This window comes from Clinocottus analis, unplaced genomic scaffold, assembly GCF_023055335.1.
Source record: "Clinocottus analis isolate CAN_PGR_092001 unplaced genomic scaffold, fCliAna1.0.p SCAF_8, whole genome shotgun sequence".
In the NCBI taxonomy this organism is placed as follows: Eukaryota; Metazoa; Chordata; class Actinopteri; order Perciformes; family Cottidae; genus Clinocottus; species Clinocottus analis.
The window spans coordinates 15674136-16231635 of record NW_027176240.1 but is presented as its reverse complement, the minus strand read 5'-3'; the positions used below and the strand labels follow the sequence as shown (position 1 = coordinate 16231635).

Genomic DNA, 557500 nt, shown 5'->3' with positions numbered 1-557500 from the left:
TGATAATACCTTAGCTACCAAATAATGTAACATTATGCATTTGAACCTCCAATCTGGGTATTTAAGAGTTTTCTGTGTCGGGTTTCTTTATCTACGGAAGCGCATTGCATTCACTGGATAAAAAAAAAAAAAAAAGATCCCTTTTCTCCTAATTACGACATCCTGATCTCGTGATTGCGAGATCTTTTCTCGTAATCACGAGATCCTGATCTCCTAATTACGAGATCCTGATCTCGTAATTACGAGATCGTTTCTCGTAATTACGAGAAAAGATAAAGCAAAAGGAAACATCTGCAAATCCTCTCTCAATGGCAATGACGGCGCTATCGCAGTTATCTGCTATGAATACCTTCTCGGTTTGAGACACTACAAAATACTGATATTTCTGAAAAATGAGGATGGTATTACATTTAGCATGTCAACACTGCGCAGGCATCTCAAGGCGTTAGGACTGTTCAGGCGGAAAGCCTGAACAATCTGACGTGCTGGATGTCGCTCTGTTTCTGCAGGAGTAGTTGAACCAACACGGTTTGCTTCATGGATACAAATTCATGCATTTAAAATGCATCCAATCTAGTTTGGTAGTGACTCAAAGAACTGTGCGGCACCTGTTAAAAATCCTAGATCCTCAAGGAGTACAGTTGAGGACGGGACGGTCTAAGAAGACGTCTGTCTTGTTGCATTCGGTCAATGTTTTCCTCCGCAGCGCCTCGCTTTCAAAGAAAATCCCATAAACCATTGTCATGCAACGTTTGCTCGGCTATTTCCTCGGTTTCCTGGAAAAACATATGTTTTGCTGCTTCATCAACAATCGTCAGTCTCCTTGTTAGCTACGCTACCTGTACGCTAGCATAACAACAATAACAACCACTTCATCACGCATGTCAGCCATGCCAGCTTTTCTACGGTTACGACGTCTCATGGCAAAACGTAGCAAAGCCACAGTCGTAAATAAACGTCAAGTTCTCGTAATTACGAGAAAAGATCTCATAATTATGAGATCCTGATCTCGTCATTAGGAGATCAGGATCTCCTAATTACGAGAAAAGGGGTCTATTTTTTTTTTTATCCAGTGATTGCAACGCGCTTCCGTATTTATTAACTCTTGTCACCTGATATTTACTTATTTCATCCAAACGTCTTCTGTTCGTTCTTGTCAACTAAAAAAAAAAAAGATCAGGTGAAAACTGTTTTAGCAAGTTCCTGTAAGATGCAGCTCTCTTTCTGCCCACGTCTCCTATAAAACTCCCTATTCCTATGATGATAAAACACAGCATTTATGACTCGGCGGCCCATGCACTGATGTAATACCGCCTGTACGGTGTTCATTTGTATCCGAATCAACTCATAGATCCCGAAGGACGCACAATCCCTCGAAGATCCTCCAGGTCTGAAACATTGATCTGCATGGTGATAATAAACACCAGCTGGGAGTATTACAGCATGTAGACAGTATCCTTTTAAACTCTGCATGCCCCTTGTCGAGCCCAGAATGCCCACGGTTGAAGGACATCGGTCCCTCCAGTATGGCCAGCTGGCTGATAAGGGCTGGCACTGCTTGAGCTGCCGCACTATGGGCATTTCGGGTGATGAAGATAGTCATTGTTCTGCCATCTGCTGAGTCACCGCCTGACCTCACTGCTGAACGAAGGAATTTGACTCCGTGTGTGTGTGCTCATTACGTGCGAACATGTGCACAGTCATGTATTATTTGCGAGTATCTGTTCTGCAATGCATGCATGCACAGTCCACGGCCCGGCCCACTTCTTCATGGAGCTCACCATAAACACTTTGCACCCATTCAGTGCACACACCTACTCAGTCTTACTTACCATCTGCTGCCACATGTTGTATTGTTGTGTGTGTGTGTGTGTGTGTGTGTGTGTGTGTTTGGTGTTGCTGTGTGTGGTTGTGTTGTGTTTGCTGCAAAGTTGAAGGGCTGAGTTAAGCTCTAGAGGAGAAGAGCATTAAAAAGACATTAATTAGGTGTTGCGATGTATTCCCAGTCGTTGAAAAATCAAGAGTTATAGCACCGCACTAAGCCCTTATGGAGATGGAGCCTGTAGGCTTGATAAAATCATTATAAGTTTGATAGATAATGGAAGTTGAAGGGTGATGCAGTGCCAGTAGATAAAGGTGGGAGGGTAAGGTTGTCAGATGACTTTCTGTGTGTGTGTGCGTGTGTGTGTGTGTGTGTGTGTGTGTGTGTGTGTGGGGATGCTTGTTCATGTGTACTTTTGCATATGTCTCAGTCTATCCAGGCTCATGGTGCTCTGCTGCAGTCAGATTAGTGCGAGGGCGTGCTTGTTTGCAGACTTGCGTGTGACTCCTCCCTCGCCTTCTCGCTCCTCGCCCCGGTCGTCCTCGGAGAGTGCGGCTCACTCCTGCGGGACTCGTCTCATTAACTCAGTAATTAAGATAAACGAGGTTTTAATTGCAGCTGTGATTTATGCTAATGATTGTGGAACTGGAGATGAGGATTTCCTCTCCCTCCTCCAATCAGGGAGCGTATCTGGAATTTGATCTGTGCAAGAGATAGCATCACAGCGGCGCTCTGCTTCCAGTGTTGCAGTTATTGTTTGTTATGATGATGGAGATTTAAAGGGGGGAGAGTGGAGGGGGGGGGGGTTCACGGACGGTTCTGATGGTCCTGATCCACAGGGTGTGATGAGTCCCTTCATGGACCTCTGACCTACTGGTCTCATTATACATCAAAAGGCTGTGAAGCTTTCTGGAGGATTTTATTTTCTGACCCAACATTCTCCTACAATAATAAATCGTTTCACCATTGAAATAAGGATTTAGTTGGAGGGCCAAATTGGTTGTTGTTGCCCTAAACAGAGGTTGTATTGATTCAACGACCTGATACTCATCATTGTAGATGCTGCTATAATTGCTCCTATATTTCCTTTTTTTTTTGGTTCTACGGGAAACTGAGACATCCAAATGTGCATCTAATACTTAATGATGTAGACCTCTGAGCTGTGATTTACAGTAATTTTAGCAAAGCCTAAAGACCAGTTCAAAAGCTACATTACCATGTGATGAGTGCTTGTAAACCTATTAAAACAAACAAGGTAAAGAAAATCTTTTTTTTTTTTTTTTTTTCACTTCTAATCCACCTGTGATCATGTCAGCATATCGTAGATTGCTGTGAGAGCCTGCTGGACTGAAAATTCCTCTTGGTCGTGAGGGATTTTTTTGGGATAATGGATTTGTAGTTTCTGCCAGCCTTTTTATTTTAGAAATCTCTGCAGAGTCGCTGACAAATCATTATTGATCAAACAAAAGTTATAGAGGTGCTCGGGTAATTATCACCAATACCTCGCTCCCTCCTGGTACTACTAATGCTCGGCCAAATATTTGATACGTTGTAAAATCCAAATGCACTTTCCCTTCATCTGAAACTACCACCTAATGACTCAATATTTTGTGGAATAAAAAATGTGATCTTCCTTTTATTTCATTTTCTGAGTCAGTCAAATTTGGCCATGGGCAATATTATACCAAGCATTTTAAAGCCGCTCTAAATGAGCAATGACGACCTGTTTAAAGGTTCTGTTCTCAGCTCACACTGGTAACTGGCTTATTAGGAAAAGCAGGGAGGAGCAGGACAACGCCACAGTGGTGCAGGTATCTTCTTCAGGTCCAGTCGTATTGAATGTTAGACCTCTTCCTGTGATAGTTCTACTTCTTAAACCAGCAGGGTCTCCATATTGATCCCAGTTTGTTGGAGAACATTGTCAAATACAAAATAAAAAATACACTTACTAGCTCACCTGTGAGTTAAAAAAACAAAAAACTAGTATATGAGACTTATATGACTTCTCTTGTTGTAACTGGCACAAAGATTAGAGCATGTTGTTGTTCACAGGCAAATATTGTGACAAAAAAATATTTTAACTTCAACAATGAGCTTTTATTCACTTGAAGAGAGTGTAACACCTCAGCTTTTGGCCAACAGCTGCAGCGACAAACAATTAAAAAATTTCCGTCATTATCCACTCAAACTCACCCCCGAGGACGACCGAGGCAGGAGCACAGACGGCCTCGACTAGTCCAACGACCTGAGGGACTGGCACTCATTTTAGCACAATGGCCACACAATACAGGCTCATGAGGGGATGTCAGAGCTCATACCTACATGGATAGATCCCTCCCTCATGAGGGCGTGTGTGTGTGTGTGTACACACGCTCTCACACATGCACACACACATGCACACATGCACAGATGAGACAAAGGAAAAATTAGATCAAATCAGAGTATTCTTCAGAAATATCAAAATACCCCATTTGGCCAATGGACGTCAACTTTCTGTCTCTTAAAAGAGATTTACTATATATGGGTCTGATTACGGAGAGTTAAAGGCCAACAAGTGTTGTCCAAGAGTATCGCTGTCCGTTAGGATAAGAGTTAAACCTCTGTGTAAACTTTGTGGATCCTCTCCACTGTGTTGTAATGATGGTGTAAGAACAACTGAATAAAAGTCAGCCTAGCGGCTCACAGAATGAAAGGACATCCCCCAAGCCTTTCATATCAGCCTCTTGTTTATCTTTGTGTGCTTGTTTCTATCGCTTTTGTCACACGCAAGCACAACTAATCCCATTTTAAGCCCTTTTCCATCTCAACCCTTTTCTTCCCTTTTAGATGATTCTTCTTCTCTCATTGCATCGTCTCTGTGTTAGCAAACTGCAGCAAATAAAATGGCCCAAAGCCAGCCGAGCTCCTGGTTCTCACATTCTCTTGCCTGACCGCATTGGATTTTAATTTGCAGCAACCCAAGCAGAATAATCTCTCCAAATTGATAAAAGATGATAACTCCATTTTTCTATTTACTAAAGTATCCTGCAGTATTTAGAAGTTTGTCACAGGCTGCCGAGTGAGACCACATAATGCGCTGACAAAGACGCGACGTAGCCACAGGCATCCACTGACTTCCACGGCCTTTTGTCTGGGGCAGCATGTGAACACCCTGCCCGCCTCTGCCGTAGGACTGAGACAGACGACCTGTCCTGTGCTGTGGACCTGTTTGTCTGAGACAAAGCTTTGTGTACTGGCCTCCTTCCAGCGTACAGGTCAGATGGATACGGCCACGCTGTTTCCCGCCTGGACAAACTGATAAGTAGTAAAGGCGAGTATTTCCCCTCGTCTGCCTTTTCACTCATATCTCTATCCTCCACTGCTGCTACGCCCAGATGCTCCGATTCCATAATACCTAACTTGTATCTGCAGGCATGCTGTAATATGGACAAGGCTAATACCTGTTATTCTATGGGGAGCTCTTATTGTGACTGCCGCATCGCTGGGATTTCTCTGGGTTTTCAATTAGACGCTCCGAGGCTCTCCGGAGCGTGTTGCTATGTAATCTCTGAGAGAAGGCAGATAGTCTTCGGGACAGTGATCACAACACAATTCAAAGTCTAGTCGACTCTAGTAGAGCCTAGCAGTTCACAATCAAGTCCAGACCTCACTGAGCTATGATATAGGCTTCATACAGTACAGCAGGTTTCCTCATTTGGATTACATTTTATGAATGAAAAAAAAAAAAGAAGATCAAAAGGTTTCTTCAGCCAGCCCATGTGCCACAGATAAATGCAGTTCATACTAGGAATTCAGATTAAATACCTCAGAATTACACAAAACAAGACATTAAAGTTGGAGTCGGCCATTCTGGAGAAAGATTGTTGATATTTGAACTCAACACCCAGACAAATACACACCTTCCCTGAATGTCCAAAAGACTTTTTTTTAGGTGGAATGATGTTTAAAGCTTCTTTGAAAACCTCAGTAGAAGCTTAGCATGAAAACAATCCATAGCATTTCTCATTTAAGGAGCCAGGCCTGTGCATGAACATCTCCTTTCTTTCTGCCCATCACACAAACAGCTAGCAGACCGTGAGGAGATATTTGCAGAATTTGATTAGAAGTGTATTGGATTAGAAGAATCAAAAAACAATAAAAGATTTATTATATTAAAAGTTGAGTCACTATCCTTCACTCTTCCCTTGATCTTCATTGGTTTTTGCCTTCTCAAAACAATATTATATCCTTAACATATTCTAGTTTTATCTATCGGGTGTTAGAGGTGCTCCTTCATTTTCAATTACGGGATAAAGGGGATACTTCTGGCTCTGAGTGATGTTATCCTAAGCTCTTAGCTTCTTAACAAGCAAATTTCCAGATGACAAACCCAATTTCATTTGCCTCTGCCTTTCCACCAGCTGTTGTTTTATACAAAGGATGCAGAAACAGATTTTTCTATCGTCCAACAAAAGACAAAAATGGATGTACTCATAGAAACATAGACAAAAATTACACAAATGCACACAAAGTGAAGAGATACGACTACAGCGCCAGCTCAATGTACTGTTTAAAAGAGAAAATGTGACACCCTGATCAAACAGATCAAAGCCAGCGATCAATAGCTCTGAGTTTGATTATTTTCTATGAGACCTGAAGATTGCGGATCGATGCTTCTGTCTGTGACCAGGTTGAGAATCGGTTCGGCTTTTACAGCGGCATTTGGAAACCAAGGTCAAAAGAAGGTCAAGAAGCGCAGAGGAATCTGAAGTACCGCTTGATCTAAGTAAGTGTGATAGTAAGTAGACTATTACTCAGAGAGAAGAGGCGAGCTATAAAGCTGCGTTGCAGAGACCTGGTTGCAGAGACCCACGATCAGTCGAGGGGGGGGCTGTATCCCCGGCTTGGTCTGGCGTTCTGTTAATCCTGGCAGGCTGTATTGGCTGCTGGGAAGCAAGTGTGGGGTCATGGCCTGGCCACTGAACCGGCAACTCTTTGTGGTTCAGTGAGTGGAGTGTCTTTGAGGTTGAGAATGAATCTTATACTGCTCACCCTGTCTCACACCAAACACGCTCAGTTTGTGTGCCGTGGGCCCTCCACAAATGTAAATGGCGTGTTATCAATTACAGCACTTTTGATACACTCTGTGCCCATCCTTTGTGGTTTCGCTGTCTGAGGTTGTTTTGCCCCTGCGCCAGCAACTCGCCAGAGGCGCTATGTTTTCCGTCTTGTCCTCTCTTGTGGAAATGCCACAACCACACAAAACACATTTTTGAATTCTTGAATTCATATGCTAAATATGACAATTTCACGCAACATTTCTACGGACACGTGAATGTAAACTGCAACTTCGCCAGCTGACAGAGGCATACAACCACAAGGCAGTAACTTTACTTCACTCAAGTCCCAGTAGTATCAAAGAGAGAGTTCTCTCTCTCTCTCTCTCTCTCTCTCTCTCTCTCTCTCTCTCTCTCTCTCTCTCTCTTTCTCTCTCTCTCTCTCAATCCAACTGGTCGAGGCAGATGGCCAGCCACCCAGAGCCTGTTTCTGCCAAAGGTCTCTATCCGTTAAAGGGGAGTTTTTAATTTTACTGTTGCACCTGTTCTTAATCACGAGAGAACGTTGGGTCTCTCTAATATCTAAAGTACTGTATGGTCTGATCCTGCTCTATATGAAAGTGCGTTCAGATAATATCTGTTGATGATTTGACGCGGTAGAAATACATTGAAATTGAAATCTCCTGCCAGTCCAGTGTCAAAGCTGTAGTTGAACTTTGGCTTCAATACCTGTCGCGCTGTGTCCCATCACAGCTGCAGTCGTGGGTTTTCTCAGCACGGTGACGCACCGTTCCTTGGGCTGACTCGTTGCTGAAAAAGCAGACATTATTTTGTCACAAGGCGGAGGTGGCCACGAAAGAAACACATCTGTTCCAAATTCAAGAGACAGTAGGGAGGGGTCTGATGATCGGGCCCTTCTCTGGATGCAGCAGGAGGAGCTGTAGCCGTAACTGAGACCCACACCTCCTCAATGACAGCAGTGCATCTAACCAGCTGTGTCACTACACAGTGTGACACCACGGGCAAAAAAAAGAAACGTTCCTTTCATCTGCGATGTATTGTCTAAGAAATATTTGTCCTTGAAACCTTTTTTTTTCCCCAAGAAAAACTTTTGATGGAACTACTTCATTGAGTATTCATGAAATGCAGCTCGTCTGCCAATGGCAAGACACCCACAGGGCCATTATCACTCCGCATCACACACACGCAAGCACTTTCAAAAATGCACCGGTAGCTGTCATACGCTGAGCCGTGTGTGGCAATGCACAGACGAGCATGTGCACAAGCCAGCCAGTGTGTTTGAGACGCCATTCATTGGGATTTGGAGGTTAGCGTAGTTCGAAGACAATAACTAAAACCTCATCATCAACATGATTTGCCTTACGGCGTAATCCTTAAAAGTGACACTAATTTGTGTACATTTAGCAAAGTACACAAAATCTTAGCCTCAAGACTCTGAGCACTGGCTGCATGCCATGTCACATTACTGGAATGTTCCAGCGCCCCCATGGTGTTGTCACAAACTAGAGAAAACAGTTGTCACTGGCTTAGTCATGGCGATTACACTTGGAGAACTCCTGCTTCGGTTGTCCTCAAAAGCTCATTGCTCGGAGAAAGTCATTGTCATCCACTTGTCGCGCTCACCGATTGAACTCATCAGATCAAATGCCTAATTTCCGTTTTCTTGGGCAATCCCCACTTAACTACACATGCATGTTTCCCACTTGTGCGACGCAATACAACTCTCCCTTTTTCTGGCCGATCCATTTCCGCCTCTGTCTCTGCATTCACTCTTTTGCTCTTTGCGAGTGGAGGAGAGAATTTCAATGAGCAACCTTTTCTCAATAAATGAGCCTCCATTTCATTGTTCATGGCACACGAATGTAAATGTGTTTGTCAATAGATAATATGAAATCCCCACCTTTGCTTTGCTTTATGCTTTTGGTAATAGTGAGATCATTCAATGAGACAAATTATTTGGATTACTTTTGTCCCATAATTGTAGTAGCAGCTATTGGAGCTATTGCTCACTTACTAAATTTGCACCAGAAGGAAATATTGCTTGTTTGTCTGAATAGGAGTGTGCGTCGTACATGCTTGTGGGCATTTATTTAGCCGTGTGTGCGTGAGTGAATTTGAGTGTGTACTCCACACTAGACAAAATCATGGCATGGTTTCTCATTTTCCAGTCCAGTACTGTCGGTAATGTGAAAGCACGGCTTATCCCCCGAAGTCTCACATCATAGAATCAAACTCTGCCAGTTAGCGCCACATGCACTCTGACACACACACACTTTTTATACTCTATCTACATAAGAATTCACGATAGAAATTCCTTAACACACTTATGCAAGGCGTAAACACCTCCACTTATTATGAATATCAAATGCAAATAGAAAGTGTTTCTACTGGATTGGAGTGTGGTCATATGTGCGCAGCAATTTCCAACCCTGGGGGTCTAATCACAGTGTCCTGTAGGATCACTGGAGAGCACTTTCTGTCAGCAATTAGAATATGATTATATTTTCCTCTCAGTGGGACCTGTGAGTCACTGTGTAATTTCAGTCTGTGTCTGGTTAAGCTCGACACAGCGCAGCTGAGGTGGAAGGTCGTTCTGTCGAACCTGAAGCAGCGAGTTGGAGCCTCTTTACCGGATGCGTACAGAGAGCAGGACCAACAGGTCTGCTGTCTGTTACTCTGCACGTGTACATCACTCGTATGCCTTTGCAGTTGCGCGTGCATCGTTTGTGTACAAACGTCACTCGTTGCCCGGCCAGGTGAGTGCCCAGTCGTCTGAGTAAGAAGCGGCTGTTGGAGTAAATTGGCATGCAAGTCAGGCCACTGAAGCTGACAAACCAATTTAGAGGCATGATGCCCACACTGAGTGGGTCAGAGTCCCTGGTGCACGCTAACCCCTACCACTCCAACCAATCGTTATCAACATGCACTTTCTGCCGGCGCTTCCTACCCAGCCAAAAAAAGAAATGTGGCAATGAATGTTGTCACCTTATATTCACTGGTGCATGACGTAAAATGACACTTTCTTTTCCAAGTTCAGTCTTACAATGACACACTGATACTAATAAGCAGCCTGGCCCACAAAAGGCAAGCGTCAGTAGTTTTAGCAAATGGTCGAGCAAAAACAACATGTGTTCATGTTCAAGTGGCAAAGCCCTCTAATAGGGTCACGTTATTTTTAGAGCCACAAAACATCAGACTTTAAATGACTAATATGTGGGTTTTTCTACTTCTATTGACAGAAAGTAAATACAACAGTAGTTAGTGTACCAGAAAACCAGAATGGTTGTGTTTTCGTTAGCTTAGAATGACCTCCTCATACTGTAGGGAGCGGGTCCTCTTACCAGAGTCCTCCATGTTGAACTGCCATGTTTCTACAGTAGCCCAGAATGGACAAACCAAATACTGACTCCAGAGCAGGCGGTGACCTCCGGTCCTGCCGAGTGAAGCAGGTATCCTAAAAATGCGTTCCTTGTAATGGCCATCAGGGGGCCACTCTTCACATTGCAAGTCAGATTGTAGTCTATGAGAAAATGACTCTATGTCTCACTTGATTTATTCCCTCAGTAAACATTGCAAACATGAGTTTATGGTCTCTGTCGCTAGTTTCAATTCTTTAATACAGCATGATGTTCATTTAGTAAATTATGGTACCATTTAGAGTCAAATAGAACATAAAGCGAAAGGTGCCTTAGGGCGTGCTTACGGTGATTGACAGATTGCTGCTGCTACCGGAGCCGTAAACACCTCCGCATTCACTCCGCATTCCAGATGTGGAATATATAACTTTCCTTCCTTGGTTGCAAAAAAAGTCAAAATGGCAATATAATGGCCATATTTTAAGATTGCCACGGCCATGGCTTCGTAGCGGGAGTTCACCGACCAATGGGTAGCGTCACGAAGTCACTAAAACGGGTCATTTGTGTTTTCACGTTATTTGAAGACCACCGTAGTTATCTGCCAGGCTTGGGAAGGGAAGCGTGAGCGGAGGAGTATTCAGTTACTTACAATCTTCAGCCTCACTGCGAGACGCCACTAAATTCAACACACTGGTTCTTCAACATAAGAGACAGCTTTGCTTTTCCGTTACACTATCCCTATCAACGTTGCTTTCTTTTAATCCTGATTGAGATTGTTCTCTTTAGCCAGTAAAGTAGTCATGTTAACCCAAACCTCTACGAACCAAGTTTATTTGGTGCAAAAAACTAACCAAATCTTAACCATCGGTATATAACTAGAAAAGCAATGCCGCTCTGACCAGTCGCTCTGTATACTCGCAAAGTTTAAAGTACGAATTTACTGTATATTCAGCAGTTGTCAGCGTGTGTGTATGTTAAGTTATTTCAATTTGAGGATTGCAGGAATCACACCACGTTCTTATATCACTTTTCTCCAGCTCTATAATTGAATAGATTATGCAAGGTGGGTATAATCAGCAGTAGTTTTTGTCCCTTCTACCTCCCTCCCTTTCATCACCTTTTGGCCTCAATCCAGGCTAATTACCCCGAGGCTGTGCTCTCTCTGCTGGCCTGCCTCCTATCTCTACGCCAAACACTGTGCCCTCTCTATTCCAGGCGAGGTAGGGCAATAATAGAGCAGCGCATGGGGTGTGGGGAACACAGGCATGGGTTAATCTGTTGACCCCAGCCGTTGTACACTGTGGACTTACCATCTGACTCTGCGGAGTCTGGACCTCAGCTATTACTTCAAACTATCTGAAAGAAAGTCATTCTTAATCCCTCAAAGTGCAGCTCGGGGTTCATACTGTGCTCCACTTACAAACGAGTACTGTGAAAATGCCATGTGCGTTCACAGAACAGGAGGCATGTTTGATTTGTTTTTTACACTTTCAATATTCTCTCATGTACTGGGAAGTGAATAGAAAAAACACTTTTCGCATACAATAGTATTTGTTATATTTCAATAAGTCCATGTTGTTTCAGATTTGTAGCCAGAATTTAAAATACCATATTTACCATAATCACAGTGAAATAATCAATGAACAAATAATGTAAAGAATGAAGGGCTCACATTATGTATATTAACATTATACTTTTTTTTTTTGTGAAAAGGTGCAGTTGTTGTAGCCTGTTTTTTTTAAAGAGAAAAGTAAAGTAATGTTTCGGGTGATTGGTTAATGCTATTAAAGACAAGCAAGTGAATGAGTTGAAAAGAGCGGTTATCAGGGAGACACTAGCTTTGCATGGGAAGTTTCACACTCTCAATTTGGATCACTGCAATCGAGGAAGTTGTGCTTCATTTTTTGACGAACATATGCTCAGTTGTGTAATATGCCAAAGTAAATAACCTATAACGAATATCTTTGCAATCTGCTCATTTAAAAACATCTGTAATTGACAAGTGTGAACTAAAACACACACAAATTTACACTTCAAACGTTCATGAAGCCAGATAAACGAGATAAAATGATGATACACAACTATTTGTTGTGTATAGAGATGTTTGTAAGTTTACTGTACAAAAAGCTACAAAAGATGATTTAAAGAACATGTATTTTATTTTAGGAGTAACATAATAAATGTAAGAATGGACAACTATTGGTTTTCAAAAGGATTGTTTATAAAACAATTTTTGAGGGTCACAAGTGTGAATGAAATTCATATATATATATATATATATATATATATATATATATATATATATATATATATATATATATATATATATATATATATATAGTTCTTTATATTTATAATAAATTAGGATAGGGGAATATATAAGCATTGTGCTTCTACCTATACTTTTTCAGTATTTCTGTTTTTGAATATTAAATTGTGGCTTTATTTATTGTATTGTAATGATTGACTGAATAAGTACATGCACATATTTTTGTACTTTTTCTGAGATAGCGATGAGTTCTCTGAGCATGTTTGCTCTTTTTTCATCGAGAGATTATCCTGTTAAACATAAAGTATGTGGAAGCACAGAGGAGCTGCTGTGCCGTCAGCTGGGAGGAGCGTCTGTATTGACAAGGCATACATGAATTAGCTCCAGGTGGACTAGACTCGTACGGCTCGGCCTGCTCCATTGTTTGCTCCACTGTGCAGATCGCTCTGATAACATTCACATGTATAAACTGCCACTATCTCAAGATTGCACGGGGACGTCTTCAGACTTCATACGACACATGTGGCAAATGCAGAGAATCCCAATGAAACTGTGAAGGCATTAAGTGTTTTTTAAAGGAGACATGATTCCTCTGACTTGACCAAGGGAGATCTCAAGAGCAGGTAGATCGGTGAGAGGGAGATACTGTGCAGTTCAGGAGGTGGGGGGGGGGGGGGGGGCATTAAGAGTGGAGAGGTGAGGGTGATTGTTGTCTCCCTCTGCTGGGTGCAATTAGCAGGCCTGCAGACACAACTACAAGATGTCTGAGAGAGAGAGAGAGAGAGAGAGAGAGAGAGAGAGAGAGAGAGAGAGAGAGAGAGAGAGAGAGAGAGAGAGAGAGAGAGAGAGAGAGAGAGAGAGAGAGAGAGGGGGGAGTAAGACTGAATGTGTACTGAGTGTGTGAGAGAGGATACTGAGTTAATAAAGGACTGTCATTTTAAAAAAATAAGATGGGGAATCAGCAAATGTGAGAAGAAGACTCAAGTGGGTCTAATATTTTAACCTGCGTAATTGAAATGAACGGCGAACACCAGGCACACGCATTAATGAGAACAGTGCTGCGTTCATCATTTGAAACGCGCCCCTTCGAAGGAGTGCATAGACTAGCAAAGTTAGAGCAATTAATCAGCCCACCTGCAGTGACGTAAATGAGCGTTGAGCCAACATTAGTAGTCAATCACTTCAAAGCCACAAAATCAAAAAGATAGTGTTGAGTCTCGTGTTTCCAAAATTTGGACTGGGATTGTATTCTCAGCAGAGGCTTCGCTGGTTTAAAGTAATTCATTGAGCACACTACGTTTTCAATATTGACAGAGAAAATGAACCAAATCCAGCTCATGTGTGAATTGACACTGACCCTGTGTGTCCAGTGAAGAAAAGAAATGGAAGCAGTGGAGTGAGGCCACATAGTGACATATGAAATAAAGGAATTGCAGGAGATGCAGCGCGTGGACAGGTTGGAGGTGGTGGGTCAGCCAAAGGCCGGTGGAGAGACAAAGGACAGCACAGCAAAAGCTGTATCCATATTGCATGAATGTCCACCACCTTCCCGTCCGGAGGCTCCTCGCAGCGTCCCAGGTGTTATGTTGAATTATCTACAACGCCAGTTTCGTGTGTCCGTCTGACTTTTTCTTATCTCTGTCTCTCTTCCTTATTCTCCCCCTCCATCCGTCCACTTCTAGGGAACACCAACAGCGTTTTTGCCCTGGACTACATCAGCGGGTCTCTGACAGTGAACGGCCAGCTGGACAGGGAAAACCCACTCTACTCAGCAGGTTTCTCTCTCACTGTCAAGGTGAGCCACTGAATGAGAGGCGGCCGGGGGGACTGTCGCAGGCGAGAGAAGGGATCGAAAGTCTGTTTCGCCTGTGGATCAAGAGAGGGCTTTGATACAGTATGATAGTGTGTTAAATCAATGCAGTGTCTGGGTTTGATATAGCCTCAAAAGACCTGCTCATTGCAGTGCTTCACCTTGTACCGCAACACACATCGGCAGTACAATACGTGATCGACTAAACACAACATTCCCGCAGTGTCAAATGTGTTTAAAGACGGTGTGTGTCAACAAGCCTTTTGCACAGATGTGGCGCGGACAAAATGCAAGTGTCTTCATTGGGCTCGTCAGTGAAGACAGTGTGTTTTGTGATTCTGTGATAATGTCCCACTTGGAGGCTTGTGTTCAGTGAACAGCCAGCAGCCAGGGAGAATGAGGGGAGCAGAGGAGGACAAGATAAAGGAACAGGATTTAGAGTCCCCCTCAACGCTTAAGGCTCTTTTGTTTTCCCCCTCTGTTTCGTTTTGCTTCCATTTGACGCAAGGTGCAGTGCAATCCCGCTGTCTCTCCACTGAGCCGAGAGTATATCTCACTTAGCTTTTTAGCATGTCAGTCCTGCCCTCTCACACCCCACCTTGTCCACAGCCCCACGCACACTTTCTTTCTTTTTTTTTTTGTCGTCATCACATTTTTCTTTTACAGTATTATTGTCCACCAAGTATTTCCCACAGGGTGTGAGAGGGTTCGTGAAATGGATTCCCAGGTGCAACTGAATGTGAAAGGATTTGCGATCAAAGACGTGAAACTGCAGTGTCACGTTGGAGATGTTGATGGCATGTCAAGTGAAATGTTTTTCACCTGTACTGCACAATGAATGGCCCTTAAGAGCATCTAATGGTTTTACGAGCACTCGTGTGTTTTCTCATGTAGCTGCTATTATCGCTCAGAAAAAGCAGGTCATATGACATTTGTGTATGATTAATTTGACGTTGTGATACAACTGGGTTATAATACAAAAAAAGATGCCGGCTTACATATTCCACCCTCAGTATATCTTTTTAATTGAAATCCATAATCACAAAGAAGAAAAGTAGAAAAAGCAAAAGTGCTGAAAATGAAAAAAAAAAAAAAACAGCCTAAAAATGTATTTATAAAATATAGATTTTTTTTTCCCTCTACATTTTCTCTCCCTCTCTCTGCTTTCTTAGGTGGCGCTACTATTGATTACGGTGTGCCATAGTAATACAACTAATTTCTCAACTTCAGACAGCTTAGATAGTGCTGAGCGTGTGGAGGTGGAGGTCAAATGATTCACGAGCTTTGGGACAAGAGAGGCTAAACTACCTTGATTACCCAAAGACCAGCATAGTGTTGCTGCCACTTCTCCTATTGCTTGTGACACTCTTCCATCAATAAAAGACCACAGCTGCACAGTCCTATCGGTCTCTCCTATTTTTTAAACCCATTTCAGAGGCCGCACATCTTCAATACACAGGCAGCCAGAAACCCAAAGAGTGTAATTGTGTCTTCTTAACGGGACTCCTTTCTCCTAAATCTCATTGCGTGTGCGTGTGTATGTGTATGTATGTGGCTGTGTGGATGTACATGCGCTGGCCCTCTCGTGCCCTCACTTTGAGCCTATTTCTATGATTGCTTTGAGTCCTTCTGTCCACCTTTTGATCCAATAAATGAACAGCTGTAAATACCTGGCTGTGATTGCGTGCTGACCACCTCCATCCAAAATTACATTTTCAGTACAATCAAATCTCTCTCTCCCCCTTTCTGTTACTCTCTACAAGGCCACAGAGTTGAAAGAGGATCGCAGTCCATCAGACGCAACGGTGAAGACCACCTTTACCATCCTGCTAATTGACAAGAATGACAATGCCCCGACGTTCAACAGCTCTGAGTATCGGGTCCTCATCACTGAACTGGCCCAAGTGGGCTTTGCCCTTCCCCTCTTCATCCAGGCTGAAGACAAGGACGAGGTGGGTTGATAATGTCCTGATGGCTGGCACAGTCACAGCATTCTTGGCATTGGGCTGATGCTCTCATCCAGATAAGGTTGCACTGACAGCATGCCGCCTCTGTATCTCTCGATTGTTCGTAGAAATGTCCCGAGAATCCTTATCTGGTCCGATGCGGACAAACCAGTATGGGATAAAATAGCCCAGATCAAAATCTGAACCCCTTCCTTAATATACTCCACCTCAGCCTTCTGGTGTCCCAGCTTTGGTCTCCTTTACGAACATCAACCTCTACATTTGACTTTAAAAGAAATCTGCCGCAACGGTGCAAGTAACTCTAATGAAGATGCAGAGGTTGGTAAAACACACCGATTTGCTGCGTTCCAACACTAATTAATCTGTTATCTTCGATCGTCAGTTTCACCGTTGAAAATGATGAATGTAGCCGGCAGCAGTTAATGGAATTAACGTTAATGCCATGAGTAACTTGACGACAGGCCAAAAGGAAACTTGTCTGTTGTCTGCTTCAAGTTCGCTCTGCAGCTGTAGTCTGGCAAAGATCATACGTGAATCAAGAGCCTCCACTCTAAAACACCGCTAACGAGGAAATGTTTTTTTTTTAGTCCAACAAAGTGATGCATCTTCTCTCCAGCTGATTGATTCCTATCTGAGTCTTTTACTGTATATTGTATATTCATACACCAACACATAATTAAATGTTTTTAACTTGACTCACAAATATTAAGGGGTGTTATTTCAATGTCAACTTTTAAGTACCAGATAAGACTCAATATCGGTAGATACCCATTCTTAATTTAATCAGATGAGATCTTCCGACATAGTCAGCTGGTAGAGCAAAAAAAACGTGTGTGTGAGAGAGAGTATGAGTGTGTGTGTGCGTGTGCGTGTCGACTGTCAGCAGCCATGTACAACAGCGTGCTTTAGTTTGTCCACTATGTTCCATTAGTTGTATCTATCAACGTACTGTGGTGACACACAGTCTCTCACACACACACACACACACACCACTTTTTTCACTTTAGGCTTGCTCTGCCACTCTGTCTCTGTAGCTCTCACTTTCTCTCCCCCTCTCTCACATGTGCACCCGCTCGCTCACACCGGCGCATTGGACTCGACTACAATTTAATTTGCTCTGGAAGAGATGGGATAGAGCATCAAATTATACCTAACGAGGAAAATCAATCACCTAGGGTGCAGATAAGCCGAAAGCTAGTCAACTCTGATTGATTCAGGCACAGCAGCCGCCAGGGTGGAATTTGACAGATAACTACAAGTCAAGTTGATAGAGAAAGAGGTGGAGAGAAAAGAGAGACAGACATAAGGGGAGGAGAGGAAAGGAGGAACTCCAAGGAAAATAGTTGAACAGAAAGTAGTTTGCAATGGAGCAAAACCAGACGTCTGAATAATTGGCGGAGCAGGAAGCAACGGGGAGAACCGCAGAGAAAGGAAGCACATTAAGGAGAGATAGCAGGAGTTTTGGGCGGCGAGGCAGAGGGGGAGTACAGCGAGTGCGTCGCTGCACTCAGGCGGGGTGACGACCCAGACACCTGGCAGGCGATAGGAGGTTCCTCTGGAGGCTACCACCCGACGTTTTAACGCCGTGGAAAGCAGCACACAGTCTGGGGAGGGACCCAGCTACTTCACATTGCAGCATCTCCAAGCTAAGACGGCTCGCCGCAAATTGGGGAATAGCTATGGTAATTTGGGGGATGATTTTAACCAGATTCACCAGAGATGCTGCATTAGAAAAGCACTTCCTCAGAACCAGTCCATTAGCAGCCACTGCTTATTCATCATAATCTAACAAAGCAAAATACATCAGGAAGAGCTCATGTAAGCGGGGCTTCTCACAAAAAATGTGAAATGCCGTTGTGCTCTCAAGTCGTGTGCTGTAGACATAAATAACCCGTGCTCTACGAGTCTTGCATTGTCACACATACATCCATTCCAAGGAGCACAATCTTCGAGACATTTTTTTTTTTTTTTGTCTTGCAGTTTTGTATTGCTGTTTTGATCCTTTAAACCTGCATGTCAGTGCCGATACACACACTCGTTCACACCCCGCTACACCTGTGCTTTAATCTCACTTTTTCCAAGTGCGAGGGATTACAAGCAGACATTTCATTTCTTAGACTATGACACAAGTGGTAGTTACCGCTCTCTCCGTCTGTCGCTTCCCTCATATCCTCTTCTGCTCGGTGAGCATCTATAAAACTTTTGCTGCTGGAACTTGTCACTAAACTTTGTGGCAGTCGCGCCTGACAGGGTGCTTTTATTGGGGGCTTCTAAAGGCAGGAGCAAATGGACGGGCAATTACGTTTATGGGCAGTTTGAGGTGACATCCCTGCATATTGGATGGTCTTTTAAATAGGAGTCATCAGCCACAATGGTTCGCCCAGAGATGAAAACAAAAACAAGGGGGCTATTTCAACCGCCAGCATAATGCCAATCGACCACCTCCACTCGTCTTCCTCTGTCTGCCACAGTGGTAACATGATTGGTCGCCCTGCAGCTTTATATATCAAGACAGTGGGGATCTAGAAATGTGTTCTAAGCTCATAACAGCCACAGGCTTCTCAGGGCTGTGATGTCATTTGAAAACCTGACTTTGTTTATATTTACCCACAATGCCTCAGCACTTTGAAGATTTATCTGCGGAAAAGAAAAGTAAGGGACACATGAAGTTTGGATGTCTATCTTGGAGGTTAATCGTGAATTGTACTTAACCACTAATCCAGCAAGATTTCTAAATCAGACTGCATCTAAGATCCGAGATCACATGATCTCCTCTCACGCTCTCGTAAAGCACACACCATGATGATTAAAGCACGCAGTTTCAACCTTCTTCACCGGCTGGGTAATCATCCCAGTCGGACAAACTGTGCACAGCTCTGTGGGCAGCCAATGGGGATTTACTCCATGTTGCACTCAAATGGCCGTTAACATAATGTGAAACAGTACAGTGCAGGCTTTATGTCGTGGAGATGAAGGCGAATTTAAATGAGGAGACAAGATGAACGCGTGGTCACGGATTGATTCTTCCGTCTGTTGTGCAGTCTAATCTGTATCTTAATGTTTTTTTGTGGCTTTTCCAGCAAAGCGCAGCTCTCCTGGTCAAATGGGAACTGGACCTTAAAATAATCCGAGGGGTCAGCGTCCCCACTGCCGTGAACAGCTCGTTTACCCGCAAATTTCACGCCGCAACAGGAACAAGCTCTTCATAATTGTTTCAACCTCACAAATAAGCACCCGAGTTTGCCTCTCACTCACTGACGATGACGGAGCGGCCGTGCGAGGTGCTGGCCGGCCCACCGGAAGCTACTTAAGCTTCAGTGTCTTGCTCAAGGACACAGAGCTGCAGCCGCTACAGAGTCTTTATTATAACAAATGACAAATACACTGTTTAGGGTCACCTCCTTAGTCATTCAGTTGGAACAGCTATCTGGCCTTTTGGAGAGTGTTTGCCACTTTCCATCAGTTGTGTCTATCAATGTTCTGTGATGACCCACAGCCACACAACCAAGTCCAACCACTTTTTCATTGGACGCTTGCGTCCTCACGCCCATCTCTCTTCGACTTAGTTTTTCCAATCTCTTCTATTTTATGATCAGTTGATGCCATCAGACTAGAGTCTAGTGACTAGACTGCAGTCAGAGCGCAATAATCTGACCATTGACCTCTTACTATGGGTTGCTACTATCACAGTCACTGTAAATGATTATGGGCAAGAATATTCAATCGTTTAAATGTTAAAAAAAAAAAAAAGTGTTATATATTAGTAGGAATCAGAGTGTTGGTAAATCTTGAGTTCCTTTCTGTACACATGTACAGTAACTGTACCTTTTTTTATGACTCGTATCCTGTCCAATGTTTTCATTACACTGAATAGAGAGAGATATCATGTCTTGGATGTCATCATCTACATCCTTCACTAGTTAGTTAGACAGAATATGTTTGTCATCACCTGCCTTCGCTCTCTCAAAAACCCATTTTAATGCCTCTGTGCCAGCGACAGCCGTGGCTGGAGGCATTGTGTGTGCTGGTTGTCTGTTCATCTGATCCATTCTCACACACACTTGGTCTCAACTCATCACATTTTGATGTCAAAAACCAACGGTCAAGTTCATAAATCATATGCTAATCTTGGCAATTTCACAGAAATGGCTGATAGGATCAAATACTTAAAAATAATGAAGACATTTTGAACCTTGAACTGAAGCTGTAGATCTCGTTCTCTCCGTCTCTCTTTACTCTCCTTTCTCTTATTATTTATTTTATGGCAGGGGGTGAACAGCATGTTCCAGGTGTTTCTGAGAGGAAACAATTCTGAGTACTTCACCATCTCCCCCACGGCAGTACAGGGGCGTGCCGACATCAGAGTGCGGGTGGCCATGCCACTGGACTTTGAAAACATTCGCAGCTACAGTTTCTCGGTGAGTTTTCAGCTTTGAACTACATGATGAGACACACAGTGGGGGGGGGGGGGGGGGATAAGGCACAGCTTTCTTGCTGATATTTCTAAAGAACGGATCCATTTAGTAAAAGATACAAAGTGGAAGAAGGGAAGGCATCTTTTGATGGCCAGGCATCCAGGAGTAGGAGGCAGTGCAGCTCTGTTGTCCTTCTCTGAGACTGCCCTTGAATGAACTCTAGACAGATTTCAAGGCAACAAGAACGAATGCAGCTTCATTATGTTTTTTTTTTTTGCCATTTGCTTTTATTTGTTTGGACACCCAGTTGGACCGGGGCCACTTTCTCAACACTGCAGTCTTGTTTGAGCAGTGAAATTGGTACTTAGTCACCTCAATTTACCCCTGAGTGCTTTACAGAACCAGAGGGTGCTGCGCTATGTGTATAATTGAAATCAGTTCTTTACAACAGTTATTTTTTTGTCAAAATAGCAAATTATGATTATATTTTTTTTTTTACCGATGCCACATCAAAACCTGAAATGTTATATATTTATGGATAAATAGATGGATAGATGGATAGATAGATGGATAGATAAATCAATGTTCAACCATTCCAGCTGAATTTAATTATTCAAGGCATTATTTAAATTGTAAGTGTATGTAAATACTCTTTGTTTTCAATCCGCAGCTGTATGCCAATGAGTCCATGTCCGACCATGTGGGTTTCGCTCGTGTCTTTATCGAGCTAATCAATGAGAATGACAACCGGCCCATATTCAGCAGACCGCTGTACAACATCAGCCTTCCTGAAAACACCCCGCCTGGTACCTCACTGCTTCGTATCCTGGTAAGTTTTTGAAGAAACTGCTGTATGGTACGTACTGCGCACAGCGGAGGATGTGATAATTACTTAATGGCTTCTTGTGATTAATGACTCAAGATAAATTTAACTGGAATCCAAATATATTACAATAAACCTTAACTTACTGGTAACTTTTATGAGAAAGAAATAGTGGCTTGTTTGTTTTCGCCATGTCCCTCAGTGCCCTCCTGGGACATATGAGTTGTGATTTATGGTGACTCAAGCTCGGCTGCCTCTGACAAAAGCACAAACAATCTCAGTTAAGTAACTCACTCACCGACTGCACTGGGCCACTGTTAATACTGAGACCTTGTGTATTTACAATACTGAATGGCCATGTTGGAAACTAAGGCATCTTTTATATGTTAAAGACAACTTCATTATGCTGAAGCAGAAGTAAATATTTACCGCCAACACAGTAGTGAGTTTCGCTTCGGGAATACAGCTTAAATTAATTACGGCAGTCCAAAAGTCCTCAATTCAAGCCAAACCACTTCTGAGGTCATGTCCAGTAGTGTGATTGTTGCTGTGTCGGTAAATCTAGAGAATAATTAACAGGATTCAATTATTACCTTCAGATGCTTATAGTTCAAACACGTCATATATGACCATTAAATGTGTTTGCTAGTTGTAGAGTATAACATATACAGACACATCAGTTTAAACTGGATCACTATTGGTCTTCGAATGTCTTACTGTTTGTTTTGGATAAATAAAATGTTAAATATATCTAATAGTATTAGATAAGTCAATAATGTCACAAGAGACATAATCTAAGAAGAACAGGGTTTAAGCATTATTTTAAAATATTCTGTTGAATTATTTACTCCCTCAAGGTCAGCTGTTATACCCTTTGTTTTTGTTTTTTACAGTTGAAGTTGCTCCCGTAGCTGTGCCTACGTGACTGTTAGTTTGTCCTGATGGGAAGGTGGCTCCTCGTATCGGTGTATGAATGGGTGTGAATGGGTGAATGATGTCATGTAGTGTTAAAGAGTGGTCAGGGGGCGAGAAAAGCATACAGGTCTACCCTGTGGCCACTCATCTCCTCACCGTCTCATCTCCTCACCGTCGCCTCAGTTACTGTCCTGCACAGCAGACGATACTTGAACCAGATCGGGAAAAAAATCTCCAATCACCTCCCTGTAATTCTGAATTATTATTCATTACCAGTTACTCATACGACCGAATGTCCTCAACCTATTAGATACAAGTGCAAAAAGCACATTTTGAAAATCAATAGTGTTTATAGACTGGTTGCTCATGAAATGGAGATTGCAGGCAGTCTAATACCCGATAAGTCTGGCTGATGTTGGCTTCGTGCAAACCGCCGTGCAGACTGCCGTGCAAACCGCCGTGCAGACTGCCGTGCAGACTGCCGTGCAGACCGCCATGCAGACTGCCGTGCAGACCGCCATGCAGACCGCCATGCAGACCGCCATGCAGACCGCCATGCAGACCGCAGTAGAATCCTGATTGCTGGCTGTGTGGAGGTGAATGGGCTGTAAATGGAATGAGATGTGACGTCTCTCAGTGAGGCCGCGCTGGCACGGATGGCAGCACTTGTATACATACACTGTTAGATGAGAGTTTTGATATTCTGACCCGCTCTCACACACACACACACACACACACACACACACACACACACAGACTCAAGACCTCTGAGATGCCACTTGAGACAAAACACAACACAAAGATTAAACAGATGTGTCCCAAACTAAGCTACCTTTTCTCTGAGGCTGAGAACTACACACAGACACACAGACACACACACACACACACACACACACACACACACACACACACACACATATAGGCTATTCACAACAATATCAAGGTCAACACGTGGCTAAAATCAAAGTCATTGGTCATTGTAGGCCTTTCTCCATTTGTTATCCTATAAGATTACCATTTATGTGTGTGTGTGTGTGTGTGTGTGTGTTCAGTAATGTGTTTGAACAGACTTGTTTACTTATGTGGGTTTGTCATAATTTAGTTCATTAGTAATTTAGGCAGCATGTTACACCGGTTGTGATCCATTGAATACAATCTGATCAAACAAGCAACTAATGTTTGTGTGAATAATACGGGTATTTATCTTGGAATGGACATTGCATCCACATAATGTACAACATAAGTTAGAAAGTGAAGCACATGAAAAGGTTATATTCATCAATGTGCTGGTTCTCTGCTTCCTGTTGTTCAGTGGGAATGAAAAACATTTTTTTATTGTAAATAAATTCATTGTAACTTATATATTCTGTGAGTCAGCAGCAGGTGAAGGTATTATGTAGCATGTCCCTCAGTCCACAGCCAAACCATGTCGCCCACCAACTGCAGGGAAGCATCTTGAGTTAAAGTATTGACAAAGTGAATTCATGAGGCCCTTAACAACTGGTTGTTATTGCACAACGTGTATTTACATGTGCACTTAACTCCAGCTTATTAGATTCTGAACTTTATTTTACAGCTCTCCGTACCTGCGCTTTTAAGTGTCATTTGATTTGCGGGGACTTTTTCATCTTCGTGATTCTCTGTGCACCTGTCTCACTCGAGCTCTTCCAGCAGTTCAAACTATCTGCATGTTTAAGTGCAGCGTACGACTCAAGGCATTACAATATAACCAGATTGTGAGGCTGAGACTAGCCTCTCGGTGCTCTCTGTCAGATGGCTGTGAGGTGCAACAGATGGTGGCCAAATTATGTTTTAGCACCAAAAGGGAGGACAGCTCTTTCATTCTTACTCTCTCAAGGTGGCTTGGCCAGCCCTCCACAATATACAGCAACACACAACACACACACACACACAAATGGATTCAATAAAAGAATAGTGAGACATTTTGGGGAATGTGCTTATTTGCTGAGGAGATTGCAATGACTCGCATCGCTTATGCCTGTGCATTAAGCTGGAGCCAGGAGCCGATTAGCTCATTTGAACTTAAACTACCTGCACCTCGAAAGCTAATTCATATCTTAACCTTCTGGTTCGGACAAGAAGTCAGGGAGCAGAAGACGCATAACTCTCTGTCAAACACCTGGCAGTTTTTACATTTTGTTGGGAGAGCTTTAGAGTTGCTCATACAGTTGTGAAGAGCAACATGTCGCTTCTTTCCCGCTGCTTCCAATCTTTATGCTAAGCTAAGATAGTCACTGACTCTAGCTTTGTATTGAGCATTCAGAGTGGGACATATCAATCCACTCATTGAGCTCCACCTCAATGCTAAATGGACTGCATTTATACAGTACTTTGTATTCATGTTTTGTCAACTCCAGCTGCATTCCAACACAAGCCAGCATTCACCAATTCACACTTTACAGGGTGCCATGTGCTCATCAGCAGCGATAAACAGTATCTTGCCCAAGGACACTAACGTAGACTGCAGGGGCACAAAGATCGAATCGCTGGCCGTTCCGATTTGCGGATAACCGCTCTGTCCCCTGAGCCGCGGCCATCCCAAAAAAAAGGCAATGAAGTGATTTCCCAATCTGTTATGAATGTGTTTATGCCAACATCATTCTAACACAGACTATATATTTTATGAGTACGAAGCAGTGTTAGAATAGCTACTTTCAGTGCTGATCACATTACTGATGACTATGATGACGCGACGTCAGCATGGCCTATTTGTTAGTGCTTTGCTGCATTCAGGAACTTGTTTTTCAACCTGATTTGCGAACATCTTCAGTGATGGCAGTGCAAACAAATGAGTAAATAAGGCAAGCAGAGCGGGTCATCGGATACAGTTGGATTCAGAGATTATAGTTTCTCTCAGGGTGACGGAAGGATTTTGAAGAGCCTTGCTGTTTCCTGAGCATGGAAATGTTTTGCAGTTTATCAATAATGGGTTTAAGGTGGATGATACGTAAAGCGGGTGGGGTCTGGATGGTGTTTATATAATGCGTTATGCTAATTCCATTTATGCATGTTGGTCCCCTGTTGTTCTTTTTAAAAAAGTGCCAAACAGGCGGCCTGATGTAATTGAAATGCTTTGTTTGGGTTAATATTCATAGCTCATCTGATCAGAGCTTATGTACAATGTTGGTCGATGCATTACTCAGTGCCCGCTCCTGCATCCCTGTGGACACTTACACTTAACATAGCAGTATACACACAGGCAGTGGCTGTTTAATATTTATGGTCTGAAGCATTACTTATCATTATAAATATTTATTGTGATTTACTCTTTTGTCTCTGTCCTTTTCTCTCTCACTCTGTCTTTCGGTCTGTTCCTTACCCTGGAGACTTCAGACACTAGCAGCTGCTCGTACCAGTAGAATCACTGATTTTTCTCCTTGGGTTTCAGAGAACTTGCCTTCTTTCATTTCTTATTTATTGGATGCCCTCCTTTATCGTTTTCTTCCCCTTTCTCTATTCTACCATTAGATTGCTAATGGTTGTCAGGTGTTGCATTGCATCGCTCTGCGGTTCCCTGTCGGCGTCGACTCTCTCTGGCTCTTTCTACCCACCAGGCTCCACCTTAGAGCACATGTGTATATGCAGAGATGATATATGCAGGTGTAATATGCATATGGAGGTACAGTTGACCGGTGCCTTCCCCTCTTCTTGTAGTTTGTCTTGCTTCTATAAAATATCCCAGATGCAGCATTCTTCTTGGATTAAAGTCTTCTTTGTCTTCTCCTCAGACTTTGTGTTCCATATGTGCAGATGTTTTAGAGAGAAGGCATGATGATAAATGCTTCAGGCAGAAGGTTATAAATTACAGTGTTTTGCCACTGTTTTGACAGGCCTTTATGGGGTAATAGTCACAACAGTAATATAATTCATTACTGTAATGAAAGGCGTGAGGCCCGGCTGCATGTGCGAGCTCCAGCAGCGTCTCTGTTGATAATAGGGTGCGCATCGTGGGTGAGCTGACATTGTGAGACGGGGTATGAATGGGTGTGCAAGGCTGGGGATGAACAAACGGGATCTCAGAGGTCGGTTTACTTTAGGCCCTCCAGAGTCGTAAGGTTGCAAATTTGGATGAAAAGGGAGCTTGGGGAGTGTGGTGGAGCTACAGATTGTTCTCCACTGGGTCATTTGTTTGGTCATCTGTTCGTGCATCGAAATCTGAGACAAAGCGGAAGTGAAAGAGGGCAGGTGTGCTTTGATGCTTTGAAATGAAAATGGGTTGTGTTTAAGGCGTCGCCTTTGTTTCTGAGTTAAAAACTTGATGTGTGTCATTTCTTGACCGAAGCCCGGCTGATCGCAGCTTAGTGTTCATGTTCATCAGCGTCCTCATCCACGCATGCCTTCTTTTTTCCCTCTCAAAGAGTATCTATGTACACTCTCAGTTTTCTCTGTTCAGTCTTCATTGTCTCAATATCCTCCCTGTTCCTGTGCTAATCTCATTGCTTCATCATTGAGGACAGAGGCAGGGAAAGAGAGGAGGAGGACCATGGCCTGTCTGCAATGTGCAGCTGCCAGCCACAGAGAGCGCTGCATTAAGCCTTTCCACTGGCAGCTCAACCTCTATCTCCAGCTTCTGCCCACAGTGCACTCCTCTCTTTCTTTCCGTCTTATTCCAGAGGTAACAGCTGTTTTTTTCTTTCTTTCTCGCAGTGATTCACATGTGGTTGCAATCATTATATAGTGTCTCTGTGTATGCATGCAAACGGTATCATTTTAATTGCAAGCTGTCACAGTATGCTGCGAAGACATCCACTTTATTGGACTCTTCTTTTACAAAAGTATACATTGTTAAAGGAGTGTTAAAAGCTGTACCTCTCGCTCGTTCTGCCTCCGTTGTCTGGGTGGTCGGGAGATAATAGAAACCGGCTGCTCGATCCTGTCGGCAGGCAGCAGTCGCTGTGAGCAGCCACACCTGCTCGTAATAGTTTAGAGAAATAAAGCAGTCGTAAACGTACGCTCCCCGTCGCCATTACACTAAAGTGTCTGCAGTAAAAACACACACAGTGGCCATAAACCCCCTGCAGGTGCACGGGGTCACAGCTTAGGGGGCTGCGGAGGGCTGTGGTTGGTCCTGGTTTGACCCAAGCAGGGTGAGGGATGTGGCATCTTGTCTCTGCTTGGGAGGTTTGGCTTTTGCGTCATTTCAAACACCTTTAACAACCTTTGTATTAATGTGAGCAAAATTGGAAATGAAACGGAATACATGAATTCATTAATTGAGTTGTGCAGGATCAGTAATTGGACCTCAGTGTGATGTTTCTGGCTGTTTCCAGGCTGCTGCTGTGTAATATTGTTTAGAGATACCAACCAGCTCTGTGTATGAAGGAAGTTTAATTTGATATACATGGACTTGCCGAAATGTCTTGGTCAATCATTCACATTCACTTTTAGTCATACGTTTTGATGTTTTAAGAGCTGACATAATATAGTTGACTTGGACTCTTGTCACACATTTTGGGGAAGAAAAGATTTTTTTTTAAATCAGTAAGACTTTATTTGATGGTTTAGTGCACTACACTTTAAAACCATTTGGTTGGAAAAGTAACATTTTGCCCATTGATTGTTTCAGGAAGATCATATTTGAGCTCAGTTATGTCTTTCAATGTGCTGTCACATATGAAAATGACAAGAATTTTAACTTTTTGTGCCACCGACTCTGGCTGCCTTTTAAAATGAGTACAGACATTTCTGTTATTTGTATTTTGTTTTGAATAGTTGGATAGTTAAAATAAGTAGGTACATGCTGTTGGTTCAGTAAGGAGAAAAACGTAAACTTCTCAGAATGAAAATCACTTCAGTGAATTAATTCTTCTTGCACAGGAAAAGTTCAATGAAATTAGCTTTTCGTCAGCACCAATGTGCACCACCATGTTCTAAGGCTGAGTCCTCGCCACAGCTCAGTGGCGTCCCCTCTCTCTCTCTCTCTCTCTCTCTCTCTCTCTCTCTCTCTCTCTCTCTCTCTCTCTCTCTCTCTCTCTCTCTCTCTCTCGCATTTAACAGTCTATCTTCGGATGAAGACAAGTGAAGGCAACAAAGTCCAAATATGAATCAATAAAAAAATGTATCGTGCGACACATTTATAAGGAATACAAGTCAGTGAGAGTTTTTTTTGGTGATTTTGAGGTCTAGATATCAAAACCTATATTAGTTTTGGTGCACTGTGTTACACATGAGACATGCATTTGATTCTCATGTGGCCTGCAAATGCAGTGGGAACGACAAGCGTGCAAAGCCACCTGCATGCAGCGCACAGAAGTATTCGAGTGGGGATTGTCACGAGATCAAGATGCTGCTTTCTGCGTCTCACACACACATACAGTACAATAAGTGTTAACATGAAGAGGCGCTGTTCTGTGTGTACCACCTGGATAGCATCTGATCTGCGTCTCTCTTCATGGATACAGAAAATATGAGCGTCGAAAGAACTCCCATGAGTGGAGCGGAGGAAAAAATAACTTGACAACCATGTCCTCATCATTGTCTCTTCCACAATGAGTGTTAGAAACGTTGCATGTTTACCGTGTGTGTGTGTGTGTGTGTGTGTGTGTGTGTGTGTGTTAGTGTGTTATTAGTTCTCTGGGATTGTGTTTAGGTGTGCAACACTGAGACAGAGGAGGTTGTCTGTGTTTGGACTTGGGGGTCATCTCTATTTTGACAGCAAGCTTTGACAGCTAGTAATTGGTTTCCTTTTCCATGCCTCTCAAAGCTTCTGCAGAAAAAGCAATTTTAGGAGCCAATCAATTCAAATTCCAGCTCACTCACGATTGAAAGCCGGTACAGCTTTTACCTCCTCCGCTGTCCATGAGATAGCTCAGCTGATAATCTGCTCCTGTGTCCCCTCAAACCTAACCTCAGTTTACACACACACACACACACACACACACACACATGGACACGGACACACACACACACAGAGTCGTCGTCTTCCTGTCGCCCGTGAGGGAAAGCTCTCATTTCTGCCTTTTCTTGAAAGCCATTGTGTGTGTTAATGAGAGGTTATACTGTAAATGGTCGAGGTGCATATTTACCCCACAGACCGAATGAACCTGGAAACACCGCGCATCTCTTTCCATGTGTATCCATTTCACATACACACACGCATACACACTAGACTTTGCATACAAAAACACTCCAATCATCACACACATCCTGTCACACTTGCATTAACTGCCATTCAGACGCACAAATGAGCGCACCGGTACACAGGTACACCCGAATACATACCGACACACACACACACACACACACACACACACAGCGTTTGCCTGCAGGCTTTGCCTCTGAAGGGAAGAAACACATCATTTAACCAAACTGGTCAACTGAGAACTAATTTCTCTTTTGTAGTTACTGCCTGAGGACCCTGGGGTTTGCAGAGTTTATATTGGCAATCAGCAGCGCACTGACTCTTTGTGCAGAAACTCTTTGAAACAACTTAGTTTGGATTTTGATCAGTAAACTGACTCTGATACCTCAGGGCCCTGCTCCTTAGCACAGGGAGATTTTTATCACTACAGTCTGGACCAGTATTCATCTACAACATAAACTGCAGTAGTATCATCTCTGGGCATCCAGACAGTAAGAGAACAGCTAATCAAATGACGTCAATGGCAATGTGCTTTTAGTTTCTGTTACTTTTTTTTCCCATTTGATTAGAGGGTCTCTAAAAAGAGATGTTGTATGAAGCCATCAACATTGCTTATATGGCATAAAAACTATGTATCCCAGTGAAGCATCCTGGTACTTTAAATGCTTGTCATAATTGTCAGTGAGGTGATTAGGCACATCGATTAGGCAAATCGCCCAGCTTTATTTCTATGCCCTATTTTTTCTCATTAAATCATACAATCGCACTCTCCCTGCGCACCCCATTTTTCCATCCCCTCCAACTTCCCAACCCCAAAAGATTTAAGCCACGATGCCTATGGGGAGCAAATGCATAACACCCTGGTGTAAACGATTCGGGCCTATGGTGTTAACTTACTGCAAATCCCTGCACAAACCAATCTCTACCATCCATCTGCTGCAGGCCTTTTGTGTCGAAAGTTGAAAGTCTTTGGCAAGCAGTTGGCAAAGTGACCAGTCCGTACTGTCATGGTGATGGTTTGGTGGGAGATAGTGAGCCCCTCTACTCCATTATCATTCTCTCTTTTTATTACTCTCTCTCTCTCTCTCTGTGTCTCTCTCTTCCTCACTGTCTGTCGTGAAGGCGAGAGGGGCTCGGCCGCGGAAGCAGAGGCAGTATTAGCTCCCAGGCTGAGCCTGGCTCCTGTCACTGCCTCGATAGCTGTCACGCTAACACCCCCACCGCTATCATTGGAGCACTTATGGGCCTGTCACTCACCTGGGAGAGAGGGTGCAAAGGAGGGAGGGAGGCATCGAGGGGGGAAAGAGTGTGCTCAGGGAGATATGTAGAGGAGAGGGGGAGGCGGTGGAGATGGAGGCGGAGCTTAGGATGCAGGGAGAATAGTGGGAGAAAGACAGAAAGAAGACGATAAAAAGGGGAGGTAAAGGTAGGACGGGAGAGGGATGGATAGGAATGCAAAAAGGGAGAGAGGCAGTTGAGTGGCATTAAATGATGAGGTCATGGAGACATGACGGATGAAAACTCAAAAGGTTAATATAAGAACCTGACTGGAGTTCCAAACACCTCACATGTATTTAACGTCCCATTTGCCACTCGTTCAGCAAAGATGTGCTTCGGTGCGCTTGACAACAAAGCGAGGGCCATTTGGACATTAAAAAGAGCCATCGATTCGCCATCAAGGACGATGTAGTGGAAGCTCTCTGTGAAATTACAGGCTTGAGCTAAACAGCATGGTGTAATTTTTAGAAGGTGAAAAAACACATTGATAGCTGCAGCCGTTGTTCCATCTGTGAGAGGCATCATAGATGGGCCCTCACAGATGCACACATACATAACCATAAATGCATTCAATTTAAGATACATAGATATTTCCTAACCCATTCAAATGTGCACACATGCATCCACACTCAGCCAAAAAAAAAAAAAAGAGCAATACACAACACACATGTTGGCCCATTTACTGTTGTGTACACTCTCATATCATACTCTCATCATTCAATGCATATAAACACACACACTGACACAATAACAAATATTTTCGTGTGTAAGTCACAGCCACAAAATCGCATATCCTCTACAAACACGCTCATGCGGACACACACACACACACGTACAGTCGTACATAATAAGGTTGGTATCGGGGCATCACTGAATCACAGTGACCAACATCGTGGTTGACGGAGCAGGCTGCAGACACGCTCGAGTTTGGCCCTTCAACTGACTGCAGAGCCACTGAAGTGGAACTCTATTACAAGAGCCTCTCCAGCCACGATCCATCAACGCCGACACACACACACACACGCCCTGCGAATACGCGTCAGTGCACGTGTGCACAAGCGCATGTGTTTACAAAGACAGATTGGTGTTTCTTAAAGTACAAGAGTCACGGAAGTGGTGCTCTTTATGTTGTATTTGTCACCATTTTAATTTGATCTGCGAAACATATGACAGCAATTGTTGCTGCTCGTCTAAGATCGGGGTGGGTGATGTGAAGGTGATGTGATGAGAAAAATGTGTCAGTTCTTTCAACAGATTAAATCCAATCAACACCAAAGTGAATCACGGTTTCCATGATTTATCATAAAATCATCAAAAAAACAGTTAAAGACAGCTGTTAGTGAGACGTTTCCTAAACTTGAGAAAAACGATGATTAAAAAAAAACAACCCCAAAAAAGACCAGTTAACCTCACAAACACACAAGCACAAATGTATGCTGAGGAATGATCTAACAGTTCATTTAAGATGGAATGGGGGAAAAAAAAAATACTTTGCTATAATAAACATGTCAGAGTCAGGATTTTCCTTCCCTGCTGTTTTCCCATTATCATTTGAAGGCAGCCATACATAATCAAGCGTTTACATAACACTTGATTAGGTGTTAAATATGTGTGTGTATATATATATATATTTTGCCGCATGAAATTACATTTGCAAATTATTCCTGAAAGAGCACCTACAATTTGACAGGTACGTTTGAAACAAAACCCAAAGTAGATAAGAACAAAAAACAAGGACGAGAACCAACGCAGATGGACCACGGAGGCCGTGTGTACCGAAAAACCTTTCCAAGAAGTGAACTGGAACTGAAACTTTTCTGTTTTTCTTTTAGGCGACAGACCGAGACGCAGGCATATTCGGGATTGTGCGTTACTACTTCAGTGATGAGCCAGACCAGTAAGACACAGCTACACACAATAGTCCACACAAACACATTTGCATTCATTTTTAATTTATTTGGCCACTTGTGAGCAATTGTACTGCACAGTTTTTGCTTCACAGCTCCGCTGCAGACAGCTGAGCTCCAATGATGTCCAGCACTTCTCTTTACGCCTGCTCTCTTTAGGCCACAAACCTACAGGAAAACACACATTCCCGTAGTGTGTTCATTCATTATTTTAAAGAAACAATTAGTGTGGCTTCCTTCTATTTGTATGTATCTGTTCTATTTGTTTGTGACCGTATTACTGCAAACTTGACAAACATCTGCAATGAAACCATTTTCTTGGAATAATCATATAATTATTCCCTGCTATGATGCATTATTATTACAACATAAAAATCTGTTTTCTTATCATAAGAATAAATGAACAAGTGCAACTTTTTTCTTCCATTAATTAACAAGAATGATTCTGAACAGTCAGATTTTTTTGTCCTATTTTTCTTTTTAAAACTTCTTAGAGCTTTTGGGAGTGACCCGCCTCTAACTTTCCCCGTTTGTCTTTTGCAGGTTTTCATTGGATGACGAGACAGGCTGGGTCATTCTGCGGGACAGTCTGGATTATGAGCTGATGCGGCGCTTCACGCTGACCGTGCTGGCGAGGGACGGCGGCGGGGAGGAGACAACGGGGAGGATCCGCGTCAACGTGTTAGACGTCAACGACAACGCGCCGCTCTTCCAGAAGGAGGCGTACGTGGGCTCGCTGAGAGAGAACGAACAGGCCGTCCAGGCGGTGGCACGAGTCCGGGTGAGACGTGTTTCAAAGACTCACGTGTAGAGTTTCAAACCAGAAAGCCTAAAATCTTGTTACGCAACTCGTGTAAAACCGGCCTGTTTATAGCGACTAAAAAATATTGTTTGGCTACAATGAATGAACTGCATTTCCACACCAATAAAAGGTAATGTATTACTGATTCAAAATGTAATTATTCCTGTCACACTTTAGTAAATTGTAAAGTTAGCATGGAGAAGTCACAATAGATTGGCGTGCAGTTCATTTATAATTGCTGCACATGCACATATATGTTGGTGTATATAACTCACACAAGGATGCCTGCAATAAAACAATGATAATAATACTGCCGTTCCTCAATGTGCATACTCGTTTGTACGTCATAAGTCGCAGTCCAAGAATTTTAAAGTCTGCATCGAGGCAAATTCGGTCCAAATGCCCAGATGTGACTTGCTCCGCCCATTTTTCTGGGGATGTGCTTGAAAGAAGAACAAGAAGTGACTTGTTCGTACATGGAGAATCCAAATATCCTAGAATGCATTTCGCACCAGCAACAGGGATCAATGGCGGAGGAGAAAACACACAACTAAAAGTTTTTTTTTAATACTACTGTTGTTAAGTCACGGAATGAAATTTTAGGAGGTTTTTAGGCGAGAAGTTAGTTGTTTAGGCATCAAATATGTGGTCGGTTTCTCAAGATTCAGCCTACTTAAATATATGCTCTGACGATTTCAGAGACGTGAGGTCCTGCTTGTGGGACCGATAAAATTTGAATAATTTTGGTTTCAAATGAAAAAAAAAGCATCATTATTTGGTTTGATTGTAAAAATACTTTACAGTGAAGAATCGGAGTAAACTCATTAGCAACAGCTGAAGTGGTGACATGATCAATTAAGCTGTTGTTCAAATTGCATAAAAAACGCGTTTTCCCGTCCAACACAAGTCCGTACTTGACGTACTTGGCATTGAGAAACGGCTACGTACATATTCTCCTTTACAGTACATTCATATAAAAAAATACACCTGCAACAAAGGATTTAATTCCACAAATACCACCAGTAATCTCACAAGCTGTTTGTTTTTGCTGCCCTCCTCCTCTTCCTTCCTTCCTTGTTACTGTAATCGTACAGTTATGTGTTTGTGTGCACTGTATCCAAGAAGAACAGGTCAGTGTGGTGTGTTGGCCATCAGTCACTGCCACACAAACCGCAGAGGTACACAGGCACAATGGTAACTAATGGCTCAGCGTTTCCCTTGATTGTGCCCTGGAGAGAAAGACTGTTAAGTCCCTCGAGGCGGCGGCTACAGCAGTGGCTTACCCCGCAACAGTGCACTTTGGCGGCTTGCCTTTGCATTGTGGGAGTTGAGCTGGTGACGGGGCTCAACGCTTGGCTCACTGTGTTTGATTAGTCTGAGCTAACCTTAAATGCTGATATTAATACGCCACCGGAGAGGAACAGGGAAGCCAGCCGCGCAATTCTGTGTGTCAGCGATCTACCCTGGAACCCATGCTGTACACATGCAAACAAATACACACATGCAAACACACACATGAACTAGGAATACTGGGAGACTGAAATAGATATAGAAGAGGCTGTGTGGAGAGACAAAGCAAAGAGAGGCTGTTTGCTTCATTCTCTTTCCAAACAAAGCCTCCTACTACAGTGCTTATGCTTATAGCTAAACCTTTTTTTCTTGACACTTCTTATTTTGTTATGTCTTTGCCGCTCATATATTTTATTTGCTGCCCCCAACTCGTCTTACCGTTGAGTGGTAAACGACCGCCAAATATGAAACTGTTTGTTGAAATTTGAGAATAGGACGACAGTTTGGAAGAGAAAAGCCACAGTTTAGGACATTGTGGGGGAAGAAAGGTATTGCTTAGTCAACACTTTGGCATTAAATCAAAGAGCTGAGATATGTGTGTTACGAAGAGATACAAGTGAGTGCTTTTGACAACCTGTCCAGCCTTTAATGATGCCAGGAAGGCCCAGTAGACTCTTCTCACAGCCGGAGGACTCTTGTTTAAGTTCCTGCCAACTGGAGAATAATGAGGGGGTGTCATCATTGATGTTGATGTTGTTGTGGATTAGCCCTCCAAAGTATAGTTTCATATGTCCTCTGTCTGCTTAGCTTGTCTTGGCTCGGTTGGTGTTCATCCAGTATTGACGCCTGCGCTACTAATAGCCAGAATCAGCTTTAATCTGTCCAACTACATGCCGTCACTGACTGACAGCTTCCTGGCTGCACACATATGCGCAGGCTGACACGCACCCATGCTGTGCAAACATACACTTAAAATATAAGCACTGCACTTCAACATCTGTCCGGTTACGCTGTCTGTCTTTGCATTTCACTCAAAAAGTTCTCGTCTCTGCCCACCCAAAGGCAACAGATGAGGATTCTCCTCCCAACAACTTCCTGACATACACCATCACTTCAGCCTCCGCCTTCCCCGCCTACTTCAGCATCCTCATGGTGGAGGGATACGCAGGTATGCTCACAAATAGTCATGTTAAAGTTATAGACTAGTTTATACATCTTCTATGATGCTTCTGCAGGTAAAAATACACGTGTAGCACAAAACCCCATCTGCCTCCTTCTCTCTGCTTCTCTCCGTCCTTCAGTGATCAGTGTGACCAGGCCTCTGGACTATGAGCAAGTTCCCAATGGGATGGTCTACTTGACAGTGATGGCTAAAGATGGGGGGAACCCCGCCCTCAACAACACCGTCCCTGTCACGGTGGAGGTGATTGTAAGTACGACCCTGCCGAACATACATTGCTCTCACACCGTGGTGCTTTTCAACATCCAACAGCACGAACGCATCACCTGACACCTCGACGTGCAGGTAGCAGTGTCTCGTCCAACAGCAAAAAAACGTTTTCTCCAGACTGGTACATTGTATGTTAGACACACCTCCTCCTTGCTGTGGTCAAAAATACGACTCACCTTCACGACAAATGACAACATCTGGAGCATGAGTTGGAAGATTTTTATTTTTGTGTAAGTATTTAAATGCCTTACTCACAGTTTAAAGTCTAATGCAACTCAGATGAAAATGTGTATGTCCCGTATTGTCTCGTCATCCTATGTAAACTGTGCACACAGCAGCCTGTTAAACGTCTTGCTTTAACTGTGAACCACGAGGATGTTCATGCTGATTGCACAGCATCACCAATAGGAGGACAAGTTTTCCCTGTAGGGTCGAACCATTCCAGGGTTGTCCTTGCTGATAGTGATGTAAATGTAGTAGCAGCTGTTATTTGACAATTAATGTCACTGACATGGATCAGGGGATTGATTTAATGCTCTCAGAACACATAACAGTTTCAGAGTTAGACCTCAGCCGCCAGTCAAGGGCCTTTCCAGCTCTTTCACAGTGGTCACTGAGGTCAGGCGAGTGTGACCGAATCCAAAAGCTTGCAGAGCATGTGTCCATTTCTCACTTATCGTCATTGTTTAACATGTTAAGCCAATGGAACAGCCTTTTATTGTGATAGACATGCGCCATCAAACTTTTAGAATGACTTTATGGCATATTTTGTGATGGATTGAACCGTCTCCATTCATCACAAATGGTCACACGATCACCAAATCAGTCAAATTAGCAGGTTGAGAGGGTGTCTCGGGGGAGAATTCACAAAGGAATCGAATGGCTTTTGTGGCCGCTTTGTGCGACCTGCACAAAGACAAAAAAATAATGTGATTCTGGAAGCACCCACAAAAGGTAAAATGCAACCCTGACTGCCCTGTAAAGCAAAAAGCATCTTGGGCGCTGCTTTTTGCACGTAGTTAAATCAGGTAATATGCATACATTTGGAACAAAATTGCCCCTTTTCTGTGCAAAGTGTCTCATTGCAAAAACAGTCCTCTTCACAAAGAGCAGTACTAACAGCCCAACGCAGTTATAGTCAAATTATGAACATCTTCAGAGAGTTGCTGGTATCTGAACTGCATTTATAAAAAGATGTCATGCCCAGACTTTCCTGTGATCATGGTAGCATTGAATGATATACTATTTCTTTTCTCGGCTGCTTTAGATCATGCCATCTGCTCATACGGTCTGAAGGTGTACACTTGCAAAAAAACAACAGCACTGACAGACAGGGATGTTAAATTTCAAGTATGTTTACTCTGTCACTTTTAAATTCCTGTTGAGAGAAATTCCTCCAAACCTCGTCTGTCAGAACCTGTAGCCCGTGATCTCCACACCTTATTCTTATTTTTTCTCCACCGTTGTTCTGCCTGTGGCTTTCTTTGCGCAAAGGCAAAGTGTACTCTTTGCCAGATGGATAATTGCAATCGTACTCAAAAAAAGGGCAACTTGCACTCCGCTGCAAAACTGTGCGGGCGTGTTGTTGCTGTAAAATCATTTGCACAGTGAGATGTCTCTGCGAATTGGCCCTTGCGAATTGATCAGTGGATCCATTCCTTTGTGAATTTTCCCATCAGGTTTTAATGAACACGTGCAATCTACAATTTGATCTCATTCTATCTATTCAACTTGGTTTACAATATAGTCTTCTTCGTGCACACTGGTATCCCTGGTGGTTTTTTGTTTATCTATTTTGTATCTAGTGTTATTGTGGATACAGTAAGAAGGACTACTGTTCACTTTGAAGTTTTTTTTGTTTAATCATTGCCCTTCTGTAAAAATCCTTTGCAGCTTCCCTCCCTTTATGACAATGTGTTTGTTTTTCGCTTCCAGAGAAGGAACTTTTATAGTTAAAAACATGTTTGTTTGCTGTTTTCCTCTTCGGCGAGAATCTTTCTAATTCACTTTTTTTTTAAATATTTTCCAGCCTGGTATTTTCTTCACAAAGTATTTAATGACTCCCCCCCCCCGTGCCTCAGCACACACGACCTGTAAAAGATTCCTCCCCACGTTGAAACTTTTTCAGAAATCTTTTCATTTTAAGTTCCCCTCAAATGTACGTGCCCGAGACTTGGGAGAGGACCTTATGAAGCGATGTGTCCTGAATGATGACTAAGCTGTCTTGTATTTATGTGCCAGTGAAAACATGCCTGTTCAGAATGGGCTGCATGCAGACTTTACCCTGAGACAAGGAGGCAACAAGCCCCGCCTCCTGCTCGACAAAAAGAGCCCTAAACAGCTATATGTTTATTGGGATGTTTGTTTCTTACTTTGTTACATTGCAGACAACAATTCAAATATAATACGTCATCATTAATTAAACCATTAAGAGTATTAGAATTGAAAGCTGCACCCTGAACAGACTTTCAGTAAATGTACTGCATTTTGCGGATAATGCCTCTTTCACTCCAGACGTAAAGTTCACATTTGAATGCAGTCTTCTCACTGTGTGGTATTACTTTCTTACTCGAATAGTTAATAATTCTACTTTACAAAAGAGTACGGTACTTGTTCTACCACCGCATATACCAACATTCCCATCAGAGAAAGAGTGAAACATAAAGCAAAAAATGTTGTTTGCCTCGACCCACTTACTCTCAGGAACGTTGGTGAGGAGAGGTTATTTCCAAATAGGCGCATTAGTCGCTTTGACATAACCACTGTGGTTATAAAGTGGAGCACTAATGAGCATGTAATGAGTCGAGGACGAAGTTCGTGGAGCCAAAGCGTGCCGGTTGTGTTAGTTGCTGGTTTCCGAGTCCATACACCCACCAAGTGGACGGACGGATTGACAGATCCATGCATTAGAGTTAGATGTTGATACAGAGCGTGACAGGTGTCATCCGGCTTATGCTGGATAGCATTCAACTTCACTTACATATTGGATTCTGCTGTCTGAATTATTTTGAGTACCTTTTGATCCATGTCTGACTGCAGCTTTGTTTGCAGGTTTATCACAGTCTGTGCAGCAATCTGAGCTTCCAGTTCGGTTATTTTGTCAGTCTTATCACTGGAAGTCTTATTTCAAGGCATGGAGGAAGTCACAGCCACATACTACGCACCGTAGATTACAGATGTTTTAACATATTAAAGACAGGAAGAAATAACGTAAAAAAGATTGTGTCAGTATGTCATGCACGAGCGGGCTCCTCTTCCATGGCTTCATTTGAATGCCTTTCTGTGTTTTCTGCACTATCTCAGGCATTGCAAACACCCTGTGATCCATGTCTGTTACAGGTTAGGTTTCCTGTAGCCTTCCTAAGTCAGAGCAGACGGTGTTGCTTTTGTCAGATGGCTTAGTTAAAGGCTGTGAGAAGATCACGTCTGCTTGTGCAATACGACCCGGATGTTTTTGTTTGTATACACAGCTTTTCAATTCAAACATATGACGTGTCAGAGTCATAGCATGTTATAGAAGATGTTTCTGTCTTCTATCACTCTTTATCGCGATAATGTGTCATTGTGCCACCTCTGTCAGGCTTATTCAGGGCTCTAATGGTAAGGAACAGTGGTTTTCAACTGGTGGGTGGGTCACGGACCTGTTTTTAATGGGTCGCGGGCCTTTGCTTGGAAAAAAGAAATTTAAAAAAATGTAAAAAATCCTGTGGTTTTATTTTGAAGGGACTTTTATGTAGCGCTGTGTCGTTTTTTTTCGCCGGCTCGTCCCTCCAGCGTGTTCCAGGTCGGGTCAAACCAGGGGGATACCGGAGAAATCACCGGTGGGCCGACGGGGTTGGGTCCGACCCACCTCCATCACCAGCCGGCCCTCCCTCTGACATGACTTGAAACGTACATTTAAGTTTAATTTTTGGGGCAACGTTCTCACGTAGCCTCTGACAAGCGTCAAGAGTAAAAGGCTCAGACGTACAGACGGAGGTATCCGGCCACTTTTTCAAAATAAACCGACCTTGATTTTTTCTTTCTTTTTTTTTTTTTTCATTCTTTTTGTTTCCGATACTTTTCGATACCGAGTAGACATTGCGTCACTCGCTCACAGACGAAGACGTTTTTGAGCGTGATTCAACAGCATGGCACCAAAATGTAAATCCTTCAAAGGAGTATACTGATATTGTGTTTTATTCCCATGTGATTACTATGCAGAGTTAGTGTAGGTTCTGTTACTTATCTTATTGTTTTGTTATGCACCTTCAACACCCCTACACACACCCAATCACACACCCAGCATGCAACACTACTGTCTCCGTACTATCTCAGGTTCAAACTGCACCATCTTCTCATTAAATACATTGGAGAAGTTGAGAATGTTCCTGGATTTGGGTTGCGGCTTGTCATTAAGGGTGATGGTGGGTCCCGGAGCCAGACCAGATGAGAACCAATGATTTAGAAGAAGTGTTGCGCATAATACAATGTGGAGAGAAAAAATTAGGATCTATAATGTATGGTATTTCTCTGTTCTCCCTCTGCATGTTCGACAAGGTCCTGATAGAATTCACCTCAAGCGTTTGTATTGTAAATGTGCTGTACAACCTGCACTGCTGACTACTCTGTACAACAGACAATGCTGGGCGTTAACGTTTTAAACTTTTAGTCATTTTTTCAGTTTTTTTAAATAATAAACATAAATGTTGATCTTTGCTAGGATACTATGAATACAGCAGTAAAAATATAATGAGCATCCAGAAGTCATAAACAGTATCTCTACTGGCTCTTAAGCTCATTTCCCCCAATAGACATCCATTATCCAAGCAACTTTTTGTCATAAAAGGAAGAAATGACAGAGTAGAATGGATGAATCCATCTGGAATATTCTTGAATATTCTCTGCAAAAACAGTATGCATATCTATACACATCCAACATGAGGGAGAAATATTGTGTTGGAAAGCAAAAAATCAACAGGGAGAGATGTGCACAATCCCTTCTCTATCTCTCTGTCCTCAACAGTGTCGTGACTCACACCACAGGGGTTTATCAGTAGCAAGCAGCATCACGCGCACACAATACTTTACACCAGTGCAACACAGAGCCCGTGATAGATAATGGTGCCAGTGACTGTTGTTAAAGTGTTAACATTTCCCAGCAGCTCTCACACAGTGGGGAGTCTCTCTGCGAATAACCACACAACTGGATGTGTTGTGTGAAACAGAGTCTAATTCAATGAGTGGGAGGTTGTGAGAGATGTAAATGCTCTAAAAAAAAAAAGTCTGCTTGACAGCCGAAGCTGGTCCGTGTTGTAGTCATTCATTCCTGTTTAATTACAGGTATTATTGGAATGCCATTGTTAATATTGTTTAGGACAACTTTCTCACCTGTGATTGCAAATGCGTCCTCTTTTTAATATTTCCCTTTGCTTTTGCATTATCAGTCTACTTCTTGTCCAAACCCAGTTTCTCCTCAGTCCCGAAGTTCCCAAGCAAATAATGCATTTAACTACAATGTACTGGCTGGCTGGGATGGTTGGTTGAGCTTATTGCGTTTACTTTATATATCAATCATAACATACTACCTAATTAGATGACGGAAACAAGAGCCAGCCTAACTAAGACAACGCTGTTTTGTCCAAGGGAATTTTAACGTAATGCTAAGAGATACCACTACCAGGAGTTTACCTCTAAAAACATTTTCTGCCCATTTTCTGCCCCTGAATGTCTTAATTCTTAATTACGTTCTTCTCTTGGAAACACATTTGCATTTTCTCATTGTCTGGCACGTTGATTTGAGCTGCTGTCGATGTTGAACCCCCTCCCAGGATGAGAACGACAACCCACCGGAGTTCAGCAAGCAGTCCTACATCGTCAAAATCCCAGAGAACATTATTGCCGGTGAGTCGCTTCATACGCAGGGTTACGGTTTAGCTGCTCGAATGCATTTTCTGGTGCAAAACCAACACAGCACTCAAACACTCCAAACAGCTCAAACCCCGTGAACAGCCACCTCTTACTTGAATTGCCCGACCATTAGCCTATCCAACAACACTGCTTTCTTGGGGGTATGTTTGTTTTTTATGTTTTATTTCAAATGCTTCCTCTGGCAGCCTCCGCCACTATTTTATTTGTTATGATTTTGCATAATGTTTTTACATGCTCAGTCAGAACGCAGGATATTGACTATTCACGGCAGAATCACTGGCCGCTCTTTTCATTCCCATGCAAGCGTTCAGAAAACTCTTTTATCCCAGACAATAGATTAGTTTCCAGTCGCTGGAGGGAAATGAGATGTCCGACCGCCCCTTTCTCTCTCTGAGCTCAAGCAGTTGCTGGCCTCTGTCTGTGCCTCGGACCCGCTTTAAAGGGGCACATAGCTGAACACCAGCTGAGCGGCTTGCGCCGGGGCTGAGGTTTCGGGGAATATGGCTAAAGTGCTTGGCCCTGAGCTGGAGACCTAAGGCGTGGGCTGCAAGACTGAGCTCAGGGCTAGCCCTGCGGCTCTGGCTAGCCTCTCATCCCCCTGTCTGCCTTGGTATTGATCTGTGCCAAGCATAGGCTGTGCCAAACAAGCTGATAATCCACTAATCCATAAACCCACTCAATGCCATGCCATCAGTTGAGCTGAGGATGGGGGCGGTGAAGAAATTAGCTCTCTGAATGCCATTTCGGTCTGTCTCTCTCTGAAGCTTGTCCCTCTCTCTTTCTCTCTCTCTCTCTCTCTCTCTCTTTCTTTACTAGTCTTCACATATTTTCCCTGTGACTCAAGTTCACTTCCTTTCTCCCAGTCCATGAGTTGTAACTTTCTTTCTGTCTTACTCCCTTCATCCCCCCCCCTCTCCTCCACAGGGGCAACTGTGCTGCTTGTGAATGCTACTGATTTGGACGCCTCTCGGGAATATGGCCAAGCCTCACTCATCTACTCCCTGGAGGGCTCCTCTCAGTTCCGTCTCAACTCACGCTCAGGTGTGTGAGTGAGTGTGTGAGTGTGTGTGCGTGTGTGTGTGTGTGTGTGTGTGGGCCCATGAAAAACTGTGAGTTTTTTTTTTCTGCAAGTATGCTTCATTTCAAATTATAATTTCTTGAGATTACATGATTGACTTGATTTTCTTGAGGCACTTGGCCTGAACCTGATATAGGGGCACCTGGCTCCGTGGTTAGCATTGCAGTCATTCAATCAGAGGGTCGTCGGTGGTTCTTAATCCCAGCTCGGCTAATCCATGTAGATGTGTTAACCCTGAGTTGCTTTCCATTGCTTTGTCTACAGTGTATAGAGAAAAAATGTAAGTCGCTTTGGATGAAAGTGTCAACTAAATGTAATGTAAAGATCTGTGTTTGCAATATGTGTCTCTTTCTTTCTTAAGCTCTTCATTTGGCTTCCATGCCCGTCGTGGCTGGGTTTGGAAGGTGTATTTCTGCATTTTTGTTTTATTCTGACTTTATTTGTTTGCCTTGTACAATGTCTGAGTTGTCCAAAATAATTTGGATCTGATTCCATGTGTGTGTTTCAGGAGAGATTACCACCACGGCCCTGCTGGATCGAGAGTTGAAATCAGAGTACATCCTGATAGTCCGAGCTGTGGATGGAGGGGTGGGACCTCAGCAAAAGACTGGCATTGCCACGGTAACCACTCATGAGCCATAGTCTTTCCACAGCGCACATAACAAACCACTTTCCTCTCCACTCATTAATCAATATTCCTTTGGGATGAAATTATATTCCATTGTACGTATATATTGCACTTTGATGTACTGCGATATGTGTCTCTTATGTGACACACAATAATAGCTCCTTTCCTGTTTTCCTTGATTCCCCCTCACTCCCACTTTGTTTAGGTGAACATCACCATCCTGGACATCAACGACAATGCCCCTGTGTGGAGGGACGAGCCGTACAACACCAATGTAGTGGAGATGAGTCCGATGAACACTGATGTTATCTCTGTGAGTACAGCTGAACGACCTGGGACGCGTAGATGGCTGAGCAGCTGATGATCAACTTACCGCCACTAATAAACACACAGGAATGATGATTCTGGTTGTAAGGAAGACAACAGTCTTCACTGGGCGACATACTGCAGATGAAAAATGGTCCATCTTGAAGGATGGCTCTGCATGTGTCCTCCTCCGTTGATGGGCAAAATACCATTATTGCGTAGGTCATCGCTAAGTAAACCCTCTAATATTACCCCAAAGTCTCTCATCGTCCTCGGGTCTTTGGCAATGTGTTGTTGTTAATTAAGCCCTGATTGTCCATTAATTAAAGAGTCGTCAGTGAGTGTAATTAAGGGAGTCCGATTGCTAATTAAAATGTAGCCTGCAGTCATACGCATGGCAAATTATTCAGCTGCGAGGCAGAAAAGCAAGCGAGAACCTGTCTTGCAGACCAAGAGAGTGGATTGGAGAAATGGTCATGAAAGTGAAGTGAAAGCTACTGTGCTGCTAACACACGGTTACCTTTTCCATGTGTCCCTGCGCTCGTGGAACTGTACCTCACTTGAGTTTCATTCATGGTGCATCCAGCGATGCGATGCCTCCTCTACGTGACTCCGTGCTCACTGCCGCCCGTCTGAACCTTTTTTCAATAAGTCAGACCACCCGGGCTCGCGGTCCTGTGGTTGGGCCCAAATGTACCCCTGGCCCAACCAGTGTTTCCATGGTGACAAGAGGCCACCTGCTAAGTCCTCCTGGAGGTGTCCAGTGAGCCGATGAATTTGGTCGCTGTGCCCAATGCAAGGATCATCCCACTTAAATCTCCGAGCACCCCGCCATCACTGCTGCTGCTTTTTACATCCAGCGCCTACACACGCAGCGAGCCTCTTCTAATAACTCATTTCAATGCAGTACTTCTTTTTTTTTTCTGCCACTCTGCAGTCCGACCAGGGCTACAGTTCAATAGACAAGGCTAATATATTTGCTCACTATTTTTTAATGTGCTCTGCTCAGGCCAGAATTGATTAGTTGAACTGGCCCGGCCAGACACTTCCCCACATCTTATATCCCCTACCTGTGACTGTGCAGTTGCTAATCAATGAACCTCTGAAATGCCTGCCTACCATGTCACCTTAATTATTAAATACCTGCAAAACCTTTGTTCCTCTAACGACCAATTAACTAGTTTCCAGAGTTTTTAGTCAGTGCACTGAATAATTGATCAGCTCTTTAAGAATCAGCCAGTGTTTTGGTCGGGCTCCTTGCTTCACACATTCATCACCCATCGCCACTTTGTGTCAGAAAAGAGACGTGACCATTTTTCTTTTAGCTGACTGATGTGTTAGAGCAGTTGGGAGGGGTTGTCTGTGAAGATGCTCTGGGGGTGGTACGGGCGTGTTCTTATTACCATTACCATTACTATTACTGCAATCCCTTTTCCCCCTCTCTGATTGATTTGCTCATTCCTTTCCTCTTTTCTTCTCAAATCTTAACGTTCTCCTCTTGAACACACTCTCATTCCCACAGTGTAGATGATCTTAGTACACATAGGACATGGGAAACATACCTTTTTGGGCGGGGGGGGGGTTAAAAGTTCCCCTGTCTCTCCCCTGTGCAGGTGTTGGCATTTGACCCCGACAATGGTAGAAATGGCACAGTGATGTACAGTATCAGTCCGGAAAACCCCTTCTACACCATCAGCAGCAGCACGGGGAAGATCCGCACTAGTGGGGTAACTCTGGACAGGGAAAGCTCCAACCCCAGGGACACAGAACTCATGAGGACCATCATCATCTCAGCTGTTGACAGTGAGTAGTGTGTGTGTGTGCAGTGAGGTGTCAGTTTGCGCTTGTATTTGCCTTTCGCTGTGTAAATTTGCTTGATTCATGAAACACCTCAACCATCTGTAAGTGAGCCTAAATGGCTCTATATCATGCTCAGCAGAGAGCTTTCAACTCTGACCGATTAGCCTCTTTCTCCAAACCTCATTCCTCAAGTTTTATGTTGACCATGAAACTTTTTACTGTGGCTAATAAACCCCTTTGACCGTGAGCTGTGTGTGTATGTGTGTCTTTACATGTTCTCTGGCGCCCTCTTTAGATGGCACACCTCCACTGCATGCATCAGCGAGCACCACGGTCTTCGTCAACCTGCTGGATCTCAATGACAACGACCCAACCTTCCTCAACCTGCCCTTTGTGGCTGAAGTTCCAGAAGGACTGCCCATTGGATCCTCAGTTTTCAGGGTAAAATATAAGACTATATTCATGTATTATGACATTTATTCAAATGGTTAAAGTTTCTATCAGCTCTCTTTTTTACCATCCACTCTGATTTACCCTTTCAGTAATCTCTCTTTCTGCTCCAGGTCCAGGTGGAGGACCCAGACGAGGACAAGAACGGACTGATTACAATGGCGTTACAGATGGGGATGCCTCGGCTCGACTTCTACCTGAACACCTCCACTGGCGTCCTCACCTCCACGGCAGTCCTGGATCGTGAGCAGATGGGACAGTACCATTTGAGAATTATTGCATACGACGCGGGAAAGTTCCCTCGCACCTCCACTTCAACCCTCACAGTCACAGGTAAGAGTCTGCTAATGTGGCTGCTGATGATGATGAGAAACTAGGTTTGAATTCCCTCTGCTTTCTCTGAAATTACCCTACATATGAAACTGCCAAGCCACGGTATGATTGGATTCTGCATGGCGGGAAGACTTACCTCGTTTATGCAGATAAGCACTGAGAAGGATGCTGCCACTTGCTGGTGGGATGTGAAAATACAGCTGGGCAAAATAGTTTGGTTGCTGTAAACATGGTGAAAAGGGACTCAGAAGCATCAACATGTCATGGACTGTTTTGTAGAGATCTGCTTCACGTCTCTTAACTTCGCAGGGGGAGTCACGACCGAAACTTTGTTTTCAGACTCTGAATCCTCTGCTTTACCAATAGTCTGTTTAACTCACTGCACCACCTTGCTGCCCTGTTTGTCCTCATGTACATCTATCTGTGTGTCCTCATGTCTCTCCGTCTGTGTGTTTGTATGCGTGTGTCAGTTCTGGATGTAAATGATGAGACGCCCACCTTCAACCCTCGCGTGTACAATGTTTCCCTGAAGGAGAGTGTCCCTAGAGACCACATTGTAGGGCGCCTCAGCTGCTCTGACAACGACGCTGGTCTCAACGCCGAACTTAGCTACTTCATCACAGGTCAGAGGTCACAGTGGGAGTTGTTTTTGTGTGTCTGTGGGCTCCAGTGTTGTATATTTTCTGTGGACTATGTGCATGCACAATATCTTTTGTCCAACCATCCGTCTCCGTGTGAGTTTGTGTGTGAGGCAAGTTCCTATCGCATGCTTCTTTTAGTAACATAGCTGTACTGTATGGGTACGCAATGTTGTACTAGTGTTTTGAAAACATATTTGGAAATGTGTTTGTGTTTTGTATTTTTAGGTGGTAACCAGGACGGTAAATTCAGCGTGGGCTTCAGAGACGGAGTTGTTCGGACTGTGGTCAGCCTCGACAGAGAGACCCAGGCAGCATACACGTTGGTCGTAGAAGCTATCGGTGTGTCATTTTTATGATGATAGGAAACCTTTATTATCTCTGTATTACCTCATTTTTACACAGTCCGTGTTTGTATTTGTTATAATAGGACTGGTTTTCTTGCTTGTTTTGTTCGTGATCTTCAAAGCAGCTCCTTTCTTCTTGTGCACAGCAATGATGCAAAATGTGTGATGCCTGCACATCTGCAGTAATTTCAGACTATTGCTCAACTGCCTTTGTTCCCGTTTGAAAAGAAAGAACAAAAACTCTGAGGTTTTCCTGTTTTGGAAAGCATTGAGTCAGTGTGGCTTATCTGCTAAGGGGGGCAGAGACACAAGAGAAAGGAGAAGAGGCAGACATAATGTAAACCTGTGCCCGAGAACAGAATTACACATATTGTTCTAATTCATAAGCAGCTGAAAATTACCCAAGTTTTGATGAGCCAATGTCCCAGTTTTACGTCTTTATAACAAGCTATTTTTGGTTTTGGTCGTTTAAAATAACATATTTTTTAAAGTAAGTTTAAAGTAAGAATATATTTACGGCTTTAGCCGGTGAGATGCACAGCCATGAAATGAAGACCAATGTATTTTTAGTTGTCCTGGCGTCACCCCTTAAAATTAGCATGAACCTAAAGGATCGCAACTGACGTGTTTGTGGATGTGTCTGCTTCTGCACGTAGACAACGGTCCAGCAGGCAGCCGGAGGACGGGCACAGCGACTGTATTTGTTGAGGTGCAGGATGTCAACGACAACAGGCCCATCTTCCTCCAGAACAGCTACGAGACCAGCGTACTGGAGAACGTGCCCCGAAGAACCAGCATCCTCCAGGTAGAAAACCCTAAAGTCTGCCAAACACATCTAGTAACAAGCCAAACTCTCATCTGTCTAAACTCCAACGTTACTTTATTTCTTAACGCAACAGTCACAAAACACAGAGAATCAATCACAGGGAGCTCTCTTTTTGAGGCGAGTTGCATTTGTCTTGACTGTATTGGTAACCTATTGTGTTTTTTATAAAAACAAATTGTCTTAATGCACTTTAATTACTCGATGGATGTTTGTTTATTCTGCGTCAGTTATTAAAATAGCAATGTGACGCAGAGGAATGATAATTGTACCCACACTTTGAAGGATTAATGAATATTCTTTTGGCCTCGAAAACCAAAGTCATTGTTTGAACTACTGTCTCTACTAGATTTTTGATAGATAGATATTTTCGTTTCTTCAATTCTTTTGAATTATATCTCTGCAAGTGTTGTGCTTGGAAAAAAATGTAATGTAATCAAGTCTAGGGGAATATATTTCCCTGCAGGAAGTGAATTTGATGATTCCTCAAAGATAATTGTAATTGAATTGAGTCGATGCTGGATGAAGTAATGTTTTACCTCTATATAGTATCTATAAAGCTATATATATTTATATATATAGCGCTATGTTGTGCATGTTCTATACTATACATGTTGAAAAAAGAACATGCAATGTTACTTGCTGCACAGGGCTGATCAGTCACATGTGGAAACCCTGCTTCAAGGACTTTTGGATCGCCAGATTTTTCAGCAAGTTGTTTTTTTGCAAACTTCACCCACCTCGCACATAAAGTTTGTTACAACGAACGGCAAACAGTTATCAATAACGTCTGTAGCACCAGCCGAAGATATACAAGTGTATCACTTGTTTTGGGAAGCAGTCAGTCTGCCCTCAGCCTGTCCTCCAGTCAGATTTCAGTGACATAGTCGAAGAGACACGGCATAGTGAGGTGGGGCTCCACGCTGGTTTCCGGCCGCGGCGTCTGTCGGGCCGGAGGCTGCGACGCGTGTGCACTCTCGCGCTCGTACGGCCTACGATGGGGCGGGCGTCTAAAGGAGATGTCGTATGCACGCCGATACGAGCCCAGCCTCTTCCACACCTTGAGCTGGGGCTCGCTGGACCGGCTTCCCCCGCGGGTCAGGCTCTCGCCCCGGCCGCAGCTCGCCTCAGAGTCACCGTCCTGCTCCGAAGGCCGACACACTGCCAGGAAGGCGGCTAACCCCGCCAGCAGCAGCGATAAGCCCAGCACCACCACGATGGTGAATTCTGGGTCGAGGATTTCTGAGGAACGTGTGGGAGGAAGTGGGCTGGTGGGAGAGACGCTGGTGGCCGTCAGGCTGGACAGAGTGACATTTTCTGTGTTCGGGGTGGAGGTGAAGTTGGAAACTGGTTCAGTGGCGTTCATGTTGTCTTCGGCCCTTGGATGGAGAAAAGAACATTAGATTGGAGGTCCACGTCAGGATGTTGCGTGTGTGCATATGTTACTCTATTTGTCTGTGTGTGTGTGTGTGTGTGTGTGAACACGTGTGCGTGCGTGCGCACGTGTGGCTCTTTGCCTCGCTAACCGAGCCAAACCAAGCTGAGTTTGTTTTCCCCTTTATTTGGACCATACTCTCAAGTGCTTATGATAAACGAACACACACTTAACGCACACATACACAAATATACACAGAAACGCCTGCATGCACATGCAGATGTGTTTGGCATTTGCGTCAATTATGTAGCTATTAAATCAAGGACTACAAAACAGTCAATGCTTGACAGGCTTTCTTCAATGTGCAACAAATTGGGTTTATTAAAATGCCCCTTGTAAAATGCAAGGCAGCCACCTCTTCTCCCCGAGTCTCCAATTATACCCCCAGCCCCATTCTGTGCGCCCCCATCTTCAGCATAGTAACATTTGTAAATGTCATCGTCCTTAATTCAGCGGAGACAAAGCATGGCTTATCGGTTTAAGGGAAACACATTGGGACGTGAAATTATTTTTAAGACCAAATGCCAGGAAAGCTGTGAAAAGGCCAGTGGAGCAGGATGGCTCGTTAGAGAGTCAGTTCATTAGTCAGCACATACGCTTCACGCACACACACACACACACACACACACACACACACACACACACAGCTATTCAAACACAAACTTTCTTTCTCAGACACACAGTAGACTGTAGACTGTGCTGCACATATTGGTGATTAGGCGCGCTGCTCCTAAGCTTGGCAGCTTAGCTGTAAGGTACTCTCCTCTCCACATTGTTGCTCCTTCAGATCTGACTGCTCAGCTGGTTTTGAAACAGTGATTTCTTAACTTCTTTAACACCACCATTTGTCTAAGCTATTCCCATTTGTCTGTGAAGTTCATTTATTAATAGCATACGTGCTAAATGCATATCAGATTTGTTTTGGATTGCTCTCTGATTGATCATATTTTCCTCTGTTCTCTGTAAGTGGGATAAAAATATGAATAAGGGAATGCAGTAACAAATCATAGGTGTGCAGCCTCTGTTTGCTAATATTTAAATCTATGTCCCAGATGATTTTAATAGCACTAAACCAAATGTAAGACAGTCTCCACATACAGACAATGTGCAGTTACTCAAGCACATGTCAAGCTGCTCACATGTACGAGTCTAGATATGAGGAGTTTTCTTCCAAAAGACTCCTCAGCAGACGTAAAATATAGATTGTTAAAGACATTCACGAAATTCGAGGCAATCTTTGAATTTAAGATTTGAAAATACTTAGTTATGTTTACTAACTTAGAAGCTAAGCAATTAGCATTTCTTCTTCAGACTGACTCTTTCGTAATTTCTGACTAAAACCTATCAAAAATGTATACTTACACCCACACTTTAGAGACTCTTTAAAACAGCACTTTGCTTAGTTCCAGTAACTGAGGTCAGACCTGTTTCTTGGCTTCACGCACTTGTTTTCCCCCTTAAACTGCTGCTTTCCCAGAGACAGAGGGGGAAACGCTGGGGAGGAACAGGGCAACCAGGGGGAAAGAGGGGAAAATGTGGGTGACAGGATTACGACAGAAATATCGCACTGCTGTTTTAATCCCGGGGAGCCAAAGACAATCGTGTGTTTTCTGAGCCATGCGGAAGCTGGGTTAACAATCTCTCTGTGATTACTCTCCACATGCTTCCACTTACAACATCTGGCTCTGCAATGTCGTGTTCAACTTTTTACACCCCTTTTTACGGCCCAAGTGGTGCAGTCCGCTGTGTAATACCCTATTCATCACTTCCCAATCTGACCCCCCAGCATCTCTTTTTCTCTCGTCTCCCCCTCCTCTCTCCTTCTCTTTCTCCTCTTCTCTCCACATCTCTTTATGAAGCTAATGAGACTGAAGTTGGGCCCCTCTTCACAGCGAGCGCGAGAGAGAGAGAGAGAGAGAGAGCACAGGAGAACACACATGGCAGGGAGAGACTGTGAGAGTGTGTGTGTGTGTGTCTGTATTGCTGCGTACCTGAGTGCAAGTGTTTTGAGTGTGCTTTGAGTGTGTGTCTCTGTACGCGATTGAATATGCACTTTGTGGGCACCTCCGTAGGGTTTTGATGCATCCGCAGAGGAGCGGGGTGTGACATGAAGCGAGCCTCATCCAGCGCCAGCGGCTCTGCGCCTCTCTGGACTCAGAAGTCAGTCTCATGACACGGCCCATTCGGCAGCAGCGCAGCAAGCTTCACTATTCATCTGCGCGCGCTGCGGAGCCGCGCTGTCTGCGCCGGGTTTGGGTTTCTGGGCTGCTTCTGGCTCTCTGCCCGGCGACAGAGACAGAGAGAAGTTCTGCCATCCTCGCCTTACTGCCAAGCCATGTTGGGGTTGTTGTGGCAACAAGGCACTGGGCACCGGTGGATGTGTGGTGAATGAGGAAAAAAACATTTTTTTTTCTCCATCTGTTTGTAGAAACCATTGATTAAATAGAAATGTGCATGAACTGTACTTTCTGCCATGTGACTTCATGGGAATGAACACACGATGAACCAACTTCTCTGTTCTCTCATGATGGTTTGCATACTTTTGCAATCCTAACGCTGTACCTCGTAAGTAGGCACAGCAATCTACACGTGGTAGATGTGGTTGTGTTTGGTGTCCCTGTAAAGTTGTTTGCGTTCGTTTGTGCAGGTTAAAGCTACCGATGCCGACCAGGGGGAGAACGGCCGAGTTCTGTACAGGATCCTCACTGGTAAGTGCTGCAGTCCTGTGATTTGCCTCCCAGGAGACCTTTGCACGCGGTCTACTTGCTCTCGAACAAATGCAAAGAAGGAACAGGCTCCCGCGACGCACTGTATTAAATCAATATATTTATATTGGCGCCGTCGTTAATCCAGTTGTTCAAATTGGATCAAAAGCAAATTTCCACGAGAAAGTTTGCAAAATTTGAGTGATTCAAGCTTCCTGCCTGTGGGCAGGTATGACAATTACTCTTGTTTCCACTGCAATTTCTCTTGTCTAGATGCAGTCAGAGGGAAAATACCAGTAATGATTGGAAGTTAATTTGCATTGGAACCAACTTCAATTTTCCCACCCAATTGGCAGAGACTAGATTGAAATGTTTTGCTAAAATGGGTGTTTTCGTAGAAGTCCCTTGCTCCATCTCACTTTCCCTTACTCTTTCTCTGTCTCTGACGTGTGTGTGTGTGTGTGTGTGTGTGACTGCAGGGAACAGCAACAATCTGTTCAGCATAGACAATCAGACCGGGCTGGTGACAAGAGGCCCCAGGGCTCTGGACAGAGAAACCAGCAGCTCCCATGTGCTGGAGGTGGTGGCCTACAACAGTGACGAGGGCAGCATGAGGAGCTCTGTGAGGGTGAGGAAGAGGAGGGTAGCTTTTGGGGGATGATACTGTAGCCTGTGTAAGTTACATCCCCATGCTTCGTGTAAAATGTTGCAGCATAATTTATCCAACAGTTTGGTCCCGTCCATAACAGAGTGGGATGATTTATAAACGGAAAAGGAAAATGTGGCTGGCGTTTCTACCCTCTTGTGATAGATTTTGTCTCCAAATGTGGACGTCAGAGGATCTAGACTCTTCAGTGGGACTCAGATATATATTATTTATGTCGACTGAACAGATAAAACGGCCGAGCCCTTTTCCCAAAGAGTACAAGTGTTTCTGTAGTTGATGTGCTTAAATGTCTCCCCCTGCAGGTGATCATATATGTGGACGATGCCAATGACGAGCTGCCAGTGTTTACCCAACAACAATACAACCGTCTGGGCCTGAGGGAGACCGCTGGCATTGGCACCTCCGTGATTGTGGTGCGTGCCACGGACCCTGACACTGGTGAGTCCAGTCCCAGATCCGTCAGGAGAGGGGAGCGGAGAGGCCCCACTGCGGCGTCAGTTCAAGCATTGTGTTGTATCTTCACGCCATGAGGCAGAAAGATACATTTTGCTGATCGTGGCTTTAAACTTCCTACTTGCATGGGGCCGTTGTTTACCCTGTCACCAGCAGGAGCCACAGCAAAGAGAACCATCAAGCCTCTAAACCACAACATTTGTATCGTGTTATTACATCACACGTGCACGCACAAGAAAAACATTCACTGTATCTGCCATTTGAATCGCTACTTCTGCTCCACAGTGCAGACTTCCTCTATCCACTTCCCGTGGTGTTAAGTGTTTCTGAGACACCTTCTGATGCATTTGTTGCTGTGACATACATTTTCCAAAACATTAGATCGGGCCTGAAACAGAAATAACAATCACACAGGCAAAAGAGTTTCTATAACACCAAATGGAGGAAGCTGTTTGCACGTTGCAACTACGTCGTCAGTTTAACAATGTGACAAGGTTTGACAGTTTATTGCTTTGTTTTTAAAGTTATTATTTTTTAGCCGTTGTCCTCATCAACCAGCTCCCTTCTTCCCCCCCAGGTGATGGCGGAGCTGTTGCTTACGCCCTCGTGTCCGGCTCGGACCGCAAGTTTGAGGTGGACGTGAGCACTGGCCTGGTCACCACTGTGGACTACCTGGACTACGAGACCAAAACCACCTATTTGATGAACGTCTCGGCCACTGACCAGGCGCCCCCGTTCCACCAGGGCTTCTGCACGGTCTATGTCACGCTGCTCAATGAGCTGGACGAGGCGGTGGCCTTCTTCTCCGCCGGCTATGAGGCTTCGCTTCGCGAGAACATCGCCACAGGGACAGAAGTCGTCCAGGTGCGGGCCCAGTCAGCCGACAACTTGAATCAGTTGACTTATCGCTTCGACCCCGATACGTCGCCCGCGGCTCTGGCCCTCTTCAAGATAGACAGCATCACGGTGAGTGGAGGGCCGAGGGAGGAAAGGTCAACGACCATATGAGCACACCCTATGCCCACCTTCTGTCAAATAAGATGCATCCATCAGCCGCCGTGTGATTCAATAGCACCTCCTTCCCTGTGATTTAAGCTTGCGGCTGCATGACTGTAAGCTGATCAAAGAGCTCGTTCGCTTTGAAGCCATTTGATTCCTTTGAAAGATGAGAAGATGGGATTCCATTTTGATGATAGTTGTTAGTCTCTGTACCTGCTCACTCTCTGTCACATTAGTAGATGTCTTCCTTGTATGCAATCTTTATGGAGGCGGAGATGTATGCTGATGTGTGTGATGCTTCAGGGCCGCATCACTGTGACAGGCCAGCTGGACCGAGAGAAGGGGGATATGTACACCTTGACCGTTGTAGCTGATGATGGAGGCCCTAAAAAAGACTCCACCGTGGTAGGCCTCCTTCTGCATTGTGTTTTTTCATCTTTCTGCCTGTCGTGGACAACATTCTATTTATGACTGCATGTGTTGTGTCTTGTCTGTTGTAGAAAACTTAATGGCATTCCTCTTTTATTCATTGCATCTCTCATTGGAAGTGCAGAAGGTAAGACTTTCTGCTTTTGTAAGGTGTTTTAACGCATAAAAGGCAACATGACATTTATTAATCTGCAGTATCTCTGATTTGGGGGATTTGGGGTTATTTGATTCATTTCAAAGGTAAGTATTTTGTTGAATTGCAAGTTATTGAGCTTATATATTGATCTTGACAGGTTTCAATCACCATTCTGGATGAGAATGACAACAGTCCAGTGTTTGACATCACATCAGATACTTCAGTTGATGTCCTGGAGAACACACCCATGGGGAAAAAAGTGGCTGTGGTGCTGGGAAGGGACAAAGATGCTGGATTAAACGGACTGGTGAGAATAAAAGATCGAGACGTTTAGAATGTACAAATCTCTTGTCATGTCATCAATAGAACATTATAACAATAATTTGACAGATTATTGCAGCAATTGCAAGCTTTTATAGCAGGTTACCTTGTGTTTGACATGTAATATTAAGCACATTGTGTTTCATTTTTTGCATCATTAGGCTATATAAAAAATATTCGTACTAGTATTGGTGCTATTAGTATTTGTATTGTTGTTTTTACACATAAACATAGTTTGAATGCGGTTTGTTGTTGTTCTCACTCGACACACACACACACACATTCACCCACACACAATTCCAAGAACTATCTTCAGGAAGATAGACTTTTGTGCGGTATTGGGTCTGCTACTCAACAAGGTTTCAGCTCCTCATTCTTTCTGTAGCGTGTGCTATATACACAGCCAATTACAATTATGAAACTATTCATACATTATGGGTAGCTTTATGTTTAGAGCGTCTCACTGAGCCTGAGCTGTTATTATAATGTTACTCTTTCATTCTTTTTTCACTGCCCCTTTTTCTCGCCTTTTTTTTCGTTTCCTTCTGACTCATCATGCTTTCTCAGGTTAATTTCACTCTGGTGGCAGGCAACATGGAGGATGTCTTCAAGATCAAGACAGTAAATCACACCTACGGGGAGGTTTTTGTGAACGCTGCTCTGAACAGAGAGTCAGTAGACCGCTACCTACTGAAGGTCAGGCAGCAACCTATGTGCATGTATGATCTTTTAACACACGTAGAGATATATATAGATAGACATGTACACATGTTACATGTACACCACAACCCTGACTGTTTTTTTTTTAACCTCAGACTAACCTCAGTCCTGTGCCACACTTGTTTCATCGACAAACACAGAACCGACTTTCTTTGATACAATATAATTATGTAAAATATAATCGTGTGAGTGTTGGATGGCACAAATGACGTGTGTTTTTCTGATGCCATTAAACTATTATTCATGTCCGTGTTTTCACTTCAAAGGAAAGCTCACAGCATCTTGCCTCCCAACACAAGATTTTGCACAAAAGCACCAGGACTGAATGTGGAAGCACGGAGGATGACGCCTGATCTCTTTGTGCCCTGTGTGTTTGTTTATGTCCAAATGCATGGTCAGGCTTGCATACTCGCGTACAATGCATGTGTATGTTGTTACAGGTGCGTGCCGTTGACAATGGCTCACCTCCCAGACACACAGACCACTCCCTCACCATCAACATCCTGGACGTCAATGACAACGCACCTGTTATTGAAAGCCAGAGGGGCTACAACGTCAGCATAAGTGAGGTAGGGACACACTCACACGTCACATGGAGCATGATGTTCACTTTATTCACACCTGATTTGCATGTTTCTCTCATTTTGTATGCATCACTTTTGCATAATTTATTACATACTGTTATAATTGGTGATGTCTCGTTCGTATTAAAGCATTTACCCGTTCAGTGAGAGTTGCGCCTTTATTTTCGAAGCAATAGTCAACAAGAAGGCTTCGTTTGTGACGTAACTTTTAGAATGTCGGAGGAGGTACGTCTGTCCTCCGTGTGATAGCGACCGACGAAGACATCGGTCCCAACGCCATGCTGTTCTACTACATAACTGCTGGAAACCAGGACCTGACCTTCCGCATGGACCGCGTGACAGGAGAGATGGTGACACGGCCGGCCCCTCCCGACCGAGAGCGCCAGCAGGAGTATCGACTCACTGTCACCGTGGAAGATGACGGCACGCCACCTTTGTCGGTAAGAAACCAGGATCAGCAGCAGAAACAAGTTTTGACACTGCAAAGATCTCAACATATCAGATAAACTACTTCCGACCCGATACATTCTTATGTCAATGCTTCACATTATGATAATATAAACCAATGTATGTATCTTTAAACACTCTTCTTCATGCAGTGTGACGGAGTAGCCGTGACGTTGTCAGAGTCTGATCATATGCCCCGCGACCCTAATGAGGATGAGCTGTTAAGATAATGGATGGATGGATGGATGGATCTTCTTACCGAGCCATCTTTTGGTACTACAAACTGTCATACCTAAAAGATGAGCCTTTTCCGTCTGCTTACTGCCTCTTTGTCTCCCGGCCTGAAGCCAGGATACAGTACACATTAGATATTAAACATTGTAAGACCTCATATCTTCTCATAGCGCGCACAGCAAATGTAAAGACATAGTTAGTTGATCATCTGTTAAGCTCTGTAAGTACAGGAAACACCTTCGTTGGTAAACAGGAAAGCCACAAGTAATATTTCCAAAAAGAGGAAGAAGAGTGCTGTTGCTTTTCCTGTTGACTGTGTTGAAATGTGTTCATGTACGTAGCTAGAAAGAGTTATGGACTGTATGTGTCACACCTGAATGACTTGTCATCTGGCAGTGAGTTGTACTGTATTTCATTTATTTTGAACTGAGCTTGTCTAGGTCACAGTGAGATAGAGGTGGCAACAAGCCTAAAATACTGCAGTTCCTGTAAAGAAAAAAGATATACATAGCTAATGTCAGGCTGTGGAAAAAAGAGCACTAAAGAGAGGAGATGGGCTGCAACAGGCATCCCTCTGTCTCTTCTAATAAAACAAGATACTGAGATTGTTTTATCATTTCTCCCCTCAATGCCAGTCTCCCTCTGGTGTCCACCATCTTAGAGGCAAACAAGTGGAACAACCTTGTTCCGACTGTAATGGCTCCCTCGGCAGCAAGTGCCTCACGTCCTTGTGTGGTGACAGTTTTGGAGACCTGCCAGCTGAAAGGAACAATGATTTCAAATACGAGACACACGGCTTTAAGGTTTAAGAGCTCCACTTTAATATACAGGCTGCAACCAATTTGAATGCAATAAACAGAACAAATATGCTTTTGCAGCTTTGCTCCATGTATTTGTCTCATAGAAGCTTTTTACAGGATGAAACACAAAATGACATGCCGCTGCAGAATTGCATGCGAGTATGCAAACACACATTTAAACCAGACCGCAAAGTTATTCTTGACACTGTAACACGTACACACACTCACACGCACACACACGCAGAGGCACACTTGAGAACAGAAATACTCAAACGTAAGACTTGAGTTTGACTACTCAATCAATTTCAATAAACATACTTTATACCCTGTCCTATATACCTGCTACACATCATTTAGAGATGATTTCCGTTGAGCACCTGCTGTACACATTTAACCTCGATACGAAAAAACACCAGTGGTTTCTTAGTCACACGCAGCCGAATTAATAATTATTGATGATAATTATTAATACGATTTCCATCACTTCTCATTTGGTTTCTGCCGACCTTTGATACGATTTGGTTCACATTCCCATGCCATTCCTCCACACATGAATGGTATTTACTTTTTAACATGACATTACACGCACAAAAACAGTAGGAATGAACATTAATATACACATCCTATCAATTTACACCAGACACATGATGCCAGAAGAAAAAAAAAGATTGTTGAGGTGGCAGTGATTAAAAGTTAAGATTCTTTTATCAAGAAACTGTAAGGATACATTCAAGAGTAAATTATAAACATATTTCGAATTAACTTTGAATTCTAAATACTTCCACATACTCGTGTGTATATATATATATATATATATATATATATATATATATATATATATATATATAGAAAGTCACTGTGAAGTGCTGCGTTTCTGAGAGTACAGAAAGGAAGGAGAGTATTTAGAGACAGTCGTGAGGTAGCAAAGAGGGAAGAGAAAAGAAGCCGAGACCAAGTGGATAAGATGCAGAGGACCAGTGTAATCCCATGAAAACAAATTACTCTCAACATGAGACTTCTCTGACGAGCCTTTTTTGGTATTACGCAATCAGAGCACAGTCCTGACAGAGAGCCGTCGGTCGCTTTCACACCTGTGAATCTGTTCTTTTGGTTCCTGTCCACTTTGTGTTCCCACTGACGTAATACAAGTGACGCGAGACGTATTCACGTAATGTCACAAGGACTAGAAGCTGCTTTGATAATTCTCCATTATCAGCGCTACACGGATGAAGAAGGGAAAATAAAAAAAACAAGTTTTCTCCAGTTACTGACGACAACTGATAAATCATATTTATCAGCAATGTTTTCATGGTGTGACATCATAATATGGGCAATTGTTTCCGTGACAGTTCCAACCATCAGCGAATGTATCGTTGGATCAGAAAAGAAAATTTAACAGTTGTGTTTGTTGATGATTGTCGTACATTTTCTGTCACATGCTCGACCCCGTGGATGGTCCGAACCAGCGTAAGAGTGCAGCTCTTTAGTTTGAACTACAGAGTGCACATTGGCCCAAATGAACCTAACTAACTAGCAACATAGTTTATTTGACAATGAAAGCAGCCCTTGAGTCCACAGAAACTGTTTAATCACTCTTAACATGCCACCACATTCAATGGTAGAACCCCCACCCTCAATTGGATCCGTCTCAAGCAACGGGCGAGCCGTTGTCACCCTGCAGATGGACCATCACACACCAACCTTGATTCTGCCGCAACACACAAGTGCACACAAGCAACGGTTCGCTTTTGGCCTCCAGCTGTTGTTGCAGGTGAAAATGTTTTTGAATTAAAAAAAAAAGGCAGTCCGTTCCCTCCTGCGGTCCAGACACTCCCGGCAGACGTTATTGTGAGAGTGATAAGGGCAACATCGCTCTGGAGCCAGAAAGAAGAGGAAAAGGAGTTGCAGGTCAGCAGTTCGAGCAATGAACGAGGTACCAACCCCCTTTAAGCCTGCAGGAAGTCTGGAGACTCAAGGATGTCGTCTGGAATAGAGAATAGTGCAAGGTTAGGGAGAGCATAGAAAATCTCCATGAATTAAGCTGCACAACTGCACATTGTATGTCTGTGTGCAGACACTGAAATTTAAACATCAAAGAGTTAAAAAAAAATGCACTTCCTGCCCAAAAAAAATCAGACGGAAGATGCAACAGCATTTCTTTTTCCAGACCTCCCACTCTATAGATTAGAACAAGCACACAGAGAGACTGATGTATTTCTCAGAATAAGATGTGTTTCGCTGGAAACCCATTGAAAAGCAGAACAAAAAGGCCTCAAACCCGAGTTGCAACATATTGACGATAACAGGGAACTGCTGCTGGTTAAATTCCTCTCAGCTAAAGGTCAGCGGTCCGAAAAAGATGAACAAGGAAGCTGAAGTGTGCTCTTCATCCATGTAACAGAAAACCTCAGGCAAGAAACCAGGCTGCGGATTCGTCATAACTTGCGTAGACAACTGAAGGAAATGAGCTCTGACATGAAAATCCACTGTAACAAGTGTACAGAGTATCGTGGGGTGGGTGGGGGGAGGAGGGGGGGTTCTTGCGTTGGATGTGGTTTTTATCAATAGGGACAAGGTTGTAATCTAAGATGCATCTTCCATCTGTCAATCGTTATGAACAGAGGTTCTCCCACTAGTGACCCATTACCAAAATGATATTTGGGCACAACTGCAGCATCTCATAAGACTCACTGAGTGTGTGTTTAAGCTTGTGAGGTTTTCCATGCAGTACATTGTCAATGAGCTCGCACCCCGTCAGTGTTTCTCGGACTTGTTTCCACAGGTCATAGGAATAACATATGTGATGGTTTGGTTTCAGTAGACGGAGACTATTCCCCTGTACCGTCATAGGCCGTCGTTCCAGGAAACGGGGCAATTCACCTCAGTATGCTTGGAATGTCTGCACAGGTGCCCCAGGAATCGGTAGAAAAGCACTCAGGATTGAACCCTTTCACCGTAACTAATGTTTCGATATTATTTCAAGTCGAGTCGGGAGAGAATGGCTGAAGGGGCCATTAGTGTTAAATGAGAGTGCTGATGTAGAGAATGACTTGCGAGGGAGGCGAGAGTAGAATAGTAGTAGGGAGGGTGACAGCATAAGGAGTTGGTTTGGGGGAGAATCTAAACTACCCACACACAAAGTGTTTTAGTCACATCAGACTCCACCCACGCAGAGTGTGAGCAGGCAATTTTGCACAAGAATTTTCCGTTTTAGCAGAAATACGCAGAGCCATGTTTTTTCTTTGATTTCATCAGAGTATTTTACCATAATAGTTGTACATTTTGAAATCGGGATTTCCAGAGCTACGTCCTTGTGCAATCCAGTTTGGTGCCACTACTCGAGAACTTTAGTACCTCGTTTCGGGTATCGACCCCGAATGTCAAGGGAGTCGGGTGTATGCATTTAGAATGTAGTTAATAACAATAATAATAATAACAATAATAAGGCATGACCTCCCAATGAGCACATTCGCTCCTCTGAAAGACACCCACTTCGTCATGTTGATGAACTCTCCTGAGATAACTCATGTTACTCACTCATAACACAATTTCTCTTGTCTTGGCCTGAATATTGTGTTCCCTGTAGTTTGAGTTTCTGTTCTATCAGTGTGTGTGTGTGCGTGTGCGTGTGCGTGTGTGTGTCCCACCTTCTATTGGAAAGAATACGTCCCCGTGTGCAGGAGGAGTGAAGGGGGTTCCTGGCTCAGACAACAGGTGGCGTCCTGTCTCCGATGATTGCCTGGTCATTATCTGAGAAACCGTGCGGGTCTTGATCTGCGGCGATCCCCCGAGGAACACAGGGTTCTCATGGCCGTGAGCCTCACTGAAAATATGCACACACACACAATGAAAAGGGAAGCGTACGGATGAGGAAGACATTGCCGATATGACCCAAGGAACAGTTTCAACATTCACCTGTTGTGCAAGACGTTTTAAATGTCTATGCGTGTCACTTTTTGTATTCTGGCAGCAATCAGGGTTTCAATACCTAAATGCAGTTAAGTTACTACACCAAAGTGGTTTGCAGTAAGTTGTGTACATACACATAAACTAAAGAAGTGTCCCTGCTGTGAGCGATACATCTGTTTCCTTGTGTGCCTTTAAAGTATTTAGATTTCCCCAAAAAATCTATTCCAGTGGCACACAACATAAAGTGCAGTGTGAAGGCAATATTCTGGACTGAAGTCCTTTTTGTTGACCATTATGCCCCCAAATCAATGTAGTAATGGTCTATTGATGTTTTGAAGCTATTTGTAGGTCTCTAGTAAACAAAGGTTCATGGGAATTATCCACTGAATTGTAAAACGCTTTGGTCTAGTTAGGATTTGTGGCTGAAACCATCCATTGTGTATCAAATGTTGTGGCCACTTCATGGTGGAATATCCATGTAAATAGTGTTATTATTCTAAAGAGCAGCTGTGTTTTGAAGCTGGCCTATGAAAGCAGCTGCCTGGCGGACTGTGGGAAAACGTACCTGTCCATCCTCACCAGCTCTTGTGCACCTGGGAGAGAGGAAGCGGGAAATGGGCCATTGTGAATGAATTGAAACAGAGCGGAACACTACAGATCGAGTGTGAATGTGCTTCCTACTGTGTGAAATACAGTTAATCCTCCTCAAAGACAGGAAATATGTGTCAGACAAAACACTATGGGGGACCCAGTGTGAGACACGTATGCAGCATTGACGTGGAAATGGACGTGTGTGTTTGCTTGTTTGTGCGTATCGGTAGTACGTACGTCTGCTCGACTGGGCGCTATGCCTCTGTTTGTACACAAGCACCAGAATAAGAGGCAGCGAAAGCAGGGCCAAGATGCAGGCAGCTATGGCCAAGGCCACTGGCACAGAGCCTGGGGAAGCGACAGAGAAACTGTGAGGTAAATAAACAAAGTAACTGGCGAGTCATTTATTGGCTTTGAAGGCCTGAATAAGGGAAGGTACCTCCAGCTGGTGCTGAATCCCAGACAGTGCAGTCTCGAGACCCATTCCTCCCTGCAAAGAGAACGAAGACACGGTTTCTCACATGCAGTATAACACAGGATAACATGGCTCCGGTTTTCTGCCTGTTAATTGCAACAGTTACCGTTCACTTCAGTGTACGACATTCATGCCCAATGTTGACGACCGCATTACATACGATCCAGGCTCCAGGAAGAGAGCCTGATACACAGCCTAACACACATTCACGCCTGCATGGTTTAATGTCCTTACTGGGTGTAACCTGGAGAATGACGTGGCTGTGGGGCTTCTGCACGACGGTGCCGTGTTTGTGTTCCACCTGCAGGTCGAGGAGCATGCAGCAGTAGCGGCCCTGGTCAGAGTGGGTCACGTTCTGCAGAACCACCCAGAAGTTGTGCTCTGTCGATCCAAACTGCAACCCCGCCGGCAAGCTGTGGTTGCCATGTAAATGGCCAACGATAGTATGGCGTGGACCCGTCCGTCCCATGCAGCGCTGATCACTGTGGGGCGTGAAAAGCCAGCTACGCTTCAGGACATCGGTGGGGTGCAAGGTGGCCCCTATCTGGCTACACACTAGTTTGACAGTTGCGCCCTCAGGACAGGTGTAGTACAGGTGGGGGGCCGAAACACCCAGAGTGGCGTGAGCGTGGGACAGGTCGCCTTTATCTAGAGAGAGCAGACAAGGATAGTAGAAAGTAAGTAACACATATAACTTCTATCAACTTCTGTTTCCTGGGTTAGACCTTCAGACAGGCCTTCCTCCCTGGTTGTGGACCGCCACAAACAAGCTGCTACCAGCCAAAGGCTGTAGGTTAGAGATGATAAAGGATTGCCTGCCATCCCGAGTAGGAGGTGGGATTTGTATGCAGTTGAAATTACAGGAAGTGTTTGAGAAGCGCAACCCCAGGGAACACAAATCCCTAAAGATGACAAAGAAAAGCCAGAAGAAAGGTTAGTGTTTTGTCAAAAAAGAAAGGTCACGTGTTTACTTTGATGACAGTGGCAGTTAGTCTTTCTGAGGGTACCAAATCCAATAGATTCATATTCAGAAACTGCATGATACATTACATATAACCAGAACAAACCCGGTAAAGCATAAAGGCCAACATTGATTGATTTCAATAGAAATATTCATACGTTAATGCTACAACGTGGACGTCCTATTTCTTAATGACTTTGGATATGCTTTGTGAAGATTTCATGTACAGTCAAACAGGATGTTGCTTGGTAAATAACATTTCTGGTAGCCTCAGTCGAATGGGGTGGGACCACCAGTCGAAGCATAAACAACCAGAGTGTAAAAACAAATCATAGCCACCACCAGGCGAGTCAGAAGATTTCCCATGGCCTATATGCGTCTTTGGTTTTTGTGCGTTTTGGTTGAGCAGTTTGTTCCCTGTTCTGTACATATTCCTGCTGCGGTTAAAGATAGCACATCGTGTGCTGGCTTAAGTCAAATTTTACTAACCTCTCGTGGGAGTTTAATTGCCGGTTCCTCTCAGACAGCAACAGAGAGAGATACAATACAACGTATACAGGATCTCATGTGACGTGTTTTTAAACTCGGGAAAGTGTCGAAATTTGACTGTTGCTTCGCGATGATCAATCACTTCAATCTGACTATCGCGGCGTGGTATCATTACCTAGTTATTGCAGTGAAATGGCCGTTCCAAGAAATGAAAAAAGACAGCGGTAGGATATATCTTTACATATTGCATCCGGTTCTGACGAGTACATCGGTAGAGACGGACTCTTTCATGTGTGGACTGAATAGTTATCTCATTGCCATGACACAACAACACAAACATATCCTCAGGCTGAGCCACTCTCTAATTCCTACAAACAAGCAATGCAAAAACTACACAGCGGCATCGACATGCATCATGAATTGCTTTCCATCTATTCAGCATGTAAAACAACTCTTGCTTCGTCTGCTTAAATAGATCACTACCCTCCGTTGTCTGTAACAGACTGTGGTTCAGCATCAAAGAACGCTCGGCGTTGTGAAGAAGACAGGAAGGCCGCGGGTTCGTGAGTGTAGAATGTGGTGGGGGGTGGACTGCAGTGTGAGAGATGTGCATGCAAGAGTGTATCGTTTTGCAGGAAAATCTGTGTGTGTGTGTGTGTTTTTTTGGAGGGTGACTGACGGGTGCCAGGGTGAGAGGAGTGGACTTCCTTCCTGAGTCGTCCGGCCACGCGAACACGGCTCCCACTCCCACTCCTCCTCCTCCTCTGTGGCTTCTCACTACTTAAAGCTGAATGTGAAGGTCCACCGCTGCTGCTGCTGCTGCTGTACGGCTCTTCAAGGGCCCATCATTTCAAACAGGTTGCACCACTACCTGTACCCCAATTACTAATGGTGTCACTGCGCTGTGTGTTCCATCTGGCCGTCGAAGTCAAAACACATGCTGTTACATCACAGCTTGAACGGTTTAAACCTCGTGGAGAGCAGTGTGATTCACTGAATATTGAACAATTAACCTAATGTTTTTATTTTCTTGGGAAGCCAGCAGACGGAACATGCAAGAGCCGTTTTATATCAGCCAGAACATAAATGAGGAAGCACATACATTGTGTTAGTGTAATCAACATGACAGTAGTTGGTTTATATGTTGCCGGATGGGAAATACAGTAGCTGCCATAATGATTAGCTGGGAGGTTTTTTTTATACTCAGCATGTGTGCATCCTGTGTATGCCACAAAGTGGAGAGTACAACCACGTTCCTGTGTGTGAGCAACTGAACTTGGTAGCAATAGGCGAACCTGCAAGGGTGATTAAAGTGAAACTGCCCCTCCACCCCACACGGCTGTTCCGGCCGGTGAGATGGGACAATAGGAGGGGAAGCCCTTCTCCTCTCCCGTTTCACACCCGCCCCGCCTTCCTCCATGAACTCTTCACTGGTTTCTCTCGCCTTATTTACGCTAGTCGAGATGGATTTCCGACATACATATTCTATCAACCGGGCGGGGTTCCCACAGTGAGCCGTAATTGATGTGGCCAGGTAAAAACTGACAGCAAGCTCTGCCCCGTGTCTGGAACAGACGGGACTTCTTTCACTTTACACCAGACATCTGTGTTTTGGCTCCATTATGGATCTAAGTTTCCTTCTCTGATCTCGGGATCCTGATAGCCCCTCAGGGCCCAGAAACAGGCCCTCCTTTGTTTTAAGGCTGAATGCCACCTGTTAAGGACATGTTGCGTCTGACAGCTTTCTTACATTCACACATACAGTTGAGCCTGTGTGAATTAATTAAACATGCCTTCATATCTCCTTGACTTACTCCGAGTTTAACCATTTGAACTACATATATATCGAACTGTTCTGTTTTAAAGAGGAGTAAATACTACACGGACTCTTGAAAATACTCTACTGGAAAATCTGGTATTCTTTCACTTGCGAGTTCTCAACCTGTGTTTATACAAGTGCTGCTACAAACACACACACACACACACACACACACACACACACACACACACACACACACACACACACACACACACACACACATGCTTAAGACTCGCCCTTCTTTCACACCTACTGTAATGGTAATGTTATCCAGCCCATTATAGGGTGTTAATGAAACCAGCAGGAGGATCCCAGATTAGTCCCTACACACACACACACACTCACTCACACACACACACACACACACACACACACACACACACACACACACACACACTAATAAAAGTGTGAGAGTTTCAGTTGAAGCTTCTGGCATGGGGACCAGGTGCATTAAGCATCTTTTCAGCAAGAGGAAGTGTTAAAATATTGCACTTCAGACTCCTCCTAGTCCTAAAAGGATGTGGTTCAGGTTCAGTGAGAAAGGTCATGCTCGGGGATCCATGACATTTGATTACACTCATTCACTGTGTCTTTTACCTTGTGAGCCAATTGCTGATAAAGTTGTTTGTGTAGGTTTTGTTTAAATAAAGAGCACACTGAGTCCCAGTCTCAACCTTCCTCTTCCTCTAAATGTACTTCATACATTGAGACACTAAATGGTGGTGAAACAACCGCTTCATAGACACGATTACAACATCATTTCTTCACTTAGCTGCAGCAACAATGCAGATAGCATTTACATTTTAATGAATGACTTAATCTAAACAAAGTGACTTAATTATTATTAACTAGGTTTACTGTGTCCTCCCTCTTTTGGGCTAATTTCCTGCTTTTCGTACTTCGATGATATTGTCAAAACTGTTTCTATTGTAGTTTAGATCTCGACACATAAATTGCTGTTAATCATTGGAGTGACTAGAAGCAGAGTTACCGCTCTATCAGTGAAGGCCAATGCTGTGTCCTTGGGTTATTTAGAGAATCAGTGCGGGAGACGCATCCTTAACAGATGAAATGAAGGCAACTGCTGTTAAGGGACTCTTTACTTCTCATACCAAAGAAGTATATCAAACCAAGATCTCAGTTACAAATGTTTGTCAGACAATTAAAAAGGTGATGCCACAGAAAGTCAGAGAAGAACCAGGGAGCTCCCCTTCCTCTATTATCTTATTACTCACGCAGTGTGTGCCCACACAACTGCTGCTGCACATCAACACACTTGCTGATGGCTGGTCCCTGGTCGGGCCTGTTCTTGTCGATGACATTGACCCAGGAAGACTTTCTTTTTTTTTGTATCACACCCTAGTAATGGTGTATTCAATTAGGACAGAGGATCAATGAGCAACACAAGGACCCGTCACAGCAGGAGGAGAAAGTAGCAGAGATGGAGAAAGACGGAGCAGCCACATCCTGTGGAGTTTATTGACCATTTTTGACTGTGCCATTGTCCTCCACGGGGAGCTAAATGCTTATCTAGACTGGGAGGAAAGGACTGAGGCACTGATTATTGCTCTTGTTTATCCCCAGTCGAGTTTTGTGGAGGAGAAACACATTATTGGCAGTGGTTTTCAACATAGACTTGGAGGAAGGAAACTTCCAAACAAAAATTACACAACAAGGCTGGGTGGGAGGGCATTGTGCAGTCCTGAAGCTGGACCGGCCTATCAGAGGTTTTACTGGAGCCAAAGGTCTGCATACATATTTCAAACGGTTTTTAATAAAAACAAACCAATCGTAATTATGTTTTTGGCCCGGGATGGGTCAGCCTAAAAGTTCAGTCAACATCTCAAAGTTTCCTTTGACGGACTTATCGCGTGAGCTTATCTAAACAGACCAAATCCTGACGCCCAGCGCCGATAACCTCTGCGAGGTTTCCGGGGCGTTTGATGTGAAGCACCCTGCGCCCCGGAGGCAACAGCTGCTTCTCCCGTCTCCTCTTGCACCAGTTGCCTGAACTTCAAGCAATGCCAAATAGATCCTGCATTTGATTATCCCCCCCGACCCGATCACATGAACATGGATCGAGCTTCAGACTTGTTTTGTTTTTTTCTTTACAGTTTTGGGTAGAACTATTGAATGTAGAAATCACCAAAATGTCCCCGCGCTGTATGAAAGTTCCCCATGTGTAACTTTTATTGTTTGCATTTCTGGCCATTTTAAGACACAGGCTAAAAACGTCCCATGTACCGTCCAATTTGCGGCTATAAAGTGGATTTACACCCGACTCTGCATCCCATGGGTGGGGCTTTAAAAAGCAGCTTCACGCCAGATGTTTCGTCTCCAAACAACAACAGCAGCAGCAGCAGCACATGAAGACGGAAAAGCTTCACGCCAACAATGTGAACGTCACTTTTCTTCTTCTATTAAGCAGCAAAGACACAAAAGAGGGGAAAAAGTAACAGATACAGAAAAACCACGCGCCTGTCCGACGCATCGCGTTGCTACTGAAAGCCAATTGGTGGCTTTACGTTTCTATTCGTCGTCTACTTGTGTCCGTCCAAACTTGCGACACAATACTTTAGCTGTGTTTTCCTTTGTTTCACTCGTGTGTTTCGATTGACTTTTTGTTGCGTGCGTGCGTGAAAAAAAAAAACAAAACCAGTATCGTTCCCCATCATTGAATCCATTCAATCGCTTGAAGGGAGTTGCTAAACAAGTTGACACACGCCGCGCGTGAGGAGCCTCAGGGGCAGGTCGTGTCCTCGTGCTTACCTCCAGCTGCCGACAGCAACACGGAGCAAAACCACAACAGGGACTTCTTTCTCCAGACTGATGTCCGACACGGTAGTCCTCGCTCCATGACTGGCTGCAAGTTCAGCAAAGAAAAGAAACAAGGAAAGTGGAGCAGAGCAGAGTTTGACTCAAGTTCTCATCAACTGATCAACTCCCCGCCCTCTCTATCTCTCTCTCTCTCTCTCTCTCTCTCTCTCTCTCTCTCTCTCTCTCCCTCTCTCTCTCTCTCTGAAACTATGCAGACTCCTCAACAACAAAACGCAGAGGTGCTTGACAGTACCTTGGCTTCAGCCCGCTGTCTCAACTTTCTGTATCGAGCGAGCAACGTGACACGACACACTCCTCCCCCTGCTGTCAGTCTCCCTCTCTCTCTCTCTCTCTCTCTCTCTCTCTCTCTCTCTCTCTCTCTCTCTCTCTCTCTCTCTCTCTCTCTCTGCCCACCCCCGCAAATATAGCAGATAATCATTATTTTCAATCACGTACAGACAAAATCCTCATACGATCTACAACTATTTAGCTTGGATAGTGTGTGTGTGTGTGTGTGAATATATATATATATATATATATATATATATATATATATATATATATATATATATATAGAGAGAGAGAGAGAGAGAGAGAGAGAGAGAGAGAGAGAGAGAGAGAGAGAGAGAGAGAGAGCATTTTGTATATTAAGTAAAGTTGCTGTGATAGTTTAGTTATTATTATTATTATTTGTCATCTTTCACTCACTAACACCTACACACACACACACACACACACACACACGCACACACACACACACAGCTTCCAGCTCATGGAGGAATCCTCACATTGGGCACTGGGAGGGAGGTCAGACTGGTGGAGCAGGAACTGAGTCATCACTCGACCTTCATCCCGAACACTGATACTTTCACTCGTGTATCAGACTCTGCCAATGGTTTGATGAGGGGGCTTCTTCTAGGATGCACTGCTGTCTTCACTTCCACTTTACCAAAAGGGAGCAAGTTAAACATCAGGGAAGCAGAACGTCTGACTTCCCTGCAGCATCTTCTCTCTGCGTCACTTACTTCATTGTTGATTTTTGGTTTTCACAAGGTACTTTCTTTGTCTGTCTGTAACACAATACATTGTCTTATCCCATTCTCCCATGTTAAGTGAAGCCTGTTATCACACAAGCACATCATAATTGAAGGCAGCAGAACCCGTATGCATAGTGAGCAGTGTATACAAGTGCAGGAGTGGCTGGACCACCTGCAGAAAAGCAGGAGTTTAGAGAAATTACAGATGTTTTACACACTATTATTGTTTAGTTATAATTGCCTAATAATAATTACCAGACTGTCTTGCTGATGTAGTTTTGTAGGTTTTGCCTTTGTCGCTCTAAAATGATGATAAATCCCCATAACATATTTCAACATAATGATGAGCCCCAGTTGCTCCAATATATTGTTTATCACGGCACAAACCTTACCAGAGAAGCGGTTGGCATGTAAGATGTACCAAAAACTGTGAAGTAACATGAGACTCCGCCAGCCGTGCTCTGTGTCAACAGGGAGGAGACAAAACAAGGTGCACCCCACGGCCCAGACCTCTCCAAGGTTCCCATCTTATCTCAACCTCGAGACACCCAGAAGGATTCTGGAGGCCTCTCAAAAAAATACCAAAGCCATGACATTTCTCCACGTCGAATACACATTTTCCACGACGAAGAGAAACGCACATTGTCAGCGGAGTTTACCCCAGTAAGTCATAAATACCGCTGGCGCCGCTCTAACAGTTTCCCTCTCCTTGCCGCGCAGACCTCAACCACCATCCACGTTCACATCGTGGATGAGAACGACAACGCCCCAGAGTTTCCTGAGGAGGAGTATGTCACAGTGTTGAGCGAGGGACCAGACACAGTGGGTGCCACCATCGCCACGGTAACAGCCATCGACCCAGATGAGGGTCTGAACGGCACCCTGCGATACGCCATCGCTCAAGGAAACCTGATCCAGACCTTCCACATCAATAGCTTCTCAGTAAGACGATGGAGCACGTTTCACTGTAGCGTCACCTCTGCAGAATACATGCACCCACTAACCTGCTGCGTGGGATGGGTGCGTGTGTTTTAGGGGAGAATCACCGCCGTGAAGGAACTGGACTACGAGATCAGCAACGGACACTACGCGCTGGTGGTCACCGCTACGGACCAGAGTCCAGAGCCTGCTCTCCGCTTGACATCCAGCACAACAGTAACTATGCAAATGAGATGAAATCTTTGATTCCGACGTTTCAGCGCTGAAACAATTCATCGACAAATGAAGTAGTCGATCAACAGAAAGTCAGTTCTCAATTTTGATAGTTTACCAATTATTCAGGGATGTATGAAGCGAAAAAGCCAAACATTTGCTGGTTCCATCTTCTCCGATGTGAGGAGTTGCTGTTTTTATATCTTTGATATCATTGTGAATCATTTTGACCTTTGGACTATTGGCCAGGCAACACAAGCTGTTCAAAGACATCAACTTGGTCTTTGGAAATGTTTAATAGCCATTCGTTGTTGTTTTTTTGTCCTGTAATCTGTACATAATACATACTTAATACATAATAGATTTTACAAAACATAAAATAGATTAAGATGAAATTCAGAAACTTGAATCAAAATACTTTTTATATTAGTTTTAACACTTCACTTGCAGATTAAAACAATATAAAGAAGATCGAGACACAAAAGTTTAAATGTAATGTCCAACTTACAGTCACTGTGGTTATGAAACTGATGCCTCTATGTGAACATTAGAGGGTTTCTAAAGGGACTCCTGTGCTGACGAAACACCAGCAGCTTCTTGTAGGAGCATCAAGTGTGGAAATTCTTCTTTTCCCATCAACATTGTATGTCCAGTATGTGGTGACATCGTGGTAGAGGTAGCGGCGTGAAAGCTGCGCGTGAAACCTTTTGCTGTTCATCCTGTCTTATAAGGGATGTTACAATGCCTCTCCCTCCTCCCTTTAAGGTGCTGGTAAATGTCCTCGATGTGAACGATGTGACACCCACTTTTCCCAAAGCCTTTGAGGGACCCTTCGAGGTGACTGAGGGCCAGCCAGGACCTCGGGTCTGGACTCTCCGAGCCAGTGATGAAGACTCTGGGCTCAATGGCAAAGTAGAGTACAGCATCACCGGCGGAGATCCCCAGAGTTAGTACCGGACTATTCCTTCCAGAGCTTGATCTGCAGTTATCCTCACTCTGGGTCTCTTAGCCTTTTGTCCCCGTCTCTCTGGCAGATGAGTTCATGGTGTCTCCAGTGGAGGGCGAGCTGCGGGTGAGGAAGGACGTGGAGCTGGACAGAGAAACAACACCCTTCTATAACATCACTGTCACAGCCCGAGACCTGGGCAGCCCGTCTCGCAACAGCTCGGTGGGTCTCTTGATACACACACACACACACACACGCACACGCATCTGCTGGCAGCCGCATACTCTTACCGTATCGCTTAGTAAATGTTTGGGGCAGCTGTAAAACGCTTCATGAACGTTGTGTTCTCCAGGTGGTGGTGGGGATCAACGTCCGAGACATCAACGACAACGACCCGGTCCTCCTGAACCTGCCTTTCAACACCAGCGTGAGCGAAGGCGCCAGCATTCACACCTCCGTGGCCAGGGTCAGAGCGCGCGATGCGGACAGCGGACGCAACGCGCTGCTAACGTACAACGTCACCGCCGGCAACCAGGACGGAGCCTTCTACATCAACGACACGGTGAGATAGGAATATGTGCGGTCCGAAGGGAAACGGGGCCCAGCAGTGAGGCTGGATGCGGTCGGACGTAAAGCAGAGTCGACTCTCAAGACCAGAGCGGGCAGCGAAACACAGAAGTTTCAGTCCGCCGTTAACTTTGTGTCCTGTGACTAACTGCTCCCAGAGCTGATCGGATGGATGTTTCACCGGCCGTCTGCACTCAAGGCTTTGAAAGCTTTGATACAGACATACAAATCAGCAAATGTTTATATAGTGTATAAGTATATTACAGAATACACATACACCTCCTTTAGAGGAGGACGAAAGGAAGAAAAGATATATACTGTGGTAGCACGACGCTGTTCGATGCAATATGTAAGAAAGAATATCTGAACACTCTCACGGCTCACCTCTTCCTCCCTGTGTCCATCAGACAGGTGTGGTGCAGGTGAACAGACCGCTGGACAGAGAGCGAGTGGCTGAGTACACACTCACCATCACCGTCAAAGACAACCCCGAGAACCCCCGCATCGCCCGCAGGGTAATACCACCCGCCTGTGCACACGTAATGCAAGCCACTGCCACAGATGTAAAAACTTGTATCTTAGAAAGTCAGCTTCAGAGGAATTTAAAAAAAAAGAGTTTAGATGCACAGTGGCAGCTGCAAACGGCAATGCAATTTAACCATTTGGATTCGAAGACCTTAATCCAATGAAAGCTTTTACCGTACTGTGAATAAAAGGCACGCGGTCCATGTGACATTGCTTTCATCAAGCAATCCACAGCACTCATTGCACTACTGTAGTAATAGTGATGTAATAGCAGTAGTAGCTCCTTATAGGACATGTTTCTTTATGCAGGCTAATCACCTGTCCTGCCTTTAAGAACTATTGTAGTTTTTGGTTAGGCTTAAGGAGTCACACGACCTGTATCTGGCTTATAATAAGAATATCTTGCACACTAATGACTTAAGAACATGAGAGCCACCAAAGCTGCAGTTGCAATATTTTACGATAAAAACAACAACAATGTGGCCTGCTTTCAATGTTGCCTGTTTGGTAGAAGTGAGGAACTATTCTAACCCAGAGCTGCAAAAAAAAGAAAAAAAACTGCAACCACTCACAGCCTGTTGGTGGTTGCACAGCACAACAACTGCAACACCTTTCTATTCTGACTACACTACAACATTGGAGTGCTTTTTAGCAATTTGCCTCTTTGCGGGCTGATTAACTTGTGTTTCTCTCCTCCTCCCTCTTGTTCTCCACAGAATCACTCTGCTCTTGTAATTGTTTCTTTCTCCCTTGTTTGCCCCACACCACCAGGATTCAGACCTCTTAGTGATCACCATTCTGGATGAGAACGACAACAGGCCGATATTCACCAGGACCAGCTACAGGGCAGAGATCACGGAGAACTCTGAAGCAGGTAGCACTTATGCTGATGCGCTGTTTTCCCTTGAGGGGGAAATCTGTATTGACGGGACATCGTGCAAAAACACTGTCTGTAACACTGTCTCCTCCACTTCCTGACTTTGTTTACATACGGCTTTTTTTTCAGTGACGATTGTTTTTAACGCTTTGTAAGCCAGAGGTGAGCTAGAAGGGCCAACAACTTAAGTCATACTATAGTCAACTACAGTCACAATGGATTTGTTCAACATTTTAACATCTCTTGGCTATGACAGGCTCGCTGATGTAGTGTAAATATTTTAACATGACTGATCATTTTACTTCTCCACCTGTCCTTTAGGTAGTACTGTAACAGTGTTAAATGGGCCTGTTCTGGCTGAGGATAAAGACATTGGACCCAATGCTGTGATGAAGTACCGCCTGCTGGGAGCCAGGGTGGACCTCTTCACTGTGGATGCCAATTCTGGTAAAAATTATTATGATAATAAATAATAATTCATCATAACTTTATTTATTCGCACCTTTAAAAACAAAGTTTACAAAGTGCTTTGACAAAGCAGCAAAAGCCAGCCAATGATAATAACAACATAAATACCAATAGAGCAATACAACGAAGGCATGAGTTAAACCCTGACAAAACAGTACAATAGATGAAACTACAAAATAAGCAAATAAATAAAAATAATTTAATAAAATCAACAATAAAAAATAAAGCAGCACATAAACGCTAGTCTATGAAAACCTTTTTTAAGAAGTAGGACAAAGAACTGTAAAAACAGCCGTACATAAAGTCTCTGCATCTCCCTCTAGGTGTGATACGTGTGCGTCAGGGGGCCAAGTTGGACCGCGAGGCATTTCAGGAGCCTCGGGTCGAGCTGTTCCTGCTTGGGGAGGACATAGGAGGGTTAAACAGCAGTGTCCCTCTCACAGTTACCATCCTGGACCAGAATGACAACCCTCCTGTCTTCAGCCCTTCCAGCTTCAGCGTTCGACTCCCTGAGAACAGCCCCTCTGGTGTGTAGACTGGTTCGTGCCGAAGGGATCTGTGTGTATGATTGGGCGTGGAGGACTTGCATGACATCCACCAGCTTGAAGTTATCACTGACAGAATATTGAAATGAATTCACAAATCAAGTTTCCTCCCTGCGATTGTATACACTGACTTTCACTCCCCTGTGCGAAGGTTAAGGGTTTACATGTTGGAAAAGTCACAAGAATACAAGTGTGTGTGTGTGTGTGTGTGTGTGTGTGTGTGTGTGTGTGTGTGTGCGTCTCTCTTTCAGGTGTGGTGGTGACTCAGCTGTCCGCCACCGACGCCGACTCTGGCTCGAACGGCTGGCTGATGTATCGGCTGGTAAGCGGCGCTCAGGACCGCTTCGTGGTCGACCCGCTCTCCGGCGCGGTCCTGGTGGGCAACACCACCCTCGATAGAGAAGATCGCGGTTCCTACCGCCTGGTCGTCATGGCGACCGATCGTGGCACACCCCCCATGTCGGGCACAGCCGCCCTGACAGTCATTCTGGACGACGTCAATGACTCCCGGCCCCGTTTTATAGAGCCGGTCACCATGATAAATGTCAATGAGTCCACCCCACCGGGTGTGGTGGTGGCCACGCTGACCGCCGAGGACCCTGATCTGCATCCCCGGCTGGAGTATTACATCATCTCAGTGGAGGCAAAGGATGATGGGAACAAGCCAGTGGATGGGCTGCAGGAGTCCTTTGGCATTGATCTCCACACTGGTGAGACATGGATCTCAACCAAATTCAGTTTCTTGATCTGCACAGCTTATTTTTGAGGCAAATATACTGAAAACATTTGGGAAAATACTTCGATGTGTTCTGGTGATTCTTCAGGTGCAGTGTTTGTACGCAACCCGCTGAACAGGGAGCTGGTCGCCACATTTGAGATCATTGTGTCTGTCCATGACAATGCCAGTGAAGTTATTGACAAGTCGGGAAGTGTTCCCAATGGTAAGCCCAAGTTCTAACATGAAGCCCATCTTCAGTTGTATACATTCAGTAAGTTATCTTCCTTCTGCGTCTCCCTCATCATTATGACATCTCCTCGACAGCGAGACTAACCATAAACGTGTTGGACGTAAATGACAATGCCCCTCGGTTCCGGCCCTTTGGAGTGTCCAACTTCACAGAGAAGATTTTAGAAGGAGCTCAGCCGGGCACAACACTGCTATCAGTATCAGCTGTGGACCCCGATAAAGGTCCCAACGGCCAGGTCATCTACCAGCTGCTCCACCTGCCGCGAGGGGGGTATGTTAGATTGGAGGACCCTTCCACTGGTAAGACCAGCTGCACACCCCAGCAATTAGCAAAGGTTGAAATTCACCAACAATGTAATTTTAAACTCAATTTTAGACATTTTCAAAGTTTTCTTATTTCATTTTCGGCTTGTTGTCATGTAGATTTAGAATATTAGTATTGGCCAGATGCATCCTAACTGTAACCCTCATGTGTGACAAATGTCTCAGGTAAGATTGTGGCCAACCAGACGGTGGATTTCGAGCAGGTGCAGTGGCTGAATTTCACAATTCGGGCGCAGGACCATGGCAGTCCTCCCAGAATAGCTGAGCTTCCAGTTTATCTGCGGATAGTTGACGTGAATGACAACAACCCAGTCTTCCTGCAACCCTCATACCAGGTACTAAACCGAATGAGAAACACATTGTAACCACCAAAGCAGAATGGAAGAAAGCTGTTAAAAAAAAAGGATATCTCAATTTAGTATTTTCAAGTGGCAACTTCTTTATCTTCACATATGTTGTTTTAAAAGAAACGTTCACTTACAGCTCACATTTTGGCCTGTCATTGCAGGAAAATCACAGGTGTAACTCATAACATGAATGATGACCACATGAATGCCAGCCTGATTAATTACCTACACCTGTGTTGGAACAGTCCAAATGAAATTAACTTCAGTTCACAAAAACTTGATATAGTGTATTTGTACTTATTTTAATTTTGACCCCGCCCATTGTTTCTTTGGCATTGATATACATTGCATTGATATTGGTATACAAACAGCACCGCTCCAAACCAGATGTCAGTGATATGCGTCTTCACCCGTGTGTTGTAGGAGCCTGTGTTCGAGAACGTGGACCTGGGCACCACCATAGTTCGTGTCAAGGCTACAGATGCCGACTCTGGCCTCTTCGCCGTCCTTGAGTACAGCCTGGTGGACGGGGAGGGCAAGTTTGGCATCAAACCATCCACTGTGAGTTAACCTGTAGGCTAGCAGCTAGCACATCCGCTCACCCAGCCGTCCGAGCTCGGAGCTGGATGTCCCCAACGTCATCCTGCTCGGAAGTAAAAGTTTTAAACAAAGCGTGCTAAAAGGATGAAGACAGTCTTCATGTTTGACCTCCATTTCTGTCACAAGTAGATGTCTTGAGTCGACCACCACTCCCAGTCAGCCTGTACTTCCCTCCTAATCTTTCCCTCTCCCCTGTGTCAGGGAGAGATCTACATCCTTTCTCCTCTGGACAGGGAGACAAAGGATCACTACACTTTAACCGCTGTGGCCCGAGACAACCCTGGCGGCAGCTCCAACAACAGACGGGAGAACTCTATCCAGGTAGAGATCCCTGGCTGTAGTGACACGAGAAGTTAGCACGTACAAACACCCCATACCCTGGAGTAACAGCAGGAATATGCCACATAACACATGGCCCAGTCTGTATTTCAGTTATCTGTAAGTTGTGTTGCTGCAGTAGAATCAAGTGCATTTTGCTGATTCGTTTATTCAAGCAAATACTTACTCAGGAAGTGATTAGGGCTCAAAAATACTGTTGTTGTTTTTTTTTTAAAGGGATTTTTTTAAAGAGTTTTCAAAATTTGATGATTTTTCTTTAAACAAACATCTCTTGGATTAAAATGGGAATTTTAGGAATCCTTTAATTTGGTTATTTAGTTGTATTTTGGGAAATATTGAGTTGTCAGTGCACTCTAGACATACGTTACCAGTGTTTCAAAATGTATATATATATATATATATATATTTACGTGCCGATGTACGTCGTCACCCAGGATTCAACCTTGTGTCGGGAATATTCTTAACATCTGCGTGACGGTGCTTGTCAGGTTCTGGTGACCGTCCTTGATGTCAACGATTATCGGCCACGCTTTACGGAGCGAGCGTTCAAAACCAGCGTATTTGAGAACGAGCCCAGTGGAACGTCCGTGATCACGGTGAAGGCTAACGACCTGGATGAAGGAGAAAATGGAGCGGTACTCTACAGCCTGCTGGGACTCCATTCAGGTATGGATATACTAATAAAAGCCTCAGGTCACCTCCCTAAATATTCTGAATGAAAGTATAATTGTTCATATCTATGCTTGGTCTTTTTAGATGCCTTCTCCCTGGATCCAAACACAGGGCTGGTGCGTTCTCGCCGCCTGCTCCAGTCCTCTGAGCATTTCAACCTGACTGTGGTGGCTACAGACCAGGGCCGTCCCCCCCTGTGGAGCACCGCAGACCTGATCATCACAGTAATAGATGTCAATGACAACAGGCCGCTGTTCGTCAGGCCCGCAAATGGAACCATCATTCATATCTCTGAGGTATCTGTAGTCATGTGTCCCCATGCATGTCCTGTTGTCTTCTTCTTTTCGAAATCTGACTTCTTGGTCAGATCATTTTCTCCTGATACCTAAACTGTCAATACGGCGCACTGATCGGATACTGTTGCTCTCATGAAAGAAGATTCACGATCTGCACAACTTCTCTGTGTGTAACTCATTGCAATACATTCGACCCCAAGGAGCGCTGCAGTGCTAAGGAAATAAGTCAGTAGCTCACTGATTAGTTGGAAGTTGATGTTTTTAATGTAGATTAGTCACATCTGGCCGATACTCACTCAGTTTCATCAAGTCAGTATGCTGTAATAAAGAAATGTACCAAACAAATCAAAGCTCTTGTGTTCAACTTAAACTGCTGTTTATTTCAGAAGCAAACGGACAGACAAAGTTAGTGATTAGCATGTGAACATGGTGGAGCCTTCAGGTGCTGAGAGGCCATACGATGTCCTCAGGAGTTACCTCAAGATCCGCGGTGCTCAAACACAAGCACCGCGGATGTGTAAAGCAGCAACTGTTTCCGAACAAGTACACAAAATAAACACAAATAGGGGATCAGGTTTCAGTGTTGTGTTTATAGCTTGTTTCCACTGCTCCCAGGTGGCCAGAAAATAACTTATTCCAGGTTTCATGTTACTAACTACACCTAGAGAGATTCAGTTATGACATATCAAAATGTCCGTCGGGCAAGAGGTCCAGGTTTTGACTTAAATTCTGAAGACCATTTGTTAACCTTTCTGTAATAGTCACACACGCATGTACTGACAGTGTTTGCCCTCCCTGTAGGAGCAGCCCCCAGGCCTGCCCGTGTACGAGGTGCATGCGACGGACTCCGATGAGGGGGTGAATGGAGAGGTCCGCTATGGCTTCCTGCAGACTGGAGCGGGCAACAGAGACTGGGAGAACTTCCACATCGACGCCATGTCCGGAGTCATCACAACCACTGTGAAACTGGACCGAGAAAAACAGGCCCTCCACAGCGTGAGTGAGCTGTGTGTTTGCGCAGGTACTTTTGTGTTTCTTGGTTGTGTTTGTTTCTAACTGAGCGCAAACGGCTCTCTCAGCTTATCATTGTGGCCCGCGACATGGGCCAGCCCGTGCCTTACGAGACCACACAGCCTCTGCAGGTGGCGCTGTTGGACGTTGACGACAATGAACCCGTCTTCCTCAAACCACCGGTGAGTGTGACGCTCCCCCAATATGTCCTAATGTACATGTGCCTCTGCACGAGAGCTGCAATTTAACTGATGGTCAACATTATACCCTTTGGTGTGTGTTTGTGTGTGTGTGTCTGTGTGTGTGCGTGTGTGTCTGTGGTTGTGTTTGTGCACCTCAGCGTGGCAGCTTGCCTTACCAGAGGCTGGCAGTGTTAGAGCACTCCCGACCCGGTACTGTGGTGGGGAACATAACCAGAGCAGTGGACGCAGACGAGGGCTCCAACGCCATCGTCTACTACTTTATTGCAGGTGATGAGCTGTCCTACAGACACAGCAGCATGCTGGGTTTAGCTTGAAAACTGTAATGCAAAGATTTTCCCCATGAGAGGAATTATTTATGTTGACCTGCCTACTTGATGCAGATCAAGCTACAGCAGCAGATATGGATTTTCTCAGATGAAAGTCATCTTACTCCAAAAGCCGAGAAATAATTAGGACCTTTTTATGGACCCATCTGTTTTTCTTTTCTATTTCAAGCTGATTCCTTTCGGGCTTTAGGTGCCTGAACACAAATGCTTTCCATCTCTTCCTGCAGGAGGAAACAGTGATGGAAACTTTGGCTTGAGTCTCGATGGAGAGCTGAAGTTGCTTAAGGATCTGGACCGTGAGGAGATCCCGGCCTACTCGATCATCATCAAGGCTTCCAGCAACAGGAGCTGGACTCCCTCCAGGGGTCAGAGGGCAGCACGGGCCAAAGCCTTGGACCCTGCCAGTGACCCCAGCCTGCTGGAAGTCCGCATTGAGCTGGAAGACATCAATGACCAGAAACCCCGCTTCACCAAGGCGGAGTACACTGCAGGTAGTCTGCATTCTGGTGCACGTATGTGAACGTGTCTGCCTGTCTGTCGAGCCACCATCACCGTCCCGCTCTGCTTTCAGGAGTTGCAGCAAATGCCAAAGTGGGCTCGGAGCTGATCAAGGTCCTGGCTATAGATAACGACATCGGCAACAACAGCTTGGTTCAATACCATATTGTTACAATCCGCTATTTCCAGTCACAGAGCAATGGCAGTGAGGACGTTGGCAGCATCTTCATCATCGGTGAGCTTCCTCATGAACTGTATTCAGGCGGTGTTAAACATTGACACACACTCTTTACCTTGCCTCTTTAGTTCAACATGTCGTCAAGATCTAACTTCTAATTACATGCGTTGAGTTTAACGTTGGATAGGTTATTACCGTTTACAACAAGGTCTGTATTTTGGGGAGATGAAATATACACCTGGCACCAAATCTCATGAAAGGCCCAAAACTAACGATACTGTCTCAATACTTTCCGACTTGTTTTTGGAGGTTTAAGTTATCCCAGGGAATACTTGTTAGTAGGATAAAGTAATTGTTGTTTTGTGAGTGAAAAATATGGAGTATGACCGGACTTATCTTAGTTCAGGATCAATATTATAGACTGTGTTTGAATCAAAATTGAATGCATCTTAATGGATGCAAATAAATCATTCAAATTACTTCAACAAAAATTGACTTTTTGACGAGGGCAGTCAATAGGACCTGAGTCTCACACTTCCTGTAGTTGTGCATTTGCTTCCTGCAGCCAGTTCCTCTCATCTTCACGACATACTGTTCAACATATCCCAGACGGGGATGGATCCATGTACCAGGGCCGGTTTCTTATTTTACAACATTACACATTACCTTCACAGGTTTGACGGACGGCATCATCCGAACATACGACCTCTTCACCGCCTACAATCCGGGCTACTTCCAGCTCGAGATTTTGGCGTGCGATTTCGTTGGTCACAGTACAACCACCAACGTGAACATCTACATCCTACGGGATGACCAGAGGGTCAAGATCGTCTTCAATGAGATCCCTGATCTGGTCCGCGACAACCAAGAAGATTTCGTCAACCTGCTGTCCAACATTACTGGAGCCATTGTCAACTTAGATGATATACAGGTGGGGCTGTTTTTTTTTAGTAATGTTCTAATGTTACGTGACTTGAATATGTTTTGTGTTTGTGTGTGTGAATATTCAAAACCTTTGTCTCACTCTCCTTTTTATGCAGTTCCATGTGGACAAGAAGGGTAGGGTCAGTTATGATCAGACAGACATGCTCATCCACGTCGTCAACAACCACAGCAACACCATCCTTGATGTTGCGAGGTATAACCTTCTCAGTGAAATGAATCTTTCACTCCACTGCTGCGTGGTAGCTCTTACACACACTGCATGAGGAGCAGCAGGAGTTTACCGGCTGTCTCCTGGTGTTTTGTACTTTGCAGGGTAATTCAGATGATAGATGAGAACAAGGAGCAGCTGAGGAACCTGTTCAGGAAATACACCGTCGTGGACGTTCAGCCTGCAGTCAGTGACAAACTGCCTGACGACATCACCACCTTACAGGTCTGCGAGGCCGCGACCTCCAGAAGCCCCACAGCCTGTTGCAGATGTTTTGTCTCTTGCTGCCTTTAACTTTATTTTTCCACCCCTCGCAGCTGGTCATCATCATCCTGGCTGTGCTGCTGTGCTTGGCAGGAATTCTGTTTGTCACAATGAACTGGCATTATCACAGAGTGTAAGAGCCCTCTCAGCAATTTTGTATTGTCTTGGATGTATTTCGAGTCATTTGTGATCTGCTCAGTCATGGACCCTGCTTCAGCCTGAGCGACATCAACATGTTTACCGTCTCATGACACATGCTTCTTCCTGTGTTGCAGACACCAGAGGAAGCTGAAAGCCATCGTTGCAGGATCAACAGGTGAGAAGCAGTTTCGTTGATGGGACGGTCCCGCCAGCTGTTAACTTCAGGATGTGGTTTTTACGGCTGGTAACGGCTGTAAATGTACTGCATCACATCAGGATATTTTCCGCACCAAGACGGACTATTTGAGGACCTCAATGCATGAAAATAATTTCATGCATAAGTTACAGCAGTGTTGATTTATCAGAGAACATTTTAACACATTAAGTATTAACAAAACAAAAAATGATGCAAAAAAATGATGTTCACTTTCAACACTATTTTCTTTAAATGATCTGTCCTCTACCACCCAGGGAACCAGGGTCTAATGGATATCCTGGACATGCCCAACACTAACAAGTACTCTTTTGAGGGGTGAGACAAAAGATTATTGAATTGCTTCACAGGAATTAACAAAGATTATCACGTTGTGTTGAGTGATTTATAAAGATCAAGGACACACTTTTCTTTTGCCAGACTAACTGTTTCCACTATTTATGTTGATGTGATCTTCTCATCTACGTCTCAGCAAGAAAACAAACCAAGCATATTTCCCAAAGTGTCATTCCTTTAAGATGAGTGGTGTTCGTCGGTCGTCACACTTCCTTTTGCATCTTGTAGATTATGCGTGCCATGCTGTTTGCCTCTGCAGGGCTAATCCGGTGTGGCTGGACCCATTCTGTCGCAACCTGGAGCTGGCTGCTCAGGCTGACCACGAGGACGACCTGCCTGAGAACCTGAGCGAGATAACTGACCTGTGGAACAGCCCTGCACGCACTCATGTCAGTACCAGCATCTGTCTGAGATCATTTAGGAGCTAAAGAGATTGTATTTTGATGCTGATGAGGTGGAGAGTAAGGCCCTCATTCTCAACATCACACAAGTGTGTGTCTTTTACCAAGGCATTGTCGTCTGAGGTAACCCCATTTCACAGCTGACCGTTTTTAAACAAGCGTGTGTGTGTGTGTGTGTGTGTGTGTGTGTGTGTGTGTGTGTGTGTGTGTGTGTGTCATCCACACAGGGCACATTTGGTCGAGAGCCTCAAGCGAAGCCTGAGGATGATCGTTACTTGAGGGCAGCTATTCAGGAGTACGACAACATTGCTAAATTGGGCCAGATTATGAGGGAAGGGCCTATTAAGGTAAGATACCTGTACGTCAGATTATCCAGTTAGTCACATGAAGACGTCCACATCTCAAAAAGCCTCTTTAGCGCTGGTCCCTCCCAAAAATCACTGAGGGAACAAGATCAGAGGACAGGACGTAGGACGTGCTCCAGAAAGTCCTGAGAAGAAAACCAAGAGAGAGAGAGAGAGAGAGAGAGAGTGAGAGACGCTGAGGAATCAAACATGGTCCTGCTGTGGATTCTCATTCATGATTTTTGAGACAGTGAGGGTGTGTAAGGAGGATGGTGTTATAGATTGTGTTTGATCCCAACTCCCGTCCTGTCAGGGTTCCCTGCTCAATGTGGTCCTGGACGACTACCTGAGGCTGAAAAAGCTCTTTGCAGCACGACTCGTCACAGTGTCCACCAGTCAGGGAGATCACTCGTCAGTCACTGAGGTGGGCGAGGAAAAACTGACGTTCTAACACCGCTGGAGAGTGATCTTGCATTCCTGTGATTTCCCATTTGGACCTTGAGCACCTACTCACTTTCTGCTGCTGTCTTTGCTCCCTTGCCTCCAGACTTTGGGTCAAATAAAGTACTTCAATAGTACAGCTTACCACAGAAAAATTGACAGAAAGTTGAGAGATACGGAGCATTAAGACTGCAATAACTACACTTACCGACACGTCTGAATGGCTCTGATGTGGAAACCCCACCCATGCAGTCTTCTCAGACAATTCACTGCAAAGAATTGTTTATTTAACCCAAGTCTGGAATTAAATCATTGTTTTCTCCGCTGTTCTATTGTTTCACTACTTTTCCAAGTCGTTATGCAACTGAGCTACTGATTTTACCCCTGAAACTTTTCCTTTCAATGGTCTACATCGAACCGGCTCTTCCTCAAACATTTCTCTGACAAAGCTGCCCTCTTGTTGTCAACCTGATGCATTTGCAGTCAGAAGGTTTAAGCTCTCCCTTTCCTCTATTGTCCTTCTATGACAGCTGATCCAGAGTGATCTGGACGATGATGAGGATGAGCAGCTGGGCATGGGCGGCGGTCGCGGCACGCTGCGCTTCAAGCACAAGCTTCCTGTGGAGTTGAAGGGTCCCGAGGGTGTGCACGTGGTCCACGGCAGCACAGGTACCCTCCTGACCTCTGACCTCAACAGCCTGCCAGAGGACGACCAGCGGGCCCTGGCGCGTTCTTTGGAGGGCCTGAACGCTGACGGGGGGCTCTATTCTGAGCGCAACGCCCGCACTGAGTCGGCCAAGTCCACCCCGATGCACCGTCACAAGGACGGGGACACCCTGTCGGGGAGTCCCCTGGAGATCACAGAGTTATGACTAGCCGAGGCCTCTCTGGTCTGAGCGCACCCATGACTTGCATGTGTGTATGTGTGTGTGTGTGTCTGTGTGTGTATGTATGTCCTTGTGCCTCCATGCCGATGCCCTGACGTGGTTGGGGAGGATTGGAGGAAGTGCGTGTAGTCTAGGGGTACCTTATCAGCCAACCTCAGTCCATCAGTGAGACAGCCTGCAAGTGGACTTATGGGTTGGTTTGAGTGTGGTCTTATGTTGAAGGTGTCCCTCCTTAGCTGCTTCAAGCATAAGTTGCTTCAAATGCCCTTAGGAAGTGGAACATCTAAAGCAGGGCACCTTTGTTCAGCGAGACAGAACCAACTGGGGTCATCGACTTTCATCTGAAGCGCTAAGTGCAGAAGAGAGACTAAGCCTCCCTGTGGGAGAACAGTGATCATCAAAAGGTGCCTCGTTCTCAGTAACCCTTTTGGCAGTCATACCTGGACTGCATGCACTCACAAACACAAATACACACACTCCAAAAAAAAAATGAAGCTTGAAACACTCAGACCAGTGGATGGCCATCGATTGGACATTGAGAGAATGACCCAGTTCCTGTTTTCATGCTCTGATATTCTTTTTCTTTTTGCAAGACAATGCCGTCAGTGTGTGAGGAGTAGTGAGGATGGGACAGTACAACTTTTCTCTTTCAGATATTAGGTACATTTTATTGTTGGGAAATATAGATGGACATTTAATGCAGAGAAGAGCGCTTCAAATATTTCCCCCCAGTGATGCTCACAGAGTGAAGTTTCGCCTGACACCAACCTCAAGAGGGGCCTTTGACTATTCTGCAATAGTTTAAGTACTGTAGTAGTTTGAAAAAAGTATTTTTTGGGGGATCCATGGGAAAAAAGACAAAACACTCCAGTCTGCTGGTCGGCAGTGAATACGTCGACCCTTGTCCAGCTCTCCATCTTCATGTACAAGGACACGCTACAAGACTGGAGCCACAAAGTCAACAAAAAATAATTTGAATTATTTATGATGAATTTAATATAAAAAGCAGTCAAAAGAAAACCGTGGCAGGAAGTTAAAGATTAAAAAAAAAAAAGAAAAAAGTATGAAATATCACATTTTTGTAAACATAAAGATGGCATTGTGCCCACAGACTTTACACTGCCACCTGAGAGACTAAAAGAGTTATGCTCAAAATGAGCGATGTTTGCTTTATTTTTTTATTTTATAGAAAAGGTGATGGAATTAAAATATTTTTAAAAGAAAAATGCTGGCTTACGAAATTAGGTAGGGAGTAATTGTGGATGTTGGGGTATGTGTATATTGTGCTATGGTGACATGACGTTATTTTTTCCTTTGACAACCGACGTTTCTGATGAGTGGTGTTTGTTTTTTTTAATATTCCCATTTTGTAAGTTTTCATTTCTTTGTCATTGTCACCATTCTTGAGATCTGTGGGATGTGTTGGGTGATCCGTAATAAAAGAAATATGCAACAGCCTTTGACCTCGGCCAGTGGGATGATTGTTGCACAAGGCACCTGATGCAGCAGAATTATTAAATTCATAAAGACTGAGAATCTGTGAAACCTCAATGACTCATCTCAATGTTGACTTCTGTTATATTCACAGAAACAGTTTGAACAAAAGCTTGACCTTCAATCCAAGATAAACAAACCTAAATGTAGACATTGCACCATTGCATCTTTTAATGTAGGACTTCCCTAAATTACAAACCTTATTCAGTTTTTAAAACTCAGCACCTGAGGCAACGTGATTGGTAAATACTGCTACCTGGTGGTTACAGGTAACCACTTGGCAGTAAAGAGACAAATCCAGAGTTTAGCACACCGCTCTCAGTTTATTGATGCCAGGTTACATAGAAAAGTTTGTATCAATAGCAGTTGTCAAAAGACTGAGGGGGCAGAAAACTGGGTCACTGATGCCGTCTCTACTGCTGCTGGTCAGACTGCTCGAGCTGCTGCTGCTGCACTTGTAGTTGTTGTTGTTGTCGACGCCACCACTGCAGTGGTGCTGCTGTTGGCCAGCCCCTTTTTCATTGTCTTGTTCAACTGTAGAAAGACAGAGGGATTTAATGAACACAAGATACAAATGGAAGTCCTATGTTTTAAACAAATCTGTTCAGGAAAAGGCTAACTACGGAATCAGTCGCGAGTAGCTTTAAAGTATGTTGGCGAGATGGTTCTTTACATCGGTTTTGGTGACAATACTTTAAATTTGAACAACAAAAGAAATACAAAAAAGGTTTCTTCTCCTGCATTTACTTCATCCGCTGTTTCTGTACTTTTTCCATTCCTTCCCAAAGGCACGATGGACTCACCTCCTCAAACTTATGGATCTGTCTGATGAAAAAGTCTCCGTACCGACGAGCAACTTTAGTGTCGGCGATGTGGATCATGTCCTGTTGAAATGTTGAAGGAAACAGCTCATTAAATATACAGAGCTACTCAAAATAAGTCCCAACGGAACAATGTCACCGCAAAAAACATTCTTTTCCCACTTATTTTATGTACAGCGTGTGCAGTATTTCAGGGGGTTTGTGAACTAACAGGTTCCATCTTCCAACAGTGCTTCTCATCACGGTTTATCTGCCCATGTGAAATACTTTTTAAACTGTTCACGATATCGAACGAAGGCGTCACTTTAATTCAACAGACTTTAACACACCTTGTCAATGTAAAAGTCGACCTCAGAAGCCGACTGGAACTCTCCGTCCAGAGCCGAAACGCCGCTGGTCCACACCAGGTTCTTCATCTTGTGTTTGAAGACGAGCAGCTGAATACGGAACTCCTGCTCAGTCATATCCAGGAATCCTGCGAGCTTGGCGACTGGCATGGTGGTGTACAGCTTCAGGAAGCTGCAAGGATACAATGTGACTTAGATTACACGTATAATAAACACGCTGCAACATACATGATAATCTTGGGCTCACGGTTCCTTCAAGCTTACATGTGACCACACACTCAAAGTTCCTATACTCTACCTGCGAATGGTGGAGAGCTGGGCCTGCTGCTGCACCTCTTCTGCAAAGACCTTCAGCTGCTGCTGGAAAGGCTCTTTGTGGTAGTTGGGGTGGACGTTGTCGTAGTTTGGCACCACAGGCGACAGGAACTTGGGACAGGCGAAGCTGAACAGCTCCTCAAACACCTGTGGGTCTCTGAGATAGGGAACACTTGTGTCAACTAAGACATTGTTGTTACCAAGATACCAATACTACATTTCCCAGGCCAGTGCTCAGACCCACAAGCAAAGAGATACATGCGTTTCCCTGTACATTACAGTGCCGTTATGCAACAGTGAGACAAACACTGAACCCTAAAATATAATTGTTCCAACACAACGTGATGAGTTTTTTTCTTACCCTTTCTGCATTCGCAGCATCTTGTCTCCGTACTTCTCCCTCAGCTGGGTGTGGATGCTCTCGTCTATGCGCATCGGGTACATAGTGAGAGCGATGGCCAGCAGACCGTGCATTTGCTCATTTTGTTTGTTGACCTAAACAAATAAAATGTATATACAAGTATTATAAAACCTATAATACCATTTGATCTTAGCGTGAATGAAAACACCAGATGGTTATTGTTTGTGCATTGAGCATGCACTACTCTCACTGACCATCTCATATTTATATGTCGACCTCTGGAACATGTTTCTTGTCCTCTGGATGTAGAGCAGGATGTTGGCAAAGACTCTAATAGCATCCTGGTAGCGCCTCATCATCAGGTAGGCAAAACCCACATAGTAATATGTAGTGATCTGGCACTCGGGCACACGGGAATACATGCTCTGAAAAGACAAAAACAAAATAGATTCATGGCTGTGGACTAAAGGGAGGAAATAACAAAGACGTAGCCGAAAAAAGAAAAAAAAAGTTAATTAGGTCAAGAAGGAAAAAATACAATATAAATAAAGAGTTTGGCACATTGTATCGCATCATTAGTAGTAGCGAAGCGTGCCACTCTCTACATTTGGTGGTTTACCTTCTTGTTGAGCTCAATGTTCTCCAGGACTTTGATGGCTTGGTAATAATCACCGAGCAGGGAGTGAAGCCTCAGGAGCCCCACCAAGCTAAAGTAACCCAACATCTTGTACAGGGAGTGACGCCCGTATTCTCCGGCCACACTTTCTGGGTCTCCTGCAACACACCAACAAATAACATGTTAAATGCCTCTTCGACACAAACTGAAGTCTCCATGCGGATGTTACTTTCTCACCAGAATACTACTCGAACTAACGTTTTACGAGACTATAAATCTCAAGAGAACCTAAACTGTGCCATATTTAAGTCACTTGAACAAGGTCCAGGTTCCCATTTTACTCCCTCTAAAACATTATTCTATACCTCCACTGGTGTAGATCTCGAGCTGGCGGTTGATGTTGCTCTTGTCCACCAGGGAGTGGAGAACGTTGAGGACACTGTGGACGTTCCAGATCTTTGGGTTGTTCCTCAGGAATTCAATCTCCTCCTCTGACTTTTTGGCCGTCTTACAGCGGTACTGACTGAATGACTGGAACTGGAGAGGAAAGAAAATGTATATATCAGCGTTAACAAAATTGAAACCTACTTGCTTTTAGTAAGATAAAAGATTTTAAAAAATAGGCCACATAAAGCACAATATAATACACATAGAAAAGTATGGGAACGCTACGTTTAATATGCCACTCATCTAGTATTCCTTGTAGATTAATACAGCTCTGATATGAGCTCTGAAAATATAGCAACTACTCTCTGGTGTATATTTCATCACACACAAACTCATGCTTGTCTTTTTGTTACGGAATGAACAAGGACACATTTTAAAAAAATGTACACTACTTTTCAAAAGTTTGGGGTCACTGTTTTTTTCAATGAAGAGAACATTAAATTAATCAGAAATACACTTTACATTGTTAATGTGGTAAATGACTATTCTAGGTGGGATTGTCTGGTTTTAATGAAATATCTACGAATGTGTATAGAGGCTCATTTCCAGCAGCTATCACTCCAGTGTTCTGATGGTACATTGTGTTTGCTAATCGCCTTAGAAGACTAATGGATGAGTAGAAAACACTTGTGCAGTGATGTTACACAGCTAAAAACAGTTGTGCTGGTGAGAGAAGCTATAAAACTGGACTTCCTCTGAGCTAGTTGAGTATCTGGAGCATCACATGTGTGGGTCCATTATACTCTCAAAATGGTCAGAAAAAGAGAACTATCATGTGAAACACTTCAGTCTGTTCTTGTTCTTAGAAATGAAGGCTACTCCACGCAAGAACTTGCGAAGAAACGGAAAATTTGTCGAGTGACCCCAAACCTTTGAACAGAAGTGTATTTATATAATGCACATACCTGGTAGATGAACTCATCGATGATGTCCCAGAGCCACTGGTTTGGCAGCTCCAAGGGGGCAGGGCCATCAGCATCTGTTTAGAAATCGCAAATATTCTCATATGACTTGACATTTACTAGATATTTTTACACCGATTACTACAGGCGAGTTGTAAATTGTAACGACTATTCTGGTAACTTACTGAGAATGTAATTGAAGAGATTGCAGTAATTGTAGTACGACTCAAACCTCTGATCCAAAGTTGGTCCACCCTGATGACAAAAAATAAATAAATCTATATTTACAACAAAATACTCAAGACATTGCCACACATTTTGCAGAGCAATCAAGATGGATAAGTGTTTATATTGGGAGGTGACTCACGCTGACTTTCGCGTAAATGTGTCTGTAGTACAGTTCCTTATAGAGGATGAGAAACACAGCATCTATAGGAGAGAACCGGAAAATAATGACGTGAAATATTCCGACAGCTGATGAACACCACAAGGTAAAGAAACTACATAAAATAACACAGCATTGTCTGTTCATACACCTGTAAACACACCAACCGCGTAAGAATCTTGCCGTTTGAGCTGCTTGTACAATAACATGTACACATAGGCGATTGTGGAAAACGATTGGCATCTGTATTTATTTTATTACAGTTTAAGAACCAATCCAGAAGTCAAATAAATAATTAAATGATGGTGTCCGGGCAAAAGGCAAAAAACGGACAGAACACTGACGATAAACTCACCGTTGCCAACGAGTGCTGCAATGGCCTCAGCCTCTGGCCAGGGAGAGTTCTTGAAGAACCGATCGGTCAACTTGTTCCAGCTGAGTAGGAAGACAATATCAAAAGGCAAGATGATCAATATCTCTCTCACAAACACACACAGTGGTTTTCACACACGATGGTTTACTCTCTGAGAGTCCACTTTACCTATTTTCATAGACGTCTTGGATTTCGTAGATCTTCTGCTCAATGCTCTCACTGGAAACTCGATTGGACTGCAGTTCGTAAACCTTCTGGTCGATCAAGTCGGAGGTGGTTTTGTGGAAATACTGTAGGAAGTTCTTGATCACCTCGGGGATGACGGTGTAGGTCTGCTGCTGGTCATACTGCCTCTCATAGGCCAGGTCTGCTTTAGGGTCACCTGCAAGGAGATCCGAGGGTAAGGAGTAAGACTCTCGAAAGGTGATCTTATTCACATGTGTATAATTAGTGGTATGTATACTAACCGGTGTGCAGATCGCAGTCGTTTGGGTATGCGTACGGGTCGTACTGTGCCGGAACAGAGGACTGAAAGAAGAGTGATCGACGCACAGTTAATATATCAACCTGACAGACATCAATTACCTAAATTGTCATATTCTACCTCACACAAACTACATCCCCTCGCAGGGACGGTGACGAGGTTGCATTATCTGTGGAAACAAGGCTGCAACACGCGTCATCATGCTGGCTCACCGAATGCTCCCGTTACTGTTATGCCGGTGGACATACGCTAGTTAGCTAACCGGCTAACGCTAGCAAGCGTGCCGTTGTGATTAACACGAGAGCGTCAACGTGCCTAGTAGAAAAACGAACGTACACTTACTTCCTCCTCTTCTTGGTATGACATGATGCTACTTAGTATCCCAAACTCACACGCCGGGGGGGAAACGATGGTACGAACTTAGATAGCTAACGCAGCTAAACCACGCAACTGCCGACGTTGAGAAGACCGGAAACGGAAAGAATAAGCTGTGATACGCGTAAAAAGAATGGAGCATTGTGGGAAATAGAGTGCCTTTACGAAAACCCTCGGAGCAACTGTTGTCAAACAAACAAGCGCCACAGACGTGTTGTTTAGGATATTTATGAAGCAACATCATTGTTTGGTGTTACTATACATTTTATTATTAGCAAATCCTACACATATATTTTAATCTTTTGATATATGAAGTGAAAATGAGAACGTGGTGAGCGCGTGTAACTACAGGTGATCCCCGTCAGGTGGCGTTATAGTCGCAAGGAGCCGCTCTCCATAATCAAGACGCTCAGATGGCCACGAACTTGATAGAAGGGAAGTTGAGGAGAGCATCAAGAATAAACGGACAGTTGGATCGTGTCTTTTAAAATCCAGCTTTAGTTATTGTTATTTTAGATTTAATATTAACTCAGAAGAGTTTGGCATTCATTACTTTCCAATCAAATCAAATTGTTGTACCAATCAAATAGCAATATTGCAACATCGTTGTTATTTAGAATTTAACTGCCAGATTGAATCGTTTTTGTATTCTGCTGCATTAAAACTTTGTGTAACTTTACGTTGGCAATGGTATTGTAAACTAAGAGATAATGTTGTTGTCCAAATTGTATATTGAAGTGCGTGTGTGTGTGTGTGTGAGAGAGAGAGAGAGAGAGAGAGAGAGAGAGAGAGAGAGAAAGAGAGAGAGAGAGAGAGAGAGAGAGAGAGAGAGAGAGAGAGAGAGAGAGAGAGAGAGAGAGAGAGAGAGAGAGAGAGAGAGAGAGAGAGAATGGGGAGCGTGGGGAGTCCTCCAGTATGAGAGTTTGAGCGCAGTGTTTCTTGTTCTTGCTGACCCTCCCAGCAGACAGTAGCCCGTCTGGTCCCCTCCTTTCTTTGCCAATTGAATTTAATCTCAGGGTCCTCTGCGGAAACCGGATTTCTTGTTGTGGCTTTAAAGGAGAAGGAAAAAGGAAAAGAAAAAGGGTGAAAACCTTTTGAAAAAGAATACCTGGCGTGTTTGCCTCAGCTACCAGCAGCAGACGGAGCCTCTAAACGTATACCTACCGGCTAGGGAACTGCCTGCATCCGATAAGGGATCTAGTCGACAAAATCAAGTGTGGAGGGAGGGAGTGTGGAGAAAGAAGTCATATTGAAGAGAGGGGGAAAAGGGAGAGGAAACACCGAGGGAGGGGAAAAGGTCAGGGACGCGGGGGGCTTCATCGCACTGCCAGAAATAAGGAGAGTGTCTACACCAACGGTTTGGCAGACGGAACCAAGCAGCAGAAGTGAAATAAACCAACAACCCGTCTCCCCAACACTGATTTTTTTTTCACCCGCTATAGGACTACTTCGGCTTTTGACTTCTTCCCAGTCGTGTTTTGGTAAAATCCCAGCAACGCAGACTGATTTTTGGATCGTGCGTAATTTGGAGAGTTTATTGCACTCTGCGTCAGGATGCGCGTCTGTCCGCTGCTGGTCTTCCTCTGTCTGCTGTGCGCTGGACGCGCTCAAAAGTTCTCTGCTCTCACGGTAGGAAGAGCCATTTACAACTCCAAGAATACGTCTCATTCATACACGTAAAAAAAAAGGGAAGGATGAAGTGCGTAATATTTGAGTCAAATGCACACACTAGCAAATATTTTACGTCTGTCACATATAAAGCAGATATGTTTAAAGTCAGTATCCTTTTTGTCTTCCTTGTGATATTCACCTTTAATAATCAGAAACACTTGTATTGAAAACAATACATAAACATAGTGATGCATTTTACATCACTTTTAGCAGCGTTATGACCTAACTAAATCACAGAGAGCTCTATACTCTCTCCAAATGAAAAGGTGTTTATTGTTTGATTAAGTTTTATATGCAGTATAAATTCCGGCCGAATTTAAGATACATTTTTAAAGCGTCATAGATCCTCTGGCAGTTTGCATTTTGGAATAAGAGGTCTCTGTGTTCTCTATAAGTTGTCTAAACTAAACATGCCCCTGTGTTTCAGTGGCTCTTAAATGGCAGAGTTGCCGCCTTGCCTGCGAAGGAGTTCACTGGTCTGTTAGCAGCACCACTGTGGTTTGCTTTTATTGCCTTTACATGTCTGTTAGCGTATTGTCTGCCTCTCTGTCCTGTTCACTCCTTGTGTTGTGCATAGAGGCTACTTGGTCTGCTGCTCCAAAGCACATGGCTTTGTTGACAACAGCAGCAGAGCAGTGCATCCTGTCCATTGACCTTAAACTGCATCTTTAAAGACGGATGAGCGGGGATTTCATGTCCACGATCAAGTGCAGGTATACCGCGCAAAAGGAGGGACAATACAGAGTGGAATGTGCACTGTCATAGCCTTTACCCCTTGATTTAGAGATTGACGTGGCAGCTGCTCCCCCTGCGCCGTTATTTATGGTTCGGGTGAAGGATGCCTTAATATCCAAATGGAAACAAATGGCCATGAGTTGTTAACCAACAGGTGAAGGTTCGGAGATCTTTTCTCCCTGACGGCACTATGGAGTCGTGGAATGTGGGAGGAAGATGTTGCACTAAGCAGATGCTCCCCCTTATTTTCAGCATGATGCACACACATTTAAATGCACAGAGTATGTTGTTTTTTTTTAAGGGTTCTTTATTGAGATGTCAAGGGTAGTAAATTTACCCAGCAGTTGATGTAAAGGTTACACAGATGCAACTGTGTGTTTGTGTTTGCATATGACACAGCATCCACTGTGCTCTGGATATGCGAGAAAATGTCAGTATTTCATTACAGGTTTCAGTGGAAACTGTGTCTGTGTCTCATGAGACCTTCTTTATTGGAATAGCACATGGATCACTTGTCATTTAGCCGGACCTTGTGGGTGACTCATGGCTTACTGTGTTAATGACAGAGGTTATTTTTGGTTTCAAGAAAATGTCTCCATGTGATATTTTGTGCATATTGAGGTCAGACAGGCAGTCAAATTTGGGATATTTGCCCAGGTTATTCATGAGGCAGACGTTTTCCATGGTTTATGGAAGTATTAAATCATGTGTGAAAAGATGAGGGAGCAAAGAAAGTTAACCCAATTTTAGTATAACATATGGGCTCCTTTGCCCCCTATGCTTTCATAAAATTGTACATCTGCTCGGAGAGATTTCTTTTGTCTCGTGACTATCAGTGGCCTTTCACACCACCTCTCTTTGTTTTTAACATATTTCACAGCAATTAAATGCCTTTTCCTTTGATTGAGTTAGTAGTCTGCTTAAAGGCTGTCACTTTCTTCCCTTTCCACCATGCTGGAAACTAATGATCCCCTTTGCATCCTAGCATCCACGCAGGAAACTCCAGCCATTTAACACGTTTGCCACGGCTCTCAGCTGGGGCCCCCATTGACCCCGCGGGGCCGTGGTGTGAGGGGCCTCTTGGGGCACTGGAAATGGGGGCCTCCCAGCCCAGAAGGCCCTTATCAACCTACAATGTGCTCACTGCTGGAGGCTTGCCTCCTGCGTACTCCATTCAATCCCACAATGCTGCAGAGCCAGGGGGAGGTAATTGGATTTGATTTGTATGCTGGTTGGTCTGGAAAAAAACAAAAAGTTTCCCTTACACTGCGCCAGTCTCGCCCTCTCTCGCCTGTCTCTTGTTCTTTTGCCAACATCTTGTATTATTTGAGCAGATGCGGAAAGCATCTTCCAAGAGAGATCATACAAAGAAAAAAAAAATAATCATGAAAGGAAGGAGCAAAATAAAGAGAAAGTAAAAACAGATAGGTTGAGCCATGCTGCTTGGAAGTAGACAAGAAAAGGACTTGAGTGAAACATAAAATTTGAGTCACAATATGTGTGTTTTTATCTGTCTTTTATGAGTCTTCTTTTTATGACAAATCGGGGTGGAAGCTTGTGCTGCATGGTGGAGACCATCCATCACTCTCCACCACATGGCTGTGCATGATGATGGTGGCGGATTGAAAGGCCTGGAATGAGACATCAGGGGAATGTCAAGGCTCTGCCTCGGCCTCGCCCATCCATCACCACAGCCATACGCGCAGAGATCCGCAGCCGACAGCTAACTACCATTAAGAGTACACAGGAGGAAGAGGATCTCAACACACCATCAGTCTAACGCTTCCTCCTCTCAATGGCTTTCACATCTTATTAGTTCTCCTCCTTCAGCATGGCCAACTGTGACTTTGAAATAAACACTTGGTTGTCTGATCGTCAATCTGGGTGGCTGATTTCACGGGTGGCTGATTTTGCGGCGAACTGTGTTTTTTTTCCACACTGTGTTCTTTGAGCTCCATCGAAAACTTGCAGCATCTCTGTATGGTAGACATCGAGCGGGACGCTGGGCTGCTGAATGACTCAGTTTGGGTTGTCAGTCTGCTGGCTTACAAGGGCCAATGCTTATAACGCTGGTGTAGTGTGAGCACTGTGCTGGCCAGCACGAGCTGTGGCGAAGGCTGGCGGTCCACCACCGAGCATGGCTGGACGCACTCAGACACTATCGGAGCAGTTACTGGCTTTGAGGGGTTGCAAAAGCCCTCCTCAGAACAGCCTGTCACGCCTGCTGGACTTTGTGTGAAGGGTGAGCTGTGAGCGACAGAGTGGAGGGTGAGAGGAGGTCATCGCTGCAGAGGGATGTCCTAACTGGTGAGGGAGGACAAAGGGAGAGTACTGACAGGAGACGGTCAGTTAGATGCAATGATGCAAACAATCCAAGAAACTTGGGGGCAGTAACGAGGAGAGCAGGGAGATGTTAGACCCCCGAGCTCCTAAATGGACAATAAATAAGTAGCCTTAGAGCGAGAACTAGAGTATCCCACTCAAGTCGTGCTTTGTAAATCTGAGATGTTAGCAATTTATAAGAAAGTATCACAGTAATTCTTCTCAAGATATCATCAAGCAACAGGTGCCCTCTTCACGTCAGTTTCTTCAGAAATTAAATTACAAGCGAAAGAAGCAATCTTAAAATGGAGAACTCCTTTCACTCGCGTCAAAGTGTTTAACTGTCCCAAACTCTTTGGCTTGCGATCCCTCAGACTTATCTTGGGACCTTTTGTGGAGTTCTAAACACCCAACGGGACCCAAGACAAATATTTAGTTCACTGCTGTAGACGACACTGTAAGTATTACTTGGCCCAGAATAAATACAATACTTCATTAGTTCTCTTTAACCAGTGGAAAACTGCTCTCACTATTCATATTATGATATTCCCCAAGGAGGAAAAGGGATTACTCTCCATATTTCTGTCTAGAAAGATGAACAATGAGTGTTGAGACTTGGACACAAGCTGTTCTTGTAAGCAAACAGTTCTGCAGTGTCATGATCTGCTTTTAGTATCTTCTCATGACAACACATACTTTTTAAAACGCTGGGAAGAAAGACTTTGTACGTTTACTTTTTTTTCCTTCTTTTAAATTGAATTCAATCCGAAAGACTCATCTTCTCTCCCTCGCGGCTCTTCTTCCGATGTGTTTCAACGGGCCTCTCCTTTCTGATCCCCCCCCCCCGGGAAGATTTATGAGTGGGGTTGACAGAGTGGGCTGTAGACCCTCCCTCGCCTCCCACCCCATCGGCCCAGGGCGACGCTGCCTTCCCTGCCAACCCTCTTCCAGGTGCATGGAGCCCCGCAGCTCTTCTCGTCTGAATGCAGAGGGCTGCCACTGAACCTCATCTCTCATTTGTAAGATGTCAGACACAACAAATTTATTTTATTGGGGATCGTCCTGCCCCTCTCTGTGGATGTGGTTTGCTCTTTATCTTGCCATGCCCTTTCTTTTGATAACTGGTAACAGATTTTTATGGCTTACCTTTAATTGAGGGCTTAGATTCTGCTTTGTGCCACGGATTGATTAGTGTATGTGTGTGTCTTAGAAAGAGGGAAAGTCGGTCTGCTGTCAATAGTTGACAGGCAGGGCATTCAGACAGATTTTGGAGTTTGTGCATCCAGTGAAAACTGAACAATAACATCACAAAGCAAACAAGTAAAACTGAAAGAAAAATGACAGCGATTCATATGTGCAAATACTTTCATTATAAGACAAGACAAAAAAGATTTTGTGAAGGTATTTATCTTTGGATATGACTGACTGAAAACAGCACCTGCATAGGCATGGATGGAGTGTTAGTTTTTTTCCACTCCACCCAGGTCATTATTCCACCGGCCGGAATGAATCACGCAAAACGTTATGAAAACCCAACACTCGCACTGTAGCAACACAAAGCTCCCTGACATCTAGTTTATCCAGCCACTCTATCATTCACTTGTTTTTTCATTCATTGAAGCAGTCACAGCTTGATTCCACCCCCCTCACCACCGCTGCCTTCCCATTGTGTGGCCCGACGAGAGGGTTTCATACACACGGTGACCGACACAATGGTGGCATTGACACAGGTGATCCGATGCGTTCAGCCAGGAGTCTCTGTCCTTGTTTCTCTTTTCATGGCTGAGTAAAACATCCTCAGGAGCAATTCCAGGTGAATAGCCGTGCAGCTGTTGGCACGGGAGACACGTCAGTCAAGTCTTCTCCGGCACTGGAGACAAAGACAAAGCATGGCTGCACCCTGACAGGCTTGTCGTGACACTGACTCATCCTTGTGTTTATCAACGCTTTCCAGTCTGTTCATGAAAGCAATTTGCTTATGAACCTCCTTATGAACATTTTGCAACAGAATTAGACACCGGCAATGGCTACCTGACATTGTTGGTGTCATAGCTTGTTTTTGTGGATACATTTACTCCAACACAGACCCCAAACCCCTTTTCTTCACAGGTTCCTCCAGAATTCCACCTGCTGGAGTGGAAAATACAATATTTTGGGGCTCATTTAGCCCCCTCCCCCCCTCGCCCCGCCCTCCAAAAAGTCTAATTTGGCAAATGTTTTTCTGTTTGTCTCCTGCTGTTGTAGTTCCTGCGGGTGGATCAGGATAAGGAGTGCAACATGGAATGCAGCGGAACTCCTCGCAAGCCCCTCTGCGCCTCCGACGGCAGGACCTTCACATCTCGCTGCGAGTTCCTCCGAGCCAAGTGCCGCGACCCCCAGCTGGAGGTCATTCGGGGGCCATGCAAAGGTCAGGTCATGAGTCACGCTTCAGCGCCGCCTGGCGCTCTTTAATGCGCAGTGGGGGTCACAGTAGAAACTTGTGGGTTAAATTCATTTCAGCATAATTGATTCTTTGAGTGCTGGAAGGGCGAGTGGGGTTGACATAGTGAGAGTGGGTGGAGGCGAGTGGCTGGTACCATCATTTCACACCATTTTAAAAGAAAATGTACGTCGTTAATCTGTCAAAATACTAAATTGATTGTTTTCAGTTGAAGTATTTTTGTTTATTTACTCATGCAACAGATATCCATTTAACGGCATCATGGGACGGGCCAACAACGAAATGGGTTTGGCTCTTTGAAATCAAATCATTATGCAGAGGCGAGGCCTTTTGAATGAAATTCTTGACAAGAATTAATGGTCTCATTTTCACCATACTAGATGTAAAGCTGTATGTATGTGACCGAGATGAAAAGCAAAAGGGGAAGGAGAGCCAATGGGGTCAGGCGGCTCACAGACTCCCTCATTGTTAGTCGTCATTGGAAGTGAAACGCCCTTACACCCCAACGCTGCAGAAACCCTCTTACCCCACCCAACGCACTAACACTATACTGCTAGTTCATGGCTCCACAGACTGGGGACAATGCCCCATTCTTACACATTACAATATTCGATCACGAATGCTGGGAGTGTGAGAGGAAAAGGGTTTGCTTAAAACAGAAGTCTCATATGATGGAAAAGCATTCCACGATCTTATGCCCGCTCTGGTTCTCTATGGCAACGTCTCTAAGCGGACATCTGGATGTGGCGGACAGCGCCGTGACACAGAATAGAGGATTCCAGCTAGGAAGCTGAAAGGGACAAGAGTCCATGAAAGTCGTATTGTATACGTCAATAACATCGGGTCTGTGAGAGTTGGGACCCCCCCACCCCTCTCCTTCTGCTTCTGGACGGCCGGTTAGAAAGAGACACAGCGGCAGCAGCCGAGTCAGCAGCCGAAATACACCAGAGGACCGCTCTGGCCTAAAAGCACAGAGATGGGATTGTGTTTAAGGATGGTGAGACTGGCACCACTTTTTGTTTTCTATCTCTGTGCTCAGATGATTTTGCTCAGTGTCCTGTCATTTTTTCCAGTAAGCTTTTTGGTCGGAGCCCCCTGGAGAAGGACGATGGTTTTGGGTTTTTCCACTGGAGCTAATTTTAGAGCTCCTCACTTGCTGCTTTCCTCCATCCGGAACATCCAGCGTCTTGCCCCGTCTCCTCACCAGTGATACACACACACACACACACACACACACACACACACACACACACACACACACACACACACGCACACACACACACTCTAGACTGAGAGAAACAGTTGCACATATCCCTGCATAATGGACAATCTCAATGTCAGCCACGGCAGCGACATGCAGCCTCCTGAACAATCCGGTGAACGTTTCTTATGAATCATTACTTTAATGTGATTTCAACATGCCAGGCAGTCAGGCACTGCACGGCAGCTAGCGCGCCACACCAAGTTACCATCGAACCCATCGCTGCCCAACATTTCCTGAGAGTTTGCACAGCTGGTGCCGTCGGCCAGGTGAGATGGAGCAGCTGTGGAATGACAGGATGAGCCGTGGCTCCGACAAAGAGATGTGAAAAAAAAACGTGCTGTGCACGTAGGTGAGAAGCCGCTGACCCACATTTACATCAGCTTGAGCTGATCTGAGAAGACGGTCGAGGTTTTCAAGGAGAGTGAGACAGACTCTGAGACATTAAGGAAGGGTCAGGTTTTCCCTGTGCATCAGCCCTTTTCTTGGGTGACTGGAATGTTCTACAGGAGCAGCACGAGCTGCCTCACTCGGTAATGGCTTTACCACCAGGCACTGTGCAGGCTTGCTCCTAATAAGACCGGGGGTGTTGGTTCTATTCCCAGCCACACAAGTATCCGTCGCTTCCGAAATGTTTTGAATTGTTTTCCCTCTGGGGTCTCCACTTTCTCTGCATTTTTCGTTCATTCTTCATCATCTGTGAGATCCAACATCTTTTTTTTTTTCACGCACGGTGGTTTCATAGTTGTGCAGCAAAAGAAAATAGTTGAGCTGTGGGTTTAATCATGGGGTCTCTGTGATGTGTCGTGATTCTGGTGATTTGTGGCGCTCCTCAGATACGTCCAGATGTGTAGCAGAGAAGAAGTACACGGAGCAGCAGGCGAAGAAGCTCTTCCCACAAGTCTTTGTGCCTGTATGCAACCCTGATGGCACATATAGCGAGGTAACAAAAAAACACAACATAAATGATACTTCTTTTGAATATGAGGACTCCGGAGGCCCCAGTAGAAAGCCGTAACTCTGACGCTTGCAAGGATTGCTCTTTTCCGCCGTATGAATTGAATGCATGGGTTTTTAACACGGTTCCTTCTCACAGAAGCCATACCTGGTTTTTATTTAGCTTGTGCTGCCTTTGTGTTTACACGCTGCTTTGATTACAGGTTCAGTGCCACAGCTACACTGGATACTGTTGGTGTGTCACCCCAAATGGTCGACCCATCAGCGGCTCAGCAGTGGCCAATAAAAAACCCCGATGCCAAGGTGGGTGAAAGCCCATCAACGTGTCTTATAAAAGGGTAGCTAAGGATGACGTTTACAGTTATGCATACTGTATTCGCAGCTCAGTGTTCTTGAACCGGCACGTCGTTTTGTAATAAGCCTGATATACGATATACAAAAATGAAAATAGACTGGGGGATTTGTACAAGAATGCGGTTTCTGAAATTTTGTGAAGCAACGGCGATAAATCAAATTTAACATAGCAAAGCATGACATTCTCTGTTTGTAGGGGGTGCAATATTCAGTCCTGTGGGAAAGTAATCAGGGACCGGACTGACGGCCACGGGGCTCGAGTCCCCAGGACGGAGCGTTGCTCAAGGCTTTGGGCTGCGTGTGTAAATAAGCCTTGTAGAAAATCCCTACTGCAGAGTTGGGCAACAAAGTTAAACTGCAAGGAATGTTAGTGTTCTCGGCGGAAAGCGTCTGCCAAACAATCAAATAACCAATGCCACATGTCCTCCCTGTGTGTCTTTGTGGGGTTGCCTCGGAAGTCGCTGCCGCCCCAGCAGTGAGAAAGATCCAGAAGGAGCGGCAGCAGTTGTCTTGTAACTGCCAGCTATTTACTTCATCATTGCTGTGTATCAAAGTCCATACGTGTCATAAAATACATCTCCACGATGATTGGAGACAATTTGAATAAAGGAACACCATTTTTTAATAAAAAGGTGGAAAAGAGTTGCACTTCACGCCTTATTCACGTCTGGCGGCGAATCAGGTCAAAATTATGCAAAGATTTATACAATTTTTTTATTATTAAGGATGACATGAAAATGGTGTGCGGTAGTGAATTTTCAACTAATTTGAACACAATGCTTTTCAGGTTCAAAACAAGAGAGAGCTACGACAAGAGAGCCAGGTAAAGCAGGTGAGACTTTAATTCAAGAAAAAATGAATCTCAGAGGCACATTGACTCCTTTATGCTTGCATGCATGCATGCGTTCATGTTCACCCATGTGTGTACCTATCTAAGCTTGTATGTGCATGTGCGTGTGTATTAATTTGTGTCCGTCTGTTTGCCTGTTTCTGTGTTGGAGATGTGCAGAGTGGGTCTCCTGTTAAGGCTTGCCTTTCTAATATTTTGTCAATATGAGAGAGTGCGAGCAGCCTGAAGGCTGATATAACAGCCGTCTGCTACTGAGTAACGAGTCCAAGGAGAGAGGCTGCGGGGAGCTTTAGTGCACACCACCAGCAACTCCATCGCCTATAACCGCCTGCTGTCCATAACCAGGCAGCCAAACGGCCAGGGAGCAGCCAGAATGAGGGGATGCTGACTCATCATTCTCCTTCTCTCACTTGATCTCGCTTGGTCTTGCTTCTTTTTCAGCGTCGGTGTCATAAGATACAAGGAAATGTTTCGACTTTATTTTCCACCTCACTTTCACTCTGTCTCATTAACATCTGCCTTCCTCCAGATATAGAACCACTAAGTTCCCCTCCGGCTCCGCTCCAGACGCTGTGTGTCTTATACATTTGTTTAACTGTTGTGATTTGAAGGCTCACACAGAAAAAGCGTAATTTGGGTTGATTCTTTGTGTGATTTTGTGTGTGTGTGTGTGAGTGAGAGAGAGAGAGAGAAAATGCATTTGCGTCCACTATAACTTGTGTTTGTCACACGAGTTATTCCTGTCAGTGTGACATTTACGTCTGCGCCTCTCTCTCTGTAAACAGTCTTGGGTATAGTGTCTGTATGAGCCGGGCCAACTCATTACTCAAAGATCAAGTGGGAATGCAACATTTGAGAGAGCGGAGAGGGAGGTCAAGGGGAGGTTGTGGTTCAATCTGAACTGGTTGGATAAACAGGGTGTTGAAAAGTAGAATAAACTGTAGATTTGTGGTGTGCCAGCACTGAAAATAGAAGCGATTGCATCAAAATTGTGATTCAGCAGAAGCCCATCCCCACCTAAGCAGTTCACAGCAGCCATTTCTGCACTTTTATTTATCTGAATCTTGGTAATGTTAAACACCGAACGCCTTACCCTAAACCTATTTCTGGTGCTTGAGCAATTTATTCACATGCTGGAATCATATGCAGCTGACGACTGACAAACAGCAGTAAAACTAATGCCGTATGACCACAAATAGCGCGGGGGTTTCCTGGCAGATGCTAAAAGAGGTGTTACAGTCATGTAAATGGCCGCAAAGTAAAGATCGGTCATTAGTGGTTTAGTGTAAATCCCAATCATAAATACACTTTTTGAAATGGCATTTCCATCCGTTAAGTGAGCAGAGTAATAACATGTCTGCCTTGAGTCAGTCGCACTGACTGTATGTATTTTTATCCACCGAGCATGCTTGAGAAGATAAATCACTGGCATAACAAACGCGCGATAAATGTAAAATCCGGATTTTGCAATGTAGAATTTATTGTTAGAGAAAAGAAGTTTCAGCTAAATCGGTTTGTGGAGCCACCTATTAGAGATGCTCTGACTCATGCAATACCCAAGCTTTACTTTGAGCAGAATGAGTGACCTATACACTGAGGTTAACCACACCTACAGCCGTGGTTTTCCCCAAAACGACCCCCCTGCCCCTGGCCGCAAATCAAACAAAACACAGTCCAAACAAACCCTGAGCTTGATTCTCCCACTGTAAAATGGTTTGTCTCCAACTTGGCTGCTGCATTCTTCACCTCTTGTGTCTCATCCACCTTCACGCAGCTCTCATGACTCAAATGCAGGCAATGGAAGGATGGAGAAGAACATTGGTCCTCATCTTCTTCTCCTTGTTCATTTTAACTGACCTCAGTCTGTCCTGCATTGCATCATGATCCCCCTTGTTGCATGAAGTGAAGCCATGGGAATAAATGACCACTATACTTCTGTTTTTCCCTCCTGCCCCCCCCCCCCTCCTCTCTCTCCCCCCCTCCCCCCCCATCCTTTTTTTTTTAACCGGGCAACGTGCAAATCAAACATAGTGAAGTTGTTCTCTAATCTAGTTTACCCTCGTAATTGTAGTCTCCTTGCAAATATTCTCCATTCTAAATGCAGATGAGACTGGCCTAGTCGTGGATCCACAGACTGCTGGCGATGAAGAAGGTGAGCTCTTACGCGTTACGACTGTGAGTAAATAGTGTGCGTTACTGGAGACCACACCAGACAGTGGCAGTATCAGGCTTCAAGAAGGTATTTAGGAAAGTGCGATAGTGAAACAAATCCAATGTACAATATTTTACATATAAAAGAAAACTAACAGAGCAATTTCACCATCAGTTGTGTTTTTGCTCTTAAGCCTCTATAAGCTGGTCAGACCAGATCAAGTAATCGCACAACAAAGTGCCTGAGTGTTGATCTGAGCAAGGTGGTGTGTCATAGCTGAAGAATTTCTATTTTAATTTGTAAAATAAGATGAATGTGTCTATTTTTACTCTAGTACTATAAGCACCATTTTGAGGTATTGGACTTTACTTTAGGTATTGTTTTTATTCCAATTTACTTCTCAAATACATTTTGGAGGTAAATATTGTACTGTTTACGCCACTAAATAATCTGACAGCTCCAATTAGTGGCTGCTTTACATCCATGAATACATAATATAGAATATAAAGAAGTTAATGTCAGCTCCGTTCGGAGCCGCTTCAACGTTAACATGCTTCTAAAAATGAAATGGTACATAATAGTATAAACATCTGAAAGGGGTGAATCCATCATGAATACTTCTGATACTTTAGTTATTTGCATTGGTGCATGATATTATGAATGGAGTGTTTTTTTCTGTTATGATATTGTTTAATCTCCAAATGGCAGAGAAAACGACTTCTTCATTTCTAGATTAATAAAGATAATCCATCTCTGAATAAGAAGCAGACAGCCACATTTTTCTAAGTTGTATCGGAGCACTTTTATTGGCCTTTTACATTGTGAAGGAAGTGGTGTTTAATGATAGAACGTTTATGGGATCATTTGATAAGACAGTGGGAGACTCATAGTTATAGCTTTCCATTTTGCTGCTATATTTCTGGTCACAGCTGTCATATACAATTTAGTTTTCCACCTCCACTCCGGGGGTTTGAGATACGATAACCTTGATGTGCGTTTTATGACCTGTGAGTTTTGGAACCACCAGGTTTGGCACAGATGATATACGGGTGTGTGTTTTTGATTGAAGCTAATAAAGCTGTCTTGGTGATTTCTTTCAGACATCATTTCCCAGTACCCCACTCTGTGGACGGAGCAGGTTCGCAGCCGACAGAACAATAGAACCAGAGCACCATGTGAGTTTCAAACCACTTCATCTCTAATGACGGCGATTGGGTGTTTGCAAACCTCAACTGAAAGCACGCTCTGTGTTTTTCCTACTTGTGTGAGCAATCATGGTTTGAGGCTGTTCCTGTCTTTTAAGGACAGATGGTGGGTTGTGAAACCAATACGTCTTGGTGTTGGAGTGCGTCAGGCTTTGAGGATCTGCTTCTCTGTGGGTTCTTCGCGTTGCAGCGTATCTGTAATTATCAGCACATGGCACAAACACAGAATATCCTTTTCTTCTGGCTGGTCCAGAAGAATAGCTCCCCTTACACGCATGCACGTTTTAATTTATTGTCAAGATCAGTTGTCTCTTTGGGGAATAATGTTGCTTTCTGCATCAAACAATACTATCCTGAGGCCAGCCTCGGGACGAGAACCCAGTGTGCATATGTGCATTTGAGTGGGAATCCCATTATCATAATTTACAGCCAATAAAAAAAGCCTGAGAAATGCAACATTGATGGTTTTGATTACCATGTGCTCTTTGGGGTATTCGGGTGAAGAAAGAAAAAAAAAAAAACACAACAAAGAGAGCCCATACGGAGGAACTGGAGCGAAGAGAGTCGGTTGAGAAAGCGGGGAGCCATTTCATTCGGTCTCTTTTGTGTGGGTAAAGATCTCTAATGAAAATAAACAAAGAAAAGGGATATCCATAATCCCGCAGTAGCTTCCGAGCCTTAAGGCGAGTAGCGGAGAGAGGGAGAGAATGGTGCTGAAAGCCCTCATGGCCAGAAGAGCTCTACTTTCATCCCTTGGTTTAATGTTCAAATCTCCGTTGGAGAGTTGCATGACAGAGAAGGAGGCTGCTGCACAGGAACAAGTCTGATTAGATCCTGCTGAGCCTCTTAAAACCCCTCCCACCCATCCAAGCCGCTCGCTTCCCTGTGCGTACGGATAAAAGAAAGGATCAGAAAGCATTGCATTTTTTCCCCCCGCGGAAATTTCAAGCATATAAACATATAGATCCCGGCTCCTTTACAGTCGTGTTCAGTGTGTGCGGGCGTGTGAAGGCAAAGGCCCGAATGACCACTGCTCTGCTTTCGTCTTGTCTGTTTCTCTGTCTGTCACACACATCCACAGAGGGCAGTTGAGTGTCCAAATATTTACTTAACTTGGGGCATAGGGAGCTGTACTTAGTCATTAGCCTGTTAATGTGCGTAAACAGTGCCACGGGGGTCTGATATAACAGTCTACACACGCTGTCTTCGAGCACTCATCCTCCACCCCTTTGTCTTCTCCTCTTCTGCAGGGATGTCTTAGTGTGGAATGAGAGAGCAGTTCATGCGTTTGGCTTTTAAATAAAAATGAATTCAAACATACTGCATGTTGTGTAAATCCAAAAACGTGTGCCAGATCTGATAAAGAGCGTTATTCTTAACTTTAAACAAACCCTCTTCTTTCACGTCAAGTGTGTGTTTGTTCGGGGGGGGTGTATTTGCCAAGTCACACAACCTGGACCACCTGGTGAAAGCTGTCTTTGTAGGCGGCATGTGTTTACGTGACCAATCCACGCCTCCACTAATTCCTGTATAACCTCTGACCCCTCTTTCCAGCCTCATCATGTGACCAGGAGCAGCAGTCGGCCCAGGAGGAGGCGAGGCAGCACAAGAACGATGCCGTATTTGTACCAGACTGTGCCCAAGGAGGACTGTACAAGCCAGTCCAATGCCACCCTTCCACCGGTTACTGCTGGTGTGTGCTGGTGGACACGGGACGGCCCATACCTGGAACCTCCACCAGGTGGGAGAGACCTCACCTATGGTACTTTCACCTTAATTCTTGGAATTTATTGTTCGGTTCTTTGTGACAATCGCACCAGACAGTTGTGACACAAAGCAGGTAAGTGACACCCTCACACAGCAGAGTGGCCAATCGATAGAGCGGCTGTCCAACGGGATCATCTTGCTTTATGCCCTGTGTTGGCTAAAATGTTTTCCAACAACTGAGCATTATCGTCTCTGCAGGTCTAATTACTTGCAAACGTGAAAGAAGACTCAAAAATATAGAAACTAAAAGTAACTTCTCGATTTGAGATGCAAGTAAGCGGACAGATCTCCATTGAGGGTGACACAGAGTGACTCGGTAGTCTGCTGAGCGACAGGTCAGGGGTCAGTCAGACTGGCAGAGTGGGCCACTGGTACACTCTTATTGAGCAGCCAGGCTGGGGATCAGATTAACAAGGCTTCAGGCACAGTGCCAGACAGCACATTAGTACACATATGGAAGCGTGGATTTCCCCCCTTCCCTCTCCTTGTCCCAGATCAGCTTTTGGCCCAGTCGCACAGCAGCAATCGAGGCTCTGCCGGTTCGCCAAGGGAGGCCGTGAAAGCTTCCTTGTGTCCCACGCTCCCTGTCTGCCTCTCTCCCTCTATCCCCCCCCCCCCCCGTCATGTCCTCATACCAGCCCCAAATCCTTCTCCTCTTTTTGGATGTGATTCACAGCTTCTGGTTTGGCACAAATCAATTATTTGAATCCCTAAGATTTAACTGTACGCAGGTAATTAGAAAACTAGGGATCCTTCTCTGATTTTACAACTGGGATAGTGTTACTGGTTCAACAATCTCTTTTATCCATTTCACCTTGAAGGAATTGGCTTTTCCTCATGGTGCGTATTCTTTGTCACAGGTATGAACAGCCAAAATGTGATGGCAATGCCAGGGCCCACCCAACTAAACCTAAGGACCATTACAGAAGCAGACACCTCCAAGGTAGGTCTCTAACGGCTGAGCACAGTCTCTGTTTTTCCTCTCTGTTCAGACCACATGGTGAAGTTCCTCAGCAGTCAGCCTGCAACTGTTGCCGCGCTTGCAAGGTTGAGATAACAGTGCGAGTGTGTGTGTGTCCGTGTGTGTGTGTGTGTGTGTGTGTTTGTTGACACCATTAGCACTGTTGGTCAAGGAAATGCTTGATAAAGAGTTGAGGATTGCCAGAAAGCGCCCCTCGATGGTCAATAAGCAAGGAGACAGAGACAGATCGAGCTGAGGATTAATCTTCAGCTGACATGTGCGATGGAGGATAGTGGGATGATAGCACGAAGGAGAAACAGCAGGCGGGAGAGGTGGAGATAGTGGATAATAGGATGCCAGAGATAGTGATAGACAGACTGACAACAGCATAGATAACTAAATTGTGAGTGGAAGAGGAGTTTGGGGGTTGTGGTCGTGGGCTTAAGCACAGGTGAGCTCGTGTTTACTGTAACTATTTTTATATCTATTATTCCACCTACAGACTTTGTCGGGATACAGAATCAAAGGCACTTTTACAATTGAACTCACATGTCACCCTAAAACATGAGTGATTCAACCAGGTTCATCTTATTGCAGTTATCTTAAGCACTTTACCATGAAAAAAAGAGTTTAAACTGTTTTCCAAACTGTTTAAACCTTCCCCTCGTCTTCTTTCCATAGACAGTTGCAATGCAGTAGATGGAGGACATTCATATTGTTTTTCATCACATTTCGAGAGAGTTTTTGCATGACTTGAGAGTAATTGCATGACTTGTTCCTCTCCTAAAACCGCCGATAGGCGAAGTAGAGTTACAGCTTTCAGGTGCTGTGCACAACCAAATCACAGTTTACAGCTGAATGGTGCTTGGCAAAGTTTCTGTTTTTTGGTGGTTTGGTAAACATGTTAATAATCCTCCAGCAAATGAACAGAGCTGCCCCTGTTCCCATCTCATCCGCAACTGTTTACGTAACAGTGCGCCGGGCCAGAGCTGTGCTCTCTGCTTGCAGGTGCTGCATTTCGCGGCAGAGCAGCGCTCCGTCTCCTCTACGCCACCGAGGACTCTTGCGCGGTGTGTCATGAGCAGTGGGATGGACAGTGACGGATGAAAGCTCCTGAGACCAACAAATGTTACTCATCTTTGCCAGTGGCACTGGCGGTGCATTATTGCTAAGCTATTGAGCAGGCAAAATAACAGTGTGTAACTGCGGAAAGTGTGAAGTGGCGATGGGGTGGAAAACGGCCACAACCATAAGAAAGACCTCAACCCCAACGAAACCTCCTAAACACATGGTGGCAGGACAGAAAACAATATATGTATTCAGGCATGCGATCGTCAAACACACACACACTCACAGAAGTACACAGACTTCATTATACATGTGTAAAAGAAAAACCTGCGCCGTATCAGCCAGGTCGCCCATTATAAAACACACACAGTCAAAAAAAACACAGCATCTTGTTTTCTTTATGAGAAATTGCGTCAACGGCTGTAAACTGTGTTATTGTATGAACCAGGGATAATTATAAATGTTGCCTTCACATCGCTGCAGCCCATTTGACGTTGAAGCACTGGTGTTGAGAGGTTTATGGGGCGAGATGCGAGAAAGGAGAACTTTGCCCTGAAAGGGGCAGGAGAGGAAAGCGAAGTATTTGGCAAGCTTTCTCCCCAGAGCGGTATCATGGGATAGCGTCGGGGCAGCCATTGGGAGCTGCGGCTGTGAGTGCTGACAGGGCTCTGCCCCATGTGGCTCCATAGAAAAACACAGGGTCTTATTGACAGTAGCACACGGGCACACACATGCAAACATGCACTTACTGGCCAACGTTTCACTGCCAGCAGATATATGGAGGCGTATGAATGGTGGTGCAGATCTTAGCTTTTCAGGAGACATTTTCTTCACGATTTGAGAATTTCTCGACCTGATTCCATCCCGCTTCTGTCAAACTGGGCATTACATGATTTTAATCATTCAGGCATACAACAGCAGTCATTTACTGGTGCAGCCACGAACTGAATGGAAAATGGCCAGACTCAATTTCCTCTCAATGACAGCAGGAACATTTGTGTCCTCCCCCTCAGCTAAATGTTGTCCAGACAGACAGAAGCTGATCTGTCCCACCCCTCCCTCCCCCCTCCTGGAAAACCTCTGCCTTACCTGATGGCTTCCCATTTAAATGAACAACAGACATGCTCAGATTCCTGCAGCATTACAGAGAGGACGTGTGCTCTCCATTAAAAACACTAAGCCTCAAACAAGTCCAACTGCATCCCACAAATCTCCTTTCAGCCAGAAGCCAGATAAAAACACTTTGCCTTCAGAGGGTGCAATTGTATGGCTGTCTAGACTAAATAACCACAAGAGGCTCCAGTTTGGCCATTAACAGGTGGGTCAGATATTTTACTGGGCTAGGGCCAGAGAGGGCCTACTAAAACTTGAGTGCTGTTTAGCATGTAAAGGAGGCTGTGGAAGCGTTTGGACATGTGAGCGTTTCAACCCTTGGCCCGGTGCAGGCTGCTAAAGCCCTGCGCCGCTTGGGGAAGGTGGAGTGGAGGCTGGGTGCTGGGTGTTTACGCCGATGCTGGTCGCCACCTGTTAGAGAGGAGCAAAGCATGCTATTATCTCCAACACGGGAGAATCTGGCCCCGCAGGCCTGGGTCATAAAAAGTGTAGCACACTGTGTAGAATTTCTTCTTCTCCACAGGCAGAATAGCAAGAGGGAAGCCGGACTGTGAGAAAGCAGAGAGGAGTCGGGAGAGGAATCCAGGAATCTCTCAGGCCTGCGTAGCCTTCAGCTCTTCCAGGGCAACCTTGTCCTCCTCGCTCTTAAAACTATATGGCCAAACAGACAATTACTATCATTAGGGTCATTCCACTCCAGTTGTCCCTCCGTTTTAATTTTTTTCCTGTCATTCTTCATTTAATAATGCTTCTCTGTTGGTTTTAGTTGGGTAGTTAATGATAGATTTTGCGTTTTTTTTTATGGGTTTATTGTCTAATTAAATCAGCCTCTTCGCTTGTTGACATTTCAAATTGTAGTCTCATCACATACTAAAGATCAAGTGTTGAGTTGGGCCTCTGGATGCATACCTTTGAATCAGAGATCCATGCAAAATTCTCAGTAAGAGTGTCTGTCAGGACTGTATTAGGTCCTCTTAAATTCTCAGGTGCTGTATGGAGCCTCTTGTCCATACATACGATGTTCAGTAACGTCTTCTGTGCTGCAGCTGTCAAAACCATTCAGGGGCCTCCAGCATGGATGGCAGGTACCCTCTTCCTCCTCCAACTGAGGGGAGGTCTGACGCTCTGTGAGCAAAAGACAACTGTGAGAGTCATGTTTGGGTTTATTTTCTTGTTCTGCTGTCTTTATAAACTGCTAATGTTAAAACTACGCAGCCTGCAGCATGTCATCCCTCCACAAACATTTATTAGGCCACCTATAACGACAGCATTCCACATTGTTGTAATGCTGTTGACTGAGGGATAATAGCGAATATATAGATATATATATATATATATACTTATTTCCATATGAACCATAATACATGCTCACACACATTCATTTTGAGGTATTTGTGGTTTATTTTCCAGGCTGTCCTGGGGCAAAGAAGACCGAGTTCCTGACAAGTGTTCTTGACGCGCTGTCGACAGACATGGTGCACGCCGTCACAGATCCAGCATCCGCCGGAAGGTGTGACATTCGGAAGTCAATTTGCTCTTCTTAGAATTATTCATGAATCAATTTACCAAAAGATGACACAGCAGTGACAATATATATATATATATATATGTTAACAGTTAAATGAAGTGATGGTAGGGCAATTAATAGCTCATGAACTGATATCTGTCGTTTAGAATGGCCGAGCCCGACCCCAGCCACACCCTGGAGGAGAGGGTGGTCCACTGGTATTTCAGTCAGCTGGACAAAAACTCCAGTGGGGACATTGGAAAGAAGGAGATCAAGCCTTTCAAACGCTTCCTGCGCAAGAAGTCCAAGCCAAAGAAGTGTGTGAAGAAGTTTGTGGAGTACTGCGACATCAGCAACGACAAGGCGCTGTCTCTGCAGGAGCTGATGGGTTGCCTCGGGGTGATCAAAGAAGAGGGTGAGCTGAACAACACAACGCAATTGTAATCAGATCTTTGTAATTTTTTGTAATTGCCTGTGTGCTGTCCAAGCAAACTGACAAGGCAGAGGCAGTATCTGGATTTGGCCACATGCTGGATCAGAGCACACGGGACTGTATTCGCCTGATAGACGTTTGAAGGGTCTTATGTATTTCCTTTCAAAACCAAAAATACAATAGCAAAGTGTGATGGATTGAACAGTCGCCAGTCATTTTGCGCCATTGCAGCGCTAGACTTGCACAATACGATGTGTGTCGCCATCAAATGCTGGTTTAGAACTCTTTGTGGGATTTTCATTTTCATATAAGTCAGCCAGAAAAGTCGCGGGATCATTTTGAACCAACTGATGGAGCAAACCATAATTAGTGTCTCTAACTCAAGCTAATGACATCTGCTAACAGTTGTCACTTATGTTGTCAAAATTGGTTGCAAAATTGATACAGGAAGTCTGCTTTTGTTTACATATGTTTGAAATCAAGGACCAATTGTTTCAAAAATTGCTAAGAGGCGCTTCAGTGGACCTGCTGTATTTCATATGTTATGGTTGTTGAGGTTTCTATCACTTTTTGTACCACAGGGGCCAAACCAGGAGAGGGTTTATCTTCCAGTAAACTAGTAAGTAAACCACTCCTCCCATACTAGTGGATGAAATGATGGCACATCTACAGTTTGATTGTAATAGTATGTCTCTGTTTGTGGTGACTGAGTGCACTGAGAATATAAAGTAGTTAATAGAAACGTGTCAGCCTATTTGTGAAGTATCAACGTGTGTCAAACTGATTTCACTTTAATTTGCTCTCCCCAGAATCCCTCAAGGAAGCAAGGCTAAACCAGCATCTGAGATTTCCCCTCCCGCTTGGAGAATCTGCCCTCAACAATCGGCAATAATGGAAACCATAGTATTTGCACTTTGTACTTTAAAAAAAATGTAAATTCACTTTGTAGAAATAAGGTATTTAAACAGACTGCTGAATCTGTGAATGATGTAGTTAGCTTTTTATGTCCCGACAAACAAAAATTATTTAACACATACAATGTATGTGTTCTTTGTGTGTCTAAAAAGTATACTTTTCAAAGTTGTACAAGTTTTCATGTTCGATGATGCTTTTTGTGCCCCTTCCCCCACTGTACTTTTCTCCTCACGTTGATGATGGTAAAGCGGATATACGGATAGTTTGCTACAATAACTTAGACCATACCATCTCTCATGTACTGACATATAGCATTTCTTCTTGTGTATTGTACAGCAGTTTACAAGAATGTTTTAAACATGCGGCATAAAACGTCTTACGTGCTCACATGTATCCATGTTTATTAGAAATAAAGACCTCTTTTATACATTTGGTTTCTGTGGTTTTACCAGTCTTAATGTGTTAAAGGTTATTGGGTCAGCAAATTCCTTTGTTTCTCTCTAATCCAATTAGTTTTCATGCTCTTTATATAAATTGTGTAATGTCTTTGCCGTTTAGTGTTTTCTTGCTGCGTCTTCTATAAAACACCTTGTTGACACAGTCTTTATGAGCCAAGCATTAGTCATACATAGCAAAGGTCGTGTATCATCACATTTTCAGACAGCTTGCCAATTCCCTTGAAGCCACATTTGAGAATTGGAAAAACGAATGGTACTTATGTCTGTTCTCGTCACAGATTTTACACGTAGACTGAAGACAGATAAATGGACCAATCTTGGCTGTGCGTAGTATGAGTGCCCATTATAAGGGCGTTATATGAGCCAGTGCTTGTATGTGAACATGTGTATTTGCATAAGGTATACTTACACGTATGCAGTAAATGTACACTTTTACAGTCAGTGAGGTTTGAACAGATTCTTTCTTAAAGAACGACGTTCGGCTCAGTGCAGCCTGACACATTACACTACTGTACATTGTTCCTGCCTGATTATGTTAATGTTTCTAAGTGGTAAGCTGTGGCTTTTCACACAGAAAGTCCCCTATAGGCTGAGCGACTGACCTCAGACTGACCTGTTCACTCAGGCGTAGCCTCTAATTTATGATTAACACATCGGTCTCCTTTCTCATATATAATCCGACCCAATGGTCTGGTTTTAACACCCCAGGGGAACACAGACGAGAGATTATGCTCTATAATGGTGGATTAGAGATGGATAACCTATGGCCTTCTTAAGCCCTTTCTTTATCCACAGCAAAGGAAAGTTAAATCTGAAGCAAGTGCTATGCCGCGAGGATGTGTAGGTTTTTTTATCCCACCTCATAAGCGCCAACCAAGCCTTTTATTATTTGGTGTTCCTTATTTGCTTGCTCTAACAATGTCTTCAAATTATAAACTCACAAAATAGCTTGGTCTCTTTGCAATGTTCCTAATTTCCACCACTGTCCCTTCAACATGAATCCATGCTGAAGGGGATGTTAGCACCGTGCCCAGAACAACATTTGCTTTTCCCAAACGTCTATGCAATCTGTTCATGCGGCTGTGCTGGTTACAGGTGTAGCAGCGCAGACGCTACACCTTACTGCTGCTCTCCATGTTCAACAAACTCATCAACCTCCACCTAAACCTCGAGCCAACCCCCTCGACTGTTGCTGAATCTGCAACCTCCGTCCAACACAACGTTTCACCCTTGTCATGTGTGATTTCTCCTCCCCTGGGCTGTGATGCATGTAAACACCTTTTACGATTTGGCTGGTTGTCAAGGCATGTTTTTTTTTTCCGAATAGGTTCTGCTGATGGCTTGGGTGAGTGCCTGAACCGATGGAGTAGCTGAAGAAAAGCATCCAAACCTTTTGGCGCGGTAACCGGGACCGTCTCGCGATTGGCGAGGCCTTCCGCGACTACCGCGCTTCAGTCCTGCGTCCTCACTTGTCTCCCTCGCACATGCACATACACTCCCTGAGCACAGAGATACCATTGACCAGGATTTGTGGGCACAGTTTGTGTGCTTTAATGGGCAAGAGGAGGCACCCGATCTGACCACTGGCAGGATTTGCGGGCTGTGGACTCATGAAGAAATTACTGTCAAAAGCCATCAGGGCTTTAATAGCCTCTGGCCCAGCTGCTCCTTCACCCTGGCCCTCAGAGGGGCTCTGGTCTGTGGGTAAACAGAGTGAGGACGGCCTGCACCCTGGGACCCTCTCTCACTCTCTTACTGCTTCCCCTGGTGTGGCCCAAACACCCCAGCAGTCCTGCCAGCGCGGCAGGACACCGCCGGCCATTACACTCAAGAAAATTAATTGCTAGAGGAGGTGTGACTTTTTAATGGACGGCGTGCAAAAGAAAAACAAGTGGTGCTAAGTGTTTGCGTGGGAGTGGGTGCATTCACACAAGGAGCCTTTTCTCTGTCCCCCATCTAAATTGCCTTATTTATTGTGGGTAAGCAATAGTTTGATGTTTTAAGAAAACCCCATGTTTTCTTTTTTGTCTGCAGTTAGCACTGACGGGTCAGTACAATACAGTCATCTGACGATTAGCTTAGCATAAAACCTGCAAACAGCTAAAGGTGACAAAATTCAGCTACCAGCACCTCAAAATTCAACATTTTTTTGTTATTGGTACAAAACCAATGTGTTAAAATGCTGGTGCTGCTGTCACATGTGTTTATGTGCTACTTCTACTACGAGTACTCAGTGGTTTTGTCTTGAATAGCCAGAACTCTTGAAGATACGTGTAAGGCCATATAGTTGATATTGTCCTTTTTGTGCATCAAGCATAGCCACTACTGTTGTTGTGTACTGCACAGTTAACCCATAAGAGCCAAATGTTACATCTATGTCACGATGGGCTTTACGTCAATCAACTTGGCTTTTTTTGGCTTGGTAACAAAGATTTTCACAAACCATCAAAATCATAACTTTTCTGTTTTGATTTAACCAAAACATACTTTTCAAATTTGTTTTACAAGACAGCAATGTCCATTCTGAACACTGTATCGTTCACTCATATAAATACTGAAAAAAATATAGAATCAAACTACTTTGAAATGGAACTTAAATAGGCTCATTAAAACATGTTTGTAAAATATTTCATCATCTATTTGAGAAATAAATGTGATATTATTTTATGTTCATGTATGTTTAATATTGTCTTTTGAATTCAACAGAAAATTATTTTAATAAAAAATAATTGACTCGGCTAAACAAATTCAACAGCTTATTAACATATTTCCTATTGTGACAAATAGGTCACATTGTTTTTTTCTGAGACAATTATTAAGTTAAAGCCTGATGTGATATACCTGTCACAACAATGTTTTTATATATTGGTTTGAGAAATAAGGTGAGGACAGTTTGGATGTAATGTAGGACATGATATCAAAGCATTATAATTGTTAAATGTGTTGAAACTTACCTTTAGCAACCAAAACAAGCATTTTGGAAGTGATGTTGTGACATTGCTACACAAATTAACTCACATGACCTTGCAGTATGTGTCACTCAGGGACGTCAAGAGGTAAAATCAAGGATAACACTGTATGTCCAGGGTATTTAAAATGTCTGTGACAACTGTGTCACCGTGGGTTCTCAAGGGGTTTAAATCAGTCTCCTTGGCTTGTGATGAACTCAAACCAAACAGCCAACCAAGCAAGATAAAATGTTATGCTTGAGATAGAGTGTCTGCAGTGTCGAGGGAAAACCGAAGGGAATGCCATCTTCTGTGCTCGTAAGGCGAATTGTGCAGCTTTTTCTCATTTATGTGTTCCAGCTGAATGGGGTGGCTGCCAAGTTCAGAATCTGGCCCGGCATCAGAATTTCCCAGTGTGATAAAGAGACTCTTGTTCGAATCACAGTTAATAAACAGTCGGAGAGAGAGAAAAAAAAGCTGCGACACTGAGAGAGTGATATAGGCAATTAGAGGAGTGAAATTTCCACGAGACAAAAGACAGAGTTGTGTGTGTGTGTGTGTGTGCACGGCCTTCACACCTCCAAACACCCACAATTACAGACGAGAAAGCAACATTCTGAAAATGTGTACAGCATTCACCATTTACAAGTTAAATACAATATATATATATATATATATATATATATATATATATATATATATATATATATATATATATATATATACATACATACATACACACATATATATGTTGCTTTCTAGTCTGTGATTGTAATTGTGTAATTTGAGGGGATTAAAACATGGAGAGTGGGTGTGCATGTGGGGGGTACTCGTCCTTTAATCTTATTCTCACAGTGTCTGCCTTTGACATAGCAGTATCCCATTTGAGCCTGACCAGGGCTGAGAGGGAGAGTCGCGAGGAAGGGGTAACGACGGGAGAAAGAGGTAGAGAAGCAACGAGGGGTACTCAAGGTAGGGAAGAAGGTGGGGGGTTGTCAGGCCTAAACTCAAGGGATTAACGGGGTGACTTCTCCTGTGGAATGTTCCACTGACAGCCAAGACCCGCCCACCCACAGCTGCCTGCTCCAGACAGGTGCACAGCCGAGGCGAAGCGGGTGGTGGGTGGATGGGTAAGAGAGATGGGGTGGCTTAGCTGGTGAGGAGGAAAACAGACTTTCCAACATAGCCACAGACTGATGAGTATCTCAATAAACACTTCGACCAAAGGCAAACCGGTGTAAGAGCGATAGTGTGGAGAGATTATACCACCTGCAAATAGGAATCGATCCTTATAATTTTGGAAAGACTATTACTCTTTTTATTCGCTTCATAAACACGCCACGGATTTGCGTAGAAATGCTCACAAACACCCTGCGAGGCAGCTTTAAGAGTCAGCTGAATCTCGTAAGTGTGGAAACTCCACACTAAGCCTCCCTGAACAAACAAGCTGAATAAGTTAGAGTTCGACCGCACACGCAAACCTCTCTTGATCTTCACACCAGAACAATGCCTGTGTATTTCAGTCCAGTCATTTAGTCAGCGTGCTGTATACAAAGCAGACATGACAACATTTGGTAACACGAAGAACAGTAGGTGAATTCATTTGTCCTGCCATAATTTATGTTTGGGAATGTACAAGAGCTTGTCCATGCTTGCTGAGCAGTCTTAAGTGTTACTTTGTAGAAATGGAAGACAGAGGATAAATTTTCAAGTTGAATTAATTCCATATTAATGCACCCCGGCCTTTTTAACATCCTCAGGTTGTGTCAAGTTGCAACAAAGGACGATAAACACGGCTGCTGATCTACAACAATCCCATGTTCAGAAGCAAAGAAAATTCCCTCACATGTTTCCCTTTGAAGTCGGTGGGATTCCTGAAGGTGAGCATGATTGTGCTTCTAAGATGTTTGATTGATAGAGGGTCTGTGAAATCTGACTCTTTGTTTTGCTCTCTCTCTCTCTGGTGACCTGCCCCGCCATGTCTCCTCTGTTTTGAGAAGCAAGTAGTCTATCCAAACATCAGGTGAACACCAGAGGACAACACACCGCTCAGGTGGTGGGGCTCTGGTCTCCAGAGGTCAAAGGTGATAAGCCGGGGTCATTCTGGTATCCAGGTGGATGTTTTGGAGGGGCTTCTGGTTTCTACTACTCACTTTGATGAGTCTTTACCGTTTTGTCAAAAAGTGTGTCAAAGTCTTCTCTGAGGTAAAATCCACGAGATGTAATGGTACTTCATTTTGTACAGACTTTCATGCTACCCAGTTGATGAATCCTATCGCCTTTGGCGATCAACTAATTTTCCCTTTACCATCATAATGAGGTGGACATTTGTGCCTCGGTTGTATTTCATTTGTCTTAATGAGCATTTGTTGGCATGTCAACACACTACACTAAGATGTGTTAGCATTTAGCCTGACAGTGCCACTACCATGGCTGTAGACTTGTATGTGTTGTTCACACTACAAGCAACAAAAGCAACACAATGGCCAAGTTTTGCAAACTACATTGACAGAGTCACTGTTGAAGTGTTGCTCAAGCTCTTGATGTCAAATCGCGTCGTTGTTAAGTAGCTCTGGGAACCGACAAACGAAACTGACTGAACAGTACAGGAGGAAACAAAAACACATGATTCATTGGCGTCATTGGAGCGCTGAAAAAGGTTGAGACTCCATTTTGATTTGTACAATGACAAGTGTTGGGCGTCAGTGTTTGGCTCAATGTCACGGGTTTTCATTGAAAATAACTCATAGCCTGTGGCTGTGTCCCTCATAACATTGGCCTTGTTACATGGTACAAACTATTAATCGGCCTACTCTTATTGTGTATACTCTTTTAGCTTTCTTATTTATGATACATTTCTATTAGATATTTTTAATCTTAATTTCCAATATTACATTGTACTGCTCTTGCTGATTCAATACCCACCACAATGAATTGAATTGCGACATTTTATATTGCAGTATCCAATGGTTTTCTACCTAAACTTGTCAAGTCACAAACGACAGAAAATTATCTCCACACCTCGAATTCAGTGATTAAGTATCCAGTATTCTGAAACCGAGGCTACTTCAAATCTATGGTGCCTCACAGTCTTTGCAATTATAGAGGCTGGCTTTTCAGTTGGCCGCAGTAGTGAGGAAGATGGTGTTGACAAAGCAGGTGTGTCTCTGCCACCCCACTATCCAGGCTGTTTTGGGCAGATCATCCAGGCATGTGTGCAGACCACCAGGCAAGGCTTTGTACTTTCCCTTCAAGAGCCTGACTGCTGAGCTTCGGCTTTAAACAAGTCCGACACGTAACTCTCCTCCGGTCGCTTACTGCACATCACCAGAATAACATAGAGGTAGATTATTAGATCCCTAAATCACGCCACTCACCAATGAGCTCGATGTGACTAGAAAGCAACTGGACAGGACAACAGGAAACACATCTCATGAATTTTTCCTTCATCAATCCTGCATACTCTGTATCTGTAATTACAGCATGGTGTCCCCTATTGAAAGGACTACTGCCTTATAAATGCTTCACTTTTAGTAGGCTGAAGTCTAATTCTACTTACGCAAAACGTAAATCTAAATTCTAGCTTGTCACATGAATCCAGAATGCAATATTTATGACTAAGATAGCGAACATGTATCCTCCTCTGCCTCCTCCTCCTTCCTTTCTATCCCTGCATATGGTTCTCATGCTGCTCTAATCTTTCTCCCTCGTTTTTTTTTTTTTTTTCAGTGGTGAATAAGGTGGTTTAATGATTTATTAGATCTGCTGAATCCAGCAAAGCTACAAATCATGAAGGCCTTATGGTCACATTGTTCAAACGCGGGGAGCAGTCAGCCGCTGTAATCCTCGCTGAAATGCCCTGAAAGAGGCTCTTGTTGCTGCACCCCTCCTCCCCCCCACCCCCCTCTCTCTCCTCCGCACCGGCTGGAGAACGTTAGAAGCCAGGTTATGTGAATGTCCAGTGTCAAAGGGCTTTAGTTTTGAATGTCTGTATCAGAGCAAAGACCCGCCATTCTACTGAAGGTGCCTCAGATCTGTGTGCTGTAGCCCTGAGAGCGTGCCCGAGGTTAGATGAAGAAACAAAGGAAAGGAAAGGAAAGCTATAGTCTCAGAAAAAAAAGGCTTTTCTACTGTAGTTCTGTCTTTACAGGTCTCTCATTATGAACCGTCAAGACCACTCAGATCATCTGGGACAGGTCTGCTTAGCGTCTATAGAGTCAAAACTAAACATGGAGAGGCTGCAGTCAGTTTTTATCCACCATACGTTGCGAACAGACTCCCAGAAAACTTGAAGTTTGCCTCAACTTTCAACCTCAACTAACAGCCCTAAATTTTGTGGACCAGGCAGCAACCTCCGATTCTGCGCAGTGAAACCAATACAGAAGTGTAAAACTTACATTCCCTGTCCTGACCAACGACTCCACCGGTCGCAAAAAGGAGTCCGATTGTATAGAAGTCTATGAGAAAATTACTTTCCTTCTCAGTTAATTTATTATCTCAGTAAACATTGGAAATGTGAGTTCATGTCTCAATCTCAAGTTTCGAGTCTTCTTCAATGCAACATGATGTTCATTTAGTAAATGATGGTCGCATTTATACTCAAATAGACCATAAAGCACCCTTAGAGCGGGCTAACTGTGGTTAACAGATCGCTATCAGAGCCGTATCCATAATCGCTGAACTCAAGGATTTATAACAGCAGTCCACAAACCAATGGGGGATCCTGATGACTATGTTCACAGCAAATAAGCATATATCCCAACATGTTTCTTTAAAAAATATGATATATATATTGTGTTGAGATTGAAACATGAAGAATTAGGTTATTCATTTTGTCATTTTCTCTATTACTCCCCAAATCTGGTTCCCACCCACCCCCACCAGCAGTCAGACTCAAAGACCTGCAGAGGTGTGGCCAAGTGGTAAAAAAAAAAAACCCTTTAAAGATGGACAGGGGATGTCAACAACTGGCAACGCATGTTATGACAAATTGGACAAGGCGATTGTGGCGCTATCATGGCTTGATGATTGCACACAAAGCAATTCTTTGAGAGCTCTTTCTTTTCTTCACTTTGCCAAGGATCCAGTCACATCGTTTCAGAGGAGAAGGTCCTGGGGAGCCACTGACACCCCGACCCACAATCAGACATCCCCTCCACCCCCATCGCTCCCATGGCCCTCCACCACCACCCATATCAAAGGCTTAGCGTGATCTGAGGACAGATAAAAGGGGAAAATGGGGGAGAAGTGAGGAAAAGAAAAAATGTCAGAAGGCAATGAAGTTTAAGGAGACTGAGAATGAGTCCCAGCAATGATAGAACCAGACCATTACGAATCAAACAAAAAGCTGGTTTCGGCCCATAATTCAACACATTTGGAGTACACTAAAATAGAAACTATACTACGTACTGTCAAAGAATCATATTAACCTGATGTTGCACACTTTTTGTGATACATTTCTCTGCCGAAACTGATACTTAAGTTGTTCTTTTCAAGTCACTATATTCAAGAAGGAGAACCACACAAAAGAAAGTGGGGTTGGGGGGAAAGGGTTGATGAGGTTGATGGCGTGGTTGAAAGATGTGTTGTTGAAGGAGACAGCATCTGAGGTGTCAAAGCAAACAAGACTGAGCTGAGGGGCCACAGGTGTGCGGGTTGCTCGGCTGACTGCAGACAGCCCCGAGCGCCCAGCGTGCATACCACGCAGCCGCGTGCCCTGCAGGACTCTCGCTGACTGGCCTCCATCCATCCACCTGGATCGGCTGCACACAAGCGACAGGGGGAAGAAAAAAAAACAATAAACCTTTGTTGTGAAGTGCAACATTCTAAAAAGGAGACATTACAACACGGAGAAAAATGTGAGAGGCCTTTTTTCCTTAACATTTCGATGTTTCTGTCTCGTAGATATTATGGAGGGATTAAAGATTACCGGTTTGCATGGTATTAATTATTTGCTTTTCCAGACACCACAAAGTTATTTTGTCAGAGGGAACCTTTTTTTTCTATTTGTAGCAGCAAAGAAACTTTAAATCTTTCATCAGATTTTTTGGAATATGTTGTAAAGGTAATACAAATCACATTTTCCTCCGTAGAAGACATCACTGTGTTGCATTATTATTATTTCAGAACCACAATCAGAATCAGTTTTATTGGCCATGTGTGTGTAGACATACAAAATTTGACTCGGGTTACACGTTGCTCTCGTCGTACATATGTACATTTCATCCTTGACTCGGGTCTTCCCGTTGACTCCTACCTGAAGCTTTTAGTTTTCTAGTTTTGCGCTCCAGCCCTCAACAATAATTTCTCTCCCTTTCTCTCTCACTCCCTCTTTTTTTGCACAGCCACACTGCGTCCCTCCCGCCATCTCTCCCTCCGAGGATAAGCTGTGGTTGGGCCCTGACATCCCAAGTAATTTACTAAGTCAACAAAGAGTGAAGAGGGCCCGTGTGCTGCAGAGAAAGCCCCTCTATGCAACTGCAGCGGTCCCTGAGGAGACATGGCACACCACAGCACGAGGCTGCCGTGCTGGGAATCATTTAAAAAAGACGAAAATAATTCATATGTAATGGTCAATGCAAAGTAAATAGATAATACATATTTTTATGCATTTATATGTTTGAAATATTTACTAATCCACACAATTGTACAGTTTCCCAAGCACCAGGTGAAATACTGGATTGCCATTCCTTTTGGTTTTGGGGTGTTTTAATCACATCCATAGAAACATGTAGCGACAGGATGCTGCTATCGTGCCAGTACCTTAAAACCACAACCCCTTAAGTGTGTCTCACAGTGATTCAGGTCTGACTTTCTTTTCGTTTTCAAAAGAAAGAAACTAGGCACAATCTAATCAAGATTCGGTCAACACGCACTATATGAACATGAATGTGCACACACACATACACACACACACACACACACACACACACACACACACACACTTGTTCAGGTGAAGCAGTCCACTCTCACTGCAGGCTGCTCCTTGTAAAGGGGCCTTGGTAATCACTGTGTTTGCTTTCCCATTAGGCCGCTCTTCAGATGTGAGGGCTACCGGGGCCCGTTCTCCCAGAGGAGAACTTTTCACTCCTCTCCAAAATGCATTATGAAGAATTAGCCACATAAACACCTGCAAATGAAGAACCCGACTCAGTAGGACACCACAAGACAACCTCAAAATGCCCAATGGCATCTCCGGATTCACCGTGGAGTCGAATATCTCTCGATGACTCTCACCCTTCCCTCTTTCCGGTGCCCTTGAGCGAGGCACATCTGCTGTGCTGCTAACAGTATTGTTTGTACTGGGTAGCTCCCATCTGTAAATATATGAAATTACACAAAATGTGATGCAAGGATTTGCTGAAAAAGAGCATGCATGCGCAGCAATACACTAAGGAGTTGCTCGTCTGAATCAGAGCATAAAGAGACTTGTTCCGATACATTGGCAAAACTCCTAGGTGTTTACTTTTTGATTGTATCTTAAAATAATGTCACAAATGCTTCAGCCACGGCCGTGCGTCGCAAATCCTTGCAGATGTTCACAAGGTAGAAGGCGATAGGGAGGTGATGGAGCTTTCAACGATGAGCGCCCTGAGAATTTACTACCACGGACAGAAGAATGGACTGCTTCACTAGCAGAGAGCGAGCTTTATGCAGTGACGGACGATGAGTCAAGAAGAACCCCGTCCTGAACTCAGCGTGGAATGTTTCATTTACAGTCACCCTCATGGACACCCCGGCCTGCGCCTCGTCTGCCAAGACACAAGAGGGATGGGGATTTCAAACAATGTAGATAATTCAGAGCTCAAAACTTCCCCCACTGCACAAAAGGCCTACATGCGCTCAGATAGACAGAAAGGCACAATCCGCTCTCTCTCACTATGTCTTCCCTTCCCACACGCTCGGTACCTCTCTGTTATCTCACTGTCTCCGTCTCTAACTTCTGCCAGTGATTTGTCATCTTTAAACGATGCCAACTGAAGGATCCAAAGCAGAAGAAACACAGCATGACACAGTTTCTACGGAAATTATTAAAGCCAACATTTGCAGTGGAAGCAAACAGGATTTTCGGCCACAAACCCGTCCTTGTGTGTACTTTGTTTAGACCCTGCACCATACCGTTTTCTCCGGCTTTGAGACAATGTTTTGATTGTAGTTATTACAGTACATGAAATGAAATCATCACAGTTGTCAATAAAATCAGGTGTGACGCTCGCGGTTGGCGCCCGAAGATGGAGTTGCGATGTTGCCATGCTGGGATTGAACCCAGCAAAACGAAGGCTTATCTTGATAAAAACATCAAAATGTAGGTTATGCTGCAACTCAGATGAATATCTGGCAAACCCCAGCTTAAATCCCAACCGTGAAAGAGACATCGACCCAAGTATGTATTTCCATGCTCCAGTTCAAACTCCCCCCTTTAATCCATCCGGTTCGAGATGTACATTTCATGAGTCCTTCCAGACAGAACGTTGGGTCCGAGCCCACCATCTCAAGGTGCATACTTGTTTTGCTCTCAAGAAATTGTCAACGTTCAAGAAACGTGGGGCGCCATCAGGCTCTTACTCCCATGATGTAAGAGTGAAACCCTGTAGTGTTCAGTGTTGGTCAGTGCGGGTCATACGCGAACCACGCTCATCAATCACAAACGGCGGGGCTGCGCGGCAACGAGCTGGCGAAAGGAGCTGAAGGCTTGACACGACTTGGCCTTCGGTGCCTCCTCAAATTCCGAGCCATCGCTGACTGAAAGGATCACTTGCATAATCTAATATTTGGTGGCAAAAGAAAGCATTCATGCCTCATTTTGCCTCGAGTTTTCATTGGCTTTGTATATGCGATTTAGTTATGTGTGGCTCCTCACCCCGCTTCCAATCCTGGTATTTTTCTTTGCATATCATTAATAGTTTTAAAATGTGTCCATCCAAATTGAACTCTTTATTTAACCTACTGAGACCCTCCTTGTAAAGTCTGTTGATTCTCCAGGCAACACCAGCCCTTCCTCCCTTATGCAAAGCCCCTATTCCAGGCTCTCCATTGTAGTTGTGGACATCTTTTCCGTGCATATAAACTCCCTTAAAAAAACAAAATGCTCTAACGTTTGTCTCCTAGAGCCAAGTCAGCGACGTAACCGTTCAATGCCACCGGGCACAAAGTGTGTGGTGGGTCGAAGACTTGGAGCAGGATCAGTGATACACAATCCACAAGCCTTCTCTTAGCAAGGAGGCTAAATAATTTTTGACGAGCTGTAACAAGATCAGGACTTTCCTGGCACTCGCAATATCCAATGTTTATTTTTTTTTTAATGACATTACAGACGGATGGTGATCAATAGCCATTATTTTTTATTACACTGAATTTGACAACCTTTTTTTTTTTTACATCATCTTGCAGTTGAATGATAGATGAGCAGCCGTGACTCGACACTTTCCTCCTCGTCTCATCTCGGAGATGACACTATCGGTAACTCATCCTGCAGACCGGAGCCGTTATTCTTTCACCGTTTCCTCGTGCAGAGCCCTGACCCACAGCGGTGAGTTTACATAGCTCAGATACCCAAAGAGATACCCAGACCTCTAACTGTGCACATCCCCGTCACACACAGAGCTGATTGGAACAGTAAATGGCGGTTTTAACTGGCGGGGAGATAAGACCTGAACTGGATGTCCCAGGATCTCCACCATGTTGTCTGAATGCGGGAAAGATTCTATCATATATAACTTTTTATGGTGCAGTTTCATAACAATGAACACGTTACATATTTTATTTCTATATTGCTTTTGTCTTTTGGCTATTACTGATCACAAATCAGTAATACTAGTGGCTCCACTTACACACGGTGTTGCTTAAAGCTAAATGCTAATGTCATTATGTTAGCATGCTCATAATGCTGATGTTTGTAAGATATAAGTTTATTAGCAATTTTAGGAAGCTCAATTTATTAGCCTGCTAACATTTGTAAATAGCATTAGGCCAAAGTACAGCCAGGTGGTTCTGCCGAGCGAAGCCAATGTGTAAGTCTCTTAAAACTTGCATTCTCTCTACTGACCAACAGTGAATTTAGTAAATGATGGTCCCATTTATAGTAAAATAGACCATAAAGCAGAGTATACTTTAGGATGGACTGACTATGATTGACAGGTTGCTGCCACAACCGGAGCTGTATACGGCGTCCACTCCTCCACATTTAAAATATGGAAACTTCTGTTCATTGGTTGCAAAAAAAAACAACATAGCTACTACGTTCATATTCCATAAGGGCAACAGCGAAATTGTCAAACTCAAGGAGTGATGTCGCGATGACAACATCCACTTTTTATATACAGTCTGGAGTACAGCTGAGAGGGAGATAAATATCTTTGGTTTTGAGCAACAATTCTTTCAATTATTTATTCCCCCACAAAAGCTTGGCAAAGAAAATGTGTCAGACCCCGTCATAAAAGTGACAAACAAGCAGAGAAACACAAATTCCAACACACATCTTAACACATGGATTTTGACAGCGAAAGATAGACAACTTGAATAACTGTTATTGGTTGGAGGAAATCATCAAAACAATATTCAATTCTACTACAACACATGTGTTGCTCAAACAGCTGGTTGGCAGGAATTTTACAAGCCTTGAACTGTAAAATAATGTCAAAGCTTTCCCAAAAAAAAATGTCATCTCAGACATTTTGAGTAGTGCAATAAGCTTCTGGGAGTTCAGGTCAAGCAGCAGCCTTCCGGTTGTGAGACGTGAAGCCTGTGCAGGAGCGTCTTAAACTTGCACTCTCTCGACTGACCAACAGGGACGACTCCTCTGGTGGCAAAAATAATCTGGTTGTATGGAAGTCTATAAGAAAGTGACTCTATTATCCCTTGATTTATTACCTCGGTAGATTGTAAACATGAGTTTATGGTCTCAATCGCCAGATTCAAGTCTTTTTCAATCCAGCATGACGTTCATTTAGTACATTATGGTCCCATTTAGAGCCAAATAGACGATATAACCGGTATGTGGGGAGAGTCATCTTACGTACGTCAAAAAATAAAACGTGCAAACTTCCTAAAATGCCAAACAAATCCTTTAATGATCAAGACAATATCAATAAGCATGCTCAGGTCTATTTAGAGGAATGATAGTTTTAATTCTACTCTGCGTGTATTTGCAGGATATACATGGAGACATGATTTAGTCACACAATCTCTTAAATTAAGAGCAGTTCTAGCCTGTAAACATCTTTACGTGTGAAAAAAAAACACAGGTGAAGCTTCACAAATTAACAGTCACCTTGTGTCTGTTGCGGGTCGCTGTTAGCGACAGTTTACAGGGGTTTCCACGCAGCGCACAGAGGTGACAGAGTTTCTATGGTTGGCTCACCACACAGACCTGCTCTGTCCCGGCCTGCGGAGCGTCAGGCTCCCTGCGTCAGACCTGGCCTTGGAGAGAAGGGCTATATTATGGGGCCTTGGCCCCTGCTTCTCCCCTGTAGTTCATAACTTTTTCACCACAAGAAAATGTCAGGGATGGAGTTTTTTCTAATTTCACCCCAAGATTTCCCTTTCTAATCATGCGTCTCAACTCTTGGCTCAAGCAGCTGGGAAACTCACCACCCAGTCACGTCCAGAAACACGTCCGTGCTATCAGCCACTCCATCAAAATCTATTTGCAATCCAAACACAGCCATAAATTAATTCAGCGCTGAGGCACTGATTTAAATAGTCGTCTGGCTGTACCTTTCCAAATACCTGCGCTGATATGTGATACTGGGAGGATTTACATAAGTGCTTTGTGAGCCTTGTCAGGAAAAATATATGACCAATAAAGGCAACAGAGTCCACTTACCAACGCTGCACATCTCTCATGTTCATGCTGCACTGGAATGGCCTGGATTTCTTTCTTTTTTTTTAGTCTAACTTCTCTAAAACATAACGCAAGCTGAACCTTTAAAGCAGCAAGAACAAGCAGGGATTTCCCACCGCCACTCTGACAATTTGTAAATGGCTCCATGTGCTCCGGGGCTTGACCTTTGGCTCCTTCTATATAAGGTGTCATGTCCTGGTCAAAAAAACGATATCATTCAGCATAAAGTAAGACTTTAAAGGTCTGCAAGGACAGTTTAAGGAACTCATTCTTCAAAAATGTGAGGAGTGCTTCACTCAGAGGAATTTGCAAACATTTGCTGCACATTATCTTGTTACAAACACTCCTAATCCTCACTCTCTGCTTGATAGAGGGGAAAGATAATTGCTCCTCCTCAGGGAGAGACTCATTGCAATTGTTTCTCTTATTCTGCCGAGCCCATTCTGCCGGATTCCTTTTACCTTAAATGGTAGATGAACTTGACTTGATGTTTGTGAGTTGAAAATGCAATCAAATAAAAGTCTTGGGAAAGAAAACGCTCTCAAGTGACCCCGCCGGCTCATGTTTTTTAATGATACGCAAGTTGCAAAGGTTGTGGTGAAACACCTCTGAAACAAAAAGGTACATTTTTTAATGGACTTTTGTTCTATAGCGGCTCTGTGAAAGCCTCTCTGAGTCTTTGTTTGCGCCAAAATCAAACTTGAATCTGGGCCTTTTGATAGATGGAGCCTTTTGTTTCAAATGTTTATGTAAATACCCAACAACAGTCCTGTGTGGTCCTGTGTCTAATGAAACACACTCACGTAGCCATCAGATCCCTGGCCAGCACACAATGTTCAGCGTGGAGTGAGCTTTTACAGGAGGGGCGAGCCCACGGTGGGCATTTTGAGGAGCAAGTGGGTTTTCCTCCTCATCACATCTGTGAGGCATCCAGTCCCATCCCGTCGCTCCACAGCCCAGCTGTGTTGGTGCTGTCAGCCTCATTCTCCTCCGGTCCATCTCCTCTGGGCCACATGGGCTCCCATGGAGGGCTTCAGGAGGATTAACACACCAGAGGAGGGGGTGAAGGGTTCAGGAGAAAGTGTTCAGAGGTCAGCCTGGGGTTACACATTTGATCTCCTCTCAAGTACTAAAAAATGTGCCCTGATGTATTATTTTGATTGAACTGGCTTATACTGATATGAGCCGCGGTTCTTTAACCAATCCAGTTTAATTTACGCACACTGGGGATTATGCTCATCAGAAGGGCACGGCATCGTCTGAGTCTGGTGTTTTCCTCTCGAGTGCAACCGAGGATAGAGCTGCAGGTTGTTTTGGTCTGCGGGGGGTCACAAACCGCACAGCGCATTGGGTTGTCATCAGTGTACAGCAACAAAGTTAAGTGAAGCAAGATCTCACCTTCTATTCCTGAACAATGAAAGGGGAAGTTGTGTGCACATTTGAGGAATAATAATTCCCCGAATAATAATAACGCCACCCTGAGGGCAATTCTGTCACACTCCCCACAGGTGGGACAACTTCAGGTGATTCTGCAAATAAACAGGCCTCTTAAAAGTGCATACCTGCGCAGGGCCTCTATTACCTGTGGAAATATTGCTATGAACCAAAACCTCAAGACTAGAATATCTCATCTCATGAAGATTTGATGCAGGGATCAGATGCTGATGAGGCATGAGGGAAGTTTAGACAAGAGAGTTTGGTTCTCCCGAGGCGGTGTTGCAACTGCATTGCGATAGCTTCGTGGCCAGCCACGTCTGCTGGTGTTCCTGTGTACAAGAAGAAACTTGCTCTGTCAGAATAGCTGCCCACCGAGAGGAGGAGAGAGGATCTCATTGTTGCAGCCAAACAGGGCTTTTATGTCTCTGCCACCATCTTGATAAACATACGTAAACAGTGCACACAACTGGCATTGTGTCGTCGTCCATGACAGCAGAGCTTCCTTTTACTTCATGGTGTTCTCAGATGCTGGGTTGCACAACAAACCTCCCTACATGTGCATCAGTTTGTGCGTGAGCGGGGGTGGAAAAGGGACTGATTATTTCAAATTAATTTTTAACCTTTAAAAAACCTTTAAAAGGTTCGGTTCAACTCTGGAGGTTATGTTGATGCATTAACATATGATTTGGGTTTTATTCCGTCTTAAAGAACCAGTGTAGTATTTAGTGGTATCCAGAGGTGAGGATGCAGATTGAATCCAACCAAATACCTCTTCTACCAAGTGTGTCAGAAAACTACGGTGGCCTTCAGGTAACATTCAGGTAACGTGAAAACTTGACAGACCCTCTTTAGAGCCAGTGATTGGTGTGTCTGTTCTGGGCAGGGAGCAGAGACTAGCAAACCACCAGGATATGGTGTCATCCCAGTAGTAATAGTCTTCCTTTGCTCAAAGGTCCAGTGTGTACCTTGTCCAGTGGCATCAAGCAGTGAGGTTTCAGACTGAAACCAACTGAAACGTCTGCCATCTATCGAGTGTGTGCGATGGCAACACGAATGTCCCTTTCTCTAGTCAGTTTGGTTTGTCCAGTCTGGGCTACTGTAGAAACATGGATCCAAAATACTCATTCTAAAGTAAGGAGAACCCATTGATTCTTCGTTTCAGGTGATTATTCATTAAAGAAAATATACCTTTTTTTTTATTATATTCCATTTCTGCCAATAGATTTCCCTCAATCATATGCACGGAGACTTTTTTCATTTCGAACTCAGTTCAGTTTTTTCCTGAAAAGGCTGCAGAGTAGCAGAAAGGGTCAGTTAAGTACGATGTCCAAGTCTTGCACAGCTCAGACACAGGTCTCCTATGAAATGATATGGGCCATTAGAGACTCACCATGATAAGTCTCTCTTGTATGGAGTTTGACACTTTTACATCCATGCCTGAAATGTTGCCTTTACCAAGTAAATGATGTCTTTCAGACTAGTTTCGAGTTAATTCTGTTTTTCGTCCAGCCCCAAACAGACACATTTATTGAAGGCGCATAAGTTATCTCAAACTTCTATAAAATACTTGTGGGTAAAGCAGGTGTAAACATATAAATATGATAAAAATCTTCACATTACATTCACGCCAATTGTGCGTGGCACACTGTGCCCCTTGACCAATCCCCTTGAGGCTACACTCTGGGGGGAAAAACATTTTCCAGCGTGCTCCCCCAGCTTGTCACACAAGAGGTATAGACTATTTGCTGCCTTATATCCCCCCCATGGGATCTTGGCTGAAAGCAGCACACTGCATTCATAGGTAAAGCAATGCTAAATCATTTAATTTAGACTGATGTCTTTATGATTTACAGGAGTACGGCATGAAAGCCAGTCTCCCTCACTCACTGAATAAACAAAAATTTGTTCAACTCAAATAAAATTTGATGAGGAGATAATTTTGCGAGCATACAGCATAAAGGTCTCTCTCATGTGCACAGGGTGCTGAAAATCCAATGGGAGTCTGAGGAGGTAGTTCAGCACACGGTGGACAAGATGACAGAGAGAGATATGGATGATTTGGTCCAACGTTGAGGACAGGCCTCCACGTGTCCACATAACAGTCTACCGTCTAAAAATCCTCTCAAAAAACTTCAAAAAGTGAATTTACCTCAAAATCCTCAAGAGTGCATTATAAGAGTCTCACAATATACTTGAAGGAGACATTTTTATGGCCTCCTAAATGAACAAATGCACGTCCCACAGAGTTATTTAAACACAGGTTCCAATTGGATAAAGTAAAGCAACCGTAAAGAAAATTCCAAAAACATTAGACAGTTCATTCAACTTTTTCTGGCATGAGCAACTCTCAATCACAGCAAAAACCCACAGACACAAGCCTCTAATCTGGGATTTCATCTGAAGATAAATTCTGGAGCTGCTCCACTGACAATGAATTGGAAACTGACATGGTGGATTGTGCAGTGACTGCTGGAACCTTTGCTCTCCGGCAGGTTTGACGGTATCGGTATAGACGCTAGTCATGAAGGAGAACATATATCAGAACGCTTGTAAAAGCCCGGGACCTGTTGTCAGCTAAGTTAATATCCATCAGTGTCATAAGCGGCGACACATCGTTTTTCTTAGACGCAGCGCTGATTTTTGTGTTTAATGAATTTCTCACAACAAATGTGAATTCTGCTCTCAGTTTTCCGGCCTTTAAGACCCATGACTTGCCAACCGGCCTATCCCTGACATGGAGTCGGAGTGTTTTAGATTAGAAATCACCTGAGACATTAAACGCAGGTCGTCGGTCCACAGAGATGAATTCCCTAGAAGCCTTTCTTCTAAGCAGATATATTGATTGAAGAAGCTGCAGATAAAGAACAGATGCATTTCACTGCCAGCAAAACTCTCTCGGAAATAAAACCTAATTTCATAATCCACCCTTACTAACTCAGAAACTGGTGACACATGTGTTGACGTGAAAAAAAAATAGTGTGTGAGGTTCATTCATTCGCTCGTTCTAGCGTGTGATAATTGTGTTGGTGGTGTCAGTGCTGCAGTGATCGGTGGGGGCCGAGCAACAGAGGCTCTGTTGTCAGACGCGAGGGGCCACTTTGATCTCTGAAATTCCCTGCGTCTGCCCACGTTGATGACAGAATACCTGCGAGACGGATTTTCAATCAAGAGAACCTGCATGGGAATCCCCTGACACGCAACATGAATACAACACACACACACACAGAACTATGTGACAACACACAAATCCCCGGAAATGTAGCTCAAAATCAGCAACACCCATCACAGAAATCCCGTTTCGTAAAGCGAGCATCCGAGTGTCTTCTGTATGATATCAGATGGGACTCCTTTGAAGCCGTAAGCTCATGATGCCTACATGTGAAAAGGTTGTTGTTGTTTTTTACCATGGACACTAAACTGATAGCAGGTCAGCTCTTTCTCGCTCTCATTCACACACTAACACACACACACACACACACACACACACACACGCTCAGTCCCACATATGACAACACTCCATGTTTACCCCTCTGACTTCCATCCCACGCATCTTATTTGTTGCAGAACCTTCCATTGTTTCGTCTGTATCGACGAGAGCAGGTACAAACTCTTTATGAGTCTCTTTCCACTGCAGCTATTTCTAAGAAGTAGCGTGGACACAATAAAAGGGATCGCCGGCCCCGCGCTTTTGTTTTGTTATCGACATTTGGCTGCTTTATCATTTCTTAAGTGGATGGGGAAAGAAAAGGGAGGATGGAAAATCTGCTGATAAATGCAGAACACAAAGAAGTAGCCCACACAAAGAGAAACCTCCGGTGAGACAAAGCTGTTTGAATTTAAAGCCTTACAAAGAGTTACGGTAAAAAAAAAGTTTTTGTTTTTTTTCAGAAGCCAGGGTGGATGAGGTTAAGAGAGCAAATGAAGACTCGAGCACAAAGCCCTCACTTGATTGCTGAAAAAAAGAGGACACCTTTTGGAGCAGCACCACTGCTGATGTCACCCTGAAGGAAGTGCTTTGAAGGGGATGGGGGCCGAGGGACATCCAGGCATCACAATGCAGCGTTGTATGCCAGCAGCATCACAAGGACATGACGCTATCCCTGTGAGGAGTGGGCTTCACAATGCACTGTATACTCGCTTGGCTATAATGTGAGCATCTTGATGAGAGGGCCTGCCATCATAGTAATGGGGATGTGTTTTTTTGCAATCAGGGACTGGGTAAACAAGTGATTTAGCAGCTCCATATCGCCGAAACAAATCTGCGAATGCCATGACTAGCTGCGTGGTGAACGGATAAAGCAGCTTGCATCGCAGGGTTATTAAATCCCACCCCCCACACTCACCCCCCCCAAAAAATGTCCAGACTATCACCAACAATATGGAAAGTGATTTTACTTCTCGCACAACACTGAGAAGTAGTGTGACACTGCCCTCTAGTGTCTTTAGGTTAATTGTTTTAAATGCATAGTACAACTGTATGTAATGCCATTTAAACTGTGGGTAACCCACATATTGGTCAGCAGTTGATTTAGCTCCTATTTCAAATACTTAAATCACCTTATCTTTGATCAGGCCGCGTGTGTGTGTGTGAGAAATACTCACACAGGTGTACACCCCTGCTGGCAGCCTATACCTCATGCTGCCTTCACCTGTGACGAGGGCTCAGGCACTCCCTGGTTTAGTTGTTATCAGATCATTAGCGACGAGAACAAGCGCTTCCTTCAGCTCGGCTGCATGAGGTGCAGCTCATATTAAGAACAACAGAGGAAAAAAATAGTGTTTTGTTTGAAATAAGACGAGTTATGTGATTTCATAATGCATGTAATAGACCTCAAACAATAAAGTTTTCATTGACTCTTAAACAAATCCATGAATGTCGCCCTTTTGCATTCACTTTGAAGTTAAGCTCAAGCTGTGTTGACACTGACATTCATTACATTGAGCAAACTTGCATACAAGCTAAGGTACAGTCGGTGTTGCGAGGAGCAGGTCTGGGGGCGGAGCTGTCTGAGGAGGAGCAGGAAGTGGGAGGAGCTTATCTTTATGCCAGGTGACAAAGGTGAGATTGAGTACAGGTTTGAACCCTTTTGCGTTACCTGCAGCAGTTTTCTCCTGACACAATTGCTTGTCTGAGTGAAAATGTGAGTTTCTTGACTCTTAATACATTTATGTACACAGTTCACATGTTCATTTTAATGCTTGTGTGATTTATATTAAATTACAATGACACCATTAAAGATATGTCTTTAGTCTCAGTAATTTACCTCTTTAGATATTCCCCCTGAATGTAGTATAAACTGGATAATATTAGTTTTATGCTCTGCCAGAATCCTAACGATAAGTGCAGTGATTCTTAATGTATAGGCCTGGTGATCTACCAAAATAATATAATTCCCAATGAAAGTAAATTAACTCACAATGAGAATTTGTGTTGTACAATTTGTGTTGTACATTACCAGCTTGCATGTGGAAGAAAAGCCCAAATAGACTAATGGAGTTTGGAAACCAGCACCTTGTCCGTCATGTTTCTTAACTTGTGTCATTTTGCAAAAGTGCCCCACAGGTGGGTAAAGCAAGTTGAGAGTCACTGTATTACTGAATCCGGTGAAAAAAAGGTCACTTCATCCATCAGACTGTTAAGGAGTTCTGACACTATTAACCTGATAATAATGATACTGACATTATATGAATGTGGGGCTAATATATGTGCTCATACCACATTGAAATATTGTTGTATTTCATCCCAAAGGTCTTGAAACACATTTTACGTAATTGTTAAGTTTCTGTTTTTGGGTTCCACTAAGTTCAGGTTACACTAGCTGTTTCTTCCACTTTTGTAAAATCTTAAAACATCCCTGATAACTCAGCATAGGAGAGACGGATGCATGTCCATGTGCAGATAATTAAAGTGTAATATGTTTTATATCCACCGGGGGGCGTCATTTATCTATCACGAGTCTATATAGCCACCACCATCTACATTTTCTGTTTTCTCAAGTCTCCATTCCGAAGTGAAAATAGAAAACCTAAAATGAAATGTTTGGTTAAATCAAGCTAAATAGTTTTAAATCGGAGTTCCATTAAACAAAATAAAGATGAATATGCCATATCATTGGAAATGTTAATTCAAGCTTTGAGTTTTGCCTTCAGAGTCAGATTTAAGCCTTGTACAAAACGTCTGGAATATCTTATTTAAAATGGCTCGGATGCATGTTTTTCAGGGGAATAGATTGTTTCTGGATTTTCTGAGTGATACTGAGAGAACAGGTCATAGCCCTGAAATCACTTAAAGTACTACTGGAGAGAATAATTACACAATAATAGTGTAAATAGCATAATAATATGATCATCATGCCATGTGGTATTATGCAGATTAATTAGTACATGCCTGGGCAGCTCCAGTGAGGACTTGAATGGAGAGGATTAGTACCAGATGTTCATTGGGACTCAGTGGCCAGCAAATGGGGAGGAGCGCCGTTTGGTCTGTGGGAGGAGCCCAGTCGCTCCTCTGAGCTCAAGATTTATTCTAACAGGTAGTTTAAAAAGCAAACAGGTCAACAGCAGCAGCAGCAGCAGCAGCAGCAACAAGACCGTCACCAACGAAGCCTAGGCGAGGACATTTCTTCCACAGCGTCTTGTTTCAGGATATATGCCCGGACGCAGTTCTCCAGCATGCTGAGCAGGAAGGGGTCGTGTACGGGGATGATGAGCGCTGCGGCCGGAGTAGACCGCGGCAGGGTCGGGGAGAGGCTGCAGGCTGCGCTGGCCGGGCTGCAGGAGCTGCATCTGCTGAAGGACAGGCAGAGCGACATGGTGAGCTGGGCGCTGAGGATGGACCGCGAGGTGCCGGTCACTGCTGTCCACGCAGACCCGGAGAGTCACCACGTGATGGGGGCTGAGGAGCAGCGGCTGGAGGCGACCCTGACGACCCTGAAGCAACAGCTGGTAGGAAGCAATTTACAACAGAAGCCATAAAATCATTAAAATGCCTCTCGGGGGCCACACTGCGCAGGCAGTAGTTTGGTTTCAGTACTATTTGTTTTACCTTTTTTTTTTATAGTTCATATTCATAACGATGGGACGAAACCCTTAATTTACCTGTTGTATTTTATCGTCGTGGGAATACACTGGTTCGTTTGAATCTTGCAGTCAGCTGATGCTCATGTGCATTCAGTCTTCAATTATTAGCAGACACACTTTCATGCTCTCAGCTGGGGGTAGGAAGTAGGATAGGTGTCATAAATCAAGGTTCACTGCAGGACCAAGAGGAGTTGTGTACGAGCGCGCGCACAGTGCGTGTGCAGACTGCAGGAGGTGCATACCGCAATCATTAACCACTAATGCCAGGGAGTATAAGAAAGAAATGGTGGTGTGTTTTTGGTTAATTTGCTGTGAATGACAGTCATGAGATGCCCTCGAGTGTTACAGACAACTGGCTGTGTGGAGTTTTTTCCACGACGAGCCTTTTTCCATGCGAGCTGGTGATATAAGCCTTCACAGGAAGGACAGGGATTAAGGTGCTATGCTTGACTTTTAGTAGAATCCGGCGAATGCTTGAAAAGATGCACTGTAATACTAGAGCAGCACATGGTTTAAATTGAGTTTTACAGTCTCGCAAAATGCTGCAGACACACAACACCCCGTATTTACAAAGACACCACCATCTACATATAGACATAATTGTCCAGAAACACTTTCCAAGAATTCTCTTTTTTTTGCCGCAGTTTCAATAGAACTAAACTAATTTGTTTTTTACAAGAGAATGGGGCTTTAATTAAAGGGTGCATTTTGCAAGCAGTGACCCTGGCGTCCTCATCTTAAGAACCACTGTAACAGTAAAATGCCTAGGCCAAGCTGCAAAGCAAACAGTCCTTCAACCCAACCCCCAAGCTTTCCTCTTCTATTAGTTTATACAATGGCCAGGCCCTCGCTGTGGGGGAGAAATGAGTTACCCACCACTGCTTCTTTTATGCTCCCCCTTGTCCTGCTGGGGTTAATCATCAGCCACAGCTGAGTCGCCTTTGTTTTTCTGATGGCTGTACATTAGAGCATCTTTCATCTGAACAACAGGCCTCATTTTAATGAAATTGAAGCACTGCTAACCTTCATCGTGGCTTCTTTCCGCCTGTACATAAACTGTATGTACAGTAACGTTATGCATGTGTGCGTGAACTCTTTTTCCTGTGAAAAATTGTCCTCGCTAAAAAAAAAATGGGATGCGGTGTCTGTTTTACAGTCTCGTCTTCGGAAACAGGATGTCGGCCTGAAGACTCACTTGCAGCAACTGGACCAACAGATCAGCGAGTTGAAGCTGGATGTGAACAAGGTCTCCACAGAGCAGCTAGAGAGTGACAGCAGGCCAAGTTCAGGTATGTAGGCAAACACTCGCACCCAAAAGCTCTCCGTTTGTTTAGCAAGTATTAAAATATCTGAAGCTAGGGTAAACACTCCAAGAAAAACACTCATGTGGGTAATTGTTCCTGCTCTCTCCAGGTTTCTATGAGCTCAGCGATGGCGGCTCGTGCTCGTTGTCCAACTCCTGCACCTCTGTGTACAGCGAGTGTCTGTCATCCTCCCAGACGAGCCTCCTCCTTTCTCCCATGAGCCCTGCTAATTCCCACATTAGCCCGTCATCACAAGTAGATGTGTGCCGCCGGCGCTCTGCCGATGAAAGCTCGACCCAGACCAACCCTCCGCGGGCCACCGGCCTCCATCTGGGCAGCAGCAGGATCCGAGCGAGCTCTGAAAAGGCTCGGCCAAGACCTGTGTCAACAGGTAACCAAATCTTTCACTCTCTAATTCGAGATATTCTCTCATGGTGTAATGGAAACCATGCGACTGCTGTTACTTGGCAACACAATGTGTATTTTTCGGTGATTTGAAAGGTTAATCTGTATTTTGTGTTGTCTTTGTGTTCATTAGGGGATCTTGATAAGATGATGGCTCAAGGACCAAGCTACTACAAACCTGTGGATGCGAAGAAACCCTCAATGTGCTCAAACCTGAGGACCTCCACTGTGGACCCCAAGTTTCACAGCAACCTGGTGTCCCGCAGTGGGATAGAAGTGTACCACTACCCGAGCCCCCTGCACGCTGTCGCTCTCCAGAGCCCAATCTTTTCCCATGGAGGAGACCCAGCCACACCTGGACTTCTAGAGGGGCAATGCCCCGTTGCAGTGGGCAGTTATGACACCCTCCAAAGGGCACAAATGGGTTTTGAGACCAAGACCCCGGGTTACATTGACAAGCTCCTCTTGCGCAGCTTGAGCAAAATCCATAGTGAAACAGGCACAGAGACTCTGCAGACACGCAGTGACTATCACAGGAGGCCCACTGAGGTTTTAACTGCGTTTCCCCAAGAGTCTCAGAAAGACTTGTCTATGCTGCAGCCTCTTCCAGCCCTGACCGCAGACATCACTCCACTCGATAGCAACCAGAAGAGACTCTGCTCAACATTATCTAGCCAAAGGCCAGCTGATAAGGCAAAGCACACTCAATCAGTGAGAGCCCCGGAGGTTTCCTACCGATACTCCTATCCTGCTACCATGAGGGATTACAGTGCAGATGAGGTCACCACTTTATCTTTGAGGAAGAATGATAAACCACAAGGAGAGCATGCCCGCGTAGCGAGAGGCCATCCAGAGTCCGTGCCCCAAGAGAGAAAGGGCTATAGGCAAAGATCGGGGATGGCCCACAGCTCCAGCACAGAGGAGAGTCAAAGCTTTGAGGTTCACACAACTTCTCCTGAGTTTGTCCATGCCAAATTTGTCCCTGCTGGATCTCAGAGGGTCAAGGTGGGACTTGCAGACCGTAAAACCAAAGCCGTGAAACTGAGAAGAAAAAGCAGTGAGAAGCCGCGAGCAATGAGGCAGCAACATGGCTACTCCTCGGGCGAAAGGAACAGAGAGACCTGTGGTGGAACCAAGGGCGATCAGAGAAGATCAGGAAAAGGAAAAACTACCCAGAAATTGACCACCTGTCACACAGAGGAGCGCAGACAGGGCTCAGGCTCCGACTCCAGTCACTGCAGCCCAGGGTTCGTGTACACCCACAAGGTTCAGTCTAAGCCACATCCCATCCCTACTGTCGTGAAGTCCAGCAAAAGTCGTAGACTGCAGTGTCTTGGGTACGAGCAGCCTGTCGAGCAGAGGAAGCGGAGGCAGGGGAAATTGCCGTCCGATGTGGAGATGTTCCAGGTCTCGTGTGTTCAGCGTCATGTTCAAGCACCAGGGAGCATGCATATAGTCCGCAGTATGAGTGCCAAGTCAGGCCAGTGGATGGGACCTCCTCGTTCCTTCCAGTCCTCCAACCCTTTCCTCCACAATCTTAATGCCAGATATCCTCCAGCAGCCTTCAACATATCCAGCCGCTACCCGCCCAGGTGTGAGTCAGAGTACTCTGCCGAATGTGCCTCACTGTTTCACTCCACCATTGCTGAAAGTAGTGAGGGGGAGATGAGTGATAACACCACCAACCGCTTTGGAGATAGCGAGTCCAGCCAGAGCTCTCAGTCCTTCTCGGACTCTGACAGCAGCCTGTCCCCGGACGAGGAGGACCAGGTGGACGGCCAGGAGGAGAAAGGTCTGGTGTGGGCGGAGGCTGCTCTCGGGCCGACCGCAGCTGGACAGCCCCTCCAGCAGCTCCGGCAGCTCCCCCGCCCCGAGCCATCAGCCTGCCGCATCAAAGCTTCCCGAGCGCTGAAAAAGAAGATTCGTCGGTTCCAGCCGGCCTCCCTGAAGGTCATGACCCTAGTGTAGCAAAGTTTCCTCCAGGCAGAGTTAGAACTGTTGGGAAAACAGAGGGCTCTGGGAAATGCTTTCAAAATGGTTTGGAAACCTGGTCTTTGACCTCGATACACTGAATTATCTCTGAGAAGCAGCAATTTATCTGTTCACTGATTATTTTGTGAAAAGAATTTACAATTAATGAACATGAAACTGTACACAATACTGTACTGTATAAAAGCAAACATAACACAATTACAATTAATTTGTAAATATTGATGTTGTAATTAGGGTTTCTTATATCATGTGGCTGCATTTGACAATTTCATAGCCATTTCTGTCATATCATTGTATGTACCTAAGAAATAAAACCAATCTTTTTACATATGTTGTTGCAAATAATTGTTTATTTTCTGTTAATTTCTTAATGTTGTACATTGGTTAAAACATCCTTTTTTTTCTTCTTTGGAAAAACATATTTTATATATATATTACTATAGTATAAATTTTCCTTTTTTTAGGCAACTAATGGCATTGTTGTCCATACACCTCTTGAGATAGCCCTAGTGTTGGTATTATTAGTACACTACTTTTCTTCATCAGTGAGTGAACAATGTTTGCACATTTTAATCTGCCAACGTCTTTCTTCTTCTGGTGAGAATTTATCAGACATGTTTGGAAGAAAAAAAATCTCCACCTAATCCTTACAAACGTCCCACTGAGGCAGACCAATTCAGCACAGATAGCACTAATGGCTCCTTATCTGGTTTCCTGTCCAGCTGTTGGCTTAATAAGTTGCGTCTTCAACAATCACCCCCGCCCGTCGTGTTTAATTAGAGGGTGAAACTTATCCGTCTCAGTCATTTGAATGTAAGTAAACACACTTGCACTAAAACACACAGTTACACTCCCACATTTTCACAAACAAACACATCAAGATCACGGCAGCAGAAGTTCCGATTTTTTTTGAGGAGAGGTTTCAAAACAGTTGGTGTGTATGGCAAGGGGCGCAAAGGATTTAGAAGGAATGACCGTTGATAAGAGGCTCCTCATTTTTGAGCTGTCATGAGATTAAACAGTGGGCAGCTGCACAGAGTTGCCCAATAATCTCATTTCCAAAATCTGCGTTGGTATCTTTCCATTAAAATTCTTCCAAAGACGAGGTGAGCAAAAGGGCACTCATGAAGGTAAGCAGGGGAGTGACTGGCCTTCCACAGCACACTCTCCCCCGTGGTCATACATAATAAAGTTTGCTCCCATTAGAAAGCCACTCTGACCTTAAAGTTCCCAACTAAGAAGCTTAAAGGGCTGACCAACATTTTATCAAATGTTACTTTGAACTTTTGCTCCCCGTGGATTTAATCTCAACAAAGACCAATATGGATCCTTAATTTATTCCTTCTCTCCTTTCACTAGAACTGTTCGGTTTGCCATCGAAGAAGAAAAGGCATCACTCTTTCAATGTAAGCGCTCACCAAAAGGGCATGTGTTAATTCTGCAGCATTTGTGTCTCTATTCATCAAACACGAGACAGGTCTAAAGGGCACAACCGCCCCACATCAAAGAGAGCATTTTTAGTTTGGAGAGTTGCTACAATTGAATCAACTCATTAGGAGTTTGTACATCCAGCTGACCTCTGTCCTCGCCGAAAGAGCGACGGCGAACTGTCGGTGGGATTAGTGCGGCTGTTTTCAACCCGGCTCAGAAGGAACATGACATGCCCTGGACATGTCTTTGATGTTGAGCGTGGCAGAACTGTGTCGGCTTGACCTTGTGTGCTTGCTGACCTTTCCAGCTGTAGAGCTGGCGCATCTCTGCGGCCACATCTCCCCACAAAAGAGAGGTCAGGGGCCTGCTTGTACCCTCACTGTCTCTGGGCTTGTCTCTTTTTGTGTTTGACGCGTCTGCCATTTACTCCCTTTAAACTCGTTGTTCGAGTCTGTTGTAAGAAGGTGGGTCCACCTGTCCGCTACTAGGCCCCGGCTAATGTCAGTTTTTTTGCAAGAGAAATAGATTAGATGTTTGTTTTTTTTGCAGAAGCAGTGCCTTAACTTTGTTACACTTTTGTCCAAAGCGACCTCGATTTTTGCTCTATACACCGTAGTAACGGGGAGCAGTTAGGGGTTAAGTGTCTTGCTCAAGGACGCATCGACGAGCCTTGTGTGGGCTCAAACCATCTATCCTCTGATTGAAAGATAGGCACGCTAACCACTGGGCCACAGTCGCCCCAAAACTAAAAAATTTAATTTAATGACGACTAAAGTTAATTCAGCTGGGGAATGAAACCTCTGGGGGTCACATTGGAAGCAGCGAGCTTTGCAGCAGGTGTACAAATGCACACCTGCAAAAGATTTAGTTATGATACTTTAGAGGGTATAAAGTTGAGCGCAGGGAGGGCGTAACTGAACACACTCCCTATGGATGGCTTTCAAGCCATACTAAAGGACTACAGATGTCGCGAGGGATCTTATTACACAGAAGTGCTGACTTTGACATCATATACAGGAGAACACATGGGCAAACATTCACATCTAATCAAGATCATACATCTTCTGCTGACACCACACCTGCTGATAAAAGATCTTAACTGAGGTCTTTCAACCATAACAAAGACCGAGCCATGATGGCGTTTTCACGTGGTTCCATGAATACTGTTTGATTTGATCTATTTTGTCTACTTTTATGCACATTTTATACTATAGTCTTGAGCTAAAAAGTCAAATGTTGTGTATCTAGGCAATGAAGGTAATGAGAGTGTGTGGTTTAACCAGCAAACTAAAAATAACTGATTATTGACTTCACACCCAGCTCTCCTCACGCGTTCCCTCGAAAGCGGCCTGCAGCAATACATGCTTGTCACTGTCCAGTGAGATATAAATAGGTGGAGGTGTCATGCCAAACTAATCTGAGTACAGGGACAGGTAAACAGTGATGTAATGCATCAAATGCATGCCTCTGAGCCGCTTTGGACATTGATCTTATTATACTTCAGGTCAATGTGCTCCTCTTTTCCTCTTTTTCTTTGGTAAAACGCATCTTCTTTAATTGACAAACATTTCAATAGGGTCTCCAACTCTACTAGAGCAATATGGAAAAAGGAATTTTCAAAATGTATCTTGACAACAAATCCAGAAGTAGATTTAACGACTCTGTGACAATGTGACATCTGTAAAACAAGAAACACATTGCAAACAAACGAAAGAGAGTTGCAGAAAAGGGAGTTGAAATAACAATGGGTGTGCCGCAGACAGGCGTTAATTAAACTTTGGCTTGGTACACAGTTGGAGGAGGGGCTCTCCTTTTGCGTGTGCATGAGGTAATCCCAAAACCCAACACGTACCAGCCCTTCTCAGTCAGTCGCCATGCTCAAAACACATAATACCCTATCAAGCTGCCTGAGTTTCTCTCTTCATCGTGATCGGCCTTCAGCAGCATGTAATACTCTGATGTTATGCCTCTGCACCAGCGACAGCTGTGACATTATGTTTTCATGTTGTCTGTCTGTCCGGTCCACCGGCAAGAACATGATATCTTAGGAACACCTGGAGCGGATTTCTTCAAATAATGCACAAATGTCCATTTGGAGTCAATCATGAGATGATTCGATTTCGGAGGTCAATGGTCAAGGTCACTGGTATCTCACGTCCGTCCCATTCTCATGAACCTGATATCTTAGGAAGGCTTTTGAATTTTTTGTAATTTTGCACAAATGTCCATTTTGACGCAAAGATGACTGATTATAATCTGCGAGTCAAAGTAACTTTACAAAACATATTGTTGGTCATTACTCGCAAATTATCTTATTATGCCATTTTTACTCAAGTGTTTAATAGAATAAAAGGATGAGGTGATGACATTTTATTCAGACGTGGATTTAAATTGTAACATTGCATTTTAGTGTCTTGAGAGTTACTGTCTCTCCATTGTCTGTGTAACTTTAACCTGTTATTATAAATATTTTTCCACGGGTAATTTTTGAGGCTTTGTTGCTTCCTCGATGTGAAAACTGGAGACAGGAATCGGGCCCCGGATGTAAGATGAGAATTTACTACGTTGACAAGTGGGAGCTCAGAAACTCATTACCACCCCGATAAGAGGAGCTTTCCACACCTACCCACAATGCACCCCTCAAAACAAATGCAGAGGAGGTTCTCTGAAGCAATAAGAATAATCTTTAGTTTGACATGTTAAATATCTGCACCAGATCTACTCAAGAAGACAGATCAAGTTACAGACAGATTCAGAACTACTTGACAAAAACAATATAGCACCTTAGTCTAGAGTGAAATAACTAATTTACCCAGCTCCTCTGCAACCCTTTGCATGGGGGATGGGCTCTATAGTGGGTAAGGTGGCTTTTGTCCCTTTGCTTACTGTACATATGAATGGGGCTGAACGGGAATGTCCAAACTCATGAATGTCAATTGTCTGAAGCCTGAGTTAAAGAGCAGGCTTCTCTGGGTGTGCAGAAGAGGACAATAGAGATAGAGAACGGCAAGTTACGATAGAAAGGGAAGGAAATGAGCAGGAAGAGATGAGTGACCGGAGGACACGTGTGAAAGATTGAGAGCAATAGAGACAGAGCATGAAGATGCGCAAAATGAGAGAAAGAGACACGGGGAGACGCATGATGGTCCTCTCCTGCGAGGCTTAGCTGGTCCTTCCTCAACCACCACCTGCCCCTCTTTAAGCACATCCTGTCATTTAATGCCTAATCCCTTCATTCACTCCTCTGTGTTTACTAACCATTGTCTCAACCCTCTTCAAGCTGTGGTCAAGAGGTGGTTCAAAAGTTCGCAGTGTATGGGGAGCACGCACTCACAGCGACACAGGGCATTGTCAATTTGCTCGCTCCTGCCAAGCAATTGTCTGAGGCAGAGCGAAATCCCTGCACATGCAAGTGAAGGCGTCTTTGGGCTCCAGCTTTTGAGGCCACCATCAGTTAGTCCCTTTGACATTAACGATCTAATATTTGGGGACAGATAATTGGACTACAGTGCACTGTAATATACCCTGTGTTACCAATACAATGAAGTGTTATTCATTTTAAGCCCAATTGCATGTTTAATCACAACACACGGTATGTCATATTATATATGATGCAAACTGATTTTTTTAATCCTTTCCTATTCTGAACACCACATCATTTAATATGGCTATGCATGAGCTTAATGCTAACGTTAGCATACTAAAATGCTTACGATGACACTAAAATGATGACGTTTAGTAGGTATAATGTTTGCTATGTTCACCATATTGGGTCACTGTGTTACCAAGCCAACATTGGCTTATTAGCAGTACAACATAGCTAAGGGCTAATGTGAGTAATTTTGCAGTTATTTGGTTTGAAACCAAAGTATTATCCAAATTTGAATTTTTAGCTCCAGGGGATCACCAATGTTATTACAGTTATTGCAATCCAGCCTGAGGGGAAAATGAATGTTTGTACAATTCATTCAATAGTTGTTGATGTGGACACAAAGATCAATGTCAATGGATCACTTAAGTGATAGGATGTATCCTCTAGGGAGCGGGAATGTCAGTTCAAAACACCATCTCAATTTGTCTAATATGGTGAGATATTTGACCGTCCATCAGATAGACAGAAATTGCCTCTCTAAAGCATTGCATACATAGCTTAAAATTACTCTTGTGTTGTTTGTATGAGTGCTCACCAATAAGGCAGCAGAGTAGAAAACAGGGTGGCACACATGCTCTCACAACTTAAAACACTTGAGCCACAAGATTATACAAATGAGTGGGATCAGAAAAAAAATAACAGTAGTAATCCGGTAATCCTCAAAATGTGTGAATTTACTCTTATTTGGCTGAAACATGTTGGTGCTACTTTAGCCTCTAACTTGATAAAGAACAGTCTAACCGTCTCTTACAGCGAGCTTTCGTGCTTGGATAGGCAAAAATAATTACCCCGCAATCTCCCTGAAGCTCACTGGGATTCTACCCGAAGTGTGCAATTTTCAAAGGAGGGCATGAGCTCACGAGGAACAGTGGCAAGCACATTTGTGAGGAAGTTTCAGATGAATATACGGTGTTTCCTCTTTTTATCAGTCCCAGTGTCTCTGTAAGGACGTCCTGGCTGTTTTATGAGCAGGATGTCCTGTGTCAGCTCAGAGGACTGCCTCTCTTTTGTCAAGCCTCAGGCTCTAAACTACTAAACTGAACTGCCCCAGCCCCACATATCCTCTCAGAGCTGTAACTATCTGGCTTTATCTTGATTTTATTTTTCTACAGTGGGGCTTGTCAACTGGCTCACCAACAAAGCCACCAGTCCTCATTATGAAGAAAAACAAGCCTCGACTCTGAAGTGGTGTGAGCTCTGAAGAGGGACATCAAAAGAGCGTGGAGAGTGACAGCTGGTCCTCCTCTTGGTCGGGCCCCCTGATAAGATCAGAGTGACAGGAGTACACGGGACCCAACAGGTACCTCCCTCCTGCCACAGCACCCTACTTGCTGCTCCCATATGGCCACTAACAAATCCCCCACCAATCAGCATTTTGACTCCCCTTTGCCTCCTAAAAGCTCAGCATCAGAATCGATACCGTTGAACGCTTGTATTTATTTTCTTCACCCCATAAAGCTACATGAGCATTGTATATGTCTTTTCTAGCCAACTCTACATATCACCTCCAACATATTTGTCTGCCCTTCATGTATGACTGCACAAGATGTCATAAACCTCTTGGGGGTGTGTTCAAAATGACCGCTTCAAAGCTGGGGCTTCCCAAACCTAATGGACTCTAGTCTAACACCTATAAAAAGGGTTTTAGACTTTCGGAAAGAACTTCTTCCTCCTTGTCTATTTCTATTGCGTGTGCTCTCGTTAAAAGAGGGGCTCAGCTGGCATGTCTGAAAGGGTCAATTCTATTAATTGTATATGTTTGGCAAGCTCACAGTTTTATGGCCCCTTTCCCTGCTCTTTCCCTTCCATGGGTTTATTTTTAAACAGCGTCTTTAATTGCTTCATTGTGACGTAAGAAAAAAATCCACAATCATTGTGGAAAATATGAAGGAAAAAATCACATGCACAATTTCTTTTTTCCAAAGCATGGTAAGCCATCCAATTAAATTGTATTCAGCTGGGGGACATAGCTTGTTAGGGGGCAAACTGCAGCATTTCCTTGGGGTCAGTAGTTTGCTGTCTGTTTTTTTTGCCTTTGTCTCCCAGGTATAGTTAGTGGTTGGCATGCACTCCACCATCTGAGACAGGTCGCAGCTCGCAGGTGCTGTGGAAAGGATCCAACAGAGAGAAATTGTGGAAGATAATAGGGCTTGTTCCTCAACACACCCGGACTTGAAGTGAAGAACAGTATATCTCCTTTTTATCTGGTTTCGTTATCTTAGTCTCTGTTTCACAGCTGTTGTTTTTTTGTTGTTTTGACATGTCAGGGCAAAAAGAAAGCAAACAAACACGAAACTGCAGCGCAGGCAAATGTAATTTCAGCCGGCTCCACAAGCACATTGTGGGACACCCTGAGGTCTTATCTCTACACAGGGGTCAGAGGTCATGAGGTGAACAGGCAGATCATTTTCTGTATCCATAGGAAACACAGTGAGGACAGACAGGTTCAAACAGCTGTCACCGTGAGACTAACCAGGACCAGTTTAGTTCATCATAATTGCTATAAAAGCATGCATGGCTTAAAGGGCATGCTTCGACACATATAAATTAATATTGGCAAGCATGCGACTCATGTTCTTATCAGCGAGGGACATTTCACACCAACATTTCTAGAGATCTATGTCTATGAAACCTGATAATTTCAAGCTCAAGAGGGCAAACGTTTGAAATGATGCATGGGACTTTCATTTGTGTATGTTATACTGATGAATGGGTCTTTGAAACATGACACAAAAGCAACGGATGGGGGAGGGCAGGTCTTAACCCTTTGTACTGGGATATTAGGGAAAGTTGAAGGGGAAGGCTTCAGAAAAGAAATGGATCTGGTTCTGAGGTGTAAGCGGTATTAAGAAAGGATTTATGTGAGGGGATCTGGGTTAAACAATCTGTTGTGTTGTCTTTAATGTGTTGGTGTTGCAATGAAACTTAAAAAGATCAGATTTATCAGTCAAGAGCAATGCAACATACTATTCTCTTCTCTAAGGATGTTGATGTAGACAGGGTGACCAGTGTGTTTTCACAGTGGTTCCTAAAGGCAACATATGGCAAACCTTCCTTTATCTGCTGCTGGCTGTTAGCACCACAGCTTCCTGGCATAAATATGTTAAAAGGCTGGCAACTGAACTTCCCTTTATGGCTCTTAAGATAAACATTAACACCTGACAGTGAATGTGCTCCAAGATAAATCGAGATTCGTATTTTGCTCCAGTGCCAAAGATGAAGGAACTTCTAAAGAAATCAAGCTAGCCATGGGTTATATTTCATCATGTTAACAGTCAGCAGAAAAGTGGATAAATCTTTGAAATCTGGACCACAGCTCTGTGAAAGTCCCCCAGAGGCCTGGATGATGGCATGTGGATGATATGTTTATATGTGGTGTGTACCGAGGCAATAAATCACCACAGGCCTGTAGTGTAAGGAAGGATGACAGTCTATCTCGAGCCACATGTGTTTTTAGAGAGAAGGGGCTAGTTTGGGGGGTAAACTCTGTCACTTTGAGGGAGGATGACCTGGCAGGTTTGACCCCGGAGTTCCTTTGAACTGGACAACCCAGGGTGACACTCTAGGCCAGTTTGTTGAGGGATTTGCACATGAAGGACGGAGGATTTCGAGATCTCAGAACTGCAACTGAAAGCCCCCCTTTTTTTTCTCTTTGTCACATGTCTTACATTAAAATAGAAAGAGATGAGGTTCGCATAAATCACAAGACGATTATTTTTGCAAAATAGAGTGTGGTGTGTTTTTACTCGTATACAGATGAGGTCAAGTTTTAACATCAAAGCACTGTTGAAACTCTTACCACAGCTCTGTTAAGCATATGCTCAGTTGGCAATGATAGGCCTTGGCTATCTTGAATTGATCTTGAGGTGAATTGATTGAATCAACAGCTACATGGCAGGGTTATTAATAGAAGCTGTGCGTTATATGGTTTTGATAAAAGCAGCATTTCGAACATATTAAGTAAACTGCAACTAAAAGTCTTTCTATTTTCTCAGGTGCTAATCTAACAGTATATTGGTGGTTCTCTTTATGCTAAGGTAGTCTGTTGCCCTCAGTTCAAACCAACAATTACAAGTACTTTCCGTGGGAACTTTGCACAATATGGTCTCAGTGCGGATTATGCAGTCACGCTACCTCATGGCGCCACTTAACAAATGCCGTAATCATTAAATAAACAAGACAAAAGATGACAGACTGGGTGACACAGGCCTCAGAGGCTCCTGTTAGGCTGCTCTCCACTAGCCATCGGCGCTCATTAAGTACAGTTTGACACCATCACACCCATGGCTCCACAGCGGATCTATTCTATTGATCAGTGTTGGGTGTACTTTAGTTCGATCAATGCCCAAGCTCTTTCACTGCTCTTTACGATCTGCACCAAAAGCATAACCTCCCTCAGTGAGATCGATGATAGCGGAGACATCCGCTGCAGGATGGACATAAGGATGTGGATTTCCTCCCTGTCTGGTCATTGAAGCTATTAAAGCCAAAATAAAAAAGAGATGGAAAGCGAGACAAGGATGAGGTAGATACAGAAAGGGCCCCGCTTTGATGTCGGCTCTGTGTGGATCTGGCGTCCAGATGACCTGCACTTGCAGAGCAGATTAGTCTTGACAGTTGTTTCTGGAGAGTGAGGGGGTAATCTTAAACTGTCTGGAGATCCTCCCCGGCCATGCAACGTTAAGGCCAGAGCAGATGCGCTGTGTTGAAAAAAACGCAGAGCACTCCTCCAAGCCTTATCTCAAGACCCCAGTGTAAAGGTCCGTGGAGCAGATTAGGGTATTTACATTTAGTTGAGATTTTTATCCTGACATTCCTTCAGAATTAGGCATGCTGTGCGAGCCAAGTGTGGATTCCTGTCTCACATGGATTCTGTGTCCCTGCAGTGAAAGGCTTCTTATTTTGGTGGTGACAGACAGTGCATAAGCTGAAGCTGGACACCCTTGCACAGAAGGCCACTGCTTGGGCATATCTCAGTGTGTATCCACCTAACAAACACCCCGGCTCTCCAGGAGATCCACTGTGTGTTGTCATGGCAGTCCTCCAAACACAGTAGGGATGTATTTAGGGGCTTTGTATTTGCTGTGTTTACCAAGCGTCTTGGGCAATCCTGCGGTGAGGCACAGGATGCTGGTTTCACAATGGCATCAGTGAAGTCTTTGGTTCCTCCATGGAGGAACAGCATACACAGCCGAGAAGGGAAGCTAATCTTAGATGGCAATAGTGTGCAAGGACTGAGCTGTTATGTCACTTCTCCATCATACTGGCTAGAATGCTAATGCTCTCCATTGTTACCCTTCCTCCTCATCACACCAGTTGCCTGAACATTCTTACACAGAGGTTAGGACATCTCTCTATGCCATAAGTGGATTTGTACACCAGGAAATCTGGCTGTATTTATAGAAGGATCGGTGAGAGGACAGTAATCTGACCTATTTTAGCCTGACATCAGCTAATATAGCCAATAGCTATATCTGGGCTGGAAGTTTAAGTGGCTTTTCCAGGTGTGAGATCAACTTCCCAAACATTGTTCCTTTTTTTTTTTTTTTTTTTAACCAAGCACGCATATTTACCAGTAATGGGTGACTGTAAATGTTTTATGTACCATTGAATTTGCTGGAGTGGTGCCCAGGGAACAATTGTCATTAATCACATATTGTTAAAGTCAACTCTATTGAAGAAGGGTGTGCTGGTTTTTAGGGTAATAAAAGGTCAAGCCTGCTCATTTGTTGATGAAAAGACCTTTACTGGGAGTCATTTTGGTGAAACGCAAGTTAATATAGAAATTCTTAGCATAGTTAGTAATTTCTCTGGATTTTGAAAGGGATTTGAATTTTGAAGACTGGTCCACTGGTATATTTTCCACTTGCATGAATTTCATTAGTTTTATGCCTTTTAGTCAACATTTTAACCCCTGATAAAGACAAAACAAGCTCAAGCTGGGAAGACCAACCCAAAAAACATTTTAGAGCAATTGTAGCCAAGCTAGCAGAGTAGCTCAAGAGATGGAATTGCCTGTTGATTGTTTAGTCTCAACGACGATGAGATGAAGTGCAGACATTCATGTTCCTCAAAGAATGAACCCTAAGGCTTTGTTGTTTGCCTCAACAATAAACATTATACCTGCTAAACTTCTGCATGTTAGTATATTTTTGTGAGTATGATAGCATGCTGATGCTTTCAGCTCAAGTCACGACTGGGCCTGTGTCCAGTCTCACAGATTGTAAAGCTAGCGTGACTGTATTGACTCTTATTTGAAATGGTTGTATCACGTATCCAAAAATTCCGTCCAGTTGGCTTGTTGGACACAATTAAAGCCATCTCAATCACAGCTAAGATTAGTGAAAATGTAGCTGGATCTTGTCTTGTGTGGTATTTGGCAGCAGAAGCTTAAAGGTGCATTTGTTTCAATGAAACTCATAAAACCTCTGAACCGATAGAAAGTAATGTGTGGCCATCTCCACAATGCATTACTATTCCTAATGTAATGGTATACAGACTTGACACTAAATGTCAATACAAAATAGAGATAGAATCAAGTCTGAGTCAGATGAGAAAAATGAAGAGAAGATTGTGAACTGGACAGAAAAAAATTCAGTTCAAAGAAAGTCAGCTGACTTTTACTTCACTACACATTCCTAGTGCTCTGCCATTTCCTCATAGCAAATCTGACATTGCGGCCCCCTGCAGAGTTCATCCCTGGATGAGTCTGTTGTCTAATGAGGGCTTAGATTCAGACCCATTACTTCACCACTGTCCAGAGCCTGTCGTTCCCATCATGTTGTTCAGCCTTTCTGCTCTCGCCTTCTTTCTACTTTACTGTTCAAAGTGGACTGAAAAGCAAGCCCTTCAAATTGGAGTCACTTTACTCTCAGAAGTGCTTAGTCATCATACACTGAGTATTGTTGAGTCTTCATAGCATGACGTAAGAGGAGATTGAACTGTATTTGCCTGAGGCCACATCATAACGCCACTGAACTGGCTGAATTCTGATTTAACATGATATGCTGTCAGTGTAAGTATGCAGAAATTTAAGGACTTTGTTTCAATATATTAGCATCAAAATGAACTAATAAAGAAAATGGATATTTTCCATCATACTGTAGATTAATAATGCAGGTTTGACACATCATATGTAGAAAATAGACAGACACCAAAATTGGACTTCTTGGACTTCTTGATCTCAAAAGTGTAATTTCTGAAGCAGAATATTGAAAACCTGAGCTCAGAAAACAACAATGCCTTAAATCAGCCAAATATATCCTAAAGAAAGCTATTATTGAATTGTATTACTGAAATATATTGCCTATTTCTTATACTTTGCAAGCATGTTCAACACTAAACCAACCTGACCTGCACAATTTCACCCATTGTCCCCCTAAAGTAATTACAGGGTAAGTCATGCAATCAGCCAGTGCTGTTCTAATACTAAAATAACATGTCCCAAATATTAACATGCAATTACATCCATTATAACAAGGAAGAAGAAGAATATAAGCAAGTTGATGTAGGAAAATTAATCCATTCACTTCCATATAAAGGTTTTGAGAAAAGGTTACGGTCTGCAACACACTTCACACATCTCAGAGAGAGGGTGTTGTGCTCTGAGTAGGGAGTGGTGAAACGAGGTTCTCTTTACACACAAACAAAACATGTCTGAAATGGGTTTTGGCGTGAGGCTTCTACCTCATGGTGTGAGGTGCTTGTTTTCAGCTAACACCCTTTCACCAAATGTCCATTGGCAAATAAGCCCAGCATACCCCCTGAAGGAGAGCCTGAGGATGCTAAATGTTGGTAAATAAAGAATTATAGACCTTGAATTGGTTGTCACCTTAAATAATACTAATAGTTTAAAATCTTTCAAAGACACAGTTTCAGACAGACACGCAAACACACAAACACTGTCTGCATGACATTTGTTTATTTATGGTCTGCTCTTTACACAAAAACATGGCCTTTGAATGCTTGAAATGTTATCATCTGGCAATCATAATGTGAATGGAGACAAACAAGTAGAGGACAGAGTTAAACATGTCATATGCAGCACAAAAGATCCCCATCGCTGACAAGATAAAGGCACAATTTGACCAATGTGCCTCTCCACGAGCCTCTGGTAAGTGGACAGCATTCTTTATTTGGCTTTTGAACTTTCCCGGCTGCAGGCTTTGCTGCTACTCCAAGACTATACTGTTGCACTGTGGTCACCAACAATGACCTGGGTGTATGTTTGTGTAGCTTGTCTGCAGCTCCACGCTTCTCTGATTCTTGTTTTGCCATCTGAACATGCCCGAACGGCACACCCCACAATACAAATGCTCTCCCAGGGAAGGCAGTAGACATCTGCCACAGACCTGTGTGAGAAAACCAAGGCCTCCACAACGCTTCACTGCCAAAAAGACAATACAACAAACCATATACCAACGTCTGTTAATAGACACCAAACTGTTTTTGATTTGTCAGAGCGGAGGGTGAAGCTGAGGTCAAAGACACGATTGCAAACTAAAAAAAGTAATCAAAACTTGTTTTTTGTTCTCAAAAAACAACAAAGGGTGATTGCGGGAGAATAGATTGCATCTATATTTCCTGCACAATGCAATTAATACACATTTTCACTGGTTTAAGCATTGCCTCGGACTTTAATTCAGCTTCTTGGAAAGTCATGACCCAATTACCTCTACTCAACATGTCCACATAGGACAGCCAGTCACTGGGTTCAACCCCACAGGTGTCCAGAGTGCAAGTCCAGAAACATCAAAAGACATCCTTTATGATCTCTTTTATGGTCTACTTGCTTCGCCCGTTCTGTTTACCAGAGATGTCTTTCTCAATGCTAAATGAAGCATCTTCTAACAATCTATTGCAAGTCTTCCTATGTAGATAAAAAACGATGTACCGGCCATTGGCTCACACAAAAAGGGATTGTTGTATTGTTGTTGTTTTTTTTATCACATGCCATAACTCTTTTTTGTCAGACTACTTTGTGCAATTTAATATACATAAAACATTCAGCTACCTTGTTTTAGGATACATAACTACTGTGAAAAAAGACAACAATTGTGGAAAAGACAGGGAAAATACGGATTCTGTGTCTAATTACATGTTTCAGGGACAAGCAACCATTTCCCACGGAGAGCTATAAGGACAAATTTTTGTGTACACTGGCCCGCTTTTAACAACGTATTTGTTAAACTGTTTTCTACATGTTCTCAGTGTTTCCAGCATAATTATGCAATGTATCTTCATACTGTGGTTCATATAGTTCTGTGTAATTGTTTGTGCATTCTCCCTTCAAATGTGTATTATAGGTACGAAAATACAAACAAAAGTGGCATATAAAAAATATACTGCAAATATTTTGTATTAAATGTATACCATGTTGGCCATAATCACATAAGACAAAAAACCACAGATATTGTATGTTCATGTAGAACATACACAGTAGAATTTGCATATGTTTAACTGTGGGTTTCATTTGAACCCAAGACTGAACCAGATGCATTCACTGATCAGTTGCTCCTCTCCCTGGCTGCCATTGTACTAATCGGCGTTACTAAAGACTTTGCCTGGAATTAAAACCTGCAGACTCATAGCCTTCCTCGGCGTACGGCTGTTCATCCTCACTCCAGACCGTAATGAATAGCCAGTTTAACAGACCAACTGAGCTAACTACCAGAAAAACAATGCACATCCGATTGTTTATAGCATCTAATTTGTGTCCAAGACTGAGTCCGTGCCGTTCCCCATGCATCTGCACCTCCGGCCTATCTGCCCTGTCTGGGGGGACTACACTCCCCCTGCTTCGTCCACTCCTTGTGCAGTGTTCCTGGAAGACCGAAAAGGAGTAATCAATGAGTCATGTGTCCTGATTGCAACCAACTCCCTATGGGGCATCTTCAAAGGGCTCCAGAGGAGATGGAGAGAGGGAGCATTGCCCTCCATGGGGTAATTACAAGTTGGGGCTCCATGGTTTCTATTCCTTTTTCTGTGGAGAGTCAGGCTTAAAGACAGACCAGTTAACAATTGAGCCAGTCCTGTTAGCGCAGTGGGAGGTGCTTCCAACCACCAGTGGTGCATGCCATCCAAAATTATACAAATCCACCCTCATGCTCATGCAAAAAGCACACTGTCAGAGGAGAGATTACTGTAACAGATCAGGAGAACATTGACAAAGACACTGAAGAGAAAGATGTGAAGACATTGCAGGCTCGGCACAGCTGAATACATGCCTGTCTTTCCCAGGAAAACAAGCCAAATGTTTATGAGTTAAAAGGGCTATAAACCTAGACAAACACAATTAAGCACTGTCTGGATGCCTCAGGCCTCCTGTTTTTCTCCACTACCGCTTGTCCAATAATGTTCACAAGTTTTCTTTTGCTTTTGACAGCTGGAATTTGAAATCATATGGTTGTTATTTTGTCATCTTGTTACAGTAAAACACAATGGTACAGGTCTGAACAGAGCCAGCAGTACCAGTTTTCCAAAAACACTTCATAATGTTGTGTATGTTGATAGAATATTGTTTCCCCATATTTTTATGAGGACTGTCTGTTCATGCAGCATTGCAATTGAAAAGCCCAGAAAGTTGTAATTACTATTATTACAGTTTGATTAGCAGCTGCGTGACTGAATCCAGTGTTGTGCATCTGTTGCCAATTTAGATGTGATCTTTTATCATTATGACTTGTGAACAATGGTTAATTAGAGCTTAAAATGATGACAACATGGAAAGTTTACCAAGAGCGGCAGCATGGAGACAGTTTGGCTGATGGTGTCTTTGGGTTAAGACTCCATAAACACTGTCTGCACAGTAGCAAACAGAGAGGGGTGATCAGAGACAAAACAGTCATTAGCTTACTATGATGAGGGGGAATAATACGGCAAAAGTGTAGGTTTGTGTGTGATTGTTTCGATGTAACCTGTGTTATGGAGTCAATCAGGGGATTTCCATGCAGGTCCTGTAGGTCTCCCTATGAAAAGCCCCCTTACAGAAGTTTTATACTACCTACAAGCAAAAACTACAAGAGACAAAATCTACAAGAGACATGAAATGTGTACTGCTTGCATTGGTATGCTGCTGTGCTGCATGCATAAATGTTGGTTCATGTGTCAAATGCAATACACACAAGCTATTTTTTTTTATCCCGTCATGATATTTAGAAATGTCAGACTGTAATACCCTGTATTCAATTCAATTCAGTTTATTTTGTATATATAACAGATTGCATCACATGTTTCAACGCCAACACAGTAAAAAAGCAACATCTTTACACTCAAACTCATGAGGTCAGTCCACATTAGATTACCTGCTTTATTTTGGTGGTTGATCCCAATTCTATTTTTGAGCATATCAATTTACAGAGGCGTAACTACATTCTTTAAATATAGTGTGCCACAAAGAATAATTAATTATCCGCTACTGCCCTCTTGTGGACAAATCGGAATTAGTTTTCGCTATCTTGTGATTTAGTGTCAAATGTATATGGATCTTTTAAAAACAATATAAATTGGTCAGCAATATATATATATATATATATATATATATATATATATATATATATATATAAACTTATAATATATAAGCGTTATGCAATACAACGGGTAATAAAACAATTAATTAACTAGGATAAGTATGCGACTATTAACTATGTTTTTCCTGTGATTGCATGCAATTACGTAAATTATGCAAAACTGATGTGCGCGCTAGCAGAAGTAACACAATATATTATGTGTATAGTCTATTAAGTCTATGATATGTTATTTTTCTATGCCAAGTGAAAATTCAAAAGTAAAGAATGGGCCTAATTTTAAACACAATACAGTATAACATAAGATATAAGGTGAGTTCATAAAAGGCTACGTTATTAACTTAATAGGAGAAAAAAAATGAAAAAATAAAGAAATCTCAAATAGTGAAAAACCCAAATGTCATGTCGTTTTTACAGTTGTTTGGTGGTTTCTTTAGACAGTTTGCAAACTAAATTTCTGCAAAATGTATTGATTAGACTTCAAAGTTATCACAAAAAAAACACAGAAAGTAAAAACAGACAATATTTCTTATAAAAAATAGATGAACAATCAGGAAGAAACAATCAAGGCACAGACAGAAGCAACAAAGTGTGCATTGCAGTCACGTATGTATATAGTAGCAGCAGTTAGCGTCATTACTTGTTTCAACTATTTCCATGGTGTCAGCCCCTTTATATCAAACACTGGAGAGTCGCTTAGCATGTTGTTATACCAGACCTATTCATTACCACTCAGTGGGAACCAGCTCTCTCTCCCAGTCGAGTACAACGCTTGGCATTACGACGCGTCTGAAGGGCCATGAAGGCAGCATCACACCCTAATTTTTCCCCAACATCCGGGACTTTTGGATCCAACCACTGGGCAGTGGAAAGAGCTGGAAAGGCGGACTGATGACAGCTGTCAGTGTGGACAAAAACACTATCAATCTATGAAGAGAAGCCGAATGGCTCTCCCCTGAACCTCCTAGAGAAAGGGACAACACCTTGGCAGTTGTCGCGGGTAATTTGAAGGTGTCGCGAAGGTAAGGTTATGTATTTGGGGTGGGGAGTGTGACGGGAGGAGCAGTGCCAGTCTGCCTCTCAGGAGAGTCGAGCTGAGTCCCACTGGCTATCCAAGCTAGCTACCCAGCTAAACTGGGCAGCTAGCCTGGCTTTGACTCCCGGAGAATAGTCCTCGCTGCCGGGGGTCATTACTGGGAAAAGTACGTGTTTGGATGGTTCTCATTTTTGATAAAACGCTTGCTTCAGTATAAGCGGAGACATAATTAAGAAAGGTAATGCTAGCTAACTCTTTAAGGAGAATTTCGAGAGGACGAAATGCTAGTTAACGCTAGCACTGCTCGTTAGCTTACAGTTGAGCTGGCTAACGTTAGTATAGTTAGCTTGCTAAGGCTCAAAGGGCAGTCCAGTAACTTTTACCCTTCCCTCGTTGAGGAACTCACTACCCCCTTTTCCTAATAACCGTGTTTTAGGAAATATAATGTTGGCTTTTTCCTGTGGTTGGAAAACTGTCTGAGTAAACGTTAATGTTTCAGTAAGTTAGCTGAAGATGGCTGTTTAACGTAGGCTAACAGTAACTTATCATCGTGTTGTATATTGACCATGCCTTATCATTGATATGTTATCCAGGGTCAGTGATGGGGGTCAGACTGTTAGTTTGAGTTATGACCCACGGGATTCCGATCATCAAATGTCTTCAATGAGTGCTCATGTCTCGCTTGGGTCTTCTGACTCAGCTGGGTCCTAAACTAGGCGTTGTTCCCCCCTCCTTGTGTCTACCAGCCAGCTACAGAGCTCTTTTGTCTGTGTGATCTCACTAATATTGTCAAGATGTCCATTAAGTGCACCATCATGTCGATGATGAAGAATTGTAGAATACCAACTACTGTAATGCAAGACTTATCAGTAAACAAACAAAACGATTATTTTCAAATGCATGTACTAATTCCTTCTGGAAACATCATTGGCTGTTGTTTTATTTCAATGTTGTGTTCAAATGCTAAATTATGAGGGTGTATGGGATGTTGCATAAAATCCTACTCAATGAAAAGTAGTTGAAACTGAAGAATGCACATCACATTATTCCCACACTTGGCTTTGTTTACAGACCATTGGAATATTTAGTTTTGTCTCTTTTCCTTCCCTATAGCTGTTGACATACACGTCGGTGTATTTTCTGGCCGTGCACATCATTGGTGGAGCTACAGTTGCAGAGGCAACATGGGGACACAAGGCTCTGGTCGAAAGCGTGCCCCCCTGAAAGACAGATTCTCTGCAGAGGATGAGGCTTTGAGTAGCATTGCTCGGGAGGTAAGTTTGTATAATTACACCATGTTTTTCTTTTTTGGGTCAAAGTGGAATGCATCTAGTCTATATTTTCCATACAGTGCTCTATTCATGCATTGTTTAATCAATGCTAATATGGTTTAATCCAGCTCAAATTGTCTGGATTATCATTATCTAGATGATGGGCTTTTTAAGCATAGGTGGAAGATTGGTTTGTCAGTGTCATATGTTGTTAGTTTGTGCAGCAGCACCATCACGACACCATTCTATTTAAAATACAGAGAGCATGACTATATAGGTGAAACCATTATATGTATTAATGATTATTAGTAGCTGACACTGCACTGTGTCAAAAATAGAGCAACTATTAGCTGAAACCTAAATGTAATGTATTGCAAAGCTTGAAAAGTATTATTGGTCAATGTTCAATATAGTCCATTTTCTATAGTTCATGTTGTATCATTAACTAAACAAAATGGTTTGATCATCCTCTAAATGTTATTCATTTCTATTTTGTGATACGTTTCTCAACAAAAAAAATATAATTGATGAAATTGACTTGAAAATTATTGGCTTTGAAAAAAATAACTAAATCTGGTCAATTTGGGATTAGCAATTTGTGCCAGATTCTTTGTTTGCCAATACTTAACTGCATGTCCAGATAATTAGTAAATAATTCAACTATATTTGTATCCTGCAAACATTAGTAGATCATACTTACTTTTGTGTTCTTCATTAATCCAAACTATTCATTACAACATTTATATATTGAGACAACTAACAAGGCGCAGATGTATAAGCTCCATGGATTTAGCAGATAGAGTAAACCGTTCTAATAATCAATTGAACATTGAATATCGCTGCATTTTATTGTTGTCAGTACTGCTTAGAAAACAGCTCTGGATAGATTTCTTGAACATTGGAAGCAATTTCAGATTCAAATGCAAACTGTTCAATAATGTGTCACGTTTTATGCTTGGCTACTAAATTGTCCATTCAACACCCAGGTGTTTGATTTCAAATGTGGTGGTCAGAGTTGTGTCAGCAAATGGGACTCTGACGCATCTACTTAAATGTGGATATTCAGGTTCTGCTGGTTAATGCGTTTCAGCTCAAGTAAGTGGAGACAGCTGGTTTAGACCACAGAGAGGTTGACTTTACTTGTGGTGTTTTGATTTTGGGGGGAAAAACACAGGCAGAGGAGAGAAGCTGCCTAGCCTGTAGCGACATGCCCTGGGATTATTCCATTTCGTTCCACAGCAAGGCTGCCATTCCTTTGCCGTTTTTCAGAGTGAGGTAGCAACAACATGAAATGGAAAGATCAGTTTTCAGAGTTTTAATGTCTTTTCATGTCAGGTGTAGGGTGTGGAAAAAAAGCCAGTCAATTTTTTGTTTTAGTTTTTACAGGTAAAAAAATCTCTGTTACATTTTCTGTAACACTAGAGAAAATTTTAAGTACATTTTATTGCTGCAGTTTCTCATTCTTGAGCACTAAGCACAGGGCTCCATTTGCTCTCTTTATAGTCATGCAGGCCGGTCATAGAAACATGAGTCACCCGACCCTCCCAGCCAGGTTCTGAATTTTAATCTCTGTGTGGAGCAAAGAAGAGATTAGATCAACTGTGCAGGGAGCTCAAGGGGTCAGTGTCTAACTCGCCACCCTCCCAAACAAATCTTCAAAACACTGCAGCTTCTCTCTTGTGTTGTCTGTGCCTGATTAATAAGAGTTACAGCCTGGCACCAATCACTGCTGAGAATGACTGACTGAATTTGAGCCTACACCTTCCCCGGCTCAGTTATGAGGCTTCTTGCATTTCTGGGCAGTCAGTCCTTTTGAATACCAGCAGCTTGCTTAGAAATGTGACAGTGTCCAAGTGTTTGAATTAGAGGATCATCTCATTCCCGCTGTCCCTCAGATTAGGATCTAAGGGAGCTAATGGTGCTTGAATGAGACAATCATTGACTTTTCTCAGCGTACAAAGGGTGTGTGTGCTTTTGTGGAAGCTATAGTTCATAGTTCATATGATTTGATTTGTAATCAACAAGTTATTATTGCAATGGAAAGTTTTGCACTTTCTGTTTCTATAGACTGCTTAGGCTGCAGAGAACAAAACACAGTGTTTGGCAACTATTAAAGGACTGGCCGTTTGATCCAACTTTATACCCTTTTTATTCAAGCTTTTTAAAATTAGTTGAATTTTATTAGACATTTAAAATGTTGTGTTTTGGACCTATTCAAAGCAAACAATTGTTTTCAAGGGCCAGTCTGATGTCCTTTTTAATGTTGCAAAAGAGATCAACGGTTAGTCATTTACATTAGATACAGCAGCTTAGTGTACCTGGAGTTTTTTAGAGTTAATAAATCCATGTATCTAAAGAAAATCTAACAGCTTTTTCAGAGCGGTTTTAAACTTGGCTTTTACATACTGTATATCTTGGCTTTTTGAGAATTATGACGGAAATTGTTGAGTTCATTAAGCAGTGTATTTGATGTTAAAACTACCAAGGATTATTGCTCGATAGAATTCTGTATTATATTAGATTGTTAAAGCATTCTGTTTACATATTAGCACCTTTCTTTTAATATACCTATTGCATGCTTCTTTGCTTAAATTTGACTATTGAGATCAGAAACCATACCGCACTTAATTTCATTTTGTAGCAGTCAACCAACAATCCCAAACTCCAACATAATCATTTAAAATCAAATTTGCAGTGATATAAAAGCAGAGAATCCCCACGTTTCATCGGTGCTACCCTAACTGGGACATTAGCTCAGTATACACAAGTCATTGTTGGGAGCGCTCCAGATGAGCTCATAGGCAATCGCTAGACTCTTATTGCCCAAATTGCTGTAGGTGTGTTTGATGGTGAACTTCTGCTGATCCGGTTACCCTTCCAGCCTCATGATATTGCCGTCAGAGCGCTGGGGCCGGATGGCCAAGCTATAGATAGGACAGAGACAGAGAGCTCAGCTGTGCTGCTGTGCATAGCAGGTCACACTGTCAGACAGCTCAACAGGTGCAGAGCACAGGGCCAGCCGTGTCGCTTGCTTTCTCATTTGCGCTCTCCATACCCTCACAAAAGTATACTTCCTTTTCCACCAATGTGTGGCCATCGGTTGGATTCCAAAATCGCACAGAGTGGCCGTCGAAATTATCCCACATTGCATGAACACTTACAAAATGGCGTTTAACCGGAGGTGCTCTTGGGTTTTGGTTTAGTTTTAATGCAACAAAATTGTACATATGCACACAAATGTTATTAATTCGTTCACCTTTATTACCGATGATAGAATTCAAAATGTGTATTGGCTACTAAATGGGTATTGTACCTCACTCATCACACCAACTTAGCTCAAACTTTAATTCTGGGTCATGGTTTTCACTCATTGCCGATCTTGAGAAGTTAAATTCAGGTAGCTTATCACTAAAACTATGATTTGTCCAACTGGATACAGATCACTTCCCCCTACTATTGAAATCTACACAGTCTTCAACCACAAGTGTCCTTTTGCTTTAAAATGTTTTTAGCAAGAACTGGGTTTGACAATTTCCTTTTACACAACACTGTGAATTTGGGCGGTTGTTCATCATGAAAACGGTGTTTGTTTACTTCAGGCTAGTATTGAAACAGGAATAGCTGATGCCCACAGGCTTTCTGTTCTGGCTCTGCAGATAAGACATTGCTGGAATGCTGACAGTGTTTGTCTGCTGTGAGATACTGTACACACCACATGCTGTATTTATGGACTGTCTTTTAGTAACAGATATAGGGCTGTGCCCCATAAGCAAGTGTGTCATTCTTTGTTGGTGGCATGTTCAGTTTCAGAGCATGTTCAGAATGTAATTAGTATTATGGACGTGATGGAAAGATAGTCTACATTGTCAGCTCTGTGACTCTTCAGAGCTATAGAGGAGGGTTGCCTAAATTAGATCCTTCTGCTGAGCTCCTGTTCATATTCTGACGTAGTTGGAGCAAAATTATGTGATTACTCTTCTCACTTTCCCCCAGGAAGAGTTTGTCTAGCTCAGTTTAGCTTTGAGTCTGACTTGTTTGTGCTTCAGGTTCAGCTCGTTCTGAAATTGCCTGCATGTTTATCGACCGTGCAGAACCACACTGTTGTGACTCACTTTGTTTTTGCTTGATCCTCTACTTCTGTCAGTTTGTTTGTGCACTATTGGCATCTCCCTCATGAGGTTTGTGACTCAGCCCTCCTGAAACTGATGGTTAACACATGTTGGTGATGAGGCGTCCCAAGCACTCTCAGGACTGCAGAGCTGTGGTTCATGGACAAAACTGGTCAGCTAAGGGCACACCGTACAGTGTGAACTCTGTTGAGCATTTATGCTGGACGGTGTCCATATTATATCCTGACCAATAGTAGACTTAGTATATTTTTGTCAATATTTGAGAAAGTAAAAAACAGCCAATATTTTTATATGGTTTTTACATTAAGGATAAGCAAACATTAAGGAACCCCATACATGTGTTTATTAAAGACTAGCACTGAGTGTAACATTTTACTGTGGAGAGAATATAGTGCTCTCTGGTGGGTGAACTGTCACTTCGTAACTGCTTCTGAATTACCTTAAATAAATCGTCGGCATTTCTATACTGCAGTTTCTTGTTACTTATCGGCCAAAACACACAGAGATACCTGTACAATTGTGTACATCTTCCGCTGTCTCTTTTCTCTTACAGGAAACTCATTCCAATATGTTATTGTTTTTTGATTGAAGCTGTTCCCTTCATTGTGTTTTTGTTTTTTTTTCCAATTGCACTCATTGGGTGTGACTTCAGAGAAAGGCACCTTTTTGAGTTTGCAGTAATGGCTAACAAGTGTGTTCATGTTGTGTTTTACAGGCAGAGGCGAGGCTTGCAGCAAAGAGGGCGGCTCGGGCGGAGGCCAGGGATATTCGAATGAGGGAACTTGAGCGGCAGCAGAAAGAGGTATAAAACACAAAGTGGATCTGATTGGACATGATGCACTATCAACCCATCAATCGAGCTGTTGTAATGCACCATAACTGCTATTCTTAGCTCGGATCAACTGTAGACTGAAGATGGAAGTTGGCTTTATTTTCTCCTCTATTTATTTTGTTATTTGCTGTTTTAACATGGACAGTTAACTGACTTTGTTTTGGCAAGCTACACATCTGCCTTCATAGTGCAGAAGAGCTGCTTGGCCTTACTCCTCGAAAGACATTTTTAGATTAATCTAACTGTTCATAAACATTTACCCACAGAAAGAAAAAATGAAAGTGCTGCAGGAAACCAAAAGTTCTATTCCTGAAGTGAATGTCACCCAGTTTTTTTTTTCCGTTTCAGCAGTTTTAAGTGAAGTATGATTGTATGTTTTTGTTTTTTTTTCCTGGCACTTCTCCCCCTGCCCAGCGTTCTTACGTCTCATCCAGCAGTAGCAACAGAAAATGGGGTCAGATCCACCAGTGGATGGTAGGCGAGCAGTAGAGGGTTGCAGCTTCTCACCACTAACACAGCTTGTTGTGTGGGATTGAGCTCCAGTCGAGCCTGACCATTTAGCTACACTTGACTCCCAGACTACACTGTACATCACTGTAGAAGTATGCCTCAGCAGTGTATTTGCTTTTGGAGACACTGTAATCTGTGGCTATGTGTTTTCATAGAGCCAGCATTGGCCTTTGACTTTATTTAGGATGGGTGAGTCTGCAAGCAAGTAGGAGGTTTGGACATTAAGTTTTTCTCCTCCAACCTCCAGCTGCTTAAGAAAGGATGGATGGTGTTGGTTGTTGATAAACAACTTTTGCATGGAGTGGAACTCTGTGTGCTGTTGTTTTGATGCAAGAAAGAGAAGAGTTTTTCATTGGGTGCAATTATGTTGCTTTAAAAAAAAACAGACATGTGCAATATTCACTGCTATTGTATATCACTAATCTTGCTGCTGCCATGCTTGAAGATGAGAACATTTGCAAATGTTTATCACATCCATTTGGTTATAAACATGATCACTACAGTTGTTTTGCATGTTTTGGTCTTTGCTTAGCAACTGTTGAGCGTTGCAGTGACTTCGCTCACCTCTGTGATTGAGCCTCTCTACTTTCACTCTGTAATCGTTCCCAACTTTCCTTCCTTACTCCAGGCTGACTCAGAAAAAGCCAGAGGCTCTAGTAGTAGTATAAGCAGCCGTCATCGCCGGGTCTGTATCTCCCCCACACACTCTTCCTCTTTGTCTGCCTGTATTTTTTCCTTTCTTTATCTCCTTTAATCCTGCAGTTAATGTCTCATCACCCATGTTCCTCTCTGTCTGCTTTTCTGCTGTGACTCAATTTTTCCACATCCACAGGGGCTGGATGATGATGTCATGTCAGTCCGCAGCTACAGGGTGCGTAATACATAATAAATCCCTTGCAGTTTTTTATTAAGACTGTGCTCTCACAGGGTCACACAGATGTGTGAAGAGCCATTGTTCTTGTTCGGGAAGAATTTATTTAACTAATACATTTGGGTGCGATACTTTTATTTGGAAGTGTTAATTTGTGTCATGGCATAAAATGGTTGGCAAAGTGAAGCTTTCTCCTGATGTGTGCTTTTGTTTCTTTTTTATTTTGAAGTCAACTGCATCATCAGCATCACGTGACTTGGGGTCTAAGAGTCGATCCAATTCCCATAGAAAGGATGTGTTGGTGCGTTGTGAGTGCAGAATGTGTATGTGTGGACTTTGGCAACTAATTGAACACCTGGATTCTCAGCATGGAGTTCATGTCAGACTAACTTTATTGTGCAAAGCAGAATTTACTCCGATTCCAAGGGAAGCAACCAGATGTTTTCAGATTTCCACTTTCCTTGACGTTTCCACTTTCCTTTAGTCGGTCTCATCTACTTCTGCTACAGTTATACCCTTTACTTCTCAAAGAGTCACATATGACAGATTAGGTTATACCTGGAAAGAGACATGTCATAGAGACTTTATTTTCTACAATGAATTCCTCTCTGAATCATATTTGAATACTTTGCTGTGCGACTCTAACGGGCTGAAACAAACATTTTTAAAGTGCTGGAAATGTGTCCCTTGAAAAGACGTTCAGTGCTGTTACCACCAAGAATCATCAAACACAGACACTGAAAGCTGTTTCCAACAGGATTACATAGGTAGCATCTGCATTTACACCTGTTGATGAAACAAATTCACAGCTGACTGCATTTTCAACATAATATTGACAACATCACACATCTGTCTTTAAAAGGCAGAGCGCCACTTACAAATGTGTTTGGTTCCTTCACTGTGGCCTTGACTGGTCTTATGAAAATGCATGGTTTGCTTGATTTGCAGACGTGTTGGATTACTTGTCGCCTGTTGATCAACTAAGATATTGTTTGTGAGTGCTGCTCGTGCGCGCCTAACAGCATCTCAGATGTTTAATCATCATAATTGTGACTCCTGTCCTCTATAGTCTGACGGCCTCTCCTCTAGCTCTGCCCTCAAGACTTCTCGCTCCACTGTACGTATCTATGTGATGATCAGCTGTTTATCACTGCTTCAACGCTTTTCTTCTCGTCCTTTTGTCTCATTTTTTATTTTTTTTTGTTCTGGGTTGAACAGAGTTCTGTGTACAATGACCTGCATGGCCTTAGAAGGTCCTCATCCAGCGCCTCAAAGAAAGACCTGCTGGTCAGTGTACTCCTTCAGTGTTTGTGTCTCTTCTGCAGCCTTAAGCATGGAGGCGCTGTAGACTAATGATGGTGGCTTGCAGTGCTGATTTACTGCTGATCGTCTTTACTCCCGAAAAAATTGACTAGTCATTGCCTTGTGAAGCATCACGCAGATGTTGGTCGAGCCGTGTTGAATGTGTCTGAATAAGATGGTAGTCTGACCTGTGAGGATACAATTGGTTTTGTTGTTTGTTTTGAGGTCAGTTTTTGTTACTACCCCTCCAGACTGGACTATATCACGATCAAAGGAACTACAGCAGCCTAACGAAGACCAAACCAACGCCTCCTCCCACTTCCACCTATCACCCTCGGGTCGGTCCACCTGACAGTGCTGTTCAACTTTTAATACACAAGCTGATTGGGACACTCTGTGAAACCAGAGCCAGTTAAATCTTATATCTGCATGTTTGTGTCATAAAGCATAAAAGCAAATCAGGGTTTTGAAGTTGCCATAGTTTACAACTGTAAAACAATTTTTGTGATTTATTTATTTATTTTTAATTCATGTAGATCACTTTCTGATTGACAAAGGCGGTCCTCCACCAGTGTTAACCAGTGTTTCATCAGGGACAGTGTCACATGACCTTCCTGCTCCTCCACACTTTCCCCCTTAATAGTCACAGTCAGCAAAACATTCATCCTGTTTCCCCTTTTGCAGCTCATTAGTCCCTCTCTCCACCTCACATTGCAAGTACAGCTTTCCTCTGTCCTCTAAACTGACCTTTCCCGGGCTCCTCCCCGACAGGCCACCACTTCCTCGTCCTCTACTGTTGGCACAGGGCTGCCTCGCAGCTACAGCATGGTCAGTTTCTGTCCAACATCTCTCTGCATGCCTCATGTTACTTTCAGAAGTAAACATTCCCCCTCTCCTGGCCACATACATCTGATAGGATGCCCAGGGTGACTGGGTTTGCTTATATATAGCTCCTGGACACTGAGCACTTGGCGGCGGCCAGAGATTGGTGCTTCAGTGAGATAAGGGAGACGTTTGTGCGAAGCTAGGGCTTTTGTTTTAAAATACTGAAACAAATGGCCGGCTTCTAGTTTGAAATGCATAGTGTTTCGATTCATTGCGTAGCCCAGAGAAAGTCTGTCTACCTACTTTAGCTAGCGCGTCAAAGATTCAAGCTTCATGCACCCCTATTTGCGTTTTTCTGAGCCCTGCATTGTCTCCCACATGTGCCCTCAGGCCGCTATTTGCGACGACACCGGTCTTTGTGGCTCGGGGTACAGTTCAAGACCTGTAAGTCTTCTGAATGTTTATCAAGCAGCGTTAAATGTCACCACCACCACCACAGCAGATAACTGTTGTGCATGCAGCCTCACGCCTGTCTCTACGTTGACCCCTGTCGTTCTCCTCATCCTCCTCCGATCCACAGCCCTCTGTACAGAGCTGGTACTCCTCTGGAGCCAGCTCCACCCGCAGCAGCCCTGTGGTGAGCACCCTAAACCAGCGCCAGCCCGCATGATGTTGGATAACACTACACACAGATGTCCGCTATTAACAAGCTTCCCCTCGCACTCCCTCCCGACAACAGACCCCCCTCCTCCGAGGTCCAGTGCTGATCACCCATACCAGACTGGCACAGCTTGCTTTAGGGAACAGCATTATTGATTGACATTCAAGTGTGTGTATTAAGGGTTTCTGCTGCAGTGCTGTTGCAGGCTAAGATGTTGTAGCAATATTGTCTTCTCTAACTTCGCTCCAGTTGGGAGTTTGACTACATTTGCATAATTGCATGAGCTACTATCATGTTTCGTATGAGAGTCTTTGGTGTACAGATATCCAATAATCTGTTTCATATGGAGGCTGCTACTGGACGTCTATGGATGGCAGTTTAGTTTGAGTGTGTGTCGTAGAAAACCTCGGGAATGTATCCATCCAACACTACTTTCACTCCTCATCGTGTGTGTGTGTGTGTGTGTGTGTGTGTGTGTGTGTGTGTGTGTGTGCGTGTGCGTGTGCGTGTGTTCTCAGTCTTCCTCTGATGATGACACTGTCAGCAGCGTGTCCCAGGACCGCTTCAGCAGAGGCCGCAGGGACAGTGTGGTGAGCTGTAGGGACTGGGCTGTTCAAAGTCTAGGCTGATGTTGTTCTATTTTATGACAGTATAATCAAAGATTCGCAAAAGTTTTTTTGTATTCTATTGAACTGTATAAGAGCAATGCAATTTAAACACCTTAACCTTGAACAGTGTTCTCTTCTGACTGTATATTTTGTTTCATTCTGTTCCTTTCCTCACTGATGGTCTCTATCCTTTGGCCCTCTGTTATTCTTTATTCCTCTGTTCTCTTTCCCTGCGTGTTGCAAGCAGTCGTCTGACTTCTCTGACATTAGTGAGTCGGCTGCTGATTATTTCAGCCGCACCAACCGGAGAGGAAGCATTGTGTCTGACCTTGATGATTTGAGCATTCCTGATTTGGACGCTGTAAGTGGCTACGTTCACAACAGTTGGCTGGGAAGTGCAGTGATGCAATGATGCATGGTCAAAAGTAACATTTGGTTTTCAAAACTCATCCCACGGTGGTTTTTCAATTTGCTTTTTATTGACTATAATAAGTTCAACTGAAGTGGATGTGACTGCAGTGTGCAGCAGCATGAAAGGGAAATCTTCTTTAACAGAGTGGTGTGATTCACTCGGTGGTTCATTTGCTTGTTTGGTCGTCTACTCTTTATGATCTGTGAACATGCAGAACTTATCCGAAACTCCTATTAACTCCCGGACTAACTCTTCAATTTACAGATGAAGAAAAGACTCGAAGCATGACATCACAGGATGTGTGTTCTCAAAATAGTGATGGTCTGTTTTTACAATATTTCTTCTCTTTCTTTCAGCTGGATGAAAAATGTGACAAGCAGTATACAGATTTTAGTCGGGTGAGTGTATCATTATTTTGCTTTTTACTTATTCTTCACTGATCCCCAAGTAGACATTGCAGTAGTCAGTCAGTTTAATCTCACACTGAACAATAAGTTGATTTATTTGCCATAATAGGCGTCAACCATTTAACCACAACTCACCACCAAAAAGGCTTTTACACTCGCAGCCTTGTGACTTTACCTCCTCTTTAGCTGCCTTGGGCACATTTGAATTGCACAGAATCGCTGAAGGGCCCGTAACATCAGGGGACTGTGTTGAAGGGAGTTGTGCCGCACTGTTTTTCTAACTGGAGTTTTGTACTACTTTGTGTTCTCAGCCGTCTTCCCGATGTGCCACCCCCGGCCTCTCGGCAGCCACGTTAGCATCACTGGGAGGCACCTCGTCGCGGCGGGGCAGCGCAGACGCGGGTAGTGTCTATGACCCCGACACCAGTCTGAGTGAACTTAGGGTAAGGTGCACAAAAAACACATGATCACACTGCTATACTTGTGACTGCATAAACTGATGAAAACATGTTTGCGTATTAACTCAATTGTGCTTATTCTTGTACCAGATGTCCGTCATCACGTTATCATAGAGTTTATTGCTAATCCACATGTCTTCTGCATTAAAAACCTTTCACAGCATTTGTTGTACCCTCTGTCTGTTTTAACCGTTTTTCTTCATGGATGTGACATGTGTCCTGTAAAGCTGTTTCTTTTCAGCTTGGGTGCCTTGGTTGGGTGTATGCTAGATTGTTTTTGAGACGGCAGCACGGGTGCTTTGTTATCTCTCCTTAAAACTCGCCACCCTCTCTGATGCCCCAGTTCACCCAAACCATTCCTTTCATCTGCTCTACAGGATATCTATGAACTAAAGGACCAGATTCAGGATGTAGAAGGGCGGTACATGCAAGGGCTTAAAGAGCTGAAGGTAGAGGGGCTTGAGCTCACAGCATGCCTTCTCTTGTTCTCTGGGAGCAGTATAGCGTCAATAACACCACCCACCCTGCCTCCCCACTCTTACCTCTCTGTAGCGCCTAACTCCACAGTCGTGTCTTTGCATGCTCCCAGTGTGAATTGCGTACGGTCGTTCTTTTGCATGATCTTCCCTCACTTTCTGTTTTAATGCAACTTGCTGGTTGTGGCCTGGAATAAAGACAAATCCCACAGTGCAACTCGATTCCAAGTTTTTAAAAAGAAGAGTTAAACATGCTCCACCTGCTGACAGATAACAGTAATGCTTTCAATTCTGAGGCTCTCCTATCACTCACAGTGTATGATGGCCCACTGGCTGACTTCTGCAGTCACTTTCAGTTTCTTCTCGCTCTCTTACAAAGAAAATTGTTTAATTGATGAGAGTAGTTTACTAACAAACCTGACTCCCCTTATTGTTCTTGGTAGAGTGTGAAACTGCTGACGCACTTCAGTGAGATTACTTTCCACCATCTTGTTTCCTGGTTGTTCACTTGTAGTTCTCTCTTTCAGATTCCCCTTTCACACCATTGCATTGTTTCACTCCTGAAAGTGATTCAGTGTATTTTAACTATTACTTGAACAATGGCACCACTTGCACCAAACATATTAATCACGAATGACTTGTTTTAACATTCCTTAAAAGGTGGTACAGAATAATGCTGTTACTTAATCTTAGATATATAACAAAAGAAAGGACATGTGTACTGGGTAGTATGTTTGGCCATTATGTGTTGAAAGGAATTCCCTTTTATGCCAGAGAGCCCAACTGGTGCATGTACATCTGTGAGCTGTGCTTTACACCAATTTTCTCTGTTTATTAACATGCTACCACCCTTATCAGGAGTCACTTGCAGAGGTGGAGGAGAAGTATAAGAAAGCCATGGTATCGAATGCACAGCTGGACAACGACAAAGGCAACCTCATCTATCAAGTTGATACACTAAAGGACGTCATAGAGGAGATGGAGGAGCAAATGTCTGAGATGAAGAGAGAGCTGGAAGATAAGACAAAGGTGCAATTGGCCGTTGTTCAAGAGAAGTTTTGAAGCTCATTTTAGTATTAAACCACTTGTCAGAAATCAATTTTATGCAGGTAAAAAGAAAATTAACTATTTATATGGTGTTGTTGTGGCTGAAATATTCTGTTTATGCTTTCAGGAACTAGAAAGACAAAAACACACGTGTACAGTCTTGCAGCATAAACAAGAAGAACTGAAAGAGGGAATTCGCCAAAGAGATGAGCTTATAGAGGTGAGGCTGCCCTCGCATTAGAAGTTTCTGCCAGCGTGAGCTTAGCAGACTGCTATTCTGTCAACACATTGAAAGGTGTTAGTGCCTCTGTGCAGGCTGCAGGAGACTTTGTTCTGCAGGAACTTGATAGGGATTGATTGGCACTTGCCTGCCTCTAGGTCCTCTGTGTCCCTTCAGACGTTTAGCTCCATTTCATTGTCCTTTCTTGCTCTGGACACTATCATTCCTTTCTTTCTCTGCATAATCTCCTCAAATCGGTCCCTTCTTGCTGTGGTTCACCTGTGCCTATCTCTCATGTTTGTATCCGTATGTGTTTATGTGCATTTTCAATTCTTTTGTCTTTGTTCCATTCAATTTTTCCTATTCTGTTCTTCTCCCGTACTGTGTCATCTTGTTACTGCTCCCAAACGCCGCTCCAGGAGAGCCAGCGAATGCAGACTAAATTAGATGGCCTCACCAGAGAGGTGTTTGACCTGCAGGAAACGATAAACTGGAAGGACAAAAAGATTGGGGTAGGAGGTCCCACAGGGGTGCTCCGACAGAACATGGGAGGCAATAGATGGTTGTGCTTTAGACATAGTGTCCGTCCACCTCTTTTGCCTTTCATGCTGTCCCTGCATGTTGGAGCCCCTTCAAGCATTGGCACATACCTGGACACATTCACAGTTTGGAATTGTGCATGTCAAAATAACAGGGTTTTCGGTTTCGATCCCGTAACCTCCGCTGACAATGCAAGTGCACCGGCACTCTGTTAAGGTCTGCAGTGGGCAGCCTGCGAATAGGTGTGAAATATGAACTTAAAAATGAATAACTATTCTAGCATGACGTGCATGTTTCACCTGTGAATCGGTTAATTTGTTAGGTCATGAAGTCAGACTCCTAGTGATGAGAGCATCATACTTATTTCTAGTTTTCACAAAGTCAAAAAGATCTACCTCCTCACAGATTCTGTATCTTCAGTCCCTGCGATCTTAATCTCCTCATCTGTGTGTGTCATTTGTTTCAATGTCCTCCTTGTTGGCTTGTGCATGGGAGACGTCTTGCTGTAGCATGTGGTGTTGCATGTCTGTCCACAGTGGATCAAACTTCTCCTCTGCCTCTTCTCCACTCTCTTGTCTTTTCTCGTCTGTGTGGCCAGGCCCTAGAGAGACAGAAAGAGTACTTTGATTGCATTAGGAGTGAGAGAGACGAGCTCAGAGATGAGCTTGCTGACATCAAGGGGAAGGCCAAAGCTGGAGAGGTAGGTCTTCTTCACGTCCCAGCAGAAAATACAAGACTAGAGGAATGAGTTGCTGGCCAGAATTATTTTTTTTATACTTTTCTTTTTGGCCCGAACTATGCCAGTAAACGCTAGCAGACCAGCTATTGTGTTACACTTTTTGCTTAAAATCCTTTGTTATTTGTTGGTTTTTGCCTTTTACTTTCTTTGCAACTTATTCACTACCTGCTGGTTTTCCATAACTCATTTGGTACATGTACATGACCATGACTACAGTGCACCATATCAAATTACTGTTGGATTTCTTATTTATAATGCATGTAATGTCACTTCACATTGATTGCATTACATTCATACACTGGCAAATTCACATGGTAAAAATGTCAAGGAGATGATTTGCAAATTCTGAGAGATTTTCTCAAAATCCATACACAGCGTTACAATAGGTATAAAGGTATTTAGTTAATGCAAATGTAGGCCTCCAGTGTTACGCTTCATACTTCATATGTCTGTCATGGACCCTAATCTTTGGCTACAGGAGTCCTGTGTCATCATCCTCTCTGTTGCTGGTGTAAAGACACTCACTGCTGTGCAGATCAACACCGTCTGGTAGAGACGGTGTTGATTCAACTCATTTTAAGAAACATAGCTGATTACGTTTAACTCTTACTTACAATGAGCGATAGTTTTTATCTCGTTCATAACGATACGCTATCGGCATAAGAAGCACTGTATCACGGTACAAAGCGGTCTGGCTGTGGGTTAAGAAGGGAAGAGGGAGTTTACTGTGAGCAGGCGGGTTGAAGAAGTCACAATTCTGCAATGGCTGATGTGGACAGCACAAGTTCATCCTCACTGGGAGATGTTTGAGTATTTGACTTGGCTTGAGTAAAATATAACCTCACGTCTGGTTCAATCTCTCTGCTGTGCAATAACAACAATTAGATTTTCTTGCTTATCAGCAGATAAAATATCAGCCACAGATCCTGCACATCCCTACATTTGAACATGCACAGACAACCTGTTCAGCTTGTCGAACAGATCATTCATTGTCTACCATGGCCTTTTCAAGATTTCAGTGTACCCTCTACTCATAGCAGCCAACTGTTGGTTTGTGTGTTCACTTATACGTGGTGAGGGCTGTGGTGTGTGTATATTGAAAAAAAAAAGTGATATCAGTGCATACCCTATAGTTTTTTGACAACATAGTGAGTAAGGTGTGTTCTCTCACCACAGAAACATGGGCTGGTCATCATCCCAGACGGCACTCCGAATGGAGACGTCAACCATGAGCCTCTGACCTCAGGAATCACTGTGGTCTCCCAGGAGGCCGCCCAGGTGCTAGAGTCAGCAGGAGAGGGCCCGCTGGGTGAGTCGGGGATAAGGCTTCGGTTCACATGAATGTTTCTCATGAGGGCTAAAGACAGTTTTCCGATGGGGTGTTTATTTACAAGCACCAAAGCTTGTCATGAGGAAAATAACTCGTTTACATTTCAGTGCATTTTAGCAGGCCGACCTGTTTCACAAATTCAGCCTCCGCCATGTTCCAGTAAATTGCATCCGCCTAATGCATTTTCCATCTGTCTTGTAGATGTCAGGCTACGAAAGTTGGCAGAGGAGAAAGATGAACTGCTGGCTCAGATCAGGAAGCTAAAAAATCAGCTGGAGGAGGAGAGACAGAAACACACAAAGATGGACAGTGCATACACAGACGGGGAGAGGATGGAAAACGGTACAGACCTACACATTATTGAGATGCAGAGTAAGTGGGCTCTTAATTCTGTATCTGATCACAGATGGTTTGAATGCTTGTATTTTCAAACTTACTGGTTTCTGTTTTTCTTTGTAGGAGATGCCAACAGACAGATTAGTGAATACAAATTCAAGCTTTCGAAGGCAGAGCAGGAAATGGGTACAATGGAACAAAATGTAAGTTAAAAGGAAATGCCTTGTCAAGCTCGTAATAGTAAATTATAGAAATATAATACACAATTATAATAGGATTATCTATGTTTCAGAGCTCCAAAGTCACCAAATTGTACTCTTTTGTTTCCACTTTCCAGATTAACAGACTTGAAGGGCAAGTGAGCAGGTACAAGTCATCAGCAGACAACTCGGAGAAAATAGAAGACGAACTTAAAGCAGAAAAACGGAAACTTCAAAGAGAGGTAAAGACCGACTTAATAGCTCTTTATAATTTGAAACTCGATTGACAGATGTTTTTTTGTGCCCGTTCTCAGGTGGTTCTTTGTAACAAACCTGGCAAGTCAGGTTTACTAATCTTACCCTTGGTTCCAAATTAGTATGAACGTCTGCCACTGTGTCGGTACATCTCTGAGAAAACAACTATGTGACAGTGTTGGGGACACACAGACCCTCCAGCCCTCCTCTGCACTATTGATGACTTATTGACTATTGATGTGTTCCTATACAGGAGAATTGTTAATTATGGGTGAACTTGTCTGATTATTTCAAAGATGTGAAATGTAGCTCCACATCTTCCATTCGGGACGTGCAGTAAATAAAACAGCACACACCGCTGTTAGTCATCCTTGACCTTCCTCAACGAGGACAGACTAGAGTTACACTATCTTGACCGTCTTTCTAGCTCACACAGGCTCCGCCCCTTTACTGGACTCTATAAGTACAGAGGGTGGAGCCTGCTGATTGCACGCCCTGCCATCACACAACATTGAGCCAGCCACTTCGACCCTCCTGACTGGCTCGACGTTAGTTGCTGCAGCCCACCTACTTCCTTATAACCTGGGCTACCACAGCGTAATCTAGGCTACCACAGCGTAGAAGTAGGCGGTACCAGCTAGCAACTACGGCTGTGGGTTTCCATGGGTTTCAGACTCACCGGACATATCGCAGAAGAGCACAACATTGAAGTGGCAGAAGTGATCCCACCGATGAGCCTTAGGCCGCGCTCGGCAGACCGGGCAAGCTGGTGGCTGCTCAACACCGCTCTTCGCGTGGTCTCCGCTCAGGCCCCCGAAGCAGCATGAATATCCATTGTGGCCATAAAGGCTCACATGGCGAGCGCATACCAGGTTCTTGAAGCGGTAGTCAGCGGGCAACATCCGCCTTTCGTTGAAGAGGGTGGATAAAAAAAGATGTGCTGCCTTTTTAAATTTTGAAGGGTCGGCACAAATGTTGAGAGGTGTGTGTTGATTGTCCAGATTATGGGTATTACCCAAAGTGTCCTCAAGAGGGCAGGGACTGAGTTTGAACAAGGGCTCCTCCATCGAAATTAAGACCTCAAGCTCATTGGGTCTTTTCAGGCTAAATGAAGGTTGAATACAAATGAAAATAAAAACTTCTCCTCTCTGTTCCTCCACAGCTTCGCACAGCTTTAGATAAGACCGAGGAGATGGAGATGACCAACAACCATCTAGTAAAGCGCCTTGAGAAGATGAAGGCCAACAGGAACGCCCTTCTGTCACAGCAGTGAGGCAAGGCAGCGTCACCACAGAAGCCCTTAAACTCGCACCTCAGACCTCTGACTGCCATATTGCGTCTGGAGCACATTTCCATTTCTAGCTGTAACACTTTAAGAATTGTAGCTAACCAAAAACACTTTAAAGAAAAACTGTAGCACAGGCAACAAACTGAACTGTGTCTTCTTTTTTTTCTTTTTTTACCGGAAGCGGTGGTTTTGTCTGGTAGTGTTTTTGGAGGGATGACTCAGAAATGTAACTAATAAAACTATAAAGTTGCTGGGAGATGCATCTGAGGAATTTTCTCGAGTCGCTACTCAATTTTTCAGAGCTTTGTATCCATGAGATGTTATCTCTCTCTGGCTGGGTGCTTGGCTGTACTTTGTTTTGTTTTTTAATAAGTTGCATGAATGAGTATAATGCTTTTAAACTATTCAACCCTCACGGCTGCTCCGGCCTCGCACCTTCCCAGCTTCCCCCTCACACAGTGAAGTGCCTTTTCACACTAGGAGACCGGGGGTTCGCACCGCTCAATGAAACAATAATTGTTTTTAACAGGTACAGAAAGATGTATTAAAAAAAAAAAAAGGTGCATTCATGATTTGAAAAAGATGTAAAACTGTTTCTGCTGCGGTTTCATTGAATTTTTTCAAATATTTAAAAGATTTCTTGAAAATAAATGTGTAATTTACAGAACTATGTATACAATTTGAATCTTTTCTTTTTCATGATGCAGTTTTTCCTTTTACTACTTTTCTTTTCCCGAATCAGTGTCATTACTGTCAGTGTTGTTCATGTAGCCTCGGTTACTTATTTACATACTTTGCGTTTGTGAATGTCGTGACTTGTTTTGTTGCAGCTTTAAATTAGCCGAGGAAAAGACATGGCCTTTTGTCTCTTACACATTGGAATTGATTATTTATTTACTCTGGTTTTAGTTTCAGACCATGTGACTGGAATAATGAGACACACCGTTATTACTACAGCATACGTCATGGAAATAAATGAGCCAGTTTCCTTCATTCCAATTTCCATGCTTTCAGGTCTTTCAGACTTGTAATTGTCCAAAGGTTATTTGGAAACATTAATAGCCGAGTTAATTTCCTTTATACAGAGCTCTGATTCCTCTGAACTACCCACGTGTTTTAGACTGACGGGAACGAGTGAAAGCTAAGCAAGTGTGCTGGCACATTTTGGGTTTTGTAATGGGACTTGTGACCCAATTCTAATTTTCCTGGCAGCATGTTCCAATTCGTACTTTTAGAAAACCCATGTGTGTGTGTGTGTGTGTGTGTGTGTGTGTAGCCTTGATACATTTCAGTAGGTTTCCAGAACAGGGATTTGTCGTGGCACCATGGGATGATTTTCCCTCAAACACAAAACACCTGAAGCCTCGTCTCAGACAAAGTATTCATTTCAGAACAAAGAAAAACACCTCTTGAGTACTTTGTAGAGATCCGGTAAGTTGGCAATCTGCAGCACAGTGCCGTCCTCACGGAAGGTCTTCGGAGGACTCAAGAGGGTTCGGAAAGCTTTGGAAATGTTGCGCTGGACTTTCCAACGCCACGAGTTCACCTCGGCGTCCTGAAAGGAGAATCGCAGAACATCGCACTGGTCAGTTCAGCTCTTTGTCATCAATGTTTTTGGACAGTGAAAGGAAGTGAAAGTGCATCTCGCACGAGCGTCGTGTTAAATGCAGAGTCGCACCTGGCCAGAGAAGTACTGTGTGGTGCTGTATATATGCATGTGTGCATGTGATGCTGTGTGTTATGGCTGAAAGTAACCCAAGAGGCCCAGCGAGTTACAGCCTCTCTGCTGGAGACCACAACAATACCAGCATTGTTGGTACAGAGCTGCAGACACACACTCAAACAACTTGTATGTACTTGTACTTGTATGTTGTATCACTTCCCTCTGTTGGTTGCATGCCATTTAATTGATTATTCTCCTGCTTGATCATAGGCTATTGTGTGTCATCACATTCCTGCAATTGAAATCCAATATCTCACATAAAGTTTATATTATTTATGGCCATATCTAACAATAATGATAATGACCAAAGCTTAGGGTTTTTAACAGATGCTTGTGTATTCACTGGGTATGACGACTGGTCAGTTGATTTTAAACTACCTCAAAATTAGGTGGATCCCCTCATACAAATTTGTCTTTTTTCAATCCATACGGTCAAAGTCCCACACCTCCATTATTATAATGTCTTTCACTCTCATTTCTACCAGCCGGTTCAGTTGAGTGAACGTATGAACAGCCTCCTGCTTAGCATGTGTGATCTGTCAGCCCAAATTGTGTCTGTCAAACTGTGTCTTTTGACACACACATATATAGATATATATAGAGAGATTTAGATATATGTATAGATAGATAGATATATGTATAGATAGATAGATATATAGATATATATATATATAGATATATATAGATAGATATATATATATATATATATATATATATATATATATATATATATATATATGTATATATATATATATATATATATATGTGTATATATAGATATAGATATAGATATATATATATATATAGATATAGATATAGATATAGATATATAGATATATAGATATTCATTCAGTCCAAAATTTAGAAAAATACATGAAGCAAAAATACAGCTTGGCTTGATCATTATTTTATTTTATCTTGTAATATTGATTCTGGATTCTGATGAAGACAAAATATTACAAATACTTATATTCTGAATATAATATTTGATTTGATTTCCTGTTAAAGAAATGTATGTCATGAGGTCCAGATTACAGCAACTACAAAACATAGTTTGACACTGAAAATACAGCAGGAATCTTGTCTCTGGTGAAGATGAAGTAATCCATGAAAACATGAGGAAGACATGATAAACTAAATATTTTAGGTCCATTGCTTCTTTTTATCAAAATGCAATTACCCACAATGCACCCTCCCCTTTGATGGAAAGATATTTTCCAACAGTTTGTTTCAGATAATTCAAAATTTAGCAAACAATCATGACCCATTTGCCAACTCATCCAGGTGGAGGCGCTGTCGGACAAACAAACACAACTGGTTTGTGATTGTTTTCATGTAAACTGGAATATACAGAAGCAGTGATGAAGGTGCTGCAACATATTAATACATTGTTGTTGTCTTAGCTGCTTGTTGAACAGTAGAAAGAGTGTAAAAAGACTGGGTCCCACTGTGTTACTCAGGCTGCACTACAGTGACTATTCACAGGCGCGATCCATCAGCATTTAGCTCAAACCTTAATTGTTACTGGTAATGAGACAAGTATGTTTCTTTTTCTTAGCTCTATAGCAATATCTTATCTTAATCACACAAGTATTCAAGTCCTTGATCATATATAAATGAATAAAATATACATTTCCTCTTCATATTTAAGAGAATTGTAGTTTTTTCATTTTGAATGTGCTTGAGAAGATGATTTGTTTGACACTCCGTCTGGTAAATGAAACCATGACATACAAATAGTGAACCGTGTCATTTATCTGCCTCTGCTGAAGAATTTAAGGTTCTTTTATGTATCAATTTGATTCATGTTGAGTGAAGGAAGAACTAATAAAGGATTATCTTATCTTAAAGTCATCAACATCTGGAGAACAGAACGGTGACGCTGAACTTCAGCCACCAGCAAGAGCTCGTCCTCCTCCCACAATGCTTTGCACTCGAGATACTTTCATTAGTGTAATAATGCATAACTATATAATATTGTTCAATGTCTGTCTATAGTATTTGTGTTCACCTGATATTTAATACAATATATATGTATCAAATATTATATTTGATGGCTGCCAAATTAAGGCCAATCTGGCATTATAGCCACGGCATAAGTCATGGCAATATATATATATATATATATATATATATATATATATATATATATATATATATATATATATATATATATATATATATTTGTCTCTGGTAGTCATGTAGTCTTTTCTATGTTAACTTTTCATTGTCATGTCATCAAGTTGTATTGGGTGCAACCTCAAACAACACCTTTGTTCTTTGTTGAAGTCGCCTATAGGACATTTTCATTCACTTCAAACCCGAAGCATTAACAGAACCTCGTGAGGCACCATCAGCTTTTAGAACGTGGTGAGAAAATGAAAAAACGTAACCCTGTTTGATTTTGTGTGCTTGTTTATTGAAAGGCATATTCATGAAAAAGATTGTAAATAAACATTCCAACACCAGGACTCTCATTATCCTGATCCAGACTCGGGTAGGACACACAGGGAAGACATGAGTCACAGAACAGCATACACAGAGACCCAAGATTGTAGTATTTCACTGTAGAATTTCCACATACTCATTTTAGGGTCAGTTCAACACATTAAACTTCAATAACAATGCACATTTTTTCCAAATTATTTAAGAAGGCCGTATTTAGCATTTGGGTTTTAAATTCTGTTGTAGACCTCAAAAGGTAAACGCCAGGTACGACTGCACAAAACCCAAAAGCTGAATCATGACGAGTAAGACTTGCCACCGGCGTGATGCCGCTTATGAAGCTGCTGCTTGAGTCTTTGACTTGATCCAGTGCAGGAAGTGAGTGACCCGAGTGTAGACCCCCGGCTTGTTCTTCCTTCCACATTGGTCCCCCCAACTCACCAGACCATAAATAGCTTTGGCGTTGTCCTGGTCACAAGTCAGTGGTCCTCCAGAGTCACCCTGAAACAAGAGCACACAGCTCAACACGTAGCAGACGCACACCATTTAAGATGTGCAGGTTTTTTGGAATGATAGCGTGCACATGTCCTGTATGCTAACCTGACAGGAGTCCACCCCTCCCTGCAGGTGGCCAGCACAGAACATAGAATTATCCAACACACTGCCATAGATTTGTCGTTCAGAGCACTTTTCCTGGCTGATCAGCAAGACATTGGCCTCCAGCAGGTGGTTGGAACCAAATTGAGCTGCAGAGAGAAGGTGGAAAAATGTGGTTTTAACAAAAAAGTTGTATTACAGCCAGTTATCTCTCATTTTAGTAGTTTTTAGTAGTAGTAGCAGTAGTAATAGTAGTAGTAGGTTTTCAGGGTCCTTTACAAAAACATTCAGCATTGAAGTGCCTCTAAGACAAACCTAAAGTGAGCAATGACTTATTTTGTGGCTGAATATGCAAATGTAGCCTTACAGTCCTCAGTGGCACCCCATCCAGAAATGGTACACTCCATCCCATCAGGCAGCTGGGCATCGGGCAGACAGGCTGTCTTCACAAACCGGGTCTCATTGGCACAAACTCCATCAGTGCCTTTCAGCCTCAACAAGGCTATGGGAATACAGTTTGGATCAAAGTCATACCAAAATGAAATGATAAAGTACTTCCCCTCTTGTATGTTTACATCACAATCATATTACTTTTAGAAAATGTAATTTAAAAATGTACTTCATGAATACAGTACACCACATCTTGTTATCAATACAAATGACGCTATTTTACTCTCACGCCCCATCCTAAAAATACTCAAAGGGTTCTAATTTGTAATATTATTGCTTATTTCATAATAAAGGAGATCACCGATGTCGTTGTAAACAGCTGCAGGGGTCTCTCGGTAGTTCTCATGGAGAATAGCCTCCTCAACCTTTATGGTTTGCTGTGTTGCTTCCTCCAAATTCAGCGACAGACCTCCCACAACCACCTGCATGTCCTTCATTTGTTCACTGTGCAAACAGTACAGGTTTCCATAAACATGAACACAAAACGTGAACGCTATTCTATAATACATTTCCTTCGATAGCCAGCAGTGCTTACATGCAGTGTCCAGCCGTCAGCACCCAGCAGCTCTCAATGAGAACTCCTCCACACGTGTGTCTGAATGGGCTGTTGGAGTTCTTCGGTCTCACTTGAAGCGACACCTGCCAGGGTGCCGTACCGGGGGGGACCTTCAGACCCCCAAAAATCCTGGAAACACTCCTTTTCGGTTGAGGCTGCCCACATGTGGCGAACTGTTGCAGTGGAGCGGTGGTAGTGGGATCCCCTGCAGCCGGCGTGGTCGGAGGTTGTGAAGCCAGGGTGGGCGTCACAGTTATCGGGGGTTGGGTAGTTGACGGTTTGGAGGTCGCTGTGGGTTGAGGTGTGGTAGGTTGGGGGGCGGGAGCAGTGGGATTAGCGACTGTGGGGTCAATTTCAGTTGGCACCACATCTGAAAACACACGCGCAAGAAGATGAGAGAATATAACAATTGTTTTTGTTGGCTCCTCATCATAAAGTTGCCTGACGCTGTGCAGCTGACCTGTTGGTGTCAGACACTCTGTGACATCACAGTAGTCCCATGACAACCTGCGGCCTTGTCTGAAGAAACACCAGGGCATATCCTCTCCGTCCGGGTTTCTGTGTCATAGGAACGTGTAAGTGAGCATCCTCTTGGAGGTTCCCGTTGCTATTTGAACGACCTTATGTATTTTCTCCTGACCTGCAGAAGTTGTGAGGGCCGAGTCCATCTTTGTCCTCAAAGGAGTTGAAGGGATCAGCTCCGTTTTCCAGGATGAAGTGTGAGTTCCAGTAGAGGCATTCCTCGCCGCCATCCGTTTCACTCACATTGCCGCGGTATGACTCTCCATCATCATTATAGCAGTCATTCGGGCCTAAGAAATGTACCTCCCTCAGTCAGTATATGAGCTGTGATGGTGCATATGTTGGACTGGGAAAAGGAAAACAATAATGTGTCGTGTAGAATTTACCAACATGGCAGAAACGTCCTCTGTACCCCGTCGGGCACATGCAGTCAAAGTCATTGCCGTCCTTGACGCATTCGCCACCATTCTTGCATGGATTGGGCTCACACAGTGAGACTTTGGGGGAAAAAACGGTTAACAGTGAAAGCTTGCTTTTAGGGATCTGGAGAAACTTGTGGAAAAGAGGTTTTCAATGTGATTTTGGACCAATAAATACTCCTTACGGTGTGTGCAGTGTGGAGGCTGGAAGGGCTCCTTGCATTTGCACTCATAGAACGGGGCAGTGGAAGTCAGCACACATTCACCACGCCCACATCGACCTCTTTTACAATGTTTGGGACCTGAGATGATGACACGATAGTTTTCACAATTCTTATTGTGTCCAACAACAACAATAAGATGGTAAAAAAAAAAAAGATTCTTCAAACCTCTCTGGCATTTCTTTCCCTTAAAAGGTTTGGGACAATCGCATTTAAACTTCCTCTTGCCTTTCTGCTCACACACTCCATTGTTGAGGCAAGGGTTTGGGTTGCACTGGCCTAAGAAATGAGAGAAGTGAAGAAGATCTGTGAGCTTTAGATTAGAGCTTTTCAATGAAATGCAGCCGTTTATGTGAAAACCTTTGACTTTACACAGATATGTTGACATAGTTTTATAGAGTGTTAACTAACTCTCTCACCTTCTGGCTCTTGAAGTTCAAAAACCCAGTCTAAATTACCATTGTCATCATCATCATCATCATCACCAGCTCCCTCCAGAATCCCAAAGAACAAGTCTGAAATCATAATTTTCCTTAATGATATATCTCAATATTGTCTTCATTATTTGCTTCCTTTTGCTCTTTTTTTCTTCCCATTTACAACTTAATGTCAAATATTGATCGAGGTATGAAACATTATGAAAAGAATAAAAAGAAACATTTACCTTTCAAGATGTCCTCAACCCTTCCTCTCTTTTTGTAGTGTTTATGCTCAGGTCCATGACCCTCATGATCATGATGACGGTGTTTGTGCTTTTTATGTTTCAGCTGAATAATAATGTTATGACACCACATAAGAGTCATAATAATAAAATATAATGTACAGTTGCACATGTAGTATATTTGGGGTTTCAAACAGAAACAAGGACTACAAGCTCTACTGAATTTCTATATCAGAAAAATACCTTAAAAAAAACATTGCAACATTGTAAATAATGACCAATATATTTGCTTATTGCTGCCCAATAATAAAGAAAGTGAATACATACTTCAGCAGGTACGAGGAGCACCGCCAAGAAGAGGCACAAGAAGAGGAGCTTGAGGTTCATGATGGCGGTGGATCACAGGACATCCAGGAGAGTGCACAGCCCGGCCGACCACTCACACTTTTTAAAACATTTGTGTAAGTACACTAACCTTTGATTCAGAGGCTTTTCCTGTCCCGTCCCCACTGTTGACTAACCTGTATTGATTTTAACTGCGCTCTTGGATGTTTTTCTTAGCTCATCAGCTGTAATGTGAGGCGAAACTTTCAATGAACAAATAAACGCTGCAAAATCAAGATTACTGTCTCTGGCACGCTTGGAACCGGTTTCTTATTGAAAATTCATACGAATTATTTTTGATGTGGTCGGAAAAGCGCTGTGCTCAGATGTGATACGATGGCTCACAGAGCATATTTACAAAGGAAATTGTTTGTTTGAATATGGACTTTGGATCCAAATATACTTGGTGCATTTCATGATAAAGTACTGTGTGTTCTTTAGATCTCTTGATTTACTAAATCAGTCAGACACGAGGATGTTCAATCAAATATACTAGCACTACTTGTTTAACAGTACCAGTAACTGTTTAAACTAAGTAAAACTGAAACTGTCAATTTGTAAACTGAATATGCATCGAGCACTGTTTTCATGGTGCTTTTTGGTAGTTTAGCTTGTAGTAGTTTAGTAGTTCAGCTTGTAATATTTCTGTACATTTGTTTTGAAAGCTCAACACACGTTATGCAGGATCTGATAGAAGTGTTGAATGTTCTCCTTAATTAAACATAATTTCTTCTGAGATCTTCCCATGAGACGTTTTTATCATATTCTGCCTCCATTTCACCTCGAATGCATTTCCATCATTTCAAAGAGGAGCGATTGAGTATTATAGTATTATAATAAGGATACCATTTTCTTATAAGGCACCCTATATAAAGGGGTTATCAGTTGTAAGTAATGGGTTTATTGATCAGATTAGAACATAATTAAGTGATGTGTTAGAGATTTTAGTTATCCTCCTCCAGCACGACGTCTACTTTGTCTGTTTGGAAAACTCTTAATAATATTACAAGTAGTATTACAAATGAATGAGGAAGACACTTCTGGACCATTTGTGGGATATGTTTGTAGAGCATCTGGTAGAAAAACCCATTAATCAACAGTTTATTACTATTTTCAGTGTTAGTCTGAGTAGATTATTAGATAGTGGGAAACACAAGATTATTTGTAAAATGGGATTGATAACATTCATAACGTATTATTACCAAAGACGAGGGAGAACGATATTTCACAAGCGGACATATTTCACTAAAATAGAGCCGAAATATCTTAAACAGGATTGGCATAAAACTTTGCACAGATATTCATGGTCCCCATAAGAGTGTTCCTCCTGACTTTGGTGATCGATTAAACTTTTCTTGTAGAGTTTCCATGAAGATGACACTTTTGGCTTTCATAGAATGATGTGAACAAAAATGAATTGTCATGAAATTCAGTACAGATATCCACAGTGTCCAAAGGATGATATTTGATGTTATGACATTTTCTCTACTGCCTGAGTGCACTGACTTGCACATACATTCATGGTCCCCAGAGGATGAATCATACTTTTAATGTGGCACCACCATGTGTTTGTCATTGTGGGCTTAAGTGAAAGGTTTCAACATCTATTGGATGGTTTACCATGAACTTTGGAACAGACATTCATGTCCCCGTCAGAATGAATTTCAACAACTTTGCTGCTCGGCCGACTTCTCGTAGCACCGTCATCAGATCAGTATTCATTTGTCCTGTACCTTGGTGTATGACCGAATACTTGAATAACACAATTGTATCAGCTCTAGCTGTACTCAATAGCACTTGTTAGCCTTCTAAACTATGCGTACTATTGTACCTGCTAAACACCAGCATGTTAGCTAGACTGTGAACATGCTGATATTAGCGTTTAGCTGAAAACACCGCTGTGTGTTAAGTCTCACAGAGCTGCTAGCATAGATTCTTAGTAACAATTGGGGCATTATTAGAAATTGGTGCCATAGCAAGGAAATACTCTTCTAATCTTAATCAAAGATCACTGGAAGGAGATGGAGCGTTACAGATCACAACAGGCTCAGCATTGGTGCCATTGTGGTCATGACCAGGACACAGGGCCAGGTGGAGGCAGTCTGAGAAGGTTCCTGCACAGAAGGAGAACAGTGGCGTCATGTTGTCTGCCTCAAGAAACGTCACCAACCCTGCAGGGAAACTACACAACACACCAATCCGACAGAAGCGTTTTGTGAACGGCAGCTGATGGGGCACACCTCCGTGCCAGGCTGTATACTCCCCGTCAAAGAACTCCACACACCAGGACTCGTGCCCCCGGCCCAGCCAGCAGGCTTCAGTGATGCCCTTGCGGGGAATGTTTGGATAGGTGACGCCCAGCTCCCAGTACGTCTTCCCAGTCACGTCAATCTCCCAGTAATGGCGACCAAAGCTGAATCCTTGCAAGCTGATGACATTGAGGGTGGTGTCAAAGCGGCCAGGGAGGTCAGGAAGTTGCTGCCAGGTGTCTGTGTAGGTGGCGCTGTCACCTCGGGGGGAGATGATCAGTTTTGGGTGAGCCGTCTCTGGGTCCATACACACCTCGCTGGAGTCTGGAGACACATATTTAACAACCTTAATATAGGAAGTTACAAAAAAGAGGTCAAGTTGTGGTTATGAACGCGATAGAAATATTGGGTGAACTGACAGCTCTTGGTGAGTTTCTTGATTATCGGGGTCTGTGAGCTGATAAGCAGGAGCATGCTGTTGGTGAGGCTGAGGATGTGGTCAGCTTTGACTTCGTCCAGGCTCACACTGCTCGGGTCTGTCCTGTCGAGCAGCGTCACCACTCTGGAGGAGGAAGACCACAGTGAGAAACATCAGCTGCTGCTGCTCCGCCTTTATTATTATCAAAGTTGATTTGATTCTATACCTGTCCGCTGTCTCCATGTCTTGCTGCTCAGGGTACGAAAAGAAAGACTGAAGAAAAGCAGAGACGCTCGTTTAAAGGAACTTTAAAAGCATAATGTAACATGTTTTGTTCCATACATAAATATATCAAAATCCTATTTCAAATCATCAAAGTTTATTCACCGGTGTGTCAGGCTCTGTGTCGGTCTGGTCCAGTGCCACAGTGAGTCTGGCCAGGTCCTGCTCTATCTCCTGGATCAGAGAACAGTTCTTCTCCATCAGCCCATCCAATGCAGAGAAAGCAGCCCGCTCCTCCACCTCCAGGTGGGACAGGGTCCTCCTCAGGTCCTCGTCCAGAACCGCCTGGATCTCCTGATATTTCCGTATGATCCGCTCCCTCATCACTGCAGACTTTTTCTGAGTCCGGCATAAGCAGCTATAGTTTATCATACTGCCTGTTCATAGGTAACAAGCTTATTTCCAAACGTGACCTCACAATAAAGACAGAAAGATTGCATGAACTGGCAACATTTTGACAACTTACTGCGATTTCTGATTGTCGTGCCGCCAGTTTTTTCAGTCTGTATTTCACTGCTTCCCTTTGCCTCTTTAGACACTCTTGGTGCTTTTCTAATGTCTCCTGTAGAGAGAGTTGCATACATATTCAGAACAGCTCATATCAACTGCAGTCAGACAGATTCTTTGTGGTGAAGAGCAGCTGCAGAAGCAGTTCATTGTGAGACTTGATGTCGACAGCAACAAAGCAGAGAGTGACTGACAGGAGTATGTTTACCACCTTGTCTTTAATCTTTCTCTTCGACTGGTTTATGGAAAGACATTTGCTGTGTTGCTGCCACCTAAACAAGCTGATGGTTACGTCGATTGTCAGTGCCGCCTTCTCCAGGAGGGCAATTATGACCATTATGTCCACAATCACTCACATTTGTCCCACAAGAATTGCCCCTGTGACTGAATGAGGCCACACTGCAGCTTTCACAAGCGTTCACTGCACAAGTGGTAGCTTTTTGATGCGGGGGGGAGCATTTGAAGACCCATTCTGGTAGTTTTGTTATATGTGTTATACTATCAAAAGACATTTTCCAAAACACACCATGGTTTTTATTGTTAAAGCCCCCCCCCCCTCCCCTCCACCCAAAAATACATGTTGTACATGTTACCACTCGTATGTGCTTCACTGTGCAGAAGGAGGTAGGAGGCTGTTTTGACATCTGACATCTCATCTGGTGAAGGAGAAAGTTTCTCTGAGATTACCTTAAATCTCATGCTTTTCTTGGTATTATGTAGGATTTTATGACATCACAACGAGTTTGGAAGCCGGTCGTGGTCCAGTATTCAACTTACACAAGTGTGATGTCAAAACTTAAAACCTCCAGTGCACACACAGTGAGAATTATCTTTTCAGTGAAGGAGATATCCTCAGTTACTTCTGTATCATGAACAATGCTTGCATAGCCATATATTCTGTGTTTTAAGTGGAGCAGGTGCTTCTTTATTCATTTTTTTTTTGTGGAAAAAATATTATTCTAAGCAGAGTGTTTTATCTTCAAATGAGTCCAGAGGGGAACTTTAACTGTGTTTCTTCTGCCATCCAGAGAGACATCATTCAGTTAATTTCAGTATAGTGTGAAAACTAAAATGTATGAGACTTTGAAACTGCTCGAGGTAAGTTATTTATAAAATAGACTTTCTGAATATTGTATGTTCTATAATTGCGGGGTGATTAAGTCAATCACAAGTTTGACCTTGACGTGTTCAGGTGAGAGACTTGGATATGTATTCACAGCTAGCTGCTTTGCTGCACAGCGTTCATGAACTCACTGAGTCGCCACATTGTTGGAAACAGAAATGCAGAGACAGACATTAGGAAAACATGGATATCATTCACAGGATGAATATATTTTGGTAGTTTTCTGTATTAAATAGGTTGCTTCAGCTGTCAGGTCTTTAGGTATTTTTTCCCCCATTTGCATCAAGCTGAGAGTGTGTTTAAATAAACATTGATTGCAACTGCATTAACACAGAAAACTAACAAAACAGATTGCTACGTAATGTTCACAGCTACATTTTGTGTTTCCCAGGAAGGATTAAAATATTTGCAACATTTCCTTTTAAAGAACCAATCTTGACGATTTTAATTCAGATATATGTCTGTTAGGTCACTATCTATCACCGGATGAGGTAACACAATGTATTCTTTTCAAAGCACTTCTTTTAACATGTCATAGCTGAGTAAACACAGGGTAATGGATGTCACACAAAATGTCACAGTCTACTGAATGTGTCATTGCAGTGAGCCAACCTGCAATATCCCAGAGCCCTGGCCGACCTAAATGGAGCATTAGCATAGTTAGTGTCGTGAATGACACCTGTGTTTATCCGGCAATTACATGTAGAATGGCTGCTGTGAAAAAAAAAAGCCTTTAGTGACTGAACCAATGGATTACTAATGGAAGCCATTACCCTTTCAGTTTTATTACAAACTGGATGTCTGTGTCAACATTTCTGTGAATTGCGGACATTGTTTGTATCTTTGGGAAGATGGATCCATCATCATGGGTGAGATCTTTGGTGTTTTAACTTTAAACTAAATGGACATAAACCTTTTCAACACAAATAGCTGTTTGGAATTAAATAAAACCTTATAATGTATTCCAAAAGAAAAGCTGTGGTATACCTGGGAAAGAGTCACAAGATGTGTTGCAAATTGGCTTTCAGGGCACAATCTGTAATGAAGTTTCAATTTTTGCAATGCAAAATAGGCAAAATCATGACTTGGTAGCTTTTGTTCACTAGTCTGTGTATTTACAATCTGAGGAAGATTTAAAAAATAAACGGAGAAGCATTTAAAAACTGAACGGTATATAGTTGTATCAGAGTAAAAGGCCCAGCTCATGTGAGAAGATATTTCGTCACAGGACGGATTAGAGTTTGTGTAGAAAGTCAATAGACTTCCCCCGCATGAAAGTCAACCAGTCCTCAGACGACCCCCTCGCCCTGTATCACAGACGCTGTGTGTTTATTGGTGACATCCAGAGAAGAAAACAGAGAACAGAAAAGAGGCGGTGGGTCCCTTTGGTATAGCTGAGGATCATATGGTTCATGGTGATTTAAAGCTTTATTGGCTTAAATTTCAATACAACAAATGGCAGTGTGGGTTTTCATTTATAAAACAGTACTTTCAAATACAGTTGCTTCTTACATTAGGTGTTTTATCTATGTGTTGGCTACTGTATGTTGGATACGGCATTAAAATATATTTGTACTTCCAATACATGTAAAGGGAAAGTGTCTGGCCATGTTCATGAGAGCCTGAGAAGAGAGACATTTTCTTTTTGTGAGGGTCAGATGAATGTTTGGCGTGTACAGTAGCCAAGGAAAAGAGATGTATAGGTGCTCGGATGATTCGTTTCCATGTAGATCCGGTAAAACAGTTAGTGGGTCTGCTGACTGCTTTCCCAGCGGTTAAAAAAAAAAAAAAAAGATTTCAAAGACTCACTGAGCCAATTCTTGCAAACTTTGGACTAAGACTGTTTCAGCCCAAGCGAAGGAAAGCTGACATGTTCAAGCTACGAGCATGGACATTTTGTAATGACGCCATGAGGTTCTACTGTACTTACAAAGTTCCACAGGAATCAACAGCAACAAATAGTAGGAAGAAACAAGCAAGAAAGAAAGGAAAGCAGTTCCACTCAAAGCAAAGCAAGAAGTAAAACAAGCGCCGTCAAAAGAAACAAGACCCTATTCATCATTCATTCTCATTCTTTGTCATTTTTGAACATGGAAGAGATTCCCATTCCTTGTTTTCTGTGCATGTCTTTCTGGACAAATCATTCAGCTGACAGTCTCAGGAAGCATCAGAGCAACAAAAAAAAAAAATAGTCCATTGCATGGCTTCCTTGATTATGCCAGCATAAAAAAAAACAACAACAAAAAAAACAGAAGAAAAGGAAATGAACCAAAAAACCTACATCTAGATTACAGTTGTCGTGTGCTATCTGAATGAATGTACAGTATGTGCATGCTGCTCTGAGTGCTAGAAGAGCTTGGCCTTCTTTTTCATGTCGTTGCGTTTCCACAGGGGAAGCCTGTCAAACTCCTGGATCTCCATCCCAAAGATGTCAAAGAACATTTCAGGTGCTAAGTGGCGCTAGAATTGAGAACAAAGGTGGAGAAAACAAAGGAGGGAAAGGGGGGGGGGTTGTTCGTGGTTAGCACCAAAGCCACAAAAGGGGTCACTGCAAAAATGACAAGAAGCAATGGATACTGCACATTCCTCGCTACAGTTGTATTTGTGTAACATGTTATTTACACAAAAGTAGAGAAATCCAGTATCAATTGTGGGCAGTCAGGTGGAAATCTGATACCTCCAGTCTGGTTCTGTCCACATCCCTGGGCAGTTTAGCTCTCCCTCTACTGGTTATCATGAGCATTTCATAGGGATACACCTTCAGAGGGAGAGACTCGTCAGTCAAACAGGTCAAACCTACGAGCGAGGGCTGAGCTACACAAACCTGCAAATCGTTTTTTTATCCAACAAAGCTATAAAAAAAAAATAATATTTCTGTAGTTTTGACTGTGACAGAGGGAACACTGGGGGAGAGAACAGGTATGTGACGGGAGGCTGACTGGGAGTGAGAGCTGTTTTTTAGGTCACTGGGCAAATGCAGGGTGCCATAATGGTGTGCACACTTTTTTTTTCAGTGTAGACGACGTGCAACAGATTAGGTAAGGGCAAAAACATGAAAACAGAGTTATGTAACGGGTTGTAATTTGAGAGTAATTTAGTGCAAACTGAAAAAAAAGAACTATCAGCAGTAATGTAGGCCGAGTATATCCACGTTGGAATGATCCTCCCAGAAAACTGAGGTGCTTCTACTTTTCTAAATAACTTATCCCCTCTGTACAAGAAGAAACAGGCAAATAATAGTTGTTATTTTGGCTGAAATGCTCATTAATAAGCAACTAGAAGTTTGTCGAGGCTTCTGATCAACTCATACCCACACTGTAATGTACAATGCCTTATATACTACGCAGTATATAGTGAGATGAGTTGTTTGGATGACAATCTGGGCGTTGGATTCTCCACTGTATGCTGCATACAGTATCCAGCCACTTTGAGTTAAAGCTAGGTGCAGATGAGCATGGAGAAGCCAGCATGCTAAGCGTGACTCGGCAGCTCCAGAAGCAGCATGCTAAATCATCAGGCTCTTTCACCGCCAGTAAAATCTCTTTTACTTCCCTATTTCTTCCACCAATGTCCCTGTACCATGAAGCTGAATACAACATGCTAATGAATTAGTTTCATCCTCCCGGGCTGGTCCTTCTTTTGTTTCTCTTAGTTGAAATGTTGAGGTTAGAATATCTCTATATTAGTCGCACAATGTGTCCTCATTCACAAGTTAAAATTAACTAAAGTAAGTGAAATGAGTGTGTAGATGTTGCAACATATTTCAGTGTAATTACATTGTTGTTATCAGTACAAAAAGGAGAAGATACTTGCTTTTGGTTCCAACATATTAGGCATAGATACTCCCCTGTCCATCCTTGCAAGTGCTGCACGGCCATCCTTAATGTGCTAAAGAATAGAACATACACAAATGTAATATAGTGGAAGGGGACTGCAGGGTTAATGGCATGAATATGTCCACTAATGACTGTGGGCACAGTTTTCACTGCATGGAACAAGTAGCTTGGTTATTGTTCAGTATCTTAACTAGTAATCGAGATGGGCAGTTGTTGACATGTTTTCTTAACGTCTCTGCAGTATCGGGGTTTTTTTTCTCTGGTGAATTTTAAAATCGTGTGAATAAATGTGACATTTAGCTTGAGTCGTTACATTGGTTAACAACACACACAACAAGACATGAGGCGATGACATTGTACATTGCATTTACAGTACACTGGATCAGCTACTGGGCAGTGCACGTGTGGGCATTTTAAATCACCGCACTGAATGCCCTGTAGTTGACTTTAAATCAGTGATGCAAGCATGTGGCAGGAGTGGGCCGTGTGCATTCAGGGCAGGGTGCCTTTTGCAAACCCATGAGCAAGCAAGTACATGATGCAAGGTGAGGAAGCATGCCATGTGGAAAAGCAGATGAGAGACATACCTGAAACTCTGCAGGACAACATAGGACAGAAAATGAGACTCACAGTTAATGGTTTTGCTGACAAATCCCCTGCCAGGCTACTATCTACAACACTGTTGTCCCTGATGACACATTGTGTGAATCATTATGCAAATATTTCAAAATGCATGTCTATTTATGTACACGTGGCAATCCATTTCTGAATACTGATGCTGAATAGCTTTGGTGACATTGGCATAATATTTGCTTTGGTGGCTACATTCTGGCGGCAGCGCTCACCTCTGCCTCCTCCACACATGTCACCATAGCTGTTGTACTGGGTGAAGTCTGTTGACTGGGGCTGTCGGGACACAAGCAACAGTACATCACATTGACACACGGGGATTTCGTTGCCGATTCAGGCCCAGAATAGTATTGAATTATGCTTATATATTAGAAAAAATCAGTATTATGTATTTAACATTTACATAATTAGCGTTTCTGGCATTGGTGACGAGATATAATGCATTTAACATGCAGTGTCTGCTTCTTGGGGATTCAAATGTTTCTGATGGTCATTTATCTGCACTCAAATGTCTGTGTTACGTAGTATCGACATTATTGGGAATATGAGAGAGCTCTCACCCGATGCAGCCCATTCCTTCCGTAGCCAGGCAGAGAGTTAGTTTTGGTCGGAGAAATGGGCTCTGAAAACAAAAGCAATGTTCAAATTTAAATTTGGATTTCAAAATATGTGGAACATTAATGTGAACAGAGAGGTTTCAAAAGCCCCTTCATAATCCAGTCACGTTCCAGCCAACAAATGCAGCGATCTCTAAGTGTAACATAGCACAGTCCTTCTGTTAAGAGTACACTGCTGACAACTCAAGAGCGTGTTAGCCGATGAAGCCGCTCTGTACCTGCGTCACAGTTTGTCTGCTTGGGGTCGTAGCGCTGGGCAGAGAGGCTACGTGCGTGACGCTCCCTGATCTGCTCTTTCTCCATCTCCTCCTTCAGGATGAGCTTTCCCAAACCAGACTGAATCTACACACATTCAAAAAAATGCAATCACCCCATGACACGAACATTAAGGACACAACGCATGCGTTTTATGGCTTTCATTTCAGTCACATGGCAGTGAAAGAAACGGACGGTGAAATGAAGATTTAAAGTTATCTCACTGACCTTGCTGAGATGATCCTCGTGGAGCTGCTTTTTTTTCAAGGCCTCTTCCTCGTCCTCTTCTCGAGATCTTCTCCTCCCTTCTGAACCTACGGGTGCCATACACAAGACCCGAAAGTTAAAACACGTACTCGCGCACACATAACGACACACACACACACACATGTCTCTGGAGGAAACCATGCTTCACATGTACTTTTATGGAGAGTACAACCAGATGAAATGCTCCATCCACAGTTCAAATTTAGAGAAGGACAGAAAGATGTGGCGGCTTCATTTGGCTGTAGAGCAGGGAGGATCACGCACAGTCAATGAGCAGTAGGTGGACGGAAGAACACAAATGTGAGACAGAGTTGACGAGACAGACAAACAGGGGGGCTTATTGGAATATTTGGCTACGCTGACATGACGGATCGTCATCCGCTTCGTCATTCATGTCAATATTTTACTGGATGCTAAATACACAGAACAGCACAATGTAAGACAGACAGACAAAAGTCAGTTTGAAGTCAGTCTCAGTGATCTCTGTCCAAGTCATTTGCGGCACTATTGTGTAGAGCCAGTGCACCCACCATGTGCAATAAAAAGGGCAAAACTGCTGCTATACCTCAAGCAGAAAACAACAAGGGCAGCAACGGAAACCAAACAACGCTTCTGCTTTGTGCAAGCAAAACTGAAAGGCAAATACTGAAACGCCCGGATAAAAGCGTGAGCTCGGAGTAAAGCAGGGATGCAGTTAAAGCTTTTGGGGCAGCTGGAAGGGGGAAACAAGAAGAGTTAGGTTGTGGCGAGGTGTCTTTTGTACCGCTGGAAGGTCGCAGTGCAAGCATGCCCGTCAGGAGCCTACTGTACCTAATACAGAGAGAGAGCAGGGCCAACGGTCGCCCTCACTCCGCGAGCTGTCATCCAGAGAGGGAGCATGGGCAGCGGGGAAGGTGGCGGATCTGATGATGTCATCAGCAGACTTGCTTTGACGAGCTATGGCATCTGTATCTAGGTTGGCAACCATGGGAACTGATCTATCAGTGTCGGAGTCACGGTTTTAACCACAAGTAAACATTCTCAGTAGATCTGATGGTCAGATTCAAGATTTATTTAATCCTGGGTAGTCCAAGTTTAAAATGGACACTTTCCGCAAAATGTCTTTCCTGAAATTTGGATTGAGCCCTAAACGAAAGCTGCTGAAATAAGTGTTGAGGAACTGCCAGTGGAGAAGAGTCCATGTGGTTTAAAGGATGCTTCAAGGAGGATTTTAGTGACGTCTCAAGATTACACCTCTTGTGTCAAACACCATTTAGTTGTAGAAAAGTCTCAAAACCAGCTGGCTCGCATGTGCTTTCATTAACATATATTTTAGACTCAATTTAAAGCCAAACTGTGTAACTTCATACAAACTAGAAGATGGATTATTCAACTAACGAATACAAAATAATACAATGCACCTTGTTTTAATTCGATGAGCTCAAGGTTGTGGTTGCTACTGCCTTACTTGGTCGGGTATGACCTGTGGTGGCTAATGTTAGCTAACGTTTGCCAACTTCAGGTTGATATTACAGTGTAACTGACATGACCGAGTACGTTTGCTGACTTTATCTCTCCTGTTACACGTTCAGAAAACTACAGCGTTGCTCCTGTGTTTAAAACTAGATGAATACAGTTCCAGCAAAGAGCTCGGCTCGATAGCGTAACTACCTCGAGTATTGCCTTGAATTTGAACTCAGACAGACATTTCTTTTCCTTTCTCTTTTAACAGTGAAACAGGCTCTACTAGAGGGGGAGAGGTACCGTGTTGTTTGTAGATGGGTGGTTTTCTGTAGATGTTGCTCCCCTGATCTGAAAACATCCAAGTACAGACAGAAATAACATTTACAGGTTATACAGTGCCTCTACTATTTAAAAAATAATAATAAATCAATTGTAAAGCATTTACACATCGGGAGTACATGGAATTTCGCCGGTTTTCCTGGAATATGAAAGAAGAGGGGGGAAAAGCAATGGCTGAACCTACATTGAGTATTATGATAGAGAGAGAGAGAGAGAGAGAGAGAGAGAGAGAGAGAGAGAGAGAGAGAGAGAGAGAGAGAGAGAGAGAGAAAGAGAGAAAGAGAGAGAGAGAGAGAGAGAGAGAGAGAGAGAGAGAGAGAGAGAGAGAGAGAGAGCGTGAGCGAGAGAGAGAGAGAGAGAGAGAGAGAGAGAGTGAGCGTGAGCGTGAGCGTGAGCGTGAGCGTGAGAGAGAGAGAGAGAGAGAGAGAGAGAGAGAGCGTGAGCGAGAGAGAGAGCGTGAGCGAGAGAGAGAGAGAGAGTGTAAGTAGGGACGAGCAGTGACAGGGTGCGCTCCAGCTCCTACCTGGGAGGTGGAAATGTTTAGGGGTCTGAGATAGAGGCGGGGTGACCGGCCGGCTGTCGGGCCTGAGCGGGAGGGGGGAGCTCCGGCCACTCGGCGGGTCAGTGCCTCCAGTGAGAAGAACCAAGAACAGAAGATAAGCAGGGATACTAACGGGGAACCACAGTCTGAACGGTGAAACACACAGGACCCAACGGGGCCGGCCAAAGTTACTTTGAGCGAATGGGAGACATTCGGTTTGCTTCTGAGGAATGCAGTTAATGGAGCAGTATGCTATGTGCATGATGAAGACACAAACGCGGAGAAAACGAGCAGAGTTTCAAAAAATCGAGGATAGGAAATGTGCTATGAGTTAAGAACTACAATGTCTGTTAGTCTGTTAAATAATATGAATCCCTGGTTCAATAAGAGCTCACGGTTAAAAGGTTAATAACCCCCGGCATGCTTTGTATCTCAGACTTAGAGTTTACTGGAGTCTGGAGACTCATTCTGACAACGCAAAAAAGTCATCATCCAACTACCAGGGTACTGTCAGTTTGGATATTGGATTTGTCTTATATATTAAGTGCATGCAAAGCTACAAACACACAAAGAGCCTGTCAGCTACTTTTGCAGACGCTGTGAAAGGCAAAGGTGAAGAGGTGCATGCTAGTTAGTGAAGAATCAGTGCCTTGGCTGCATGTTTGACCATTCAGGATGGCAGATATAGTCTGATGAGAAATGGCGCTGGATCCAGAATGGGAGATGGCGGCACTGACTGGGAGGTGGCTTCGCAGGTGACGATGGAGATGAAGTATTGCCTCCGGGGGGGGGGGGGTCAGCAGAGAGGAGTGGAGTGGGGCCCTTACCTTGGCTATGGGGGAGGAAGTGGTGTCTGAAAGGGGAGGTGGGGCGGGAGTCACTATTTCTGGAGCCCACACTGTTACTGCACAGGGAGGAGCAGAGCTTCTGCATGCCAGTAAGAGCCTCTGTAGGGAGGGAGGGTGAGGGACAGGGGACAAAACCCCAGGGCCAGGCAGCAGAGGTGGTCAGTGTCAGGAGGAGATAGAAGGTGAGAAGGTGAGGGACAAAAGAAAAGGAGGATATACAAGAATCAAATGTCGTAAAAAAGGAAATAAAAGTCACCCAAAGTGAGAGGTAAGGAGTATTTAAGATGTACAGTCAGAAAGTGAGAGTGTTACACTTTAAAACAAACGTTTTAATGGAAACAATTGAACACTCTGGAGAAACTGTGTTGTTAAAGGCGCAAAATTGACTTTTCGGTTGTTATTCTGCAAAAAGGATGGATTGTCCATCAAAGCAAAACACGTATTAAACATAACAATCATAAGGCAATTTTGGCAAAGTTCATCATGCTCAGGAGGGAATGTTAAGGTGGAGGGTCAATGAACTCTTCCACATCTTCCTCTCCAATAAAGATATCACCAATCCACCTTATTCCAAATAATTAAAAAACACAGAATGTTATCACAAACTCGGTGATAAAGAGACACATGCTCACCTGGTCTGTGAAAATGCTGTGGCGACCTTGACAAGGTGGGAGTATAACCATGGCGATTATAAACTGGTGATCCTAGGGAGCCCTGACTGGTCGACCTTTGGAGGATGCGTTCCCTCCTGTCGTAAGAGCCCTGACACACACACACAGACACACACACACACACACAGGTTATCCCACAGATTGAAGGGAATAATGAGACATCATATGCTGCATTTACATCGCACGCAGAGAAAAGTGAATACAACAAAGTGATATGCTCACCTCACCAGATGGGGTTGGCGACATGTTTCTTGAGCACTAGAAGAATCAAACAAGTCACAATTACAAGTTAGTTGTTAGAAGCGTCTGGTGTGAACAAGACAAAGTATTTCGCTAATGTTAGAGCCCAGAAAGTCAGACATAAATGTTTGTTGATTTCGGATAATTTCTCATCATCAGAAAACGGTGACGTCTCTTACTTTGTCATCGGGCAAGGGGGAACGCTCCCTCCTGGCAGTGTGGAGCTGTCAGAGACAGAAGAAGTTCAGCACCGCATAGAGGCTTTAAACACTGCAGTATGTGTGTTTTCTTTCCTTGTAGTTTTTTTCTTGAGAAAAAAAGTCTTACAAAAGGAAAACTTACCCAACAGCAAAACAGAGGATCATTTGATCTTTATGCACAGTGCTCTCTGTGCATAAAGATGGCATGCACGCAGGAACAGATACATGCGGTCTGTGTATTTACCTCTCCCACACTCTCGCCTCTCTCCTCTCTCTCATCCAGGGAGGTGGTGTACAAAGGTTCATAGGTAATAAGATCAGGGCGCTCAATGTCATAAATGGCTTTGACTTTTGGAATGGCAGCTAGGTCTCGGTAATCAAGGATCTCATTGTCTACTTTTGCCTAGGGGAGACAAATAAAGACAAATATGCATACACACAAACGCACAGGGGTGAATGGGGTTTACTAAGGTAGATCATTCTACTGTCAAGAGAGGCCTTTATATTAAAAAAAAGGGAATTTGTGACATGTCTTACATAGATCGTGTGACCCGGTGAGCCAGGTATGCTTGAACCAGGTCTGGAACAAATACTCTCGGACGACGACCTCGTAGGCTGCAAGAGAAGAACAACACACAAGTGGCTGTTAGTCCCAACAACGTCTGTCAGGCAGTCTGTCTCCCGTGATCCACAGCCCACTGCCATCTGCACATCACCGTGGTAATTACTCCAAACACCGTTTGGCTTTTATACTGTATGAGCGATGAGAGGGGATTGACAAACCCTGTATTTACGTTCCATTAATAACATGAAGTACTTTGAAATACTAGCATGTTATTTCATGATTAGGTCATTCATCTGCCGATTTGCAAAGTGAATGAGTGCTTCACTCTGTGATTCTATCTTCTTAAGCACCTCATGCTGGTTCATGGGAAATGAAAAGTTTGGATGGCAGCAGCAGGTCTAAGTGTTGAATTAGCTTTTCACCCAAAGGGTAAAATGGGGAATTTGAAAGAAGACAAATTAGTCATTTGTGATTGTGTCCATTGTTTCTGCTCTTCCAAATGTGCACGCATCTTTGTCTCGTGCACCTTTGATATGAGCGCTGACTGAAGTGTTAAAAAGACCAGAGTGAATGGCTCCGTGTGACACACAGATGATGCACTGCAGGCTGTCTCCAACAGATGGCAGCATACAGTGCATCGTGTCCTATGTACATGGTGGAACACAGGATGATGCCATCTCATAGCCAATAGCGAATACAGTACCTGCCTTTCTGTTTTTTGGAGGAATAAGAGGGACGGAGGCAATAACTGTGGAGGAAGGGAGAGGGGGGTTCACAGGACATCACACAAGGGGCTGTGCCTCTTTAGCCTGACTCACAGTTCACACATACATCAAGGTGACCATGTGAATATGCAAATGACAAACACTTATACATGCATGCAAAGACTGGGAGGTGCACACATACACACACACACACACACTCATAATAGCGCCTCAATAGGCAAATTATGTCAACCATGGTAGGTTAGGGTTTAACAGTTCACAGAGGGAGCGGGAACAGCCCATGCAGAATCCAACGTTACATATTCATAATTTCTATCTATTCCAGGAAGAAAGGTGCATTGAGTCAAGACACAGTCATGGGCGATGGAGTCAGAGACGCCCAAATTCCTACCCGCTCCCTGTGTCTCTCTTCTGTTCTGGTGGTGTTCTTGCAGCCGGGATGCCACACTGTTGATCCTAAGGAGAGAAAATACATTTACATATGAAAATAGAATATATTTACATTATCGCATTTTGCAACTATGACTAAATTGTATCCAAAAGTGTGTTTAAAGGGTGACACATTGATATCCGTATACTGTACAGATGAGTGACAAATGTTTTTTTTTTTGACAAACTTGATTAAAGGCTGTGTAATACACACCTGGTACATAGTACATAAAAAAAAGACTAAATGCTTATGTGGCTTTTGCAGTCAGCAGATCTCAACTCAGCTTAACACAAGTGACATGTTCAACAGCATTCTGCAAATATGTCTTTTGAAAGAATTGTGTGAATCTCTTTTGTAGTTTCAGAGATTTAAAGAAGGAGTTTAGAATAATGTCTGTCCGCTCGTGGTGGCCGGACCACCACAGACTTCACCTCACTTCACTTTAATTGCTACGCAGCCAGAGTTGTGGGAATTTGTTTCCAGTACAGAATGGAAAGTAACTCTCAGCAGCACGGCGCATACGCAGACAAATCACATAGTCAATGATAATAAGAAAATATAAAGTGTTTCTTACCCTTGCGCCATACTCAAACTACAGAGAAGCATGCCATTCTGTCAACCAAAAAGGAGTAACACAGTTGTCATGTGACGTGTCCACTCACCTTGCAGGTACATCTCTTCTCCTTCTGTGAACATCTGGTTGCACCTGCTGCATCTCGCACAGCTCGGGTGGTAGTGCTTGTCTCCTGCCTGAAAACAACAGAGCACACAGCACAGACTTGTCGTCACAGGAAAATAAAACTAGTGGAGCGAGGAGCTGCGACTTCCAGGAAGTAGAGCCAGAGCTTGACCGGCTCCCAGCTGCATCTCCCTCCTCTAACATCCAAGCCTTGTTAAAAGCAAGGCATAGCTTCATCCGCTCCAGTAAAACGTCTTTCTCTTGCTCCGAGAATGACTGCTGATGAAATTGCACAGTGGGCAGCTGTTGGTGAATATGTCTACAGAGTTAATGTAAATACAGGTTGTTTTTTACAGTTCATGTGGGAATGGGAAATCATTTAATGTATTCCAGTCATTTTTTTTTCTTTTCAAAATGGTACAAATGTAGAGATTGTTCAGTTATTATAGAATATGACCACCCTGCAGACCTGTTTGACTCAGTACATCTACCTTCTCTCCCTGAGCGTCCCTCTTTGTGATAACCTGCATAACGCGATCCAATAAAATTATCTGACGGCTCGAGTGCCCGAATTTCCGTCTACATTGACGAGGCACTTTGCATGCAAAGCCGATGTGACTTTGACCGAGGGTGATAAAATACCCTAAATAAATTATGCCTGCTGTATAACAACCCTCAGTAACCTTTCAGCTGGCAAGTGGCCACTCGTCGAGGCCGAGAGATATAGAGCCATTGACTTAACATTTGCATTTCCACATTTTACAGAGCAGCTATAGCAAACCCTTCACATCTCTCACTCTCTCTCCTTCTCTCTCTCTGATAAAAGGTACTTATCCTCTATGTGTAGTATGCCATTAAATACTCTCTATATTTATCTCAGATTTTAATAGCTGCATTAATTATCCCTGCCTTAATAATAAGCCATTCACTTTTCCCACCCAGGGCAGCAGCAGTTATGCAAACCCAGCGATGGCTACATGGTATGTGACCCGGCTCTCGGGTCAGGGATTGGACTCAGAGAGACTGCTGTGGCTTTGGCCCAACTGATCTATTGGCAGCGGCTCAGGAGTGAGACGCCGAGGCCTTTTCCTATTGTCAGAAAGACCGGCCTTAGTGTTGGATTACTGTAAACCTGGCTGGCTGGCAGGCAAGCAGTGACATTTTCATACCATTAAATGACGCGTAACTCAGCGTCTAAACGGTTTGCTGTCTGCAGAACAGACAGGCCAGACCAGTGATCATGAAGAGCGTCGACAACGTTTTGCGCATGAACTCGACTCGGAAAGTTACGGACGTTTAAACTGGAGTTTTATAACAGCTGCATGGCATATTACTGACTATGATTGCTTCCTAAGGTCAGATCACTTTCAGTGTTTTATGTCATATTTATGTAATTTGTGGCAAAGCGAGCTTGTATGACCGGGTGCAAGGATGTGCATTCAGGCAGAGTTGGAAATCTTATCTATCTAATCTTTTAGTTGAATACCGTCATGTCCAGAGTCTCTTTGGCTCTGTGACGAAAAGATTACAGCAGAGATTATCAAACTACATTTCACAATTCCATTCCCAGGCTTCATCCTCTGTCTTAATGAAAAGCTGAATTTAGGCATTACAACCAACTCTCAGTAAATCCACATAACCACATTTTTATTTGAAATTATTGGTATACTTCCCAAATGCATCCGCTGCAATTGTAGTCCTTTAATTAAAAGTACTCAAATTCAAGTAAAAGTATTTGGTCACTCTTTTTTTAACGTACCTCAGGCAGGATTCTTATGAAATCCAGGTGCAATGATGTACAAAAGTTTACAAAAGTATATTATAAATTCCACATCTGGCTGCACAGACAGACATCTGCCTGTAATAGTGAGACACTGAAGAATGGGATGTATATGCATGTGTGTGTGTATCTTACCTCTAGCACCTTCCCTGTGATGAACTGATGACACGCCTCACACTGAACTCCAAAATGGATCTGGTAGTCCTTCTCACAGTAGGGGGCGCCGTCCCTGAGGGGAGACAGACAGGTCTCAGCAGCAGGGACTTGACAGTGAAATATCAAATCCTGTGTGAACCTCATGCGAATTGAAAACGTGGCCAAGCAGCCTGTAATTACAGTGGACATGAGATGCTTACTTGCTGATGTACTCGCCAGTCAGCACTTTGCTGCATGCCTTACACTTGAAGCAGCCCAGATGCCACTGTTTGTCCAACGCGAGAAGAGCCTGTCCGTTCTTAATGTCTCGACCACATCCTGCACAATCTGAAAACAAAGCCAAAGTGGCATTAAGTTAAGCGTTGTCGCAACAAAAACCACGAGAGAGTACAAACACAGTGCAAGACAATGACTCTAGACAGAAGGAATGCTTGAGTGGAGTTATTTAGCATTTAAAACACAGCCTTTTAATGGGCTCACGATATTGACTGGAGGAGAAATTATTGCATGCAAGGAAATGAGACCTTTTTTCAGTTGTGACCCAAGACACTAGATGGTGATAGAGTGTAACCAGCGGTGTTCTGACAGCTGCCTCTTTCTATCATCAGCATCTCTCCTACCAAACCTCTAAAAGCTCCATCCATATCCAAGTGGGATTCTGTGGCTTAAAAACTGCAAGAGGTTGGTTTCTAAAACAATCTTCCAGTCATCTCTTCTTTAATGAATAGAGGATGAAAGCAACACAGAGCCCACTGCAACCACAGGGGACGATAACTACGTAAGGCATAACGAGGCTGCGATGATGACGTGAGGAGAATCAGCATGCCTTATTTATAGGTGACCTTGTCTAAAAGCTCTTCAAACACCAACTAAAAGACCACTGGGGGGGGGGCGGGAGTGTGTGTGTGTGTGTGTGTGTGTGTGGGTGGGGGGGACAGGAACAGAGAGGAAAGAGAAAGAGAAAGAAGGAGGATGAGATGAGCTGAGCTGGAAAAGGAGGGGTTTGAGGGCAGCACATTCCCTGTTCCAGAGGAAAGGAAAGACATGGCCATGCATTATTTAGCAAGGCCTGTGTTGGTGTTATTCATAAACATGGCTGGTCCAACACGGGGCTGCGTTTACGGAGGAGAGGAGAGAATGAATGATACCCCTACACCCTACACCATTCAGGCTTCAGACAGAACTGGGTTGCAGGAAAAGTCCTGTCAAGTATTTTATTTACTGCTATGTGGAACTTGAACGGTTTTACACACTTCACCATGAACATTTTCTCTATTTTTCCCCCAAAATTTAGCCTGACATTTTTAGTAGGGAAACTTCTGGATAGTATTCAAGGTAAAGTTGTATTAGTTTGAACAATGTTTGGCTGCACAGCACAAGTTGCTTTTGAAGGGGATTAACATTCAAGATGCCATAAATGCGGCACTTTCTTTGTTCAATCAGATTCATGCTAATAATGTGAGCAAGCTTGATTTATGCAAACCTGAAAATTATTCTTCACAACACAAATATCACAGCTAAAATGACTGGCCACGAGCTACATTAAATGTCATGCATGAATTACACGTGAAAGCACCATACTTGACTAAAAATGTTATAAATCCTACAACTGATCCACTTTCACTATGAATCCCACTGCCAACTTCCCAATTCTGCATGGGAACCAAAAGGACATTGCATGAAAGCCCTCCGGTGCATTAAACCTGTGTGTATGTGTGCGCGTTTATTAGAAAACGGCGACTTACTACTGGAGCCCAGGATGTCCTTTGGTCCCGGAGACATGGGCTCGACGCAGTACTGACAAAGGCAGTCCTTCCCATTGAAGGTCACCCTGTCGCCGGCGGGGAACGGTCGTCTAGAAGAGGGGTGACATGAACAATCGGTAGACAAGACGTGAGCTGTGGCCCCCGAGGTGAGTGTAAGTGTAGTTTATTAGCTGTGGGTTTTGCTGGGGCTTAAGATGACAGGTCTTGATGATGTGGATGTGTGTCGACACTGTGTCCCCGAGGTGGACGTTTAGTCCAATGACTCAGACGGGACACACTGCATGGTACTGTAAATCGTCTACTGGAGTCACTGCCATCTGTCACTTTACGTGATCGCTGCTCTGGAAAGCTGCACTCAATTGCACCACATTGTGATCTAATTAACTCTTTCTCAGCCGATGTACAATGAGTCCGTGCGCCTTACTTGCAGATGGTGCAGACGAAGCAGGCAGGGTGGTAGGTCTTGCCAAGTGCGGTGACCACTTCCCCCTCCACAAAGTCCCCACAGCCATTGCAGCGGGTGCCGTGCATGCGTTGGTAGTCCAGCGTGCACAGATACTCTCCATTCTTCATGAAGAAGCCCCCCTGGGCGAGGTCACATCCGCACACTGTACGGGACACACACACACACACACACACATCGTCACACTGAGTCAGGTCATTTAGTGCTCTGGCCATGTCACCACCTTCTCCGCCCATCTTCTCCACGCATCAGCGGCTTTGTAAAGCCTTGCCAGTCCGCGTTGTCCGCGAAACCGTGAATTCAGCGAGTGGCTTGCCGAATCCATGGAATGGATGCTGAGAAATTCATTTTCGCAGCTGTGTGCGTTACAATGTGAAGCGTAACGTCAAATTCTTTCGTCGGCGTTCACAGTCGTAATAAAAATAAATCCTGGACCTTGTCCCTTTGAAGGAACTCTGCATTGAGGACACTGATTCAGCACTAACACAGCAAGGTCTTTTCATTGTCGGTGTGGAGGTAAAGTGTTCAATGCAACAACAATTCTTTAATTGTCTCGCCCAGGAAATGGCCTTGGTCTGTTTCTGAAGATAACTGGCTCTGTAGTACATTTTCCAACAAGCTTCCTTCAATTCCAATATAACCTTTTGTCATCGACACAAACATGAAAGACAGGATGAGACATAAATAGTAGTTGGGGAACAATTAAGAGTTTGGTGATTTTTTAATGTTGGTACTGTTGTCGGGTTTAACTTCTGACTAAATGAAAAATGTATTACATAATTTAGTAAATACAGAATTCAAACATTTGAGTGAGTGATTCTATGATGGCCTTTATCTCTGTGATTTGAAGCAGAGACTTTTAGTTGGTCCGTCATGGGACATGGCAGTTTTCAACTCGACCCGCTTTAAACACTTTTATGATATGCTTATCAAAAGTGAAGAATGAATCAAGCCTTTTTTCATTCTCTTGTTAATCAGTGTGCCATATCAACATCAAGGTTAACATTAGGTTTAATTATTACACCAAAATGTAAATCTCCAACAGATCTGTCATTTTCTTCCATCCATATGGGCAACATGCATATTTCTATTAATCAGCACATTGTCATTAAATATATGAGAGCACGATACAAGAAGACTGCCATCTGTATAAAAACATCCGTAAATAACCGAGCGGAACTAACTGCCAATGACTGTGAAAGAGGTCATTTGGCATGTAACGAGGGGCCACTTCAACATTTCCGAAAAACTGTCATTGATGGAGCTAACCGTGGTTGAGCGCGTCAGCATGCATGAACGTTTCATAATTGGCACTGAATGCATAGTGCAGCTGAGGCTGATGAGGATGTCATTAGTTTTGCAGATTTTGCTCTATTTGACAAATTCAAATTTGGAGCTAATGATGATAAAAAAAATAAAAAAAATAGTTACAGCACAACTAAAGTTATTGGAGATGAGACATGATGAATGTCTGAAACAAATTTCATGGCAATCCATTTTTCAGTTAGTTTTTTCAGTCCGGACAAATGTGATGCCACATTTAAAAATCAATGACATCCATGTTGCCCCGTACTTCTAAATATGTTTGAATTTCGATAACTTGCTTCTTTTTGTAGCTGATTTGGAGGTACATTTTACATTTTTTCTGGCTAATTGAAGAAATCATGGCTTTAAAAAAACACTTATTTTTGAATAATAATTTCCCCATTTATCAAGACTCACTGACTCACGTGTTTTGACACAAAGTTCACAATTCAGACTTAATGCATTTACATTATTTGCACAGCATAATGGTCACATGGTCCATAAAACTCATCAGTCCAGCACCAAAGAGAGAGCCTGGGAATTTAATACCCCTTTGGAAATGCCACAGCTAAGAGGGAAAATATTTTGATGTTTGAGATGACTGCACCTAATCATTCTTATGCAATAAGCCACGTTAAATCCGGGAGATGAATGGGAGCGAGTGGGGCAGAGAATCAGATTTAATTGCATTAAGGCTCACGGGTGATGAGATTAGCTCGTAAGCTATCTGAGTCAAGAGAAAACCCGCAGTGGAGATTTGGTGGCCTTTGACTGTGATGTCCAACCACCTCAGCTTTCCAACAGATGCATGCCATTACATTAAATTCATTTTTGGAAACTCAAAAGGGCCAACTTGTGAAATTGAAATGAAAGTGAATTCAGGGAAATTAAAAGGTTCCGCTTTGGTGCATTTCAGGGAATGAGATAAACACATGCAAAAAGCGTCTGTTTGGGATTTGTATGCCAAGGGAACAGTATGAATATCAATAAACTCAGTCAGCATATAAATGATTGTATTACTAGTCCTACAAGTTGGAGACTTAAAACAGCACATTTAGAGCAAGAACTAAGACAGTGTGTCTGTTGGCTCATAACGCAGCCCTCGTGTCTTCTTTGGCAAATACTGTCTCGTGTGCACAAACACTTTTAGAACCACTGACTCTCTGAAGGCATGTATCTCCACGTGTAAAGGACTGCATTAAGTGCTAATCTCAGTGTTTGCTTGTGTTATTCTGGGCCCTTGGTGAACTAAGAACTCTATAACAGTGCTCCAGTTACAGATTAACTACGAGGGCTTCGGCGAGGCAGGTTCAGTCTGCAAGAGAAAGAACGCTGGGTCGGCCGAGGGCTGCTACATCGTAATGAGGAGGATTTGCATCATCACATATCAGAGCAGTCTGAATGCTACAATACAAGTATGCAGGTCTGAGGAGAGAAGATGAGTCATGAGGATGGAAAAGGACACTGAGGATGTTTAGGGACAGCTCCTATTCAACTTCATGTGATTGGGATGCTTTTTAGGACAGTCGTGGAAAAAAATAATAACTTGTTCAGTTGTTCTTTTGTCATTTTACCTAAAGGGTCACCAGACTATTGTCTCCTATACCTGTGAACTGTCATCCTACATCATAGGGTGAGAAAATGAAGTCAGCATTCGGCTGCATCTACTGGGCGAAGGGAAGCAAATGTCCTACTATTGTTACAGTATGAAAGTAGCGGTGAATTAAAACACTTAACACCTTTGCTGCCAATGTTCACACAACCCCCACATTAATCTTTTTCTGATTGAGAAAGAAATAAGCAGTCTGTGGACTTGTTTTTAAATTGGAAACGCATATTGTATTTACCGAATACCGGCTTTTTGGGTCATATAATCTTAGGGTGGTCTCACATGGAGTAGCTGAGCCAAATCACAAGCACCAAATACCAGTGAAACCCATACATCTGTATTGAATTACATAAAATGACAGTACCTTTACAGGTGAAGCACTTAAGGTGAAAGTGCTTGTTCTGCACCCGCAGCACCTCTCCCTTACATGGCTCGCCACACTTGTAGCACTGAATCAGAGGCTTCTCTGTGGAGTGGTGGTGTGTGTCCTGCGCATGAGCCACTGCAAGAGAAGAGAAAGAGACATTAACATTACTATTAGGCTGTAAAGTTGATGAGTCATCGTGGTCAATCCATGCAGATTTTTCTAACTTTGCTTGCAGGTTTTTAAAAAAATTTTTTAAGTTATCTTCTTCTGACGACACGCTGTGAATCTGAGACTCCAGAAATAAAGACAAACTGCTGAGAGCCTGTCAGGGTAGAATAAAGGACAACATTGAGCAGGACAGCACAACTTTGGGTTCATGGCCCGGAGAGGCTCTCCAGAGAGCAACAACCTAAATATAGTCTGTCTTGATCAATGGAGGATGGAGAGGCAAAATGCTGAGGCGAGCGGGGCTTTGTAAATGGCACACTAAAAGGGTATTGATAAAATCAGTTTACTGTAAGTTCACCCTTAAAAGAAAACACCATGGACCATTTCCTATCCATACCTTGATTATTTTTCCAATGCATGCTATAATGCACGGCTTCCTATTGCCATGTTTAGAAGGTTAATGTCAGACACAGTCTTTTATTATCTCATGTCCCTTGCTTTTTGGGTTAGTTAAGTGTTCCATTCTTCTCTGTGGAAGTCAAGTGTCTGACGGTAAGCAGAGCAAAGCACTCAGCTCAGATAACGATAAAACCTGGCAGGCTAAATGTTTACCATGATATGACTATCTCACTCTGTGGAAGTTGCCCATGAGTGACAAACAAACAGTGGTTGTTCAATTCCTTCCTGTGAAGGCCTTTATCTGCTGTGTAGGCAAATGCAAGGGCAACAATAATAAGAATAAGGTAAGAATACGACGTAGAAAACACTCACAGCCACGCCAGCAGCTTTGTGAGGCTTTACATAGGCACAGCTATTGTCAGCATGCTAACTTGCTCACGACAATGTTAACACGCTACCTTAGACTTTATAGTGACAACATATACGCGGACAGACAACCACACACAGTCAGGTCTATTCAGCGAGGCCTATTGTTAAGGCGTCAAAAAAGCGAGCCCTTCTGCACCTCAGTGCTCTGTAGCTGCGCCCGCAGGGCAGAAGTCCTATTCTATTGAGATCACAATACGTGCAATGGCCTTGTTGTTACGCTCCGCGGGGTTGGGTGGGAGGACACCAATTATTCTGGCGGCGGTGTTGGTTATGTGTGTGAGTTGGGCCCAGTTAGAAATGGATTACATGCTAAAGAAGCAGCTGGGACAGTACAGTAGAATGAGATGGACATGGCTCAACAACAGGAGGAGTTGGGGTCCTTTCAGCTCACAGATGACTGATCTCTGAGCTTTTTTTAGGGAGGGGTTGTGAAGTGGTTGAGGCCAAGTCTATTTTCAAGGTTCACTCTGAGGTACTTGAAAAACGCTTCGGCTTGTACTAATGTTCAGGAGGAGGATGCTAACATAGGTGCCTGGGGAGTCCAGATGCTGGAGGAGGAAGTGCAGCAGGCAGGCTACAGCATACTGGATCCCCTCAGATTGAAGGGGATCCAGTTGTGGGGTGATGTTCATCAGCTGCTTTTCCAGGCACATCCTTGCTATGGATAGGAGGGCGATGGGGCAGAAGTGGTTGAACTCCGTGGCACGTGCTTTTTTTTGGGGTACAGGGATTATGGTTGCAGTTTTCCAGAGTGTAGGTTTTGTCGCGATCTGGTAGGATTTACAGAAGATTTTAGCAGATGTATTGTTTACTATATTAGCAATCTTAGTTTACTGGGCTGGCATGCTTATTTTCGAAAATTACCATTACACACAAAGTACAGCGAGTCTGATAGGAATATTATGAGTTTGGTTTTAACAAATAATCAAATTAAAATGTGGACCTATTGATTACATGAGGGAAGTATCTGCACCAAATTACATCTAATAGTTGTTGAGACACTTCTCCTCATAGCCCTACTGGAGAGGAAAAAAAGTATCGCCAAAGTCATTAGGATCGATAATCTGAAAAAACATGTCTTTACCAACTTCTGTGCCAATCCATCGAGAAGATGTTGAGATATTTCACTGAGATACATGAAAACTTTCACCTGCTGGTCAAAGGATCACCAAAGTCAGTGGGCTCCATCCTCTGGGGAACATACATGTGTGTACCAAATTTCATAGCAATCAATAGAATGATTGTTGAGATATTCCAGTCCAAACCAAAGTAGTGGCTCGACATTGCTATTCCTAAAAGGCACACGAGGCGCCAACAGGACTACAAACGGTATTGAAATAGCCCACGTTTTAATTGCAAATAATGGTTCAAATGACTGGTTGCACAGCATGCATAGATCTTAATCTGAGTAAAGATTTAGACATCACTTTCCTAATGTGAGGTATTGTGATAGCATCATAATTATATAAGACAGGGAAGCTATTATCATCTTGCTTTATCTCTACAAGCAGCATCCAATATTATCTTTAGATCCTTACACGTCAGCCTGTGGCCCTCCTCAGGAGAAAGTTTGGGCGTCTCTGACACAGACAGACAGTAATCCAGCACTACTGTACGGGATGTAAATACTGCTGCAGTGCCGCACTGCACACAGCTTATCAGCTGTTCTGAAACCAGCAGATTATTTCTCATCCAGGAACATTAACTAGCAAGGCAGCACCCCTCTCTCTCTCTTCTCCTCCTCTGATTTCTTCTATCTCTATCATTTTCAAATAAAGATACGCGCACACGCACGCACGCGCTTGCACGCACACACACACACACACACACACACACACACACACACACACACACTTAGAATACACATGAAAGGATCTTTGCTCTTTCTGCTTTGCAATGAATCATTAGTCTGCCAGGCTAAAATAAGACACCACCAAAAGCATAGAAATAGCATCAAGACCAATCGATGGTGGACCAAAGAGAGACATTACTTTGGATTATTGATAGCTTGGCCTACCCTGCATCTCACCTCGACAGTTGCAGTAAAAGACAGTAAAAAAAAAAGTGGCAAATTTTTACAGACACAATTCACAAAGCGTTTGTTTATTCTTAATCTGGGTCGAAGGGGAAGTGAGAGAAAACAGTAAAGGAAGAAGACCGGATAACGAGAGAGATGTTGGAAGGAATGCATGTACAAGAGGTTGGAGGATCTGTTCCCGAGTGTCTCTGATATGATCGCATTCAGCAGGACAATGAACCGGGCGACTGTGAGTCTCAGCAGCTCTGTGTGTGACATTGCACCTCCAAAGAAAAAAACATGCCATCTGGGTAACTGCAAAAATACTCAATCTACTGAGTTGTTTCATGCACACTTTTCACTCGTGAAATTACATTTTACTGACAACTTGATTCACAGATTGTAAAGCCCTCTGAGGCAAAATTGTGATTTTGGGCTATACAAAATTCATTGAATTGAATTAGTTCCATTATTATTTGTGAATAAGACAACTTTGGAAGTGCTGTTGCTTACATTTCTCCCCTTAGAGAGATTTGTTTTTCTGGCAACCTCGCCAACGAAAGTCCAATATCCCCTCTCCTTTCAGCTCTGCTTTGGTCTCCTCCAGCTCCTGAGGGGAATATCTGGCTCCATTATGTTCACTGCCGCTTGGCGCTGATCTGGCAGCGTAAAGAGGGGTTTGAGAGCCTTTTTGCATAAAACAGCAGCCTGCTGTCTGAAAACAGCGCAGATAAGAGTGGTGACAGTTTTAGGCCGTGAAACCAAAGAAATACGTTAAGAGACACCAAACAGGCTCAAAGATCTGAGGGGAAAAGTAGAGCGTGGTCGTGATTATTCTCTATGGGTTTGTCACTACCTTTCACGATATAAATATATTCGTATCCAGAGTTTATACAAAGAAAAATATTGATTAAAGAAGCTTTAAAGTACAAATGTGTCTCTTTGTGCCTGTTTGTATTGCCGACTTGTTTTTTTTTTTTCTTCCATTTCATAGTGTTGTGTTGTCAGCAGGGACAACCCAGCATGGAAAAGTCAACACTGCTAACGTCACAACAAGTTGACGAAAATCTAAAACAGATGTTTGAATCCCAATGCGCAGAGGAGCTAAAAAAAAAAAGAGCGCTTTGGATGGGAATCTATGAGCACTGTGTGTTATTCCATCTTAACCCCGCCTCTTCCACTAGACTAGAGAGTATTTGCTCCAGTAGTGGCTACACAAAGCGGAGGGAGACTGTGGCAAAGTCAAGCCGAGATGGGTTCCCTCCATGGTGTCTCATAAAAAAAGGAAGCCAACATGAAAGCTAACATCAAAAGGGATGTTAAATTTGCTTAGATTAAACCATTTATGGAACTTGTTTGGCCATAAATCCATTAGTGAGGTCTCTTTCAAAGGTTTACCAGGCCTCCACACTTATGGCTCTATGTTTACAAAAGTATGACAATTTCCCTCCAATAACATGGTTTTGAAATAAATCCATTCGTGAGTCATTCTTGTGACAGCAGCAAAATGGCGCTCGGTTTGTTAGAATGTATATATGATGTAATGCTATAAATAAGCAAGCACGCGGTACATAAAGCAACTTCAGCACAGAGCAACTTGCTGTGAAATATACAGTAGTAGTAGCATATTTCCGACCGCTGCTCACATTCCCCATTCTGGGCTGAATGTGTTTGGCTTTGCTGACTGAGTGATCTGTCCTGCCTCATCACCAGGAGATAAAGTGACTGATATGAGCCTGAACGCACACACACACACGCACGCACACACACACGCACGACACCCCCCTGGAGCTGAGGGAACAATAACCAGCAGAGCATCCCAAAGCCAGGCGTAGAGGAAAGGGGACTGCTCTCTCCACCCTGACATCCCACCCACCCTCTATGTAAGCAGAGCCGAGCTGCGCTGGCAATAATAAAGACTGCAGATGATTCTCTGTAAGGAAGTGAAGAAGGCCATCTTGAATCCCCCGAGGACAGATATCCCTGGAACACGTGCTGCGGCCTCGCTGGTAAATAACAAAAAGTGGGGTTATGGACGGAGAGTGCGTGGAATTCAACTCAACAAAAACCTTTGTTACTGTAAGAGTCACAGACAGAAGAGTGTGTGTGTGTTCATGTGTGTGTGCGCGTGTGTGTGTTTGAGTGTGTGTGTGTTTGAGTGCGTGTGTTACAAAGAGAGACAGAGGGACAGACGAAGCGAGCGGCTCCACTCTTGGCATCCATGACAATATCTTTGGCTCAAGATGGAAAAACAAAAACACATGCGCAGAAACACACTTTTCACTCCATGTCTTTCCAGCCCCCCACCAGTTTGGGTTTGAAATATTCCGAGGGGGTCTGACCCATAATGAATATCAAAGGGCACAAAATATGCCCACCATGAAATCCCAAAGGGCGATCAGATGGGGGAGGGCATTCGGAGCTCTTCATCACCCAGACATAACAAGGAGCTCTTAACCCTCCCCCCCATGAATATGTATGGCTGTATTCATGCCTCCCCGCCCCTCTGCCCTACCACCAGCGTCCCAGACAAAGCACTTCAAACACAGGCACAAATTAAAGGGTGCGGGGCGGGGGACCCTATCGTCCTCCACCAGGCCCCCTAACCTTGAATAACTAATCCTCGGGGACCCGTGTGTGGAATTAATGATCTGTTCTGAATGGTTGAACGGCACAGTGCGGAGCGTTTGTAGTTAGGCAGGTACACAATAATAACACCACGCTGATAAACAGAGAGAGGGACACCCGTGGCCACTTATCTGAGAGGAGACAATGGCGGCTTCATGAACTGCAGGAGCCATTGTGTTTTGCAGTGCAGCGGATGAATGCCGTGGCTCTTTGCCTCTGAGCGACGGCCCACTACGACCCAACACTCCTGTGCCTTATTTCCTGTGATGATCGGACCGATTGAAGCCAGACAGGGAGGATGTTTGCTGGCTGGCACGTCGTACGGCGGCAGTCTGTGTTTCTTTTATGCGACTTTCACATTGCTCTTGTTGTTACAGCCCGTATATTTTAGGTCGGTGACCGTCTCGCCCCGGCCAACCACTTATCTCGTCTGTATATTCTGGACATGTGGGCCAGCTGTGCAAACAGAGTGTGTCTACGAAAGGGTTTAGCTTGGAAGATGAGGCACCACTGCAGTTGTCTGCAGCACGCTGCGAAATCCCGAGGAGCGGTTACACAGGCACATGATATCAGACTTTCCTGTCAAAGGAAAATGTTCTGATTGTGGATGTTCTGGGAGTTGGTGACGTACACGAGACGACGCTCGGCTAACTTCACAGAGCGCGGTCAGCGGGGGCCTCTTGCACGCAGCGGAGCGGAGAGAAAGAGCCTAAATTAATCAAGTTGTCGTACAAATGTGCACAGATCTCAGAAGCACGTGTAGATTTAAGATCAGACCGTCTCAGGTACACACGGCCCTGATAAATAGCAAACTATTTCAAGGGTATTCTTGGCTTTGAAAATAGGACAACCACCTGCAAGCGGACCAAAAACATGCTAGCGCTGCAATCCTGTTATGGTGATTCATCATTCCGAGTATACGGTATAATCCGGTATTTGGTCAGCTGTGCTTTTACAGAGCCCACCTGTCCTCTGACAGGTGAGATCCCGGGAGGATACAAGAAGTTGCCCTCGCTTTCTGTTTCGAGGAAGAAAAAGCTAGAGGCCGCTGAATGTGGACGCAAACCCAGACGACCCGACCGCCACAAACCGATCCCAAGAGTTGGCAGGCAAGGCAGCGGGTTAACTCGACGGAAAAAACTTTCATAGGAGTTGCGGGAGATGAACATGTGGCAGCCAGAGGTTACGGGAGTTCTGCCAGCACCGGGGACGAGATGACGGCAAAGGCCTTTTCCTCCGTGGCCAGTCAAATCCACATCAAGGGAACAAGGCGCAGAGCCGGTCGCCGCCTCCAGCCACCAGCGCGCTGTCAGATACATAAACAAACCTACACACTCATATCAGTCAAGACACAATCTGTAAACATGTTTTTTTGGTCAAATATTTTCAGACAAATCCTAAAAATATCCCGTGCCCACACATAGAAAAATGTGTTTCACCAGAAGCTGCAAGATCAGCTCAAGCAGAATGACTTATTACTGTAATTAATTACTTTGATATTATGATCCAGTCCGACATTAATATGGGAAAATGCATAAAACAGTATGTTTTTCCTAATGTTTATGTATTCAGTATATGCCGGTTACATAAATACAAAATGTGTGGTTCAGTGTTTAAAGTCAAAAGGAAAGGAAGAAAACTGTTGCCATTACCGCTCTTTTGAATTCAAACCCAGACATTTTCATGATAGCAAACTGTGCCTACGTAGCTGCTCGCTGTGAGTCAAAACAACGGTCCACCTCACGACCACATGCTCCGGCAAATTGCCCGGGAATGTTAATATCTGTGGCGCGTGGCCCCTGACTCCACCCAATGCATCCCCCGCAGCTGGGGGACCTCAGCTGAAGGTGGAAACCTTTTTCTTTTTAACGGGGCGCTCCGAATGAGGCCACAGCTGACAACAATGGAGCGTACCTTTTTCGATGGTCACCATGGCAACGGCTGCAGACAGCGAGAGTGCAGGTCCGTGGATGTGCGCAGTGTGGATCCCTACACTGGTGCTCCGCTTTCCTCCCTCTACACGTTACCTTCGTGGATCCAGCCTGCTGTTAACCTTCACATCACCGCCGTGGACGCTGTGGCGTCCGGCTCCCACACGGATGCTTTGTTCCAGCGGAGATTTACATAAAGACTGACGCTGCCAAATTAAGCAGACTCCAACCCGAGCGTCAGCTGCGAGGGAGTACTGAGCAGGGCGTAGCACGTTCAAGTCTTTAAAGTAGAGAGAATGTCTTCATGTACCATTAGTCATGCTTTTGGCGAGCAACACGCGCCCACATGAAGACGAAACATGTCCATGTTACTGTGACTGAACCCACACATCTAAAAATACTCAAATTTTAGACGCATGAATTCATTCAAACTGAATCAAATTCAAACAGCCTGACACCACAGTGCAAGTCCAACTGGACATGCTGCACAGCTATGCACACACTGCAGGCAATCCACAGCACAACAAGCAAAACAAACCACAGAAGGACACTCATGACACACGCGCTGGAATACCTTTTTCTTTGACCATGACCATTGGAATTGAGGTAAATCTGCACCAGAAAAAGCCCAGAGAATCGATCACCAGTAACACATGAGCTGCTAGTTCCTTTTTTAGTCAAGACTGAGGAGCAAAAAAAAAAAATGAGCCAAGACACCAAAGAGAGAGAGAGAGAGAGAGAGAGAGAGAGAGAGAGAGAGAGAGGTGGAGGCGCTGCTAAGCTCTCCTCCCAAAAACCAGAAACGCCGCTATAGCGTGGGGTTTGCCTCCTGACTGCCTGTTTTCCTCTCATCCCTCTCCTCCTTGTTCTCCTCCTCCTCCTCTGCCGACTCCCCCTCCTCCCCCTTCCTCCTCTTCTCCCTCTCCCAGCCCCTCTGTTGTGTCAGCCGCCTCATTGCAGCAACCAGGTGGCTGCTGCTGCTGCTGCTGCTTCTGTGTGACCAGAAACAGTAACCCAAAATCCCTAAAAGAGACCCCCTTAAACACATACACTCCTGACATATATATATATATATATATATATATATATATATATATATATATATATATATATATATATATATAGTTACATAACCTTTCACCCTTTCACAGTATTGTCTCTAACACACATCTCAACAAAGATTTTCTAAACGGGCAGTTACTGTTTTCAGGACAGTACTTAGTCTGCTGCACTGACAGATTGCTTCAATCTAACACGACTTAGCGTATTTGACACGAAAAGAAAAACATTAATTTAAAAGATAGAATGAATTAAAAAATAATGCAACGGAGTGGAAGACTTGGTGAGGGTAACCGTGGGGCGGTTATAGCACAAAAAAATGAATAATTCATATGAATTAAAAGCTGTAATAAACACTTTATTTACAGTTCAAAACAGTTGCTCAACTGATAAGGCCATTGGCGGTGGAAGAGCAGACCTACCATAACCTATAGCATGATCGTTGCACTAATATCTTTAGTGGATCCTCTGAAATCCAATTACAAAGAGCACGAGAGAGCAGGTTCTTGGCTGAGCCTGGTGAAGACACCGCTCTTACATCAGCTGCACTGGAACGACTTCAGAAAGTTAGCTTATACATGGCGTACTCTTTGTACGTGTGATTGTTGCTTTGTTTATGATGGTGCGTAGACTATCACACTGTTTTTGTATGCTACGAAGTAAGAGACAATACATTCCCCACCAAAACGGCATATATGCTCAACCTCATCCATCTCAATCATCTCCACAAACACTTACGGACTGAAATATTTATGAAAACTATTTCACCCAAGCCAGTGTTCCACAATATAACATGTGAATAAAAGTTTCATATTGGTCTCCTGGGAAGCAAATAACATCCGCTGCCGCCCCGCAGCCACATAGGAGGGCACCAATCCAATGTCCTGCAGACCTTCAGATGTGACTACGTGTCACACCAGCAGCCAACGAGGGAGGACATGCTCCTTGTGTCTCCTGCTGGAGCCTCGCTGTACCTTCTCGTACGGCTGAGGGGGAGGAATCGTTTTTTTTGCATCAGCACCACCTCTGTAATCGCTGATGCAGGCCGCCCCATTCTGCATTCAAAAGGCATTCATCCACTGCAGTGTCAACTGTGCCACCTGCTGGATACCCAACACCGTGCATCAGTTTCCACCGGGGCGTTTTCTTCTCACCGGGAAGTGGAGACAGGCACGCCAGATATTTTTCCAGCACTCCGCCCTTTTTTTTTCAAATTATTATTATAAAAGGAGAGAAACATGAAATTCATTTGAGTGGCTTTTCAAAAAGCTTCTTTTTTTTTTTTTCCAAATGTTGGCTCGTCAAAAAAAAAGAAGAAAGAAAATTGGTTTACAATGTGGCAATTAACTGCTGAAAGCAATGCGTTCAGCAGTTGCATTCAGTCCAGTTACTTTGTCCTCTCACAGTACAGTAATGGGCCGGTTATCACGTTGCCTCTTTCAATGATCTCTGCTGGAAATCCATGCTGCATAAGACCTGACGAGCAATTCCTGAGGAGCAAAGCCTTTATCAATGGATGAAAGGTTTCTACTGTATTTGGCTCACCTATGGATGGTCCATGTCTCCCTGTCCATTCATAAAGCTGCACAGCCCTGATATCAGCGCACTTTAGCATTTCATAAACCACAATAAAGCCCATTTCATTTACAGTATTGCCTGTGAGTGATGGAGCCAGACTGAGGTCACATTTACAGTAAACAACAGTGGTGTGTGTGGATATACTGCAGTTATCCCCGGGATAAAAAAATAAGGAATTGTGAAACCACAAACACACACACACACACACACACACACACACACACACACACACACACACACGTAGACGAACACTCATGAACACTCATACTCTCAGCAAATCCACCAGACACGTCATGTGACAGTCAGAAAATGACCAGGATGAACCCCTCAACTCTTTTGAACCCTTTGAGCAGCAATCCTATGCAACCTTCTTCAAAGACTATTTTCACCCACGCCACATTAACACAGTTACTCTGAAGAGACCAAGATGTTCACTACAACATCAATTCCACATTCTTTCTTTCTTTCTTTACAGCACCGGGTTATTTTTTTATGTTTCTTTGAGAAATTGTCAAACATTTTGACCTCTCGAGGAGCCAAATGAGTGCCACTCATGAAAGCGCTTAACTGGTGAAATAGCGCAGTCTTGCTTATGGCGCTGAAGTGTTGTGTTCATTACACAACACTTCAGCGTTGTTGGGTTGGCACTTCAACACTAGGGAGATTTAAGAAGAGATTATTTTATATTAAGGACTATTGTTTCTTTGTGAATTTGAATTTGTTTTTGTTTTTCTACAGCTATCAGGTCTCACGAAAGTAATGAAAGACTTTTTCCTGTCAAAAAACATTTAAAGCAGAAAGGAAATGACCCAGTATTGGCCTCCAGATAATATAAGCAGCTATATTGACTGTCACGGTCACTTTGATTGATTATAGATGTCACCAGATGAATTAAATGGATAAGCCCTGACCTCTGTGACCTTTGTCACCAGGGTCAGTTCGCAGACACAAAGCTTCCTTGAACCGGAGCCATTAGCCAAAATCAAACTTCCACTCGGACGGAGTTGCTGCCGTCTGTGGGATTTGCAAACGAGTTCCAAGCAATGATGATTTTACTACTGTGTCTGGCACGCGGTCAGAGAATACATAAGGTCTGAAAATCTCCATTTGTCCTCATGCCCATGTTGTAATCCTGATGTAAGCCATGTAGCTTCCCCATGTACTGTTGCTTGGCAAAAAGCAGCAGTATGGGTTTGCATTACATTATGTAACTACGGAGAGGGCAGCGATTAATTTTCTGATTTACATTTTTTCAACATTTGCAGCAACACAGTTTTGGCGTCAGGGGGGTTGTTGTGGTTGCATAACTTGTGGACAGGGGCACGCACACAGACGCATTGGTCAGATGTGGAAAGCCTCAAGAGGTGTAATCACTCACTGTCATCCAATTACAAGTAATCTGTGAGTAATGACTAATCAATTTAACTTTCAGACACCTACTCGCAAACAGAATGCAAAGCAGTGGGGGGAACAAGACCAAACAACATCCCCTCGTGGTATTAACAAACTGTTGACCATGGGAAACCAGAAAAGAGAGAGACAGAGGGACAGAATAGAATAAAATGTGTCTACAAGTAGAACAAAACACTTCCTGTAAATCCATGCAAAAACTTTAGTTTTTTTGCAATCATCATTAAAGCTGACTGGTGTTGCAGGTCGGCCCCAGCTGGGATGGTGAATGTATTCTTGAAATAGATGCCTCTTTACTCCTGTCCTACCTGTAGCGACCTCGTTCAGCCTCTCACTCAGATAATATTCATTCGGGTCGAGGAAAGGCAGCTGCTGCATGTATTGTTTCGGGATGAGGTACAGGACCTCCGCCACGTGCCCGTCCTCGATGATGGACATGCGCTTGACCGAGCTCTTGCGCTTCACCCGGACGCGGTCGGCTCCGTGGCTGCGGCTGGAGCTGCACAGCTTGCCCAGGCTGTTGAGATTGGGCAGAGTGGGCATGGCACTCTGCTGTCTTTCGGCTGTCCCGCAGAGTAGGGTGACGCACTGGAGGTAGAAGTCGGCCAGGCTTGGGCTCAGACCCACTCTGAAGTCCAGTCGCCTTGTGACATTAAGAACATGGGGTGTTCACAGAGGCACAAAAGGGAAACCAAAGGAGCCAAAGATCGGTGGGCGACTTCACAGCGGCACATCATAAAATCGCGGCAATATCCAAGCGGAGCTTCTGATGGAAACTCCTCCTGTTACGATCCCTCCACCCGAGACCTCAGAGCTGCGGTGGATGTGAGAATTGGAACGCCGGCGTCCACCTTAAGGTGGGGACGCCGAAGAGCAGGCGGCATCTATGACGAAGCCCTCTGCTGCAGGTAGAGCAGAGTGAGGAACCGGGAAAGAAGCTTACACTATGTCTTCAGCCCAACCAGCCCAGGGCCTTAAGCAGCTTAGGGCTGACGTCGATCCTATGATTATCTTCGGGGTGGGGTTAGGGAGCTCCGCATCAGGTCGACCCTGCGTGTGATGGGAGTCTCTGTACCTGATGGGGCTCATGTGCATCCCGATCACTGCTCTGCTTGTTCACATCCGTCCTGGGTGGGGTTAGGGAGCTCCACATGAGGCCGGCCCATGTGTAAGGTCTGTGGTGGAAGCCCGTTGTGACTTATGTGCTTCCCAATTGCTCTGCTTGTTTGCACCCGTTCGATGACAAGCTGAGATTCTAGCAGACCTTTTAAAAAAAAAAAAAGCTACCCCCCCTACAGTTTAAACCAAAATAAGTCATTAGACAAGAAGATCCTCTTTGAGAGACCATTTTAGATGCTTTTATATTCTCTTACTTCTTTTTTTACGCTCACAGAGAGGGTTTTTGTGTTTATTTGCCTTGCATTAACCTATAAGACTAAAAGGATGCATGCATACGAGGGCAGCATCAGTGATGTCAGACATGCTTTCAGGGTGGATTGGCTTGGACGTCTGCCAGTATTTTACAAGGTCAACAACCAGCAAGGTCAGTCCACCCGTCAACAATGCACAAACCCAGTGTTAATCAGCAGCAGCATCCTTCACAATAAAAGATACTGTCAGTACCACTTCAGCGCTCAAGTGGAAATGCTAGCAGTGGCTCACTATTATCCTCTGAAATTATTGGATTTTGGAAGATGTTACTTAGTAAGAAAGCATGTTCCGAGTTTTTAATCTTTGAACCATCTAATTTTGGGATGAATTTGTTTCTGCAAAGACTTCCAGAGAGTTTTCTTGACAAGCCAAATCTGTATTACCAACATTTCAGAGCTACTGAGTGTCTGACAAGCACTCTTTCGTGAGTCAAAAGATGCAATCACTTTTCTTGGAAATGTGAGTTGAGCTCAGCGTGAGGTAAACCTGGATTGAGAGACGTGTTCTGGTGGGAGGCGAAACAGATAGATGAGGCAGAGGGAGAAACCCTTAGCCAAGAAAAACAAAATAACCCCACACCAGTGCCCTGCTTATGTTTTTTAAACAACTGGAAACAGTGCTGACAGGACACGCCTGTCTCTTCCATCCAGACGCAGATAAATAAATAAAAAACAGAAGAAACCTTCCAGGACATCCAATATTCATCAAACGGATAAGGCTAATCACACCGTCTACTTCCTTCCAGGAAATGAAATAAACCATAGCGGTACTTTAGCATGACAAAAAGCAGATAATGACAGAGCACACAATATCTTTTAGGTCTCGCGACGTCGCGCTTGGCCCGCACTTCAAATTTAATTATTTCCCTCTTGGTCTGAGAGGGCGCACAGAAAACGGGATGGCTGGAGCTTGGCGGGCCAAATTGATTTCTATTCACATCAACGCAGTATTTCACCAATTCAACTCTCACGCAGAAAGCCAGAGTTGAGATGAGAGTGTCAGTGAGCAAGGGACACACGCAGACACATGGACCTTTGGGTAGCTAAGGACGTGCTATTCTGCTGCAGTGCTGCCCTCCAACTCCCCCGTCCACCCCTCCCACGTGTGGTAGCTTTGACACAACTGCCCACACACTCGCAGATCAACACACACACACACACACTCAGAAAACACGCAGAGGAAATCAGCATCGCACGAAAAAGACATTCCTAACATTTTCATAGCCTCTGCTGTTTCTGCTTCACACAAGAAGAAGAACAAGAAGAAGAACGAGAAGAAGAGGAAGAATCAACACCCCCTCCTCCTCCTCCTTTTCCGCCTCCTTCTCTTCATCCGTTTCCCCCCCCTGTCTTACCATCCAGTCCGAAGCAGGAGGTGATTCTTTGGGCGTAGTTGCAGAGCCCATCGTAGCCTGGCTCCTGCCACGCTGTATCCCTCTCCCCCATCTCTACACACTCCCACACACACACTGCCTCGTCCGGCGGCGCTTTCACTCCTTCCCCTGCTCATCAATTATTCAGACTTTTGCCAGGACACATGCATGCGCGCGCACACCAACCCTCATCGTCGCACATACAGTAAACACACACACACACACACACACACACACACACACAGAGACAGAGAAAAGTGCTGATGCAGAGGGTCGTGCTGTTGGAGCATGAGCAGCCCTCTCCAGTGGTGGGATAAGGATGAGGCATTACGTTACTGCAGAATATGAGCCGTGCCTCCTTTTTACATCCACCATTGATCATCCGGATAACACTGCAGCGTAACAGGTACAGTGTGCCGGATGTGCTAACCTTGCTCAGGGGAAAGGGCGGGGCAGAAAATGAGGTCAGAGCAGGGCAGCAGTATGATGTACCGGGAGGGGGGTTCTCCTTGCTGCTCGTCACTTAAAGCTGTCCTGACGTCCAAATGCATTTGATTACGCCTTGCATTCATGCTACAATCTACAAGAAGAAGAAGTACTGTTTTGCATAGTTTTTCTGTATATTAATTGTGTTATTATATTCGTGTTGAAGATTTCATCTGAAAAAAAACTATATAATGTAAATCCAACACGCTCTTCGACATGTGTGAGAACTCTGCTGTCCAACGTGTTGTTTTAGGATTCTGCTGTGCCGCGGAGCAGAGATAAGAGGCTCCCGTGGACCAAGAAGAACAATACATTCATCCACGTATGAATGGGCAACGCAAACGGAAGAGAACCAACGATAGCGGAACAGCAAACTATAACAATAAATGACGATATTATGCTGAATGACGTAACTGTGGTAGGTTTTAAGGTGATTTCCTGAACCATGAGGGAGAAGATGGAGGAATCTGGTAAATGCCATTACCCATGCAACCTTGAACAAAGCCCTTAACTCTCAGTTGCTCCTCTCTAACTGCTCAATGGACACAAATGACTCGCTGCAGCAGCTTACGGGTTGAAAGGAAGGTAGAGGCACTGCTTGGAATAATGTACAGGATCTGCTCTGTCAACATCCCCAGGATAAAACTTCTATTATAGAAAAAACTAAAAGGTTTTACTTCAAAAAGAAATAATGTAAAGAGATTCTAGACAAGAGGGGGAAAAAACCAGCAGGAAATATGATGAGACGGAGAGGTCCAGATAGAGCGGTGTGGCCTCAAGGGTGTATTAGAAGGTAGGGTGACTAATGGAAGAGCATTACTAGCAAGGTAAAGGCTGATGGCCCTGTGCTGATAAGAGGGGCGGGGGGGAGCTGGTGACTGCAAGACTGAAAGCACAGTGATGGCTGATGCTTGGGCAACTGAAGGAGGGGCGGGTCATCATGCATGCTTACTATGATGGAAAAGGGGAGTCATTTGAGGTTGTTTTTTTTACTTCCCGCAGTCTGTAGGGAGGAAAATTTCGATCTGATGACATATTTTAGATCTTGTCTTATCTGATCTTAGATCTTATCTGAAATAATACAACAACACTGATACTTAAGACATTAATAAGGACTAGACCAGGGTTAATGTCCATTAATTGCATTAATCCACATTGAGCCTGTAACTAATTGGTACTTTTTTTTTAATAATCATTCATTGATACCCAATGGGATGTCTTCCAATTGTTTGTTTTGGCCAACCAACCAAAGATGTTAGGTTTACGTTCACATTTGATAAAGGAAAGCAGCAGAACGCTCACTGTTGGGAAGCTGGAAATTGAAAATATTTGGCATGTTTCTCAAAAAAAAAATCAAGTAAATGATACAATTTTCATTTGAAACATGGCAAAACCATTCAAAATACACTCTGACTGGCCAAAACATGTTGGAACTTGGTTCAGATTCTTTTCAAGGCATATAGAAAGAAAATATAGTTCCACAAAACATATTCTGAATCATTATCTACACATAAGTAATTAATGTCCTCTGGTTAACTATTGTGAATCACGATGTCCAGTGCATGTGAGATGGGAGTACTACAAACCAGTGCAATCGAAAAAGGCATTGACTCAGCCTGGCTCGTGAGAAATGTCTATTTGATGGGACATATTGTTACAGAGAATGCTGTTTGCATCAATGTGTCTGAGTTATCTGTGATAATAAATTAATAACCTCACATCCTTGTGCAGCCAACACATAGGTAATTGCCACAACTGTAGGGTGCAGGTACTTCTCATGAATAATGATTGGCTGCTTGCAGGGCCTTGAGCCTGCTAATCAGATCTATGTACCACAGGGGGGCCGTCAGCGGTGGGCTCTGAGCTCCATCGATCTCCAGCAGCAGTCATGATAGGCCACAAGAGGAGGGTTCATTAGCCGTCGTGCTACATGGGCGCTACCATACAGACTTTGAAGGTGAGTGACATACTTTACAGCTTGAGCTTCTTTATTTATATTTCACGCAATAACAGGCTCAGACCCATGGCACGTGATTTAATACAATGTTTTTTTTTTATCCAGCTCACAATCTGACCATCAGACCACCTGAACATGACATAGCAGGAACAGCCGAAGGCTCTCTATCTCTTCTGCCAGACAGCAAAGTCACCTGACTCAAATCCTCAAAAGGCAACCTGATGGGTCCACAAACACACTTTGCTTGTGCTGTTACGGGTATAAACTGAGAACAAGAAATAAAAATGTCTCCTCAACAAGTTGAGATTGTTGCACCAAATAATAGTTTTCATTTGTAATCCCTTGTTCCATGTACTTTTATGTCACCTCCCCAGCTAAACACTTGACAGGTACAATAACCCTCATGTTTCACCACTCCACTGTATCAAAACCAACCAATTATGAATATGCTACAAGTCCTCCATCAACAGTTTCACTGAGGCAGCACTTAGGGTGTGTGCATCCTCTAATGTGCATAAGCCCTGATTAAGGACAATGGCAAATGGCAAAAGAAAGAGCAATCAGATAAGGTTCATTGTCACAACTTTTTTTTTTAAGGTGTGACCTATTTATAGATTGCAATAAAGTGTGCATTTGAACACAATAAGTTGTGGGTTGTGTGGAAAGGGCTGCAGCAGTGGAAGCTGTAGTTTCAGCTGTACCCTCCCGGTGTAACCTACTTACAATAACAGTGTCATTATCGCAGCCCGATCCTCCCAAAGGCGACGCAAACGGACTCTCTTCTATTGCATCCATTCTTGAACCGGGACCCCCACCAAAAAAAAAAACGAGAGACTTTCTTCCTGTATATATATTGTTATGAAAGCTTCTGCGGCAAAAGATACTCACCTCTAGCAGACATGCCCGGTAGGTAGAGCTTCTCTTTCTTTGCCGAGATAATAACCCGGAGGAGATGCCCCGGTGCAGCTTTGGAGGAGGGGAAAAGACCGGTTGGCAGCCTGATAATATTATTACGTTTAAGTGTTTGGTTGTCATTTAATGGGATTAAACGCGGGGAAGCATACAGCCTGCGATTTGTATAGACTAGACCCGGCTGCGCGATGTAAGAAATCACTTTCCATCGACAGGGCGTGTCCTGTAACAGACAGCATCCTTTTTTTATTTTTCAACAAGTTTATATCCATATTGCAACATAATATCGCAGAATTCCGGAGTTATGAATTAAATAATGCTCGAAATGTCCTTGCCTGCAGCCGCTGTCTGGTCGCCTTAACGTTAAACCGGCTAGCCTACTTTTTTTTCGTCTGGGATGACTGTGCTGTTCTGGATGTGGTAGTTGGGTTGAATCACAAAGTTGACAGGAGCTCCGGAGCAATTAATGTTATTTTGCATTTGTTTTGCTCCATAAATCCGGTTACTTAAGGCTCATATTTGTCGATCCAGCCAATTCGTCACGTGGACTCCTTATCCTGATCCTAAAAGCAGTGACTCTTGGTATAACATCAGCTCTATGTGGGGAAAAAAACACTGCAATATCAGGAATAGAGCCCACATCCGTGCACTATGTGAGAGCATAATCGATTGATTTTACAGCTCACCGGATCGTTTCCATGTAAAATGTGTTGCTTGGTTATCGGAACCCCATACTTGCTTTTATATTTATCATGGGCGAATTGATTGTTGCTTCCAAGCTGAAAATACAGCTCGCCGTCCCTCATTGAATTGGTCGCCTTCTTCATTTGTATGCATTGATCGTGGTCAGTAATTACATGCTTACAATGCTTTGTGCACCTGCGCCCCCTGGTGGGGTAAAACAATGGCGTTTGGCGAAGGAAGTGCCACCGTGTCCAGAGTGGGCTCAACTACGTACTGGAGCCTGTAGACGTCTTGTTTACAGTGGTTGAGGACAGGCCTGTGAATACCTGTGGACGCCAACGTGTTACGGTTTTATTGCTCACCTTCATTCTTTCGTTACAAGGGTCAGTATATGAAACCACCAATCTGGATCGAGGCGGCAACAACAGGAAGAAGATAGAGGAATTCTCTCGTTCTTCTCGGGAGAAAATAGTCCAGTCGAAGAACAAAATGTTCTCGAAATTTACGTCCATTCTTCAGCATGCTGTGGAAGCGGTGAGTTTGTCTTAACCAACAGCACATATTTGTGAAATGGCGTTATTTATGTATCGTGTATTTAGTTTGAGAGGGGCCTCTGGACGTCACGCACAACGTCAGCATTAGGGCTAACGCTGCTAGCCAGCTAGCCAGCCAGCTGGTTAGCAGCAAGCTAATGTTAGCGTTTTGTGTTCGTCCTGTCAATGTACTTGTACTTGTCGATAATATATGTATAAATATATATATATATATAGCAGTTGGTGTGTTTCTTTATATGTTCGTTTGTATTACTAACACATTCTCCTATTGCCTCGTTTTATTGCATACCGCGTTTAAGGTAGTTTGGCTAATCTGAGCCAGTTATCCGCTAATGCTAACTGCTAACTATTCTCGTTGGAACTCAAAAAAAGCTTAACTGTTAAGTAACGTCATAGCTCGCCATGCTTTCTCGTTTCAAACAGTGGAGTCTTATCACGAGGAGGTGATGTCGAAACGACCCAGCAGCCTGGTTTCATGTTGCGCAAACGTTTTTCAGTCGCACAGCTCCTTTTATTTTTTTGGGGAAGCTTAGCTTTGTTACGTTTGCCAGCGTTAGCTATAAACCATCAACAACCTGCTTGAAAATAGGTTTTAAACTGCTTCAACTCACTGGTTTTTACCAATAGACGCTGGCCAGGTGACCCCAACTTGAACACTTTTGACTTCCGGCGTAATATTAACTTGACATCTGTTAATTCTGTCATATAACTTAGCTTATTAGTGTGTATGCTCACTCAAATGTAAAAGTCAATCTCCGTTATTAAACATTTAGAAAACTTAACAGCACATCAATCAAAGACAGTTTGAGGTGGCACATTAGAAACAATTATTGCAGCGATGACATAATTAATTGTAAACTAGAAGATACATTTCCAAAACCAATCAGTCCCCTCAGTCTCTGTTTGAAAGTGTCTGAAACAGACCTGTTGCTATGATGTTTCTCTTGACCACAAGTGTAAGTATAGTATGCTTATGTTTGCCCTTTTCTTTTTCAGCTTGCCCCGTCGCTGCCCTTGCAGGAGGACTTTGTCTATCACTGGAAGGCCATTACACATTATTACATTGAGACTTCTGGTAAGAAAAGTCTGATTGAATAAGTTAACACCTGTTATGGTTGATTGCTGTGCAGGTTGCTTTCAACGTTGTTGATGTCTTTTGTACCAATGGCACTAGAAAATGCAAGAAAATGGTAGCATTTAAAGATGTTTTGGCGTCATTAATTGATCACAACATTTTCTGTTGCTCAACTAATGAATCACCTGTGCATGGAGCACCGCTGTATAGAAAATGAACACAGGAACGTTAAGAAATCCAAGTTACAAGGCATAATTCTGAAATATGCTCGGAATGCCATGCTAATTGTTTTTGCAATAATCTGTCAGACTATGAGTGCTTCCTTCATGTTTGACTGTTGGATCTGATCAAGTAGAAATCTTACGCTTTGCACCTGTTTATGCACTTGATGGTTAAACCCAGTCACGTAAAGACAACTTCTATGTGAATTACTGCCGTCCTTTTGGGCAATCAAAGTCTCCTTTTCTTATTTGTCAACACAAAGGGCAGTTTCTTTGCAGCAGTTTTCCCAATTAAGCCAGTTTCACAAAATTTCCTCTGAACAGCTTAAGGGAATTATCTCTATTTTGAGTATTATGTAGCGTAGCCCTTTTCTAGGGGCATTTAATTACATTTTGCAGACTTTAATTGTATTTATTATTACCAGGTCACAGAAGGCAGTCCACATAATAACTAAATTAATGTTACTGTGAGAAACTTTTTAAATAGTTCTGAAATAGTCCCAATTCAATATCTATTACTCTATATGACCTGCATAATTTAACATGACCCTGAGCGAGAAGATTGGCTATTTCTAAGTAAATATTCTTAATGCTCGTCATCAATTGGCCTGCGTCTGATTCCTCGCAAAATCAGATGTAATCATGCAGGTCCACCAGAAACTGCTTCATGTCGGGCTTCAGCTAGCCTTTTGTAACAACCGTGGTTACATGAATAATGCAGAAGCTTTTACACTTTAAGCACTTCCATCGTGTGGTGGAGATGTGCATGTCTTTCCCCATATGTCCATATCAAATTGACAACAGATGATCTGACATGTTTTCTTGTTTTCCCCTGTTAGATGACAAAGCTCCAGTCACAGACACCAACATCCCATCCCACCTGGAACAGATGCTGGACATCCTGACCCAGGAGGAAAGCGAAAGGGAGTCTGGAGAGACAGGACCCTGCATGGAGTATCTCCTACACCACAAGATCCTGGAAACGCTCTACACCTTGGGCAAGGCAGATGTAAGGCAGTCATGCTTTGGTAACTACATGAACTATACCTCTAGGAAAACATGCATATCACTTGCATTCTTGCTCATTTAGCATAAAGAAAAATATGCATTTATAAAAATAGTAAAAACAACAACATTATGGACCAAGATACGTGTTATCATTGCTTCGCTGTTGTTTCTGAATAATGGACAGAACTGTGTGTATCTGTGTGTAGTTGCAGAGGGTTCTGTCCGTAGTACTGACACGAAGCACTGATCGAAAGAGAGATACTGCCGTTAAATGCGCTGCAAAAAGCAGCATCAAAGCGCCTCTCTCATCAAATTTTTAGGGAATCATTCATTTATATATATATATATATATATATATATATATATATATACATATATATATATATATATATATATATATATATATATATATATATATATATATATATTTCTATAGATAGATGCAGGCAGGCAGGCCTATGCTTTAATTTTGAAATGGCCATGTTGTTATTTATGAAGGAGAAATTATTCGGTTTCATTACTACATTTTTCACACGTCCAATAGTCGACTATTTGTGGGTCACCCCTAATGTAAACATAAATTTTGGTAGACCCTTCAAGAATCTGCACTGAGAGCCATTTCCACGCAGGGTGGGGACATTCCTATATTGGTATAGAATCAATTCTAACATTTTATGTTTCTCTGATTTTTCAATCAGTGTCCTCCAGGGATGAAGCAGCAGGTGCTCACCTTCTACACAAAGCTGCTCGCACACATTCGTCAACCTCTCCTGCCACACATCAATGTCCACAGACCTGTACAGGTGAGAAGTAATGCAGTCTGGATTTCAGTTATTTTAGATAGTCCTCCTCAAAATGGTCTGCTGACTGAGAAGTTATGTAACTTATTCATAACTTCTTCTTCCCTTGTGGCTGTGACATTCCTTCGTCAGAAACTAATCCGTCTCTGTGGAGAGGTGCTGACTGCTCCGACAGAAAATGAAGAGATTCAGTTCCTTTGTATAGTCTGTGCCAAACTGAAGCAGGATCCTTATCTTGTCAACTTCTTCCTTGAGGTAAGTTGTTATGACATCATGCATATTCATCTGTATATATTACTAGCAAAAGTTGAGCAAATATATCTTTTATTTATGATGTATGCAGAACAAGTCAAAGAGGCCCGAAACAAAGAGTCCTGAAACGACAGAGGTAGTGAAGGGGAATGGATTGGCTCCAGACACCGGTCAGTGTCTGGCAGAGGAAAAGGCTGGCTGCCCAGACGAGCCTCAGGCTGCAGCTGCTTCCTCCTCTAGTGCCACCAGTAACAATAATAACAACAACAATTACAATCTTGTTACCTCGCTGCTTAACCTCACAAAAAGCCCTGTAAGTTATTTTCCTGCGAAGGATTTTGGTTGATTTAACGTAAGTTACTGGGGTTAAAAGTCTGTACTCATGACCTGTCTCAATTCCTTTCCTTTGCAGGACGGCAGGATAGTGGTGAAGGCATGTGAAGGCCTGATGCTGCTGGTCAGTTTACCAGAGCCTGCAGCTGCCAAGTGTTTAACTGAAAACACTGAGCTCTGTGAGCTCCTGACTGCCAGGCTGGTCTCCTTCTATAAAGCCCTGCCACAGTCCATGGACCCCTTGGACATTGAGACGGTGGAGTCTGTCAATTGGGGGTAAATTTTACTCTAGTGTTTACTTTCTATAACCACATATTTCAAGACTTACAAATCCCACTTACACACATTTTTATGTGTCGTCATCTGAAGTTTGTATTTCTTGTGAACTAGCTGGTAGCCCTTAAAGATGCAATGTGTAGTGTTTATCCCTCGTGCTCAAAACCAATAGGGGGAAGCATTTCACCGCTACAACTGGGTCTATGTAATCTAAATTTATAGTCATCAGTTATAAAATAAAAGCCACCAACCAACTCACAGCAGGGCAAGAACATACAATTATGATTCCCACATAATTTCTGTGCAAGACCTCCTCTGCATAGCTGTTGGGACAGAAGATTTTTAAATTGCATTCTCTGTAAAATGTTACATGCAGTGGATACTTTGTTCAGATCTGTATCAAACCTTTATAATTTTTACATTAAATATTTTGTTCCCCTCTCTTTCAGTCTGGATGTTTATAACCTGAAGGAGGATGCTGCTGTCTTTACAGGGAAGAGAGCTCTCATCTCCTTCCTGTCCTGGCTAGACTTCTGTGACCAGCTCATTAAAGAGGCTCAGCAGGTCCTTAACCAACACTGACTCACTGCTTTAATGTGTCATTTTGTGGTCAGAATCGAGTGATTAAAAGAACATTACATTGTTTTGTTATCTGAAAGTCACAGAAGGTTGAAGGACATGTTTTGTCTTCACTGTCTTCCAGTCAGCAGCTGCAGTGATGGCAAAAGCAGTGAGAGAACATTTCTTTGTGTCAGTTATGGAACCTCAGCTTATGCAGACGTAAGTCTAGCTTTGAATCATCAATCAATCATCCTTTATTAAAAATGCCCGGTCTTGGGAATGTGTTATGTGTCGTGACTGCTTATTAACGCTTGGTGTGTTTGCGGGTGCACATAGGTCCGAGGTGGGTATCCTGACCTCCACAGCCCTGTTGAACAGGATCATCAGGCAGGTGACATCCAAGGCTCTGCTGCAGGAGATGATTTACTTTCTGCTCGGAGAGGAGAAAGAGGCTGAGACTCCAGCTACTGTGGCTCAGAATCCACTCAGACACAGACTTATCGAGCACTGCGACCACCTGTCAGACGAGGTACTCACGTCATTGTTCAGCATGTACCTGGTCCTGCTAATGAATGTACTTTTAACATAATATTTGTCTGGTTGATCTGACTTATTTGAGCCTTTTTATTTCACCCTTTTCTTGACCCCATTAATATGCTACAAAAATAAAACTTTACTTGTTTCACATTGTAAAGTACAAATGACTATCTGCCCTTCAAGGATTCTGAGTTCCAGACTCCAGTGAATCATGATTTACCAACGTGCATGAATTTTAATTAGTACATGACAGAGCAATTGCGCACATTTTCAACACACAAAACAGAGATGAATCATCTTTCTTTGATGTTTGAAACAGCCACTGCCTACTTTTTCTTTTGGTCAGTGAGCAAATACTTGGCATGTTGGTCTTGGTTTATAGAGGGAGTTTAGGCTCAGTCCTCATTCTGTCCCCCCAGATCAGCATCATGACAATGCGGCTATTTGAGCAACTGATCCAGAAGCCCAACCCGCACATCCTCCACAGCTTGCTGCTGCGTAGCCTGGAGGAGAGGAACTACCTGGAGAACAAACCACAGGAGGAGCGGGAGCCTCTGGAGAACGGGCAGCCCCATGATGCCGTGTAAGGACCTGCTTCTGACCATAGACGTCCTAAGCTGCCTTAGAATCCTACCTGGAAACGCATCTGCACAAACACACACACACCAGTGGAAATAAAGTGAATGCATCAACTAGCTGTGTTTTTCAGATGTGCCACCAATATTGAAAAGACTAAACAGTTTCTTATTGTGTGTTTCAATTGGTGGAAGTCTTTTTAAGCCATGGTTAGTGGGGCGTGAATGTTAGCCGCTGACACCTTATAATAATTGCTAAATATTAATTCTGGGAGATTTAGTAATATCAATATAAATGTTGCTTTAAGGGGCTTATTAGTATACTATAATTTAAGTCAGGCTGCATGATTATACTGGATGTACATGAAATGACACAGTCCTATTGTTGGAGGCTTGTGTAAGAAGAAGTCAATATAACTGAATGTCGGGGACATTTTTAAATCTACAGGCATACAGTTACCATACTTCCAGATACAGTAAATTCAATAAATGTCTTTGTAGACATTCATCCTCTCCCCCTTCTACACTCCAAATCACAAGGCCAAATAAATGCTGTCATCCCATAAAAGACCACACATTTCTCCTTTTTAACTCCACGCAAAACATCTGGAGAACTTCTCTTCCACTTTTGTAACGATGTAACTTTCCTCAGCGCAATGTGTTGAGGACTGCAAAAAAAAAAGAAGTGAAACGGAAAATTAACAATTTGATACGACCTCAGTGTCACTGAGGACAATCGGATGATGTTCTCGTGAATATAAATTCTCTTTCAACAGAGACCTTGAGGAGGATCCACTGTTTGGTGATGACCTCTCTCCAGACAGCAGGCTGTCTGGTTCTGATTGGCTCAGCTCCTCTCCACCACAGAGCCCGGACCACTCAAAGTCTGACGGGAAGACGGAGGTCCACAAGATTGTCAACAGGTACACAGTCTGCCCCTTATTCAACAAATAGCATGTCTTTGCTTTTCTTTAAGTTAAACTGTTCAATTCTGTTGCCCGCAGTTTCCTGTGTTTGGTGCCCGATGAGGCGAAGTCATCGTATCATGTTGAAGGCACAGGCTATGACACCTACCTCAGAGATGCACATAGACAGGTGAGGCTCATTCTACAGTAGATTTAAGGCCTGAGATGCACCTGACAAAGAGCAGAAGAGGGAAAAGTCTGATTGAAGGTTTCCTCATAGGTCTTTCACCAAACTAACTGCTGAGGCAAGTCCCTGGTGCTCCATAACGGGGTGTCAGAGATACTAAATGAAGATGAATTGTTCTCCTCAGTTTAGGGACTATTGTGGGGTCTGCCAGCGGTGGGACTGGAGGGGAAATCCAAAGCCTTTTGAGAAGTGTAACTTGGACAGCCCGTTCTTCGAGGGCCACTTCCTCAAGGTTCTCTTCGACAGGATGGGTCGCATCCTAGATCAGGTCAGTTTGAGCCACCTAACGTCTGCAATAATGCTCACATCATTCAGAAAACACAGCATGCTTTTGCTTTGAAATGAGGATGGAAAGATACGAAAAAATAAGGGAATATTATGCAAATTAACTGCTTATTAGGCAGAGGCTCTATTTTTTTAAATGCAAAAAATAAAGAAACAAGCTTTTGCCATAAACTCATTTGAAAAATGATGCTAGATGGGAATGGTGAAGCCGTCTAATGGGCACTAATTGGTCTCTTGTAGCATAAATACAAATAAATATTCTTTTGTCGCAGAAAATACATTCTAATAGGAAGGGCTGTATTCATTGTCATTAAAAGCTTGTGACTATTGTGTCACTGTTTATTTATTCATTGCTCTTCTTCTACACACATTTCATCTTTCGTTCACTCATCTCCAGTTAATATCCTGTGTAGTATTATATCTGATCCCTTCCTATCCTCCAGCCCTACGAAGTCAACCTGCAGGTCACCGCCGTGCTGTCCAAGCTGTCTTTGTTTCCTCACCCCCACTTGCACGAGTACCTGCTGGACCCTTATATCAACCTGGCCCCTGGCTGCAGATCTCTGTTCTCCGTCATCGTCAGGGTAAGACTCCCGTCTAGATTATAGTTGTTATATGATCCATCATTGATGGGAGACACCACAGAGCTTACAATCGTTATTTGAGACTTCTTGCTTGTCTCTGTTGATTAAAAGAAAGTGTGTGTGTGTGTGTGTGTGTGTGTGTGTGTGTGTGTGTGTGTGTGTGTGTGTGTGTGTATGTAAGTATATATGTTTTGTGTTGTATCATAAAATGTTTCATATTGTATTTCAAAGCGTCTGGAGCAACACGTAGTCATGTTTGAGACAGCTGTGGGTCTTTATCTCATACCAGTGGTATTAATAGTGCCTCTTTCTGTGTATCGCACTTACTAAGCAACTTGTGAGCTCAACAAGCTTTTAATTGAAAGAACTGCACCTTTGTACCTCCTTTTTGTTCTATGAATCAGTCCAACAATTGTTTAAAACGTTTGTTTTTTTTTAAAATCAATCCCTGTAGTAGTGCATAGTGTAAAGGGAAGTGTAGAGGCTGGAAGCCGCTCATTTCTTTGTTGATGTTTGTGTATGGTAATTACAGTGTCTCCAATGAGTGTAAAATGATTTACGAGTGTCTCACCTTTACTCAGAGGAGGTGGGCCCAGAGGGAAGCAGCGCTTTGATATGTTGGTTGGTGTTCTTGTGTATGTTAGGTGGTGGGGGATCTCATGCTGAGGATTCATTGCATCCCAGACTTCACACCCAAACTGCTGCTCGTGAGGAAGAGATTATTAGGGCTGGAGCCGGAGGGCATCAAGTACGTACTTCCGCGTGGTTTTTGCGCTCTTATCTTCTGAGTTGTTTTTTGGTGCGTGCCTCTTACCTTTCTGTCTCTTCTTTCTGTAGTGTCGACCACATGACTCTGCTAGAGGGGGTGATCGTGTTGGAGGAGTTCTGCAAAGAGCTGGCAGCCATTGCCTTCGTCAAATACCACGCAGCTGCCTCCTCCTCGCCGTAATCCTCCCGCTGTTCATCCATCTGCCTCGGCCAGGCAGACAGGTCAGGATTAAAACGGGCCTTAGGGGTGTGGCGGCGGCGGCGGCGACACTGGTGTCACAGGGTCGTCTGAAGATTACCACTAACTGCTCATCCCTGCAAGACTGTTAAAGCCCACTCGGACGGATTATCACTCTTCTCTCTGCCGGGCTCTCGGGCGTCACTATAAAAAGTCTTTGGTCTTGTTTTTGAGACGGTCAGAGCACAGACACACTGCCCGGCCAGCGGAGGCCTGAGACAACAGAGGTCGAGGTGCAGAGAGATGGTCACTGGACTTTTTGCAGCCTCTGTATTTTCTCTCACTCCGCCCCTCGACCTTCTCCTCCAGCCGAAAGACAACCCTGTAATTATTATATCGATGGGGAAAAGATGTTTGTGTATTTATTTTTGTCCCATTATCACACATTTGTAAACATCATTGCCTTAGTGTGGAACAGCACCTTTCAGTTACAGAAGATTGTTTCCTTTTGAAACATTTTTATGTGGACTCCTCACGTGTTGTCTGTTTGAAGACAAGAGGACTTGAGGCTATAGAGGAGAAAAAAAATCCCACTACCTTCAACCCCTATATGTACCTGTAGTTACATACATATCGACATGGAGTATTTTCGATACTTTATTCATATTTTAAATGCCAAGTCCTCTTTATTTATTTGTTTGCCTTCACGTTGCCTTTTTAACTGTCATATTGGGATCAAATTAATAATTTACTTCATTTGCCCTCAACTTTCCTGAGTCTGTCTCTCACTGCTCATGCTCTCAAAACTCACCTGTAATCATCATCACCCAAAGACGTCACCGTCCATCATATTTTGTCAAATGAAATGGTGTATTTTGCAAGTTATGTGAAATTGCAAACGGACCTCGTTACATTATTCATGTTCATGCTCTTTCGGGGTCGGCTTTTAGGAAATGTCAAGTTGGCATTTTTGGGAGGAGACATGTTTTTGATTTCACTTTAGTTTCAGTTCTCCAGACCCAGTGTTGCATTTCTCACACAACAGTGTTTATTTGATCCGAGTATCCAAGAGACTGCCAGTGTTGTTGTTTTTTCATCCTTTATGATTCTCAGTAATTAATTTATTCTGTTGATGGGATGCAGAGGATCATGATTTTTATTGAACAGTGTCTTACGTGCATCATTAACGTGGGACATACTGCAGCTTACAGCTTGGGGTGTATTTGGTGGTGTATGTCTGTAAGTTGTGGTTTTTATTTGAATTCACAAGATTAGAAGAAAGTCTATTGAAAAACATCCACATGTGATGATGTTCATCGTCTCGTCTCAAACACTTTCTCGGGGTCCAGACCCCCAGTTTGGAGAGCGCTGGCTAAAAATATCCTAAGAGTCCCGAATTCCTCCATAAGTTATTATGACTTCCTGTAAGGTGTTTTGTTTACTAGCAGTGTTACCTTTTCATCCTGGTCTTGAGTTCACAAGGTGCCGTGTTTTGAGGGAGCAGGTCGGTTTTATTAACTCAATGTCTCGGGAGCTTTGAATTAGTCTCAAGATGCTTATTAATGTATGTTTGGTTGTTGTTGTGTTTTCAGCTTGGACATTTCCATGATTTATTATTGCGGTGGAAAATGAACAGCCACTCAGTGAAGCCATTTGTCTTCGGCCTTGTTGTTTCGTCCCACTCTGGTCTTAACCCCATCACTCAAGCACCTAAGCTACATTATGCAACTGCTTGCATGGAATCAGATTTGCACATTGTCTTTCTTTATCCTTGTTCATAATGTAAATATACACAACAAATCCTTTTTTTTCTTTATTTTTCTCCAAATGTTTTCATAAACCAAAAAAAAAAATGTCGTCCCGGGGGTAACATTTCTATTTTAATGGGAAACTTTTCTTAAATTATCAAATCATGCACATTTTTTAATTGACTATCTTTCCAACTGTTCTGTGCATTTGTATAATGTATGTGTATGATAGCAATAGAAATATACTACCTAGTGTAAATGCATGCTTCTACATTATTTTTCATTGTTGAAAGAAAGAAAAAAGGCAGTCCGACCATCTGTGATGATTTCTTAGCTGTCAGCACTTTGTTGTTTGAAGACACTGCCGGGGAGACGTGAGGCCTTCTTTCACAACGTGGATCTCTGAGGACTCCGAGGATCGATGGTGTCGGGGGTTTCTGCTTCACTACTGTTTGTCGTGATCTTATCTTTTGTGTTACATCCACTTTGTTTGGTTTATAAAAGATGTACAGGACTCTCCTTTATTGTCAAGAAGCTGATGCCAACTGATTGATTTTTCTTGACCGCTTAGACCAATCACTGTATCACGTTGCTTTCCTTTGTTTAATCGCTGCTTTCTTCTCTTGAAATGGGACAAGTCTCCTTATACCTGTACCTTATGGCCAGTTTGATTTTGTGGTTGTGCAATGCATAGATGAAACATTATTGACAAGGTGCATGCTCACACTTCCTGCCCCCCAGCCCCCGCTCAATGCCTCGCAAGAGCAGCATTGGCGTATTTATTCCTAATCGGCTGTCTTCACTTCACCTTTGCAGTTATGCAACGCATTAGGTTTCATTCAGGACAATATGGTTTCTTTAACATTCTCCGTCCCAAATAAAAAAAATTAAAAAATCATCAGAATATGGTCATTTGAACGGTTCATTGTTTCATCATGGTTTTTATTACAAAATGTCTGTACAACAAAACTAAAATACATATAACCATTTATCTCGATGAGGTGAAAACCACAAATTCTGTTCAATAATCCCCTTTTTAAAAATATTTTTGAAAAATCACCAGATAATATGGGAGAATTGAACGTCTTTAACCTGCACATTTCCGACAACCTTTTTGGTTGACGTGACATTGTGTACAGAAGTAGACCAGAGAACATGGAGCGAGCGTGAAAATGACCTTGCCTGTGAACAACTGAGCAGCAGTCGGCATGGGTAAGTTCTCATTCTCTTTGGCTTCAAGCCAGCATGCGCAGCCAATTCTGTAGAAATTAATCAAAAACATCTCACAGCAGAGAATTGTATGTAAAGTCATGTAAGGTGGTCTTGAAATAAGTCAATCCTACATGTCCCATGCCGAGCGGGGATTTCAAAATCAGTCATGGAGAAGAGGCACTATGGTGCAGAAAGAAGGCTCTCAGTCTAATAACTCATTCTTAATGATTGCTGAGGTACACACTGAGATTGCAGTCAGCCAGGGTCTTAACAGTTAAAGGAGTACGTCAACATTGTGAAAGCACCTGAAGTTACTTTTCCTAAATAAGATCCTTGTTTGTACAAAAATAGTCACACTCACTGTTGTAATACCCCAGCATCGACACTGCACTGAATAGGAGCGCTTCCCTACAAGGAAACAATGCTTTAATTGCAGTATTGAAGTGGATTTTCTATACAGTGTCTCGTTAAACAAGATATTTGTGTCCAATGCCCCGACTCAAGTCAGTGTTCGCATCATAACATTAAAGTTCTGCAGTCAGTGGAGGCAACGGATTGTTTGTTTTTTTTAAACAAAGTTCATATACATATATATCTGATGTCATAAAAACCTGTTTGGCACACTCAGGTTTGTTACCCATAGAAGGATTAAGTCAATTGTCGCATTTAGAAATAGGTGACACAAATTAATCACATTAAGGATGTTAAGGTTATGCGTCTAAAATGTCAGAATTGTGCTGCATTTCTGTGTGTGCACATGAAGACGTCGACAGCCCTCTGCCAAAACGTGAGAAATGAAATTTCCATCAGATTGTCATAGTTAACAGTTTGCACACTAAGTGCCAGATCGGGGCTTCATGAGGAAACCTCGCATGCAAAACTGCTGTCGTACTAAATGATCGTGCCGCCCTCCCGGAAACCTTCCCAGCAAAACAGTAAATCATAAATATTTTATGATTTACGTGTCATGACCCAGGTACGTGATCCTGTTGAGGGACAGTCCTACAAAATGTCAAACAAAACATGTAGAAAAACAAAACAAAAATCCAGCGTTCCGTCTCCATCTTGTAGTGAACACTCCCAACAGCATGACAGTATATCAACACATGATGTGACATTAATTTACATATACATGTAAAATCCTTTTCGTCAGGTAAATCTTTTCCATGTACATACAAAACCACTACGTAAAAAAACAACTACATGCCGTTGCACAAACTAAACCAGGCTAGAAATACAAGTTATTTAAAAAAAAACAAAAAAAAACTATGTACATTTCCAAAAGTCAATAAGCGTTTCTCCCCCCTCCCCCCATTTACAAACCCCAGATATGCGCACGCGCACACACACCGACACACGCTTGTGCACAAGTTGCTCACACTGGAACATTCAGACAAACAAATGTCTCTTTGGCTGGTGTGAAGCTGTGGCACCTCGCAGTGCGTGTGTACATTGTGTACATGTAATTACACATTTTCAACAAAACAAAAAAGCACACTCACACAAAAAAATAACGGCATAGAAAATAGGTTCTTATGATAGATGTTGTGATACATTTCCTATGCATTTGCGAATATATATATATATATATATTTATATACCAAAACATACTGTATAAGGGTCAGCCACACATATGCCCTTGATTGTGTGTGTGTGTGTGTAGATGTATTTTAAAGTCACATTCCCAAGTGTAATGTGAAACCGTAGGAAGGCATCAATAAATAGAGATGTATGCAAGTCTGTCCGTTCGTGTCCCCGGGTCTGCTGCAGGAAACGGCTCCGCCCGTCAGTCGCTCTTTGAGTTCTGTGCTACTTCCAAGTTGACCACCTGAAGCTCTGTCAGGTTACTGCTGCTGCCGCTCGACTGCGGACCAATCACCATCTGGAACGCAACAGGGCTACGTCAGGAGGCGGGACATCCTAACACGCAGCCAATCACGAGGCATCACAGCACCCAGCACAGATGGAAGTACTGCTACACTACATGCTGTTTATCAAAGAGTGGTTTTAATGTTGTAATTCTGATGGTTTTTTTCCTGTGTATAATTGACTTATGAAATTATATTTTATAGAGTGCAATTTAGACCATTAGGATGGATTAATTTGATTTTTTTTAGTAAATAAGATCATCTTAGATTCTATGAGATTTTTCCAAATACCTATATATGTCAAACCAAATTACAGAAAGGAATTCCCAATGATTTTATTCATAAGACTAAACTTTAAAAAGTCAATTTAAACTGCAAATTTAGCTCCCATGCACTGCTACTGTGGTGTTTTGTTAAGTCTATTTCATGTGTATTTTGCTGAAAGTCACAGGTAAAACAGACTGCCAGCTGATCATTCACATTCATCCCAAAATAAAACAAACGGGTATCAACCCTGTGGCCTCTGTGTGCCAGTGCTCTGTTAGGATGCATTAGTGCGGTCACGTGGCATGCTGGTTGCATAGGGAATATGAGAGTTTCACTTGTAAAATGCAGATCTTGCCGTACTGGGTGTAGCTGCACCGCTGAGACGGGGATCTGCACCGTGCCTGGAGGTGCTGTGAGGAACACCTGAGGGACAGCACCTATGTGAGGGGGGAAAACGTTTTTCTATTAGTAAACTAGCATTATGTTTATTTGAAGTGATGCACACATTGCATATTAATCCACTGAGTCTCACCTGAGTCTTGGCCCTGTGCGTGGGACACCTGCATGGCCGAGGTGCCCTGGGAGAAGGCGTTGAGAACAGCCAGCCCCCCGTCGGTCAGCGTCGGCGTGGAGGCGTACATCAACGTGTGCGGGCTGGGGTACATCATGTGACCCGCAACAGACGTCGGTAATGACGAGGTGACGATGGTTGCCGGGAGACTCACCGTCGCTGGAAAGAGAGAGCAGGGGAGTGAGGAGGAGGGTAGAGAAAGCAAACGCAGCACTCAGGACAACAGTTGTGTACACATGTTGGCCAGCAGATGGCGCTGGACATGCATCTCAAGTCGACTGCTCACTCCTACTTAAGCTGTGCTGCACAGTAACACCTTTCTGGGAGAAGACAACTTATTCCAAACAGGACCAGAATAATAACGAAGAACAATAGTGCCAGCTAGAAAAATACAGCACATTGTAAAACGATATAATAATAATATTTAATAATTTATAATAATAAAGTAATAATAAATAATATCATCCCACATGGGACATCATTTATTTTTGCCCGTTGAGATGCTGTACACTGTTCAGTAAAACTTCAAAAGTGCTAATGTATATTTCCACCGTCTGGAGCACTAATGTGCATCGTCCGTCCATCGTAAATGGAGCCAGAGATTGTCTTCCAGACAGGACAACGGTGTCTTTCTTCAGAGAGAAGATCGGACCTACCGGTGGAGTTTGTGGAGGTGTGGCAGATGTCGTGGCCGTCGCTGTTGGAGCTGGACTGAGTGTTGTGGTGGAGCTGGATTGCCTGGAGCTGCTGGGGAGCCCCTGGTCCTGAAGACACACACACACACAGAGGTCATTCAGCCAACTACAGTAAGCCATGAACCACCCCACAAAGGGAATAGCGGTGGTTGCTGCAGCAGTGTGGGGACTGCAGCAGTGGGGGTGCCGCATGGTCGCTCTGGCGGTAGAAGCCTTTGCAGTACTATCAGCAGAGGCAGAGGAAGTTGCCGTGCAAGTAGAATTAGTAATCCTATCATTAGGTGCATGCTTAGTAGTCATTGCCGAAGAGGTGGCATTAGCAGTACTAGTCGCAGCAGCGGCTTTATCGTGATGCGATTGTGATTCGTATTAGCAGGCCGTCGTGGCAGAGCGGGTCACCTGTGAGAGAGACAGCAGCAGGGAAGCGGAAGACAGCCTGCTGTCCATGCTGAGGCTGCGAGGCGGCAGCCAGGGCCTGACCATGCTGCCCCTGGAGGGCCAGGGAGTGCTGCTGCAGCTGGCTCAGAGGAATGGTTGGGGTGCCAGGGGGGAGAGTAGTGCCTGCTGGAGGGTCACACACACACAGAGGTGGATGAGACTATGCGAAAGGACAGCACAGCTTCCTAAAGTGCTATTAAATGAACGTGATACACAGGTTTAATACATACATGGCCGCTCAGCAAAGTCACTGTATTGAGTGGTTGGCTGGCACATTGACATTTAAAACCGTTCAACTGTTGCATGTTTTGTTTCATAGTCTCTTATCAACACGTCGTCTTGTCCCACATGGCAGGCATTTCAAAGCAGAACACGACTCTGGAGTTACGCCACCACATTTGGTCACATGCTCCCTAAACAGTTGCTGCAGAGGGCTGGGCAGGCCCTTTCAAGCTGTCAGCTGAGGAGCTTTTAGTGTGGGAGGGTGTGTTGTTCCACCTGGCACTGCTGCTATATGCCAGACAGGTGGTGAGGAGGAGAGAGGATGAGAGCAATGGAGGGAGAGAGAGGGTGGAAAATGGGGTGGCTGAGAGACAAGGTTGCAGGAGGAGGAGAAAGATGGAGAAAGAAAGGGAGGGGAAAAGGACAGACACAGTGTGTCCTTCAGCTGTCAGACACATGAAGCCCAATAATTGGCGCTTTGTGTTCTTTTGATTTTATTTGTGTGTTCAGCTGTGACAGCACGCAGACAACCGACACACTGCGGCAACTCGTCAGCGACATTATTGCCAGTGCTTAAACTATACAACACTGACGAGCACTTGGCCCTTTTTAGGCTATACAATTGCAACAGAGACTCCTGTTGACAACAATGTCATATAACTGGAGAAAACATTGCATCGGTCAGCATTTAGGTGTCGGCCAGCTTTTTCAAATTGATTGATTGACAGTCCCAATAAAAGCTCCAGAGCACTGATCTTTTCATATAGATGGGTTACGTTCAAATTGAATTATTGAGATATTCAAATATTTTTTACATCTTTGGGTGAAATTGTGACCTCTTGGCATCCCCACGCTCCACTCCCAGTTTTTTCCCCAGCACATCTACTATGAAAAGGAAGCGCGATGAATAATTACTGAGGGAAGCCAATTTAGGAACATCTAAAGATCTCAAATCGGCGCCTGCTGCCCCAGCGTCCTCATGCTGGTGCAGTCGAGATCCCTTGTGTTTAAGAGTGCGTCTGTAAAGTCCCCCTTAATGAAAGGGTCATGTCTAGTTCAGGACCGCTGGGTCACAAAGCTCCCGCCCCATAAAGTATGTACGCAATTATAATTTCAGCCACCGATCCTTCATTGAATATTCATGACTAATTATGGGCCATGTTCGTCATCCCTCATTGCCAGGTCTATTGTGTTCCTCTCACCTAATTATTCCTGTTCCCCAAGTGACAATCAAAGGCAGAGCCAGTCTTCAATAGACGTGGCTATCCTGGATACGGAGGGCTTTGTAAAAACCCAAGGCCGCCAAGTGTTGATGACTGCTATGAGGGGCCGCTATGTGCTTGAAGAGCGAGCAGCGCCCGACCACTTCAAGACAGCTGAGGTCACGGCACACCCCCATTCAAATTCTAATTAGTTAATAAGCTGGGCAACACAGTGACATTACCAAAACACGGAGGCCTGCAGTTGAGATTAACAAACCGTGATGAAAAATAATGAAGCATTTTGACAGAGCTACGGCTGTTGAGGTAAAAGAAAGCCCATACGTTTCATCTCCTACGTACCGGGCATGAAGGTGAAGCCACTGGGCAGCTGCATGACCCCCGCGGAGCCGCCGGTGGTCTTGAGGACGGTACCGTTGGCGCTGATGTTGCCGCTGGCCGAGATGGGTGCCAGGTAGTTGGTGATGGGAAACGAAGGGCCGCTGCTCACCTGCATGGTGGTGGAGGTGGTGGGTACCGTGCACTGGGCGCTGCTGGTACCGCCCGGTAGGCTGGCTACCGTGAACGTCGGCTTCAGTGTATCCTGTGGGCGAAAACGTACACTTTGATTAGAAAGACAGGGGGGGAAAGCAGGGGGCGATCGTTTGATCAAATTAAAATCAGTACTGGATTATGTCAAGGAGGAAGACAACGTGTAGGGGACGCTAGCAATGTAGTATTTAACTTCCATAAAGTTGAGGAACTCGCAATTATGGTGAAAAACAGTGAAAGAGATATCCAGAAGTTTCATCCCGAGTAAAGGTCATGCTTCAAGAACAGCGGTTCCTACAATTCCCATAATGCAACTTAATAGAGCTTTCCCTGACCGGTCAATGCAAACATCTTTTGATAGGATAAAAGCCTTTTGAATCCCTCATTGAATAAGGAAAACTGTTGTGCAGAAGTTTCATTACAGTGAAAAAATGAAGAGAGCATATAAACCAAATATAAACAATACAGGTTATTAATAAGCTGCGAACACAGACCAGACGTAGAGGATACCAGAAATGTCCACAAAAATCCTCACATCTTTAGTTTGTAACTTTGTATTCTGTAATAACCCTGATGACGTCACCAGATTATAGTATTTTCAACTTACCCCGGTGACTGCAAAATAAACAGCAGAAGAGTTTTACATGAGAACACCTAAAACAACACCATTAATAGGGCTTCTCCTCTTCAAGCACGAGGAAGAGCAGGCTTTAATCCTTGGATACTTGCTTGGGCGACAGAAACCACAGTGGGTTTTAATAGAGGAAGGGCAAATTACATAAACAAGGTAGAGAAACAGGCTGGGACCCCTCTAATTGCAGCCACATGGAGAACAATGTGCGGTGCTGGGAGCGTTTCTCTTTTCAAGTCAAAACGGGCCAAACGTTGCATTCAAGTCAAAGAAAATCTTGTTAGCCGTCATCACTGAATGTAGGAAATTCAGTATGTAGAGTTAAAATCTAACTACTGTTCAATACAACTCTATTATCTATTATCTACAGTGAACTGTGTAGAAATCAGACAGATGAGATGCTCACGTAAACCTAAAATCAGTCGGGTGAGATGTAGCGGCTAATGCTAACATCCATTCAACAGCAGAGTGGGATGTGTTGCTGAGTGGGCTGCATGATGAGAGCAGGGTAGGCGTGAGTCTGGGACTGTAAAGCACATCCAAACCCACCATGCCGGCTTCTACGCACTTATATACACTTGATACTAATGATCTGATGGCAGACTGGGAACGAGCTAACACATTAGAGTTTGCCTGTTCTTCTGGTTCCAATGTAAATAGAGGCAGAGTGCTACCGAAGGTTTCATTTAATAAAGGGGTTTGATCACGGCTACACATGCTGTGGGCACAGAGGACAACGTAACGGACTGTCATTTTAAAAAGGTTACTCCACATGTGGCCGACAAAATATATATTTTTTTTAAAATGCAGCTCTTTTCTTTGATTTTGTAGGACGCAACCAGTAACATCACAACTCACACCATCAACCCCTCTCTTGCAAATATATTCAGTTTCCCCAGTGACAAAACAAAACAATTTATTTTAAGCTAGACCATATTATTTGTGGAAAAAATGCAAGTTCAGCTCAGACCTCAGGGCCACAAAGCCTCGTCCTTTATGGAGCATCCAGTCCTGGAACTTGGACAGAGCTATTGTGTCATACACGCAAAAAGCATGTGACATGAAGGCAACGGCTGAGCCGAGCGAATAAGGATTATTATATGTAAACACAGCCATGTGCCACTACAGGCTTACAATGAGAAAGCAACAAGGATAGGTGTGCGTTGCATCTAGACGCTTCAAACTCTGAAACGGCACATTCATTAGGAATAACAGCGTGGTTGTGTAGAAGCAGGCTCAAGCAACCGCTTCGAGCAGAGCACTATTGGTTTTTATACGTGACTGATTACATGGGTGGGAGGAGGCATAATTCAGCACGGACTCCACTGATAAGACTTCTAAACATGTACGTAAGATGTCAGTGGAGCAAACTGCTGTGAGGATTAGCTCCCAGTCTTTAGCCACATCCCAGTCTGCTCTTAATATCTAAGATAGGACGGCTCACTGCAATGATAAAAACAGAAGTTGTTTTTTTGTTTTATTTGACCAGGTAAAAAACAAACTCTGGATGAACAAATAATCAATTGTATCAAGAGGTTTTTGGCCCTCACAACGTGTAGATGGTGAATTTGGGGTTTTAGTTTGACAAGCTGCTCAGAAATCAAGACAAAACCCTAAACTACATAGTTCGTACGCTCGCCTGCAGCTCAGATCCAGGCCCTGCCGAGGGGCTGACAGTCCAAGGTCCTTTACCTCTTTAGTTAAACAGCAGCTGGAAAGTGAAAGAGGGAGGGCCACGCGGAGGACTCACAGTTTTGCCCTTTCAACCAAGAGAGAAAACTCAATATATTCACCCAAGAACTATATGTAACAATATGTAATCCATTCACTGACCAACTGTTCATCGCAGAGCGAGCGCGACTGTCGGACTGTGACACCGACGTCACCACGTCTTCATTCTCGCGGAAGACTTTCCCCATTTTTGACTGGAGTGAGATTTGTGTCAATAATAATCACTAGACCTCAGGACAAACTCACTCTACTTAGAGTCGGGGGTAACAGATAGAAGAGGAAGGCGGATAAGCAAGCAGAACAACAATCAGGGAAGAGTCCAGAAAGGGATCAGCGTTTGGATCGTCACATAGCAAGTCACACTTTTCAGACACAGTCGTAGCAGAGGGCTTTGCCTGCCGCGCGCACGCACAAAGTCAGGTTTGGGGGACAGGATAGGGGCGAGAGTACAAACAGCTGAGGGTACAGACAGCTGGCGGGGAACCTGAGCACCTCTGAGGGGGAATTAACCCTTTCATTGCCAGCTGAGGCAGCAGGAGGCCACGTGAGCAAGAAGAAAGCAGCCGTCTGCCCCAGTGAGCTCAGTATGAGCTCAGAGTGGATACGGCGGGGATGCTTCACCTTGCACCATCGAGAAATAAGAAAATATGGCTTGATGTGTTCCAACTTTTTCCCATTACACCGTTCAATGAAGAAATAAATGGCTGCTTTTGTTCGGCATGGGACGATATGAACAACAATGATCCTGTACAGAATAGTTGTGATTCAAGACATGATGATCAAATTGTGCTTAACATGTGCACGCGCACTTTTTACTTGTCTTCTGACCACGATAACGAGCTGGACGATATTTACAATCATCCCAAAAATGTGAAATCACCAGTCAACTTATTGCCTGTGTTCTTTTCCATTTATTTTAAAATCAGTGATCAAACCTTCCATCGTCCCGTCCCTAGATCTTGTTTCCCTGTCATGTTTCTACTCTCCACATGAACAGAAAGTTGGGCTTGACTGACTGACGTGTGGTCAACTGAAGGTCTCGTCAAACTGCCACTATCTCTGCGGCCTACATCACAAGCTTCCCTTGACCCACTGCTTTGTTTGACCATTTCCACGTGTCTTGTGTTCAACTGGCCCGTCTATAAACAGCGCTGACTTTTAGTTCATCGTAAACATAGGCTCCAGCGGTGTAATGCATTCCTTAAGAGAAGAAGTGTAGCCAAAGCCTCAGCACTGTCACCACCTGTTTGATTCAGTCCTGCACAGCGATACATCACGTCATCTCCATCACTGACGATCAACCCCTTCAGCGTCACATGCAAATGGACTGACAGTCTGAATATTATGTATAATACAAGCCATTCATGAGCCATTGTTCTTCATTTGCTATTTTAAAATCATGAAAGTCATGTTTAATGCAAAAAGTGCCGAAAATTCCCTCAAGCTTCTTAATTGAGAATTTTCTTTGTCTTAAGTCATATGAAACTATTTCATTTGAACTCTTCGGTCAAACAACACAAGCAATTTGTGGACATTACATACATCTGGGTTGTGTGATGGATATTTGTCACATATATTTTCTGGATATTTTCTTTTCTTTTTCTTGTTATATTTATACTTGGTTGATACTCTGAATGATGCATTTTACAGGGGCTGTTTGTAAAAAGTGAATAGATTTTTCACAATGCAAAAGCTGGTTTAGATTTATTTAAGTTAAATCACATATTTACAGTTTCTTATTTATTTGTTCATATATAAATTAACCACACTACGACTGCTGCTGCTTTCCTCGACTTGGAAAAAACAAAAACATGGCCCGACCTTGGGAAACACGGCACTTTGTATAATGAGGTAGCAGAAAGTGACAAATGAGGCCACAATTTATCGTCGTGCGAATGGAGAGCCGAGTCTTCTGGGATAAGCAATGAATCCTGTGGACTCATTGCACAGCCACTGAGTGAACCCCCACATGCTAAATAATACATTTTACTAGAGAGGGACATTATTTTATTCCAGCAATAAAGCGATCTCAAATATCAAACATCCTACCCCTCCTCGTATTAAGAGTATCCGGAGACAGAGCGCATTAGATAGAGACACCAGCCATCTGATTCAAACAATCAATAATTCTGGGGTTCTTTGGTTTGGTAATGAAAAACACGAAAGTAAGGAGGCGTTTTCTTATACTGTCTAAAAGTCCTTACATTAGGCTGCTTTCCACATTAAGATACATGGTAAAACACTAAAAGCCTCCAATGCCTCGCTCACATTCACCGACATCACACGATAGACCCCATTTATAAGTCACAGGAAAGGAAATGAGGGTAATTTAAAAAAGACACAAATGATTCCCTCTTCGCGAGGGATTAATCGTCCTAAATGGAAGGTGACAACTGGCAGGCTCGTCCCGTGTTGGTTGGAGAGCCCATTGTGCAGTTTACTGGTGGCTGGCCCTCGTCTAATCTCCCATTTGCTGGCTCCCATCTCCCCGCCTGTCACCCTGCCAGCAACATGGAATTCGCAGCTCCATTTGGGACTGCTAAAAAAGGCAAGGCAGCCCAAGTGGAGGAGGTGCAGCCAATGGCGGCTGACCTGTCCAGTTGCTTGCTGTAAAATAAGGGGGTGGAAAGGAGGGGGGGGGAGTTTTGCTTTTCTCCCCTCCCCTCTGACACAGCCAACATGTTGCTCTCCCGACAGACACCGTCAAAATCCCTCCGACAACACAACCTCGCTCTACGTACGGAGCGAGCTCTACATATTTAGGAGCACCCTTGTGATAAGAGCACATATCTCACGAGTAAATTAACTTTCCATTATCTCAGTGATTCTCTCTCGTCACCTACTTCAAGCCACTGCTCCGTCCGTATGACAGAGAGGCAGATTAAAACTAAATGTGAAATGCTTTCTTTTCAAGTACAGTTCTCCATTTGGTTGAATTAATTGTCAAATCACTTTAAGTTCTCTCGGGGGACCAATTCAACACACATTTATATGCCTGTAATAATAATTTTTTTTTAAAAAGAGGCTGTCAGATGTGTCGCAAAGAGCTGCAATGCAAGGAAAACAAACATGTCAGTTGTTGGTCTGTACAGTGCACTACACTGCAGCGACAAAGACAATGTGATCTGTGCTAACGAGCAGCAGAGAAACAAATAAGCAATAGCACCGAAAAGTCAGAGCAGTAAGGAAGAGAAGAGATGGAGTAAGGAGGAAAGGGGAGATAGTGACGGAGGGAGGAGGAGGGGAAAACCAGAGGAGACTGTCAGATACTGAGAATTATGTCCTAAGCTAGATCCTCTAAGCAAACATGAGTTGTGGGATTTGCCATCGCCTTCCAAAAATAACCACAAAAGCATGAAAACATCTGTACATCAAGAAGGCGCCACAGAAGCAGAACCATCCAAAGATCTGCTGGAGTTGCACCATAATAATTACAAATGTACCCTCTTTGTGAAGTGTTGGCATTCGTTTCTGGTGTAACTCCCTCGTCCTCGCTCATTCACCTCCATGTCAGCCATTACATTTCCCAGAATGCATTTCCACAGCCCTCAGAACAGTCTCAAACTTGTTGTCTTCAGTGTTTGTTTTTAGGGGCGTAGCGTGTGCTGCGAGAGCAATAACAAATAGAAAAAACGGGTTCTTCAGTCAAGCAACTTCAACATAATATCGTAGTGTTTTAAACACTGCAATCAGCTCGAGTAAAGATGCTCCGAATGGAATAATGGACGTGTTGAATCGATGCCAAACAACGGTTCGAGAAAGAAACCTCCTTGCTGTTCGATGTGACATCTCTCACAGCGAGATTACATTTTGTCAGCTCAGTTTTCAGTACCCAATTTAGGCCTGGTGACATTGGCCCAAGAACCAATTTACGCCAGCTAGATATGCATCAGAACAATCAGCAGATGATAATGTGTTGGGCTGTCGTCTTTGACCGACGATATTTTAGTCGACTTAATCGAAAAAAAATACTGCATCTGTCTGCCTGTGCACTCATTGCTCGTCATCAGAGTCTTCCATACAAGCTGCTAGCTTTACAGCTGTGAGTACAAACAATGGTCCTGATTGTCATTTAGGTTTAAGATAATGTTTTTGGGGAGTGGCTTTGGAGGGAAGCCCACTGGCTACTGGAGAAGAAGAGACGAGGATGCAACCCAGGCTAAGTTTCAACGCTGGATCAGTCTTAAAATGCGCTCGTTAGTTTCTTGAGATTACCCACCCAAGCTTTAATTTGTGTTTTTCAGAAATGAACTGTATTGAGGCACTTAACTTTCTTGGAAATAAGTAATTCAGCATGAAAAAGCCGCATTAACAAAATTTAAGTTATCAATTTACTAAAAAAATCTTAGTCTATCAGACCAAAACAAGAGGTCGGCCCTAATAATGTAACATGCAGCCTTTTCAGTCTTAAACTTTAACAAACAATCAAACACAACTATCAACTATGAAATCAAAACGTTATAGAGGGATACGAAGCATGACTGACATTGCAAGATACATTACAGAACTTAAAATGTATTCAGAAAAATAAACACATTTTGGGGACAAGTTTAGGACATTTCCAGAGCAGCCTTCATGTTTTTCCAAGTTGAAATCGAAAAGGAAACCACGGATCCTTTATTGGACGGCCCATGTGAAATTACTTGTGTCTTGAGCTAATTTCTCCATGATGTTACAAGTTGAACAGATGGCTCTGTTGATCTTTTTATTTTAGCGAATTAACACCAAAAGCATAAATTGACAGTGGGCGACTGGATACATTTTCAGCAGCTAAAGCAATTCCTAGAATATAAGATTGCATATTTGTTCACGAGATGGTAGGTATAGCATCAGTATTGGCAGGTACGTTGGGTTTAGGTTTTTATAAGAAACATCAGGAGACAGTTTTTTAATTTTTTTTAAAAAATCATTTGGGCGGATGTAGCTCAGGAGGATGAGTGGTTGTCCCGTTACCACAAGGTAGCCGGTTCAATCACAGAACTTGGACAGCGCTATAGCAGTGGGCCGCCTCACAGGGCAGCCCACTGCTCCTTAATCAAGGATGGGTCAAATGCAGAGAAGAATGTCCACAAGGGGGATTAATAAAAATGTATGTTTCTGTTTCAATCAATAGGGCTTGGGCCGGTTATCGGAGAACAAAATACACAGCACTTATCTTCCAACCCTTTTTCTTTTGCTTCTCCAAAATGTGCTCCCCCCCCCCCCAAGCCATTGCAAAGTCCAAACTGTTTAGACTACCTTGCACTGTATGTATGACATGCCTCTCTCGCGATGAATAGTGTCCAGATGCACGCAGAGCTGCACGCAGTGACCACGCATCAGGCCTACTGCGCACAAACTAAATCTCTGAAAAAATAGTGAGGCCGCCGTATCCACCTGCCATGTCCACACCGTAACCGTGCTGCTCTGACATGGACAACACAATGACAACTCCGAGGGTGTCCCTCGGCGAGCAGGGATCACAGGGCCCACGCTGTTCTCACACACTCATAATTGCAGCGGGGGCAAAGGTCACAGCGTCACTGATAGCCACCTAAATAGATGTCACAAGAAACGGGACGTAAAATATCGCTCAAATGTTTCCAGTCCAGCCGCTCATATCTACATCCTTACCTCCCCTCCATATCACTAAATGAGTGGGGGGGAAGGAGGGGAGAGGGGCTGGTGGGTGGGTTGGGGGGGGGAAATCACAGGACTCCAAAGACAGCTGCAGCTTATAAGGAATGCGAGGGGCCTCAGCCAAGAGAGCAGGCAGGGAAACCATACCATATATGGCAACAGAGGCAGAATCTAATTTTTATCAATGAGCAGAGCGGGCATGAGAGTGGCTCAACATGCAAGGGTTGATCCCCCATCCTTGACGGTGTAAGGTACATGTTAGTTAGTGCCTTGTGAAAAAAGCACGGGGGCACAACAGGCCGGCAAGTGTCCGTCTTCAAAAAGGGGCGCACTTAAGCCGTGTAAACAGCCAACGGAGGGAGTCTCGGCTTCCAGCACCTGAGCGCGCGGAGGTGTGGACAGCGAAGCGTGTCCGCTTATGAATTTATCGCTTCGCTTCAAGATCTCAAAGCCCTGAGGTTTAAGAACCCTTGGAGTAGAAAATACGGGGACCCGACACTGCAGCTTGAAAGGAGGATGAAAGGAGGTCACACAGCCAACTCACTATGCTCGTGAGAATTTCAGACTAGAACAATTCTTTGTTTGAATACTCATCCTAAATTAAACTTATTCCCGTCACAACAATTTTGAAAAACGGCACAAAATGTCTGATGTTCAACTATTTTCAAAAATGTAAGTCCTGTTAACAATCTGCAGCGTTTCGTCCTTGAACGCGAGACAGCTCCGTCACAGAATAAAAGATAAACACCAAAGTCCTCCACGCAGCAGTGTTGCATGTTTCTCCTCCTAACACAACCCAGACCTGCTGTGATTTATCTTCGAGTGTTACGAGGCTTTCCTGGACGAGAGGTCAAAAAGGTAAAAGTGTAGACGGCTCCCTTTATTGAGTGGGATAATACTCTCCATCTTATCTGGCTCTCCTCTCAGTGTGGAGCCCTTTGAAAGAACTACGAAGACTTTTTGGGTTAATTAAAAAAAAGGACTTGGTGCTTCGGACCAAACTGCATGTCCAAAACAGAGGCCTCACAAATAACACGCAAAAGTTCATAACTGTTTACAACGGGACAAAGCCGGCGCCGCCGCTTGCAGGTTCCATCTACTTATTCTCCTCGCGTGCTGTCTCGCCTTTTCTAAAGAGATTTCCCAGAATATCCATCAGTGAATCTCTACAGTGCTTTATAACATTTTTATTTGCTATGCAATTCATGTCTCCACTAGAGTCACATAGACTTTAACTCAAGCGTGATCGTTTCTGGAAAGCAGGGAGAATAGTCTGCGGGGACAAGGATACAGATGAGTGCATTTAATGGGAATTCACAGCCGCCGTTGCCTCGCTACACTTTTTTAAATGTTGTCTCCTTTCCACTTTTTTGATTCTAACCTTTGTGTCGCCCATGCTCTCCGACTCAGACACCTGATAGGTGAGGTCTGTCTCCTCAAAGCCCGTGGCACTCATGCGCTGGTCGGTGGAGGGGTCAGAGCGTGGCGGCGAGTCCGGCGAGTTGAGGCATGTTTGGATCAGAGCTTTGCCCGTTTCGCTTGTAATCATGGGTTGGAGTTTGCGGGTGGCGAAAGTGTAGACGTGCCCCGTTTCACTGGCCACAAGCAGTAGAACCTGCGTTCCCGTCAGGGTGGAGAGTTCGTAGGCCTGGGAAAGAGACAAATAGGGAAATTAACGTATATGACAGAGAGGATGGGTCAAAGAGTCGGGCTACAATTCAAACAGAAAGATATAGGCTGCACCAAATTGGGGCTTGGTTTGCCTTAATTTACAGACAAAGCAATCTCTACTGGAAACAAACAGTAAGAGAATCCAAAAAGGTGAACCTCTGGGAAAATATAACTGAGACCACTCAAAGCTGAAAATCCCCCTGTAGTGAACTGTGACGTATAGCACAAATGAAGCTAAAATAGCATGAGATAAGGCTCCCGGAATAGAGAGTGTGATATAGCTGAGAGAGCGATTGCAGCTTGGGACGGGCTTCTTGCACGAGCAAGGGGGAGTTGCAAGCAACCAGGTCTTAACGGAGGACACAAGGAAACGATCTCAACACCCGGAGGTAGCTGATTGTGAAACGTTAGGCCATCACAGTCTGCTCCCTTGTCATTCATTATACAGCATTCACAGACACACACACACACACTCAAACTATTCAGTGTGAAGGCAAAATATAATAAGATTCAATGCCATCACACACACACGCACGCAGATGCTGCACTCTGATTGAACTCCTGAGAAAGCCGTTTTCTCTAAATGAGTCATAAGTTATGTGGAGGATGCTTCTGGTGCAGCAAAGGCACAACGCCATTACCATCACCTTGGTGAACACGGTACAGTCAGAACTGGCTGATAGATGTGTCATTGTTAGCCGGCACATGGGAGGAGGAGACAAATTGCATTCAAATTAAAAAAGCCTTTTATTGAGCAGTTACAAAACCACGCATTCATACCGGGCCACTCCATCCTGCTCAAACACTGCGTTCATTATGGGCCCTATCAGTCCAATGTGGGCACTTGCTGAAGCCATCTGTAGCACTATCGTGTGTGTGCGTGTGCGTGTGCGTGTGCGTGCGTCAACGCTCTTAGACCTTCATTATTACAGGTTTTTGATGCACGCGTGTGCAGGTTTGTGTGCATCGAGGTACAGTGTTAAATGGAACCTCGAGCAGCACAATTCACCTCTCCACCTTCTAATGCAGCATTACAGAAGTAGGTAATTAACTCCACGGCCCCAGTCATCCTCTTCTACTACCATCTCCCGTGATTGGCTCAGCAGCAGCGACAGAGGAGTTTCTAACAACGACGTCTGATGTTTGGCCAACATCCAAGGCAGGAAAGGACTCATTTGTCACCTTAAATGTGCAAGGTGGCGGCACAAACTAGACCCATGCAATGCTTTAATAAGTTCCCTCTCTGCTGATTTTCTCATAAATATTCATGGCTGCAAAGTGCCAATTACTCAACGCTGTAATTGGGTCCTCTGTCACACAGAACTTCCCAGTCAAGCCCACACATCAAATAAAAAGAAAAAAAAACGGCGCATGAGATAAAGTCATGGATGGCCACAAACATGTAACGCAGTTATGAAATTCTAAAAAAGCATTATTCTCTTGGTTGTTAGAAACACTAGACGCCTTGTGACAGTTTTTATACAACAACTTCTGCCGTACCGTTGAGCATTTAGGCGCCCTGGGCAGTGCTGAGACAATTATTCCATCTATTATTTGTAATATTATCCGATTCAAGGTTGCACGATAACTTGTATTATAGATGTATCTATGTTTCAGGTCTTTATTAAGTATATAGTACGATTTTAGTTTCTGGCGACCAAGGACGTGTTTTCAATTGCTTGTGAATAATAGAAATGTAATGGCTTCATTCCATTTAGGCCTTGGTATTGTGCACATTGGCTCACTTGCGCGGTGTATTGAGGCACTTGAATGGAATGGAGCGGCCATTTGTTATTAGTTACATCTGTGCCTTTTCCTGGTATGACAATTAGAAGGTCTGCCAAGAAAATAGCCAATACAGCAAGTTTAAAAAGGGCCACATGAAATCATGACCCTTACTGTACGAATCAATCAAAAAAACAACAACAACAACAACAAGTACTAAGTGAGTAATCCTGTGCCTTTGAATTGATCTAACCATTTGGATTGTGCAATTATTTACACGCACAAAACCTAAAGAATTAGAGAACAAACAAAATGCTTCACTCACCGCATCACTCAAAATTAAACTATCGGCTCGTCCTAGAAACCAGTTTGAAAACGGTCTACTATGAATCTTCCCACTCCACCCACCTCTCAATTTCTTCGATGGCTGACATTAGTGTAGGCAACGTTTACAAAAAAAAAAAAAAAAAAATCTATTCGCACAGTGTGTCAAACAGTTTTCATGTTGCCAACCTCAGTTTCCACGACAACAGACTGGGGTACATCAAAAAAAAAAAAGAAAAATAATGAGAAATAAAGCAGAATACGCACAACACGAGCTTCAAAGTAAAAAACCAAGACTCTTTCACCACAATGAAGACTTGTGTTTATTTAAGGTCATGATGACAAATGGCAGCAGCAGAACGACTGCTGTGCTTCAGCTAACCTCGTCTGCAAACGATCCAACTGTGGATTCCTTGATTCCAAATAGCAATACTTTTTATTGTTTACCTTGTTATTGCTTCTGGGTTTGTCGTTTTCTTTGAGTTCTTATGATTTATCATGGCACCGGTCGAGTGCTTGAGTTTTGGATTTCCCAGTTCAACACTGTTTTTGGTACCAAACTCGGTGGAGGCCAGTGCGAGCACCACATAGCGAAATCTGTCATCTTTAATGCCAACTGCTGCTCGCAAAGCCGAAACCAAGAGAAGTCTCCAACGGATGAGGCTGGACGCCTGTGTACAATGTACAGTGCCATAATGCATGCACAGAAAGTCCCCTGGCTCCTCTCTTCTGTTTGAGTGCTCTTTGACTGTCCTCTGATCTGGTTTCCCTGGGGTTTAGTCAGCTGTTGGCAACTACAGGCCCGCTGCTGCTCACCACCGCATGGCTGCCGCCTGCAAGCAAAGCCCGCTTCACCACGACAGAAGGAACAGCCTGTGTGCACTGATGGGAACTACTTCCAACAGTTCGAGGGCCATCTTTGTGTGTGTGTGTGTGTGTGTGTGTGTGTGTGTGTGTGTGTGTGTGTGTGTGTGTGTGTGTGTGTGTGTGTGTGAGATAGTTGAGGTGAGCATGATCATAAATAGAATTGTCATTTGCACGCGTCTATTTAAAGCCAATTGCCTGTCATGACTCCCTCACCTCCAGTGAGAAAGTTTGTGCCACAATTGTGTTTCATAAAGAAAGGAATTAGTATCAGATGAATTAGTTAAAGTTCTCTCAATGCAAGACACCTACTAGATTTGAATGACCTGAGCAGTGAGTCTTCTGCAGCTTATCAAAGTGTAACCTCCACTTCGTTGTTAATTTCACGAATGGAAGCATTTACAGCACCATTGAGAGAGATCTCTCTCTCTCTCTCTCTCTCTCACACACACACACACACTGACACACACACACACAGCAGTACGTCAATACCAAACAAGAGACACATGTTTCAGTCATTGAATGAGATCCAAAAGGAAATCCCCGGACACTCACCTTTTTCATAATACCAGTCTTCCTCTTGCTGAAAGTGGTGTAACGTCTCAACTTGTTGTCGATAAATTCCATCTTTATCTTCACGCGCCCACGTGTTTTCTTCCCCGGCTTTGCCCCCGCGACCCCTCCTGGCACCATGCCGTAACCTCCGGGAGGTATGCCCACCTCCTGCCCCGTCACCGCAGCCTCCATCTCCCCTCGCTCGCGCTTCACCCCTCTCCTGCTGTCCCCGAGTGAACCCACTGGGTCGTCGTCGTCTCCGGAGTCCGAGTCATTATCCGAGCCGCTGCACAGAGGCGCGCACTCCCTGTCCGTGTCGAACCTGGCCCCGTGAGGCAGCACCACTCCCGTGTTTAACCCCACCATGTTGCCCTGGACGGTGGTCTGCAGAGGGGGCCCGCCGGTTCCGTTGCCCGGCCTCACGCCCCTCGAGCCCCCTGGACCATTAGCCCCCAGCATCCCGACGCCGTCTCGCTCCCCCTGTCGCCCGTCGCTCTCGCTGACCCCCGGTAAAGCTTGCCCCGCTCTGACTAAAATGGGACGGATCCCGACGCCGACAATGCCCGAACCGTGTCCCGTGTTACCTCTGCCTGAAGCTGACCCGTTTCCAGATGGTGCCGAACCGACCCGGCTCGGTAACATTATATTTCGGCTGCTGAACCGAGTCCCTAAACACCAGCTATAAGAGCCGGAGCGCGTTGTCTCGTAAATGGCTGATAAAACGCATAGGCTAACGCGCCCGGGCCACGCAACGTAAACAAACCGGACCCGTTCAGAGATTCGCAGCCTCCAGGAAATCACCGTGACAAACTTTTGAAAGTGATGCTACCCCCCAAGACCCTTCAACCCGGCTCCTTTTGGTTCACCCTCCTCCTCTATTACCAAAACTCCGAGCACTTTCTCAAAAAGGAAAACGCGAAGAGCGCCCTCGATGTCGATCCGCCATGTTACGTAGTCCGCGCTGTGAGCTGAAAATAACGCCAGCGTCGGCCTGGCGGCGTCCAGGCTAATCTTTACTCCCCCGAAACGCAATATAGATGTATTCGTGGTTAAGGGATGCAAACAAACGTCTATATTTTGAACACCGTTTAAGACAGCGGAGTAATATAAAAACCAAGGAACTACTTCCCTCCTTATAAAGAGATACAATGTTTCCTTATTTGGTCCTGTCTCTCCTTATTTGGTGAGTCACAGCGTCGCCTATCGATTGGTTGAGGATTATCTGAGGAGCGCTGTGATTGGTCGATACGAACACTCATTGGAATAAATACCAAAATGGTTGCGCTACCGACAACGTCACCGTGGACAGGCAGAGGCACCTAAATAACAAAAAAAATCCAACTTTTTTATTCCCTACAGATTGTGCTGTCATGCCACAAAACATGTTTATGTTTGCTTTCGCGCCCAAAAACTTTATCGGCCGAAATACTCGAAATAAATGTCAGAGAAATATATATAGATATATATTATTTTTTTTACAATTTCTTCAACTCTGTTGTCTTTAATGTCTTTTTTTAAAAATATGTATCTTGTTTTTTTGTATATCATATGTACGTGAAACAGAGACAAATCCATGTATGTATAGTACAAACACATGGCCAATAAAGATGATTCTGATGTTTGTACAGTATATTATTAATTTTGGCGAATGTGTGCATTCTACTAAATGTAGGAGTAGTTGAAATTACTTTTAGAAAAATAAAAACTGCAAAAGCCAAGTCTGATTCGTGTGCCAGTGCTACTTAACCCTGTATAGTTTACATCAAAAGTATTTTTCACAGCAGACATTTGACTTCCACTTGTCACAGCAGGGAAAGCACAGGTGTACTTATTGACATTAAAGATGGCTATTAAAGTGTCCCGGTAAAACAGTGAGAATGGATGTACAATACCAGGACCATTAGCTTAAGCAGCCATATGTAATTCAGCCGTCCTTTTATTTATTTGCACAGGTGCATTTCATCAAAATGTGTTTTGTATAAAAACAATTAAAAAGCCCTTTACACGAAAACATCGGTCAAAAGCCCTTGGAGTACTTATCTGATGTTAACATGGAATGATGCAGGTTGTCAGGGTATATTCAAATGTTTTCTCAACCAAGATGTGTTGGTCATTAGAGGGGTTATTAGTGAAATGTATGTCAGGGCCATCATTACCTGAGAGCTCCTTGAGATGTAAATGCTCTTGAAAAAAAAGTTGCAACGACATCAAAACTATTGGAGTCTCACGAAGACTCAGTTTGTCAGAGAAACACGCAGACACACACACACACACACACACACACACACACACAAAGACAGACCCTTTTTCAGAGGGCAGTATTGGACTCCTCCATTTTTTGCAAATCCAAAAACAAAACAGGAGCCCTGCACGCACTAGGACCACGCGGAAACAGCAGCCGCTCAAACTCCAAATCCCTTTACACCCCCTCCCCCTCTAGTACTGTCCCCTTCATTCTGACTGTCATTCAAACTGCTTCAGCAGCTCAGCTGAAACGTCAAGTCAACAACTTTCTGACACATTTCATTTAATTTATTTAACACCTCGAAATGCACATTGACCCAAAATCCTTATGTCCAATCACGCCCAGGTATGTAGAGGCCTCGATGATAGTAAAAGAACAATATACAATAAAACAACAGCAAAATAAAAGAGCTCCCCATCCAGAGCCCATGCTTTGTCTCGAGAACTAAATTAAGGTGGCTAGAACGCTCAGCGAGCGTGGAGCTACATGTCTTATCTAAAACAGAGTTAAAAATATTGGTAAAATAGCTCAAAGGTAGTTCAGGATCAGGGCTTTTGAGATTGTCAGCGGTTGGGTAAAGGTCATGTAAAAAAAGGTTACACCGCCACATTTAACACCTGCCTTTCAAAATGCCCCCAACGATTTCTGGAAGCCGTGGCGGTCGATAGCTAGCTAGTCGAGCTGAAACCAAAATTAGCTCAGCTTGTTTCTCTGAAAGACTTCAAATCCAGATGTCCAGATATCCATAACCAGTGTTAAAATCCCAGCACAGCAAAGGCCAAGAGCGTTGCTCAAGTTGTTCACACAATTGTTATTAAGGCTGCTCATACAATGTCAGAGATGTTATAGATCATGTCAGAATATCAATCTGTTAACGACCAGTCAACTGTGCCTCTTCACTCAGCACATAAAGGAGAGTTTATTCTTTTGGAAATCATTTAGTCTGCCTCTGTCATGACATATTGTCTGTTCGCCAACAAACATTCTCAGAAGTTAAAGCTGAATGTCCATTTTATAGCTTCCAGCTGGTTATTTGGATTCAAACAGTCCTGATGTGCAAATGCGCCCAATTTAATGCCCAAGGTTATTCTGTCACAACAGCTAAATACTCATATTCTCTGTTGTAAACAGGATTATCTAATTACAGGAAGTGACACAATTGGCCACGCAGTTGGACTATTACTCCTAGAGTTGTAGCTGAATCCAGATCTAGTGTTACATCAATATTGCCTTTAGTGTTTCCTTAAAACACACTTTAATACCAGCTTCATTTTATTTTAAATGATGAATTAAAAATAAAATAAACAGAAATTATACATAGGGCCAAACTTACTGATACAAAGAATAACTTTTTATTTAATATTCAAAGGTTGGTGAAATATGTGCAGCATGGTTCTACCTGAAAGGAATGACTTCATTTATTTTGTTTCATTGTAGACGGTTGTAGGCGTAGACACCACATGGTCTGTGGGAGCTGGAAGAGTCTTTGTGTTTGTCCGAGTCTTTATTTATGAACATTATGCAATTATTCACTTTCCAGTGTCTTCTTTTCTGTTTTTCTTGTGTTTTTGGCAGATTGCAGTGCCAGCTTTTAGGATACATCCGCCCGCCGTATGTAGAACAGGATCTAGTTTACATTACTTTGTCAAACACTTTCCAGTGTGACTCATCGTATAGTAGTTTAGAATAGTTTAGAATGCCTTAAATGTTAATTTGCCATAACAAGTAATACAGTATATCATAGTAAGTACGCCATTAACATGTAATTCAAAAGTCATCAGAATCTGAACCATTTATTTGCCAGGTATGTTTGACATAGTGATGTATACATTAGACAAACAAATAACAAGTCGTTACAAAGTATAGATAGATAGAAATGTCATAACATGTCATAGAAGAGTCAAATTATGGCATAAAAAACATTAATGCGTATGTCATAAAATTGTCATTATATTAATTGCCATGAAAAGTAAGAACATAGTATGTCATAATGGCATTAAAAAGTCATAGCATTGTATGTCATATAACATGTCATAATTAATGTTATAGTATGCAATGTCAAAGTAAGTAAGAGTCCTGGTATAGCATGCCATAAGGAATAAGTCTTAAAGGCAGTCATACTCTTAGTATGCAATACAATTGTCATTGTACAAGTCATTGTATAGTAAAATGTCATAAAACACTTCTCGCACAGCGTGACATAAAAAGTCATTAAAAGTACTTTCTTTCACTTTTTTGAAAGACAATACGATGACATTTTTCGACACAGTGTACTATAACTTTTTGATGACTTTTCATGTCATTTTATAAGAAGACATTTTTCAACAGCATTTTTATCATAGTACATTATAACCTTTTTATTAATAGAAAAAATACTGTGATTTGTTTTTTACTATAATGGTGTGGATGTGCCCTTAAATACCTTCTTCATTGGGCAGCATCATCCTCTGGAAGAGGTACTTCCTACCACCAGAATGCCCAAACACACACACACACACACACACACACACACACACACACACACACACACACACACACACACACACACACACACACACACACACACACACACACACACTCTTCCTGGTTGACCCGGTTTCGGCGGTGAAATCAGAGTCTCGTTTTTTAATCGGTTGCGCAACCTGGTTGATTGGGAGACATTGGAGTCTGGTAAGTGGCTGTTTTGCTTTGTGGATAAATGAAGGCAGCTGGGAGCTTTAACAGGCTGCTGCTTTTTGTCTTTCTGTGTTTGTGTCACCAGCTGTTATGCTGGTGATGTTGTGTCCGTCTGGGTGGCCCTCTGCGGTGAGTAAAGGCTGCTCCGGCCCTGTTGGCTGAAGAATGGGCCCATTGATCTCTGGTGTCACTACATTACTTAGTCTGACTGTTATGACTTTTCGACATACAAAAACACAACGAGCAGGGACAAATTAAATAGATAATATAATCAATAATAGTAATGATATTTACTATGTATATACATATGTGTGTGTGTAACATATATACTTACTGCATACACCCATGGACATATAAACACGGTATAACTGATGAATATATAAAACTAATCTCTGTTCATGCTTTACAGGTGTCCATTTCCCATTTATTCTGTTTAGCAGATATTTACGAGAGGGAGTTTCTGATCGGGCCGTGAACTATTCAGAGTTGGCCGCATCCGCAGTGAGGGAACCTTCAGCCTCTGGGCTCGCTTCAGACTATAGACTCATACTATATATACTCTTTTAGATATACTATATTATGACTTGTTTACGACGCTTTTACACATAGTAAACTATGACTGACATTATTTTTATGCACTATTATATTTTATACTACTACATGTGACTTTTTTTTTACTTGTGGAGTGACTTTGACAACCTGTAGTATTATCTTCAATGACCTAGCATGCATTTATACTTTTATTACATTTTAGTGAGTCTTTTAAAGCACAATATACAATTATATTTTCATAACATATTTTCATGACATACTATTTTTGGACATTTTGTTTAACAATCTATATCATGACATTTATTATAACTTTTTATGGCATGCTAAATTATGAGCTTTTTATGCTATCCTTACAGCATACTGTAGTCTGAGATAATCATATTTTTATTGCATTTTCCATACGAAATCTTTTATATTTCTTTGCACACTATAAACCGACTTTGTTAGGGCATACAATTTCTTTTTTCATGACATTTTGTATGACATGAATGTTTCACGGCATACTCTACTCCCTGAAACAACAAACTACTTAGTAAGATAGTTTCTTGCCTGACTTGTTTTCCTCACTTGAGAGTTATCCCAGCATTCCTTGCTCCTCCTAGCTCTCCTCTCTTTCTGATGAGCCTCCCCGTGGTTCTCCAGCTATAATGGTGGAATATTCTGGAGGACGGAGACATGAAATACATATAGAGGCCGTTCATCTCAGGTGGTCTGTATAACGTTCTTAGTGAATTGAGAAATAAAAACACTCGTCTTCACATGAAACACGACTGACAAGTTCAAGTAAAACGCAACTTTCAGTTAGTCAGCATTAAAACTGTTAAGTGGAGATTTTTTCCTGAACAAAATGACAAAGAAATGCAGGATTAGGAAACCTGAGGACTCTTCCATAGCGTCCCACAGACAGTAAAGACCAGTCCAGCTGTGAAATACTGAAACATCTGCAGTAGACCGCTGAAATTAAATGACAGGACCAAATAGATTTACTCACTCTTAAGTCTATAAAAGTCATGTTAACATATTCAACTGTTAAAAATAACAGTCAGCAAGTTCTTAGGATCAGGTTTATAAAGTTCAACAGGTATACACCTCCCTCTAGTGGGGAGAAAGAGAAGTGCATGAACCTTTTGTAAGATGTTACTCTTGTCCTTTTTAAAAGCATCCCTTGATCAATTCTAAGATTGATTTTGTATTTAAATGCAACTTTTATTAACAGTCTGAAATTCCACTGAAGTGCTTCTACAATATTAATCACAAGACATGGGGTAAAAACACTGTGAACCTTTATTGACAGCATCATGTATACGTTTGTATATGTATCTGTGATTACTGTGAACATTTGCTGAAGCAGATTAAAATAAAAAAAAGGTCTAGGTGTGAGTGCCTAGCATTCATAAAAACAAAACATAATAAAAACAATGTATAAAAACAAGTTCATAAACAAAGGCCATTGCATTTGATTAGATAATGTAAAAAACATAAAATGGAAACAGTTAAGATAATCCTTCATTTACCAGGCACTTAAATCAGTACTGGTGACCAGCAGTCACTCTTTTGACCTCCTTTGTACTTAGTTAGCATATTCAGCTGTTTCCCAGACTGAATGCACATGGAGATGGACAGGGAGAATGAAGACAGAGCATCAGAAAAGTACCTTTATGTTATGAACATATAGTTATAAAAAAAAAAGAACCAAAAAAAAAAAAAGACAGGACCTTCATCATAAATAAACAGGCACCTGCATGTTCTACTACACAACATGATAGAGATAAAGAGGGATATTCTTTTTAAGTGAAGTTAGTGCATGGATTCTACATTATGTACACATTGCTTGGTGCCATGGTCCACTTTGCAGCATTGCACAAAATAATTGGACCTTGGAGGAAAACTGTGATTGGACTTGTGAAGAAATTATGTCGCAGGTTAAACCCAGTTATGGGCTGCAGGCCTGCAACATGATCATGTGGTCTGACGGGTTGTGACCAACGAGCACCTTAAAAAGTTAATACAAGAACAGAACACACTCATAAAAACGTACAAAGCCCACACTGGCATGATCCTCTATTAAATATATTCCTTGGCTATAAACTTGATCTTTTTTTATTATTCATGTTCCTGAAGTGTTACCATAACACAGATGACTCCCTCCCCTCCATAAGTTTCATCACATCCCCAAATGACAAGCGTAACAGACGAACCTTCATGCACCCCGATTCCATTTCTTCTTTGAACGTACACCGTCGCGTGGGATCGGTCCAGTGCAGCCGATTGGACTTTGCGTTCGATTAGAGCAGTTTAGACCGTCTCACTCAACACACTCCAAAGTGGTTGAAGCTTCAACGCTCCACTGAAGTTACATTAGGTCCCACATTTTCCCTTCAATATGCTTTCAGACATGATGGAGCAGGGAATCTACATTTCAGGGGGGGACACCAATAATTTCATTTGATCTGAGCAAGTGAGAGCACTGTAACATACGACAAACCAGTTGAAGGTCTAGGTGAGTGTGAGAGCGTGTGTGTGTGTGTGTGTGTGTGTGTGTGAGCGCGTGTGTGGAGGGATAGAGGCACTGTGGGTGTGAGGCCCTGTGGTCAAAGCGTCTCTGGGGACAGAGCGTTCGCAGACAGGCAGGCAGGGTCACAGTGGAACCGCAGACGGGGGACTCCTCGCAGGGCGGGTCCTCCATGCTGCGATTAAGGCAGACGTAAACTCCTGGCACTGCTCACAAGAAGCCGTTTGCACAAACGCGAGTGCGTTCTCTTTCCCACTGGTGTACCGGCGAAGTCTTATCCACACACACACAGTTTGAAATGCATATAAGAAAAGTGTTTACTCCTCAAACCGCTTCCCTGAAATGTTTGAGACTAATAATCCAGCACTCCGGTCTTTAAGTTGGAGGAAAGGGGGGTTGGTCAAAGGTCCCCCCTCCGTCTCAGACTTTGCTGTCAGAGGGCAGGTCTCCCAGGGTGTGGACGATCTCAGTGAAGGAGGGGCGCTCTTTGAGGCTTATCGCCCAGCAGCGGGACATGAGCTTGTAGATTTTGGAGGGACATCCGTCTGGAACTGGCAGCTTCAGCTTTCCCGTCTGCAGACCTGGAGGGGCGGAGGACCAGCAGAGATAAGGAGTTTAAAGCCAATCAGAAACACAGACATGTCTGGGTGTTAAACATCTCATGTCAATGACCAACAGGGGCCTCTTTACTCTTGTTAGACATCGGCATCTTGACGTATTGCGAGCCGATTCTGGACTCGAGACAAAAGCATCATACTGACCTTCCAGCACCTCGTCATCGGAGAGTTTGGCATACGGCATTTCCCCGTGACTGAACACTTCCCACATCAAAACTCCAAAGGCCCACACATCCGACTTGGTGGAGAAGTCGTCTTCAAACACGGACTCTGAAGGGAGCCAGCGCAGCGGGATCCATGCCTGCCTGTAGTGGTAGTACTCACTGCAGACATGTTCACAGGAGAAACCACTCAGATCAGCCAGATGAACAGAGATTTCTTTGTATTTAAAATCATGGCATTTATTGTAGTCTATTATTTAAGTGTGTGATTATTGTTAAATAAAGCTGATTTTCTAACAGACCTGTTGTAGACGTCCTTGCTGAGGCTGAGCGACGACACTTTAATGCGCCTCTGACTATTGATTAGACAGTTTCGGGCGGCGAGGTCTTTGTGAACAAAGCGGTGATTGGAAAGATGCTCCATCCCATGAGCCACCTGGGCACAGATGGAAATCTGTACCAACAAAAGACAAACACAAAAAAACGGTCAGGGTACTCCACTGACTTTGAGACTACATTTACAAGCAGAAGGAATTACAAGGTTTACATGATTGCATGTATAAGTATGAGATGAAACCATGACTTCCAATTTCCACAGATAGGCTTCTGTATAGATTAAACAAAGCAGATATGACGTGTTATTACGTGAGCATAAGAGGTGCTGGAACATGTTGGTGGATGTCTTTAACTTTGGACAGAGCCAGGTTAGCTGTTTCTCTGTCAAGGCCATCTAAGCCTTCTCTGAAGGCCTAAACAGAATCAAAGTTATAAAAAAAGTAATTAAAAGTTATAACTATTTTATAATGAAATTGTTTTTCACAAGTACACTACATGTATTATACTATTTTCAACTTTTAGCTTATTTTCTCATTGCACAGCTACCATCATCTGTTCCTCTGCTCCTTTAGGCCTTTTGGGACCTGTTCACCAGCATTTCTTATACAATCAATGTATAAATGTATTACATATCATTGCCTGAACGTGATTTCACTCAAGACGCATCAGCCTTCAGTCAAAGGAAGAACGACACATATTTGGAACGACAGCCCCTCTCCTCAGTGAGAACAGGAGCTAAATAACAATACGTGCTTTCACGTCAGGCTCAATTCATCAACGCTGCCCGTCTGTGAGGCGACAGAAGCGTGCGCGCACCTCCATAAATCGCCTTTGAAGTAAAAGCTGTGTCGCCGTAATGCATTCATCTTATTTATTTTTCATGTTTGATTGACCTCACACGGGCCGGACTGGGAGAGCCGTGAGACGCCCGGGTCTGAACTGCGCCGCTTGGAGAGATTTAAAGCGATAGAAGAATTGTTTTTTTCTTCCCTTTATTAAAATCTGGATAACTGCATGTGTGTTTCCACTGCACATGCTTAGCTATACACCAGCGTAGATTGATTTACTTATCAGGCCTTAACGAGAATGTGTATTTGAAGACTTACTTTGGTCTTGGTGCTGATAGGCTGAGATTTTACTTTGTCATCTTTGCTTTTGGAAATCCTCAGGAACTGCTTCAAGTCGCCCTGATAGGATAAAAGCAAATACAGTTGTATGTATAAGTTTTGTTTTATTTTTAATCCTTTTGTTTGTGTGTGTGTGTGCGCGGTTCTATTATTATTGTGTGCTTACGAGGTCGTAGTACTCCAGGATCATGTAGTGGGGCTCTGCCTCCCTACACAGGCCCAACAGGCGGACGACGTTGGGGTGGCTGAGCTTTGCGAACATTTCGGCTTCGCGGCGGAAGTCGAGCTGCAGCTGCTCATCTCTGGCCTGCAGGCTCTTCACCAACACCACCGTCTCCTCCTCGCTCTCCTCCAGACCCTTAGCTTTGCACAGCAGCACTTCACCAAACTCCCCTTTGCCTGTACAAACATTCACACACACACAGAGAGAGTGAATGTCAGCGCACATGCTCAACACGTTGCACATCCTGCTTTACGAGGTTATCTGTTAACTTCTAGCTTAAAGGTCAGGTGACTTTCTATGATTTCAGAGCACAATGATATTCATTTTGAGTTAATACGCACTAAAAAGAATAGTTTAAATCAATGTACCCAAAGTGGTGATGGTTTGCAGGTTTGCTCGAGGAAAGTGGAGCTTGTCGTTGTTGACGTGGCTGTGGCGTTTCTCGGTTGTTGCCATGGTACCCATATTGGTGAGTGCCACCTCTTCTTGGATCTCAGTGGTGGTGTGGCCATTTTGTTGAATAGCTCCTCCTGACGAACATAACACAGATCCTTCAGAGTCAGGGTCATAGGGCTGTTGCAAATCTCAACGGGCAGTGAAGGGCCTGGAAATGGGATGTGGCTCCAAACTGAGTGTGTCATTGTCTTGTGAAAACCAGCGTGTTGCCGCGCTCAGCCCAATCTAAAAGATAAGTGTCAGAGACGATGCTTCACAAAGATCAAGTTGGCATTGCATTTTAGATGCAGTTTAAAAAGAACAGAGTAATGTGGATGTTGGCTCTTTATGGCGTGCTATTTTGCAGGTCGTAGTTGCACGGTCAAATGTAAATCAAACTGACATAAAGTCACTACGGCTCACACATAAAGTCAGAGCTTACCGTTCTCTACAACATTTTATATTTTTGTGCGATTAGCTGTTCCATCATCCACATTATATTTTATTTTGTTATAGCTCGAAGCAGCTGCTGCATTTTTTTTGTGTACATCAACTCACTTTTTTTTGGTATGCATATTAATACAATACCCCAGCTAAACACAAGATGGCAGCAAATATCCCAAAATCTTTAAACAACACTTTGAGGAGGACCACCACGTTGAAGGAATATCAACTACTCACATAACTCCTTCTGGGATGATTTTACAACTGCCTGACCACAAATTACTAAAGGTTTGTCACCACCAAACAGTCATACCGTTCAGACACTCCATCTCCGGCTCCTCTCCGTCCTGGCCTTTCTGCAGTCTCTTAGCGTTGCGTCTCTTTTTGCAGTAGAACATGAGTCCAAGCACTACGATGATGTAAGCCACGGCTGCTCCCACCGACAGGCCGATGGTCTGGATCATCTTGTAGGGGGCCTTGTCCATGTCTTCATCGAAGGGCTGCACTGGCTTTTCTGTCGGGCACAGGTATTCAATATGGTTAACTAAAAATATGACATATTGTGTTACAAAGAAAATGGAAATGCAAGATGCAATCAGTTTAGGAAGCTGTCACACAAAAATTCTACGGGAGAAAATGTTAAACTTTATTATCAGTTGTATAGATTAAAAAGGTACCAACATTGAATTTGAACACATTTTGAAACATACAGTCCCTTCATTCAACAAGTTGCTGGTGAAGCTTTGTTGGGTGCTGACGCTGGCAAATATCTAAACGAGGGCTGGGCAAGTTAACGCGTTAATATAGCGCTAACATTTTAATCAATTAACGGCGTTAATTATTTAATCATGCGTTAACAGCCCAGATTGAACATTAATCGCGCATGTGCAAAGCCACCGCTGATACCCGTCAGCTGTCTTTCACATCTCCACCTCATTCAACCAGACGTCAGTGCACTTGTTCAAGACAACACAGACTGGACTTTTCTCACTGAGGAAGAAAAACTGAACTGGAAAACATGAAAAACATTTATTGCTTTTGTATAAAGTGAATCAGTTGCTGGTCTTTAACATCTTTAAGGTAAGCAACAGACTGAACATGGACAAAAGAAGGAGTGGTTTGTCCCTCACAGGGACCCTTACTACTGAAAAGTACCTGTTCAGAAAAAAAAGAAAAAAGATTTATAAACTATATATGTATGTTAACTTGCTGTTGCTCCAGAGTGCTGTTATATTGTTCTGATAACATTACTTTAAAATAAAAGCTGCAACACACTAGATTTTACTTTATTATTGAAATTGGTGCATAATGCGAATAGTCGCAGAAAAATCATGCGATTAATCAGTTACTTAAACTAAATTCAATTTAAATTCAATTGTCTCCTACTTTGAACTAAACTGCAATACCGCCCTGCAACTTGGGGAGATAACGGGTTGATGTGGGTAACTAATGCAAGTGTGCGGCTGTCATTTTCAGCTTTAGTCGGCACACGAGGAGCCAGAGAGTGTGAAGCGTTAATAGATCCAACATCTGCCCGATCTCATCACCTCCGAGACAGCTGTGGCGTCAGAGCTGTGGCTGTGTGTTATTAACCTGTCGAGGTGCATGATAGAAAGAGGGAGACTCTTTAATTAATGCCTTCATCCTTCGCTTGTGATCATGTGTGCAACCTTTGTTCCGGACAAAAGAAGCCCGTGTACGTATGTGCGTGTGTATTAAACTCACCCACGACATACAGCTTAGCCACACGGTCTTTGATGCTGCAGCTATTTCCGGCCACACATGTGTACCTGCCCGTGTCATCTGTAGTTACATCTGAAATCACCAAGGAGCCATTGGGCATCGTCTGGAACCTGGAGGGAGGGACAATAAAGTGTTGATGTCTTTTTATATACACAATGGGGTGCATGCAATAACTTTTTCATGTTCTCATCCAAAGTCTCTCCTGCTTTGTTTAAACAGTTAAAACCTTCTTTAACAGCACAAACGGGTCATAACATTGCTAGTTTTAGCCTCTTCACTTGCAGGTGTGCGTGAGATTTGGTAATTGATTTTGAGAATAATTAACAGTCCTCAAATTGTTGCCTTCTCCTCTCAGTTTGTGGGCAAGTTTTATTCACAAAAATGGGTTAAGAGTGTGAGGAGAAGAACTTCACACTGTTGGAAACCAGGAGGACAAAGCAGGCGAGCGGAGGGGAGATGTGACAGTCACCGAGATGGAAGAAAGAATATCAAAATGCACATGGAGATGTTACACTGTCACGTCACCTGGGGAGAGAAACCTGCATAAACACCCTGAGGCAACTTGCCTGACTGCTGAAAAGTTCCAATGTTAACATATGCCAATACATCTTAAAATATGGTGCACCAAATATACATTTTGTATTACATTTATTTGAGTTATTCATGTTTATGTAAGTAAATTTGCATTGTCAAGTCAAACCAGACAATTTGTGTTTTTTTTTTCTTGTTGTGGCGAGAGACAGGACATCTGTTCATGACTCATACAAAAAGTCTGGACCACACGTGTAACTGTTGATTACTAAAAAAAGTACAATCAAATTGGGAACTATGACAAGTTCGCTTAAATCTCTCTCATGTGCCACTTCAGAACGTTCTTGCATGAGCCCACTGAGTTCAGATATGTCATTATATATATATATATATATATATATATATATATATATATATATATATATATATATATATATATATATATATATATATATATATATATATATATATATATATATATATATATATATATATAAACACATTAAACAAAACTCTGAGAACATCGAAGAATCATACATTATTTCTTTAAAAAATAAGAATAAAACAATTAATCTGCCAGGTCTAGAGTTGTTAAAACTAGACCTTGAACAAAAATTTTTTGGGAATAAAATAGAAAAAGAAATTGAGATTATAGCACAGACAGAGATGCAACTGCGATCAATCCTGTTTTTAAACCTGTAATCACCAACTATCAATCTTAATTCATGACGGTTGGTGGAAGGTCAGAAAGCCGAAGGTCTCATTTACCTCCGGTTGGTACCGATGTCCATCGTCCGGTCTTTGACCATCCAGTGGATGTGAGGCTGGGGGTCCCCGGTGACCTGACAGTGCAGGATGGCTGTGTAACCTTGGTATACTGTTGTATTCTCTGGTACCACCTTAAAGCGAATGTACACTACATGTGTGCACACACACACACACACACACACACACTCATTAACACAACACTTAAACCACAACCCGGCTATAATATTTCCTTTACAGACTGTGGTGACTGTGGTTAACATCTCAGTTAAACTCTACAACCCAAATTCAATTCATTACTGGACAATAAAAAAAGGCCACAGACGGCACAATAAATGCAGCGGTGTTTGCCGCATGAAAAAGATCAATGACTTGTATGTACTGAGACCACAAAGAGTTTTCTATGTGTGGATTAATGACTAACATGGCAGCCTTTCCTCCATGGGTGAGCGGTTTACCTGCCACAATGAGGGTCACCAGGGCTCGGATCTCCCCCTGGGGGCGGTTGGAGGCGATGCAGGTGTAGTTGTCGGCATCGCTGCGGGTGACTTTGCTGAAGTGGAGCTGTCCGTTCCTCTGTGTAACCCGGGGCGGCAGCTCTCCACCGTCTGCAGGGGGCGACAGAGAGACAAGCGGGGTCAGGACAACCGAGTCTTTTGCAGCATGTGGTTGAATAGACTCAATCATGCAAACAAAGATAAATGAGCCAAGATGTTTAAACTTCCTCATCATCTGTTTATTGCTGAGGCTATGCTGGTGGAAACGACATTTGTCATCATTAAAAAAAAGGAATGAAGGGTATTGCTGCATTTTCAAAGAGATAATTTAGGTGTTTAAAGTCCTTATCTGACTTAAGCTATTGCGAGCAAAGGTCGACCCAGCGAGGCGCACACCTGCTTTGGTCCAGCGGATGGTTGGGCTCTCTCTGCCTTTAGCAGAGCACTGGATGGTGATCTCGTTATCCAGCTCCAGGCACTGAGAAGGCTGGGGGGTCGGGGTGAACTTCAGTTTCTCTGGAACACAAGTCATAACACCAGACGCACATTACACACATGGTAAACATGGTTGTCAAAGCCTCTTTTATGCAATTCGCACTGCAGATAAAATACCACTGAGCTGACACTGATCAAGTTCAAACCCATTCAAGAAAGTGGCTTAATGCACACGTGAACACGGAGATCTGTGGAGCATAACAACTGAAGTCTATCAGAAGCTGAGATCATATAAACAGAGAGATTGTCCAGACATAACAGCGACACGTCAGGCCATCTAACACAGTAACCTTATAGCAGCAGAGCTACGCTGATAGGAATTTAACAAGAAGATAATGTGTTCAAATGGAGGCTTGAAACACCTCTGTGGGTGTCCTGCAGCATGTGCATTCACAAGCAAGACCATATTTGTTTCATATTTTCTCTTAACAATGTATTATTACCCATTGTTGCCTGAAAGTGATTTCACTCATGACACATCAGCCTTCAGTTGAGGGAATAATCACACATATTTGCACTTCAACAAAATTATATATATATACGTACACACACACACACACACACACACACACACACACACACACACACACACACACACACAACTTACCAAGTACACTAACTCGAGCTTGCCCAGATAGTCGGCCGCCTTGTGTTCTGGTTTCACAGCCGTACATCTGTCCGTCGTACACCTCCACGTTGTTGATCCTGAGGGTGCCGTTAGAGAACAGCTTAAATCGAGAGTCCTAGAGATGAAAAAAGAAAGAAAAAGAAAGATATTATGTTGTAAATGTTCATCTGCTCGGCGTTGATAGAATGCACGTTAGAAAAAGACACAATCATGGTGTTTGTGTGCGCTATTGAATTTGTGACTGACCTCTGGTGTGATCATAATGTTGTTGCGGAGCCACATGACCTCAGGTTCAGGGTTGGCCTGAGCGTGACAGTGAAGGTAACCTGGTTTCCCCTCCTCTAGGTGGCTGTCCTGAGGCCTCGTCACCCACACTGGGGCAGCTGTGAAGGAAGGAACGCACACCTTATTATTAAGCACAAGTATGTCACAACTTCCCATACACAATATACATAATCGCTACATGGTAGTGCCTTGAAGGATTACACTGGAGGTCAATACAGGCTGATCTTGTCTTAATGAGCTTAGCCCATTGGTCATGACCTAGACATAGACACTATTAATTCCTGTTTATCTAGTAGAAGGTCCAGGGTTTCCCAGCATGCTCCTCACATTAAAGAATACAAATAAAATAATTTGAAGTCTCAGGCCCAAGTTAAAGTCTTTTTAAAAAAATAATAATTCTGCAACATAAAAAAACAGTTTCCCAGGAGTTGTAATCCTTGTTCTTGTCTGCGTATGACTCACTGGCCACAGTGAAGGTGACCTCCTGTGTCCTGCGTCCCGCCCTGTTCTGGGCCACGCAGGTGTAGATGCCCGAGTCTCCTTCCTCTGTGGGACTGAAGATCAGATCCAGGCCGTCCTGGTACACTCTGCCCTCCGTGGGCACCCGCTGACCTCCTCTCTCCCACCACACCTGGGGCTCAGGTCTGCCACGGGGGGCACGACAGGCTACCCGCTGCAGGGTGTCCGCTGTAAAAATCTTCGACATCTTGGGCACCATGTCATCTATCTCTGTGGGCCGAAAGCAGAGAGTGCAGGAATATTAATTGCGTGAAGAAGCAATTTGAATGCAGAATGAACTGATTTCCATTCTCACAAAGCCCCTGATAATCAAATATCTGTCTTGAAGGCCAACAAAGTGTTACTGATTTTTTATTTCATGAGCTGCCCCGAGCACGCTCAATTCTAACACACAGATATTCTGTCTCGTTAGTAAAAGTCCTCCGATTTGTAGCGACAGCCAGTGCAGTAATTAGGGAACAATGCACACAGCAGGCCAGCTGAGTATATAGGTTATGTGGGAATTAAATAAGGCCTGTGTGAGGTGGATCATATCAAAAGACCCAATACAGAAAGGGGAATGTGATCTGTCGTACAAAGACTCACAAGACCTCCCACTACTGTTTGGTTTAATACCGTGTGTGTGTCCCAAATGGAAGTCATTAATACTATATTGGCCGACAACACTCAGAAAGCTGGTCAGTGGCTGCGACCTTCTATTAGTCTAAGATCTAAATCAATTAATAAGAACAGAAGAAAAAACGCATTTCTCAGCGGATGAAAGGGAAGTTGAGCTGTGGTGGGGGGGAGGGGCTGTGAGAAATGAATTAGGTTGAGCTACGATAGAGTGACTGTTTAAACTTGTCCCTAAATACGGAATTCTACTGTGACACAATCCCCTATAATGCCTGCAGGGATTACCATCAGATTAAGTGAATTAGGGTATTTAACTGGAGCTGTGGTTCACTGGGTTAAAACTGCAGATACAGTCGTACCTCTTTAATGCAAAACCCTTGGGGAAAAGGGGGCTGATCGAGGGGAATTAAGTGTTTGGGACTCTGAAACGCATAGAAATTCCAGCCCTAAGCTTGTGCAAAATATTTGACTTGCATCCACTTGCATTTCCAAATGAGGACAGATTAGTAAAAGGAAAGGATACTACAGATTGTTCCCGCTTAACACTCATTTTCTTTAAGCAAATTCTCTTTGGAGCAATGGTTCCTGGGAAAGAGCAGGCGCTGTTGTGTGCAATATTAACAACTTTATGTGTCTGGACTTGTATGCTACATTGTTTTCCCTGCGTGTAGGAGAACCTGATACTTGTACACAACCCCAACATTATATTTGCTATAGTTCTGCTACTTTTTCATTTTAAAAAAAGGGGGTTTAACACACATACTCATTTGGAAGTAGTCATTTCCACTGATGTTGGTTGAAAATCACAGAAGCAGATCTAATGACATTTCACAAGCTCATAATTACACTGCTTGTTAACCCGTTTGAGTCATACTGGTGCACGGCCTAATGCTGCGTTCGCTGCTTGCTCAGCCAGGTGCTGTTACACTCTCTTGTTGAGCTAAACAAGGTTGGCACACGGCCAGACTGGAGGAGGAAATAACATGGAGGCAAAGCAGGGGAAAAATGCTCCGGCGTGTAGTGGATACAGCTGGACCGGATGTCAATAAGGGAATGTGATTATCACCGCAGAGATCTGGCTCTAAGTGAAAGAGCCAGAAGAAGGTGGGAGGGGAGAGCCCAATGAGACGCAGGGTGGAGAAATATGTAATCCAAATGCCCCTCTCACTCTCAGATTACAGAATCACAGGTGTTTATCTCTCACCAGTTCAACAACTGCAAGTGTGTGTGTGTGTGTGTGTGTGTGTGTGTGTGTACCAGCTATGAGGAGAGAGGCCTCCAGTGTAACAGGGGGCCCTCTGAGGCCACGGCCGACACACTTGTAGGTCCCTGTGTTCCTGGGCTTGACCTGGGTGATCAGCAGCGTGCCGTTGGATAACAGGATCACACTGCGGAGAAGAGACGAATCAAACATGTCATTCAACCTCTGCTCATTCATACACATTGCTTATACACAAGAGCGCATTAACAGCAGCGCATGTCACAGAAATGCTTTCTGCACAGGTGCAGCTCCCACGCTCACATCTTGCTCAGATGGCATCCGAAAATACCTCTTTGTGGTTTTTTTTCGGCCGACTCGGAGCACCAGATGGAGACGCTCTGCCACACAGGAAGTGCCACAATAACAAAAGACTACTTTGGCATAGGCCAACTCTTTGTCCCCGTTCTTGGCACGTTATCTGATGCCATCTCAATCGCCCCGAGTCACTAAACACGAATCGGCTGCTGCAAATAGGTTGAAGTAAATGCTAAGAACTTGTCCGCCAAAGACGGAACGCATTTTATTCCATAAAAATGCTTTTTAAAAAGAGCAGGACTGATGGCCGCCTCCCGGGCTCTGCTAGGCTAAAGGGAGTATCGGTGCCAATGATGGACGGGATGAGAAGTAATTAAAGGCTGACCTTAAGCCAGCTAAAGGACTGAAAGATAAGGAGCCGTACATCCCACACAGCACACAGAACCGAGCTTAGAAGACCGGACAACTCAACAGCTCATCACAGCTAGAAGACAAAGTCATTATAAAGCCCGTGGGAAGAGGGAAAAGGCAAAGTGAAATATGTGCCAGGGGATACAGTTTGGATGCTGTGTAATTCCAGAGAAGAGTTTTCCAAAAGCAGGATCCATCCAGGACATCCAGCACCCCTTTCCTTCTTCTCTTTTTCAATCGTGGGAGGCAAATGTGCTCTTGGAGCTTGTGTGTGCAAGTCTGTGTACCTTGCTCTGAGAATACTCTAAAATAACCACAAAACATACGTTTTATATAATAGCTATACACGCAGAAAGAATTGGAATGATTCCTTGTTTCTTTCCCTCATTCCTGGGTCTGCTAAAAAAGCCTTGAGCTTACTCTGGTATGTTTTTTTTCTTCGTTTCACACGCGTGAAAAACAATCTACATCAAATATTCACACATAATCTAGAGGGAGGGAGAGGGTTGTCAAAACAGTGCAGGTGCAAAACAGATGATATCTCAAGCAGAGAGCTGCATTCCTCTGGCCTTGTATCAGCTCAGATCAATAAACACAAACACAAAGGCAGCCTTGGAACGCCAACAACACAAAGAGGCCAGGATTTTAATGAAACAGTCTGCACCTGACCAACTGTTGATGCTGAAGTCCTTCTCTCTCTTCTCTCCACCCTCCCCGAACACAATCACATTACAATCAAAAACCAGGCTCTTGCTCCCCGTGTGGAACGGCTTGGCGACATCGTGACCATGTATAAGCAAGAAGTGCTACGAGCCCTGAGGGTATGTTTGACACTTGGTATAGAAATTGGTTATTATCTAGAGTACTTATAGGAGACATGCTGGAAGCTGACTGTCACTTGGGGGATGAAAAGTCCTTTGTGATAGGCTGGAGGGCAAGGCTGTGTTTAAGTGATGTATAGCAGATGGCAGAGGAACTTTACAGCGCTTTGCTCCAGAAATAATATCTCTCTTATTGTGCAATTCATCTTGAATGCAAGTTGCAACGGCCCACAGAGATCCCATCATAAGGGTCCACGCCTCATTGGGTTCAAAGGAATATCTGACTGTGACTGCAGCTTACATAACGGTAAGTGAGAAGCGGGGCCCGTGTGGAGGGAGTGGGTTGAAAGTCTGAGGGGAAAGAAACTTGTGTTGCAGAAAGGTGAGGATTTAGCTCCCGACATACCGAGACTTGTTTGCCAGCAGCTCGCTTTCGTGGTACCACTCCAACGTGGGGGCCGGCACGGCCGTGAACTGGCAGTGGAGCGAGGCTTCCTCGTTCCTCAACACCACCTGGTCCTCGGGAGTGACCACCGGCCGCGGGAAACTCTTATCTGTTTAGTGGAGGTAGACAAACATCTGCGTGATTACATCGGGCAGGCAACAGACCATCAAGGCGGATGTCGTGCGTCGCACTGATCTATTCAAATATTTATTAAAAGCTGCCAACAGCAGCGCGGGGCTGGTGAGCAAGAAGCCTTCAGGTGGCGGTGTGTGTCAACACCTCAGGGGCCCCAAGGAGACTTAATGAGGTCAGCGAACAGACCATGAAGGCTATCTGGACCATCATCTACTTCTTTTTATAACCACCTGGAGAATAGAAATATCTCTCTTTGCTCTGTGATAAGCTTAATTCATGCTATTGCAAGAAATTGGGGTTAGGGGGACTCAAGTGGGGTCGACTATTATGGAAACAAGACAAATCTGTATCTGAAGGGTCCATTTAATATATAATTTAAATTGGACAACTTTATTTAGGCTGGTCCTATTGTATTTCTTACAATGGATGTCAATGGGATTCTCAGTTTGTTGTTTCTATTCACATTGTTATGGAGTTATTCGACCCTCCCTGCTGACCTCTGACACTGGACACGGCTGTTCTGACCTGCCAAAATTAGAGATTTGCTACATAAAATCTTAGAGTAAAAAAATTAAAAATACCTCACAGACTTCAGCACATTGTTAAACTCCAAATACAAAGAAACAGGAACACGAAAAGAACCCTTAATCCCAGGTTTACCCGTGTGAGTCTTTCAAATCTGAACAGCTAATAAAGGTATGGTGCCAATAACAGTATTACGACATGGCCCCTGGTTGGTGTGAAGCAACAGAAAAGGCGTTTACACCTGGCCCACCCAGGAAGTTGCCGGGAAGACCTCGTCCCAAAGCGCTGTGACCGTGTATTGAAATCCTGTCAGCCTTACTTTCAGGTGAAGCCCTATAGAGGAGCGGAGGGCGGCAACGCGGTAACTGGAAACTCGACAATTATCCATTCTTCCTCGACACAGGTGCTAAGCTAGTATGCCTCTGTGTGTGTGTGTGTGTGTGTGTGTGTGTGTGTATGTGTTGCAGGTGACTAATTCGAGTGGAACGGGGCATCAGGTTTCACTCACAGATGTGCTTGCTATATGTAATCTACTTACTCAGTGGTGAACTGAGGGGATAATATGGGGGAGCGGGCACGTCATGAGAGCCTGCAGACAAACGAATAATAGCTCTTTACAACACAGCACAGCGAGCTGTGTGTGAACGCTACAGTTACTAAGTCGGACACAAAGAGCGCCGCTGCTGTTGCTGAGGGAGCTGATGTTATTGTTCACCTTGTAGATGTTTATGATGTTCTTTCTGTCTGCGTGGGCGGCGGAGGAGGAAGGTGCTAACACTCTCTGGTAATCACATTAGGAACTCCCATCACTTTCTCTTCCTGCTCTCTCAACACTAATGCACTATTTACCTCCTCACCACCACACTGCCTGGCAGGTGTGGCGATGTGGAATGACTTGTCATGTTCTTAAAATGACATTTCAAAGGTTTTAACACACACATACACACACAAGAAGGAAATTTTAAAAAAAAAATCTTTATCCCAATAGGTCACGCTGGGCTTCTAGAAATTATGACGCGCATTTTTGACACTCGTTGACATTTGTACAGGCAAAATGTGTCACGCTGGAGGAGCAATCAAAAAAATAATGTCTGAATTAATCAACGATGAAATTAACAATCACTCCAAGCACCTCTTAAAGTGACAGAAAAGTCTTCTAAAAAACAAACCATAATTTCTATGACGCAGCAATACACTGCTATTTAAAAAAAAAAAAGAAAAGCATACACACACACCTATAATGTTGAGCGTGAAGTTGCTGTTGCTGCAGACGTGCCCGGCTGCGTTCTTGGCACAGCAGTAGTACAGGCCGTTGTCGTCCGGACTCGCACTTGTAAAGGTGAGCGTCCTCTCCTTGTTGTTGATCTGGTGGCTCTTCTCAGTCAGCTTCACCCCGTCCTTGAACCACTGACACGTCGGCCTGAGGGAGAGGAAAATAGGCGAGGGGAGAGGAATTGACAGAAAGAAAGGTGGGCACGAGGCGTGTGATTGAGGAAGAAGAGTTTGAAAAGGTGAGTAGAGGGGAAAGAAGATGAATAGAGACAAAGAACAGAGGGGCATGAGAGAGGCCAACATGGACAGAAAAGGTGCGTTTTTCAGTACAATCCTCAATGTGATCTTTGACCCTTTGAGCTCTGAACTTGAGGTGACAGGAGGAGGAGACTCACCGTGGGTGTCCATCAATATGACAGCGCAACGTGACCGGCGCCGAGCTCTCGATCTCCCCTTCTGAGGCGGGTTCCTTTAAAGTCACACCACCACTTTCTAACCCTGTGGAGGAAGAAAAACAACAGAGGAATCTGTGAGCGAAGAGGAGGAGGAGGAGGAGGAGAAGGACAGGAGGGAAAATTGAGTTAAGTGGTCGTCCTGTCATCTGTCCTCGCTAGGACGCTAATGGGTGCAGTGGGGACAAGGGCAGAGTCGGGCGCATCGTTGCGACAGCCTGGTGACTTATAAGGGGAAGCGAAGCAGGGAGCTACCACAGCACTGGGTCAGCTTACATCGGCACAGCGCTGTCCTGCGCTCAGAAACAGCGAGCTGGGCCTTTACAGCGCTTTTTTATGGACATTTAATGGCCAGTTCATTGGCTTACTCTGTTAAAAAGGGCCACGCTGCTGACAGAGCAGCCCATACAAATCAGGCGAGAGGGAAATGAACTGGGTTAACAGTGAACCATGAAGTTTTGATTCTTTAAATGCAGGAGCAGTGTATACTTTCAAAATGTCAGGTGGGTCGACCGTATTATTATTATTATTATTATTACCATCATGGGGAGGGCATATGACACAACAAATGATCAGCAGCATCGCTCTCGCTAGTAACGTGAAACCTGATCGATCTTGAGTGACAGATGAACAAGAGAATAAATGAAGGGAACACATGCCAGGGAAAATGATCAACAGCTGTCTCTTGAACGCATCATGCCGCAGTGAGAAATGACAACAGTGGTTTTGCCATTAATGGTTTGACCCAGTACACTGGGAAATATATGAGCTACATACAGCATGTCAAGAAATGACCACAGCAGCACATCATTCCTACATTCTCCTTAGAGGATGACAACACAATCATTTTTTCAGTCTCCGAGGGAGACTAGTAGATTTATCTCATGATGAACTGAGGCATTTCATCCCTTCTTCAATAAAAAGAAAAGGCCCGTGGTGCCCTTTTTGAGTGGATGAGACACTTTCTTTTTTGTTGATAAAACCTCCTTTGCTGCAGAGTAGGGGTGTGATAAATAAATTAATTCTTTGGGAATCAGTTCTGATTCAGTACACAGGGTTGCCAACTTCAAGGTCTACTCCAGTCCGCGGTGCCCTTTTCAAGGCGGCGTGCTAAATTATGACAAGAAAGTCTTTGTTTTTGGAAATGTATCAACTGATTGCAATACTTCAAACACAGAAAGGCTACATTATATTTTGTTTATTCATGCTAAACCTGCACAAATAAACACAAAAACGTTTTGGTATGTCCCAGGTCATAGACAGCATTTTTATTTGGTATATACAATGAACTGTTACATAATTAAAATGGAGTAGGCTTCGGCTAACTGCCTTTTTTTTTATTATCCAGGTATTTTAGGTAAAATATTTAATAAATCGATTTCTTGGGAAGTCGTGAATCGATTTGGAATCCCCCGCTGCAGCATTACATGCACACTAAAGTGTACTGGAGGATTGGGAAAATATTTAAGTTATTCATGAGTCGTGGAGGCGCCTTATATTTGTCTGCGCTACAGTGTCGGTGTGCTGAACCTCCCCTTTCCCTGCAAAGTGTGTTGACTACACAAACACTTAATGTTCACACTGCATGGGAACCAGGGCTAATGGTTATTTACTTGATAAATAAGCCGTGGCTGTGTGACACGCAGTAACTGTACACCCGGCGTGGTCGATGACAGAGTGTCTTTGGGCTGCCCTGGTTTATGCATGAGTCCGTGGGGGATTTTTGGAGTGGATGTATGTCGTTAATTGCTCCATCATGCCGAGTTTCACTCCTATCTCTTGTGGTTAAATACTGTGGCTGCATCTCGGCCGTTGTTTCGGTCATCTATGAAATATGCATGGCATAAGCCTCCACCTGAGAAGGCGGCGGGGATGGAGGGGGAGGAGAATGACCGCCGAGAAGTCAAAGGGGGCGATCGAGGAAGACCTGTCACAATGAATTACAAAGGAAGCTGGTATTGCCCTGCACCCTGGGGGATCATGGGTAACCATCTGTACAGTAACGGGGGCCGCTCATTAGCTCCCTCTTAACACAAATAGTCCAACGACTGCGAGTGTGTGCACATCACATTGCATTGGATTAAATGTGTTATGGTGCTGTTGTCCCAAAGCGAGAATGCATGAGTGCAAATGTACCCGATTGACTTTTGAGAGTTCTTCAGATGATCCTGATTGGTTGTGTGTTTCTGTTCTAGTCAACAGATCCAGTAGCTTAACGGAGGAGGTGATGAAGGCCATCCCGGCTATGGGGACCTGGGGCCAAACACTCAGACAGACATATTATTAGCGCGCTGGAAGCATAGGGGGGCCGACACAAAACCAGACGGGAAAACCGTGAGTCACCAAGGAGGAGGGTTCGACAGAACAACAAGTATCATCTGCAGAACGACCAATATCAGCAAATTACATAAAGAATTTGTAACAACCTGTCTGGCTGAACAGGTGGATGCTGCCATTATCAAGTGGTGTCAAAACAAGACACGGCTGGATTTTAAAGTCACATGCTGTGCTTCTTTCATAAGTCTTTGTGCGTTTCCTGCCATCGATTGCCAATTGAAATAATAATTTAAAAAAATGGTGCCTCAACGTACATATTTCAACATTCAGTGTCTGGTATGTCTTTCTTTTGAAAACCCCTCATACACATTTTATAATTTATTTTACATTTGTAAGAAATTCCAGCTGCGCAAGTGAAACCTGAGCCAGTAGAGTTTGTTAAGCACCACGTGAGCACTGAGAGAAACCACGCTGAAGAAAGTAATCACAGTGCAGGAGACACTACTTGACCTCTTTGACCTGACAATCATTGGAACAATGAGCAGTGCACTGCAACACACACAGCCGTGTGACTGTCTAAAGTTTCTGTTCTCTAGCAGGTTAAATCCAATTAATGGTATTATTCATTTCCACTTTGGCCTCGATTTCCTCGCCGTGACACATTCTAACCCCTTTTACTCCGCTCAGAGCTCCATTCGCGGTTCAGGTTTCTCCAGCTGTCCCCCCGACAAACAGAAGGCGCTCTTTCATAACCTGTTAGTGGCAAATACTTCTCCGTAATCCCTCCCAGAATGCATGACTAAGTGTTGGAGCAGGCCTGGCAGCTAACGCCATAATTAGGGGCGTATAATTATTATGTTGGAGGCAGAACAGGAAGCCCCATCAACGCGGGGACGATAACAGATGAATTGTGAGGATATTGTCAAGGCAGATGCTTGGGCCATTCATTCCTCACTGTGCCAAAAGGCAACTGCGTGTTTGTCTTGTTCCACTCAATGACAAATTTGTTGCCATGGAGAAGGGTTTTGTGCGACAGAGAGGCAAGGTGTGTTGTGTTATTCAGGTGAGTGTTGGGGGATAGAGATTTAACTGACAGCGCCATATGGGTGTGGAAATAACCCAAACATGTGGCAGGGTGGCTTGATATTGTTAACGGTGTGCCCGAGTGCAGTCCTGGGGAAAGCGTGACGGGAGTCAGCTCGCCGCTTTAGAGACGAGGTGTCAGATTTTATCAGTTGTGGCTGACAGGGGTCAACAGGCCAGGCTGCAAACTATGGCAACTCGGAGAGATGCTGCTGAAAGAGGAGGGAGAATGTGTGGGGGAGAGGGACTAGCGCAACATGACACTGCAGGGAAGAAGCTGACGGACAGAGCCTGGGTCATTAAACATGAGGAGCTGCAAAAAAGAAGGAAAAAAATAGAAAAAGTTGCTGAAATGATGACAGGATGTGAAAGAGTGAAGCTGCACTTGCGATCAATAAGGATGCTCTAAAAATGGATCCGCCGAACAAATGTAGGTTAAGGACACACTTGATTAAACAGAGATTGTGCGTGTGTGTCCGCTTACGTAAGTGCAAGTGGCTCTGTGATTTGAGAGATTAAATGGGGGCGGGAGGACATATGTGCCCGCTTGCCTGTGTTTCCACGGTATGTTTACCTTCTTCCTAAAGTCTGTGATTTCCAAAAAAAACTGTCAGTCCGCATCTTGTTGCCAAGAGTCAAGCGAAGCGTCGCCTCCAGGACCAACAAACACGCTGACAATAGCGATGGCTGAGCCTGACGCCTCTGCTGGACGCGGTCTCGCTGTGGAGACCCAGTGACCGGGGCATGACATAAAAGGGTGAATGGGTACGGGAGTGGGAGGGGGGGCTAAAACCTCTATTAGTGAAAACAGAGGGGGGATAATTACTCTGAATAACTCAACTGGTAGGATTTGCCCACCCACCATTGAGAGCAAGATAAATTAACTTTCTCTCTCTGCAGAAGGCAAGAGGGGGAGAGGGGAGGGGAGCAATCTACTTCACTACAGTCCATGTACTGTACATATTGAACCACCCCCCCCCCCCCCCCCCCAACAACCCACATTTACCACTACGCACGCAAACTAGCACACGCATGACTGGGCGCACATGCAGGGTTAACGCCAGAGGGGGTCTTTGCTTGGAAGCTGTGCGCGGCTTTATTGCCCGTTAAATGCATGTTGGGGAAATATGAGAACATCCGTCACAACACGGTCTGGTCCACCCAAAGTGATCCGGAGATGGCCGGCCGACCTGCGTGTTCTGACAGAGAGAGAGACACAAATGTGTTGAGCCGCACACAGCACACAAAAGTGATTAAGGATGATTGATTGCCGCATGATACCTCGCCTCGTGTGTTTGATTTAGGAAAGTATGCGCCGTGCTGTAAATTATCTTGTTACTGCTCCTTCAGCGGTGGACAGGAGGTGTACTGGAGGTGGTTTCTTATCCAAAGTCATGCCAGCGGAGTCCACTCCCATCAATTAACTCTTATCCAACCGAAACAAAGCTATCGATCTGACACTTTCAAGCACAATGTATACATCCATTAATATGTGCCTCTCCGCCGTGCGTCCACTGCTTGTATCTGCTTCATGTACTGCAGGTCTGCGGTGGACTCTCTGCAGGCATAACTCAGTTTAAAAGGTCTCCTCAAAAGGCGACTTGATGCGATGACCTATAAACACCCTCGGAGGCAGATGGAGAACACGCATGTAAATATGCACGCACATTAACACCTGCAAAAAGAATGGCAAACTTATTGAGGAGCTTATAATTAAACTTATGAAACTTTGTTAATATCAAAATATTAATAGTCGCAATGCAGATTTTACATGCTTTATCTCTGTGTGTGTGTCTGTATGTATCTTGAACTCGCTCCAGATCGGGCCACAAGGATAGAGATCAAGTTGCACCTTTTTGTAGATTTTCCTCTAAATGTCACATCAAAATCTTTGAATAAAATCTATTACCACTTTTTTATGGACTACCACAAGGACCATACATATTTTCATGGTAAGATCTTTTCATGGAGAATAAATATATATATTTTATAAATGAATACGCTACCTGCCTTCCAATAAAAACATGCCTGTCTTTTCCAACTGCGTGGGAATATTTATAACCTGGCAGAGAATAAAGTGTATTCTGATTCACGGAGGCATCTCTTAAGAACTGGTGCTACGTGTCTGACTTGTTTTCTTCCCTTTTTAATCTGTGGGAGTGTGTCAGTTGAGCTTCATTGACACACTACAGCATGTGTAATTGCAACACATGAAAGCAGTTTCCTTCAGATCAGACAAGGTTGGGGGAGAACTGATGTGCTTTCTCTTTGGTCTATGTGGCTAAACCCCAAACGTTTCTGCGCGGGCCCACAAACAACCCACCAGTGGCGGCACACCACCAAGCAGGGGGTTAAACCTCAGCCTGTCCCTCTCAGTCTGCTACCAGGAGGTCTAGACCCATCTGTTCTTGTAATCAGCATTCGAACGAGAAACATCACCGCAAAGAGAAAACCTCCAGCAGAATGTAGCGAGAGGGGACAACATTTTCCAGATGGGACCATTTTTCACCCATTTTTTTGTCTCTCTCCCTCTCTCTCCCTCTCTCCCTCCTTCCCTCCCCATCCCTCTAAAACACAAAGACTTTTGAGTAACAACCGGTACCTGAGGGCTTTTCACAATACGCGAACAAGGCACAGCGCTGTGTAGAAATCCCATGGCTACTTCTGAAACTTAAAGGAGGTTCAGTGAGGTTTTGTTCAGGGCGCTGATCAACAACATATTTATACTTGTGTGCCTCCTCCTAATGGGACGAAACGCTGAAAAAAGTAAGTGAGGAGCGAAAACCCTGACACAAATAAAAAGCTATAGAGCGAGGAGGGCAGCGTTGATGTAAACCTAAATAATTACAGAGCTAGAAAAGTGGTAAATTACACTCCTCAGTCATTTTCCAGACAAAAGCCTTTTGATAGTATATGGGGAAAAGAGAGTGTTACCCAACGGAGAGGAGAAAAAAAAGAAAAAGAAACTAGCAACAAGAAACACATGCTCGGTCGCGTACGTATCCAGTTTCCTTTGGAGAGAGGGAGAGGAAGCCACAAAGAACAAGGCAACAAGGTGGAAACATTCCTCCAGCTCATACTACCTGTCATCTTATACTGTGACTTTTGTTTAGCTTTTTTTTTTAAATCCAGAAACTGGATGCGCGCCCTTGTTGCCATTATGAAACCCCGTCAGCTGGCAATATTCACCCACGAGGGTTTTTTTTCTTTCTTTAAAAAAACAAAATGAAACACTCACACTTGATATTGAAGGAGGCGTTGGTGGAGCGGAGGAACAATCCCGTGGCCTCGTTCTCCGCGGCGCACACAAAGTTGCCGGCGTCCAGCCGCCGATCCACGGCGGTGAACTTGAGGTTGCTGCCCTCCTGGAAGCGCCTCTCGCTGTCTTGCAGACGCTGTCCGTCGTGGAGCCAGCGGTAGGTGATGTCGGCCGGGTCGCTGACCTCGCAGCGCAGCATGGCGCTGCGGCCGTGCAAGGCATCCTGGGACTTGGGCTCCTTCGTGAACTGCATGTCAGCGGCCTGGATGGACAGAACTGGAAAAGGGGGAAAAAAAGAGGGAGAGTAAATGACAAAGGGTAAGAATGGGGGCCGCTATTCACATTTTACTGCTTTTTTTCCCGTTCATTAAGTAGATGCCATAGCAACCACTTAGCCCGGTGGAGGAATGCGATGTTTGGACAATACTGGCGAGCTGCGATTTCATTTATAGTCGTAAAATGATCAGACTCAACGCGGATAAAATACCTTTCCTCCCCCCGTTAGTGAGGCTGTGACGCGAGTGGGTGACACACACCAAAGATCTGATCAGTCTTGGGAAGTGGTGAATCGGGACAGGGGTTTTCTGCTCTATTTCCCCACATCTCTGAGCAGAAAAAGGACAAGAGTGTGGCTTAGACGCCGGCTGGATGAGGGCCGTGCCATCACAACAAGTTGGATATGCTACAGTTACGAGCTCATTCCTATTTCTACGTGCCAATCATGGAACGACAGGAACTTGAAAGAACATGTCTGTGACAACACTGCTGAAGTATGTGGAAAGAATTACGATCTAACCAATTAATCTTCTTGTCTTCATTCCAAATAGACTGGACAAGAAAGACAAATGTTTTCATTGCAAGGTCACGCACAAAAAAAAAAAAATCTTTTCATGGCGAGCCGCACTCACGATTGTCGCTCATTGGAGAACAAATCCTGGAAACAAGAGGAGTCTAACCAGCATCTTGCAATCTAAACTAAGCAGCTGCTCCACCCGGGCCTCCTTGTTCGAACCACCACCACAATGAACTACTCATCAATAACCCTTTCAATAGTGTGTCAAGGCGGGCGCTGCTGAGTTGTAACACAATGTTATCATAGCAGAGGCCAAAGTGTGTTATCTTAAGGGACGGTCCACCGCTAGAGTCAATTAAGCATACCTCCACCTGCGTAACGGTGTGTGTGTGTGCGTGTGTGTGTGTGAGAGAACTTGAGCCAAGTAAAAAACGGGATCTTTCAATAATGTTAAATCAAGGGAGCCCGTTGAAGATGAGCCAAGGTAATTCCTCCATCTTTGACCCTCCTCATCCCACTGCTAACGTCCTGCCGGTCAGCTCTTAATCAGACTCACCTTTGTCTCAGCTGCAGGTGGCTCGAGCTGATTGGCAGGCAGGAAAAGAGGTAGAAAGGCTAGTCAAACACAATGATGCAGCTCGAGAGGCTCTGGACAGGCAGGTTGGGACACGGACAAATCACCTCGCTTTAAATCCCCCCCGCTGTACATGTTTACAGACGGGGCGGTAACGAAACTACATAAATGGCGAGTGGAGAACCAAAAACTTAGCTACGGGTGTGAACCTCTGCGTGTAAAGTCTGCTCGAGTAAGATACCGAAATATCATCAACGTTCCCCAACGCTGATGGTATTTCGGTATCTTACTTAAGCGAGCCATTTGCATTGTGGATTCATATACTATGCCAAAAATAAAAAAAAAGGCATGTCTGACGCGTTCAAGTGTTTTTGCACTTAAAAACATAAAGTATGAACATAAAACATGAAGTATAAACAAAGAGATATCTGTTAACTAAACACCTCCCACGCAGATAAAACAAAAAAACATCCCTCCTTGTCAAAAGTCAGTGCTGAAGGCCTTCTTACTGAGCACACCAGCCGCTGCATAAAGAAATACCTCAAAGGAAGGACACGGCAGCGAGACGCACTGGTGACAATAACCACCATTAAACGTTCCCCCACAATGAGACAAATGCACAGACATCTCGACGGCCCGAACACAGATATGGCCTGTATGACAAGTCCGTGCGTTGGTAGGGATGCTGGAGTGAACCCTGAGAGCAAATGGTTTTATAGTCAGCTGTCTCTGCTGTCCAATACGACACCTTTGTCTTGCATGTGTCCTTGTGGACCTTTCTTATGGATGCACTTAATACTTGTGGGTCTAAATGTCTATGAGAGCACATTTTATATTAAAAATAAGATTTGTTCAAACTTTGTTAAACCAGCAAGGGATGTTGAGACAGTGACACTTTACTCCAGTGTTATTGTTTCTAGTCCATCATATTTTTGTTGTGTCTTATTTCCCCAGGTTGGCTGCTTTGGGGAATTGAATAGAGACACTGTATTAGAGGTCACAGCCCAGTGGCTTTCCCTTCAGACATTAATTCAATGTTGGTGAGAAATGCAAGAGATCCGGGAGCAGCAGCTGCTGTCAGACGACTTGGCTTTCTACCTTATCGTATCTGTCAAAATGCCTCACTACGAATGAAACTTCACCTCAATCTGAGCCCCTAAGACTGGAGAACCATACATCACACTTCATTGCACAGAGGTGTTTGATGTACAAATCACAGCTTCTTTTAGTCTTATCTTTCATACTCTGAACACCGGGCGGTGGTCTACACAACTGGTCCAAAGACAGAAAAACTAAAATGATGACTTAAGTTATAGTATAAAAATGCAGCAGATGGGTTGGAAAAAAACAGCAGAGTGATCCTCCAACATCCACCTCAAACAATCCATCAAGTAATGATCACAGACGGCTCACTGCCTCCGTGCCAAGCGTACGGCTGTGGGCTGAGGCGGCGCGCCAACTTCCATTACACTCAGTCTACAGCGAAGTTACTGGCTTTGGTGGAGAACCGGCAGAACTATGGCACACCGTTGGTGGTTTCATTTGAGATGAACGCCGACATTCGGTGTGAGTTGTGTGTTTAGAGAGAAAGTGACTTCCTGAAACGGTCCCGGCAAATACAGATAAGGTGTTTTCACATACCACAGGACGACAGGCGAGATAGAGGGTAGAGTGACGCACAGTCTATCAAATCTGACTAAGTCTGCCAAGTTTACTGTACTATTCAAACAGGGACGGCACCCTGACCTACATCTCGCACGCACACGCACGCCCTGCCTCTTCACACTATGTCTAAACATACACTCGCACAGACACACACACACAGACCGCCCGTGACGTAGGCAAGTTGAAACAAAAATACTTCTGAAGTTGCGTCTGTCTGTCCAAATCAATAGAGTTCACTGAGGTCGCGCTTTTCTTTGAGTCACGAGGGCCGAAGGAAACGGGAATGTTCTGCACAGACCGAGCGGCATTTCAAAAAGATAAGCGGGGCAGATGCTATCCAAACTCCCACCGAGGGCCCTTCAAAGTGAGAGCGGTTGAAAGGGAGAGTTGCAGATAAAAGGGGAGACAAACAACGAGAGGGGGAACACAGAACGGGAATGTTGTTATGACAAAACTCTTCAGACTGAGGTGACGAAAGGATGAATGTTAAACTGACGAGCTGAACGAACCATTGCACATAGAAAGACAGTGGAGCCGAGTTAACATACTGATTGAATGTGTAAATATTATCCCTGGCAGCGCCATGGAGCAACTTTTGTGGTTTCCCCGGTTGTTTGTACACATTGTTGGCACTCGTTTCACATTATAGTGTTGATAGAAGGTTAGTGGCTGTAACACACGAAGAAGAGTAGCAGCTTGCAGCAAAGGGAGCAAAGAAGACGAATGCAACTTTTCTAAGATACCTTCTTTAAGTTGTAAATTAGAGATTTAAGCATTTCCTATTTACATTATCGGTTCAAGGTTGCTTTTAGGAAAGCTGGGTATATAAAATGTCAGGAAATTGTGAAAATTGCTCAAAAATGCAGAACTGCAGATCCTCACATTTAAGATGATAAAACAAGTAAATTAACTGCATTTTTGACGACTGACTTCATTAATAATGATCTTGATAAACGATTAATTCATAGGAGTGTATGTTGACTAACTTTTGAATTGATTACGATGTTTAACAAAAACCCCAAGCTTGAGCGCAGAAAGGGAATATGGTGTTGTAATAAATCAAAGCTGTTGAAAACTGTGCAAGGTGCAAACACTCTTCTCCGGGGAGCTTCCATCTCTTCACAGATCAGAACAACAAAAACAACAACAAAAAGAGTCTTGGCTGCGATACCAATCAATAGGCACTTGCCGGGAAAAGCTTGCAACGGATACGCTAATGCAGCCGGATGAGCATCTATCGCTATGAAATATTAATAGTTCTTGGTTTTTCAAAAATAGTTTGCGTTTCCCTGGATTTCGATCAAGGTGTGTGGAGAAAAAAAAAAAGTTGGAAGGAAAGTAGGTTAAAGACAGCGAGGGGGAAACTGCTGAGAGGGGAACGATATCTGCACACCGGGGTTTTCTCTTCAACCGACCCCATTAAGCCTGGCGCGGCTGTCAGGTGGAGGCTGCCTTTAAGTCGGCCTGACAGACAGAAACAACCAACATTGGCTCATCAGCAGGCGCCGCCTCCCTTTTCTCTCTCAACTTTGTCTGCTGGCAGAAGAGGCCAAGAGGAATATTAATTCAAGAAGAAGAAACAAAATACTACGTCGTATCGGCATATCAGCATGTGTGTGTGTGTCGTTTAGATTAATGATTATCAGTTTCTTATCTTGATATTGATTCTGTTAATGTCCACAGACGACACAAGCTTTTTATTGTGCAGGTTGTTAGTTACAACCATCACAATGTGCCGTATTTCTAAATATGTTGAAGATAAGAAGCCTTAAATCCAGAAGAAAAAACAGCTACATCAAAAAGGGGACATTGTCTTATCAGTGAAGATCCTGTAAAATCGGGAGAGCGCGTCTCCGGCAGGCCGGCCAAAGTGACAACGGGCGTGGTGATACGCATGCCTGAGGCTGCGAGAGATTTAAAAGAGGGGGGAGGGTCGGGGGGGGGGACGTCCACACATGCACAGACGCAAACGGCAGCACCCACAAATACTTGGCACCAGGCAAACACTCACGTCTCCCTATGTTGGGAGCTCAAAAAAGCCCCCATGCGTGCCATTTTCACAGTTTCTCGGCGGGCCGTGTCGGAGCGAGACAGCTGGTCTGGAATGTTTCGGAGTGACGGGTCAGCAGAACGAGGCGTCGCAGGAACAGGGCGCTGCCGACAGCGCCAGACAGTGATTGGAGCGTAGCTGCTATTAGATGTTTATCTCAGCGACGCTTCGGCTGATATACAATTCCCAGAAATAAACTGCTGCGGACATCCATTAAAAAAGGTCACGAAGCACTCTTCAAGAGTTCATGAGAACGGTGCCGATGTCTGCCATTGTCGATGAAGACACTTCTGTCATCTATGACCGCTCCAGTGTCATTGCTCCCTTCTCTTCATGGCCACAAAATCTACATAACCCAATTAAGGATAAAAGCAGCACTCAAACTTGCTCAATCGGCACATCCTCAAACAAACAGTGCAACTTCAAAAGAGTACCAAAAAAAAGAGAGAGAGAGGGGCGGGGGGGGAAGCGGCACAGACATGATTAAAGCGTCTCAGATCGGATCAATTATTAACAACTCTTGAGAGTTCGCATAAGATCTGAGAGAAAGCTTAGCATGATTTGAAAGCAGAATGAAACATCTTATTCAGTTAATGGCAGTCACGGGGTCAGACAGGGGCCAACAGAATGAGCCCAGAGTGGAAAAACATGGCATTTTATAAAGAGAGGCGTGAGAGAGCAGTGATGTAAACTACTCTTCCTGAAAGCATCTATTTGTGCTACATTGCAGGATGTACACAAGTCGGTCGCCCTCAACTTTTTGAGGGAAAAGGCTAATTCAATGAGGCCGTCTTTAAAGTGCTCCGTGAGAGTCAGGAATGCCAGCAGTTTGTGAGGAAACGCAAGGATTGTGTGTTTTTTTTTCAACCTACTTTTAAACAATCCTAAGTGTGTTGGTACATAAAGGTATTTTGATTCAACAAACATGTTCTTAGCATCAAGAAAGAAAGAGCAACCGATTGTGAAAGTTTGCATCGAGCGCCAGGTCACATTCTTTGTCTTGTTCCCGATCTACAGAGGACATTTTGTTTATGGAAATGTCTTCATTTAAACCTCAAGCGTTAAAAAAAAAGCACAAGAGGTTGGTCAATACATAATTCCCAATAAGTACTATACCCAAACTTGTGACATGATAATCAAACGCTAAAGTTCTCGATATTGTTTGGGGTAACAGTTTGGACTTATAGTAGTTGTAAACAGTCCATGCAATTTGTGAGAGCCAGCGTCAACCACATGGCAGCCAAACACATTTCATGTTAGAGAACAATCCATCGTATTTTGATCAAGGGTTGGAGGTGCTAGCCTGGATGGGTGTCACGTTGGCATTTGTAGAGAGAAAGGCCGATAACCATCTGTCGCGGTGTGTCTTTAAAAGCTGAAATAAAAAAGCTTCATTCACGGTTGAGTTTGTAGATCAAGATATCAGGGAGATAAATTGTGGGAATGAAGGGCAAATGGGATCCACCGAAACCCACTGACAGAGCTTTCATTGCCTGTCAGCAAATACCCAGGTGTGTGTGTGTGTGCGTGTGTGTGTGTGTTTTTCCAGTTGCCTCGACGGCTGTCCCTGTGAAAACTAGTTGGCTGAGAAACATGATTAACTGTATTGATTTATTAAGACTGTGATGCATTGACTTATCGCAGTTTAAATTCCAGCTACAACACAAACGTTTCTGAGAACACGAAGCCAAAATGTTAATCACTTGTGGTACTAAAAGTGTAAAAAAAAATTAAAATAGAAAGAAATAAAAAGCTAAACTTAACAAACTTGGCCTAAACACCGCAGCGATAACAGAAAAGCAGACGCTAACATCAGATACCGAGTTAAGTTTTTCATGCTTCAGCAACCTCTCGTCAGTATTTTTTTACAACGCTGTATGTCAGAAATAGTTTGACATCTACGAGATTCACACCAAATCGCCAGTGCATGAAGCTGAAATGCCGCCCAAACAAAGCGGACGGACCGCCTTATTCAACTCGACAGCAGAGACGGTGAACAGGATGCAGTCAGACCGGGTACGACGTCTCTGTCAAAACATTGCAGCTGGAGCGACGGCTTGGTTCACCACAGACTAATCCTGTTATCGACAACCGAGAAAAGGAAAGTAGGAAAGTAAAAAAAGGTACAAAGGTGGAGGGAGTTTGTGTATTTTATGTTCAACCAGCACCAATGTGTCGCTACAGAGGCTCCATCAAGTTGAAATGGATCAAAGTGATACAAAAGAAAGAATTCCCCGCCGCCTCAGGTGGTATTTCCTTCTCTGCAAGGCATACATCAGTGGAGCACGTCTCTGTGTTCATTCCTTGGCTTCTGATTGAAAACCTGTGTTCAAAGCCGCGGAGGCCGGGCTGCGACTGCTACGCACGCACGCACGCACGCCGACTTAATGCGATGGCTGATCTTTCTGGTCCAGGTAATTGCACTGTGGAGGGGTTTCGCTCTGCAAAGCCATTTCGGGTGCAAAGAGTGGGCCGGGCTCATTATGCTAAACCTCAACAAGATCACTATCTGTTCATAAGCCTGCTCCTCTCCATCCTGCCGCCGACAGCGGGTAGCAAGCTATGCTCCCATTAGACAGCCCCCCCCCCCCATCCTGATTATCAGGCAACATTGGCATGGCAACAGGCGTGCAACCTCAGGTGGACCATTGCTCTGCTTAACGCTCAAGCAGCGGCAACAGCCATCCAGAACGCCGCCCCGAAATGTCTGGATGTTTGACAACACTCCAAATTAGCCCTTTCATCACAAACGTGACACAGACTGCATTGTCGCTGTGTGTTTTTTTCAAGCGTTACTGGTTGACATGACATTTTGACAGAAGTGTGTCACCTCTCCCGCGCCGTCACGAAAAGCCCTCCTAACGAGCAGCACACCTCTCCGCCTTTGAAATGAAGAGGGGCTCCATATGGTCTCCACGACAGGAAAAATAATAAAAACACTCATATAGCAGTGCGAGGAGGAGAGGGGCGGGGGGGAGGAACAGGCGTCAGCCATAAATCTCTTAATAAGCGCACCGGGATGCGGTCAACAGCATCAAAGTGTTGGCTTGCCTCCACCCAAACGCTCCTTTACGTGTGCTTTAATGGGCCACCCATCCTAGCGCATTACCGCCTTAGTCGTACTACGAGGACTAGTTTGGCCCCCGAGGAACTAGTGTAGGGTTTCTTCATTATTAACTGGCAGGAGAAAAGCCATATCTCATTGATTAAGCAGGGGAAAATACAAAGCAGAGATTAATTAGCATGAGGCAAATGAAGGAGAAGGAGCATGATTAAAAAAGATTCATTATTTGGATTTATTTTCTTAACGGCTTAATTTTGTAAATACGTCAATACACAAAAAAACGACTTGTTAACACTTATTATTGCGTTTTTGTTTTCTGTTTAACTTCCATGACACCGCTTTGTAGAAGCGGATGGCTTTGAGTCAAATGGTCGCCTCGCTTCTTTCATCTCCCGGCTGAGGTTATTTCACTTCAACAGCGAGCACAGCATCGCAATGTCACGCCGTTCCACGTTATCGTGGGATGTGTAAATGGCTGCTGGCGGAGCGTGATTTGCTTGCTTTGCACCAGATGGAGTTTGAGTACGAGTGAGAAGCCTTTTCGGAGAAGATATGAGCCACATCTCTCATCATCGCCCTCCCCCCCCTGCTGCTCTGTCCCTCGACACCAGGCTTCATAACTGTCATGCTGCATCTAAAATAGAGACATCTGAGCATGGCCAGCTCTCACCAATTTTCAACACCCACTCATAAAAGGCCGACTGTTGAAACAGAGGCAGCCTAATGCACTCTGTGTAACGCACATCCACGCTGAGCACATAACATGAGCCGACGAGGAGGGTGGGGGCGCCGAGAAGAGGCCGTACAAATTTTACCGGAACGCCCAAAACCGATGACGATGAAAAACCTTTGTGGCGTCCACAGACCCGATCCCGGCCATGAAAGACACCGTGGATATTATTACCCGTCGTGCAGAGCAATCTGGAGCCACAGACAGTCCCCCTGCAGCTGCGCTCACACGAGACGAATATGAGAGCAATTATTAGATTTAAGCGGATTAGGCTTCGCTCAGGTAAGGCGGTTTTGGTTGTTCCTTTCTCTTTGGTCCTGAAAAACTGGGCACTAATCCAGTAATGACACCACTTTGAGGGAAAACTCAACACAGTGCAGCAGTGGAGAACAAAGGGCGCCATTTCTCGCAAGTATGTTTAATTTCTCCCCCCTACAAACAACAAAGGCTCCACACACACACACACACACACACACACACACACACACACACACACACACACGCTTAACGCAAACTGTTTACAGAAGAAAGTGCTATAACTACCCTGCAAAAGGGAATGAGCAAAAATGAACAGAGGATTTAGTATCTAACTAAATAAAGAGGAACAGTAATGTCAAACATCTGGGGGTCACACTCTTGTGATTTTCTTTCCAGCACCATGAGCCAAAGATGGAAGATTAAGTTGCGGTGGAACAGTGGAGCTCAGCAGTTTGCAGTCAGGCTAAACACTGATAGATGTTTCAGACCAAAAAAAAAAAAAGGGGGGCCAAAGTGGGAGTTAGAGAAGTGGAGCTGCATGGGTAAATCTTCGTCTGAGATGCCGCCTCAACGGAGTAATATGACAGATATGAGATAAAGCAGAGGCAAGAAGTGGAAGGCTGCTTCCAAGTGTCTTTTGAAACATGATCTGCGATCATAACCGAGCTCGATGGATTAAACAGAAAGGGGGAAAAACAGCTCCACTGCAACAAAAAAACAACCAAAGCCAACATGCAGACTTGGGACGGAAACTTTTGAGAGTACAGCAATCGCAGGACAACATGTCTCTGGAGTGACAAGAGCTGCTTTTCGCATCAGTGGAAGTAATAAATGATGGTTTCCATCGCTGGCTCCGGCAGCAGATGGGCGCTGAGTCCTTGGCTGTCGATGCTGGTCTCGCTCTGCAGGCGGCTCTGGCTAATGCCTGCACCTCTGCCATGTACAGACACGAGTGCCAATCAGGAATGTGGTGGCACTCTACGATCCTCCTGCTGGAAAACTACCCGGCGTGGAGGGGAGTGAGCCAAGGTAAGAGGGGAGGAAGAAGAGTTTCCGAATAAAAAGGGATGGGGATAAAAAAAGAGAAGATGAGAGCCAGAATCAGCAGGGCTTTTGTTGGGCTACATAAAGAGACTTCTACAGTCGTAACTCATCTGAGGAGGACATGAGATAGTGTGGGAGATAAACCATTCCCTTTTGAACATTACAATTTCATTCTAGGTCAATCCAATGCCAAGCTTCTGCTGCAACACCCAACTGCCAATATATTTAATCCAGATCATTAAAAAATAAAAGAGGTTTGAAATTAGATTCCTCCATCAGGGCAGTATCAATTTGATGATCTAACGAGACGGATTATGAAGACGAGAAGATGGACTACTTAATGACGGGTGGATGGGAGAACATGCTCAGCCGAGAGAGTCTGATTCTTCCAGTCACTCAGTGGGGCTCCAGAGTCCAATAAGGACTCCATTAAACCTCCGGTTTTCTGCGTCTCGCTGTCTCTCTCCATCCCACTATAACAGTCCATCTACCATTGGCCTTTGTAAGAGTGCTTTTAAAGGCTTACTGTATCTCTCTCTGGTGAAAGCAATCTAAAATATAAAAACATGAGCAACTGTGAAATAATATTTATGGTCCTAGTACAGTCTGAAGACATAGGACCCACACACAACAAAAAGCCAAACCTTTGCAATACAAGTTCACAAAATCAAGGTATACATTTACCTTCCTCATTTCATTCAGAAAAATAGGTGCCCGTGTGAAAATGGGTGGTCTTCCCGGCCTCCTATCTACCTCTCCTTGCAAACACAAACACGGCAACCAGGTTGTTTCCAGGACCAGTCGGCTCTGTGGTGTAGGTTTCCTAGCAGGGCTTGGCTGGCTCTGCAGAGTGAGCTCAGTGTAGTCACCACGGTTTAATTAGCCGAAACCTTTCTGGACAGACGTCTTCTGTAACGGCAGTCCCCCGCTGCTGCTTTAAAAGAGAAGTCCCTGTGACCCGTGGACCACATGGGCGCGAGTGTGTGCTTTTAGAAACCTGCCAGAGCCGGAGTCCGAAGGTGAGAAAAGATGCCTTATGGAGATTTATGCTTCCATTTTAAATGAATAGTATCTACACAATATCCACGACAGCAATTTAGTAAAAGAGCAACACTAAGCAACTCAAAATATGCAGGAATATGCACCTCAGCCACCCTAATTTAAATCCCACTATCAAGTCCAACTCTTAACTAGAAAGAACCAGAAAGAGAAAAGAGTGCAGAGACGACGCACAAGGAACTAATTGCTTTGTGTCATCTAAATAAAATCCAACATCAAACGCCTCCCGTTATGCGAGCTAAAGGGCCGGTGTGACGTTCCAACACGGTTCCTGATGTTCTTCATGCATCTGCAACCCAAATGATTATAATTAGGTTGTATTATCTTTTAATTAAAGGAAGGCACTGTTGTGTCGGCAAGGCAGCAGGTGGTCCGTTTGCATAGCCACGAAGAGCAAGGGAAAGACATCCACCCCTCTCTGTACTTCACCGTATTTTGGTTTGTGCCATCCTGTTAAGATCTGCTTGCACACATTGAGTTTAAAGTTTGAGTCTCAGTCGCATGGAGATGGATCGCAGGTCACATTTGGCTTCGGGAAGGTGATGTTTAACAAAACAACATCTGTTGGAGTTCATTATTTTACAAGGTGATGCACAAACAAGGCCCAGCATGTCGTTTACAGAACTTTGGGTTTTGGAGTACAGAACGTTCTGCAAGTTGCTCGGCACGTCGACAGCAAAGTGTTTCTTCGACAAATCTCCCGAATGAAGTGTGTTTACAGTTAGATGCTCATTTGTGACTGAATCATGTAGATGTGGAAGTGTTAACAGGACAACAGAGACTACCAGACTACCAGTCATTATTTCTTCAGATCAAAAATGGGAACTATCACATTTAAGAGGAGAGTATGCATTGATGCGTTTCATCAGGGGATATTTCTCTTTGGAATACAAATGCACCAATTCTCTCTTTTTTATTTACATTTGCCACTGGTGTAGTATATCTTGAAGGACATTGACGCATAAGTGTCGCTTCACAGATCTCACTGGATTGGCTGTGCCCCGTCGGGGGTATATGACATTTGCAGCGCCTCCAATTTATTTGAATAACAGAAGAATGGGCAGGATATGGAGGACCCCTAGCAAGGCTCAGCATTTAGCTTTGAAAGCAATGTTTGTATTAGCATAGAGAGAGCTGCGTCTACTTTGAAGAGGGAATAAGTGTGAGGGGAAAAGGAAAGAGTCATTACAGGGAGGAAGGGGCTGAGAATCACAAAAATGACTCCTATGTTTACTGCAAGACATATTGAAGGAATATCTGATTTAGTTGCATAATCTATGATCCATCAGGTCGTAAATCATTACCTCTCTAGACTATCAGGTGCCGACTGTTTCATACTGATGAAGGATAACCAGTTGATGCAAGAACTGAGCAGAGGCCAGATGAATCTAATTTAAGGATAACCACGCAGACTAATCCCTCAAACAAACGGATCTCGCCTCATTTGCATCCAAAATAATAGTCCTTTGTTGTAAATCTTAAATATTACACGAGCTTTGTCAAATCACTGCATGATCAGCCATCGCTATTACACACGACATCACACGACCACTTACCGGCCACGTTACCTGGCAACACGCTGCCACTAGCGCCGTTTCCACCCACTCAGGTGGAGCCGAACACGGCCGGGGCGATTATGCCGTTCCTGTGAACAATCGCAACAGCTCAGCGCTCACCCTTCACACCTCCGTGCCGAGTGAGAGGCGCTTTGTGTTCACACTGCATGCACGCACGGCGGAGATTGGGCGGCGCCGGCTGCGTCTACTACAACCAGACGACCGGAGGCTCGCCGCCTCGTTCTGCGCCCTAGATTAAGGGTCCCCGGCCAGGAAATGAAATGTTTGGTCTCTGTGTGGAGTGTTTGTCCATGTGCGCACCTGTTGATAGGCATCTAGACACCAACAGGGCGAGAGCGAAGGATCTGAGATAGGACGGAGCGGCAGACTTCCGCAGGGATAAGCGAGACTGATAAACGCCAACACAAAAGGGGTTTAAGTCGGTGGGTACACGGAGACCAATGTACGACCTTTCTGCTCAAACAAGGAAAAGGCCCCAAGCTATCAGCTGGCTGTGACCTTCAACGACTTGAAGAACCCAACGTCTCACTGAAACAATAGGCATGTCTCTGTCCGTCTGCCGTACTGGCACAGGAACACCTCATAAGACCTTAGCGAGCTATGAAAAACCATCTTGATTATGATTTATCCTAATTCCTTGACAATCTTTCCATTATGCTGTTCCAGGAACCTAATCCTGACGGAGTGGGTGGATGGCTTTCTACTCATCAACCTCCAAGTCGAGAATACACTTCAGGACGGCAGCTGTTATTCATCTCTACATCTGTTCTACAAATGTCTGCGTTCGACGCGAACGGTGACGTTGAATGAACGAGAGCAATCGAGCAGGGGGCGGAGGGGGAGGGGCGCAAATGCAGATTGTGTTTGATGCATGTCAATGTTTGTTTGCCTCCGAGTAAGCATGAAATGGACAGCGTGCTCTCATGTGAGCGGTTCGTTTCGGCTCGGGGGCTCCGGTGTAACGAGGATGCCAGTGTTTGGAGTTACAGACTGCGGCTAGACCACCGGTGATCACGACCAGCCAACTTAAGCTCCCTCCTCCTCTGAGCTCCAAGCTCAGTGGAGATCCACGGCTTCTTTCCACAACAGCTATTGAAGAAAAAGTAGTCTGGAAGGAGTTGGTCTGTTATACACTTTGAATGACAAATCACTGGGGAAGCAGTCTGAGTCCAGAGTCACGCGTCCGCACGGCACAACGGACCAACCGGCAGAGATGTAACCGAAAAACATTGGTTCAGACTTTGATGCATATCGCATAAACGACGACTTAAAAGAAATAACACCCCAGCCAAAAGCCTTCAGACCAAACAAAACACCTAATATTCAACAGCAGGTTTCTCTCAAGTGAAATGATTCCAGCACCAGCTACAATTCCTCTAACACCGTTTTTTTTTGCCAGTGACATAAACATGTAATAGAAAATAGGGATGTAGACAGCTTTCAATTTTACTGAATAATCATAAAAGAAAAAGTGTCTTGCATTTTTAACAAAATACAAATCTGCATTTAAGAACACACTAATTTATAATACTTTAAAAGACAATGGCAAAATGTACTCATTAAAATTCCAATTACAACTAATGTTGTACTCTTGATACCTCAGTCAACAATCCGTGGTTAATGGACTTTGATGGTTATTGTTTTTTCTGACTGAAAGCAGTGACGCACCGTGTTTCTCACAATTAAATCATTAAGTTATCGTCGCAAATAAACCATTGCATTTTACAGAAGTCTAATACTTTTCACATCTTTCTCTCATAACGGAGAGAGGTCCTCCGCTCAACAGCACTTCCTGAATTGTAAGAAGAGTGAGTTCGCTCTGCGAAAACAGTCACATCAAGACATCGATCCGTCATGCCGCCAGGACACGGACGTCAACAAATTAAAAACTTTAAACTTCCCAAAATCACTTTCCCATCATTCATGGAATGGGAGGGTGATATGACTGACACACACACACACACACACACACACACACACACACACACACACACACACACACACACACACACACACACACACACACACACACACACACACACACACACACACACACAAACAAACACACACACACACACACACACACACACAAACCAGTGAGGCTTGACTGCCACAATGGCCTCCCTCCAAGTACACTGTCACTCACACTCGAGGGAGAGACACCTCACAGCAGGAGATGGCGCGACCCCCTGAGACTTAACGAAATGACACCTTTACACACATACACAATCACAGACGCACAATTACACGCTGTAAGGCCACTAATTGGGGAGCTTGGCTGTGTATGAATACTAACTGGATGTGGGGCAGCAGCTGTTGTTATAGGCGGTTTTCTCAAAGGTGAAGAAGGAAGGAAGCGAAGAGGAAGAGAGTACGTGTGTGTGTGTGTGTGTGTGTGTGTGTGTGTGCGCCTGTTATAATAAATAATCCAGTCTCACGCTGCGTTGTCCCCCATGTCTAGAGCCAATTACCTGTGTGTGTGTGTGTGTGTGTGTGTGTGTGTGTGTGTGTGTGTAGCTCCCCCCCCCCCCCCCCCCCCGTCTTTCTGTCAGAGGCTGTCTCGTCTTTAAGCACGATTGGACAATGCTGTTTCCTGTCTGAGCTCCCCCGTCTGCCTGGGAGACCATGCTGCTATCCCATAATCGTTGCCATCCTTACCCACCACACACACACACACACACACACCCACACACACACACACAGACACACACACAGACACACACACAGACACACACCAGTGCTTTACTGGTGCCCTTTCAGATATCTTCTGTTCCCAATGTGCCTTCATTCGCTTTACATTTCCTCCACTGAGAAAAAACAGTTTAAGGGTTTAGTGTTTCACCACGTAGCGGCCGTACCGGGCAGGTTGGAAAGATAGAAGTCCCGGCTTTAAGAAAACAACAACAAACAAGAGAACACTGGCTTGATTGACTTGAGAGTAGAACTTGACAGAATGGAATAAAATATAGAACTTTTCTTAAAAATAAATAAAAACAATCCTCAAATTGCTTAATTTGCACATTAAATGATGCTGAAATAATTTCCCCTTGCATTGACATATATAATATTATTGTTATTATCGTACCAGTTGACAGTGTTTTGTTATATCTACCCATCTGGTTCAGTAATCTGCATAACTTTGTGTAAATATTTGTACATTGATGTTTATAATTTTCCTGATGTTTTTTTTCCACATGACTGATATTAATTTAAGTTTGTTAAATTAAGTTACTCTGAGGAAATACCCTCAAATCACATGCAGCTAATCCAGTTTTAGTCAGAACGTCCCCGTTAACTGACTGGTAAACAGTCTATTAATAAACACGAGAAGAATCTCAAGTGGGATATGAATGAAGACTGAAATGCTTTTCAGTGGTAAACTAACTACTTCTCTTCAAGAGCGTCTGATCGCCGGTTTGCATCAGGTCAAGTGGCCAGATGATGCTGAAGCTACGAGTCTCACGCTGAAGCAGAGCTGATCATTTCTCACGCCCTCAAAGCAGAAACAAAAAAGGCGGGGAGGATTTATCTACGCTTACCTTTTTTTAGTGGAAATGGCCGCAGTCACGTGCAAGCAGACATGAGGAGAGAAGGAAAAGAAAAACAAGAACGTTAGCCACGGGCTCACCATCAACATGGACACCACGATGAAAACAGGAAGGGTTTCTTTCTGCCGTGGGCTTTTGTTGACCAGTCGGCCTTTGAGCCAACAAGAACATCTCTAGCTTGGAAAGGTTTTTTGTTTCTTTAATGTATTTCTCACAATGTATTATTGCAGCAATAGTGAATCGCCTCCCGGCACATGAACCTCCGTGCATCCAGAGAGGTTCATGTGAGATAAACCAACCCAGGTGTAAACATGAATCCATCTTCAATCTTCATTTTGTTTTCCCCAAAACTATACAGCACTGATGGATTTACAGTTCATCACCACTGGCTGTATAAACCTCACCGGCAACAGCAAGAGAGGTCTCATGGGCAAAAAAAACAAAACAGAAAGGGCTTCTGGGTAATGCTTTCATCCAGGGAAGAGCAGTTCAGGTCAACACATCTTCCTCGCTCGCTTTCTCTCTGCCTCAAAGGAACGATCTATGAAAAGGTACACCATACATTTTCTAAAAGCCCCCACGAGCAGTGCCCCATGGATCTATTTTCTTCCCTTCACTGGCTCCCTGTTCCCATTCATCTTTCCACCGTTTTGGGCTCATCTCGGTCCTGTCGGAGCGCCACAGGAGGGGAGAGAGAGAGAGAAAGAGGAGAGCCACAAAACGCTAAATAACAGATAGTACATCAAAAAAAGTGGGCGAGAGGTGGATCTCCATTTTGCTGCGACTGAAAAAGATCAGACCTTTGCCACCATGGGAGACCCCTCGCCCTCTCGCTCACCCTCTGAACCCACATGACACGCTCAGGACACATTGCTTTATTGCCTGTAAAATAGACACAGTGGCCTATTTATAAGAGGATTAAGTAAAGAAAGAAAGACAGCGGGGGGGTGCTCCGTCTCTGCCAGCACTACCAGCCTGAGGGGGAGGACGACACAGAACATGCATGTAGCCCGACATCTACAGCGAAGGTTTAAGGGCGATATACACTCTTGCAATTACAACTCAGGCTGGCCACGCAGTTGCATCGAGGGACTCGTTTTGGTGTATGGTTCCCGTGCTTTCACCATACGCCAGGACAGTAGGTGGCGCAGCGACCGTAGAGTCGACCTGCACACGGACGTTCACCGATATCGCCCTCCAGGAATTTACCACGATCTGCGTGTCCTTATACTCCGTCAAAGACGGGTTTTATAAATGTTCATATTTGCAGATCTCTTCAGCCAACAGTTCTTCAACGGGATCCATTGTTCGTGTTTCTGCTTTGGCTTTTAAAAACGGCGGTACTATGCTATGAAACCGGAAATGCGAGACTCAGAAAGGACGTGGTTAGCAGACCAATCACAGTCTTGCGGGCTGCGAACAGCTCGCGTAGCTTTGTCGGATAGTCAGAAATTTGGGGCGACGCAAGCACGCAAAATGGCCGATGAGACTACGCAAGGGGCCCTTGCGGGTCTTGCGTGCTTGCGTCTCTGCGTAAAACCAGAGTATAAAGCAGCCTTAACAGCTGTGTGGTTAGGAGGAATATACGTTTCGATGACTGAATGAAATGCACAATGTAACGCGGCTCTTATGCAGTGTGCCTGGGCGCTGCAACTTTATCGGGATGAGCCGCTTTCAGACGGCAAGGAGAGTAGATACACCGAGGTTACGTCCGTACACCGAATATGCAAAAGGGACTCACTCACTCACATACACGAGCAAGCATTTAAGACGACAAATTTATGGAAAAAAATCATATTAATTCAAAAGGACATCCCCACAAATCGATCCAGTCATTCGAGAAAGTGAATCCTTGAATGTTTCGGGTAAAATTCAACTAACCCAAACTAGCCTACACGCAATCATTGCGTCACAAAGCCTTTAGATCCACACACCGTGAAGACGCACATGATTTTTTTTTACCGTATGTCTTAAGCCTGAGCTGAATTGATGTAAAGTTGAGTGTTGCTTCATTAGTTCTTCATGGTCGTTGCATTACCAAAAAAGAAAATTACACTTGAAACTCCAGTAAACGAACCAGAGTTGACTCGCGTGAGCATAACCAACCAGTCCCACTGCCTCAAGTTTATCTCTGACTTCAAAAGTAGACTGTCCAATAAATCTCAGTCGGCTTTTAAAAAAAAAGGTGGAAAGTGAAACCTGGCTGTTAAGCACCGTCAGCGACCGTCTGGCCCCCACCCGTGTATCAGTAGCACAAAGAGCAGCGCTGCCTCTCTTCACATCAATGGTGACCGCTGCCTCCAGTCCGACTGATTTAATGATTTTCTTCGGGCTTCAGAGGCTGAGCGAGCTTCAGTAACAGAGCCCTCCCGTCGGCTTTTAAATTGTCTGTTGCTACCAAAAGAAAACCAGTTATAATTTACAGGCAAATGCCAAACAATAAAGGCTTGTGTTTCACAGTAAAAACAGGAGTATCTGCATGTCTAATTTCAGCCCCCTTCGTCCAGTAACAGTCTGCTCCATTTTTTTCTTCTGGCTTGAAGCCAGGAGCTGAGCTATAGGGCTTATGCAGCGTTGGACACGTTCTCAGGTGTCTGCCCTATTGATTTGAAGCCAGGAGGAACGGGGCCATGTAGTGAGTAAGCCCCCCCCCCGACCCACCTCATCCTTCAAACTCAACCAGGACCAGTGGGACAGAAGGGATGAGAGCAAAAACTCCAGGTTAGGGATCTTTCCTTCTTGACTTTACAACACGTTTGTTTTCATTCTGCATTTCAACTGGAAGTATTGATCCAGGGGGCCCTGTGCAGCTCGAGGTCTTGTCTAAGGAAGGACCCAGACGTGCCCTCGTGAAGGGCTGATGGGCTTACAAAGGGAGGAAATGTGAGCCGCATTACAAAGAGATGGGAGGAATCCATCTTTATTATTGGAGAAGCCTACAGGTCATCAATTGCCAAATAAACGCATCTTATGATTAGGTTCTGCAAGAACAAACGAGAGCTGATGAAACTTTAATGATGAATCTATATATTGTTTGTAATAGGTCTATATTTCTAGGGAGGCGCATCCTTCATGCATCTATCTGTCCAGGCAGCATCATCCAACAGGCGTTTCCACGGTAACCATGGCAGGACAGCGATCCTCCAGGGAGAAGGGGACTTACCAGTGGTCAAAGGTCAATTAAGGGTCATTTATTTTTGCAGGAAAGAGCGATGATCCTGCTATCTTCAGGCATCCATCCAAAGCTATGCTTTTTTTTTTAAAGGAGAGTTAATATTCACCAGCGACGGATCCCTTCGGCTGATGCATTTTATTTATTTTTGTTGCTAAAAAAAAAATTGCTTCAGTGGGTATTTGTCCCAGTTCCATCAGATATATGCATACAATTATTCTGGTTTTCTTTTTCACCCCCCTCAAAAAAGCAATCCTGAAATTATTCTGCTGTAAAAAAAATAAATAAATAAAAAACCCTCTTCAGCCAGACCAACAATAAAAAGGGCAGTTTTCTTCTGCTGTGAGCCCTCAGCGGCATCAATACTTCTTTACCCTTTTTTTGTGTCAACAGTGCCGCATGGACAATCTAACCTCAATCTAACATTTGGTGACCTGAATACGCCCGCCGCCCGCCGAGACAATGCCCTTAGGGCCATTTCATAAAAAGGGAAATATGAAGCAATATCGACGGCATGGCTTTTAAGTGTCCATCCGCTCAGCCCTGCCACGTCCAGGCGCTCCTCTCCGAGGGTTAAAAGGCTATGGTGTCAGTGAGGGCCAACAGTGAGACGGTTGGATGCCGCATGAATGTAAAAGGATGCTTTCGACAAAGCCGCGGCGCTAAATTGACCTAAAACCCGGGGCCAAAGCAGCCGACGAGCGGCTCAGCGGGCGACGCATCCCCGTGGCATTCTGAACGCCAGCGCTCTGCAACACATCGAGAGAAAAATCACAACATGCACAAATATTTCCGTGCGACCCACAATGCAATCCACCGGCATCGGGAGATACTATACAGCTAATTCAGGCAAATGACATTTACTGAAGAGGTTATTTAGATGCTATCGGTGGCTCGGGGTCTTTGTGCTAAGGGGATTAGCGCCACCGTGCCCAGCGCTGAAAGGCGTCTTTGTGGCTGCAGTCTTTAGCGGGATGGGAGAGCGGCTCGGATGCCTGCGTGGAGGGTGTCAGTTATCAGGGATCCTGCCATGCCTTGCTAATCTCTGGCCCCGCAGAGTTCCTGAACCCCAGCCAGCGTGTCCTGCGCCAGCCTCTAGAGTTCCCTCAAAACAGAGGGACAAAGATAGGTATTCACAGGGAGAGCCGCTGGACTGTCAAGCTCCTCTCTTCAAGTGTGCTGCATAAGTCCGTGAAGGGGGGGGGGGGATCTTAAGCACCACTCCTGCTTTAGCTGCCATGAGCTCTCAATACAAACAAGCTTCAAACATCCATCCATCCATCCATCTAGCTTGCCCAGAGCCACACAGACACAAACCACTGTGAAACAATGCAAATGTGATAAATGGTCTACTATGAAGATGTCTTTCAGTTATTTGCCTCCAGTGATTTGCCGCATGGCATTGTAAAGAAATGCTATGTATTTTTCTTCTTCTTTGCCATAGAAAACAGGCGGTTAACTGTTTGTGAAAAGAAAGGAGGGGACATCACGTTGGACATGGGACCACTGCAGAACTGCATTACAGTACAAGCTAACCTACTTTACATCAGAACTGGGAAGCTATCTACATGTGAATTAGATTAGATCTCTATGCAGGGCGCCAAGATTATATTACAAAACTATTCTCGATGCATCTCAATTTCTGATTCCTGTGGTCCGTCTCTTTTCACAATCAGACTGCTTTTCTCTTAACAAAACAAGATTGCAAGTATTGAAAACTTTTTTTCTCCCTTGTACATCGTAGCTTTTCATAAAGTTTTATTCATAAAGCAATATTTTTGAAATCCCGATTAAGGAGCTGCTGCAATGAACGGTTGTCTAATCGCTCACGCGATGCTTTGACCCTCCAACTTTACACACAGTACTTTGAGTTTCTTAAAGAATTGTACTTTAATTACATATTCGGGAAGAATACTCTCTACTTCAAACGCACACAGAAACAGCTTAATCAGTTTTTGGCCTACATCTATCAAAAAGTAATGTAAAATTCCTGCAGGGTACACTGGTTAATGGGAAAGTGGGTCACAGAAACACAGTACCATATGCTCCCCAAAGATCAGCACCATATCACCCCCTACCCCCCCCCCCCCACACACACACACACACACACGCACACACACACACACGGGCGTGGGTGGATTTGTGTTATCTCTGATGTTTTAATTAAATGTAGATGAGTGGGAGGAAGGGAGAGAAATGCAACACAGATGAAATTCTCTTTCCAGACATCCTGAAGTTTTAAGACTTTGGATGGTTGGGAGTGTGTGTGTGTGTGTGTGTGTGTGTGTGTGGTTGGTGCGGGAGAAGGAGAGAAGAGGGAGTTAAGGGGGAAAAAAAAGAGGAGAGCGGTGGATTATTGTGGCCAAATGAAGAGATGATTCATTGAAATGTTGAATTAATTTGCGGCTGTCAGTTTCTCTTTTACAGTGAAGTGTTAAGAGTGTGGGGTGTCTGTCTGCCCCTCCCCTCTCCGGATCCCCACCTCTTTCCCCACATGGCTTGGCCCAGTACAGCTTGGCTCTCCTCAGCCCTGCATGGCCTCCTTTCCACTCCACTGGGGAGCAGACATGCAGAGGACTATCGTAAATGCTTGGCTGCAGAACTTCACAGACCAGCATCTCATCGTCTCCTCTTCCTCCTCAGTTCTCCCATTGTTCCCGTAACCTGGTTTCAATGTCTGGCGCGATGTGTCACGAACTCAATCCTGGTTCGGCACAGATCATCTACCTCTTTCAAAGTGGATGTAAAGAAGCTGAGCAGATTGTGGTTCAAGGTTTGTTGCAGCAAGCCAAGTGCCTGCAGGCGTATATCCAATCGCCCCAAGAGTTCTCTGGCTTTAAAAAGAGCAATAACATGTCCGGCAGAAGATCAAGCAGCTCACGGCAACAACTGGGCAATAAAGGAAGTTCAGGCTCTGTGCTAACGACTTGGAGGAAGTGCTCGGAGGTAAAATACTGCCGGGCAAACACATAAGAGTGGAAGGCCGAGACGGACCTGGCTGTAATTTACCAGCAGACGCACAGGGCTCACAAAGCTTATTGGTCTTGACAGCATTGGAAAAAAAAAGACTCTTTCACGGAGCATGAGTTGGGGATGCGACATGGTCCGGCAATCGGGGACAAGCGCGTCTGTGGCGTCCCAACAACAACCCCCAACACGCACACCTCATTTTGGCGGAATGCAGCCCCTGAAGGCCCGGGTCTCTTCTCGGTGCTCACCGAGCAGCGAAGTACAATGTCTCTTTTCAAAGGAGACGCTCAGATGAAAGAAGCAAAGTTAATTGCCTCGGCCACAATGGAAACCTCCCTGTAAGGCCATCCCGTTTCCCCCTGGCAATTAGGGCTCACGTCCCCCTTGTGTGCTCCTCATCAAGCCGTGGGGTCGACACTCGTGTGACTGGGCCGTGGCTTAAGGACCCGAGTCCACCCGTCATCTGCTCGTTGTCTAAAGAGTGCAATGGCCGCGATAGAGTGGATCCTGGGTGATGTTACAACAGCGGTGTGACAGAAGGGGATGGGGAGGCATGCATATATATATATTATATATATATAGTTTAACAAAGATGGCTTGGCAGCACTTGCAGAGCGGATGGGGAAATATCACTACTACCTGTACTGCCCATGTCCGTGAAAGGCAGCTGCCCAGAGTCTAAGACCACATGAATCCAACTACCAGGGTATCCAGAGTAGACTTGCAACAAGTAAACAACCAATTAGAATGCATTAATTGTCTGAATGAAAAAAAAAGGGAGGTTAAACACAAGACTACAAAGAAAGTTTTAACGTCAGGCTCGAACGGAGAATTCTTACAACGACGCTGTGGAATGTGGATAGCAGCAAATTTATCTGAGATTTCTGACGCACTTCCAGATGACTCAGAGTGATTGTAAACCAAGGGCATCATGTGCGTTTGCCTCTCTGCGGACAGCAAAACCACAATGAACAATAATTACATGGTGGGCACGCTGGTTCACCGACTGCAGTGGTGAAGCAGAAGCCACGGAGTTTTTTTCTTTTGGGGGGGGGGGGGGGGTGATTAAAGTAGAATAATTAGCTCTAATTACTTCCTGCTTTACACACCATGTCCTGCAGGTCACGCACACACCGAGAATGAACAATGTTTTGCTTTTCCCAGGATTTAGGCTGAGGGGTGTGTGTGTGAGGAGGAGTGAGGGAGTAGAAGAAGCAGGGGGCTGAGTTCAGTTTCTCTTTAAGAGACTCTTCATAACCAAAGCATGGAAGTAGGAACTCTGCGCACGCAGACACAGAGAGTGTGTTCGTCAGATTAAACTAAGAGGGAGTTGAGTGTCAAAACCATCTATTAAGGCTCATTTGTATGTACATCACAGCCGCTCTTTGTATTGGAATAAGATGTGTTGGGGCGCGCTCCTCTGCGCCTCAATGAGAGAGTGACAACCCTGCAAAAATCAGCCCCCACCTTTTAAAAAAAAACCCTGAAAGAGCTCTCTGCACTGGTTCTGCAAAAACAAAAAAAAAGGTCTTTGCAACAGTATGGGCGACAGCGCGCTCTGAGGAGGACGGGCTTAACACAAGACTACAAAGAAAGCATGGCGTGGACGAAAAGCCACGGAGCAAAGGGGGATTGGCAAGCGCCGATGAAATGGTGCAATTAAAATTGCTGCACTCCAGCAACCAATGTTGTGTCTCAATGACGGATGTGGAATCGTGTGGATCAAATCAGCTGTCATTACTTAATCGGATCCCATGTAGCGAGAACTGAGTGTAATAAGACCTTGTGATGCTTTATTGAGGTATTTATGATGTTTTTTTTGCCGAAGACACAACTAATCGTGTTGCTATGTGAGTAATGTAAATTAGCAGAGACTTCCGTCATCATCATCATCATCATTGGTACCACCCTGTCTGGTACTACTTATTTTGTGCCACATTCATGTCGAGGCTCCCAGGGTGGGAATGCTCATCTTTCTGTTCTCTCTGAAGCATCACCAAATGTTGGATTTACTGAGTAACATTTTGCAGACAGACATGATTCCCAGAGGATGAATCTCAATGACTCTTTCCCTCTCGCAGCACCATGAAGTTGACATTTGTGGCTTTGAGTGAAATGCTCCGACAACTATTGCATGGATTGCAAGTGGAGTGAAGACATCTGTGTTCCACTCAGGATGAATTAACTAAAATAATAGTGCTCTTTTTACTTTTACATCTTGATCATAAATCTGCAAAACTGAAGACACTTCCATCAGCCTCAACTTTTCTTTGTATCGTTACTCGTTAGCAAATGATATCGCAGTAAATCAAAGATGGAGAACGTGGTGAACATTGTGTCAGATTGCAGTTTTGTCTGAGAATAATCTAAACATGTTCAATTTACAGTAATTAAAAAACAAACAGAAAACAATCCTCATATCTCAGTCAATTATCTAAATAGTTTTTTGTCTGTGCATTAACAATCAATTCATTGACTGTTTTTTTTTCAATAAATTATTAGTATTGGCCCCTTTCTTATGCCCAACATGGAGAAGAACGAGACTGTTTAGTGGAAGACAAAACATTTGCATACATGGAAACACATACACATACATGGCATAAGCTAGATGATGAATGTCTTTTATATTTTTATAAATTAAATAAATGCCATCATGCATGTTCAGCTCTGCAAGACCCCCGTCCGCTTACGGCCCACGGGCTCCATCCAATCACAGCCCAGGTGAGTCAAGGTCCACTGCAGAGCTCGAGGACACTTCCCGACTCCCTGTTGGTCTCGTTGGCTGATCAAAGCCTTCTACGACCGATAGCTCACACTGTGTGTTCTTCTGCCGTCATGGCTGATATTACCAAGCCCAGGAAACCACACTCCCACCGGCAGGAAGGCCTGACACACACCATCTGAATCTCCCACAGCTCTCCAACATCCCCCCTGCAGTATCGGCTCCAGATTAAGTGTTTCATCCTGTCTCTGTTTAGCTTAAATACAGGGGTGTAAACATTTAGAGGGCTCTTAACTATGATTAAAACACTCTTTTTTTTTTCCAGAACAAGCATTAAAAAGAGACTCATTGAATCCTGTGAGTCACATGCTCGCCTTTGTCAAGTCATCCTTTGGAGGTGCTCGGCAAACACGTAATCGTCATGCGTTTAGCGGATGCACGGTGAAACCAAACAAGAGCTCCATCCTACGCAGGCGTGTATGTGCATGCAGGGACCACTAAAGGCTGAGGAGTGCAGGCACTCTGACGAGCCGATAATGAGCCTCCACAATCTACTTGCCCATCGTCCACATCCATCAATGACGCGCGGGGCCGCACATTAGACGGACTGTGTCCATCCCTTGCTATTACACTCTACTCCTGCAGGCTTTCTTACAAGGAAACAAGATCTGGAGCACTCCACTTTCCTCCCCTGTGTGTATATGAAAGTTTTTTGTGTGTGTCAACTTGGCAGGATGTATTTTAGTAGAGTGCAGCTGTGGGCACAGCAGGAATTATACCGGTGCGCTAGAGGGACACATCCTGGCGACATCTGTGACCCTGCGTGGGCAAAATACCTACTTTAATTTACCACCTGGCATTAGCGACCTCACCGACACACAAACGCGTGGTTGAACCCAAACACACATCCCACCTGAGGACACCGGGAGCAAAGAGGAGGAAGAGATGAGCAAAAGCAGGATTCTCCAAAAGAAGGACCCCAGGACACAAAAGGTCGCTTCCCTGGCAGCACAATTCATTTAAACAAGAACACTGAGAGACCAACACAGAGGGATCTGGTCATGAATGTTAGTTTCACAACATCTCGCTTGCTAATACTAATGGACGACTTGGACTTCAAGCATTTGGTCTTTAAAGTGTGGGAGGAGCGGTTGCGGGGCTACGAGCACATTTCCGGGCTGAAATATGAGGCTGCCCTTCAACTTTAATTTCCAGTTTCTTATAACATATAGTAACTGATTTTTAAAAAAGAGGAAAGGGAAACATTTCTTGCTCTGAAATCTGTGTCATGTCTTTCTATTAGTCAAGCTTATTCCTACAAAGGAAACACAAAACGGCTGCACACAAAAGGAAAAAGGATGTTGGGAATTCAAGTGGAAAGCAGTTGATCAATCTGTGTAAGTGACCAATTAAATAAATATATATATATATTTCTTCTTCTCATCTATCTATCTATATATCTATATCTATATCTATATATATTTCTTCTTCTTCTCATCAACTCGTTGAGTGACGTAGGTTGCTGGAAGGTTGTGAACCTAAACCCACAGAAGAAACACCACAATAGATGGCTTTCTAAAAAAAAACATGACACTAAAGTGAGAGATCAACTAGCTGGTTGTACAATACAAGCTTTACGCTTAAAAAAAACTGATTTTATTGTCTTATGATACCATCAGATGTTCGAGCACTGGACACTGGCAGCCCTTCATGTTGAAATACACTGATTGCTATATCCTTGACCGCAGCTCTAATTAAACGGTAATCCCCTTTAACAGACAGCAGCAGCTACTCTAATCTTTGTGTCCCTCCGTGTCACCCCGAGGCGAGGCGAGGCGCACCCCCCCGTAACATAAAGCCTTCTCTCTTTCTGCCCGTTGAAAGTCGGAGCCCCTGAGAAGCTGGCGGTGGCCGCAGAGAGGCAGCTCACGTTTCAAGACAAAGCACGATCCTTTGTCAGAAAGGAGACACTTTCCAAAACCGGGCCTGCTGTTTATCACCAGGAACCTGTTTTTCTGCCCGCTCCCCCGTCTCACACCTCCGTTTAGAAAAGCTTCCCGGCCAAGTGAGAGACCAACGGAGACTGAACGATGAGGAAGACGCCACTTTAATGACCTCTGCTCCGTCTGCTTGGCCCCCCAAGAATGATGCACTTTGGTGGCCGTGATCCATTACACACTGAGAAGGCAGGTCAAGCAGACTCTGAGTTTCACACAAACGTGAAAAGGGGAGCTTGAGGAGCCATTAATGGCGTTGGTTTTTTGAGGGAAGGGGTGCGGGGGGGGGGCTTTAGCCTCGCAGCACAAAGAACAGAAAAGTTTAACATTGCAACAGTCCTGCTTTGGAGCATCTGAGGCCGTTTGGATAAACGTGACAATTTGTCAGGATTTAAGACCTCGTTAAATACACCAACCTGGCTGCTGGTTTAGATGGCGCTTCCTGTGTGACTTTGCGTGGCGGGGCTGATCAGATAATGAGCCTGTGAGTAGCAGATTCGCCTTGTTCAAAAAGGTGAGAGGTCAGGTTATACACAAGTCCCAGTGTTTCAGGACCTGAGGTTAAATCACACGTCTCGACCTTTGATCATAAAGCTCCAACTTTGTCCGACATGTTTGACACCATGGGTCGAGCTTATGACTACACGGACTGTGGCTTACGGCGGAGGGTCACAATAGCACTTTTCTAACGTTCAGTAACAAAGAGCCACTGATTCCAGCAGCTCGACTCCACCCTTGAAGGTCCGAGGGCACACCCAGCTGCCCCGCACCGCTATGGATCCAGGAAAATACATTTCTGACAAGTCTGCCACTTTAAGCTTAATTGAAGAAAAATTAGCAAAGCTCTGTAACTCAATAGTTTGCCGTCTGCAGGAGCAAATGTATTATTTTACTACAACCCACCTCTTCTCTGGAGCATGTACAGTGCAAACCTCTTGAAAAATTCACTCACCCTACAACTTACAAGCTAAAGCAAATATTATATGTAAAAACATCTACGGACTGGTGTAAAAAAAACTAAAAAAGATAGGTAGGTTTTAGGTTTATTTTGAGCGAGCGGTTATTTCATATGGATTAGCATAGTTCTGTTGGAACGGGGCCAAGAGAAACAGCACACACTTCAGCTCTGGCTCCTCAAATACCTTCAGTCAACCTATATTTCAGATTCATGCAGCCACCTGCGCGTCAGTGTGCGCTTACAGAGTTAAAAAGGGAAAATGCATCACAACAAAATGTACCGTCGATTAGAGGGCCGAGGAGTCAGCGCGATGACAATGCTAAACTACAAAAACACCAGGATAAGACCATGTGCCAAACTATCCAATGCAAATTATAAGTGCAGTATAATTTGTACAGCAACTCTATGTAGAAATACTCCCATTGAACTGTGAAGAAAAGAACAGAGGCCAGAAAAAAAACACACACAGAGGCTTCATTTACAAACTGGAAACAAATCAGTGAGAGCCTCGCATTAAATAGCGTGACGCTGCTTTGGGAACTGGTCTTCGTCATACAGTAAATACCATCATAAAACGCAGAAAAATGGGCCATTGTTTATGGCCTGTACTGAGTAGTCTGGCAACACCGCATTTAATGAGATCGAGAACCAAAAAAAAAAACCTAAATGTTTTTTGACCAAATAAGAAACATATGGTTTCTCATTCATTTTCTCTCCGGCTCACATTTAACAAGAACCACTTGTTCTCCGCTGCACAGCTTCTAGAGGATTCATCTCGCCGCACGGCTTAGTGCGACCTCAGGAACTAGCCACCTAAAAGCAGCCCTCATTCATAAAAACCAATCTCGAAAATAAAAAAAAGGGAGATCAGACACAGCACAAGATCCAGTACAGCGTTTTCCTTGCAGGAATATACACAGAGAAAAAAAATCTAAAAGTGGTGTTGAAGACTCACTACGCAGGCAGACGATCATCTGTAGCTCATAACAACTGAAAAAAAGGGCAACGTCACCATCCAATGTATTTGTCAAAAAACGATGAACAATACGCGCGAGTGTAAAGTTACAGTTGCTACCATAATTACAGAGTTAATCCCAGCATTTGAATGAATTTAATCTCAAATGCCGGCTCTTCATACACACGAGAAGCTGTGGAACACGCGAGCCTCGGGCTCGTACTAAGCTAAAGCTAAAGCAGTATGAGCAGGACGCTGCACGCAATTTCTATGTGAATGGAGAACGGGGTCAGTTTTAGGCAGGCTTGGTAAAAAAACTGCAGGAAATCACAGGAACATTTCTATTTTTTTAAAATTGAGTTGCTGTAGTAGTTCGTGGCGTATATTTTTTATGCAGACAAACTATAATTCATGACGTTGCGACCACAATGCACTTGGGTTCAGAGTAAATATGAAGCTTTCACACCCTCGCAGTTAAAGAAAGGTGCTTGGGAGTTTGAACTTACATGTATTTTGACTGTCAGTCAAAATGGCAGGAAGTAAATTACCCCCCATCTGCGGAAAAAAGGGTTTCTAAAGCAAAACGGATCTTCGGCACGCCCTTGACCTTTAACTGTACATTACACTTTTATTGCTGACAGGGTTGTGATTAAGAGCTCATACTTCCAACTGTAGGGGCTTAAAACCAATGTCTCTTCCTCGTCTCGGGTTAAAGCTTGTTAAAGTCCATCTGGTGACCTCAGCTCCTCTCTGAACCCCTAACCTCTCATGCTGACTTCCTCCAGCTGCCCAAATTAGCCACAACCCCAGCCTGAAGTCTTATTAGGACTTTTTTTTTCAGTAAACCACTGCTCTTCATGGACTTGCACACCAACAGCACACTGCAGATGTACCGCTGTGAAAAATGTGCAGCTCTTTATGTCCAACTTACACTACATGGAGATGTAACTTCGGCACCAACCCGTTTTAGTTTTTAGAGGCGTAAAAGAACCACATAAAATGTGTTTATTGCATCCAGGCTTTTTGACTTTGTCAGGAACCTCTATTTCAACAAAATATGTTTCAAAAATTATGAAACGCTCTGGTTGAAATTATGACCTTTGTGTTGTTAAGGTTGGTTTCGACCCAGTAATAAAAATAAGATTATAAAGCAATAATTTAAGCCAAAACTGAAATCATAAGTGCACTGTCAGCCAACACACTGACAGCCAGCTCCTCTGCCAATCATGTGAGCTTTAGGGGATTTTCATTTTCTCAACACAAAGAGCAGCCGCACCAGCAACCTTTTCAGCCATTTGACCTTTTTTTAAAAATTAAATCAAGGTTTACTAACAAAGAAAAGGCCCAGAGGCCCCCACCAAAAATATTAAAACCAGTATTTTCATGGATAAGGACACCTAACAGGGTAACGAAGAGAAGAGAAACAAATTGGATGATAGAAAATAGTTTTAAGTGTATTTTTACAGCTGATTTAAGACACGGGTCGCCACCGACCCGCTAACACAGGGGATGCTAGAAAGCTAACACAAAAGGAAGGTTAAGGTTTCTTGGTTCTTTGAAAAAAAGAAACTTCACCCAAGTTTAAACTCTACCACTTCCAAGTTAATGTTTGTGCGCTTTTTTATATCTGCTTCCTAACTTTTCAGTAATGCATAATGCACATGCCTACAGTTCACAGTAAGCCAGACGTGGTCTCACCAAAACGTAAAAACAAATCCCACGTGCACCAGTTACTTTTCCTTCCTTCCATAAACATTTACGTAATATAGTAACATTTCCAAAGTAAACCCACCATTTACCAGAAACAAGGCACAAAGTTATGACTTGGAGGAGTTGTGCAGAGTTTTGCAGAGTCTCAAACGGCAACCTCTAAGTAACTGAGTCTGTGGATGTGAGTGCGAGTGTTTACCGAAGGAAACGGGGTGCCGGGGCCAGCGACTCAGGAGGCCCGGGTCTTTAATGCACTCGAAATATTCTGTGAACGCCTCTCACCGTTTCCTTGCACTGGGGAACTCATGTTTAATGCCTTTTGAACAGCCACAGAGTTTTAAAAAGAGTTACAGTGCCAGACAAAAAAAAGAAAGGGAGAAAAAAGATCAAACAAAAGAGAGAGGGAGTGGTGGAGGAAAAGCTGCAGGACATCCAACTCTTTCTCTTGTAAGAGGAGAGACATTAGTGCGGGCGGCTGTGAATAATAGCGCTTGATAATTCATGACGAGCCTCTTTTCCGCCGAGTTGTCGTATTCAGCCCCGGCTGGCTGAAAAAAACGTCGGAAGAATTAGCTTTTGTGGTCAATTGAACATTTTCTATTTCCAATAAGTGGCCCTGATGTTATGATGACTGACGCTTTCATCCAGATACAGGGACCTTGCTCTTCGGGGGACTCAAATCAGAGCGCCACGGCTTTTCAAAAGAGATGACCAAATATAAAAAAAGGTGCGGCACGTAAGCTGCTGCATTGTTCGCCGTTCATGAGCCGTTCGTCGCAACATTTCTACGAGATCCACAACTAAAACGTGGGAAACGGCTCGCACGTGAAAGCAGAAATGAGGCTTCCTCTACATCTTGTGGCATCAGAGGGCGATCAGAGGCGCTTTTCTGCCATCAATGTGCGCCACGGTCGCTGGGAATGTTCAAAGAGTGCGCGGGAGGAATAGAAAAAGGAGAGCGAGAAAGCGAGAGAGACAGAGGAGCACCCAGGGCTCGAATTTCACCTGACCTCATTCTAAGATGAACCCGGGAGGTTGCAGGGAAGGCAGGGGTGTAGCTTTCACTGCAACCTTTTCTTTGCTTCCTACCAAATGACAGGACGGTAGGGCAGGCAGGCAAGCACACGCACACACACACGCACACGCACACACAGTAAGACGTCTGCCTGGAAACCATCCACAGAGAGAGAGAGATGAAAGAGCCACGGTGAAGTCACCCCGCTGCAAAAAAGCAGCGGGGTGAAATGCAAAGCCCAGTCTCTGGAGAAGAGAAGAGAGAAAGCTCGGCACATTTCCATGTAGGACTTCTCGTCTCTTACGGAGAGAAATCGCAGGCTTGCATTCTCATAAAATATTTATCTCAGGGTGACGCATCAGCAGCCATGCGTAAGACTGGTCAAATGAAGCCCTTGCTATAAAAACATAGTGACAGATATGTGCCCACAGGTGTGCAGGCCCCAATTGTATACCACACTAACACATGCGTCAGACTACATACTTCTCAAATTCCAGAGGCAATGAAAGCACCCACGCCCCCCCCACCATCTGCACCACAGGAAGTCAACAGCCAAAACAGCCGTCACCTTTTTCCTGCCAAGGCTGTTGTCCAGATCCTCGGGGAGACGGCAGCCTTTGCCCCCTCTAACCCTGACCACACAGAAACAAACACACAGAGCAGAGCCCCCCTCCCTCCGCCAGCCACATGGTTTTTTTTTTTACAAGTGAGGAAAGACAAGGCCGTGGCCCTCCGTCTGGGTCCCAACCCAGATGAGGACACAAAGCAGCGGTGAAAGCCGTGGCGGGGAAGAGCAAGGCCAGCTGCGGAGATCCCCATCCGCTTTGACGCAACGCCAGTGAGGAAAATAACCACAGCAGAATATCGACTTCCTCTGACATGGGAGGGGGAGCAGGGGACCATTGTCGATTGTCAGACACAACGCGGGCATTTCTATCCGTCGTCACCTCGGCAGATAAGGACAGGAAACACGGTCCTGTGCTCCCCGACCATCGGGGGCCGTGTTAGCCGGCTGCACCTGCACAGAGCAGCCCATTGTGGTGGTGCGTGTCATTTTTGGTATTATTTGGTCCGTTGGTCCTCTGCGGGGGATCGACTAGTGTGTGGGCTTTTTGGGGGGAAAATATATGTTGTTGTTGACTGAGGCTGCAAGTAACTGATTGATGGAGGGAATGTTTCATTTCACCGATGGAGGAGAGATGAACTCAATAGCTGCAAGGAAGAATTATTTTTTCTCTTTTCTTCAGACAAACGGAACCAACAATAAAGACAATAGTCAATAGTTGCAGCTCAATTTGGCTTAATAAGCCTGGTGTTAATTGAAAAAGGTAGACTTAATATAGATATCAACTATTTCTTCGGCTCTTTATTTCAGGCGAGGTGGGCCGTCTGCCCTGTAACGCCATACAGACACTGGTAGAAACAGTTATCTTGAATTGGTTGACTCATTAAAATAATCCAACAAGGCCCACTGCAGGCATAGACGTATACAAGCACAGCATTAAAGTGTTAGCATCTCAAAAAGGTTGCCTGCCAGTGATTTATTTAAAGAAAACCTGTTTCCACATTTAGTGTTTCCCTTTCCTTTAGAGAACTTTATACTGGGCCACTTTAATGTTTAAAACATTTCTTACAATACAATCAAGTCTGCCCCTCAAGACTTCTATTCTTGGCAGAGGGGGAAAAATCCTTAAAAAAACAAACAAAAGCTTTTAGACTGTGCAGCACTAATGCTCTCCATGGAAACCCAGAATAAGTATTTCAATGGCTTAAACAGAGTAGTGTTGATCAAGTACAGAAAAACGCACAGAAGAATCTGGTTTTAATAAACATCAACGCCATCAAAGAAGCCGCAGTAATGTGGAAGGAGCAAGACAAACAGGAAGCACCTTCCTGTTGCAGATGTTACTGGAACCGACCTGTGACCTCTTGTTGGACGGGTGCGAAACATCCAAAACACATCGACAGACTTTCTTCACCTCGCTCTACAATATTCAAATAGGCTTCTGGAGGTATTTCGGTCGGTAATGAGGCTAAAGCCTTTAGTTATCAAGCTCCTCTTCTGTGGAATAATCTTCCACTTTCAGTCTGGGGGGCAGACACCGTCACCTCATTTAAGAGTAGACCTAAGACTTTCCTTTGACAGCGCCTACAGACAGGGCTGGCTCAGGTTAGCCCAGCTCCAGCCCCTCGATATGCCGGGCTCCTCCTCTCTTCTTCTTCCTCTCATCTCTCTTCTCCTTTCCCTTCTTTTTCTCTCCTTCTGGATACATTATTGTCTTTTCGATGCACATTACTAACTCTACTCCTTTCCGGGAGCCTCTGTGCTTCCTCGCCTCAAGTTTCCTTGGACCGTGGCGGTCCCCCCCCCCCAGATCATGGCTGTGTCATGCCTACTACTCATTGTATGAATAAATGATGTCATATTAATGTAATGTGCTGTAACTCTATTACGTTGCTCATTCTGGTCACATGACATCTATTGTTTCTGTCCATCCGGGGAGAGGGATCCTCCTCTGTTGCTCTCCCTCAGGTTTCTTCCCCTTTTTCCACGTGAAAGGGTTTTTACTATCTTTATTTGGAGCAGTTATTCTTGATCCGATGTGAGGTCATGAGACAGGGATGTTATGTGTACAGATTGTAAAGCCCTCCGAGGCAAATCTTGTATTTGTGTTTTTGGGCTATACAAACTGAATTGAATAATGTGCACGGGGATACAGCGTTCTAAGACGCTCGATGCGCGTCAGCCCAAACTTGATATAAAATATTTGTTTGAATATAAAAACAAAACCCACGTCCCAAACAGATGCCGTCCAACAGAATTCATTTCAGCTCCGTTCCCAAATGCTGAGCAAAGAAGTGCAGTTTTATAAATAAATAAAAAACTGTCTGCCTCTGCTGTGCCATGGCCCTGTTAGAATTTAGTTTTTGGGAAACCCACTGAAGTATGGTTTGAACGAAGACTCAGAGGGAGGTTCAGATTGAGGACAGCAGAAAGGAGGAGGAGGAGGTGGGGTGATGGGGGTTTGAAGGGATTCAGCAGTTGGCACGGTTTGCAAAAACTGGAACAAACCAAAAAGGGTAGGAGCAGAGGAAGGTGAAATGTAGTGCAAGTACGGCAGAGGAGACGAGACGAAGCTGGGGATGAGGTTGTTTAACATAATTAAAACCACAACACAAAAAACAATGCTGGCTGTGTAATGAGCTTCCCTCTCTGCTCGGGGTAATTACTGTCTACTAATGCAGAACAATGCGCACCATAATGTGCTAATGCTGCCAAGGCGCACTGGCTGAAGGAGAGGAGATGTATAATCACCTAACAAGGCTGGGTAACAGACCTCGGGTCAGTCGAGGTTTCATGTAGCCAATAAATAAAAATGACTTCACCGTCAGGATGCTGATTACAGGGCATGTGAAAAGGGACAATTTTGAAAAAGTAAATAAAAAGACATTTTCACAGAGTTCACAAAAGGAGAGAGTACAGTGTATTCAGCTTGCACGGATGTACTTGATCCGAGCAGGAAGAATCAGAGATCCCCGTTTATTAAATCACGCAAAGTCAACAATTCATTCGAGCTTCAAAACACAAAGAAATCTCTGATTGAGACGTCCCACAAACATTTCTCTGGAGTAAGTTTTCTACATCCCCACATTTCCTTTCAGGGGCAATTTCAAAAGGAAACTTCTTTGAAGAAATAGTGTTGTAGTGGGACATTCTTCTTTGTAAGAAACGACTGAAAAGAAACAACTGTGCTCCATCCAAAGCCTGGAAGAACACCAGCAGCGGTACGCAACTTGGTTCACATCCAAAATGATTCAAAGGGGGGAACCGGAAAGCTCTGAAACATTCACAGGCTTTGAGCGCCAAGCGCCGACGAAGCCACGGGCTTAACTCAAACAGTATGCTGGATCCACCGCGCAGAGATAAATCTGAGCTCTGCAGGTCCAGTTGGGTATCAGGACCGGGAGGTGAACGCTGCGCAGGCCATGGAGACTGATCTCCCCCCCCCCCACCTCCCTCCGGTGCTCGCAAGAGGGGCCGAAGCCTGACAGAGCTCACTGGATGCCATCAGAAACTACTGAAGGTGAATATATTCTCGACAAACAACAACTGGGCCTTCTGCAGGGTCAGTTGTAGCTGCCGACCCCATTCATCAGAAGATCAAACAGAGTTAAACCCCCCATCCCATCCCATTAAATACCAGTGGCCTTTTCAGCCCGTCTAAACCTGCTGGTGTGGCGGGGAGGAGCTGAGGACTGATTGAGAGCTGCCTCATGTCACTCTGCCTGTGGCCCGTTGCTATGATGAGTTCATTCAGCCTCAGGACACAAAGCGTTAATGGGTGCTTGGATTATGCAATGGCATGCCAGACGCCTTTTCTCCTCAGCTGCCCCCCCCCCCCCCCCCCCCGCTTCACAACGGGCTGAAGCCAAATGAGGCATTCCAGCACGTTTCGATCAGATGCATTTGAATGCGGTGGCAGCGCTGCGCATGCTTCGGCACCGACGTGGGAACAAAACAGGGATTTTCTCCCCCTCACCAGGGCCTCACCTGCTCTGCGGGGGTGGGAGGGGTGAGTTGACGTAAGGATTTACAACTGTCGGGGTGGGTTATATCCGAGTGGCAAACCAACAATAACATCTGTATTCATCATTTTAAAAGTGAACATGAAATCACAGGTTACCGCTAATAGCAGATAAGTGATCCAGCAACTGACGATTAAGACTTAAGTGTTCAGGTCAAAGGCGGTCAGCGGATGTCAGCAACTGATATCTGATAAGAGGACAATAAACTGTCATTACTGAAGGGTTGCTGACTTGACCTCTCGTGGATTCGACTACAACCACCATCCACCTGCTGACACACAAGCAACTAAAATAGTAAAATAGGACATTTAAATAAAGCTAAATCTTACACATACTGCTTGTGTGATTGATTATCTGATGATTGCCTGTTCCTCATTAAATCAAGGAGACGTCTTAAGACATCCTGTTTTCTCTGACCAAGAAAAAGCATCAAATCATCTAATTAGAAAGTTGGAACTAGTAAATGTTTAGCAGTTTTCTTTAAAAAAAAATAAATTTTTTTAGTAAAATGGTTTGTTTAAAAAAAATAAAAAATAAAAAAAATTGTTGGCGATTAATTTTCTGCCGCTTAACGTCACAGCACACAGTTTGAATTATGAGCTCCTGTAAAGACATTTCAAACGGTGGGGATCATTTGCATTTTTGCGATACTGAGAAGTGATTTTTCAGGAGCTCTACGCCGTGCTAAATTACAAAGCTCTTCTAGCAAACTATCCAACTGAAGCATGGCAGGAAGTAATTGGAAACGCCACAGAATAAAAAAGGAAAAGGTAGAGAAAAAAATAAAATACGTTGCAAAGTGAAACACAACGTCGACTGCAGGAGTGTTGGTGGTGGGTGTGCAGCCAACTGCTCCTCCAGCCAAGGCAGGAGACAGAGCTGCACAGGCCGGCAGCGAGTCAACAAACAACAAAGATCCCTCCAGACGAGACCGGCAACTCGCTAGGGCCAACAGGCCTACTGCCACAGGGAAGAAGGGGGCCGAGGAGGGGAGGGTGGTCTCCAATCACAGCAGCCGGGTCCAGCAGCAGAGCCAGCACAAACCACAAACACATGAGCCAACGCGCACACCCGTGCACATCCCTCGGTCACGCGCACAAACACACAGCAGCTCCAGTACATGGGTCATTAGGGGAAGCAATCATCATTTAAAGCCAGGAGCTCGGGCCCTGCAGTTTCATGTTTATTTGGCTTTATTGATGACAAGGAGCCAACGAGGGGGCGGGGCAGACAAAGGGGCAGCGGCCATTATGGACTGCAGTTATTTTCCAGTCCGACCGCAGAAGCTTCAGGGAGACTCTGTCTTCCTGCGCAAATCAGCAGGTATGCTTCCTGCACATTTGATGTGGGGATGATGGTAACCCATGTTTCTTTCACTAATGTTTCCCTCGGGGCTGGCGAGAGTGCAGCTTCTGGCAACCATCGATCCAGGTCTTCTTTAGGCAGATGCCAATCAACACATTTTAGAAGAGAAAAAAAAAAGTGCTAGCTTCAATATCTTTGAAGATAGCAGACCAATGTCAAGCATCAATTCTGGGGTCACACGCTAGAGGAAAGTGATCCCAAGGAGATGGGGAGCATCAATTTTGAACCGACAAGGCCCCCTCCCCACAACTAAGATGCTAGGTCGCCATGAGTGCAAGAAGATCCTCCCCCTGGGAGAAGAGCCCTCTCCAATGGAGCGAGTGCAAGCTGCACAGACCAACTGGGCGCAAAAGAGGACTTAAGTTCAAAAGGGCTTCACCTGAACCTGAATAAACATCGTCTGATAAATGACCAGAAACCAGAGCCGCGAAGACCTTGAGAAATCCTCCCCCCAGAGTCTCACAACGTGGGCGACCACTCACAAACTATGTGGCGTGTGCAAACACACCCAGAACTAGATCTTGTTATTCAACCTCAGCGTTTTGCCGTTGTACTCGACTCCTGAGTGCAGTTGGCTTCGGCTAACCTTGCAGCCGCCTTGGCAGATGACAATAACGGCCGTGTGAAGCATCGTACAATACTAAAAGGCATGTCAGGTAGGTAAAAAAGGGATTTTCATTGCTTCTCCACAGGGCTGAATGCATCTGACCAGTGTTCTCACGTACAGGGGAAGACGAAATGTTGCCTGACAACAGAAACCAATACAATAAAACACCACAAACTACAACTGCGTGATATGGAGAGATGTTGGCTAGTTTTTACACTACAATTACAGAACCTTGTTGAAGAAAAACACAAGATGATGTCACGCTGTGACTTTGATTCCATAGCCGGTAAAATGTAAATCGCCGCTGGGCACCAACGCAAACAACAAAAAAAATTATACCAAAGCCACAAATAATTTCCGTTCTCTGTCAAGACAAAGCAGGATGAAATACAAAGCACATGCAGTGCTGTTGTAGGGCAATGCATAGATGTTGCAATGATGTGCACAGATGTTTGTGAAATATCCAACCTCAGCAGTACAATTAGTGAAACAACAAACAAGACATCACAATCAAATGGTGTGGTGGGAAAAATAAAAAACAACCAGACAATAGAATTTAAAACATTAATACGGTTAGCTGCGTTTAAAAAATATATTTTCTCAGAAATTGTCTCGGAACATGATAAAACCATAATGATGTATGAATGTGGTTATAGCGGTTTACTGCTTCAACAGCTGGGCACAAAAGATACCAATCTCATGTGATGCGCTTCACTGAAATCCCCTCAAATATAACTTAAAACAATCCTCGCAGTCCACCACAGGATTGTGAATAGACAATAAACAGACACAGTCCAACCCACACAATACAGTCCCATGTTTATTTAGGCACCGTCCTGCCATCCTTCCTTGGGAGTATTTCGGAGAACCGGGACCGGTGTGCGGAGCCAAAACAGCCTCTGGGCACGGCCGAGTAATAAGAGCCAAGCGGCTGGATGTTAAAGTAAAGCAGCAGGCAAATGTGAGCATGCCAAAAACATATAAAACAGGAAAAGACCCTCATGGTATCTGCTCAGAGCAGCTCTCCAGATGAAAGAGGACACGTGCTGAAGATTGGCTTCAGGGACCTTCTAATAGAAGCAGCGGAACCACAAGCATGGCAAAAACACTGGTCGCCATCCGTTTGTGGACCGGACAACAAATCCAATTTACACACAGAGTGGTTTGCTCCTCCTGTAGTGAAGTTACAGTGTCTGGTTTTACAGCGGGCCACGGAGGCACAAGCACAGTAAATATGGACTCGCTATCGAATTCCATCACAAAATCTCATCGCGCGCCTCTAAATCGTTGCGAGGCGAAACATTAGTTTTTGCACAGGCATCCAAATTATTCATGCGGCAGCGCAGCTGAAATCTTCATCAGATCTTCTCCGGCCGCACCACGAGGCAGCGAGAGATCAAAAAGGAGGGGTCTGAGGAGGAGAGTGTGTGAGGATGTTACTGAAACATCTACCCAGGCAGTCCAGTTTATTCCTTCACAGAAGTACTCCAGGATTGTGATTGCCACAATGAAGCAAGGCGGGGTGGGAAAGGAGAGGGGAATGAAAGACACCACCGCCAAACGAGGAGGAAGGGCGGTAGGAATAAGGAGGCGGAAAGGGGAAGAGAGATGCTGCATTAACAATATGGACACTCACTCCACAAGTAGCTTTCATCTGCTCAAGAGCTGCTTCAGGCGCACGGCGCTGGTCGGCCTACAGAGAGAAACCAGATCTAGATCTAGAAAACCCAAAGACTGTGGGGGGGTGGCGGCAAAACAGAACCATTACTGTTGAACTAAAAATAAAGATCTGGGTAAATATTTGACCACATGTGCTCTGATCCAGCAGATCAGACAAGCATCCAGAAATGTGGTGCGTTTGGTGTGGACTGCTTCATGTGGGAATAAAGCCACTGAAGTATAAATATAAATATATCCCTGGCGCTTGCAGTGTTTTAACACACTGAGAGAGCTTTAAAAATATATATATAAATTTAAAAAAAGGACATTTCTAAAAATGGGAGGGTGCCATGACAGTACCTGGCTTGGCTCTATTCATGAATCCTATAAACACAAACCCGCAGCAGCAGCCTCCATCTCCCCTGCTGCCTGCACACAGAGGACACATTCATCCCAAATTGGGCACCCTGAGAAGACTGGAGGGTGGGAGGGGGGCAACAGACAGACACTTCAACTTAAAGGAATTTTTTTCAGCCACTCTGGCTATCGCGGCTGTGTTGAAGGCACAGGCGAAAACACAATCTGTGCTTGTCTGCGTTTCAGTCTCCATGCAGGGATCAGATAAAACGGACTCCGTTTTGACATGATGAGCGGTGACTTAATGAGCCGGATGGCGTGATAAGAGCATTCCTCGCACAAACCAGGAAAGATCTTCACGTGGCTGTCTTCTCTCACCCTGCAGCCGAGGTTATGGACTTTTAAAAAGGCTTCCAACCGTGTGTGTGTGTGGGTCCGTAAATGTTAATTTATTCTTTTTTTGTGGAAAAAACCCAGGCAGACTCCCAGCACTGCTCTCCGCTCCTGCATATGAATGGCACCTATGAGCACGCCACAGTGGGGCAGTTTAAACATGCAAACAGAGTTATGAATATGATAATCACGAACAGTGTGTCCAATGTGTTGTATGAGAGGATGGAGGAATGATCCAGGGAATGCGTGACACCTTTCGTGATGGATGGAGGCCGACCATGCCCCTGCTCCAAATTATAAATGGAATTATCAGAGGAACATGTGAACATGTTTGCTTTAGCATTAGTGTTTTTCTCAGTATTGTTCTACTTCTAGTTAAAGCCTTTGGATTAAATAAGTAATTTTGAAACCGATTTTTATGTTTTACCTTCACATCCCCATAGGGCTCAATGGGGGAGGGGCGCACCCTTGCCTTCGTTGACCCTCCACACATGTTTACCATCTTTAAATCGGAACTCATTAGAAGTTTGTTTTTTCCTTTGTGTGTGTGTATTTCGGTCTCTGTGCTTTCTGGCTGCACTAACAGAATTACTACAGAGGACTAACTTGAACCAGCAAGGCTACAAGAAAAGCATGGAGGTCAATGTCGTGGTCCTCGGTGTTTGTCTTCCTTCCTTCTGCAGCCTCTGAGTGACTGGACATGAACAGTGAATGCGTCCTGCGCGTTTGAACGGTTGGGTAGCTTGGTACCAACCTTGGAGGCAGATGATACCGACGAGGCACGTCGTCTCCACCGGTGCTTTTCTCCTGGTCATCGCCGCGGGGGTCCTCCTGCCTCCCCCCCGCCGCGCCTCGCTCCCTCTCGGTAGATCCATGTCCTGGTGCTCGGCGGCTCCCCGGTTCTGTTCTCCGTCGGCTTCAGGAGAGCCGTGAGGTTTGGCAAAAGTGAAACGACCAACAACGGAGAAAAAAAAAAAGAAGAAGAAGAAGAAGAAAAAAAAAAAAGAAGCGATATCCGCGCGTCACCGTGTGCGTGCAGGTAAACAAACGCCCTCGTTACCTGCGCGGGTCTCCGGGGAAGCCAAAGGCGGCCCTGCTCACCTGGTTGTTTGTGGAAACTTAGCGGGGACGAGGCGGAGACATGTGCGGCAGGGACGCCTCGGTTTACAGGCCGGCCAGAGACAGACGACGGAGCGAGTTTCGGACCCGCCGAAAGTTTGAGGCGAAGTTTAAACTTCCAGGCAGGTTTACGGTGCGCAGGGCTGGTGCGGTAACAGGCCGCAGTGGTTCATTACAACCCGGTGTGTGTGTGTGTGTGTGTGTGTGTGTGTCCGCCGTCCGCTCGCGCCCACAGCCGCCAACCAGCCGGCCAGTTCAGTCTGCAACAAGAGGGAGTTTCACTCCGCGGTGTTTCCAAGTTGGCTTCCGCCCACTCGCCTGTGTGATTTTTTTACACTTAGCGTCAAGTGGGATGAAACCATGCGGGTGAGTTCCTGCGGGGACTTTCAGAATAAAAGTCACAACGTGCGACGTCTTCCACGTTTTGTCTGCATTTGTAGCAAAAGGACTTTGTAAACATATCGTTTGAACGTTGTTTGATTTTCTGTTCATATGTGTTGTCGCGTGAAATTAGCCTACTCGAAAAAAAAGCAATTGTTGCCGATGTAATATTTATTTATATTTTAGTTTAACATTACATGCTTCACCCCCACCCCCTTCAGCCAGTTTTCTATTCAATTATTCTGTACGCACCAAAAATACTTTATTTTGAAATGAAAACAAACATCCTGTCTCAAGGGCAGCTTCCGGTGCCCGTACCCGACCTGAGATAAACCATACAACACTGCGACCCCCTGGTTCAACCTGATCACTGTTCACTTCAACTGGAGGCAGAGCACTTTCAAGTCGTGCAAACAATTTAAATTCAAATTTGAAAGAGAAAAACAATTATATTATAACTCTTATATAATACATATAACTCACATATATATATATATATATATATATATATATATATATATATATATATATATATATAAACTAATGAACGCTCTCTCTCTCTCTCTCGCTCTCTCTCTCTCTCTCTCTCTCTCTAGCTCTCTCTCTCTCTCGCTCTCTCTCTCTCTCTCTCTCTCTATATATAACTTTTATTTCCTTATCCATGAATTTCTCTGTATCACATAAGTTGGCTTTATAATCCTGGAGGTATGCTATCATATTTCAACTAGCACATTCTGTACATTTTCTGGACAGCTAATAAGTGACACAAACATCCTGCAAAAGGTCCCGGCCCACTGGTAAGACATTGTGGGGCGGTGCCATGTTACCGGCTGACCCCTAGATGGCTGAGGGAAACATGCAGCCAGTCAACCAAGATTAAGGAACATGAGCTCAAACCCGGTATCACCCCTGATAGCACAGGCCTGCAGTGAATAGGACGAGGTGCAGCTGTGGAAATATAATTCAAGAAACTTGAAAGAGAAGTTTAAGTCTCTTAAGATAATGGGGTCGACCCTGAACCAGGAGGAGGAGCCCGACAGCTCTTGGTGGAACGAAACCATCTTGGGGTCAGTTCACTCAATGCACTCAGAATTGACAAAGGGTTGAGGCGCCATACTGAGAGATCACCGGATGCAGAGAAACCCCGGGCTGACTTCTACCGAGGAAGAGGGACAAGTCTAGAAGACATATCACATCTTGGCAAGGCACCCGGGTTCCCACACTAACTTAAGACACTGACGTTAAAGCTCTCGCCTGGTGGAAAGCACTGAGTAATAATGTGCAGGGTTAAGGACAGGACAGGGCGTACTCTTCGTCAAGGATTCTTTTGTTCTAAAGCCAATTGATTTATTTTAGAACAAAACTAAGTTCACAACCAGAAACGTATATCAGCCAGACACGATCTCATAAAAGAATGAAAACACAAATATCAATACAAAAATCATAGGTTTTTATTTCTGAATCAAGATCCGAAAGCGGTTCTGATCTGCTATCAAGTCATTATTCATGACGTCTGGGATTGATCGAACCCAAACAGATGCAGCGTCAATCAACGCTGCTCGTCTATTCCCGTTCATATCCTGATGAACTTTATTATTTGTGAATTTCCCGATTAGACTCTAACATATACATTTATTACAAACAATAAAATGAATAACATGCAAAACAATCAAAATCTGAACAATTACAAGACATTCCAGTTCTTTTAAACTTCACACAAAAAATTCAATCAAAGACAGAAGACACCCATCTGAGAATTGTGCAAAAATCATAATCACATTTCTAGACACATATCACACAATTGAATCACTGTAAACAACAATAGAAGATGGCAATGTCAAAGTTGGCAGCTCAATCCTGCACGAGGACAGAGCCAGCCTGCAGGAGTCCTGCATGGCACCGGAGAACATTCAGGACGATCAGGATTAATTCAGCAAACCAGTTCCGCCTCATCTGTTTCTCTCTCTTTTTTTAATTTATATACAATCTAAAAAGTTTAGCATTCCATAATTGTGTTTCTCACCACTCTGATCAAACATTATAAAAGACGAATCCTGCATTTTCTCAGCAGAGGAAGAGTTATGACTAACAAGCCACATGACTCAATGTCACCCTGTTTCCCAAAGCTTTAATCAACACCTCGCTTTGCAAATAAATCTCAAGAGGCAAAATCATTAAAAACGGAAATAAAATGATTTTTCTGTACAACTTTACATGATGTGATTTCAAACCCAACCAACTTATCCACTATATTTCTATTTTGTTTTTGAGAAAACAGATTTGACTAGTTTGCGCTAATAAACCTTAAGGAATGGCACAAGAAGACGCAGAACATTAAAAAAATAACGCAAATATGTCAAATCAAAACAACGCAAGGAAAAAAATACCAGCAGAGGCGACCATATGGCAGCAGATGCTGCCAAAGTGCAGATTCACAGTGATTCTGAAGAAGACGGAGAGGTGAGGGTCGTCGTCTTGGCCACATTCAGGAAGCATCGTGCTCCTAACGTTGGTGTTAGGAGCACGATGAGGGGAAAAATAAGGCAATCTGTCTCTGGAAGACCAAAAAGCAACACCCTGGATTAAAAACAAAAAAAACAACCACTCCAGTTATGTACATTTATGTTTTGGTTCTGAATGTTGGAGGAGATGGGTCTTTGGGTTGGACGCCGAGAGGCCGAGAGAGGAAGGTGTGTGTTGGGGAGGTGGTCTGGTAGTGCGGATGGAGGTCCTTACGGCTCAGGGGACGAGCCGAAAAGGAAGGCGCCTCTTCGGGTCCCTGAACGGATCCGCCTGCTGCTCAGTTTCCAGAGTAGAGGTCCACAGTGCTGGAGCTCAGGCCCCGTCTCTCCTTCAAGTTACCGCCCGGCCGAGTCTGAGAAACCGAAGAAGACGCGGCACCGACATGACCTTTCCGATTTATTACAATTTTAATTTAAAAGAGGAAAACAAAAGTGTTGCTTACCTGGAACGGGGCCTCGCTGGTCTTGTTCAGATAATTCAAGGAAGCGGCTCGCTTCATGCTGTTGGACGAATAGCGAGACAACAATGTTAAATGGTAAATGGACCACTACATGACATCATTCACCCATTCACACACTGATGGGAGGAGCCACTATTCAAAATGCCACATCAGTATTATCAACCATACATAGCAAGTTTTAGGGTTAAGTGTCTTGCTCAAGGACACATCAACATGGGCTAGCGGCGCCAGGGATCGAACTGCCGATACTCTGATTGAAAGACGATCCGGCTCACCACTGAGCCACAGTCGCACACAGTCACCCCATGTTCATACAGTCTGAGATCAGGGGATCGGTACACAACTACTACGACTCAGAGGGCGGCGGGGGTTAACTTTCAAACTATCACAAATCTTCTTTCCCACAGACAGCGTTTACTACTCAAACAGGAAGAATCCCGGCCTTTGAATGCGGCCATCTATCAAGGGAGGATTCCTTCTGCTCTTACTTGGTGCTGCGAGGTTCAGGCGGCCCGTTGCCCTGCAGTTTCTTCACCAGCAGCTCGCTGCTGCGACGCAGGACGTCCCCAAAGAGCCTTCCCAGAGAGCCGCTGCGCTGGAGGGCTCCACTGCCGTCCTGCGGACACACACAACCGTCAGCCCGTCTGTGCCGCACCAACGGCAAGAAGTCACAGATAAGTCTTCTTCTTAGCTGTTGTATAGGCCAGCTGTTCTCAAATCGGGGTACGTGTACCTCCTGGAGGACATGAAGGCATCCAGGAGGTACGTGAGATTAAAATAAAATCCATTTGAAATCTATTTCCATCATCCATTAAAAAAAAAAAAGTAAAACATGTTTATTTAATGAATATTCAAGAAAATATAAGTGTAAATTCATAAACTGAATTGTATATATATATATGCCATATTAAATCAAACAATGGTGGCACAGCACTGTTATTATTATTTTATTTTTTTTTACCTAAAAATGCTTTGGTCACGAGGTCCTTGGCTGAAAACAATATTTCACATGGGAGTGCTTCACTGACAAAAGGTTGGCGTAGGCCATGTTACGAATGGCTGGTTGCAGCCAAAACAGCATGAAAAAGCAAGCCGGCTTTTAAACATTGTTTTTAATGACAGCAGGCCCTCAGTTTGCACATCCATCAAGCAACATCACTCGTGGGATCGGTCTCATTGAGGTCAAATGGCTGTGCTGTGTGTTTGTGACTGATCTGCAGTGATCTGCGCTTCATTGATTATTGGAAGGTAATTGGCAACTATTCTCATGGTAGAATAATAGTGCATGTGTTTTGGAAGCAAAAACACCACAGGCGACTTTATTTCAGCATCTTAAATCAATGTCAGAAATTGTATTCAGAAATCAACAATTATCGAAAATGATACTCAAAGCTTCTTAATTTTGTCTCAGTGTACAGTATTTATGTATCCATCCATCCATTCATTTTAAGCTTAGTCACAGTTTTCATGACCAACTAACCAGTGAAGACAGTATGTGTACCGACTTCTGGTTCTGGTGAGACGCATCATAAAAACTGTGCCAACGGTGTTTGAGGTGTGATCGTCAGTATGCAATGCGGGCCAGTCGCCAGCAGGGCGCGCTGCTGGCAAATCTGATCACCTCCAAAAAAGATTGTACATGTTTCTGCCAAAGACTTAATATCAGTTCCCCATCGCCGGAGATGAAAGTTAAAGGAATCACAGATGTGCAGAGAAAAGACACAACTTCACAAATGGAAAAACTTTATTTGAGAATACCAACAAGTGTTGATGCAATAATCGTCACAATGCAGAATGGTAAATATAATGCAGTCCTACTTACTAAGATGGTGCTTACAACCTTACCATTTATGTTCTTCCACTTTGGGAAACTGAAGTCACACTATATATGTCAAGAATAGACAGTTCAATAAATAAGCATTCCACTAACACAACAGTATTGTCATAATTATGTGATGTACATAGTCAATTATTTTGTTCAGAGTTGCATTAGAAGTATAGGTGTAGTCATTGGAAGGAATGAAGAATCAAGGCAAGTAGCATACTGAAAAGCCGTATAGTGAATGCACTTGTCCAATCTATGAATACAGCCTACAATTACACTTTAAAAGGATGTTAAAATCATTTTACATTCAGTTAGTTAAACATCTGAAATAGCACGTTGATCTTGAGGAAACACTCGCACTTGAAATTCCGGCGTCTTAAAAACATGATTCACCAAAGTGACAATGTTGACTTGCTAAACAACTGTGTATGAAAAAAAGGCAACACACTCCATTAAGCTTTGTGTTCATAATACAGCGTCCGCAGCCAGACTACGCCACCAGAACATACACAAATACACACTAAAACTACTGTGGAATCCAGGCTTCCATTGAATGATAACACTAGCTTCTACTCCTGCACCAACAAATAAAGTGTACGTCCATTATCTTTTTATTTTATTGTTCTTTAGCTCTCTCTCTCTCTCAAGGCGACCATCGTCTCTGCTCGACGCTCCGATCGGTCTCTGCTGTCGCACCGGCTTCAAAGCATCAGACGATGCTACCGTGTACATATCGTACTAGCGTCGAGCGTGCGTGCGTGCGTGTGTGTTTGTGAACACACAATCAAACCAAGGACAATGACGCCAGTGAGAGCTGCTCGCACATAAATTACCATGGCAACAACTGCTGGATGCGATCGGACCAATTTGCCGTCAACTGATGTCGGCCCGTCTGGTCGTTCACAACGCTGCGGCTATTTGTTGACCATCTGCTGCCGTAATATTCAGCCACAAAATAATTTAAGAAATATATTTTTTTTTAAAAATGTAAACAAAATGATACAAAGTTGAAATGAAAAGGAAATATGTCTATAAAAACAAAAATGGCAACGCTGCCTTCGAGGCAGCAGAAGAAGTGACTCTCGTTTAGCATGTGAAACTATACAGTACCGTATTTCCAAACTGCTTCGGCAAGTGATCTCATTATTGTTAAGATAGTTCAAACCATAAAACATGCACACAACGTCAAAAGAAATACCTTTCTTAAAAAAAAAAGACTAATACGGCTAAATACAGGCACCAAGTTGAAAGCTAGCTTTGAGGTCAACTTTCATTTGTTGCAGAAACAGACTGTAAACAAGTTCACAGTGAGACTCAAAGCAGAGCAGCTGTGGAAATGAATCATTTAGCAACATAACGTTTTATCTGACTGAGGGTTGGTGAGAGGCCTGGAGCCGAGGTCGCCATCAAAGGCGACACTGATCCTCAAAATCTTTCATCTTTCGCCTTCTTCCAATAAATTACTTCCCCGCTCGTCTTATCAAGCCAAAGAAATCTACAGTGCACTTATGAAAATCTACAAATGGGTGTTTAGAGAGAGGGGAGAAATGTGCGAGTGGCTTCCTCGCAGGGGAAAAGATTTCACCCACAACTACTTACTTCTTTAAAACTATTATTCTTATTTTTTTTTTAAAATTTTAAGTGAGAGAGGGAGTCGAAGCAACGTTTCTGACATGGTAGACTACACAGAGTTAGTGAGAGGAAAGGATTGAGAGAGTGAAAGAAAGAGAGAAGAAAAGAGCACAGATGAGAAGACCAAACGTCCCAGCAGTTGTAAGGTGAAGAGGGGGGGACAGAGGTGACAGCCAGGGGGCGGGGGCTTTCTGAGCCTCTGCTGGAGGCGGCACCGGGAATGGTAGAGGAGCCGATGGCTCTGTTGGGACAGAGAAGGCCAGAGGGAACGACAACACGCATCCTTTTTGCTATTGTGTTGGGTAAGGAGAGAAGGATGGAGGAATAATCTTGATGGCTTAGGCCTGATGAAAGAGAAAAAGAGAGAAAACAGACAAAAACGGCACACATTGTAAGATTAAAAGCTCTGGGTTGGGCTTCCTACGCTACTCACCTACTCACTGGAACGTATAAGCTTCACCCCTTTTCTACACTTAACTGCAATAGTTTGAAGTTATAGTAAATACATACATATCTATCCTGCACAAAGTTCATCATCCTAACTGCAGCTCGAGGTCTGGTTATAGACATTTCTGTGATCCCCAGTTAGAGAGAAAGTACGCAAAGAAAAAAAAACAAGATCTATAAATCCAGCCGCACAGGAAGTAGTGTTCCTCTTTGAAACGTAGCAGCTGTTTCAGGAGCTGCACTACGGTCAGCGATGCAGTAGGTTGCCGGTTGCAGTCACCGTGACTCAGCAGTTTCTTTCTTTCTTTCTTTCTTTCCTCTCTGGGTACCGGGAAGTCTGGACTTGGCACACTGCGCTCAGCCCGTGACTGTGCACTGCAGACGTGGGACATCTGCAAGCATCAGCAGTGAAAGGAGCACACTGATGGAGCCATTACACCGATCACGTCTTTACGAACGGCATTTTGGGATTCAGAAACCCTGCATTCACCTCAGGAAGATCAAATTCCCTAAAGCTGTCTCTGATGAATGATGAAACAGTCTCTTAATACTGAGGCACTAGCCTCGGCTTGCACTGCGCTCCTTTACCTCGTGACTAATCAGCCCATTGTCTGGCCCTATCTGTTATGCTACTAATCCAACCCACCCACGCATATTGTGTTGAGTGAGAGTTCAAGGGGGAGAGTACAATCCACTGAGCAAGAAAAAGAGGAAATCTGATTGACAGGCTGATTGGTTGTCATGGCATGAGTAATCAACAAGGAATGGGGGTTAGTGAGAAGTCGGAAAGAAAAGAAAAAAAAAAGGATGAAATCTGGACAACATGCGAACAAACAGGCAGCCTGTTGAAGCGTCTAGCCGGGACGAGCGCAGAAGCAGCAGCAGACACACAGACTTTGTGGATCAGCATGCTTGAGGACGCACAGACAGACTACCACTTGACCTGAACACAACCACAGATTTGTGGCACTCAAGTTAGCCCCATGTAATGAATGAAACGGCAGGTATTTTGGATGCGAGTGTGTGTGACACCACTCCTGTAGCCTCAGAGGCATGTCGGCCCTTCTGAGAGCAGGGTGAAGACATGTTGGGGCAACGCTAACGCAGTAAGGGGAGCGATATTTCTGACGAGCACGCATTGCATCACACCATCACTCAGCAGACACCGACACACAAGCAGACAGGACTTTACAGGCCTAATTTATTTAACACAGGACGCTGTAATGACGCGTGTCTGCAGATTTAAATGGAAAATGAATGGATTGATGGACGTTGAGTCATCTTTTATTCAAAAGAGTAAATGTTCTTTTTTTTTTTTGTATAAATTAGCTTGCGGAAGGGAGGAAATGATCTCTAAAAACAAAAAATGGACAGTGCGTTGTATTTCTACTGCCGTGGTCGTGACGGGATAATGAAATGCTCGCGCGCACCCAGCAACCCTCCGCGTGCCCTCGCATGTCTCAAACTCACACGAGGTGCACACTGACGAATATACACGCCATTGCCTGTGCCGAGTGAAGCAGTTTAGAGTAGCCGTGTTATGCATGGCAACACGTCTGTGTGTGTGTGTAAAAGCTTTCCCATTCACACAAGAGCAGCCCCCCCGCCCCCGTTGCCTTTCTACCTCATGTTACTCAGAGCAGCAGACGTTTGGTTAACAGACATCAACCATGTGGAACACATGAACACACACACATGCACACAGTCCATTAGTGTGCATGTTAAGGGTGAGCCCAGCAGGCGAGCGTTGCTACATGCATGTTTTTGGATCTGGGTTGGCGCAGTTAAGGGCGTGGCTGCATTCAAGTGAGGGGAAAAGGCACAGGCTCAGACGAGGCATCTCTGCTGGCAGTCCCGCCCTCTGGTTTATGTAAGCCTCACCAGAGGGCTTCTTCGGAGCTGGGACACAGCTCTGGCAGCGTCTATTTTAAATGCACGCACTGCCACTTTGAATATCATGTTTTCAGCATCAGCCTCCTTTAATAACGAGGACAAGGGGTGACAATGGGAAACAATGTGCAGAAGCACCGATTGTTCAGTCCCAGCCAGCGCGGACATGAGCATCGGAGGTGTTGGGAACCATGTCAATCGTGTTCAATAGTAGAAACTAGAGACGTTCTTATAGGGATTTCAAGAGGCTGCATCGCTTGCGGTCGCACAAAAGAAAATAAATATTTCATATGTTGCCAGGGGAGCCACAGAATGAGCTTGTGCCTTTTCTTTTTTTTTTTTGTCCTCTTTCTTTTTGTTACCGCTCGACTTGTGCAGAAGCATTGCCAGCATGACATCCACTTGTTAAAACGAGACACTGGGACTTCATTGTCAAGCAATGGACAACAAAAAACAACAAACATGAACTTCTAGTCCAAAGCAAACTCAAGATGCTGTCAAAAACAACAGGTCAGCATGCCGAGACACTCAATCAGCGTTACATCGTGAAAAATTGGAATTCCAGGTCGACCTCATGAGAAGAACACGACACCGACAAGGCGTCAATGGACTGGCACAGATTAAACAGCGATTTAGTAAAAAAGCAGATTGAACTACTTGGCCTTAAATCTGATTCATCTAAAAGCTACTTATGTGCAATACTGACATCATAAAATAGGATCTGAAGGAACGACTCATTTGTACTCTTGTGCCGTTTGACCACAGCAAGGATGGGGCTTCCTGAGCGGCTCCAATCATTTAGGTACAGAAGACAGAGGAGTCCACTTTCTGGCAAATACAGAACCCCACTTATAAAAAAATCACTAATTTAAAAAGACCCCCACCCCCATTTGCAATCACAAATGAGTCACCGCTCTGTACCAGTCCACACTCTCACCCGTGTCATCGTGAACGCCACTGTGTTCTTCAAGTGAGGTCACCGGCCGCTTTGACTCGACTATAGTGGATTTGTACTCACCCCGTTCCACTCCACGGCCATACTCACTTCCTCGCCGGTCTCGGAGCCGCTCTCATACTTAACGCTGCTCAGGCTGTCCCGGCTCCTCCGCCGGTCGCCATCCGTGTCCTTCAAGATCTCAACCACACGCGTCTGGTGGATGGGGTCGATGCCCTGGTGAGAATAACGCAAAAGGTACGACACAAAAACAGACAGACGTCCCGTAGTTAGATTTTGCGAAGACGCAGACGCTGTCTCGTTGATAAGGGTGAGAGTGTGAAGTTACATGGAGGTATTAAAAAGGGATTTTATTTTTTCCGTCTCTTTTAATGCATTCACGGGCACTGTTATAGTGGCAACGCAGAGACAAGCGGACATGTCTAATGTCTGTGAGATGGGAGGGATGTTAGGGGGGAGAGGTGGAGGCTCTGTGGTGGTGGTGGTGGGGCTATCAGTTAGAGACAAAGCACTTACTGTGTTGCTCTGGATCCATAGCATTGTAGAGAAAGGGAAAGAAATATAATGAGATTTGGGGAGACATATTTGGGATTTTACAAAAAAAAAAAAAAAACAGGAGCTGATAAGTTATCTGCATGCAAAAACTTTCAAAGAAAAAACTTAAAAAAGAAAAGATAGAAATCCCAGCTGACCTGCTTGCGAGACCTCACGGCACACTCCTCCAGGGTCTCGGCCGCCTCCAGCTTGCCCTGCCGGCGGTACAGGGCCCCCAGGTTCCTCAGGGTGGTGTTCACTGTTGGGCTGCACACACAGACAGAAACTAATATCTTACCTGAAGGATTGAAGTAGTGACTTGTGTCTGTTGTTTATGACGAAGTTGTAAAAACAGGCTTATCACGCTCCGCCTCACCTGTTGACTTTGCAGGCCTTGTACCAGCCGCCGTACTCTCCGTATGGAGTGTTGTCCCGGTGCTTGCCCTGGAAGTAAATAAGGGAAAAGAGGAAGTGACAAGAGTGTGAAGAGACGTGAGTGATTTGAACCGGATCGACAGCTTTTTCTGTTTACATAGAAATTTCATCGGCCTACTGGGGGTTTATAGTGTGTGTGGGTGTGTGAGAAAGACAAGGAAATCAACTGTATTTCACTTTCCAAGAAATTAAATAATCACAATCTTCCATTTAACAGATTCCCTTCTTTTTAATATCTGCTGTGCTCTTTGTTTACGAGGTTGCTCACACAACGCCCTCCTCACCTTGTTATCCTCTCGCTCCTCTGCATGCATCCAGATGGGCTTGTTTTCAGCTGCAGACAAACAGACAGGAGAAGTGGTCGACATGCAGCACAACAGGACTGGAAAACAGCTCAACCGGTTGACCTCAGGGTGTTCAGATGGAAACCGGTCGATTCATTATATTCTTCATAGTAAGACAATCATGCTCTTGGATCATTTCTATGCATGTGCTGACTCAAATGCAAGAGCAGGCTGCTGAACTCTGAGATAAGGTGCAGACAGTTTAAATACTGGAGATTAAAAACTGTTTAAGTGTCAAGGACTGTGGTTAATAACAAAGCTTGATTGATAAAAATGTAAATTTAGAAATACTGCAAGTACTTTGTTTAAATTGTTTTTATTTCTAAACACATATTTTCATATTCTTCGGAATAAGTCAATAGATGTCAATACAGAAAACACTATGCACCATTTTCCTGAGCGGAAAGTGCAATTAGTGATACGTAAACAACAATCGACCCTTTTCTGATGCTATGAACATTTGCAGGGAACCATTATTATTTAATAATGCAATAGAATAATAAAAAATGCATTGGAAACAAACATAGCAATGTAAAAGATATTTAAAACAATTTGCGACTGTTTGTGATCAAATATAAAACATTGTGGTGTTTTCTCTTTTCATTCCCAGAACACAAAGTGTTGCTGCTTCATGTTGCTCTGACGCTTCTCTTAAGCCTCAACTCTACGAAAAGGTTTTTAAAAGATACCTGGGAGCCATTATCAAGATAAGTGACACATGAAGAATAAACCTCTCAGTATAAATAGGAGATGCTTTTTGCATAAAAAGCACCAGAGCAGTGCATTGTGTCGAGCCCCTTTCATTCATTTCTACAAAGCAGTCAATCAAATCCCTGGAGGAAGGCCCACAAAACGCTAAACTTTAAATTGAAAGAGAAGAAAATTGCAAAAATCTTTAAGACAAGTATACTCTTTATTCTTTAAAAAAAAGTTTGTTTTGAGTCTTTGTGTCCTCAGAATGGAGAAGGTCGGCACCTTGCTTTGAACATCGTCCACTTTTTAAACTGTCCATCACTCACTCTGCTGATGTGGGACAAACAGTAGATGCAACATCAGACAATGGTGGAGGAAAGATGAAAACATGTAATACAAATCTAATCTGTGTATTACGAGAGGATGTTTGATGTGACCCACCACCATGTCTCTATAAACATACATTGTATGTATTGTGTCTCTAGGTTGAGTGAAAAAACGCTCATCGACCACAGCAATGTGAAAATAACCTCTCAAACACATGCCGGCATTAACTGGAAGCTACGCTACGAGACCTTACCGTCAACGGATCCAAACTCTTTCTCGTGAGCACGAGTCAGAATCTCTTTGTACAGAACCTCGGCCTCCTTGTATTTCCCCTGTTTGAGGAAGCAGGACGCCTAAGGAAGAGAAGAGAAAGCACATTTTAGCGCTGGTTCACATGGGCCTATTGACTCATAGTGGGACACAATGACATCGTACCACATTGATGATGATGGAGCAGCAGTATGGAGACAGTAAGGGGCACAGGAAGCAAGGCAGTAGACAAAAGGACGACTTTAAAAACGATTTTGCTCTATAAAACACCCCTAAAGATGCGGTGAAAAAACATATTTAGCTGCCTTTCATAACTGTTTTTGAAAAGCATGTGTGCTCCTTTTGTAAAGTCAGGGACGGTGTAAACCTGAAAAACATCAGTTGAATGCAATGAAGTTTGGCGTGTTTGCATGCTAATCGCCTTCGTAGAGACCAAGCTCTGGCGTACAGAACAAGCGAGTGATTCGGTTACATTATAACTACACTCTGCCTTTTGTTTATTCACAGCTCAAGACGGATGGTAATTCCTGTTGAAACAAACAGCACGGCATAGAGTTTGAAAGGGAGACGGACAGAGGCGCACGATAAAAGCGGGTGTGGCAGCGGCAACCCGTCTCTCACCAGGTTGTTCTTGGTTTTGGCCACATTGGCATCATCTGGGCCCAGCCTGCTCTCGTAGATCTCCAGGGCGCGGCAGTAGTAGTACTCAACCTCCTCATACTTGCCCTGGTTCTGGCAAAGCAGAGCCAGGTTGTTAAGCTGTTTGGCCACATCTGGGTGGTCCTTCCCCAGGACCTGAGGGGAAAACAAGAAGCAAATGTTCTCAGTTTGTGTCCCTGACTCGGTTGCTCTTGGCATTTCTTCCTTCTGCGCCCCTCGCTGCTGTCACCGGGAAGCACGGCTGCCCGCTGCAGACACTCAGGAGATCTAATAAAAGGCCAGCGGATCAATACAGAGGGTACAGAATAGAGATTTCAGGCAAAGAGAGACTCTTAGTACCCAGCTTGGCTCTGTTGTGTATCCTATCTATCTCCTGCATCGCTCCCCAATGCCTGCTATCCAATTTCAGCTGGGTTCTCAATTAAACTCCTTCAACACGATAATTGGCCCCCAGCGGAAACTTCACAGAAACTCTGAGAAGATCATTTGCTCTTTCCCCTATTTATAGTCGCTGGTGTTACAGTAGCTACAGCGGACATTTTGGAAACATCATCACTGTTAATGACTTCATGACAATGAGCTAATTGTTCACTGATTGAGCCTTGAGGTGAGGCCTCGGTAGCACTGCTGTGGACGGCTCTGCCAGTGCGATCCAGGGATGTGGCCTACCTTTTCTCTGATCTCCAGAGCCCTCTTACACAGAGGCTCGGCCTCCTTGTACTTCCCTCTCTTTCCATACAGCACAGCCAAGTTGTTCAGCGTCGCAGCGACCTGGGCATTCAGAGAAAGAGAGAGAAAACCTGATTGAGGCCACTTCCTTTTTTTTCCCATACTGGCAGCTTAGCTTCACAATGACATAATTAAATGTACTGCAGTCTAATGACTTGTCACAGTCCTCAAGGTTTTTGGGGGGAGGGTTTCAAAATGCTCAAAGCCACCTAGATAACAGAGGATTGTGGTACCCTGCCTCATTATTCTGTATTGAGGATCAGAGCAAGTAACAAGAGTAACAATATGAGACAAACTGCAAACTGCAGAGCTGCAGCGACTCGCACCTTTAATAGCTTCCTTCAGGCTTTACCAAGCGTTTCCCTGCCAGTGTATGCCATTCAAGTGCCATTCATACAAATCTGTTTACAAAGGCAGTGAAATAAGTAGCACAGTTGAATGTTGTTGTAGTCTGACTGTGGTTTGGTTCATGCTGGTCGGATGTGCAGACATTCAGGAGCTTTGACTGATTAGTTTAAAGTCTGCAGGCACATATTCAATTGTATTGTGAAAAAAAGGGTTTATTGCCTCCCTAAACCAATCTATCTAAAAATGAATATATGGTGGTCATGACGGTGGCTGATTCTTACCGCGGGGTGGTCTTTGCCCAGGGTTTTCTCACGAATGGACAGAGCATCATTGAGCAGATGGGCGGCCTCTTTGTATTTGTTTTGATCCCTGCACGAGTGAGAGGGAGAGACAGCACAGCATGATAAGACTGAACGTTCATCGCTCTTTGACAAAAAAAAGGGGCAACATGACGAGCAAAACAAGAAGAATAAGAGTAAAACTCTCAAAAGCTCCTATATGGAGAACATGTCTGACCTGTAGACCAAGGCCAAGATGTTGAGCATGGTGGCCACGTCAGGGTGGTCGTGTCCAGAGGTCTTCTCCAAGTCCTCCAGGGCCTGCTTGCACAGGGGCACGGCCACCTCGTATCTGCCCTGAGAGGCATACTGGATCACCAGGTTGTGGAGGGTTCTCAGGCGGGCTGGGATCTCGTAGCCTCCCTGCTGGGCTGCAGCCACGGCCGCACTGTTGTGCTGGTGCTGCACTGTGAGGTAGAGAGGCCACACGCACAGGGCAAAGGTCAGCTTCATGGTCAAAAGGTTAAACCAATACCTGATTATACCGCTATATTGGGATAATTCAATTATTTAAGGGCATGACAACATTCTCCACCAAAGTCTCCTGGAAAGTCGGGTTGATTTAATCCGATGGGATGTGACACCAGATAATCGGGCCTATATATCAAATAATATCGAAAAAAAGTTGCTGGATTTTTCCTATTCAAAATCACGTGTGATTGTTGCTAACCTTGCCGGTGAGGTCTTTGAATAAGATTTGTGCACATTATCACAAAGGAAAACGTTCCCTGTTGACCATCCACTATGTAGGACTATGGAACAAAAAAGTTGTGCATCCTGCTGGAGAAGTCTTAACTGTTTTACTTATTGAAGAATTGTCATTCGAACTAGGTAACACTTGGTGGGTGTACTGCTGGGGACCTAAGGGCGTCCCTTGCTAAATTTGGTGCAATTAGGACACAGTCAATATTAATAAAATTTGAGTAAACAAGGAAACGGTGCTCTCTGCAGAGGGAGCGGGGCTCTGCACCGGTAATGTAATAATCCTTTGTTTTAATCCAATACTATGAACACATTTCTCTCAAAAAGTATTGTTAGCTCTTTGCTCTAAAGGATCACTATCACATTTCGAACCGCTACTGTATCGTGGAAAAGCTATTTTATCAGATTTCACAGTGTTATATGTGTTGTGTGAAGTCATAATGTCGGGCTGAAGTGCTTAATACGGCCATTCCTACTTCCTTGGCCATGCTCCTCCTCATCATTTGGGAAGAGGTCATCCAGGGAGTCCTTTGGTGTTTCCCGGTCCTTCTCCTCCTGCTGAGAGGAGAAAACAAACCTGCCAGTCAGATCTTCCAACAGACAGCGGGGAACCACAGACGACCATCTGGAAACACTGTTTTATAATTGGTATCTTTTCAAACATGTAAGATAACGCCATATTCATTCAAATAGCGTTTTTGCCTACTGCATATCTGCTATCAATCACTTGTTCTGTGTTCTCAATTAAAAAACAGAGACCATGTCATAGGAATATATATTTTGTATGCTTTGTTTTCGTCTGCATTATATCACTAACAGTGATCTCAGAAGGACCTTCACACATAAGCCTGCTAAAAGCTGCAAAATGGAGAAACCCCCCCAATAAGAATCTTTTTGGGTATTGGCAGGATTATTTCCTGCAGTAAGCGGTTAGTGGACACAGGCTATTAGAGCCTTTCTTTTATGACTAAGAAGGTCAGACGAGGCACCATTGGATCAATAACGACCAGAAAGCCTCATTCCTGGAAGGCCATGCCGCTCTGTGTTTTTCCCCTCCTGTATCAAATATCATTGACATTTTGCCGCACTTTATAGTTAAATCAGTCATTTTTAGGCAGATGCAAAATTAAATATAGTTCCAAGTTGATTCAGGACACAGATTTTGTACTACAACTTTCCATTATTCTTAAAATAATTAACACGTCATGTCTACTCTACTTCACAGCGTAAGCCAAATAATTAATGAGTCTTGTTACAATGAGAACAATCAAACCACAACGCACACGAAACATGGTGGAATTAAGAAAAAAACTCAATCTCACAAAACAATACATTAGTGACCAAGTAATATTCTGCCGATGGATTTGCAATAGTTTAAAGTACTTACGGTGGGTGAGACGTCTTCGTCATATTTTTTGAGCTGGTTCATGAACTCCAGGTGCTTCTTCTCCTCCTCCAGCTGGGCCACGTTCTGCTCGCTCTTCTGCAGCTTCTGCTGGGTGTTGGCCAGCTCGTCCCGTAGCCACTGGTTTTCCTGGCAGAGCCTCCTCACCTGCGCGCGCAGCTTCTGCTTCTCCGACTCCACCGCGTTGAGGTGGTTGGACAGGGCCATCATCACCTGGGATGGAGACAGCATTGAGGCGCAATGACACTTAATAAGAACGAAGCGTTTGCAGTGGCAAAGCAGGAGAAGACAAACGTGGGGGCTGATTCTGAGTGAATCATGATCACCACACAAGCTCATTATAGAATGAGGAAGCAGAAGTACACATTTTCTTTGTTGCTCATATCATCCAAGTGACCAAACTATATCTACTCATTAAGTCCCCATACCTCTGCCACCGCATCTTACCTGTGCTTCTCCCAGGCCCAGTTCAATCATCTCCACTGACTTGCGGAGCAGGTTTGACTTCTCATGCACCAGGTTTGCCTCTTCGTCCTTCTTTAGACACTTGATGGTCTCCAGGAGGCTGTGGAGGATGGAGTTGTGCTCGTTCTTTAGGGCCTCGAGACCCTGGATCACCAGCTTTGTGTTGGAAATGATCTCCTCCTGAGAGAGCTTCTCGAGCTTCTCTTCCCGTGGATACACCATGGTGGACATATTTAATGTAGCTCAGGAAAACCTGTACAGATACAAAAAAAAGAAGAGTGAACCGGCGGTTACAAAAACATCAGCTGCCAAGGACATTTTTGTAACTTTCTTCCAACGATGCAGCTGTCCTAGTTTAACACCAACACCAAAACACAGAATGTGAGAGCTTGACTGAACGGCAGCTGTCACAACATGACTCGTTACACTTGGTGAAATAGCAGAAAAGTATCTTCACTGTCAGAGGATCTCAATTCTTGGTTAAAAACCCTCAAGGTCTGACGCCGTAGAGCCCCGCCCTTGATGCTGACAGACCCCAAAGTAATTTCTGTGCTCGGCTAATGAGTTCATAACATGACACGCCCTGCGGGCAACATGACAGTCATAAAAGCGGAAATGTTTTATTATCATGTTTTATCACTGCGGGGTAAATGACGGATTCAAATTTCCTGAGCGAGATCGGTCAGCATTTCTTTGAGCTATTTAATTTTACATATTCAGAATTTATGTTTGTTAAATGAAACACATAAACTCTGCTCCAAACAAGTCTTGTGAATTACTCAGCTGTGATGGTGGCATGAATCCAGCTGAGACAGACGGAGTAAAAACATGTGTGATGTGCCTGCTTTATGCATAGCCAAGGGCCACAGGGATATATTATTTTGATGGGCTGACGGTTAAGTTTGTGGCACCTATAATAAGCTCTGGTTGGGAGAAGAGCTGCAGCTTGTGGTGTAAACAGAGGGCACTCAGATGCTGCAGTGTGGGTGCCTTCTGCAGCAGGCACTTTATCCAAACTGAGGCCCAGCCGGCTGCATGGCCGGCTAAAGAGTCGAGGAGAGGATGACATGACAGAAATCGCAGTATTACGGCTTAGCAGCTGGTTAACCCCACCAGTGTTCAAAATAGTGTTCTGAAGAAATGCCCGCCCTTTGGTGAGCGCATGGGACATGTGCCATTTTCCCCCAAACAGTCCGAAGATAACCGATGACTCACTGAGCCACGTAGCTGTTAGCTACATTGTGTAAATGCAAAATGTGGCCCTGCCCTTTAGACAGGGATCCAGGCAATGTTGAGCTTGTGCACTGTATTTTAGCAGCAGTGAGGATAAGAGGTTAAGGATCAGTGATACACACCAACTGAGAGCCATCTGCCAAGAGAAAAACATATCCTCCACCATCAGTGAGCCACTGCATGCTTGGGTACTTGCATTTCAGCAATTGTCTATTAAAAGCAATGAATGGCGGAAACATAAAGAACAAAAAAGCCCAAAACAACTGCAATAAATAATTACTTACTTTGTAATGTGGCAACAGAAGACACGTTGTTAAATAATGTTGATGTGACCTGGAAATAACGTAAACGCAAACCCCTTTCAAAAGATTTGCCATCAATATTCAAGGGCAGAGGTCAATTGCTGGGTTGTGAATCAAGCTGTTTGAGACATCACATGATACTTAACAGGTGTTAACTAACAATTATCGTCATTATATTCAATTCATCTGTTGATTATGTTAACAATTAATTTTGTTGTTTGTTTCATATTTTGTCTGACCGACAGTCTAATAAATCGTGACAGTTTTGGTGGACTTTGGCTCAGTTTTACAGCTGACGCTTGCACTGGGAGACGCACCAACAACACATACAACTCGGTCTGTTGCTAGAATCCAGTAAATACGTCTCGTCCCCAGATGTTATGCATGTCCCATCATATAATCATGGCTGAGTTCTGTCAGGAGAGTGATATTTATGTTGGTCAACTAATGACCAACTGGATGTCAGTCTGAGGAAATGAGCTTTAATCAGAATGACACTGGAGCATTCGTACCGCCAGCTGGTGGCTCAGGATGTGCACAATATAATAAAAAGTGGCACGGTATGATAACACTGGAGTGGCTGGGAGGATACCGAGAAGACACATCTGCTGGCAGCTGAAAACCTCTCAGCTCGTATCGATATTGTTTTTTCTTCCCTCCAATTAAAAGCTTTACCATTCTCTGGTTCATGAACACGCTTATTTAAATCCATTGAAGAATTCAAAAAATCCATAATGTTCGAAAAGGAAAGGGTATGAGTTGATTTATCCCCTCTTATCCTGCAAAATAAGCTTTTTCTGTTAAATTCCTAAAGCTTGTGTGTGGAGAAGGCAAACGTGATGAGTGAAGTTAGCCTGATGCAGAGATCATAGCGTCTCCTTTAAGCCGTTACATCGCTGAGTGATTCATATCAAGCATCTCTTATCTGCAATTTAGTAATTCAATGCATTTCATATACGATCATCGCTCATCCATTTTACAGTTAGAAACAGCAGAGCAGTAAAAAAAAAAAAAATGTAAATGCTAAATTCACAGACAACCAACCTCTTCAGGATCCATGAAGCACTTTTCACCACATATCAAATGACAGACAAATGAAACTTCAGAAATTAATAGTAACAGGCACTCTTTCGAAACCACTTCAAGAGATTTCAGATCAAATAGATACAGAGGTTAAGAAAAAAATGTGAACCTTTTTTTTTAACCTATTGAATTGAGGCCAAACATTAAGCTCAAACTGGCATATTTGTGGTGGGAATACATTTGTGCAAAACGGTTGCACATGTATAGTATGCCAAAAACACCAGAGGGGTTATGGTCAGTGGTTGCAGGCATCAAGAACAGTTAAATCATCAGGGACGGAGGAACATGAGTGAAACAAGAGTAGACCCCACCACAGATTAGTGAAAGCCAATGGACTACCTACTTTAAATAAAAGTTTATTCAAATGCTACAAACAAATCAAGCTGTACTCTCATTTGCGTGGTCAAAGAGGTGACTGTCTTAAATAAAATTTGGAGTTATGGAGCATCGTGAGTCATATGTTTGAAAGCCGTGCCACATAAAAGGGGTGATTCCCTCAGCAAAATGGCAGGGCAGAGATTATAAAACCAGAACTCTGCATGAAGAACTGTGAGAGAAGTTTGCTTTGCCATGGGAAGCCTAAAGTACTTTTCACTCCTGATAAGCGCTGGCGCCAAGGCTTTTACATGCTCTTAACAAGATATGAAATGATCCATTTTGAAAGATCAAGCATATTCACAGATCACACAGCGTATTACCCTGAAGAGTTACTCTTGAGTCTCGGCAGTTAAACGCCTTTGTGGATGAAAGGCCCGACACGCCGAGTGTACACAGAAGCTAACAAAGAGAATAAGGACTTTCATGTCAGTTGGGGGGAGAAACCTGCAGCTTTGCCTTAATACAATTCACAAAACACCTGTATCGAGGATTTGTTTTCCTCAGACAGCTAAAGTTAATATGTTCCAAGTCTTTGAAAGAGGTGAGATAAAGTCCAATGGCCCTGTTGTTTTCCTTTGCAAAGACGCCCTTGAATTAATCTTTAACATTTCCTTTTTTGTGTTGCCTACAAATCACTTGCAGCAAAATAGGAATTGTAGAATCAAAAAGTTCAAATACAATTCAAAAGGTTGAAAATGTGACTTCTCACACTGCTGACACGCATCGCAATGCTTTAGGGACAATACAAGAAAAATGTTCCTGTCACACATTACACTATATGACTGCATATATTCATTGCATTCCTCTAACTGATCATGAGGGACCTCATGATCAGTTAGAGGAATCATCAGGATCAAGTCTCATTTAAAGGCTTAATAGCAGCGGGTTGGGTAGCTAGTAAGAAGAAACTCAGCAACGACTCAGCAACAAAGTAAACTTGGATAAGCGAGGAAACTATTTGTGACATATTCCTCAACTCAGAGCTACATGACCTCCCATGTTAACATGTACGCAACATGGATAAGACGTACATTTACAGATCTTTCTGCTGCCACTCTGCAAAATGTGGACTATTTTATGTAATGTAGCTTTACAATGAGGTCGCAGTACAGGACCAATAGAGTGGGATTGAACAAATTATAGGACCATTATAGTGAACAATGTATTCAAAGCAAAGCGGTCGTGGCTTTTTTTATGAGGAAAAATGATGGGGAACAACTGACAACATGAAAAAATGGCAAATTACACAGAATGTTAACATCCATTAGAAAACCCACTATATGCATACTAAAGGCTAAATCAATCTATAATCAGTCATGCTAGCATGTTTTTAACTGTTCCAGTTTGCTAGACCAGAAAACTAACCTCAGTTTCAGTGGCAGATCAGAGCCTCATACTTTGGAACGGTGAAAACCTGATGAAATAATGACTCCTCCTGCAGCAATAGCGCTATACGCTGGCAAAGTGCATCATAAAAATGGCAGCGCTAATCCAAAGTGATCCTCCTTAATGGAAAAGAAAACTGTCAGTGTGAAACACAGAGCAATGAAAACCAAACAGGACAGTAATGAGAGTGACGAGTGCCGGCGGTGGGGAGAGGGTGACGAGAGCTGCTCGCGGGGGGATGATGATGACCTTCCCACTGCTCCGTCAGAACAACCAACATCAGCTCAGGGTGCACATCAAGAGACGGCCCCGCCCACGGGAGGAGAGCAGAGGAGGGTGGAGAAGCAGGTTGGGTGGGGGGAGGGAGCCAACCTGATCTCGACTCTGCTTCTCTATACTCATCAGACACAAAGGAAGAGGTCTAATGGGGACGGACTCAACGACGTTATTTACAGGCACACAAAGAGTGTCACACGCCACCAAGGATCAGGGCACACAACACACTGCAAGGTCAAAACCTGCTGTCTCGAGGTACGAGACAGTGCATCTGAAAATATTACACAGATTTTCCAATAGCTCCTGGCCCTACATTCTCACAATAGCAAAACATGTATGAGGTATCATATAAGGTTACATTTTCCTGATGATCTAAAATCAAACCAAGCGAATGGTCATAAAGTGCACCATTTGTAGCCCCAGCAAACACTTGCGGCACACAGACAGAACCCCAATGTAAAATAATCAAATTTTTAGCAACAACAAAAAACTACTTAAAACCATTAATTACTAAAACCCTGTTTACTAATTAAGTTAGTAAATTAAGTTTGATGACTCAACCTTGCAGGGGATGAAAAGTAATATTACTTTGCAGCAAGCCGTAGCATAACACGCCCAGAGTCCAATGCAAATATCCTGGAAGAGCGTACAGTGTTATAAAAGACAGTTCTGAATTTACAGAATCAAATTTGTGGAATCTGTATCGACTGCTTTATTTCCCTCCGAGCAGTGGCAATCGTGGCCATCTACCTGTCGAGTTTGTCCATCCAGAGCTCCACTCGTCATTACTCTTCATCTCCAGAGAAACCTTAAGCCTTACATTATCACACCATCATCACTCAGGCCACCTTCTCTTCCTTCTCCTCATCTCCGACAGTCATTCCAGTCGATTGTGCTTTTGCACACTGATCTCTCATAGATGAGCCAGCTGAATAGCCCTTACTTGTGTGCACTTGCTACTGCCAAATGTGCGTGCACATATACTTTTGATTTTAGGAGGGGGGATAAAAACTCTTATAAGGTTGCATCTCCTTTTTAATGCATGGCTGACACAAAAGTGTGAATGTTTGTCGTATAACCTCACTGGAAAACTGAGACATACAGACATGAAAATGCAAACCATTGCACAAGTTATAGGAACAGACCGTTGAGGAGAGGGTGCGGTGCTTGTTGGCATTACAATAATAAAACACGAGCATAGGAAATGGAAAAACGGTGCAGACTGCAGTGGGTGCATCAACAAGCCATCTCAATTTAGACGCATTTCCTGTCTATTAGATGGAGTCTGATAGCATCAGATCACATTATCTTCCTCCGTTTTCTCCACACACAAAAAACAGCAATCCAACAAACACCGTTCGCATCACCGTCAGACACAAAGGAGAGCCAACAACTACCCAGGAGGGTGTGGCGAGGTCTTGGACAGCCAAGAGGGAAATGACACTGTCCCCAGACTCATCATCCACCAGACCACCGACACCAGCTGCCACGGGGCGGTTTCCCCACAACTTGTTGTCCAAAAACTGCCTGAATGTTGGTACTGACGCAGAGAGATGCCCGTCCTACGCTGTACTCCTCGGGTTAGAGACTCTCTACCTGCTGACACCTGGTGCTGTAACGTCCACACAGTCCAACAACCGCGTCAGCAGTAGAGTACAATGGATGGCATTATATTTAAGATCATCGTTGTAGCTCTCCGTTAGCGACTCAGCATAACCTGTACGTGCTTGGAGCACAATTTCAGAGTTTTCTGAACATAAAAACAACAGATTAGATGCGCTGTCATTTGACTAGTTTGTTGTGACTTTCCCAGTTCTCAACGGGGCTGTGCTTTTCTACCCATCTACAAGGTTCCACGTGAATAATAACGGCACGTTTAGCAAATTGTTTCATTTACTAGAGTTGATATTATATTTCCTGGACTCGTTAAATTAGCTAACCTCCTAGTGAAGCTCGCTTTTTTGTATCAATAGCGCCCCGGTTAGCGACTAGCTCGCTTCAGCTAACCAGCTAGCGTCACCACTCCCTAGTCTCCGAGTTCACCCGGTTCAAACCGCGGAGCTGATACTTTATATTCACAGTCATTTAGATTGATACCCTTCAAATAAACAACAACATATAGGCGCAGCTAACACAGTTATAATATTAGTTCGTTAACATATAACGTTTGCTATCACTTACCGAGAGCTAGGTCTGACGGGTAGCTCAGCCCCTTTAAATCCAAAATGTCTCTAGCGGAGCAAGATTCTCCCAGCAGCCTCTGCGGGTGAGTTTGATTACAGTGACGTCATGTTTTGTTTTCGACACTGCCAAACCTCTCTTTCTCTCTGTTTTCTATCTACTAATAAATTTGTTTTACTTGGAAAACAAATATAAATGTCACTGCAGATATGATTTAAATCAAACTTCGAAGACAAATTACACCATACTAGTCCGTAAGGTAGATTTCCAAAAATTATAAGGGCGTAATAAGTGCTATGTGAAAGACCCAGAGACATACAATAATCAAACGAGACAAAACCCCGGACGTTTTTGGAATCCCTGCTGGACGCATTTTTCAGGTCTCGTTAAGAGGTAAGGTCCGAGAAAAAGAGGACGTCTGGTCATCCAACAACTGAACACAGTTAAAAGTTGTGCACACTAACATGTTATAGTAATTCTACCAGTCCAAAATGATTTCAGTGCTTCACATTTTCTCTGAACCCTCATTTTTTATTCTTAATTTGCCTATAAGATGTGACTAGGACACGTTGTTTCAATAAGCGGGATTCATAAAAAAGAAAAATAAATTAGGTAAGTGGGAGAAAAACATGACGCTGTATTTATTTTTTGCTGGAGACCCTGGATTCAATATGTAAGACGGCAAATTCTGCCACCCAGAGGCGAGATTGAAACCAACTATTAGAAGAACGAAGACACCGGTATTATAAAGCTAGGTGTGTATGATGACGGGTTTAAATCATGTGTAAACGCGTACCCTGCAAGCTGTTCACAGGGGACAATGGTTAGCGTTACATATCATAAATTATCCATTTTAACTTGTACAGTGAGATCCCAGAGTTGACGGCTACGTCATCAGTGTGCGACGAAGCGTGCACGACTGTGAAGGACGTCGACGAGAAGCTCGTGATGAAGTAAGTAAAATGAAAAGGTTGGTTTATGTCATTATTTGACTGAGTTGCATTGCAAATGGACACAAGATAAAGGGCTAGTTTGTCTTGCTTCATTCAAACATACAAATGAAACGTAGGTATATCTATTGAGCCAGATTAACCTGAAGTATGCTAATGATAGCTCGTATTTATTAGCCCTTTGGTAAGGTTACTGCAAAGCTAGGGTTGTGACGTTATAGGACACCTTTAGGAGGTAATGTTATTTCATTGACCTCCAATGGGTTGATTCATTCAGGCTGAGTTAAGTATGATGAATGATTAAAAATCAGGACAAACGTCAAGTGGAAAAGACTCTACCGGTTGTCAAACGTACTCTCCTCTGCTCCCCAGGAGGACGCTGTTATGATGGCGCTGTCGTGTCTCACTCGAGCCCTACGCTCCCTCACCTTTTCCCAGCCTGCTCTGCTCTCCTCGCAGGTAAACACCCAACCGCTTGCCCGTCGTTTAGTCATTCATTCATTCATTCATGCTGAAGATCAACCACCACACTATCTAACCCGTGTCACCTGTTGTGTTTACAGGCTATAGCGCAGACCCGGCTGGGGACTCGGGGGCCCAGGACGGTGGAACAGCGCAGGGGCCTCCTCACCACAGCTTGTCTGGAGCAGAACAGGACGTTATGGAAGCAGAGGGAGAAGTACACCACCAATCCCATAGGAATGAAGAAGACTGGAGGCAGAGACCACTCAGGTAAAGGCTGTGGTCACAAGGTAGAACAACAAAAACGACTAGTGCATGTTTGCAAGCTGGTCTGGAGGAGGACGAGGTTGGAGTTTGCATTTAGTGCGACTGTTGTTCAATGGCGAGCAGGATTGTCCTTCAGTCATAGGATCGGCGGATCAATCCCCGGCTTTGCTAGTCCATGTCGATGTGTCCTTGGGCAAGACACTTAACCCCAAACGTCTCCCATGGTTGTTCCTAAGGTGTGTGGACGTTGGTTAGTCATGATGGGCAGGTGGCACATTGCATGGTAGCCTCGCCTTCAGTGAATGATGACAAGTAGTGTGAGAGGTGCTTCGAGTGGATGTAAGACTAGAAAAGCGCTATACAAGTACAGTCCATTTACCATAATGCGCAGGTTGTTGATTTGCCCCTTGTCTAATTTATTTGAGGCCCAACTCAATGTGTTAGGTCCAGAAGTCTTTACTGAGGAAAAACTAAGTCTTGAACGGTGTTGTAATGGAGCTAAACACAGACGCTTGCTTTGTGTTGGACAAGACAAGAAACATTTTTTAAATGAGGAATCCGTTCTCTGAGATCCTAATTGGCAGACTAATTGATAATTGTTTTGAATAATCCGCAGGCCTTGTTTGAAATATAAAAGAGCATGTTTTTGATTCTCGTAATCATTTTCTTATCCACTGTTGTGGTCAATCATAAGTCAAATTCAGCCTCGGGTGAAGGGCCGACAGCATTTAGTGATGTGTTTTGCTCTTATAACAGCTGTGGTACTTGTTCAGACTAGAGCCGCCTGCAAAAAGTTGCTCATGTTTCTTTTTGTGGTGCAGGAAGGATACGGACTCATGGCATCGGCGGGGGCCACAAACAAAAATACCGGTGGATCGACTTTCAGCGACTGCGCTATGAGCCAAACAAAGAGGCGCAGCCCTTTGAAGAGAAGGTTGTAGAGGTGCGATACGACCCATGCAGGTGAGGTCAGCGTTCACCACGCGGTGACCTTTTTGATGATGTATGATATGATGATATACGTTCTCAATCTGTGCTCCACAGGTCCGCTGACATCGCCATGGTTGCTGGAGGCAGCCGGAAGAGGTGGATCATTGCAACGGAGAACATGCAAGTTGGAGACGTCATTAAAACGTCTGGCGTTATTGGAAACATGGCAGGTATAAGATCTACTCAGACTTTGCCTCAAGATGACGGAAGTAAAGGTCATCTGTATTTGACACTAAATTATGTCGCGTCCTTGTTTGTTTTACTTTGCAGTCTCAGCCAATGAGGGTGACGCATACCCACTGGGAGCGCTGCCTGTAGGGACACTGGTGAACAACCTGGAGATACAGCCAGGGAAGGGGTCAGAGTACATTCGTGCTGCAGGTAGTCTATTATTTGCATTCTACTTGATGCTTCCCAAAATGCATATTTGGATTTTGGCTTATGATTATTTTTTTTGTGTGAATGAATGAAGTCTACTGTTGCTCAGAGGACAAACATTTTATCCCACAAGCTTGGCAAGTGGGAAAAGTTGCAATCTGCAACCTTACCACTTGATGCCACCAGATCCTACACCTAACTTCTCTTCTGCTGTTGTGCATCCATGTGACAGTTCAATGAAGAGGATCGATGGTTTCATCTGATGTAGTTTAAACGCCTCTGGCCTTTTGTATGGAGGCGATAGCTGCTGTAAAATATGGCGCCTCATAATTCCTAAACTGAAAAATTGTGTCTTCCTTTTGCTTTTAAGGCACAAGTGGTATTTTGCTCCGGAAAGTCAACGGAACGGTAATCCTTCAGCTTCCTTCGAAGCAGCAGGTTCAGGTGAGTTTGTCTGGATTAAGATTCCACCGGCTGCGTTAAAACCACGCTCTGCCTCTGAACTGACGGTTGCCATCTGGACACACGCAGGTGTTGGAGACCTGCATGGTGACGGTGGGACGCGTGTCCAACATCGACCACAACAAACGGATCATTGGCAAAGCCGGGCGTAACCGCTGGCTCGGCATTCGCCCCTCCAGCGGCTTGTGGCAGCGGAAGGGAGGCTGGGCCGGACGCAAGATCAAACCTCTGCCCCCTATGAAGGTTTACGTCAACCTGCCCTCCATCTCAGCCAAGTAACGCACTGGACACGTTTGGGACTGGAGATTGACAACTCTTTTTTTTGTTCGTTGTCACAATAAAGTCGATTTTTTCCGGAGAGCAAATCTGAATAAAGATGAGCCGTTTGTACAGAAGATTACAAATTTTTATTAAACACAACTGCTTGTAAGAGCATGGAAAGAAACAAAACAATATAAAAAATCCAAAACATATTTACATCTATAGTAAAACATGCAGAGTAATCCATATTTGTAGTGGTAAATTTAAAAATACTGTCATGTCATTTAAAATGGGGTTTGTGCAAAGACACTTGGTGGCATTTCAAGTAACGGGAGCAATGAGATGGCATGTTGGAATTGTAGTTTTGACCATTGACACGCTCGTCACTGACTATGGTTAATTGGTTGCGGTGCTAAATCATGGTGACAGAGTGAGCATGCCTGCTCATTGATCCAGTCTAGTGAAACGCCCCCATGCTACGTCTAGATTTAGGGAAAAAATAATAAAAAAACTCAAGGTGAAATATCTTGAAACACACTTGCTATTATGCCCGTTTAGTATTCAAAAAGCTAACCCATGACAAATTCCCTCAAACAACTCTGCCTTGGCTAACACTTCACAGCCTGAGTTTACAGATCTGTAAGGGCCGGTTGGTTTCCCCAACTAAGGAGACGGGGACACCCCGCCCCCTTTGAAAAGCAGGAGACCGGAAAACTTGACTACAGTCGCAGACACAGACGGTGGTAGCTGCAAAATAGGCTTTAACATCAAGTGGCAAAACAAAGTAACAGACAGCCGTGACGGGTTTCTCCAGACCTCAAGGGGCGCTCGAACACCATCAGCATGAACATCCCTATGAAAAAAAGAACCATTAAGGAGACAAATGAACCGCCTTCTCTTGACTATAGGTAGTGGTTTATATTTCAAATATAACACGTCACCTCAAGAAAAAAAAAAAGTGTTAAAATTTGAGCGAAAATATGTATAAAACCACATGAAAGTGCATTATAAACTCAGGGAAATGTATGAGACTTGACATACCTAATAAGAGTTTGCTTTGTACAAGTTGACTTCATAGTGATGAGTTCTGGATATATATATATAGATATATATATATATATATATATGTCAAGAAATAAAGATGAGCTATTTGTGCTTTCAATTTAGTGGAAGGGGGGGGTTGCAATTCATAAAATTATATGTATATATTTATATACATTACTAAAAAAATCCAGCCAATCAAATATTGTAAGTGTTCACTTTATAAAAAAGCAACTACCTCATACAGAAGGCCCTTTTGTCCAAAGGTTTCCTATTGCAAAAGTTTCACGTAACACTATTCAGGGAGTACCATCGAACATACAGCACACCTACACTCACACACAGGCAGTGATTTGGACGTCTGGCAAGACCATCATATTTTAAAAGTTTTTCAAATACTTGCATTGCGCTCGACACAACGCCGATCAAAGCATGTTTCAAGTCCAACTCATTTCCCAAAGAAAAGCCTCCACAGTACTGACCAACTTATGTGTGTTTGAGTTCAGGTGCAACTTTGCGCGCTCCCCCGCAACGGTGACAGAAGGACACGGCGGTAATTGCTTGGTCAGGGTGTGTCTCGTAAATGCGGAATGGGGGAATACATTTGGCCAAAAATGTGGCGCACTAACTGGTAAATGTGTCGAGATGAATATCTCAGTAATCTAAATACTGATCTCCAGGGGGACCACACACACACACACACACATTACACGTCCGATTTTCTGTTCAACATACGAAGTTTGGCCAAGCCAAGCGCTCTGGTGGTGACGCTTTAAAACAGACTTTGGCACGTCATGTCACATCTGGAGAACTCCAGTATCTGCTCGCTGCAGGTAAGCCAGTACATCGAGACGAACATGGGGAGTTGGGCGCTTGAAACAATGCGACAGTTCAATAGTCTCAACAAAATTTGGCATTCAGCTGTTGATAGTTGAAATATGTTCTGCGGTGTCACGTTACACTGCTTTTAAGTAGATGGTGCAGTACAGTCTGAATACACTGATATAAATTATTAAGCACGTACAATAACGAACTGATTCGATTTGAACTTCTTACATGTTACAAATGTTCCGTAGCTACAATCATTATAGCTACCTTCAAATATACTTTACTTTAGTTATTGTATTTGCTTTAGGTGTGCGGTGTCCTAAAAAGCAACGGGCAAACAGAACATCCGGCATTTTTCTATAAAACTTGAGAACTTAAAGGGACGAGTAAAAAAACTGAGCACTGAGTTCGAAGAGAAGGATTCCATCTAGATTCACAGCAATATTCCAACTTTCAACAATAAACACAAACACGGTCTCAAACAATCTCACACACGCCACTGCACGTCACCATCACACTCCTCCATCGTCTATAGAGTAACAATAAATGTAGGATTTCACAGAAATAATAAAATGTTAACAAAAACAAAGTGCAAACACAGCTGCCGTTATCGAAATGTGGCAAATTGTCAGAATACCTCAGGATACCTTCCGAGGCGGTAGCACAAATCTTACAAAATAGTACTTGTTCTTTTCGTAATGTGTAAAAAAAAACAACACCCAACAACGTCAACATCAAAAACATCTAATTGACAACATGAAATTTGTGTATTGAACACGTGGTTGAGAGTCAGCAAGATTTCCACAGGAAAACTATTACTGCCGGGGGCCAGTTGGCTTTTCTTCTACTTCTCTGTCGCTTCTCGGTGAGACGAGTGCAGCCGAGAGTCTGGTGATGGGTGGGTGGACGGTGGCCACGGTCACACAGGCTTAGTGTAACCAAAGATCCCCACCGGGAAGTGCTTCACATGGGTTGGCCACTGTGCGGCGAGCTGGAAAAACTTCACATCGTTCCACTCTACCCCATCGATAGTGACTGAGCATGTGGAAAAAAATGCAGAAAATGAGGAAAGCAACACATTAAACGTCTCATAATATACGCTCCTGAATTTGCTCTGGCAGCTGTTATGGAGCACAGCGCCACCAGATGGCAGCGTCTCCCCAGCTGTGGGGTTGAGGCCTCACCTCTCAGCATCGTGTGCTGGTGCTTGGCTGTGCAGATCAACCTGCTGATGCCATCGATCACCTGGCTCTTAGAGTCCAGCTCCTTCTCCTTGGGCTTCTTGCTGAGAAAAATCACTGTTGAGAGAAACAGGGAGGCATAAATCAATTATCTTCAACACATATTGGGGCTTTTTTTTGTACACATATTGTTCACATCAGAGTGGGTATAAACATACCAAAACCTATAATTAAATGAATGACACAGATGAACAGCTTTTAGTCTGGCTCAAAATCTCACAAGACTCAAAGGCATTGTGGAGGCTGATGAGTGAGCTCACGTCTCATGCTGTTCTCGCTAATGTAGTATACATGCAGGTATTTCCCACGTACACAAACTATGAACGCACTATATAAATGTAATGTAATATATGCAAAGTATTCATTCGTCTCGTGCAGGGACAAGTTTAGAACGAGAAAGACTTATTACATTCGTGAACAAAAAAATGATTTCAGGCATGTTTCCAAAGCGTACCTTTCTTGTTCTTCTCCTTGGTGACCACGGTCATGGCCATGCTGGGTGGCGGGGTGAGTTCCCCTCCACAAGGCAGGCGGCTGACTTGCAGTGAACGGAAGTTACTCTTCAGGGTGTTCTTCAGTCCCACGTCTCTCTTCTCTCCATCTTTCTTCTTCTCGGGGCCCTGCCACGTCCAGTAGTCCACCTGCAGCCCCATCACTTCACTGCCTGAACACGGCGAGCTACTGAGGGAAACAGGCAAAGGTTGTTTTATTTACTTCCCTACTAACGCACAGCTAACAGGGAGACAAACCGTAAAAGTCGGGTTATAAGCCTCTACTACTTCCGGTGGTTGTCACCGCTGTAGCCGGCTAGCGCTGATGCTATCTCTATTACTATAGCGGGGACAACCACCGAAGGTCATAGCGGCTTATAACCTAACTTTTACGGTAATAAAAATAAATAAATAGGGTGTAGTATTGTTTCTGATGATGTTGTGCGTGTGCATTGTTATACCCAGTTCCAGAGAGAGCGGTGGACACAGACGGTGACTGCGGGGGCGTGCCACCTATTTCCTTCCCATACGGACCAGCCGATGGGGGCGTTGGGGAGGACAGGATGCTCGTGTTGACCCCCATTGCATCATCTGAGTCCACTGCAAATCAGGGTTAGAAATAATAATCTCATGAACGAAGCTTCAAAGTAAAACAGCCATAAGCCAGTCAAAGTAAACAAATGGAAGAATATTGGGGTTTGCTCATCTAAATCAGTATCAAGGGAGAGACTTTTGGGTTTCGTTCGGTTTTGGTCTCCTCCTCAACGGTGCAATGTTGAACTCGCTAAGCTGACGAAATACTCCGACACCTTTAAAAAAACAAAAAAAAACAAAGCCTTTTCTTACCTGAAGTTGAGAGGCTTTGCTCCACAATCCCAACTTTCACAACCTGCAGGAATGAAAACGTTTCATTGTGAGACCAGATGAAACTCAAAGAGAATCAGCAATTCTGTCCGGCACGTTTCCGTAGGGAAAATGAAATCTTACCCCAATAAATGGCACAAATTTCTGACAGGAGTCTTCATCAGGGCTGTAAACAGAGACAGTAAAGAGGCTGTGGTTATGACCAGAGGTGAAGGAGGAGGGGTTTCAACACTCCAGAGGTGCACAAGAACACTCAATGGTCCTGGAGGGAAGATGACTGTGGCATGACCCGCACCATGTCCCATCGCAGCAGAAATGGCACATGACTGGCTTGGGTGGAATGGGGTCATCTTAGGGTTATGTTACAATGAGATGAATGGGGGAGGGGGAGACGCTCCTTACAACCAAGAGAAGAAGAAGGTCTTTCTCATCAGCCAGTACTAGGAGTCATTTTACACATGGGACTAAAAGCGATAGTTTGGGCCCAGCCGGAGTAACCGCGTAGCTTCTTTACACGACTAGTGTTGACTCAGACATGCCTACACAAAGTTAGGAGGGGGAAAGAAACAGTACGGCAGTCATCGTCAAGTAAAGTTCAATACACACGCAGACCACAGCAAATCAAAAAATACACCCAGTGATTCAGCAGGGGAAGCGTTGGAGATAGTGTTATCTTTCTGCAAGTCGTCTAACTTGAGGCGCCCGTAGTGCAACGAGTGTTTTGTGAGCCTGCACAGTGCATTGCATCCACAGCAAACAGTAGAATGACGAGGAACGCTGCTGGAACACCTGCTAGTGCAGGTACACGGCTAAATCTATTACATTTTAGGGATGTTACATATTAAATGCTAAAGGTTGTGCAAACCCCAACGGAGCGGGGTCAAAAAGATATATTAAACTTGACCGTCGGCCTCTTGTAAATGTGGGTGATACTTGACATACTTGTTTTATACATACATGCAGAAATACATGTTTTTACATAAGAAGTATTCATGCAGGTTAAAATGGGGGAATATCACATTGATATTGCTAAATGTATTATCTCTTTTGACTGATAAAAATACTTGATTTGCCTCGGAATAGTCAAGTGCATAATTATGTAGACACTTCTAAGGGTGAGCCAATACACGTCGGGCAGCTCATTTTCATGTCAATGTAAAATCTGTAAAAAAAATAAAAAGTAAAAAGTCCAATTTGTAAATACTTTGTTTCGTTTTGAACGGTTGTTAGGCAAATCTTTATAGCAACAACACAGAGGACAGAATCAAAAGTAAGAATCAAAAAACACACCAAACCAAAGACACAAGTCAGGACAGAGTGCAAAGTGAAGTTACAGTGAGTATAGTGTGAGAAGGGAAATGTTAAGACACAGTAAGGAGCTCAAGCCAAATGGAGAGAAAATAGGACGGGTTCAAAACAAAAACCAAGAGTTGAATTAGATACCTGATGTAAAAATCAAAATACAAACTTCTTTTCCTTGAATGCAAATCAAAAGGGAGAGGGGGAACAAGGAATGCAACAGTGTTAAAACTGTGTGTAGTACCTTCTGGCCAATAGGAAGCCGTTTTTACAAACAGGGGCGGGGTTTGCTCTCAGAAAGAAAACAACAAATGTACACAGAAATGCAACGGACTGTCTGTGGAGTGTGTCTGTGTCTGAGACCACGTCCACAAAGACCATCTTCAACCCAGTCACAGGCCAGCGCTGCTCTATAAAATATGATATCACTTTTACTTGAAATGGACCAGAGCATGCGTCTCCTGAGGCCTGTCTCACGAAACTGGATTGCAGTTTAGCGAGGTAACTTACGCTGAACGCCTAACCTGCTCTGGAGCAGGTTAAGTTCCCGGATAAGATCTCAGTGTGTATTTAAGACGCCTACTGACCAATAATTGTCCTGGAAAAATGACCTGCCCACATCTACAGAATCCCGTTTGGGAAGGCGCTCCGCAGAGAGCGTGTTTTTCATGACCAGCAAAATCAAACATCATACATGAAGCCTGGAAGATATTATAATAAACTCACTGACCGCTTTGAACTATGTTCTTGTATTTGGTTTTAACTTGCTTTCATGTTCTTTTAGCTCCACTGGGGTTGCAACTGAAATGAGGTTAAATTGTTAAAACGAAAAGATAATCAAAATAGACACATACGTTTGAGACAGTGATTTAATATTACAATCCCAGTCATTTGCACATTGACGGAGTCGGCGTTTTTTTTTGCCACGATTCCTCGCGGCTTTTGGCTTCTGGAACAGTGTTGCTTTATGCTTTTTACTTGTATTCTTTCTCTATATTTTTCGTACATTCATAAGATTATTGTCTGCTCCTCCGTTGTAAAACACGTTGCTCTCGGCTCCTTCATTGTGTACGATTGGTCAAACGGAGTTAACTCCGCCCCTTTTATGTACACGAGCACAGATCTAGATGAGACACGCCTGGGTTGACTTAACGAGTTGATAACTGGCTTCGTGAGACCAAAAAGCGAGACCGCGGACATCTGGTTAAGTGCAGCTGGATAACTGAAGGAAACCCCGGGTATGTTAATCCAGCTTCGTGAGACAGGTCTCTGGACTCCTTTATGCATATCAAAATAAACTCTAACCTGCACTTTCACCACTAATCACAGCAATCTGGTGTGTGTGTTTAATTTATGAATGTGCCTGCTTGCATGCATATGCATTTCAACATCTTCATGCAGTTTAACTATATTTATTCTAGGACTCATTTTCAATGAGACAATAGACTAATTGGACATTAATATCGGTACTCAGAAGTTAGAAGTAATGCTTTAAAAAGCACAAAGACATACATGCATACACAAACATATGCAGCGCACCGGTATGCTCAAACCTTAACAATCAAAGGTACTTTACCTCTTCTGTTTGTAGGTGAGCATTGCTTCCGAGATGGGGAACTGGTGGGACACGTTGGCACCGACCAGATACTGAACGACTCGTCCTGCTACATCTATGTTGTCTGCAGGGAACGAGGAGACAGATTGTTAACAACACGGTTCTCCTGTTTCATGTCTGGCTAACAGGCTTCAAGACAATTGAGGCGGCTGTTAATTTTCACATACACCAGGTCACTAGAAGACAGCGCATTAATCATTTCCATTCCTCTGAATTAGGGGGTGGGTAGAATGTCATTAAAAACGTGGGTGAAGTCAGCCATACGACGAGAGGAAGAGATGAATTGCGTGTCAAACGGACCTCTGGGCCACACGCAGCCCGGACTACATTTTAACAACACGAGCTGATTCTTAATGTCAACATATTTTTACCTCAGCAGTTCCTTGTAAAAGAAAGCACTCACAGCCATTCCCATCCAAACACTGCCTTGTGTGTCGTGAAGGCAGTTAATATGAAGGACAAAAGAATAAGCAAAAAATATGACGGTTTTTTGTGTGTGCTTGAAACCCGTTTTGAGGCGTGTGAGAATATGGCACCAAAATTAAATTTAAATGAAGGAAAATAATAGGTGGGATATGGGTGAGCAGTATTGAGCTTGTCTAGGCAGAACAATGGACAGTTGAGGAAAAGGGATGTGAACAAAAGATTAACCATGGATGTGTGCCAGCAAACATTTCCAAGACTTTCAAACTGCAATCAGAGTTTGTCTTCTTAAACAGCAGCGGATACGTTACGGAGAGGAAGAATAGTGCCATAATATAGAGCCAGTCGCTGTACTGCAGCAGGCTGTAGCTGTCTTTTGCAATCGGAGGAAAAGCTCTTTCTCTCATCCATCAGCCCCTGACCTATGCTCTGACCCAATTTCTTTCCCTTTCAAGTTTGCCGAACATTAGACACGCAGACTGGCTTTGTAGACAGACACGGAGCTATGCATCCTACCTGAGGCGGGCCGCTCCGTCCGACAGAACAACTCCCTCCATGCAGTGTCCATAAAGATGGTGTTGAACCGGCTGTCAAAGGAGGCCACATACTTTGCCAGGGGATGAGAACCTGGAGTACAAAAAGAAAGATGTAAGCAGAAGACAAAGCGGAAACCATGTAGTACTCATACTAATGCCGAGTGACTCACCGATGGGGATCACCAGGAAGCGAATGTAGCTGAGCCAGTCGGGTGTCTTGTTGGCCAGCTGCTCCACAAAGAACCTCAAGATGGTGCTGAGGTAACTCTGGTCGCCTGCCACCGCCACCTTCATTGTCGGCGGTGTCTGTGCATTGCAGTTACAGCTGCGTGGGTTAAGAGCGGGAATGAGTGATTAGGAGGAAGACAAAGTTCCAAATCATGAAAAACGTGTGTCAGAGAGCATGTGTGAGAGACTCTGTGGCTGTCTTAAGATTTGTATTTCAACAGGGTTTTTCAGTTTTTTTGAGAGCCATGGTGGTGGTGTGTTAGAACTTGTAATAGCATATAGCTGCAAGTCTTTCTGAAGTTGCACTGAATATTGCAACAGCCTTTAAATCCTAATTCTACAATAACATGACATAAGACCAATTTCATCTTTATAACGAGTCCAAAAAGAAAAAGTAAACTCAACCCAGTTAAGCTCGGTCGATTATTGCTCAAAAAGAAACTAAACTCTTCAGTTGATTTAAAGTTGTGTTTTTATAATAGTGTTAACAACGGACCCTTTTAACGATTAATTCATTCATTCATTAATTACGAGCTCCATGATATTTAAGTCACTTTTAAGGACTAAATGCTTCAGGAATTGAGACAACTATTGGAGATCATAATGTCCAATAACAGGGACCTAAATATATGTGATCAATAAAATGTCTATACTTTTAGCGACAATGTTTGGGAAAAAACCCTGCAGACAGCTAAAGCACTGAGCAGGCGTGTTCACATCAGAGAAGCACACGGAGCCACATGACACGGCTGCAGTGGAGCAAACAGGTTGACGGAAGAGCAGGTGTGTAAAGAATGGAAAAGTTACGCTTCAGCTGGATCAAAAGGCGAAAACGGGTTTAACGGAAGCGGCATGGCAGACTGGCCGTGAGGAGACGAGCAGCCGAGCATATGAATATGAATTGCAGAGAGGAAGAAGGAGGCTCGTACTTCCACCTTTCGTGGCAAAACCAGGACATTCTGATAGAACGGGCTCCCGGACAGAGAGCGCTTCAGCAGCGCGAGCGATCGCGTCCTGGAATTCTCTGGCAGCGAGCCAAGATAAACATACACAGTTTGGCCTGGACTACTCCGCCATAACAGGCAGCGAGATAACACTACGCGGGGGGCGATGTCATTCACCAATGTGTGTGTGTGTGTGTGCGTATGTATGCGACTCACAATCTCTGGATGCGAGTGACGATGGTGTTGAAGGCAGCCTGAACATCAGCGGCAGAGCAGGTGGACACAATGGGCTGGCCCTGCTCATGGAGCAAATCGGACACATACTGCACAGAAAACACACACAAGAGGGACATGATGGGTTAATGAGTGTGTAAGAAGCAGAGTGGATCGGTTTGAAAAGACAGCGGGAGAAACATGCGACTGCGGTACATCAGTACTCTTTTGTATTTCTGTTTTTGTGCGATAATGTCAGAGAATAAATGTTGCAAATCCAGTGAGCTTCCAAGCTTGTGGACTGAATATACGAGGAGCTGAACAAAATACACAAACACACACACACACCTGTCCCTGCCACTCTACGGTGTTTATGAGAATGATGCTCTCTGGCAGGCGTTCGTCAGAGATCAGGATCTGGTTCAGCTGGTCATACACAGACTTCCTGGGAACCTGGGAGACCAACGATAAGCCGAGAGTCTGAGCACATCGCCTCCGGACTGAAAACATCTGCGAAGAACACATAGGCAACATGCTCACCTGTGCTACGAGCCGTGACTCCGGGGAGCACTCGCTCTCCATGCTGCTGGTCCTGTCGCTCTGGGCCTTGGAGTTCTGTCGGTCTTTCATGGAGGTGCTGCGTGGGCGCCTCTGTAGCCTGTTTTCCACCTTACTGAGGAGGAGACGAAAACACAAGGAGCTCAAAGTACATGACCGACGAAGCAGTGAACCTACTCGACTGGGCTCAGAAGCAGCTTGTAAACATACACAACAATATCTTGTGTGCATGTTTGCAGATGGAGTGATCGGCAGTGTACCTGGGAGACATGTGGTTTTGGGACTCTGTCTTGCAGAGCTTGCCAACAGTGCTGGTCACCCGTTCAGTGTTGACATCCCAGCTGCTCACCTCCCCCGGTCCTGGTCCTGGTCCTGGTCCCGGCCCTGGCCCCGACACCGGCCCGGGCCCCTTGTCTTCAGTCTCGGGCTCCTAAAGCCAAAAATGAGAAAGGGGACAAAGATGAGCCAAGGGGGCAGTGCGAGAATCGTACAGCACGTTGGCGACGTTGTGTCCCATCGACTCCTACAGTCAGTGTCTCGCACAGGTTCTGGTGTGCACTCTGTATTCTTTCTGTGCATCTGCAGCCCGCATTTTAAGAGCAAGAGTAGAAAGAGTTGAGGTGGTGAGGGAGATGGAGGGGTGCTGGCCTGGTAAATAATTAAACTGTCAGGTCAGAGATAATGATGCGAGCCCACCACAAAAGACAAGATTAGTAAAAAGAAAAGTCGTTCGTTTCTTAGCAGGTGGCAGTTTTTAGGTATTCACTTTGAACTGGATTAGTTGAGCGGTGCGACAGGAGGGGCTAACCCATCAGCACAAAGACAACAGCAAACAGTAACAGTCCTCTTTCAATCCTCATCAGTCAGGATTTATCCAGCATGGGGCCGCCTTGTCTGCTCCACTGATCCATAATGGATGACTGCGCTGTTTGGTTCGCCCGCCCTTGCATACTCCCTCCCTCTTCACTTTTTTTTCCTGGAAAACAACTAAGACTCATGGGAGGAAAGGGCACTCAAGTGGAAAGGGTAGAAACAAAGCTCAAGGGAGATTTAGTTAAAAACTAAAACAAACAAAGTAAAACTGTTGTTGTTCCAAACACATACCCCAACGATTGTATCTGGGATGCTGTCGTCCTGGTACCGGGCGCCTTGCAATTTACATCTGTCCACGGTCAGAAAGTCTCCAGTCTGCAGGGTAAACACACACAAACACACAAACATTAGACTATTTTAACCACGAAGGTCCCTTCTCTGGTGAATAGAAATTACAAACGGTCAGGGCTCCATACTGCATTGCCATGCGCCATCTGCTCAGGTCAAGATGACCACTCTTAGGACGCGTAACCGGCCAATTTCACAGTGGCAGCTCGACACAATTGAGCACGGTGACAGAGCTGGGGAGTATAAATATTACTAAAAGCTTCTATACGTTTCATTCAGACGCCTACTGAAACATAAGCCCCCCCCAAAAAATAACAAACACACTGTGTGCTCAAGTTCGCCTGACGGAAAGTGTTTCAGTGCATCTCGTAACATCTAGCATAATTAATTTCACTATTAGATCAAAGACTTTCCATTTCGCCTGCAAGACGGGTTTATGAAGTTCGACTGGAGACATTTATTGAGCAAAATAGAGGGCTATAGCAGTCTGAAATGCTCCAGGCGTTTTTTATTACAGGCTAAAATGGATTCCCTGATATTTATAAACATCACTCCCTCTCCAACTATCACACTCAACATGTCGCTCTCTCTCCCTCTTTCTCTGTCCTTGTTGTTTCCAACGGGGCATAAATCTCAGAGTATGAGTTCAGGCATTGCTCCGTCCAATCCTCTCTCTGTGCGTGTGCATGCATGTTTTGAGGGTGGTGGAGAGGTCGTTCTGTGTTAGTCCTTATAAATACTAGAGGGCTGTCGGGGTGAATAGGGTACGGATTGCAGCCCCCTCCCTCCGCCCCCCAAATCGGAGCTGCATTGCATTCATGCTTAGAATATCATGGTCCTTGGGAATCCCTGGACCAAAATAAGCAGAGAAGATTGCTAGACATTTAAACAATGTCCAGGGGCGATTGCTTTACGTGACACTGTGTCCAAAAAGAGCCTCCCAGTAACAGAGAGGCGGACCTTTATGGGTGAACGATGGGATTGAAAGGCATCTGATGGTTTTTTTTTTTCATTTATAAAGTGCCGGGTGATCTACTTACAGGACACGACAGCTCTCTCTGCTGGCTTTTTTGACTGTTCACACTTCCAATTTCTGTCTGGGAGCTGGAGTGAGACATCCCTTCAAAAAACGGCCTGAAAACAAAAATGAGTTTAATTGGACAAAACTAACACAAGATGCGAACTAACAATAAATCTCTGAAATCAAACTAAAAACCACATACAGGTGTGTGATCATAAACATTTTGATATATATAAATACTGAGACTATTGGAGAAAAAAAAGATGGCCTTTGAGGAACAAGGTCGAGTACAGACATACTTGAGTTTGGGCTTGGGCGTGCTCAGGACGCTCTCGTTGTCCTCCATCTCCGGCCCACTGTCGCTCTGGTTGTACACCTCCAGACTGTCATAGAGCAAGTCCAGATCCTCCTCCACTTCCTGGGTCTGGTCAACTGGGTCAGAGTCCAGGACCTGCCACACAGGACAGACACTCCATCAAAACATCAGGATACAGTAATCAAGGATTTCGTTATCATAGCCATGGATGGAGGGAGTGACTGGTGCTGTCCATTAGCTAATCACTTTCACAGCTGAGCTAATGGAGCTTAAAGAATGACACTGAAGGCTGTAAAATGAGAAAATCTATGCTATAAATACATCCCTGCCTTGGTCCTAAGCAGGCCAATTAAAAGGTAAGTGATTGCTAGGGGAGTGCTAAGGTGGTGAGCCTTGATCTGCCAGCTGCACAGTGGGGATGTATATCATAGGAACCGCACACAGGCAGGCTTGTGGACTAATCAGGTGATTAATGCCACTCCATAAGTGCAGAAGCTGGCAGGGAGCAGATAAACAGTCTGTCCCCTCTCCTCCTCCTGGCTATGTATTTATAGAGCTATAGCCCTGCACAGTGCCCAGCCACAAGGAAGGGATTAGAGACAGAGGCCGTGATGAAAGATCAACGGGCCACCTGGAGCTTCGAGAAGCATCCTGCAAAACACAACTCAGATGGCCTAGAGGCTCTCGTAAGCATTACAAGGTTAAATCACTCGCATTAGTTTCTTCGGCCCACATTTTTTTTAAGGTAGATATACACTTAAAGGTCTGAAAAAAGGTCTGAATAGCTCTATAAATACATAGCCAGAAGGAGGACAGACTGTTTATCTGCAGTTTTAAACACTTTGATCAAGGTTTTTGGGGTCAGAAAAAGTGACTCAATGCAATGTATATCTCAATTACTCCAATACATTTCAGAGTTCAAAGGAAATTATTATCATTATAATGGTGTAATAGATTATGTAACGCACATCGAGGGATTGTTGCACACGATTGGTTGACTTCCTGCTGATGACCTGATTACAAGCCATTATGTAGAATCCGCAGAAACATTTATTCGAAAAGGACTTGAGAGATGAAAAACACGACAAGCATACAGACCGACATTTATCACAAGATTAAGTGGTGTAGAATGAGATTCGTTAATGGATTCTGATAATGGAAACGTATGAATCATACATCCATGAGCACAGAGGTAAGGCAGCCGAGCGCCATAACGACGCTTGTCCCTCTGTTGTGGTGACGATTCCTCTCCAGTCAGAGAAACATTAGCCGCAGAAATATGCTGTTTATACAGTCAATACCAAGATTGTTTTCTCCTGCCCCGAGGTCAATTTAATAACTGATATGTTTCAAAGCTGACTTACTAAAAGCTTCATAACAGACAGACGGAGAGATTCCCGGAGGGTGCTGTACGCCACGTCATTTGCTTTAACATTAAACATCATCCTCGGGTGTCAATCAAGGAAAACGCAATTATTCTTTTCAAACTCACCTCATCTGTTACCTTGAACCTCTTCAGCAAGGCCACAAACTTCTGCTTGAAGTTAGGTTGCTGGAACAGAAGAAGAAAAAAAAATGCAATTAGACTGGAAAAAACAAACCGAAAAGGGAATAACTGTCATCATTAAATACACATGACAGCTGGGCTCGGGCTTATCGGTTCTCACAGTAACCGTCCACTGGATTACTCATTCACAACCACTCTATGTAAAGACCATTATGATCAGTCCAGTGAGCCCACAAGGTTCATTTACGTGTTCATCCGCATCGTCCTAATGGCTCGGACAAATGGAACACAGTGCATGCTTTCCTTAAAAAGCGTGTACAACAGCAAAAAACGGGTCTTAAATGACTTTCATAGTCAATGATTGGCGAGCATAAAAGTCCAAGAGGTGGAAAAGGAGGCAACCAACCCTGGTCATGGAGGTCGTTCGGATCATTTTCCTCCGGGCTTTCTTGGGCTTCCTCACCTCGTCGTCTTCATCATAAAGGTCCTGAAATACAAAGAGGATAAGGAGATATCAGAAACATCAACATAACAGTGCCCCGACATTTCTGCTTGCATACATGGAAAACAAATGTAGAAAAATAATAATAATACGAACCAAAAACGACTACATTTGACAAAAACCTGATATTTTTCCTTAAATAACATCACTAGTATACGATGTAAAATAGGGCAAGGAGACTTTTTCATTTTGCTGAGCTAAATAAGATTCTGTTTATTGAACTTCTTATACCCGTATGTATTTAATGTATCTGGTTGCTGCAGATTTGTAGGCGCGTTTTCTGACACTGACCTGGCCATGAACTGCGTCATCACTGGCTTCCTGCTCCGACGAGTAGCTGTCATCGTCCTCCTCAGAATAGTTATCCATGTCTGGGGAGCGGTCTGAAGGCAGGCAAGAACGGACACGCACAGAAAAACTTAAAAACACAGGGATATGTGTAGCATTACGTCAGCGACAATGTGCAAATCCAAATGTGTAGGTTTCACACGGCCACATCTTTTGAAAACGTGGGCTGAGAGACATGTGGTTTACACGGTAAATAACTTCCAAGTTCACAGACTGATTAGTCCTGAAACCCTCTGTCCGAATAAAGAATGACTCTAGGAAGCGATTTGTTCTGAGTAAAAACAAGCCTCATAAACTCAATAGGAAACCATGTTCTTACACTGAACACAATAAAAACTATTTAAAAAAAAGTACAATTCTCTGACATTGTAAATTCCAGTGGCATTTTCCCAAATATTGGTTTGAGCTCAAAGACAATATTCCATCTTTTGTGTATAAAGTTCCTTAATACACAGTCCTATTGTTCACGGTTCATTAGTAAAGAATTGCTTTGACTACTTGGCATGAATAATGAACTTTGGTAATAGCAAAAAAGAATGTGTGTGCAAAATCGAATGTGTAATGTGCATGCTGAAATGTAATTATGAAAATGGTATTATATGCAAAGTAGATTGTAATCTGTCACAAAAAAGTTGTTTTTTTTTTTTACATTTTAGCAGTTGAAAGTTTGACTAATGTTAAATGTCGGCCAAATTTCTCAAGATGCAATTTTTACTGCGTGTTTGACAGCTGAAGACTGATCAGGCGATGCAAGATCTTTTTGTTCTGAACAGCAAATTCAGACTTCATTTCGCCTGAGAAACGTCCTGTTCTGTGCTCTAACATGAAATGAATGTTATTAAGGTTCACTGCAGAGGAGAAAAGCGAAAGATAAACATCTTTCCTTCCCTCAGTGACACTCGCATAATACTTGGTGCATGAGATCATCTGTTATGTTCGAGCGGCCTCCTTAATAACATCCAGAATAGTGAGGGATCAGCAAGCCGGGATGAAGGCGCAGAGTCCAAGCAGGGCCCAATATTTCTCTCCATCCAGAATAAGAACGGTGTAAGGTAATAGGTCCTAAATCTTCTCTCAAATCAACATTACAGCCATAGCTGAGGAGAATAACATATCCTTGGCCATAGGTCGGGCTGGGATTAATGGCGTTTATTCTGTCCTCAGTTGGGAAATAAGAGCCATGTGGCAGGACGGAAGAGAGGGCCAAGGCAGGAAGAGCTGGCTACAGTGCGGCGGCTGAAATTACATACAGGACTTGACCGGGCAGCTTTGGTACATTTGGCCCGTCTAACGGACCCCGAGTTAGGAGGACGGGCGGCGCCTGAGCTCACCTGAGGTTTTGATCTTGTGGCCAGCCTGACTGCTACCATCCTCGTGGTCGATGGGCTGGCTGGACAGAGAGTACACGCTGATCTCCGCCACGCGCACTGGCGCATCCTTCACGTTGCTATGGAGACCCAGAATCTGTCCTCCGTCTGTCGGGTGTTGCATCACCTGGAGATAGGAAGAGTAACATCGAGTCTGACCATGGATTTGGAGAATGTATTCAAAATGGGTTTCGAAACCAATTTGGTACAAAACACTTGTATTTCATCTCTCCCCTGCAATGTTCCCGATAATGATATATTTTCTTGAATAAACACAAAGTTCTCTTGAGCTGCGATGCCTTCACGTCGCACACAATGTCTATCAATCACTCTGTAGAGCTGCGGCAAAGCAGATGGAACAAATAAGGGTTTTTCAACAGACAGGCAGGACGGAAGAATTTTATCTCGCTTTACTGAGCCAGTAATGATAAAAACAAAGCTTGACACGGCTTCTGTTACACTGCTTTATGCTCGAGGAGAATTAGCGACCGATTACAAGATGACAGCTATGCTATCTGTAAGTAAAGAGACAATTTGCTCATATCATCCAGTCAAACAGCACACAAGCACATGATGAGCTTTCAGTATTTCACTTGACAAATAGCTGTACAGGGAGTAGAATCATTTTGCCCAAACTCTGGCCGTGGTGCATTAAAACGCTGCATGCAAAGTCCAATAAGTGACTTCCACCCACCTAATGCTCCAATAGATTCAGAATGAGGGCACGGGAGAGTTTACACTACAGCAGATGACAACATAATTACCCAACAGGATCCAATAATGGCCAATCTAGCTTTTCATAAGAGAGTATGGGTCATTTCACTGTAGCAGGCACCAAAAATGGATGAGTGTTTCTTTAAAATGTAGTAAAACATCGGTCTTGTTTTCCGATGTTCGTCAACTCCTGTCATGGGGCAACTGGTGGAAAGTCACATTGGCTGAGCATGAATGGGTGCATTCCAAATAAGCATGATTTTCATTATCTCTGTCTATGTCTTGATTCCCCTCACTAAAAATCTAATTATGTCCTGAAAAGGACATTTTAATTAAGGATAAACTATATGGATTTTCTTTTTTTATCAATACAAAAAACGCCTGCTTTTTTCTGTTGCCAATACCCATAAGAAAGGGTGCTGGACATACTAACATCACTTGGATGCTGGACATACTACTATGAAAACTAACTAAAGTCTTCTTCACTTCTCTGGAGTCAATGAGGCAAAATATCTCCGCTAATCAACATTATGCTCTAAATAAATACATATGTTAAGTGTATTTCATTGGCGTTTATGACCACGAGTCAAATCAGACATGTAAACGTATTTTTAAAAAAGCTATGGCTTTGATTGATAGGTCATATTTATTGGCTAAAGTTTCATTGCTGGCCTAATACATAATTTATATATTTCCCATTATCGGATGACAATTAACTGACAGACATGCATTGTGCACCACTAATTTTAAATGATCTGTATCTGCTATATGAACATCAAATCTTTTGTTTACTGCAATCCATGGCGGTAACCCTCAGTGACATTTGTTGTGCACAGTGTTGCATGTGAATTACCAAAGAGTGGCACAATTAAGAGCAGCTAGCCTGTTCAATGTGCAAAATCCACACTGACAACAGGTCAAAGCAAAAAAAAAAGAAAAGAAAAAGGACATCTCGATGGCCTAGTGGCCGAAACATTCAGTCTGACGTAACTGCAAATCCCCACTGCATGTCCAGCTGAGGGATGTACTGGCAGCACTCAACATGAAATTACACGGATCAGGGCACATAAAACCTGAATTGTATATTTCTACATCAAACAAGCATCCACAGGTGGCATTCTATCAGCTCCCAGTCTGTTATTCCTGCATAGCATGGCTGCATGCATCGTTTCCAGAAAGGTGCACATGAAGCCAGCTCCAGATGGCCCACGATCTCACACAGCAGTATGTGTGATGACCATGAGTCATCTGAAATGATGCGTAACGCATGAGCCTCTCTCTGGCAAACCAAGACATGGTACACAGACACTGACAGCCATCACTGTCGGAGAACAGCAGAAAGCAATCACAAGCGCAGAGCAAAATTATGTTTCTTAAGAGAAACTTAAGGGATGACAAAGAAACATGATGTGATTGAAAGTGATGCCCCAGTTGAACACTATACGGTACCTCGGCCATATTGATGACTCCCACAGCCAAAGTTTTGTAGCCCAGGATAGTTCGATTTTTGTAGCGTTTCCTCCTCTGCAGCATGATCTGCAGTCGATTGGCATCCCTCTTCAAAAAATGGGGGTACTGAGAAAACACAAAAACAAATATAAAGTCAGATAATAACCCAGACCATATAATATATTTACCAGCATTCAGATAGAAACCCACCTGCAGGCGTATTTCAATGAATAGTTTTTGTTAATGCACAATAAATCCAATTATTTTCTGTTATCCTGCCATTTCATAGTGTTCCGCTTATATTTCTTGCAAATAACATTTTAAACCATTTAAGTCAAATAATGAAAACACAATTGCATATATTCACAGTTTATTATAAGACTGCTAACTAAAGATGTCACTGTCTTTCATTGCCTTTTGATGCCACGATGCACACTTTTTCTTGAGACTCTGCTAGCTATTTTCTTTTTCAAAATGGGTTTTCCAATGGTATTTTTTTTCTGGTGAACTTGGTGGATTTCATTGCATTACCTGGCAACTGCTTGTCTGTGCCACCTTAAATGTAGTGAGGCCATGTCATATTATCATTATCATCATCATCAGACATCTCCAGTGCATGCCAGTGTGCTCTTTCCAATCCATATGGCCATCTTTGACTGCAAGGCATGATTTGAAATCTACGTTGTTGTGCAAGCGTCGCTATTTCAGAAGATGTATCTGCAGTCAGAATGCCATCTACACTGAATATTGTGAACCGATTATGTAGAGATACGACACACACTTGGTTCAAGTTCATGTGTAAATACAGCCACCAGCACTGAGCCAACATGGTGGTTGTTGGATTGTGCAGTCCTACTGACTGAACTATTACAAAGAACTGTCTGCGGTCGGTCTGTTGAACTGTTGGTGAACCTTCACCACTTCAGAACTATATTTCTCTCCGAGACTTAGTATTTATCCTCAGGCTTGTCTGTTTTCTTCTGGAGTCATGTTGTCTCCGACTGCAAGAACTTAATCTTCAGAGTGACTGTTCTTGCCTTCTTGGTCTATAATATTCAAACTGAAATAGCTTGTAAGATCAAGTTCCACAAGGTGAAACGCTGCATATGTCCTCAAATTCATGTTTTTGCGTCTCAATGTTTTCTCAACGTTTTCTCATTTTCTTGGGTTGAGTCTATTGTGTTTTCTTAATTTGCAGTTCAATTTTGAGCTCTCAGGGCCACAATAATTTATAAGTGAATCGACAACTTGATCACTTGTCTTCGCTTAGGTTCACCTTCATAGTAGTCTGTCTAATCCAGTCCGCAAATTGTCAGCATGCATGCAGTGTCTATTATTTAAAATCTTAATCTGTCAATCATAAAAAGAAATTCTGCTTCAGTGACTTTGGTAATAATTTATTTCTGTACGGTGTACAGTTTCACTAGAAAAAACAGCAAAATCCAAGTCAGCATCATCACTTCCTGTGAGAGAAAACCTCTTCTGACCAAAAAAAACAACATGGAACAGCATTTAATTTATACAAAATACTGTAAGCAGCACGCATATTTCCATGGATATTTTGAACTCAACACTTTTGCTCTGGGTTTGGAAGGAAATAAAGGCTTCAACACATTTCTCCCCGCCAAGTAACTGCCATATCAGTGTGAGAAGTCACAGTATAATGTCAGAGTGCTTGCCTGTAGTGAGAATGTGAGCTCCAAGTCTGTTTCCATCAGTCCACTGGGTGGGAGGACGTACTCATTTGATCTCAGAAGACGTTTCGAACCCTGAGGGACAAAGAAAAGCTAAGTTTGATTGTAACCACATTTATAAATGCAACATATAAGAACATTAAACATCAGGGGTTCCTACCCACAAATTCCTCATCCTCGGCTGTTTCTTGTGCCAATATCTATCAGACAACAGTGACTGAGTGTGCAAGCCTTATTTTCAGAATCACACATTTATGCAGATTCACACCTTGAGGCGGCCCAGTACAAACAGTCCTCTCCTCCTTCACTGCTTTATAGAAAACACTACGGCGATAAAAACGAAAAAAATGGGTCAGGTGGCCTATTAAAAAAGATATCATGAGGTTTTCTGAACTGGCACAATGATAAAACCTAAAAAACAAATCTAATTACAAGCATACAATTAATTTTCTCTCCCAAAAGTGACCAGACTTCTTATCTTGCTTTAAAACTCAACAGAAACAAAACAGTCTGTTTTGCAAGAACTACAGATTACCAGGATACTTACAATGGAAAAGTAGCATAATGTCATTGTAGCCAGTTTCCTGCATTTAAAAACCCTGCATATACACGCTAATTTTGGTGGGGATAAAGGTATTAGCTACTGCTTCCTTCAGCATTTTAAGAACAACTGCCTAGGATTCGTATTCACGCCTTCAGAGGGACGTTTGGTCCAAGCAAAACAAGAACTGAGACCAAATTTAATTATATTATCTATTTTCGTTGAGAGGGACTGGTCAGTGAAGGTAATTCTGGGGGCTAGCAGAAACCTACTGTGGCCAAACAGCGCTGTTTGGCCACAGTAGGTTTCTGCCACCAAATTCAAAGACACAGACACTCAGTGTGTCCTGAGCTGCTGTGAAAATTTCTCTGACGAGCCTCAGGTTAAAGTCTATCATGTTTCAAGTTACATTTCATTATCTTTAAGCAAGATTTTATTTTGTATTTTATTACCTCTTCTGATTTTGAAACCGGCAGTCAGTGTGTAAATGTGAGAACAGGAACAGCTTGTCAAATCTTAAGTTCACAATCTAATGTCAAGCTGTGAGAGCTAAAGGCTGGTATCTTGTTGTTGCGTAATAAATTTGGCAACTCATCAACTGCTGTTAATATTTCATAAGTTGTCATAGCTTAGCTCAGGTGTCTACTGAACCTGCCAAAATAATTAAGTAAGAACTGGTGAGCAGCGTAGAGCAGTAAATATATCCTTTATCTGGCTTAATACCCAACAACTCTTGAATAGTCTAATGCAGCGGGTACAACTCTGGATCCTAATGTCATCAGAGCTGCTAAATCATGTAGCAGACACCAAATTAAATGGTCGGGTGTGTGCTGAGGACTCTGGGGGAGGGAGGTAATAGGTATTCAAGGAGGAGTGGTGCCTCTGTAGGTACGACATGCATGAGCAATTTGAAATTAGTTGTACACATTGCATTATGCATGTTTCAAGCGGGCACAATAAAGCAGAACTTTTGCAGTGCAGTACATACGCACACTTCCAGCAATCAACTCCCTCCGATCAACCAAGCAGCGTTAACAGCTGAATAGATAAAAACCAAACAAGCTCGCATATAGCAACATCCCTCCCACAGAACTGACACCATGCACACACATTTTCTTCTCCGGTGAAAATGAAAACTCTGACAACTAAAGCGTGTTAAAGATTATTCTCTAACATTCAATTTTATCATCCGCAAACGGCCTCCAAATATTTGTGTGAGCTGAATGTGTTTCTGGGAGGCTGAGTGGCCCATAAGCACTGTTGTCTCAGAGAGAAACAGGGACCTGGGTTTGAGTATTCGCCCTGGTCATTTTCCCTCACTGTTGGTATGTTCTGTCAGTTGCATGAAGTTGGAAACTTCCAAGTCTTAGTCTACAAACGTGTTATTAACAAGTTGTAAGTGTTTTTTTTAATCATCAGAGTGAACCTGAGGCCTAGATGTGAAAGGAAAGAGAGTTCCAGAGGATCAATTAGTCCAATGTCAATAATTTCATGCAATGAAATCAGAGCTCTGAAGGACTAAAGGAAACATGGGAATACAGAATGTTTAGCTTTGCTGACACTTGGGAAGCATTCCTGTGTAATGATTATTTTCCATCCAGCGTTCCACAGAAGAACATGCTAACAATACCTTGACAGTGGCCGCAGCCTTTCGGTGCAGATCTGTCCCGGGCTGACCTTGTCACTAACTTGAGCTCCACAAAGAGGCCTTGTATGCACCCTTTTCTCATGCTCAGTGGCTGGTACAATGAATCAAGGCACAAAAGGCGAAGCACTTTCAAACTGCCTGACATGCATTAACAATACCAAGCCTTGGCAAGAAAAGCTTGTACTGAATGTCCTTTACTCCCCACCCCTGTCGCCCCAATCCTCCCCTTCTCTCTCCTGCTACAAGCTTCTCCACTGTCTCTCCGGGGCCACATGGGGTATATTACAGCCCTTCTACTCTACCGAGCTCCACAATCCTGTGGGAAAAGTAGAACTTTAAACTTCTTCTCAAGGTTATTTCAAAATATACTAAATTCTCGAAATTGGCTCTCCTGTTTGCAGCAATGGCAGAGAGAGATTTACGTTCTGGACGAGAGCTGAAAAGGGGTCTTTTTACAGGCGTTTTAAGGCTTCAGCTTTCACGCACGCACGCCGACACGCACGCACAAATGAGGATTACTCGCCTTTCCTATTGTAATCCATCTGATATCGATGTCTGGCTACAACAAGCGACTGACTGCACGCAGAAAAAACAAGACACAAAACTGCATAACCACGTAGTGCACATGCAGCGGCATACCGCATTGCAACCAAATGTGCAGAAAACGTCCCAGCGGGTTGTCTGTGGAGGCCTCCGCTACTTGAAGTGACCCCAGCGGTCTCCAGGGTGAGAAACAGAAGACTATCTTCAAGGGAACACGGACCTTCCTGCAGAATAAACTGCAGTGTCATCACCCCTGCTGCTGTGGTTTTGGGAGAACGTCCAATTGGTTAGCCATTACAGGGATTGCGCATGTGTGTGTGCTCTCAGACCACTTAACTTGATGAGACCCAGAGAGAGACAGAGAAAGAGGAGACGGCCCACTGTATGCAGAACACAGAAACAATGATGTGCGGTAAAGAGGCTTTGTCGCTCACTGTCGGAAAAACAAAACCCTCTTATTCCCCTGTCATCTTCTCCAACTGTCTCTTTATCCCTCAGCGCCTCTGTGCTCCCTAACCAAATGTGCATTTAATGCTCTAGTTTACGGAGCTGCGATCAACGTTGCTTTGCTCGGCTGTCCTCCGGGCGGCTCAACAGAAATGGGGAGATTCGCTTCAGAGACAACGCAGCTCACGGATAGAGGCTACACTTGGTTGGTAGTGTTCTCCTTCAGGATGACAAGTTGAGGGGAGACACTTTGTTTCTCTTTAAATAGAAAATAGTCAATTACGGCATGCATACAGAGAGCCGTGCGCACACAAACGGTGAAGTTTCAACACTTCAAGCCAAACGCGCTCACACAGCTGATAAACTGTTGTCGCGGAGGCGTAGCGGCCACCCCTCAGTCCCCCCTGAAGTAAACGCTGTCAGCACTGTTGCCTCCGTTTGCATTGTTGGCAACATTAGCTGCGGGCCACCGACTGTTGAAAAGCAATATATATTTATTCTCTGAAATGTATTTAGAGCGCCTTATAAAAAGGTAGTCTAAAACCACATGAATTCATATGAATTCTACTAGACTGTTAAAGTACCTGCAAAATACGGCACTGGTCTTTTAGGACTACGTATAAGATTCCCTTTCTCGCTGTGTGGGTAGCAGAAAAGTTTTTTTTTTTCTTCTTTTAATAGCAATAAATCTTTCAGGTACAAGTTACAGAAAAAGTTGTCTTCCTCCTCTCCCCGCTTTTAGGCAAGTCTAATTCCCAAATTCTCTTCTCTGTGGATTCTCTGGGCGACTGCAATCGAGAAAGTTTGAATGACTTTGACAATTATTTCCGCATGGCTACCTCAGGGCAGAGTGTTCGTACGTGTGTCTGTGGACACTTGAGGTGCACTCACTGGTCTTACTTCTCCCCCACATTCAACAGTTTCAGAGGCAGTGGACAATCATCTGAGCATGCGTTTTCAAATAGTGAGGCCTGTCTGCAGACGGAGGGCAGGGTTTCAACACTTTGCCACTACGGATGAGTCTGTGATCTTGACAGTTGCAGTGCGGTATGTTCTGCACTAATTCAGATAAACACTGAGGGTGTCGGGTTCCATGATTATGATGTGATATAAAAATAAAAATGTGAGAGCATGGTGCTTCAGTTACTTTAATCTCCATAGTTATCGTTCCTCTACTCTGCAGTGTCGAGGGAGTGAGTTGTAACTCTACTGCAGCAAGCAAAGCAAATGTATGCTTGTTTAGTGAGCTGCAAACTGTAAAATTAACTCGGTTGTCCACACATAGGCGCCATGGCAGATGTTCACACATTGAAACATCCGCTAACTCCCTCCTACCAAGCCATCTGCTGGTTTTTGCCATCAGTTACATACATTTTGCAGTACCTCTCTCCCTGTCCCTTCTCTTTCTAGTTTAGTCTTTAGTTATGCATTTGTATCAAAGAGGATGACAATGTGCTTTTGAATGGTAGACATGTCAGGCCTGCAAACCCATAGTCACAAAAATGCATTAGCGATCAATGTAAGATAGACAATCCCTCTGAAGGCACTAATGCTCCTGCATGGAGTTGTAATGCTAGTCTGTCATCTAAAGCACCTGAGTGAATATGACTTGTCGGAGCTTCCTGCGTAGCTAAGAATTTTTTTGATCAATCGTTGGATTAGAAGCACGTCTTATCAACGCCTAGGCTTTGTGATAAGTTTCCACAAAGCACAGCCCCAGCAAAGAATTGAGAGACAGTGACCAACAGGGCCCGGAGTATGACACACTGCTATCAAATGTGTTTGCACTTGAGCCTGTTGCTCACATCTCACATACAAGATTAACCCACCCACCTGGATTTTAACAGCTATGGACAGGGAGTTCAGCTCTTTATCCAGTTCTTTGAGGACGACTAGCTTTTTCAGCGTGAGGCTGCAGAGCCTGTGGAAAAGAGAAAGAACAAAAGACGGGGGAGAGAAAAAGAAATGGATTAGTGGCACGACGGACACAATGTGAGCACACTTTTACGACACGCTGCAACTCTGGGGAAGAAAAACATGGCCGTACATGTGTCTTCATTCTTCTTTAGTCAGCAGTTATGTTAATAAAAACAGGCTGCTTCCAGGAATAAAAAAATTACCGCCAAGAGAGCGAGTGAACAACGGTGCGCAACTCAGTATTTAAACCCTGTTCTACTCAGATGTGTGTTCATCCTACTCGAGGGAAAAACATCTATGGCTTGTTGTGAAGGCGTGGCTCACCCAAGCACTACTAAATCAGGATTGATGTTGTCAGTTTTATGGGCAAATTCTTCATGGAAGGTGACATGGCACAGATGCTCTGACAAGCCGGGGTGCATTAAAATGTCTTGTTGAACACTGAGGCTGATGTGACTCACTGCCATCTGTTCATTATTAAATATCACAAGGAAGAAACGTATACCAACATACCTGCAAGAAGTGAGATATGTTTGTGCCTGGCACATACTGGGTGAAGCAGGAAGAAGTCAGGAAGTAAAATATACTGTAGTACTTAATCGGAAAGTCTAGTTCAGAGGGCCCCTGTTTGTGCCTCAGGTCCAGCCTATCTCGTAGAATACCAGAGCGAGATAAAAACAACATCAACTGGGCCAGACACAAGCTCAATTCCACACCTCTTTCATGAATCTACAGCCATTTGTGACCTTTCAGATCCCCCTTCCTTCTGACCCCTCCCCTCAAAAAACCTTCTGCGTTGGCTCTACAGAGAGACACTCCACAGAAAGTAAACAACACACAAGTCAAGTTTGCTAAACTTCCTCCTGACCCACTTTTCACACAAGTCCAGCTGCATTAAATTGTGATCAGTCGGAGCCAGAGTCAAGCAGGAGAAAGAAAGCAAACAAATAGCTGTCCAGTCACCCACTTTCCCCGAGAGCCACAGGCCCTCCCCTGCCTGGCAAGTATGACTCAAGTAGAATCATCACATTCAAGCGTTACGGAGATCACAGAGTTAGAGGCGACAACAATGGTCCTTTTAGTAGTTAATATGTGGGTCAACTCTTAAAAGGTTCAATACAATCTAACAATGTGAATTAAATAATTAATCTTGCAAATATCTGTCTTTTATCAACATTAATTAATATGACTTTCATGACTTTCCTTGTTCTACCTATATTTCAGTTTTACCAACTTTTTGGGGGGTTTTGCATTTGTTAGCCAACATAAATGTTAACCAGTCAGTTTCTTTCCTTCAATTCCAGTTAATTAATACCATGTTTGCTCATAGTTTGTATAAACAGCATAGAGTGAAAAGGAAGGAAGCTACCAAACATCTTTAGATCCCAAGGGATGTTTATCCAAGCAGCCAACAAAACGCATCGATGGACGGCAATCCAACATTTTCAATGACAGGAACCTGGTGGTCCGGTGTCTACTCTCCCCTCGGACCAAATCTAGGACTGCATGACAGTACGACATTTTACTTGGATCGATTGAGCGTAAATTGCCACTCCACATGAATGCGTGATTACCTTGCTTGCGTTAGAATAACAAATGCAAAATCTATTTCAGGCTGGGGTAATTAAACGTTAAACCTGGTAGGTAGCGCATAGATCCAGCTTCCCTGATGCTGTGGTGAGGATGAGTCACCAGGCAGCCACAGCTTTCTGTCAGGAGGGAGTGAGACAGAAAGCATGGGTGATGGTTTAACAACATCTCTATCCAGTCACAGCTCTCGCTCTCAGTAGACTGGGATACACATGTAATTAAAAAGGCTGCAGGCGCTCGAGGGATCACCTAGGGAACCAGGGATTTTATTTATTTATTATGAGACAGTAGCAGACAGGAGTGGAGCTAACACCTCTGTGTTACTTTGCGAGTGAAACGCTGTGGCCATCTGTTCTTCCCCGGTGCCAGTCGGCCCCTTTGCTCCTGCCCAGTGCCAGTTCACTTTGCCACCCAATCAGTGACTGCTAGGCGGACCAGGTGTCCCACAAACATCACTTATCATCGGGCTAAAATAGCCTGGAGAAGCACACGCTGGGCCAAGTGTAATTCAGCTAGAAAGCATTCTCGGCATGGATATGCTGTGTGTTTTCTGTCACACATCTACAGGGAAGGGGCTGTCATTTGTGTTATTGTCTCCCCCTCCAGTCGGCAGACACTGGCACACGCTAAAAAGATCAAATAAGGGCTTGCAGAGGCCACTAGAAAGATGCATTAAATCCTCCATTTTGGCATGTTGTTCCCACATTCCCAGAGAGAGCCCGGGGTGGGATCGCAGCGCGCCTCTCTGTGCCAAACTGGACCAAAACACAGCAGTGTTATCAATATGTGGGGGAGACCGGGTGGGTGGAGAATCCATACAGCGGTCTCTAGTTCAATATTTCTTTTAACAGGCGGTGGAGAGCAAAGATAAGCGAAACATTTTCGGTCTGTTTTCCAGTTGATAAGAGCACATAGGGGGGAAACCCCTCTTTCAGTTTCGGTGCTTGCGCTTAAGCCAACACGTTCGCTTGCCAAGCTATTCTGATTGGGTCATCACTGTTATAGACAGAGTTTATTGATCATCACATGCACGCTGCTATCCCAGTTATTATGGACTCTTCCTGGTTTTGATAGTCAGGATCAAAAGGTGAGAAATAACTAAGTGCCTTAACCCAAGCACTGCACTTAGGGACAATTTTCAGTCATTTTACCTTAAGTCAATATTTCAATGTAATGCTACTTTCTACTTTAGGTCCACTACATTTATCTGACAGATATCATTTGCAATAAATAACTCCCCCAAAAAATTTTTTTAACATAATGTTAGCGATTAAACTAGTGGTCTTCAACCTTTGTGGCTCGTAACTTCATAAATAAAACGTAGTGTTCCGTGTCATATTGTGAAGATATATTTCCCTCAAACCTGTTCAAATCAATTAACTTAAGTAAACGCTTGGGTCTCAACAAAAAGCAACATTTTCTTATATTTTGTGTGTGTGTGTGTGTGTATGTATATATATATATATGTGTATATATATATATATATATATATATATATATATATATATATATATATATATATATATATATATATATATATATGCTGCTTGCATATTGCATTGTAAGTATGCTGTTTGCATATTGACATATTGCATCAGTCACATGGGAATATTTTATTGCAGAACCCCTACTTGAACTTGAAATACTTTTAATGTAGGACTTCTACTCATCTCACTTTTAACCTTTTAAAGCAATAGGGGAATAATCATTTTAAATCAAATTGTGTCACAAGTGGAGGTCAAACCAGCGCTGAGGCAATGCAGGAATCAGAATTGCTGTCCTCGTACAGACTAATTAATCGTGCAAATCTTTATCTACATGACATCTTCAATTACTGGCATTGACAACAGAGTGCCATATCATGTCAAAGCGAACCGTTATTCACCGCTCTGATGGAGGCCGCCCAGCGGGTTCCAGAGCACTCTGCAGCACACAGGTTTTGCCAATACGACATCACTCACAGCGGTGCAAGTAGTGCAGCTGCATCTCAGCCCATTAGTGTGCCCAAGACACTCGCTGTACATTAACTGTTGACCTCCTCAGCCTCTTAAGTGAAGCAAGGCCATTAGTTTACAAAGCCAGTTCCCCCCTTTTTAATACTTTTATTAAAAAGCTTGAAGCGACAGACAAATATTACTGAGGGAATCAAAACTATGGGAGGTGACAAGTGGTCCTATTTGTATGTGGAGACAAAAATCTCTACCATATGAGCGGCATGTCACCTTTGTTAGGCAACAATAAAAATTGGTTTACATTTCGTCTAATGACACATTATGAGATGCCATTAGACGGAAAGAGAGCCGAAAGCTTCTGCTGAAGCAACGGAGTTCAGACAGGCGGTGTGTCGGGGAACTACGCTGAAATCCTTTCACTTTTCTCTGTCCTAGACAAACAAAACAACTTATCAGGCAGCACACTCAACAGCCGTGGTCAAATATTTGGCGATAGATAAGAGGCCTGTTATTGTGGGTTGTATTGCATGATGGTGCATTATCTTATCTCGACTGCTTCATTCATTTTCTTTCATCCGCTGACGGAGAGGCTAAAAGGAAATGTCTGACACACACATGCATCGTACACAGCAGTGTTTAACACTGTTGCCATATCGGTCTCTCTCTCGCTTCCAGTGCAGACTGAATAACTCGGCCCACCTGTATTGAAGCGAGGCCGGAACATCAGAGGAAACCTAATCAACCGTGGGAGGTGGACAGCAGGGTGGAAGTCAGGGAGCAGATCCTGCACACGCACACACACACACACACACACACACACACACACACACACACACACACACACACACACACACACACTACCCCCCCAAATAGTCCTTTTTGTTCGCCCCTCTCTGACTTCACCCTCCTCTGTGTGAGTTCTTCTTCAACCCACACACGGGGGCCTCACGCTCTTTTCTCTGGAGTTGAGTCTCAAAGAGAACTTCTGGCCCGACACCAAGCTTGAGCAAGTCGCCACTTTGAGTTGGGCTCTTTGGTGAAACGATACTTCTGCCTGGAGACTGCTTATGTGAGAGCGGATGTAGTTTGTATTACAAAGACTTCATAAAAAGGTATTTAAAAAATGTAAACCCCAAATCTGAAATCAGCCCCCATGGCATTTTGCATCTGATTTTAGAAGACGGGACAGAAAGCGTAAGAGGGAATAATCATTTAAGATGAAGGCGAGGACGTTGAGATCACAGAGGTTTCCCTCTTTAAAAAGGACAAAAAAGAGGAAATTCCCATACAGATCGTATTTTTATATTAGAAAAAGGAAGTCTTTAGAAATAAATATTCAATTTTTTCATGTTCAGCTGAAAGTAATTCTTTTTAGTTCTAGCTTACTGTGATTTAAAAAAAGAGAGAGAGAGATCATATCAAGTGTTTTTTCTTGTCTGCACTGGTGTTAACAAACAACACAGATCCCATCTGCATCAACATCCTGCAAAGCCATTAGTCCAAGATATGCTGGCGTTTGAGAGTACATGGGGCTGCTATCTCAACGCTATTTCTGGACCACTTCAGTGACAGAAGCGTCTCAAATAACATGTGATTGAAACACCCTTAAGTTCAAGAGCTCACAAAGAGACAGCAGCTATACAGCAGACAAAGGCGGCTGACACAAAGCGAGCATTGATGGTTATGTTATCATTTGGCTCAGGTGGAAAGATTGAGGAATCGGTAGCAGTGATTTTAACATTGCAACATTTTTAGCGCCACATAAAGTTTTATCCCACAGACATGCTGCAAAAGCATGTCCACGGCACCGAGAGAGACCCCATCGAGCCCCTTTGACGAGGATGATATGCTGCCTAAACTAAAACACACTTTTGTAATTCTTTTCCCCCTGGTCAGCATTCTAGTTGATGCTTTGCCAGTTCCAGGCGCTCGGATCACTGCACAGCAATTGTCAGTGGCACAAAGCAGGGGGGAAGTGGAGGATGAGTGATGTAACAAGAGGGCTGAATGAAAAAGACACTGTCTATGTTTGGTATGTGCTGGGGGGCTTCCAAGCTCGAGAGAGAGAAGAAAAAGAAAAAAAGAGACTTCAAGTCATGCTCTTAGTGTATTCAATATGCTTTTTCTCGTATTTTTTGTTTGAGATGTGAAAGCGGTCACATTCTTTTAATAAAGCATGCTTTCACATAATGCTTTGCAGGAAATTCTTAAGGAGGATGTGTATGGTATTGGCTTGTATGTAGGGGGCTGACAAAATAAAACTTTTCTCTCCAGTCATGGCATTGCTGAGCAAAGTACTTTGTTCTTTCATAAGACTATTATTTGTTCATGTCTAGTTGCATAATTTAGTCCAAATATAAAGGGTGTGCTGGTCTAAAAGCTATCTCTTCTGAATATTTTATTCTCCGACATGAAAAAAAAACAGGGGCAATTCATTTCACAGAGAGGCCCGTGCAGTCAGTGAAATTTGCTTGGGCAGCAAAACAAGCAAGTTTCCTTTCTTTATATTTGACATTTTTATTCATAGACTTTCTATAATATTGTAAACAAACACAGCTCTTTATTCTCCAACTTCATACCAATCATGTAAATAAATCATTTTAAATTCACAGTTCTTAGACAAAGAAATGGAGATTGTAAACACTGTGACAAGAGAAGGAACATAGGCGTTAGCAAGAGAATAAGTGCAATTCAGGAGTGTCAAACTTCCGTTTTTTTAGTCCAATCTACATTTAGTGCTATGAAGACAAATCCAAAAGACTGAATAGATTGGATTTAACAGGTTCACACAGTGGGCTGTGCCATAAGAGCTTAGCCTGCACTCAGGCTTGCATGCAAAAGTAATTTTAGCCCCCAAATATCTGCTTGTGTTTGCCAGATGGCCATATGCTGGTTGGGCTTTAATTCCCTAAAGGAAATCTTCTCAGCGCTTACAGTGAAGGAGGAGGAAGAGGTCGTGACTGAGGTACACGAAGAACAAGAGGAAATGATTAATCTGGCATACCGACTGTTAAGATTATGTGCGAACCGCAACCTAAGAACAGAACTCAGAGGCTAGAAGCAGCTGACTAAGACTGAAATCGAACTGACCTTGGTTGAGAACGAAACCACCATGTGGAGGTTTGTAAAGCCTTGGTCATTCTGTTTTGACTTTTTTTTCTGCCAACACACTGTTGAATATCAGAGGTTGGAATTGACACGGAAATTACAACTATATCTTTTAATCTTCTAAAGTTATAACAATGAACATTTCCCATCAGGCCTTCATTCTTATAATGCAAAACAACAGATGGTGTGCACTCATTAACCACATCACAATACAAAATATTTTGTAATGAGATGGCAGCTTAAAGCCTGGCCCGAAGTCATGTGATTAAGCTAAACAAAGCTCTCACAATGTTGTGTAGACAACGGATTAAATGTTGTAAGCATCAAACACTGAACATGTGTAGGCTCCAAAGGTGGCCCACACAAGTGTCACCCTGCCTGCAGATAAAAGCCTGACTCATGCCGGCTGTTACAAACTGTGGATTCAGATATTAAATCATGCAAAATCAAGCATTTAATAAAACATGTCAAACTCGTCCTGTACGATAATCAACAGCATAATTATTGGAAATTTCTACATGCTCTAAATAAGCCTCCACTCTCCATCTATGAGCTCGTTGTGTTCTAACAGCTGAGCTATGGCTAAATGCTGCTTCCCCTTGAATCGTTGGAGGACACCTGATCACCTGAGAAAACCCACACAGAAAGGAAGAACAAGCAAATTACATACACATTATAATTTCTTTCATACCCTTTTCCCCCCCATTTAAACATCACACGGTGAAAACATGCCTGTTCAGAACGGGCCGCATGCCTGGCCTGTGGTGTTGCTGGAGAACCACTCGCACAAGCAATTTCACAGCAGACACTGAGATTTCTCAGGGTTCTTAGCAATACACCTGCCATGACATGGTTACGTCACACACCCAAGTTGTGGCTACTCATGGGTCTGAAATAGACCTACAGCCTTGTTTACGCGCACAGACAGACATACCGTTGTTTTATACTTCTATAAAGATCAATTGTTTAGTTGAGAAAATTGGTCCAGAGATGAAGCAACTATGAATTAATTATACATAATTATTTTATAGTTGGTGCAACCTCACCATGAAACCATAAAGAGCCTGTGGCATTAAACTGTAAAAAGATGACAACAATTGCACAAAAAGGCCATAAAGCAATGGTAAACAGAACTCATTCCATCTGGCTCTGGTAATTAAGATGCAACCACACAACATCCCTTTAGCCTTTCACATCCCTCATTCAACATGTAGTTTTTGTCAAGTCATTGCCAGGAGAGATTATAGCTTTGTTGGGCCAGCTGGTGCAGACACATGAGCTGTGCCGGAGTGGTTTGGTGCGTCAGGAAGGCGGGACAGGACAGGTGTCATCAGTCAGGTAAGAAACCAGCCAGAGGGACGTGTCATGAAATGAAAAATTAGATTCTGAGGGAGAAAAAAAATGGTTGTTTCCGAGAATGCAAGCGAAGAGGACGCGATAGCTGCACTCATATCTGTTATAATACTCTGTAATATCACAGATATGTAATAGCACAATCGACTGTCGGGATTACTAGCACATTTCTATGCAATACTACACAGGGGAGGTGCATTAGAGCTCGGTGCCAGATTTTATTTCTGTTTAGTGGTTTAAGCTTGTGCTTTGCCTATACCGTCATTTGGGAAGAAAACATTTTTTTTTATGTCTATGAAGTGTGATTTAGAGGTTTGATCGGTGTGCTCTTGTTGTGTGGGAGGTACAAGACTTTTCTCTGATAAAGTCGGGTGTGCTCGCACGTTGTGTACGTTTCCTATTGCGAAATATGGGGCAGAGGAAAAAGGGGTTTTGAGGAAAGGCAAAAGAAAAAAGCTTGGAGTTTAATGACACCATGAAACCGCAAGAAATGGGGTGAACCGGTCCCTGAGTCAAGCGCTCACTGTGAAAAAAAACGCATTCCCGTTCTACCGACGCAGAGCCAAATTAACAGACGAGGCCACCTTAAACGTGATAATCAGCCTACTTCTTGCTTCTTTCTCAACCCTCCAGCCTCTTTAATAGCAAAGGCAACAACGTGCTGCATTCATTACCTCAGTCAGTGATCTCACGACCACTTTCAGGAACTCAGTGCATGGTTGTCCACCTTTGTTGTGGTTTTTCAACGATCTAGACAACTCTTTTGTTCAGGCGCCGACCACAAACTGATGAGGTTGGCAGGCCCGTGTTTGCGGTGGCCGTGCGAGACAAGATCAGGCCAAACACGGCGTGTTTACAGGCAAACTCAGGGGCAAAGAGAGACATCTTAGCGAGATCAGCTGCAGTACATCATAACTTGACAGACCATATTGGTTTAATCATCACCTACAAGGAGTCCTCTTGCTAAGGGTTGGTATTCAAGTTCATGCCTGTTGCATCCCATAACTCCTCAAAGAGTCTGCAGTAACCAGTACAACGGAGACAGGTGACAGAGACAGGTTTATGACTTAACTTTATAATCCTATTAAGGTAGATGTCTGACTGGTAGGACTGCTCCTTTACTTGTAGTCTACCGGGAAGACGGAAAGCTCAAGAGCAAAGGCTTGTTTAAAACAATCTCGCTTTCTCGTCTACTCACCTTAAGGGAGGAAAATTTTATTTAAAAAAGCACAAACCAGTGTTAAAAAAAGGCAAGTGGCTATTTATTCATAAGGTTTAGACACAAAAATTATTTATTCATCTATGGTTGCCAGAGATGAATAAAGAATAATTACAATTTTGCTCAATAATGAGAATAACTGTGAATATCATTTCAGTGACTTGCTAGGAAATAGTTAGGAAAGAAAGTAAAAGTATGTCAGGGTACATTAGTTATAGCTTCCTTATGTAAGCTTTTTTCTAAAAAAAAAAAAAAAAAAAAAATCGCTGAAAATGATTAATCTTTTTTAAAAAATCATAAAAGCTCCGATGAATAGGCTGGATTGGGCTAGGATGAGAATACAGTGAAAAATATGTTGAAGAAAACCTGTCAAAACTCTGCCAACCTGGAAGGTTTTACACATCAGAATACCATTTGGCAAAAAAAATCTAGTTGAATAGATCAAAACATGATATATTGTTGGAAGTCTAAGAGCCAGCAGACTCCCATTCACCTTGTTCGAGGGTGTGAAACTGAGCAAAACAAGGTACTTCCTTCAAATTAAATTGCTGACATTTTTATCTAAAGGATCATTCCAGTTTCACGATACATATTTAATGCTGCCATATGGTGCCTCTGATAAACATCAAAGAAGATTAAGCCTGCCCTTTAACTCATGCAGCCACCACGATCATATCCATCTCTCGGCTCTCATTGTTGATCAGAGATTTCACACAAAATAGAGCAGACACCCTCAGCCTCCTTTGCCTGTCAGCAACGACAAAGAGCTGTCATGCATGTATTTACTTCTATGGTAAAGAGGTTACTGCACATGCTTTGGAAGCATGAGCAATCAAGGTTAGAGAATAGAGCTTTAGCAATAGCGTATGCTGGGAATTTATTACCTGTGCTAACGATTGCCTGCGGCACAGCAGCTGACAAACAGTCCTTTCACAACTGTACTCCAACTCAAAGCTACTTTTTGCAAAGTAAACAATACTTACAGAAAGAAGAATGAAAGGCCGCTGAAAACAGGGAATTGTGTAATCAATAAATGTACAGTGGTCAGCATCAGCAAATATGATTCTGCTTTTTTTTTTATGATTAAGCGATAAACAAAATGCAAAAAACCTTCCCAGAGGGAAGGATACCTGATAAATAAGCTATGCATTGTCACTGTTGCCTATTTTTGCAATGTCCAATGCAGCTCTTAAAAACAGCTGTCGTAAGTTATTACTCTGCTTTGGCACCGTTACTCGGGAAGAGCAAGGGCCGTCGACAGCCAAAAAAAATGCCTTCTGACTACTCCTCCCAGTCCAGGTCCCCCTGGCTATATATGTCCAAATGATTAATCTACTGAATGTAGCCGAGCTTCAGTTTCTCCAGAGTTTCTGTACTTATTTATTTCTTCTGTATTCATGCAGTGGCATTTCTCATATTAATGATGCCACAGAGATGCTAATTAAGTTAGAGTAATGACCAAAGCGAGCAGTATGCTGCCAAATAGCAAACACTCTACAATTTGAGAAGAGCTGCCGTAGAGTTGTAAAGCTTTCTTCTGAAAAGAAACACAGGACTCCTCCATAGTAATAGGAATATAAATAATCCCTTTTTAGTCTCATGGTGGGGAAATTCTCTTCATTTGAGCCTTCCTTAGTATTTTAAGGAGCAATGGGCTGACCCTAGTACAGCGCCCAGGGATCAACTGGGTGTTCCAGATACTTGCTACCTTGTAGTTACAGGACAACCAATCATCCCCATGAGCTACAGCTCAGGACAGATGGACAGAAGTAGGTTGTTTCTACTGCGAAATACAAAAAAAAGAAGTTAGTTTTAAAAAGCCAGGCGACATCTCCGAATGTCCACCAGTCAAACCGCATGACAATCTAAGGTTTCCTACTGAGAATCCCAATTTTACTTTATTTTTTTAATCATCCAAAGTTCAGCGCAGCGCTTCGTAGTATTGCAGACTGAAACATTGAAGCCGTAAAATGGTCTCTCAAAATTGTATTTTTGGATAAGCATTAAAAGGGCCTCTTCATACCGATAAACTGCCACATGGTCGAATATCTTATCACATTAAAAGATCTTATGTCCTCCTTCTTTACATCGGCCGGCTTCCCCCATCCTCAGACGTTAACCATTTATAAACACTTTCAATTTCCAACATGGTCTGACAGCATGTCTTAAGTAGAACTAGTTCTGGTGGAGTGCACTCACCCAAACCCTAAAGCCTTAGACCAAATGTTATTTTTGTTTCAAGGGAACACATCTATTGGGTTTCATTTAAGTCTAAAACGGGGCCTAATTGCTGTCCATGAAACTGGAGTTTTGGCACAGAGTGTAGTGTGGGCTAATCGAGCAAAAGGAACATGGCCAGAAAAGAGGAGTCCAGACAGTTCAGACTCCTTAATCTGTGATTAGACGAGTGGGCAGGGCATCCAGCTCAATGCTATTTTAGAGTTGACACTCCTGGGACTGTTATGTCATCCACCACGCAGCATAGTGTTGATTATTCTTCTCGGGGTGTTATTTAGCCATGACAAGGGCAACATTTCCACTGGGTTTATGAGCACACCAATGAGATTAGATAGATGGTTCGTGAATATGGCTTGCAAAAATTGTGTTACTAAAAGAACCCCCATTTGACTAAGCTTGTCACCATTTCCTTTTTGAATAATTTAGTAACCCACCTCAACCTGTGTTTGTTTACAACAGCAGACCCTGCTAGAATGTGCCACAGGAGCTCTGACTGCCATTATGAAAACGCCTTATGTTTTTAAATGATGGTGTCATGTGCTCTCATTTATCCACGCTACGGTACTTTTTGTATCTGAAATAATGGTCTCTGTGTTGCTGCTGGCACATACATCTCAGGAAATGCCTGAATGGGAGAGGTGGGAAATAAGTAGAACAAGAGAGAAATGAGCTGAGAGACATTGTCCCCTTAAGATTATTTTGGCAGGATCCTCCCGATGTCAGAGGACAGCTTCCCTTGCCTCACTTGTTGAATCAGGAAGTTGGACCTCTTCACTCGCAGAGAGGGTCTCCACCCACAAACGAGTCTGGCCGTTCTCCCATTTGGAGGTCCAGGCAGGGGGGGAAAAAAAACCTTTCTTCCCTTTGTGAGGACTTCAACTATGAGCGCTCAGCACAATTCTGTGACGCCTGGAGCCGGTTCAGCAAAACTTTTCCAACAGGGTGGGCAATCCACGGCTCTAATCCTGCCCTTCCTCCCAGAGAGAGCAGGTAGGTGGTCAACAACAGAAGACAAAAGGGGGCTGAGGGCAGAGCAACCTGGCTTCAGCTGCACCAGCGGGCCCCCCTCTAGGGACCAGGAATGTGAAATGTTTCTTGAGGAAATTCCTCCTCCACCAGGAAGGCAGGGAAGGAAACCAAGCAAATTTTGACACATTTCAGGCAGTGAACACGAAAAAAAGAAAAGGGTGCGGGGCTGATTGGTCTCCTGTTAGCAGTGTGTGTAAACAGCACAGTGGAGCATGTGGCCAAGTTAGGGCTGGTTGCATTTAAGGATAGCGTAACACAAAAGGGAAACTGCACCAGTTATCAATTCATATTTCCAAAACCTACTGACATATTTTAAGAAGGATATGCAAAAAAATGACTAAATAGTCCAAAAATGGTTTAATTCTCTACAGTGGATGTACCAAAAAAAAAAGCAATTACATGCAAGTTTCAAATTCCATCATCGTTATCATTTCTTAGAAACTTTTAGCTGCAGCTACTTTCCAATTAGTTCGGCTATCCCTTTAGGTGAAAGTATCTCGAGTGGGACATGTTAATTTATCCGTGGTATGGGAATCTATCAAACTCGTGTCCCTGAAGAAGTCAATGCTTGTATTAATGGGTATTATGCTTGTATCAATATAATGTCCAATAACTGTAGGGGGGTAATAGCTCTTTGATGCAAGAGGAGTTTAATTCATCATCAGCAACATTTAGATCAGTGGATCATTTTTCAATCAGCATGCTGCAGCTGAGTAACAGTAATTGTATTCTGGTACAGCCCAGAAACCAATCAGCATAAAAACACGCAATTCAGCATTAAACAAAACAACCTCTCATTAAGTAGGAGAGGAAAAGTGACATGTCCCCCAAGGAGGTCTTGGACTTTGACCTCGCAACGAGAGTCACGCGCTGTGTGCCGACGTGTTCTGCATTGGATTTGATACCGGCGGTGCGGCCGAGACAAAGATTGTAAACAAGATGCAGACGGACACGGTGTGCCGTGTCACACCGTCCTGAAGGGCACCGGAGAAGGCTGATGGGCCTCGTTTATGATTGCAAAAGGAAGCAGCGGATTAAGCAGACGGTGTGTATGTGCAGCATCAGATTACTGGCTCTTCTTTTCCTGTTATGAAATAAGATTACTGCAGCTCCCGCACAAGGAGAAACAATATCCAAGCCTTGAGATGGAGGGGTTAGCGAGGGGCTGAAAAGGGGACAGCAAGCTCATCCTGCGTTATTTGCATCCCGATTTAATGGTTTCATCTTTGGTTCGAAAATGAACATACAGAGAATAAGACATTAAATCAAAGAGATTAAAGCCAGGGATGATACTGGAGATTGCATGCGTACAATTAAACCTCCCAGATATTATAAATAGCTGTGTACATTGCAGCATAAGGTACATGTGAAGACTTAGGGCTGATGGCTTTAAAGCCACTGACCTAGAACAAAAAGGACACAATAATGTGGCCCCAGTACAGAAATTTGTTTGTTTTTCTTTTCCTTAATTATTTGTTGAACTATACAGACAACACACATTAATCTGATCCAATATACAGGATTGGGATAGAGGAAAACAAACATCTGACCAGAGCCTGCAGAGTGCATTCAATTACTATCCTGATAAAGCTGTGGCACTAACAAGAGACAAAGTTCATCTTGGGACTCGCATGCGGACAGAAAGAACGATGCTCTGCTCACTAAAGATATACGTCAGAGAAAAAAGAATAGCGATGTTGTTGATGTTCCAGCTCGTCAGAAAACCTTTGCCATTTCTCCACCTCTCTGACGGTCAAACTTAAAATACAAGAAACATATTTGTAGGAAAAAAAGAAACAAAAATGTAATTGACTGAAACTGTCGAGCAAAAAAAAAAAACGTTTTTATTCAGTTTATGCTGAAAGCCTATAAACCGCTCACCGTCACAACTTCCCTATCAATCAAGCCTGGCGACGTTGAACCACAAACACGACACAATTGCTTGGTTTCTCCCGTCATCCCGTCATGTTAGTGATGAGGGTAAAGGTCACAACTTTTAACACAAAGTTGTAAAGGATCTTTGAACTTGGTAAGAGCCCTCACATACTGCTACACATTCTATATCGCAAGTAACTAAACTTTGCTACCTTTTGACCTTTGCATTCGTGTTATCCTTGCCAATACAAACAAATGGAAATGTTAGCATTGACGTTTTGTCCCAGTGGGAAATTTGCCTTGGACATCATAGTGTCACTAGTATACAATCACAGCAAATCCACAGTACCAAACTGTTGAAAAAAAAAAGGTTTTTAAAAAAACAGACAACAAATACTTCCTTCAATTGATTGCACATGTACATCTAATGCATTCCTTCCTGTGAAACCCTGAGTATATACGCTATCCTTCCTGTGCATGTTAAACCAAAGATGTCTTTGGTTTTTCAGCAACATTCCCATTGGTCACCAATTAGTTTCAGGTGAAATGAAAAGAATAGAGGGATAAACCCTCTCTGATGCCAGTATACACCCTCCAGATATTTAGAAGATGGTTAAAACAAGAAAGAAAGAAAAACTCATCTTATAAGAAATGAGCTGTACCACTAACACCACGTAGTACTAGAAAAAATAGAGGGTGGCAGACGGAGGGAGGCATGGCAGTGCTGAAACATAAACAGCCAAACTGCTCCAACAGCCCTGTTATGGAAGAGCAACATTCGGCTGGAGGGTGAAAAACAGATAAATACTGTATTACACTCTGTAATAACATTTTATTTGCAAGCTTATGGTAGCATTTATAGGAGATATAACAACTGATCGATAACAAGTGTGAGAGTAAAATACTTGTGTAAATAACAGATAGAATATATGTCTATCAAATTAAGTTTGGTCCTGTGTCACAGTCAAAACATATTGTCAAAAATAAAGTCCCGGGTTGTTTTTAAGAAGTCATTTAGTGGCCCAGTGCCATGGTTTGGTCTGTGAGCAACAAAACTGTGAGGGCTTATACTGCGAGGGATACCAGAGCTGACAACATATTTTCCATTGTGGATGAAATATTTCCCTTTAAGCATGGCTTTCAGTTGGGCTTCAGGGTTAAGGGAGATTGATGATTTTTTTTTAAATACGGTGTTATACTAACAAGAGCTGTGTGTGATGTTGAGTACCACAATGAAAAAACAGTCAATTTTAAAAGGTGCCATGTCCTCATTTGAAACCTCAGCCATTATCTGGACTGGACACCCACATTTGCTAAAGGCCTTAGCAGAGGCGCAAACAGCTGCACAAAAAAATGGCCCAGCCCCTAAGAGCATGCCGAGGCAGAATCCCCAGAACAGTCCTTGGGTTGGGCTCAACGCTAGACCTTTCCCACCAGTTGAGGATAAGTGGCGTAAAAACACAGACGGAAAAAATAGATGTGGCAAATAATTTAGCAAAAATGCTGTGAGAGCTCCAAGCCACCATGTCAAGACAAAAATAAAGACTATTTTGCCTAAAAAAACAATTGTATCATACATAATTGTCACTTCTACTCCATTAAATATCATATCTAACAAATTACCCCAAGACATCAACTAAAACTTCTGTCATGCAGTTACTGCAGTCTTGTGCTGAACAATGACTGCTGACTGTGCCTCATTAATAATCCAGCGCAATCCTCGTCCTTATTCATCTTTAATACAGCACCGTGCGTCTCATCCACTATAGAGAGAATGCCATAGTGTAGAGGCTAAAATGTGGGGAAATCAATGCGCCATGGATGACACACTGCATAAATGTACCGACATGTCTCTGGCTTTTCTCTCTGCGAGCCAGTACTCTTTTAACATTTAATGGGGACAGTTATCAGAAGCATTATCCTTGTAGTTGCCTGTATGTCAGTTTTATCTATTTGTGTTGAGGAAAAGCACCCTGAAGCATTCCATCAAGAACAAACGGCATGGATATTCATAGTTTTGTCACTGGATGCGAGATTAAGGTCACAAAAAAGGGACGACAGTAATAAAAAAAAGGTGCTTAAGCTGCTTAATACCAGAGCAATGCCATCACATCACACACACTCATTCTAGTTGGCTTCAAATCAGCCGAGTTCACAGAACAATATTTGAATGGAGATTTGAGAGACTGACATCACTGTAAATCATAATCATCTGTGTTTTTCCGCATGCTTTGCTCCCACCAACACTTGCATACTCATGCATGCACACACGCGCTTATCGACTCTGGAGGAAACCCTCCCCTTTGCGAGCCCACTTCTCTCCCAATGAGTGGAACAGATCTAGGTCAAAGCTGATTAATGTGCCCACAGCTCCCGAGAGGTTTCTGGTCAGGTGGCATCAGTTGCCTGCTCGCTGACAATAAATCCTGAAGCACAGGACCGCTGAATAACACATAGACAATGCGGGGTGACTGCGAGGAGATTTGCATACACAAAAAAGGTGGTGATCAGAACAGTTTACTCTCTGCGAGTCCCCAGCTGCTGCGTTGACACTCTGTGGTTTTGTTTTGTGCTCGTATCATGCCTACGTGTGTGTGTGTGTTTGTGTGTGTACATAAACACAAAACCGTGAACACGAACATTACGAGCACGTCAAACGCACGGGCGGCTGCCTGCCCCGACAAGCTCATGACACGCAGTGCTGCCAAAGGATGAAACGGATGTTTCTAAGAGCCGAACGGCATCCATGTCACTGTATTTATAGATAGTTGCGTTGCAATTAGGTGGCATGTATCCCGTAAACCAGTTGGAGCCCGGGCCTACGTGGACAAAGGGACATGTAATACGTCCCAACACTGGTAACTACCAGCGTAGTAGCCACAACGCAGAAGGGCAGCAACCCGATACACTAACCTTGTTAGCTTAACTTTAGTTGGCGCTAGCTTAGTAACCATAACGGTAACAACTGTTAACAAAACACTATACAATTAGGAGAGAACGTCTTAAAATGTTGATGTACACTAGGCAGTTATGCTTGTTTTTCCCGTGACAATTTTGACCAACTGCTTCGTTACCCCCCCCCCCCCAACCCGTCCCAATTCAAAAAAAAATACAATTTGAGTCAAACGATTCTAGCTGCATGAGATAAACTCTTGCTAGGTAGCTTTAGCACTAGCCACCTTGCTAGTTAGCCCGACACTGTTTTGGAAACGTGTGTCGGCTCGCTGCTCTTGACGTTACGGTCAACGAGGGCGTTGTTCGTCCAACGTGAGGCTGCTATTTATCAAACGACGTGGTGATTTGTAAACATTGCAGTGTGAGTGTGTGTGTGTGTGTGTGTGTGTGTGTGTGTGTTTCACTTTACGCCAACACAACGCTGTCAACGTTACCTCGGTACGCAGCTCGGGGACGATCTGTCTATCTCCCAGGTCGCGAAGAGGTTCATGGGCACAGGCATGCTGCCGGAGCCGGAGCCCGAGCCCGAGCCCGAGCCGGGGACCACAGCCCCGGCTAACGCTCCAGCCGGGAGGGTAGTCAACGTGGTTCCGCCGCCGCCGCCGCTGCTCGGGTTCAGGAAAGCGGCCCGGACGCCTCCTCTCTCTACAGCCGCCGCCATCATCACCTCCACCGCCTGGGGAGCAGCTCGTGAGTGTCGGACGAACGCGCGAGCAGCTAAAGTCTGTGCTGCCTGCTCGTGCTCCTCCAGACTCGCAGCTCCTCTGCGCTCGCTGGAGATGCTGATAGGCGGGGCGGAGCACGTCCCCGCTGATCTGATAGGGGGCAGCACGTCCCCGCTTCCAGGGTGGGACATCTTTACTATCAACCAGGCCTCCAAGCATGACGCTGTACTCGCTTTACATGTTAAAGGAAATTACTGCGTAGCAATCATTGTAGGTAGTAGCATTATATTACAGGTATTATACATAATCAGCGAGGTCATATTTCCCTCCTCCCGTCATTTGTTTGTTGGCTGTGATTTGTTAATAAATAAGAATGGGCATAAATAATCAAATCAGACATGTTAACACAGACATGGCAGACCTACAGCATTCTAAACGTGGCAATGGTGTTGTATACAACTTTGAATATTAATTCAAACGTTGTTCAATCTTGAGACAAAACATTCTTACACAAATGAAGGTGTGTCTATCAAAATGAAAGGAATCCAAATTATAACTACGTACAGGCCTACTAGAGTTTATTTGTTTTTTTTTTCGTGCTCATGAATGCAGCCATCAGTTTTAGGTCAATATCAGTGTGCATGCTCACTGCTGTTGTGGAGTGATACGCAGTTGTGCAAAATACACAGTATCGCTCACGTAAATGCTCTTCAAACTGGTTATTCGGGGAGCAGTAGTACTTTGACAGTTGCGTTTATGTCAAGGATTAAGACAAACAATTGTTTTCCTAGTCCCTTTTTTAATTATTTTTTTTTAATGCAAAAGCTGTCCAATAATTATGTAAGCTACACAATGAGAATGTTGATGTTGTTGTGCATACTTGTGTTGCTACTAACCAATAAATTCAAACCTACACGGTGCACTTTCAAATGGGCAGGACCTGCTTTGGTTACGTTATTCATGATTCATGATTCATCCTCAGTCATTTGATTCAGTCATTGTTCTCATAATGCAAGGGTTGTGAAAAGCATTGACTGTAACTGTGACTAAGGAATAAAATAAAGCTGACATGACTGGACATGCTCAGGTTTGTTGGGAAAACGTGTGTGACAGTCTGTTTTAACTGGCTGGTGGTGGTGAAGGGGGTGTTTTGTGCAATCCGTGGTTTAATGCAATGAGTGTAATCAATCTAATCTTTAATCATTGCTCGGCAACTCTGTGCACCTGACAGCATTTAGTCTTCCAGACTGGAGCAGTGGCAATTACTAAATGTGTCATTCCTTAGCTCACTGTTCTTCCATCCAACAATACATTTGAACAAGATCAATGTATTGATTCATGTAGAATTCATCAATATATTTGTGACAAGTTACAGCAAGGCTATTTATATATATATATATATATATATATATATATATATATATATATATATATATATATATATATATATATATATATATATATATATATATATGTATATATATATATATACATATATATATATATATATATATATATATATGTATGTATATATATATATATATATATATATATATATGTATGTATATATATGTATGTGTGTATATATATATATATATATATATATATATATATATGTATGTGTATATATATATATATATATATATATATATATATATATATATATATATATATATATATATATATATATATATATACCAGTTTCTATACAGAGGAAAACTCAATGTGCTTTATATACAAACAGAGAAAGTTAGATGTTAGATAATATATTTTGTATAAATAGATGTAATGTTAAAGAGGGCCATAACTGTTATACCAAGGTGCCATTACATACAAACAAGTTTTTTTCCAAATACATCTGCATGTGCACGTTGGCTTTCCTCTGGTATCTATAATTAATTCTGCCCTTTAAAGAAATGCTACCGCCTCCAAATTACCATAATTGCCAAAATTGTCAATTGTCTGAATTGAATTGGTGAAGTGCATCGCCTCCCAGTGTTGGAAAACAGCACTACAACACAAAATGTAGGACATGAAACACTAATATGCACATGGCGATTCATCCAATAGATGGCAGTCTGCACTTTCTTTCTCTCTCTTTCTCTCTCTCTCTCTCTCTCTCTCTCTCTCTCTCTCTCTCTCTCTCTCTCTCTCTCTCTCTCTCTCTCTCTCTCTCTAACCTGAACCACTTCCTCCTCTTCCTCCGCCATCCTCCTCCTCCTATAAGTGTGAGTGGGTGGGTGCATATATTCTGACACTGTGACACCTTCGATATTCGCACAACACCACGGTCTGAAGTTTCATAAGCCCGCCTTTCACCTTTCCAATCCTGGAGGAGAGAATGAAATACCCAAGCATCAGTTTGTCAGATAACATCTGCTCAGTGGAGGGCAACATCCCAGAAAATCAAAGAAAATAATGCTTGCATTGTGATGTGATGTTTTGGAAAGGTTGCAGGGCATTTCCTGTTATTAAAGCCATGCAGACAGTCAGATAAGAGCAAATACAGCAATGCATCTCTTTGACAGAAGCATTCAGGCAAAAAACATGACTAATTATCATCTGTTAGGTAACAGCAGCTTGTTCCTTCTCAGATATTTTACTAAAAGCCACAGATCTTTCGTAATGCCAGAGTTTGTGACAAGCAGACGCGTCCTCCAAGCGTGTCTTTATTTTTAGGCGTGAGCTTTTGTTTTAGGCTTGTGCCACCTCCACGCTATCAAAGTCAGACATTTTCAAACAATTACAAGCTGAACCAAACAAACAACCCTTTGCTGAATCACTGCACAGGCCTTGATGATTGTAGTTCTGCATGTTCTTGTTTCTCGAACTCAAAGGGTGTGTGATGAGCAGCAACACCAGGAGAGAAAAGGGTCTGCTTTGTAATTCCATCCAAAGACAGCCACCAGGGAGCAATGAGGGGATAATAGGAAAGAAGTTAGTTTCTGCTGGATTTTTTTACCCCTTTGCAATTTGGCAATATAGCTCAAACGAATCCGATCTGAGGATGTGACCATTGTTCTAGCAAATATAATAATAGTGTTGTCAATCACAGTTGTAATGCAGCTAAAACAGGACCGTTTCGACGCATTAATGACAAGTGATTGGGTCGCTTCACCTACCTTCCTGCTTCATTCTGTTCCACGATAAAGACGTTAACCGGACAAAATTAAACAAGACAGACAAAGACATTCATGCATATTTCAGCAGTGCTTTGTTCACTTGTAACAACAAATATCAACATGCACATGCCCTTCAGTTGGTTCTTTCATGGAGCTTGCTGTCTGCTTTTTCTGAGTGGCTGGTGTTCCAGAGGAGACTGATGGAGTGATGTCCTAAACTGTGGTGAAAGGGAAGGGGTTCAATTTCTTGTCTATCAAAGCCGAAGAATTCCACGTGAGTTTAAAGGGGGCCAATTCATCAGGGAAACTGTGCAGAGTTTCACTGTAATGCTCCCATTTCACACACATGTTGCAGCTTCAGTCTTGTCACAGAGTGATGGTCTCTGTTGAGCAGTCAGACACAATTTAAAGGTCCTGTCTATTTGTAATCTGCTGGGAAGATTGCCGCATGCTCTGTTACAGTACAGCAGATCAATCTAAGGCACATCTCTTTCTCCTGAATAAGATCTCTGCACACCTCATACTAATAACGCTTTTAAAACACTAAGGGTTGCAGATAAGCTGCTGATCTAATTACGGTTTTGCAAGGCTGGCAAATTAAGGATATTACGTCTCGTGGATTTTATGTCATAACGACACAATCGATGTACAATTTCCTGCGTTTTGATTCATCTCAGGTATTATCATCATTTCCGCGTGGTTTGGCTTGCGACACTGATTAAATACTGATAGTATAAATGAGAGCAGCGTACTGTGGGGAAGGTGAAATTAAAGCTCACTGGACATGTGAGAGGAGAGGACAGCCAGAACAAACCCAACCCAAGATACAAAGATCCTTCCAACGCAACACGACTGTAAAATCCTGTTGGAATTTGTTGTTATTCCCCGTCGTGAAGGGAAGACAAAAACCTCTTTAGAAGGAAACCGGACCAGATCATTCTGCATCTAAATTCCCGATCTTGACCAGTCAACGTAGATATAAGGTCAGGTTAAGCAGGCAAATATCTGCTCTTTGCTCATAGCACTGAATATGTTTTACTTAATAAATCATCTGTCTGACTGAATATGGAATGTTGAATGAAATATACAAAAGGACATTTCAAGGTCAGCTTCACAGACACAGACGGCACGGTTCTATGTCATTCATTTGAACTTCCCTTTCTTGGATCATGTGACTGACAGAATACATCCTGATAGGACATAGTGTGTCATGAACTGATTATCATTTGTGGCCTGACTGCTCAAGTCTGAATTTCTCAAATTTAATTTCTCAGTCTGATGTTCAGTTGTCCTTTTCTGCTTCCATACAAAGTTACTACTTTATACAAAAACAGTTTAAATTGAGTTGCTTGACTCTGTACAAAGATGTGGATGGATATCCAGCAGCACAGCAGCTGTGGACAGTGTGGTCATATATTCATTTTCATTTCAGAGGAAAGGAGGCTTCAAAGTCAAAGTCAGTTTCATTTCACCACTAAAATGATGTGGAAATCCCATTTGGAGGCGGAGAATGGAAGAGAGACACAAGCCGTATTATCATGTTATTACGAAAGCATGGCAAGAATGCATCTGTGAATAGAGGTTTCGAAGAACTTAGTAAGTTGAATGTTTATTTGCACATGAATGACACCGACATTCCCATTCAAGTGAGCCAACACGTCGCTTTGTTTATGGAAACTCCTTACGCAGAGTGCATTAACATAAAATCCCCCACAGACGTCTACCGTTTGGCGCTAACAGCGTTACACTGGGGAGACGCAGATAGTGGAGAGTGGTGGGAAAGGATCGAAGAAGGGTAACAGGCACAGGGAATGAAAAAGTGATGTAATGAGTCAATGAAATCCTATTAGAACACACTGTATATGCAAATCAGGAGGGACATCATGTGCCAGCCTGGAATCTCATCCAGATATCACCACACATGAGCGCTACATAAAAAGCGCACACAATTCTCATCCACTCAGTCGTACCAGTGCAGCGCCAGTGAGATCTAAAGAATGTGCAGGCAGATTCCCCCATTGTGTTTTCAACTCTGGACAATTCAAGAGGGACTGGAGAGCTGTGACCTCCATTTGCATGAAAGTCAGCCGCAGAGAACAGAGACAAGACGACAAGACAAAAGCCGCGCAGGAGTCCTAAAGACCTGCAGCGTCTCCTGTGACCAGGTCTCACTGCACCGCAGGCCGTACAAAAGGCATGTCTGGACGGGCGCCAACATTAGAGGAAATGTTCTGCTGCCATTTCAATTCTCATTTAAGTAGAGGCCGGAAATGCACCTGCCAGCTTGCTTTCATACCTCCCCTCTCCTAAATGCGTTCAGATGGGAACCTTTGTTGAAAGGAATCATTTTGCATTTAGATTTCCCAGAGTAAAAAGAGGCGTGGGGGTGGGGGGTGGAACTCCCTGCTTGGCGACATGCTTCTCACAGAAAGCTCCTCCTAATGAGCCCTTTTAAGCTTAGCTGATTATTTTCTGCTTTGGAGTTGTAGCTGGATCGCGAGTACATGTTTTCCCTGCCATTAACCCAGATATCCAAAATAGCAGTCCTGGGGTATGTTTGATTGCTCTTCCCCAATCCTCTGAACTCAGACAGCCCAAACTTGGGCTACTTTTCGCCATGAAATTGAAAAGTTATCAGTCAATCACAGCGTTCCCTGAAGTCCCAATAAGAAACAAGTGTTGGTCTTGAAATGCCATTGTTGGACTTGGATCGAGGCGCTGCCTGCAACACTATATCTGCAGCTCTGTCCGTCGGATACGCAAATAATTCACCCACTTTGGTGCAGAGAGTGCAGTCTGTGTGTTTATCACGGCCATCCAAGCGTAGGCCACAAAACACTGAACATGAGCTGTCAAAGCTAATCCAGAAACATTTTTTAGTCTTCTGTCCAGTGAAAAAAAATATATTCTGTGACGGCAGACAGATTTTCATCATTTTACCTGGAACAACCGGCAAGATAAAATGTTCGTATTTCTACCAGGTTTGTCAAATAATTTCAATGCCACTTCTGAAGGAAGCAATCGCTTCACGAAAACAAAACACTAATCATCTTATTTCGAAAAGCACTGCAGTGGATCTTTATAATATTTCCGAAAATTCCATTTGGCTTCAAATCAGTTGACATTTTCTGGCTTTTGAGAAATATGCTCTTATGTGTAAAAAAGCATGTGTAAGAAGACACGGGGGAGGCAAAAGATTCTCACCCAAGAACGCAGAGAGGTGCTTTCAATCCCTGGTAGTGATACCTGTGCCTTGATCATGTTACTATGTGTGTTGGTAGGAAGCCGGTGAGGGATCACATCCTTGTCATTTGATGCTGTTTTAACTACTCTCTGCTGTAATGTCATGCAAAAAAAAAAGTCTGGACCATGAAATACTAAACAATGTGGCTTTGATATGTGTTGGGAACTTGGCCTTCATTGCAAATGTCCATACTTATTGCACTGTGGTAAAAGGATGGACTGGCCCTTTAAGGGAATAGCATAGCTGTGATGAAGTCTGACAGAATGCTGCTGTTTTTTTCTCATACCACCCACACTGTACTGTAGATATGATACATTTATCCAAGCTGACAGTTATGAAGTGAATGCACCACTGTTTCCCGAGAGCCAACAGAAGAGGCTGGAACTTGTTGCCAGATAAAGTGCTCATTAGATATATTGCTCGTCCTTGATTCAAGTTGCCCTTGAGCAGGCACCGAGCTGTGACAGGGCGCATGCAGCACACCCTGAATGTAAACAGGCCACGCTCTGAGCTCACATGTGTCCGTGACCCGTCACGGACGTCCCTCACCGCTCCGCTCGTGGACACTTCAGGTTCAGCATGGGGAGCTGACATGTTTGAATGTAAGCGACAGAGCAGAACAGGAACAGGGGAAGGATCACGCCGCAAACGCCCTTAGTGCCAAAACAGAAAAACAGCACTGGCTTTATCTTGTCGGTGAGCCTTAAATGTCAAAAGCTTTTATTCCTGACCCCTGTCAAAAAATAAACGCTGTCAAAGTAAGGCTGTGCTTCGGTGTGTGACCATCTGTATACCTTCAACATCAGATTCAGAGAACATAAAAGCAGCACATATTTAGCCAAGACTTATGTTTGGGGGCTTGCGGCATATAAAGCTTGACATAAACTGCGAATATCTATCTTGGATGTTAACAGTAAAACTGACCATAAAAGTAGGCCATCGCTTTCCATTTGCCAAGCACAATCTGCACCTTTTAAAATGGTGTGTCCTTACCGATGTGCAATAATCACATTATCAGGATTGTTTCTTCTTTTACAAAACCAACTACATTAGGATCTAAATGTCTCTTGGCTTAAATCACAGAATGCTTTAAACCATTGGGGACAATTCATTCACTGAATCAGTTAATCTGTGCGACATTCGGTGAAAGCTGTGAGGAGCGAGCAGGAGGTAACAGGAAGCTGATGGCGTGTTGGGTTGTTACAGGTGAGGCCGAATGTCCTACATACATGCAGTGATTATCAAAAGTTCATGACATTTATGCAGTATGGAATATTGCCTCCGTGATGTAGAGCGAGTGAACTATTTAAAAGAAACCTTTGCTTTTTACAAAGGCTGGATCACCAACGTATGCCCTACTCGAGCACATAAATCATTTGAAATGGTGAGGGCCTTTAAGGAATAGTGAAACATTGTGAGACGCTTGTCACTGTGTAGTGCCACGACACTACAAATCAAAGTTGTGTAGGTCTTTTTTATGTGCCACGAGGACGCGGTGTCAACCAATCATATGTTTTAGTTTCACCCTGTTTCGCTCCATCTAAAAAAGTATTTGCTAACATAACTATGTGAACAATTCATGCTGTAGCTACATATTGAATACATGGGTTAGTTTATCTTAGCTTAGCTTATCTTAGCATACAGATTGGAAGCAGGGGGAAACTGCTATTCTGGCTCTGTCCAAAGGTATCTCTGCCTACCAATCACCTCTAAAACTCATAATTAGCACATAATATATGATATATCTTGTTCATACAAAAAAATGTTAGTATTTGGATTAAAAAAAAGTAGCCTAATGATTTTATGTGCTTGTCCGACCGCAGTGAGATCCGGGAGTCTTCTGTCTGTTAAGAATTACGTTGATATACAAGTTGCAACAGTAACAATGTTTTGAAGGAAACTACCCATTATTTATTGTCTTGTATGCCTCTGTGTCAAAAACCAACATTATTTTCACTTGATATTGTACCAATATGGATTTTAAAAAAAAAAAAATTAGTATTCAATTCCAAAAGCACAAACTATTTGGCTCAGCACGAATTATCGGCAGCTCGTAATCCAGCTGACCTGCAACACAACAATTTGCATCCACAATGCATCCTGTGAGGTGGTCACAGGATTAATCCATCATCCATTATGTTGACAACAAAGTCCTGATCCAGATACAGTAGGGTTGTCTCTGTACAGCAAAGGTTTTTGGTGTGTTTTGTGTGACCGAGGTGTAAACCGGTACAAGATCAATTGGCGTAACTCCCCAGATTGTGACACATTGTCGACTACCACAGAAAACTGAAAGGCAAGGAATCGAGACAGACAAATCAAAGCCCTCTCTCTCTCTCTCTCTCTCTCTCTCTCTCTCTCTCTCTCTCTCTTAGAAAACACGACTTCTAGCTTCTCAGTGAGATGTTTGACCCAGATATGAGGAACAGAATACCTGAAGCTGCATGCTGTGCCAAGAATGGATCCAAAGCATACACTCGTTCGTTAAATCGTATTTTGTTAATTCTGCAGAGCTGAACTGAAGTTACTGTTCTTCAGTCCGACGTTGCAAGGTTGTGCACTTGTACGTCGAGACACCCACACAATCCATCACATACAACGAAGCTGCAAGGTTGTTGCCTCTCCAGCTGAATGTTGGATTCTATTCCCATCAAGGCCAGCAATCACTTTCTTGATTTATTTTTGTTTAACTCTGACAAAAAAAAAAAAGCTCGCAATATGGAACAAAACTTTTTCAATGTTCACCTTCAAGACTTTTTTTTCTTGTACTTTGTCATTGCCAGTATTGTTCTGTGTTTACCAAGAATGCTGCACGATGGATAAATAAAGCAGAGAGGCACTAATGAGTTATGATCTACGGAAGACAAAACATAGGGTGTTTTAGTGTCTGGCAGCGTACTGAACAAACATTTAATAATGATTTTCTCACAGTCTGTCATTGTTTGATTTTGGAACGAGAGTGAAATGACTCAGAATAGATTTATTTCAAAACACCTGTTAGACAACGAGAAGGGAACTGCCACAATGTTACGCTGAAATAAAAATTTGCAAGATGGTTGCAGTAATTGCATATGACTTAAGGTCCAGCATTAGATACATCTAATGGGTTTGCATTATATGGCAAAATACAGAGGTGAATGCTGAAAGCCAATTTGGAACAGGATCTTGGCTCGCCGGTATAGTCAAGTAATTTGAGGCCCGTATGGGAAACAGCTGTGCATGCCGACACAAAATGAGCCTTGTTAATTTTCTAATTTTCAGTTTCGAGAAGATTAAGTTTGTTTGTGTGTGGCTGTGCAAATGATTAGGTCGTCTCTCACTGCCTGGGCCCAGGGATTAGAAAAGCATAAGAAACTGAAATGTAAAATGGTCTGTTATCTCATACCAGGGAGGAGTGTGGGGACCAGATGTTATCTTTATGTGGGTAATGGGTTATCACATCTCCAGGCACAGATTACAGATTTATTGTCCCTCTCTTCCTCTCTTAGATATCATTGAAGTTTTCATTATCTTGTCCACACACTGTCACCTCAATGACTCAGCTCCTTCTTCTCAGCTCGATGCATAGTCACAAAGCAGCTTACTCCCCGTCACCTCGTTTAGCCTCTCACACCAATCTTAATAGCTCCGTATCACCATAAACATACCATTGAAGTCCAGCAATGACTTTCTGGTGATTAACTTTCATACTGCAGTCCTAAAGCTGATGGGAAGATGGGGAATATATTTGGCCACAGTCAGAGGATTAGAAATGGTTAATGGTTGTTTGGCTTTTGCGACTTAGAAGGAGATTCTGAATAGCTTGACAGATGCACTTATCAAACAACTTAATGGCTACAGAGTCCGATGTCAAAAAATAACAAAGAATATGCCAGGATAATTAACCGAGAGCCAATATTTGGTCTGAGTTCATTTTTGCCGCTATCTACACAAATGAGTCAATCAACCACACTGACACATCAAACAAGGAAACAAAGAGGAGGCTGAGCCTTATATTGACACTTCTGTGAATTTGCATTATTGTTCACAATGTTTAACACCTTAAATTATCCACTTATTTAATCAAAATGAACTTCCTCACAGCCGCCGGCTTAAGTATTAAAATAACTTTAAGTTGGTGTCAACTTTCTTTGCCTGTCTGTGTTACTCTAGCCAGTGAGAAGGGGGATTAAAACACATTCTGTGGGCCCATGTGAGCTGTCACATTATCGTGTCGCATTATCATGCACAAATGCAAGCGGGATCATGTCAAAGCAGCCTGATACTGCTGGTTGTGTGAGCGTCCCACAGCAAAGCAGGCACGTTCTGAAAAAGTCAGTTCTTGCTCATCTGGATATCCCAAAGTTTTGAGCTAATGTGTAAACTGTACAAAAGATGTGTGTGTGTGTGGAAGGAGGGGGGGGGGTGATCCCTTGAGCCATTCCTTCAAATCACAAGAGCCACAAGAGCACAAGAGTGGATGGGGAGAAGGGACAAAAACCAAGGGTTTGTTACTGCATACTGTATTATTTAGAGCTGACAGCAGTGTCACTTCTGTCAATACAGTAGAGGCAGATCAAGATGTCAGACCTATAAACTGTTGACTGCAGATTAAAAAAAAACCCATCACTTTAAAGGATTTTAAATACAGATTACAGAGATGAGGTGCCTTGCATCACATTTAGAGATTCAGCACGGTATATATGCAGTTCAATACCACACAGTCCACTACAATTGAAGAATGTTAAACAGCGATACGTGTTGGTAAACCTAAAAGTGTATCCAGGAACTAGTATTGGATTGGAGACCCCTGTGGAGGCGAGAGACCTAATACACAGCATGTCCTGTCATAAAATCTGACAAATGCACCATCACCTATTGATCCTCATACTGCATACACTCGTCTCTGCTTCCGCTGCACAGCACTCCATCCAGCGGAGCTCGCCTGTCATTTATTATTAAAGAGAAAGCCTCAACCTTAACAGCCGAAGAACAGCCGCCGACTGCTTTAACTCCACCAGCTGTGTGACGTTGAGGCCAAATGTCATTAAATGTTACTGAATTAATAAATCTATCTATCTATCTCTCTATCTCTCTATCGGCAGATTGGCTGAATAATCAACCAGGCAAACCAGAAAACCAACCGGGTACCGCAGACCCTCAGAGGGGGTCGCAGGCTCCATTGACCATGTTAAAGGGTGGAGCAGGGATTACGAGGCTGTAAAGGCGGAATAGTCAGCGTGATGACGCGTATATGTAATTTAGCCACCTTCACAATCCTATAGAGGGGTTTCGACTGACAAATGTTATATCGAAAAAGAAAAACTTGAAACTCAAGCTTGTGTTAACCATGCCTTATTTCAGAAATCTAACCAAAAACCCATTTGAAAAAAAAAACATTGATTTTAAGATGAGGGGACCAGATGCAGAGTCATTTCTATCAATCTTGTAATCACTTGTGTATATTAAAGGTGTTTAAAGGGCTCTTCACAGATTGTACATGTCTAAGTCTAAGAAAATAACCTAGTGATGTCATTATAGTAGGATCCAGTTTTTACTTTTTAAGCTTGACTCATAGTTTGGGTGAAAAGTCAGGAAATGAGCGTTTGTTTCTTTATCCTGTCTCTTGTGATTTCCTCACGGAAGTGCAATACACCCCTTTAATCATGTTACCACAAACTAATTACTAATGAATAACTATTCCATACACAGAGCACAGAAAGTGAAGGATAATGGGTTTAGCTTGGATCCCACATTTCCATTTTGCGCTGGCCCCACAGGGGATTAATCTGGCTCCTGTCAGACTGATTGGTGACACAATCACATTTCATTTTGAGGGAACTTTTTGTGCTTTTACATAAATTGATGTGTAGACAACGGCACATGTCCTATGGGACTCCACATTTAACTGTCCAAACGTCATTACCCTAAAACAAACACACACACACACACACACACACACACACACACACACACACACAATGTAATGTGATGTTTTTTTTATGAACAAAGAGCATTCATCTTATGTAAAGTTGCAGGTTTTAGCATATTGCTATTTTCTTTCCAGAGGGCAGGCAGGTAGAATAATAAAATGGGAAGAAAAATGGCCAGACAAGCATGCTAAGGGCAAAATTGACTACCAGTCATAATGTTGGCAGTATTTTCAGTGACACAACTTCTGATATTTCCCAGGCTTAATTTGCATTTATTTTTTTTTTACAGAAAAAAAACGAAATAAACCTGGGCAGCAGTCAGGTTGCTGAAAATTCAAAAAATGTTTCAGCCAAGCAAAACATCATGGTAATGGATGAACAGACCATGCAGTACACTGGCTCGCTGAACACAAACGCCTTTACCATGTCTATATATACATATGTGTGTGTGAGTGTGTGTCTAACACACCAACAGACACACTAACAGGCTTACCAAAGCAATCTCGTCCTTGTCCCTCTGTGCTGAGCTCAAACCTCGCTCTCTCGCTCATCTCTTCCTCTTATAGGGCCTGCCGTGTATAACAGGGGGTGTAATTCGCCGTGTGGTATTTTGCTCCTATTTCTCTCAGGATGCTTGTTTTCCACGTGCACGTCAGACACGCACGCATTTCGAAAACCACCGTCAAAAACTCCACACACATCAGGATCGATACAAATGGGCTGTTATTAGATGTGATTTGAGCTGGTTGTTTTGGGGACTTTCCAGCAATTGGATAAATCCTCTTCCACAACACAGCAATCGATCGTGAAATCACCACGCAGCAGAGGCACTACATTTTCCAGCTATTTGCCACCCTACCTCATTTCGGTCCATGACGTCGTTTTAGACCGCTGTAACCATCCCCTGCAGAGAGATATGAACTTCCCGCTCAGAGAAACACAAGATCTGCATTTGTGTCCACAGCTTCAGCAGAATGAACCTACTCCTATCGGGGAGCATTTTGCATTCAGCCCTCTGAACTTATCTCGCATTTGTACCATGAACCTTTGCTTGTCCCAGCGAAAGCAGGTGCTTTTGTGTTTTCATTCGCTCCGAAACAATTCAATGAGCCGGAGATGCATATTAAGGCGTGCGATCGGCTCTGAACTCACTCACAGCCTGACAGTCGCCGGCTCACACTATAAAGGCTCACACTGTAATGGGTGCCATGAGCATTGCAGGTCATAGCTGCTGCTCCGCTTTGAAAAGAAAAGAAGGCTTCGGGAAAAGGGAATGCACTCAGTCAGACTCGCAACGTGTTGCCTTGGTAAATGTGTTACAACCGTGCCAATTAAGACATGCATTTCCTCGGTCAGTTTATTTCAAAGAAAGCCGTACCCGACGTGGACGGTTCCGTTTTGAACGTTCTTGATAAAAGACGAAGACCGCCACCAAGGTGACGAGGATCAAGGGAGGACACCGAGTTGGGCTGATCGAAATGAATGTCTCACATCACACACCCAAGACCCACATGGCCCTTGGTGCCTTGGTCGACTGAATTTTGCCACACTTCTGTAAGGATAGGCACTTTTTATTGAGCCCTGAAATGATTCTATTATTAAATGTGGTTTATGTTGAAATTAACCTGAAGTTCTTTTTTTTTTGTTAAACCCTCTTTGATCTTGAATGCCTATAAGCTCTCAAGGGAGACCTTTGAGGTGAGTGAGAAGCGCTGCACACCCATCAAAAGCAACGGAGTAGCTCTGCCTGCTGTGTTTGTGCCGTGAAAGTTTTATTATGATAGTTTAATGCACCTGGATGCAAATTACAGTGTTTACTGGCCTGAACTAGGAAACCCCACTGGGCAGATACATCAAGTACGCACACACTGCAGGAGCACCGGCAACATAATCCTTTCTAACACATGAGATTACAATACTGAACAACAACAAGCTCACACCCAAGACACAACAGTGTTACTGAGCTGCTTCTTTCTCCAAGTGTGGAGCAGACGCAAGGAGCGATCTGAAATGTTGATATATGGTAGATCTAATTGTCTGTTGCAGAGTAAGACACGCTCAAGAGTCACAGAAGCATAATCCAGTGTCATTTTATTCCATTGATAAGAGCCTCGATGTTTACTCGTCATTCTCTTTGCACCATATCAGGGTTGTATTAAGTGACTGCTTATGCAAACAGAATATCCTGGTGCTGCTGTTTATCACATTAAAGGCGCTCAATGGTGAAACACGGGGAGTCAAGCAGCCAAAGAAAACATGATGCGGTGACACGGTGGCTTTTGAAGTTTTTCCAGTTATCAATATTGCAGTATTAATATAGCATCACGCCGCGCAGAAGCTTACAACTTACAAAGTTGTTTTCACTGAGCGTCTTTATCCAAACGCAATTGGAACAACAACTGTGCTACTTTAAGTGTCACAGTTCAGTTGGGATTGTTTACATGAGCACCTTTAAAATGCAATCACGCAGTCTAACTATGCCTGCGTAGCAGAAGATTAGTTTATGTAAAACAAATACTAAATCACATCTCTCTCTAAGTGGCTGTCACTGCGTATTGTCTTCTCGTTTCAGGAAGGAAAAAAAAAGATTCTGTCATGAACGGATATGAGACAATAAGAGTTAGCTGTCATTTGCAATCAAAGCACGCAACACCATCATCCGCTAATGCCAAAAAATGTTTTTGTTAACTTATTCCCTCTGCCATCGGCCAACATTTCCAAACTTCAAAGAACTGTTTTCACACCCACATTCTACAGTGAATCAAATAAGAGATAGAATATAATTGCCTCGTATGAATAATTCAGTTGTGGGATTTATGATAAGACAAAATTCTTATCGGGGCTTTCCCTCAAGGTCCTGCGGACTGCTTTCCTCATTTTGTACGGCTGGCTGCTCGCACAAGATTCAGAGGTCTCTATCTTCTTGCTCTCCTGCTTCCTCTGATGCCAACCAGGAGAACAAAGTCAGCAGAATCCACACTGGCTGACACAGAGTCGCTGCCAACAAACAGGCTGCTCATTCTGCAACAATGTGGCTCTGTAGATTAAGACTTCACCCTTCAAACACACAACAAGCAGGATGCCGTGTTTCAGCAAGAATCATTTAAAATGGAACAGCATTCTATCCTTAATAAGCCTTGTTTACAGTGAATAGGTCTGGGGGTCGAGGGGGTTGAGAGAGAGCGTGAGCAGGGAATGCAAAGTGGGAACACACTTTGCAGGACAACTGATGCTGTTTTGAATAATTTTTATAACCGTAAGTGAGCAGGCAGAAGAATAACACCCATTTGTGCAAGACAGGTTAACAGCCAAGATTTCTTTTCTTCTTTTTTTCTTTTTTTCTGAACCCACATCTGTCCAGAAAAATGGGGATCTTGCGAGGTGTTAAGCACTTTAAAGCACAACGAGCGGCCTCCTCTGTGAGGTCAGATTTTGTAGGTGTTTTGTTTTTCCTTCAGTAAATCTATTGATGGGAAGCCTCTACTACAGGGTTTAGCAATGACCTTAACCATCCATCTCCTCTCTTTCTCTGGCACTCGGTGACTGCTTGTGAGAGTTGCTATACTTTGCAGCTTACTTTACCTCAGATCCATCTATCCTGGGCTTAAATCAAAGGCATAGAGTTTCTTTACTCCTGCCCAATTTTCTCAAAAACAAAACTATTCTCTGCACACAAAAAAAAGTCACCTCCAGATATATCGCACACACATCAAAAAAGAAGGTGTATTTCATTAAGGAGGAAAGGAACGATGTTGTATCGTTAGAGCGCATATGCCTATCTGGAAGCGAAGGGACAGGTTTTTAAATCGTTTAGTATTTCAGTATTTTTCTGTATAAATCAAATCCACCCTTTTCATCTTTGCCTTCCCCCGGCGTTGATGGTCTAAGGTACTTACGGGAGATCATAGACAAAGCCGACTCATGGTCCATTTTGCTTTGTTCTGATGCGAAGGTGTGACCTCGGCAGTTAGGAGTCTAACCGTGGGAGTCAACGCTTTTAGAAGTCATCCTCACACGACAGAGGGAGCTTCGAGGAAATCATTTTAAAGTGTAAGGTTGTCACTTCTTTTAGTCGTTGCCCCACTTTCACAGCTGCACACAGGTAGCTGGCCACAAAGGAGGAGAGATGCTTGTTTTTTTTTGAAACCAGTCACTTTTGTCGGATAGTGCCGGGGCCCCTGAGGAGTCTTTGCTGATGCTAAGTGGCTGGATTCTTTGACAGCACTATCAATGATCTTCTTTGTCGTCTATAACAACACATCCAGTTACAAAAAGATATTGATTTTTTTTGTCCTTAGTATCAGTTATTGAATGAGACCCTTATTCTCATTGTTCAAATGTGTCATGTACATGCACCTTTCACCAGAGCAATGAGTAATGTTTCATTATCGGGTAACTATTGTTTTTTGACAAATGACAAATTACCACAGACTGTGTACAATATTAAACTGTTTTCACCAAGCTGTGAACATGTTTTCTTCTGCTGTGAAGTTGGGAATTTGAATGTGGGGCTCTTTGGGGCTGACTTGCTTTGGTCAATGTAATTCTGCATCGGCTTAATTTTTCAGTTTGCAGCTTGCAAACTACATCATTAGTAATTGCCCCCCAGAACGACAGCAGGTTTTCTGATCCGACAGCCCGATCAGCAGGACAACAGCATTTGCTAGTCCCTTGTAAAACCGTAATGAGGATTAGGGAAAGATCATGGTTCAGTTTAGAATGACTTTGGTTTAGCTAACACTCAACAAACAACAAACAAATTGTGCCATGATCTCTGTGGTTGAAAAAAAACCCCACATGATTGAGACTGGGGAACATTCATGAAGTTAAAAACCAAACAAAGGCAGAGGCTTTGAGGCTCTATAACAATGTCCAAACTCCCACTTTACTCCTGATGGACTATAGTTTTTTCATATGGTCTCTCGAGGTCTTAAATCTGCATTGCAATCATGAGATAAAAAAAACTGAATTTCTTTCTTCCGTGTGCAGCTTTCCATAATTAAAGCCATTGGAAACAGCGGCTTCCCATCCACTTGCACAGGGCCAACTCCAAAATATCATTAAAACACTTCCTGTGTGAGCTGACGCCATCTGGCTTGATTGTTTATTTAGATCATAATTGGCTTCTGTAAAAACTGAAGCTCCTCGGTCCACATAAATGTATTTGCAACACATTACAATGAAAGTGGTACTACAGGTGATTTAGCTGACACCTCTGATGTAGAACGGCCCGCTAAGCAATCCCTTACGGAGGGAGGGGAGAACGAAGGTCAGTCCTGCTTGCATTCACCACAACGGGCAGTTCAGACAGGCTTTTCACACATCAAAATGGGCATCAATATTGCAGCAGGGGCAGCAATATGTCAAACTCTTTGTCTTAGCCCCTGTTGGGCTTTTGGGCAGGATGTCCCATGTCGGCAGACAGCTTAAGGCTGCCGTCAGACTCCATACGTCATTGCGATGCCTCTCCTGCCCAAGTCCACGGCATTTCGCTTTTAGCACTTCAAGGTCCTTTGGATCCCTCCTGAAAGTGAGGAGCTGGAGGCTCAAAGTGTTGACCTGTGCTGGTCCCTTGGTATGCATTCGGAAGCACCTCCTGCCTACTCCGTAGTGTAACCCCGTGACAGGCCCGTACTGTGGTATTCTGGGCCAGAGGCCTTGACAGGAAAGCACTTGATCTCCTATGACATTTTAGCTTTCATTCTGGCTCAGGTACTGTACTGTTCAGCTGACCTGTTTCCACAGAAGACCGCAATCCCAACTTTTTCATTCCCAACTTCACAAAGACACAAGTCACATTCACAGCTTGTCATCTGACCTTTCAGTTCTTCACAGTTAAACCTCAGGGATGACAAGCCACCGAAAATAACCGAAAAGAAACTTATTCGACTGCAGAAAGTACAGTCTCAGTGATTTTTGACGACATATTATTTCAAATCACTCATATCTTTAAAACCAAAGGAAATATGTTGGCCAACACAGCATTTGCATGACTGCAAAAATACAAAAACACTCATTGCTAGTGTCAATCATATAAATGGAAACCTTGACACTCACCAAGTTGGTTGAAATATTCAGGCCCTTGTGAAGCATTTCCTTTATGCCCCTGCTTTTCAAATGAGGTCGAACCTGATATCTCCAAAGAGAACCTGTTGATGGTGGGATCCAAGCTGCACATTTGTTTAGTGTGGAGGTGAATACGTCTGCGCGTATCTTTTTCAGAGCGGATGTCTTAGTGTGTAGGCTCAGAGACTAAAACCTGAAAGAGAAAAATCTGAATAGATGCCAACTGGTGACAAAAATACAGTTTACTTAGTGACACAAAGGTGCAGGAAAAGAAAGAACAGCCACAAGCAGAATGTAACCAACAGATACGCAAGATAATCAGAACTTGTGAATTCAAATTACAAAGTATATATTTCCTAAAATATTTTTTTTGTTGTCCAGACATTTGAAACGCAGTTGAAGCTAAAAAAAACACGAGAAAACAAACAACAGAAACTTGGCAACCACTTGAAAGGTTTCTTAGTCGTCTCTCACCATTTCTTTAATTTTCTGCAACATCAAACAGTCTCCTCTAAACTCTACAGTCAAGCCTTCCAGTGTGTTTAGAAAGTTTCCTTCTGTCTAAACATTCGTGTGATCAATTCTTTGAAGATCTGACCAGAATAAGAATAGAAAAAATGCCACTCTGCAAACCTTTTCCCAGTCTCCCATCTCCCAGATGTCTGGGTAATAACATTAGACTTGTTAGTGTAAAGAAACACTGATCAGACTTAATTAGGCCATTCAGCACTTTAAATTATTTAAACCGTAGACAAAAGTAAAATGGATCCGAGTCCATATAAATTAATATTTCAGACTCTTAGAGATAGTTTAAGGCAAAAACAATATCAGCCGGTTCAACTTTAAACACTGCTGAACAATTTCAGTTAACCGCAGCGTCTTTAGGTGAAGCCATTTAATGAAGAAGGATCATAAAAAAGAATACAAAAGCCCTAATGGCTTCAAATGGTGCAATAAAAGATCAATAAAGTGACGCTTCTTGGAGGGAATCCAACACTCAACCCCACCGCTTGGCTCGAGTCTCTCTGACACACAAACCTATGAGCAGACCGCAGTCACGAGGTCACGTCCTGAACACTTGCTGAACTGAGCGCTTCAACGCATGGACAGATAACAACGACAAGTGGGTTGCCAGTCTACTGAGGCTTCTTAAAATACACAAATAATTATGATTATTATGCGTACAAATATCTAAGCTAAAGTCCCACGCTAAAAGCCCTCTAAAAGCACACACATACATACGCGGCCGAGCCATTAGAGAGAAATACTTCAAAAAGATTAAACACTGGCATGAATTGTCAGTCTCGCATCTGGTCTGCAGGGAGCTGTACGACACACAGCGTGACAACTAGTAGCGTCTAAGGTGGCAAACACCGCTGTCGAACACCACGATGGAAACGGACGAGCTCCCTGCATGTTAATGGAAGCTCGGCGGAGGATAAATAATTGAAGGCAGCATTACATAATGAATGAGCTTCCTTCAAATGAGCATTGTTGAGTGACGGAGGGTTGAGGGAAGAGGGGAGGCGAGACGGCTGCCTCGAGAGAGAGGCTCCCGTGGGGCGGACAGGGCCAAGTGTGCCCAGAGCCTGGCATCGCAGGCAGGAGATCAGAGGAACGAGACGCTCGCATGCAGACTGGCATGAGGAAGTGGGGCAAGAGGGAGAGGAGCGCTAACGGATGTGTGTCATCGCTTTGCACTGAGATCACGCGGCGGCAGGTCATGGCAGGAGCACGCCGCCCACCCTCCAGTTCAGCGTTAGCTGTGAGCTGCCCGCCGAGCCGACGCCATGTTGAGAGCCATCGAGAGGCAATCAAAATGCTTCTATTCTCACATTTAGCAACTTGAAACTACCCAACAGGATACAGGGTCGTGACCCGGCAGCCAACGGCTTGTACACATTAAACCATTAGCATGAATAAGGAATATTAGTTCAAAGTCTGATCATAATACATTTCCGAATCATTACATTATCTGATAACTCTTGCGTACTTTTAGTTTTTAAACTTCTGTAACTGAGTGCGCTCGACAGTTTTCTATGGTTAAAGTATTTGCAGACAATTGCTTATTCAGACAGAGAAACTTTAGCATTGATTTGGAGTCATACTGTATATCTGCCTATATCAGACTAAAGTCCAATATTGACTGAGAAGCCCCTGAGAAGCAGGTAGGGCTTCTGGTACAATCGCAATAGAAAACAGGATATGATAAGCTTACTCTATACCATTGTGTAGTTTTCTAAATACTGATTCTCCTGATTTACATACTGCACACAAAGACGAACCCTATAGGAGAAAGGTTTTCCTGCAGTGACTGATAATATATTCAAGAATGATGCTGATGGTGGAGAGGTTTGGTATTATTATAGGTCGCAGCAATCCTCTGTCACTGACAAGCTTTGTTGAATTGTGCTCTCCACCGAGCACGCAGGTGGAATATAAAACACGACGGACATGACTCATGAGGCGGAGAGATCCACACTGAGAGCCTGATGATTGTCAAAGGAGCTGATGGTAAGAGACGCCGGCAGTTTGTCAGCTTCTTGTTTGTTGGCCCTTTTTCTTCTGATCTTGTTTCTTTCATCATCCTCTCTGGTTTTAATGTGCTTGATACTTAAACCACAAGCTGTCCCTACAGATTCTACACTGTGTGATTTCCAATATTTAAATTCTCAACTGGATTTTTTTTCCTTCTGTTTCAGCGGGCTGCTGGTTGACTTAATAGACTTGGATTTGTTTCCCTTTTTTTAATATGCATTTTTTTTTTTTTTTTTGCTGATGCAGCAGCTTCCAAGAAAGGCCTCCCAAAGAGGAGAAATAAAAGACTAGTTTGTTTCCACTGCTATCCAAGTAGCTCCCAAAAGCTCAATGTTACTCTTTTAAATGTGTGGATTTTTGTTTGTAGTATTCTTAAAAGAGTGTATTCCTTTAAGAGATGAACATATCTGAAGCCTACAGTTGCTTCTTTGACGGACCAAATGCTTTGAGACCAATTTCACAGCCCAAAAAACACAGTTTACCGCTTTATAATTGGGTGACACATCCTGTTCTAATGCAATCAAATGGAAAATGAACCCTCCACAGCCAGTAGAGGAATGGCACTTGTTTGGGATAATTTCACCATTTGCATGAAGACAAAATTGAGTATTTAAAGAGCACGCCTCTGGTTAAGTTGTCAGAAGGTTTGCAGCCCCTAAAGTCAAAAGATAAAGTCAAAAGATAAAGTCAAAAGATAAAGTGATGCTTGTCTTTACAGAAGTAAAACGCAGGATGAGTAGTTTCCCTCTCCACAGTTAAAATATTACTGGATGCTAAGCAGGGCATGGAATCCTAACGAGGGGCAAAGCAAACTTTTTAAGTGTTTTAGCTGCATATTAATTGCTGCACAACTGAGGAGGTTCGAGAACCAATCAAGACTTATAAGAGAATCATAAGAGGCAGCCGTTCCTCCAGAAAACTATAGAAGCCTTTTAGAAAGCAGGTCACGCTGATCCCTTGAAATCTAATTTCCCTTCGAGGGAATGTCAGAGTTCTGCTCCAAAAGCCCTATTTTTCTAATGAACTATAATTACCTTTTATTCCCTCAATTCAGGTGTGGCTTACATTTCATTAAGATCATCATACTTTCATTCAGCATGCGATACATTTTTGACTTTGACCCCTTCTCTGTAGAATAACCCTCGGTTTCACACGTGCAATCATTGACTCCCTAATTTTTCCCATATCAGATGCATGTGCGGCTGCATCTGAAGCCAAGAGTGTCTGTGGGAGAGGTACCGCGAGTCCTTTCTCCCTGCTGCTGTACAACAACATGCTGAGCTCCCAGTAGGACACAAACCACTCTATATACACTGAACATCTGTGAACACAAACCACTTGAGCACTCTGAACACTTTAATCCATCTCCTGGGGAAATATCCACTCCGTATGTTTAAGAACTTTTATACACATTTTGTATTCCATCTGTATTTGTTTTATTCCGTCTGTATATTTAATATTCTTTGGACTGCAATCTGTTTTATTTTGTTTAAGTATGTTTAAGTACTTTTATACCATTTTTTAAATTCCATCTGTATATTTGTATTCCATCTGTATATTTCATATTCTGGTATACTGATCAATTTTAATTAGATTTTTTTAAAATCGTATTTACTTGTGAGCAAATGCTGTTGTAATCCTGTAATTTCCCCACTGAGGGACTAACAAAGGATTATCATATCTTATTTTAAAAGAAGAAAAGGGAGTGGTGTTGAAATGTATTTCCAATAAACACTGTTTTTCTTTTAACCATGGCCTCATACACTTCCTGGTATTTTCTTGTTTTTTATTTTCCTGGGCAGGCCTATGTGCAGTTTCTGTTAGCATTTCTTTCCAATATATTTCTTTTTATATTTTTCTCTGCATACACAGCAGCACCTGAAGCCTTCTGTTAACATTTCAAAATAATTTCTTGCGGGACCAGTGACCTTGACCTTTATAGCTACCGAGATTGTTCTCCGGAAAAGTAAATCTGACAGTGTTTTTATGCATGATTATAATATTGAGTGGGTGTCCAAATAACTATGAATTATTAATATCTTTAGGTTATTTCATTAAAAAAGGTGCCGCAATTGTTATCAGATGAATGCACAAAGTCAAGTCAGCATCGACTTATTTTTACTGCTTTCCTCCGTCCTGTTCAAATATTATTTTCAAACAAGTTCAAAGTCAGTTCAACATTCAAAATATGAGAAGAGTGATACCACTCTCATCTATTTGCTAAATTTGAAGCTAGAGGCACGCGTTAGCTTAGCCGAACATATAGAGTGGGAGCCGGTTATAGGGACCTCCTCGAGCAGCGGTGTCGAACATACGGCCCACGGGCCGGAACCGGCCCGCCAGGGGGTCCAGTCCAACAGTTTTTAGTTTAAAATTTGCAGATTGATGTACGCGCAGATATTATTGTGTTGGAAGTCGTACAAAATGGATCACGTCATAAAAAGTGGCGTCACAAACGTGTCACAAAGCGAGGGAATCTGCAGAGGGGAGCCAGGCAGATAAACAGAGGGCTGATGTCTGAATGTTTGGTCGTTATATTTCTAGTTAATTGTTGAAAGACCTTAAAATAGAGTTCATCATTTAAAAACCTTCACCAATGATTTAACCCACTTAAATCACCCACTTGCGATCAAAATGGGCAGCACGTGGCCCCTTCACTAAAACGAGTTTGACACCCTTGTCCAAGAGTCTTTTTGTCACCACGCGGTTTAAACAAATGAGATATAATGTTTTCATTGGTAAAGATTTAAGTTGGGGGCATAACTTTTAATCTTAAAAATCCAGAGTAGCTGAAATGAGCTAAAAGCCTGCTGATTCGAGCCTGATGCACATGAAAGTGGGATCAATCTTCACATCTCAACGCTCGGCATGAATAATAATGAATACATTTCCCGACATTTCATTTAACCCCTTCAAGTTTCAGACAACATTCAACACTGGAAAGTACCACAACTTTGACACTTTCCAAGTTTTTTTTTAAATGGCGGGTAAGCCCTTCACGCGGTGGTTTGGAGGAGCCCCGGGATGTTGATCCTCAGGGACGGTGGTCTCTGCCGGCATGCCCGCAAGCCGCACTGCGGGGGGAAATCAAACGCGATTGTCCTGCACATCTCCTCTACTTCACTGGGAGCACAGCGAGGAGATTGTCTGCATTTCTCTAGCTGCGACTGCGACAATGTAGAGGACAATCACAATAACAAGGGATGTGATTGGCAATTTGATTCCCGGCCTGAACGATTAGCTATGTGCAATCACAGACTGTATAAATACCTAAAGCCTCACAAATTGAGAACCAATAGAACAAGAAATGAAACGCTTCCCTCTGCCTAAATGTTGTTTGCGGTGCGTCATCTCTCTCCAACCACACAAAAAGGCGGGATGGCATTTGATTCCCACTGAGTCTTTGATAAGATTTCCACCCTGAAAAGACACTCCCTCTCACTTCGGCAAGCGTTCCTGCTGGGATGTAAGCGAGTTATTGACTGAAAGTATCTTTCAGAAGCAGATGAGGATTTACCCTCATTATGTGGAATGATGCAGTGTTTCATCTTTCGGTTACAAGGTTATGTACATAGGGAAACTTTTTCTTTGGATGAATTATTGATATGTGGGAAAAACATCTTAGTCGATCGACTTGTTTCATGAGAGAAACTAAAAGGCTCCAACGTGAAAATTATTTACTTCCCGAAGTAATTGTGTGTCTAGAATAAAGATAGGGGCAGAATCTTTAAATTTCGATTCTTTAAAGATATCCTAAAGCCATGAGATTGGCAATCTCTCGCTTGCAAATCAGAAAAACAGCAGAGGCAGGGTTGCGCAGAGAAATAAATGCACAGCTTATCTGATGACTGACAAAAAAATTGACTTCGGTGAAAATTCAGCTGCAGTCTTGACAGCAATCCAAGAAATCCAAACAGATTACACCTGTCCCTGGACCAGTGCACTGCAAAATATGAATCCGATATGCCTGTCAGATATGAGCCAGTGAGGCCTCCGATCATCCGGCAGCTCAACACACAGTAAAAAGCAGAGGAAGCGGTTTGTTGTGTCAGACACAGATAAACATTCCCTCTTTAAACACTCACATTATAGGTGCAATATCTACACTCAATTACAGCAGGACACTTGCTGTTAACATGTGGCCCTGAGTGCACACGTATAAAAATACAGTATTTTTTGCTGCTTGGGGACATTTCTGGGGGTGTTTTCTTTGGGAATCTCAGCTCAGATACCGCAGCTCGTTATTGTTCACTGGCGGCGGCTGTGTTCTCTATATTGATGGCAACGCAGCCTTAAGGTAGATACATCCATTGGAAACAAGATGAGGGACAAGTGCAAAGGCAGGAACCTTGAACAACCGAGAGGGAGGGGCCTCAAGGTGAAAAGATACGTACTGATGCTCCAAAACCTCCCAGAGAACATACAACATTGACTACATTTCTACAAGCGCTTTAAAGCATGTTTATCTCTGGGATGCCGGGCATGAGAGATGTGTGATATAATTTTGTGGAAGAGAAGTATATGTATATAAGTGTCCTTCAGAAAGCGACAATAATCCACCCATTAATGTTCAGTTATGGCATTCTATGTCTCGGTTCGAGCAGTTTATTAAGGGTGAACGATGCAATGCGGCTGAAGTTCCTATTAAGTAGAAGATATGACATTTATCGAGAGGACCAGTGGGCAAAGGAACAAATAAGAGGAGGTAGAGGCAGTGCTGCCTGTACTTTTTATGAGTTAGTTAATGAGCATGTGGCTCTGGGTGGTCAAAGGGGGGCTGTGGTGTGAGCCACTGAACGCTGCGGTTTCCTGCAGATGCCTTTGCAATGACAGCTGGCGAGGCAAACGGTCCAGAGTGCAAACATTCAAGGTAATTACAGAGTAATTATCCCACATTGCTGCCATATGGAAACCAACTGTGTGCCATACATCTTATTTCCATCCCAAGGTGGATCAGTTATTTATGTATCAGCGGGCGGCGCCTGAACACACCACTTAATGCCGTCGTGAAGTTGGAAAAACAGAGGCTGCGTGTAAATCTGTTTGGCGAAAGAATCAGCCGGAACGTTCGCAAAAAGTTGACGTGTGTCGGCGGCAATCTTAGTCCGGCCCCGCGCTTCATGCCCAGATAGATGAGTCAGTTATGCTAAATCGACGGCTCCCAGATGGACAAATTATTCATGCGAGCCTTAAGCCCCGCTGCAGTGGGAGGATGCAGGATGTACGGTCATGCTGACTCCAAGTTTGTGGCTTCATCAACGGCACGCGGAAAGGTAGGGCAGCAAGGAAAACCGGAGACACTTTCTTTCTCATGATAACAAATGGAGTTTCTAGTTATTTTTTACTTTACTATTCCCATTCGCTAACCGCATTGAAAAAGACCACGAGGTAATTACTAAGCAGCTCCCTTTTGAAACCTTTGTTTATCTGCTTTATCAGCGACCTCTTCGAATCTCCCCCAGGCTCTGGTCTCATGTTTACCAATGAGCTTTTCCCCCACATCAGAAATGGACATAACGAACACACAAAGTCAGTGCGATGATGCATTTTTCACACTTCTAGCAACAAAAACCTTGTGCGAGAACAGCTGTAGATATAACCCCCTATCATTGATCTTGCAAGGTGGAGCCGGAGCTCCCAGCTCGCTGAGTTTTTGATGTTTTTGCCGTCTCTTTGCACCGCCGAAATGCTTCACCCCCTGCCTGCGGGACCGAGGAATCACCTGCGCCACAGAAACACGTAATCGCTTATCTACACTCGTCATGCCAGGACCGCTACCTTTGCAGCTATTTGTCTTCAGATCTTTCTGGATATCAATTTTGTCGAAGGCACCACACAAACGACGAGCACACACACACAGATACACACACAGACACAGACACAGACACACACACACACACACACAGACACACACCTTAAGGCTAGGGTTGAGATGCTTGGGTGAATGAAGGTTATGTTTCAAATGAAACACCAAAGTATGGTATACATTTTGTACTACAATGTCATTTGCAAGTGCCCGCATCATTTTAAGTGTTGATTGTAATAAAAAAAACATGAAATACATGAAAAACATGAAAGAATGTCACACCGACAATTGTCTACCGCTATGGGAGGTTAATCTTCAGAAACTAGCAGGTCGCTAGATAACAAAAAGAAAGTGAGAAAGCTCAGCCCAGTGTCCCCAACTCTTTATCAATGAAAGTAGCCAGCAGCACTCGCTCCAAAAATAGCTCGAATTAGCAAGAAAATCCCCAAGTCGGCAACACTAACAGACCATCCCTTCAGCCACTCCCCCCAAATAATCATTATGAACATAAATACTGAACAGCTGTCAAGCTAGCCGCCAGCGTTAGACTGCAGCGGTGCGCAGTGAGAGCACCGGCAGAATACGTACAGGCAGTGCTACCGAGTTGTAATGAGAATACAAAAGGAAACAGAAAAGAGATTACAAACCGAAGCTTTAAAACAAGTTTGCCACACAACGGTGGCAAGTTCACCTCTTTACTGTATACAAACTGTATCACACACTGTATGTTTTGTGGTGTTTTTTCAGCGCGTTGGTCGTGCAGACAGGGTTGTCAGTCATAGTAGGAAGTGGAGGTGCAACTCTATCTAACTCTAATAATCTATTCATTTTAAAGTGTAAGTCAGGCGTTGAAAACGCCTTCAAGCAGCCAAACAAATTCAATTTTTTTTTTTTGCCCCTTTGGCAAGCATCAATAAACAGCCCGCGATTCATTATGGAATCAATGTGAAACAGTTTGCAGTCGCTTATTCAGGAAAGTTTCTTCAACATGCAGCACACGATTGTAAACATTGCTTATTTGTTTCCCAGCAACAAAAAGTGAATTTTCTTTGTGGAAAAAAAAAAGAGGCACAATAAATCAACAATCGGCACCGGGCTGATCCAAATGGAAAATGCTCGGAACGACAAACAATTCCAGCAGCCATTCAAGGCTGCCTCTTCCCCTGCAACGCTTTGATATATTGTCTTGAGCATCAGAATTATGAAAAAGCGGCGCTCTGTGCTCTCTGAAGCTTTCTTCTTTTGCATTCATCACAAGTATGCAGGGAACATGCCAGCCTAGATAGATAACTGCTCATGAAGGAGCCCAAAAACAGGCACGTAACTTGTTCACTGGGGGAGCCCTGGGAGGCCCCTATCTGATGAGTGAAAGAAAGGGGACAAGCGGAGCAACAGTGTGAGTGCAGACGCGGCGCTAGAGATACTGCAGGGTTATTGATGCGCTGCAATAAAGCAGCAGGAGGCCTGTTAGGACGAGCTTAAGAGCTTGTCTCCGTCGCCTTAGCACTATCAATCAGAACATTTACAGCCAATTAACAGCGGCTCATTGCATCAAAGCCAACGGATACTGTCACAGCCCCTCCCCGGCCCCAAAAAACTATTTTCTATTTCTAGAAAAAAAGGCATATCTCATAGACTATCATGAAGCTGAAAAATGTTCATGAATAGAGAGTGAGCTGTGTGACTTGCTTGGTGTGGCTCTTCCTTAGTGCTGTCACTTAAAGGCGTCTCACTTAATGTGGGGGAAGAAGGCAGTGAAGCCCTTGATCTTAAATTGTTAATACATAGCTAATTATTTCAAATGCTGCTCAACTTCACTGCAGTAGTCATGGATATTGCATGAAAGGACTTTGAGGGAAATCAGGCAAAAGGTTGGATGGCTGTCAGCGGGGTGTGAGATGAATTACAGGCTCACAGAAACTGTGAATTATAGGCGCGCGTATCGATCTGGACATGTTGAGAGCATGAAATAACAAAAGAAGCCAATAACGCTGGCTCGCTCTCCAAGGAATCGCATCAGAGTGCAGATCTTACTCTTGTGCTATCAGAGCAGCATCAACACGACAACCTTCTGTTATTCCACTTAAGAAACAAAATAAAACCATCTTGCACTGCATGAATACATAAATGTAAACATATGACTTGGTTACAACACTCAAAACCGCCTTTGTGGTATAGTTTCCTGGACTGCATTAGCTGATTTTCTGGCCTGGACATCCAGCAGACCCGGGTTTCTGGCCACCTGATAAGCCCGATATTCACTCTTTTTTTAGCTCAGTTTTTAGTCCCCACCAACTCTTGAGAGGAATATTTGCTTTTTCCTCTACTTTATGCTCCACTTGTCTGGCTGCCATTTGGTGCCGGTTGAAAACAATTGCCCGCCGCAACTGGAAACAACAATGACGAGCGTGGTAAGGTTGAACCAAAACAGTGAAGTTCCCACTCATGAGAACTAAACAGTGATTTAAAATGAAATGTTCAGTGGAGCAGAGCTGCAGAGCCATTGGCTCATTGTTGATGTTTACATACGGACTCGGGCAGCTTTAAAAATGTTCTGCTTAAATGATCCAACCCTTCAGTCATCCAGGTTGTGCTGTGCTGCCTGAGTTATAGTTGATGCAAAACAATGAGGTAATTCCACATTCACTCATTTTATTTGACTTTTTAACATACTGGCTGAGCTGAAATACTTTCAAGAATATTGGATCCCTCTCCAGGTTTAATTGGCGTGCTGTTTGTCACACCCACATTTACTTCATTTTTTTTTTTTCACTGCGGTTGTTCTAAAGCAATAGTGCGTTATTAAAAACACTGACACTGTGAATATTAAAGTTTAATGATGTGTGTGACAGCGGCGTGGTAAACAACAATACCTTTTTACTAATTTACACCGTGATTAAAATGTTGATGAAACGCAGATTTGTTCTTTATCAGTCGACAGGCGTCTCTTTTTTTGAATTAATGTGGATCTGGAGTCCAATTACCTGGATGGGAATTAATCAAAACTCACCTGCAGAAGACAAGAATCGACAAATCAGTCATTCTCGTCTGGGCCTGGCGATCCCTCCAGACACATAAGGACACGCAGGGACATCTCTACTCTCTGTGCCGTGTGGTTCAATGTTCTGGATACGAGTGAGATTGTGTTCTCTCTGCGAATAGAGATATATCAAACAGACAATTTTTCAGTTGTCTTTATTTCACTTGTTGGCAGAATGTGTTTAGAATGTGGATACCATTTATTTAAAAGTATGCAACATTAAAAGTGAAGTTCTCCCTCCCTCTTCTTGGCATAGTGGCTCAGACCTTTGGAGGAGTTTCTTGTATTGTCTCCAAGAAACAATATGTAACTTTTCTTCACCGTTGCACTTTCGACTTTGTGCAACATCGCTGACAGCTCTCTGGCACTGCCAGGGAGAAATTTTAATCTTTTAGAGGGTTTGGGTGATATTCTCGTGTCACTTGGTTGGCCTTTAATATTGGCGCTGGGGTAACACTTCACAATAGGTACCCACTTTCCCAGGGAGTTGCTAAGGAACGAGCGCAGAACCAATAGGAATCGAGAACTGTATTATTAGATCCTGATAAGTTCCTCGAGAACAATACGATATACATGGCTCATTCGATATTAATCAGTCACAATTACCGTGGACTCCGCAAACTGTCCATTTTCTTCGTGCATTGTTCTGTATTAACCATAAATCAGCTGCTGTGAAACACAAGAATAAGAACAACTCATTAATGACTTATTACTTAATCATTAAGTTCCTCTATTTGTGTACTACACAGTAAAGTGATACATTATACTGAGCAGTGACTAAGAAAACCCTTGGTACTACAAGATCATTACTTAGGCTAAAGTAGTACATTCAAGGACAAATTCATAATTAGTTCCTTAACAAACCAGAGACATCAGGATCCTAAAGTCAAATATTTTAGCCATCATAATAAGTCCAGATGCATAAAAATAATCACATCCTCTGTCAAGTTCTGTAATAATAGTGATAACGACGGCTTAAGAAAAAAACACTGCATGTACCAGTGAAAGCAAGCTTTAGAAGTCGACAATGAAGCCGTAAATAATGTTTCCAATAAAAAAAAAGAGGTGTACTGTTTCCAAAAAGGGTTTTTTCATACCCCATGTGTGTATTTTTCCCATGTTAAGGGAAGGCTCCAAATAAAATGATAAATAAGGCCGGGGAGAGTCTTGTTTCTTATAAAATGAAGCCTTGTCCACCACAATCCTTTCGTGCTGTCCCTCATCATTATCTAATGATGAATTAAAATAGCATCTCTCAGTTTGTTCTCTGCTATCTCTCCATTATAGCCTGTGCTTTTAAGATGAGATATTCAGCAACTACTTATTAATAATTGATTTATTATCAGGTCAAGCCTGATTCATTCCTCACTCAGGAAATAACATTGTCATTTTGAATCTCGTTAGTTTTTTTCCAGCTATTTTTTTATACTTATCAACCATTAATCTCTGTGGCTCAAGTGGTGTCCTTGTCAGATTGTTGAGCAGCATCTGAAACCCCCGCAAACGAGTGAAGGAATTGGAAAAGGCTGCTTTGATAACGTTCCAAAACTGACCATACAATAATCAAATTTACTTCCCTCCACACTTTAGATTTAAATACACTTGCCACTTTCCCACAACACTTACATTCTATGCACTATAATTGTATAGATTCACATGTAAATATTCATGCTCCCATTTATTGTATTCTGTCAAATGTTGAATGTTATGCACCTCCCGCCAGAACAAATTCCTTGTATGTGAAAACACATATGGCAATAAATGGTTCTGATGCACACAGTGTTTGATCAGGCTTTGACTTTTCTCTCAAGCGCTCTTTATTTCTTTATTCTACTTTTTATCTTTTAATGGGCACTCATTGAAACTCAAAATGTCAACCCTAGCGCTATTGGGAGGACATAACAATACTCTTTTACCGTTGTGACATTTAAAAAAATATTTAATAGGTAGAAAAACCAAACAAAGGTGAAACAAAGTTACCATATATAATACAATACAAGAAATACACATACACAGCGAAAGGAACATGTATTTCAAAACAAGAATATTAACAGCACAGTCAACATACACAACAACATTAGGCCACTTGTTCATGGTAATTGATGAAGCAGTTACGCTCACTGTTGATGCATAGGTGGACCTTGCAGACCCTGCAAACCATATTCGATCTTATTATGTTGCCTTTCCTGCTGCAGTACTTGCAGGTCTGGCGGTTGGCATAGACAGGGGCATGAAAGAGGGACAGATTGAACCGCTCAGCATCATTTGGGGTGTGGCGGCGGTGTCCCCGAACAGGCTTAGGGATATCAGCAGTGCTGGTCAGGCTGTCAGAGGCCAATGAGCTCTTTCCGGAGCTAGAAGTGACTGGGCTTGGGCTGCCGGCAGCTCTAAACACAGAGAATCTGAAACCCTTCAGAGACTGGCTTTTGACACCGAGGGCCTTGCAGTCCCGCCTGTACATAAGCCAGGCATTTGTGAGGCTGACATCAATGCAGTAGGCAAACAGTCGCATGTACCACCTCCTGGACTTCATGGGGGTGCTGTAGCGGTGGACCAACATGTCACGCTTGTCAAGGCCCCTCATGTTGGCATCGTAACTCCTGATGACAGCTGGACAGCTCGGCTCCACCCTCACATTTGTTGACAGTATAGTGACCGGTTTGTTCTCCTCCATCTCCATCTTGATGTGTGTTGCTGTGGGGGAGGACATGGAACTGGCCAGGACAGAGACGATCTGGCTGGTGGCACCCAAGGCTTTTTGTTCAGGTGTCAGCGAGGCGCCATGGCCCTTCAGGGTAGTTTTGCCCTGGTATAACACCATGTCATGGATGAAGCCATCCTCAGAGGCCCTGGCAAACAACTTAAAACCAGATTTGTGTGGCTGGTTTTTTATATAGTGCTTCAGGTTGCTTGCTGTCTTCCCTTTGTAGGCAATCATCACCTCCTCTACAAACTGTCTGGGGGTCTGTGGCTCAAGTAGGAAGGCAGTCGTGAGGAAGCTAAACAGAGGCCGGACTTTGAAGAAGCGGTCACTGGTGCCATGGATCTCTGTGTTGTCACAGAAGTGGACAACCCTTTTCAGTAGCCTGAACCTCTTAGATGACATCAGGTTGGCAACCTGAGGGACCCTGGTCTCCATGACCCAGTAGTCTTCAACGGCTGGAAGCAAAACAACTCCCATATAGATGAGGATGGCCACAAAGGTCATAATTTCTTCTTCATTTGTGTGGAAAGTGGTGTTTATGTCTTTCTGAGCGGCGTATAAGTTTGTTTGGTGGGTTATATGACTGATGATTTTGTCATTAAAATACCTTGTAAAGTAATGAAAAGGGGTTTTGATGTAGTCAGGGGGGGAGTGCTGGTATTCAGGCAGGGCTGTGTTGTTTATGTCAACTTTGTGCCAGGTGGTTGGTCTGGCTGCTGACTTACTGCATTTACATGGCCTCTTGGCTTCTGGCCGCTCATCATCATCATCATCACTTTCCAGGACCACTTCCACCGAGGGGCCCATGTCGCTTGGGCCTGGAGTGTCCTGGTTGTGGGTGGTCAGGACCAAGTCAGGGTCTGCCACATCGTCACTGTCACTTTGTTCTTCATCTTCATCATCACTGATGGCAGGGTGGGCTGGCACAACAACAGTCTGCCATCTCTGGCCATATAACACAGAAGGAGACACGTCCTAAAAAAATAAACATGCAATAAAACTTCTGTTATAAGGTCATACACTGAAAAATCCCTCATATTCAATATTTATAGCTTGAATATTTGAAAATGGGTTAACATTCTCTCATCACTGTATAGTGGTCAATGCTCTTCTTTGAACAGATAGTGAACTCAACTGTTTGCATAGTTTCACCTCAAGACGACATCACGAACCTCTGCCTCGTTAATTGGAAGCTCTCCAAAGACATTTTTAATAGTCTGTTTCAAAACAGAGTATTTGTTTGATGAAACAGCGACATTGTAAAGTACAACGTCTACTCCGGTATGTTGTGACCAGAGACTTTGTACGAGAAGGATTGACATTGAGTTGCAGAACAATATGGCAGTCACGAGGACAGCTACGTGTTTTCTTGCTATTCTCAACATCTGCCGTAACTACGACAACAGCAGACGCCTTCGGCCGAAAGTCGTCAATTAACAGAGCCGCCTCTTAATCCGGGCGCATGATCGCATGATATGATGCCTGCGTTTTTCATACACGCATGTAATCACTTAGTGCAACAATTCAACCCTAACATGTGTAAGTTCCATCAACTTACCATGGTTAGTTTAGTTGTTTGACTCGTAATTGTAGATAGAGTCGCGCTGCGAACCGTCTCTTCCGGGATTCAGAAAAAAAAAAGAGTCAGATGCGCTCCAGGTCTTTGCTGATTGTTCAAATGCCACAAAGGCGGGTTTTGTGACGTAAGAAGTTCTTTGCTGATTGGCTGGGTGACGACCACGTGATTTTCTTGAACGCATTGCGGCGCGGGAAAGACGCCATAAGTACAGCGTTGCGGAAATGACCATATATGGTTATCTTGCCCGATAAAGGTTAAACCAAGTGCTACTTTGATGGGAGACTGCCCAAAACCATATCCTGATTTAAACAATTACTGCATCCAACCTTGTTTTAAGAATACTGTCATTACGCAGGCTTTTTGACAAGATATTAACACTTTGGGCTTTAGATGTAATTCAAGCTCCACTTTGTTGCCTTAAAGATAACACATCCCTGTTTTGGATAGATTACATTTGTATATTGATTATTAGTTTCGGCAGCTCTGTTGTGGTAGGAAACGTAATTGCAGCCTGAATTATTTTAATTAGAAAACTTTTTTTCTAGTGATGAAGCACTACATGTCTTTACCACAAGAAAGACAAAGCAGAGAACCAGACTGTAAACCACTTTGGGTAATGTCAGAGAAAAAAAAATGTTTAACGTTAATTAAGTAAAAAAACAGATAGGAAGGTTTGCGCCATAGTTCTCTCTCTCTCTCTCTCTCTCTCTCTCTCTCTCTCTCTCTCTCTGATATAAATATCATATATATGTGTGTGTATATATATATGATATAAATATCATATATATGTGTGTGTATATATATATGATATAAATATCATATATATATATATATATATATATATATATATATATATATATATATGTGATATTTATATCATATAGACATATATACACATATGTTTGTGTGTGTGTATATACACACATGTGTATATGTACTCTCAGACCAGTCAGGCTTGAATTTTAACTCAGCAATATAATGAAGATATTAATCACGATGTCAATGCTCCAAAATATAATTACTCTAATGTTTGGTTTCTGTCACGGCTTTTCAGCACTTGGTAACTGAAACATCTTGTATTGCCAGCTTCTCGTAGAACAGCTGAAAAATGTGATTAGTCTCCAAGATGGAGCATAACGTTTGGAAAGTGAGAAATGTCCGCGCCTCGCAAAGAGATCCTCGAGTCATTGATATTGATCAACAACACTGCCGGCTCCCCTGCAGATGGATGGTGGTCATTCAGAGCTCTGGAGCCAGTAAAAACCTTAGTTATTGCTCTTTAAAAATGTGTCCATCCCCTCCTGGGACCAGGAACAGACGGAGAAAGGCAGACAGAGAGAGAGAGAAAAAAAAAGATCTCACGGAGAATCAATGTAAATGTGAGATGTGGATGTGACACACAATGAGGAAGATTTGGGTGTATTATGAAAGGAACATTTGGGGTCTTGATTATGGTCTTGGCTTCTCTATTCACTCAATGATGGACAGCACGTTCTCATTCCAACTCGTCACACATTGACACTTCTTCAAGTCTCTTACACACAAGAACACACAGTCGCACATTAATGGTTAATGTTGTGAATTCTAACAAAAAAACATACGAGGGTGAATGCAACACAACCACTTAGTGAGGATTAGACACCAAAACCACTTAGTGATGTTTGGGAAAATAATCATGTTTGGGCAAAAATAAGTGCTTATATTTAGATTCAGGCAACAAAACAACTTAGTTAGGTTCAGGAGAACCATCCTGGTTTAAAATACCACATCAGTTACGATAACTTTGGGACCCAAGTCCTGGGTTTGTTTGACTAATCCACCTGTTTTTATTTCGGTCTAAATGCTCTAAACGAGTGGTTATTAACCTTTTTCCAGTGATGTACCCCTTGTGAAATATTATTTAAGTCGATTAAAAGAAAGATGTTCTACACAGCGCTGTGCCATCAGTGTCTGATTATATATAAAATACATACAATTCAGTTCATGAACTTACTTTTATTTTGTTGAATATTTTTTTAAATAGCTATTTTTAAAGAATTCTTTTAATGAATGCTCCTTTGAAGTATATTATAAAAAAAAAAATCTCACATACTCCCTGGAGTGCCTTCACGTACCCCCAGGGCTACACGTACACATACCCCCATTCGAGAACCACTACTCTGCGTCACACTCACGGAGCACGGCTACCAATGGAGTGGGTGGGTTCACGTCTTTACTTGAAAGTCCCGCGGGGAGTCAAACACCATCGGTGTTTGAGTCAAACACCATCGGTGTTTGACTCCCCGGCAATGAGAATTGGCCATTGATAGATTGACATGTTGAGTCAGAGGGCTGGAGCAGGCTGGGTAATCATCTCGACTCTTTAACCCCTGCTTATTCTGCCTTTGTGAGATCTCTCTGGTGATAAATTACGACATGGATTCAAGTGTATTTATTTTAAATAATGTATTCAGCTCCTTTATGAGCTAATCTATACCTGTAATGTTTTATTCTGTCTCATTTACATTGAGTACGTGTCTACCTACAGTAATAATTGTAGCCTTTGTGTCATGTTATAAGGAGTGTGTGTGAGAAAGAGAACCACACACCCCTGTCACAACCACCAGCAGGACTTCTATGACAAGGGCAGCAGCCTTAATTAATTCTGATGGCTCCCCCTCACCCTCCACACAGCTCTGAAGGTCATCCTCCACACTGATGAAAAAGCTGAAAGAAAAGCATTTTCATAAGTGATAATCAACTGCTTATTCCTTCAAACTCCACGTCCAATAAGTATTACTGTAAGCTCGGTATGCAATCTGTCAGGTGGTTCTGTGCTGCCGGAGGGGGGATTTGCTGCCGTGTCGGCCCGACAAACAGAATTGATTGAGGTTGTTTCGGCCCAAGAGAGGCCCGGAGAGCCCCAAAAAAGAAGCCATAAAAATTGACAAACAACGGCTGAAGAAAGGAGTTGGCATTCACGTAAACAGACCGACTAAATATGAAATGTAGCTAAAATATATCCCTGGCGATTTATGCTGAAGATTTTGTGTTTAAGGCCACACTCCCGTGGTTAGTTTCATAGCTGCTGTCACATTCATCCTCATCCTCACTGTTAGCTTTTGGACCAGTCATGAGTTTCAGCCAGAGATTATTATATCATATATATATATATATATATATATATATATATATATATATATATATATATATATATATATATATATATATATATATATATATATATATGTATTTGAAGGCTCCTCTGTAACAGGGCAAAGACAGTCCTCGCTGTGAACAGAGCTTATAGAGGCGATAGAAGACTATCTCGCTGCACACGCATTGTGTGGATTTGATTCAGGATCGATAGCGTGAAAACCACAAAGCAGCGAGGCAACTTCAAAGAGGAAGGCCGATGAGCTATGTATGGAGAATAAGAATAATAACGAACCAAGTATGAAGAAGAGCTACGGGGGGAAATCGATTGGATTCCGGTGATTCAGAGAAAACATAGAAGCTCTATAAACTTCTACTTTGACTTTATACACATTTTCTAGCTTCTAGAAACATCTCACTTCCTGCAAGCTGTTGAATACAAACCTCGATGGATTATAAAATTGGTAAACCGCCTCGGACTTGGTTTTTAAATGATACCCACTTTAACATAACGTACGTTCACTCCCACTGCTCAGAGACAACCTCGGACGTGTTTCCGAGAATAGACGCGTTTTGGTTTATTGGAATGTACTTTTATATGAATCTGCTGTCAGAGGCTATATCAGGTTTTAAGACGAGAAAAGTTCACACGGACTGGAGGTCAGTTCGTAGCCGCTGCACTGATGTTGCTATGGAGACATTGCCATTGGAAACCAAGGGAAGATTTCAGCAAGTACAAGACAAAAACAGGTAATCTGTCAGTACTTTGATGAGAATCTAAAACCAGCAAAGCTTCAGATACTTTCTTTTTATTTTAAATTGAAAGCAGTCACAAAAGATAATCAAGGTAATCTTTGATGCAATGTTTTTGCTTGTGCCACAGAACACTGGATTCTCAGATTATGAAGCTGTCAGATTACTGAAGAAGTTAAAAGTTCTTAGAATATAAAAAACCAGCAAGTGTTTTGTAATGCTAGAGAGGTGCTATATAAATAAATACATCTAAAGACTTTATCAGGGAATCAAAGGTTAGCTCCAGGCTGTCTGTAAAGATGGAGATGTACATCACTTCCTGTGCGCTTGAGGGTTGTTGTTTTTCCCAGGTAGATTACTACAGACAATATGACGGTTTGCATCGCATTCGTGTGTTGCAGTATATTAACGGGGGATAACAAGAAGCCAAATTTGACTCGTATTGAAATGCAAAGATTAGAGTAAAACACGATTGGCTCTGCAGTGCAGTTATCCGCAGTTAAATTCTACTATTTTACGTGTCTGGATGAAAACCCGAGGGAGGTTTCTCACACATTGATTAGCACTCGTGGCCATTAAGACTCCCAAGTGGATTACACTTAGTTTTAAAGACTAGAAAAAGGCCATTACCATTCAATTATAAGGCACTTATGTGGCAATCATCTCAGCACACAGGAGGACTTTTCATGCAGTTATCATTAATGTTATGCACTAAATAATCTTGATATTCTATTGATAGTAACACTCTGGATTCAATGGATGCAGGATGAAAGATTCGCCTCCAGAGAACAAACGCGAGTTGGCTGGTCGCTCCGTTTGCAGTCTGGGAAAACATTTCAATTGTAATACGCAGGAAACCTCTGACATTTTGATTCAAAACGCTGCAAAAGAATATCATTTATCATTTTCCATTCATTTTGTTATTAGATCATAATGCAACTGTCACTTGTTTGTTAATATATCAAAATCTATTGTGTCACATTTTGACCTGAACGGTGATGAAAATCTGTCCTCACACGCCGTTTAACAGAAGCTGTCTCATAAATGATATAGCAGCAAGGCGTGAAGTACAAATACCGTTAAAAGAGCTATGAGGCAGAGAGCAAATCAAACGAATGGGATGTACATTCATGTTTTTTTTTTTCCTTAAAAGAAAATACAGCCTTTGATGGAGCTTCACCCGTGCATTCCAGTTGTCTGGCAACAGAAGATTGCGCTCCAATGAGATAGCAATCTTGTAAGTGATTTACTTGGACAAAAAGGAAATGGAGTGGCAAAAGTGGGCATAGGTCTCATGTCTGTGTGCTATGTACCTGCTGGTATCTCCAGAAGCGTACAGGAGGCGGAGTGATCGTCATACAGCAGATGAAGATACAATCAGTGTGATGTTGACACTCACTTATGCCAAAGTGGAAGCCAGGAAGTGTGTTTGTTGAATTCACAAGAGGCTGTGACCTCTCATTGATTACATGTAAACATATCTAAGAGATGCCTGAGCAAAGACACTGCTGCCAATGTCTTTTACTTTACAACACAGCAGCAGAAGTTCTGGGCTAAAATATCAGTGCTGGCTCACCATCAAGTGTGATGGCAAGTGAAGGCTTAGCAGAGAAGTACACCACTCCCCACAGGCTAAACATGCTGTTCCTCACACCTTGCTCTGCAAGCCCTTCTCTCTTGTATCTGTAGTCTTCTCCGAGACTTACAGCCAGCCAGCCTCACACGAATAATGTTTGGTACTGCGGCGCTCTGTGTCAGAGGCCATGTTCCAGCTTCACCAGGAAGGGAAACTTGAAGAACTTTTGTTTCGTGTCAGATACTAAGAAATCAGTAAAAAGGCCTTTTAAAAAGCACAAAGTTGAGACAAGGACTTTGATGACACATTTCAGATTCATCTTTACTCATGTCTTGTCAAGTTTGGGGCTGATGATCCAGGCAAAGTTTGAAAAGTCTGAAATTCCCAAGGATGTCTTGTGAATGAGGAGACTTCACAAAGGCTTTTTTTTTTTTCCAGACTTCGACATTCTCCCCAGAACTTTGACACAAAGGACAAGCGGGCCGAGCCATGTCGTCTCTGTGAATTGCATCTAAGACCATTTTGCGGAGACCACTGCCTTGCACTCACCGAATCAAATCAAGCCTGTCAAATTGGAGCTGCTGGAATCCTGGCCCAGCGAGCGCCGCGTTTCAGTCTGTCGACCTCACCTCCTCCCTTTTTCCCCTGCACAGCCAGCCTCTCTCCTCCTTTAAGCGCTGTCATTACAACTCAGTCAATACACTGAAAACCCTGTGCTGGGATACGTGGAGCGGCCTGGGGCACACCAATCAGTATGTGTGGCGAAGAGCGCGGCTATAAATTCATTTAGATTCTTTGTGTCAGAAATTGAGGTGGTGCTTAATGATTAGGAATGCCATGGATTTGGATCCCAGAGATATTGAGCTGCTGTTAGAAAAGGCGACCCCCTTCATGATCGTTTGCTTCTTCGCTCACGCGGCTGTGCAGCCGGTCAATAACAATGACTGTCTTCTCCTGCGTGAAACTGCAATTATCTGTCAAACTTATTTCAAGGTCACAGAATAGTAAACAAGTGCCAGGAATGTGTGGAGGGGCGGGGGGGGAAGCAACGACAGTGTCTGAAATTATTGATTCAAGTCAGATGAAAAGCAGAACAAACGAGCTTCAGCACAAAAGGTGTCATGTCACACATCAGCATAGATACAGACATCACATCGAGTCAACATTAAACTATACAGGATCGTGTGGAATTATTATTTATTTGTCAGCTACTTCATAATGAGAAATATTGGATGCATGTAATATTCAAAATCTCAACTCGCCGTTTTCAAAAATAGAACAATGAGGTTTAAAAACAGCGTTGTTTGTTTGGTTCCCATAAGTTATCAAGTGTCTTAAAGAACAACCTGTTAAGGTAACACAGTTAACAATGAAGTCGAATTACCAGTTAATGATTTAGGTTTCATTCAATTTAGCAGAAAATATATACTGAGCTTTACTTCACTATAAAACTCTAGAAGCAAGTAGAGGGATAGGTATTGCCTGATGCCGTAGAAATACATTAACTGCATTTAAGGGCCAGTGTGTAGCGTTTAGAGGCATTTACTGGAATAAACATCATATACATTGTAACACGCTTCTGTTACCTTCCAGAGTTTCTCCCCCGGTACCAATGACACAAGGTATTGCTTTGCAAATACTTTTATTGTGTCCGCACGCTCTGGCAGACTGTGCCTCAGGCTCTACCTCTCTCAAATCCATCCCGATAGCTTAATAATATAGGGAAGCCACACAAAACATCCAATCAGTTCCAGCTGAGGCCAATTAGGCCTCTTTCCTGCACCTGTTCCCCAAGCCACTCCCCTCCAGAGCTGAGCCTAAACACGCCCCCGCCACCGCATACATGCTATAGGTTTTAGTTAGTGCATAATCACCTGAAACTGAGGATTGTTGCGTTTTGGTTCGCTTAGAATGAGCCCCTTCACGTCTACATACGGTTTCTACAGAAGCCCAGAATGGACAAACCAAACACTGGCTGCGGTCCAATAGTCAAATAATCACCTCCTAACGTCTAACCCTAAGCACTTTTCCTTGACCTCTGTGGAAACGTCACGGGGTCAAGGAAAGGTGGTAAGGAGAATTCATGAGGAGTTAGGAAAAGACAACCGCGGTGTTTAGAGGATCAGACTACACTTTCACTAAGCGACGCACAGGCGATGTTAGTGACGTCGGTCTGTCTGCAGCGGTGAAACTACAACGTTGTAGTCCATCTCTGACCACAATAAGCATCTTAAATACTTTGTCTGTGTTACAGTGTTGCGTCATGCAGATGATTAAACAACCCGGTTCATATATTACTTTATTAACGAGGATGGAATAAAAATGAACGTAGGAATATGAAAGTGAAACCAAGAGATTTTACACAGAGTACAAAGCTACTAAACTGTCTTTTCAGTTTCAAACCTGCTGAATGAAATATGTTAGCCCACTAACGATGTGTGTCATATGTGTGTCTCATATCCATTTATGATGTTATAGTTTATATGCAGATTATAATCTGATCATAAAAATATGCAGACAACAGTTTATGAAACACCACACAGCTTTATGGTGCTTTATTGTAATGTAACAAAATAGTGGATTAAAAAGATGATTATCATAAACATGAGTCAGGCTAAAGAGCTCGACCAGTTTAATACTTTCATTAAAACTTCTGTAACTAAAGTAAAATAAAAGAATGAGGGCTGAGCTGTTTCATCACTTTACAGCCGTGTTTAACAACAGCAACGTAACGCTTATAGTTTTCCAGCCGGTTTAACAGAATATTGAAAGTATTTACAAGTTACGCTAATTATTATTTACATGATCTGCGTTTGTCGGTCATGATCGTTTGTTCTCGTGAACAGCCGAATAAAACGTCACTTTAAATGTTGCCGCCTCAAGGGATTGTGGGTCGGCATTTTCTCCTTTCCTTTCGTTAAGGAAGGTCCAGTGCTTCCTAAGCTAAAGGAGCTAAGTTAGGAGGCATGAAGCTCCTTTCCTTTGCATTTAGAGAATCCGACCGGCACTTATCATGGCGGCCACTTAGGTACTTCCGGGTCATTTCCCTCAGTGAGGAAGCTTCCTAACCAAAAAGGACCATTCGACTGCAACCACTGGCTCTGCATTGGGCTTGCATGGCCACCACAGTTCAGAGGGAGGGGTGAGTAAAGGGCCATTCAGTTGGTGGTGATCTAGAGCCTCACCGCTAGATGCCACTAAATCCGACACACTGCGCCTTCAACTGCAGCTTAAGTTTTAATAATTAGTTAAAAGTCTCATGAGTTGTGAAAATGTGTAAAACCAATTAATTGTCAGTCACACTGACTGAATTAAATTTGCTCTCCATTTCCATTTCCTCAGTATTAAGGGCTTGACACGTTGGCTCTGGTTGCGGTTGGAGACACTTTTGTCCAAGAGCTTGTAGAAAGATGGACTGAGAGGCTGCGCTGTGACCTTGTTGAGTCATACGTGTTCGGGGGAAGTGGATAAGCATCACCAAGGTTACATTCGTTCAACTGTGCATTTCAAATCAAAAGACTTTGAAGGAATGCTTCACCCGTAAAATAACTAGTTGTAGAAAAGTTTTAAAAAACTCGGGTCACCTTAAATTCTTGAAGAAAAACTTTTCAAAGATAATAAAAAAACATAAATTGGGTCATTCTAGTCCACCAAATGCTTTTTTAGCATCCAGCTGCAAAATAAAGTTTCAGGAGCACAGAGGTTCTTTGTGTACTCATTTCATAAATATAGATTCACTCCATCATTGTTAGTAGTTTCTAAACACTTCTGAGAGTTGCACAGCATAATTTTAATAATACCCAATGGATCACGGTGCGAGCAATGCTCCATCCGAACTGAAGATGCCTCTTTAATTTGGAGGAAAATCACGTCCTTGTTGTGATAATGAAGATATTGACGAACCTGTAATGAACCAGATGACTGACACATCAGTAGATAAAGCAGAAGGGCTTACATTTACATACTAATTCCTGCATTTTTTACAAGAATAGGCATATGTTGCTCAAAGCATAAAACTGCTCAATATTCATCGCGCATGCTTTGCTTATTTCCATGTTGGCCTGCATTAATAAGCAAACAAAAACAAGCTTGGTGCTAGTTTCCGGTTTGCTGGCCGTTTTGTGTGTGAAGCTGTGGAGTATAACAGCATAAAGTATCAAACCCAAGCAGAGTTTGGAAGTGCACAGAGGGAGGATGAGACAGTCAGGGAGGAACGGGGATAATCTTTCATTCAGACCTATTTTCTTGGTGATCTTAAAACTTCTTCTGTTCGCGATCACGCTGTCAGCTCTGCTCCAGTTTTCTCTTCGAGGTTTTCTATCTATCAGGACTGCAGTTAAAAGGATTCAGAAAGCATCATTAGAGCAGCAAACAACTATTATGTGTGTAAAGATATAACGGAGAAATGTCTACCTGAGCACAGAGTGAAGTCGCTCCGTGTGTGTTGTTATTTAAGATTCTCTGATATCGCTTGGTTGACCCTGCTGTGCGGTGGTTGTTGTAGCGTAGGTAACACACCCACTCTCCAGTCCCCCTTCAGTTAAACACTGTTAGCTCTGTCAGCACCTTTGCTCCGAGCCCCCGGCGCATGTAACGCCATGTTGAGCCGTTGAGACGCAATTAAAATGCTCCCAATCTCGTCGTATATGTGCACCTTGTTAAGATGAACCTTCTATGTGCATACAGTAATATGTCCACATATAGATACATTAAAGTTTAACTGAAAACTAAGCTATAGTGTCCCGCTGACCATGGAGAGATAGAGGAAATATTAATACCCCTCAAGTGTCCATGTTACATTTGAAGATGCAGCCAGCAGTTGGTTAGCTTAGCTTTGCACAAAGGTTGAAAACAGCCTAGCTCTGTCCACATGTAACCAAATATGTGGACCAGCAAAAGTCATTAATTAACATGTAATATCTAATTTGTTTAATCCACACAAGAAAAGACAGTGTTTTACTGTAATTATGTTGTGGACTGTATTTCTTGGCTAGAAGCAGTGTTTCCTGGGGTTTCCACTCTTTGGCTGGCAGCCTTGATGTGACTGCGCAGTAGGTTTTACATGTTTTTTTGTACATATTAAACAAACAAGTAATGTGTTAATTAATGAGCTTTTTATGTGTTGCGTTGGGCAGATTGTTGCTGCAAGGTCCAGCTACCAAAGACACGGAAAATATTTGAAATTTAAAAGCTCCTGCGTTGCAAAATAAAAGACAATAAAGGTATGAAATAAGCTGTGGAGAGAGAGTAGTTTTGAGGTATAAGAATGGGTGTGAAAATAGCCTCAGACTGTTAAAAAGCAAGCTTGAGGTTGGCTGATGTTGCCACTGATAATGATATCATAAGACACCCACAGGAATGATCAGCTTTGGTCTATAAGAATAGGATTTACTCACAGCCTTTGCAGTGCGGCACGCTGCAGGAAGCAAGCCAGGTTTAAAGATCAACACAGGCAGTGAAACACCTAAAACTAAGGCAGGAGGATGTTAACTAAATCTAACAAAAAGTTAGACGTGTCGGGAATCTACTCTCCAAGTGAATAGCGCTCTTAAAGTGCAACAAGAACAACTGATAATAGGGAGAGGGATGTTATATAGCAAGAACACTAGGGTCGTGCAGGCTTTGGTCTTTGCAGAGGCAACCCTCAAAGGAACAAAATAACACCCCCAGACTGTGGCAATTAATTGAAGAGTAAGTGGCAAAGTTCAAATTGTGCCAAAGCAGACTGGGGGCAAAGAGAGTAGAAAGGCTTAGTTAGGAAAAAGTTTGACGGGTGGCCTCTATGATTATATGAGGAGAATATGATGTGCTAGAGTCACCACAAATCCCAGCCAGTGGCTATGATGTTGTCTGTGTTAAGTTGCAGTAACATAGAGACATATCCTGTCAGGATGCAAAGTCTTTCTCTCCCCAGGAGTCCTTGGCTGCAGCAGCCAGTAGTAACCAATAATTAATAATTAATCTGCAACAATTTGGCTTCAGTGGCTTTCAGGCATACATTACTCCCCACACTTTGAAGCTATTTTTTAATTTAAATAAATAAAACCCATTTGGTAAATTTACGCGTATTTACTTTGTCAGACAACGGATTCTACATTACGACCTTAAAGTGTTTGAGTCGCAGGGCAGATTAGTGAAAGGATTAAAGCTGCCAACTGGATGCTCACACAAGGTAGCCCCGCACTAAAGCATGCCCTGCTTTATGGTCTATTTGACTTTAAATACAATCCCAATTTGTAAAATGAATACCACGCTGTGTTGAAGAACACTTAAAACTAGAGATTACAATGTAAATTAATTCATTGAGACGAAGAGGGTCATTTTCTGATAGACTTCTATACAACCACAGGAGTTGCCCCCTGCTGGCCAAGAATACAAGTTTTAAAGCACTTCTGCATTGGCGTCACTTTTCAGACTTAAAGGTTGCCTCCTGGGGGTTCCAGACGTCCCGCTCTCTCCAACCATGTGTTCAATCTCATCCTAAGGAACAAACCAGATGAGAAATACAATCTCTCCAGTGTGTGTGCCGAAGCCCATTGTCTCATGATTTGCACGATTTGGCTATTTGGAACTAGAAATAGCTGCTATTTATTGGACACAATCTAGCACCTTTTCTTTTACAGACAGAAAGACCGAAGGAATTGTCCCCAAAAGAATAATTCATTTTTAATGTGCATGTCCAGTAGACGCGGGTATCATGACTCAAGAGTGTGCAGACTCATGCACCCGGAGTTTACTCAAGATGTTACATGCTCAGGGATTATGGGCTCAGCTAGTGAGTCTTTCTAGAGAGAAAGAGAGAGAAAGTGCTTTAGAATATGTAAATCTATCTCATGCCTAAAACATTAACTGTGTATTAAATATGGGTGTACATTACGATAGCAGTTCAGTTCCTTTCTGGTACTGAAAAATCCCTTCCTTCCGAACATCCCATCGTCTGCTCATCCTGTCAGTACAAATCAAAAGACCTGCTCAGTTTCTTTATGAGCCTCCTCTGTACATTTCTGAACATGTGACCTTCTGCAATTGGTCCCTGACGACTAATTATTTTTCTTTTAGCAGTCCGTTTGTTGCTGGGGAAACATACGAGTTGGATTAGAGTGTGAGGAATCAAAGCTTCCTCCCACAGCAGTAAGAGACGACTGGACGTCGTATCAGCTCATATTGATTTGGTAGCGAGACATACAATGAATCTCACTTTACTTTACTCTCAAGAGCTGCTTTCACTTTGGAAAAATCCCCTTTAATATTTGCAGCTTCAGGATTAACTAATACTCAGTGTGTGTGTGTGGGTTAGGCCGTTGAAGCTATTGTCATAGGCTATAAAAGCGTTGACATTTCTTACTCAAAAATCATAATTGTCAAGCTATATCATATCGGTGGCATTGATGCAGAAACATGTGCAAGGAGACACTTGATTGACAGAGCCCTTGAGATGTTTCAACATTCAGGATTCAGCATAGGCAGCAGCCAGCAGGCATCCTGGTCTCATGCAGTGTGGCTGCGTCTACGATGAGAGCCCAGCAGTGTTTCTGAGAGGTGCAGTATAGCTTTAATGAGTAGGTTGAAATGCAGCTATATGCATTTGCATTCTGAATCCTGAGTGCAGGTTGAGAGCGATGCTTGCACACCAAAGAAAAGTATTTCGATGCGGCAGAGTTTATCTATGTGAGTGGGCTCGCATATGAAGAGTCAAGAAGTCGCACATGAACTTGAATTATAATTCAAAAGATACAAAGCGGCGCGTTGTTAATGTTGCAGAAAATGCAAGAATTACAAACAGCGCGGAGCAAAAAAGATACGGCTCAGACTGTCATCTGTACTCTTATGGTCCATCTTCATTGGAAAAATCCAACATTTTATGTAACACTCAAGGCGCTGTACAAACATGTACCTCTGTGCTCGAGACCTTTTCAACAGAACTGCCTGGTAAATGCTATTCTCAGTGTGAAGAAAAAGGCTTTTCGGTTTCAATGTGCTTGCAACCCATCTGCCGTGCACTGGAATGGCTTCAGCCCCAACTGACCAGTATCACAATGAGGGGACACACAGGCATTACCTGCTCTTGCTGACAGACCGTGACAGTGGCCATTACCAGCTCCACTCGCACTGTCGGAAGAGCCAGTCCAGGTTATTATCTGGTGGAGTAAAGGGACAAAGAAATTTCATACGCGCCGGGGGGAAAAACCACACGGTTTTACGTTTTCAATAGCTCTGTAGTCAAGGGAGAAATTGTTGCAGTCGAGGCAACATGAGGTATGCAGTTAGTCTAATTTTCTCCCGATTACATACAGATTCACCTGTCTATACCAGGAAACAGCCTAAATGTGGGCCATTTAAAAAACTATCACAGGACAATTTAAAGTTTCCCAGGAAAGGATGTTGAGTTCAAAAGGTAGAAAGAAGTAAATAAAGGATATGTGTTTAAATGTCATTCAAATTATGCAAATGTCTACTCCTGAAAGTATAATTTCAGACTACATAATCTTTTCTTATGGACACAAATGACAACCAACCAACTACTGCAGGGACAGCGGAGCACTTTGCCCGTTGTCACAAGTTACAGTTAACTTAGTTAGCTGTAACAGTTAACCCCGAGTGTAAAAAAAGAAAGGATGCATCTTAGTTTTATTAAAATAATGAGTATAAGTCTGTGCATGCATGCCCGTGTCTCTCTGTGTCTGTTCACAGGTTATGCTCGCAATCTACAGAAGCAAACTGCATAATATTTTGGGTGCTCAGTAATGGTGGCAGGTGAATGGATTTCTTGTGGTTGCAGTGACACACTCGGACTTTCAAAGTGCTTTGTCTTTCTTACTTTTGCCTGTTTGACGCTGCCATTGATTGGCGGCTGAGTCCTCACTCACCGCCACTAACCGCCCGCTGGCCTCCAGGGGCCGCAAGTGACCACACAGCTCAATTCTTCACGGGCAAGTGGAAAACACATCTGATAGGTAATTTCAGTTTAGACTAAGGTTGGCTAATTTTGGGTCGTATTCATTAAAATAACACAATATTGCAGACTCACCTTGTGGAGCTCTGCGCTAAACTGAGTGCATCGCTCTGGTTGCTCATGTTTTTAGGTTTCTAAAAAGGATGGATCCTTTTTCAAAGGAAATAACCTTCCTCATGTCCTTTTTCAAAGGAAATAACCTTCCTCATGTCCTTTTTCAAAGGAAATAACCTTCCTCATGTCCTTTTTCAAAGGAAATCACACTACTTTTTTTCTTTTTTTTATTGTAAACGATATGTTATCAAACTGATATACCAGGTTGTGCCGTCATCATTCATTCCTTCAAAACAAACATCTTTGAGCAAAGACCTACAAGGACAAGGCAGTAAACAAGGCGGCGTTTGTGCTGCACACATCCCCTTACAACTTACCGGAGGCCGGCTTTAGCAGATTTCTATGAAGCAGCCTTCAATGGTGCAGACACGGGTCAAAGATAAGACCACTTTAATCAACCACTTTCATCTTGATAAAGGACTTTTGACAGGAACTCCAGGAGAATTCAATACTCAGACTTTCCTTTCCATCCGCAAAGAAAACACGCCTTTTGTTTTTCAAATGACGACTTTTCTGCTCTTAAGATGCTTCTGCCAAACTGGAATTTAAACAACACTCTTATCATGACCTGTGTCACATTACCCTTTATCCCAGTCTGTACAAAATAAAAGCGTATCACTTTTTTTTTCACGAGTACACCTTTAAAAACTGTTGAACGTATTGATCTGTGACCTGACGACTGGAATGATTGTACTCACACTACTTGCAATACTAATCCTAACCCTGATCTTTCATTCCTGCATTCACATGTATATCCAGCATATTCATTTTCAGACGAGGAAGTGCATTTTGAAGTGCTAACTGCTTCTAGACGAAAACATTTCTAAAAATTAACCTTTCAAAGTGAAAGCCCTTGAATCCGTCAAATAACACTAAGGATTCAACAATGTTATTATTCATGGTTTGCCACTCTTCCATGTTTGCTTGTGACCACAACAATCTTAAAACCTTCCATTTCCCCTGATTGCCGATGACCAGAAAAAAAACAACAAAATACTGTGACAAGAAATGATTTTGAGGTGCCATATATTACAGGTGCTTAAATTGCCCCCGCCTCTGGCTATTTCCTGGTAATGAGGGTAAATGAATTGAAAAATGTAGATGGACCTGAACGGCCAATGGAGAAATTGATTCCACAGTGGCTGACATCTCCATGCTGAAAACAGAGAGGGAGTGAAAGAGGCTGACACTGTGGGGACTCTGGGAGAGTGACGCCCGCCCCGCCCTCCTTCACCCCGCGGTTCAGTTGCTGGATTATGGTCTGATTGAGCACTCTCCCCTTGATCTTGACTTCCTGCTATGCCCCAGTGATTTCCGCTAAAATTTGTATTCAGTGTTTTACCCCACCTCTTCGGCTCTATATATTTTTTTGAATATGCACTTTTTGAATTAGAATGATAGTGCGTCTCGGTCATGCTGATCTGAATGCCTGCTTGATTAATTACCCTTCACTTTGACGTATTGCTGATGTATGTGTTTTATGTTTTCATCTAATTGCCTATGCATGAGTCAGACGTGCAGTAAATTGTTTCCATATTTCTTAAGTGCAGATTCCACTCAATGGGACACATTGAACAGTAATCTATGCAGTGTTTATCAAAATGAGCAAAATGGCCATTATTTGTTGCCAGTATGGAGAGAGGAGAGCCGCTTCAGATGTGCATGCTGCAATATCCCACAAGTTACGCCAAATTGGATGCACTCCCGTGAACTACTTACCTCCTTCCATTTATTGTCAGTGAGCGAGACAATTTTCACCCCCATCTCCAGAGAGCAGTCTGGCTTTAATCGGAATCTGCATTTATAGTCTTGTAAGAGCAGGGATTAATTCTGGCAGGCCGCTCACATAAATGCTGCGTAATTATTGTCATTCAAATGCTTCATGTCGGCCTTCTGGAGGGGAACCACGGGTTTAACCACACTGTCTGATCCTCCAGAGACGGAAGAAGATATTTGTATGAAACAAGAGTGAGGAGCATTAGCATTAGTATTAACATTAGCAAAAGGAAGCCCGTTTGTTTTTATTGAATAACAACACTTGGGTTTGCCATCGCAAAAAAAATGCTACATTTTCAAAAGAAACATAATATTGAGCTCCGCGGAAATTTCGGTGACACAACGTCATACAGCCCCATCTGGCTGGTTCAGCGCCACAGTTGCTTGATTGATCACAATGTACGGTCACCTGGCAGTCATTAATCGGAGCAGAAGGTCGCAATGTCAGGGAAAGAAACACCTTGTTTTCACGAGTGGAGAACGACTCAATCTGTCATATTCAGTGATATGAAAAAACAGAAACCCTGCATAGCTAGTTATTAAGAGTTAAAAGTGGTGTACTATCCATATTGTAAGCTTAATTTGGTACATTTATTACACCTCCTGATGCAATTTTAATTCATTTTTAGGGGAGATATAACACTAATCATTTGTGAGCATTAAACAGTGTCCCTAAGTGTTTTTACATAAAATCATTGCACACATAAGATACACCTCATTTCAGTTCAAGACATCACAGAGAAATAGTTTCACAAAAGGATTGTATTGTATTTTAGTCTTCCGATAAGCCTTATGTTTCTCTTTGGCAGCAACAGAACCACGCCCATGCGATCCTGATTGTGGGCCAAGGTTGGTAACTCAATCAAGGGAGCCTGTAATTTCCTCTGGTGGTGGGAAAAGAACTATGGAGAGGACTCTGGCAAACACTGGGTGTTAATTAGAAGAAGGGAATGAACCTGAGCTGGTTATAATGAGCTGAAGAGGCGGCGGGTTGACGAGAAAGGAACTTTTTCAACTTACTCTGAACTCATTTTACAAAATTCCACACACAAAAAAAATACCAAGGCCGTCGAGAAGATGTGAGTGGATATGCGTAGTCACAATCATTTGGGGTTAAATGAATGAAATGATACATTATTACATTACATACACCAGTTTTAATGGCGTTGGTTCCCTCATCTAACACTTAGAGAATTAGCAGATGGTGAATAAGCACTAAAAGCCAATTTGAAGTTGTGTGATTTAGATACACTTAACACACATTTACTCTTGGCAAGAGCAGTTATGCAGAGCAGAGGTGGGCCCATTATAGATCATGCATAACAAGAAGTTTTGACTTCAAAATTGTAGTCCTTTTCATCCCTCTTCCCTCACTCAAGGGACCACAGGGATGTTAGTCTTCATGTGACACTAGTGCCAGACTACTTGAGGTTGCAGCTTATACAAGGAGCTGTCCCCGTAATGCGTAACATAAGTGCTAAAGCGGATGCCAAACTAAAGGTACCTGAAAATCACCCGCTCTAGATTAAAAGGGAAATGATTCAGTGAAACACTCATTTGAATCTAAGGCACACTGTGTCTTAAAAGCTTTTTTCGACTCTTTTCTTTGTACAGAAAAACAAAGCTCTGCATAAATACTCAGTGCCCCATCGTGTCTGCCTGAGCAGTAAACACACACACATCGCTCTGCTCTCTTTCTAAGAGCCAGAATGATGGCAGCGTAAAGGGCTTTTCATGCTGACTTTTCTCTAACAGCTCAGTCATTGAAAACAGTATGTGAAAGCCTTGGAGTCCAGCCAGACAAAGAGACACTGTCTGTAGTGCGGGGCATGAGGATCCTTCCCTTCAGGCTGCTTGATGCGAGTAAAAATACATTAAAAAAAATGTACAAAGTGTCAGTGACAGGAACAGTGTCTTGAGGAGACTTGGATTGAGAACTCTCTCAGATGCCTTTATTTCCAGATACAATTCTGAAGCAAACTCATGATATCTCATGAAGCTATTTTTCTCCAGTGAAATGACACTGAAATTAGTTTTTTTTGGGACCTGGAGGGATCATAAGAAAAGGAAATGGTTTCCGTATTAACTGCAAGGCAGACTAGCCTGTGCTCCCCCTCGGCATCATGTTGAGCAATAGAAACTCAAAAATGTAGGGCAGACCTCTTTTACAATCCCTCTCTCCCTCCCTCCCCTTCTGCATCTTTTGGGCTAAAACGAGGTGTTCCAATACTGCTCTGATGAGAGGCTTTTCCTCCGTGCCCCCCTCCTCTCCTGTCCCCCCGTTATGAAGCTAGACTAAATGCCTCTTGCGAAATTCAGACACACAAAAGCTGAAACAATTGCACTTGGTTGCAAAGAACCTAGCTTATGCAGGAATTGTATTAATGAATAATGTCACTTTAGTTTAAACGCACTTTGCTCAAAGCAGGTCTCTCCTAACAGACTCTCTCTCAGTCCAATGGGTCCTTCCTCTGTTGTTCCATGTGTATCTATCTCATTTTTCCTTATCTAGCCAGCACCAAATGCCTCTGGCACAAGACAATGGAGATTGTGATGGGTGGTCGGAATCGCAGCCCAGCTTCCGTCTCATTTCCAATTCATTGAAATAAGCGCTGGCGCTGCATCTTAGCCAAAAAACACACTGGTTATGTTCATGGACGCCTCGGAGCGCTGCTGCCGTTGGGTGGCGTCCCTCTGTATCACAGGACTGCGAGTTCTGACTGACCCAAATACATCGTTTTGAGTAGCGGTGGCACATTTTCACAGAGAAAATGAGTCACATCATGAACAAGCCGTCGCCAAATTAAATGGTTTACTTTTGAATCTCCATTGGGACAGTGATCATGTTTGCTGTGTCTTCTTGTGACCCTATTCTACTGCGTGGAAAATATTCAAAGTGAGAGTAATCTTTTTTCATGTCGCTGTATTTTAAAAAAGGTGCACCAGGTGCAACTTTCATATCTCATCGCACACAGATGACCGTGCTACATCTACATGGTCTCCTAAGGTTGCTAATTAACATCAGTAACTCTGCTGTAACCTGACGAGCTGCTGAGAGACCGAATGAATGTTGCCTCCATTTGGGAACAAACCTCCTCTCCCTTGTTCCCCCTCTCCTTCCTCCCTCGCTGGAATTACACAACACACATTTTTGTCTTTCCAAAAAATCACTGCCTACTCTGTTTTGGAACCAAATCTCCCTGCCCATAGGAATTTCAAAGCACTCCCAATGTCTGAGCGCCCCCCCCCCCCACTATCCGGCATCCTTCTCCCCATCGTCCTGCATCCTCCCCTGCTTAGCGACGTAGGATGGTGCTACAATACGAGCCAGCGAGCACATTTCATTCTCAAGCCAAAAAAAGCACATGAAAGAGAGATTTTTGCAAGAAGTATTTTGCATGGTGATATATTGACTCTTTGCGGTATTTCTGCCGTATTTGTTCTGCCCTAGTTAGCTAGCTTACTTTCTTTTGTGAAAATATGACTTCATAAAAAAAAGAAAAACGCCCAGCTGTGATAAACAATTTTCATTCAATGTTAACTTATCGATACACAGAGACGACGTATTCTTCTTGAGTAGCCTATAGTTGTGTTACTAATGTTCACAGTCTGCTGGTAATGGCATACTTGATCGCTAATTTAGTCGGCAGTATGCAGTACATACTGACGCAGTATGTAGTATGCAGTACACAACCCCGCTCCTGTATCCATGGCCCAGAGGATTGAACTCAGCTTCAGAGACGATGTCGGTTTGCTAATGAGGCTGGTAGTTTGTTCAGCTTTGGATACCTCCTCAGGTTGGAGCGTTCCGCTTGAGGCTGTAGTAAGACCGTGGCCGTGTCTACTACCGAACACTTGCGCACTTCGAGCACTGACGTTCAGTGTTTAGAGCGCCACACTGACAAAACCAGCAGAATTCAGTGCACTGAAAGTACCCGTGTGGCGCACTACAAACGGTCAAAAAAATTCAGTTTAAAACGATGGACACTACTCGCACTGAACGGGCGCCATCTTGGCTATGTAGCGGAAGAGGAGGAGCCCTTTCCGCCAGCTTTTCATTCATTTATTTATATCCTCCTGCCGCGATTGTGAAGGTGTTGCAGTTTCCATATAGGTTGGAGAAAGGGGAACACAAGGGACAAAAATAGGGTAAGTGCGTTCATTTTGTCAGTTTTAGTTTCGCAGGTGTCACGAGCAGATTTGCGGACGTCACTTCCGGCAATTGGTTAACGTAAGTGGTCCATTTGATACAGCGCTTGTCAGCGACACATATGTTAGTGCACTGTATTGCAGTGTACTTTGTAAAGTGTTCGGTAGTAGACACGGCCCATGACTACCTATAGTTTGGAAGATGGTGTCCTGTTTCTTAGCCTTCCACAACTCAAACCGCAAGAGATAGAGTTTTAGAAATGGATTTAAGGGTGCAACTGCTCTAAAGTAAGCTAATGTTGTTAGCATGTCCCGCTAACCAACACGTAGTCCAAGAAGCAACACTGTAACTACATCCATCACGAATAAAGAGAACACTGTATATTTGTTTATACTCCACCAATCCCAGCGAGGGGAAAACAGTCTGAGAGAAAAAGTGCGGGATGGTCTGGCATAACACGAAGAACGATCTGGCAGTCACTGTGAGAGTAGGTGCAGCAGAGAGGACAGGTGAGCGTGATGGAGCTTCCAAGATGGGTTTGACGAGTGACTGCAGGTGATCAGAATAAGCTGTTGAGGTGGGTGTGGCTACCAGGTGCACTGAATGAGCTGATTAGGTGAGCGAGAGGCGTGTCAGGAGAGAATAGGAGCGGTGACACAAACTGTTACATATCTTATCCTTGTGCTTTATATTCTACACCTATGCGGTACGAGGACAATCCTCTCTCTTCAGTTTCTTGTGTCATATAATCAACAACTACTGACATAGCCTGGGTCGTGCAGGTTTAGCCTCAGTCTTTTAGCAAGATAGTAAACCCAACAATGTTCTTGTTTGAGATTGAATCATTAAAAATTCAGCCGGAGAGAACGTTTTTAACCAACTCATGGAACTATAATCTCATCTTAATTAGCTAGCTAGCGTCCAGCCAATAAAATCTGCCCAACGACTGTCATTTTAGCTAGACACTGGCTAGAAACAAGAAGTCTGCTTTTGTCTCACTGTGTCTTGAATCAAGAGCACACCTAAGTAAGGAAAAAGAAAGCCTGCCACTATTATCACTGTCAACGCCATATGCGCTGTAGGAGCTTGACAGATGTAGCACCAGTATCAAGGACGGCAGGACATAGTAAATGGGCAGTGGGTCTTTGTCAAGACTTGTACATTACTCTATGGTTCAATTATAATCTCATTTCTTCAACCTCAAACACATTTTCCACATGAGCTGCACAGTAAACACACCGACAACCCTATTGTATTTGTAGAACTTAGCTCCATAAAACTTGACCTTGATAGTTTCTGAATCTCCAGTCAGTACGAGTTGATTTATGTCCACGCTGATGTTCCTCATCTACCTCAGCTCATTATGACAGTGAATGGATTCTTGAATACATATGCAATGGTAAAAGCTACAATGGTTATTAAACAAACCCATCCTCCCCACGCTGAGTGATTAATGGCCACTGTCAGTCATGGTGCAATATTAGTGCAGCCATTTACCAAGAGCCGCGTCTTGTAGGACCTCTGGAGACAGGATGGCACACATTGATAACGTGTTTTGCTCCCAAATTCGGTGTGTTATCGTCAAGAAGTTACATATCAGTCGGAAATACCGTGTCAAACAAAGATGGAAACCAGACCTGCCGCATGATAGTTGATAATACTTTCAGCAACATGCAAGATAACGTTTTCCCAAATGGCCTCAGCAAAGTTTCCTCATCAATTGTACCCTCTCTTACACACACGCACACACACGCACACAACCCTGCCTCATTAAGCTAACTAAGCAGTCGTCCTCTAGAAGAAAGGTAAGCCCGGGATGTACAGTTTCTTTTGTTTATAAACTCCTTCCCTAAATTAGCCAGGTCCCCTGTGAGGAGAGTTGGCAAACCTGCCACTGAAAATGCACATGTGGATCAGGACGCAACCCTCCTCAGTTTTTAAAAAAAGAAAGAAATGCTTGAGGTGAATTCTGCAGTGTTGTTTTCCATCAAGATGACATCATTGTAGCCTCTTGTTCAGTCAGAACAAACAATGATGCAAGCTGGTGCTCATCGTTTGCTTGCGAGAAAAATGATATTTTGATTTCAGTTTTGTGTTTCTTAATTCAATTTGATTCTTCAACTTATTTTTTTACTCTTATGAAATAGGCTTCCACTGGATTAGAGTTCATGCAAAAAAAGAAATTACATATATATACCCAAATGACTATGCAGCAGCATGCAGAAAACAACTGATAAGTAATAGCGCTGCATGCAAAATTACCTTGACAAAGAGGCAATGAATGTGGACGTTTTTTATCTTCTCTTTTAGTTATGATTGTGGACAGCTTAATTAATGCCATGCGTTTATGTGTACACACACAACCTCCCGGGAGCACACATTCGTTATGGTTAAATGGGCTGCATCACAGTTGTAGTCTGCATTCAATTAATTAGAGTGAGGAAACCACAGAGCGGCTTGCACAAATAGGAAATTCATCAATGATTTCTAGTCTAATAAGGCTGCAGACAAATCGCTGTCCTGCACACCATTCACATACTGTCTTGATATTTGATGCAGTGAACGTTTGTTTCTCGGCTCCATGTTGCGTTCAAAAGGAAGATTCATGAGTCAGAAATTCTGAAACGAAACCCGTAACCTCATTTGTTTTATCAAAAGAGTCGCAGTCGTTAATACTGACTGACAACCTCCACCATTATATTTTCCTTTTCTGTTTTCTGAGTCCATCAGAATGCACACTGCATATTGGCGGAGAGTTGACAGGTTAACAAAAAGCCTTTTAAGAAAATGCGCTGCCAATTAGCTCATCAAAAACACAGTATCCCAGAGTGACATGAACTCCAGCGCCACTATCATCTCAGTATTCACTGTAAATAAAGGAGACTGGGAGAAGAGTGAAGGTCCCCAGTTTAAAAGCAGCAACAATATTTACAATACCACAAAATCATGTTTTGGCGGATGGTTTTAAAACATTCCTCAAACATGTCACGTATTCTGTGTTGAAGGTTGTACACTAATAACAGTTACTTCATCTGGTGCAGAGATTTCTGGCTTTTGAAACCTACTTTCCTGTCTGTTTTCGACCTAAATCTCACCGCCCGTCGGGATTTCCCGCCCCCCCTCCCCCAACTTCATTGCATTTTTAGCTGCTCGGCAATGGATCATGATGAGGAAGCTAATGGCAGCACTTAACAGTTAGTTCTGAAGACAAAGTATACAAAGCATCATCATAAGAACATTATTTTGTATTGTGGCACGTCAGTTCTTTATCTGACACACGCCGCGATAGTAAGAATGTGGCTGATTTTTGTGTCACTTGGAGGTCACCATGAGCTTTATTCTCGTTAAAAGGGATGGATAAAACTTAATACAACTGGAATAACTGTTGGAACTAAATACTTAAACACTGATCCTACATGGAGTCCATGGGAGGTATCATAAAGTAATGCTGATACAAACTGAGAAGGGATTAAACTTGTTCAGTGAACCTGACATTAATCCTCTTATGCCATAAATTCTTTAATAGTATCACGTAAACGTTTTCTTTGTCCAGGGTTGTTTGTTAAAGTAACAGCAGGAAATATAATGTACACCTGTTTCATCTCGCTTGTGCAAAGCAAATAGCGACGCACCCCCACTTGTTTTCAGACTGGGGGAAGCTTATATCTTGTCTATGATCACAGCTGTGATCAAAAGCCATCTGTAGCTCGCTGTGTTTCCAGCTAGCGTTCAGAGAGATGCAAGATCTGCCCCCTCTTTATATTTTTGCATTACGATTATGTCACATCACCTGAACTTTAAATGGTAAATACGACATCATGCAGATCACGCTTAGTGTTTCTCTGGCTCTGGTTGGAGTGGGTTAGTTTAGTCGTATCCTGAATGCATAGACGGATATCACCGTGTCCTTGTTGATTTCTGGATTGTTTGTAATAACGTGGCAATCATTCTCCTCCTCGCGGTTGCACAGCCCACTCACATGGGACTCTAAGCAAGATCAATGAAATGCAAATACTGTTGGATCCGGGTCTGCTTTGTAGTCATCAATCCTCTGTAAGAGCTGTTGACTTGAGGCTTTGTCTCACATCTGACCTGACGTTATGTCCAATATTGTTTGTGAAGATACCAGCATAAACGTATTTTCCTTTTGTGTTACCGGCAGTTAAATATTGTAGCTCCGTTGGGGATTCAAATGACCTGTGCCTCCTGTCTGTGAGGGGGTGGAAGGCAGTGCTCCCCTCCCCCGCCCGATCCAACAGCCCCATGACGGAGCAGCTTAGCCCGTCCACTTCATGCATTCCCTTTTGGTGGTTATAACCCTGATGGGGATGTTTAAGGATGGGAAGCCTTAACGCCCCCATTTGTTTTCCTGCAGGTAATCGATGGCAGACTCAGGGTTACAGCTAATGTGATTTATGTGTCCTATTTCCACTGTTATGCTTCATGTACAAATTGTCTTCGGTGATGTAAATTCCCCAATCTTTTCACAACTTGCTGACACCAAATCCCAGCTGCCAAACCCAGGCAATTAATCCATGTTTGTGTCCATCGCCTTTGTTTTTTGCTTTGCCCCCCCCCCCCCCCCCTCACCCCCTGCACTAACAACTCCTGCAAATCACAACATGCTGAAATGTTGAGACACTGAAACTGGATTCTGTCCGTGCGATGGCGACAAACAAAGAGACAGAGATAGAAACACTTCACCTGCATTCTGTGTCAAAACAAGACGAGCGCTCTCGTGACGGTTCTCATTGGGAGGTATTTCTATTGGGTCTCCACACAATGAAATTAGGCTTCACTCTTGACTCTTGAGTAAATTATCTGCAGTCGGTACACAAAGAAAATCACATGGGCGTCTTTGTGCAGTGGTGCATACCCTTGGAACTGTGCCTCTACCTGCAACACTCAGGTGCACATTATTATCTCCCCTCAGCTTCGCTCCAGGGGGAACATCGATGCAGTAAACAGGGATTGTGTTGCAAGAGCGCAGGATGCGTTTTTAAGGTTGTCAAAGAAAACCTGCTCGCAACTGATTTTCAGAGACAGAAACAGACGTCAGGAAAAACACAAAGCCGTGTAGATGTTTGCAGGAATAGAAAAGGACCAATAGGTTGCTGATTGAACCAACAATTGCAATCAGTCAGGAAAAGAATCTGCACTCGAAAGCCAGATTCTCTCACTACGATGGCGGGGAAGTAATTTGTTTTGACTCTTTCGGCGATGTTTTGAAAAAAATAGTTCATGCATTTATTCCAGCTCGGTTCAAGGTGCAGCTTGCAGTGTTTCTCCCGTGATATCTTATCTGGAAAGACAAGGAAACGCGTGTCTCAAGCTGCTGCACTCGGTTGTCAAGGGAACATTTCTGCGTTATGCTCTGAGAAAATATGCTCAAATATTTGCATGAAGGTGAATACCACATTTAAAGCCAAAGGGATAATTCCCCCCCGCCCCCCCAAACATTCTTTTAAACAGAACTTTCTCCTCAAGCGACAGCGTTGCCTCTCCACGGTTTCTGTACTTTGAGTGCACCTGATATCTGTTGTATGTTAGCCTGCCTGGTGCTGAGGAGGGGATGATGCAGCATCCCTGTTCAGCAGCCAAGGACAGCCCTCTGCAGGAGCATGATGGACGAAGGAGAAAAGGCAGAAGAGGACACGCAAGACTCCTGGGCATATTTCTGTTGGAAACCTCGTAAATCATAAGAATTATAGCCTCGTGTGGGTTTAACTGTATAATTATATTGGTCGGGCCGTGAACTGTGACACAAACAAACTGTAATAAACCATGAACCAGTGCATAAATTGGCTCAATCTAAAATAGACAATACCCTAAAGAGACAGCGACGTGATTCCCTCTACGCTCATGAATTATAAACACAGAGGGAAAGAGGACGAAAACGCTGAGCTTGTATAAATGAAGATATTCAACAAGACGGGAATCAGACTGCGAGCCCAGGTTCGCTGCCCTTTTAAAATGGAGAGGTCATCCTGGTTTTGGGCTCCACTGTGTATTACAAAAGGGATGTAAATGAAGATGAACCACATAGATCACTGGGTGAGATAACAAAGTGGATGACAGAGGTGGCTGTGTCGACTTTTAAGATCAGGGAGTGGCAGGTAGAGGTTTAGTGTCGCGGCTCAAGGACGCACAGTAACAGGCACGGCATTAGACCTGCAGACTTTTATTACAATGTTCTCACCATGGGGGCCACCTTCCCGAACAGTGCGGTGATTGTCTCGGAGGGATGCAACTCATCACTGCGCTTGTCAAGGCTCAATTATGGCTGATGAATCCAGAGGAAATAGTCAATAAGAGAGCAGCTTGGTGAAAGGCAAATGGCTGTTTCACTTGACTGATTTTGTTTCTTTCCTTTTTTCCCCCTTGGAGCTTTTTTATGCTTCCATGATGAAGGCAAGTCAAACAGCCGTGACGACTGCTGTCAGCTGATCCGCAGCTGGTAAGCCCTCCTACCACATTCATTCAAAAAATCTGAATGATTGATTGCAATTACGTTCAGTTGTCATTACACAGTTGGATGTGTAGTGCGGCCACACTGCATGGAAAGCCAACACTTTCTGACTCCTCTATATAACTGCAAGTCATGAAGTGAGCCATAAAGAGGCTCCATACTGTAATGAAAGCAGTTTGGTTCCTCTGAGGAAGATTATCACTAATTGGCCCAGCTGGATAAACAGAGCTAGTGGTGTTAGCATACTGCACGGTGGAGACACACACCAACCTTTCCCCACCTTTTAAATATGTTTTGCATCAGCATTATCTGCCAGCCCGGGTATTATTACATCTCAGTGGATAAAAATGTTCCCTTGACATTTAGCACCACCCCACACGTCCTTCTCTCTCTCTCTCTCTCTCTCTCTCTCACTTCCTATCAAGTCGCTCTGCCTCCTCGTCTTGCTGTTATTTATTTTGCCCCCTATCTCATTGGGTCTCCTCTCCTTTGTACCTCCCCATCTCTCTTTACCTCTCATCTCTTTTGGTCCCTAGCCCCATCTCAGGCTCCTGATTCAATGCTCTGTCAGGAGATCAATAGAAAGGCTCTCTGTCAGGAGGAGACACTGCCCCCCCCCCCTCCCCCAACCTCTCCCCCCTACATGTCTCCCAAGACTGCAGACACACAGCCTGTTGGGACGCTGTTCTTTTTTCTTTTTTTACATCCTATACTGGAGAGCCCTCTCTTCTTTCTCTTTGGTTCACTTCATCTCTGCACCTCAGACCCGATGGAAAGGGAGAGAGGGGGGAAAAAAAAGAAAAAATCGCATGCAGCCTTAATGGGATCCTCAAAGAAGAAGGAATCCAGGGCTCTTTCCGGGAGCCAAAAAAGAAAGAGCCCGAGAAAAAAAGAATACCAGCACAAGACACAATGTGAAAACAAGAGGAGTGATGTGAGGCGAGAACAAAAGCGTAAAAATTAAAAAAAAAATCAGGGTGATGGGGAGAAGTTGTGCATTCAGCTAAACTGCAAAAGGTTTGCTCCCCTCCTCTCTCTCTCTCTCTCTCTCTCTCTCTCGCTCTCTCTCCACCCACTTAAAACTGTTCGTCTCTCTCTCCCTCGTTTCTCTCTGCCTCACTCTGCAGCTGTGGTCTGCTGAGCGTCACCTCCACACAGCAAGTGCCTTTACTTGAGCAGAAGAGGGGAAAAGGAAGAGAGAGCTCAGCCGAGGAGTGTGTCAGAGAAGTCTCTCTCTCTCTCTCTCTCTCTCTCTCTCTCTCTCTCTCTCTCTCTCTCTCTCTCTCTCTCTCTCTCCCTCTCTCTCTTCCCGGAAAGGGCTGAGAAGTGCGCGGAGGCAGGCGCTGTTGGCAGAGCTCGCTGTGGAAACAGGGTGGCTCCTCTGGTGCTGGGGTCTCTGGCAGGAGCGGCTTGAGCTGGAGACAGAGCACGGCGCAGCAGCCAGCATCTCGCCTGGAGGGCGACGTTTTTACAGCGACAACGAAGCGTGGAGACCGCTGAAACCTGCGCGCACACACACACACGCACACGGGGACACACACACACACACGCGCTCCCAGCAGAGTGGGGGCGGACAGTGAGACGCACGCTGCGTTGAAAAGATCCACAACAAGCGTTTTTTTTTTTTTTTTCCCCCCTTTGAGACGCACAAACTTGCACAGATGCAAAATGTCACATTTTCTTGTCTGTGGATGCTGGGCGACGAAGAGGAAAACTTCTGGAGAGGAGATTGTCTTATAAACAGGACTTACTGCGGAGATTATTCCACGAAGAATAACTTTCAGTTTTTTGGGGAGTTTAAGCCCTGTATCTGAGCACAACCCAGAATAACCTCTATTCTTAGTTTGCAGGAATTGACAGCGGTCTCTGTGACCATTCAGATGGCTCCTCCTGATTCTGTCTGAGCAGTAAGTGGATTATGTCGGCAATATTTGGGGATTTCTCTTTTGCTTGAAGAAAAAAAAAGAAAAAAGAAATACATATATCCATGACTGGTGGATTTATGTCCGTCAGAGGAGAGGATCCCGTGCGTTTTCTCTCTTCTCCTGTGGATTACAGATGGGCTTTGTGATCTCCCAGTGCAGTCTCATGGATGATCGCTCGCTGCCAGTCATTAGGATAAAGTACAAAGAGGGACACAAGTGAGTATTCAGCTGGATTTTTCTCTTTTTCCTCTTCTTTTTATCTCTGCGGGCTTAAGCTTGTACGAAAACGAGGGTGCCGGAGGTGAATCTGGAATGGGAACGCATTTTTTTTCTTCTTTTTCTCTTCTATTTTCATATCAGAAAATGCAACTCGTTGATTAAACTGCTGTGTCGTGTTTGATTCATGCTTGGCACGCTGTAAAAAGGTAGACACACGCCTGAGATTAATTCATTTGTACAATCACAGACCTCTATGTTTGCAGACCATTTGTCAATGGACATAATTTACTAAATGAGTGGCGCTGTCTACCTGGCACCTGGTGGCTTTAGGGACAAGCGGAGATTGATTTAAGTGATCTGTGTGAATCCTATTAATGCGTCCTGGACTCTGGCCAAGGCAGAAGCAATGGAGGGGAACGCCGCTGTCTAGCAGCACTATCTGATCTGCCTCCTCGCTGGACAAACTGAGCGCCCGCCGCACTCCCTTCTTCGACAACACTCCTCCTCCTCTTCATCTCGCCCAGGCAAGGATGGTACCTCCACCCCCCACTAACAAGCCCCACGTGTGCCTCTCCACCATCCTGATCATGAGCAGCATGGCGCTGATTGACGCCTACCTCGTGGAGCAGAACCACGGGCCGCGCAAGATTGGCATCTGCATCATGGTGATGGTGGGGGACATCTGCTTCCTGATCGTCCTGCGGTACGTGGCCGTGTGGGTGGGCGCCGAGGTACGCACGGCCAAGCGAGGCTACGCCATGATCCTCTGGTTCCTTTACATCTTTGTGCTGGAGATCAAGGTCTACTTTGTGTATCAGAACTACAAGGCGGACAGGAAGAGCCTGGACGCCCTGGCCAGGAAGGCCTTGACGTTGCTGCTGTCCGTGTTCATCCCACTGCTGTTTGTGGTGCTGGTTGCCATCGACCACATGGAGTACGTCCGCGCCTTCAAGAAGCGCGAGGAGATCCGCAATCGCCTCTTCTGGGTGGTGGTGGACTTGCTGGACATACTGGACATCCAGGCCAACCTGTGGGAGCCGCAGAAGAAGGGGCTCCCCCTGTGGGCGGAGGGACTGATGTTCTTCTACTGCTACATCCTGCTGCTCGTGCTGCCATGCGTGTCCCTGAGCGAGATCAGCATGCAGGGCATCAACATCGTGCCCCACAAGATGCTCCTGTACCCGCTCCTCAGCCTGGTGACCATCAATGTCATCACTCTCTTCATCCGAGGGGGGAACATGATCCTGTACCGGGACGCCAGGGTGTCCGGGATCCTGATTGGCAAGAACATCCTGGCCATCATCCTAAAGACCTGCAGCTTCGTGCAGTACAGGAGACAGTTGCAGAACGCCTCGCCGGCCTTCGGGGTGGAGCTGCAAAAGAACTCGGTGGCCCACGCTCGCCCCGCCCCCAACCCTCCTCAAGTGGTCATGCAGAACCAGACGCCCCTCCCCGAGGTGACGGCGTGTGAACACACATGACAGAAGGGTGGGGCGGCTCCTGGAGACGTCTACACGAATACGTATGACCCTCAGGACATCGGCGGGGCACAACGCCCCACACCCTTTAGGACATGCGCACATGCGCACGCACACGAGCACGAGCACGAGCACGAACACGAACAAGAGCTCCGCTAATGTTCGACTGCACACGGGACACTGCAGGATAGCGCACAGCCGTATCCAAAGCTGTCATGGTGCAAAATCACGTGTGACTTTGTTCAAGCATTTCCTCCGATGGATTCAGTTAACGGTGTATTTTTTCTAATTGTACAAAAGATCAAAAAAGAAGGAAAAAAAAAGCCGACTACTGCAGGATTAGAAGATATATTTTTTAATTGTGTGTGTTGCGTTCTAATCTTAAACTTAAGGGTCAGTGTGTTGTGTATTTCTGTTGCTCGGATGTTTTTAGTTGTCGAGGACTTCAACACGTCAAAGTCAGGAGGAGCAACCGAGGGGAGAATCAAAGTTGTGAAAATGTCAGTTAAAGCTTTCTCTTGAAAGAAGTGTGTTTTTATATGTGACTCTTTGATAAAGTATTGTGTACTTGATAAAAGACTTTCCCGCTCTTTCACTGGCTGTAAACGTTATTATTATCATTTTTGTTTTTCACAAAACCATTTGGTTATTGAGTTTGTTTCACGTTTTAATTCAAATTCAGTAAATGTCTTTTAATTAACCTGGGTTAAGAAAAACGAAAATAGACACAAGTTTTTTTTTTTTTTCTGCTCCGGTTCAATTGGCAATTAGATCCTCCTTCATTGCTGAAGTGGCGCCTGTGCAATGTCCTTCATCTCGAGAACAATAGTTATATTCCAGCTCATATTTCGAGCGGGGAGGGAAACTTATGAAAACAATTCTCCGAGCAGTTAGATTACTGCAAAGGGTGACCGCGGCGCCGTCGCCATAGGACAGAATATACAGCAAAGGGGCAACACTGCAGATGGATAAATGATTCCCAAATAAGCAAACCTGTTTAATATCCTCCTCAGGCGCTCAGTGAAGAGCTGTGCTTAGCAGCAGATCTTTGTCGGCAATGTTAAAGAACAAAATGGATCCTTCGGTCCAGTGATGTGAATCCAAACAACAGCTAAGACATCTTCTAATATGACAAATCCCTCTGTGTGTCGGGCAATCGTTTTTTTTCTTCTTTCCATCACCACCAGTTGAGTCCGATTATTTTGAGCTTTTCAGTGAAGGAGACATTTTAGTACTTTCATAGAAAAACAACTGACGATTGTCAAAAGGCCACTGAAAAGAAGGATGGTAATTTTTTTTCATTTCATTGAGGGTCACTGCTAATAAAGCAAATTGAACAATGGGTCAAGTGATGAATATGGTAGCGCCAAAATGAGAACAATTATACTGTCACAGGTGCCACAGTGAAAAAAGAAACATAACTACATTTTTACAATAGGCCGCTTCTCTTGTACCCTCCTTTGCGTAATCTCTCTTTCACCAGTGACTGCTCGCATTATTTAAAGCAGACTGGCTGTCCATGTTTGTTAAAACATGAAGAGCAGCAGCTGGTTATTTCCATCTGTAACAGGCACAGGCTGCAGGAAGGTGGCAACTTCCTGTGTCCCAAACAATCACATGAAGACTGCAATGTCTTTTAAAATTACAACGTCAGCCATTTAGACTATAATATACTCTTTGAATGGATTGTTTTTACAGAACAGCATTCATCCTCTTGCAGATTGCGCTAAACGGTGTTTTTGCTGAAACCGGCAGCTTTCATCGTGTGGATGCTTACGAATTCCCATAATAAAATCAAAAAGAGTCTTTGTTCTTTAGCGTGGAGACAAACTATTCACATGAAATGCACACAATACTGTTAAAAAGATGACATTCAAGTCAGTGCACACTGACTTCAGTGTTGATCCTCTTTATTCAATGTTAGGCATGCACATGTCCTCGTGTGTGGGGAAGAAAATGTGCCTTTTCTGCGAAGGACACGGTCTTTATAAGAACATCCATCCCAGCTTGTAATGTACAGGGGGCAGAGACACACTATGGATGGCTCAGCATGACAGAGATAAAAACAACAAATACAAGCATCACAGCCTCTTTTTCATGAGACCTGCACGTACGAGACAAGCACATTATGCAAACGAATGCTAAGATCCAGACCCATGCTCCCTGCCTTGTGATGGCCTGCAAAGCACGTTCTCATTCGTTCCGACGCTCGTGCGCAGTTTGAGTGCCGCGCGTGTTACACAAGTACTTTACATGAGTACGTGCTAGTATTTGAAGTTATGTGTTTCCTTGATGCGGTCTGGGTTGGCATTAGCGCGACCATATGATGCACTGCAGTCGCACGAAAACCAGATGGCTGAAGAAGGCATGATTAACTGGTTTTGGCTCAAGTGTAAAAAGCCTTCGCTCGCCTATGTAGATTATTAAGTGTTACATCAAACAGAAGCTGAATATCAGGCAGTGCACTCCTGTTACTTTATCTGATGTTGGCAACATATATAAAACAGCATCACTGTTCATTTGTTTGATCAAGATCTGCTTGTGGTATCCACAAAGTCCTACAGCTCGTGTTCATATCCGTATGTTTCTGTCATGTACAAATGGTTTGGAGAACAAAGTGAAGCCACAAGTGTGCCGTCTGGCAGTCACCCAAACCAAACTACCCTGGCCCTCCCACCCCGCCTCACCCCGCCCTCCCCCGCGCTGCCAGGCCCTGAATGAATGTTGCATTCATCCAGATGACCATGTTTTTTTGGCTTTGCACTCTCGAATGTTAATAAACTGGGAAAGGCTGCTGGCTGCACCTACACACTCGCCACATTAACACCGACAAAAGCGGGCTCGTGCCAAGCGAGCAAGACAAACGGCTGCAGTAAATTCACAGCTCGACCTTCGGCGCTCTCGGATGGCAACAGATCCTGGGAAACAAATGTGTTTTTCATGGGAGGCATGTTAGAGCACGAGGAGAACAAACCAGCGCAGGAAAAAAAGGACGCTCATCAAGTATCGATTCCCTTGTCCGGAGGGTAACTGATTTTAGATTTAAAAAGACAACTCTCCAGAAACAAATAACAACGGGGTGAGCTGAGGAAAGGGATGCCGCTGCGCTGAGTGTATTTAATGCTCGTCTGTGATGCTGTAGCTTAAAGCACTGTGCATCTTCCAAACAGTTGAGCGGCCGGCTCACATGATCACAAAGGCTTGGATCTGACATTCAGATGCCGTGCACTTGAGCAAAGTGCACAGAGGTCAGGGAATTATTCTGCAGCGTTTGAGACTCATCCAATTTCCACTAAATATGCTCTACGTACACAGATTTTCCAATTGGCTTGCACGTTAGCTCTCAGCAACGTTTGACATCCTTGAACTATTTCGCTGAGCAGTTGCAATTATCTGCTCCTCCGTCAAAACACTCGTGAAACTTATCTTTTTTTCTCTCTACTGCACTCAATCACCGCCGGCGTAATTAAGAAACGCTTTCCTCACAGATACACCCCTTAGACACGCGTGTACGCATTTTATGAGAGATCTGAGAGCAGAGTGCAGGCGCCTCTGTGACGGGGAAGGGCTCACTATCTCGCTCATGCACAGTTCAGTGAGGATTAACAACAGCGGTGAAGTGTGAACTCGACGCAGGATCAGGCCTGTGACTCGCAGCTACTGTATGATCTTTCTAATAATCAGGTCACTCCGCAGGACTGCCAGCTACTTTCAGTCGACCCAACAGGGAACCCAGGTGTCGGAGATGAGAGCCGCTCGCTCCGAGCGCCGTGTAGCGCTGAATGTGAATTATGGAGAGACATTTAAATATTTGAAACGTGTTTCTTGAGATTTAGCATTTCAATCCCGGCAATTCGGCAAGTTTTCTGTCAGAAGTTGTTGACCCGTAAAAGATTCAGATGGTTTGTGATTCTCTCGGTTGCTTACAGTGCTTTTTCTCAGGCGCCCATTTATATGCAAATGTCTCATTCGAGTCCCGTAAGACCTTAAAGAACATTTGCTCAGTGTCAAAAGAAACACTGATCACTGTCTGGGACTGTGCTCCCATTTTTATTTCAAAGCTTTTGTTTTTCGCCTGGACTTAAAATGGAATATACCGCAAAAAAAAAGACAGGAAGATGTGTTTAATTGCATCTTTACCTTGCTCTTAGTTAAAGATACAGTATTAAACATTTCATCTCGTTGCCACAACGTCAGTCGCTCACGGTGAGCCGTTTACCTTGAAACGGCATCCAGCCCAAGGGGAAACTGCCATCGAACCGACCACCGCAGGCATTAATGAAACTGATGGTGAGTGCTGGCAAAGTTGACGAGGAACGGCAACTATTTCATACCTGTGTCCACTGTTGTTGCCATGATGACCTCCCTGCACTACATTCCCACAGGCCGGACCACCGCGAAATGGTTTTCAGCCCAACATTTCAAATGCCAGATTCAATAGTGGGTATTTGTTTATCCCAGTGTGTTTGGTGTATTTCCTCGATTACGTTTGGAATGCTTTTAGCGAGGCACAATGCTAATATTTTTATTAAGTGTGGCTTCAGCCGCATGGGGTCATAGACCCCATGCTGGAAGCACACTTCATGTTCTCCTGCGGGCTTATTATTATTATTAAGTGTGGCTTCAGCCGCATGGGGTCATAGACCCCATGCTGGAAGCACACTTCATGTTCTCCTGCGGGCTTATTATTAAGTGTGGCTTCAGCCGCATGGGGTCATAGACCCCATGCTGGAAGCACACTTCATGTTCTCCTGCGGGCTTATTAAGTGTGGCTTCAGCCGCATGGGGTCAGAGACCCCATGCTGGAAGCACACTTCATGTTCTCCTGCGGGCTTATTATTATTATTATTCTTCTTATAGTCAAACCACTACTCCTCCCAGAGCGTTGCCAGCACATGCGCAAAAATTACATCGAAACGTGCGGTTTGCGCGGGAATCGTGAGGTATGACTTTTCTAAGAGATTCGCCCGTACGTTTTCCCGAAAAATGCAAAAAACATAAAAAAAAATTCACGAAACGTTCGTAGAGGGTGGCGCGCCAATTAACAGAGTGAGAAGAAGCGACAGAAACTGTTAAAAAAATAAAACGTATTTTGTCTTTACTCCCACAATGTTCACTCTTCATACACCATTGTTGGATAGAAACGTTGGAAATCTTGTCTTCTGTCATAAACTGCGGTCGATAGGAATCCAACGGACTCAGACGTCTTGAAATCAGACTGAATGTGAGAGCAAGTCCACCTCGCTCTGCCATCCGCCGCCATGTTAAATCTCCCTCCAAAACCACGTCTCCCCTGAAGCGCGTACCTGATTTGTAAATCGCCCGTACAGACACATGTTTTATCGTACAGACTCGCCAGTCACAGTATCTGTTCATCAGGTCTTCCTAACGCTCAATATGCGATATCGAAGCAATAGTGGCTTTTAAAGTACCATTTTTTTTAAATAGTTTGAAAGGAGTTCCACAGTATTTAGGTCTATTAAGCTCAGCGTAAGGAAGTCCCTTTGAAGTCATCACCATGGCAACCTTTGATCTAACGACCCACAGGTGTTCTCGTTAGAGCAGTTTAACAGACACACAGACACTTACACACGCACACACAACACAGATGACTTCTGTCTCTCTGTCTGTTTGTCTCACACACACAGACACACAGACACACACACAAACAAACAAACACATACACAAACAAACAAACACAAACAGACACACAAACACACACAAACAGACACATACACACACACACAGACACACACAAAGACGTTTACGTGTGTTTTATATTGTGTAGTTGTCAACAGTGTGATCATTAATAAGGTCATATGATATTTCATATACGTTTGTGTGTGTTCAGGACGTTCAGTAGTTTATTTCCTTAAGTCCACAGTCCAGTCTGCCTCTAATCAGTCTGCTGGCGCTCACTTGGTCACCATGACGACGGCAGCACACAGGTGCTTCATATCAGCCAATCAGTTTAACACACAAACCAACTCAAGTGCTTTGGAGGAGAGACGGGCGTCAGAAACAAAAGCTATATATTGCGAGGTCTTACGGCAGTAGTAGCCACACTTTCAAAATTTCTTGCGAAATTTTCTAGTTATTATTATTATTATTCTTCTTATAGTCAAACCACTACTCCTCCCAGAGCGTTGCCAGCACATGCGCAAAAATTACATCGAAACGTGCGGTTTGCGCGGGAATCGTGAGCTATGACTTTCCTAAGAGATTCGCCCGTACGTTTTCCCGAAAAATGCAAAAAACATAAAAAAAATTTCACGAAACGTTCGTAGAGGGTGGCGCGCCAATTAACAGAGTGAGAAGAAGCGACAGAAACTGTTAAAAAAATAAAACTTATTTTGTCTTTACTCCCACAATGTTCACTCTTCATACACCATTGTTGGATAGAAACGTTGGAAATATTGTCTTCTGTCATAAACTGTGGTCGATAGGAATCCAACAGACTCAGACGTCTTGAAATCGGACTGAATGTGAGAGCAAGTCCACCTCGCTCTGCCATCCGCCGCCATGTTAAATCTCCCTCCAAAACCACGTCTCCCCTGAAGCTCGTACCTGATTTGTAAATCGCCCGTACAGACACATGTTTTATCGTACAGACTCGCCAGTCACAGTATCTGTTCATCAGGTCTTCCTAACGCTCAATATGCGATATCGAAGCAATAGTGGCTTTTAAAGTACCATTTTTTTAAAATAGTTTGAAAGGAGTTCCACAGTATTTAGGTCTATTAAGCTCAGCGTAAGGAAGTCCCTTTGAAGTCATCACCATGGCAACCTTTGATCTAACGACCCACAGGTGTTCTCGTTAGGGCAGTTTAACAGACACGCAGACACTTACACACGCACACACAACACAGATGACTTCTGTCTCTCTGTCTGTTTGTCTCACACACACAGACACACAGACACACAGACACACACACAAACAAACAAACACATACACAAACACACACAGACACACAAACACACACACACAAACACACACACACAAAGACATTTACGTGTGTTTTATATTGTGTAGTTGTCAACACTGTGATCATTAATAAGGTCATATGATATTTCATATACGTTTGTGTGTGTTCAGGACGTTCAGTAGTTTATTTCCTTAAGTCCACAGTCCAGTCTGCCTCTAATCAGTCTGCTGGCGCTCACTTGGTCACCATGACGACGGCAGCACACAGGTGCTTCATATCAGCCAATCAGTTTAACACACAAACCAACTCAAGTGCTTTGGAGGAGAGACGGGCGTCAGAAACAAAAGCTATATATTGCGACGTCTTACGGCAGTAGTAGCCACACTTTCAAAATTTCTTGCGAAATTTTCTAGTTATTATTATTATTCTTCTTATAGTCAAACCACTACTCCTCCCAGAGCGTTGCCAGCACATGCGCAAAAATTACATCGAAACGTGCGGTTTGCGCGGGAATCGTGAGGTATGACTTTTCTAAGAGATTCGCCCGTACGTTTTCCCGAAAAATGCAAAAAACATTAAAAAAAATTCATGAAATGTTCGTAGAGGGTGGCGCGCCAATTAACAGAGTGAGAAGAAGCGACAGAAACTGTTAAAAAAAAAAAACGTATTTTGTCTTTACTCCCACAATGTTCACTCTTCATACACCATTGTTGGATAGAAACGTTGGAAATATTGTCTTCTGTCATAAACTGCGGTCGATAGGAATCCAACAGACTCAGACGTCTTGAAATCGGACTGAATGTGAGAGAAAGTCCACCTCGCTCTGCCATCCGCCGCCATGTTAAATCTCCCTCCAAAACCACGTCTCCCCTGAAGCTCGTACCTGATTTGTGAATCGCCCGTACAAGACACATGTTTTATCGTACAGACTCGCCAGTCACAGTATCTGTTCATCAGGTCTTCCTAACGCTCAATATGCGATATCGAAGCAATAGTGGCTTTTAAAGTACCATTTTTTTAAAATAGTTTGAAAGGAGTTCCACAGCATTTAGGTCTATTAAGCTCAGCGTAAGGAAGTCCCTTTGAAGTCATCACCATGGCAACCTTTGATCTAGCGACCCACAGGTGTTCTCGTTAGGGCAGTTTAACAGACACGCAGACACTTACACACGCACACACAACACAGATGACTTCTGTCTCTCTGTCTGTTTGTCTCACACACACAGACACACAGACACACATACACACACACAAACAAACAAACACATACACAAACAAACAAACACATACACAAACACACACAAACAGACACACAAACACACACACACAAACACACACACACAAAGACGTTTACGTGTGTTTTATATTGTGTAGTTGTCAACACTGTGATCATTAATAAGGTCATATGATATTTCATATACGTTTGTGTGTGTTCAGGACGTTCAGTAGTTTATTTCCTTAAGTCCACAGTCCAGTCTGCCTCTAATCAGTCTGCTGGCGCTCACTTGGTCACCATGACGACGGCAGCACACAGGTGCTTCATATCAGCCAATCAGTTTAACACACAAACCAACTCAAGTGCTTTGGAGGAGAGACGGGCGTCAGAAACAAAAGCTATATATTGCGACGTCTTACGGCAGTAGTAGCCACACTTTCAAAATTTCTTGCGAAATTTTCTAGTTATTATTATTCTTCTTATAGTCAAACCACTACTCCTCCCAGAGCGTTGCCAGCACATGCGCAAAAATTACATCGAAACGTGCGGTTTGCGCGGGAATCGTGAGGTATGACTTTTCTAAGAGATTCGCCCGTACGTTTTCCCGAAAAATGCAAAAAACATTAAAAAAAAATTCACGAAACGTTCGTAGAGGGTGGAGCACCAATTAACAGAGTGAGAAGAAGCGACAGAAACTGTTAAAAAAATAAAACGTATTTTGTCTTTACTCCCACAATGTTCACTCTTCATACACCATTGTTGGATAGAAACGTTGGAAATATTGTCTTCTGTCATAAACTGCGGTCGATAGGAATCCAACAGACTCAGACGTCTTGAAATCGGACTGAATGTGAGAGAAAGTCCACCTCGCTCTGCCATCCGCCGCCATGTTAAATCTCCCTCCAAAGCCACGTCTCCCCTGAAGCTCGTACCTGATTTGTAAATCGCCCGTACAGACACATGTTTTATCGTACAGACTCGCCAGTCACAGTATCTGTTCATCAGGTCTTCCTAACGCTCAATATGCGATATCGAAGCAATAGTGGCTTTTAAAGTACCATTTTTTTAAATAGTTTGAAAGGAGTTCCACAGTATTTAGGTCTATTAAGCTCAGCGTAAGGAAGTCCCTTTGAAGTCATCACCATGGCAACCTTTGATCTAGCGACCCACAGGTGTTCTCGTTAGGGCAGTTTAACAGACACACAGACACTTACACACGCACACACAACACAGATGACTTCTGTCTCTCTGTCTGTTTGTCTCACACACACAGACGCACAGACACACATACACACAAACAAACAAACACATACACAAACACACACAAACAGACACACAAACACACACACACAAACACACACACACAAAGACGTTTATGTGTGTTTTATATTGTGTAGTTGTCAACACTGTGATCATTAATAAGGTCATATGATATTTCATATACGTTTGTGTGTTTTCAGGACGTTCAGTAGTTTATTTCCTTAAGTCCACAGTCCAGTCTGCCTCTAATCAGTCTGCTGGCGCTAACTTGGTCACCATGACGACGGCAGCACACAGGTGCTTCATATCAGCCAATCAGTTTAACACACAAACCAACTCAAGTGCTTTGGAGGAGAGACGGGCGTCAGAAACAAAAGCTATATATTGCGACGTCTTACGGCAGTAGTAGCCACACTTTCAAAATTTCTTGCGAAATTTTCTAGTTGAAATGTCGGTATCTGGTCAAGAAAGGGTTAAACGTTTGAGTCGTGTCAACTGAAACATCTACATTCACCAGGATCTATCCAGCGCATGCACGCGTACATATTACAAGTGGCATCGTGTGTGAAACATCTGAACTATTCCTTTGAGACAGAAGGAAAACCAAATTACGCGTGTTAACACACTGAACAAATCTCATTTACACGCGTCAGCACATATTTTGCTGACAGATGTTTGTCATTGCAAACGCTTGGTCCATATGCCGGGGTGTCTTAATATATGCTTGGCATGTAAACCTTTCTCCAGACAGTTTGTCACTGATCTCTTTATGATGAATATACGAGGAAAGAACAAGAACAAGAATAAAGACAATTGTATTGCTATTTTACCTATTATAACAATATCAAACTCTTAAGAAGAGGAGGAAAAAATACACTGTCATGAGTCGGCTTACATTGAGGTCAATTAAACACACAACTATGTAGGCCTTGACTCCTCCCCTTTTGTGTGGCTCATGGGCACAGGGTCGATACCTGTCCTCCCAACAGTTCGCATGTTGAAGTGTCCTTTAGCAAGACACTGAAACCCCAGTTGTTGCCCGGGCAGCCCATTGCACCTACAACGCTAAGGATGGTTTAAATGCAATAACCTCTGATTTAAATAAAATGATTAAATAAATAGGCCATGTCCACACTACATTTCCATTTTAAAACGCATATGTCTTGCTACATTTACACTGAGCGTCCTCACTTCCCCGGAGGTATAGACCAGAGCACCAAAAACGTCAGAGTTTTGGAAACGTTCCCGGGGAGATGAGTTTGCTCCTCTCCAGCTTCATACTTTTCAGCAACTACTATGTGCTTCTTCTGGAAGTGTCTTTCAACATTCAATCTTTTGTTGTTTGCTAATTTATCGCCACATATCAAGCATACGGGTAGCCGGCATCGCTGGCAGTGAAAGCAAATTATTAAGTCCACGCAGAATTAAACTCTATTTTTCCCCACGGTTTTTCTTTTTTTAAGAATTCATCCATTGACAATTCACCGAGGGCGGGGCTCTGCAAATCATCAATAGCCACCTGCAGGGAAAGGTGCTTGACAGCGAGGTGATAGGATGTGAAAATGTTGATTTCCAGTGAGGCAATATCACCTCAAATTCCAAGATGAGGTGTCCCCTTTAAAAGATTGTTCATTAATAAAATGAACAATATATATATATATATATATATATATATATATATATATATAAGTTCTTTTGTCTGCCGCGACCCTAAAGAGGATAAGCGGTTCAGATAATGGATGGATGGAAGTACGCAAACATACACTTTGGCTCGCGTCAGCCAGTTCGACAGCTGAAGAAATCTGGCTGCTGGTTAAGATATTCCATCTTGTAAAGACCCAGTTTTTTCTCTCACGAGCAGGTGAAGACCAAATCAGAGCTAAAAGGTCAGCGAATATTAGATTGCACCCCAACCTCCATGGCCTTCATTTCCACTTCACTATGTGACCTATGACGAGACCGTCTTTCATTTCTAAGACTGCTTGACTAGAGGATTTTTTGGGGAAGACACAAGAACACATATACTTAGAGAAAGTACGGTATCAACCAGGCTCTAACAGTGTGAAACAGTTCGTCAGCCTGTTTGAGCTTCAATTGAACCGATACATGCTAAAAACAGCTTGGTTGAATTTTGTAAAAAGCCACTTGTGTAGAGTATTTAAATATTTCATTCTCAAATAAATTGAAATAGGCTATAATGGAAGTAGTAAAACAAGACACAGTGAGAATTGGTTTGTCATTTATTGCCTTTGTTTCGGGGAAGGGTTTGGTGTGAAATGTTCTTGAGTAAGGCACAAAGATCCTCAACCAAACAGGGCTGAGTTATTCATCGTGTTTGTAAGCCCGGATGCTTTACAGTCCAACACATGCAGCCTATTGATAATCATGATAATCACGTCACTCAAACTGTATATTTTTAAAAGGGGAGCGGTCCAATCTGCTTTGGTGCTATGTCGGTCTGATAGTTTATGTTAGCTGTATTTCTGTATCCTGCTTGCTGTCAAGCTTTGCTCAACATTATCCAAACTTAGTTCAACTTAGTTGTTCGTTTACATTTCAATATTTGTATGGTATACATATCATATTTCATTTGAAAAAAAAGCCCCTAAAACAATATATATTTCTAATAATTAATATCAGTTAAAATAACCTACATCTTGGGTTGCACTTTGGAAAAGTGCACTGTTAACGTCAGTTTGCTGGCCGGATTTCTAGCTGGAGGTAGTCCGCTGTAAAACAAGTTCAACCTTTACTTGCACATGTACTTTTGGCAGAACTATTGGCAGAAGTTAAATGTATTTGCCTTTCCCCTTGCCCACTCAGAAAATGATCACATCTGATTCATAGGCCTACACAAATATATACACCACCGTTCAAAAGTTTGGGGTCACTTAGAAATGTCCTTATTTTTCAAAGAAAAGCACTGTTTTTTTGAATGAAGATAACATTAAATTAATCAGAAATAAAGTATATACATTGTTAATGTGGTAAATGTCTGGTTTTAATGAAATATCTACATATAGAGCAGCTATCACTCCAGTGTTTTGATGGTACATTGTGTTTGCTAATCGCCTTAGAAGACTCATGGATGAGTAGAAAACACTTGTGCAGTGATGTTACACAGCTGAAAACAGTTGTGCTGGTGAGAGAAGCTATAAAACTGGACTTCCTCTGAGCTAGTTGAGTATCTGGAGCATCACATGTGTGGGTCCATCATACTCTCAAAATGGTCAGAAAAAGAAAAACTATCATGTGAAACTCTCCAGTCTGTTCTTGTTCTTAGAAATGAAGGCTACTTGCGAAGAAACTAAACATTTGTCTGGGTGACAACAAACCTTTGAACGGTAGTGTATATAAAGGATTACAATACTTAAAAAAAAACCGATGACATTGGTTTTAACAGCAAAAGGATGAGAATAACTGTGGTTTGGTTTCAGTCAGAGTTTGTAATTCACTGAACACTTAATCATTACACTATTACCTCAGTCTCTTTGTAGTTAAAAGATGTTTCACCCTGAAAGATTAGCTGCTGCATTTGCAAAGCCTGGGGACACTGCATCAATCTCTCTGTTTGACGAACAAACTGACTGACCTTGGCTTCTGATGACTCTTGTCATGTGAAAATCGTGCAAATTATTAATGTTCCATAATTTTATTACTGCAGTATGACACCTTTTCTTTTTACATTTCTCTACTCTATGACACTACCCGTTGAAGAGTATTGAGAGTTACTGTTTGAATCTGTTCTTCCTTTTTGAAATAAGCAAATGTGATAAACAAAATGCATGAACAGAAAGAGAAAAGTCATGCAGTATAAAAATCACAAGTAGCGAATCCCGATTCATTGATTTATCAACGTGAACGTACCGCTACGCGTCATATGGTGTCGAGACCTCGACACCATAGGACTTTGTGAAACAATGGTATTAAGGTTTATGCAACAAAGCCACTTGGTGAAAAAACATAATTGTTTGGCTCGACATGGTGTGACTTAACATAACATCGTCAGTAAAAATCCCGTAACTTTTGGCTTCACACCATGGGAAATGAATGCCAGTCTCCTAAGTAACAGTCCTGTGTTTGTTTGACCCGTCCACTAACACGACGATTGTGGCTCTGAGACTTTCACAAGGCCGTGAATGGGTTAACATTGGAGTTAAGCATTGTTTAAACCCCCAAAGGCAGTTACGTCGCTGGCATTTCAACATTGGGATTAAAAAAGTATAGAAACAATAGACATTTCTTACATCATTTGCCACCATATATTACCTTAACGTCCAAACCTATAACTGACAGTGGATACATTTTTCTTGTATTCTATTTTTTTTTTCTTGAAATGTTTATGTAACCAATGAAGCGGACTTATACCGTAGCACAGATACTATACTTTGACAGCAAAGTTGTTTAACTTTAAACCGACTCAGAGGACAAGACCTTTTGATGAGGCAGACCGTTTTTAACCCTCGTTAAAGAGGCGCCGTAGGACACAAGGTTGCTGGTCATTAGAGCAACTTTATTAATGGGAAGTGAAAAGTCAAAGGTGTATTAAATGGCTAGAATATATAGTGCCAGACTGCCAGGGTGGTATAGATAAAGTGGCCTCTGGAGAGGACTGGGACGGCTTGTGGAGAGATAGGATGAAGACGGAGCAGCTTGCAGCTCAGTGAGGGATGGGGGGGGGTTATTGCTTATATAGATGGAAGCAGTGAGCTGAGCTTTACTGTGGCTACAGGGATGGCAGGAGGAGGAAGATGAGTCACAAGCTCACATCACAGGAATGACCCCTCTCGGAGAGATGTCTCTTGGGAAACTGTTTAGCCAAAAAGATAGTGAGGGGGCAAGACACATTTGCCCCCCTCGTCCTCGAACCCGCCTCTGTATCGTTGGCCGTGTAGTGACATTCCCTAACCTTCTTTGTAAATCTGTGGACACAAGGGGGATTATTTATAAGCTTATTAAACCGTAAATTCTGAAACGGTGTTGGACAATGAGTAGGAGGCATTTATTAATTATGCCGCCAACTTGCCAAGCTGATAAAATTGTGCAAATAAAAATAAGCGATCATACACCTCATGCTTTGATGAGCAATATATTTCCAGCTCACAGCAGGCTGTGGAGGTGGAGTCTTAACATACGGTTTAACGTTGAGTTTTCTCCACCAACCGTTCACGTCGAGCTTTGACACCTACACAACCTTGTGGGATTTAATCGCTCCGTTGGAACCCGCTCTCGGGTAACTTAATTAGCGACAGGGAAGTAGGAAATCAAGATGAAGCATGGTGGATGAAGGGTGGGGCATGGACAACGTGATGGGACAGAGATGAGGTCAGAAACCAGAACCTCAGAGCTGCTATGTCAAGACAAAGAGACAGCAGAGCACTGACAATTGAGAAAGGAGATTTTATGCGGATGATTTCTGAATTTCCATTGACGACTTGCCTCTGTTTTAGCAGAAGATGAATTCATCAGGTGAGGGGTAACACTTCCACGCGCATCCTCAGTAGGTTTGAAGGAATTTTTCAATACTTTGGGGAATATTTTTTATTGCCTTCTGGAGGAGAGTAATATGAAAAAAATGCATTTATGTCTGTCTATTTAGCATAAAGACTGGAAACAGCTAGCCTGGCTATGTCCAACGCTAGCTCACTAAGTAACACGTATGTCGTTGTTTAATCTGTACAAATAACATGTAAAAATGACAATTTACTGTTCATGTTCCCGCCTATTTCTTGGCTTCACTTAGCTGGAAATATCCAGGTATTTTATGTGGGTCTTTGCCTGGGCAAAAAAAACTGTTCAGAAAAAAAATCTTCTGCTTTTATTTTGAAGGTGATTATGTATGCAGCAGCGTGCCTTCTGTTCACACTCCTTAATGCTGCATTAACACCAAAAGCGATGTGAATTTTTGCGTCTCTTTACTCGTGAAAGCTTTCACGCCGGACTATTTGTGATCATTTTATTTATACGTGGTCAAAGCGCCGCAGAGGAAGAGTGGCTTATTGCAATGAAAACAAGCAAAAAAATCTGCTGTCCACCATCGAGAAAATAACCACGATTTCTGTGGAAGTCCTAAAAAAGTCTCTGGGTTCATAATATTATTATTATTATGTACAACAGCTGCTCCACTCTGGAGTTGCGTGCCATTCAGTCCCTAGAACATACAAACATAATAATAATAAGATGGTGAGGAGCTTTGATTCAAGGTGAAAGTCACAGATGATGAGCAGGAGTCTCACTGTAAAAGACCTGGTACAAGGCGAAGCAGCATCGGCCAAAGTCTTGCAGCCGCACGCGCAGGACGTCCGAGTCAGTCTCGATTATATTGTCCACCTCGATGTCTCGGTGAAAAATGTCTTTCTCCTGGAGGTCGACTGCTGCATTCACCTGCTGTCTAAGTATTATCTGACAAACAAAAAGAAAGAGATGAGGGGGCTTTTACATGTCTTCATTCTTGACTCTAAGCGGACTACAACTGGAGTTTCTCTAATCATAATTAATAGAAATAAATGGCCCAAAACTAGGAAAATAAACTTTTATTGCAAAATAAATCCCTTATGTAGCGCCCTAGTTCCTAAAAGTAAAAAGTAAAAAACACAGAGGGATCCTCCAGCTGCTCACCATTGCCTCTTCCTCTGGTAACGGGCTTCCTTTGACCATAATGTATCCACGTACGTCTTTGGCAGGTACCGGCCTCTCGTGAACCAGGATCAGCTCCTCGCTCAGATCGTGGCTGCTCAGTACGGCTACTGGTGCTGACGACCCTACTGAATGGCTTTTTTTGGCCGCTGCAGCCTCTACATGGCGGCCACCTCGATGGAGCGCTGCCTCTCAGTAGCATCACAACAGATTTAAAAGACGAGAGGGAACCACGATTCATCACGCACATTGCGTTACACTCATTGAGTTTGTGTTTGATGGCGACCTACGACGCAAACAAGACTGGTGTTAGTTCTCCTTGACCACATCAGGTGTGTGTGTGTGTATTTATTTGAAAGAATGTGTGTGTAACACTTAAAGGCACATCATCTCCTCCCTTACATTGTTGCTGATATTTCGCCTTAAATTCAGCTGAACAGAGAAACACATATTTAGTTGTAATACCATTGGAGTAACACCAATGGAAAGCATGCACAGCATTGAAACATTTAACAAGAATTGATAAAAATCCCATATACAGATCCTTAAAAACCTAAAGGGAAAAATAGTCAAAACTATCTGCATCAATAAGTATTTGTGCATGTCCTGTTCAAACAGAGACGACACACTGAGCTGTGCCACAAACCAGATTACACTTTCCCTCTCAAACTGGGTTGAGTTTGGCTCTTTGCTTTCGCTGTAATATTTACACTTGTATTATACGTCCTTTCTTTCCATAGAATAGGTTGTGTATTTCACCGGCGAGAGCTTACCGGTTTAAGCTTTTTTGTTATTCTTTTATTCCTCCTTATATAACTATAACAGCAACATTACTCAACGCATATTTAACACATTATTCATGTATTAAAATGTTCTTTTATTATTTGGGTTTTATAATATTTGTGTTATTTGTTGCAGATTGAGTGATCATATTTAGATTTTTGTCGACTCAATTGATGTGCTGATGAGACGGACTTAAATGACACTGTAAGTACATCCCAGACTCACGTCTTTAGTGGGTGTAAGCTAACTCATCCTGTTTGTTTCAAACTGTTGGTTTTTATTGGACTCTGTCAATATCTGGGAGGTTGTTAGGATGACTGCAGGTTCTCAACTGGTGGGTCACGGGTCTTTGCCTTGGCCAAATGTTAAGAAAAAAATCCTGTGCTTTTATTTTGAAGGCAATGTTTTATCCAGCGGAATTTCACGTTGCTTTACCCGCCTGACGGTGGGATCATTTGCTTCATTCATGCTCGATGGGCCACAGAGGAGTGGCTTATTGCCATGAAAACAGTTAATTTCCTGTGTCCTCTATCAACGAAATAACCACTATTTCTACAGGAAAGCAGTGTTGAGTCCGTCAAAAAAGGCTGAAGTTACTGAATAGTTATGTATGTTGTTTACCTCGTCTCCTAAGACGGACTTTATTCTGTACTCTCAGGTTCAAACTGCACCATCTCGTCATTCAGGGGTGATGGTGGGTTGAGAACCAATGCTTTAGGACATCCTTGGACAGAGCCAGGATATGCGTTAAGTAACTTAAGCTACAGGAAAGCTAAGTACATTACTCATCTAAGTCAAAATAAAGTAATCAAGTACGTTTCACATGTGCTGCGAGTCATTGTGACTGAAGTCAGGTACGTCACTGACGCTCATGTACTTGAATTAAGTAGACGTTGGGTTGCCCGTTTCCAACCACCCCGTCCACCTCACTGTGCTGACTGAGTGAAAGAAAAGCCCTTTGTGAAATATCGTCGTTATTTGAAGACCTGTGAAGAAAGACAGGCCTGACACAGCTCGTGTGTGCCATTTGCTGTGCTGCATGCGACTACCTGACACCGTAAGTAAAATCTATTAAGCATTACACTGTCACTCAAGGGTGACACAGAATTACTTGGGAAACACACAGTGGCCTCAAGAAAAGAGGTCTTTTGCACTAATAACATTAGGCACAGAAAAGTCCCCAGCAGCAGCCTCAGTTCAGCTGCCAGCAGGTACTTCATGCCAACCATGCAGCACATAAGGTAATAAGCCGCCATGACACTAAGCCTGTATTAAAAAAGGCTTGGCTGCGACGTTTCAGATATGAGAAATGAGCCCTGATGTGACAGATCATTGTCCAGATTGAGACTCATGTCAAATATAATTTTTCAGTCCACGTCAGAGCCAATAATACTTTGGATGAAGTGCTGAATTAATGTCAGCAGAGGAGATTTACGCTATGTTTGGATGTAAACGTTGGATCTAGCGAGGGAACGCATCGTGCTCTGCTGGTGATTATGCAGGTAAAGCGAGCCGCAAGTGATTTCAATATGGTATCTGGTTAATAAGGATTTTTTTTTCTCACAGCTGTGTAATGTGGAGGGGAGGCTTTGTTGTTACAGTGATGACAGCCTGAGTAAGCAACGCTGGCATGGAAACAAGTGTGAATTACTGTTGGGAATTTCAATGGGAGGTTGAGCTCTTTTTCTGTCTATATTGTTACCTTATAGATGACCTATTTCTCCGTGACGTGCAATTCTTGATCATGCAACGTGTTAACAACAAAACCAGGATGAATGGCAGAATGGTTGGACTTGCTTTAAGCTGTTTTTTTAAAATGACATTTCTTTCAAATTAAGCGACACCATGAGAAACTTGGATACAGATAAGAAAAAAACAGTGTTGCAGAATTACAGCAGAGCGATAAGCCAAATGTTGCCTACAGCTGGAAAAGAAGAATATTGTTGTAATATGTGATTTCCATTTTAAATTGAAACATTTCCGTCTCGTGTAATAACCTTTCTTTTTAAGATTCTCAGTGAGAGCAAAGTGATTAAAGTACAATATTTATACTATTAAAAATAACCCCACATTGTAAAGCAATTACTGATTAAATACTGAGTAAATGATACAACTGCAACTTGACAATTCAAGTCAAGACATCATGATGATTGACTTTAATGGTCCATTTTATGTGCAAGATCCAATAAAGTTCTTCACTTTGCATGACTCCTTAAACTATGCTTTTAAAAAATTAAACTGACAAGAATAGTCCTGATAAATTCAGTCTGAAAATACCTTGCCAGATGACACAGTCTTTCTTCCTGTACTTGAGAAACTATTGTGAAAGAAGAGTTTAGGTGCCAGGGACAGGTCTCCCAATTTGAATGGAATAAAACATAATTAAAAAACTAATCTTGTGTTCTTTGGCGATGTAAAAATTGAATTAATGGGTCGTGTGCTCTATGCCAAATTGCAATTTAATGAGTTGAGTCACCCTGACTGTTTTGTGTGTACAAGTCATTATCACTGTAATTGATGTGCTTGTTAAATACTCATGCAGTGTCCTGATTCTTTTAAGTGTGACCGAAAGACTCTTGTTGCTGTCTTCAAGGCGTCATCTGCATCCAGACTAAGTATGAAGAACTTATTAAACTACATGAATAAATGCACCTGTGTGTGTGTTCAAATTATGTCTAGATCCAACAGCACCAACACAATGCGGACACACTGCCAGATGAGTAAACACTGTGTGAATTTTGTAATCATTTCAAATCTTTGTGAAAAATGTGCAGTTTTGAAGTTTCCTACAGGGACCGGGCTGCATTCTACGCCCAAACACACATGCAGACACAAAGCACATGTTCATTCAAACAAATGTTGTTTTCCGCACTGAAAGAAAAGCATCCATAATCCACGGGGAGACGGGCCTGCAGAGAGTCATTGTACTTGCAGGCATATTTATCCATGCCACCACAAACAATGGCCACCTGACCAGCAGGTCCTTCTGAACCTCTCTGTTTTCTCCCTCGTGGATTCTCCCTCTCTTCCTGAGGTCTGGCCCAATGTCCTCGAAGCGATCCTGGGCCAGAAATCATTTACTGGCAGTTGTTTCACAGCCTCCAACAGTGTCAACAGCCGGCTGGAGTTGGGCCTCAGCTCGGGGACTGTGTGTTATAGCTGCCCATAAGGTTCTGAATCTGGAGGGGATCCTGCGTGGAGACAGATCTGTGTCTGAGGCGGGGCGGTGGGCAGCGGCCGCGGCCGGCTGTCTGTGTGATTTAACAGTGAGTGTAAATCAAGAGCGAGTCCCTGCTCGACCAGCCAGCCTCATTTCAATCTCTCCACAAATCACACCACGCAGGCAGCAAGGAGGAGGGGAGCTATAAAGGCCGCCCCAAAATAATCATCCTCCGCAACTCTGTTTCTTACGCTTTCGTTTAAGTAGATGAGCAGAAATCTGACATCCATCATAAAAGACAATAAAAATATGGTCGGGGTCCGGCCAGATGACACCAAGGTTTGGCATCTGTGTACGGTATCACAGATGGTCCTTCTCGTTCAAGGCAAACACGGTGGAGCTATTTGAGTCGGCCGTGTGCAAAATCAGAGAAACTGTCTCACGGAATAGTAGCAGAGTTTCCACAAAACCAGCCTTGAACCAGACTTGTATTTATGATGTGTAAAAAGGGATATTGAATTAGCATCCCTCTCTTGCTGTCAGCCAACCTATGTTGAACTAGATATTAGAGTGAACCAATGCCAGGCAGCGGGCGACATGATGATTCACTACCAACAGATTAATTCTCAGCTCCGGTGAGGGGAGTCGCACGAGCACCCAGGGAGGAAACAGACTATGAAGGCCACACAAACACACACACACACACACACACACACACACACACACACACACACACACACACACACACTTCTGACAGCTCTAACAAAGGTATAAAAGATGTTTAAAGACAATAAACTTCACTACAAAGCTGGTGGTCAATTCCAGGAATGTCAGGTTGAAAAATAATAATGGTGGTGTTTTAAGAAAAGCTCCTTGTCTCTCGTGTCCCACACCGCTGGTGATAAAGTTCCACAACACTGCGAGCTGTTGCCCTGCAGTTTATCTGTGAACAAAACAAGCATATTATTCAAATAATGCCAAAAGGCACATATATTAGAAATAAACACATTTTCAGAGGGCTGCTGGGGATGAATTTTAATACTTTTTACATAAAATATAAGTGCGTTTTTCTGTGGCCGCTGGCGAAGTCCAAATATTAAGTCAGAGTTCATCAGTATTCTGAGGGAACGACCCCTGCTATTAATGAATTCGGGCAAGCATCCACTTTGTCAAATGGCTTTAATAGAGGGCTTCCCATTTTCATGAATGGCCCGTTATAGATTTATTCAGATAGGATTGAGATGGAGATACTAGTACTGCAAATCATCTGCATTGAGATGCTAGGATTGCTCTCTGCTTGTCTCCTAAATTGTTTTGTGGGCACTTAAGCTGTGCCTGATCTGACAGTATTTACTTCCGTAAAAATGTTTTATCATATCTATCTTGGTATTATGGGCACTTCAAGAGAACAAGTGTACAAAGCAATTAAATCTATGTAAAAAAAAATAAAACACTCTTCTCAAGTGTATACAACTGGTGCCCCACTTGAACAGGACATTGTGAATGTTAACAATCTTGTCAGGTAGTAATCTGAATTAACAATTAAAGCATTTACAGCTATTAAAAGCAAGCAGAGCAGTCATTAATCAATTAAAGAATCAATTACAAATTTAATTGACAATGCATCTGTAGGTGCAGTTTTGGCAAGAATGGGATGCTGAATCCTTTTAGGCTGTGAGAGGTAATTCAGAAGCACAGCCACCTGGAAATAATCCAAGATTGTTTTCAATCAGAGGCACTCATACATGCCCAAACATGGCCAAAAGTAAATGCAATGTACATTAGCAAAGTATGTGGACAACACAATGACCTTTGGGAAAACTGCTGAGTGGCTGCACTTGTAATACAACCTGATCATACATAATGTCGGCCAATCACACGTCAGCTACAAGACCATGTCTCTAATAATAACTCATAATTCTTGCTAGTTGCATCGTTCACATCAAAAGAAAAACAAGGTTATTTTTCTTCGAGTAATGTGTCAAAATGGTGAAATTATGTAGTTAAATTATTTGCCAAGTGTTCAAGATTGAACCCATGCTGGAAACAAATGCCCAAAATACTGATATTGATAACTTCATAGCAAACAGTTGCTTATTTCCCCTTTTAGCGGTCGAGCTGATAAATGCTTCACTTTGTTCACCAGCTAGTAACTAACTCTGTGTCTGTTTTTATTTTGATGCCGGGTAAGGTCGAGTGATCAGAACCCAAAGACTGAACCACGAGAGCCCCGAGAATGAACACAAACAGTAAAGTGGTGCTCTGAAGACAAACACAAGGAGCTGAAAGACTTTCTGTCCAGCTGATGGGAACTTCTGTCTGTCGGTTAGTTACTGAAAGCAATACCGTTCACACGCACCTAGTAATTATATCATTTGCCAGAAGAAAATGTGTACGTATTGCAAACAACGAGATACGTTGAATGTCGGCATTTACTGAACCTGAAGTACGATTCAATTAAGCCTCATATCCGGCTTGCAGAAACACACAATTTATTGTGGATAATGTTGTGAACTGACTGATTAGGTTTAGTCAACAAAACTAATTGGTTAAGGTTAGAAAATAATTGTATGTGTCCCGGGTGAGAGTCCTGTGTTGGTTTGATATTTCCATTCTCATGCCAACATGTTTTTCTTGTTAGTTTGATCCACTGTTCATGCAACAAAAAAAAACAGCTGCTTTTTTTAAAATCTGTATCCTTACAGAAAAACATGGTTCACCACAGACCATAATTTGACATAGAAACAGTTTGCCTGCAGTCTAAACACAACAACTATCTCCACGTACAATCCCATTCATAAACTGACCTCAAGACAGTTCACATGTGCTTTTAGCATGTGGATGATTTTCACAGCACTGTGCTTCTCAGTAAAAAGCCCAACATTACGCTCCGAATGGTTCCATTGGAAACCGGGAATCTCAATTTCCCGAGAGCGCTTTCATAATTAATATATTCACTTAAAACAACATCAAAACAACAACACTAATTGGGAGAGTGCAACTCAGTACTGTCCGGAAGAAAATGTTTAGGCACGATTTGAGCTAAATGCTTTTAGGGTAATGTTTTATTCATTTGCTTAATAAATAGATCGCAGAGAGGTGGACAGGATGAAAGGCACGACGAGGGGATGATTATAAGGACAAACTCACCATCATTATCACTCAGGAATTGTGGAAATTGGCCACCTTGCTTTCTCAAGTTAAGTGAAAGCTCCGCGTTGTACAGAGATGATCATTCTCTGAATTAAGATTCACAGAATTTGATAAATTGTTCTCAGTGGCCACTTTTGCTAAACAAATGTTTTGCTGGAGTCTGAAGTGTTTGGAAGCTGGAATAAAAATGTGACTACCTTAACGGCTCTGTCTCCTCCATTTCATAGGCTGTCTGACAAACTGTTATCCTATGATGTGTTATAACTTTGACGCTGTTGGTGGAGATGGAAGAACCAATGACCGAAGGTCTTTGATTGTAGAGTTTTGCTAAATTAACTTCAGTGTGTCAAGAAATTTCCCCCCACAAGCACTGACAATCAAAACTGACAATCTAATTATGAAACCAGTTTCCCCAAGTTGAAAACAATAACGCTGCTACTTCTTTTTTCAGTCTTCGCGGCGCCTTCTAGGCCACAAGACGTTTCCATCTCGACATGACTTTTGCATTTGCTTGAGTTAAGGTTAAATAAAAATAGAAATCATCCCACAAGTGATTGTGATGAATGGCTTATCATCACCTGATGTATCCAGTCTGACACTGCCGTGTACATCAGTTTATGGCCTCCAGTGGATGTAAATCAGAACATTTGCCTGACACCAGAACATGTTTAGTTTTTTTCCCGGGCGAGAACAGTGGTAGCCCTTCAAGCAACGCACAAGTACTGTTGCACACAAATCTGTATGAAGGAGGTGAACTCTGGCTGACAAGTGACAGCCATTTCATGAATAAAACATCCCGTGCGAATAGAAAATAAATTCTGAGAGCACAAATTATTTCTCTTGAGTGTGTGATGCAACATGAAGGGATTCTTGGTGGTGTCCTAATCTCTCATTCCCATGATCCTCCAGCAATGCTGTGAAAGACAAACACCTTCTGCCATGGCTGCCCTTCAGTGCCCACTGCTTCTTGGCTTGGGTGGAAATATGACACTGAAATAAATTTGGTTTACTTATCCCGTATAGTTAATCCACTGTGTCCGCAGTCAAACTCCACTAATTGGTCAGACGTGAGAAGAGTGAACAGAGTCTAAGACCTCCGGAGCTTTAAGTGAGGCCCTGTGATGTAAGGCGGCATCTGCCTGGAGGTAAATGAGCCAGTTCTCACCCTGCTGACTTGGCTGGATCCTGTCCAGATAGCAGAGCCTTGCACACAACTCGCTCTCAGCAAGCCCTGACAGAGACTAATGTCCCAACATTAAGCACCCTGCACCACTTTACATTTGACCATAACCTTCCTTTGTTTTCTCCCCTCAGTGATACGTTTTCCAATACCGCCAGTCATCGCAACACAGCGGAGGAAGAGAGCGACGGACACGTCTCCCGCTTTCATATTCATTGGCTGTAAATATTTCAGGAGTCGGACCAAAGTAAACACTTTGACACGGGTCAATTCAACAAAGCGTAGTCCCATATTTGTCAGTGCCTCCTGTGTAATTATAGCTGAGGCTTTGCAGCCAAATTGAGCATTAAGATGCATGAGGCAATGTTGGGTTTCTTGTTGGTCAGCAGTTTTCGGTGTGTGGCAAACATTGAAAAGGGAGGACACAAGTGTGCATTTAGCTTCCTGTGCTTTGTCTGATAATGATGTTTGTCCATACAGAGAGTGGAAAGTAAAAGTGTAAATGAGGGGGTCCTTAGAGTTAATAGTTCATTGTGCAACAGATACAGATTTTATTAGCTGTAAAGCAAAAATAATGTAATGTGATGTTATTTAGAAAAGTACAACAATAAGCTCAACGTCTACTACACCGCCAGTTCAAAAAGTATCAAACACACCCTTATCCGCTTACAATAACACTGCTTTAACTGCACTCAAGAGGGGAAAACAGTCTTATCTGTTGTTTCCCAAAGGAAATTAATTAATAAGAAATGTATCTCTCTGCTTTGTTACAATTTGTTTATCATTTCGGCAAAGAAATCAATTAGACTGCTGTGGTGGAACACATCATCCTGATAATCAGTCTGCATTACCGACTGAATAAGAAAAACCCGGCAATCTTCCGTAAGGCGAAGCAATTTCACCGCAGGAAACTTGTGTAATATAAAAATAATCACATTATTGCTCGGGAGACGTTTTTGTCAGTGAAGGAACTTGTCCCGCACCAATCTCATAAACACACAGTTTCATAAGCGGATAATTTCAACGTGCTGAGTCTAGATGGATTTTCTCCAAAGTTACTTTCACAATCAAATTATTAGCCAAGACCATATACAGGACACTGATTAACCACATTTCAGATTTAATGGAGAGTAGAGTCTGCAAAAGCATCTGCAGCCTCACATATTGCTTTGCTTTACTTCCAGTGGACGTCAGTTCACATAGTGCTCCCGCTGTGGATTAGCTGGATGTTCTATGTTTTTGCAGAGCAAACAAATTAAATTGGCGTTTTGATGGCTTTCAGGGGGTTAACGTCAACATGTTTAAAATATGAGTGCTTTGGTGCGTAGCTAAGACTTCAGAAGCGTTTTGCCATCTGCTGTGGTTACGTATAGGTCATTGATGTTCGTGGCTTTTGAGGTTCAATAGGATATTCAAAATAAGCATTGATTTCACAGTAAATATACATTTATTTTTTCATTTGGATATTTAGAATATTCTGGCAAGTGATGTATTTTGATGAGATGGTTTCCAAGTTGTTTTTCGCTCGTATGTTCCTCTCCTAGGAACACAAAGTGGAGGCCATGAGCTGATCTTGAACCAAACTTCGGCCTGTACGATTCATTTACAGAAGCGGGATTTAGACGACCGCTGTCTTAGTTAAACTACACTTGTGTATGTTTGCAGTATTGTCTTTATTTCTTTTGTCTTCAGTAAATATATTCAGTTATTCCTCGTCTCCACAATCATTAAACACATGAGATATAGGTCACACACTCTGTGAGGCTGTACTCAAGGAAAGATCATTGTTCATTGTGATGTTTTGTTACCCTGTCCACGTTCAACGAAAAATAAAATATACAGTGTACTATTTTCTGTATTTCCCATCCATAGTCATATTCTGATCAAGCAGCCGCTCTTTTTGGACTTTTTGTTGTCCAGTCGAATACAGCAAACAAAAGCGCTCTTTATCTTGTTGATAGCAGGTCGCTATGTTGTCATTGTGTCATTAATTTTGCACATATTTATTTCTAAACAAAAGTATTGGATATGCATATACTGTTTTAAAGTATTGAATTTAAAGTGGTGAGCCAAGTGACCAGCAGAATGACTCTTTGGACAAACTTTTCAGACTACAACACAGACTTTCAAATAATCATATGGGCAAAAATATGAACACATTCTCCACTTTGTCTAGAGACCACAATTCTCGGCCCTGAACTGTTATCAAGTGATGGAAACTGCATAGGCTCCACTAAGAAAGAAAAGGGAGTCTGACTTAATGGCCTTAATGTTTCTTTGAGTTTTTTCTCCGTTCAAGAAGATGCATTCAGCTTCACAATGATAACAGCTCTGAGGCAGTAAATGTGTGGTTATCAGCAGACATTGCAGGGCCTCCCATTATCTGCTGAAGAGCAGAAAGTCCCTTTTGATGGTGTCGCCGACTGTCTGGCCCGGGCTCTATTGTCCAAGAGGATTGGTCTATCATGTGAGTTCTGAGGAACACATTTTTACTTTGAAAAAGAAACCCAAACATTTTGGAGGGACAGAAAAAACAACTTTGTATTCTCTCGACAGGTTTGAAGAGACTGGGTATTCACCCAGCTAATAGGTGGCCTGGTCCTTTCCTCCTCTTCACTCGCACATCTCATCCAGCCTGTGGCACTGCAGGGGTTAAAGCCCTGCTCTTTTTTTGAACAAGTACCTTTTTCATTATATGTTATTGACCAATAAATAATAGAAAATGGTCCCCAGCTGTACCTCAACCCTCCAATCCAGTTATTTATTGCCCTATACTCTGCTCCTCTCCCTCCATAACCTTTGAACTGAGCTTCAGAAAGGAAGCCAAGGCTCGCATTCAAAGCTGCTCGTCACAGTACATGTGTGAGTCTGGCTTGTGAGGTTACCTTGACAATTATACATTTGTAGACATCCTCATAAATATTCATAGCAGGTCGGTGGACATCAGTGTTGACGTTGCAATCATGCAAAGTTCTCCCGTAGCGTGAATACCGATCACATTTATGGATAATTTAAAGGCACTGATGAGTGGATTTGCAGGAAACAAATAGATTAGGGACTTGGGTAAAATTTTTAAATCACAAGCAACAATTACCAAACGCCCTTTAACGCTGTTACATCGCTGTGATAATGTTGTCGTTGCTCTTTATCTCATAATCTCATTTGTGAAACACACATTTTTTTCCATTTACCTACGAGCCACAAAGGCACGGGAAAGAAATAAATGTGTCATGTCTTTGAAATGTGCTCGAATTTCTATATTTTCTCAGTAATGCTTCATTTAGAAACACATTAGGAGCATTTCTTAATTCCCTCCCCTTTCCATCAAATCCTGTATGTAAATACACCATATAAATGACAGGTGCATCCCAGGATATCAAACATGTCTGACTAATTCTGAATAATTTCCTGAGCTGGGTGACAAATTCTGCCTTCCTCCTGCACTATGCATAGCCGGCGAGCGCTGGCATGCATACAAAGTAGGGTGGAGATTTAGCTTGGCTTGCCGTAGCGTGGCTCCCCGCCTCCTCGCACACCGCCCCGCACTTCCCTCCGTGCCTTCCTCTCTCTGTAGCTCCCTCTGACATAAAAGGGCATGTCCTCTGAGGTTTCTGCCTGTCCCTCTGTGCATGTCGAGGCTGCATGTCCCAGAGACACAGCACTTCAAAAAACAATAATACAAAAGTCTGCGGTGGTATGGAAGAGATGGCATGAGATCACTATATTTCTTTGAACATCCAAGAGGGCACAACGTTTTACATTTCACAAAATAGTCTGATTGGAGTGAAGAGAATTAAGCTTCCCTGCTCGTGCCAAGGCAGAAGAAGTAATAACTGGTGTTGGTAGTTACAACAGAGTGCCGAGCTCCTGACTCATTATCCCACTTGGCCTTTCCTAGAATTACGCTGCCAACAATTGAGGGGAATCGCAAGCCATACCTGAATAATTGAGATAAAAACTCAAGCTGGGAAAGAAAGTTCTGAGCTGGCAATCTGCAGCCTCCTATTGAAAAGTTTGTGCGCAGGTCCCGGGCCAAGTTCTGAGTCAGTGCCGGCGGCCGAACTAAGGCCACGACTCACGTCGTTGTTCAGCACTCACTCTCTCCCCTCGGAGTGTTGTAAGAAAAGCTTGCCGATCATGATGATGACGAGGTAATGTGCTGTAAAAACATTCAAGAACTGAAGCAGCACAGAGGCGGTCCCTGGGTTTAATGAGGGGTTTACATCAGCCGAGTAAGAGTACCTTAAAAAGCTACGAATGGTGACCCGAGACTTGTGCTTCAAACGATTAGGACATTCTTACGTAAAGACTGTATCGTAGCAATGTGATTTGTTTCCCTCATAGTTCTGTCAAAAAACTGCTCCCAATTATTTATTTAACAAATCATTTCCAAAGACAAGAACTCCACATTTTTAAATAAAGGAGAAACCACATTATATAAAAAATACAGAATGAACAATTGTGGCCCATAAAGAGCAACTGATTTACTTACTTGGAGCTAAATGCAATTCTCCTGGTATGTTTTAATGTTTGTGATGCCCCGTCGTGACCATCAGCAGTATTAAGGATTATTTGAATTATTAAATGTAACTTAACTTGGAGCAACGTGGAAACAAATAAATACACACACATTAGATACATGCATATTTTATAGTTCATTCAGCCGTTTTGCGAAACATCTGTGAAACGCTTGCTGGAGACACGTTCGGTTGACTAATAACTCATAAGGACCAACAACAGAAAACAATGTTTGAAAGGACAAAAGGTTGAAATTTGTTTTGATTATGGGGATTTTCTTTCTTCTATTTTTTTTTTGTCCACACGTAGAAATCTGCTGTTGAGATCGATGGTGCTTTTGTTTTTTTATGTTTGAGTGCATTCGTGTGCTGAATCTATTCCCCCTGAATGTGACTCAAACTACGTTTACTCCAGGATGCTACGAACTGTGAAGAGCTGCAAAAACCAACAGGAGCTCACAGCTCCCAAAAAACAAAGCAAGTCCTCAGCTGCCTGCAGTCAGAAGACTTGTCAAAACTCTCTTCAGATCCTCAGCAGAGACAGGCAAATGGTACGGTCTGCGGCGGGTAAAGGTACACTACAAATAGGATATACATGTTAAAAGGATTGCTCATATCAAAACTATCACAATCTGTTTTCTAATGGTTCAGCTGCTTTGGGTGCAATTCTGCTTCGGGCGCGAAATCACTATAACCGTCCCTGTTTGAACTAAATGTGCATCGGGCGAACATCACTCTAGAAGGACCATATTGATTTTTTTATATATAATCTCTACTGGTACACACACCAGAGAGCACAAGCATCCGTCACGCTCAGGTGGAATGTAACTCAGTTAACGTTTTGCACAGACCTCTAATGTGGCAGGAGGTCAGGTTCATCAAACATCTGTCCAACAAACAACCTAAATCCAAATGTGGCTTTCAGGTGCAGCTTTATTTCCAACTGGCAATGGGAATCGTTATCATCACCAGTAAGTTGATCATTGTTAGAGGTGAGGGGTAAGCGTGCCAACTGCTGGCTGTTTCCTGAGAGCGTCAAAAAGAAAAGCAAAATCTTGGTTTTGACTGTCGCCATCTTGGTTTTGACTGTCGCCATCTTGGTTTTGACTGTCGCCATCTTGGTTTTTGGACATCAGCATCTTGGTTTTGGGCGATCACCATCCATACATTAATCATGCACAATTAGCCAACATTTTTTTTAGCATTCAGTTAATATGACATTAACTAGCTTGTAATTGTGTAGTTGGCATTTGGCTTGTCGATTGGAAGGTCCTGCAGCCACCAATTTGTAAATTGGATATGTCCCTTTAAACATTAAAACATTTCTGAATTGCTGACAGGTGTAACGACAAACACCAGATAGATGCCAATATCAGGGATCATGATGGGTGGCAAGCTTAACCATTTGATGTCGATATATTAACCTACATTTTGTAACACGTCACTCCTTTGCATTTGTTGAGAGCTTCTGTGTGCATGGGCATTCGTATTTGCACAAACTTAAACATGTCTGATGATGAACTATTGACAGGTAATTAAACCAGTGGCAGATAATGAAACAACACCAGTTACATTGATTATGCTAGCCACCAACATTGGTGGCGCACCCCAGAATGATAAAAGCCAAAAGAGATTAAAAATGCAACAAAGTTAACGTCCGCCTCAAACAAAGAAAGAATAAATGCAAAATATTTCTCCCATTCAAAGACCTTACTAAAACACATTATTATTGACTGGTTTACTGGATTACTTTTGAATGTTTTTTTCAATAATTCATTTAAGTAATGATCTTAATAGCCAGGAAGAATACAAATCTTACAGTAAAACAAATTAAAAAAAAACACATCACATTTTTCTTTCATGCTGTTAAAAACAAAACATTTAATCAATTACAAAGCTTCAGTAAGAGAATATCATGATGGCTGATCCCATTTTGTATAATCTATTAATTTTCTCCTGTTTGTCATAAGTTAATTTTGAAAGCCGTCTGCTTCCTCATGATGTTTTTCTAAATCACAAACCCCAATACAGTCTAACTGGTGGTTGTGTTGAATACTGTTTAAATGTAATCTATGTATGAATGCCTTTCATTAATACAGAGTATAAATAAAAAGGTACAACTGAAAGGCCTTGATGCTTAACACAGATGTAAAACTGTCTTGATAAAAAAAGATGCATTAATGTTACGCTGACATTGTATCTCAGTTCTGTATGAAATTGCCTTTCAACATGAAGGCTCAACACCTGCTGTATGATTGACAGCATGTGTGGGTAAGAAAACGTAATGGCTTCACTCTTAAGAAATGCAAGAACACAGGCACCGTGGGAATCGAACCAATACGAGAGCCAGAGAGAAACAGAAGACAGTGATAGCAGCAAGAAACTGGGAGAATTGCAGCATTTGACCTGAATAGTGAAAGATTGAAGAAGCTCACATTCTAGCAATTCCACTTTGGGTCTGTTGTGAGCGACTGAGATTCATCAAATGCTCTGCTGTGCTCACTCGGGCTGCAGCAGACATTAATACTGTCATATTTCATCCCCTCTGAAGTATTATATACTGTAATGTATACACATACACATGAAGAAAACAAGAAATATGCACACTTGTTGAATCAGTAAACTCCTAGGTTGATTAATTATGGTACATTTCCTGAGACAAGAGGCATGAACCATTTAAATATTTCTGTTCCACTGGTAGATGTTGATGAAATTACAGCCAAAGCGTAATGCTCTTTTGAAAACAACAAAAGAAGTGTCGGTATTTGTCTTAATTTCCCATTAAATCTCAGACTGATGATCAGATGCATCATCTGACGCACAGGCGAGACGAGAAGGAATGCGCAAACAGATTAGCACGAGCATCATTTCAAAGAAGGCCGGCGAGACAAACTCATTATAAGGTGAAAATAGAACATCTTAAATGTTAAATCGATGTTACAACAAAGGCTGCCTCGACTGCACGCGTGGACGAGAGGGACGCGAGCAGCAAATACATTAATACACTGTAACCATGGGAATGCACATTACCTGACAAGGTTAATTGTGTTTGACAGCGTGGAGGTCTGGCATTACGCAGACAAGCGGCGTCAACGTTTCGTTGGCAGTCGCGTCGAGGGCAGTGACGGTGACCGCATCCTCACACGGGAACGCTGTCAATCAAACTCACTGATTTGCTGCTGCGTGCAGTAAAGTACAAATGCTGCAGTACATAAAGTGAAAAACACATGTGTGATTAGAATTTGTGGGTTTATTTTTAATGATTTGGTGCTGCATGTGCACTCTGCCGTATGTGTTTACAGTGGATGATCAGTGCTGGGAGACAACTTCAGGGGACGATAAAGTATCCCATTGCGTCAATGAGCAAAACACAAATTGAGTCAATAATTTCAAATTGGAGTACAGCAGCAGTATAATGAAAAAAGTTGATTCAATTTGGAAGAGCTGGCCTGTTTATGTAACAATAACAATTACAATTTATCAAGCTGGATCGTGACCAAGAATCATTTTAAAATGAGCATCTCTTTTTCTGTTTACTTGCTGAAGTCTGCCGGCTGCTCTGAAAGTGTTCTAATGACAGACACTCACATGTATGCTTTTAATGGGTCTCTGAAGGAGGAAGAAGAGGACGGACATGATTAATTGATGTGTTGTGTCATAAAAATGGACGATTAACTTGTATTAATGGGTTCGTCAAAGCAGAGGGGAAAACAAAAGACCATCAACAGACCTAAAGTGTCAGTTGGGTGGCAGGAAGTGAATTATTTCAGTGCATCCATTAAATTAAACGGCTTCTTCACAGATAAGATATTGCCTTTGACGCTGCTTTACTGGAATGTGGTTGCCCTTTTCTTTCTGAATTGATGTGAACTGAGTTTATTAAGGGTGAATTCACTGTTGTCTTTACATTGAATTGACGCTTCACGAGGCCTTGAACTGGCCAGTCACGGCTCAGACCACGGTCACACTTCTGTCCGGCTCTGCTCACGCAAAAGGGTCACTTAACGGAGGTTTTTCTAGATGTTAGCCATTTGTAAATATATGCTATATATTTTTAAAATACATTTTCCAAAAGTGAGGGCTTTGACATGCACATAACATTTCGATCAGTCACACGTTCCTCATGTTGAGTCGTAAATAAACTTCTACCGGCTAATCAAAACATCAAGATTGCATGTCAAAATAGAATCAGATATGTCCATGTTACAGATATTTTAAATCCACATGATGCAATCTTGTGAACACACAAGGCCACAGCCAGCAAAATTGAACCCCATGACTTATGGCTGCATGATAAACCATCATTTAAAAGGAGGAATTTCAAGCAGACAGGCAGGGGATGTGTGATAGATTAGTTGTGTCAGGTTTTATATCAGCCATTTAAGTTGTCACCCTCCACAGCAAACAGCCCCAGAGGCAGACAAACCTCGGCAAATATCTGCACAGTGAGCACTCTTCTTCTTCCCCTTATGCAATAAAGCTGGTAAATATGATTGAGAGATTATAGACGTATGTGCAAAATCTAAAGGATCGACGACATATTATCGGCCTCTACAGACATCATGTCCATTCCAATGTGCTCTTATGTATTTGACATTTCCCCACAAGATATTCATCAATATCAGCCGTCCTTAATAAAGCCATTCTGGGTTTCCCATTGTCTCTCATTTGAGCCTTCCCTCTGGCGGCCCACCCAGCTGCATCCCCTGCCACTCTAATGGTATTTTCTCCTATCAACCAGTTTATCAAATCCAAATTCCAATGATGGGTAAATATGCCTGAGCTGATGCGCTGGAGTGCTGCCTGCTGCTATCAATCAACGTGTTGCCAGGTGATTGTGCCCTGCTGCAGCGTACGACATTATGAGGTCCATTTGGAGGCCCAGCTGAGTGACAACGGCTCCAATCGCTCAAACTCACTTTTCAGCATTGGTCGCCTTTTTGCAATCTGTGTTCTTCGGGAGAAGCATGAGTTTATCCCTCTTCATGTCTTTTATGTGCGTGGTGCTCTCCTTCCCCTGATCCCTGGAGGGCGCATGTTCCACTTTAAGTGTTAAGTGACTGTCGAATGTTTAAAACGGCACTTCTGCACACAAAGGGACTATACTGAGAAATAACCATGTATATTTTTTGTGGGAGAAAGATTAGCTGTACCAATTCGTCACATACTGATGCTTGGTCAGGACCTTGGTGTCACTTTCTAACACCCTGGGGAATCCCAACACATCTATCTGTACACAACAGTTGTAGGAAGGTCACAGCAATATGAACTAACTAGACACTCGAGAGGGAATTTTGTTTAACCTGTTTAACTTCCTAACATTTGCTCCAAGCACAATACACACTTAAAACTAATAATGACAAGACTTCTTTTTATAAAAAAAAAGTACAACTATTTATTGGCTGTTAATTTAAGTTGTGTGTTTTCCCGAAATAATAACTAAATACAAACAGATGTATCCATTGTGAAAGTCCCGTGTTTGTTTCTCTCTCTTTGTAATACATTGCCACACTCTCACAGCACTTACTCAGAGCGTCTGGTTATCACATCGATGCGTTTACATTGTAGATCTCATACAGATGCAAAAAGGTGCTTTGCGCATCAGCAGCAGACTATGACGGGCGTGACAAAGCGCTGGTATTGGACACCCTGCATGGGACCGGCTTGTCTTCACGAGATGTTTTTCTACTTTGAGGCATGACAACTGATTAATTTTTAGTGCAACATCTGGCGGCAGCGTGACAGACACCATTTCTGCCAAGTTCAAAGAAAAAGAGAGTTAACTGTACCATTTTGACTGATATGAAAAAGTAATTTAATAAAATCAACAAACTGCCACCTACATGCAACACATCAATAATGGAGACACTTGGAACTCTTGTGAAGAAAGCTAGAGCAATAACATCTCAAGTCAATAACAAAATAAGAGTGGTCCCTTTCTGAAGAATCTTGAGGAGGAAAAGCAAACAGCTTTTGAATAAATCCATTCATGTGCATCCGAGAGAAACACCTCACTCGGCCTCTAGTGTATTTCTAGGAGAGTTTGTGAGTTTGCGATGCCAACCTTGAATAGTTTGTACTTTGTGCTTTTCTCAAACCCATTTGGCCATTCAACATTCTGGTGCCTGACAGGAACCACCAGTAGCTATTTTAATGTCATAAATGAACGATGCAGGATTGATATTTTAGTAATCGCACCTTCAAGCAGAGCTGGCAGGCAAAATTCAATTACACACCACTCACATTACAGCCACCGAGACCTGATATAAATTCATCATTGCTCTCCTATTACTGTTTACGAGTGGGAAGTTTGGGAATTAATTCTGTTTTGATTAATTAATCAGTTTGTGCCGATCATATCATTTGATTATTTTTACATCACAATGTTGGCAAAGTAGCACCGTGGGATGTTGATGTTAATCAACCAATTTATTTCTTTTCTTCTATTTTCCAAAACATTCCTCGACACAATAGGTACGCGCAGCAATGCGAGTCTAATGCGCAAATCATCTTTATTTATTCTTGCACACTTTTCTGGTATTTAAATCAGCACACACCGGAAGGTCCATTATCCGATTAAACACCGGGGATGCTGGCAAGTTGGAGAGGCAGGTGATAGCTCAGGCCCTGATTAAGTTTGGAATGAAACCCATGACTAAGAAACTCAAATTAAATTATTTGTGCTTAAATGCTGCCGGCCCCAGACTAATGTGATTAATAATTGGATCGCAGGGCACACAAGGTTTTTACATTTAATTGCACTTAACCATTGACTACACAAGCGCTGAACAGTCTGAAACAAAAGAAAGCAATTTATGCACCGCTTTGAGTAGCTCTCACCTGAATTTACGCTTGAAACGTGTTCCTACCTTCACGCTGGAAGAAACCGCTCTGAAATGACTCTGAAACTGACAAGGTAAGTCTTAAAGGTCATAGCTGAAATTGCTTGTGCACCAGCAATAAATAGTAACATTCAACAATATAGACAAAAGAAAATGGGTTATTTATGACCCCATGTTCCCCGCACAATGAGCAGAGCACACACTGTAAGCCCATGAATATTTCAGGGCAGATAAACCACGGCTTCACGCGTAACGTAATCACGCTGTCCCTTTGATTGAATTAAAGACCTTAAGTTGAGCGCGAGAGCTGCGACTGAGAGGGATGCTAAGGCACACAATCGATTCCCTTTGGCTTCTGAGGACTAGAAAATGAAGCCATTTTGCCAGTGCAAGGAGCATGGAGAGCGATATTGAGGGGGCTTTGGAGATAAGTGTAAATATCAACACTGAAACAGAGAGAGAGAGTGAGGGGAAAAGGACAGTATACACATGGTTTCTCCAATCAGAGAGATAAGACTTAAGAGGTGCTGAGAAATTGAGTCTAGCCGGTGTTGTAAAATGAGTCAGTGTATCAGAAGCACATTGTATATTGTGGGATTCACTGGTCTTCTAAATTGCTCTTTAATGTTGTATATTCAATACAGTCTATTCTATGACTTTACAAGCAGTGATAGAGACACAACAGTGCTTTTTTTTTTACCTTTTATGTTGCAGAATGAAACTTTAGAACGTAAAATCAAGTAGACATTTAGACATTTTGTTAATGTCAATAGGGAAATGTAATTCTTCACTTTCTTTCTGAGAATAGACAAAAGGATTATTATCACTTTCTTGGAGCTGGGAGATTGAAGCAGAGAGCTAAAGTTTCTAATTATTAGAGAGAAAATTATTATTTTAATTATTTCTTAAAACGCTTTAATAAGTAATAAAAAGTTTGCTCAAAATGTCCAAGATTAAATTTGTTTTAATTCCATCGAGAAGAATGTTGTGATCTGTTGTCATTACCAAGCTCTGTGAAGGTTATCCCAAGTTGACGATCATATTGGATGAAACCGCATAGCATCTCGTTTGAAATTAAAATTGAAGTGACACCACCAATAAAGGACTTAAGGGTGTTTTTCACCTTTTGTTCAGCTGTCATTTTTTGTCCCTTGCCGCTTTGACTGAAATCATGGTTTCCGCATTGAATCTGGAAGCCACCGATATCAGAGGAAGACCCGCTGGAGTGAAAAGAACAGCTTCAACCAGCAGACTCTCTTTGTTATGTGAATCTCTTTGTTTGCCTTCATTCATCATCCACTTGAATTTCATCACTCGACTGTGAACAATGTTGTGAGTGCAGAAGCTTCAGGTGATAATCTTCCCAATTTCCAAAATCCATTTGTTCCTCCCAAGACAGATAGGCCAGCCATTAAATATTATATTATTCCTCCCATTTTCTGCAGTTAGTACGTGGAAGTCAAAACTTCCAAGAAACACAATCTCATTCATTCAGATCACACTCGTCGCTCATTCACTTATTCATTCATATTTTAAATATCATTCTATATTTCCTTAAATGATAAGACTTTGCTCAGGATACTATGGATATTAAGATTTTAGAGATTTTAGACCGATCCACGAGAGGAGAGGAGAGGGCTCAGTAGAATTAAAAGACATTTTAAATCAGAAATCACGTATTACTTTGTTGGCTGCATGCCATGCCTAAGCAGGAAAGCTTTCAGAGACTTTATTTTTTCAAAAGTTTTTTTATTTAGCAGTGTACTTGTTCGGCATTTTTTACCGCCTTTCCTTTTTCATTGCCCTGAGAACAGCTGGCGCTCGCTGCATGCAGCTGTAGGTAATGTGAGCAGGTGGGCAGAGTTACTGTCATTGTCATTATTTTAGGTCGTGCATATTTGGGGTTTGATAATGATACAGGTAACATTAAGAATAACAACCATTTTTACACAATGCCCCATATTTTTAGAGGCTAAAAACTGGACAACTGTCTTACCAATGGTTGGATGGCCATGTGTGGCCTGTTCCCTCTTTATTTCATGACAAATTAAGCACATAAAGAGGTCTAGAGATGATTCAAAATGTTGAAATGTACATTTGGTAGCTGGTCCAGGGAACCCTGAGCATGAGGACCAAAGAGGCGTCAACGCAAGAGAAGGAGGCCATTAAAGGGCTGACGAACTACACAAACCTATTTCAACCAGGAGAGACTTGTTTCAGAGTTTAACTAATGCATGAGGGGTAGTGATGCTGGCAAGAAGGGAGTTGCTGTAACCCGATGATGAATGATGAGCAGGACTGAATGCTCATTGGAGGTGCCCGGGGAGGAGGAGGGTCACGTCAGTTCGAGCTAAAATGACAACTGACAGCAAGCAACGGCGGGAAAACTATTTCAAAGTTAGACAGCAACACTGTGATTGGCTTACAGAAATTCTGCTGTCTCCGGCTGGTTGGTTCATTCAACAAACACGCCCCCAGTCAGCTGATGGAGTAACCGCTGTGAGACTCGGACTGGCTTTGTGAATGAACCGGAGAGTACGGATCGTTTTCCTGACTGAACTTACGGTGAGCTTCATTAGTCAGATACCAGAAAGATTAGGATTGACCAAATCAACAGTTTGGTACGTTTCTAAAAAATAAGAAATGCACTAGCGAGCTCCTTTTGGCAAGCTCCAAAAGGCACAGAAGAGCACGGAAGACATGTAAAGTAGATGTAGAAGAATTATTTCCTTGATGAAGATAAACCTTCATAACATGAATATGGAGGTCACTATGAAGGAGGTAGGCGGGTCTTTGTCAAAGTCTACCGTCAAGAGATGCTTGCATGAAGATTTACAACAAAGTGCAAACCACTGGAAACAGTGAAGAACATGAAGGCCATATTAGACTTTCAGGTTATTTGGACAGATGAAACCAAGATTAAATTGTACCAGAATGATGGGAACAGAAACGTGCGGAGAAGGAGAGGAAGGGCTCTTGAGCCGAAGCATCACATGTTGATCGCTTGGTGAAGGCAGTGCTGTGGCACGGGCCTGTATATGGGCCTGTATGGCTGCCAATGGAACTGGGTCACTTGTGTTTATTGATGATGTCACAGCTGATCTCAACCCAAGTGAGCCTGCTTTTCATTTACTTCAGAGAAAACTGAAGGCAGAAAGACCGACGAACAAGCAACAACTGAAGGAGGCTGCAGTAAAGGCCTGCAAAGCATCTCAAGGGAGGAAACTCAGCGTTTGGTGATGATTATGTGTGGAAGACTTCAGGCAATTATTTACTGCAAAGGATTTTCCTCCAAGTATTACACATTATTATAATCTTCACTATTATGTTAATTTGTCCAGGGACTTCTGAACCTCTGTGGTTGACTGTATAAAAATATCTAATACCTAGTTAAGACCACATGTTTGATATATGCATTGAAATAAAGCTGAAAGACTACACTTCAATTGACGGCTCTATTTAAAAATCCATTGCAGTCGTGTGAATAGACACAATTAGAAAAATGATGTCTGTCCAAATATTAATGTCTGAGGTTCTGCTTCACAATCCTTAACAAATTATATTATATTCTTAACCTTTTTAGGTTAGAACTTGCCATTGAAGCGCGAGGATCTTCCCACAGAGCAGACAGACAGCCAGCAGGCGTTTGTCTTCCAGCGTCTTTATTGCTGTTCTTGAGTCGTGTTCAGTGGCGGTTGAGTCGACGCGTCTAACTGGCTGCTTAAACAAACCAGCGATACCAACCATCACGTGTGTTTTATCCTCATTTCTGTTTTGATTTCTTCTTCCACAAGCAAGTTGGAAATTTTTATTCAGAGTTGGTCTTGCGAGCAGATAATGAGACAGTTTAGATAGACAGACGGTGGCTTGAAGATAATGCCTCATCTGTTGTGTTTTTCTGGCTCTTTAAGTTTTTCTTATGTTGATGACAAATACAGACTACAGGCTAGTTATTCCCTCAGGCACCGACGGTACATCACAATGTGGGCTTTGAAAAGGGAAATGTGTGTTCAAAATGCAAACATTAAGTTTAGGCTCGTGGAAGCAAAGCTTGGTGGTTCAGTTTGGAAATATTTCCACATCTCCCTGTTTCGTTTCACTTCCCATCACAATTCCCCCCGCCGTGTTATTTTGGTGCCAGGTTTAATTAAAAACAATAACCTTGGTTTCAGATAAAATTGACATTATCGGGTGTTGCAGCAGCCCAATTCTTTTGACCATCCAGGATGAGAAAATGTATTTGAAAAAAAAACCATCTCAAGATAAAAATCCAATTAGCAGAGGAAATTTTGTAGGTGGCTTGACTCCTTTGAAAATTTACACCATGCCTTAATATGCAATTGTACGTGCGGCGAGATTATAGACAGTGTGTTTTTTGTTTGAAACAAATCCTCTTCTTAAACCCACATGCCCTCATTTTAGGTGAGTAAAGTGAGGCGGCAAATTTACTTCTAATGAACGTGATCGCAATAGTTTGCAAGAGCATGTGATGTGAAGAAAGCAGTGGAATCTGCAGGCCATGTCCTCCGTGCACATCATCTATGATTCAAACTATAGGACCGCACATCATATTTAAGCTGGAAATACATAATTGATATCCAAGATATCTTTAGAAATGTTTTGATTTATTTTAAAGAGATGATCGTCACATTAATTCACCTCCCCTCCAGCTAATTCTGGGATGAAAGATTTTTTTTGAATTCGAGATGAATTCCTTTAATGGCGAGCACATCAGATGTGCAGCATGGATTCAAAAATCAAGCATAGTCCCGCTGTTAACGTCCACAATGCATATCGTGACTGAAATACAGAAGATTTGCTTTGGTTTATGCTAAATGAAAGTCGACATTTTGACACAGTGTACATTACGTCTTGACAAACTTTAAAGGTTAAATATTGCATAAACAGAGAGATTTACCGAACACTTGTACCAGCTCATACACGCAGATACATACTGATATTTTAATTAGCACAGATGGGCTTCCTGCAGCAGAGCAGATCTGCACATCAGGCCTGAGCAGTGCACACTCAGTGGGCGATGCAGTGCAAGGCGGGACCAGCTGTCCTCCGTCACCCTGTGACTGTAGCCCATGTGACAGGAAGCCTTACGTGGCCACATGGCGCTGGCACAAATGACCATCTGCATCAAGGCTGGAAGAACCGTCCTCACATCTTCATCGCTGTATATACACTTGCATCATCTTTATTATTACATTTTTCTTAAATGTATTTCTGCTTTGCTATTTTTGTGTTCACCATGTAATGTGCGTTCTGCTGCCACAAACAAATTCCCCCCTGGGGATGAATAAAGTATTTATCTATCCATCTTTACTTATCCAGTTTAATTTGAGACATAAAACAACAAAGAGAACGTGTCTTATGTTAATCAGAAAAGTTAATCAATGGTGTTACTAAATTTGACCTTTTCTTTAATTCTGTTTCTATTGAAAACGCATTGTTGTTATGAGTTTACTGTGACCTTTTGAATGCCAGAAAAATGCTAACTAGTTTACAGTCAAGCTCTGCAGAGCCAGACACGCTATAATAACACAGAATAATACTGACTGGGAGTCTAATTCATATTCACAGTGAGAAATAATAGGCACATATTGACTTTGTAATATATTATGAGAATAGAACATATTGCACACTTACACAGATATGTGTGTGTGTGTGTGTGTGTGTGTGTGTATGTGTGTGTGTGTGTTTTATATTTTACTTATTAAAGATAATAGATTCCATTTAGAAGAAAGCTGAATTAATCCAAAACATTACATGAGAACATATTATTATTATTATTATCAATCCTTTTGAAGTCTCTGATAATGCAAAATCTCCCAAAGTGGATCTAATTTAGGCAGAACTTGTGCCCCTGAGCTGAATTTATGCCATTTAACCAAAATGACCATCAATTATATGTTCCCTACTTCCCTCAGGATCCAGCTTTGTGGCAACACCAGTGTCAAACAACAAGTAGAAGTTCATGAAAGTGTGTGTGTGTGTGTGTGTGTGTGTGTGTGTGTGTGTGTGTGTGTGTGTGTGTGTGTGTGTGTGTGTATCACACAGCCAATAAACAATGGTGCGTGGTTGTGTCCACAAGCCAAAGTGTCCTTGGTGTTTATGCGATTGTGTTTGTGCGAACGAGAAGCAAATTGTAAAGCGCTCTACAAAATGCAGCCAGTAAATTCCTAACAAAGTTTCAGTCATGTGGGCTTATTTTACAACAATCAATGAAGGTTTCTTTTTCCGTTTTTCTTTTTCTTTCCATGTTTAAACTGAATGCCTCTCTTTATTGGTCATACATTCTAAAAAGTGTTGGTTTTAATGCACGCTGCCTGTTGCACCGCTCTCTCTTGATGCAACCTTGGTTTAGTGTCCTCATGTTTGAGTGTTGGCTTCGAATAATGTAAAAGCTGCCTTGGTGTTCTTTCAAATGTGGTTGCTTGATGCAAGCTCCAGATAATTTGAGGCCATCTTATTGTCGCACCCTTGAAACAAACTGTCCACAAACACGTCCGTGTTCGGCAACTTCTCTTATAACAAATCCACGGTTAAACACAAGCACATGTTTTTGCCTTCAGCCTGCATACTGCACGTCTTACCTCCTCTCTGAGAGACAGCACTCTCTTCTAAAGGATCAATACAATACATTCATCCCTCCACAGTCAGTATGTGTACAGTTAATCAATGTTCTCAAACATTGGAATAACATATGAAATAACTTAAACACACATTTAAAGTAAATTATTAGAAATGGACACAGTTGTATGAAATCAGTAAGACATGTGAAATAACATATTTCAGGGTGCTACATCATCACACAGCCTTCCTTTATGAATAGTAAAAACATACATATCTTACTGCATATTACTATCACTTAACCAGTGCTTTGTTCAAACATTCATTTTCTTCAAGAAAACGATCTTCAAGGAAACTTTGTTGGATTTGCGCCTGATGGCCGGCTGGAGGAGGCGGGAGACTGCAGCTCATCTGTAGACTCCTCACTAAGCAGAGGGCAGCTGGCGCATGTGAGCTGTGCTGAACCCCCTGTCCTGTGTATCGGCTCTGGCTCTCATCATCCATCCGTGGCACAATCCAACAGTAAAGAGAGTGAGAGAGAAGGAAGGGAGCATCTCCACATGCAGGAGGAAGGGTCAGGCTGAAGCGGTAGCGGGCATCCCACAACAAAGCTCTGAAGACGAAGCGCTGCAGCGATGTCGTACCGTCTGAAAAGAGCAAAGAAAAATAAAGGAGACAAAAGTCCAGACACCCGATCTTCAAGATGCTAGATGTTGTTACAAAGTAAAAAAAACTCTTGAGCTACAAGACAGAGAGAAAAATTCACCAAAACATTTTCATCTCTATCTTTACATTCAATTCAATGCAGTTTGTTTTGTATAGCCCAAAATCACGAATACAAGATTGGCCTCGGAGGGCTTTACAATCTGTACACATAACATCTCTGTCCCATGACCTCACATCGGATCAGGAACCTCCCTCAGGAAAACCTGAAGGAGAGCAACAGGAGGATCTCTCTCCCCGGATGGACAGAAGCAACAGATGTCATGTGACCAGAATGAGCAACGTAACAGAGTTACAGCACATTACATGAATATGACCGAATTTATTCATATACTGAGCGGTAGGCATGGACAACGATCCAGACATCATTTTCTTGTCTTAAATATGAAAAAAAAACAAACCTTGAATCTGGATTTATCAACACCGAGTGTTGTGACCTTTCCTATTTCCTATTATTTCTGATTTCCTGTTTTAAGCCTTTCCTTTTTCTATTTGATTCAATGGTAGTCTGTTATCAATCTATATTTGGAGTTTCTCAATGAAGAACGAATGACAGCTGGTCGATTAAGGAATATAAAGGTGCTTTGATGCGTCCACGTTAAAGAGAGGGCGATATATCTAATAGACTCAACGTGTTGATGTGTCTCTCAAGTGGAATGTAGTAACTCAATAGATCGCAAACGTTGAGCACCGATACGCATTGTCATGTCATTTTTAAGCTGTGTGTGTGCTGTATGAGCATAGAGGTGGGAAGCAGGAAACAGACAAAGGGCGTGGAGAGAGCGAAAGAAATAAAGCGGCCAAATTATTTTTTTTATTATTATTGTTGACATTGAAATGGTGTTGGAAGATGCCAGCCTACACGTTGTAAAAGATGACCAAACTAGCCTCCATGTTGTGTCGCAGTACGTTTATACTAGGTATTTCAATAAGAGCAATAAGGAACTGACTTCAAAATAAAAGTTATCTTTCCGTAAATGTGATATGCCATTTCACATACATTTCATAACTCTGCCAATTCTAAATTAATAAATGAAACAAAAACACAAAATAGTGAGATATTATTCATAAGCCATATTCTGAGAGTACCGGGACATGTGGCGGCGTGGGCGTGGGATCAGCGTGTCTGTCTGTGAAGTTGCGGCTCCAACAAGGTACAGAAGCAACACAACATTTTGGGTTTGCCATCATATAAGCATTTTCTCTTCCAAGGGCCTGAGGCACTAAGATATCCAAAAGAGTCAAACGTCAACATAACAAGACGTCAACATAATAATGTTGACGTTCGACGTAATGCAGACACGTCAGACTAAAAATTGCTTCAAAGTCGTGGAAAAACGCAGACTTGGATAGCAGTCGACTGATTGCACATGGCGCCTATGGTGTGGACGCTCCACGCGGGAGCCCCTTCAGAACCAATGTGTTCGTGAGTGGTCTTGAATAAGACCCCTTTGATATTAAGAGTCCAACGAAGCATGCTGAGCCAATCGGCCAAGAGAAAGAAAGCTATCACAGGCAAGAAGTTTCACTGCGTTTTGACTGCAGCACAGTTTTCCCCGCTGTATTTCCCACAATCTGATTACAGCCTTAAGGAATGAAATCAGGGAAAGAAAATCTCTCAAAGCTTTTTTAATGCGAAGAGAGAGAAGTTTTAAATGGTTGGTGCTAAATGGTTTTGATATGGGAATATCATTTTAGCTAAATACACATGACTAATGTTTTTCAGACACTGTACAAGCAGAAAAATCCCATTTCTGGATTAATTAATTAGGTTTGACGATTATCAATTCCTCATTAATATTAAGGATATGTGTGTGTGTTGGGGGATTCAAAGAGTTTCACCTGAGGGCTTTCAAACACAGTGTGTCTCTCAGGTGTGGAGATTTTGCAGAAAGAAAATTAGGTTTTTCACATTGGAGGCCAAGACTGCATTTGATTGGTTTATCTCTTTCCCATGGGGCATGACAACCTAGAAAATCAATAGCAGTACAATGTAGACAATTTTAGTGAGTGACAGGGGCCACCAGCCAAAAGGAGGGGAGTGAATCATTTAATCATGATTGGTGTTACGAGATAATGTCCATCTTGTATGCTGCGGCACTGCTATCTGAAAACTGCTGCTGTAAAGACCAAACGAACTCGATGAAGTCAAACATAAAAAGCACATGACCGATGACAGTTATTCAACCGTAGAAAGGAGGAAGAAACATCTGGAAGAGACACTGCACTCTTTCTCTGGCGTTTTCAAACCACAGATTACAGATATTGACTTGTGTGGTGTGGCTGGTTTGGTAAAAGGGCGAAGGCGGGCACCCAGTGCACATTAATCCAGCATTCTTGCTTTAAAGATGACAGCTTCTGGGCTTTGTATGCTGTTGCTTAATAGTCTCACTGCCTAATCTGGACCTTGTGGTTTAATCCCAATCGCCACTCATCAACTTTGAGGTGCTTTGCCACAAAGTCTGCGAGGGTTTATGGGTGTCCCACTGTCACATCATCAAGCGCTTGTGGGGTCTCTTGTAGACATTTGAGCCCTTTATGCACACTATCTGTAGGCGTGCGTTTCTGCATACTTGGCCTGAAGGAGTAACACACAATTCTTAGCTTTTTGACGTTAAACTCAGGGTTACAGGGAAGGCCGGAGGCCTAAAAAAAAAGGATAATCAAAGAGTACAGTACACAGCTGTTCAGAAAAAGATGAGCATTAAAGAGTTAAGATGGTACATTATTAAAAAAAACATGAAAACAGAGCTTTTCAAGCAGATGCCACGTTACCCACTTGGTTTATTCATTCATTTATGTATTAACGTTTATCAAAACAAATGTCAATCTTGTGGGTCTTTCAGTTCTGACCTATTTCCAATCATCAGGCTTGAGTTACCATGACAGAAAGTCCCCTTTAAAACAGGTGTTACAGCTCACTCATGGGATATCTAACTCTACTGAACATTAACAACAACTTCCTCAGAGAGTGGGTAAAGGTTTCATGAAGGTTAAGTTAATTCACCAGTGTTTTCTTTCCATTTGGTACATTTTTAATGCAACACAGGAACGGTATGAGGTCATCAGTAACCACAAGCCAAAACAACTGCTTGTGATTTTTATTGTATGTGGCAGTTTAAACCAAACAGGCCTGAGAACTGTATCACCTACATTTCCCGAGCACCAGAGGAATCAATGTCCTCGACAAACGTTCCTGGCAGATTCAAAGCCCTCCCCCACGCAGACAGTTACACACCACATGCACCTGCTTCTCCTGCCAAATTACTCCCCGCTGATACAAAGGACCAAAGCATCAGGAAAAACAACATTTGAAGTATCTACGGATGAAGCTACAACAGGACAGTTTGAGTGCAGAGACTGGCACGGCCGTTCGACTGACAGCTGGCATCAAGGAGGCACCATCATGTGTGAGGTCAGATGAACACCTTCGAAGCTCACTTTGAAGCCGCCCTGTGGCACTCGCAGCCGCGCTGTAATGCAGTGCTTTGAGAAGCTGCTTCTCCGGCACATCAAGGACAACATCTCCGCCAGCCTTGGACCCTCACCGGTTTGCTTACAACTGACCCACAGAGGATGATCTCTTCACTGCCCTCCACTCAGCCTGCACACATATAGCGAATAACGACACCTCGTCGTTGTGTTTGTGGATTTCAGCTCAACATTTGACACAATCACCGCCGTGAAGCTGGCTCTCTGGGTCTGATGGCTCGGCTCTGTGTGGCGCGCAGCACTCTGGGTACGAGCGACAGCTGTAATATTTGAATGTTTGGTTTAATGTGTGTGTAGCGAGGAGGGTGCTACGATTGCACGTCATCGTGTAATCCTGCATTGTGTAAAGACAATAACGTGGATCCTTGACCCTTAAAAGATTTTATTTTTTACTTTTATGGCAAGGCATTGTTGTGTATTGAAGAATAAAATGTCCAAATGCTGCAGACATGGAGTACCTCAGACGGTCCAGCCTCAGAGGGAAAAGTAATGCTTTGAATTGTCTGGCTTTGTTTTAGTTATCTTTCATATGAAACTGCCTGTGGAAATTCAGGAGCCTCTTCCAATTACATCTGGGGAAGAAATTGATCGTTAAGTGTCTCACACAAGGCGGCGCAATTCGACAAAATCATTTTTCTTTAAACATAAGTATAACTGATCTGGTGTTGTAATGTGATGCAGTAATTTCCACTGATGATCCAGAAATGACACAAACCATTTATATCGTGTAAACATGGTGCAATTCAGCTGTACTTAGAAATGCGGTCGCCGGAGAGGCACGGGGATTGTGCTGTTGATCTTTGTTGCTTTTAGGTCCATCCTCACTACTTTCATAGTTCACCATTTGAAAATTCAGTTGCATCAACGGCTATTTACAGACGCTTCGCCTCTTTGTGTCCAGAGTAACTGATCACATAACTCATTGTGTGGATCGTATCACGCTTTTAAGTCACAGATCAGATTAGCAGAGATAGAAGGAGCAAATACAACTTTTAGAGATACCTCGATTTTATTAACGCTGACACGGACTGCAGATTGTTGCTGTTGCCATATCAGCCAACACAGATTTTGTTTTTGTTGTTGTTTCGTTACAGCAGCTAGTAGACAAGCCTCCAGACTTTTTCTTCACTAACATCCCAAAACAATCACTACAACCGCCTCAAAGTCGTGGTAAGTAATCAAAAACTTTAACTGTTAATCTTTTATCAGTGGTTAACATCAAATTTAAATAATGAATACGATTGTGTTTTTGTTGATAGCAAACATCTTGCAATTAGCATTTTTAAGTATGTATTATAAAAGGCTTAAAGCTAGTATTATGAAGTTAAACACAATATCTATTAAATATTACTGTGAAAACATTTATTCAGGTTTCTCACCAAAAACTAAATTTGACAACTAAAATCACATCATGATAATATTATAATTGACCTTTTTTAGAGACCAACGACGAGAAAGCGTGTTGATCTCAGAGTCGCATATCTTTACTGATTATTGGCATAATGATTGGCGGCAAACGTTTATTTCACACTATGATGGTTTATGTCTAACTGATCCATGGTTCACATGCAACTCTGGTCCGATACACCAGCAATGTCTGCCATGGCTGAGTCTACTCTTCCTCAGAACGCCCTAATTGCCATTCACTGTTACTGGGAGGGAATAATAACGAAACCAGTTTCGGTTTCTCTCACACTGTCAGATGACTACTGAGGAACTACATGGGCACAAACCCATCTACCACGACACATCCCTGCTGTGCTGAGTTGGTTAAAAATTCTCCTTTAATGTATTTGACACACCAGCAGTACGCACAACATCGCTTTACTACAGTATTTGTACACAGTCGTGTTCCTGCTCTTCAGGCTGTGCTGCTGCAGCGCTTACTGTTGCCACACAAGTCAACAATATAAATAAAATAGGACCATAACCAACTTCGCCGTAAACATTATCATATTATTCAGAGTTCACAATTTCCTACACAATTAATGATACACACTTAAACACTGTGGAGGTTCTCATTTATAGCTGCCGAGCTCCAGCATATAATAGTGAAGTTGTTGCTAACAGTGAAGCTGCCTGAAAGGTCTAAATGTCCCCTGACAGTCCTTGATAAACTATTCGCATCTTGCACCAGCTTTGGGATTCTGTTGGGGACACTGGGAACCTAAAAACTGCAGCGGGGAAGCACAACTTGCGATACATCATACGAAAAACTGCCTGGCCACGCTATCGCAGTGCACTCAATTACAGGTTTGTTATTCACATCCAGCAGCACCTGAGAGTGTTTGGATAAAGAAGGATGTTCAACACAAGGACTGGCTGTTTCAGAGTGCAGCCGCTCGCCTGTCTTGAGTTGTTTAGTTCTGAGATTGCCACACTTGTCAGCGCTGCTGCTGCAACTGAGAGAGCACTTCAGCAAACAGAGAAGAGGTGGATCCAAAGCCCCCATCACCCACTGTGTTTCTGTGGAAGATTCATCAGTGAACTGTTTGTGTCCACGGAGTTAGCGCCTAAGAATCTATAACACGCGCATTCAGCTTTATGGACTTGTGGCGTTGTACTGAATAAGTAAGAGCTGCAGCAAGTGCTCAGGAGGTGGGGGGGAAAGCCTCCGGCCATGCTGTGAATAGTCCATTATCTCCACATACACTCTCCAACAAACACTCGCTGCACCGTAACCACCTCCCATCACATATTGTTAGCGCCCGCTAACCCCCGATTACAACCGCAGGTCTCCATCAACACGTCTGTCAGGCACAGATTGGGTGATGTGTGGCCTTTTGTTTGGGGAAATGGAGAAGAGAGAAAAGGTAACAAGCAGATATCACTAATTAGTACATCTGGTGCCTAATTACATACGAAGTGTGCTCAGACATTATCAGACAGGATCTGTGTTCTCCTGGGAGTGTGGGCGGAGCATGCTGCAAGACTAGCTGCCACTCAACCAAGGACAACAACAAACTAAATGCATGTTTTTCTAAGTCGCATGAACCAATGAGAGGGTTGTCGCAGACCCCTTTTGTTTCCCCGAAATAATTTACTTTTTATAAAAAAAGACATTAGGTCCAAAACGCTGCCTGGTCAAAAGGGATTTGATGAGTCAATACCTTTTAATGTGAAAACCTGCACACAGCTGAATGCCATGGGCAACCCATACAGAGAAGTCTGATCCAGATCTAAAAATGTCGATTCATATTAGGTCAGAATTAGTAAATTCAAAAAGAAAATGCATTAAACAGAAACAGTTTAAATCCACTCGCATGCCTTTATGCTAAACATGAGGCTAGCCTAGGTTAGCTTAGCACAAAGACAGGACAAAAAAGTGTTTTGAGAGCGGATTTCCCAAATTGTCAAAAGGACTCTTTTCACATTGAAATTATAACTTCAAATAACTTCCATCAGTCATAAAATAAAGGACAGAATATGAACATAATAATTGCTCTCTCAGGCTTCAGACCGCAATGAGATGGGAAAGCACCGTGCAGCATCCAAACTGCAGTCTTAGTTTGACAAAAGGATAAACTCAGTATATTCATCCCGCAGTGACGCACAGAGTCTGAGAGCACAGCGAAGTCAGCGTCCTGTCAACACCTGCCCTCCTCAAATGGTGCTGCAAATAATTGACTCATGTTGTCATACACCGGAGAGTTTAAGTGCTGCCGTGACCCAGGCATCGCTCACCCGCCCACACGTGCATTACGAACAACTGAGGATCCTGCAGGGGGGAAAAAAATAACAAGCCTCCTCTGATGAACTGAGTGTTCCTGGAGAATGATCGAATTACCGGTTGGTCCACTGCATGTACAGTAGCTCGGATATGTGAGCTGCATCTCAATGTTGGTAATGCTTAAAAACACTAAGCGCACTGTAATAATGATTGCAGTAATGTTGCATTCATATTCACAAAATGTAAGACATCAGGGATAGTTTGGCCTTGGAAGATACTTTCTCTTGGGATGTTTACTTTTCTTCCATAACTGTCGGGCAGTCCTCTTTAACGTGAGTGCTCACGGGTTATATTTGCTTTGTTTTATTGCTCGACTTGTAAATGCATAAGTGGAGCAGAAAGCACTGTTTACATTCATACTTGCTCCCCAGCCATTTAGCCACATGATGCAGCTCATTTTAATCAATTTAGTATTCATAATCAGACCAAATAGGCAGACTTCGCAAGTTTAGCAAGGTCGTGCTTCCAAACACGGACGTTTTATGAAAGGTGAAACAGATTAGTATTCTGTATGTACGGTAAACCACCAGGCCAGCTGCAGACAGCAGTCCTCTGTCCGTTGATCGTGGGTAACATGCGTGCAGAGGTCAAATCACACGAAAGCATGGAGAATAAATGTAATTGAATGGGTGACTTTTCATCAGTGGGCCGTCTTTTATACGGCCTGTGATGTAATATGTCACAAAGCCTGTCAAGACTTCCTGGGAGATTGTTAAAGCCAGAGTAAGCCACGCTTGCATTTGGAGTTATTGATGAAGAACAGTTTTTAAAACGGATGGATTATTATGAATAAAATGAAACTGTCGACACCCCGTGTGACCCTGATCTGCACTGGGCTGACTGGTTATTGCTCAATTGTTGGTGTTGGGTCAGAAAATGTCAGAGTCGAGATGATCTAATGAAAATACATCTTTTTATTTTCAGCAAGATTATATCCACAGTTCCTCTGCCATGACTGGATCTGTTTCTAAAGAGCGGGAGAGAGAGACACTTCTTCTGTGTGAAGTCCAACTTGATGCCTGCTGCATTTTATTGATATCTCCACTTCACAGAGTCCTGTGCTGCGGGATACGTACTGTATAATCCCCAAACAAAGTAAAATCATCTGATTCATAACGTAGCTGCCAGAACATGTCAACAGACAGTGGCCCAATTTTTATCTCAGCATTGCCAGTGGATCATTAGCTCCTATCACGTTGCAAAAGCTCTGCAGAAGTTGGGAGTGCGGTTTTAAATGGCTGAAGGAAGACTGCTGCATTTTCAACTTCAGCTGGCGCTCCTCTCACTCCACAGGATTTGTTTGTCAGGCCGAGGGAAAAGATTCTAATTTTGTGTGTCACCTTCCTGAGAATGGCATTTCTCATTGAAACTGGCGGCACAGTGAAGCGCAAACTCTATTGTGTATTTCTGAGAAATAAATCAACTGGCTGGGGAAGAAAACAATTTATGCTCTAGCATAAGTGCTGGGTTGATCTCAGGGTAGAGCCAGGTGCTGTAATGGCAGAATTAGCAACAGCATGGGAAAATTAACTTAATGAATTAGCCGCTGTAATTCATATTTTTATGTCGACAGTGGGACGAGTCACTGACAAGTACCAACGGACTGTGCAGACCTGAGTCTGCAATTGCCTTTAGCTACAGGTTGTCTCAGCATCGTCTAACTCCTTGTTTTGCCTTTAGAGCCCACAACTTTAATCCTGAGGTTCACTCTCTCCGCAACAATACAACCTCTCTACTGCAGGAGGAAACACATGGCCGAAACACGCATGACCGAAGTTTTTAGCAAGCTAGTGAGCATAGCGCTGCATTCAGCGGCCAAATTTCCAAGAAGAAATTTCAAAGAGCGCTAAAGAGAGTGAGTGTCGGACTAATTATTGTTTTGTCTTTTATTAATGTTGTCTTATTGCATGGCTTTTTAATGGCCAAAAGAATATAGTAACTAACTAATGCAAGTTTAACATTTAACTCATAAAGCATCATCTGGTGGCATTTGGAAGCATAAATAAGTGCCACGGAAAAGGTGGTTATCGAAAGACATTCAAGAGACAGCGTTCCGTAGCTAATGAGCTTTCCAGCAGACAGTTAAAGCCATGGATATTTTTATATGTGTGTGTGCGGGTTTGTGTGTGTGTGTGTGCGCGTTTTTTCTTCATAAGGGCACCTTTAGGTTGTCAGAAAATAGCCTCCAGATACAAACTAGTGCAAGATACAGATGTAGTATAGATGTTGGGGTTAGTATTAACTGTCAAAATGATAAATGTGTGATGTTACAAGACAAAATAAAATAAAAACAGACAATCATCCTCCCTTAATTATTCAAGAGTGGCTGGATAATTTGGCAATATTTGCCTAATTAAAACTCTCTTTCATCTCATTTAAATGGTGAAAGCAAATGCGAGTAAGCCTGAACAAGTGCAGCTTCACCGACTGTGAGGTTTATCATTCTCGGTGAGATTGCGGTTTCTGTACCCAGAACAAGGGGCCATTATATTGCCTCGTAATTACTTCAAAAGCAAATAATATGTCACTTAGTAAGAAGCAATTGCAGCAACAAAAAGGTGCTTTCTCCGTTACACGTGCGTTGTCACGAACCAAAAATAAATGATCAAATCATTGCTTTGCTGCAGCGGCAGAGCAGTCCTCCAACACCATTACACACAAAACCTAATGCGGCTATCAACGCAGCCGTTTCAGTTCGGCCCAATGTGTAAATGCTCCATTCAACAGGGCCAAACGCCTCCATCGTATGTGGTGCAGTTTTCTGTGAGGCAGTCGGAGGGAAGAGAAAAAGCTGCGATGCTTAATAAGGAGCCTCGGCAGCTTTATAGAAACAGCATCTCAAAAGCACCGAGCTTACAGCATGTGACAGCCAGAGTGTCTGTGGCAAGGAGCCACACATATAAATTGATACTTAGGTATTTTATTAAAGTGCATTCATAACTCCCGAAGCCTTGTGTTGTTTAAGTACTACAATATGTGCACGTGATAATAAATATTTATCCTCTTTATCGCTGTTCAATTCTTATTTTTCACATGATATATAAAGATATGAAACAAGATGTAAGCAGGCCGGCAGAAACCCACAACATTATATGAAAGGTGATTATCCTCAGGACATGGTGTGATAAATCTTCATTTCATTCATACTTAATGCTGGGGAAAGTTAATAATGAAATATGTATGTTTTATACCGATGAAATCTTGGGACAAGCTTGTTCAGCGATTCCCAATTATTTGCACATATTTGGCCATTTATTTTAGCGTTGCATTATTTATTCGCCTCCACATTGCCATTCAATCATCATTCATATTCAGAACTGACACTGCATACTGTACCTTTTCCTTGCGGTTCATTTAGGAAACATATTTATTTATTCATTCATTTGGAGAACTGTGGTTGTATGCAGCACTTTCCTCTAACACAGGTGCCTTAATGACATTAAAAGTGCAGAGTGAATATAACCAAACATAATGTGGCTGCTTCTCTTGCTGGGCTTCTCTTGCTGGGCTTTTAGTTTGCCTAAAAATGCTGCCAGAGGGGGTCCAATTTGAGACGGCTGGAGCATTAAAATCCATATTCTGCAAAACCTTAAAAGCCCTACTTTTGTGTTCTTTGTAGCCGTTTTGGTTTAGAGGGACTCAAACGCTGTTTGTATTTTAGTGATATTGAATGCAGCAGACAGGTTTTTGTCCAGAGGGAAAATTCAAACAATGCAGACGGAAAGGCTTCTTTCAGCTGTTAATCAGATTTAGAATACATGATTAGCTGACACATAGTCGTTAAATTAAAAGGTTTGCCAGTCAATTTGACAATGATTAATGTCTTTGCTCCATAATTTGTGTGACTGCTGTCAGGATGTTAGGATTGCATGGAAGATTACAATATTTCCCTTTAGGATTTTATTCAGGAAAATAAGTAAAACAAACAACCTCGTCAGATGCAAACAAACAGGTCTTTAACAGTAAATGCACAGTATATATCCTGACATCAACAAAGGCAGTCAGAGATTTACCGATTACAAACTTGGCACCTGTATTTCCCGTCCTCTCTGACAGGGCCAAGTTTTGTCTCCAGAATTCATTACGGTCTTGAACTCAACCAACAATCCGTCTTTCTTGTCAAAAATACATTTTCCCACACACTCTTTCCCAGGGATGCGTGGCCCTGCAGCGTTTAGGGTGAAGAGTTCTCATCCAAATCTGTGTCCTCGCCCTTGAGATGCATGCATGTCACCGGCAGTAGCGCTTTATATTTGGCAAGTCTGACAGCACAGTGTGTGTGTGGGGGGGGGAGGTTTTTTCTTCTTTTTGAGAATTGCACGGCAACATTTGTTTGTAGACGGGATGATTGCATACGGCAGGAAATCCTCGACTGGTTTAAATGTCAACTGGTCAATAAAAAGCCAGCATTCCTGTCACTTCTCATTTGTACTGAGACAGAGGATGTTATTAAAAAATTTAACTGAAATTACCAACTTGACATTTTCCCATTTACTTACTGTTGTCAACTCTGTCCTGGAAGAAACTCCCTTCAGATTCCTCCAAACTGTTTGCCTATAAATTCAGACCTAAACAATTACATACACCAATACCAGCAGGATGGTATTCATACATGTCAGACTGCACGCGTCTTGTTGATCATGTGGTCAGCATACAGTTACTGTAAATAGTGCAAAAAAAGATGTCTACTAACATCACTAAATTAAAAATAATTACTGTAACATTTACAGTTTAATCTGTAAAACCAGTCATGTACAGTGTCAAGAAATTTAGAAATGTCAAGTCATGCTCAGCTGATGAGCTATTCATTTAGCAGCTAAATATGAATTTGGAGTGGCATCAATCTTCACACCTTCCTCTCAGCAAGAAAAGCAATGCGTATTATATATGCACCTCCCAAAATGTCAAACCTTTTCTTTAAAGCAGTGCTCAGCAGATGCTTGCAGAAAAGTTCATGAGAAAAGCAAAGATTTTCAGAACATAACGGTTTTGATCTTCATCATTTGCAAGTCAGAATAAAAGTGTTGTTAGAAATATTAAATATCCTACGGTTTTCTGTAGAAAAGCATGAATCATGCACGTTGTTGTAGGTGTGTTTTTATTGCGGCTATACATTTTAATCGGGATGTGACCTGTAATAACAGCACTGCCAGTAGGTATACAATAAATAAATCGCCGACACATTTTCAGGATGAAGAAACTGCTTTATAAATGAGTCATGATAGTTCAGCTTCAGGGCCTTCGCTGCAACAAAGAAAGCATGTATGCAGAATTTATACAAATCTTATGAGATTCCTTAATAGACGCTGCCACACATACAAGATTAAAACTGCCATTCATCTGATAAGAAGAACGAGGAGTCTTTCATTCCCAGTCTTTCCTCTGAGGAGTTTTTCCGTGCGGCACTTAAAATGGTAACAGTGAATATGTTAGAGAGTTCAAATCAGGAAAATAATCCAGGCTGTGAACATTCACGCTGGCTCCCTGCTATCTCCTATCATACTCCCAGGATTAAATCAATGAATACAAGTAAACAAACAAACAAACCACGGAGCCAAGATAAAGATTTCTGCTCAGGCAAGCTTGTGTCTTCTGTTAATGAGCCTGCTCTGCTGTCTGGTTACAGTCAACAGACCCAATTTCATCCATGAATCTTTAGAGACAATGGCTTTTTGTTCACAGAGAGACTGAAATACAGAGTCTTCTACTAAAAGGCACCAACCTCACCAAGAATTTAATATTCCCACCTGCTCCTATGTGAAGCGCCTTGTTGTTTGGCCCACTTTAACTTTTTCTAATGGTGCTCACAATCATTACAACTGTTGTTATTTTCTCTTTTTGTTTGTTTCCCACAATGCCTCGGGCCACGCCGGCTACCGCCGTGTCCCGAGGCATTGCGCTGTCTGGTTGTCTGTTCGGTCCATCCTCCAGAACGTGATATAACTCTGGAACGTCTGGAACATCTTTCTTCTAAGTTGTCCAGATTAGATTTTGGAGGTCAAAGGTCAAGGTCTCTGTGACCTCAGGTCCGTCCTATTCCTGTGAACGTGGTATCTGAGGAACACCTTGAGGGAATATCTTCAGAATTGGCACAAACTTCTACCTGGACTTGAGGATGAACCGATTTGATTTTGGTGGTCGGAGGTCACTGGAACACATTTTAAAAACGCATTTCTAGCCATACCGCAATAATTACTATTCAAATTTGGATGATTTTACCAAATATCTGACTGGATAAAATCATGAACTGATGACATTTTGGGCAAACTTGACTGGTTGCCGGAGGCATACAACCTTTCGGCGGTAATTCTAGTTTTCGCAGCATATTGGTTACCTCAACTGAAACTGTGATGAAAATTTAAAGAAGGATTAGAATAATAATTAAGTGGCAGAGGACACCGATGCTACCAATTGATCCACTTCTCCTGTGAATTAATTGCATTGATCCATTAGTACGTCTAAGTGACCTGTTGCCAATTTTCTCATCTGTTCAGACTAATCTGAGTTGATCTCCCCCGAGTACTGATTACACATCTGCTCCTCCCGCTCACTAATCACAGAAGTCTCCTGAGGTGTCTTTCTGCATGGGGTGCTGCTGTTATTAGCTTGAGCTGCAATAGTATTCATGTTTTCCAGAGCATACAAGCACAGCTGTAGAGAAATTTGGCAGCAGAAGAGCACGCCACAGCTCATATTAATCGGTTCAGGAAATGTGTCTCATCTTGTGTAGTTACACTGAAACTAGCCTAAAATGAAGCACCTGTGCTGAAAACAGAGCATGTTTGCACAAATCATTCACTGCGGCTGTGGAAATTTCCCATTTCTGTGTGTGTTTAGCATGAATAGTCAGATTACCTCCATCCAAACTTTCCCAATTAGCTGCTGGACCGTACAGCCACAACTTGCCAGGGTGACGGCAGGCAGGATTTGCATGTTTCGCCATGTGTGACTGGTCCAAACTAAATGTCTAGCCGTGCACGTTGGGGCTCAAACCACCACACGTTGCACTGGTTAATGGTTTTTAGACCGTCTGCTTTCAAAGATGTGTCCTTATCCTCTGAAGAGACAATATTGAGTGTGTCTTCATGCACAAAATGAAAACCTTGTCACATTTGAAAAGGAAAGGTAGGTGTATAGTTGAGGTTAAAGAGTGAAGAGAAACTTGCAGGTGTATTTGAGTTGTGAAGACTGCAGAGTAAATGTCCGATATGACCACCATGGATTCACTTTATGTCTCCTATTGTATAAGTAATACGATCATTTGATCATAGTGGAAGTCAGCTAGGCAATTAATTGCCAATTTGATTGGTTTGTCAACACTGAACAACATTGTTAATAATCTGATCAAGAGTGCGATAGGCAACAGGTACAGAAAATGTATGGGTAGTTTATTTAAGGATGTCATCAACTTTCTAGTTTATTCTATTTTCTAGTTATTCGTCCCCACTCATCTCTTGCTCTCATTTTGGAGTATTAGCGAACCCTTGTGTCGCCCCCTCAGCCATTTCAGAGTTCTTCACTGGTTTTGTTATCACTTCATCACATAGAAAAATTAAAAAATAAAGATTCTAACTCACACTGATATGAGTTTGCGTAATTTAATTGCCAGATATGATATGCTCATTAGTTTCTGACATAAGTTATAAGTTGTTCAGCATGAAACAAATATAACAAGAACAACTAGAAGACTAAGAGAGCTTCGGCAACAAAGACAAAAACAACTAATGGACAAAGAAGGGGTTCCTTTAGTTTTGTTTTCTGGTCGAGGGTTAATTAGTTCACCCAATAAATCATGATGTACAGCTGCTTCTTCTTATGTCTATGAGCTTCGTACAGTGAAAACACACACACACACACACACACACACACACACACACACACACAGTTGTATAGTTGATACATCCATATCTTTTAGCACTAAAACAGAGTTAGTCTGAAGAAAAAAGTCCGAATTCTTTGTTTATTCTTGCTTTTGTTTATTTGCTTTTGTATGCCATCCTTCTGTCCTGCTCACAGCTTTTGTCGTGCTGATCTATTTATTTCTTGAACCAAAGAGGAGGATTTTGAAATCATCTCTGTGAAATCCGTTAATTTTTGGGTGTCAAAGATGAATGAAAACATGGTACAATAATAACGTGTTTTCACTACTTTAAAATATGCGTGCCTTTTTATTTTTAAACCCAGAAGCAGAGAGTGACAGCTTGCAGAATCACATTTTACAATAAATGGCCTGTCATATCAAGCAAACATGCACATCTAATGTTAAAAAATGAGATGACTTTACAGATGGTTTCTTCTCTCATCACACGCTGGAACTGGGGGAATGTAAAATGACAGCAAAAATTGCTAGCAATAATTCAATTGAGATGCAATCTCACCGTTCACTGCATTGGCTTAATATGCGGAAGCAGTCATTGTTTACTAATAAAATCCCCGAAGCTGTCACTTCAGGCCCGGCAACAGACTTTCTTTTTTTCCTTTTTCGTTTTTAATCAGAGAAAGCGAGTGCAGCTGAATTCACAGGCCTCTTTCAGACTGAGGCCTTGACCTGAAGTCATGGTAAACTGAATGGAATCAAATCCTTTGCTAATCAACATTAATCATCAGCAGACACCCACTGAAGGAAGGCTTGACTTAAAAGCTTGAAGAGAAAAGATGTCCCTTGCTTTGTGCTGAATGCGTGTACAGTACGTGTAGAGATCACCACTTTTCTCTAAAAGAAATCCATCCTTGTTGCTGCAGGGTTTTCTGACCCCGGCAGGTAAAATGATGGAAGCGATATTTCCACGTCTCATACATTTCATCTTCGGTAGCTGTCCAAAAAACAAGTGCACTTTAAAAGCTTGCACTCTGTAAAAAAAATGGAAATTATCATTTTTAAAGGAGACATTTTATTCGCATCAGAGGGAAATAGGAAATCAAAGCTTTGTGATTTCAATTTTTAATAGACGCTTTTCTTTGGTGCAGCTGCTGTATATCCTCCATGTGAGACTGGGCCCCGATTGGAAAAACAAAAGCGCAGCACTTTGCTAATAGGCAGCAAAAGACTGAGCCGTTTTCTGGGTTACGTTGTGCCCTCTGTGTTTCCGGCAAACTGAAACAAAGACTTCTGAACCTTGCGATGTGCTTTATTAGCTGAAACTTCCTGCATTATGCCGTTTCATTAAAACAATTCCCGGCTTGAGCATTGGAAACGAGAAAATAATGAAGATTCAGAAAAGTACAAGCGCATTGTTATTGCAACAAAACATTGCTGCATAGAGAAGCTGCCAATGAGAAAGTCAAGTAAACAAATAAAACATGCTGCTGAAATACATTGAAGTTCGAATTAAAAAATAGTGGTTTCGGAGTCAACATCTCTATGAACAAAATGTCTTCCGAGAGTAACTGCAGGCACGTTACACAACCCACAATTTCACAATCGACCACGAGGACTCACACGAGCCAATTGAAGCAGAGATCACCACGCGTCAGGAGATCAGTACACCTGCACGTTGTATTGGGAAGCTTCTTTGTGTTAATTACGTTAGCTCCCGTATCAATCCCTGCACGCGGAAGCCGTCCTCCATGAGAGGTAAAGTTGTGTAACTGCAGGCATGTTACACAACCCACAATTTCACAATCGACCACGAGGACTCACACGAGCCAATTGAAGCAGAGATCACCTCGCGTCAGGAGATCAGTACACCTGCACGTTGTATTGGGAAGCTTCTTTGTGTTAATTACGTTAGCTCCCGTATCAATCCCTGCACGCAGAAGCCGTGCTCCATGAGAGGTAAAGATAAGGGCAGGAGGTACTCAGCGACAGCGGCAGATACATTTGCACACGAGTCCCGCTCCATTTAAGCACGTGGGCGTTATTTCCTCAAGTTATTGAGCTGCATTTGTGGCTCTGCTGTGAAGTTGAGTTCGGGAAGCAACTCAGACGAGCTTTCCGCTGACTAGATGGAAAGAGAGGTGCCCGCCTGAGGAGGCTTCACTGCAATGCTGCTGAAATTAGCGCTGCTGTTAATTAATTTATGCAACCAAAGAAACCTAATACACAGCCTTAAGCATAATCTCCCCACAAGAAAAAGTTGTATTTTTGAAAAAAAAACCTCATGAATAAAATATAACTTCATGGGGAGGGGAAAAAATAAATAAAAATAGGTTAAATCAAAGTTCAGCGAGTTCATTTTGTACAAGAGTTTGGGTTTGTATTCTGAAAGTAATGCACAGAGGATGAGCTCTTCTACTCAAATATTTCGACAAAAGGTCGAACTGCAATTGTGTAAGAAATATATTCTCTTCTAAACATAACAAATACGTCACGTAATTGTTACATAAGATAAGATAATCCTTTATTAGTCTCTCAGCGGGCAAATTATTACATTCCTCCTCCACTAACTACTTGCATATTTATTTTAGCGCTCAAACAGCAAAAGGGACGTCGCAGTGGATGTTATACACTGAACATTGAAAGAGGGAACATTTGTATGAAACATGGCCCTGTCTCCAACACTGCACGCAACGTAGCAGGATGGATGAGTGTGTCATGCGGGCATTAAGGTAGTCCATGTCACCTGGTGTGGGGCTGTTAAGCTAAAAGCTTGCTTCGCTCCTTCTGGCTGCAGCTAAAACGCTAGCGGCCCTTCCCAGCCGCTCTCCTGTGGTCAATTAGGAAAGCCATCAGGATTTGTCTTCATCTCAGGTCGACTCAAATAGTTCCTCTTACCTTGCAATTCCCAGGATAGGAATTTCATCATCTGGCTGTTCTGCATATTTATAGAGCTCTTCAAATACAGGTAGCATGACATTAATAGAGAGCATGGGGCTGGAAAAAGGCAGTCTGCTGCACGAGGACACCTCTCTCCCTCTCTTTCATCTTAATCCCCCGCCTGCTCTCCTAGTCTCAGCCACCATTATTGTTTATTAACACACGGACTACACTCTCTCACGGCATGTCCTTCGAGCGGGAGCCGCACAACCAAATATAATCTGCGTTGTAGATGCACGCCCCACATCCCTGGAGACTCTCGCTGCCTCTAAACAGCACAAATCTGATCCTCCAACAAAAAACCCGCAGCAGCTCCGATTCTGTTGGCAGCTTTCCAGCAGAGGAAGATAGAAACTTCCCACGAGATAATGATACAGCCTTGTGTTTAAGGGGTGCTCATATAAAGACAGTCTCGACAGCCAGGCTGCCCCTCTTTACTAATTAAAAGTGAAGAGCAAGGAATGCAAACCCTGTTATGTTTGATTTAGACTTTGTCTTCCAGGAAAAGAAAGGAAACAGTCCCCAGGAGATTCTGTGAGAAATTATTGCACAAGAACAAAAATACTTTTCCACGGTGCATTAATCTGACAAATCTTTCACTGAGAACAATAAATCAGCCTCAAGAAAAGCCTTCCAACCCGTCAGAGTGTTTGTCATTAGAGCATGTTTAACACTCAAATACAATTGATTCTGTGCTTTGTCACTACCCTGCTTACGCTCGGAGACCACATGAATTTAAAATGATCACCTGTCTGAGAAACAAATTGCCTACAACTAGTAGCAAATCACACTGACAACCAGCGGCACTGTTCTTTTGAATCAGCATTAGCTGCTTGCTGAAGAGTTCACCAGATGAAGATATATAATATCCATAATTGGTTTTGCTTGCGGCTCTGAGTCTCCTCTGAGGGAGCAAGCCGAGCTGTACTGTGGCTGACCCGGTGATAGCGTGCATACACATGCAGGCTACTGCTATATCTTACCATCTTCCACCTTCTGTAGATGTCTCTCTCCGTGCAACTCTTCGTTGTCTGAATCATATTGAGCCATACCGTCTGGATGCTATTGTTATTTTTCTTTTGGCACTGGAAATGATGTCAGCCTAGTGCAGTGAGCAACACTGTAGCTCCACTATAATGCTGTTTTTTTGTGCTATACATATTCCTCTTTTTTTTTTGGAGCAAAGTTTGCAATGCTGGTCCGTTGGTCCATCACCAAGTGAAACATCTCAATACCTATTGCGTTGATGGCCTTGGAATTAATACACACATCCATGTCTCCTTTAGGATGAAATGTTATATCTTTGATTTTTAAAAAAAGACAATCATTAGTGGAACAACATCCCACCAATGAGGCTCATGTTTAAACCAACAACACACTCTTTTTATACCACAGCCTGCCAATACAAGTGATTTAAAATACCTATCCATGTAGGTCCACCTTTCTCTGTATGGCTCTCAAATAAATCAGAAAAGAGGAAACAACTAAAAAAAAATATCCACAAGAATACATAAAAAGAGCTATGACCCCCCCTCGGCAGGTGCAACAGGTAACACTAAGAAATGAAACAGCTCACACTTATTGTAGAATCCACCAGCAGAGCCAGAAAAAAAAAAGCAGAAAGGCAGAGCTATATATAAGAAAATCTTTTGTTGCACCCAGGTTGTTTACTCTGGAGAGCGCATTGCTCACCCGACCACCATTGTGCACACCTCGGCTGGTGAACGTACGGGACACATTTTCCTTGTGTATCATTTCGGTTGCCTCTCTGTCCTCCCAGCTGCTGATTTATCTCCTTTCATGCGTCATTCTCAGATAGTTAATCATGACTTTTTTTATGCGACTTTGGTTTTTACTCAATGAATGACTTGCAAAAGGAATGCCTCCAATATTTGCGATAAACTTTCTCGGTTGCCTATCAGCCAGCACGGACTGACATCAATGTTAATTTGATCAAAATCTTTTATTTGCAAGTCACGCTTTTGTTCCTTTATGAACGGGGCGCCACCTCCAACAATCCAGTTCACTTTATACATCCATGCGACGCTAACTGCAGTTCACTTAACGACCACCGGGATCTTTGTATAATCTGATCTGTAAAATATAAACAAAATTGAATTACATATATATATATATATATATATATATATATATATATATATATATATATATATATATATATATATATATATATATACGCACGCTTTTAAAACCACTCAGGAAAGGGTACATGTACACCTCACTTCTCCCTCAGAGCACAGCTTGGTAAATAGAGTCAGTAGGCCACACTGAACAATCTTTGCATCAGCTGCTTCAGTGATTCCTGTGATTTTGCAGCTGAAAATCACACGCACACCTCTCGTGAGGGTCAAACATTTGTGTCGCCATCAAGTGCACTACTCGCAACAGTGAGTACCATCAGGAGCAACACTTTCAACCGGGCGGGCCTCTGAGTCATATTCTCTCCAGGTTTGCCAGAAGGTGACCCTGTCGGGCATCGTTGATTTAGACGATAACAAGGCCGCCGGACACATACAACTGCCCTGTTTACGTCCTCAGTTTACAATTGGAGTATTTTTCTGTAGCAGCCATTAAAAGGTAATGAAACAATCACCATTCCGGCGTGTCAACGCCCTATGATTGCTGATCATAATGGCGTGGTACAAGAGCTGGGAAAACAATCAGCAATAAATCAATAAAATCTGTGTCCTTTTCCACTGAGAGGCACCATGATCGGGTGCAAGAAAAAGAAGAGGAATACAGCAAAACACACACGCTACAATACTGAATGGGTAAAGATTCGGAGAATATTGTCATCATTTGCATGCTAGTGTGGATGAGGAGCAAGTGGTGAATATTAAGTAAATAAAGTCAAGAGTCAAGGCTGCGACCTCAAACATGAGAGCCAGAACGAGCCCGTCGCGGAGGAATACATCATCAGCTATCACCACCGGCGTATCCTGCAGCCGACTCTGGTACAGGAGGTCGATCCACGCATGAGGAATCAACAGTGAATCTTAAATAGTTATTGACAGCCCTCCAGTTGGTAAACCTCTCGCGGAGCCACAAATTGATTGTAGCTCTTGTGCTGATGCAAATAGCTCCGCAGCTATGAATGTCTGATAAATGTTGGGTCAGTGCGGAGAGCAGGGTGAAGAGTTCAGAAGTTTAATTTGCAGAGATCTTCGGGGGATCGTGTTGATACGGCAGCCGCGGCCAAAGGGTTTTGTCCGTCTGCACCCATCGATCGGCAGCAACAAACTAATGTGTTTATTGATGTGCCAAAGTAGATATAAAGATTAGATATAAGCAGATGATAAAATATGCGTCAGTGAGTGATTGTTCTATATGTTCCGCGTTACTTCTATCTTTGCTGTTACGAACCTGCAAACACGCAGTGGTCACGTGTTCATCACATTTTTTGTGATATGTCCATTCACTTCCTCCCACCTGACATGATGTATATCACAATATCTATATGGCGTGCTTCGATACTGGCAACATTTTGAAAGCCCAAGCTATTTGATCAAAGAGATAGACCGTTTTTAATATTCAGAAAGAGCTTCAGGCACTGACGGATTGAGAGTAGCGCTCCTAAATCCTCTGCTGTCCAGTTCACTACATGAAGATAAATGCTGTGTGCATGTCGCTGTTGAGAGGTAAAGAGGAAAAGACAACTCGGATCCACCCAGGGGTTTGGTTTTTATTCCCCGGGCGCTGGAGAGAAGAGTTGGGTGGTTCAGTGGCCTGTCAAATAAGGCTGAAAAATGCTACAGTTCTTTCCGGAGTTTTAAATACAGGAGTGTGATCTGTATTTGGTGACGATGATAGTGGGATGAGTCCCCTGCTAAGTGCAATCAGTCATCCTTGACACATTTTAAAAACTGGAGACATGCAAATTACAAGGTTATACTGTCTGTCATTACTCATTTCAGAATCCACTGAAGCTCAATTTTCACACTCTTGTACCAAAGCCAAAATGCTTTCATCAATTCATATTTAGACTGAATTCCTTGCTGCGATGAATCAGGTGTGAAGGAGGTGCGGAGGTCAACTTAAGCACAATCGTGACCTTTATTAGTGGGGCGCACAGCATACTTGTCCTGCTCTTCTCTTGAAGCTCATCTGAGGATCCCGTGGAAATCAATTAGAGACACATCAACGCTGTCTGAGCCACCGGAGGGAGCCAGTCGAAACAAATTAGAAGGCTCTCCCTTCTGTTCAACACTTTCTTTTCTCGCGCTAAGGGAAGAAATTACAAGCCAATCTGCCCATTTATCATCCGGTGAAATGTGCTGTTAACACCGGGACAGACCGTCGCTATCACTTTGATCTACCACAAATTCTGAGAAGTGCCATAATAAAGACGGAGAAGACAACATGTTGCTACACAATGTCAGTTGCCTTTGCGATAAGTCACACGTGCAGCTACCAGAGGAAGACATCCTCGTTGTCTGGGAGGGGCGAAGTGAAGATTTGTGTTTGCTGTGGAACGAAACCACTGAGAGAGATTAGTGCAAGATGAGAAACTCTGGGAAGCGATGATTGATATGGACACAAGATGTCAGAGTGTCCCTGTGCTCCCAGACCGCCTAAATTAACTCAAGCTGGGTTTACCTGGAGGATTACCAGTATGATAAGAATAAATCCATAAATTCAACGTGTTTATGTGTTAATTCTCTTTTAATTCAAAAACGTGGAGTATTCTTCTGACACTATTGAGCCCTGTAGGATATGTTCTCGCTTCCTTCCCACATGGAGGACAGAGGTGAAGGTCACTTACACAGCCGCATCCCTGGAGCTGTGAATCAGTGTTCTACTCCAGCTAATTTAGAAGAGGTAAACACATTGTGGAGCGACCCCGTCTTCTAGGATTCATGTTCATATGCTGCAACTTAACTGCTGAAAGTATGTCGGAACAATTGTTCCAAATCCATTTCAAATTGGAAGTCGATCATTTTAAGTCTGTATTCACGTGTGCTCGGAAAAACATGGACGCCCGACGCAAACTGAGATTTGTACCTATGGACAAGTGCCTGAGCTTGATGAGCATCTACGAGGGGAAAAAAACATGAAAGGATCTGCAGGAACTCTATTATACGCCTGTGACTGGAGGCGTATAACCTACTGCGGGCTTGTAACAACCGAGGACCATCAAGGACAAAGCCATTGAAAATAAATGGAATAACCACTTTGTTACAGAATGGTTCACAACAAAAACCCTGTATGAAGTAGACAGTTAAGAAAAAATATTTCTCGCGGTTCATTGTGCGCGCCACCATGTTGTTGTCGGACCAGGTTTGTTTATGATGGCGAGAGCAATCCCACACACCGCTTTGACTTGATTTACAACGGATTGCAGGAAAAGTACAGCTGAGGCTGATGAGAACGTCATCAGTTGTGCAGTTATTTATACAATCTATAAAAAACAACAACCTGTGAGTTCCTTTTGCTGAAGGAGTCTCAGGGATACATTTATGTGTGTGGCAAAAGTTAAAAATAAAGATGCAATCTCCAAGCACAATATCTTCATATCTTGGAAGATGTAACATATTGAAATCAGGTCGAAGGTTCTGCTGAGGGGGAGGACGCAGTGTGAAAAACTTGCATGTACAATAGAGCCGATGCATCGTGTTGTTTGAAAGGTCACTGGTTCTAATGACATTTCTGAGAGGTTTTGTAATGGAGCCAAGTGATGCATGGCGAGCACTCTACCGCACGCCAGAAAAACAAGGCCACACGCAGAGTGGAACATGTCTGCTAATTGATGCCTCCCCCTTTCCGTCTGTATCAGGTGTGTGTGTGTGTGTGTGTGTGTGTGTGTGTGTGTGTGTGTGTGTGTTATATAGCTTGCTCACTTAGTTCTTGTCACACACCTCATTTCCCAAACATTTGATGCAAAATGTAAGAGAGACACTTATCGCTACGCTATCAGGTTGAAACAATGTCTTTTGCAGTTAATTACTGTCTCAGCTTTCTACGGCAGTGCAGCCAAATTTGGTGAGATTGCAGTTGTGCCTTTAATTGCTTAATGGATTTTGCTTAGTGGATCTCCTGATCGCTTTTAACACGTTTGTAATCCAGTACTTTCACGTTTGTTATCAGCCGTTGCGTGCCTTTATTTGCACACGCGCTGTTCAGTCACGTCTCTTTTTTGTGGTAGACGTAACATTCAGTAGAGATAGCAAGCCTGACTAAATTCACCAGAGTGGGAAAAGTATTGGAGTAGATATCGTTACTTTAGTAAAAGTAGCAATACCACAGTTTATAAATACTGTTACAAGTCAAAGTCATGCAAATAAAACTTAGTAAAAGTATTATCATTTAAATATATAGTGTCTCCTGTGAAACTACTCATTATGTCTACTCATTATCCATTTCAGAATAATGTAGATAAATGAACTATAGTATTTGATGCATCAGTGTAGCAGCTGAGAATGGTGTCTGTTTTTGTATAAAATGACAACCATAATGAAAACAATATTTCTCTGCAGACCTGATAAAGCCGTAACGGTAACATTGCCTTTTGTGTTGCGGAAAGGGATTCATGCTTCCGACGCTGCACGTTTCCACTATTACAAAATCCTCTCTGTAAAATCAATAAAATACATGAATAAAGATGACCCAACTACGATGAGCCAGCAATGATCATTAAACGCTCCTTCTCATCCAAAGAACGTCACATTACATCTGCAAACGGGGATCCCCTGGGCAGTTTTGTAATAAATAACCTGCGGCATTCAGTTTCACGACTAGACACTTCGAAAAAAAACTCCCGCTGGACTTTTGACACGTACGCGTCAGACCGGTGCTTAAGGACGCGGAGGCCGTTTCACCCCGCGCATGAGCGAACACATCATTATTATCCCATGAGCTGCTGAGCGATGCTCTCATTGTCACCCTACTGCTCTCTCACCTCGTTTGCATTCCAGGAGCAGGATTTTCCTATTAGGGGGAGTTAATAACTTGCTAATACTCTCAAATTTCAACCTCAGCAAAAGGCCGCTCAGCACTTTAAAAAACGCACCAACATGCCTTCAACGGAGCCGGCGAGCACTCAGGAGTGCACTCGTCCAATGTTTGACCCTTTCCACATTCCTCTATAATCTGCAAAGTTTGATTAACTCTAATTAATACTTAATTTTTGCTGCCAAGTAAAGGGGAGAGAGTAATTCCATCAACTTTAGCACGAGGCTGGAATAAAGTTCACTCTGTGTTTCTTCTACAATGGAGTCTTCAGCTTTCAATCCACTATTGATCGAGATACATAGTCCCTCTGCTCAGCCTATGAAACGCTGTAGTCTCACATTGAGAATGTTACGCGCCTCCCAAAAGGCTGTTATTTATGCGAGCAGCTATTAGTGGCCAGTGTCACTGGGGACATAAAAAGAGCCAGTGACCTTTCATCTGGACAGACATGGTCCAACTGTTGATCGATGGGAGAGGTAAAGACACAGAGCAGCAAAGGACTGCTGCTCCTCCCGCTCCGAGGGAGCACACACACACACACACACACACACACACACACGCATCTTTACCACCCACTAAAGCTGTCAGTCACAGCCTGCTCTCCTCCAGTAATGGCACTGTGACTGAAAGGCCACACAACAGGAGGGCACCGCCCAGTTTAGATACACTATGTGATGTCTGAATTTGGATCACAGTCCAACAAAAACACATACTTGTGCATGCGGTTTTCAAAATGAGTTCGTGATTCATTGCTTTATTACCTAATGCATATAACTGGGTCATCAGTCAATACTTCACTTCCGTGGAGAGGTTTTCAAATGCGTTCCAGCATTTGGTGGTTAGTTTTGTACCAAGAGAAACCCGAAGAAAACTAATTTTCCCCGTAAATAATGACCTGAGCATCACAGCTAAAGATGGTTTGAGAGGGAAATTATTCAAATGATGTTGGTATTAGACTCATAAATTTTAATTCACACACACACACACTCATTTTGACTTCACCAAAACATGTCACAGCGCTGAGCTGGTTCAGTTTCAGCACAGAAAGAATGGTTTGAACGCTTAATCCTCAGGCTGCTTCTCATGGTGGAGGGAGCGTCACCGTTCCTCTGAACGTCACCTGCTTCCTCCAGCTTGTCCATCACTCATCTCTTGGGCCAGTTCCACACATTTACCGGTAAATTATTCTTATTGTTAAAAATTCTTCTAAATCCCATGAATCCTAATAAGCGATTCTGGGAACGGGTCAATTACGTTTTTCCATAGAGTTGCAGGGAAGACATTTTTCTATCCAACTCCGTTTTGTCGCACGGCAGACTTCAACAAAAAGCCCATGGGTTTTTCCATTGGACTATAGATTATTGTGGCACAACTTTCATGACTTTTAAAGCGTGAATGCTGGTCGGCAGGAATAAAAAGCCAACGCTAGGCTATAAATCAACTACTCAAGAGGCTGTGAAGGTGGACGAGTCAGCACAACTTTTTTTGTGTTTTGTAGTGTTATTTAGCCACTTGCTCGCGGTCGCTTTTAAGACACAAACGCTTAGAAAGTCATTAGAGGGGTTTGGCCTGACATACTTTGCATCTCAGAACAAATCTTTAACAAGGTTGGTTTTGGTCGAATAATCAAAATTACCTCCCAACAACCACATTTCTTTGACGTCTGTCGAAAACGTCGCGGAGGTCAAGGAAAGATGGGAAGGAGAATTCACTCGTTAGGAAAAGAAAACCACTGTGTTTACACAACCAAGTAGTCCTGATGCGACGCAGGCGGATGTTCATGAGATTAGTTCACAGTGCTGAAACTATAATGTTCAGGAGATGGACGCCAAAAAAAAGCGCATTTTAGATATTTGATCCGTGTAGTATTATAGTGTTGGATCATGCAAACATAAACGCGGACAAACAGCTTTAAAGTATTACTTTATGAACGAGGTTGTAATATAAATTAAAGGAGCAATATAAAAGTGAAACCAAAGGAGTAAAAAGCTTCAAACATGCTAAATTATAATCTGATCGTAAGAATATGCGGACCATAGTTTATGAAAGCACACTCAACTCAGTGGGACCGAGAAGTGCAAAATAGTTTATTCCAAAGATGATCATCAAAAACATGACTCACAACAAAAGGGACCACTCGATGTCGCAATCCTCTTCCGGCTGAAGAGCACAGATTAGTAATAGTTCACATCTAAACCTTTACAAGTTATGCTAACAGGTAGTTATGTATTATCTGCATTTGTCGGTCACGATTGTTCTCGTGAACGACCGAACGGTGAGTCACTTTAAATGTTTTCGCCGCGAGGAATTTTGGAGCGGAATTATCTACTTTTCTTTCGGCATAGCAGGTCCAGTGTTTCCTCTGCTAAAGGAGCCAATTAAGGAAGCATTGGAGCACCTTTCCTTTACGATTAGAGAATTCAAACAGCTCTTATAATTGCGGCCACTTAGATACTTCCGGGTTATTTCCCTCAGTTAAGAACCTTGCGAATTAAAAATAACTTCTTTCAGGCATCTAACTAAAAAAAAAAGAAAAGAAATCAACTTCAAGAAAAGGGAACCAGAAGGACTGACTCATACCTGCAGCGCTAAGCCGTCATACATTTATCTTCAAGAAAATACTTTAGTTAAGCCCAAGGCTCTGTTGCCATAGATGAGCTGATCTGCTCTTCATCCAGGTTTACTCTCTTCTTTTTGGCTGAGACGTTTCCATCAGAGGTCATGCATGGATTAGCTTCATTCCTTTAGCTTTACTGCAGAGGTCATTTTTGTAGTCTCATTTGTTAGTAGTTTCATGTGCAATTTAGTGCTGCAACTTCCCGGAGGCTTGTCGTCACAATGAGTCGGTTCTACGTCCCGCTGTTAATGCGCTGAAATGAGAAGATTCGGCTGGTGGCTGCTGTGGAGGAGAGGTCGCTCCCTGTTGCTCTGTTTGCAGGGTGGCTGGTGCTCACGCACACTTTCACAGTGGAAGAAAACCAATCAGTAAACCTACATCGTTCTTTCAAAAAGCATCCACTGCCAGTGGCTTTGTCAGCAAATCAACAGCGCTCACCCGGTCACATTCATCTGCACCGACATTATCCACCGAGAGTTAAACGAGAAGCCACAGAATGAGACAGTGAGAATATCTGACCTGGTTTGCTCTGATGTTCAAATTGTAAAAAACATGTTTTTTTTCAAAAGAGAGCTCCTTGAGATTTCTTATGCTGGTATTCATCTACAGGGTGAAAATGATATGTCACTTTTAAAGCGAAGACTTAAAAGAATGTTTTGAGTTCTCGAAATATTTCTACATACAGTGACCGACTAAACCAGGTTCATGTCATATCAACTCACATTTAATACATCTATACATTGTTCTCCCATAATCATGACATTGTACACACACATGCATACATCTATAAAAAATAAAACACTTTACAAAAAGGCTGCCATCCTTATGAAAACATGTTCAGAGTTGAAGTCCTTAACCGCATACCAAGCTCAGCGTCGTTCTTGTTCATCAGCAATAAACCTAAAGATGACAACGAGTACGAGCCGAGCAGAGGCGGAGCTAAAAGGTGCGGTGCTCTCCTTATTGAATTTTAAAGGTTAAAAAAGATGTGAACAGCTATAAATGTACTGGCATTCATGATCATGCAGTATGTGTGCATTCTCATTATTCCTTTACAAATTGTTTTTTTTTTTTAGCTTTAAAATGTGAGGTTTGTTTTTTTGTATCTTTACAATAAATTACAAACTAGTGTACGGCTTATCTTCCACTTGTTCATTGCCCTGAAATTATTTTAGGTTAAGCCAAAGTCAGGGACCTTCCCTCTCAATGCCATACGATCTTCATACAACTGAACACATCTGAAATCATTCACAGTAAATACTGTGCCTGTTTGGGACATTTGGCGTATCATGCAGATAATCACTGAAAATTTAATTACGAAAAAATATTTTAAGGAAGTTGCATGAGGGATTTTGACAAAACCAATGACCATTCAAGAGATAAAGTACATCCTCTAACCTTTTTTCAGCTGAAAACCTAGAACCTCTGTATTAAAAAAACAAACCTTTTAGCATTATTTTGATTATACAGACTTTTGTCAAGCTTCTCAAACTCAAAACGCAGATATCCCTCGTAAGTGATGGAGTCGTTTAACTTGTCGGAGCCAAACTCTTTCGTTAAAAAAAACCCAGAATCTTACAAAATCATATTGTCAATATTTGTGTTTTGAAATATACCCAGTAATATTGTTACAATAGGATATCGGCACAAAATATATGCTTTTCCTACACAACCTCTGTGCCTGTCTTCAGTCTGACAAGAACGAGCATATTTGGGCCGATTGTTCTCGTCTCTTGTTCTCGTAGTCTCTCGTCTCTCGTCCGTGTTTTAAGATTAGATGCTTTTATTTTGAAGGCGGCTTGCATGTTTAAAAGAAAGTTGCATGTCAAAAGCTACGGAAAATATGGTCAGTTTTGTATACAAATTAGAAACAGTATTATCACTTCGAAGAGGCACAAAGTTAGTTCAAGCTGTAATAATTATGTATGTTTTAAGGAAATAAGCGCAAGTGTTGGCTCTATGTGTGTATGCTATTAATGCAAACAAGGTGTAAGCTAACATAATAATCGTTGCTGTGCCTTTGTACACAGATCTTACGTTTATCAATGAGAACTCATCAATACATTTAAAACAATCAGTCAAGTGCTGGACCACGTACCAGTATGCTACATGATATATACATAATTATATATTAAATTAGTATGTCACAGTGTTGGAATAAATGTTAAATATTTAACTGCAAATGTAGCAGCTGTGTACTCTATCTTTTGCGTTGTGTAATTGTTTAGTAAAGTAAAGCACACTCAGAGTTGCATTGGCTTCAGCAGCCGTTCATTCCCCGGTAGAGACGTGACACCGAGAGGACACGATGGTCACGGCCTGGCAAAACAACAAAAACACATCAGCTTCTCATCGCCCACCACGTGGTCATAGCTCTGGTACTAACAAAACAACAAAGATCATCTTTACACACAGCCTACAATAATAAATGATATTTAGCCAGCACAACAGAGCTCAACACAGATCCACCTACCACAGAGAAGACGTGTTGCAGACTGGACAGAGCACACGGGGTGCACCGCCCAAGTACGCAGGGGCCCAGAAGGGGCGGGGCTCTAATGTCTCACAGCAGGTTAGTTTCCGTGGCTGACTGACAACACATTGCAGTAAAAGGACAGTGATGGCAAGTGGAATCATTAACTCCGTCACACAAAGTCGTGTTTTGCATTGAATCAAACTGGGATGTTTGCTGAAATTGATTAGATGACCCTGACCAAAATTGGATTGGGATTTGAGCACTTGTGATTTGAATTTAAAGTCATTTGAGTTGCACCTCTTCTATTGCCTCCTCAATGACTTTTAAAGTCACTATTTCATTCAAAGATGTGAAACTCCAGGTTGTCAGCAGGGACTTGAGCAGCTGTGGAAGAAAGGGAGCCAAATTAGAGTTACTGAAACTAATGAATGATTACAACAGTGCTTCATTTTACTTTTAGCTCAGGGCCTCTATACCAGTTTCAGTCGGTTGCAATCTGCAACCTCACCACTAGATGCCACTAGATCATACACATACGTACTTTTCCGAATAAAAAAACTGCCTGTCAAGGATAAACTAAGCAAGACTAGGGAAACTAGGGCCACTGGCAGCTAGACTACACTGAGGAGCACTAAGAGGTGCCACCTCAGGTGCAACATGGCAGGCATTACACTTTCAATCTACATTTGTTTACCAGTGTTTTGATTTGCGTGCATACCCCACCACAGACGGCCTCCCTTCAATAGGGCACTCTGCATCACTGAATAAAAGGGAATCAATACAAAAAGCTTCAAAAACAAAACCCAGTGGGTTTGACAATTCAGGCAAAAGAATAGGTCAAGCAAAAGAGGCAGCGGGTGACCCACCTCTGGTATGACGTATTAAAAAAGGGTGAACAAAGGCCAACAGGTGCCTTTTATAATGTGGCTCTGAGGGAATTGGTTGGGGAGGATCAACCAACTCACCTCATTTCAGTTGGATCTGACATGAAGAAGCAGAAATCACAGTTGTCAATGCTGGAGAGAAGGCAGCAGCGGCTAAATGCAGACGAGGAGGCGGCAGTAACAATGCACTGATTTAATTTGAAAACACGTACGAGGTTGAGTCCAGTAGAACAGGCAGGGAACAGCAGGCGTACACACACACACACACACACACACACACACACACACACACACAGGCAAACTGGTACAAGAAGATAAACCAACAAAGAAGCCAGGAGGAGCCGGGCTGGAAGTCACTGAGTGATGAGAAGTGGGAACAGGTGAGCAGGATGTCTGCAGCGCTGATGAGAGACAGGTGAAACTAATCAGGCCGAGGCAGACGACCAAGAAAAACGGGGGGGAAAACACACAAAGGCAAGGACGTTAAACCAAACAGGGGAGTGTACGCATACAGACTGAAAGCAACATGTGTTGGCATGAATGAAGGAAAGGAATATAGAGCCAGACTGTGACAGTTTTGGGCAAAAGCATCTCTCAAATAAACAAACGCGATGTAAATGTAATCCTAATATGAGCACAGGAGCTTTTCTTTTGGAACAAGAAGCTGAACTTCACTGCATATTGATTTGAAGGTGGTATTGTTATCCATTGTCACATGTGAATTTACTGTGCATTTTGATAGCAACACAAAGGAAAATCCATGTTGACATATAGTATGAAATCACAAATACAAGAGATTTGGAGGCATGTGGCGCAACTGTATGATTTCATGTGAAAGCAATACCTCCAAACGACTGTGAGGTGTGGTACTGAACCATAATGACTTGGACTGCATGTGCAGACCCGGTGTTTGCAGTGAGGGATAAAACAATAGTGTGACTGTGAGCTGAGCGCTCTCCCGTCCTGCGAGGGCCTCATTAGTGGTGGGGGACATCGTCGGCACCGAAATGGAGTGAATTTGAATGAGATGTGATGGCAGGCATCTCCCCGTGCGGCACAGCCTTAGCGCACCTCCAGTAACGACCGCACTGTGGATCATCCTCGTGACGAGGCCTCATCACCATGAACTCCCTTTAGACACCCGGACCCGTGCAGCCAGAGCCACAGCCCTCGGATTAGGGAAAGAAACACAGGCATCCTGTGGCGGCGACACGCGGCTCACAAAATAAGTCTAATGAAGCGAGCACATGGAGAAAAAAAAAGGTTTTGACTGCGTTGTTCTGGCTCTGGATCTATGACTATTTCAAAGTATCCCTGAGGAGCTGAGACCTATTAGATAGACTCGCTGAGCGGGGCAAAGTGACAGCTTTAACGCTGAACGGGGGTTTATTCAATTCAAATCAACTGCTTTTCTGTCCGAAACCCAAAGAGATCGTGTTTGATTAGCTGCGTGAAATCATTATTGATTTTGGTTGGTTGGAGGACGAAGCCGCTTGCGTGTGCGTGTGCTGCGAGAATGCACAATAAAATATGTTGCAAATCTATGCTCATTTGACTTTCTAATTACATCTTTATTTTCCATTTGGGAGTCAGCCCAAACGACATTATCACTCACTCTGTGTAATTCCACACAGAGCCCAGATGCTTTTACAGTTGCCCCAGCAGCACGGTCTGTCGGAGGAGGTGTGCGTGACCACGGTGTGACACCACGCGAGGTCCCTGCGGACCAGAGGACTCCCGGATCAAAGGCAGCACATTAATCTGAGTGTAAAATGGCTGGATTAATGAGCGGATAATGCCAAACTGTCACCCGAGGAGCGCTGTCCTCAATTATCGTCGTTAGCGAGGGCTGGAATGAGCTAAATAGTGCTCGGCAAAATGGATAGGTCTTGTCTCCTCTTGTCTTTTTGAAATGTCCTCGACACATAACGTGATTGAGTTACAGTAAAAAAGTAGAAGATGGATAAAAGGTGCCAATGAGCAGAGAGAGCAAGACTGCGTTCACAAATCAGAGGATCTCAGCCTCCAGGAGATTTAACTGACAGAAACCTCTGAGCATCGTGCTTTAAATATCATAAAAAAGATTGTTTCCCCATAATCCATACACATTCCATGGTAATGAAAAGTGAAGAGATTAAGTTAATTGTGCAAAACAAAGAACATGGAATTTTTTTCTCCCTTATTCTGGGTAATGAAGTCAGTTTCTGCATTATATTATGATGAATATAATGAGCACGCCCACACACACACACATCTCTATTTCTCCATTACTTACATTAGGTATGAGATGTTTGCTTCATAAACAAACAGAAAATGGGATCATGACATTATTATCCAGGATGCCGAGGTTCAAATCATTTACAATTAGACACAGTGGTCCGTGCAGCGGGCCATCTCCATGGTAATACTCTTTGTGCTTGCACGCAGGAACACTTGTGACTGCGATACGAAGATGAAATACCTCCTCATGAATAAATCTTGTACAATGATCTTTTTTTTTTTCCGGAACACTTTGTACATTTACAAAGGCGGTAACAGTCTGTCATCCACTGCTCCCCAGCATGTCTTTTCCGAACAAACAAACCCCTTAAGATAACATGGATGCATGAAGTGTTGCTCAGTATTGTGGGGAGAAGTTGTGCATATTGCTCGGTTGTTTATACAAGCTGAAGGTTGAGTGATGGAAATAAAACCGGAAAAAACAAAAGTGTCGTTGGTGTGTGGGGACGCTGGGTTGCTGCTCATCTTCTCCACGCCGTTCGTTAGCTTTCTTCATCCTTTAAGCAGCGTCTCAGATCACCCACACACTGACCCCCCCCCCCCCCCGAGTGTGTTCTGCGCAGCTGTGAAACCACAAGAGTTGTGTATTGTCCCCAGCGCGAACCAAAGTTTTCCTCACGGTGGGTTTGAAGTAGCTCAGAGAGGGAGAAGCTTCCTCTGTAGTGGAGGGACTTTTAATCGTGCGGCGTGGATCATCAGCACAGTATGACATCGCCCATAAATATTGAGAGCTACACATGTATGTTAATAATGAGATCTTATATGTTTGTTAATAATGAGATCTTATATGTGACCTGTGGAGAATGTTTTAATCAGCAATGCAACTGGAATATTGTTTGACATTGACTTGCAGCAATTACTTAACTCGGCTGAATGCATCTAGATCAAACGCTTCGATCAAAAGAAAAGGTTGCGATGGTGAACAGTAATGATGAAGAACATCCTTTTTTTTTTTAAATTCAGAAGAATTGAGCTGAACATTTGACTCCAATATCGTCTGTGTTAAGCAGGAGCCGAGGCCTCGTGGCCTTTGAGCGAGTTGCATTGTCTGACTCGTCAATGAGGGCTAAACCCGAGTCAAGTGGGCGTTGAAAGGGTCTGATGATGTGTGATGAATTTTATACATCTATTCACTCGCCCACAAACACACACACACACGAGGAGACAATGCATTTCTACACTCCTGCCAGTCAAGTCAGGATGACTCATGGAGCGCTTTGAAAGACAAATGACAGCGACAACAGTCATTTGAAATGGTACACCGTACAGTGAAAATGCAGCAAATGTGATACCCTAAAAATCATCTTGGAGTGTGAACACAGCATTGACATCATCACAATCATTATTTAAGCATCCAGCGGTTACGCAGCAACATTATCATGCATTTAGTGTCTTTCCATCATCATACATATGAGTCCAATATTCATTCTCTTTTATGTCTGAGGAAAATATCTGTCTCTTTTTGCTGCTAAATGCTTGTTCATAGCTGAACGCAATGCATCCAACAGCTCGGGTCCAACTGTGTGTGTGTCCGCGGTTTGGTGCCGAGCAGGTAGTTGAGGCTACAGTGGGCAGTAATGACAGATTCCTATTTTGATAGCAGGCCGCGGAAACATGAGCGTCAGACAGAGACGACGTTTTTGACCCACTTAAAGAGCTCGCCGCTGATGGAACCTGCCGGCAAGTTGACATTTCAGCTCTCAAGACATTTACATTTCCCTGAAGCAAATTCAGAGTTTGTGTACCTTTTTCTAAATATGGCCAGATTGTTTCAAACGTTACCAGAATCGGCCCTCATTATTTATCATTGTAAACTGCAATGAGAGAAGCCACAATGTTAGCTGGAGGCTAGACAAATAAAAGGTTTTGCCATGTATAATTGATAATTTAGCCCTTCTTACCATCCATCAACCAAATACCAAGAAACCAAGAAATATTCTGCATTCCTTACTTCCCCATTAGAAACGAGGGCATCGCATTGATTTAACACATCCCATCATGTAAATATATATTAATACAAATGTCTGATTAAGCTATGCCTCAGTTTGGCAGACATGAATACATTTTCATGTGATTCTATTTATTGATAAATTCATTTACCATTTCATCTTCAGTTATAATTGCCCTCTTCTAATTTCTAAGCCTTTCTGAGCCTTTTATAGAATCCTTTGTGTGTATTTGTATTGGCCCTTGGGATACTTCACGAGAGGAGAAATAAACATTCAAGATCCAAGATGCTTTTACTATCATATGCACAGATAACAGTTATTCTATGCAATGAAAAGCATATTTTGCTCGGTCCTCCTAACACAGAATTACAATAAACTTAAGGCCAAAAAAATAAAATAAATAAGAGACAAAATATAAAAGATATAACAGTATTGCACTAAAATTATGTTTACGATGCCCGTCTTCCTATATGGACAGTATGTAATGGCTCTCTGGCTGTGCGGCTACATGCGGGTAATCACTAGCAATCACTGCCATTTTCGTCAATTACTGGAGACACCCCATTACTGCGCGGCGCTTTAAAAATCAAACTGTATCTAGCAGACATCCACCTGTGTGCTGCTGCTGCTGTGTATTAGAATTCCTGCGCAAAGCATTTATTTTTCCTAAAGCTGAGCTTGTGGGGGGAAAATACACCACACACAGGACTTTTCCTCCCCGAAAAACAGCAGGATTGCAGATAAAATAACTTAAACGTAAACCTGTGACAATCCATTCGGGTATTGCTGTAAAGCTAAAACACGACATCCAGGCACGCGTTCGAAAGTCCCCAACGGAAAGTCTTACATGACAAACTGTTTTTCCCAACGCACAAAGATTTCCATCGGCAGAAGACGATGCGTTAAGCACATTTTGACACAGCAGGATGCTTATGTCGACAGGTGCTCTGCCTTAAGCAGCAAACTCCTGCCAGAGTGAACGGCAGAACACATGAATCAAACATTCACATGCGAGTAGGCTCTGTTGTTAGTGCTCGATTTGTATTCTTCTCTCTGGTCGGCCGGCCTTTCTCTCGTGAATATCAAAAGGGATATATTGACTCTGCATGACTGGGATCCAGCGTTCAATCAGAGCTGGTTTCAGGCACTGCGACGGGAGGAACAGGAGCGGCACTGAAGGAACAGGCTGCAGTCTATTTCGGGTCTTTTTGTTTAACCCAATTACAGTGTCGGCGTGTGCCGACTGAACCGACACCAGTCAGGGGCCTCTTTTTGAGAAGCGGGACAACAACGCGATAGACGTGGAAACGTGTTGCAGCCCCAAATGATTGAGACGGGGAGAAAATGAATTACACACTGTGCCAGATGAAAAGGCAGATTCAGGTGAACGTACAATAACAGCTCAGGCATCCTTCGTGACGGCGCGCGACACCTCCGCGTGACCTTGGCGGCTATCGCCTGTGTCATCGCGTCCATCTGCCAAACAATCCCCGAGCGAAATGGACAAACCACATTCGGGCTTTCCACGTCTTCATCTCTTTCAGAATGAACGTAAACCCCGAGATCAGCTCTCGGTAGAGCCCCCGAGCCCCGGTCGCTGTGACAATAAACGCGTAGAGCCGGTAAATAAACGAAGACACGGCAGCGCCACCTGAGGCCCTGTTGTCTGAAATCAGTAAGAGTTTCAATTTGGAGGAGTTTTTCCTCTGCAAGCAGATGAGGTAATCATTCGTGAGAAGCCACCGGTGAGGCAGGATATGAGAACCTGGCTGCTTGTGGGAGGCACGGCTTTGAAAAAGAATCCCATCCATGAGCTGCTCTGTTTAACTGCACTGATGCGCTTTTCCCTCAGCATCCGCCCTCCAGCCATCCACCTGAGAAAGCGCTTCAGAAGCCACTGAAGTAGGGCAGATGACAGTTTTGCCTGTGTTTCTCTTTTGTCAGCTCCACCGTGCGGTATCATCTTCAGCCTCAACGCCGCTCTCAGATCTCAGATATGAATCACCCGAGCTGCATTTCATCGCTCACTTCCACTGGCAGACTCCTGAAGTTCTTCCTGTGAGGCTTGGATTTTGTTAATCTAATCTCACACCATCTCAATTTAATATCGGGGAGGCGGCAGGAGAGGCGGCTGTGATGTTTTACATCGTTGTCACACACAATCAGCCACAGATCTATAGGCCTGCTACCACCAATAGTCCTTTTTTTCTCCTTGATTTCCAAGTGAAAATTCAACAAACAATTCAACACACGGCCACGCTTGATCTAATAATAATCGTGTATCCACAGCTACGGAAAACTGCCACATTGTATTTACTGTTGTGTTCTGTGACGTGCAGAGACGTGGAGGTTGCTGGGAGTGTGGATTGCTGCTGTCTCCTCGCCGCGGACGAGCGCGCAGGTGCCCCGGACTTGGTGTCGCGGTGCCTCCGGGAGAAATCATTATCATTCCAGGGTTAGGGATGAGCGACACGGGACGACAGCAGCTCACCAGATGTGGGGACTTGTTAGGAACTTTACTTGCCATTGTACCCTTCAACAGACATCACTCTTAATTAGGTCTCCATGGATAGGAACAGGCATCTGGACTGTTTGCTCATGAGCGGACCGAACGAGGGAGTTTTTTTACTCTCATCGGCACACACACACACACACACACACACACATACACGCCTCCACTTTTTTCAACCTTGCTTGAATAGTATTGGCATTTAGATATATGTGTCAGTGGGAGGCGGTTGGAGCTATCACTCCATCTAGTGGCCACTTCAAGCCACACAAAAGGAGCTCTGCATTACACGCACTGCACCAGCGGCGTGACTGTGGTGCCCGCTGCGAGCTTCGTGCCCATCTTTCACATTAGTCATTTCACTGTCCGGCCATGTACTTATGCATTGACGTTTGCACATTTTTTTCCCAAGAAGGAATGGACTTCCCGTATATACAGTGCATTTGCTCCCATCGGTATGACCGACCACAAGATGTAAAAATCAATGAAGCGTTGACGAGCTCAGTAGATGTTTAGCCATCAGGTCAGATGAAGAGAAAGAGCTCATAAAAATACACAGTGGACCCATTTTGTATGAATGAATGTTCCTGTAAAAAGGTGTATGTTAAAGATGGACTAATCAATATGTCTGCATGAACAAAGGCTCAAGTTGTGAAGTGTCATTTGAGCGTTGCCTTTTTGGTACAGCCTGCAGCCAAGTCCTAGTTCACACTACACGACTTCACGCCCGGATTTTACACTCGCTGGCGGTTTGCAGCGCCTCAAGACTTCTGATGACAAGACAGCAAGTCGTGCTGTGACCTCCCGACCTTGAAAGTCGTGGAGTGTGAACGTCAACATTGCTTTCAGGTGTAGCAAGCAGCTCAAACAAATAAAACCTCCCACAATCCCCCGTACACTACCCCTGCTCGGCACCAAAGAGCTGGAGAACATAGTGGAGTATTTAGCTGTTGTGTGTATGTATATACATATATGTGTGTGTTCTTGTTAATCTTATATATAACATGAACGAGATCACGGCTTTGAATGAATGTCATTGTTGCTGCGTATCAGTTTGATGTGTTAGTTATATTTATGAGTTATAATATACTGTTTGCCATATCAGTCAACTGGTGATTAACACATGTATTGTATTACTACACATATGTTCAGCTAATCCAAGATTAATCTTTATTTTGGAGTAAAAAAAGGAAACTAAAAATTGTTGGATGAAACGCTGCTACAAGTTGAATTGTATTGAAGCAAAGTGAGTCAAATGTGTTTGTGCTCAAAGACAATCAAGTGTTTTTTATTATTAATGAGTTGTGTACATTTTACACCTGCAGTGTGTGTTTGTGGAAAAAGAAACGTAGACTAACCTCATCATTATATCAACATGACAATGTGTTTTTCATTTGATTTATTTACATTTCAAATGTCGGGTATAACACAATAACATGATCAGACACGTGCAGTACCAGTACAATAAAGAAAACCATGTGGAATGAACTTAAGTTTAAGATTCACATTGCAGTAAAATACAAACATTTTTAAGACAATTACGTGTAAGTGAAGTAAAAAATAAATACAATTAATTCATAAAATTCAGACTTGGAATGCATTTAGATGAACCACTGAGGTAGGTGTTGAACAATCATCTCGCTGACTGATTTTTTTAAAATTCATAACATTAAAGCATCAATGGCCCCGCGGAGAAAAAGACAAAATGTATTATTATTTTTTGGCAAACCGATTCGCGTCTTTCCCTTAAAGGCACCTAAAACCAAACATTCACAAATGGCTGTTCATTTTAAGGAATAATGTATGCGCTAAAGCTCATACAGGTAGCTTTGAAATATAGGTAATATTTCTTTAAAATCAGTATGCCTTCCCATTTATAAGATTTCTGTGGCAACGACATTGATAAAGTGCTCAATAGTAAACTGTGGTCATTCCGCATTAGAAGAAAAAAATATACCTCCATTTCAGTGTGTAAAGTACCTTTTTCATCAAATATAAGACAGAAGCAAAACATAAAACACAGACAACAGCAGTGTTGAGACATCAAGACAAAAATGTAGTCTTGAAGAGCAAGTCATCTACTTTAGTTGCTTTTCCACTTTCAGAAAGAAGTCTTTTGAGAGAACAGCGTCTCAGCAAAGATGTCCTCCAAATGTCTTTGCCAGCACTCGTCTTTGAATCCAGCGAAGGGAGATCGTCCTGACAATATGTCATACACGTGGTAGTACAGTAAGTCACAGACTTATTTCAGTACAGGTTTTCTTCTGCAAGTTCATCTGAAAAGGAGAGAGGGCAACACATTAGTGAAATACAACCTACAGTGAGTTTACCACAGGAAACTCACTGGGTCAGAGGCTGTTTTACCTTGCTGAAGGCCACTCTGCATATAGTGGTTGAGTTGATGCAACTCAGTGTTTTGGTCATGGCGTCCCAACTGCAAACTGAAGGGATCCATGGCGGTGAACTGCTCTGCAGGCAGCGGCTCCTCTGTGATGGTCGGGGAGAGGCCGAGGGGCTCACTCCTGCAGCGCAACAAGCCCTGCTGGTAACCGTACGCTGCAGCGCCGGAGCCGGACATGCCGCTTTTCCTCGCGCCCATGTCCAGGTCCATGAGGATGCTGTCGAACACGCCGTCGTCAAGGACCAGCTCGCGCTTGAGAGGAAGGGCCGCGGGAGGGAGCGGCGCGTGGTGGGGCCAGTCGCAGGCCGAGAGCGGGGCGTTGGCGGTTGCAGGTCGGGCCACATTCTCAAGCGGGCCGTGCGTGTGGTACATGGAAAAGCTGCTGGCCAGAGAGGAGATCTGCTGGGCCAGAATACTGATCTCCGCCTGCTCCCTCTCGTTGTAATGCGCCGTCTCTGTGGATGCGGGAGATTGGCTGGGGGTGAGGAGACTGGAGTGAGTGGGCAACTCGTGGTAAGGGACTTGATGCACTTGGGCAAGGCTGCCCCCCTGTGGCTGCTCGAGGAGGCTGAAGTCGTCGTGAAGCAGAGCACAGTCCACTGGGCTCTCGCACATGTCCGACACGGACGGGCAGTCTGGAACTAATCGAGCATCGGCCGTACAAGCTTGGAAATCATAGGTCGGAGATGAGGAGGAGGCCGGAGAGCGCGCGCCGAGCGCGCCGAAGGCCGCCCGGTCAAACGTCTGTTCGGAGGCTGAAGCGAGGGAGCCGGAGGATGATTGGTGACAGGTGAGCCCTGCCTCTGGGTAGGAGTAATAGGAGGGAGAGCACTCAGGGGAGGACAGCAGCTGATCGGTGTATCCATGCACATCCATCAGGAGGTCATGGCTGAGCTCCTCCTGCTGCAGAGTCGAGCTGGAGGAGGCCGGGCTGTAGGGAGGGGTGAAGAGAGCAGGCCTCTCTCTCGAGGAAGCAGGCGAGCCATTGCCTTGGGAGAAGGCGCACGTCACATAGCATATGTCTTGCTCGATCTCCCTCCTCGCTTTAGCAGCTGGCCCCTCGCTTTGGCTGCTGGACGTCCTCCGTCTTTTAAAGCACTTAGTGTTGTTGTAGGTCGGAGTGGGAGGCGCTTGTTGATCTGCAAAGTTTTCCAGAGGCGATGGCCTTAAGGCATTGCTGCTGATTTTCTTCTGCAGAAATCGGGCCTCCGTTTCACTGCAACAAAAAAAAGCAATGTATTAAGTCAAGGTTCTCAACTTGAAGCATAAAACAGGGAAAAAGTGTCCTGCGCCGCGAGCTCAGGTCTGCTGGGGAAGTGAAGTCGGTCATACCTGATGATGAAGTTGGCACAGCTCACGCCCTGGCACTCCGCCTCCTTGTTGGCCCGACTGTAGATCCAGGTCCACGACAGATCTTTGCACTGGAGTCTGAACACCAACTCCGCCTGGATGCCCTCATCTGCCTGCACTGGGCGGGACAGGGAAGAAACAGCCGTGGTTATGATCGTGCGCACTTAATAGTATTCGTACATCGAAAAATGTATTTTTATCCCCTCACTCTGAACAACGCAGCCAGTGTTAAAACAAGTTTTCCTGCAATAGACGGATACTTACTTAAACTTCTATGAGAATCTGCACTCAAAGAAAGATCTTCAGGGTGGATGAGACTGTACCACGATCGACCGGTCAACTCTTCTGCCGAATACCCCAAAAAATATGAGATGCTGAAAAGTAAAAGGCATGGAAACGTTTGTCAGTGGCCAGTACAAGAACATTTGGGTTACCTCCGTTTGAAGGGGGATCCGTGCGTTTACCTGTCTGACAGCTGAGTGAAGGTCATATCGAGTCGGTGGACACTGTTGAAGCCGTCACAGGAGTGGGAGTCGGAGCTCTGCAGGCGGTTGACCGTGGGGGTGCAGAGGGCCACAAACAGAGGCTCGCTGGTGGGACAGACCAAAGAGGAGGACGGCCAGGGCTGAGCGAACGACCGGAAGCTCCCTCTGACCGTCATTGAACAGCAGCTGCCGTGTTGCAGCTTGAAGGCCTTGGAGGTCTGCATGCAACATACAAAGCTCCTCTCTGAAGAAAGACACCGGATCAGTTTAGTCTTTCGGTAGAACCAATAGAAAGGCAAAACATCTAACACGTGTTGGGGGAGACATGAGGCCTGCATAGCAGTGAGAATACAACAACAGTGTGATGGTTACACAGTGATCCCAGTTTAAAATGCAACACATTCAAAAGTGATGTTAAAAGTCTCTAATGTTACCTGATGGTGAGTTGGGATCATTGTCCAGGTTTGATTTCACGATATCAATGTCAGAGCGTTCCACCATGTCATAGAAAGTGTCTCCTTGCAGCACATCTATCTGGAAAAATGTGTTGTTTTTTTTTCAGTTAGATACGGAACAATGAAAGCCCAACGCAAAGTAAAGGAAACGGCAGATGCATAAATCGACTCACCATGGACAGACCGAGATATTCCTCCACATTCTCGGACACGTAGACCAGCCTCCCCTGTGCGGTAGTGACCAGGATGAAGCCGTGCAGCGCTGGAAGGAAGGCCTCGTACGGCAGAGAGCGGCGTGATCCTGCCTCAGCCGGGAGTCCTGAGGGGAGAAACGAGTGAGGAGAGTCTTGGTTACACTCCATCTCTCAAGTTTAGCTTTGATACGGTCCATGCGGTGCCACAAACTTAGTCACATTTAGTTTGACAGCGGCGCAGGCTGAATGCAGATGAGAGGTTCAAAGATACGAAAGAGCGGCTGTAACCGGAGTGCGATGACTTACCGTGGAAGAGAACAGACTTCCTGATGTAGGCGCAGATGGCGGACATGGAGTGCAGGTAGGAGAGACGCTCCTGGTCCTCCTGGGTGACGGGCAGCAGGGCGCGCATATTCCGGATCTCGTGATTGATGTGGTCCCGTCGGGCTTTGGATGCTCCTTTGGTAGATCTGTGAGAGACCATGGCCACTGAGGTCAGGGGTCAGAAGATAACTGAAGAAACTAAAGCTCAGGAGACAAAAGTTGTCTACAGTCACATAAAAAAAAAAAAAAAATCTCTTTGGAGGTAACCCTCCTCTACTCCAGTGGGGAAAAAAAAGTATTCAAAAGAAGGCAAAAGGGAATAATTGCTCTGAACAGATCAAGCCTCTTTTTACACAATTCAGCCCGGTGTCTCTTCCTCGAGGGTTCCTATGGAAACTGCTGATATGGAGAGGCTGCCGTGTCTGCGGCACACACGAGGGCTTTCTGTCGACTTTGTCTGTGTGATCAGGATCTGTCTGGGCCCATCCACTGAGAGCCCGGGGCTTTTATAGCTGCCAGGGCTTCAGCGTGGGCGTCACACACAAAGGGGAGGCTGGGCTTCTGCTGCTGCCTTCATTGCCTTATAAAGTGGGTGTCCTCGGAGCGGGGCGCCCCACGTCACAACGACAGAGAAAGTGCCACAAAAGGAGAATTCTGGCCATTTGCATCCCAGCACCGCAACAATAAAGATCCATTCACAATATGTAATTGATAGCAGACGTTTAGGATTGTTTTCTTTTTAGGGATACTCACACATACATCTATATTTTAAGCCTGTTTATTGAATATTATATTATTACATTTGCAGACCCATTGTAAATTCCCCACCAAAGCATCTTTGACAGAGAAAAAAAAGGAACCCAACTTGATTTTTTTTTTCTCCATTTAAAAAAAAAAATGCAAATGCAGCATAAACATCATTGTTGCTGGATTAGTATATCACATAACAGGATCGCGCTGCAGACGGGAGAGAACTGGATTAGTTGCTCCCCGCGGTGCGCGCGCGCTGCAGGCGGCAACGAGACGGCCGCTGGCTGGTTCGGCCGCTAGAGGGCGTGGCGCCGACGGGGAGCGGAGGCACTGACCTGAAGCTGCTGCAGGAGGAGCTGCGGGGATCCTCGGGCAGGAGGTGAGCGGTGCATGGAGCACTGACGTGACACTTGCAGGAGCTGCACCAGATGGGCATTTTGACGCCGATGAAGTCACCTGTACACGTGAAGCATGGAGAGGTTAGGACGTCCCTCTCGAAACGCTTCAACACTTTAAATGACGGGGTGAACTAATGCTGAGGCTGAACCCTGACCTCGAAACCAGCTCGCGGGTTGTGGTCTGGATGAAGAGTGTCGAGCCGTTCGGCACGTCCCTCCTTTTATAGACACCCAAAACCTGACACCTCTCAACCAACTCCGCCGGTGGGGAAGGCGGAGGGTAAAAACAAAAAAAACAAAAAAAGGGATAATGTTGCTTGTTGTGACGCGATGACAAACGGTCGAGGCGGGTTATCTTTAGTGAGGTGAGCCCTAAAAATAACCCGTTAGCTCGGACGCAAGATGCCATTGGGCGCGTTGATGGAGCGCGCGCGTGTGTAGTAAGTGTGAGGTGTCACGTAATTATTTAAACGCGTCTGCAGGTGTGTCGTAATGCGCGCGACTAATAGTGTTAATTAGCTCATACGAAAATACGAACTTAGTGGCTAATCAGCAGCATCTGGCAGTGTTCTGCGGATTCATGCGAATGTAAAGATTAAAAGTCTTGCGTGACGGATAATTATTACCAAATGAATTACCATGTTATCAGCCAACAACACACCCCAGACACACACAAGAGGGCTATTTTCCCGTCAGAGGGTTGTGTTTGTTTAACAACATTGAAAAAAAGTTCTAACTTTTGTTTTTATGTGAGAGAAACTAAACTAGTTTCGATGCTGGTGCCCAACGTATTATAACAATACTCCACAAGTCAAAGCTCTGGATGTAAAATCCTAACTCCACAAGTGCAGTAGTTAACAGTTACGTGTACTTCAAGTACCAAACATGAATGTTCTTGTGGCAACAACAAAAAAGTCACCTGTGATTAATGTCTGTGTGAAATATTACATAATCTGAACTGAAAGAAACGTGTGAGAGTTCAGATGAAAAATCTGTCAACTTAGACATGTGAAACATGGTTCATAAAGCCATGTACTTATCCTTACTTAACACATTTACTCTTAATTAAAACTCTTAAATAATTATATATATATATACACAAATACATATAATCATATGTATTATTAGATATAATTATATACATATAATTATATGTATTTGTGCATATGCATCAGAAAATAACCACATAATGAGATATTTTTCAACTGCAGCGTCATTATCATTCAAATCTCAGCAGAAAATCACCCCGATGCATCATTGTTTAATTTCTCAACAGATTTCAGTGTGTATTCACGGGGCTTTAACTGCGTGTGCATTAGTCACTCAATTAAACCCTGTTGGAAGAGAATTAAGCTACAGGTCTGCAAGCGTGACGCACTGAGAGGCTCACACAAAATGAGTCTTTTAGCAGAAGAGTAGATTATGGGCCTCTCAGAACATGACCAAGGCGTACTGGAAACCCTGCCTTTTTACAAAAGGATGCAACGGATCCTGCAGCAGTTCATCATGAGAACTACAGAATTAAATTGCCAACTTGTTGCTCTCTTTCCCATCAGTTTACCTTCTCCAGCTTCTGTCCTCGAAGGGCTTGAGCTTTTCTCAAATCCCCAATTTGGTGGCCGCAACACCGCTGGCAGCAGAGAACTAGAACTTGAGTGAAGGAATTGCACAAGGTTCAGGGGGACGAGACAAAACAAATCACTCCGAACAAATCCTCAGTCTGATTCTCAAGGGCCACTGGGATCGTCTGAGTCCAGAGGGGAAATTAGAGTCATTTGGCCGAGGGCCTCCTTGCATTAGCGCCTGCGTCGCTGGCCGAGGCGGGGCTCCGGGGCCAGACAGAGGGACCCAGCGCAGCCCCGCTTCCTGTGTGCGGCGGGGCCAGGCGGGACAGGGTGTCTCTGCTGCCTCACTTTAAGCTGACCCCCCGTCTGTGGCCTGCACTTAACACTGCAGATAACGCTGGCTTTATAGCACAGGGCTGGTGACAGACGGGAACAAACTGCCAGGCCGCTACTGGTAGCAGAGGCGAAGATTGGAGCTGGGGTTCAGGGTGAGACACTTTCTAATGATGGGGGACCCCCACCCCCCGAAAGCAGCCGCACACGTCCCATTAGGTAGTCTGACAGCCAGTGGCACCACGGCTTCAGAGCACCCACTGAAGGAGACGATGAGGGCTATCAGACAGGCCGGCTGGGGCAGATCCAGCTCTCTGGATCTCGGCAGGAAGCAGAATCTGGTGGAAGTGCAGGGTTCAAAGACCCGCGCACTAAGAGCCACACACAGCAGCTCCATGAGGAGGCCCAAATCCAGAGACAAAGGTGGAAATTGCACCACATCTGGCTTGTTTAGGTCACATTCGTTTAGGACAATGTGGTTTTCCTGATTGTCATTCATGACGTGTGTGTGTGTGGGACATTTAATAACAACTTTTAAACATGTCGGGGTTCATTTCATAGTTTCTGGGCCCTTGGCCTGCAGTTCCGTCTCGATCGAATCCCGACAGCTTCAGAAATCCTCATTATGCTCAACAAGTTCAGAGAACAGTGATAAAGAAAAGAAACTGCATGATGAACTCATTTCAGATAGATGCACACATTGAACTCAAATTGTCTCAGATTTATTATTGATACAGTAATAAAGTATATTGCACAGGAAGTCCTGACCAACCTTGACAGTCCCCTCTGAAACCGGTGTCAAATATAAAATAAAAACAAGAAGCACAGGGAGCCTGCACAGTTGTAAAACTATTCCAAATACACTCCATACTTTGTTCTGGGTTTTCCTCTCTCTCTCGCTCTCTGCAAGCATTCAGTGTTGTTTATGAATTATAACAACCAGATACTACGAGCCCCGAAATATAGAATACACTTCTCGGCACCTGAAATCAGTTTGGTCATTGTACTTCAGTCTGCTCGTCAAATAATTACTGCTCACTCAATAACTTTATAATGAGTGTGCGCTCTAATTTAATGATGCACTTTCGTTGACAGAAGCAGAGTTTTTTTCTTTTTCTAGCTTGGCGGCCTGCCAGGTTGGAACTGTTTGCTGAAGCCTCCTGACAAAGTCAAAGCAGAAATAACAAGGAAAAACTGTAGT

At 43.3% G+C, this 557500-nt stretch overlaps 19 protein-coding genes and 1 long non-coding RNA gene across 57 annotated transcripts in view; 8 read left to right on the top strand and 12 right to left on the bottom strand.

The window, feature by feature from the left end:
- Positions 1-87062, top strand: part of cdh23 (cadherin-related 23) — a 164170-nt gene extending 77108 nt beyond the window's left edge. Inside the window, exons 10-69 of one of the 4 annotated variants that reach the window (XM_068567305.1) lie at positions 14187-14299; positions 16078-16266; positions 20550-20699; positions 21367-21525; positions 32647-32711; positions 33265-33502; positions 35876-35981; positions 36115-36242; positions 42074-42146; positions 43098-43214; positions 43760-43872; positions 44085-44192; positions 45799-45988; positions 46281-46426; positions 46549-46768; positions 47239-47391; positions 47635-47748; positions 48410-48558; positions 52659-52719; positions 53196-53344; positions 53686-53821; positions 54414-54802; positions 55139-55240; positions 55389-55391; positions 55558-55707; positions 56289-56417; positions 56882-57010; positions 57238-57465; positions 71325-71546; positions 71640-71759; positions 72522-72702; positions 72791-72924; positions 73055-73264; positions 73677-73784; positions 74566-74668; positions 74993-75118; positions 75463-75666; positions 75936-76394; positions 76509-76625; positions 76727-76951; positions 77141-77310; positions 77746-77883; positions 78124-78243; positions 78750-78927; positions 79018-79229; positions 80031-80225; positions 80309-80422; positions 80581-80710; positions 80997-81260; positions 81341-81502; positions 82120-82376; positions 82486-82583; positions 82703-82823; positions 82916-82995; positions 83138-83178; positions 83475-83535; positions 83813-83942; positions 84182-84301; positions 84612-84722; positions 85270-87062. In XM_068567305.1, the coding sequence (XP_068423406.1) occupies positions 14187-14299; positions 16078-16266; positions 20550-20699; positions 21367-21525; positions 32647-32711; positions 33265-33502; positions 35876-35981; positions 36115-36242; positions 42074-42146; positions 43098-43214; positions 43760-43872; positions 44085-44192; positions 45799-45988; positions 46281-46426; positions 46549-46768; positions 47239-47391; positions 47635-47748; positions 48410-48558; positions 52659-52719; positions 53196-53344; positions 53686-53821; positions 54414-54802; positions 55139-55240; positions 55389-55391; positions 55558-55707; positions 56289-56417; positions 56882-57010; positions 57238-57465; positions 71325-71546; positions 71640-71759; positions 72522-72702; positions 72791-72924; positions 73055-73264; positions 73677-73784; positions 74566-74668; positions 74993-75118; positions 75463-75666; positions 75936-76394; positions 76509-76625; positions 76727-76951; positions 77141-77310; positions 77746-77883; positions 78124-78243; positions 78750-78927; positions 79018-79229; positions 80031-80225; positions 80309-80422; positions 80581-80710; positions 80997-81260; positions 81341-81502; positions 82120-82376; positions 82486-82583; positions 82703-82823; positions 82916-82995; positions 83138-83178; positions 83475-83535; positions 83813-83942; positions 84182-84301; positions 84612-84722; positions 85270-85611 (9260 nt within the window). In that variant the 3' untranslated portion in view covers positions 85612-87062. The other 3 variants (XM_068567301.1, XM_068567302.1, XM_068567304.1) reach the window with 3 other exon arrangements.
- Positions 48634-51490, bottom strand: LOC137780146 (uncharacterized protein C10orf105-like). Its single transcript, XM_068568518.1, has 2 exons — positions 51374-51490; positions 48634-49955 (listed from the first exon to the last, which is right to left on the bottom strand). The coding sequence occupies exon 2, from the start codon at positions 49940-49942 to the stop codon at positions 49445-49447; it is 498 nt and encodes a 165-aa protein (XP_068424619.1). The 5' UTR covers positions 49943-49955; positions 51374-51490; the 3' UTR covers positions 48634-49444.
- vsir (V-set immunoregulatory receptor) lies at positions 59365-69656 on the bottom strand. The gene is made up of 7 exons (XM_068568214.1): positions 69520-69656; positions 63716-64129; positions 63446-63496; positions 63244-63354; positions 62981-63008; positions 62154-62329; positions 59365-60490 (listed from the first exon to the last, which is right to left on the bottom strand). Exons 1-7 carry the CDS (start codon positions 69605-69607, stop codon positions 60453-60455), a joined length of 906 nt encoding a protein of 301 aa, XP_068424315.1. The 5' UTR covers positions 69608-69656; the 3' UTR covers positions 59365-60452.
- A 361-nt stretch (positions 87063-87423) lies between the features above and the next one.
- eif3s6ip (eukaryotic translation initiation factor 3, subunit 6 interacting protein) lies at positions 87424-92643 on the bottom strand. 2 transcript variants are annotated; one of them, XM_068568660.1, is made up of 15 exons: positions 92508-92643; positions 92155-92215; positions 91856-92069; positions 91670-91749; positions 91297-91358; positions 91115-91184; positions 90933-91006; positions 89946-90117; positions 89584-89738; positions 89219-89389; positions 88965-89098; positions 88587-88760; positions 88271-88460; positions 87924-88004; positions 87424-87654 (listed from the first exon to the last, which is right to left on the bottom strand). In XM_068568660.1, the coding sequence occupies exons 1-15, from the start codon at positions 92535-92537 to the stop codon at positions 87547-87549; spliced, it is 1776 nt and encodes a 591-aa protein (XP_068424761.1). In that variant the 5' UTR covers positions 92538-92643; the 3' UTR covers positions 87424-87546. The 2 variants fall into 2 exon arrangements, with proteins under 2 accessions (XP_068424761.1, XP_068424762.1); XM_068568661.1 differs by having other exon boundaries at positions 92514-92637.
- A 1206-nt stretch (positions 92644-93849) lies between these two features.
- Positions 93850-114666, top strand: smoc2 (SPARC related modular calcium binding 2). 2 transcript variants are annotated; one of them, XM_068568236.1, is made up of 13 exons: positions 93850-94175; positions 99519-99681; positions 101812-101918; positions 102136-102235; positions 103074-103109; positions 105241-105288; positions 106389-106463; positions 108048-108234; positions 109121-109203; positions 112813-112912; positions 113077-113324; positions 113924-113961; positions 114152-114666. In XM_068568236.1, the coding sequence occupies exons 1-13, from the start codon at positions 94101-94103 to the stop codon at positions 114173-114175; spliced, it is 1284 nt and encodes a 427-aa protein (XP_068424337.1). In that variant the 5' UTR covers positions 93850-94100; the 3' UTR covers positions 114176-114666. The 2 variants fall into 2 exon arrangements, with proteins under 2 accessions (XP_068424337.1, XP_068424335.1); XM_068568234.1 differs by having other exon boundaries at positions 103074-103118.
- A 22942-nt stretch (positions 114667-137608) lies between these two features.
- dact2 (dishevelled-binding antagonist of beta-catenin 2) lies at positions 137609-141959 on the top strand. Its single transcript, XM_068568371.1, has 4 exons — positions 137609-137887; positions 139179-139311; positions 139436-139717; positions 139865-141959. Exons 1-4 carry the CDS (start codon positions 137615-137617, stop codon positions 141697-141699), a joined length of 2523 nt encoding a protein of 840 aa, XP_068424472.1. The 5' UTR covers positions 137609-137614; the 3' UTR covers positions 141700-141959.
- Positions 141960-159153: 17194 nt separating this feature from the next.
- Positions 159154-178356, top strand: lrrfip2 (leucine rich repeat (in FLII) interacting protein 2). Of its 6 annotated transcripts, none has more exons than XM_068567684.1 (27): positions 159154-159353; positions 160481-160641; positions 165484-165570; positions 166015-166074; positions 166739-166795; positions 166943-166981; positions 167211-167282; positions 168051-168098; positions 168200-168268; positions 168535-168621; positions 169055-169111; positions 169499-169552; positions 169689-169745; positions 170288-170359; positions 170625-170738; positions 171146-171187; positions 171508-171639; positions 172032-172103; positions 172989-173159; positions 173305-173397; positions 173817-173909; positions 174536-174637; positions 175853-175985; positions 176208-176378; positions 176466-176545; positions 176680-176784; positions 177960-178356. In XM_068567684.1, exons 2-27 carry the CDS (start codon positions 160552-160554, stop codon positions 178068-178070), a joined length of 2268 nt encoding a protein of 755 aa, XP_068423785.1. In that variant the 5' UTR covers positions 159154-159353; positions 160481-160551; the 3' UTR covers positions 178071-178356. The 6 variants fall into 6 exon arrangements, with proteins under 6 accessions (XP_068423785.1, XP_068423786.1, XP_068423788.1 ...); XM_068567685.1 differs by lacking the exon at positions 159154-159353 and adding an exon at positions 159414-159533; XM_068567687.1 differs by lacking the exons at positions 159154-159353; positions 166015-166074; positions 166739-166795; ... (9 more) ...; positions 170625-170738; positions 173817-173909 and adding an exon at positions 160297-160381.
- A 3864-nt stretch (positions 178357-182220) lies between these two features.
- On the bottom strand, positions 182221-186386 carry LOC137779917 (hyaluronan-binding protein 2-like). The gene is made up of 13 exons (XM_068568165.1): positions 186007-186386; positions 185683-185785; positions 185438-185533; positions 185187-185297; positions 184983-185099; positions 184765-184875; positions 184497-184668; positions 184317-184414; positions 183836-184226; positions 183602-183744; positions 183218-183352; positions 182854-182999; positions 182221-182754 (listed from the first exon to the last, which is right to left on the bottom strand). The coding sequence occupies exons 1-13, from the start codon at positions 186064-186066 to the stop codon at positions 182587-182589; spliced, it is 1851 nt and encodes a 616-aa protein (XP_068424266.1). The 5' UTR covers positions 186067-186386; the 3' UTR covers positions 182221-182586.
- Positions 186387-186949: 563 nt separating this feature from the next.
- On the bottom strand, positions 186950-189664 carry LOC137780093 (probable E3 ubiquitin-protein ligase TRIML1). Of its 3 annotated transcripts, XM_068568433.1 has the most exons (6): positions 189479-189664; positions 189118-189351; positions 188957-189003; positions 188732-188874; positions 188259-188636; positions 186950-188177 (listed from the first exon to the last, which is right to left on the bottom strand). In XM_068568433.1, the coding sequence occupies exons 1-6, from the start codon at positions 189590-189592 to the stop codon at positions 188065-188067; spliced, it is 1029 nt and encodes a 342-aa protein (XP_068424534.1). In that variant the 5' UTR covers positions 189593-189664; the 3' UTR covers positions 186950-188064. The 3 variants fall into 3 exon arrangements, with proteins under 3 accessions (XP_068424534.1, XP_068424532.1, XP_068424533.1); XM_068568431.1 differs by having other exon boundaries at positions 186950-188636; XM_068568432.1 differs by having other exon boundaries at positions 186950-188636; positions 189118-189664.
- Positions 189665-191844: 2180 nt separating this feature from the next.
- ablim1a (actin binding LIM protein 1a) lies at positions 191845-228583 on the bottom strand. Of its 9 annotated transcripts, XM_068567310.1 has the most exons (25): positions 224779-225007; positions 210372-210509; positions 207055-207238; positions 206610-206719; positions 205065-205191; positions 204844-204937; positions 202912-202999; positions 202211-202275; positions 201067-201144; positions 200774-200932; positions 200509-200553; positions 200312-200347; positions 200051-200180; positions 199398-199517; positions 198553-198657; positions 197991-198038; positions 197058-197198; positions 196209-196294; positions 195944-196067; positions 195669-195730; positions 195324-195384; positions 195066-195073; positions 194456-194530; positions 193320-193400; positions 191845-193102 (listed from the first exon to the last, which is right to left on the bottom strand). In XM_068567310.1, exons 1-25 carry the CDS (start codon positions 224867-224869, stop codon positions 192989-192991), a joined length of 2370 nt encoding a protein of 789 aa, XP_068423411.1. In that variant the 5' UTR covers positions 224870-225007; the 3' UTR covers positions 191845-192988. The 9 variants fall into 9 exon arrangements, 2 of the variants coding, with proteins under 2 accessions (XP_068423411.1, XP_068423412.1); XM_068567311.1 differs by lacking the exon at positions 199398-199517 and having other exon boundaries at positions 196209-196288; XR_011077069.1 differs by lacking the exons at positions 194456-194530; positions 195066-195073; positions 197058-197198.
- LOC137779506 (uncharacterized) lies at positions 225045-227509 on the top strand. The gene is made up of 4 exons (XR_011077072.1): positions 225045-225202; positions 225536-225752; positions 227121-227239; positions 227345-227509. It is a non-coding gene; the product is annotated as an uncharacterized lncRNA (long non-coding RNA).
- fhip2a (FHF complex subunit HOOK interacting protein 2) lies at positions 227961-240645 on the top strand. Of its 3 annotated transcripts, none has more exons than XM_068567306.1 (18): positions 227961-228145; positions 229218-229369; positions 230386-230464; positions 231525-231694; positions 232392-232496; positions 232626-232748; positions 232837-233058; positions 233158-233354; positions 233804-233918; positions 234058-234134; positions 234252-234444; positions 234872-235035; positions 235804-235950; positions 236032-236122; positions 236304-236447; positions 236908-237048; positions 237693-237796; positions 237886-240645. In XM_068567306.1, exons 1-18 carry the CDS (start codon positions 228139-228141, stop codon positions 237995-237997), a joined length of 2343 nt encoding a protein of 780 aa, XP_068423407.1. In that variant the 5' UTR covers positions 227961-228138; the 3' UTR covers positions 237998-240645. The 3 variants fall into 3 exon arrangements, with proteins under 3 accessions (XP_068423407.1, XP_068423408.1, XP_068423409.1); XM_068567307.1 differs by lacking the exon at positions 227961-228145 and adding an exon at positions 228913-228996; XM_068567308.1 differs by lacking the exons at positions 227961-228145; positions 229218-229369; positions 230386-230464 and having other exon boundaries at positions 231591-231713.
- On the bottom strand, positions 240632-260973 carry srfb (serum response factor b). 3 transcript variants are annotated; one of them, XM_068567313.1, is made up of 8 exons: positions 259887-260973; positions 256129-256395; positions 246578-246818; positions 244755-244919; positions 244317-244424; positions 243622-243819; positions 243425-243526; positions 240632-242836 (listed from the first exon to the last, which is right to left on the bottom strand). In XM_068567313.1, the coding sequence occupies exons 1-8, from the start codon at positions 260526-260528 to the stop codon at positions 242799-242801; spliced, it is 1761 nt and encodes a 586-aa protein (XP_068423414.1). In that variant the 5' UTR covers positions 260529-260973; the 3' UTR covers positions 240632-242798. The 3 variants fall into 3 exon arrangements, with proteins under 3 accessions (XP_068423414.1, XP_068423415.1, XP_068423413.1); XM_068567314.1 differs by having other exon boundaries at positions 243450-243526; positions 256162-256395; XM_068567312.1 differs by having other exon boundaries at positions 240633-242836; positions 243450-243526.
- A 5652-nt stretch (positions 260974-266625) lies between these two features.
- ptk7b (protein tyrosine kinase 7b) lies at positions 266626-331662 on the bottom strand. 2 transcript variants are annotated; one of them, XM_068568696.1, is made up of 20 exons: positions 331072-331662; positions 289468-289764; positions 282813-282915; positions 282381-282565; positions 280447-280594; positions 278550-278680; positions 276621-276887; positions 276120-276256; positions 275853-275988; positions 275147-275266; positions 274712-274861; positions 274257-274404; positions 272940-273067; positions 271528-271728; positions 270704-270865; positions 270279-270511; positions 270092-270172; positions 268952-269103; positions 268633-268811; positions 266626-268452 (listed from the first exon to the last, which is right to left on the bottom strand). In XM_068568696.1, the coding sequence occupies exons 1-20, from the start codon at positions 331190-331192 to the stop codon at positions 268292-268294; spliced, it is 3240 nt and encodes a 1079-aa protein (XP_068424797.1). In that variant the 5' UTR covers positions 331193-331662; the 3' UTR covers positions 266626-268291. The 2 variants fall into 2 exon arrangements, with proteins under 2 accessions (XP_068424797.1, XP_068424798.1); XM_068568697.1 differs by lacking the exon at positions 331072-331662 and adding an exon at positions 305931-306013 and having other exon boundaries at positions 289468-289750.
- Positions 331663-333246: 1584 nt separating this feature from the next.
- Positions 333247-355704, bottom strand: LOC137779467 (kinesin light chain 1-like). Of its 7 annotated transcripts, none has more exons than XM_068567236.1 (17): positions 355639-355704; positions 348782-349052; positions 348317-348547; positions 347406-347487; positions 346406-346634; positions 346171-346258; positions 345482-345583; positions 344774-344947; positions 344136-344235; positions 342803-342852; positions 342460-342527; positions 342242-342350; positions 342066-342074; positions 341613-341765; positions 335289-335416; positions 334783-334840; positions 333247-334692 (listed from the first exon to the last, which is right to left on the bottom strand). In XM_068567236.1, the coding sequence occupies exons 2-17, from the start codon at positions 349028-349030 to the stop codon at positions 334618-334620; spliced, it is 1905 nt and encodes a 634-aa protein (XP_068423337.1). In that variant the 5' UTR covers positions 349031-349052; positions 355639-355704; the 3' UTR covers positions 333247-334617. The 7 variants fall into 7 exon arrangements, with proteins under 7 accessions (XP_068423337.1, XP_068423339.1, XP_068423338.1 ...); XM_068567238.1 differs by having other exon boundaries at positions 347406-347484; XM_068567237.1 differs by lacking the exon at positions 355639-355704 and adding an exon at positions 353161-353317.
- An 800-nt stretch (positions 355705-356504) lies between these two features.
- Positions 356505-359512, top strand: mrpl2 (mitochondrial ribosomal protein L2). The gene is made up of 8 exons (XM_068567413.1): positions 356505-356591; positions 356961-357047; positions 357152-357320; positions 358139-358280; positions 358362-358477; positions 358578-358688; positions 359056-359129; positions 359217-359512. Exons 2-8 carry the CDS (start codon positions 356973-356975, stop codon positions 359424-359426), a joined length of 897 nt encoding a protein of 298 aa, XP_068423514.1. The 5' UTR covers positions 356505-356591; positions 356961-356972; the 3' UTR covers positions 359427-359512.
- A 2495-nt stretch (positions 359513-362007) lies between these two features.
- On the bottom strand, positions 362008-403039 carry zmp:0000000755 (phosphofurin acidic cluster sorting protein 2). 4 transcript variants are annotated; one of them, XM_068567409.1, is made up of 25 exons: positions 402618-403039; positions 384781-384868; positions 379754-379843; positions 378075-378200; positions 375876-376038; positions 374488-374579; positions 374101-374181; positions 373680-373739; positions 372171-372322; positions 371891-371984; positions 370794-370877; positions 369950-370119; positions 369672-369804; positions 369480-369584; positions 369135-369241; positions 367917-368071; positions 367727-367837; positions 366749-366851; positions 365317-365349; positions 363997-364039; positions 363856-363898; positions 363471-363609; positions 362973-363199; positions 362462-362575; positions 362008-362312 (listed from the first exon to the last, which is right to left on the bottom strand). In XM_068567409.1, the coding sequence occupies exons 1-25, from the start codon at positions 403037-403039 to the stop codon at positions 362197-362199; spliced, it is 3051 nt and encodes a 1016-aa protein (XP_068423510.1). In that variant the 3' UTR covers positions 362008-362196. The 4 variants fall into 4 exon arrangements, with proteins under 4 accessions (XP_068423510.1, XP_068423511.1, XP_068423512.1 ...); XM_068567410.1 differs by having other exon boundaries at positions 362973-363196; XM_068567411.1 differs by lacking the exon at positions 365317-365349 and having other exon boundaries at positions 402618-402948.
- Positions 403040-434369: 31330 nt separating this feature from the next.
- Positions 434370-436955, bottom strand: LOC137780098 (piggyBac transposable element-derived protein 1-like). Of its 2 annotated transcripts, none has more exons than XM_068568439.1 (2): positions 436839-436955; positions 434370-436255 (listed from the first exon to the last, which is right to left on the bottom strand). In XM_068568439.1, exons 1-2 carry the CDS (start codon positions 436839-436841, stop codon positions 434654-434656), a joined length of 1605 nt encoding a protein of 534 aa, XP_068424540.1. In that variant the 5' UTR covers positions 436842-436955; the 3' UTR covers positions 434370-434653. The 2 variants fall into 2 exon arrangements, with proteins under 2 accessions (XP_068424540.1, XP_068424539.1); XM_068568438.1 differs by lacking the exon at positions 436839-436955 and adding an exon at positions 436416-436485.
- A 28153-nt stretch (positions 436956-465108) lies between these two features.
- LOC137779975 (transmembrane protein 121) lies at positions 465109-467940 on the top strand. Of its 3 annotated transcripts, XM_068568258.1 has the most exons (3): positions 465109-465692; positions 465865-465926; positions 466327-467940. In XM_068568258.1, the coding sequence occupies exon 3, from the start codon at positions 466460-466462 to the stop codon at positions 467408-467410; it is 951 nt and encodes a 316-aa protein (XP_068424359.1). In that variant the 5' UTR covers positions 465109-465692; positions 465865-465926; positions 466327-466459; the 3' UTR covers positions 467411-467940. The 3 variants fall into 3 exon arrangements, with proteins under 3 accessions (XP_068424359.1, XP_068424357.1, XP_068424358.1); XM_068568256.1 differs by having other exon boundaries at positions 465865-467940; XM_068568257.1 differs by having other exon boundaries at positions 465109-465926.
- An 81528-nt stretch (positions 467941-549468) lies between these two features.
- npas4l (neuronal PAS domain protein 4 like) lies at positions 549469-554442 on the bottom strand. Its single transcript, XM_068568312.1, has 9 exons — positions 554339-554442; positions 553236-553399; positions 552909-553054; positions 552715-552814; positions 552260-552524; positions 552060-552169; positions 551778-551913; positions 550409-551661; positions 549469-550320 (listed from the first exon to the last, which is right to left on the bottom strand). Exons 1-9 carry the CDS (start codon positions 554437-554439, stop codon positions 550292-550294), a joined length of 2304 nt encoding a protein of 767 aa, XP_068424413.1. The 5' UTR covers positions 554440-554442; the 3' UTR covers positions 549469-550291.
- Positions 554443-557500: the final 3058 nt, after the last annotated feature.

Bases quoted from the DNA above. Each gene is read 5' to 3' on its own strand.
- LOC137780146 (XM_068568518.1), bottom strand. From the start codon at position 49,942: ATGAACGCCACTGAACCAGTTTCCAACTTCACCTCCACCCCGAACACA.
- vsir (XM_068568214.1), bottom strand. From the start codon at position 69,607: ATGGAGCGAGGACTACCGTGTCGGACATCAGTCTGGAGAAAGAAGTCC. The intron at 64,130-69,519 runs GTAAGCACGAGG...TGCTCTCTCTAG, and splicing joins GTTGCTGTCGGCAGCTGGAG to ATAAAGGCGACCTGTCCCAC. The intron at 63,009-63,243 runs GTACGTACTACC...CCTCTCTCCCAG, and splicing joins TAGCGCCCAGTCGAGCAGAC to GTGCACAAGAGCTGGTGAGG.
- eif3s6ip (XM_068568660.1), bottom strand. From the start codon at position 92,537: ATGTCATACCAAGAAGAGGAGGAAGTAAGT. The intron at 91,359-91,669 runs GTGAGTTTATCG...TCTCTCCTATAG, and splicing joins TGCAGCACTCGTTGGCAACG to ATGCTGTGTTTCTCATCCTC. The intron at 91,185-91,296 runs GTGAGTCACCTC...TTTTGTCATCAG, and splicing joins ACATTTACGCGAAAGTCAGC to GGTGGACCAACTTTGGATCA.
- smoc2 (XM_068568234.1), top strand. From the start codon at position 94,101: ATGCGCGTCTGTCCGCTGCTGGTCTTCCTCTGTCTGCTGTGCGCTGGA. The intron at 105,289-106,388 runs GTGAGCTCTTAC...GATTTCTTTCAG, and splicing joins GACTGCTGGCGATGAAGAAG to ACATCATTTCCCAGTACCCC. The intron at 109,204-112,812 runs GTAGGTCTCTAA...TTTATTTTCCAG, and splicing joins CAGAAGCAGACACCTCCAAG to GCTGTCCTGGGGCAAAGAAG.
- dact2 (XM_068568371.1), top strand. From the start codon at position 137,615: ATGCTGAGCAGGAAGGGGTCGTGTACGGGGATGATGAGCGCTGCGGCC. The intron at 137,888-139,178 runs GTAGGAAGCAAT...TCTGTTTTACAG, and splicing joins CGACCCTGAAGCAACAGCTG to TCTCGTCTTCGGAAACAGGA. The intron at 139,312-139,435 runs GTATGTAGGCAA...TGCTCTCTCCAG, and splicing joins TGACAGCAGGCCAAGTTCAG to GTTTCTATGAGCTCAGCGAT.
- lrrfip2 (XM_068567684.1), top strand. From the start codon at position 160,552: ATGGGGACACAAGGCTCTGGTCGAAAGCGTGCCCCCCTGAAAGACAGA. The intron at 170,739-171,145 runs GTAAGTGGCTAC...TCTTTCTTTCAG, and splicing joins GCATTCCTGATTTGGACGCT to CTGGATGAAAAATGTGACAA. The intron at 176,379-176,465 runs GTAAGTGGGCTC...TTTTCTTTGTAG, and splicing joins ACACATTATTGAGATGCAGA to GAGATGCCAACAGACAGATT.
- LOC137779917 (XM_068568165.1), bottom strand. From the start codon at position 186,066: ATGAACCTCAAGCTCCTCTTCTTGTGCCTCTTCTTGGCGGTGCTCCTC. The intron at 185,786-186,006 runs GTATGTATTCAC...ATTATTATTCAG, and splicing joins TGCTCCTCGTACCTGCTGAA to CTGAAACATAAAAAGCACAA. The intron at 183,000-183,217 runs GTAAGGCTACAT...TTCTCTCTGCAG, and splicing joins ATGGGGTGCCACTGAGGACT to CTCAATTTGGTTCCAACCAC.
- LOC137780093 (XM_068568431.1), bottom strand. From the start codon at position 189,592: ATGCAACTCTCTCTACAGGAGACATTAGAAAAGCACCAAGAGTGTCTA. The intron at 189,352-189,478 runs GTAAGTTGTCAA...TGCCGGACTCAG, and splicing joins CACGACAATCAGAAATCGCA to AAAAAGTCTGCAGTGATGAG. The intron at 188,875-188,956 runs GTATAGAATCAA...TTCCTCCTCCAG, and splicing joins GACATGGAGACAGCGGACAG to AGTGGTGACGCTGCTCGACA.
- ablim1a (XM_068567310.1), bottom strand. From the start codon at position 224,869: ATGGGGGAGAGGGATACAGCGTGGCAGGAGCCAGGCTACGATGGGCTC. The intron at 200,348-200,508 runs GTAAGAGACGTC...TGATTCTTCTAG, and splicing joins CCCCCTTGCCCGATGACAAA to TGCTCAAGAAACATGTCGCC. The intron at 196,068-196,208 runs GTCAGTGAGATA...GAATGTGTGTAG, and splicing joins ACGAGGATCATCTCAGCAAG to ATTCAGTCTGGTTTGGGAAA.
- fhip2a (XM_068567306.1), top strand. The intron at 232,497-232,625 runs GTGAGAAGTAAT...TTCCTTCGTCAG, and splicing joins ATGTCCACAGACCTGTACAG to AAACTAATCCGTCTCTGTGG. The intron at 233,355-233,803 runs GTAAATTTTACT...CCTCTCTTTCAG, and splicing joins GTGGAGTCTGTCAATTGGGG to TCTGGATGTTTATAACCTGA.
- srfb (XM_068567312.1), bottom strand. From the start codon at position 260,528: ATGTTACCGAGCCGGGTCGGTTCGGCACCATCTGGAAACGGGTCAGCT. The intron at 256,396-259,886 runs GTGAGTGTCCGG...TCTCTTTCCCAG, and splicing joins AGACTGGTATTATGAAAAAG to GCCTACGAACTCTCCACCCT. The intron at 246,819-256,128 runs GTTAGAATCAAA...TTTCGCCCACAG, and splicing joins AGAGCATGGGCGACACAAAG to GATACACTGAAGCCGACGTT.
- ptk7b (XM_068568696.1), bottom strand. From the start codon at position 331,192: ATGGATCTACCGAGAGGGAGCGAGGCGCGGCGGGGGGGAGGCAGGAGG. The intron at 282,916-289,467 runs GTGAGTGTTTCA...CTTCCTCCACAG, and splicing joins CGCCTCCTTCAATATCAAGT to GGTTAGAAAGTGGTGGTGTG. The intron at 270,866-271,527 runs GTATGACTGTTT...TATGTTCGTCAG, and splicing joins GGAGATGGAGTGTCTGAACG to GAGGAGCTATTCAACAAAAT.
- LOC137779467 (XM_068567236.1), bottom strand. From the start codon at position 349,030: ATGTCCACCATGGTGTATCCACGGGAAGAGAAGCTCGAGAAGCTCTCT. The intron at 346,635-347,405 runs GTAGGAATGGCC...TCTACCTCACAG, and splicing joins GGAGGAGCATGGCCAAGGAA to TGCAGCACCAGCACAACAGT. The intron at 334,841-335,288 runs GTAAGAGCAGAA...TTCGTCCAACAG, and splicing joins CCTGAACCTCGCAGCACCAA to CATGAAGCGAGCCGCTTCCT.
- mrpl2 (XM_068567413.1), top strand. From the start codon at position 356,973: ATGATGGCGCTGTCGTGTCTCACTCGAGCCCTACGCTCCCTCACCTTT. The intron at 357,321-358,138 runs GTAAAGGCTGTG...TTTGTGGTGCAG, and splicing joins TGGAGGCAGAGACCACTCAG to GAAGGATACGGACTCATGGC. The intron at 358,478-358,577 runs GTATAAGATCTA...TTTACTTTGCAG, and splicing joins CGTTATTGGAAACATGGCAG to TCTCAGCCAATGAGGGTGAC.
- zmp:0000000755 (XM_068567409.1), bottom strand. From the start codon at position 403,039: ATGTCCCACCCTGGAAGCGGGGACGTGCTGCCCCCTATCAGATCAGCG. The intron at 374,182-374,487 runs GTCAGTGTCAGA...TTTGTATTTCAG, and splicing joins ATGACGCAGTTCATGGCCAG to GACCTTTATGATGAAGACGA. The intron at 367,838-367,916 runs GTGAGTCACTCG...TTTGTACTCCAG, and splicing joins CTTCCTGGTGATCCCCATCG to GTTCTCATCCCCTGGCAAAG.
- LOC137779975 (XM_068568258.1), top strand. From the start codon at position 466,460: ATGGTACCTCCACCCCCCACTAACAAGCCCCACGTGTGCCTCTCCACC.
- npas4l (XM_068568312.1), bottom strand. From the start codon at position 554,439: ATGCCCATCTGGTGCAGCTCCTGCAAGTGTCACGTCAGTGCTCCATGC. The intron at 551,914-552,059 runs GTAAGTATCCGT...TGTCCCGCCCAG, and splicing joins AGATTCTCATAGAAGTTTAA to TGCAGGCAGATGAGGGCATC. The intron at 550,321-550,408 runs GTAAAACAGCCT...TCTCCTTTTCAG, and splicing joins GCAGAGTGGCCTTCAGCAAG to ATGAACTTGCAGAAGAAAAC.